This window comes from Anas acuta, chromosome 5 (genome assembly GCF_963932015.1).
Source record: "Anas acuta chromosome 5, bAnaAcu1.1, whole genome shotgun sequence".
Lineage (NCBI taxonomy): Eukaryota > Metazoa > Chordata > Aves > Anseriformes > Anatidae > Anas > Anas acuta.
Genome location: NC_088983.1, coordinates 57222092 through 57697464, shown reverse-complemented (window position 1 = coordinate 57697464; position 475373 = coordinate 57222092). Strand labels below are relative to the sequence as shown.

At 38.1% G+C, this 475373-nt stretch overlaps 4 protein-coding genes and 5 long non-coding RNA genes across 30 annotated transcripts; 6 read left to right on the top strand and 3 right to left on the bottom strand.

Moving 5' to 3' along the window:
• The first annotated feature begins 14756 nt into the window (after window positions 1–14756).
• On the top strand, window positions 14757–124167 carry LOC137857888 (uncharacterized). 6 transcript variants are annotated; one of them, XR_011097354.1, is made up of 16 exons: window positions 31200–31332; window positions 32709–32960; window positions 40113–40236; window positions 44090–44198; window positions 48035–48116; window positions 50188–50320; window positions 50767–50924; window positions 89036–89137; window positions 94851–94977; window positions 97744–97803; window positions 100471–100538; window positions 102735–102805; window positions 105153–105237; window positions 106612–106727; window positions 113584–113733; window positions 124109–124167. It is a non-coding gene; the product is annotated as an uncharacterized lncRNA (long non-coding RNA). The 6 variants fall into 6 exon arrangements; XR_011097358.1 differs by having other exon boundaries at window positions 40113–40267; window positions 48038–48116; XR_011097353.1 differs by having other exon boundaries at window positions 40113–40267.
• A 6517-nt stretch (window positions 124168–130684) lies between these two features.
• Window positions 130685–214098, top strand: LOC137857886 (uncharacterized). The gene is made up of 4 exons (XR_011097351.1): window positions 130685–130792; window positions 138866–138995; window positions 145143–145247; window positions 213281–214098. It is a non-coding gene; the product is annotated as an uncharacterized lncRNA (long non-coding RNA).
• Window positions 172061–182691, top strand: LOC137856607 (uncharacterized). The gene is made up of 3 exons (XR_011096623.1): window positions 172061–172146; window positions 178014–178106; window positions 180446–182691. It is a non-coding gene; the product is annotated as an uncharacterized lncRNA (long non-coding RNA).
• A 3141-nt stretch (window positions 214099–217239) lies between the features above and the next one.
• Window positions 217240–221634, bottom strand: LOC137857887 (uncharacterized). The gene is made up of 2 exons (XR_011097352.1): window positions 221270–221634; window positions 217240–220724 (listed from the first exon to the last, which is right to left on the bottom strand). It is a non-coding gene; the product is annotated as an uncharacterized lncRNA (long non-coding RNA).
• An 18-nt stretch (window positions 221635–221652) lies between these two features.
• On the top strand, window positions 221653–321943 carry MPPED2 (metallophosphoesterase domain containing 2). 4 transcript variants are annotated; one of them, XM_068685031.1, is made up of 7 exons: window positions 221653–221882; window positions 226127–226370; window positions 256435–256616; window positions 277570–277795; window positions 314886–315001; window positions 317115–317228; window positions 320514–321943. In XM_068685031.1, the coding sequence occupies exons 2-7, from the start codon at window positions 226243–226245 to the stop codon at window positions 320630–320632; spliced, it is 885 nt and encodes a 294-aa protein (XP_068541132.1). In that variant the 5' UTR covers window positions 221653–221882; window positions 226127–226242; the 3' UTR covers window positions 320633–321943. The 4 variants fall into 4 exon arrangements, with proteins under 4 accessions (XP_068541132.1, XP_068541134.1, XP_068541133.1 ...); XM_068685033.1 differs by lacking the exon at window positions 221653–221882 and adding an exon at window positions 222410–222563; XM_068685032.1 differs by lacking the exon at window positions 221653–221882 and adding an exon at window positions 222609–222762.
• A 7659-nt stretch (window positions 321944–329602) lies between these two features.
• LOC137857884 (uncharacterized) lies at window positions 329603–429029 on the top strand. Of its 9 annotated transcripts, none has more exons than XR_011097344.1 (7): window positions 329603–332004; window positions 344582–344743; window positions 356629–356741; window positions 359517–360411; window positions 415994–416134; window positions 417589–417633; window positions 428220–429029. It is a non-coding gene; the product is annotated as an uncharacterized lncRNA (long non-coding RNA). The 9 variants fall into 9 exon arrangements; XR_011097347.1 differs by lacking the exons at window positions 329603–332004; window positions 344582–344743 and adding exons at window positions 349861–350030; window positions 351643–351764; XR_011097345.1 differs by lacking the exons at window positions 329603–332004; window positions 344582–344743 and adding exons at window positions 349861–350030; window positions 351594–351764.
• Window positions 337206–360265, bottom strand: ARL14EP (ARF like GTPase 14 effector protein). Of its 6 annotated transcripts, none has more exons than XM_068685027.1 (5): window positions 360132–360265; window positions 357687–358193; window positions 356571–356701; window positions 355593–355816; window positions 337206–337370 (listed from the first exon to the last, which is right to left on the bottom strand). In XM_068685027.1, the coding sequence occupies exons 2-5, from the start codon at window positions 358107–358109 to the stop codon at window positions 337258–337260; spliced, it is 891 nt and encodes a 296-aa protein (XP_068541128.1). In that variant the 5' UTR covers window positions 358110–358193; window positions 360132–360265; the 3' UTR covers window positions 337206–337257. The 6 variants fall into 6 exon arrangements, with proteins under 6 accessions (XP_068541128.1, XP_068541125.1, XP_068541126.1 ...); XM_068685024.1 differs by lacking the exon at window positions 337206–337370 and adding an exon at window positions 346351–346596; XM_068685025.1 differs by lacking the exons at window positions 337206–337370; window positions 360132–360265 and adding exons at window positions 346351–346596; window positions 359493–359612.
• On the bottom strand, window positions 387037–389975 carry FSHB (follicle stimulating hormone subunit beta). The gene is made up of 2 exons (XM_068682182.1): window positions 389797–389975; window positions 387037–389174 (listed from the first exon to the last, which is right to left on the bottom strand). Exons 1-2 carry the CDS (start codon window positions 389962–389964, stop codon window positions 388938–388940), a joined length of 405 nt encoding a protein of 134 aa, XP_068538283.1. The 5' UTR covers window positions 389965–389975; the 3' UTR covers window positions 387037–388937.
• A 4985-nt stretch (window positions 429030–434014) lies between the features above and the next one.
• Window positions 434015–445205, top strand: KCNA4 (potassium voltage-gated channel subfamily A member 4). Its single transcript, XM_068685022.1, has 2 exons — window positions 434015–434775; window positions 435582–445205. The coding sequence occupies exon 2, from the start codon at window positions 436342–436344 to the stop codon at window positions 438328–438330; it is 1989 nt and encodes a 662-aa protein (XP_068541123.1). The 5' UTR covers window positions 434015–434775; window positions 435582–436341; the 3' UTR covers window positions 438331–445205.
• Window positions 445206–475373: the final 30168 nt, after the last annotated feature.

Below are 475373 nucleotides of genomic sequence, written 5' to 3'. Positions count from 1 at the left end.
TCAACTATGGTAGACTTTATTCTATCGTATTCACTTTTTGGACTTTATTCAGTATTAAGTCAGTATTTTTTACTGTTTAAGTGACTTGGACTGAATAGCGTCCATGGTCTCAAACTGGATCTCAGTATCCACAAACCAAATATTGAAGGGAAAAAATTATGGCTACACCATGCAAAAGGTTGCTCTCATTGCATCTTCTGAAACCTTTGGAAAACTTCTGAAAATGTATTCTCTGTTCAGAACCCAAACTGAATCTCTTAAGATTCCTGAGAGTCCCAAGTTGTCATGTTAGGGACATCATTTGCCTTGCTTTGCAGACAATTTTTTTTTTCCTTAGAACACTGCTGAGATGCAATCTAGGTCTCTATGTTTTTACTCAGAAAAAAATGTGTACAAATCTGGGTTTTAACAAAGCATGTAAATGCATACTAAGCTTGAGTAACCATTTACCAAATGAATTTAACCATTCATTTCCTGTATCTTACTTAATTTCTTCAGTGATTATTTTCACAGAAGGTCACCTGCTGTCTACAGTAAGCAGAGTCTCATTATTCTTTAATAGACAAGAGGAATTACCATAAATGTGTCTGCATCTGATAATAAAATAACTACTCAAAATTATCAAATTTCAAAATTTAATTTAGCCAAGTCAATATGAGCTTCTCAGTGTTCTCCTCCTGAATCTGTCCTGTAGCCATGCAAGAGCTCAAAAGGGAGTACTGAATTCTGAAAAATCCAGAATTCACATCTAAGCCATATTTCTTTGCACAGACTGGATGTAATAGAATAGATAAAATAGATGGGATTTTACAGTACAATCACAATTTTAGTCTCTGAAACCATATTGATGGGATTTCCCTGTTGGGCTTTTTCTATTGATCTGCATCCTAAATAATGCTGAATGTTCATGTTCAAGTTTTTGGTGGGAAAAGCATGTTTTGTTTTTTTTTTTCTCTTTTCTCTCTTTTTTACATAGAAAACGTACTCTTATCTAAGAAAGTGTTCTAAATATTTTGAGATGTGGATACAGCCTATTTCCTGTTTGAACCTATGCTAGTTGATGTGATCATAACTTTTTTTTTCTTGCTCAAGTAGTATTGGGTTTAACAAAAAGGAAATTTCAATTTCTTTGTCAATGTAAAATGCATGTCAAGTAAATTTTTTTAAAGGAAAAAAGGTTTCTTTTAAATTTAGTGGTCTGACATTTTTAACAATCAAATCTAGGCTATAGATATGAAAGCTCTTGAAAGCACTTCTACAGGCAAATAGCTTGGCAGATACGAATGTAACTCCACTAAGTTCCCTTGTGGAATGACAAAATTGTTTGCAGAACCTCTGATTTTTAATATTAATCATAAAAAGCAGAAGCTTTCTTTAATTAATTGGGCTGGAGGGTAAAGGAACAGTCTTAGGTAGGTGAACAAAAATAACATTTTAATTTTTTTTTTTTTCCCCAAGTCTGAACTGATAAGAATACAAAATAGTACAAAGACATGTTAAGCTATCTTATGTGCTGTTTATTTACTAAACATATTGATATTTCTTCAGCAAACTTTCAGGCTAATATAATTAGAGTGTTATTCCTTACACTTTCATAGGTAAAATCAAGTGCTCAAATGTGTTCATCTGCCCTAATCCTCGACCATTTTGTCTTTATAAAATGAAAACAATATTTATAAACACTACTAGTGAATTCAGCAAAATGGGTGAATTCTCTTATAGAAGTACCTTTACAAAAGTAAGGTCCAGGGAAACCATAATGTAGAACTGTGCAGTGGTGATGGTATGGTTTTCCTGAGACAACTAGCAGCCACATCTCTTTTCCCATACATAAATGGCAGTCAGCAATAGCTAGAAACAAAAGACCCCTCTCTCACTCTCTGAATACAGTGACATTCATTCTCAGAGAAGCAGGGGCAGCTTTTTGAAAGCAGACTTCTTCAGTCCAACAATAACACACAATGAGTTATTGACTTGTTTATATATGGAGCTCTTTTCAGTAACTAACTCTGACTCCCCACAGTCTGGACAAATGATTGATTTCGTTGTTAGAAAAAGAGAAAGCTCTTGCACTAAACTCTGTAGTGCAAACTACTTTTTCCCCATTTGTTCCCCTACTGAATAGGACCTTATTAAAATGCACTTTCCAAAAAATACCTGCAGCTGGCCTTTATAAGCATGTTTTGTATATATAAATAAGTAATTTGTCCCACTCTTTTGTACGGTAACAAACCATTGGAGAATCTTGTCAACATATATATGAAGGTTGATTGTCATAGGATTTTGGTTAAATGATATTATTTATATTGATGTGCATATAGACCATAATTTAAAATGTATTTACAGTAGCTATTTGCTATTAGACCACAAATATTACCTTTTAAAAATTAATAGACTTGATGTTTTTCTATTGAGAAATTCCTATTTGCTTTTGACACCAGTTGCTAACGTTATGTGCCATTTTTGGTAGATTTTTATATATGAACAACTAAGCAAAATTTTGAATAACTGTTAATTTATCTTGTGATTTTTGCATGTTATTTTAGCATGTCATCTGCTAAAATTATTTATATACATCTAGGCACAAGTTTTTATTTTATTTTAACAAAACAAACCTTCCTATGTCCTCTTTTGCTTATATGGAATTTCTTTACTAGTAAACTAGTATTTGATTTCTTTTCTTTCTTTCTTTATTTAAATATTGGGACATACTAGTTAAAAAGATGCTGCATTTGTCCACCAGCTGCATTGAAGAAACTATCTCTATACAGCAAAAGAATGGGAGTATTCTGCTGAGCCCTGCAACTTGGAAGTTACAAAACATTCATGAAAAGTTAAGCACTAATTAGAATGTTGTTAAAGATTATGTTTTCAGTGCATCTTACTAATATAACTAGAAATATCATGAAGAATTAATGAAATGAGTAAGTTATCATGCCTGATTCTCCACGTTCTTACACCTGCAAAGTAGTGAGCCATTCTGCAATAAATTTGAAATGTTAGCAGATCAAATGCAAAATGCATTTCATCAAATGCTGTTTATTGCAACTTGACTTAAATTCTGTAGAAAGCTACATAAATTGGAAGGAAATATGGTATCATATTACTAGTATCCATGTGGTTATTCTTGTGTTTCATATAAGGAAGTGAGGATTTCCAGTTTGTATATGTTTCCATGACTATATATATATAAAAAAAAAAAAAAAAAAAAAAAAAAAAAAAACTAACAAACAAACAAACAACTGGGAATGCATAAATTGTGGATTTCTAATCTGGATTATTAACCATGGAACTTGCTGATTTTGTTATTCTAGTTCTTCAACTTAATCTTCTCGTACCTTGCTTTTACAGATTTGTATTCTCCTCGTGCTTTGTGTATGAATTTCTTGTATCTCATGCATTTTCATCCTTAATCTTTCATTTGCTTTACAAATAAAAATATTTTTGCTTGTATGTTTACTTCCTTTTGTTTATATAATGTAATTTTCCTAACATAATTTAGCTCCTTTTTGGAGTGCTAGCCCAAACGGACCACCAGTTTCCACTTATCATTAATCCTGCCCAGGCTGATCTGATTAAGAAAATGTGAATATATGCTATGGTATCACCAGTGGCATTCTGATGTTCTTTAAGCCTTGCTAGAACCTAGTTAGAATTAACAAAGGTTGTTTTTTTTTATAAAACTCCTGGTGAGGAAGTTGCAAGGAGAAAAAATGTAACTAAATGTCTTTGCGCTTTTCCATTCTCATAGGAGCAGCAGGAATTAGCATACTTCTGAAAAAGCATGTATAAACAGTGCAAAGAGGGCCTGGGAGGAGCTATGCTTGCTATAGAAATCCTTGCACAGGGCAGAAATTCGCTGCAGAAATTAATGCTTGTCTTGTTATCTTTAACTTCTGTGTATCTTGTTCTGTGGCCTGTGGATATAGATCAGGAGCTCATAGTAGCGTCATTCTTAACTGGTTGTGGGGGGTCGAGGGAGGAAAAGGAAGAGCTATTCTTCTGTGTAGCTTCTGTAGCCTTTTGTGGAGACCCAGAGATCCATAGGATTTTCCTGTGATCTCAACGTAGCCATACTTACAATTGACTGGTTCCTCCCCCTGTGTATCTGAATGTCCTGAGACAGACCCTCAACTGCAGTAAAGCGATGTCAGTTGAAGTTGGTGGCTTTTTGCTCATTTAATTGAGTGGCATACAAACCTGGACTCACGCCTTCTCCTCCAAAGGCTTTCAGAAAATCTCTGAAAAGCAGCATTGTCGAGCTTTTTAGTTTTTGTCTCCAGCAGCTTCAGGTGTTATGCAAGGAAACAAATCAGGACGATCAGGAACAGATCTTGGTCTTTGAAATACATATGTTGCAATTGTTTGAGATATTTGCTTTATTAGACAAGTTACACTCATTTTATTGGGAAAATGTATCTTTTCTGTCTGAAGTGCAACCAACAGAATGTCTTTTTAGCCATTAGAGTTCCATTTGGTAGAGATAAACACAATGCAAGAATAAAGCTAAATATATTCTGAAGAAAAAGGAAATCGTATTTGTATTTTTAATTTCAATTAAAGATGCAAACAAATTATACAAAATATTTTAATTTTTCCTTTGAAGGTGTTTTACTTTATATTTAGTCATGCATAAAAATGCAGTTCTATGTGTTGTGAATTCATTTCATTAGTAGTGCCAGAATAATTTGTCAAAATAAAGTTCTGAGATTCTTTGCAAGCATCCATGCATTTCTTCATACATTTGGAATCAGAGTTCTAACAATATTTTTTCATGTGAAAGACAGACCATGTATAGTAAACTTTGCTAGCCCTTTGCTTGTGCCAGGAAGAAAACCTTACTGTGCTACGGCTAATGCTAATCATCCTTAACTTTTATAGTTAACTTAAAAGTTCACCCATCTGCTCCTGTTCTTCTGGTCTTGTTTTCAGCTGCAACTGCGTAAGACCAGTGGGTGTACACTAGTCAATCAAATGTCCTTGTGACAGCAAATGTATACAGACCCTTTTTGCTTTCTAGAGATTTCATTACCTCACTTAGATGGATAGTGTTAATTGTTTCAAATTTGGGGACATTAGATGAAATCCTGGTTTTGTTGAAGTTAATAACTAATCCACTCATACAGATTCATTTTGACAGGTGTCTTGAGGTAGGCAAAAATGTCATAGCATGCCTACTGTTCAGAAAGTGGAAAACACAGATGCGAAGCCAACCCTATCATAGGTGGAGCACAAGTATCAGTTATAGGACCATCTCAGTGAGATGGAGACTGTGGGATTTAAACAACCCATACAAAAGCAATTGACTTGTGTCAAAAATAGCAGTCTTCATTTTTTTAAAAACCTTTTCTCTACTACATATAGATTAGACACTGGTTATCCAACTTTGAAATACTGACCATTGAAAAACATCTTTGGGATATGTGACGTTTTTAGGTTATTCATTCTAAAAAATCTGTGATTTTATTTTAGTTATTTTGCAAACCAAGCCTGCCCTAATAAAGTTTAAAATATATGCCTTTTCAAGTTGGTGTGGAATAAAAAACAAATGTACTTAAGAATGAGAATTTGTAAGAAAACGACATATATGTATATATGAAAACATTTCATACTGGGCTTTTAATCCATGTATATTCATTATGATATTTTTCATTTTTTCAGTTGGATTTTGCTATTGATGTTCAGAAGGGGAAAATCATTAGACATTCTTTCAATGACAACAGAGTAGTTATACTTAAAGCAGGATTAAATAAGTGGATTATATAAAGTAACTTTATTGGTAGACATGGGAAAAAAAAAAACAAACACATAAAGACTATATTTAAAGGTCAGAAAAACTCTTTTTTTGTAACTTACTTTAAAAAAATGATTTCAATTTCCATATAAAAATGGGACAGTTTTCTATCAGTATGCTTCTTAGTGACCCAGTAAAACAATTACCACAAATAATTTGGTATGCACATAGGATATGGATTTTTGAATCTTTAAATTTACATCTTTTTTCCATGGTTTATTGTGAACCCAAGATGCAAATGATCATTTTCCTAAGAGGCAGAGTAAATGCTCTTCTAGACTTAACACCTTGATTTTTCTTTATGTAATCCTATTTTAAAGTTAGTCTCTCATTGGCTGTCGACTCAGTTCCATGAATAAACTTAGCTGTGCTTATCAGAAATAAATAAATACCTTGGAAAGTCAGTATCAATACTGTCTGACACAAAACCCATCTGCCCTCATTGAAGTAAATTAACTTCACAATGAATGATGGCTTTCAGGATTTATTTTTTTTCCAAAAAATATTCATACTCTGGAATGTCTTTGAATATAAAGCATTGGTCACTGTGATAATGTTGTATCAATGAAAACTCTTGCATAGCATTTGTAAGTTCTTTTGGTTAGCAATGTGACTATCTGTATGATTTCCCCTTTTCTTTGTAAAGACAACTATTAAACCACTTGGACTTCAGTTCCTCTTGAAAATTGGAGTTTTTAACTCCTGTAATTGCAAAGGCACTTTTTGGCTATAAAAAGCAGTCCCCTGCTGACCAATGGTTATGCACGGTTCAGTAAAAGATTTAAAAATACAGTTGAAGGAGTGAAAAATAATACACAAGGTGACATATATCTGTTTTGTTGATACAAGATTCCAACATATCTCTAAAATGGTGTTGAAGGAACATGTTTAACAAATTATTTTGTTCTTATAACATACAAACCTTTAATGATATGAAACAGGAAGATTAAGTGCTTAGAAATGTTCAGAATTATGGTTCTGATAAACTATTCTTGAGCACAAATTATTTACCTGGGAAATACATAGATCAGATACTGTCTAAAGAATAATATTTACTTGAAATGACAGTTCTTTAAAGACGTCTGTATACATACAAACAAGCGACAAGCAATGTGATTTTTAGGCCCGTTTTAAAACTATTTTTTTTCTATTTGACATCAAAAAAGGCAGTATTTTTTTTTTTTTTTTTTTTTGTACTTTTAGATGGTAACCCACTAGTCATTGAATTCTCCCTCCCCCCCCCTTTTTTTTTTCATTTTTGATCTTCCTAATTCCATATAGAGTGGGTCTGACATCAACTCTTTTACTTTCTTATCCTCTTTTCTAGCCCTTTCAATTCATGTGTTTTCTACAGTGTGTATATATGCCTATATATACCTTGAAGAGTAACCTCTACCAATTAAATCAATGACCAAACAAAAACTGAGTAGTGTCATTATGATCCACAATTACAATCACATAGTCTTTTTGGTTAACATCTAAGATTGATTTTAAAAATGTTGTTGTGTTTTTTTTTTTTTGTTTGTTTTGTTTTTTTTGTTTGTTTGTTTATTTTATGCTAAAGTTGCTAGTTCATAGTTCTGTGTAAGAACCAGTGTGCAGCTATCAATTCTGCCCACAAACAGAATTTTGGCAAGTGCAGTTTATTACTTTTCCCACATTGTGTCAGAGTGGAAATGCATTCTGTCAACCCTTCCACTTGTACAGATGATTTCTCCCTCAGAGGCAGCTTCACTACCTTTACTTACATGATGAAAGTGTACAGGAAAGGCTGTGTCCTCTCTCCTTATCACTGCAGACCATTTTCTGCCTATGTGCTTACAACAAAGGAGCAACATCCAGTGGTTGGGTGTTCCCAATCAAAGGAAAGGTGGGAAGCTTGAAATGAGGTAAAAATTCAATGTATTTCAGTGCATTCAGTGTCATAGCTGTAAATATGTTTAATGTCATGTGTGACTCCAGAACTGTATGAATCCAGAGAATGGATACATCCTTCCACTAGAGTAAACCTGCTTGACTTCCATAAGTATGAAAAATTGATCTCATGTACTGAATAGGTTTGGTGTATGTCATAGTTTTTGTTAATTCTGCAGCTTTCTAAAGAACCTGGGGAGGTTTTTCTTTTTCTAATTTTGTTTCCTACGTTTTATGTTACAGGATCTTCTTACTAGAAAATCAATACGTAACAGAGATTTTTCACCCTAGCAAAATATTTCAATATTCAGTTAAGAGTTTAAGTAGCTCTGCTTTTGTTAGAATGGTGTTGCTGCTCTAAAGAAAAAACATTAAACTTTGTTCTATTCGTCAGGTAAAAAGTGTAGTTTACAATGTCAAGGTTTAGTAAGGTAATCATGAGATTATGCAGGAAGTATTATAGGTAAAATCTATTAAACACTTTTCTTACAGTAGCTCATGCTGTGAAGTTGATGGCATATTCTATAAATGAAATACTAATACAGAATTGATGGCAGGTAAAAGTGAAGAATGATTTCCATGCAGGTTTCTTGATAGCACCAAAACCCTGTTCCCTCAGATACAATAATATTAATACTTGCATCTTACTGTAATGCCACCTGCCATCTTAGTGTTTCACTTGATAATTAAAGTAATTAAAAAGCTGTTTATAACCATATCAATGTTATATTGTCTTCCTATTGGTAATTTTTGTTCAACATTAACTAGTTTTCAGTAACGTTACTTTCCCTTGCTATCTACTAATTTGTAAGAGCTGATCTTTTTTTTTCTCAAGTATAACAGACTCACTAAGCGTCATGTACATGTAGACTGCAATCTCGAGCTCCTTACTTGAAATAGTTTCAGAAATCTGAAACTATCTGTCCAAGGTTAGTTTGAATATTTTTTCCAGTTCCATGTGCTTCGTAATTTTATCTCTGCCTGCTGAAAGGCATGTACCAAGTGAAAAGCTTTTAAAGATGCTTATTACCAGAAATATGAAGATATAAAAAAAAACAAAAAACGTGTTATTACAATTGAAAAAGTACTGCCCAGATCTGTTCTTGAAATGTTTTGAAGGCCATGAAAAGAATAAGGAACTGGAAAGTATATGCAGAGAAAATGCAAGAAATGTGTATTAATTGGACGAAATACATCCTTTTGGTTCTAGAAGTGTAAGATCTTCCAATATATGGCATTCAATTAATTTACAGTAACTAAAATTTCTATACATACAAATGTTCATTCTAGATAAACACCTTAGATATACAAATCTGATTTATTTAATGTAATGCATGCAGATCACATGAAATAACTCTTCAAGTGTTTCATTAATCTTCAGCAGAGTATTTTAACTGTCCTGATAAAGACTCCATCACACTGGAAAGTATGGAAGTGGTGCAAAACAGCGCACCACGCAAGCTACAACACATGTTGTAGGAAAGGTCACATTTCTGTTTGAGTGAGTCTGAACTTGAATGGCAGAACTTGCCATTACAGCTGTGAGCAGCTTTAACCTCTGAACAGCGACGAAGCAACTGGAAGGAACTAAGAAGCTGCTGCAAATGGCAGTGTGCAAAGTGGTTGCTGGATGGAATATAGTCACAGCTCTCTGTTTCTCTGTGATGGAAATATAACATCCATTGCTCTAAGGATGTAGGCCCATTAGTTCTGTCTTTTGAAGAGCTCAATCAGTTGTCTGTATGTCATTAAGTGTCAATATTAAATTTAATATCATTTGATGTCAGAATGAATAGTGATTCAACAATACTTCCATGTAAAATAATCCACTTCTACCTTTAAATATTCCTCATTTTTGTAATTCCTCTAATTAAACAATTTCTTATAAGTGTAATTCAAGTAAAAGTTGTGTCACATTAGTAGGCATATTAATTATCAACTGCGCTGAGCAAAATAATCAAATGTAGATATAGCTAGTCAAAGATTAGGTTTTTATTCAGTAGCAACTCAATTAGATGTTCAAGCTAAGAAACAATGACTAATTGTTTAATATGATTAGTAGCACTGTGGTATATGATTTTTTTTGGTATCTTTTAGAGGGTGCTGAATCAGAACATTTCCACTTATAGTAAATCACTGTTTGTGGCACCATCACAGCCTCACTCATGTTTTTTTTTTTTTTTTTTTTTCTTTTCTGGTTACCTATTGAACAGTCTTCTTTCTGTTTAGCAATTAATAAAAGTCCATGAAATTTCTGTTTCTTTCTTTCCTTGACATTCCTCTGAGCTTCTAGAAGATGAGCACTGTCAAAGTCGTATTTGGAAAACAGTTGTGCATATGAAGATACAGATAGCTACAGTATGAGGTTTTCTGAATCTAGGCAACATTTCTTCTATATTGACAGGGAAAATGCTGAAAACTGATAGAAAAGTCGTCATTTAGCAAAACTAGATTACTCATTGCTTACTAAAATTCTTCCTTTTGATCCCTGATACCTGGTTTAGATAATAAGATTTTTCTGGTTTAGAAAACAGTAAGAGATGCTGAGTTTAGATCCTAGTATAAATCAATACTGAAGCTGTTGAAGCTTGGCTGATCTATACCAGCTGAGGATTTGTTTCACTAAATGTAAACTCTTATTGCTATTCTTACAATTGTATATCTCCTGCCCCTTGTTCAGATTTCAATTGACGGGTTCAGTGCAAAGTGGCTTAGAGGACTCTGATAACATGCGTGGACTCTGAGTTATATAGCATTTAAACTGACAGCTGACTTTACAGTGCCAAACTAAACAAAAGAGACATGAAGAGATACTGATAATATGTGGACTTCATATACAATCATAATAAAAACAATCGATACTCTTATTTGTTGTGGGTTTGTAGTAACACTGGTAGACTTCAAGGGATAAAATACCTTGCAGACAGAGTTGTCATGAAACCCATATATAGTCATAAGCAGTTCATCAGACTTGGAAATATTGTGAATACTATATTGGAAATATTTACCAGTCTAGGTACAAATGACACAGCCATCTCTCACCTTGGTGGACGGAGATTGTGAAAGAAGAAAATACTTCTAGTGTAACAAGAAAAACGTGGTTCTGTCACGAGGCTGCAGTGTACAGGGGACCTCAACATCTCTCACATCAGTACAGTTACCCTGGTGTGTGCCAGCCAAGGAGAGGACCCTCCTATATTTTAATGAGAGAAGTAGTTTGTTCTTTACATGTGCCTTTTTTTTTTTTTTCTATGCTGTGTTCATTTACCATTCCCTCACCCAATTCCTGTACGAGTGTCACTTCCATGATGAGTTTTCCTGGAGAATGAGGAGTAAAATGTGTAGGCCCTCTGTAGCACAATGAAAGCATGCATTTTTTTCAACTTATGTGTACGTAAGCCTTCTTTTGTGAATAAGACTCATAGGGTCAGATAATGTTTAAAGGGAAAGGCTTTATGTCTCTCAGGCCTGCATGTTTCCACATGGATGCTTCTACACACACACAGATTGAATTATGAACAGACCTATTAATGCTGGGATCACAAAAGGTCAAGTTTTGTCTTCTTTTACCTCTATTCAGAATTGCTTTTGAAAGGGGGGAAAAAGGGATTTGCAGAAAAAAAGATTCACGATGAAGAATTTTACAGGTCTTTTTTTTTCTGTCCTTTAGCAACATCTGGGAGTCGAAAAAAAAAAATCTTATTATGTAAAATAGTCCAGGGGTATCATATTACTAGGTTTTAATATATCTCAGTTGGGTTGCTTGTAGGGTTACCTTTTGGAATAACTTGTTATCTAAGGAACAAAAACACTAAAAAGGAACTTGAATAATTTTTTTCTGCTACTATAGTGGATATGTTTAAGTGAAGAAAAATTGTTGAAGTATTCCTAGAAAAAGGTGTATATGTTTATATATTACATAAAAATAGAGTTCTAGACACTAAAATGTTTCTTAGGAAAATTTTGCATTGCAGTTAACCAAATTGTTCAAAATCTTCAAACTGTTAATTTAAAAAGTTTTATTAAACTTGTATATAAAAGTGGGTGTTATAAACTGATCTACCTGTTCTCACCTTAAGTAATATTAGTATTATTTTGAGAAATATCCTTGCAAGAGGAAAATCAAATTATATGATTTAAGTGTTTCCAGCTGTAAATATCTTCATATTCTATATTCAGCTATGCAGAGTCATGAAACCACTCTAGTACCAAAATGTTTTTTTCTCCTGTATTTTATACAGAAAGTGTGATTGAGAAACAGAAAAATGAGACTGAAATATTGATAGATATTTTTAGGATGGCAAAAGATTAATTTTTTGGCCTGAATCTCAGCATTACATTTGACATCAATTTACCCATATACGTTTGTACATGTGCAAGAAGGAATGTAAACAGATGCAAGTATGAATCTCTACAACACTGCTAACTTTCTGTCATGTTAAAAAAGTATGACCTTGTCTTTTGCTTTGTTTATACATGCAAAAGTGATGCAAAATATGCTGAAGTAAAAATAGGAAAAGTGATACAGAATTTTTAAAGGTGATTAAGGCTAGACATTAGTCATAGAAAGTTCAGATAAACCTAAAAAAGCTAAGAAAGTGGGAATTATGGTGACAAAAGAACTGTATTAATAGCAAATGTGCTACACAATGTAAAGAATCATTTGCAATATTTACATAATTTATAAATTGCTGATTCAAAAATTGTTATAGCTTAGTAAAAAGATCTAGGAATTACTATTGGCTGGATTAAAAGAACAGGAAAAATAGTTGAACTCTATACTGTATAAAATAAATAAAGTAGTAGCAAAATATTGGAATGCAATTATATAAATGCCAACATCTGAAATCTCATATTCATATTTTTCACAGGGATAGGAAAAAAAGTTATTGTAAAAATACAAATAGCTTAAAGACCTCTGTTCAAAAAGAGTAAGAATATTTTATTTGAAGTAAAAATGAAAAAACTGTAGTTCAACTAGGATGAGAATAAAATAGCATAATTAAAAGTTAAGAAGTTATAACTTGCATAAAATAAATATAAGAGTTGAGATTCAATAAAAATATGGCTCATTACAATTTTTTTTTCTTCCAAGTACTTAATGAAATACCAGAAGTCACTTCAGTAAAATATTGACACCTGTATCTTCAGTGTTTGAAAACAAATTAAAATAAGCAGGTAATTATTATACTAATTCAGAAAACGTAAGCTTGCATAATGTGGGGAAGAGATATGTAATGTCATGGACTTAGTAGGGCCAATACTTCTGTAAAAGATGTTTTTCTACTTTCTTTAATGAGGGTCGATGTTAGAGACTCATCTGGACTGGACTAGATGGAGTAGTATGGTAGTATGTGGCAATCTTCATCTTTTTTAATCTGTACAAATATGTAGGTCTTGTCATAACTGAAGTGATGAGTTAGCAGTAATGGAATACAATAAGAGATAAAATAATCTGAGTAGAGAAGAATCTTTGTTTGAGCTGCTGGAAAAACTTTTCACTTCAATGTATGTTACAATCTCCTTCAAGCAAAAGACAGAATTAACAAAACTGAAAAATCTTGTACAAGATGTCATAGATGACTTGATAGTGTGAATACGGGCTTCTGCATGTATATAAGTACTCTGCCATAAAATAGAGTAAGAAAAACATGTGATTGCCCATGCAATACAAAGCTATAATTTTTTAATTGCCATGCACAATCTGGACTGTTTATTTCTTCTAAGCTATTAAAACTAATGATATATGTAATCTAATTTTCTTTAAGTTAGATGCACAATTACATGTGAAAAATGGAGTTTAGGACACAAATGGAAACATCTGGAGGCATCAGCTCAAACATATGATAGTCCCAATTTTTTGTGTTTGTACATGTAAAGCTTACATTTTCAAATGAGATATAGTTTTAAGTTTCCATACCAAAAAAAATAACTCCGTAATTGTAGTCCTATGTTTAAATTATATACCTGTTGTATAAACAGTGAGATTTTGTGATTCGGAAACCTGAGATTTCTGAAACCAAAAAGGTTGAGAGAATTTGATCTGGCTTTTCTGGAAGTATCCCTCATTTTGAGCATTCATTTTAGTTCTCTCTGAAAGCTAATTTCACTAGCATTTCTTGAAGGTTTATAAGATTTAATATTGTGATGGTGATGATTGCATATCTTACATGATCAGCTATTTTTTAACAGCTCCATGAATTTGAGTTCTAAAGTGCAGCTACAATGATACTGTGGAGTATAAACATTTCACAATTGTAAAGTTTACCTTTATTCTTTTTTAAATGACATGTAATGTTCGTATTGAATTTTGAATGTATGGCACGGGTGATTTTTACTTTATGTAAACTTCTGTACTCCTTGATTTGAGACACTCTCTTGTCCTTGCCAAATTCAGAAAAATATAAGCCCAGTCGGTGAAAATTTGGCATGAAAGTTGTGCAAATATATTGAAAATATTTTTATGAAAGCTGGGATAATATACAAGGTACATTCAAATAAACATGTAGTTTATGCGTCTACTATTTGGGAGTTCAAGAACCGTGTCGTCCTTTTTTATTTTAATATATGCCACTTGTAAACTACAAATTATGGAAAAAATTAATGCATTTTTTCAGTTTTTAAAGACCATCATAAGTATATAATTACTTGTGATTTATATGGTTGCCTATAAAAGGCAAAATAAGGAGGGAGGAAAACTAATTTTATTCCATGCTTTTGTCTCTTTTGCAAGTGGTTCCACGTCCATGAATATTGGAAATAGGTAGATACACAAAAGTTACGAACATGTATTGTATTCTGCCAAAGTTGGCACAGTAAAAAAAACATACTTTCTCTAGGTTTGTAGAGGAAAATGTCAATAGGTATGATGTCAACATCAGCTCTTTCAAGTAGGTAATGTAATTAACTGTTCAGGTGAAGATACCTATTGATAAATTAGAAGCAGCTGTTGAAAGCTACAGACCTCATCTCTCTACATTTGCTCCACAATTATGAGCTAAGCAGGAACATCAGTGTCATCTGTGTATCTATATATAAAAGAGCTTCCCACCATCAAATCTTTATTCCTGGATCTATGTCTGAAGCAGGGTATGTTTCAGTAGCTTTTCCAGTTTGAGAACTTGATTTAGGAAAAAGTTTTAGTGTTTGCTCATTAGCACCATCTATAGCTGTATGAATTAAGAATTACCTTTGTTCGAACAGGGAGTGTTTTTGGTGAGCTGGGTGCAGGGGGAGGGAGGCTTGGAGCTGTTTCTTAATGCTGTTTAACTTAAAGTTGTTAAAGTATGTAAAAATATGTTGCCAATTTGTTTCATTAATTGGTTTTGAAAAAAATCTATGGAATTAAACAGCCTTTGTAGTGGATTCTTCCTGGATTATGAAAAATACTAACAGAGGGGTTTGAAGATAGGTCCTACTCACAAGAAGAGATAGTAATGTACCTGGGCAAATTAATTTTAAGATGTTAACCTGTTCTAAACTATACTCAATTTATTTTACCAAATGAAAGTATTCCATTAAATTGTTATCTTTATACCTACTTTATATAGAGATACAGATACCTTTTTTGACTAATGGTTGACCAATAAACGAAAACAACTTAAGATGACATTCACACAGCAAGGTTTGCACTACAGTGCCTGAAAGTGTTAGGTGCCTGTTAAAGTCTGACAAAATCAAATAGAGAAGAGGAGTACTTTACTGATTTTGTTAGCCTTGATTTGACTTTAAGAACAGTTGAAAGGCATACTTGGAACTTGCTGACTTTATTTTTTTTCCATCTCAGTCTGTACTTTGTTCTTCTAGTATTTGAACACTTTAATTGCCATAATAAATCTAAATCTTTTTTTTTTTTTTTTAAACACTGTGTAACATCACACCTTTGGTTTCTCTCAGTTTCTTTGCTCTTCCACAGAAAGAAAGTGGTTGAAATATCTATCCTTCAGATATTCATTGTTTCCTATAGCTAACTATTGTACTGAGTAGCTTGGCAAGTTCATGCAAAATGCCACAGAAGGCATGAGGGTTCATCATATCAGGCAAGGATGATGGAAGGGCAGGAAGAAGCTTCAGCTTTTCACTGTGCCTAAGAAGATGTCAAAGACATTCAGTAACATTACTAACATTTCCCAACAACTTTCTTCAGTCTTTCCAGCTTCTGTATTGACCTTGGCTCACTTGATGCTCTTAGTTTGTTATTCGGAGGAGGAAAGAAAAAGGCTGTATCTTCTGAACATCATGCACAGACAGCCTGAACTGGTCTTGGCTTAAAATACTCTTAGCAAAGCTGTTGTTACTCTTCTGTATGCATTACACAACTAATAGAAACTTACAGAATTCATTGCGAACTCTCAGTAAATCAATTGGCAATGTCTTAACTCTTCAAAGAATGCTTAGTTCTAAACCCAGGATTTTTGCTTTTCAAAATACCATATTCTGCTTTATCATAAACTCTTTCCAACTTTTCTTGGGGGGGGGAGGGAGGGAACAGAAACATGTTTCTTGGCAAGAAGAAAAAAGTTCTTGCAGATAACTTTGGAAAACAAGTATAGCTCCACTGTACTTTAGTGAAGGCTTGCATTCAATGTTAAAAATCTGTAAAATGAAGAAAACCTCTTGATTGTTGACCATGATGTCCTATCCTGGTTGCAGTTGAGAGTGAAATATAATTTGATGTTCCTCAAAACTAAAATTAAGCAATTTTTCATATGCTGGATGCCAGAAACATAAATGAGAGTAAGTTATGCTTCCTGTTAAAGCTAACATAGAAACAATTAGCTTAGAGGACTAGAGCTTGCAGATGTTTCCAGCTAAATACCTTGTTATTTAGCTTGCTGTAGTTCTCTGTGTGCTTGCGAAGTGCTACCAATGTAGCAGTACAGATGAGGAAGTACACTTTTACTTCCTTATGTGGATGTTTCTCAACTAAAATCAATCTATGATCACACTTTGTCTTCATGAACGTTCAGAATTAAAAGCTTTCTGGAGCTAAAATACTTTCACATCAATATAAACATGTGGCTAACCCTTACATAACCTTAACATGAGTTAATCGGCAAGACAATGGGTCTTGCACTTGCATCGTGCAAGGCTATGCTATGGGACTGTTTGATTCTCTGCCGCTGTTCCCAGTGCCCTGTGATCTACCAAGAGAAGAATAAGGGCACGTATTTCCGCAGTAATTGCACTGTTTCTGAATGCTAATTGTAAGCAGGGCTGGATGTCCTGCTGGAAACTACATGGAAAGTCTGGGCTTGTATTTTTATTTTTTATGCCTTTATTGGAAATCTTGAGATTTTTGAGGCAGCTCTTGATACTTTGGATATTCCAAATACCTAAACATTATGCTAATGGATAGTAACTGTCAATAGGTAGCTTTAGCAAGCAGAAACCTTTTCTTCCACTTTTTATCTCCGAACCATATAAGGCTTGATGTTGCTTTTTATTGATCACTTCAAGCAACTTTTCTGATACTTAATTTATAAGTTTGTACTATCTTGAGGTATTTCTGTTTGGATATCCTGCTATATGCATAATACGAAAATATATTTGAGCATAAAAAATCCAGGCTGAGTCAGATTTTCTACACGTGCATCAGTACTATGCTTACTAATTTATTCGTAGATCACAGTAGAATTCTGCTGTTGCCTTCATTCAAGCTCTATTCCTGCTCATACTAACATTTACCTGAAATGGCATGTATGTGATCGTGTTCAATCAAGACTATGCTTCTACTGTTATTTCACCTTTCCTATGGTCGTGTATGTTGTAATAACCAGTTTAACAAGTAACAAGTGTTTTTTCAGTGCTTTCTGAGAAGGTTTTTTTTTTTTTTTTTTTTTGATTCCTCCATACAAATTAAGAACACTCACTTCCTTACAGGTTTCATGGGAGGATTATTCATGTGATCAACAGCTTACAGGGTAACACTTAAGCTTACACTTAAAAAAAATAAAAATAAAAATAATAATAAAATAATAATAATCAGGCAAATTGTGGTTACATTGGAAGCTTTGTTGCAAAGTGAGATGGTTATCCTTTTTGGTAGAATTTTGATCACTAATTTATTGCTGCTTTTGACTTCATTGATCTCAGGTTTATGGTTCCTTCTTATTACACTGTAAATTGGATGCAAGATAAATAGTTTTTCATTGTGCATTCCCCTGAGTATCTAGTAAATACTTGTCTAACCATTTCCACAGTGTTGACATACCTGACTATCTTAAATTGTCATTGAATCAAGCATTGTATATGTGCAGACTGGCTCTTAATTAAATCACATATGACCAAATCATACTGTAGGTAAAGAAGCATATTTTTCAGTCTTTTTTTATTTAAAAAAAAAAAAAGGAAACTTCAGAAGAACAGAACGTACATTCTTGACATAAGTGCTATGCAGCATAATCTACTGTAACCCTTCTGTGTTTGCACCCACAGGTTAGGTTGTTCTTAAATGCTGCTCCTTACTCCTGTGGAATGCCAAGCTATTCTGTCATATATCGATAGGGAATATAGGTCCTGGTTTGTAGACTAAGGCTGTTGAACTCTGATTTGCATACAGTGCACTGTCCTTCATATGACATTGATGCATGGTTATAGCTGCATACATACAGCAATGATAAATATGGAACAGCTCACTTTATCCTGCTGTTCTAGGTGGGTTTTGAACACCCAAATGTCACCTAATAATATGCCACCAACCCTTTTTTTCAGTTTGTATAGAAGGTTTCATACAGTTTTATTTTTGCCTTTTTTTTTTTTTGTTCTTCAAGAACAAAAGTTCATTATTCCACTGATAAAATTGTGTATTGATTATACATTTTGATTTCTTGGTAATGGCTTCTGGATCTGTTTTCATAGATTAAAGTTGAAAAGTTCAACTTTGATCATACAGCTAAAAGAATGTAGATTTTTGATTAAAAAACATTTTTATCTAATTTTAATTGTTCCCTGATGACATGAAAGGAAAATACAGGTATGCAAAGGTAGCTTTAATCAGTGGGAGTGAACAAATATTTATTTCACATAACTTAGAAGAATTGTTAGGATATAGAGCTCCATATAGAGCTCTGTATTTGGATCATTGTAGCAGTGGCATAGTCATATTTGACTCAATTTGTTTTAAGCTGTCCGAACGGCCTCTGCATCATTATTTTTTTTTTATTATTTTTTAGCTCATCTTCACAGTTCTTCTATAGAAGGCAGGAAACAGGCTGTTTTTATACTTCCCTTCATCTTTGAATTGTGTCTATTTCTCCGTATCTAGATAGCAAATTGTTTTGGGTGTAAGGGAGGAAATAAGCTAAGAGGTATTGAACAATACCTGATGTCTTCTGTGAAATCTGACAACTTCTAACAGATTTAGTGGTGCTGGAAGGAACTAGTGTAGACCCTCTGTCCAAGAGCATCACCAATTTGCCACAGGTTTGGCAGCTGGCATGAACTTCCCATGGTTCTTCAGAGTTTCCTTCTTTCATTGTACAGCATATCAACACGTAGTTGTAACATTTCAGAGGACAATATCAAGAGTCTGTTCTTTAACTTCAGAGAAGCCAATGATCAAGCACTAAGCCTTTTGGAAATGTTTCTTTAGGAAAAAAGACGCTTTCGATGTCATCTCTGTTCATCATTGATTCTACTGATTTCTATAATTTTACATCTGTTGCTATGTTTATCCTGTTGTAAGGAACTGTAAAAATGTATTCTCTTGGTACTCAAAAATCAGTGAGAGATGTCATGCAATTAACATTCAGCTCATCAGCTCACTGATCTCTATTTTTTTCAGCAGTAAGTCATAAAGTGCAAATTCTTATTTCTGTTAAGACCTGTTTGCTGTAATCCAAGCCTGTTATTCATATATTCATTGTCCTTTAATCCAATAAGGGTTAGAGGATGGGATGAAAGGGAAGTTCTTTCCACTGTGCCAGGTATCAAGAATTTCTGTCCTCGTTACTTAAGTGTATTGAAGGAACTTAGTCCAAAATGAACTTAAGGAGTATTCTTACAATCATTTTATGGTACTGTCCACCAACATAGGTTGCAAAAAAAATAAAAAAAAATAAAAAATCAACTTTCTGACATAATTTGCAAAAACAGGACGAAAGATCCTTTTTATCAAAACCAAATTTGTTGTGAGGGAAGGATCTTTCCCTTTTAGGAGGTTGCATGGGTAATGCCTCTTCTGGAGGTATTCCCTTGGCTCATCTTTTTTCATCTGCAGAAGGTCCTGGGTAGGAATAGACTTAAGGGTGAACACTTGTTGCTTTTCATACAGAGCCCTTTTGAGCTCTGAGATGTGCTAGACTGGAGAATGAAATACATGTGAGGATCTAGAGTGACATGGTTATGATTATCTTTCATAATGTGCTGCAAAATAAAATTGCCCTTGCTGCCCTCACTGGGTCCAGACATCTGAAATGTTTTATTTCCCATTTTGGTGCCTTTCCATAAAAAAAAAAAGTGTGTGTGAAGAGAATGAGCATTGCAGTTAGGGAAATTCTGTACACAGTAATAATCAACATGGTATACTGCAGACCAACTGGAATTTGTCTCGTGGATGGCCTTTATCTATAGGATACATAAAAATACTGAGGGTGTCAACATTTACATACTGATAAATAAACCTCAGAGAAAGCTCTGAATTCTTTGTTGGCATTCCATTACTTCAGTTCTTATGCTGAAAACACCATTCTGAAGTTTCTTCATAAGAAAGAAATAGTTGTTTTGAGCATAAAATGTGAAGCAAAGAAGTTAAAACTTGCAAAATATCTGATGGATTGAAGGAATGTTAGGCTTGATGTGAGATAATTTAGAAAAACTTTGTTCAAGACTATGAACTGCAACAGACTATCTGGTTTATAAACAAGAAGCCCCTATGTATTTGGAATTTTTCGTATAGCATAGTACTTCACAGGTGAACTAAATGGTCAGATTTTAATGCCACCTTTTGCATTCAGTAGTGGTAGCTATGGAGTTGTCATATCCCTCTGTTTTCTTCATAGGCAAAAAGTGTCAGAAATGTTGAGAGTGTAGACATGGCCATGTCTAGCAAGAACTATGGCACGGAGGATCTTTAGAGAAAAGGGGTCAATGCTGATGGTCCTATATGCAGTATAGATGCAATTTTACAGGTTTTACTTGATTAGCTACAGTGTGGTCTGTGGACTGAATGCCTGTTCATGGTTGGAGCCTGTTGGATGCATTGCTGCAATGCAACTTTTTGCTTAGCTTCGTATGAATGGAATCAAATTCATTTATTCCAAGACTGTGGTGTGAAAGTGTGCAAGTGGGGAAATCTGGGAGATCTCCCTCAGAGGTGATTCTCTAGCTCTAAGTTAAAATGCTAATGCAGATGCATGTAATAGTTCTTGAGAGTTGATTGTGGTGTTACTTTGCATATTTAACTTGTTGTTTTTTTTTAGGCGTATAGAAATAACAAACACTTGTGGGACGTACTTCATCAATGAAAAATGACTGGAAAATTATTCTGAGAATCAGTCCAGAGCTATGATAAAGAACAAGGAAATGACCGATTTTATTTTAACTATTAAGTTTTTCAGAATTAAATATTTCAAGTTTTCATTCAGAAAAAGATGGGCTTTTACAGCTTTGATTGCTGACCACTGACATTAACACCAGGGATCAATACGTTATCCCTTGTACAATTGGATGTTTGCCAGGTTCATGTACATGACTCACTGAACTCAGGCAACTGAGATAGTCATGACACTGATGCACAGAAATAATTCTCAGAGGTGACAGTAGCATTCAAGCCCTGTTACAAGCTTATGCTGGCATTTCTAGTGTGTAGGTAGTTAACAAACATAATGGGCTTAGCTTCTATCAACGTTATCTTGAGTGAGAAAGCAGCTGACTTATCACCTGCCACGTGGTCTTAGCTCATTTCTTACATCACCAGCATATTTTTAGGTGAAAATAACATATGAAAAAGTTCTTTATTCTCTTCTTTATATAACTAGATGGTCATATGCTCACCCAGACAAAATTCAGTGATGTGTTTTGAAAACAATTGCATTTTCTTTTTTGCCCCTTCTAGCAAAAGGTGAACAAACGATTTTTTACAAAGGTGACAAACAGTTCATGCTTTCATTATAACTATTATATTTTCTTCCAGCTTAATGGGAAAGTGAAGTTACTGGGGAGTTCTGAGAGTACTTGACGTTCTGTAGTTGAACTCTTCACGTAGCATTTCTGAAGCTACAAATTAATTGTCAGAAAGTCTCCAAGCTGGCCAGATTGTAGTTTCTGTTCAGTTTTCTGTTTTTTTCCACAAGCACATGTCTTTCCTTATACAGAGTTCGTTATTATATCAGTAAAATAGTCTGGATCCTGAGAAGCCCGACAGTGTCTACTACTAATCTGTTCTATGCTTAAGTACAATTACTTGAAATAAATAAAAAAAAAAATAATAATGATTTAATGGATCCATTAAGGAATTAAAATTTGAATCAAATTGCTCTAGAGTCATTGAAACACCATCATCACTAAGGACTAGCTAATGGTCATTCTTATATGTTAAAAATTTATCCCCTTTGAAAGCAGCTGTAGAAGCTGGCTCTATTCCTGGAGTACTTTATTGAAAATCTCTTCGAGCTAGTGATATATACATACATATATATCTATAGATAAAGATATACACACACTTTTTCTGAGGGAGTTTTTTTCTGTGACAATAACTTCTGGCAAACTATAGAAGAAAGTCCAAAAATTTTCTTAAAGTGCATTTGAGGCTTTACTAAAGTTCCAACATAAACTAGTTTTCAATGCTGTTTTAATCAGTTATTCTTTCTTTGTTTTATTCACTTTTCTAGCATCAGATATCTTTTGTGTCTATAGAACTACTTATTCTTGCCAGGTCAAAATACTAATTTCTTAATCCATCTGACAAAATGCCAGGTAACCTGAAAATGACATATGGAGACTTCCTGCTTCAAATATCATTAATAAAATACACTCAGTGAGATCTGTCAGGGGCAAAAAAGTCTAATAAATATACTGTGATATTTTAAAGCAGTGTCTTTCTGAACTCAACAAATACACGGTGTCATTAAAGAACATGTAGCTGTTGTTTCTTGAAAACTGCTAAGTTTTGTTCTCTTCATTCCTTCCTCAATGGGGCTTTTTCTTTCATTCATCAGAAGATTCCTTTCATTTTTGTTAATGGCAGAACAATTGTTTTACCCCATAGAGATCCAGGGACAGAGCAACACAGTATTTTTGTTGAATAGTAAATTAGCATTTCTCATAATTATTATACTAAACAAAGGTTCATAACTTCTGTAGTTTATTTTTTTTCCTCTAAGTTATTAGGGTTAATCTTTGAGAGCTTCTTAACTGTGCTATTGTATTCAAAGTTTACATAAGAACCTGTCTGGAGTGAAATAATTCCATCCACAAATTGTCTTATTTGTGAATAGGCTAATCCAAGAATTGCTTGAGGGCATTATTTTGTGAAAATACATGCCTGTCATAAATTCAATTTACCTAATCCCAATGTGTGGTGTTTTGGTTTTTTTCTATCAATGTTTCACCATTGTTCCATTTCTGTTACCACTCCTCAATTCTACTTTTCCCTGTGATATTTTACTAAGATATTAATTCGAGGAATTCTTAAGAACTTTGCCACTGTTAATATCAGAGCTGCTCTATCAATGCTGGAAGCAGTGGAAGTCTATTCTTGCAAGCCATTACTGTCAGGCTTGTTTTAAGTAGATCTGTTCAAAGTCATGTTGCGTGACACACAACATTATGCACTATATGGCTACCGCTATTGATTGCCAACAGCAACTGGGTTCACTAGGGCTAGGGACAATGATGTTAAGGTCTGCTCACTTAGGCAAACCTGTTTTGCACTGAAAGAAACCCACCAAGAGCTCTCAGATGATTATCATATCTCAGTTGAAGGGCAGTGACAAATAGCTTAGAGTAATTTAAGATTTAATAGTCTATCTTTTTGGATAGAGAATGTGACTACCTCCACACAGCGTGCCTATGAGTGAAATTGTTAAGGTATGTTTATGAATAAAGATACCTTTCAGATGAACACATTGAGATGCTTTAAGATACCATTCATCATTGTCAGATGCTCATTTCATAGACCAGAAAACCAGCAAAGGTGGCTGTACTGAGGGTTTTGCCCAATGATTCCTGCATAATTCTCAAGACCTACTTAAAGTACAGCCTTAGAAAGGTGACAGTCACTTTACAGTTTTTGTGCAGTAAAGAATCTGTCATATTACTACACACCTTTAAAAAAAAAAAAGCTTTGTTTTTCAAATTATGCCTGATTTGTTCTACTTTTGTCTGCTAGATTAAACATTTTTTTTTATATGGGGAGTCAATGCACCACTCAATGTCAATGAAACCCACATTCATTGTAGATGAATGATCCCAGGTTTTACTGTAGAGGTCTCTGGGGATGAAACCCCTTTTTTTTCTCTGGTTAAAACAACAGGGATTGCTACCTATAAGACCTTTTGTTCATGGAATCTGTGAGTTGATTAAAGTTCAAACAAAATATTATTTATTTATTTCTTCCACACATAAAAGGCACATAAAACAAGCTGTAAAAATAAAAAAGGTCCCCTATGATCTTATTTACACTTTGATCTTTTCTTGATGGTTTCTTGAAGTTCATGTCAGGTTCTTCGCTATTCTGTGCGTATCGTGCTCTATCCCTGTAAATTTCCTTACTGGAGTGTTTGCTTTTACTGACATATCCTTGATTTTCCCTCACTGTGCAAACGCTGTCCTTTTTTAATATGTAGCATCTTCAATCCTAGTTTCACAATGGAAAAAGTAAGCTCTGTTTAGCAAGGAGGGGAGGTGTTTGTCAACCTCATACCTTCTCCCATACAATTGGACAACTATTTTTCTCTTCCCATATTAGAAAATCTTATTTCTTACTGTTCTTTGCCTCTCTTCAGGCATATTGTTCAGTAATATAATTAACTGGATGTGCCTTTAGAAGTTTAAGCATCCTGCCTGTCATTCCTGTCCTCTTCAAGAGCAGGTCTCAATGCCACTATTGGTAAACCACCTGCTGGAGGTGTGTGATTTCAGTCCCAGCTCAGTCAAGATGCACAGGCATTGCAGACCAGTGCTGTCAAAAAGTCTTCCAAATTTCCAAAGAGGTTGGTAAGGACTTTGGTCTCTGTTATTGCTTAGATATGATGTTCAAGATATTCATAGTCCCAGTCTTTAGACCCACAGCCATCAATAGATGTGTTTGCCATTTCAAATGTTAGCAAAAGCACTTCTAATTGTGATGATGATGATTAAGATGTGGATAAAGTCAAGCTCTTCTGGTGAATTTTTCTTATATGTGTGAGTTTCCGTTTTTTCGCATGGAGTATTCCTATAGCTTCTGGATTTCTTGCTTATTTCCTTACTTCTGTTTAACTTGAATGAAACTAGATGATTTTTCATTTATCCTTATCTCTAAGAATTATTCTTTCAAAATCTTGACATAAGAGGGGATATTTTTGTCTTTTCTGTAGTCTCTTAAATTGCTTGTTCTGAGACTTCTGTAAGCGTGGCTATCTCCATGTCAACATGTGTCATGGGGTGTGTGGGGTGCATCATAGTGTCTGGGGGGTGGGGGGTAAATGGTGTCAGATAACTTCAGTTGGTATAAATAGGAAAGATTAGGCATCGATGTGTCAAAAGCAAAAGCTTTTTGATAAGGAGGCGCATTGGCAACCTTGATTGTAGCCTCTATTTAATGTTTGTATGCATATTTTATTATTCCAATATTTTTGAATAGAAATTGCATTTTTTCACTGAAATTCATAATTCTCTTTAATTAAGAGATAGGAATTTGGGTTAAAGAGACAGAAGTCAGAAGTCAGGGTTACAATATCTGCTAATAGTAGTTAAGCACCTAATATAAGCTAGTTGTCAAAAATGTTTATATTGTCAAAGGAGAGCTAAGTAACTGTGTGAAAAGTCTTAAGGCTAAAACCAAGGTGAATTGCCCTATATAAGTTCTTATCCCATCCCATAGGTTAAAGAAAAATCCTAAACAACTAGTTTATACTCAATGACTTTAAGATTTTAAATCTCATGTAATCTAAATAAAGCAAAAAAAGCAAAAACTCCCCTTAAACCAGTGGCTGAAATAATTTAAGTGTTGGTAACCAGTACAGCTGTCATATCTGCATTTCTTCTGTAGCTGGACAGAAGAAAATGAACTATCCTTAGGTTTCTTACTTTTTCTTATATAGCTGATATAAGGAAATTTACAAGCTTACCAAAATTCAAAATTCATGAAAAATCAGATTTCAGATCTTAATAAAATGCATTTTTTTCATATTGCTACAGATGGAATAAGCATGTAAAATTCAGTGAGCAATATAAATTCAACTATTAGGGTATTGTCTTACTCTTTCTGTGAGTAATTGTTAGATACCTCAAAGATTGGTTTTAACTGATTAATATTCATTAATTCACAGGTATCAGAATACCATGGGAATTGGTGTAACTGTCTGGGAAATATTGGGTGCCTAGCACTCACTCTCCACTGAGAGTGAGTTAATTTAGGTTAATCCTTATTAACCATAGCCATTCTACAACTGGTATATTTTAAAAATAAAATCTTGGTCTCAAACCAGAAGCTTAATATAAACAATTTGTCATTGCAGAGAACTTTTACCTAGTGCTCTGCGTAGCATTCTTTCCCCTTGCCTAGCATGTGATTCTAATGAGGTTCTGATAGGTGAGATTGGAAGGCAATTTACTGAGGAGGTCATTCAGTTACACTGTCACGGGTGAAGACACGAAGGGTTTGGGAACAAATACACGAGGCTGTGCAGAAGGAGAGGTGAGAGCTTGCACCAGAGCTAAATGAGGAATACCAAAATCTCTAACCATGCTTCAAGTGTTAGTAGTGTTCCCAGAGAAATTGCTTTTTAGTCCAAAGGAGGTGGCAAAAGGAAGAGGAGCTAAGAATGAGATCAGTCTTCACCAGGATGAAACAGCAAACTGAGCATCACTACTACGTGCCCAAGAACTGGATGCAGCACATGTCTGGAGGATGCCTGATGGAAGGGTGAAATCCTAGAAATGAAATACCCTCTGCAATGATGTTACCAGTCAGCTTCTGAAAGAAACGATGCAGTATGGCACGCCTCACCTTCGAGGCAAGTTGAGATGCAGGCAGAAATTGTTAAATGAGGCTTGCGATATTATTGTCAAAGTATCGATCATGTATGGCTTGGCAAGAAGGAGCTCTCCTGCTAAAAGTTGCCCGAGCACGGGAAGAGCAGCAGCAAAGCAGCTCTTCCTTCCCGCATGGGCACGCCGAGCACAGGCTTTGCAGAGGGCTGCGGGGGCTGAGAGCCCGCCCGGTGCCGCTGCCACATCTGCCGGCGCTCCCCGTGCCAAGGGGTCAGAGCTCAATCATAATCCTGTTGCCCCCCCTGCTGGTTAAAAGCCTGTGCTCATTTTGTTACTTTACACCGAGATAAACATTGCAGTCATTTCACACTTCCTTTAACATTCAATATGAATTTAATTATCATTTGTTTGGACTTCGTTTGTTACGAAGGAAAACAGTTTATCATAGCCACTCGCCTTGTTAGTTTATTCTTTTCTCGTTATTGCTTATGTGATCCGCCAAAGACTCCAATGTTTAACGTGCTCCAAACCATCAGGCCTCAGTCTTCCTTCTCGGCTTTTTTTGATGAGAAAGGTCAAAAAATTAAAAGCTCACTTTTATTGAAGAGCAAACAAAAAAATTGGGTTTCTTATGGCGGAATTTACAGGTAGCAGCCAAGCATTTGTGACTGTGACTGTCAGCAATATCTTCGTTGTCAAACTAACATGAGAGGAAGTTTGATAACCTCCAGGTAAAAGCCCTTTGATTTTTATTTTAAATTCCAATAAAATTTTAGAGGTCTTGTTTGAGGCAGTATTGTTTGTGGAATATGACATCTCTGTCTCTACTTTCTGTCTTAATGCCTTGTCATAGTTCTTGATGTCTGCCTGTCAGCACAGCAAGAGGGATTTTTTCATGTCTGAGTAGTCACCTTAATGATAGCAGATGGAAACACCACAGGGGGTCCAAGCCCATCACACTGTCATTGTCACAGACTGCCCTGACCTGTTTCCACTCCTCTATTTTTTTGTCCCTTTTTAAAGGAGAAATGGATGGTAATTGAAAAGGATCTTAAGCAAGACTTATGAAGCTGCAGACAACATGATTCCCTGCTATCTCTCTCTGTTTTCACAAATAAAGTCTTAACCTCTTAAGCACCAATAGCAGTAGAAAGAAAGCTAAATTGGTAAAGCTTTATAAAGATTGGCCTACAAAAGCTTTTTCTTTTTCCCTCCTCGGGATGCATCCAAGCTGTTACACCCTCACCGTGGTTGGTGGGTGCTTTATTTTTTTTTTTAGATTTATCATTTCCAGCACAGAATTACCCATTTCCTCATGAAAAATGGCTGTGCTGTTTATTCATTGCCATGCTATCTGTTGTGATCATGCTGAAGTGTCAGAAAATTATGCATATAATGACAGGAAACTTCTGGATTCATCTCTCAAACAAGAAGTGAACACTGAGTTAAATTCTTTTTTTATTCGCATTTTAAGACTTTTTAATGAAGATACTCAAAGCTATGTTAAATCTTAAAATACAGAATGGAACATGTTTATGATGCGGAAGAAACAAGCAGATTATTCAATTTGTAGAATATTTTTTAAATGAAAATGGCGCACTAAGAATTAAAGGGTTTGGGGAACTAAAAGGTGAGATCAAATCCTTGCTGTTTTTTTTTTCAGCGTCACCTTGAAATGTTTACATCTATTAAAATATTTTAAGTGACTATGCAGTTTTGAAAAAGCTACTAGACACTTGCCTAAATCCTTAAGCCATGAGTTAACTTGAAAAATCTAGCTGTGATCTAGATGTTTGATTGCACCAGTGATCTAGCTAATTGATTCAGAAAATGCCTGCGTTAAATCTATATTCTAGGTATGTTCAGAATTGATTAAAAATACGAAAATAAGTGAAGTAATAATAAAGTGGCAAATCTTCCAGTCATTATTCAGAAAAGATTTTAACTGAAACACATTATTCCATTTGTTTTACTCATATTTTTATTACTTTATATATGCCCAATTTGACCATATTTCATACATCAGAGAATGTTTGTTTTTGTCATTCTTATAACCAGTTTTAAACTAATAGGACATACTCGTTTGTAATTTAATGAAGAAGGGAAGGTGGGCTCTTGCATGATTATTAATAATGAATAGCTATAGCAGTCAGATTTCAAAAGCAGTTCTACTCTTTTTTCCTGACAACCAATGGATTTCCTTAGAAGAGCAGTACTATTGTGCCAATACCGTTTTATTTCACAGTGTGACTGCTGTGTCTCTTTTACAATGTTACGAAGTTGTATTCCAGTCAATTACAGAATTCTTCTTAAAAAATCAGACAACTAATATTGGGTGATGTTACCAGAGTTAATTAAAAGTTGTTTGTTTGTTTTTGAAGTTGAGCTGCCTGCTCAGTACCCCTGCGGTTTTAAAATAAAAATAAAAAATAAGCAAACTGCTAACCTTGATTTCTGATTATCTGCCTCAAAGACCCCAACTGACAACAAGAAAATAAGTCTGTATATTAGAAACTCATTACCCATGAAATGTTGTTAAATGTACACATTGGAAAATGTTGGAGGAAAAGACATACAAAATCATATTTTCTCTAGTTTATCTGAAAAATGTGGTTTGTGTCCAAAAATAATCATATGAATTTTCATGACAAGTCTATTACAATATCCCGTATTTAAAAGAGATTATTTTGTTCTCAATTTCATCTTCTAACAGATTGAATGCTTTCAGATATATACCTGTATAATAGATCATCTACTAGTAACTCATCTTCAGTGGATATTTCAGCATTGTAGTTTAGTTAAATGATATTTAAGCATGCCTAACTTCTTCGTATTTTTGTCTAAAGATTTTTTATAGTGGCTATAATTGCAGAGTGGTAAAGATGATCATGTATTTCCAAACAGTTCTTGTTTATGTCACTAGAAAAGCTAGTGCTAAAAGGATAATTCAGTGTGATTGGTGTCTATGACCTCTAGGTTAATAAAGACAAAAAGCTGGCTGCAGAGAGAATTAGTGTCTGAGGTGGAAGTACCTGAACTAATACCAGCAAGTGGCTATGAGATTGTTAACTTTCTGTCTGACATATAAAAGTGAAATATAGGTGTTAGTATTTTCTCTCTTAATTCATTCTGCAGAACATGCATTGTTCTGCAATGTGTATATATAATCTCATTACTGTTTTTTTTACAGCTGTTTGATTTTACTCAAAGGTCAGCCTTCATGTTACTTCTATTTCCACATCTCCCTTAAATTGTGTTCTGAGATTGACCTTTGACAGAATATCTGCAGCTGAAAACAGTGGTATCTCAGTTTATTTATAAAACTTTTCTGGATCCTAATGTTTATCTGCTGATTGGATATGACAAGTGTATTAACTCCTGCTTTGTCAAAGTTCTCTGAAATAATAAAATAATCAGACTTAGAAAGCGTAGGGAGAAAAGACTCAAAGGAAATCTAAACACTGAAAAGTTAGCCTTGCAAATCAACCTAGAAATGTGGTGCTTGGTAACAATATAACATTATCATTAGTTCTTCATGGTTTGAACAGGTATAAAAATTATTAAATATATTCTTTCCTTCTTATATAACAGGATGTGTCCTAAAATAAATGATATCTATATTCTTGTCCACAAAAAGGCTATATATAACCTATATCAATTCTGGAAAATGAAAATAAAAACGAAGGGCACTTGTTTTGGTATCTGTTAAAAAATGCCTTCATAATAGCTGACATGCAAAATCAGACGCTGCTTGTGTTTCTTAGTGCTTTATGTGCACTTCTGTCCCATGGATAACCTTGATCCCATAAGTGCTTGCATATTCAAGTTCCGAGTAGTCTACGTGAAATGTATGAGTGCCTTCCTTCGATTTAAGGAGGTTGCTTATGTGCTCAAAGCAGACATAAGCATATGTGCTTAGAGATTTAGTCTATATTTTCATTATTGCATGTGAGTGTTAATTGAGGAATACTGGCCTGGAAAGTCAGTGATCCACAACGATAATAGTCTAATTTCTTACAAACCTTTCATTGCTCTTGCTCACTGGATTACTTTCTGGAGAATAGTTGAGGTTTCCACAACCACGTCCTTTGCAATGGCTTTTATATGATTATGTAATGCAATGCTTGTGTGCATCAGTAACTAGTTACAACTTTTGCTTATACATCTCTTCCTCCTGCTGTCCTTCATCTCTTCTATGCTTAGTTTTGTGGAGATGACCAAGTAAAGCTTCACTGTGAATGCACAACTTCTCCTTTGGGCTGGTACAAGTACTGAATCCAAGCTGATTCTGTGAAGAAAACCTCCAAAATGTATCTGTCAAGATAAACTTAATTTCTGTTTTTGTGTTCATATAGGGTACTGCTATCTTTTCACAGGGAAAAAGTAGGAACTTCAGAATATGGAACATACACTATTTGATATCTTTTACAAATACTAGGGAAAAGCCTCCCCTCATTGGAGTTCACAGCAAAATTCCAAGCCTGCAGGTAAGCCTTGCATTCCCCTGGAGATATGTTGTTAGAAAACCGGCTCACCATCATTCTCTCTTCTTCTCTAAGGCTTGCAATTTAGAGGATGTTAGAATTGTGGCTGAGAGAGAAAATGTCTGGAACATTGCTCTGCTCTTATAATCCCTGCAGTCATTATCACTGTGATTGTTTGGAACAGTCTGGGGATTGTTTTATGCTACACTTGGGGTCAGAGCAAAAACAGAATTAGTTCATCTTTGTTTTTCTTCTTTGTTCCACTTTAACTGGAATGTTTTGATTTTATGATTTGAGTTTATGTTGACTTTGTGCTGAATAAGATACCTTAATAAAAGACCTATAAATGTGTACTATTTGTACATTTACTCTGTTTTCTAAATAGCAATATGAGACTCAAATGGAATTCTTATGAGATAACACTTGTTAAAGAAAATATATCCTTTCCAAAGTTCTTAAAATGAATCTGTTTGTTATTGTTCACTCTTAGCTGGGGAAGCTTGTACAGGACTCCCAGAAAATGCCAAGTGTACAGATTAATATGAACTTCACAGCTTGATTACGATTGACATGAATAGCTGTTTTATACAATAGAAAGCCAATATATTCATTTTTGTTGCAGTGTAATGAAACTGATGTTGCTTAAAAGTTATTTTGCTTTGTATCTTTCTCATTTCCTGGTTTTTGTGACTTGCATTTTCTTTGTACAGTCTCTGAACCGGCATGCTGCTGTTACTGTTTCATTAATTTAGAGAATGTACTGTAAATGTACTACCAATTAAACATTTTTATGGTATTTCATTTTATAAAATATTTTGAAACAAATGCAAGACAAGCATCTGTAGCAAAATAGATATATGCTCCTCTACTAGGAGTATGTCTTTGTATTTACAGAAAACTATTATAGAATGTTACTGTAATACCTTTTTTTTTTTTAACATAAAGTGCCTCAATACAGAAGTAATTAACTTATTTCAAGTGCATTAATAACTAAATATTTAGATGCAGATGAGTTTGATTACTCGTGTAAAATCGAGGCAGTTCATCACAAAGAATGAAGTACTGAATTAGGACTGATAACTCATACGGTATGAAGTAGTTAGCTACATTGAGTTATCTAGATTCACCTTCTGGTTAACCGAGGTGAATACACATTTGTAAAGAGCTACTCGTTTCATCTTAGAGTACATTTTTATGTAGGCTTGTTGAATTGCACTTCACTGGTGCTTATTTATCTGCATTGGATTTAGACCCCAATTGGCTCAGATTTTGATATCTCAGGCGAGCTGAGACGAGCCTCGCTCTCCTGGCTGTTCCTATTCCTCAGTCATGGACAAACCAGTTCTGACCTTCATTTTGTGTCTGACTTGTCTTTACAGGAGTTTAAATATTTTTGATTAAAGAGTCTATGCAAACAGTTTGCCACTATGATCACTGCAATGCAAACTCAAACAGCTTTGGATAAATTCCTGGTCTGACTCTGTTACTGTGTAAAACTCAGCAGACACCACTGGAACAGTTAGTTCCCTTGCTTGGTGGGATGAAAGAAGGTTGCGTACAGAAGAAGCTGAGAGGTGATTAGCACTTCTCTGACTTGAAGTTTTACACAACTTCCTTTGGGCAACAGAACGGTAATATACTTCAACTTAAACGATTTTTATTCATTGTGCATTGTTATTTATATTTTACCAACTCAGTCATCCAACATCTCAAAGCCACATGATCAAGAACATTTGAAGATTGCCAGGCCTAATACAAGCTTTTTTTTCTTTTATTTTCTTTCTTTCTTTCTTTCTTTCTTTCTTTCTTTCTTTCTTTCTTTCTTTCTTTCTTTCTTTCTTTCTTTCTTTCTTTCTTTCTTTCTTTCTTTTGCTGATTATATATTGGGTTTGGTATTAGAAAGCAGGATGAAATAATCCATCGGTTATGCATCTGGAATGAACACTATTATGAATTATAATATCTTATCTTCAAAAGGCATTTTTAAAAGCTAAATTCAGAGTAAAGGTGCCAGATATATTTTGATTTTCAAAATCTGAAAGTTCAGTGAGGTAAGGAAAATGCTAAGAGGATTACACTAAGAGACAAAAGGCTCTGATGCATGTTCTGGATGTGTATACTTCTAAAATGTCTTCAGGTTTAGGTATTAGAGCTGAGCCCCTGGCTGTTACTCTTAATCTTTTATTGCCAAGTAAAACCTTTCCTGCAGAGTGGAATTCAGGATGTATAATCCTTGCGCATAAGCTTGGGATTGCAGCTAACCATGGCAATTACAACCTGTTGTTCTTTTATTGGTGCTGAGAAAGATCGGCTATAAACCAGCAAGCTGGGATAGATGACTAATCAAGTGATATCAATCTCAGCATTTCATCAGCTATTGTTTTTTTGGGGGGCAGGGTGGTGTGGGATTTTGGTAAATAAGTTTTGCCCTTGTAGAGTTCAAAATATTTTTACTGGGTTTTAGAAGTTATTCTGTACACTTTGGGGGTCTTTTGCAGAAAGTGGAACAATTTAAATGTATCCGTAAAGTTTGCTGATTTCTTTCATTCAACTGGGAAATTTTCAGTATTCTATGGATATTTCAGGTCCAATTTTCCATTGTGCTGCTACATGTTATGTATAACCACCAGTCAAGGCATTTTGAATAGAAGTGAGCATAGCAGATGGAGACCCATTTATGAACTGCAAACAATTATGAACATGCTAAGCAGAGCTTTAGCCCATTACTACAAATGCTTTGTTGAACTGTGGTTATCAAAATGAATGTTTGTCAGTATAAAAAAAAAATTATAAGAGGAAGAAACTCATACTATTTATTATTAATTAGATTATGATTAGATTACACAGGCATTCTTTATTGATTTTTTCCCTTAATATTTCAAGCTTTCATTTAGATAACTAATTAACAAAACCTTTTTTTATTATCTTATTTACTTTTTAAATTATTATTATTTAATGTAGGCTTCTGTTAGATTCATTAGTCTCTTGTTTCTACTTCTAGGTTTTATACTTTAATTGAAGGTCAATTTGATGTTTTCTTAAGTGTGTTTAAGGGAAATCGTACAATGCTTAGTGCAATGAAAGTACCCTGTCTGAAATGTATGTGATAGAAGTTTTGTGTGGCACAATAAAACAGTCAGTGTAATTTTTTACTGCTTTGCAAACTAGCAACTTTGTTTGCAGCTCTAATGATCTAGCTCAGTTGGTTGCTAACTCTCCAACTGACTGTCGTGGGCTGCTAGTCTTGAAGAAACTGTAAGACTGAAAAAGTTGAAGTCTCCAAAAAGGAAGTTATGGCCACTGTTGCTTGTTGTAGATACTGTTCTGGTTGTGCATTTTTTAAACATTTTGAAGTGGGCTAGGAGAAGCATGCTTCTGACTCTTTAAGCACTGTCACAACAGTATTGTCTGTATTCCTGAGAGTTGGGCTGTGATCAACCACTAAATGAAATATTGAAAGGTTGAAGCCTTTAACCGACTTATTAGATCATACTGCTATGCTTCACAGGAATTTCCTTGTGGAAATAAGCCGATACAACTCTTCTGCATAAAACAGAAAGGTAGCTTTGCATTGTAAGTCCAAAGTGCATTTTGTATTAAATGTACTTTGACTTCATTAATAGGCCAAAATTGTAAGTAAAATAACATTAATTTTGAGATGTTTAGGCTGATCCAAAGTATTTTGTGTGTTTGCTACTGAGAAAATGAGGATGGCACTTCCTAGAGAAAACACCATCCAAAGCTATCTGTACTACTGATGTTATGGCCTCTGGCTAATCTATGAACTGATCACCAGATATTGTACCCATAGGCTGTGATACTTCCTTCTGTAACAGTGTGAAAAATCAGCCATGAACATAAAACATACGGGTAACTGAACTGAGCTTTGCAGACACTTTTGTGTAAGGTACAAATTTCATATTCTTAGGATGATGTTATAAAAGCTTAAATTTCATCAGTTTTGGAAGATCTGTCTTAGTTATTTTTGGTTTGGTGTTCTCAAGGAACCAAGTCCTTTTCAGTGTACATAATCCTGTGTTTTCAGAAATACTAATTAATTCCGTAAGATGATACAGTGAAACATCTCTTATAATTGCTTCTTTGTGCAAAAGCGTATACTTTTAATGAAAGGTTACCACTTCTGAAAAGGACTGATCTTCCTTGCATCACAAGATCACGGGAGCTGTAATGTCTCTGCCCCAAACAAGTGTGGAGGAAGAAATGAGGAGAAGGGCAGTCCTTCTGATCTTTGTATTAGATATGGGCTGTAGAAGGTATGAAAGTGCCCATGAAGGACAACACAGGGAACTTTTTCATCTTTCATTGTTTGCATTCTCTCTACGTTTCAAATATTTGCCTTATGAAAAGAAAAGTGGCTTCAGTAATTAAGAGTTGAAAAGGCTATAGATTCATTTGAATTTCAAACAGGATTGAATTTTATAAAGTGAGAATCAGTACCCTGCAGAAACAATAACTTCTTGGGCTAAAACATGAATGATATATTATTATATATTCCTTTGTTTAATTGCTAGGAGAAAATCTCTCTCTTTTTTTTTTTTTCTTTATTTTGTTAGTGTAACCACTGTACCAAGTCACCATGAAAAAAAAATACATCTTAAAATGCTTATAGCTCAAGTAAACCCTTTTTTATTTTTTCTATTTACATATCAATATTGCAGAGAACTCTGAACCAGTGAAACATTCATGCAGTGAGAGTGCAGGGGAAGCTGGCTTTTGTGGTGGTGTGTTTTGTTTTTTTTTGTTTCTTCCAGTTCTCCAATCAAGTAGCAAAGAAAGCTTTACTGTGCTTGGGGGGAATTATACTGTCTTAGCCTTGTGGTTGTTAAAGCATAAACTGATGACAAAGTAGTTATAGGAAATGTAAAGACATAACTAGGAACTTTTAACTAACCTTACTTTGAAAAAGGCATGGTTGAAATAATACTAGAAGTTAACATAATTGTTACCATGACAGTCGTTGTCCTTCAATATCCTGTAAATTCCTGTAAAGAGTAGAACAATAACTGAATATGAAATAATTCTCCTCAAAAAGCAGAAGTAACCTACCTGTATATATTTGAAAGTGTTACCACTCTTATTTTACTTTAAACTCCATTCATTTAAAATACACCTTTTCCAACTATTCAGATATTCTGGGAAATTTCTAAGGTTGGTAAGTATGCTTAGAGAGTGCATAAGTCAGTGCAAATTTTATTTGATTCTAAACTTTTATTCAAACAATCTCTTGGTCAAATTAATGACTTTATTATTAGATTTCACTGCTTTTTTTTTTTTTTTTTTCTCCTCCATGTGATTCAGCCACAGACGGAAATGCCAGAATGAAAGACAATGGTCATAAATAGAGAGGAGGTACAATGGTAGAAGAGGGGGGAAACAAAATCCCTTTAAGCATGATTAAGTATTGAAACAAAATGCCAAAATACGTTGTAGAATCTCCATCCTTGGAGGTTTCCAAGACCTTAATGGATAAAGCCTTAAGGAACTAGGTCTGAATTAGTGTTGACCCAGCTCTGAACAGGATGTTGGAGTAGATATGCTCACAAGATCCCTTCCAAAATGGGTGCTTCTGTGACTTACTCTTTTGCTTTATTTTGGTCACCAAAGCCTAAAAAAAAGCATTTTCTTAATGAATTTTAATTATTTTTTTTTTTAATTTTTTAAATAGTGGATTTGTTTTTATCCTGTTTTACTGTGGCCCTTCTGCTGCAGCAAGGCAGCTATGAGTAAACCAGCTCCTTGTGATATATGATATATCTTTAATGATTGGACTGCCTTGGTAGTCAAGAATTATCCCTCTTTTTCTGTTCTCTTAACTGACAGCAGAGGGAGCATATTCAAATGAGAGTTGATATTCAAATTTTGGATGGAAGGATAGAGACAGGGTCTTCGATATGGTTATTGGCTAGCGCAAAGCAATGATTTTATTCTTTGGCAGGGATTCTGTTGGAGATGATGGAAACCGTAGGAAAACTGCTACTACTGTTGTCCTATTTTGACTCATCACTGACAACATGGAATAATCTGATGCTATAAAAAGTAAATGCTAAGCTTTCCAAATTTATTCCTAAAGAAAAAGAGGAAACTGTTTTTTGTCACTTTGCAGTGCACTTTAATGGAAACAAGTATATTTAACTTTTTAAAGTTTTTGAAATGTCTTAGATAATGTATATGTGAATATCAGAACAGCTTGGAATAAATAAATTAGAATATATAGTTTAAGTATTTCTCTGATGAAAAATATATGGTTTTCAGTATAACATTAAAATAGTTTTGTAATGTGCTTTTTAAAGCATATTACATATCAGATACTAATAAACCCTTTCTTAGCCTACAGTCACATACCAAAGACCTATTATTGATATTCTGAATACTAATTGCTTCCACCACATTATCTTTGTTGCAAAGCTTCACCTCTTGATGAATGTAACCAGTCGCTGAGTGCCAAATCAGCCCTATCAAGTTCAAGTCAAAGGTCTGGCAACAACAGAGCCTTTCTACGCTCAAGTACATTAGCGTGTTGCCAACTTTATTGCTAAATTTGAACTACTTGTACTGTGCAGATTTATCTGAAAGGAGATGGTGATACTGTAAGTAGCGTATCATTCAGTCAGCAGAATGAGTATTTACTCAATTAGCTGTTTTAGCCTGGGATAATGTTACACTATTATTTGGAGCTTTGATTTCTGTCAAGAATTACAGGACAAATTAAATAGCTAATTCTGGCTATTTATATTTTAAATAAGTTGAGTATAAATGTATTTTTCAGAGGGCAGCTGAATTCATAGATTCAGTTAATTCTGCCATTCATAGATCAGTTTTCTTTGTAATATACCTAAATGGAAACTTCTTTTTACACCCCAAATAACCGGGAACAGCCAGGGCTGAAATCTGTGTCTATTCTAAATGTATTACCTCTTATTTTATTTTATGTATGGTATATGGGAGAGATTGACAGTACACTTAAAAATATTTTTGATTAATCCTTTAAAATCTGGATGTTGTTAGACTTTTGACTTAAGCTAAATCTCTTCTCTAGTTTGCTGCAAAGAAATTAGCACATCCTAAAGTGTTTAATTCTACTATGTGGCAAAAAGGAATCAGACATACTTTAATTGTCCATTTATCATATCATAAATTTGATAAGAATTTGCTAAGTAAGAATGTGACTTCTAATACAGGTCTTGTTATGATTCTAGGATGCAAGATAAACAATGTAATGCCTCAACTCATTATACAGCTATGTTACCTTTATCATATTTGACTATGGACCACTGGTCTTTGTACAGTGGAAGTACTAATCTTTGTGGTTTAAAGCATTTCTTTTTTTGTTTGTTCAGGTCAATTACATCTCCCTTTGTATCTAAATTCTGCTTTGAGGTTCACCTAATATTTGCATTAAAAAAAAAAAAAGTTGTGAAAAAGCAATCTAAATATGAAGCACATAACTGGAAACCATGGTTGAAGTAAGAATAGGGTGGTCTGAAAACTTCTTTGAATCTACCTAAAAATACATTTATATGGGAAGTTTGTTAGACTCAAATTTGTGTATGCTTTCTTGTATTTCTGCTGTAGTCAATCTAGCAATTAAGGAAAAAAATAACTTTTCTCATGGTGTGGCTTCAGATACCAGATGAAAATGCAAAGCCTGTGACATTTCAGATACAGAACTGAAATTTTTCAGTCCAGTTTTTGGATATGCTGCTGAATCATTTATTTTCATACTTAATTAAAATGAATAATGTTTTAATTATGTTTTAAGGTACAAATGATAAGCTTCAATTACTGTTTATTTTGCTGTTCTGTAGCATAATGTTGTCTGAAACGTTTCCAGTAAGTAAACTATGTTGATACAGCAGGTTCTTAGAAATGATAAGCTGTCTTTGTGGACATATTTTTACAAAGAGATCTTAATCACTTATTCAGAAGTATTATATGGTTGTACAGAAAGATGGACAAACAAAAAATATTTATAGAAATATAAATATAATGGAAAACCTATCAATGTTCTAAGACAGTGCAATACGATCTAAGAAGCTGTCAGTGGCATTTTCTGTTACAGCTTTTTAAATAAGGCTGAAATTTGCAAAGATAAAACACTGACAATGTTCTTCATTTTACGATACCCAGTACAGTAAAATGTTGGAAATAAAGTACTTTCACAATACTACTGAAATATATCCATTGCAATTTTAAAGTGGAGCGTAATGAAAAAAATATTTTGAGCTATTGATTTCTAGCAAAGCTTTAAGTGATCTTCTGTAGTGAATGCACACATTAGAAGCAAAGGCTGTCCAAATGGGACTTTTGGTATGTTTAACCAGCATTGTTTCAGACTTGGAGTAAAACTTTACTTCGGCTCAAAGCTATAGATTTGTGGCAATCTTTGCAGTTCACTGAACTTTTTTTTGGTGCATACATATTTCAAGTAAACTCCATAGTTATAAGTATAACAAGTGACACGTTATGGACCCTAAATCGTTGCACTGTGAAATATGCACAGAAAAAGGACAAATGAAGATATCAAGGGTCTGTTCCATTTTGCACTGAACTGTAAAATGCCACCCTTGTTGTACAGAAGATCACTGGTTCTGAGCAGGGCTCATTGACTGCTAAGTTGTGGATAGTGTTTCACTTTCTGCAACTGTTAATATCCTGGGTTATCCAGGCATAATGACCTCTCTATTTGTGACACATTGTTGAATTTTCTGGTTCTTTTAACTTATTCAAACCTTTTTTTTTCTTTCTTTCCTCTCCATTCATAGGAAGGCTGGAATGATTCTGAATTGAGCTGTGGTACAGAGCTGCTGAGCTGCTGGTCAGTCAGTTACAGTTGGAATCAGTGGTGCCACATCTGTAGATGAACATAAATGAAAGTACATAGAAAAGGTACTCTACATCTTCACTAGATTTTCTGTAGGTAAGGTTACGTAGGAATTTTGCACAATTGCAGAAAATTTGCAATATTGTTTGGTTTTGATAGTTGTGAAATCTGATAAAATAAGTGGTCTGTTTTATAATAACCTATATTATGTTATAGTTGACACTTGATGTTCAATTTATAACTAGAGGTCATAAATTCCAATTTTATAGCTAGTCACCAAATTGCAATTGAATCATAAAAACTTATGTTAAATATATTAAATGGTCTTGAAGTTTAAAATAAAATAAAATTGCATGTATTATACAGCATTTAGTTTCTGGGCCTGAATCCTTCCTTGTAAGGATCTGAATGTGTGAAAAGTGTGCCATCAGAATGTTAAGATATTTGAAAGCATCCAGAGGAGGGCAATAAAACTAGTAATAGGGCTGGAAGGTATGTCCTGTGAGGAGAGGCTGAAGACACTTTTGTTGCTGAGTCTGGGGAAGAGGAGGCTGAGACAACCTCATCGCTCTCTAACTTCCTCAGGTGGGGAAGTGGAGAGCAAAGCACTGGTCTCTTTCACTGCTAACCCATGTTATTTAGCTTAGTTTCAAACTTGCCGTCTGCTTCTCTTTTATTCTGTTTTCTGTGACTTGCAGATCTTATTATGTAGTGAATCTTACTAAATCTTACTGACATGATAGAAAAAATATTTGCTAATTTCAGAGGACTTTAAAACCCAGGCACAGAAAAGCAAATAATATGAAGGATCTAATCTTCAGTACTGCATCCTTTTTTCATGACATCAATCCATGTTATTGTCTGTTATTGAAACGCAAAATTACACTGAATGTAGTGGCTGCATTCATTCAGGGAAATACAAGAAGTATACCATAAATAGCAGTGGAACAAAGAAAAATTTTAGGTGCTTGGCCTTTTTCCACTTTGGCTGTCTAAGGACTACAGATACCAGGTTATAGCTTCTTGATGAAATCTGAACCATATTTCATAAGGGAATCACTGATATGTAATGCTGAGTCAAGCCAACTTATTTAGAAAACTGGGGAAAAGACTACCAGAGCTCGAGCAGGTATCTGGAGAGGTGGCAAAGCTGCGAACTTAAAAACTTTTGACAGCGCTTAAGGAGCTTATTATTAGACTATTTTAAATGTTACCACATTAATGCCCTGAGACTGATTCTGTGTCTGCTCTCACTCTTTCCAAATCATGTTAATATCATAGAGGTAGGAAGTTACAAGCATGCAGAATAAGTACATCAGAAGCAGCAGTTCACAAACTTTTTTTTGGAGGATACACTGGAGGATAAAGACTGTGCTGATTCACTGCCAAGTATGTAGTACCAAGCATGTAGCGAAGGAAACATCTGCAGGCACAATGGAGCTCCAGGTTTGACTACTATTTCTGGAGCCAGCTGTGACTTTCACCAGATTTTAAAATGATCCCTGGGTGGGTCTACAAATAATGGAGAAGAGCAAACTACAGCCAGTGTTGTCACTTAATTAAGTGGACAAATCAAAGAGCAATAAAATGCAGGTTCTTTTTAGACTATATACATGAAATACATGATAAAGGATGAAACTACTTGCACAAATTGTTTTTAAAATGCCTACTTCCAACGAGAGATACATCTTCAAAATTCAGCTTTTGAAAATTTTGTGTGAAAAGTGATCCTCTTCGTAATGCTAATGTTTACATCCAGATTCTATACAACTAATGGAATAGCAGTGGTAGTGCATAAACAGATTTTATTGGTAGCTAATATATAAGGCTGCAGGTGGGATGACTAGAGTTAATGGACTTGAAGCAGCTGATGGTTCCTTTAAATATATCCAACGCATTTTCTCTTACCTAAAATTCTTAGTTCTCTAAGTTTTGAGGTGGAATAGTATAAAATACCACTTGTACATATTTTTAATAAACCTTTGCTTTCAGATATCAGATTGATAAAATACATTGGTATTGTTTAATTTGATAAGTACAGCTATGTGATATACAAAAAAGCTCACAAGCTAAACTATATTTATGAAAGGAAATACCATTTAAAACCTTTCACAAGTGTGTTCCTGCACTGACAAAAGTACAGGTTAATCTTCTGGGCAATTATTTGTTGAATCACATGTAGTTTAAGTTTAATCACATGCCTGTTTAAGGCAACATTTAAAAGGGCAAAAACCTCTTGTTTTTCATCTGGATTTAAGAATTTTCTGAAATTCTCCATTGGTAACTGAAGTCTTTATGGTGTGATGAGATTATACCAACAAAAGGTATATCTTAAATTTAGTTATTGATCATAACATTCCATATAGTTCAAGTACTTTAAAATATTCCACTTGCTGTTTTGCTACACAGCACCTGTAAAAGCACCTGCCAATATGTGCAGCGTTCACTTATCAGTAGGCCTTTGCCACTGCAGAAGGATCAAGGGGAAAGTTCTTTTAATAGATGATATCTATTAACTTGTTCAGCATGAGAGATCATTTGCTAAGATGGATATGTTCCCAATGGCATAGCTCTGAGGGTCACTGTGCCTTTTACGCCTGTGCTTCACAGAAAAGAAACAATTGGATAGGATAGGGTGAATGTTTTACTAGACCATTGGGCACATTGATTTTTATTTTCATGGATATGTAGATCAAATTGAAATAACCTAAAGGGGCTGATGTGATACCCTGGGACTGTTGCAGATGTCAAGATTTGTAGTAAGTCTGTATATTTCTAGTTCTTGGTGCTCCCTGTAGAAAAATAGCATGGGGTGTCATTGAGATCTGTCACTTGCTGACACCTGGGGGGAAAAAAATAACCCCTACCTCTGCTAGGCATTTCTAAGACATATCCCAGATGAACAAGATTGTGTACTGAACCTAGTTTTGATTTATTTACATTTAAAGTAAGCGTTACGCAAGTCAGACACGCATGGTCCCGGTTGGCTGATATATCCTTAAGCAAGTGTCTGTATACTGGAATGCAAAGAGTTCTGTCTTGCCTGATGTAGGATGTGACTTCAGAAATGTGTTTTTGTAAACACCCTGAAACTACTGATCAGGAACAGTTTCTATTTCAAGACTTGATGACATTGCATCTACTTAAGCAACCTCTGTTCAACTGACACGTGAAAAATGAAAATAAAAAAGAAAACTATTAAGAGCACTATAAAATGTCAGTTAATAGAGAACATAGTAATGTGGACAACTAAAATGAAGAAAAGCAAAAAAACCCTAAAATTTATTTGAAAGTTTGACTTCTGAATTCTGCAGGAATATTACGCTTTAGAAGAATTTACAGATTTTTAAATCGTTTTCCCCCCTAAGACTCAGGAAAAATTGTTATATGCATTATTTAAATTGCAGAGGAAGAAGGAATATAAATTGTTTTAAATATCAGAATCATTCTTTCCTTGTATGTATGTAGTAGCTTTTTTGAAGTTATTCACATTTTTAAAAAGCAATCCGACTTACTTGGGTGAATATAAAGTTATCTTTACATAACGTTAGCTTTAGTAGTTCTACCTGTAACAGTATGAGTTTCAGTTTTATGACAATCTGATATTTATTCAGCTAATATATGTAAAATTGTAATTTAAAGTTTAATGTTGTAGAACTTGCCAGGCTGACAGGAAGACAGCAGTTCTTGTTTTAGTTACAGGAATAGAAATTTCTCCTTGTTAACATGTGTTATTCCCAATTTGCATATCTAATGTACAGAAGTTGTTCAGATACTCTTCTGGTAGGTCCAGAAAGGTTGATTGTAATGCAAAAGTGTCCAAAGAAATCAATCAGGGAGAGTTGATTGATTTTGATTTTATATGGTTTGAATCATGAGCTGATTTTAAATACTTTTAATTACTATATGTAATTAAAGGTTTGGACCACTTCATTTGGAGACTGATCCACAGAGCTGGGAAATCAATTTTGCTTCAGAAACTAAATCTTTGGTTTAACCTGTGGTGGCCTTTGGAGCAGGATATCAGGTGAGATCATTTAGGGTTCCTTTGTATTTATACTCTGTTAACCACAATTTTGATTCTTCTAATTAAGTTCACTTGGTTTGTGTTTTTTTTTTTTATCTTATTTTATTTTTTTTTTTCAGTATCTTTTAAGGAGAAGGCTGATCATGCCATTGTGGACAATCAGCTTGCCTGGAACACTCATTGCTCTTGTTTAACTCAATCACTCCAGCAGTCCTTTATTATCTAAAATATTATCCAAACACATAGTGAAGGCAAAATTCACTTCTGGCATACTGATTGGGTTTACCTGAGTCAGATTAATGTGATTGAGGTAAGCAGCTGAATTATATTCCAGTAGCAAAGAATGAAAGATAGAAAAGGATTTTCAAAAATCTTCATTTTAGTAACAAATGTGGATACAAATACTGCTAGTCATTAATGAGAAATGTAATAATTTGGAACCTGATTTTAAAATGCCCATGCCCTTGGTATCATATAGAGAGAACAGTTCTGGTTGAGGTAGCTTTTCTGATTTAGTTTCCATTACTACAAAAATATATTTATTCCTTTTCACTTCAAAAATTCTTAATGCATGATTAATTTTCTATTCCTTTTATCCAATAAACTGAGCTGTAGAGACCTTATTTCTTTTTCACATCTTTATTTACTGTTAGGTACTTATCCATGGTGTTTTCAGAAAGCAACCTTTTTTTTCCCTTGTGAAATCATGGTATTTGAAGTGTAAATGCCAATTTTTATTTATTTATTTATTTATTGTAAAATGAAATGCAAGTCTTTGAAGTACTCATTTTGTAACAGAGACAAGTAGCATCTATCAGTAGTGAGTTTAGGAAGTAATGGCTCCATCTGCTGTTAGGTGTGGTATTATTTCTGCATTTGGCAAATAGCGGATTTTGGGATGTCTTTCTTTTTAAATGTATTCTCTTTTTCTTTTGAGGGGGGGGGAATTCTTACCACCGTAAACACTGTAGTCTTACTACAATAATTCCTGTTCCTGTTTTCTAAATATTTTGTATTTATCAAATAAATTAATATAAATATAAAACTAATGAAAACAGTGCAGGACTTTACTTGTGATTTTTTTAATGCTTTTTTTTCTTGAATTGTAGTTCACATTTTAAATTATTTAAATTATATCATGAAAATATATCTTATTCTTCAGTTGGTATAATAATTTGTTATAACTAAAAGTCAGTATTTAGAAGTGAGGCTAACTCTGAAAGGAATCTGAAGAGCAATCTAAAATGAGATGCATGCTCCAACACTTTTAAATTCATTCATTATCAGAGGCTTAAAATGCATTCTGGGAAAGCATTTAAGCCACTTAAGCTCAAGCCTGATATGCTACTAACACATCCTGTTAACATTGAACAAGGATTGAATATAGGGATTTAGTTTATAGAAGAAACATGGCAAAAAGCTTTAATAAATAGTGCGATGTTCTTTGATCGAAGAAGTTAGAGGCATCTTATTTTTATTGCAGGACATGCAGCACATTTATGTGAAATTAATGTGCTGTGGGAAATCCTTTATAGCAGTTTCTAATGTTATGTATGAATATCAATAAATCAAAAACCAATCCACTGTCAAAACAGGTGTCCTAAAAGCTGTCTCTCAATAACAAGAAAAAAAAATTTTGATCTTCAGATCTAAACAGAAATGCTAAATTTAAAAGCATCCTTCCTCCTCCAAGAAGTATTTAAAAATAAATAAATAATTACAACAGAAAATTTTCAAAATAACAGTGAGTTACTGTTTTGCTTACTTTTAGTAGTTAAAGGAAATAGCACATACTTTAAAACATATTGATTAAAATTAAGTCTATTTTCCTGGGTGTAACTATGCTGCTGAGAGGTTCCTTTCTACTTTGGTCAGGTGAAGTCTTCAAATGACAACAAAAATCTGGACAGTATGATCACAATGATCTTCATACAGCATTGACAGGCACTCCCCTTTATTAGTGTGTGTTGCTGGTGATGAGAACCCTGAGCTCTTGTTTGAGTTCTGGTGTTTTGTAGGTCAGCAGGTTCATACACATTACTATCAGCACGGACAGCATCCATGGACAATCAGTGGAAGGGTGAAAGAGTATTCACCAAAGCGTAGTTTTTTTTTTTTTTTTTTCCAGCAGCCTTGTCATCTAAAAAAAAAAAAATTTAAAAGGTTAGGTTGCATTAGCATGTAAGTGCTTTATATCCAGTGATTCATGCTGTTGAGGATTCTTTAAATTGTGCCTTTGTCTGAGCATTTGATCACGTTAAACACACAAACATTTTGAAAATGTTTACAGAAATGTTGGAAATGTCTGCAGTGCTATATACTGATAACCTTGGGAAAAATGGGGGAAAAAAATTAACAAAACCCTGCCAAGTAATAGCAGATCCCTTCTAGCAGTAGATTTCCCTTTTTAATCTTTTCAGATTGACATTGGATTCAACTTGATTACTCAGACAAGTTGAATAGACAGATAAACTGGAGATTGTGTTCCTATTGCATTGTATGCTATTTGGAATTATTCTAGAATGCTTTGAATAATCACAAAATATTGTCACAAAATGTCAGCTGTACTATTCCTTATTTCAGTAGGCATACTGATTATTTACTTCAATATAAAATATACTTCAACATTAAAAAAAAAATTGCAGTTTAGAAACCTCTCTCCTTATAATATACAAAGTTTCTGATTATAACAGCTACAATACTTCAGTTCTAGCCTGTATGTCTTCTAGAGGGGAAAAAATACTAACAATAGTAGATCTGTTTGAAACGTTGTATTTCTCTATATATTTCCTATCACATTCACTTTATTTGTAGTGTCATGTTATTTTAAGTTGCAGCATATGTAGGCCAACAAAAACTGACATAAAGGAAAGCAGCAAAATGCAGTGTAATGATATGTGACACATCATCCAGACTGAGAAGAAAATGTACTTTCTTGGATTTAATACCTGCTGCTTACTGTATTTGCCATTAATGTACACTCTCCTCTATGCAATCAACATATAGTTAACTTTTTTATGTGAGAGAATAGTATCTACTGAAAAACAGTAAAATCATGAGGTATTTATTAAGACACTGATCCATAATTCAATCATGACTTTGCTTTTCTTTTTCACAAACTTTGTTCTTATGTAGAAAGGAAAAAATAATTTTATATTTCCCCCCCTTGAATGTTTATTAGCCTAAAAATGTAACGATATCCTTACTTGTAGTAGGTCAATTTGTATACTCTTTTTCAGGTAAATGTTACGGATAATTTATAAGTAAAAATTTCAATTTGAGAAAGTGAGCAAGATAAGCTAATTGTGTTCTTCAGTGTGCTTTGTTGCAAGTTTTGAAGGTGCATTTCCCAATAGGTTTCTATGTAATTGGTGTGCACTGAAAGCAAAATCTATCCTAGATGCATGTGTTGAAATGTGTTTAGGACTAAAAATAAAACTTTATAAAGTATTATTTGATTAAGAGTAGAACTGTCTGCAAAACAGTTTTCCTGTCCTGGAAAGGTTTGAGGTTTTTTTCACGTTCATCACCAGGAGTTCATTGTGTGTTCACTTCTCTGAAAGAGAGAGGTTCTCCTGTGCACCCACAGTGGCTGTTTAATGCCAAGGAAATGCGGGCCTATAGGTACTGTGATGAATCAGACAGAAACAAGGACTCCCTCATCAGCTTCCATGCCGTCTGGCCTACTGGCATAAACGTGCCGCACAGTGCCATGTGGCAAGCTGGGTTTGAGTACCCATGTGGTTAATAACTATCATTTTACTGTGTTAATTTTAACTTAGATTTGTTCTGTTTGTTGTCATTGCATGGCTGCCAAATGCTTTGTTCTGGCACAGAAGAAATGATGGCATGGAGTCAGGAAGAAAAGGTGAAAAGTGAACAAGAAAGAAACCAGAACCACTTCTCTTAGTAGCACTGGTAAGTAAGGTGAGCATAATGTTCTTGTAGAGGAAGAGTGTTATTTAAGGAAATAGACTCCAAGCTCACAGTTCATATAGCTGGGTCTGAAAAATATGCCAGAAATCTAAGTTAGCATATTCCATCAGAATTAAAATACAGATGGAACTGAAGCAGCACAGGAAACTTCAGTGATACATGGTCTATTCAAGGTGATAAACAGGAGAGGAGTTAACATTACTTATTGGTAATTTTTGTTGTTGTTTTCTTAAGAAGTAAAAACACCCCACTCTTTGCTGTACTGCTGCTGTTGTGAAGGGATTTAATTTAAAGGAAAGTGTTTTCCTAAACTGAAAATATCTGCACTCATGGGAAACGTCTAACAGAAAGCTAAATTAAAAATAATGTAGCTGAAGCTTTTTTAAAAAAAAAAAAAAAAAAAAAAAGGCGCTTTATTGTTAGGCATGTCTAGTAAAATTTAAGGTCAGAACAACAAATTAAACATTATGAAGTGTTCTTAAGGTATGAACAAAAAAGTTCTCTCAGAACATGAGAGTAGATTTGAGTTTAGGTGTTTTAAGTGTTTTGCTTTTTGTTCAAGCCTAGAAGTTCTGCTGAATCAGTGGAATGTCCAGGCAGAACTGGCTTTGGAAAATGTCTGTGTGCTTAAGTATTGTAGCAATACCTACTTTAAAAATGAAATTGTTTATGTTGATACACTCTTGAGTGACATAACAGAGAAAAAAGATGGCTTTTCCTATACTTCTGAGGTACTTCAGCCTGTAACTATAAGAGTTTAATACGTTAATAGATTTGTTTGCTAGTGTTAACTGTCAAACTGTTTGAATAGTTACTAGTTTTGGTCTAACTTTTTGTGGTAAATATCTATACATTTTCTATTAAAGATAGTACAGGTGGTCACAGAATTTAAAACTAAAGCCTAATCAAATAAAATGTATATTAAGGCAAGACTCCAAAACGTGATTGGTATCAAAGAGTGAAGCACGTGGTCTTACATGTGCTTCAACCACACCATTGCTGGGTGGTCAAGGGAAGTGATTGTCCTGCTCTACCGTGCGCTGGTGCGGCCTCACCTCGAGTACCATGTGCAGTCTGAGGTACCACAGTATAAGGCCATAAAACTATTAGAGATCCTCCAAAGCAGGGTGACAAAGTTGGTGAAGGGTCTAGAGGGGAAGACACATGAGGAGCAGCTGAAGTAACTGGGATTGTTCAGCCCAGAGAAGAGGAAACTGAGGGGAGGCCTCATGGCGGCCTGCAGCTCCCTCACGAGGGGAGTGGAGGGGCAGGCGCTGAGCTCTGGGGACAGTGACAGGACCCGAGAGAACGGCATGGAGCTGGGACAGGGGAGGGTCAGGCTGGATTTTTGGGTGCTCCTGTGTGGAGTCAGGAGTTGAACTCCATGATCCTTGTGGATCCCTTCCAACTCAGGATACTCCATGATTATAAATAAAAAAACATTCTTCCAGTTTCACCCTGGACACAGACTTCTGACAACTGCTTGGATAGAAGTGTTGGAGCCTGAGCAATTGGCATGTTTCGGGCGTTTGGCCATGTAAGCAAGGATCAACAGAGTATTAAGTAGATAAATGATTTTATTTAATTAAAATAGTAACATTTTCTTTGATTTAAGATAATCAAAAATGTATGTATATGGTATGTTTTAATTTAGAATATGCCATATAAAATTCCTTTAATATTTCATGGAAATGCCTACCTAAATATGTTACTTAATTACATATGATTATCTAAATATAAGGATACATTTTTTTTCCTCATGTTTATAAGAATTCCTGTTTTGAGAGCTGTCAGTCTTTATTCTTAAACTGATACATAATGATAAAAGATTTTTATACATTTTTCACTTGAGTGCATATGAAAAGGTCATTATCTAGTTGTACATTCAAAAACTTTGTGAAATACTAAGTTATTTACACACAGGAACTTCTTGTAATATTGCCTACATCGATGACCACTTTTCCCATCATTCCTGGTGTTTAGATTGTTGTGATTCTGCTGATAAAGCTGATGTTTTTCTTCAGTATTCCTCTGCCTCTGTCCTTTCCTACAGGCTTACCCTGAGTTTGTCCTGACCTACCTAGAGGAACTAAATGAAAGAGGAGGTGACCCAGACAGAAAACCGCATTCACCATGGGGCCTGATCTGCAGCTCATCGGGAGATAGACAGCAGCTCAGCAGAAGAGGTCATAGTATTAAGCCAGAGGCAGATCAGAGACAGTCCTTTCAAAAACACATTTTGAAAGGGAAAATAGTGTGGAAGTCAACTTATTTCCTTAAATAACCTAATTTTATTTCTTAATTTAATAAAGTGTTTATATACTAAGCAAATAATAGTTGTAGATAGGATTTTAATGAGTAAACATGTATTTTGTATCTATTTAGATCTCAGAACTATTTTATATTCACTATGAGAAAAAAAAATTGAAATTTCTTATTTTCTATATGGAGAAACTTTGAAGGAAGGAAAGGAAACGAAAATCACTCTGTAGGTTTGTTTCTTGATGCATCTTGACATAACTATTTGTATTTCTGACATTTTCTGTTGATCAACAGCCTTACTTGGAGAAGTAGACACACATTATTTTAATTAACAATTTATGAATTGCATGCTTGTACATCCTTCTCTTAGATACCACAAAAAAATGTCAGCAACCCCAATCAGAAACAACTTTCAGGACCTTTGGACGCCCATTTAATGCCTGCAGATCCCCTAGGGGAGACTACACAGCTGACAGTGGCACTGGTGAGGAAACTAGAAGAGAAACATCCTAAGGCCTCAGCTCAAAGGTAAGCCACTGACAGAACTGATATTTATTGTTCAATGACATTAGATGTTTTCCTTCAGTTTCATGTAAGATTGATTTCCTGGATATTATTGAAATATCTCAGAAACCCTCTGGCTGATAAGCGAACATGGATTTTGCCTAAAATTAATGAAAAAGGGTGACATTTATGTGCATTTCTTTTAAAGATTGATGTGTAGAATGTTTGATAATTGAAAATTTATTTTTCAGTTTTATCTAAAAACCTCACTTTACACAAATTACATAAAGAAATATAGCTTCTATCAACATTTTGACATCTTTTGTGCCACACAATTTAAATTTAAATGGTTAATGCTTTGTTATAAACCTTGGAAGTCATGCTGAGCTGAAGTACTAAGTGACACAGTTACTTTCAATATAGGACTGTATTTTAATTTGAGTAAAAGTTTAATAGTAATGTTTTTAATTACTTCTACTTACCGAAGGCAGAAAATGTTGCCCTGGTTTGAGGGTTCTTCATAACTGGGGGAAAAAAAAAGTTTTGGTCAACTAGCCAAATGCCATTCTTTAGATGTTTTTGAGCTTTTGAGTGTTTTCTTAGATCAAAATACTAAGAAAACAGAGCCTCCCATTCAAATGGAAGGCCACTAGACATTACTCAATATTATAATGAAAGTTGAATTAAGTAAGTTTTTGAATATTAAGCTAAAAAACTTCTTTTGGTGAACACAGACATTTGATTTTGAAGATTATCTGCAGTTAAAATAGTTTATGAGCATTGAATGCTTGACTTTGTGTCTTTATGCATTTCTTTCCACCAAAAGTGGAGTTACACAGTCTAAAGTATTTTTCTGAACTATAGTTATTAAAATAATAAATTAATAACATTATTGTCAAAAACGTTGTTAAATAGCAGTGGCAACTAATTCAAAATTCCTGCAATTACCTCTGTTATGGAAGTTCTAAGTGAGATAAATCCTCATTTCCTGCTGTTTTTCAGCAGACTGTGATAGACTAACATATTCTATAGCTCATAGAATACTTTCCATGCCCTTCTGGAAGATGATGTGAGAAATAAGAGAAAGGTGTCTATCCTTCTATCTATTCCAATGTAGGAATGAAATTTGCCATTCTTTACAGTACATGAAAAACTGTCATAGGTGCAAATGAAGAATACATTGTGTTAGTAGAGGAAACTGTATCTCTGTGTCCTAGAATTTTTGTTTCAGGAGTTGGTCCAGCTATTTATGTTGATAAAGTAAATATTATCCTGCCCCTCCTAAGGCGGTCAACTGTTTTTTCAAATTCTTTTTGATTAACTGTCCTGCTCAACACACTTGTAGACTTCTTATAAGACTGTTTTTTGAGAAGTGATCTGAAGAGTCTCTGAAAGGAGATTCAGTTGCCAAGGCATAGGTGTTTAGTGTGATTTTTAACTGTTGAAGAATATATCACCAGGCTTTCAGCTCCTTCAGATTACGGTAAATCTCCTGCAAGTCTTGTATCTGTAAGGTGCAGATCCTTAGGATACCTTAGCAGTCTCAAATACCAACAAGGGTCTATATTTAAGAAATTGAATCCTGCCCTAAATGTTTCCTTCTCTAGCTTAGTGTTTTGTGGGAATGTGCAGCTCAGAGCTTCATTATTAGGGTTTTATTTGTTTGTTTCTGGTTTGGATTCTGAGAAACAGTCTCTATGCTTTCATGGAGAGTCACCACAGAATGAAGTCAGTGCCATAATGGAAGAACATCTAATGTATAGGTTTTTGTAGGAAAGGGCTCTATGAAAAGAGGGATACATTTCAAAGAATGTGGGTAGTTGGATTACAAGTTAATCTGTTTGCAATAATTTTTATGCACCTAGACGTTCTTATTTTTGCTGGTTGAAACTTGCATTGAGTCCTTTTCTTACCTTCATCTTGTTCAGACACTTGCACATTATTCTATGATACATGGTAGCAAAGACAAGCAAATTGTCTTGTTTCTCTGCATGTCCTTCCTTAGCAGTCTCAACAAGTCCTTTTTGTCTTTGGGGACACCTTATTCAAGGTGTAAAATGATGTTTTTTTGATTGCGTCTGATACTTTCACAAATTTTTGAGATGCATTATGTTTGTAGGATATGACAACCTGAATTTCATCTATGATTTACCTGAATTAATCCCTGAGTTCCTATGTGAAATGTGAAAAACTCATCCATTCCAGTAAATGACGTTTCCAATAAATAAATCTGTTCCATTTCTAAAAGGCAAACATTACCCCAAATGGACAAAAAATCCTGTCATAAGCTAGTCCATAGGTATGTAGGGTTGAAATTTGCTAAGACAACATGGTATTTAGATAAGAATGAGTGGAGAAGTGAGCTGTATGATTCTGATTCCTGTACCTCCCTCAGTGTACAGGAGCTAATGACTTAACTAGGAACTAACAGCCACAAATTTCCTTCCCATCCTTATTCTCATGGAACTGCTCACAAAAGGGAAGCTGCAGATCCATTATCTCCTTTCACTCAAATTTTGGAGAATGGACACATGACAAAAGATGTTGCATAGTATCATCTTTGCATCAAGAAAACAACTTAATGTTTTAGGTATTATATGGTAGAAATGCGACCCCTGTAACTTCTGACAACATCTTAAATTACTTCTCTTATTTTTATGATCTTCCTAGTTGAGCCCTAAAAAGGAAAGATGGTACTCTTGCATCATCAACTGTAACAGATCAGATTTCTTTTGATGTCAGCTAAGTCTCTAAAATGAGCAGTTACTTCATGAATTTGCATGCAACAGCTCACCCGTTTTTCTTGTATGTAACTCTAAGAGAAATATTTTGTACTTCAAATGGCGTATTATTTGTTCCTTTTGTTTCAATATTTGTATGTCAACATGGAACCCTGACAAATTCTAGTAAGAAAAAGGGGAAGAAAAAAACACTCTCTACGTATTTTGGGTCTCCCAGCAATGCATTGAATTTGTGATCTGTCCCTTTAAATAACACTGGTAATGTTCCTAAAATTAGTCACCTGTTTTAATGTATTTTTAGTTTGTGGCCTTATTGGATCACTTTGCTCCCAAAGGTAAGCCTGATTTCACAGTTTTCTAAAGATTTTGTCTCCAATGTGGATATTCATTTAAGTGTGTTCCAAGCTACGTACATGCTAGGTACAAGCACTCCTGGATCTGGGTCAGAATACTTATGACCCTGTCATATTTAATACTAAGACAGACACATCTGGGACAGTTGGTTTCATTTCATTTTTTTTTGAATCAGTTGGGCGGATTCAGTTATTACATTTCTTAAGACTTACCAGTGGAGGAAAAATGACTAAAGAACACCCCAAGGAGACGGAAGTGTTCTCCCACTTTCATCAATGACACAACTATGAATTGGTAAGATTGTTTGTAAAGGCTAATTGAATGTTTGACCTTGATTCTTTACAATGCATAAGCAGTTTATAAATTCTAAGTGGACAAAATAAAGGTGAAAGTCATGATCTATGTTATGAATTATGACTAGTCCATGGATACAGATGGGAATGTATTTTTTTAAAAGATAGTTGGTTTTGGATACAGATGGGAATGTATAATTTTTTTTAAAAGATAGTTGGTTTTGGATACCAAATGCATTAAAAATACAATTACTAATGTTCCACTTATAAACAGCTCTACACTGTATTTTTCTATTTAAAAACTAGTCTGTATTAATTTTAAATACACTTTAAGATTTCTTTGTGAAAACTCCTTTATGACAACCATCTTTTCACTGAGTTGCAATGATTTTCCATGATGTATCTGCCATGTAAGCATTCTAAAGGTTAAAGCTTTGAATTTGTGACACATTAGCTTTCATTATAAGCTTTAGTCTCATCTTGACAAAATTATTCTAATAGCTATATCTGCCACAGATACAAATGTGGTTCTCAGCTCATCGCAGAGGGGAAATGTTATATGTCCATCTGAAAATGAAAGGAATGTATAATAAACATTACAGTCCCAATTTTAGAAATCATTTGAATATATTTGTTTACATTAGTATACTGGTTTGGCCGGCTTACCTTTATTTAAATGGAATAAGAACTGGGGGGGAGGGAGGAGGAGAAGGACTGTAGCAGCCGACAAAGCATGGTGACCCAGCTTGTCACCCAGTGACCTGTGAGAAGGAAATAATGAACTGTGAGTAGCCATCATCTTAACTGTTTCTGACAGTTTGGCTATGGGCACATCTGTGTTAGTTGCATGGAAAGGCCTTTGTTGTTTTCCCACTAGTGACTTTGCAGACCGCTGTGGGGTTTGCTAGCTGCCCTGCTCTTACACTTCCCCTCCTTTTTAAGTAGGAAGAGCAGCTGCCACTGATAGAGCTGACATTTCTTTTAATGATTAACTTGGCATTTATATCATTACAAAGAAGAAATTAATAGAATTTCTGCTTATTGTAAATAAAAATATTGTCTATATTCATGTAAGATCAGTTGCAAGTATGCCTGTAATCATTCTGTGTTACCTACTCAACTTGAGCCGTGTTTAATGTCTGTTGGTACCCTTTCTTCCTAATGTCTTGTCATATTTAACTATTTTGAGTAAATTATCAAGTCTGGTAATGTTTTATATACTGCAAATATCTTCTAAATGTGGTGTATGATAAAACTAGGCAGCTTTTCATGACTAAATGGTACATTGCAAAACAAACAGAAAAACACTATTTGCTGTTACAGAAAACATAGAAAAACATGTTTCATTTTCTAGATTGACCAAAGTATCCATGCCTTTTCTGCTGCAGTAGTACTACATCTCAGATAAGTTGGCTCACAATGTAATTAGAATTTTCAGCTAGGAGAATTAAATATAGAGATGCCTGTTCTCATGATGTTTCTTAGCAGTTGATTTGTGAAAGATGATTGTTAAGCGAAACACGGAATCTTGAGTTTTGAAAAATGACTAACACAATGACTCAAAGGGGAAATCTATCTATTTTAACAAACTGTAAATGTTTTACATGGTTAATATAACACTTAATTTACATAATATTCTAGGAATGAGTTACTATAAAGTATTTTGCAGGAGCTGAATATTAAAGACCTCACTCACTATGACTTGAAGTACAGCAAGCAGAACCTGAAATATTCTTTCTGCTGTTCGTTTCCTCTTGTAGGCTTTGGGTGGCTTTAAATTGTCTTCTCATTTTTACACATTTTTGCCTGTTCTTTTGACCTGCTTCATGTTCTAAGTTCAAGAGCTACAGTCAATAGTAATCGCATGCAAAGGAAAGAAATCTGTATTTTAAGTCAGGTTGAAGGCATTTTACTGTCGCGTTAAAGGGGTGTAGCTGATTAACCGTTACGGGCCCGGTTGGATTCAGAGTACTGAACCAGTCGGACATTCACCAAAACTGGGGGGTCCGTTCGGACATTCACCAAAAACGTAATAACCACCTGCGGGTCCGCTCAGACATTGACCAAAAACGTATTAACCACCTGGGGGTCCGTTCAGACATTCACCAACAATGCATTAACCGTCTGGGGGTCTGGTTAGATTCAGAACACTGAACTATCACGGATAACCACCCTCACCCTAGTCGCATTAATGAGAGCTATCACAATGCAATCAAGTATGGTTTATTACAGCAACAGATAATCAGGTTCTTTTGGATTGCCGGTGATAGTGACTATCTGCAAAAGCAAGCTAGTATGCATGAAATACACAGGTGTTACAGGTGTTCTAGGCGTGGGTTCTAGGCGTGGGTTCTAGGCGTGGGTTCTAGGCGTGGGTTCTAGGCGTGGGTTCTAGGCGTGGGTTCTAGGCGTGGGTTCTAGGCGTGCGTTCTAGGCGTGCGTTCTAGGCGTGCGTTCTAGGCGTTCTAGGTGTTACAGGTGCGCAGCCTAGAAATAAACGCGTTAAAAGGATCAAAGACTCTATAGAGATTTATAAGCAAATATTCAGATCTCACCCAAAGGCGTCCCAATGGGGGGGGAAGAGAGGCTCAGCCCGTCGACTGATCCCAGGAGTCAGGAGGTCCTAAGGATGTTGTATGATGATGGTATCTCCCCTGACGATGGTATCTTCCCTAACATCCCCTCTCTCTTGGGCCAATTTATATTATTTTCTATCTTTTAGGTGGAGCTTGAGTGGCTCTAGTCAAGCATATCTTAGTTATGATTGGTGTAAAGTTTTCCCGTTTCCGTTTAAAGTAATAGGCTCCGAGAAATTCAGAGTGCATGCTCAGTGAGGGGTGGTCGCACCTTGGAGGCGGGTAGCTTTTGGGATGGAGGTGTGTTTTGGTATTATAATGATATTATAATGAGCAAAAAGTACACTAGGGTACAGCATTTGTCAAAACATGACAGGTCTTTGGCTTAGGGTGGCAAAAAGTGCAGCTTTGTGCACAAGAACAATCGAGGCCCCACCTGATTACAGAGCCTAGCCGTGGTGTCTCCACTCCACTCTACGCTCCGTGGTGTTCCTTAGAGCTAGCACACCAAGTTTCCCCAGCGCGATAGCATCTAAGGTTGGGAGCCTAGGGAATGCTCAGATAATGCAGTTATGCCCTACCCTGAAAGCCTCTTCAATGCTGTACCTTTTCCTTAAAAGTGTGAATGTTAGTTTTATTTTCCTAGTTACTTCAGGCATTTACACCACAGCATGGTTTTATGAATCAGTTCCTTTGAGGGCTATAGTTTTGCATGTGGCACAGTCCTTTTGCCTAATTGTGTGGTGATGGAGCCAATAGATATATAAAATAATGTGTCCTGTTACTCATTTTTTGTCTAGTCCTCTGTCCTTAGTTATTTAAACCTGGTACAAAGATGTGGTGGTAACTAGGAATGCAGCACAATTCTCTACTACATTGTATGTAGTGCAGAGGCCTTGTAGACACCTTCTGAACCCATGCTTTCACCTTTAAAGTATAAAAGTATTAATATTCTCACTTTTAAAATATAAAAGTATTTCATTGAATGCTGCTGCTGTTTTGATCACAAGGAGACCCCATAGAATACAGAAAAAGATTCTGTTCTCTGAGTAGATCAATCTCATACACATAAAACAAACAAGGGATAGAGAGGGTACTGGCATAGAGAAGAGGTGACCAGCCCCAGTTTAATATCTGTGGATCTTAGGACCCTATACTGGGATTTCCCGGGATTCAAATATCTCATCAGAGATGTCACTAATTTGGCATCTCTAGTTGGAGAAAAGTCTTTTGAGTTTATCAGTCCTCTGGGTGTGTTCATCCTCCGCAGAAAGACTTAATGAAGAGGAGTTAAAAATACAATGGTGCTGCTCAGTTGTTTGTCTCCTTTTCTGAGATGAAATTCAGAATAATTTGCTAGGTAGTTTGCAGTGTCTTTGTAAGAGTCTATTTCTGGTTAGTGCAATCTCAATTACTTAGTTGTAAGTTTGCATGTTTTCTCTGGTTCTGATGAACAGTCCAGTGACTTTGGGGAGAGATTAACTGTATGGTGATTGACCCAGAGGAAGGACATGGCCTCTACTTGGAGTGCAGCACAACTAGAAACGGCAGGCATGCTTGTTGGGAACAGTCTTTTTAGACCTTCTGTTGAGTTTGAGCATGTTCGCTATTTTGGTTGCACTTGTAAAGTTAGGAGTTCCATTAAAGTTGTGGTATATATTTGAAAATCTTTGTTTTAGCAAGGAATTGAATAATGAATGCACACTTTAACAGAGTTTCATTTGGAAGCCATCTCCCTTCTATTTCAGAGCTTTTTTAATATTTCACATATATCGTACATGTATATAATATTTCAATATTGTAAATTCAATAGATGCACCAAACAAAATGTATTTTAATATGGTGTTTTAATATGAGCAATAAACTGCTAAGTAGACGACAAATTGGAAGTGAAAATTAGTGGAACTTGGATTTGCTGGCTGGTTGGACACTCATTGATACAACTTCTGTCATTTGAAACTGTTCTCTTAACAAAACAATCATAACTAATCACCATTTATAAAATATTAGCTGTTTAAAAAGTATTAAATTGATCTTAAATTTCCAAGACAGTGCAACAACTACCTCTTTGGACTATCTGTGAACTGAAGTTGACTTTGAGAGGAGGTGTAATGTCAGTGAATATTAAATGATTTATTTTAAAAAGTTTTCAATTTAAATGTTATATTTAGTAATGAAAAAAACGGATAGTTTTCTTCATTAAATATATACATATATATTTACCGTATTTCAAAGGAGATTATGAAGTAGAATCTGAGGTGCTATAAAAAGTTGGAGAGTGAGATTACACAAAAAAACTGTAACATCTAACCAAATGAAATCTCTTGCATAAGTAGCCTATATTTTTACAGGATAGAGCTTACCTACAGATAATATATGAGCTTATATAAAATAATTTAATTTGTACATTTTGTCTTTAAGTGGGAATCCAATTTTTTAATAGTCAAGATATCTTGCATCACATTTGTGTACAGAGCTCAGTCATATTAACAATTGCTAGTTAAGAATACTTAAAATGAAAGAAATATGATTTTCTTTCAAATTAGCTTAAAATAGGCAAAGAAATCCTGTTAAAAATTAAGCTTTTATAGTTAGATTATGCTTGCAAGTATACAACTCTGTGTATCCAGCTTTCCAGCTTGATGTGTTCATCAAGTGCTTATTATCAGTTGATAATTAAAAAAAAAAAAAAAAAAAAAAAGAGTTAATGAACAAGGCCACAGCAGGAACTGTGTTACTGACAACATAACTGGTTAGCAGAGGTTGCAGCTTTTTAATACTTAACATATTGGAATAGCAAACAAAAGGGATAAAAAGGCATATCTAGACAGCCAATGTGTTGAGTAAAAATTGAGCCATTGTTGTAATTCTTAACAAGTTGTCACAATTGAAAGGGCAGGCTAGTTTCCTCTGGTGATGATGGAATGAAAATAAGATCACAGACCAAAATGTAGTTGTGGGTGAACCACAGACCAAAGTGTAGTTGTGTGTGTCTGTAACTCACCTTTCCTAGCACATGCTGGTCAGATTTCAGTTTTCTTTCCTCATCACCGTTCTTGGATTTGAGACAATTTATAATGCAAAACCAACAATATCAAGTTATCTAGTTGCATTCAAAGGAGTCCTGCTATTCCAAAATAAAACCAGAGGCATTTGGATAATGCCCTCAATAATACACTTACACTTTTGGTTAGCCCTGATGTGCTCAGGCAGTTGGACTTGCACGGTCTTTGAAGGTCCCTTCTAACTATTTGATTCTAAATTTTCCAAATATATGGAGAGGGCATAGAAAATACTGACCACTTGAGATTTAGTTACAAGAAAGATGGAACACAGAGAATATAAATGAACCACATAGTGAAGAAACTTAAGAGCAATGGATAAACCCTCTTCTGCGCTTTTCCTGTCACATGTAGTAGTTTCTGAGGATGCTTTTCTTCTGGGGGTGGTGGTTTGTTGTGTGGTGGGATTTTTGTTCTTTTTTTCCTTCTTTTTTGTCAAGAGATCACCTTACCCAGAAATAAACTTACATGCAAGAGTGAAGAAGGGAAAGAGTGTTTCTTATGACTACTTCAAAATGAAAGCTGTATAATCCAAATATAATTTAATGAAGGTAAGAAGTCAGAATTTATCCTAAAAGACAAAGTAATTGATATTAGATGGGAAATAGTTCCATAATCCTTGTTTCTTGCTAAAACAGGTATATCTGGAAGTCACAATGAAATCGTATCTGAAGAATTTGGGTGAAGTTCTTCTAAGATAGGCTTTTAAATCTGTCAGGTGGTGGTTTTATTTTTTTGTTTGTTTGTTTTTTTTCTTTTTTTGGTAGTATGTGAAAGTCCTGAGACTTAAGGTTAAGGAAGGTTAGAAAGTGTGACAGTGACTATGAAAGAGGGAATCTGATAGGTTTGTAATACTGTACATGAAAAAGAATTTGAAAAGAAAGCTTCATGATGGTAATCCTCATTTTAGTGAGAAGTCTTACAATATTAAAATTGAGAAATGTTGTTTTACTTGTGCCCTTTTCTCATTATACTGAACATATAACCCCCCTGACAAAGACAAAACTGACAAATGTACAAGCAACCTTCCCACTCCCAAGGAAAGACGAGAAAATTAGCTCTGTGCTGTTGGAGTGCAACTCCAGGCTTCTGCAATGATAATAGAGATTAATTTGTAATTGTGTGTTGCCCCCTGCTCCTCTAGCCATCTGTAGATGATGGAAATGGTTGTGAATGGCAAGAAGCAGGGAGGCTTGCAGGGAGGAAAACCAATGAAACTGAGATTTCCCTCCTTGCTATGCACAGTTTATTCTTTTGCTCATATGCATGAAATGACAGAGATCATAAAGATATAGTAGGTCATATTAAAAATCCTTCAGGAAGGGCAGGATTGTATCTTTTTTTCTTGTGCATTACTTAATTCACTTATAAAGGACTGAAGCAATAAAACTTCTATCACTTGTCTTGGGGATGTCGTTTCTACAGTATAATACTCCTCTCTGTTAAGACTATTTTTTTTCTGACATTCAGCCAAAAAAATATTATCTACTCAATTTACTCCCATCACTCCCCCTGTACTACTACATTTTGCACCTTTCCCATAATTTTGGTAGGAATTCATCCCACTTAAATCAGCAGTGAAGTTGAGTTAAGTCATACACTGTTCCTTTGCTAGTCTATACAAATGAGAAATGCACCTTTCTAAATTCCTCACGTTACTTTGACTTAGCTCCATTCTAGGAAAAAACCTACAATTCATTACACCAGTGCTTACCAGGCAAGAGAGTTCTTCTGAGATATTGTAGCTTTTATTTTATTTTATTTTGTAAATTCCATTCATACACACTTTTCTTTATGCTGTTTCACACTGTAAGGCCATTTGAGAGGTGATTGGTGATTCTGGCACTTAAGAGGCTTGACAACAATTGCATATCTTGAGAATTAGGTTTTCAAATGTGCTTGGAAAATGTGGGGTCCAAACTTCTGTATTCAGAACTGGCTTCAACAAACACCTCTGTGCACACCTTTAATGAGCTTTCGGTAGGGTTCACATAGGGTCTTAAATGCTTGTTATATGCAAAATGAAAGGTAGACTGTCTAGCAACACTGGAAAATACTTGGATCACATCAGCTTTTTCACTGCAAGCGTTATTCGGACTGTGGCTGCACTTCTGATTTTGACTAATTCTTGAGACCATTTTGACTTGCTCAATCTGTTTAGATGCAGGGATTTTTAGTAAGACTAAGCCCTTATATTATTTTTCTAAAACAGATCAGTTTTTTAAGATCATCTTTATGGTATCTGGAAAAGTTTTCAGTCCATCTCAATGTTTTTCTAAACACACCTTGTTTTTTTAGCAGTATTACTTCACATGAGTACTGTACCATCCTAGGGTAATATGTCTAATACAAACTTATTTATATCAACTAACTTGAGCTTTGTGTCAACATAGACTTTTGTTCCATTTTCTTCCCTCTTTCCAATAAAATGTTATACCAGTAAAAGCATATTTTGTATTATAATTTCAGTGATGCGGTGTTCATCAAAGATCCTGCCTTTTCTTCTTTGAGGCAATGACTGCTGGCAGAATTTTGTAGTGTAGGTGTGCTCTGAAAGATCAGAGATGACTGCTCTTAGTACAGGGAATAGAGAGGTTTAAGTAGCACTTGTCAGCTGGTGACCAAATATTGAGTCATGGTATTACTAATACTGTTTTTCCAAGCAAAAAAACTCAAATTATAAAATTGCTGGATAGATTTCTGGTAGTTTCATTTTTTCAGAACTCTAGAATTTTGCCTGTACTGCATAGAACAAGATAATAAAATTCTGAGGTTTCTTCTACTTTTATATAATATCTTACATTTTTATGATGTTTCCTTAGGGTTTTCAACATTTCTTTGGTTGACCAACATTATTACAGCTATATACAAAGTTTAAATTGTGCTTTCAGGTGCATTTTTATTTGACTGTTAGAATATGAAATTGTGTTTAGAAGTTAGTGTGGGGTATTTTTAATAATAAAAGGGTCCAAAAGCCTGATAAAATATTCGCCTAATTTACAATGGGGTGTTTTAATTTAAAAAAAAAAAAAAAAAAAAAAAAAAGCTATTAAAAGCATTTGTTTATATGTTGGCATGTCTGGATATATGGGTAAGCGTGCATGTATAGCAGTGCCAGTCCTGTAAACTAATTGACTTTTGCCACTATATAGCCTCATCAGAATCTCACTGGAGTTACTTGGAATCCTGCAGGATCTGGTCCATGAGCTTCTCATGGTGTTGTGGTGGAGACAGTAGCACAGGGACCATATTTTGCAAGTCTCTACAAAATGTGCTTCTGTAGACTCATACGTCTTCATAAGCAGGCAAATTTGATAAACTTAAATTGTAATCTTCTAAATGGGATTTCTTGATCTGATTTATGCACTTTCAGTGTTTTCTGGGTTGTATGGGGATGTGTATGTTTTAGAGGACATATCTCCTAATTATGACTTTAAAGCAATTTTCACTTGCAGGGCAAAATAAACAAACTGAAATGTGTCTTATTAAAGGCAGACAGTGGGGCATTTTCAAAATATTATGCTGGCATTAAAGAAGACTAAAATTTTCAGGGAAATATTGATAATAGAGATTAAAATTATAGAAGACATCCTTTGAAGTGGTGTATGTCTCACTGCTTCTGTTGATCCAGATTTTTTTTTGTTCTGGACTTTATGTTGACTCATCTTTTACCTCTACATATTGAAGGTTTCCTCTTACCCATCATCGTGCACTGTTCATTCTTCTGTCTATGTCTCTCTAAATATGTCAGCAAGAATGATTATTGGTATTTTCTACTCATGTATTTCATCCATCTTTTTTCATTTCGGCTTAACACTAGGGACTTCAAAATAATGCTAATCAGTGGCGTTCAGGTAACAGTTTTGAGAGTTTTGTCTGTAATTTATTTCTCATTGCATTCCTTCATTTTTAGATATAACCTCTCGCTCCTTTGTAAAATAATTTTCTTACAAACTGAAACACTTGTTCATTAATAAACCAGCCACAACATGAAGACAGCAAATTAAAATTCTAAAATGTAACAACCGAGTCCCTTCTAATCTGGTTGCAAAAAGGAAGAGTTAAATAATTTTTTTCTCAACTGTAAATCTTGACTTTCCTAAAACCTTTCCTAAAACAAGAGCACGTGACTTTTAGTAAGATAAATTTTATATTCTAAGGTACTCTTGAATTAATAAGTATGAATTAATAGTGACATGTGAAACTGATAATAGATTTTTTTTGCCATGAATCCAAAAGATAGATGTAAAATCAATTTTTGTTAGCTATATAAAACTCCATCAATACTTCAGCTTTCATTCTGAATGATACAGAAGTTATTTTTTTTAAATGTGTTTTTCACAGTGAAGCTTTTATTCCTTTTTCATTTGACTTTGCCAGTAGGGACCTCTGTTCAGTGTTTCATCCAAAGAAGACACCTTTGACAGTATGGTTGCTCTTCCCCTACAAGCACTGTGCCTCTGTGTCATCACTGAATTACAGCCTAAGTTTTTACGTTGTCCTTCAACCCCTGACCTTCTGGCCTAACAGCAACAATATTACTACCACAGCTATGCTGAAGCAGAAAGAGAGCATACAAAGATGAAACAATGTGGAACTAGTCAAAACTAAGCATTTTTGTACATTGTCCTCTTTAAAAAAAAATCTTAAAAAAAAAAAAAAAAAGAACTTCTAACGGTTTCACTTGAGGCTTGAGTGACTTTAGGCAGCTTTAGTTTGTTCAGTGACCCAGGAACAAGTACCATCATCCTATTAGTGCCCATAATGTGAGATAACTATATCAAAAAAGTCTCTTGAACTGCTGTGTATATAAATTGTAAATATGTGTATAAAATAGTTTAAATATTTTGAGGAAGCTGAAGACAGCGTTTGTCATTTAGTTGTGTTTTTTTCTGAAGTATTTTTTTTTTCCATGGAGAGAATTATTATTCCAATCCATTAAAAGTAATTTAATAAAACACATGAACAAGCTTGTGGTATATATAATGGATCCACAAGCACCAATGGTAGAAATCATTCAAAATAATATTACAGTGGCATGTGTTAGAACACATATCTTTCAATCTGCTTCATACTGTTGAAATGAATCATAAGAATTTATCAACACAATGAAGGCAGACTGGAATCTTACAAGTCTAAGTTTTGCTCTGAATTTGTTCAAAGAGTGTAATCCTTCAGTATCTATGAGATTATATAAAGTTATTCTACAAGTTAATTGGTTACAAAACGTTCCTTTCTTTGTTCTGAAACCTGTAACTCCTTTCTCCATCTGATGACCTTCTACTGCTTAGGTTGAAATAGATAGTGAACAGCCCAGTTCACTTCTCCACGCTTACCTAATAGATTTCTATTATATTCCATGTATTCTCTTTTCAAGCTGAAGAATCATGATCTATCATACGATAGAATTATACTCTATTGTTCATTGTATAGAAACCTAGCACTCTAGTTTTGTAGCTAGATACATATGTTCTCAATAAATGACGGAATGTGTTGTACTTTGGATTTATGATAATTAATTTCTTAAATTTAGCTCTGAAGACATTTCTTTTACATTTTGCTTAAGCCTACTTTTTAAAGAATTCTGTATATGTGTTCAAACAGAAGTTTCAGGTATGTTCAAAAAACTTTCCAAATGTGAACAGATGCAGCACTTGTAAGTATACTTAAAATAAGTTATTTTTTAAAATTACTTCTGAAAGAGTGAAAAAAAAATCTAATACTTGTACTTTTATGTTTAATATTTAAAAGGTTGCTATATTTTGCACTGTACTGTTTTCTGCATTCCGACAGATAATTTCCTGGAATGCTGCAATACTTTGCACAAATTCTGTCATGTTAGTTCAAGTTCTGTGTATCGTATAATCTTCTTATTTAAAATGTTGATGGAAATGGTTTGCTCAGCTGTTATGACCTTTATCCTTATGAAATGTATAGTGTCCAAATGATTAGTCTGAAGCCACATCCACTCTGCATATTTCCTATTGTAAATTGTAGCAATACAAATGCCTCGAGAGATGAGCATTCCTCCACCAGTCATAATTTTTAATATAAGATATAAAATGCATACACTGCAAAATTTGTTTTGTACACTTAATCTGCATATATGAATTTTTCTAGGGAAAAAAAATATAGAAGAGGTTAGTTAGTTCCTTAATGCATTTTCTTTAAGAACTCAGTTACACCTTATTATACTTTCAAGCTTAGATAGAAATAACATTTAGCCAATAAATAGAAACATTATTTTAATTCAAAACTGAAAATTGAAATAAGTAAATTAGAAGGAAAATTACCCATGAAGTATTACTATTTTCACTTTGTTCTTCTGTGGCTTAGAATATTGAGATTACAAGGATAATTCAGGAATTAATGGTATCTTAATTCTATGAATAGGCTGATTTCTCAGAAAACTTCTTTTTACTACAAACAAATTAACGCATGAAAATCCTTCTTCTGTTCATGGGCTTTATTTTGCAAAATTCTCAGCACTTCTTTCAAATCTAGTAAAACCTTTATGCATCTGGTTAATTGAATGGCATTAATGTTTGATTTTAGTGGGACTTCAGGTGCACACATTTGCTTTGCTTGATTATGCCTGTTTGCTCACTATCAAGCACTGCGTAGGAATACTGTCTCAGACTTTTACAGAACTGTGATGCAGAAGGATACTCAAACTATAGGGAAATTCTAAAAATAGAAAATAATTCCTATATCTGGTTCTTCTCTCCTTCATTTCTTTGCCAGTGCACCTCTCCACTTGACTAATTTATACCAGGATAAGTCAGAGGAGACCCAGTTTATGTTTGTTAGGCTTTTTGTTAGGGAATATCAGTAGTCTTGGATCACCCTTCTGCATATTAAATATTTCTGTCAATTAAGCAAGTTTTTATACTTTTTTGTTGAGTGTTGGAATTGAACTCAATACTCATAGCACTGTCAGAACGTCTGCTGTAGAACTGAGATTATTCTAATTTTCAGTTTGTAAGAGCAAGCCCCAAAGCTGCCTTTTTCATAAGTACTGATAGAACTCAAATAGTTTAAGTGATATGTCCACAAGAGAAGGTAACTAGGGCTTTTCTGTTAACAAAAACATGACAGGTGCCATTTAATAATCCTTGTAGAAAAGTGTCTCAATATTTCCCTTTTTCTTAATTTGTTTATTCATATGTCAAATGAATATGAAAGTAGAAAGGAGGGAACGCATTTTTACATTTTTAATACATAATAAATCATCACGCTGTGTTGTAATTTTGTTTTACTTAAGCTCATAAGAACCCAGGTAAAAATAACTGCATTCAGAAGTAGTTTCCTCTGCTTAAAAGGCTCCAAGGGAGGAATCTCTAAATTAGTTCCCCCACTCCCAGCAAACACGCAGCCCTTTATGTTAGTCCCATTAATGTTCAGTAATAAGTTAGTCTTCAAATATCAATAAGATGATGCGGTCTTGATGGAAGTTAAATGTCCCTAAATCCTATGAATTGATCTGCAGGAGCTGTTTTCCACATGAGTGGTATCTTCACCCAGGCATACATCCGCAGAACGGTGGAGGTCAGGGTGATGAAGGAGGAGCAGGCTTGGCGGCACACATGCACTCTATTCCTGACAGTGTCTTGCTTCAGCAAAGGGAAGTGAAGCGCATATACCATGCTCAGTGGCATTTCCAAATGCAGCTCAGCTGGGGGCCTGTGCTTATTGCATCAGTGGCACATACTGAGAAAAAAAGGAAATACATAATTTTGTCAAAGTAGTAGATCACAATCTCCCCCTCCTCCTTCAAAATCATCACCAGCACACACTAATAGCTCTAATAGATACAGATTTTATGCATATTTCAGTCACAGCAGTATTTCTAATGCATATGTGAAAGGGTCCTTAATTTATGTCTACCAACTGTGTGGTGCCCTTCTTTTGGGTAATGTCATCATCCTAATGGTGTTTCTATTATACTCAAAGGTAGCAAATGAGGCTTATTGCAGGAAGGTAATTGATTTTCACTGAGTGAAAATGTAAATAGCCATAAGAAATCCTATGAAAGACAAGCAGTTCAAAATTGCCAGGAAAAAGAAAAAATATTCATATACATTACTTATTGGTGTTAGTACCTGTAAAATGTTTCTTATTTTAAGAAACCCACAATGACTGTATTTCACGTTATTTTATTTCCAATTGAAGTAAAAATTGGAGAATTTAGATGATTTTGTCTTTACCAGTTTGACTGTGCATTTTATGAAAATTACTATCCTGTTCAGTAAGGGTGCTTCATTTTGTCAGGTTTCTCTCAAGTGGAAACAGTGTGAATAAAATTCCTGATATAGACGTGTAAAGAAAAATGATTCTTCTCTGGAATTTCAGTGGTAAGAGGTAATCATTTAATGTATCCTCTCTGTGGATTTTCAGTGGGAGCTTTCCTTTGCATCTGAAAGGTTAGTGGGCATAGTGTAGCTTACTCAGACCTCAGAATTCCAGAAGAATGCATGAGTTAAAAAAGAAAACATGCCCTCCGTGTTCTGGCTGCATCGCAGCCACTGTTTTAGGGAATTGTTTTAGGTCAGCAAAAATAGCCACCTGTGGTTATAGTCTTTCTGTGTATTTTGCAAAGTGTGTTTTTTGCTGTTTTTTGTTGTTGTTGTTGTTGTCATTGTTGTGTTTTGTTGTGGTGTGTTTTGTTTTGTTTTGTTTTTCCACAGTTTGTCTTCCCATTATTTTTGCTGTCCACAGTGTGGTCCTAATTGCCAAAGTGATACCTGCTACTAAGGGCAAAGTTGATTAGAAGATGCACATTTATCTCCTTTCAGTATTGCACTGAGTTTAAAGTCATGTGTGTTTTATGATCAAGGACTGATGGCTATAGCTTATTTTTCTCCCATGGATAAACTGATTTTCAAATCTTCCAATGAGTAAATGACCAGGAAATCCTGCACACTTTAATCCCTGCTGGCTATACCCATTATCTCCAAAGTCATAGTTTTGTCTCAGCATAATTGTTTGGAGGTTTTCGTCCTGTAATTATTATTTTCATAATGAAACCCACTCTGCAAATAATTTATTTTGTTTAGAAACAGGACACTTTTGACTTTGTAACTAATGAGTGTTTATCCTTCTGCAGTTTGCCTGGAGGAAAATAAAAAGCCCCACTGATATTTCACTTCAACTATGGCATTGCGAATGCTCTCAGTGTTTCAATACAGCATAACAGTACTGTGATTAAATATGGATGTAAGAGAGATCATTTTCAAAGAGTCTTTGAAAGTTACAGATTACACTGTTATTAGTTCCTTTAATTGACATCTTCATTTAAAGTTCCTCTGTTCATGTTTTATATGGTCTGGATGGTATATATAAACACAGGTCAAGCTTTGCAATTTGGGTAGGTGCAAAACAAATGAGAAAGTGCTTTAATTTTTACAATAACAGAGTGAGTACAATTTTTGAAACATTAAATATCTGTATCCAGTTTTACGGGATCTCCTTGCTTGACAAGTGCCTATAAATTTTAAACATTAAATCTGTTGTTTCTATGAACAACTGATTTAAAAAATAATAATCATATTAGAAACCCTGTACAAATAATAGTACTGCAGTCTTAACTCTGTATAGATACAAACTGTAGTTAAACACCTTAGATTTAGAGTAACTGTCCATTATTGCCTTCAGCAAATTTCATTTCAGCATTAATCTATGAAATTGAAAGCAAAACTAAAAATCTTATCTATGAATGTTGCTTAAATCTTCATATATGGTGCCAGAAATGCAGTGAGTCTGGTGCTTTTTAGAAGTATTTTATGGTAAGCCTGTTTCTGTCTCTGAAATGAATCTGCAGATTGGCTGGTGCATCCACTTTAATTTTTAGGTATTCAGATTAAGAAGTTTTTTTGTTTGTTTGTTTTTAAAAGTGGGTTTTTATTTTTTTTTATTTTATTTTTTTTTTTTTTTTAAATAGCAAGACCCAAGAAACAAATCTCAAATAGGCATTCTCTCTCTGTAGTTATTAGTACTTTGGCCTATTCAAGCAGGTTTTGTAACAAAACATTTCACTTTGCAGAGGTAAAAAGATGGAAGTCTTAGGCAAATGTTTAGCAAAATGCTATACCTGTGCAGTCGTTACATAAATATATAGTTGTATTATATAGTCATAGGTTTCATTCCTTTAATTATTGCAACCTAGCAAAGTCTGTTATTCAGTATTTTTTTCTTAAAACTAGAAGAATAGCTGGCAATATGTAATTCTGTAGATGAGATTTGAATCTGGAAACTTGAATACTGGTTAATTGAGAGTATTTGAAACTTGAATCCAAATGCTTTTAAAAAATCATGCCATTTTGTTGTTTGACACTAATTTCCTACCCAGCATGTATTAGCAATGACTGAAATTAGCTCCCAGTGAATTATAGTTAAGCTATTTTATGCCATCTGCAAGGAGTTTCTGATGGCAGCACTGTGGGTTGTTTTTTTTTTTTCTTCTTTTTTTTTTTTTTTTTTTAATTTAATTCTCTGAGAATTTAGAGCTCATGGAAAGTGAATTTGACAGCGTTGTAGGCTTCCCACTTGACAATGCTAATACAGCATCATTAGTGGAGTTTCTACTCTTGGCCTTAGCCATAACTTGGAGATACACATTCAGGTTCCAATGTGGTATGAATTCTTAGTGTTTCTCATAACACAAGTAATTCAATGAACTGGCAGTTTACACTAGGTGAAGTTCTGACCACAATTTCACAGTAGAATTGGGCTTTATGGGGTCATGGGTGAAATCTTAACCCGAGCAAATTCAATGCAGATTAGTTCACTTTTGACTTCTGTGGGACCAGGATTTTGCCCCCACAAACTTCCTGCTGATTTATTAGAAGCAACAAGAATTCCAGTGGTGCCACGCCTGACTGCATGCTTCATGATACAAGTCTGCACTAGAACGGCAGTGAATCCATTTATCCAGCCAAATCTATCCTTTATACTTCACATGCTCTTCTCAGGTGGTATCTAAGCAATTCTCAAGTATTAAAAAATACAATCAAAAAAACACCAGAGCTAGACTGTTGGTAGATGGTGGTAGCGTGCTTACCATCTGTAATTTTATTTTTAGCCTTAGGTTTCAGAAATTTAACGTTTCTATAAAATCCACGTGTATTAAATTATTGTTAGTACACAATACTTAATGTGTGCATCTTGAACTGGATTACATATTATGAACCAATAATTTTGTAATGAATGCTGAAAATATCAGTATCTCCTGGGAAACCGAAGCGATACTTTGAGCATCAGACATGCTATTTTCTATCTTGGCAGTATGAATCTGAAACATGAGAGTATAAAATTAAAAAAGAAAGCTTTATCTTTTTGGTTCAAGACCTTTATCAGGTAAATAAATTTGCAGTGGTGAGATACAGACATTATTTGACCTTCTCTATCATTCATAAATTATGGTGGGTAGTTAGCATTCATAAGAAGTCATCAAATTAATTATTTGCCTTAGAATAAATATGATTGAATTAGAAATGCACAGTGCTGATAGCCTGACCTCAAGTATATGGGTTTCTTATTTAGAGAAAAATGCTTAGATCTACCTCTGTTAGTCTGCTAATTGTTTATGTATATTAGGTAAATATGTAACTTAATTCCAAACAATTGAAAGCTTTTGTACAGGAAAATGAAAGGGGAATGGCAGTTCATTCAGACTTTTCAAGAAACTAACCAGAATACTCTGCAATTTTATACATATTTGCATTTTAAAATAGAAAATTGTCTGCTTTCTATAGAGTAGCTATATTATTTTTACGACTTCAATTTGAAAATGATTGCAGATTTTAAACTTTTGTAAGGAATTAATGCTAAGCTTCAGAGATACTGTTTCTTTAATATTGTTCTGCAGTTAACATTTCTAAGCTCTGAAACAACTGATAAAGTAGTTGAAGTAAGTAAATAAGTAATAAAAAGCACATCAAAGTAGTTATGATGAGACAGCCAGATGGCAGAGAATTGCAGTCCTTGCTGTAATTTTATCAAAATTACTATTGTCATGGCATGTTAGTTTTCATAAGAATTTGTACAGTCACTGATCTTATACAGACAAATTAATTTCAGGTTCTCTCATGTGTAGTCACATAACAGCTATACTTGAGCACGCACAAAGGAAAATTAAATAATCATAGTCACATAAACTTGAAAAGTGGCACAATTTCTTAAGTTTACTATTCCATAACGTCTTGGGATCAGTGATCATTTTTCTTATGGTAGACTCAATTTGATCTACAGGAGTTCTGCCATTATATAGTTTCTGCTGCATTTAATCTTCATTATGAAAAGATATAGTATCATCTAATAGGGTAGAATTAGTAGTAATGCACCAGCATTGTAATAATTCCTAGGAGTTATATCATTTCATGGAGTTTTGTACTTTTTCCTCTCATAAAACTACTGGGATGAAAATAATTGAGCCATTGAAGATTCATGAATACGTTGTCATTACATGTTCCCTTTTTGGTAAAGGATACCCCATGTCCTATAAATGTTTGCAGGGGAGGAAAGACTGAGAATTGCATAGTGAAAACAACCATGTTTTGATCCAAGTCCTATCTAGGATAATGGCACGCTTGAACTGTTCGTTTCCCATCATCATGCCGCCTGAAGCAGGAAGCCCACATGGCAAGCTGTGAGGGATTTCCTCTTCTTGAAGGTGCGCTTTTTAAGCAACTGGTCTGACCTATGGTTTCTGTTGTTACGTGTTTCTGTGTGTGGGTGCATAGGCATTACAGCATTTAATCTACTTTTAAAAATTCAGATAGTCTGACACCATAGGCTTCTATGGTGTCCTTAATCAAATTAAGGCAGTGTAACTAAAGATGGACTTTTTTTTTTTTGAGTTGTTAGTCCAAAGGCTTTGGAACTAACTTTTTTTTTAAAGACTCATATTTCAGTTACAATGCAATTTCCATTAAAAAAAGAAAAAAAGTGAAAATACTTACAGAGAAATTATCAGGCTTATGGTGATAGGTGTATGGTGCTGAAAGCTTGGTAGCTTTCTTAGGCACATAAAGAAAAACGACTAATGTAGAGGAACTTGAAATTTCAGTTATTTTTCACATTGGTGAAATTTCACCAACTTCAATTCTTCCTAAAAGTAACTTAGCTTAAAAATAATAATAATAAAAAAAAATACAGTAGTGGAATTACTAAATTATGGCTTTTGACTGGAAACTAGGCATTTATACATATACTCGCTATTTTTATCAACAAGTATGAAAGCAACTCAGTGCAAAAATCTGTTGTCTGATGTAATGGTCATAGCATTTGGTCCAGAAACAATCAATTAGAATTTGGAGTGTGTTGGTGTAGATTGTGGTATGCTGACATTATGAAGATATAAATGTTTGTCTCAGAAATTGGTGTTGTATTTGTGTCAGTTTCTTGGTTCCATTCTTGACTAATTCCTATTCTCATTGCTTCAGAGACCTTTTTTTGTCTACAAAGAATATTGTTGCTCTATTTTTTTGAGGGTTTACTGTACAAAGTGAAATGATTAAGAATATATGCAGGTCTCTTGGAGAATAACTTTTTTTTCAAGTACTCAAAACGAGCATGAAATATTAACTAAAACCAAATTGGAGGGAGGAGGGGGGGGCTAGTTATCAACAGATTAATCCACATGGCATTGACATTTGAAACGTACAAGAAATCTGTCTCTAGAGAGAAACATGCATACATACTTGAAGGTGTAAAATATATATATATAAATATATGAAACATGCTTTCATAATACTTATTTACATATATGTGAGAAAATGCTATGTGGTTACATTAAGTGTAGAACCAGTGTAAGGATCCATATTTAGTATTGCTCCTTTGAGCAGGTTTGTTTTTCCATCCTATCCCTGTGTAGATCCCCTATTAAGAAAGTTTGCGCCTGTACAAACAGTCAAACTAGGCTCTGAGATTTGTACTTGTGATGTTACAATACTTTAAGATGACATTTTAATCACAGAGATTTGGTAACTCCTCATGGCTGATTGAGGAATGTATCATCAGAAGAATTTGGCAAAATACAATGAAAGCATATTGGAAAATATAAACAGTTTGTAATCAAGACATCTGAGACAACTTTGTTATTAACCAAGAGATAGAACTTGAAGTTTATAAAAATAGGCTTAGTCTGAAGCTGAAAAATTATCTCCTGTGTGGATCTTACTAGTGCTACAGGGTGCTCTTATAGCTCTTATAGAAGGCAGCTTGATTTGTCCTATACCTTGTGCAGCTTGCTATACGTTTTGCTTTTGATGTTTACTTAACGTGAATTTAGTCTCTAGTCTGCAGGTCGCCTGCAACAGACATTTGTAGAGGCAGAAAAATTATTTGCTACCAATTCTAAAGCTCATAAGCAGACTCAAAATGAGGAAGTTTATGTCATAATTCTTGTATGTAAATTCCAGTAATATATTGATTTTGAGCTGATAGTACATTTTCTTGAGTTTTTAACCAATAAAAGGAAAGCTGAAATTATACTGTAAAATGAAGCTGTATGCAGCCACACATTAATCTCATGTATATTTATGCAAAAAAAATCACTCTGAGGAATGACAATGATCTGATAAGATTAGTTTAATGTAGAATAACAATAATAAATAGGCAAAAGCTACCAATGTGATGGAAACAAATCCCGCTTGAGAAATCTACCACAAAATAGAACAGTTGAAAACTAGTATTGAAACACCTGGAGGGAGGGAAGATGGAAAGAGAAAAGGAAAAATTAAGCAAGTAATAACATGAGCAGCTGGAGACAAAAAGAGGAAAAAAAAATAGCAGTTGATGAGAGAAAGAAAAGAAAAAGTGAAGCACGCTGTTGAAAACCTGTTATTAGCAAGAAACAATTTTTAATGTGGCTAAAAATCATGTTTAACAACAAAAGCAAGACTTAATTCATTATGAAAATATCCAAGAGCCATGAATTGCTCTTCCTGGAGGTTAGTGGAAAACGGCTTTTAATCCGTTACTTTTTTCCTGTTACGTTGTGAAAAATTGAACCAACGTATATCTCAAGCAAACGTTATTTACCCATTGTACAGTGGATAAGAAACTGGTAATCACGCGATGTATAAACAAGTGAGCAAGATAATCTCACTATGTTGGACAGAGTCCAAATAGAGTATCCCCAAGATGTTCCTGGGTATTAATAAGCTTTTATGTATATAGTCAAGGCAGGTATAAAGCGTGGTTTACTCCACTTATTTTTGCAGGCTCATAAGTATGATCTAAAAAATAGACATAGGGTCTGTAATGTGACTGACTTGTTCAGAATTCTTTGGGACGAGGTAGAAGTCAAATTAGATCCGTGTTTAAACAGTAGACCTGCGGGACATCTTACAGGAAGAAGAGTTATGTGTGCTTCCTTTGTATTGCTATGTGTGTTTTAGTATTTTGACTAACTTGTTAAAAAAAATAATATAAAATTACTCGAATATTCTGCTTCTCTCTTCTGTTTTCTACAGATTCATGCTGTTGCTCACTGAGGCTGAAGATATGTATGTTTTGCCTTCTTTAAGAATATGATTGCAGTTCTTTGCAATTCCATTTGAAACTAGTTGGGGAGAAGAAGAAAAAAAAAAAGCAACAGACAAAATAAAATCCTTAAGTATAGGGTAGAGCACATCTGATCTACTTCAGGAGATCTGAAGTAGATGTTTACTGCTATTTCCTAGTGAATGGATCCTAATGGAGAATCCATGTCCTGTTCTGAAGCTGCTTAGGGAGCCTCCTGGTGATTTTTTTCTCATTGACCTCTTTTAAAAAAGAATAACATCATCTGTCCAGCCTTCTGGAGTAATTCTGGGTCCTAAGTATGTCTCTGGGTGACTGGAAGATATCTTGTGTCATTGAAATGTCTTTATGGAACACTATTCATTAACTTAGTTTTATGTTATTGGATTTTTATTTTGGAGATTCTCATGAACAAGTAAGGGGATCTGCATAATTGTAAATACCTGACTAAATACTGATGGCAGGATTTTTTATTTTATTTTTTTTTTCCTGGAGAAAATTGAGTTTAAATAGAACTGTTCAGGGATGTGCACTAAAAAAAAAAAAGTCAAGTCACCAGTCACAAGGTAGATCTGAAATCTGACAAGTTTCTAACCAAAGCAATTGAGTTGCAAAACTGAAAATTAACAAGCACATTTCCTTTTCTCACATGAAAACTATGTTCTGCAAATATTGAACTGCTCATGTGTTTTTAAAGAAGCAGCATTTGTAGCCATTGTTTATGGAAATGGCTGTGTGTTTGTTAGTTGCATGCCCCCCAGTTCTTTTTCCTTGCATTTCTGAGATCAGCAGGGCAACTGTCAATGCTGATGGAACTTTCTTCAGGAGAGGCCATACAGGGAATCGTACACAATAAAAAGAATAGCCAGCCTCTGCCAGTAGACGGTGCCCTGAAGGAGAACACTTGAAATAGCAACATGTAGTAGTAAGGAAGTTAAAGAAAGTGTGGAAAGCGTGTTATAGTAATACTCCTTTTTGACGTGTTCTGTGTCAGAAGCATGTGGGTAGTTGTCTTTATACACAACATACACTAACTTTTATGCAATTTTTTCCTTTTGCAGACAAATATGTATTTTAATTTAATCTACCAAACTGAGTACTACAAAGGTATTTCAAAATGTTTAAGTGTATTTGTTTCCTCTTAAACAAAGGAGGTCCTTTTTTAGACAAAGGTTGCTTAGGAAAAAAAGACAGATTAAATAACCTTTTTTTTTTTTAATGTCAAAATGACTACCGCTTTGTCAAGATATATATAAGCATTGTTCCCAATCCTGATTATTAATTACTAGAATAACCATTTCCAGATGTTGTGGAGCTTTAAGTTGGACCAAAGACCATGGCAGTGGAGAGTGGGATAGAGACAATCCTCATGGTCTTTGTGTGTTATACTTTGCTGACCTTGTGGCCTGCTACGAAGTTTGACTGCTGTTCCTGGGTGAAAAATATTTTTAGATATGTTAAATGAAGCATACTAGTGTTTATTCTTAAAGGACCATAAGTATGCATAGTACTTCAAAAAAAAAAAAATTGTACAGACTAACAAGCTACAGAGAAACAGCAAAGAAAAAAATACTTTTTCATTAGATACACTGAAATCAATACATAACTAGTACGATATATATGTGCTTAGTGGAATTATCTCTATTAAGAACAAAAGACTCTTCTGGCCCTTGTACCTGTTTTCCCCACAAATAAAAGGGAAAAGATTTTCTCTGTAAACTACACATGAAATTGACCATTGAATTCTTTGTAGCAAGGCTTTATCACCAGTTTGAGAGAGTTCATGTATATTTTTATCTGCATACACAATGCCTGGAGTCAATCATTTATGAGGAGGCATGTGCCGTCCTTAAATAAGATCTTAATGCACAGTTTTGCTCTTCAGCCTATCCGAGTACATTTTTAAATTTTATTTTACTGTCATGAATACCTTCTTAAATTTAGTGTTTCTAATTTTAAAAGTATGATGGGTTTCTTCTGAAAGTGCCTGAGGCATTTTAACTTCTGAGTAGAATGCTCCTTGATGTGCAACAACTTCTTCTCTTGGAGCCATGAGATAGCTACAGCAATGCCCTCCTACTACCATGATGATATGCAATAATGACAATTTCTAGGGAGTCCTCCAGAAATATTTAGGTCATACTCCAAAAATCTATACCATATATTTTTCTGCCTGTTTACAGGTTGGTTCTTTAGTTGTTTTCATAAAGTAATTATGCTTTCTTAAGGTATCTGCCATTTCTTCCACTGCTTTCTTAGGAATTTTGCAGTAAACATTATTTCATCAAATAATTAAGTAAACAAAATATAAGGCTACTTTTGGAAAATCTACAGAACTTACTATAAACAGGTTCTTAAAAGTTTCTCTTATGCCTTTCAGCCCATTTGGGTGAACAAAGTAGAGAAAAGATCAGGAAGGTGGAGGAATGTTACTGTCCAAATAAAGCCTTTAGAGTTGGTGGGTAGAATTCTGTGCAGGCGTGAAACAGATACAGTGGTGTTAGTGGGTACAATTTGTCAAGTATTTTAAAATCAGTTAAGTATCTGGGCTTCCATCTATGTTCATCCTGTAAATGGGAAACTCCTCCCAATTCTACCCTACTTTTTATTAGCAAAAGCAAGTTATAAAGCCATTATTTTTTTAGAACTCTTCGCTTTGTTTTTCAATGAGACAGCCAGATACTTTTTGAAGTATAGGCTTCCATCTTTGAGCTTTTCCTTTAAATTCCCAATAGGATAAATATGCATCCTTTGTGCTATATTTGTATATCTAAAATAGTTTTTTAAAAATATAATTTAAAATTTATTTACAGGCTTTATTTTTGTCTGTAGCAAATGAGAACAGGAAAGGCTGTATGCAGAGAGGACTCGGTGATCCATCATAGATATCTTGTTTCTGATTTTGTAGTTCAGAGAATCAAATTTGGCATAAAGGATGAAGTCCATGGATCTAATAAGTCAACCTTAATATGTTGCCCCTAGTAATCTACTGTGCTTCTTTCATTTCTAAAAAGTTGTAAGTTGATAAGGACCATACTGGGCAAACAGGAAACTTTCCAGACTGAGTTGTCCCTACAACACTGCTATTTTCTTTAGGTAGATAGCACTCTGGATTCAGGTGAGCTCCAGTACTGACAGACGGCTACCAGGCAAGGTCCAGTTTTTGGGGAAGCTCTGATCTGAACTTGTTTGTTTGATGTCAAAGGGAGGAATAGTCAGATGGAAAGACTTCTCTTCCTGCTTTACCTAAAGAGCAGAGCTATCATTAATAAGCTGTTTAAATTTGGTGTTTGGTAAAGGACACTTGGATGGTTTTCCTGCCAAGTATATGTTGTCTCTGGTCAACTTCTAAAAAAACATTCCTGATGTTGTAGAGACGCTCTAATAAATGCAGAGGAAATCTGACTTGCCTGTGTACAACTACCAATGCTTCTGAAAACAACTCATCCTATGTCTAAGAAGGGATAAACTATTAACTTCTATTCCAAGGACCAGAATGAAAAAGCAGAAAAGGAGCTAATGTTTGAGGCAGATTTTTCATCATACTTTGTCTGGAGTAACCTCAGAGTAACCGAGTCACCGGGCTATAACAGTAATTTTCTTTTGTAATTTCTTTGTAATTTTCACTTCTGTTGTAATTTTCATCCTTCTGTGAACGTTGGCTTCCTGGCTAGTCACATTAATCAAGAACTCATGATGTTCAGATGCTCATGATATAATGATTTCACAGAGACCAGGCAGCTCATTTGATTATCGAAAGAGCTTGTTATTATTTGAGTAAGTCATCCAACCATTCATTTAATTTGAAAGGTCCAAAGCTTAAGTGCTCTCAAGCTCAGGGTCTGCCTGGATTAATTCAGCCATATACCTAGTATGAGGTACCAGACTTCTGGAATCATCAAGATTTTGGTTAATATCCTTAAGTGTTATTTTTCTTGGTCCTTTTCTCCTAATACAAATCTGTTAGGTTTCTGTTCTTCAGTCCCTTTTGTTAAGGACATCTCGCCCCCTGTATTTCAGATTTCTTGTTGATTTCCCTGGTGGAGATCCAAAGGGTTTGCCCAATAGAGGAAATGGGGAAATACCTTAGCAGAGTATATTGCTGTTGCAAACTATGTTTTTTCTGCTCTTCAGGTTCTTTTAAAGAGAAGTGGGCTTGTAGGTCTTTCGTAACCTCAGGCAGGACACTCAAATCTACACATGATGTGCATGACTGCCCATAAAGTCTAAGTGCTTTTAAATTGATCACAAACTGTATGACACTACTGTTACTGTATCAGTGAGCAGAGATTAAGAAGTTGACTAAAGCATCTATAGTATGGTAAACCTGAATATAGTAAACAGAGCTATTCTAACCACTTCCGAGGACAAATTATTACTGCTGACATAGAATTTGATTTTCTGTCAAATATTTTAGTTTAGAACAGGAAAACAATCCAGCAAAAATTAATTTGCATGGTATGGAGGCTAATAAACCACATTTCTTTTAGAGCTACATACTTGTTGAGCTTCTACTGTTAATGCAGGTCTAATAACAGTAATTCCTAGAAATATCTATCAGACTATTGTAAAAATGTTTTAAATAATTACAGCATTGTTTCAGCATGGAAGGTACCATATTCTAAGCCACAGAAATTTAATTATGAGTAGAGCTAATATCTACACAGAAATCGGTTAGCTCTGTGTGGTAGGGGATGATAAAAATTGTCAGATTCTAACAAGAAGATACTCAAATATATTTGCCATATTCCCCAGTATTAGTTTTCTAGCATAATCTCAAGTGAGTTGTGTTGCAATAGTCCTTTTAGTAATGGTAAAGATAGAGATCAATGCTGCAAACTGACAATATTATACAAAACGACTTATGTCTTTCCTAAAAAACATTGAACGGATGATGGAAAAGTAAAGGAAATCTGGAGTCCAAAATAATTCTGACATGGGGCAAACATGCTGTTTGTAATATTTGGTAGTTTTTTACTTGCTTATCCTGTTTATAATCCTTTCTCTTTCATGGGCGGTAATTATCAGTGTGTTTATCCTGTTCTGCTACCAGGAAGATTTAGAAATGAATGCCTCATTCACCTTCAGTGTTTTAATTATACTGCAGGGTAAGCAAGCATGCTTCACGCTCTCCATTTAATTTTTTCAGGTTGGAAAATACTGGCCTTCTGCAAAAGAAAGTGGTATTTGTAATTCTAGTCAGTAAAGCCCTGAAACTTCCCTACGGGTTTTCACGGGCCATTGGGAGCAAATGCCCAGTTTGCAGGTCAAAATCCACAGCACTGCTAGAACCTATGTACATAAAATCTGATGTGCTCCATTGAACACTGTATTTCTCCTGTCTTGTTTTGACATTTACTCACAGTGAAACAGCCAAATCAATCTAGATCAATTCAATCTTTTCTGGGTGGAAATCAAGAAACCTATTCAAATCTTTGCAGAGATTTGCAACACTCAAATGTATGTAACTTCCTTTAACTTGGAGAGATCCCGGATGCTGTAAAGACAGGAGGAAAATGCTGTTTAAAAGCTAACAGCCATATTCTCTACTAGTGTTCAGCTGGTGTATCTCTGAGCAAAGTTTGTTTTACACTGGAAACAATATTGGTAATTACAGAAACATCTCATCTCTTTGCGAACTTTCCTTTTTAGGGTGATGCAACTTCCCCCTAAAGCTTCCACATAACTGTGTGATGTTTCTTCATGCCACAGTGTTTTGTCATGACACTGACACTTCACATCTTTGAAGTGTTCAGGAAATGAAAAATAATTGGAACACGTGGAACAATCTTTCGCTTACCCCATAGATAAGTTGTAGAGGTTTCTTGATAACTCCAAAGAGAAAACCAGCTTATAAGAACTTGCTAACCATTGTGCATTGAGCTGTCACCTTCAATGTACCTTTGAAATACTGGCTGTTTCTTAAAGGGGAAGATGGGAAACAGAAAGTGTATAGTTTCATTCGCGTAGACTTTGTCAGAAAGTGCGGCTGTGATATGATTTCTGTCAGAAACAATCTGCTTGAAATTTTTCTGTCTTTACTTTTGAACACGAAGTTGCTTGTCTGTATTCTAACCCTAGGTGATGGGATCTGCTGCCTTGTCAGATAACATTTGAGTTCACTCACTACCTGCTTGTTGACTAGCGCACAGTCTCACTGTGGTGGCAGGGAAAGCCTTAAGGCTACTCAGCATCTGTCTCTTCTTGTAATTAGTTGCAGCCTTGTGTACAGAGCAAAACAGAGATTTTTTATTTTTTTTCTGTGAAAGAGTAATGTGCACAGACAGGAGTTTCTAAACCACAAAAGAGTTTGCTAGTGTTTGTCATTCTTCTTTTTCAAGATTAAAAGGCTTTATATTTACCAAAACAAAGTGTTGACATCCTGACACCTGACATCCTTTTTTTTTTTTGGAAGTGGATTTTGGGAAAGAAAACCCTAAGTCTAAATCCGGATAACATATTTTTATTGTTGCACAAACATCCTATGTTTGTGAAAGCTCACTGATAATTATGCTGCTTTTACTCCTGCTCAAGTGATTTTGTTGCTCAATGTAAGACTTGCTAACAGTGTGAGGATTTGCAGATTTTAAGCAAACACCATGCACTCTTCACTGAATGCAACTCAGAGAGGCCTTCTGGAAGCAAACTTTAAGAAAAAAAATAATTCTAAGTGTGACAGCAGGAGACACCAGATTTTTAGAAGCGTTTTATCTCTTGCTGCAGTTTTGCATGTCTTACAGTATTATATTTTCATTTCTCATGTAAAATATCAGGAAAAAAAGTGCACTGTTTTACTACCAAAAATATATAGTAATTCAAAATTGATAAAAATGGATGAGAAATAGCTTGATAGTGCATTTAAGTCATCGTGCTTCTGGACACAAACTACCACTACTAAAGATGGAAGCAAGCTTTCTGGAAAGGCAAATTATTCTGTAATTACTTGTAGCTTAGTTTCTTCTTTTAAATATCAGAATTTTAAAGACTTTATCCACATCATTATGAATAATATGTAACACCAAATCATATTTTTTCTATATTACACCCTTTCTTTGTCAAGTTAATCCAACATGAAACATTCTTTGGGTACTCTCTCCTTCTGTTCTTATTTGAATGGACGCAATACCACTAGGTTTGCAACAGAAAATAATAATTGTGTTTCCTGGATTAAAATATGTCACAAAAATATATATTTTCTCCCCACGGCTGAGCTAGGTTTTTTATCTAGAATTTTGAGGTGACTTCATCTAGTTTTTGATGTACAACAGCAAAGACAAGTACATTAGATCTCTAGATGGCATTATGTAAACATCAAGCTAAAGAATTTTAATTATGTAAGAATAATAAAATGAAGACGGATGTTCTTTCAAAATAGTAGGTGACATTTGCTAACTACTTTCAAAAGCACCTAGGAGCCCAGGCCCATCTCAGGTTGATGGGAGAGTTTTAATCTTATTGATTTATTGCTGTGTTCTCAATTGTTGTACTAGCAGCAGACTGGTTAGATAAATACGGCTTTACGGTTAGACAAATAGGATTTCAAATAACTGGTTGTGATTCCTTGCCTTTCCTATAGAGCTAAGCAGGTGGGATATTTAGGTTGGGTGTTCTGGAAAAAAAAGTTTTTGAAAAGTGTTTGAACAATGCATGGGACACTCCAGGTTATTGAATCAGTGACATGTTTTTCCTTGTTTTGACTATTAAAAGGTGAAGCCAAATTTAAAAAAAAAAAAAAAAAAAAAAAAACATCGTGGCAATGACAATGTTCTTTTCTTCTAATTCAGCTCTGTTAATTATATGGAATAGATTTGGTGGTTTTAATAGAGCTTGCAGTAGACAAGTTGAAGAAACAGAGCTCTTGGCTTCATCCCAAGAACAGTGCTGGCTGATGTGCAATCACTCACTTCTGAGAGGAAAAGTGTCATTTGTTCATCCATTTTACCTCCCAGTTCAATGCTTGTATTTCCCTTCCATTTTATTTTTCTATGGCTTTATCCTGTGAAGCACACAAATGTTTCCTGGGACTTTCCTACACAGACTTACTAAATTTCATTACCAGGGCATCTTTCCTGTATTTGTACCAAATTTTGACATTGCTTATTTCAAGCTGCTGTTCCTCATCATACCTCATGTATAGTCTTAGAAGATTCTTTGTGGTAGTTATAGTCCTAAAATTTGACCCCTGTTGTCAAATCTGCCTAAGGCTCTGAGGAAGACCGCATAGATAGAAGAAATCTGCTTTAATGGCAGCTGATCTAAAGGGTTGCATAGACAAATTGGGTGTTATACAGAAGTAGCCACCCTTTTTATGAACTGGAGAAACTTGGAGAAAGCACTTAAATTTCTTCATTTGATTGTAGGCCTCAATTAAATGAATGATGTGGGCTATTTTAATATTTTAGGCTTCTTAGTTTTAAGTTGAAATCATGGTCTCTTTCAGTAAAAAGACTTCTTAAAAACTTGTAATGAAGATCTCATTCTTTGTTCAAGAAGTCAGTAACTGTAATGAGAATGTTATTGATACTATAAGTAGTGCACTGGGCAACTCGTTTATGAAAACTTTATATTTTATATGAATGCAGTGGTCTGTCAAGACAGTCGAAGCTGAATTGGCCTTTCATATGTGAAATTTAGAACTTTTTGGATGCATTGAATTAACTATGATCTTAAGCATCTCTTGAATCGGTGCAAACAGAAGCCACGCCACTTGATACAGGCTTTGTATTGGACAAATTGTGATGATGTTCTGTGTTCTACTGTCTGATAACTAACTGTAGATACTAGGTTATTTCCTCCTCTTGGTAATTTATCAAGGGAATACAGATTTCCAGGGGAGATTCAGCTCTGATGCCAGAGTTGATCAGCATGTATTTTGAAGGTTGCAGAAACAGCATATGGTTACCGAAATACAGTATGTGAATGTATCAACTTGTGTATGAATGATTTTATAACAAGCAGGCACCTCCCGCTTCTGTAATTACCAGGGTCCTTTGCACAGAAAGCAGTGACAGTGACTAATAGGCACAAGCAGATTTGCGGTGCTGGAGCTGGAGTGTGGACTCAAAAATGTGTTTAGTTTAGAAGCTATAAAAAGCACGCTTATTTCTATGGATCCTACTCTTAAAATAACTTTTCTAGGTTTTGAAGCTCCGAAGCTAGGCCACAGTGGGTTCAGGAGTTCATCATGAACTTTGGTGTGATTTAATTTCAGTTAGCAAAAGCTAGGTAAAAGAAAAGTAAAAAGAGGGCAGAGCCTAAAAATCAAAATGGATCTAACACCAAGGAAAGCAGATGAATACAGGCAGATAATTAAAAAACAAACAAACAAACAAAAACAACAACAACAACAACAACAAATAGGAAAAGAAATCCATATATAATCCTGTAATCCTGCAATGGTCTGTCCAGTTCCTGACAGCCTAGCTCTCCAAATAGAAAAAGATAATATATCAAAACTAAATTGTGTTTAGTTTGCTCTGTAATAGTTAAATTATTTTTCCTTTTTTCTTTTTAACATGTCATTCTTTAGAGTTTATCATACCTATGTTTTATAGTATGTATTTTCTGGGCAAAATGATTTTGTAATTACATAGAAGGAAATATGTAGAAAATGATAAATGCTTGACATTTTTTCTGAGTATCACTCCATTTTTAAATATAGCCACAGAGCTCTTTGCCATGTATTACCATCTATTGTGTCCCTCATTTCAAAGAAAATCTGTCATATTATGAATATTAATTTGATCTTGCTGATAGATTTTGACAGTAATATTTAGCTTTCAATAGAACTTTTCACCTGACAATTGCAAAGGACTTTACAAATCAAGATAGTACTTTCTTCTTACAGGTGGGAAAACTGAAGCACAGCTATATTAAGTGATATGTCAAAGGCTAGAAAGAAACAATCTATATTTCTTAACTTTGAGTCTAGCACTGTCTACAGATACCTGCATAGAGGAGCCCATATTTAAATTAGAATTTGTCTTCATAATATATCAAATTGTTTTATTTTACATTTATTCTTCCAAGGCTATTTTAATTATAATATGGAATCAAAGAGTATACACTTCATCGGTTCAATCTCTAAGATGTTTAAGGGACTGACGTTATCACTTTTATGAGGAAAGTGCTAGGACCATTCAGCCTGGAGAAGAGACAAAGGGAGATTATCTTCTTTCTCCTTAAGGGAGAGTGCAAAGCAGACACATCCAGGCTCTTTTCAGTACTGCCCAGTGAATTTAGTAGTGACTACACTGGTATCCTTACACACAAGATGCAGAGTGTAAGCTAAGTAAGGAGCTTTGTATTCAAAGAGGAATAGATCTTCGTTGTATCTATTTTAATTGACACTGCATGAATAATAACCATGACTGCAGATAGGAATCTAGTGTCGTTCTGAATATGCTGATGGTATCCTATGGGTTTCTGGCTGCAGCTCCAGGGTGACATTGGATCTCTCCTAGATCGTTACATCTTGCACAGGTGTCTTGGCAGAAATTACCTATGCTTATGCCCCCAAGTTACACCCTGTTATTCCTGACCATATTATCCTAACAGCAGTATGTCAATTTATATCTACTGCTGCAGAATCTTTGTGCATGTCATTACTGAAAAAAATAGACTATCTGAAGCAAACTTTGAACTCCTTTCTGCTTTCAGTAGGCTACAACCTAACAGAGAGGGATTAGTTGAATGTTCTAGAAATGAATACTGGTAGTTGTGTTTTTTTTAAATAACCCACAAAATATGGTTTCTCAGATGGTATGTAACAAAGCAGATGAGACCTGGAGGAGTCTACTGAGTCTGTATGAATTAATTTTGCGTGCAGATCCTTTATTACTTGCCAGTCTTAGAAAACAGTTATTTTTCTGGATTGGCATTCACAACATATTTGAGAAGTGTCTCCCTCATGGAAACAAACAAAGCTGCCGTGCAGTCTGACTCCTTGCCCAGCATTCTTCTCATTAAGATTTCTCATTTATGACACCAAAACCAGCTGAGATTTCCTATATTAAGAGAATGAATCTTGGAGTTTTGTTTCACTGATAGATGTTTGGATCCTCTTTGACTCCTATTAGGTGGAAGGATAATATTTGAGATCCTTAGGACTTTTGACACCTGGGTCAGATTTTGCAGTACTGACGAATACCTGGTAACCACTGAGTGCACTGCAGGGAACTGTAGCCCTGATGTGGACTGCACGGCAGTCCACTGTGGGCTCTGTAACATGGGGTGTTTTTGTTCTGGAGATGAGAGGGAGGAGGAACAAATGTGTGCTGGTTACAGTTGAATTTGAAATGTGATTTTCTGGCAGTTGAGAAAGATATCATCAAGATTATAAGTAGAACTGAACTGAGCAGATTCTACTTTTCCAAGTTAAGGCAAAAAAAAAAAGCCAACATGAAAACATAGCCAAGTCATACAGAATGTTGCACAGTACAAAAGTACTCTGACAAGATTGTTCTTGCAACAAAAGCCATTCCTCATTATTTTCTCCTCATTATTTTGTCTGAGTCCCTGCTAATGTCCGCATATGCAAAGTCTGTCGAATATGAATAACTCCATCAGTGTAAATTTAAGATTCCAAGTAACAACAACATCAGGAAAAAAGGAGCAGAGGAGTAATAAATTAGCCAAATATTTATCTCACTAAAATACATGCAAATGTATGTTAGTGCATATTCATAACCTCATTGCCCAATTATTCTTGTTTTTCTCCAATAAGCATGTTTACAATAGATCCAAACCCTTTCCATAGCATGATACCCATATTTTCCAAGCATAAAACCTTGGTTCCTGCATCCACTCCAAGTAAAAGATGTTTTAAGGACATACAGGTTTGATCCTCCACTTCTGGGTCACTATGCTTATACTCAGAAAGAAAAGTCTGGTGTTGTCTTCCATGCAGCATTTCCCTCTGAGTATTGTGCTTTTTTAATGCATGCGGGCCTAGTGCCAAAAGCTGGAGCCTCAGCAGCAAAAATGGAACAACTTGCCCTGTGACTTACAGAAGGAGGGACATGGCATGTGACACTATTGCTCTAATCATCTCCTTTTTCTTCATCTTTTTTTTTGTTTAATGACTTTTGATCATAGCTCTGCTTTAATGCTCTATTAGAATATTCTTGTATTTCTCAGAGCTTGGTCCCTGTGCTTGGAGCCCAGCTGTCCCATCGGGCCCATTGTGCAGCCGCGGGGTGCCAGTGTGCTACTGGGAGGGACAGACTAGCTCTGCATTGCCTTGAAACTGCAGCTGAAGCAGTAGAAATCCCCTCAGCTGACAGCCCCGTTAATGCCAACAATATGCCTTAACATGTCTGTTAACAATTCTTCATCCAGACCGTGGCATGCCAATAACGGGGACCTTGTAATCCATATCTATGTGTATAGCAAATCCATTTATATATTTATATATCTGTATCTATATATGAGCCTGTTTATATACATCACTCTTTTAGTTTCAATTAAAGGATACCTGAGGATTTTTCTAGGCTGGAATATACTGACGATATTTTTGCTTCCTGTTGTTCACATTGTAACTGGGAGTAGAGGCATTCACGTTATATAAATGTCTGTTTTCATTTGTTACAGTGCTGTTTTACATTCCCATGGTAAGTGAAGTACCAGTAAGTGATCTCTTAGAGGTGACATATGTATTCATTGTGTTTCCTAATGCTTCTACTCCTTGCCTTAAAATGTGTGCAGTGTGATCACATGGTATTAAACAACAGATATTTTGCATCTTAGGATGTATGCCAGTGGCTGGTAAAATAATCTGTTTATGCCTCTCTTATATCCCATAAGCTTATTGTGATAAGTGTTTGGAATGAAACACCAGGATATCACTTTTAACATTTTCAGTTGATTTAGAATCCTCTTTGTAAGCTGCTACATAGTACTTTTTTATTTATTACTGATTATAATAGCAGAACTGTTCCAGTAGGATATCATGACTATAGTTTATAAGAAATTATATGGGCATCAGTGGCACAGAGTAACATACAGAAACCTGTCATATAGGGAAGGGGGACTTGATAGATCTACTATTGTATTTATACTAATGCAGTCATACAAGATATTTCCTGTAGAAGATGTTAAGTTTGTAGAAAGACAGTGAATGGTAAATATTTTAAGCTTTGTTCCACTTTATAGCAATCTACGTTGTTCAACTGATGCTTCTAATATTTTAGACAGATCTTGAAAATAATAACAGCGCTGTATTATTTGTCATTGTAACTTGGTCTTTTTCAACATCTTGATTTTTTTTTTTTCTGCATAAGGTCTTTTCTAAAGGGAAGAAAGTCTTTTGTTTTAAATAATTCACTACCTTACTGTCTTCATTCATATGCCTTAGTTTTCACATGTCCTTTTCTGAATTTGTTGACTCAAATTTATTGAGTCAACATATTTGACTAAATTTATTTAGTCAACATATTGGATTTGATCAAACTTGCCACAGTATAGTCTTTCTCAAAACTCCTGACTACAGGAGATAGAGGAATTAATACAAACATTAAAAATGACGGGTCACATGCTGCTCTCATCTCAGGTATTTAAAACTATCAGTTGTGTTCTTGTCTGCAGGCTGCACAGGCCCCAAAAACCTGTGGCTGGAGGCTGAGAACTGCACCAGAACTCCCACCGGCTTTAACACTGTGACGATTCCCCCAGTGCGTCGTCTGCACAGTAAGTGATATGGGGCTGCAGTATTTAGGGGAGGGTCTGAACATAAAATTACTCATCTGCATGTGTGCAAGCATATTCTGTGTTGCATGTGAAATAATGTTCATTCAGCTGTACAGTTTAATGAAAGGTAACTCATTAAAAGTGGGGGTTAATCAAATCTATCAAAAAAAAAAAAAGCTTTCATGTACGCAATATATAAGGGGACAAATTTTGCTCTGAAGTCACAAGAGCATCTGGTACATGAGCCTCTTTTTTAAAAATACTAACTTATAAAGACCATATTTTCTCCAATACACATCTCACTTATTCCTCTGAGATTAGTTCCAGGGATAGTGATTTGTGCAAAGACTTATAAGATGAGTCTCTGAAGATGACGTATTATAATTTTTGGAACATGGTTCTGAAAAGAAACTGCCTTTTCAAAATTCAGCTTCTTGAGATGAGAACGTTTTTCTTGAGAATGCATTCTGACACCTGTATACGAATTTCACGTGCAAATTAGAGGGCCAAGAGTTCATATTTCTGAGCAACACTTATTTTACAGCTACAAAAATTATACTCATGGCCGATAATCTTGTCTTCAACTGTAATGCCTTGAAGAGTTTTGCTGGTTTCCAACAGGAAGAGAAGTACTTTGTTTTAAAGTTGATAAAAAGATTAGTTATTCCTACTTACTCTCAATATCAGTAATTATAAAATGTCCATCCATGTAATTTGCACATCAAAATTACTTTTAAAAGGCTGGTTTTTAGCTAACTCTTAAATTTCCAAATTCATGGTAGGCAAATATAGACATGTGTAGATATCTACAATAAAGCAAAATGTATTAATTTATAAACAGAACTCATATATTTACTTGTGAGTTAATGCCTTTTTCTCATTTACGTTATATTACGGCTTATATAAGGCCTGTTCCACTACAGTATGCTACTTTCTGATTTCTTGAATTCTATCTAAAAATGGAAATAAAATATTCACTGTAAGTGTGCTAAGCAGTACAATATTTTTCATCACTAAGCAATGCCTTTTTATTTGCAAGTACGATTGTTTGTATTCTGAAACTGGAAAAATCCCCTTATGTAGCTTTCCCATGCCAAGTGTTTACAAGGGCAAAAGGAATATAAAACAAAGGCAATTTTTAGGATTTTGTTAAGATTCATGTTTATCACAGTGTGGACAAAAATGCAAAAAAGCATTTTCTTATCTATTCCTGTTACATTAGAAAAGTTCATGCCCTGCTCTTAGCATTTTCCAACACAGCTGTAGAGTAGTTTAAAGCCTATTTTTTAAATAAGTGATGCTCAATTTGTCTTTGATGATCCGCATGATTCAGGTGAGATGGGAGCACGGTCGGGCCCTTATTTGCATAAAAATTAATCACAGAAAAATGTAAATTGATAAAATTTTGCCTGGCTTTTCCCCCCTATTCGAGAACCCATGGATGGCTCCCAGAAGCAATCATCTCAGTATGGTGCCGCATTGGATGCTATACAAATGATCACATTTGTGTTGAATACTCACTCATTTAAATGTCAGCACTGATGGGGCGGTACATCAGTAGAAAAAATGAAAAATAAATACACAGCAGCTGAAGACCATCAAATCTGTGGGCACTCTTTAGAGATATATGATCTAATGTGAAAAAATTGTAGATTAATTATCCTTTTTCAAAAAGGTAATTGTTTTAGTATCACAGCAGAAAAAAAAATCTGCAATTTATTTGGAATCAAACAAAAACCAGTGATGTTAAATACGTCATTACATCGTTGTGTTTATTAGAAGGCTACAATTAATTCCTGAGGCTCCTCTGGTCTCCAGAACTGCATAAAATGAAACAAAAGAGCATTGCTATTAATTTTCAAGCATCCTAATCCTGCAAATAACTAGCCCAACAAAAATAAAGTAGTAACAATTTGAAAGTAAAAACTTTGTAGTTTTATTTGCAATGTATTTTTTTATTTTCCTAAATTATATACTTGGATGACATTGCTGTGGTATAGTGGCATCTCGCCATCCTTTATGAATTTGCCATCCTTTCAAAGGAAAAATAATTTTTCCCATTTCATCTGCATAACTGCAGCATAGGTATTGTACAGAAATTGCAAAAGCTTCCAAGAGTAAGCAACACAGAATCCAACCGCTTCTCTATTTTTTTTTATTAGAGTGCTTAATTTGTGTCTGCTTCCTTACGGTGTAAATTTCATATGGGGAGTAAATAAATCGGGTACTCTGTCTATTGCTCCGAAATGGTGTTTCTGGCTGAGCTAAATCCAGCATAGACAGAGGAAATGGTAGTTTACACTTTTTTTCTTTTTCACCTTCTGGCTTTAAGAAGCAATCTCTAGAAAATTATAGCAACACAAGGACTTCTGTAATTTATAATCATCTGTAATAGGTCAGCCACAGTGCATTAGATTAGTGCATTAGATCTTCAGGGGTTGGAATGCAGTGTTTCAGCAATGCAGCATGAGTCTGAACAGAAAGCAGAAATTTAAAAAGCCGTTCATTATGCCTGCACTATATAGCTTGGAATATTAAGTAGTTTTCACTATAAAAAGATAAACATTTAGGGTATTCTTATGCTTCCTTTTTTCTATTATTTTTTTTGGTGGTGGTGGTGGTTTTTGTTTTGTTTTTTACTTAGAGGGACATGACAGTGCTTGGATATGTGAATTATCAGGGAAGCACCCCCACTTTAATACACATGCCTTACCTTCCGTATTGATTGTGCCAGTAGATTGACGTATCGAATGCACATTAAAAAAAAAAAAGCACTTTTTCATTTTACAGAACTGTTCTGACTTTTTGCAACTATACTAAATGCAGAGCAGTAATTGTGCTTAGAACAATATCTCTTATGTTTTTTGTATTGTTGTTGAAATCCATGGTTCAAATCCTGACTGTACCAAAATCAGTGGGAGTTTTGCCAGTGGTTTCACTTGCCAGGGGTTTCACTTCAACAAGAATTCCACTAAGGGTATACATTTATTTTCCTGAAATGTATGGTAGTTGTAGTTTTCTCTGTGAATATAATTATATTTTTATGTTGTAAATGATACTGTGTGGAAACAGAATATATGGCTGATGATCTGAATGTTATCTGATAGCATACATGAGAATGCTGATGTGCCCCTGTTGGCGGGGCTTGTAGAGATTGTATGGATGGGAATTTTACTGGAGGGTTGGGGATTTTTTGAGATTGTTATCCTTTACAGTGTTCATGTGTATAGGTGTCAGCATTGGTACCTTTGCTGTGTCCTTATTCTTTGTATTTCAGCTGAGCTCTTTGACTGCTTTTGTTGCTACTGACCTAGTAGGCATGCAGACACTTTCTTATGCTCCCCTTTGTAATAATGCATCTTCCTTTTATCTCATGCCTAGAAAACGGCTCATGTTTTTGTCCTTTACTATATTCCTGCTACATTCAACTCTTAAATATTGATTGCCGTCAACAAGTGGCTACATACATAATCTGGAAATAATCTGCCAGAAAAAGCAGGTTTAGATTATATACAGCACGAAGGACTCAGCGTGTAGTGAGGAAACTGTGACCAGGAGCAGGAACATGACTGACATGTGGTCAACATATACATGGTGCATATAGCATATGCACCACACAGTTGACTTGAGAGTATCTGCACCCCAGATATCTACTCATGATTCTGCATAGTGGCTTTTTTTCCGGACTCTGTCAGTTCTCTATTACAAAAAGTGATTAGATTTTCCAGAGCACCAGCAGTTCCTACTTATTTCTCTGCTACTCATTAGAGAGTCTTTCAAAATCTGACTACTCTTCAGTATGGAATTCAGAGTGTAACTTCAAACACCAAGGTTTGAAAACTTCAGTCTGTATTTTAAAAAAAAAAAAAAAAAAAGACAAAAAGGCAAAGAAGGGGAAGTTCTCTACTTAACAACTCCTTCTATAAAACTTCTCCACCCCCAGAAAAGTAGAACTAGATTCAAGTTAGTAGTAATAAGTAGTCCATTTATGTGAAATATGGAATATATGAATGAGTCATTGAGAAAATGGAACTAAGAGAGAGAGCTAGATTTTTCATTCATTTGCCAAGACTAAAACATTTATAAGCTGGTGGTAAAATACTCTGGAAGGACAACCTGGAGGTTTCTCCAGTAACCATCACAAACTAGAAACACAAATCCTTCATGCTGTGAAAATTACACAAAGATGTCCTCGTTGATCTGTTTCATATGATCAGTTACACTTAGGCTTTTGTTTTCAGGTTGGATGTCAGTATTTGTAATGCTTTAAGGACTATGAACTTATTAAAACATATAAGAACCTTTGATAATAGCTAGAAAAAAATGCAATCCTATGGATACTTAGACTGAGTCAGATGGAAGCAAAAATATTAATCACAGAAGTTTCTTTCTTCCAGTATTAAATTATTTTATAGATCATTTTGGTGAATGTTTACCAGGCTGGTCAATGTACATTAAGTCACCTCAGCTGCTGACTTTCTGACCCTCAAACAGCCTGCTCAATTCCCTTTTTTTCCCTCACACTAGGCAAAAGTCTGTAGGACAGCTACAGAGACGACAGCATCATGTTCTTCTAGAATGGATTTCTTCATTGCTTGAAAAGCAACCCTGTATTTGAAAAGGCTTTGCTGCCTTTTTTTTTTTTTTCTTCTTTTAGGCACGGATGGGTTGTCTGAAGGGTGGATGCAAAAAAAAGACAAAGCCAGAGTCCTTTTAGTGGTGCCCAGTGTCAGGACAAGAGGCGAGGGGCACAAATTGGCACACAGGAGTTTCCGTCTGACCATCAGGAGGTACTTCCCTGCTGTGTGGGTGGCAGAGCACTGGCACGGGTTGCCCAGGGAGGCTGTGGGGTCTTCCCTCCCTGAAGGTCTTCAAAAGCTGCCTGGACAAGGTCCTGGGCAACCTGTTCTGGGTGTCCCTGCTTGAGCAAGGGTGTGGACCAGATGGCCTCCAGAGGTCCCTTCCAACCCCTAACCAGTGTGTGATTCATTGAACAGATGTCATGAACAGCTTGTATCAGCACAGTAACAACCAATACTTCTCTTCCTTTTCTCTTTGGAAGAGGCAATAGTGCAAAGAAACCTAAAGGAATCAACCCACGCTACATAAACTCCAGCTGCTTACTGACCAGGATCAAACCCCAGCAGCCTGCAGGGAAATTTGCCAAAATTTTCCAGTGGTTCTGCTAACTTACACGGATGTTTCCAAGAGGATCCTTTTGGATGCAGACTCCCATAAACTATATATATTATATATATTATAGACTATATAAACTAATAGACTACAATCAGCTACAGCTAGGCTCAGACAAATTCAAAACTTGGAAATTTGGTTGCCATTGGGAAATTAGCCCACACTCCCATTTAGTGTGGTAAAAACATGTTAACTCAAACCAACTTCATTGCTAGGAGATCCCATCTTTTAGACAGTAAGGAGATAGTACACCAGAGTAAGAACTCAATCTGCATTTGTTTTAGCAGCTTAAATAAAACAGCTTGTTTTTGCCTGATTTTTAACTTGTACTATTTTTATAATTTGGAAATTCACATATGTCAGATTTGCAGGCCGTATCATGTAGTCACTTGCTGCTAGATACATTGTCTCACACTGATGCAATAAACCTTCTTAAATCGATAGGCTGAATATCTGCAAAGTGATCTTCTGGCAGTTGTTTAGCTGCATGCACTTATCTTTGTTGGCTTTTCTCTTCTAGTGCATCCTAACTAGTTCAAAACTAGTTTGTATGAAGTTAAAGATGGGCACGGAGCATAGGATATCAATCGTTGGTCATGACTGACATGTGAAAACTCTCCAGCTGCTAACTAGGAGACCGTTCTGCGGTAAGGACAATTAAATATGCTATGATAGGCTCAATAAATCAAGTTAATGTGGGGAAAGTAAACTACTGTGTATGGATTTTTCTGTTGTTGTTTATTTTTATTTCCAGGAATTTCAAAAGTATCATTGATTTCACAAAGGCTGAGGTTTTTAATCAAGTATGTATTTTCTAGTTATTTAAAAAAAAAAAAAAAAAGGAAACTTAAGAACATGGGTAAGGATGTTTCTTATGGCTCCAGAAAAAATGCAGTCAGAGTTACCATTAGTAAATAAATTTCACGCATATTAGGCCTGGAAAGAAAGCTCTGGTATTTTGTTTATAGTTTGCCTGGAGTTTTGTGATTTACATATGCATACACGTGTGAAAGAGATTCAGGGAGACCTGCTACCTACTCAAAGCATGAATAATTTTATTTTACTTTCTTTGTTATAACTACTAAAAAAAAAAAAATGTAACCTTGCAATCTGTAATGAAGTAAATGGAAAAGTGAAATCATGCTACCTGGCAGAAGCTGTGGTACAGCAGCTGGAAAAATGTGTTAACAAGCATTGTGTGAATCACTGTCTCCACCTAGTGCTCCTAGAAGAAATTTCACCTCTACACCCTCTGGTGGGTGACATTACAGACGGGATTCTACAATGATAAAACTTTTTGTACGTATCTAGTCATAACAGTTGCAGTCATTAATGCCATTATAGTTTTAAATATGTCAGCTTTTATCAAAGGCAATTATAAGGGCTTATAAGCTGTCTATAAAGATTCACTATACATTGAAATTTGCCAGCATAATAGTGTTTTCTGCAAAGACCTTTTGGCATATTCTACACATATTCATTAACAGTAAGGCAGAGAGTTTGTCAGAAGCTTCACAGAACGATTCATATGCTACTGAGGGTCTGTTTCAAGAGCCTCTTCCTAGTGCCGGTAGGAACGGAAGAAAAATCAATATAAGATCAATTCTCAGCTACCAAAGTATGTAAATTAATGACTCACTGATACATGATAGACAATGTTCTGAGTCAGGAGAAATAGGTGGTAGTGTACAACTTAGTTCAAGGAGTTAACACTCATACAATTATACCGTAACAGCTTACTAACTGAAATAATCTCTACAGTAATTTTTACAAAATCTTTTACTTCGATACCAGGTTAAAAACTAGTTGGGAATTCAATGTTGCCTACATTACCTCCTCCACATTACTGAGAAACTTTCAAATATAACAGAAAATTCATGTGCGATAGAATTTGTTCCTATGAATGAAACATCTGCAACACAGAGCTTCAGCTTTATTCTTAATTTAAGAGAGATTATTTTGCCACCTTGCCAAAACTAATAGTATGAAGACAGTAACTTCAATCTGCAACATATGTTAGATTTTCACATGCTTGTAAGGTGTTCTTACTACAAGTTTCACACTTGACTCCCTACACTGAACCTAGCACCTGTCCCAGGAATAAGCTTGTCTCTTTTTAAAGAATTATAGATGCATGTAACTGTCACTGATGAACTTGTGTGAAGTTATGTGCATTGATTTGAGCAACCTCGTCTAGTGGAAGGTTTCCCTGCCCAGGACAGAGGTGTTGGAATTAGATGATCTTTAAGGTCCGTCCCAACCCAAACCATTCTATGATTCTACAATACTTACCCTAACAGATTCTATTATTTGACATAAGAGGGGACTGGGAGACAGTATAAAATGTTAAGGCATTCTAAAAGGCTCAAAATCATAGAATTTTTTGGGGTAGAGTGTAAAAAAAAAAAAAAAAAAAAAAAAAAAAATCCTCTCTCTGTAGTGTGAAGGTAATAATGAGGAAAATCCATCACAACTGTAACTTCTATCTAACCCACTTTTATTTTTCTAGATAATTTGAAACAAGTTTTTTTCTGATCATGAACTGTAACTAATTTATCTAATTTTGCTCAAATTAAATAGTGTCACATCTCACCAATTTAGTAGAACAGTTTGTAAACTCATGTATTAACAATTTAAATCAAGATCAACATTATAAATCTTTGTGCTGTGAGTTACAATAGGTCAAAAAAGACAAGATAATAGTAGCAAACTTTTTTTGCCACTTAAATCAGATTTTGAGCATTATTTGGATGTCTTTTCACTTGTTATTATACAAAATATATGTATTAAATGAAAAGGTTTTGTTGTTACGTTAACCAGACATGAGTCAGAGACAAAGAATTTGGGACAAGTGTTTTACTGAGTCTGAGCTCTGCATGGTCGGTATGTGTAATATAAGGCTCTGAGTGTTATCTTAGGTACTTTCCTGCACCTTTGACATAAAGACAAGTTGAACAGTAAAACCAGTTGGCTATCAAGATGAACATAAATTTAAAATTAACATAATAGCTTTTAATAATTCAAATAATTTAAAAGGTTTGTTTAAATTTCTGAGTTTCACTGTATTGTCATGTGGACCTTTAGGTTTCACCAAGGCATCAGCAGTAGTGCTGTCAGGTAATGATACATAAATTAGTCTTCATTTTTTCTTGGTGATCTAAATGATGATAATATTCAACTGTATTAAACCTGTACTTGATAAGATCAGCTTCACTCAATAAAATAATTTATTGGAAAGTTGAACCAAAAGTACTTAAGTGTTGTCTGTCAGACTATGTAGTTTTGGTATCTGTCCGAGACTTCAGTGAATTTGGAACACATTTATTTTGTTCATCAGAAAAACTTCAAATGTTTGTCTCCTCCATGTGTGTTTGAATTTATCTTTTAATTTTAATTTTTAACTTTTAATTCAGATATTAGAATAGTAAAAGTAAGTCTGAGGAATGTGAGAGAACAGATACTTATATATTCAGGTAAGCAATAAAAATAATTTATTTTAAAACAAAACAAAACAAATCTTCCTTGTGAAAATGTGTAGTACTTTTAAATGAAAGAAATACCACCCAAAAAGCTAAAGTGTTTTTGGTTTTGTTTTAGATCTGTTTGTTTGTCTTGCAGTAGTAAAAAAAAAAAAAAAAAAAAAAAAAAAAAAAAAAAAAAGTTTACATAATTTTCAAAATGCCAGTTACGTAAAAATCTGCATAAAATAGCCAGATAGATTTCTAATAATAGCACTTTCCGCCAGGGATGTTGTACAGTTACCTCTGATTGTAAAGTTAGGAAGGCAAGCATTCTGCATTCAAGCATTCTTCAGCATAACCCAAATCCTGAAAAGACTTAGTTATGCTTGATTTCAGCAAGCCAATGGAACTTTTAATGGTGGCAATATTAAAATGCATTTGCTGTGTTTGCAGAAGGAAGGTCTTAATAAAACACTAAATCCAGTGGAAGACTTTTTTTGAAACCTCATTTTTATCATGCTTGTTCATTTCATGTTTGTTTTTTATGTTCTTCAAAGGTTGAGAAGCTAGAAACATTTTCCTTTGCCGGTCTGTTTTCTGTATCAGATTTCATTGCTGCGTATAAATGTTTCTAATGTACTTGTATGCAGTTAACTTTGACTACATGCAGTGTTCTCTGTAACACTAGTAAGTCGAAGCAGAAACTGAGAAGGTTTGGTGAAAGAAATGTACTAAATTCAAATAATGTTTTGCTTTTTTACTGAAAACATTTCTACTAGCCACTTGAAGTGCTGCTGATTCAAAGCCTGTTCCCTAGTGAAGGTCCCAGTCCAGAATTCTTATCATTTTATGCCTGTGAAACTGCAAGTTCTCTGGAATGGAGATAGAAACAAAAGCAAGGGCATCTGTCATTATTAGATTAGATATCACAAATTTGTTAAAGACAGAGTGCAGCAGTTTATTTTAGTATTGGTAGGAAATAAAGTTAACTGCATTCAAATAAATTAAACTTTCCTTCAAATGGGGGGAAAAAAAAAAAGCTATCAATAACCTTAATGATAAACTTACTCCAAAAGCCACAGTAGCCAAAGTTATCACTTCCCTTATTAAGTAATGAATTTTCCCTTAGTTCATACAGACTTTGAGTATTACCCTTGTGTTACCATTTGAGAATATCTTACCTTGTCAAAGGTTTGCATTCACATAGTCTCTTCCTTTGAGTCCCTTCTGTTCCTCTCAAAGTAGCTTCTGCATTTCTGAGCAGGAGTTCCTTGACATACGAAGTGCAAGCCATATAAGACTTAGAAGGTTGTGGTTTTTTCAGTATTTCTTCCTCCATTACTGTTTATATGATCTACAACTGTGAGTCAGGGTACGTGAAAAATAAATATTTTCAGTCTAAGTCTGTCCAAAAGTGTTCTCAGTTGGCACAGCTCCCTTGCCTTTGGGCAGTTCCTTTTCTGGCTGGTGGTATGCCTTCCACACTAACCACTGAGGCTGTCTGCAGCACTATTGAGAGAGTTGTGGCTTTATATCCAGGACATTCTAACCTATGGCTCCCGCTGTGAAAATGCACTTAAAATGTGGCCATTGATTGTTTGGACAGGGACAGAAATCCGATGTATGTTTCAAACGAAGCTGGACGATGGGGTTGGAACTGCTGGCTTGAAAATGAATGTTTTTCCACTCATAGATTTTGGGTGAATAGTTCCTTATGTCTAGCTGTCTTAGTTGAAACTAAGATGATTGTCATCGTGTTAGTGACTCTGAAAAGATTAAAAAGGAAAAACAAACAAACAAAAGAAACAGAGGTTCATGTGAAAGTTTTATTAAGATCAAGCTTGGATCTTCCTAAAGTGGGGTTCGCAGTACTTGTGGAAATGTGAATTACTGCAATAACTGTCCTTGTTGGCAATTACCTCATTCTGTAATAATGAACATGCTGATAAATGATTTAATGACTGTGAGGACCATCCTGTCAAAGGTTTTTGCAGCTGGCCGTTTAAAATGCACACCAACTCTTAAATAATTATTTAAAATTCTCTTAGCAAAACATGGAAAAATGTCAGATTCATTATATATATGATAATTTTAATCAAGGGGATAGAAAAATGCATTTTACACTTCAATTTTATGTGACAAAAGATAATTTATATACCATGAAAAGCTCGGATGTAAAGAATAAGTTAAATACACTGTTTCTCATATTGTTAGCAGAGTTGTTACCTTTTGACCTTCTGTTTGAGATTTTTTAGAACATTTGATGCTTCTCATAATAGTTTAATATTACTTTCTTCACATTGATTAAATACAGTTCATACATCACTGAACAATGAGTAACATTCAAATAAGGCTGTCCACTGAACTGCCTGCAAAAATGATAAAGTAAAAAATTAATCTTCAAAGTAAAGTCAAGCCTGAAATTGAAATCTTTGACGCATACATTTCATAATTAGTTCATTCTGCTATATCTAAAATGCAAATACAGTGCTCTTAAAATAATTCAGATCTTCTTACATGGAGCATTAACGAATTGTTCTAGCTTCTGCACCTCTGACTTCTATGTATTTTGGAGTCATTTGACTTTGTTGTTTTCATTGTTAAGTTGTTGAATTTTCTTTTCTGTAAGGCTACTAAAAGTACTCCTTATATCTTGTGGTTCTCTACCATTTGTTTCAGTCAGTGGATCCACTTACAGCTCAAGGGAAAGGAATCTCACAGAATAGGTGGAGAATCCAGGCTTAAAGGTACAGCCCTATGCTAGTGTCTCCAACACCAAAGCCAGCAGAAAAAGTCCCCCCATTGCTCTGTCCTCAGCCACTTTGGTGTTTGGAACAGTCCAGCTCTATGTGGGACTATTCTCTAAACTTGAGCAGTGAAATTATCCTGCTGCGTTGTGATTTTATTTCTTGGTTTGTTTGTCGTATTGGTTGTTTTTATATAATTTCACCTTGGATCATTTTCCTGAAGCAATTTACTTGGCAACCACAGGAGCATTAAGCAAATAGAAGCTGGTGTTTTAGAATGGGAAGAAATCTCATTGCCACACAGCGTGTTGTCAGGATTCTCCTTGCAGGTTTAATGTGCTGTTTGCATTCCCAAAGCAATGATCATGAAGGTTGTTTCCTCTGTATTTTGTAGTGGATACTCTGTCAAAAAATGCATAACCTTTCTAAGCCACTTCTAGCGCCAACAGAAACTTGCATGTTGTGCATCCTTGATAACAAATCCTGCATACTGATATAAAACTGGTAACGTCATACACAGAGAGCAATTCCTTCAGCCATGCTTAAGAAGTGGACCCTGTTGTGGAGAGCCTGATAGTGCCCTGTGCTCCAATGATAGCTGCACCGAGCCTGTAATCAGGAGAAATCTAGGGGGTATGCATCAGCTCAGGTGTAGAGAATTACACTGCATTCATCTGCATCTCCTTTAGGGAATGCTTCATTTTGGGTTCACAGGTGTCCATTTTCAGGTGCAGAAAATTAAAATGAAAACCTTGACATGGCTTAAACACATCCAAACCTCACTTATGATGTACACACAGAATAATCCTGTAATTTTATTAGTATCTGTCTATACGTCACCAGATTGTTTTTGTCAATTCTTTAGTAATGTTTTGTAATTCACTTCATGCATCTTTGTATTCATAAGAAATTATGAATTCTTAAGAAGCAAAAGGCAAATGCAGCTGGAGACAGACTTCCTTTAGACAGATGCTCTACTTCTGAAGAAAAAATAAAATAAGGATTTGGAGGAAGAAATGAAAGAAACAAAAGAAAAAAGTGACAATATAGAAGACAATTTAGATCATGATCTGTAAGTAATCCAGAACAGTCATATTAGCAGCTGTGATGCATAAATTTTAGCAGAGATATACATTCATATAATACTGTAAAGGCAGCTACATCTTATACTAACATGGTATTTCCACAGTGACTGTCCAAAAGCCTAGCTTTAATCTTATGAGGCTAATCTTCCTAGACTCCCTCTATGGTTAATACAGTAATTCAGTGCCCTTTGGACAAATCATAATGTGAAGCCCACTTTTGCTGGTTGTAGATTAGTCTCCATCAGCTTAACCTTTGTGAATAAAAGCCTCGTGAACACCCTGATTAGATTGTGCTGTCCATATCTGTAAGAAAGATATTTTGCTTGTGCCTTTTGTAAATTACACATTATTAACAAAAAATAACAAGAACAAGCTGGCAGCTATGTTGAAGTATTTGTAGCTTTTGCATCCATTCAGCTTCTCATACTAAGTGATAGCTTGTCAAATTTTCAAGAAGTTATAGGTTAAAACCAGAAGAAAAGAAATAAAGAGCACAGCAAAAGGCTGAGGTAGAATAGGAAAGATGAGGATGGTGAAAGTAAAGCAGAAGACATTTAATCAGAAATCCAGAACCAGAATAATTTTAAGTGCTGTTGAAAGAACTGGTTAAAATTAGACTGAGCACAGATTTTGCTCTCCTTTTTTGAAATCTAGTTTGTATCATATTCTCTCTCATCAAATGTGTCTAAGAATTCAAAGGCAAAATTTCAAATGCAGATGGTTGTACTGAAAGACCCACAGTCCTCTGAAATACAACCAAACCTTTCCCTCCATTCCTTCATGTACTACCCGTGTTTGTCTTTTTTTAGGAAAACAATACAGTACAGTGTAACCTGAGAAACTAAATATGTGCAAATTAATTGGAATAAACTATGAATAAAGCAGAAGACTGTAAATGTCATGCCCCTTGTTGAAGGATTTTTGTTTCACAAGGATTATTTTTTGCCTTGGTCATTAAGAGATTAAACAATAACTCTAAGTATCTGAATGGGGTAAAAATCAGGAAAATTTTATGATATAAAAATATAAAATCATTTGTTAGATGTATTAGAAAAATGTTAGATGTATTTAGAAAGAGCATGTGTTACAATAAGATTATCATTCTTCACAGGTTCTTCTGTATTGCAAACTCTAAACTTCCTACAAGTTACCTCAGGCCATTTGCTTCATTACAGTATCAAGGTAAGAGTCCAGGCTTTTTAAGAAACAGTGTCAGCACTAAATGCACTGATTTTTCTCAGCAGCCTGGTTGTTAGCCACCCCAACAGTTAATGTATAATGGTTGTAGAAATCACCCTTTGTTCAATGACATAATTCCCCCAAATCCTTAACCAAGCCCAGTACTGAAAAGTAAAAGTATTATGCATGTGTCAACGTTTAACCACGTAAACACATTGAAGTTCATTAGCCTACTCTAATGTGAGACAGGAATTGCACAGCTTTTCCTGGAAACAATTGAATAGTGAGTTGTTAAAGCAGCAAAGATAAAGCAGAGAGATGTGAAACTAATCTAAGAAATACCAACTGCAGAAAGCAGCTGCACTTACTGTATGTAACAACAGATGGCAGTATTTTCTTATATGTTAGGAGATGTAAATAAGGTGTCTCTAAAACAATTATAAATCTTATATCAACAGCTATTGAAATCCTATATGAAATTATTTTTTTCAGAAACTCAATGTGTATGTCACTTCTGGATAAATGTTAGCTTTAGAAGAAGCTTACGCTGTAAAAACATTATTTTACATACCTAGGATTTAAACATAAAAACATCCTAAAGCCATTCCCTGCTAAGGTCACTGTCTGGGTTTAGTTACTGAGCCCAGAAGGTGATATAATGTGAAAGAATCCCAGGCTGAAGGTGCTCCCCAAGGAACATGGCTAGCACACAGGTCTATGGAAGACGAAGGTGCTGATTTTGCTTCTGGCTGAACAAGGCTCCACAATTTTCCTGTGCAGCAACTGCTCGTGTAGTTTGTCTTTGTGTGTGCTCACAAGGAGGTAACTATTGGGACTATTACTGCTGCACAGCCAACCTCTTGCCACATCACAAACTTTGTATACTACATTCTAGCTCTTAGAAAACAGTATACATGTATTAACATACCACTAATACTGGAAGAAAATAAATACATATATAAAAACTAATTTGTAGGTGAAATCCTGAGTGTACTATAGGGAATGAAAAACCTGCCATTCACTACAGAATATGTGCTGCACCTATTTGCATGAGAGGTAACGTGTCTTGCCTTGCCTTCCCTTGCCTTGTGTTTCTCAAAGCTTAGAGAAAATTCTTGTTTTAAAATTACAAATAGTTCTGGCAAGAAAGTGTTCATGAATTTGATGAAGAGAATGGATTCCCAAAAGACAAGAATGAAGAATAATGTCAAGATAAGGAACTACCAAAAATCCCAAGATTACATATTTATACTTTCTCTGAAATATTTTCCCACCCATTTCCCCTTTCTTTGTGTTTTCTGTTGTTTTTTTTTTTTTTGTGTGTGTTTTTTTTTCTTAATCCAGCCTTCCTAGTCTATGTCTACGTCTGCAAGTATGTATTATACTGACTTTTCTAATATAATTCTCATGAGGAAGTTAGAAACCTGGGTCATAAAACGTAGAGACTCTGAAGACTAATATTTGTATATAACACTCTATAGTGTAAGTTCACGAAGTATATTATCAACCTAAAGTTCAGCTGTTTATCCAGATCTCAGACAAAGCTCTCTGCAGGATTTAGCAAAGCACAAGACAGCTATTTGAGTTCGATCAGCACATTATAAATCATGCATTCCCAGGCCTTATTTTGAGAGTGTGGGATTTTGACCTGTGTCTTAGGCCTGAGATTGTATTAGTGGAAAAGACACCTGATGGTATCAGTCACACCAGCTTTGGAAAGCAAATGACAACTGAAACAATTCCTTGTGTTTTAAGACCCAATGGTATGGAGGCAGCCTTTATTATTTTTCTTAAAATATAAATGCAACTTTATAGACTGTTGTCTAGCTGTTCAAAAGCCTTTGTTATATTTGAGAAGGAACTGGATGTAATGATTTAATAGGGCCTCAATATTCTATCATTTCCGTACTTTATTAGCCACTATTTCCTGCAAAGAATCTCACAAATGAATTTGAACAAAGCTAATATGCCAGTCTGATGACAGATTGCTTTCAAGACTAATATCAAGGAACTTTCTTCCCATCTAGTGAATGAATCATAGTCATTCAATTGTGGACTGTTGGACAGATATACGAAGTGCTCTTTGCTTTAAAGCTCTCTGAACATAAGGAATGATCTTAGGATCAAAATATCATCAAATAAAAATACTATACTGTTACAGAAGCTCAGATTAGTATTGATATAAGAAGTCCAGACACCGCGTCTTTCAAAAACAGATAAAAAATACCAGCATGTATGCACCATTTGCCTTTAATCACAAAGACATACTGAACATGCTTGAAATGCCAATAGTTTTATAGATTGCTGTGCCGTTTACTACTCCTCTATTCTTCACTTTTTTTCCCTTAAGAGATGAAACCCAGTGCAGCAGCATGACAGAAGATACATTGAACCAGTCAGCAGACCCATGAAGAGAGAAACTGGACCTTTCTGTGGTAACAACACAATTTCAAAGTGGTGCTCTTGAGAAGTGTCTGACTCCAATAGCAGCATTCCCTTTGAATCTCCTGTAACTCAAAATAAGTCTACAGCTTCAAAGATTTATATATATCTAAGGCTGTATTTTCAAATTCTTCTATATATTTCTGTAAAACTAATTTTTCATCATATCTCAACTTGTGCAACTATTTTGCATGAAAACTTAAATCCAAAGAAAACTCCCTAGGAGTCATCTTTTTTAACACTCATCAATTTTAATAAGAAAGTGTTTTTTACTTTCCTGAACCCCTTTTGATTTTTACCCTCTCAAAAACAGCACTGCGTTCCCTTTTTTCTTTCTTTTTCTTTTTTTTTTTTTATTTTCTGTACCATCCAACATCCTTTTCTTTTCATATTAAAGCATTTTGCTTCACACCTGCTATTGCCAAAATATTAATTTTGAGTTGTTTGTAGCTGTATATGTTGTATGAGCTGTGTCAGTGCAGAATTGCTGCCACACGTTGGATTGCACTGTAGACAGAGTTTGCTTTTTGAAAAGCAGGCTTCCACCACGTTACACTCACAACCATTGCGGTGGCCTTTTTTTTTTTTTTTTTTTGGGGGGGGGGGGAGGGGGCGAGTGGTTAGAAGAGTTGCTCTTTACAGTTACTGTTAGTAAAAATAAATGTTATTGGAATGCACAGATAAAAATGCTGAGCTTTCTTGTACACATCAAGCAGAAGCAGCTGTGATCTCTATGCTGTCAGAGGGAAGTAAAGAATAAGAACTTGGTTAAAGAAGATTTTCTCATGTTAATATAGGAAACAATGTCTTCACGTACTTTTGATGTCGGTGCATTTTTTCAACCTTTATCTATGCTTGAGAAATTATTTTTGATTAAAGTATGTGTGGGTAGACTCTAGAACTAGTAGAAAACACCTAGCAGACATTTCAAGGTGCAATATAGGACTGAGCTCTTGCTGTCTGATTACCTAGACAAAGGTTTGTCCTGTTGTTCACGGAGGAAAGGCACAGACAACTTTTCTCCTTTGATTTTGCAACCATTTTTCAAGGGGGCAAGTAAAAATCTTTTTGGATGCTAAGGCTGATAAGTTTTCTTCATGAAGGAAGGGGAAAGACTGTTCTGAGAGATGGGTGCTTTTGAAAAAGCTGAGCAATTTGAAAGGATTGATTAATGAAAAATGTACAAATACAGCGTATATTACTGAACAACTCTGAATGGATACTTATGATAATGGAACCAAGATGCATGTGTCAATGTGCAGATAACCTTCCTGGTGAGGTTTCTGCATAAAAATAAACAAAGAAAAGCAATATATGTATTTTAACATAGCACTGTTGTTTGTTTTTTTTTTTTTTTTTTTTATTAGGAAATTTCACCAGATGAGTGATTTTAAACCTGACATCAAAAATTACAATGCCCACAGAACCAACTGCATGTGGAAGGACTAAAGTGAAAATTTAGAGGTGTCCTGTTGTCCTTCAGGTAAGATGGGTGGATTTCTTACAGTAGAAAATAACGTTTGTTATGTATATTTATACACTAATCCTTGTCCTAGCTGTAATCTTTAAATTTAATATACTTTGTATTACCATATATATGCTCCATATATTTTTTATATATTCTTTGACCAATTTTTGTGTGCATTATAGCAATACTTGACTTCCAAATGCTAGTTTTGTTGAAAAAAAATGTATATACGTATATAAATTATATGGTCAATGAAAGAACATTTAAGTAATGTGCAAGAGTATAGAAATGATGAGCCAAGGCATCCCAGGCAGTAGTTTTAAAATAAGAAATATATAAAGTCAAATGGAAAAGAAATGTGTAATAACTGACTGATAAAAACATTTACGTGTTCTAGTTCTGAATGTAGCCAGTATGTTTCACTTTTCTAAGTTTTTGTTTGGCAGTAAGCAACGTTCAGTACAGTAAAGACTGTTTAGACTAGAAAAGGTCATTGTGCAGTATGTACTTTTGCTTTTTCGTAGCTGCTTCATCTTAGTTCTTCCAGGAGTTAAACCTGCTGGTTATGTCTCTGGCGAATGCTTCTGTGTATGAACGCAGATTTGTTTGAATCTTCCTCCTGTTTCTTTCACATAGAGTAACTTGCACAACCTTTGTAGGATCTGCTCCTCTATTGGTGTTTAACGTAGTTTTAAGCTTAATGCATTCTAATAAATGTGAGTGTTTCATCTCACTGAGCTCCTCCCAATTCAAACTGATGTTGTTACATGCTCGTGTTTTTCAAGGATGCTGTTCTTCAATTACTTATCAAATCAAATGAAAAGGCTTACTTATCCTCCCCTTTGCCTTCAGTCTTTTGCTGAGCAGATACGTTATTAGCTGCTACAGATCTTGAGCAGATACACATACTACGCCTTGATACTGGGAATGGGTGAGCTTGATTTGCTTGACTGTAGATCATAGAATTATAGAATAACCTGAGCTGGAAGGGACCTACAAGGATGGATTGCTGAGTCCAACTTCCAGGCTACACACAGGACCACTCAAAAATCAGACCATGTATCTGAAAGTATTGTCCAATCGCTTCTTGAACTGCAGCAGGCCCAGTGCCTTGACCGCTTCCCTGGGAAGCCTGTTCCAGTGCCTGACCACCCTCTGGGTGAGGAACCTTTTCCTAACCACCCTGACCCTCCCCTGTCCCAGCTCCATGCCGTACCCTCGGGTCCTGTCGCTGTCCCCAGAGAGCAGAGCTCAGCACCTGCCCCTCCGCTCCCCTGTGAGGGAGCTGCAGGCCGCCATGAGGCCTCCCCTCAGCCTGCTCTGCTCTGGGCTAACAAACTGAGTGACTTCAGCTGCTCCTCATGTGTCTTCCCCTCTAGACCCTTCACGACCTTTGTCACTCTCCTTTGGACACTCTGTAGTAGTTTTATATCCTTATACTGTGGTGCCCCAAACTGTGCACAGTACTCGAGGTGAGGCCACACTAGTGCAGGGTAGAGTGAGGTCCCTTGACCACCTAGCTAATGCTTTATCATTCTGTACTTGGATTATTGTTAGTAAAGAAACACTTTGAAAACAATACATAAAAATGGATGATTGAGAGAAAATCAGGAACAGAGAAAAGAACACAGAATTTAAGCTACCATGCTATTTATGCCAGCCTTTCTCTTTTGGAGTATCTCTTATCCAGCATACATGTAAATGCAGAACATTCTTTCTGATTTAAATCTACTCATTTCAAAACAATCAGCACTACTTTTCTGTAAAATCTAAGATGGCACAAAGGAAATTACTTTGCTTTGATTTTCTATTACAGAACTGGGTTCTTTAGGCTACAGATTGATAAAAAGGTGCCTAAATGACTAAAGCATTTTAATTTGAATGTCAAATTCCAAAAGAAAATGTGAGAAAATGAAGCATAAAGTGTACCCTTTAGCTTCTAACTTCTCACATTCTTTTGCTATCTACTGTCTCCAGTAACAGTCATTTTCTGATGTTTTTGATCTTAAAGTTCTATTAATTCAGCTTCATTTACTTTTACATTAGTGGATTAATTTCCAAAGTTGCTATATAACTTTGGATAGGAGGGAGAGAAGAAGAAATCTGTTGCTTATGACATACTGTTATGCTGGATCTGGCTGGGATGGAGTTAACCTTTTTTTTTTTTCCCCTTTCTTACTGAATGAATGGCATTAGAAAAAATAATAACATAGAATAAACATGCTGCTCATTTTTGTATTTTAGCAGGCTCTTTTTAGTTTAATATTGTCTCAAATGAACTCATGAATGAATTGCACTATAAATAGGTATTACTTCAAAATTTTTGTGATAAGATAAAAGGAATACACCTAGAAGGCCAGAATTTTATACTGTCTAAAGCAATGATGTGCCCAATTTGAGAACATAATTAATGTCATTGTATGTAAAGATTATACTAGTTGCTGCCTAACTGACCATTACTTTTACAAATTTTTAATCTGTGTACACAAGTACAGTCATTGCACAGGTTAATTAAATGCTATTGAAAATCAGACTTGGTGTAAAGGTTATATTAAATAAATATCAGACTACTGAAAAATTAAAAATTGGTCAGACTTACATGCAAGATATACATTTCAGAGTAGAATTCTGAAGTAGTTTTATATTACTGTTAATTGTTTTTACTTTTCTCACTTGATATATCTGTGAGTACATAAAGATTGATTGTTCTTAATACATTTAAAATAATTAGAAGGAAAAAGACCCTTTGGGATTATAAATCTGCTTTATATGCTAGTCTGTTGAGAGTAAGAAAAGAGAAATAAAATTTGAGATTAGTTTAAAGATTTAACAAACATTAAAGAGGTACAATATATCCTGTTCAATTTGCAGTTTTATTTTTGTATATCATTAATTATTAGATTGATGTCAGTCATGTAAATTCAGATAAATTCAGAATTATGACCATCCCAAAATGTTACTGGGTTTAGTTTCTGCACTATAATTAGATTTTTGTATACTAATTAAAACTTAATTTTATTTAAACTGGTAAAATATGTATGCTCATATTCACATCCCAGTTACTTCCATGAGAATTTCAAAGACACAAATACAAATTAGCTTCCAATACAAGATCCAGAGCACCTACTTCTGTTTGCAGAACAGCTAATAATGCCATGTATGAAAATCATACGTTGTCCACAGCAAGCTGATTGAAAGTTTTAAAACTGAATGAAATCAATGCCAGTAATTAGATACTACAAACAGAAGACTCAAAAGTCATCAATTTGCTCCCTGCTTCACACACTATGCCAATTAATTAACGAATTAAGCTTAAATGGATAGACAGTGTTGGCAAGGAGAGATCAGAAATGAAGTTTTTCCATCTTTGCTAAATATGCAACTACTATGGATAAGAAGAGTAGTTCTTTTGGGATTTCTCTTTGTCCTCATTTAAATGTGTAACGACCTTTTTTCACAATGAGACCAATGAGATTTCTGACCAACTGTGCTGTAGTTTGTATTTTAAGAGGCTCCTGAGAGTGGGACAAACTAGTGTCAGGCCCTCTGACTTCTTCAGTGACTGTTTTGGCAGCTAAGCTACGAAGTAAAACTAGAGGACACAAACCACCTACTGTGTTTTTGAATTTAGGTCATATGGCTAATTTACTTCTGTTCACATATTGGAGCCTAATTGCAGAGACTTGGGAAAAAATCACTCTGAAGGATACAGACGAAATTAAATCAAGCACCTACAAAGCGAAGTACTCAGTGAAATGTGAAACACTTTCTTGGTGTCTGGACCACTTCCTTGTTGTTAGATGCCTCCATCTTCAAACCCTTTTTATTCACCAAAACAAATACCTTGATCTTGTCCGCACTTTCTATTGAAGTGCAGACATCTGCATACCTGAGCTCCTGCTGTAACTCTGAAAATCTCCACCAAGTTATTTTTTAGCCTAGCAAACTTTTTTTTTTTTTTTTTTGCTTTAGACTGATTAGATCCATGCCTACCTCACTGATTTTTTTTTCCACTTTTCCTCATTTCTTCTTCCAATATTCATTCTTCCTTTCTTTGTCCATCTTTATGCAGCCTTTACCTTGTTGTAGCTATATTTGCACCCTCAGATAATCAACACCATTTTCCTTTCTCTTAAAAAATGATAAAATTCAATGAAAGGCGGTAATAAAGGGTTGGTTGCGTGGTAGTTATTGCTGTGTGGACATACCTAGTAACAGCAGGGATTCATGACACATCATTCTTTATTCAAAAAACTGCCAATGTCATTTCTTAATCTACTACTTTTATGCTTTTGCCAGCAAAACTGAATTGATGGGCTAAGAATGTATACAGCTAGCTAACTTTGATGAGAGGCATAAATGCTAGATTCTGTTTTGAGAATTAATGGGAGAAAAGATAAAATAGACATATCCGTATCACAAAGCTATCATGTTGGAAAGAACAGTAATTCATTGTATCAGAAACAAATAAATATGAAAGAGAAATCTAGAAAGGGAAAGACGATCAAAATGAGGGGGGGGGGGAGGGGAGGAACACTTAAAAAACGTGGAAAAAATACATGTATTTTTATTTTTCAAATGTTCAAAAATTTCTGGCATTAATGTGCTATATAAAATGAATGTAAAAGACATTCAGTACTACTTCAAACAAAAATGGCAGTGCAGTTTTTAAACTGTGAATTTAATTTATGTACTTTGAGTGTTTCTAAATGTTATTCAGTGTATTAATAGGATACAGATCTCAAAGATGATAAAAACACATGCAGTTTGTTATTACACCCTTTTAGGTGTGGAATAACAGTTTTTGCTTTTCTTCCAAATGCAAACTTTCTCGTTGAAGGACTTCTGAGACTCCTGATTAGTGTGTGGTAATATTTTTTAACTCTAGATCATTGTAAAATACATTGTTAATGAGACATTTAATCTGCTTTTGTGATGTCAAATTTTGTAAGTTTCATCTGCATAGGAAACTTTGAAATGCTATGACATTTGATGCTTTTACATTTTGACATACCACTCTGTAAGCATACAGTTTGAGCCATACCATAACCCTGAGTTATAATGCCAAAAAGCCATTTATAGATTTAAAAGCTGCCATCTTCATGCTATAAATACTCACTGCTGTCACTGAAAAGAAGTAAATGAATAAATCTGAGTCTTTTAGCCTCCTTCTTGTTAAAGACAAGGTTTTACAGCAATGTTTACTTGGCATTATAATATAAAATATTCTGTTAAAAAAATCAATCAGAGATTACCATACATAATGTTTTCATCTTTTTTTATCTACTTAAGAGAATGGTAAGATATTAGTATTTGTAGTTTGTTGTTACCATTAATGCGCAAAATCCTTGCATTGTGTTTGAAGCAAGGCTGCTATGTACATCAACATTGAAATTTGATTCCACTGAAATCCATGGGATCTTCAAAACCTAAAAAGCACAGAAATGAAAAGATTTGGCTACCAATACTAGTTTTCCTTCTCTGTATAACAGAGACACAATTAGCCTGTATGGAACACAAACATATTGTAGAGAATATGGTATAGAATTCATAGGTGAATTACACCACCTTGCCCTAATGAAATCCATGATTTTCTGCCAGACCTATTCCCAGATCATATAGTCTCTCCTTTAGTGAGAGTGCACATCCTGGAGTTTGAAAGGCATGGCTAAAACATTATCCTTTACATGAGGTAAACAAAGTATGCTACATTTTTGGCTGTAGATGTGGGGTCAATAGCGAGCTGTGACTTGTTAAAACACATAACAATGCTGACATTTTTCTGTTTTCATTTTCTTACTCTTCTTGCCTTTGTATTTCATATAACCAGAGTAACCATAATGGATGCATAATAAAGTGATTTTAGGATGGTAAACACATAGGTTCTTCTTCTTCTTTTTTTAAAGGTACTTAATTATTCAGGTTCATGTATATCAAAGAAACCCATTATCATTAAGTCCTCTTGACAGACAAAGAACAAAATGGCTGATTGGTTTTACAGAGAGTACAAAAGAAAAGGTAACTTTTCCTTTTTAAAAAGATCCTAATTGTTGCCCGTTCTTCATCTTCTTCAGCTTTTTCTTAGGCAAGTATAATAATTTCCAGAATTTCTTGAAGTAATTTTTGATTCGTCAAAGACCATCTTCATCTAAAAAAATAAGATTCATGACCTTACCAGAATCCATTCTCAAGGCCCCTCAGTGTTTTCAGAAAACATTACTGAAGGCATATATCAAAAAACAGTCTTGTATTCTAGTCTTGAGCTTTCCAAAAAGTCTTGGAAGTTTTTGTTTGTTTCTTTGGCAAAGAATAATAGTATTTTTTTTTCTGGTAATTAACCAAATGGTTATAAAACCCTAGAAGGACAATGAGACTCACGATATGCCAAATACAAAAATTTGCTTTTCTATAATTTTAGTTTAGTTTAAATTCCATTAAAATCTCACAAAGGTTGTTTATGCAAATTTTCTTGCTGTAATCCTATGAGATTTAAATGGTGCACCTCCTTTGTCGTCCAGCAATAAAGGTTCAGTCTTGATGGTATTTGCATTTCCATACACAGGCCCCTTTTAGTACAAAGATTTACTTTAAACATCCACAGATAGAGGTTTTCCACATCTATTGTTTTTCATTGTGGATCATTCTGCTATGTTACCACCTACCCCTGTGGCATCTTTGTTTATCCTTATTACCTTCTTCCATGATGTAGCTGTTATAACTCAACCTTTTATTTAACCTGTTTTTATTAACATCCCACACATGAGCAAATGGATGAAATGAAATGTAGGTAGCTTGAAGAAAAATAGGAAGTTCAGAATAAATTCTTTATTCTAATGTTATAAACTTTGTCATTGGTTCTCTGAAAACCCAGGAAAAGCAGTTGAAAAGAGTGAAAATAAAATCACATTATCCTTGATGACTGCAGACAGTTTAAACATGACAGCTGGTTCTTCGTTTGTGGACATCTGCAAAAAGCTAACAGAAGTCAATTTCCTGTGGAGAGCAACTTTTTGTCTGAGTGGTATGTATTCTCTGTGCACCCTTTCTCTTCTGTCGTGTATAGACGGACAAGATATGGTCGAAGCTGCCCTCCTGTGAAATGGCTGGCTGCTGTGTGTGCGACAGGCCATCGAGGGGCTGCCTCTGGGGAAGGAAAAGCATCAAGTAATGATTGCCTTTTCCCAGGGGAAAATCTGGGTCTGTCTCATCTACCCTATGTCCATTTTTATGTAGTTTTTTAGCAAGGTAATATACCTGAGTCCTTTATCTGCCTGCCAGGTTGGATTGGAATTAACCATTGGATCTGAAAGATGTTATGGGAAGGACCAACAGATAGACAGACAGATTATTGCAGTGCCATAAGCTTTATTTCCATAGGTAATGAGGCTGATTTTCTGACAGTTTTCATTGATTTTCTGATAGTTTTCATTTATAAGAGTAAGAGCTTTAAACTATGTGTACATGTTAATAAGATTTTATAATAGCATCCTCACTGCCTTACAAAAGTGACTAATGATAGAACAGTTGATGTAATAGAAGCAGTTAAAATAAATGCAGATATTTTCTTCACTTTCAAGGATTTTGGTAAATCTGCATTCTTTCATGGAACTTCATTAGGACATTTATCTTCAATTATTTGTCTATAGTTGAATCTCCCTAATTTTGTCACTCTTCATCTTTTTAAAAGAATTTTATTAAATATTTTTCCATAATAGCAGAGATTATACTGACTAGCTACTAAAATCCATATTTATCCATAGAAAATATAGACAGTAGAAATACTGTATTTATTTTATGATATATTTAGAAAAAAAGAGTCAGTTATCTATAAAATAGCACATTTTTCACTGATATACATACCAAGAAATGTAGAAAGAGAAAGTTATGTTAAGATATTGTTAAGCAATCTGTAATGCACATCGTTATGGATTTAGGAATTTATGCTATAATGAGGTATTTTTTGAAAGTCCAAATTTATTCATATAGTTTGGTATTTGTGCAATTTTTTGACCTAGAGAAGCCTTTGTAACATACAAGGTTCTTCCCATACAGATTTTTCATGAAACAGTAATTTGAAGAATAACATTGCCTATGTCAGGAAATGAACTATTAGAAAGCAAGTTAAATTATGCTTTTGACAAATGAGGTGTAATGCGTGGGCTTGGTTAAAACAGAAGAATAGAATTCACCATAATCTTTATAAATACATGAAGTAACTCAAGGCAACTGACAAGCAGTTAATATTTAAGTTTAGTAAACTTCAGTGTGGAAAAAAATCAGCAGTTTAAAAAATATGGTTAAACACAGCTGTGTTTAACACTGTGTACCAGCATGGTTGTCACGTAACAGCTACTCTCCTAGGACAGTAATAGAAAGCACAGGCAATAGGAAGAAAGTAAATTGGGATTATTTTCAAGCACCTAATCCCTTATCCAAAATTATATATCCATGAATAGTGGGAAAAGGCCTTTGCTGTTGCAGAATGAGACAGAAGTTAAACACAAAGTAGAAAGAAGGTGACTTTTTTTTTTTTTTTCCAACATCTAAACAAAAGTTTTCTACATATTAACCCTTGCATTAATTCAAATACAAATCTGATTAATAGATTATTTGCTATCTGAACAGAATGATGTCTCTGTATTTACTGGACCTTTACCTATCAGCAAACCTGTTATTAGTTTTGCTTTGCAAAGCACTTTTTTAGTATTTCAGGCTCAATAATCTGAACAGTATAATTTCCATCTCAGAGGAATGAATTTAAACCAGCTATGTGGGTTCACGCAAGAAGCCCTATCTAGCCTGTAATAGTGAAGCACTGTGGAGGTTGGACAAAAAGAACTCAGGAACAAATGAAACTCATTCCAAATGCACTGTATACAGAGGTATTTCAATATACTTCGTGTGAATATTCTACAGTATAAAATATTTTTCACGTAGTTAAAGAACTGTAGCGAATATTTTGGTTTTTAAAGATCCCAGTGATAATTTAAGAAGATTCTATATTACATTCTTTCTGAGGGGCTTAACAAGGTACTCTAATATACATGCCATTTAAAGCACAAAAATGTTTCAGCTGACTATAAGTCAAGAACTATGACCTTTAAAAAGATTAAAAAATAGTCATACAGACATGCGCATGACTAATTACATGTAGGACAGTAAAACAGGACTGATTTCAGTGCTAACAAATCCTTAGGGTAACTGTCAAAATATGAAAAGAGCAAAGAGTGAAGTGCTGTTTACTTTAGAGGCATTTAGAATGTAAAACGTAATTCTCATCCATATGGATAAGCAGTCAGGATTTTAGTACATGGTCATGCAGAGGATATGTGATCAGATCTTAAGCCATGATATATGTATGTAGAAGGTGTAGTAGGGAGGGTTTTTTTATTCTTAACTTTTTTTTTTTTTCCCTTTGGAAACATATTAATCAAAACTGCATTGAAATTGCATGGCTTAAAAGGAACAACAACTGGTGCTAATAACCTTAATACTGTGTAGCCTGTTGATGTGTTATGTAGTTTGTTGATGGTGTTGACATCACAAAGAAAGGCTGAACTAAAGATAACAAATAATGCTTCAAGATCAGATTGGAGAGATTATCTAAGCATATGGTGTACAATATAAACTGTGCACAATACATATTTCTATCCTAAATATGGAAGGCAGAGGAGAAGCAACAATTTTGTAATTGAGCATTATCTCAGTGTGCTGGGTCTGTCTGAAATATAAATGGAAAATGAAATATCCTAATTATAGGTAAGCAATATTTGGATTGTCTGTTGGCCATAATCAACTCTTGTCTCAGTTGTATAAAATATCACTCTGAGATGCATTCAGCTTAGCATATATGTTCTTTCTTTGACATACCACTGGAGTATTTTGAAATGTATTGTTTTATTTTATTTATGAAGTCTAAAATCTTGAGAGAAATTTTTGGTAATTTTTCTCTAAATTTTTCGTTGTATAGACGTATTACTCAGAGTTGCAATCCAAAGGAAATTTTTCATTATTATGTAAACTTCCATCACCCAACCAGAGATGTCTGTATGATCAACCAGATGCAAAAAGAATTGTGCTTATCTGAATGGTTATAAACCTGACCATAGAACTTATGCCTCAGGAAAAATAATTGCAGAGGTAAAGATACTAAAAAGGAGATCTGACTGTCAAAGACAGAGCCTTGTATCACCAAGCAGCTTACAAGACCCAAGTCTTGATGGAAAAACATGGAGATTCAAGGATTGATTTCTTTACTAGATTAATTCCATAGATTCCTATAGTGCAGTCAGACTAATGAGAATTTCACTAGGGAAACAGTTTTAACAGCAGAGGTGCAGTCCTGTTACTTTGAATCCAGAGTAAAATGAAAGACATGGGCTATAAGATACAGACAATAAGGTATAGTTTGTTTGGTGGTTATTCTAAAAATCTCTTGCCATTATATTCTTTTTCCAGATTCATCCTCTCTCTTTGATTGTGTCTGGTACTATCTTGTTGCCTTCTTTGTCAGTTTTACAGTCTTCTTACAGCTTTCAGTCCTCCCTCATCTTTTTATTATGATATGGACAGTAAAATTTCTCCATGTAGATGAAATTGTGTCTATTTCCAAAGATACCCTTATTAAGTTACAGTCTTTGTGATTTTATTTTTTTTTATCCTGTAGGCAGGACTCATCCACATGATCAAAAATAAAAATAAAAAATGGTTGCCTGCTAGAAGAAAAGTAAAATCAGACAATTCTTTTGCCACCTGATAGATTACATCTAGTTACAATTCTTGAGGATTGGTTACTTCCCCAAAATTGTTTTAGAAAGCAAGTTTGAATTTGCTGGCAATGTGAGATATAGCTGTGCTCCAACAGCAGATCACTTTTAGTTCGATGAAGTAAAACAAGAACAAATACTTGCAGTTCTATATCTTACAAATAAGGTGATTTTTTTTTCAGCAGGTTATCATCTTTTCTAGTATTTTGATCATCTGTGTCTTTTATATTGCTGTATCTGTGAATTTGTTTTGTTTTGTTTTGTTTTTTTTTCATGGAATTTTGAAGGAAAATCCTAGTCTCTATGATGTGAGGGCTTTAAAATATGACAAAATTAAAGGAGCAAAGGTCATTTGTTTGTGTATGCATTAGAATGAAATATTATCTTCAATATTTGCTGAGTTATTACTGTACTTAATGCATAGATCTGAGACCTAGGTCATCAGGGTCACCTGCATTGTCAAGAGTTGCATATAGCTACCCATGAAATCACTGCTGTCTCTTCCTCCTGTGTAGCTTATGGTCTCACCCTGACCTGCAGCTGCCTCCATCTCCTCTCCTGAATCTCTGTATGCATTGCAGCCAGGTTCTGCCCATTGGCTGTTGATCCACAAAAAGTGACGCTAAGCCTGGCATTAAAGCTTTATTTCCTTCTGCTCTGCTACCCAGGGGTTCAGGAGGACAGCCACTCTCTTGGCTTACCTTGTACTGCTCCTTGGAGTCAGGGGAGCCCTGGCAGAGGCCAAATGTAGGCCTCAACAGAGGAATGGACTCTGCCCAGGTCCAAAACGCTATTTCTCCATGTGTTCACACAATCCATGAATTATGCTGACTTTATTTAACACTTCACATCTAATGCCTGATAGGTGATATTGAAAACAATGTTATAAAGCAATTTCTTATTCTTTATGTAAATGTATATGTGTATGTGCATTCCCATGCATTCAAAATTCAAGCATTCTCTGCTTGTCCATTTCTTGAATACCAGTTTCACTAATCTGGGGGAATAATATGTGAAGTTGCAAGACTGTAATGATCTATTCCTGAAATTCGTCAAATCATGACCTAGACCACCTTCTCATCCAGAATGAACTGTGCCAAGACATCCAAACTACCATAAAAGCATTCATGTTGATATGATATTTGAAAAACATTTACAATTACGAGATATTAGATGTCTCTGTCTATGGTGGTAACTGTAAAAGCATGTCCTCGATCATTTCTGCTAATCTTATATTGTATGGATCAAATCCAAACCATTTTCTTATTCAAACTCTTGTTAACAATTTTAAAAAGTTTGTGTGGGCCTTGACTGAAGGTCTGTGGCAAGAGGTATTATAGTGTTTCTTTTACTGGAGCAAGTTCTCTTATACCATTATATGCCAGTATTTTATTATTATTATTTAATTTATAATACTTAGGCCTTAAATACATACTTGATTTTAAGTTTGTATTTTCTTTTTCATCTACTAGATAACCACACCTTTCAGCTAAATGCACAACAGCCTGCTAAAGCTCTTTGTACACGAGACAGTGAACTGCACAAATCATGAGATAAGGTAGAGAGAGACGTGGTTCTGTATGTTTCTTAAGGAGAACCTTTTATGAGCAGAGAAGGTAATTAATTAATCAGATGTATCCTTCTACAAAAATTATACCAGCTACAAAGTCTTGCCAGATGGCCAATGCATGTTACTGAAAAAAAACGGACAATAACTTAACTGCACATAGCGAGTAACATCTGAATCCTTTTGAAATTCTTCATCTAAATATAGATTTAGACTTCATCTAAATTTAAAGTTTCAGTAAAACTACCTTTCTTTAACAAACTCCATTTTAAACTGTAATTTGGCTTAAGCCAATTAATTTCTCAAATTTTATTTGATCTTTCTTTTCCCTTTAATGTTTTTTTCTGGTATTATTGACATTTGCATTATAACATATCCTTATTGCAAGCAATTCATCAGTTTGGCGGCTGGTTTCTAAACGCCTAAATTTATATTGTCTTCAGCTGTCCTGAACATCTGATAAAGCAAAGCTATAGATTAAGGAAGCTGTTCACTCTGTGATTCCTTAGCTTTTGAAAGGCAATACCATCATTCATCAATCTGGATGTTCTTGAATTATATTGTAATTCGACTTAATGGAGTAATAATGAGAAACTGAGTGGGAGCAATGGACTCGTACTTATCCTCTGAAATAAAAAATAAACAGTATAGGAATTAAATAGCAAAGGATATAGAAATTACAACAGATTTCCTTGATGTCTTACTCTCTAACAAAATGAAATATATTCCATTCTACTGATATTCCTGTGGTAATTGGTATCGCTAATCATATTTCCAAGGAGCACTGTATGAGATTCACCAGAAAAAATAGTGAGTTAAATGACTGCATGTGAGGAGCATAGACAGAATTTCCCCCTCATTTATTCAAGATTGAACACAATAACCAAGGAAAACTGATGTAGCTAACCACTTCTGACTTGTGTAAATTGATATGGGATGGAGCTGTCATCTCCTAACCAGATTAAGTCTTTTCTTTAGGCCATTTTTAATCCAAGTTCCTTCATGAAGTTTTACTTGAGGGCAAAATAAACTGCTTGGTGTGCCACTACTAAACTATTGATTTAATAAGATGATCAAAAGATAATCATCCACTGGTAACCAGGCATTTTAGTTGTGTGTATTTTTGTGAATGCCTTTTCACTTGTCCTTCACAATATTTTGGGTATTATAAGTGGAATAGGGACTAAACACTAGCTTGCTTTAAACATGGATATAATATTATGGCATGGTTGGTTGTTTGAATTGTTGTGATATGGAAAAACTTGGAATGTAGTCATTAATATAAAAGACACACAGGTAGAAAAGTAATTTTTATTAGGTGCCTTACAAGGTAACACCTGACTGCATATGAGATTGAAGGAACTCATACTAGAAAATGCAGGAAATGCAGCAGCAATACTTACAGACACCTGAGAAAGCAGATTGACCTTTAGTGTGGTAAGAAACTTGAGCTCTAGATTGTACTAAGACTCAATTATAAATTTTTCACTCATCCTAAATTATCAGTGATAGTTCTCAATTATCATTTACGTTACACTGAACTCATTTACATTCCTGATGCATTATGGTTGTCAGCATTTTTCTGGGTTTACTGCTTTGTACTTCAATTGCAGGCTTACAGTTTTATATCTCCCTGTTTTTCAACCTCTATAGCTTATAATATTACAATCCCCCTTATGCTAACTTAAATCTACCTAATATCCCAATAATGCTTGAATTCTAAAACCTGATTATCCCTTCCACTTCTGCAAGGGATGAAATGATGATCCTCTTTTGAGAGGTGATGAAGGAGCAATAGCAATAATCCTAGATTTTTTAAGACTCCACTAGAGCTTTGTGCAGTCAGAGGTCCCCAAGATTTTGGAAAAAATAGGCAAAATCATAACAAAACGTGACAAACTATTCATTTCTGAAAATGGTTTCAGGACTAAACTGTTCAAGCAGCAAGACATTATTTGCTACGTGGATCTCCTATGGTTCTTTTTTTTGTAACTGCTCTACAGAGATAATTAGTCTGCAGGAATGGCATGAGTGATCACATAGGAAAGAGATGCTCCACTGTTGTACGGTAGGGCTAAATAACACTGAATGCCTTCCTTCCCAAATTTTGAATACTATTATTTGGGTCCAAGAGTTCTCTCTTTCTTCTTCTTTTTTTTTTTTTTTTCTTCCAAATGTGAGACCAGAACAATCTACAAACTCCAAGAGCCAATTTGATCTGTTGTTTTTTTTAATCTTCTTTTCTACTATGATTTATTTCTCTTTATGTATCAGCTTATTTCTCTTTGCATGCAGCTGTCAAAAAATACAAAATTGTTTAATATTAAAATGATCAATAGGAGACATACTACCTGACTGAAATTCTGATTCATTTCCTTTAAATTCTATAGCAGCTTTTAGTCTGTAATCTGTAGGTCAACCCAAGATACTTTAAGATAATATGTATTCCTGATATTTTGTTCTGTCATCTCGCTATATTTTTATTTATAAAATACTGTGTGTTGTTGTACAGAATACTAACTATATATATATAGTATATAATTAAGGCATCTCTTTATAAATTTTGATTTAAAAATGTACAAATCTTAATTGTTATGCCAGCATCCAAAGGCAGCAAGATCCAGCTGCAACAAATACTGTTATTCTTCCTCCAGGGAAATCTAGCAGCCAGATTTTTTTGAAATAGGAATTTTAAACAGAATCTAGAAAAGATATATGGACACTATTTTTTTTATTTATAATTAGAAGTGCTTTATTCCATCACTGTGGTACATCAGTAGTATCTCTATACAGTTCATCTGCTATGAACTTCATAATAATACAGAATTGATTAAAAGGATTCTAGATGTGTAATGCAACGTATTTGAAAAATTTATCGTAAACACAGCAGTAGACTTGATAACTAAAGATCTTTCTTTGACTTTATTAGAAATATGCTTTCCATTCTATAAAAATAAGAGATGCTTTAAATTTGTAAATGCATGACCACATTCAATCAAGTGAATCAAAAAGAAATTTTGCTGGCATTGTCATGGAATTAACCCATATGAAGTTCTGCCCTTAACTATCATACCAAGTGGTCTTTGTGTGTCTGTCTCTCTCCTAGGAACTGTTGTCATATACTTTGGGACTGATGCCACTTATAATACTATATTTTTATTTTAATGCAGTATAGGCTACTTTCACTTTAGTAGAAATTAAGCAAAAAGCTATTAAAAACAAATACAACACAAGTATCAAAGAAGTTCTCTAAGTGAATAAGAGTCTCATATCCAGTTTTTCAGAAGTAAAAACATGTAAGTGGAGTTTCATAATGTGTTAGGCTTAATAATCAAAAGCTGAATGGGTCCAATCTAGCCAGAATGCTCACTTACAAATCTTACTTTGTCTAGATAAATTTTTCAGTAATGCTATTTTCCAGTGTGGTTGAACTAGGCTAAATTTTTTTGTGTAAGCGATATCCCCAAATTCTCCCTTCATCCCCACTTGCCAAGACATGAGCTGTGGTAATTCCTACAGAGTAGTGGCAAATATCTCTCATTTTTAAGTCATAAAAATCATCCCAGATGTATGAAAATGGCTTTTTTTGTCCTAGCCTGGCAAGGAAGAAATCCCAGCTTGTAAGGTAATATCTGTTGGTTCTCCTCACTGAATTTCTTTAGATTAGTTAAATTTCCTGCTAATATTGTGAAACAACAACAACAAAAAGGTAATGTTTGTTGTGTCCAGTCCTACTGTAACATCATTAAGCAAAACATAACTGCCTAAATGTCTAGTATATTAACCACTATGTAGAAAAACAAGTGTCATCGTTGTTCGATATTTGACTGAAAGATATTTTGAGTTAGTCTGAATAATGAGATTTTATGAAATAAACAATATCAAAATTAGGTTAGTATTCATTATTAAGTGAATCCTTGTCAAGTAAGCTAGAGATCTTTACTCCTAAATGCTTAATTTAGGGTATGGAAATGGTGGTAAGTGGGTGGTACATATGGGTGTGGAAATATTCACTGTTATTAATCCTTCAGTTAAACTTTGCACTTATGGTGACGATTGCAAAGTACCACAGCTTTGTAACAAACCTGGTAATTTCTGTAGGGCTTTTAAAAATTTGCATCAACTATTTGAAAGCTACAGATTAAATTCCAGTATTTTAGATGAATGAGAAACCGTGTTGTTATTAAACTCGAAAGGTACCAACATCTCTGAGCTTGACAGCATCCCATGGAAGATATATTTCCTGCTGCTACAGAAACATTAAGGTGATCCAAAGGTAAATCAGCAGTGACAGATCAGTGACCATACTGCACACTCAGCATCCTCAAGAGTACTGTGTTTGTCTGCATATCTCATACTTTTCTTGTCTAAAGAGTTTTCATATCCATAATTAACATGAGGATGTGATAGCCATAAAGTGTTTATTTGCAAGGTGTTTTCAAGCAAAATAAAAAACAGCTCATGTTGTGACTGCCTCCCCTTCTGTAACTGGGCTACAGTTTTGGACAGAGTGGCATATAAATTGAAGTCTGACACTTTAATGTTGCTGTAGCAGCTTCAGAACAAAATATATTGAAATCAATTATAGAAGAAGCTAAGATATGCATTGCAATGTTGCAAAATATGCAAATACGCCTCAGGAGCTGGTTGCTTCTTTATTTCTATAGACTTTCTATGCTTATATTTCTACTGATAAAAAATAGTAAATCCATAGTTATACATATAAATAAGATTTAAAATATTCATAATTTTAAAGAGAGGTTATGTGTAGCCTTATGCCATGGCTTTCCTTCTTTGGATTGTTTTTTTAAACAATATGGGGTTACTTACAGAGGGGCAGAAATTGTTCTCTTTCTTTAATAAATCATAAGTGTTTCAGGATGGTTTGCTGTTAATAAAATGTTAGCATCTGCATGTTTGCTAAAAGAAGTGAAGAAAACACTTTTGTTACAACCTACTGGTTTTTAATTTTATTTTAAACAATGCCTAATTTAAGAATATGAAAAATATCTATTAATGCTATGATACAGTGATTATAATTATCATTTTCTATTAATACCCAGGCTCCCAGTTTCCTTTTGGATCATACTAGCAGTACCCATCTCTCTGCTTGAGGCACTAGGTAAGCAGCAGATGTGGCCCCCATTTTGTGACAGATTGCTCAATATGTGATTAGCTGAGCAACTGACAGCCTTCAATGTCTGTAGATAAATTCTTAAGTAATTTATCCAACATGATACTAAGAGTGGAAACAATAATTTAGAGAAAATTTCAGACAGAAGCTGAAATGGAGTTGGTCAAATCATTACAAGATATTTAACAGCTATGACATAGTCCACAGCATGTAAGCGATAGCAACAACAAAAATGCATATCTCAAAGATTTTTTTTCCATAAAATTGATAAAGAGGAGTGCCTTGTCTGTAACTGTGAGGCAGGTTCAAAGCTGAGAAGAGGAAAGAATTTGCTCAGAGCTGAGAGCTTTATCTAGGGAAGTTACGTGTCCATTGTGCACCGCAATGAAATTAAGCTCACATACTTTGCTAAATTGAAGCCTAAGCCTATTACCAAAAACAGAGCAAGCAAAAAAAAAAAAAAGGCATGACAGAAAGAATGGCAGCTTTATACCGAGGAAAAAAAGGAAAATATAAAAAATAATACTACAAAGTAGCTGCACAAAACCAGAGAGTTTCATACATAGTTTACAGAACAGATCTTAGTAGAATGACCTTGCTACCATTAGAAGAATGTATCTCAGAATTGCACATGATACAGCAAGATTTCTTTGGAGAACATTTTACATTGAGGGAAACGCAAGTCATTAAGTGGTTTTGGTGCCTGTACACTACCATGGGATGAAAAAAAAAAAAAAAGTTAAAATGTGAGGAAAAACTGGCAATGTAAGCAACAGAAACGCATAAACTCTTACAATTCCTGAAAAAAATTTCTATCTTTTTGAGCTAAAAAAATTGTCATACTCAGGGTCAAGCATGACGCAACAGAACCTTTAAGATTAACTATTTCTTTAGTCAACTTCAAATTCTGATTGTCTTCACTGGGAATCTCCTGCTTAAAATTAAGGAAATTTTTAAGCATATGAGAATCAAGAACTAATCTTATCTGCCTATGTGATTTTCATTACTGTATTGGTTAACTTCATAGTTGTTAATGTTGTTAGCAGTCTTGCCCCAAGACAGATTAGTGACTACTGAGGCTTGGTAATTCAGTTAGAAACCCACCTTATCGCAATGATGTTCTCCTTGACATTGGTAGGCTGTTATATTAAGAATTCATTCCCCACTGGGACATTAGTTTGGTATTTCAGGACTCCTTAAAAGCTACATCTTGAAGGATCAGCATCCTGTTCATTATTACATCATTTTATGAAAAAAGCTTACCAGTAGCTACTATCTTTGCTATGAGAATATAGGAGATACAAATCAGTATGAATGACCCACCACATACTGTGCTTTTGAGGGATTGTCTATGTTTTAGGAATCTTTCCAAAGTAACATTGGAATTTCACTTGAAGTCAGGGGGATATCTGTAGTCATTCTGTACAGCTGTTACTAACAGCAGCCCAAATAAATGGGTTATATGTGTGCATGGGTTGTTGAAGAGGATGGTAGGTGTACAAAAAGATTAGTTAGGCAGAACCCTTCGTACATTGTGGCCCATGTATCTGGAGCACAAGTTAGGCCAGAGCTCTATCCACTCTTTCACCAGCAACATTTCACGGATGTTGCACTTGATAGAGCAATCTGACAATAACAGGAGTTCTTCTGGTCATGTTATCTTCTCTCTGACCTTCCCTTCCTTCTTACAGTCTCCCTTGACACGGAGTGTATTCTAAGAAGAGTTTCTAAACTAAAAGAGGGGAGATTTAAATTAGATGTTAGGAAGAAATTCTTCACTCAGAAGGTGGTGAGGCACTGGAACAAGTTGCCCAGAGACGCTGTGGATGCCCATCCCTGTAGGTTTTTCAAGGCCAGGTGGGACGAGACCCAGGGTAACCTAATCTAGTGGGTGGCTGGCATCCGTACCCATGGTGGGTGGGTTGGAATTGGATGGACTTTAAGGTCCCTTGCAACCCAAGCTGTTCTGTGGTTCTGTGATAAAGTGTGATTTACATATGCCCAGGTGAGATACTGCAACTGAAAAAAGCCCAAACATATATACACCAGCTGTGGGAATGAATATGTAAATACCTTTAAGAATTCTTGTTATTTGTAAATAACCTCCCTTTCAGAGGGACATTGCCATAGAAAAATCTACAAAACCCCTTATGTATTCCTATACAAATATTAGTAGTAGCGTTAGAGCACAATTAGTTTGAGCATCACATGTAATTAAAATTTGAAACACCCTCAATATACTTTTGTACAGGAAACACTAATTCCAAGGTACATTCTATTTTCAGAAAAAAAAAAAAAAAAGAAAAAAAGAAGAAAAAAAAGTAAAGATTTTAAAGATACTAAATTAGGTGACTTGAAAGGATCTAAAATACATCAGTAGGTTCTTCTTCAAAGATGAGATTGAAAAAGCTACCATGATCACACCTACAAGAAAAAATGGTATAACACTAAAAAGTTACCAGTTAAAATTTTAACTTGTCCTTCTTCCTTTGATGTAAAGAAAATCTTTTGAGATGAATGTGGACTTAAAAAAAAAAAAAAAAAAAAAAAAACAGTGAAATTACTCAAGGAATATAGTAGAAAACTTAACCTTTTGACTTCTGCCAAGTGTCCCAAAATCTACTAAAAATGTTCAAGGTGATTCAATGAAATGAGTTCAAAGCACTAACATCTCATCTGCAGCAAAGAGCTGAAATAGCCCTTTTGTTTGAGAAGTTTTCCCATTCCATTTCCATATTCCTCCTCCTTTCTGTTACAGTCTATTCTTTGTCTTAAACTCTTTCTCTTTAACTTCCCACTTTTCCTATTTTTCAGTGTTGAAATTCCTAGACTCCTGCCAGATCACTTGTTTCCTTCTGAGCCGAGTCAGTGTCCTGGTTTCAGTTAGAACAGAGTTATTTTCTTCCTAGTAGCTGGTGGAATGCTGTATTTTGGCTTAGGATGAGAAGAGTGCTGATAACACCCCGATGTTTTAATTGTTGCAGAGCAGTGCTTATACCAAGCCAAGGACATCTCAGCCTTTTGCTCTGTCCTGCCAACAGGCAGGCTGGGGGTGCAGCAAGAGCTGGGAGGGGACAGACCCAGGACAGGTGACCCAAACTAGCCAAAGGGGTATTCCATACCATCTGACGGCATGCTAAACAATATATAGGGGTGGCTAGCCGGGGGGAGGGGGCCGGACTGCTCGGGGTTAGGCTGGGCATCGGTCAGCGGGTGGTGAGCAATTGCATTGTGCATCACTTGTTTGTACACAGTATTACTATTAGTACTATTATCACCACTGTATTATTATTGTTATTATTATTATTTTCCTGTCTTATTAAACTGTCTTTATCTCAGCTCACGGGCTTCACTTTCCATTTCTCTCCCCCGTCCCAGAGAGGGAGGGGGGAGGGTTAGCGAACGGCTGTGGTGTTTAGCTGCCGGCCAGGTTAAACCACGACAGTCAGTCTTTCTCAGCTGAAATTCCCAACAATAAATAAGGAAATCCTGCTTGCAAAAATGCTGTGTTGAGAATACTAGAATCTTAGACGTACTACTGCAGTAGAACATAAACGAAAAACAGTATCAACACCAGCCATAAAAAATGCCATGATGTTTTCTATAATAGTTGTGGTTACTGGCATTAGTGTTTAGTATTGAAACTGGGCAAAAATGCAATCTTAAGAAATTATTGGAGATTTTTTGAAGTGTTTTTTGATTAAGAGTTTGACATTTGAAAAAAACAGTTATCAGCTCTATTAAATATTAGACCTTTTTCAGTCATAAACATATTTAGGGAATCACAATTACAAGTAGTATAAAGATCTGCTCAATGCCCCAAATAATGGTATAAGGAAATAGAGTTGTATCTCCATTCAAATTACTGAAGAGTCAATGAACTGAGAGCAGTGTCTTATGTTCATTTCTGAGGTAAAACTGGAACTGTCTGGTGTTTCTCTGTTATCTGCTGCCCTTGGCGGGGGCAAAGAAGGTCCTGCCTTGTGAAGTTTACAGTGCAAGGGCATAAGGGCTTTTGAAGCTGAGTTCAGGGGCTGAAAGATGCAGAGGAAACAGCACATACAGAAGTAATAAAGTACTCTTATCTTTGTTACTGCTGAATATATGAACGTGTCCCAAGGAAACCAAAGATTAACAAAAATGTTGTTTAATGATAATCGAATAGTTGATAATCTTTAAAATGTTGTTTAAAGATAATCGAAATCAGTTGTGTCGATGAATTGCATCAACTCTGTCACCTACAACTGCACTGAATCAGTTAATATAAGCTCTAAAATACACAAATAGACTTAAATGTAATTGACTGTGTTACCATTACTACGGCTTTCATGCTTTAAGCTAGTTCTTGGTTAAATAAAAGAAGCCCTCCTAGTAAAAAGGTCTCTACCATATAATCAGTCCTCTCTGGCCTTTTCTTGGACATACAGAATAGATCTTAACTTGTCAGCAAAATAATGAAGTAAGAATATCTGGAAAAAAAATAAAATTGGAGGCTTTAGAAAAATGAAGATCATGACCCGACATAAAAGAACCAGCTCTGTAGTTCAGGTAGATCCAGGCTTATTCGTTCTTCACCCCCTCATCCATGGAGCACTTCACATAACCCCCTTCTGGATGTGCCATATAGGTAACATCTGCAAAGAATATGGGCATCACTCTAAAACCAGCTATGGTTCTTTGTTGTGTGCTAACTGCGAAGAGTTTCCAATTAGAATTACAGCTCATCAAGACTGTGCCAGCAGGCTTCTGGGTGGTTAAGCCTCCAATTTTAATTGAACTGCCTTTAGCTGGTGATAAAAGCTGTCTTTTTAAACAGGCAAACTGCATACTTTCTGTAGTTAGTTAAATTCAAGTTGGGTTTGCATTCAGGATAATTACATGGAGTGGAATCTAATTGATTTAGTTGAAATGTGTATTTTATTCACCACAGTGCTGGAAAATGCTATTCCTTTTTTTTTTTTTTTTAGAGTATTCTGCTTTATTTCCCCCCATTTCTTATTTCTCTTTTCCTTTTTTTTTTTTTTTTTTTAATTATGTTCTTCTTTGCAGAATAATTAACATGTAAGGAATAAGACATGAGAAGGGAAGAGTTCTCTGATTGAAAGCCAATGTGCTTCAGAGTTGCCATACAAATGGAAAAGCAGTTTAAAAACTAAACTTAATTCATAATATACACCTTGTACTGCCAGAAACATTTAGCACTGTGTGAAATTTAGAGAAATATAGTGCACTAATTTATCAGACGGTAATACCAGAGGTTACCAGAGTTTCTCCAGCTTCCTGTGCCATAGAAGAGCAAACAAGGAAAGAGTGTATTTCTCAAAATATTAACCAGGGAAAGCATACTTTTAGGACAAGTCCTCTCCAAGAGTAGCATGACAGTCTTTAAAGATATTGTTCATCCACTGTGTTTAAATAGAAGTATAAGATAATCTGGGGAGAGGGGAAAGCAGACAGACACAATATATTCTTTAAATCTCATATGTATTAAGCTGTAAGTATTAATAAAACAAAATTTTGAATTAAAGAGGTAGTTTAAGTATAGCTTTTAACTATTTCAGGATATTTTTAAAATTCACCAAGTGTTGTAGGGACAATCTGAAACTAGTCATAATTGTATGTGGTGTAGTTAAGCTATTAATGTTAAGAATTCAGTCTATGGCTATCCAGCAAAACAGGTAAGCACACCTATTACTTTAAATGCTCCAATTATCTCCTCAGTCATGTTTATTATATTCATTATATAAAGTGGTGATGAGCAACAAAGTATAGTTTGCCTTCTGTCTGCTTCACTGCACAGGCATGTCTGACAGCAAAATGATCTGCCTGTTATATCCAGGCTCACTCGTCCAAGGGGTGCAATTTAGCTAGAGGCCTCATTTGCCACTGATCAAATATGTGGACATGTCATTATTTTTCAATGATGGGGAGAAAGTAATTATTGATCTTCAGTTGCAAAAGCAATACTCAGAGTGAAAAAAGGAATTTTAAGACGTTCAGCAACAAAAGCTATCAAATGCAGCAAAAACAATTCTCTAAATTATGCATGTACAAAAACTTCTTTAAAAAATTGATTTTTTTTTTATCCAGAATAATCAGCAGTTGAAAGTATGACAAATGATTCACCTTCCAGCAAACCTGCTGTAATCTTTTCAGGACGGAAATGTTTGGGGGAAGTACACAGAAGCCACTCTGAATGCACACGGCTAGAATACTGCTCGAGAATATATTTTTCAGAATCATAGTATCATTGCAAAGTATGTCTCTCAAATGATGGACTATCTGCCACTCAGGATTATCTCAGCATAAGTACGGGCAAACTGCTTTGACAATCCCTTTTGCAGTGCTGGAGGAAGCCCAGACTTCAGTTGACCATTGTAATAAATGAGAAACAAAACACATTGCAAAGTTGTAATGTAATATCATTAGTGATTACTAAAGTTTCTTGACTGTTTCTATCTCTTTTTGCTTAATGTTTGCTTTTTTTTTTTTTTTTTTTTCCTAGCAGTTAAGTTTGATGTTAATGGAAAACCCATTTAAAACAATGATTACCCTCTGAAGAAAAAGTGAGTGCACTCAAGTGGAAACGGAAGATTTATCGATCAGTTTTCAGGTAAGGCTTACTTGCTTGACACTTCACAACAAAGAAATGCATTTTTATTACTTGGCCAGATAGTTCAGATTGCTTTCATTCTTAATAAAGACCTTCTTTATAACATTTATAAAACTTTATTACAGTTATAATAATAAAATTGGATTTCAGAATTCACACGAGATCTCGAGGGGCATGAATCTATAAACTTTAAAATCATTATTAATCTCAATGTATCTATTCTGATAAAATGTGTGTTTCTTCTAATTTCTCTGCAGATTTTAGCAGTATTTGTTGTTTCTTTGGACAGGTGAGAACTTCTTTGGTAATCATTTTTAAATTTATTTGATTAAAAAAAAAAAGTTGACGTTATAAGTTGGAATTTGCAGGCACATTCTTCCGAGGAACTTAATTAAGGTAGATCACTGTATAGCTGATGTTACCTGGGCTCTCCTGTGCACTAAACATGTTTTAGGAAGCTCATTGCTGTTCTCGTAACTAGAAATAAATGTGCAATCTGTCTCAAAAAAAAAAAAAAAAAAAAAAACATGGTGAATTGTGCATGTTCTAAATTGTATACTAACTTGATTCTAGAGATGTCAAAATTAAGTAGTAGCAAGAGACTGGAACACTAGGAAGCAGGTGGCCATGGTATTTAAGGATATACCTCTGCCTGCAACAGTTAGCGGTGATTCCTCCAGAGGAATACTCAGAGTGTGAACTGAGCCCTGTCCAGGCTTTCTGAACTAGCCCCCGAGGGGTCTTGTCCCTGTTTATTGGGATACAGCTGGAAGAGATCAACTTTACAAATTAGGTTTTTCAAGTAGATACCCAGGTGGTATGAGTATCTGCTTACAATGAAGTTTTGAAGTCTCTCTCCTGTCTGGAGTTCTGAAGTTTAGTGTAAGCATTTAAATATTCAAAAATACACGCCTTCGGAAAAATAGAAGACATATTCTAGTTCTAAATTTGAAAAATGCAAGTGAATTGGAATGAAGAGTGTAATTTAACTAGTATTAAGAAACCTTACGCATTTTAATTTGGTTTAAAATCTTTGGAACTTCTTTAGAACTACCCATTGGACTAAGATTCACAGAGATAGCCTTAGGAGGAGAGGTGCCATTTCTACTACTGCTTGAACACATCAATATCTTTCTCAAGCTAGCTAGAGAAACCTAACAGCTGAAGATTCAGCGACAAAAGAATGTGATCATAGACATCCTTAGAAAGTTAAGAAGTGCTATAAAATCATCAGTATCATCCAAGAGTATTTTTAACTTTGAGATGCTAGGCAAGATCCTCACCAGAGATAAATCAGAAATACTCCAATTAACTCAACTGTACTATGACCTTGTAATTAAAAACAAATCTGTTTCTTTTCCTAGATGTTTTTCTGGAATTAGGTCTCTCTAGTATACAGATTCCAGGATCAGGTCTCTCTAGTATACAGATTCCAGGATCCACTTACCACATTATTCAGAAAATTCCCTTATTTCCAGATCATCTCTGAGTTTAAAGACTCAGATTCTACTTCGAGTATGACTCATCAAATGATCTATTCTTCTTTCAGCTTTTCACTGCTCACTCATTAGGTTTGGTGGTGGCATTTGTTTTTTGGTTGGGGATATACATGTGTGTGTGTATATATATATATATATATATAATATATATTATATATTAATATATTTTATGTATATTATATATATATGTATTAATATATATATATATATTTTATATATATATATATGTGTATATATTTTTTTTTTCTTCCTAGAATTCCTGCTTCTCATATTTCTTTCCTCAAATAAGGATAAAGCCTTATTTCTAAAATCAGTAAAGGTCTAAGGTTACACTAAATGGATGAAAGTGGTTTTTTTGGTGTTTTTTTTTTTTTGTTTGTTTTTCTTTCCTCTGTTGAAAATATGGGAAATCCTTTGGTGTTTTTGAGAACAGATTATAGCCAAAGTCATGTTGTCCTGAATGCTTATGGCTTGTTGTGTTGTTGTTTGTTTTGTGTTTTTATGTTTTAATTATTCCAGATAATTCTTTAATTACTGTCATAGCATAATTTCTGCACTAATGCTACATACGTAGTTATGTTATCATTGAGTCCCTGCAACAGATCCAGTCTTGGAAACTACTGACAACTTACAAATTTAACGTTCTTGTTTTCTCTTAAGTAATAAAAATTTTTCTGCAATCCTTAGCATTCTGTTAGGTGAAGGCTGCACAAAGCCGGTTACATAGACAGGAGTATACAGAGACTGATTTCTAGAATCCGTAACTGAAATTTTATATTCCTTAAATAGGATTGCCTATTTTAACTAGAAAGTTAAAATTCAGATTCATGGCTCCTTTATTTCAAGTTTCTTGAAGCATTCAGAGAAACAGCACAAGATTCTGGATAGAGAATATTCAGTTAAAAAAAAAAAAAAAAAAAAAAAAAAGAAAGAAAACCAAAAGCCTAAGAAGGTATCTTGGAGAAACTTCTCTGGCCCTTTTCTGTACTGTGTGAAAATATATACTGAGGAAGAGCATATCCAAAAGTATGACTAAACATTAGAATTTGAAAAATAATAATAATAAAAAAAGATATACAACCACTACAGTTGTATACACCTGCCTATAATTGGTTTCAGATCACAAATTTTCCAGCTGTAGTTCAATAATCTTAATCTAAATTATTTATTTTTTAGCAGAATTGGCTACTGTAGTGTTTCCTTCTTTGATTATGAGTTTTCTCAAAATCGTCTATTATCATGAGAAAACAGTTTTCAAAATGTAACAATATAAAACCTGAATAACTAGTATAGAACTGAAATGTGATAAGGGATTAAGATAACTTCTAAGATAATATAAAACTGTATAAACTAATAAGATAATTTTATGCATTAAGAAAAAAATCATGTTTAATGCAATTTTTAACAGAGGCTTGATAAAGCTTTTATGAATATACAAAAGACTTGGCTCGAAGCTGTGGCTCTTCAGCTTGTATTATTTAGTATGATTTCAGCAGGCATAAATCAATAGTCTAGACAAGTTGGGTTTGAATTTAAATAGTTTTGATCTCATTATTTAAAATTTTGGTTTAAGTTTTGAGGGTATATTAGAAAAAATAATCAAAGGAGAACAAATAAGAAATTTTTAAAAGACCCTTTGATTCTTGCTATGTTAGATCTCATTATTAAAGTATTAAAGAGACATAATTTTCTACAGAAGAAAGCCAAACTTGATGCCCACAGTGTTCTATTGCATCTATAGCAGCAAGTGGACAGTAGTAAGTGCCTGATCTTCACACTATTATAAAATAATTGAAGTTGATGTGGTTATTCTACTGTAACTGGGAGGAGAGTGAGGCCCAGTCTTTTGAATTGTCAGTTTTAAAATCTCGAATGAGAGTAGTTTTAACAAGAAGATTCTCTGTAATGAAACATAATTTGGATTATTCCAGAAGGCTGGGCCCTCTGACAGACAGAATATTTCCTGAAATTTCCTAGGCATAAAACTGGAAGCATTATATAGAGGTGATAGGAGGAAATGTGTCTTCTACTTTTGGAAAACCTGTTATCTTGCATTCTTTTTAAAAGAATTTAAAGACAATGATGATGTAGAGATTTGTACTTATTATAGCATTTATTTTTTTTTAATTGGACATTACCATTTCTACCAGGCTGTTTTAATGGCATGCTGCAGAATCCTCTGCAGAAAACAGGTGCTGCTAATACATATCAAACAACCTCCAAGTAAAAGTATAGGTAATTTTTTAGTTACTGCACTGAGGTGCGAGCAGTGAAGACCTTGACAGACTCATCTACACATTCAAGGGTGTTCTCCATGTATTGGACTTCCACCAGTTCACTAAAACTAGATAAGAGAATCACTCCCACCAGAAAGTGAATGCAAGTAGGTGATTTGCTGTCAGTAGAAGTACATTTGGAAGCAGATTAAAAGTTTAACTGAATCATAATCTTACAACCTTATTAGTCATGTGGTGCATTAATTGAACAATTTTGTTAGTGACTTTTAAAATAGCCGTACATAATATGTGCTTCTTAATGAATGAATGAAAATGAAATCTACCCTTTGCATTTTTCACATAATTGGCTTTTACTTATAGAAGCGATTGTATTTAAATCAAAAGAAACAGTAATGCACTTACGAGTAAAGCTTTTAAGGATAACTCAAAATTATCACTAAATGAATGCTTTTTATATTTAGGAATAATTGTAATACGTCAATATGTGTAATTCATGTTTTTTTTTGCCATGTACTGAATTATTTCAGAATCTGGCTGTTTATCTGGCATTTGGCATGGATGTAGTGTATTTTTTGTTATTGCTGCTACATATTCTTTACTATTTAATTTTATTTATTTATGTATTCATTTATTTAAGATGGATCTTTGTAAAGCGTAGCTTGAAAAGCATTAGAAGTTAGAAAGGCAGACTATAGAAGAAGCCTATCCACTTCACATTAAAATAACTTGATTGAAATCCCCCACTGATTTTAGTGCCTGAGTCATGTCCAAGCAATCTTTTTTTTTTTTTTTTAACCAGGTGTTATCTTAATTTTCTTGATAAAGGAAAGTATTTTTAAATGAGAAAATATTGGACTTGTTTATACCTAATGAGCCACTGAGAACAGTAAGATCACGCTTTTGCTGTTAAGCATGTACCTATCCAAACCTCAATTTTTAAAGTGTCTTGCAATCACATGCAGGTTCTAGCACTAGGGCTCTGTCAGAAAAGACTTACAGATCTAATAAATTGTATAAAAAACATAAGTAATTCAAATTCCAGTTAAACAAATGGGTGTTTTTTAATGTTTCATTGAATTTAGACCCATGTTTAAAAATATAGTGAAATATATCCACTAAAATCAGCTCATACTGTGTGAAGCATGTTCACATGTCCTTCTGTAGTCAGTGACTGAGCTTGAAGACCAAATAATGTGTAATACAAATTTAGCATTGGTATTGAACTTCCCAAAAAACATCAGTGTACATCTCAAAATCCCATTAGTCATTGGTGAAGGAATGATGTTAAAACAGAGGAGCAAGTGTAGCCAGGAAGCAAGGTATTTGGCAGAATCTCTGGTGGGCTTTAATAAAATGTGTACTTCTTTGGAAACAGTGTTTCCAAAATTCATGCAAAATCTTAAATGGAAAGAAAAGACCTATGCCCGAAGGGGTCATGGCTTCCTGTGCTTTTTTTTTTTTTTTTTTTTTTTTTCCCCTCATACTTAAATCAGAAAAAGTATTCATTTATCAGGTTCAAGCAGAAATTGAACCTTTCTTCAGAGTTTCAGCTACTCTGATTTAGTGTCTGGTTTTGTAGCTCTTTAAATATATACAAAATCTTAACATATTGGCATGTTTAATATATATGTGACAGAATATACGTAAGAGAAATTCTTAGTTTTATTTAGTCTGTACAATATATTTATTTATTGCTTTAAAGGTGCAATTAAAAGTTGTTTCTGATAAAAACTATCTTTTAATGGACAAAGAAGAGCATGCTCTTGGTCTTAGTTACCTATCAGAAGTTGATAAATTGTACCAATTCCTTCCTATATTTGTGTTACTTCAGTTACTGTAATGATGCCTGAATAGGCAGAGATTAGTTCCTTTAACTCCCATTTCAATCTTTGGAGGTTCTGCCGTTCAGCAACTTGCAGAACTGGGCTCAGGAGGAAGACTGCTAGATAGGAAAGGTTAAAAACTTTTTATTTTTTTTCTTTAAAAAGAGGACTGCTGGGATTCAAACTGCTTTTACATTGATCATAATGTTTGTAAGATTCCCTATAGTGTATCAAATATTACAACAGTTATTAAGAACACAAGAAACTAGTGCATTTACTAGTGCATTTCTGCAACATCTGTCATATCAAGGGAGAATACAATAGAACACAAGCATGTAACATGTAAATATTTAAAAAAATAAGTGTCAGGAAACAGTATTCTCCACTCTAATATTTCATTTCTCTAACAGCACACACAAAATGCCAAGAATGCTTAGAGCCCCTGAGCTCAGTAATGCGACACCAGTCTCTTCTTTCACAGTCCTTAAGATACAGAATAATAATTATAGATTTTTGCCTTATGCTAACATCTGGAACTCACATGGAAAATACAGTAGAAAGGCCTATGATAACAGCACAGAGAAGGAGACATTAAAAGAAAACTTCTAAAACCAAAAAAAGGGGACTTTTTTTTTTTTAATTGCCATACAGTGAATAGGGAGGCTGTATAATGCTATGCCATCTAGCACAAGACTGATGCAGTATTTAAATAACCCTTCACACTTAATTAGTCATTTTTTATTATTGCAGTAGGAATATGTCCCAGCTGATATCAAGGCCCAAGTATTCTGAGTGCTAGAATACATAAAAAATAGAGCTCTGGAGAGCATCTCTTTGGAGTCCAGAAAATAGGTACATGCTAAGACTACTTAAGTAGTCTATCAAATTATTATGGTTCTCCAGCATGTTGTTAACCCATCTACTTCTTGTGTCTCAGGCCTTTCCTTGCTTCACAGCCTGATCCTGTCCACACTCCACTCACACAGCTCACTGGGCAGCACAGTTTTTGTTGCCTTTCTTGATGAACCTGATCTCCTTCTGTGATGAAGTGACGCACTGGGTGGATGAGGGAAAGGCTGTGGATGTGGTCTACCTTGACTTCAGCAAGTCTTTTGACACCATCTCCCACAGCATTCTCCTCAAGAAACTGGCTGCTCTTGGCTTGGACTGGCGCACGCTTCGTTGGGTTAGAAACTGGCTGGATAGCTGGGCCCAAAGAGTTGTGGTAAATGGAGCCAAGTCCAGTTGGAGGCCAGTCACTAGTGGCGTCCCCCAGGGCTCGGTACTGGGGCCGGTCCTCTTTAATATCTTCATCGATGATCTGGACGAAGGCATTGAGTGCACCCTCAGTAAGTTTGCAGATGACACCAAGCTAGGCGAGTGTGTCGATCCACTCAAGGGTAGGAAAGCTCTGCAGGAGGATCTGGTTAGGCTGCACCGATGGGCTGAGGCCAACTGCATGAAGTTCAACAAGGCCAAGTGCCGGGTCCTGCACCTGGGGCACAATAACCCCAAGCAGAGCTACAGGCTGGGAGAGGAGTGGTTGGAGAGCTGCCTGGCAGAGAAAGACCTGGGGGTGATGGTTGATAGTCGGCTGAATATGAGCCAGCAGTGTGCTCAGGTGGCCAAGAAGGCCAACGGCATCCTGGCTTGCATAAGAAACAGTGTGACCAGCAGGGCTAGGGAGGTGATCGTCCCCCTGTATTCGGCTCTGGTGAGGCCGCACCTCGAGTACTGTGTTCAGTTTTGGGCCCCTCGCTACAAGAAGGACATCGAGGTGCTTGAGCGGGTCCAGAGAAGGGCGACGAAGCTGGTGAGGGGCCTGGAGAACAAGTCCTACAAGGAGCGGCTGAGGGAGCTGGGCTTGTTCAGCCTGGGGAAGAGGAGGCTCAGGGGCGACCTTATCGCTCTCTACAGATACCTTAAAGGAGGCTGTAGAGAGGTGGGGGTTGGCCTGTTCTCCCACGTGCCTGGTGACAGGACAAGGGGGAATGGGCTTAAGTTGCGCCAGGGGAGTTTTAGGTTGGATGTTAGGAAGAACTTCTTTACCGAAAGGGTTGTTAGACACTGGAACAGGCTGCCCAGGGAGGTGGTGGAGTCACCATCCCTGGAAGTCTTTAAAAGATGTTTAGATGTAGAGCTTAGGGATATGGTTTAGTGGGGACTGTTAGCATTAGGTCAGAGGTTGGACTCGATGATCCTGAGGTCTCTTCCAACCTAGAAATTCTGTGATTCTGTGATCTTCTCTAAATTTACTGTTTTACCGTAGTTGTGGAGACCAGAAATGTGCAGTAGTCAACATGACAAAAAGACAGCGGCTTGTGCCCCAACAGCTTTGGTTCTTGTCCAGTGTTTTGTTGGACACTTTAACTGATGCAATGACCGAATACTTTCAGAGAACTAGCAAAAAAAAACCTGCATATTGGGGCTATAGAGGCAATATCAGCTCGGAGTAGAGATCTTTGTCCTCGGACATAGAGACACATTTATTTGTGTATGTTTTCTTTTCCACAGGCACATCAAAAGCTTTCTAATCAACCCCTGGATGTGCCGCTTGGCGAGGAAGGAGAGGCTGCAGGCCTCGGCCTTGGCGCCCAGCACGGCCACCACCATGAGCGCGGCCTTCCCCTGCCCCTTCACAACGGTGAGGAAAGAGGTTTCATTTTCCCGGACCGTAATCTCCACTGAAGGTTTAATCATTTATTTACGTGTTGGGGACAAGGTTTTATTTCGTTATTTATTTGGGAACGCTTCGGCCGAGGGCCCCCGAGGCTTCCTTTGGCACACGGAGGCCGCCGGGGGACCCCGCGGCCGCCGCAAGGTGGCGCCTGAGCGCCGGGAACCGCCGGCCCCAGGCCCCCCCCGGCAGCGCTGAGGCGCCCAGGTGAGCCCGGCTTGCTAATTATGCTTTGAAGCCTCCAAAAGATTGACCGTAATTGTTCCCAAATGCATAAAACACAACAAATTAGGTTTATTTCTCAGGTATGACTTTTGGTGAAGTAGGGCTGGGGCACACAGATGGACTGGGGCATGGTTTGTGTATTGGTCATAATTCATCCATCAAGTATTACTAAAATGTTTTTTGGAAGAAGTGGCCTACTTCCAAGTGGCTTTTGTTGTGACAGTTTTTTGTTCCTGGATTTTAAACAGTACAGCTGTGACGTAAGCCTTTCCTTAAAATGACACATTTGAGGGTAAGGTATGGCTCTACCACAGTCAACAAATTCAGATGAAGTCTCGGTAGTTTGGGGCTGAAGTGCTGATTAGGAGGCAAGGAGCTCAGATGGACATTCTCCATTTGTATGGTACTCAGCCTCTAAACTTTCTTGATGTATTTTCTCATTTCTCTCCCTGCCTGTTACAGGAAATAGGACACAAACAAATTACAGGCTATGAATGTTCTCCATTGAGTGAAGCATGATCTGGTCTTCTCTTTGTAAAGTGAACATATTTGAATAAATAAATATGTTTATATATTCATTTCTTTTTTTTGCATTGTTAAAGTTGACAGTAGGTATCATTCTTAGATCTTGCTTTAATCAGTATGAGACTTTTCTTCTCTCTGCCTCTGAGGCACAACAGAGTTATTAACCATGGGTAAACGATAGCACCACCATGTGATTTCTTTAGAAATCATCCAGCCAGGGGGGTCACTCTTCTTATGGTAATAAGAGACAAGTACATCCCCAGATATTCTCATAAGCCTAATTTAACTGCCTGAGGGGAGGCAGGGTAGATTTAAAATCAACTATTTAAAATAGACATTGGCACTAAACTATTCACATTTAAACTTTTTTTTTTTTTTTTTGGTGGGGAGCTTCATTGGTAATGAGATAAAATTTTAGATTGTTTGTTGACCATATAACTTGAATTTGCTTAAACTTTCTATTTGTCATGCATTTAGTTGTCTTTCATGTAAATAAAACTCTGGCTCAGAGAAACAAATGAGGTGGAGCATAACTGTGCTGGTATCGGAATAGCTGTGCTCACTTGGACCAGCTCAAGATGTGTCCCTGTATGGTCAAAATCAATGTCTGATTTATTTTTAAGTAGAGGATGGGGGCTTGTTGGTCAGATGCTGGATTCATTGTCAGGAAATGCAAGCTTTATTTCTGCTCTGGTCCTGAGTTCATGTGTAAGCTGGAGCAAGCACTTAATTCCCTTACACTTTGTCTATAAATTGAGAACAATTCTTTTTCCTCTCACATGGGTACTATTAAGTTTAATTCAGTGATGCATAAAATGGGATAAATACCTAGATTAAAGTTGGTATGCAGGGTGTCAGTCACAGTATGGAAATAAATACATTTTAAAGCTGTGGGACATTTCTTCAATGAGGTTAAGTTGAAACAGTTTCCTTAAACCCCCAGAGGGGTGTGGGCTCGTGCAAGCTGAAGGTCTGATCCATGTGTATTTCTTGAGAGGTTTTCTGTAGTACAGCCCATGTAAGAATATCGAGTTTTGCATATTGAAGATGCTGTGAAGGCTGGAAGCAGTCTGTAAGTGTTACTTATTAATGGTCTGTATTAATAGAAGGAAGAAAGTCCGTATTAAATTTTTCAAATCAGCAATGCCTTTAAAGCTGAAGTAAATTTGATTCTGCCAGCTGCACATAAGTGAAATAGGTCACCATCACTACTACTCTGGTGGGCTTTTTTTCTTCCTTTGCTTTGATGATGCTTTGCAAAGCTTGAGGAGAAATTTTATACACATCTCCCATATACTTTATTAAAAAAGAAGGCTATGTATGTATACTCTAAAGGAATAGAATAATAAAACCGAGGAAACACCAAAGTGTCTTCAGGCTACTTACCTGTGGTAAAAATGAGTTGAATTCATATATACTGTACTTGCACAAGATAATGTAAAACAGTAATATATTTACTCTGTGATGCAGGGTGGCCCACTTATTTCTGCCCCATATTAAATGGAGAGGGGGATGAACACAACCTCCAGGTGAATTTTTCAGTGTTCTCCAAGGAGTTTTGTCCTTGTCAAATATTCTGCAGCTCCTCTATGTGGCTGAGCTGTTCTCACTAGAAGTGGTTGGATGAGAAAATTAGTTTTGGCCCATGCCATGTAGACCTTTAAAAGAAAAAGGCCCGAGGGGGAGATCTTATTTAATAACTCTCCACACCCCTGCATAGCAATCAGGTTCTTCAGTACAGCCAGAAATGGATTTGTGCAGCTGTGAAAGGTATTGGTTGATTTGCCAAGGACAGGCCAGCTCAGAGGTAGGTCAATGGTGGCACATCCCTCTAGTCCCTCCTCACTTCTGATCAGGGACCATGCTCTATCTGCACGCTGCAGGTGTCTGTGCCATCCTTTGTTGGTTTTGCCTGTCACACTTCTACCCATCTCAGTGCAACTGGGCTACTGATATCACAAGTATCAGGATATTAAGAGCGAATGGTAAACACACTCACTTTTCTTATAAGCTGGTGGATTGCGATGGCATTAGGCACTCAGCAGTCTTTAGCTTTAGAATAGCGGTGTTAGAGTGCAGGTATCAAGAAGATCCTGTCTCCAGACATCTTGTCTGTAGGAAGGTATCTGCATCAAATGAGGAAAGAATATGAAAGGGAATCGAGCGGAAGCTGCAAGTTTGTCCCAGGCAGTGGCATAAAAGCATGTAAGCTATGCTAATTGGTGCTCTGAGGGGATTGATTTCCCCCTCTCCCCTGTATACAGTAGCTGATGACAATGAGGGAATGGAACCAGGCTCACCCCAAGGGTTTATGTAAATACATCTACACAGCTTGACTCTGAAGTTCACTTCTCTCCCTCTGTTCTTTGTTTTTAGTCTATTTGCGACTGACATTTCACTAGGACTTCTTACTGCTTCTCTTCTGTCAATGTGTGTTTTAATTTAGAATATTAATCTCCTCCCCTACGTTCACTAGAAAGATTTAAATTAGCATTTTGCTGAAGCTTTTGCTGTGTGTTGGTTTCCTCCTCTTGTAGGAGGAGAAGTTGGATGAAGAGAAAGCTACTATTCTGTCTTTGTACTTGCTCCTATTTTGTGTCATTTTGTTCTGCTAGACAAACTATCTTTGATTTAGTAGGGTTGGAGTATGAGTGCATAATAGATCATCTGTCACTGGACCAAATCAATCATGGTTAACAGTGTATTGACAGAGCATATAGCAAGTATCCTTGACCTGAGGTTGACAATACCTGTTATCACCATCTTGTGGTTCTTGCTGCTGCGTGGCATGAGCTTTGAGACAGAATATTCTTTATCAGCTGTTTTTATTCTTCTGTACATATGAGTTTTCTTTATTTGAGGCTTTTTGAGCTAACAGAAGCCATCTCCTTCAGTTGTGAAGCACCATAGAACCTGGCTAGTCATGCCTGAGTGTTCTTGAAAGTAAGAGACAAACTCCTGTGCTTTAAATAGAAGTCAGCATTTAAATGTTAAGGTTACAATGAGATTTTCACTGTAGTTAGGGTGCCATTTAATTGCCCAGGTCAGGTGGTTTTGGTTTTGTTTATTTTGCAAATACAGTATCATATACCACAAATGGGTGTTGTGGGAGGGAGAGCATTGAATTGATCACGTCTCTTATGGTGGTTCCTTTGCTTCTTTGTTCATTTTAAGCATTTAGGCTTCAGCATTTCATTCACACAGCTATAGACGCTCCTAATAGCATTTCTTTTAATGTTATAGCAAAATGTTCCTGCTGTTTGTTGTGTAGTCTCAGTGCTGTATTATTTTCTACGAGAAGGGAAGTGACTTTTCCCCCCTTAATGGGGATGTTTGGGGATTTACCTTGTGATTCTACACAAATGAGGATGTTTAGCTACTTGCAAAAGCAGTCAGGAGATGACAGGGGCAGCCAGAACCATTGGTCTCAGTTGCAATGAACAGGTGAGATGTGCTCGATGTTGCCTTGCTTGCAGTGTTACTGTTGCTTATGTCTGATCTCAGAAATTGGAATGATGATTATATTTGAGCAAATACACAAACAACTCAGCTGAATTTTCTGGTGCTGAAGTTCCACATGTGCTCAAATGCTGTGCTTGCTTTGGGTCTGCGTGCATCTTTACAAAGATGAAGTGGTGATGCAGAGTAAGTAAAGTAATCACTAGCAAGTGAGAAATAAAAGACTTGGAGAAATATTATTGATGTACTTTGCTACTTCAAGAAATATGTATTTGGTAAGCTTCCAGGCAAGCAATGTCTGTGCTCAAGTTTGGCTTGCAATTTATGGACAAATGAAAATATATTTTGCCTACGGACAACATAACCAGATCTTCTTTATCTTGCTTATGAAAACATACATATATTCATGCAAGAATGACAGAAATTCTACCAGAATGCATTTTTCTTCACTGTTACTTTTTTTTTTTTTAATGAAAATGTTTTCTCATATTGTAGTCCTGGCATATGAACACCGTCTGGTAGCATAATCAATGGTGTGGTAATATCTTGTCTGCTTTTTATATCCCAAATAAGGATTGTATGTTTTTGAAGGGGAAGGTGAAATGTTTTCCTCTGTGGACCAGATTGTAAATATATGTTGTTGCAGAGGACAAGGTAGCGGTTTGCTTTCTGTTTGAGTCAGGATTGAGGAGATACCTGGTGATACTTATTCTTTGCTTTTCTGTTTGTGTCAATTTCTGGTGTGAGCCTTGCAACAAAGAGACACAAAGTTAGTAACATGGCACTATTGGCCCAAGCACAGTTTCTCATTTCTCTAATAACATTTGTTGTCACGCCACCTCTTCCAGGAATCACTGTTTCTCCTTTCAGGACTTCAGAACACTCTGCCTACTTCATTGCTCAGGATTTGAGTCTGAGCACATGCTCCTTTCCCAATAGCTTTCCTATAGGACATACAGCCACTTTCTGTTACAAATATTTGATAATACATCTACCGTTTCTGAAAGAAAATATCTAGTGAGATCAAATTTGGTCTAACCTTGGCTCAACTGAAATGCTACTAAGCAGCAGCTTGCTCACTCCAGTCTGGAACCAGCAAAACCATTGTTAGAAAAGACAGAATCAGATAATGCGAAAGGCAAAACAGAAGTGGGATACCTGTCACCCACCCTAAACCACAATATCTAAGAAAAAAGAATGATATGGTACCCAGGACAGAAAGGTTTGTCAGTTAACCAGTTTCTCAACGCGCTCACATGAGGCTAATGAAGAGTTTTCATCCGAGTCAGATGTAGTTAAACTGAAGATCTTTTAGGTCAAAAAGAGGAAAATTAAAACTCATTGCATTAACTTGTAGACCACAAAGCACTCACAACGACAGTGTTCGAAAGCAGCAATGTTCGATTGCCAAAGATTTGCACAAATGCTAATCCTTCTCAAACTTAACCCAGAGGGCACTAATGAAATGCTGCTCCTTTGCTCTCCTTACAGTTTGGGAGGGTGTTAGATGCCAGGGAGATTTTTTACTTGATTGTTTCACTGGGCCTTTGAAGGGGGAATGACACACTACTGGAACTGAATGAGTAACTGGTAACACATCCAGTTCTATTTTCTGGCTTTTGACCTAGAGAGAGCTACTTTATTTTATAGCTGAATTAGCAACTATAAAGTTTAAAAACCAAACAAAACAAAGCTCTGGACATAGAGTGGCTACATATCTGTAGCTATATGTATTTTCCTTCTTTTCTTGCATTTAGATGCTTTTGTGTAAACGTTTGGTTGATACCGAGTATATTGTACTGCAAAGGAGATGTAAACTCTATGCTAAAAGGGACTTCTGTTACGTTTTTCTCTTAAATCAGATTTATAAACAACTTTAAACTAAAGGTCTTTCTGCCTTTGCAGGGGAGAAGGAAAACCAAAACAAGTGTGGTGAGCAAAAAGAACCAAAGAACCACAAGTGAAGAGACAACAAGAGGAATAGAGCTGGGAGACAATCACTGTACTTTTGTAAGTAGATGGCCACGTTGCCTGCTAAAGTATTTCCTCCGAGTCCAGAGACACTCAGGTGACATTGCCATTGCCTCTTTTGCACACCCAGCTGCTAGCACGTCCTGTTGTTTTAAGCATCTGTGGTGGCCTTGGCATTTTTGGTTTGTGGTTTTGCTGTTACCTTCCTGCTATGGCTAATTATTGCTATTATTATTATCGGCTGAAGTCTTCCAGGCGTGGTGGTGGAAGTCAACTGATTATGGGCAAGCGATCTGGGCTGCTGCTGTTCCCAGTGTAAGGTGTAGTGGTGAGGAGATGTGAGATGCTTTTGGATCTTTTCTTGTGGTGGTCAGATAGCAAGGCTTTCAACAACTTCAGTTCCAGCTGGGTCATTGGGATTCTGAACTATGTACTTCAGCACAGCTCATGGATTTTAAACCTGTCACATTGTACTGTTATTATAGATATGGTCCTGCACTTGCAAGCTGTTTTCTTGATCTTTTGCCAGCAAGGCTTTTGTAGCAGTCCTTGGAAGACAGACTGTAGCAGTTCCCTTTTATAATATCTATCATTAACACCTCGTTGGCATCTGTAAGAGTTTCTTCTTTGCTGGCGATTGGAGCAGTTGATTAAGCAGCCTTTTGCTGTCCACAGGCAATTTCTCAGATTTCCACCTTGTTTCAGATCCACCTTTTCTAGCAAAGGTCCTGGAGAAAGGTTGTGGCAGGGCAACTACAGCCCTTGCCTTCATGGTAATAATAAACTGTTTGAAAAATTTCAATCAGGTCAAAGCAGTAAGACAGCTTTAATGAGGATTTGTAGTGACCTTCTGTTTTATAGTAGGTGGATTCTGGCACATTGTCAATTTTAATTCTTAGTGATCTTTCAGTGGCTTTTGATACTAAAGATCATAGATTTCTCTTAAAATATCCGTAGAAGATCCTGAGCCCCGTGGGCCCTGCCTCGACGCTGCCTCATTAGTATTTGCCTCAGTGGTGCCAGTTTGTCACTGTAAATATCTCATCTTCTGATACTGCCCCTGTGAACCGCCAGGTTCCCCAGGGCTATGAATTGGGCGTGCTCCTGGGTTTCCTGTATGTATATGGGAACTACAGCTTGCATTTCCAAACCTTACACACGCACAATGGCATGCAGAAAGTGCTTGGACACATTTGTTTCATACAAGTATTTCTGTGTATATGACAGCAATGCTTGCCTGCCAAAATTTAGTCTGTGTAAAATGTTGCAGAAGTAAATGCAAACACAGGGAGATTATGACTGCCTCTTGTCTCCTTTTGATTGAATTGTATTATTTTAGTCTTGATTGAGTATTTTAAATCACAGTGGTAGTCTGGGCACAGGAGGAATTTTAGGCTGTTTGTGGTTAGTCATGTGCTTGAAGAAGTATTTCTGGATGCCAAGAGGCACCATACACTGACTGCTCTTACTGTTTGAGGCAGTAATGGCAGTACGACTTCCTGATGGAGAAAGTCTGCTAAATCATCAACTCCTCCTGCCTGAGCAGAACTTCACCCATAGGACATCTGCTAGAAGCTTCTGCCTAATCCTTGTAAAAAAAATCCGAGATAGGGGAATCTTTATATACAAAAGAAATATTTTTTAGAGTTAATCTAATGTCCTTATTCTTTTTTCCTTTACTTGTAGTTATTCTTATAGTGACTTGAGGTAGAGTTAATCTTATATTGAAGATGTCAGTAGTTAGATAAATAGCTACCTCTGGGCTAGATGTCTAGACTGTGGGCTTCTGTCTGTAGAAAGACAGAATAAATCTGTACTATGATTCATTTAATCCATAAGTGGGCTTGTATAGTGCAGACATTTAAATCTGGACAAATGAATCTTAAGACTTTTATATGTTTGTGAATTGCTGTGTTGTTTTGGTTGTTAAACGCTTGGCCTCAGCTAAGGAACTGAACCATTGCAGTTTGGAGGGTGGGTATAAATAGAAGATTATGGTCTGAACAGATGTAGGCTTGGGAAGCAAAAGCACAAAAAGGCAAGATGCCAAAGGATCCACAAGTAGCTTGTGCGATGTTTGCATGTCACAGATTTCTTAGCAGTACTGCTTTTGGTAATCTTGCCCACCCAGGGTGTGCTGTGAGGTTACAAGGGGATTCTTGTAGATTCTTGTAATTCTCAAGGGGAGAATTAATTCCCTGAAGGCCTGCTTTGTTGTAACACAGAGTCCAGAATGAGTGTCCAAAACATGGAAGGTGTTTGTGTTGTTGCTGACTGCCTCAGTTGTGTGTCTCCCCTGCCACTCAGGCAGTGGTTTCATAACTCACTGTCTGAGCTTGTAGTTCATTGTGGTATCCATTCAATTAAACTGTCTCTGTCCATTGTAGAAGAAGAGCTAGTTGATAATTTACCTTGTGATTTGGTGTATATATCCTCAAATTGTACCTGCCTATTTGAATCATGTTTCACTTTGAAATGATTTCTAAGGTCTCTTATTCACAACCTCTGTGGATTTCACTGTGGCAGCTAAATCTGACAGGAGTTATGAATTGGAGCCCTTCACCACCACAGTTCAGTCCAGGGTATTAAAGTGAACTGAAATCAATAGTGGTTTACATGATAATGGGCCTGGCTCGGAACTGGAAACTGAAGAACAGGCACATCACTTCTTTTGCCTCTCCTGCTAGAAGGCAGCAGCCTGCAGCAGGAGGTAGGACGGCCAGCACCAAGAAAGCTCTTTAACCTAGCTAACAGGGCTTGGAAGAGCTCATCAGGAAATGTTGTTCCTTGATAGTTAGCTTGCTTTCTGTGTTGTTCACTTGCTTCTTCCATCTGTACTTGGGATTATATTTGCCACATGTATTAACTTCGCATGTGTTTCTAATTTACCTAGTTTCTTCAAATTTTGTAATCTCATGCATTTTGCTGTTTATCCCAAATTGTTACCATCTGTAAAGATCACAGTACATTTTTTTCACACCGTAGTCCTAATCACAAATGAAAATGCTAACTAAAACCAAAATAGCAACCCTCCTATTGCCACAGGAGACAATTTCTGTATTTGAATTAAAACCGTGGTTCACATTAATTGCTGTACAGTGCTAGAGCCATGATCTGTGTATTTCACTGCTCTGTCTCCACCGCTGGTCGTGAGCAGCAAGGACAAGGGTAACAGCTTGTTTAAATATGGGATTTCTAGATGTGTAATGATTTCAAGGTAATTTCACTCTTTGTTTCTGGCTTTTAATTCCTTATTGTCTAATTAAATGTAAAAACAATGTTAGTATTGGAAATTTCACTTAAAAAAAATCCTCAATTAGGTGAATGTAACTTTATCAGATGGAAAGAGTACGTTACTGATATAATTAAATTTGAAATAGTTTCTGTGAATCAATGGTATTCAGTAGATGCTATCCTGCTTCTTTCCTAAGCTCTTTTCAAGCCTGAAAGCCGATAAACGTTGTTCCTACATAATGACACTTTCATAACAGAAATGATCAGGAGTACGCCCGTCTTTCTAGTTCTGCAAAGCAATGCTGTGATGTTGGTGGTTGTTTTGTGTGCTTTTTTTTTTTTTTTTTTAAAGGGTGAAGGGGGGCAGGCTGTCTCTCCTAGCTTGCTATGACTTCTCAAAAATTGCTGTCAGTGCTGCGATAAGTGTGGCAGCAAATTCCCTTTTGAGCCATAGGACGTGGGTTTCTGAACCAACCAGGTATGCTTATGTTCTGTTTTCAAGCGTTACCTTAACTGCTTTTTTCTATAGTTGCTTTTGATGACTCCAAGACGCTGTGACCATCAGATAGCATTGTTGAGCAGTAACATTAAAGTCCCGTTCATTTCCATGAAGCAGAAAGACAGCAGCAAGCCTTGTCACCCTAACTAAGTATTCACAGCACAGCCCCCCTCCCCCAAGGGCTGTACTAGCTTCGTGTTAAATCGTGTATTGATTACAAGATTACAGCATTTTGTATACAAAATGTGTGTGGTCATGGGCCTTTAGATTTCAATTGCCTATTTATCTCTGTGGAAAATTGTATAGATTCACGGGAGAGCTTCTTGGGGTGGTTTGGCACACCGTGGGGGGAAACCAGTTGGGAGTGAGAAGCAGATGCATGCAGAGAGCCCTCTTCTGAGTCCTCTGCTCTTCGGTAGACCCTGGACTTCAGTGTGTGAACAGCAGCAGAGAAGGAGTCACGGTGTTACCTCTCTTATCACTGATGCACAATGCGTTTTTCTCCTGTGAAACGCCTACCTCATTTTCTTTAAAGCATCCTGAGGTCTGTGGGGCTGCAGCAGTGTATCTACCTTAATTGAAAATAATAATTTAATTCCATATTATGTGAGTCCATTTAGTCTTTCAAGGCAAGTAATAATAATGAAATATCTCACTTTAATTCTCAGTTTTTAACTAGTTGCTTAATTTTCCCTCCTGTCCTCCAAATTGTCATAAAACTTTGAAAGGCTATCCTAATATTTAAGAAGTGGCAACTAGTATAAATGTGGGAAATACTGATGAGAAATGCGAACTTGTACAGCTGCGCGCAGAAGTGTGTTAGTGAGAAGTGAAGAATGGCAGATACTGAGAATTTCCTGGTGGTTGGATGCACTCAAAGTATTCTCTTGATACTTGTACACTATCCATGTAAAGACTACTTGGTCATACAAAGGTCGAGTACATTTAATACAGGGGCATGAGAAGTGCAGAGTAGTCCTGTATTTGCTAGAAAAAAATGTATTTTGAGACTGTTTTGTACCAGGAGGTGCTGATCTGTTATGATCCCAGTAGGAAAGGCACTCAGACTCTGTAAAGTGTCATCTGAAATGTTACTTATTGGAGCTAACAGCAAAAAGAAAGAGTGAATAGCATAGATGATCGTACATCCCTTTCCATACAGGGAGCCCTGAGCTGTACGGTGTCCAATGGGACTGACCCCCATGCTGCACACCACACGGACCTGTCTGTAGAAAGGGTTACCCCGTTTTGGCCATTGAAGCTGTTGCAGGCTTGTCCAACAAGGAGACAACTCTGTTCATCATTCCTAATGTCAAACAGAAAGGGTGTTCACGTGTGAAATTCTTGCTGCACTTTGAGATACAGGCAAGGCCATGCAGGTGGTGCAATCACTGGTGCCAGTGGGAGCTGCTCCTTTGCTACCCTGAGCCAGCAAAGTTTATCCTGTGGCTCAGGGGTATGCGGGGCACATCTCAGCCTGAAGGTCTGGCTGTACAGACAGTGCGGCACAGGCCGGGCACTGCTCAGGTGAGCTGCCACACAGACCACCACCTTCTCAATGTACAATAGTCTGCTGCTCAGGAAAGCAGCACCAGGAAATATGACATACGTATGAATATATGCACGTACATGTTACTGGTCTTGGATGCAGCTGTAGAGTTTTATACATATTATGGCAAGAGTACCTTTTAAGGAAAAGCAAGGATGTCACCAGCTATCGATATACTAGAAATGAAAACCTCATTAAGGTTTCATAAAATGAAAACCTTATTAAGTATTCAAAGAATGTCCCAATATGGTCAGTTGTGGTGTTACTGGGCTGCCACAGCTCGAAACAGAGAATATAGAATTAATTGAATCTGAACTAACTCTTTGGACAAAGCCACAAAGAGAATTGTGCGCAGGTAAAATCCAGATGGTGACCTTACTCAGGAATTTCACCTGTTCACTTTACACTGTCTCTTCACTGCATAGCCTGAACTCCTTCACTATGCAAAATTTCCCCTAATGCATATGAATGGAGTTATAAAACAACAGTGACAAATGTTTCTCCTAGATTTTGTATTTCAAATGTAACTACTTAAAGCATTTTGAAATATTTGAAATTTATAATGGTGTGACTTCCCAGGCATCGTATGTTGACTTGTAAGCCAGCTTCTGAGCAGTATTAGTAGTAGAGTATTTTACTAATATCTTGATTGTATTTGATCCACCTATTACCAAAAAAAAAAAAAGGTGTTTATAAAAAAAAATGAAGACATTATTTTTTTGTTTGTTTTTGTTTTTGCGTGCATAATCCTTGTCACCAGGTTACTTGTGCGAGGCAGAGGCAAAGGAGATACTAGAAAATCTGAACCTGTCAGCTATACAAAGTTTACCAAGAGTTGTATTTCTCCAGTAACTTGCACTGATGCTTATTATGAGCTGCTGCAGGGAAGTCTTTTGCTTTGTCACTTAAAATAAGCTGTAGGCTAAACATTTGAAAATACAGTAACTGGGACCATTGCACTGAGTATCCTGTACCCTTAAGTGTGCATGTGTACGTTTTCCCTATGCAGCTGTTCAGTTTGCATTCTGAAATGTGTTTTGTAGCCACGCTTGTTCCTATCTCTTACCTTGCCAGTATTGCTGTTCTTCGTGCTCTGATGCCCAGTGTAACATCAAACAGAGCGCGCTACCTAGCATGTGAATGCCAATGTGTAATTAGTGTTTTCAGGATCAAGGCTTTTGTGATAAGAACTACAGTACTCTAAGCTGTGTCAAGTCTCAGAGCGACAGATAAAACAAATAGGCTGAACCATACGGCTTCCTTCTGATTATACTGAATAACCTGGATTTCAAAACAAAGATTTGTGGTTTTAATATGACATATTAAAACAAATGGAGTCCTTTTTCTCCTTTGAGATGGTTACGGATATTTACTTTGCAAGGACTCCACAAAGTAATGACTGAGTTCTACAGCTGTTCCAGAATTTAGGAAACTCCAAGAAAGAAACTAATAATTAAAATCCTACATGAGAGTGGGTTTAGGGTTTTGATTTTTTTCCCCACCTACTAGACAACTTGATTGTTTGAATGCCTGCTAATTAATGTAGGAATGGCATAGATCAGTGCTCTCCTCCCCTTTCCTGGTGTGTTTGGAGAGGTATGTTTCAAATTATTTACAATCTTGAATTGGTGAGTATTCTCAAATGTTTCACTGCATTTTTTCCTACTGTTGCCTTAGACGCAATGTAATTCGTTGTCTCCAATTCAGTAGGTCGCTCAGGCTGATGTGTATCCTGAATGAAATCTTCTAATCTTACATGTAACTATTACTTAGAACATACTTAGCCCAATAGGGTTAATTATTGATATTTAACTTACTTTTTTAAATTCCCATCTTCTGTATTTCAAAAATGTGGGGTTTCATTTGTAATGGAACTTTATTTATTTTATTTTTATCAAATATGTTGCTTTGTCTTATTATATGGTATCTCAATGTCCTCTTAAACTGATTTATTTATTTTTATCATTTTGTTTTAAACTTACTTTAAATGTACACCCAAGCCATGCACATTGCTGTTCAATCTGTTCTGTTTTCAAGGGAGGGATGAAGTTTGGGTTCCCATTTTGTTTGTTTTTAAAGATTCCCTCTTCCTCCCTCCATTATCTGTCTGGTCCCTTTCACTCCTCAGGGCAGAAATGGGAAATAATATTGTTATTAAAACTGCAGAATACAATTCCTTCCTTTTCTCTCCCATGTTCACAGCAGTCTCCCTCCAATTGCAAAATGTTTTGTCCTGGTGGCTGCATTGCAGACCAGGTTATTAGGAAGTAGAATATTGATAATTTAGGATGAGTTTTTCAAAGCTAGCCTAGAGGGTTGGGGTGTCCAATTAGAAATTAATGACCTAGAGGCAGCTTTGAAAATCCCACCTGAAGAGTCGAAGCTTTTAAATGAGTCTGAACTTAAGAGTGCAGCCATAATGAGTGCACAAATTGTGTGATATTTTCCTGTGATTGGAAGGAGTGTTAAGTAGCAGCTCTCTATTTTCATGTCAAATAAGTAAGAAAATTACCCGAAATAGACTTCAGATTGGTAAACCAATCCCCCTTTCTGTGCAACAGGCTAACAGGCAGCTACTTAAAAATACTAAGGCACAATACAGCCCCGCTGTAATGACGAGTTTTGTCTAGGAAGTCATGCTGTATGTGTTTTCTGGAGATAGCTAATCAGAAACTTTGAAATAAGCCTAGAGCAAGAGCAAAAGCAGGAAATGTAGATTTTCTTTTCCAATGGAATAAGTGAAAAATATGTTCTTGGTTATTTTTAAGAATTTAAAGTAGTAGTACATCAACTAAGAGAATAAAATTAAAGCAAGGCTCTTGCGTGCCAAAGATTTTTTTTTCTTTTTTTAATGATTCCAAGGGTATGGCAGGTGAATCCATTTAGCAAGTCTAATGAGTGGAAAGTGGAATGTTTTTCAAATAGCATGGATGAAACGATCTGTAGCCCATCAGCGTACAGCTGGAATGATGTCATACATGGTTATGCTTTAATTCTTCCTGCATTGCTAAAGGGGGAATGGGGTCTGTAATATCCGCAGCCTGCCTTGCTGAATGCAAATCCTCAAGCTGGAAATGGAGAGCCTTCTCTTTCTCAACATGACTAATGTTAATTTCTTTAGCAGAAAAAAAAAATTAATATCTCTCTCTAATGGTAAATTACCATTTATTGTAAATGTGCCACATAAAGGAAGTAATAAGTCATTATTATTGACCTATTACTGTTCCTTCTATTTTACCTCTAATTAAATAAAAATGTGCACTTTGAGTTAATATGCTTTTTGTTTGAATATTCCCTTATTAGTCCAGAGCCTTCAGCAACTGGTGCTGATACTCCAGCTCACTGTGATAATCCAAACTTTGTGTTGGATTTTGGTTAAGCTGGGGGTGAAGTTTTCATCTGAGCCGTTCTCCTTTAATCAGATTCCCCCAGCCCATTCCTCTCCTTGTGGCTTTGAGCCCCGGTGTGGCACTTTTAGGTGGTGTTTCTAGTCACTTGTTGGCTCTTCGAGCACAAAGGGGGGGCTTTCTCCATGGGTTTCCCTGATGATACCTAAAATGTGTTAGTGCTTAAGAGAGTGAATTCTAAGATTAAAAAAAATGAAGGCGAGTAATTATAAAAGAGAAGCAGGAACTTGCAGGATGAGGATGATGTTACAGTGTACCTGCTAGAGCAGCTGAGGGATTGAGGTAGTGGGGTAGTACGTGTGCTGGGCAGTGTTAGGAATGAGTCTCCTCTCCAGACAATTAATGCATTTACTGAAAATTGCCACGAGGGTAGAAACTATCCCAGATAGACTTGGAAACAGAGATCATAATCTGGGAACCTAGGGGCAATTTACCCTGTCTTTATGGATGACCGGTTATGTTCATTCTTTCCCATGCTTTTTCCTTCAGATCAGCAATCCTTTGTGCATAACAGCACAGGGCTGGTGGGAGGAATGGCAGGAGGAGCTGTCGTGGCTTTACGTACACCCTGGAGGCCAGGCACTCTCCTTGGAGCTGGGAAACACAGACCTGAGCCTTGTTAGGTGAGGAGAGTAAGTGCAGAAGACTACCCTGAGAAGGTCCAGTACTCTGTGTGCTGGCGCTTGTCTGCCTTGCTGAATAAATGCATTAGTTTGGCATTTAGGATGTTCTGTGAGCTCAGATTTTTGTCTGGATTCAGTGCGCTGGTTGTTTTGAATCCTGCTCTGAAATGCCAAGTTCCTCCATGCACTGCAGACATCGGACTCTGAAATCTGAATTCCCTCCTTGCGATTAGAAGCCCAGAAGTTAAATGTCATTGCTTGTTCTTTATGGAGCCCCACGTCTCTTACTGGGCATACCTAACCCCAAGAGCACAGCCAGAGAGCAAGGCGAATGTTACCTCGTGTCTCCTCTGTGAGTAATCCTTTTGCAGTAATTCTCAGCGGGGTTACTCCGGGCTTCCCGGTTCAACTGACTGGTGGCACCGATGCTGGGACTGCAGCGGGGATGAATCTTTGCTGTGCATCTCTTGACTCTAATTAAAATATGGTGATGTAAATGTAACAGTGGACCGAAATTATCATAGTATGATTAAAAAAAAAAAAAAAAGATGCTGTTATTCCTTGAGAGATGCTGAAGAGCATTGCTAATTGAGGACTGTAAATCCTCATAGACTGTCATGACTGCTGCTAATTATGTCAGTCCATGGCTGTTGCGGGAGGAGTAAGGAAACCTGCAAAACCAGCTGCCATGTATTTCTCCAGAAAAATATCCATATGCAAGAACAACTGAAAAGTCTTTTGAAGTGCTGAATCTATTGAAATTTTACTTTCTGGCAGTCATAGTCCCCTTTGTCATCTCTTCCAAAGAACACCTTCCCGCAGCATTTATCTGGCTTTCCCAGTCTTCTCGTGCTTGCTCAGCTCCATCCTTTGCCTCTTAAGCACACATCTCCCCTTGTTCTCTTCTCCCAGAGCCTCTTCTTTCCACCAGTCCCCTGGTACCGTTCACTGTGTGCTTTGTTTGTTTGTTTGTTTTACTTTCTTTTGCCTTTTTTTTTTTTTTTTTTCCATGATGCCTTTGCTTACCTGAGCTTTGTGAGGAATGCTTTGAGGAACACAGATAACCGAGGCCAGATAGTAATGGAATAAATGCATTTAAGCTAATTGCCTTCTTCCAAGGAAGAAGACATTCTTTCTGGCAGAAGTGCCATTGCCTCATTGTAAGAACTCCTAAAAGAGAAGAAAAAGGAAGGGGGAAAAAAAAAACACATGTTTTTTTTCCTAGAACTCCTAAATGATCGATTTATTCAGCTCAGAATTTTCCATCTCTGATGATTATTGTTAGTCTTCAGCAGTGCTCCTTAATAAGATGGAGAAAAAAATAGAAAATATAATTTCTCTTTTAATGCTCTTTGTATAAGAGTTCTGATGTAGAAAATCAATACTCGCTATTCAAGGGAAAGCTACTGAAACAAATAATATTGCTGGTCAGCGGGCTTTGCCAGGCTGCTTGCCCTGATTACATTCCTGCTGACATAGGAGTGTGCTGGTGCTTAGAAAACCCCTAAAAAACAATTTTAAGTGCTTATCTTATGAAACAATTGAAACAACTTAGTGTTTAAGAATCAGTTGAAACAAAACTTGAGAACAGATGAGAATATGTTATTACATATGTGTTATATATGAATGTATATATTACATATATATGTTATAATATGTTATTAGCCTTAAAAAATGATATTAATAAGCAAATAGATTTTGTATGTCAAAAGAATGAGTTACTGTCGCCCCCCCTCCCCCTTTATTTTGGTGGTTCATGGTTAAAAATAAAATAAAAAAGCTTTTTGTCAAATTCTTAAGTAAGAAATATATGATACTTGGATTTATTTTCCAGATTTCTCTGTGCCCATACTTAATCACAGGCATTTTCCTTGTTATATCTGAAACACAGATTACTCAACAGTCTTTCTTTGTCTGTGCCAGCTCATATAATTCACATTTTTATTACCCTGATCAATTGAAACATTTTATTAAAGGTCAAAAGCAAAGAAAAATTGTAAAATTAGAAATGGAAATGGATTTGATTAACGATTGAAAGCATAAATATGGAAGCAAATGATCCAATTTATTACCTTTTTCTGTTTAATAATTATCTTTGTCTTTGATTCTAGTTCTGCATTTTACTCTAGCTGCTTTGACTCTACAACTATCTATTCTTTTTCTATCCAGCCATATATAAACATGGGAGAAACCTGTGTTAGCCGAGGTGTGTTTAAAATGGCTGGTGACAGTGGCAGCTCAAGACTTGCGTTAGACTTGGTCAAATGCGTTAAGCGTTCTTTTTCTGATTTGCAAATTCAATTCAGTGCTGAAACGCTGGGGGAGGTAAATCTTTTTCCTGAGATTCAGATTGTAATGCTAATCATTTATTACTATTGAAAGCCTGTTTTACAGACTCTGTGTGCACGGTGCTTGGAGTCACCGTGGCTGTGCCTATGGTGTGGGTACCGGGACTTGTGCTGCCAGTCAGCTCTGGGCTCAGCACCCATCATCTCCCATGACTCCTGCTTTCCTCCAGAAGGAGACGGGGCTGTCTGAGCAAGAGGGGAGCTGACCTACAGTACGGTGGGCCAAGGGGTTTGGTGATGGGGTGACTGGACGGGGGAGTTTCTGCATGTCTGAGCATACTTCAGCCACACGGTGAGTACACCATGTAGGTTATCCCGTCCTGGTGGTGATGGAGCTCCAGGGTTCAGAGGTTGCAGAGTGTTTAATGGGTATGGTGGTGGAAAATGGTGCCGTTGTAGCTGAGTATTGAGACCAGGTTCAGCAAAAATGCTAGCTGCTTTCTTAAATTTTAAGCATGTCAGTAGTCTCCATGAAAGTTCAAGTCAGTTAAATGTGAGCATATGTAACATGCTGAACTGTAGGCTATGTTCTTTTTCACATTAATGTTGCCATGGAGCCCTTGAGACCTTTTGATGGAAAATAGAGCCCTACAAGCAGCCAGAAACACAGGCACTGAGCAGGAGCAGTTGCACCCTGTACACGGTATGCTGTCTGAGATGCTATCAGGCCACATCAGAAACCTGGCAGAGGGCAGGTGTAGAGGACAGTTGGGCTTCGAGAGGGCAGCTGGGCTGACGGTACAGCTGGACGCTCCCCAGGAGCTGATCCCACGTGGCTTCATTCCCCATCACCACCCGGCTGAGATTATTTGGAGGGACAAGAGCCCAGCCGTCCCCATGACACAGGCTGAGAACGAGCTCCCCTCACACATCTCCTACGGGCATCTCCTACTGTTACTGTGCTCCTCACGCAAATAAGGGAGCAGTACCTGAAGTACCATGTAAAGAAAGTGCTGATGACATTTCGTGTGCTTTTAATTATGCAAAACAGATTGACAGGTACAGTGACATTAATGTTAACTGAAGACCAAAACAGGCTGAAGCCTGTTATCCAGGCGATGACACTATTCATCAGAGAAACACGCTGAGGGTTTTATTGTTGTCTGCTTGTTTTCCTGGAGAAGCACAAGTGGATTATTTATTTATTAAAGGAATCACAGTACACCATTTTTAGCACTACTAAATCATGTCCCTTATAACTTGCATAAATATATTTGTAATAATACTTTATCTCCTAATGTGAATGTTTTATCTCAGTGCCCACTGCTTGTACCGTACACTAAATTAACAGCTTTCTCATAAGCTTTCACTGATGATTACAGCAACGTTATCTAACACAGCCATGCTTTCAGCAGCAACCAACAGTCGTCTTTGGTTCCAGTAACAGCTTTGTTCGTTCTCCCAGGCCTCTGTGAGCTGCTGTCTCGCCAGGTATTGTTGGTAGGGGCAAGGTGGGGAGTACAGACAATGTCCAGTGGGAAAGTGGAACTGGTGAGTGCTGGATGAATAGGAGGGGAAAGTGGAGGGGTCGGAGGGGAAGCTCTGGAAGAGCTGCAAAACAGTGCACTGATTTATTATTATTTTTTTATTTATTTTTGGATGCTGAATGTAAAATGCCTAGGACATCTACTTCAGAAAACTTACCGGCAACTGGCACTTGATATGTTGAAAGCTGAACTTGCACTGAGGTCACATTTGAATGTGCTCTATCTGCAGAACTGCATTCATACTTGCCTAAATCAAACCCCATGTCAAGCACTGACAACAAACACCTGAGGAATTAGTGACCATCTGAGGCGGGACAAAAATGATTTGCGTAGCAAATAGCTTATGTGACAGGCCGTGAGGTTGTGCAAGCTTTTTAGGCCAATTTAACAGCTGACATATCTTTTTTTGTATCATCCTGGACTCTCAAAACACAGCTTTTTTTTTTTTTATTTTATTTTATTTTTATTTTTTAGCAGCTATAGCGGGTTTCCTTTAGTTACAGCTCTGTTTCCTTTAGTTACAACTCCAAGTTCCATGAATGAAGCAAAAGACTTGTGAAGATGTCACTGCAGTGTGCTGTACATGCTGCATGAAATGGAGTGAAGGGAATTGTTCAGTCAGCCATAGTCAGATATTTCTCAGGTTTGGAATTCTTATTTTTTTATTTTTTTGTAAGGCTCAATACTGTTGTAACACAAGGGTTTTTTTGGTCCATAATTGTACAATACTCCAAATATGCTAATATGCATTAGTTGAGAAGATTGATGGATTCTAAATATATCAACAACAAATTACCGGAGATTATCTCAAGGGGTTATTTTAGAGACAAACAAGACAAGACAGATATTTTGAGCAACAATCATATAATTCTTTTACATGGAACAACTCTTTGAGAGATGTCTGATTCACTGATAATTAAAATTATAAATGACTCTTGTTTGGCCTGAGTGATTATGTTCATGCTCCAGTGACCGTGGCCTCTAAGTACCAAGGCGTATAATTAGACCCCTCTTTGACCTTTCAATATCATGTTGACCACATCTAGGCTATAACAGATCCATAGCCTAGATAGTTGTTTAGGGCCAGATGGTGTTTTCATGCAAAATTAACGCAAGAGGTTGCTACAAAGCTCCTTGTTCCATGCAGAGCACAAGAATGGATTACTGAAGCGGGGTCTGGTATGATATGATGAACTGTAGCTGAACTTACTGAGGCTGGGTGCCTTGCGTGTATCATCCACCTTCCTGTCCAGCATTCTCCGTGTCCGTCTTTCTAGGTGATTTAACTTGTAATCTTTGAAGAATTTTTTTCATTTAGAGGCTTTAATCTGACTGTAGGAATAATTCATGTGTTTTACCAATAACAATCCTGTATGTGTTTAGCTAATTATAATAATGGTCTTTTTAGAACAGTGTGCCAAGGTACATAATTCACATGAAGCATTTATGTACTTTGTACATCCAAAGTGAGCATTACCTTTCCAAACTGCAGGAAGAATAGGGGATTTTCTTTCAAAAGTAATTATAGCGTGGCAGAATTTCACGTATAAAATCCAATTACTAATTCGTTTTCTTGAAATTTTAGTTTGGGCTGTTTCCACTTCAAGCATTTTAGATTTTGACAATTCTTGTAGGAAAAAGGGTCAAACTAAAGAAAATGATAAAACATGGGATAGTAACAGGTCTGTCAGGCACTGCTAAGAATTTCCTCGAGTTAGAAGACGACAGCCAAGGTAAGCATGCTTTTTGCAATAGCCTTATGGGCCTGAACTTTCAGAAAGTAGTTAATGTTCAGTGTATGAAACCAGCACTATTTCTCAGTACCTAAGAATACAAATAATCATTTTTGAAATTACGGACGATAGCCATCGACCTGTTAGAAAAACAAAGTTATGAAATGGAGAAGTATGTATCAGCTCTACATCTTGAGTGCAGCTGTTACTTCACATTACCTACTGATGAGTTCGTCAAGAAATAATGTAACAATACTTAACTTTCCACGTAATCTTTAAATACATGCACAGGAAGGCATAAAAAAAAACATGATTTTTCTATATTCATTGGTTTGCTAACGAGTTGATGAGATACGGGGCTAAACTGCACCCTTGTGTAGCTTCAGTGTTGCTTTACTGAGAATTAATATTGCCACTTTTTTCCAGAGTCAGCCGTGAGTATTTCTGTAGTGCAGTTTCCTTTTAGTGCTTTCTGGTAGACTTTGGAAATGAGATCCAGCAGTAACTTTTTCTGGCAGTGCCTCCAGTTTTCCACATGTTCATTTAAATGATTTACATCTTCATCTACCCAGTCGATAGCCAAAGTCTTCATTCTGTACCTTGCTGCAGGTAATGGACCCAAGATGTATTTAGAAGGCCAGATGGAAGGTTATTGCATTTAAATACTTTGTGTATGAGGCATATGAAAGTAATATAAAACAATTTGACCGTTGATGTTGATAACCTAAAGGAGTATATTACTTTTCAATTATTGATTTTTGAGTAAGCCTTGTGGTGAATGTGTCTTTGGTTCTGATGATTCAGGCTTTTAACTACAGAAGAAACCGCTGCTTTTTGTTTGGTTGGGGTCTTGTCCTCCTGATCTGTTTAAAATAGAATACAGCATGGCCTGTATTTCTGTTGGCAAATCAAGGTTTTTCTCTTTTCCTTTTATTTGTTTCATCTGTAAACCTGGAGTAATGCCACTAACTGAATAGTTATAGTAGCTTCGTGTGATTATAAAGCAGGTGGAGGCTTGGTCTCTGTGTTAGGTCTCATTCAGTTCTGTTAGGTGTGATTTCCTTCATAAGTAGAAATTAAGGAGTCTGATTTGCTGGTAGTGGCATGCCTGTTGGTGGCATGGAATTGCCATGGATGCACAGATGAACGGGGAAGGACTTCTTATTGCCCCTTTGGAAATCACTGCTGTTACCTTTGTGTGCCTGGGGAGTCCTGGTGAGCTGGGAGCTGTTGGAGTTGCGCTTGAGGAGCAGGGTAGGAGAGAGCCAGAGCTGCTCCAGAAAATGCCACAGCCTTAGGCAGTGAATGCCCAGGAAGTCACTCAAGGTTTGAGGTCTGGCCCTGTTCTGTACAAGGGTGGATTTGATCGTCATACATTTCTTGTTCCCTTTCTGTCATCTCTCATGACTCCTGTGAACTTCCCTGACTTCTGCTTTGAAAGGGACAACTCCAGTTTGTTTTTCTATTACGCAGGGAAATGATGCAGCTTGGCCTGGTAGCCCTAGGAAGTTTTCAAGCACTTCTTTGAGAAACTGAAGATCAGCATAGGAACCTCTAAGGAAAAATGAATAAGGCAACTTACGATAGAATTTTCTAAAGGGGTTTTTTAGTAATCATTGTTGCTGATGTTTTTTTAACCAGTGCAGAACCTGCTTTGATTATCATGGAGTTTCCTTTATTCCATTTTCTCCAGTTGTACCTGTACTGTCACTTAACTTCTTAAAATATGAATATTCTGTTTTTATTATAAAAAGTGGATTATAAGAAGACCCTGTTCAAGTAAGAGTGTACACCTGCTGTGTTAAGGTCTTGCCTTCTGTGGGGTTACTGGGAGAAGTGCTTTAGTAAAATAACCCCCCTTCCAAGGCAAGTATATCAAGCACCTCGTCTCAACCAATTGTATTTAACTATTGGCTATGAAATTCTGATTTAAATATAAATAGATGTAATGTGTTTTTTTGTTTTGTTTTGTTTTTCTGTTTGATATTGTGTCTTTCCTTGTCTACTCTCATTTTGCAAGGCAGCTGTTTAGGCTTATGCAATGCAAAATAATGCAAACAAACACAGGAGGTTCAGTCAGCATTACGCTTTTGTTTTACTCTGTACTGAGCACTGAGTACAAATGATAGGTTGCAGTAAGTATTCAGTTTTCTGATGAGGCTTAAAAGAACTTAGGCTCTCCAGTGTATCAGCATAGGACTCCTGTTTCACCATGATAAGAAAGTGTTTGCCTTTAGGGAAAAGGAAAATGATTGAACGCGTGTGTTTTACATTACTTGAACCATGATCATTTTACTGAGACAGGCCAAGACATTAACAAGGGTTTGGCCATGAGGGAATTAAGAGTCAGCCATGTATCTTATATCCTAGTCTGATGTTGCTTTTTTCTTTCTTTTTAAAAAAAGTGCTGGAATTAACTGCAGTTGGTTCTACACACGCATACATAGATAACATACACGCATATGTTTGTCCATCCACATACATGGGTGGCCTGTACGCAACATCTGTGTATAAAGCGTGTCATTAGCACTAAATATTAATAGCAATCATTGAGTAGCAAAATGTGTTCTGAGAAGAAAAAGTTAGAATTTAGGCAATGGAAGTAACAAAGAACAAGATGTGGTTATGCCAAGTTCAGCGGCATTATTCAGATAGATTTGAATCTAAATGAAAGGTGTTTAAAATTCATGTGTAAAGCTGAGTTATGCATTATAAACTTGTGGCATTGCAATTCTTTGGTAATTGTTGTAACATCCATGTAGACTTCTTCTCATTTTCAAACCCCTGATCCACTCAGGAGCTGTCTGGCCACAGTTGTCCACCCTTTAAAATATTGTTTTGTACCTCTGGGCTGCATCCAGAAGTATTGTTGCTTCCAAGTCATGGAGGATTCCACATTCATTGTTGCTGGAAAGCCACCTGGCTGGCAGTTCAGATGATAATCTGGATGTTGTAGCATGATCCTATATGCCGTGTCAGTACTGATGTCTGTCTGTCTGCTTCCTTTCAAACAGTGGCTGCATTGATGTCATCTTGAATGGCATGATGTGAGGGGCAGGCACTGGGCTATTTGCTGATCTTTTGTAAGAAGTGATGTTCTGAAACACAAGAATTCCTTGCAGCAGTACTTTATGACTGAGTTGCTCCCACAGACCAAAAGCCACCCATGAATAATGGCACAGAAAAGAAAATCCTGGATTCTGCTTACTAAAAACAGGACAGCAGAACTCATTGTGCTATTTCATTTGGTGCTTATTTTCAAACAATGATATCGTAAAAATAGGATGTTGCATCCAGTTAAGATTTATCTCGTCAAGTTGGTAGGGTAGCAGTGGTTTATTCCAAGTTTAAAGCTCTGAAAGTTGTTACCTAGTTGTTTAGAAATGATACTGCAAACTCCCGGAGGTACCAGGTTGCTGGTCTGCTGGGAAACAGCGTAGAGACCACTGCTGCTTGTGCCAACTCCGAGTTTCTGGGCAGCTCTAACTTAAGCCTTTAGCCAAGCCCTGTTATTTCATCCATCCTGGTGAAATACATGGGGACAACGTGCTTTAAGAACTGGGATGGTTGCAGCCCGCATGTTTATATTCACAGACTGCATGGACCAGATCCTTTGCCTGCCTGGGTCAGTCTGTGCTGGTGCAGTGCGCGTGACGTGCTTTTAGTTCTAACTGGACCTTCGGAAAGCTCTAAAAGACATCTGGTGTATGCCCAGAGATCCGTGCTGATCTACAAGGTAAGCTGTTCAGATGCCAGCCAGGCTTTCTGGGGGCAGATTTTGGTGGTTCCCAGGGCCCGTTGCTCTCTCGGTGCTGCCCGCGCTTCCTGGCGGGGTGCTGAGCCTTCGGCCTCACGGAACGCGCAGCGTTAACCTGCGAAATCAACATTTTCACTGCAGCGTGAGCTGTCGCCCAGGAAAGCGGTGTACAATGCATTTGTGAAATGTATGAAAAGAAGTCCAGGAATTCAGTTAATTAACCACATCAGTTTCTTAACGTGATCAATTTTAATTAAACTGAATTTTAATAGAGATCTGTGTAGTCTGTAGAGAGCAATTGCTAATTCTACAAAGCATGTGCTGCTTTTCACTTCAGATTTGCTCCCATCTAATTAATATGGATAGGGCATTAAGCCTTTTTGGACTCTGGTGGTTTTCATTTCATGACTATTAATGATTTTAATGAACTGGACTAATTCAGTAGTTTTCATCCTAGTGTTACAGAGCTTTGTTCATCACAAATTTCAGGTTTATAATTGGTTTCCAGGTCTTAACAGTGGTCATTGATCAGCTTCAGCAGTTTCTTTTACAACCCAGTAGGAACATAAGAAAAGTTTTTAACCCTTTGCTAGCACAAGGGCACATCAAAACTGCCTCAGTACCCAGAGAAAGAAGATGGGCTCCAGGAGCTCGTTGAACACACCAAACTGCCTCTGAATGGGAGCTGTGTACAAGTGGTGCCATTTAAGACGTAAGACAAATGAAAAAGCAAACACGCGAGGTGAAACTGTCAATCTTAAAGTGTAGCTGTGGTGCAGAGTTTACAAAACAGAGGACAGGATTCTGTACTGTTCCTCACAATAGTTCCTGATACCAATGCACAACTATTTTAAAGCATTGCTGCTCTAAATGTGTGTTTTACTTATCCACTGCATATATATCAAATGGTTGTGAAAAAGCAGCGAATGCTTGTTCTTGAAGTGTCCAGTGTATTCGAAATGTTGTGCTAAGAGATCAACAGAGCTTTTTAACTCTTTCTGAACCTTAGGTATTTAGATTGGAAACCCTTCATAGGTTCATCTCTGACCGCACGGATTAGCACCAGGCATTCTTCTCTCAGCAGAGGCCTTTAGCCTGCTCTGCATTATTACTAAGCAAAAGCATTCTCTCAGTAGGATTTATCTCCACTGTTGAGATAAATAAAATATGTATTATTTTGGCATTTAAGTATGTTAAATATTTTAATGGGCTTTGATCAAGAAAGCTCATGCCTGTAAGGCAAGTCTTATTGGTATGACTTCTTGCACTACCTTTGCAGTTGTTCAGAACCTTAGGAAAACCATTTCAGAGGAAGAAAAGAGCATCGTGTTTAATTTTTTAATGAATTGGCCATTTTAGACCTAGGAAATAACAACAAAAAGTTTTAGATTTGTTTTAGATGTAAACACTTGCATTTGCAAGCCACATGGAATGCTTTGTAGTTGCCGCAGACACCAGTGCTGAGGCGTGGAAGCAGCTCTGTGTGTCCTGGTGTCATGAGGATGCTGTTCTGTTTGTTGAAAATATTGATCACTGATCAACAAGAGTGCAGAAGGTAGAAGATTGTTAGCTTGCCGCATGCTGTGTTCAGCAGCTGCCTGGCTGTTTGCTGATGGCCATCTGCATTAGGACACAGCCCACTGCAGGACTGCTGCACACTGGCATGAGAAGGCAGCGTGGGATCGCAGCTGAGCTACCTGTGGATGTTGGCTTCCTCCGAAGTGAGTTAGGAAGAAGCTGTGCTCTCCAAGTCTCTTGCTGAGTTCTGCGTGCCAACCTTTTTTCCCCTTTTTGTCATGGACCATGCAAGTTAGGTGTCCGTGATGATGAAGCACTTCATATGAACGATTATATAAATGCTTATATACATTTCCAGGCTCTAAATACTTGGTTTCATAGAATCACGGAATGGTTTGGGCTGGAAGGGACCTTAAAGCCCATCTAATTCCAACCTCCCTGCCATGGGACACCTCCCACCAGGCCAGGTTGCTCAAAGCCCCATCCAGCCTGACCTTGAACACGAGGGATGGGGCATCCACAGCTTCTCTGGGCAACCTGTGCCTCACCACCCTCCGAGTGAAGAATTTCTTCTCTATGTCTAATCTAAATCTACTCTGTTTTACTTTAAAGCCATTCCCCTTCGTCCTATCCCTATACTTCCTGGTAGAGCCCTCCCCAGGTTTCTAGGTGTTTATGTCAGCTTGGAATTACATTTGCAGATACCCTAGATCTGGTCAGGGTTTGTTTTTTAGATAGCCCTGCCCTCAGACTGTGTCACTTCTTATGAATATGATAAGGATAAAAATGTATGGATGTGTAAGACCAAAATTGTTGGATTGTTCAACAGTAATGGTGAAAAAACATGCTAATGGCTTACATTATTCTCTGAAACAAAGGTGTCTTTTATTTTGGAGCCTGCTTTTTTGCTTTCACCTAGCAATGTTAACACATTCTACAATTCTAAAACAGTGATGTCTGAGTCAGAGCTAAGAAAAATGCTGAAGCAGGAGGACCCAGTGAATCCGGTAGCAAAAGACAGGGAATTCCTGGCTCAGTATTTCCTATGGTGAAGTGAACAGAGGCTCTCGTTTTATTTACTTGCTGTTTGTGAGGTCTGAGTTTAGCTGTAGTCCAGCAAGCTACTCTTATGCAGTGCTGTGATCATTGCTTGGGTTATATGTGCCAGGGAGATATGACTTTCTAAATTTCAAGGAAGAGGAGTTATCTTTGGGTTTCTACCCTGTCTTGACTAGTTTTTTGCGCCTACTGGATAAATGCATAAGGGAGTACTATGGGACAGTAAAATTAACAAAGTAGGATCCTTCTGACTCCCCATCCCTGCCCCTGCTTTGCTCTGTCTTCCCCCTAGAGCAGTGCTATGGGAGGTGAGCGGTGTGCTGACTTGATGATGACTTGCAGCAAGATATGCACAGCATTATCTGTGTGCATGCCCCAGGCAGGATTTCTTCATTTCATGAAATTTGCAACTTGCTGCAGTGATTCTGTGAAGTCAGAAAACGTTCTGTGCAGCAGGATTAAGAGCCAGCTTGACAGCTGTAAAAAACACAGATACGTAACCGTGTTTCATGATCTATTAATTCCTTTGAAGTGATGAGTGTAGATATTAACGTGTCAGTATAGGAATGTAGTGACACCGAGATACCACAGTGCTAGGAATCGTGTAGGTAAACGCTTGTTCTTCTGCTGGGGGGTAAAGGAACTGGCTGGTAGGTGTGGAAGGTATGAGGTACGTAAGGGCAGGTGCAGTATTATTAGAAAAAACTTGCCTATCTGATTTTAACCATTACGACTGGTTGACTGTTTTCATGGCAGTTGACCGTAAGGATGTTAAAAAAGCAGATGTCAATCGATTCAATTAGGTTAAAAGCGAGGCTTTTCTTAGCTTGGTTTGCACTTCTTCCCTTTGATATGATGCGAGAGGTAATGAAGACAAAACAAAAAGAGAATAAATAAGGGGGAAATACAGACAAAGGAACATTAAAATACAGAAAGCTGCAGTCTGTTTATGGACTTGATTTTGTAAGCAAGAGTCAGAGGGGAGAAATGTTAAAAAGCACCAGAAAGGGACAGAATTGTGTTATATTCTCTGTTTAATAAAGACCTGAACATAGAGTTGCTGCAACACAAAAAGCAGCTGTGATTTAGAAAATGGTCACGTTTGAAATGTCTAGATCCCGGTTTTCCTATTTCTTTCATCATTGCAGTCAGTATAGTAACAAAAAAATAGCTCTCATGATGTCATAAACTTTACTGAAGAAAGCTGTGTGTTTCTTGAATTATTTATTTTACATAAAACATTTATAAAGTGCTACCAGACAACATGTAAGAGCAGCATAATAAAATCAATAAGCATTAAAATCAGAATAAATTTGGGCACCGTATACACCCTGTGGGATTATTCTTCAACTGTGCCCTATGTGTGGCTACAAAACACTTTTTCTGCCATCCTTGATCCTGCAGCATCTCCGGGGAGACTGTAGGTATTGGAATAACACAGCTGGGCCATCCTCAGCCAGCTCCTGCTATCGCCAAGGGTCTGTGTCCCAGCTGGGAGTTGCTTGTCGTGGTTTGTATTGGCCATACCATTTCCTCCGTCCTCGTCTCTGGGGCCTTTCTGAAGTTGCCGAGCACCAGCATTTTTTGCAGAGGTTTGAAGTGTGGCACAGAGCTGGCTCAACTAGCCTCTGCAAGACTGTCTCTGGGGTCAGGGATCTCCCAGCTACCTGGTAGCAGAGCTTTTGGTCCCATAAACTCCCTTGGAATGGCAGAATAAGGACCAAGGAAACAACTTTCTATTGCCTTGAACAGAAACTGTTAATTTCAAGTCTGGAAAGGTGATAAAATCCTCAGCATAAGAAATAAAATGCAGCTAAGGAGTGTGAGCAATGTGGGAAGGAGATTGAGATGGCTTTTGTTCCTACTGAATAAATAAATTTGTAATTATCTGAATTAATAATGTCACTCAAATATTGGATTTCTGCAAAATGACAGCATTATATAGGGCATATATAAACATAACACAAATGCCATCACTTTGATTAAAAGCTGAATGTGTGCATACGTACAATGCAGAGGTACTGAACGTTGCAAATACAGTTTGGCAAGTGAATTTAGTTCACTGCCACACAAAAATGCTTTTTGCAGCGTGTGTGCTGCTGTCATACATTCCATTATGAAATTCCTTTTTTAAAATTGCTGAGTGATAGCTTCGCTGCGAGGTGGTGCTGATGCAGCCAAATGCCTTTCTGAGGTTGCTGCTTCATCCCCTCGGATAGTTCTCAGCTGCATCTCCTCGGTTCACACTCGGGTGAGGTTGGTGCCCTGAGGAGGTAGGTTATCGTGCTACCAGCTCTTGCTGTGCACGCTGTTTCTCATCTGCTCTATCATCTGCTTGCTTCAGAGCAACTGCGCTGGCTTTCCTGACTTAGTACAGCACAGTTCCCCTGGGGCAGTATTGGTATTGCCTGCTGATAAGCTGTCAATATGCTTCCCGATAATAACCTGTCAGAGGCTACGTGCTCCGCTGTGATTTCTTAGCATGTCATTTGTTGGTGGGGTGTTATAGTTCCCATCCAATTTCTAGACAATGTCTGCCAACAGATGGTCCTCCTGCTCCTGCCTCTTCCTCCTGATAATCCTGTTGGTTCCAGAATGCAGTCACAATTCAGTAGCTGCAAATAATTGGTGTGTTTTTGTTGTTTTTTGTTTGTTTGCTTGTTTTTAAGTCTTAGGTCAGCTGTTGAAGAAAAAAAAAAAAAAAGAAGCTGGCAGAAAACTTGCTTTTGAGCCAAAGCAAATCTTGGCTATTTACTTTCTTATCTAAATGAAGGAGGGGAAAGTGAACAAAGCATATAATTCCAACTTAAATAAGCACAAAAACACCCTGCTGCTTCCTGTCTTTTCTCGGTTGAACCTGCATCTTACAAAATTAACTCGCAGACCAGGCAGTACAGTCACTTTCTTAGGCCTTTTTCTTTTTTTTTTTTTTTCCCTCAGTAAATATTTACATATTTTGCACTAACTGAAGGAGTATCAACGGCAGAGGCTGAGATCACATTCACAGACGCTGTGTATGGTTTTGGCTTGTGGAATGAGAAATGAAGGTTCAGATTTTCCTAAGCAGAAAAAGATATTGCATCTGGCCTTGCGTTGCTGTTACTGCATGCTGCTGACAGGTCCGCTGACAGTTCAGAAAATTGATCTTCAGAAACGTTTTTTCACTCTCCAAGTGTGTTACGGTGAGTTTCACACAAATTCTCTACCAGTTTTGACCCATGTGGCCTTGGGGTGGCCCAAATTAAGTCTTCCAGTGAATAACTTGGAATAATGTTTCCAATTTTTAGTATGCGTATTGGCTTGGTTTTGGTTTGTGAGTTTTGAAAGGACCGTGCATGACAGTCCTCTTCAGCAGTAGGCAAAAATACCTGGCCAAAGTGATGTTTCGCCAAATTTTGCAGTTTGTGACTGTATCAAAGATTCAACAGATAAAAGTTTTTAATTGTACGGGAACAATTTCTTTTAAAAATCACAACAGCTGCACGCAGTTGTGAACGTGCTTTGTGTATTATCATAAGAAGCCGAATCTGCTAATTTTTCTGCGGTGTTTTGCTATGCTGATCAAAGTGTACTGGTCTCATGACTGAACTGCTAACGCATCCAAAGAGCCTCTAAGGCTTCACAGAGAAGCCGCTACAGCATGCGAGTGCTGCAGGTTTTTGTATGCAGACTCACCAAATTGTGAGAGTTTTTATTTTTGCAACCTAATTTCTCTCTCCGTGGCAAATTGGATGCGGGATCTGCTTGCTTTAACTAGTGTTCAAGCGGCTGTGTCACGGATCTCTCAGCAGTAGGTGGTACCCTGACAGCAAGGCTTTGGGGCTCAGTTTGGACAAAGTTGTGAGATCTTACGCTTTCTGATGCCTAGAGATGTTTGAGATCTCCAACATACAAAGTTCAGTGCCTTCAGGTCTGCACTGCAGTTGCAAAAACAATAGACCTCCTTTGACTGAAGTGGTTTGTGGCAAAACGCTGCCTCTTTTTACAGCTCTCCCACCATCCAAGTGGCAGATGTGATCTGACACCGACGGAGGCTGGGTCAAGTGCCGTGAATATTGTATGTCCTGTTGGCACACTCAGCCTAGGAGCAGCAGCTTTGAAAGTTTCTTGACAGCTTTTCCTGGCTTCCAGTACCCACAGCGTGCTCTGCCTATGGGGACGATGCCTGCTTGTCCCGTCCTGAAAGGTGGTCGGTGCTGCTGGTACGTGCCGTGGACTTGGGTCTACCCAAAATTTGTGCCAGACTTTCTGTGTTTGGGGTAGGAGGGGAGTTGTTTGTTTGGTTTGGTTCCTTTTGTTTTTAAGTAGCCCTTTTGTCATCAGGGTTTCTAGCTTCTATTCTTATTGCTCAAACATTTCTAAATTGTCTAGTAAGGGTGCAAAGTGGAGTTAGTAACAGAATGGCTATTTCTTAGTTTAGAATATTCATTCTAAATAATGTAGCATAATTTTTATAAATTTGTGCCTTGCTGGGTTCTCCAGTTCCATTATAGAGTTGCTGGTAGGTTGCAAGGCACATACGTAGAAATTTGTTCAAATAATAACAAGCATAAAGACAAGTAAGTCTAGAATCTGCAAAATTTATCAGCTGGAGTTTTGATTTTTGTTTTTCTTTTAACGAGCCTCTGAAGTGGCTAAGTATTATAGAAGTATTTAGTAAAAGAAGTAAAGAAGTATTTCCCAGCCAGAAGAATTACCTGGCTAAATGTTAGAAAGAGATGAAGTGCTGGTTAGTAGATGCCAGTCCCCTGAATGTGCACCTCTGTTTCCTGCCATGCTCCGCCGTGCCTTGCTCAGTAGGCAGCAGTGCAGGTCTACTGTAACCTAAAAACTCCACCTGTGCATGCCTCCACGTTGCTATTTGTTCTTCTTGCTACTGCTGAGCCAAAATGTGGGAGTGCAAACTGGGATGACAAGGCAGTGCTGCTCAACAAGGTCACCTGGAGCCCACGTTTTGTAGCTAAGCAGGCTGCTGCTCTTGACTGAGTCCCTGGTGAGTTCACTGCCTTGATGAGTAGGTGGCCACGATGAGCTTTGCTTGCTTACTTTTGGCAGGAGAATAAAGGCAGGGCCGGGTGCCTGAGAGAGGCAGGAGCATGAATTCTGTCTTGGAAGTCTTGTTCTTCAGGAGGCAAAATTCAGTTTTTCACGTATTGCATGGAGCCGAGCACATGACTGTCATACTTCAGACTTAAATTTAGTGAGGAATGGGGAATGTGGAGATGTTAACTTTGAAGTAAGTGATCACTAGCAATTCAGTTTAAATTAGGTGGAAGGATGTACGTAAACACTGAAGTAATTTCAGAAGGGAAGAATTAGGGAAACGGATTAATTAAAGATCAATCGAGTTAACTGGACTGAAAAATTGTGAGGAAAAAGTGCTCTGGAACCTCAATTTAAAGGAATTCCATGGTACAGTATGAAATTTGCAACTAAGGACCTAATTACAGGGCTTCAGGATACAGTTGCTACGGAGATAACTTCGGGCCAAAATTAAGGTATGCAACCCGTATACAACCATATTCTTTGCATGCCCCGAAACTATAATTAAGCTAACGCAAATCTGGTGGGAGAACAAATGTGTGTAATCTTGCTCTGAATAAATTTAGATTGAGAACTAACCATTGAGATTCTGGCACAGCTCTCCAAAACAAGCCATGGGGGACAGAAGACCCAGTGGGAATGAAGGTGGAGCCCACCGTGTTTAGATGTGCTACCTAAAAGGTGGGTGGAAGTTGAAGGTGTAAACCAGATCCGAACTGAGTGGCCTTTGGTGTATTTTTCTGCACAATGCTGTACTGCACAGTGTGGGTTTACCCTTGAAATTTGTTTGTTACAAACCTCTTGTACTTTTTCAAAAGACTCCCATTGACTGTAAATCGTCTCTGAATTATATCCAAAAGCAACAAGTATGGTTTAATTGTACAGCCCCTGTTACTTCAGCTCAAGGTGTTTCTTATTTTCCTTTTCTTACACTGTAAAGCCAAAGAGAAAGAAAAGTCTGATTACCAATATTTTATGCATATCATCTGCAGCTGACATTTTTAAAGGCATACAGGTGATTTTATGTGAAAATAAGGTGTCTAAAAGTTTGTAGTCGTATATGGATATAGGTATTAAATATGTTACATATTTAGTTTCAAAACCTGTCTAATGCTAAGAGCAGGAAGTTGTTATATTATCATAAATAGGATTAGTTATTGGCTTAAATCAAGTAATTTGTGTAGTTTGTATATAGAAATATCCAGTGTACCCAGTGCTTATTAAATTGACATAACATCTCCTGTCCCTTTCATGTTTTGGGGATCCAGGAACTATTTGTTTATTGAACACTGGACATTAAATCTAGGAGAGTATATTAGCAAGGCTATTACACAGGTATAATACTTAAAAGACAGAGAATATTTGAGAGAATATTTGTTACTATTAAATTACTGTCTGCAATAGTGTATCTGTAACTGTAGATATCTGCAGTGGTACCTAAAATATTTTAGCAAGGTCTGTGAGAGCTTTGAAATTTGCTTTCAGGGCTGTATAGTTAAGCACTTTTTAAATGCACTGGTTAATTTTTCCTCACATTGTAATTCATTGTTGGCCTTTTCTGCAATGAATTGTTGGGATTAACCAATAAATCAGCAGAAAAGACATGCCAATTTCCTCAACAGTTGACAAATTACAGTGTGGGCAAAGTAGTGTATGTTTTATTTATTTTTAAAATTTATTTCATGAGGAAGGGTAACATTCAAATGCCCCCCAAATGTGTTTTTATTTGGTAATGTTACGGTTAGCCATGTTCCACTGTTTCTCAAGCAGCATATGTAAATGCATTGCTAATAGCAATTACCAATATTAAAGTAACATTTTCCTTGATTTGCAAGTATTTACTTAAAAAAAAAAACAAAACAAAACAAAAAAAAAAAACATTGTTAGGAAGAAAAGATTTATAATTACAACCTTTTTCTTTCTAAACCTTTATTTTAATAGCAGACCTTTGTCTTGGGTGCAATTTTTTAGAAGAAGTGAAAGAGAACTTGGGGGTTCGATACTGTAGCACTGAATTATTTAAATACTCGCATTCTGGTTTCTGCACGTTCATTATTTCCCATCGCTTTGAGACTGTGGCTGTGCAGTCAAACCCGGCACAATATTGGCATGCACAAGCCCTGTACCCGTCTGTACGGCTGGATGTTTAGCAGGCCGTTTGTAAGCAACACTTGATGTGTGTGAGTAGCAGTGACAAATAACCGTGCAAATTAAACCCTTAATTGTACACTAACTTAGATTTCTCAATTCTTAAATATCATTGCCTGCATGAGTTAAAACAGATACAATTGGTGGTCAGGGGTGTAGCCTCTTTTGTCGTTATCGTAACAAACCTCTTGTTTAAGACAAGCTTTTGTTAAGTGCTTAGAAAGTGCCAGCAGAGAGAAAATGTTCCTGACCTTGGCCATGTACTACACCTCCTGAAATCGTATTAGCTTTTATGCTGCATGATGTATGAGCAGCCTTTTGAGATCAGAGTCTAGAATGTGATGGTGAAGAATAACCAGCCACATGATTCATTCAATATTTAAGGTAAGACATATCAAAAAGACAGCAACATCTTAGTGTATTGCAGCATGGAGGGGCTTCATATAAAGCTGCAGCTGCCGTCTCTACCTGGGCAGCTCCCTCAGGCACCTGCCTACCCTGGGAAGTTCCCGCAGAAGACGCAGCTTCACCAAGTGCTTCCTGCCCTGCTCTGAGCCCTCGTGGGGACTCTGTGAGACCAGGGTGCGCTGCCTGTATCTACCTGGTGCCAGAGGAGCGTGCACAGAAGCCTTGGTCCTGTGGATTCACTGCCTGGTGGGTGGTGTTGGGAATTCTTCCTTTGTACGGGACATCCAACTGTGGTGGGGAGGAGCTGGCTTCGGGGTCTGCTGCTTCTGTGTGCACCTGGGTGGGTGCACCTGCGGATGAAGAAGCCATGAATTGGGAATAGTGGGGGCTTCTTGCTCACCTGTTAGCAGTGGTTTGGCGTTCAGTTATGATGCCAGGCAAAAATTGTGCAACTTCTGCACCAAAAATGGTGCAACTTCTGTCATTTGGCTCCATTGCTGTGTGATGTTCTTAGCCTGCTTCTGGACAGGGAGTGTTCTGGGAAGTCTGGTGGCCCCATAACAGCCAAAATGGGGATGGGACCAATGGGGGAATACATATAGTGGCTGTTTGCATTTTTAAACTGAGATTCTGTTTACTCCCTTAAAGCTCTCTGGAGAGGATGGCTAGGTATAGCTTATTTTAGAAAGCATACATTATTTACTGAGCTGTGACAAATGTGCTCCTGATTTAAAACAAAGCTGCCTCTTTCTTTGCTACCAAGCAAACATACTCTGTGTCAGAGGAAGCATAAATACTGAAATCATCAATAGTGATATAGGGTGGCTTTGGGAAGGGGTTGCTTTGTTTCTGGAGCTACCGGACTTGGTGGTAAGATGCTAGTAGACATGCTCAAGCAGATATGAAGCAAATTCTTGGGTATGGAGCTGTCTGCCACACTGGCATTAGTTAGGATATGGTTAACAGGAAAACATTATGAATTGACAACACTTTGGCTTTCTATCTGCGCTTTAAAATGATGAGCTAAACTCTGCTCTATGGAGCCCTAGCTGTATTTCTGCATCATCGTAACAGTTTAAACTTGAGTTTGGCTCTAAGTATAGCACAACTTTTAGAAGTTAGCTTACTCATGTAATCTGAAAAGTGCAATAGCACCACTCGAGCTCTTTATTATACATGTAACAATCTGAAAACCTCAGGGATGCCATTTTTCAATTCATTGCTCTGGGTGGTTGGGCTGATTTCAGCAGTTTCCAGCCTGGCCAGTCATTTCTGTCTCCTCGTGCTCGCCCAGCTTGCTGTGGCGCTTGCCTTCAATGGGAGCCCACGCTGGTTAAAATCAGCCTTGCAGACAAGTGAGAAGACAATGAGGCGTGCTGCTGGGGGGGGCGAGAAGGAAAGCTGCTTGTGCCAGCCCTGCCAGCAGGGCCTGAGGGCTGGGAGACTTCGTCCTCATTCGGATCTTCTGTGCTGACTTGCATTTTTGCCATTGAATTGGAAGCTTCTAAAATTGTTTGCTTTGTTGCAAGGCAGCAATATTTCACTTCCCAGTTTATTTTCTGTTTTCCCCAGTGGTTCAAAATCGAGCTTCAGAAAACTGTTACAGAGGGAAAAGGGTTTCCTTTTGTCTTTTTCTATAAGCACGCCACCTCTTTCATGGCATAAAAATATTATTTACCTGACTTAAGAAGGTTGCAAGGGAGAGCCTGAGAACTTAGTATATAAATGTGTTAGGACAAACTGGTCATGAAGGTTACTCTATTATACTAATTTTGGTGGTAATTTATAACTACTTTTGGAATCGCTGTTTTGGCAACCTCTCTTTTTTAGTCTGTAAACAAAATATGGTTTGCAAAAGTATCATACCAAAAAAAAAAACATAGGAATAGGCAATACATAGGGTATGGCTTTCTCTTTTGAACCAGTAGTAATATAGGGTGAGATATGTAATTTGTATAAACAGTCACAGATGGAGCTTTAGTTTTACTGTTAGGATCTCTCATAAAACACTAATTACTTGGCTTAAACGAAAACACCAGGGGAAAAAATGGGCTTCATGGATCAGGAAAAAATGGAATCTGAAGTGAAGTTTCTGTTTCAGAATCGCCTATGCCTTTATTTTGGTTTGAGACACAGCGTGACCCCCAAACTGTATCTGACTGTTTTCCTACAGAATAATGTACATAAGGCAGTAGTTTAAATAACCTTCCCATTAAATGGAAGTGTTTGATTTTTTTTTTCTTGCTGTATCACTGGCAGAAAAAAGTTGTGTTTTTTTTTTTTTTGTTTGTTTGTTTCTTTTTTTACCTTGCTCCTTATTTCCCACCAGGCACGTGTCAGAAATGAGCTCCTGACAAAATAAGTAAAAAGATTAACAGTGTTTCTCTGAAAGTCTGCATGTTAGGACAGGATCCAGGACTGCAATCCTGAAGAGTAAACCCAGAGAAAAATTTGATTATACTGTGCTTTTTAAGTCAAAGGTATTTATAAATGTAGGTAATTTAAAAATAAGGTGAGGAAAATTGTCTCAAATTGTGCAAGTTTCTTCCAGCTTATTAGTAATTTTGTATGAGTTAAAACCACATGTGCACACCCATGGAATGTACACATTAAAATAAAAGTTGGTCTGTACCAAGCCCTAACAAACTTGCCCACTGATGGTACTGATGTTTTGTCACTGAACAATGATTCCGATCACCTACACAGCCTGCAGCTCTTACTGCCACAATTACGTTTTCTTAAACTGGCAGGGCCACCCTGAAACATTTTAGGTATTTTTGTAAATAACTTTTGCTGTAAAGCATCCTTGTTTGTAAAAAAAGCAAGTTACATTTTTATTTCAAGGCTCAGTTGGTTTCTCTCTAGCTGATGCAATTTGGATCCTGTGTTCCAGGAATTCAACCTGCTTCTGGTATTTGCCCTTTCATGCTTTGCCCAATCCCCTGTTGCATGACTCTTTTGATCAGAAAGAATATGTATGGATGTGTGCTAATAATTTCATCTAGAATTTAATAATTGCTGTGGAGATTCGTTTTAGGAGTGATGATGATTTAAAAAATATTAATTAACCAGTCAGGTTGGGAGCAGTGGGTATCAGCATTAGATTTACAGGCCTTTGATTTCTTCCATGAATTTTTGTTCTGTGAATCTACATTTTTCTGCATCTGATTAATCAAACTTTCTCTTTCCTAGCACTTTGCTTTTAGAATTCTGTGATCTTGTTCTGTTTATCTGAAAAAAAAAAAAAACAAACCACCCTTTGCTTAATACATATGTATCCTGAAAAAAATAACGCAATTAATGAATTTTGCAATTTTAGGATATTTAATTAATTGAAACACTTGAAACAATGTCTTGAAATGAATGAATTTTGCTGATGAGGTGGTTCATATTTTATTTTTTAATACTATTTTAGTTTTCCTAAGGGGAAAAATATTTTTTGTTCTTAGTCCAACATTTGTCTCAAGAATAAGCGTAATGAGCATCTGAGAGTTGACTCTAGGTGAAATGATGTGACATGTCAATGACATTTTCATTAAAAAATATTTTAATGAGAGCAGGAAAGAGGAGGGGGAGAAAAACCCTGCAGGGTCTGATGCATTGTTAGCTACAAAAAAGTGCAAATACTTACTTTGGAGTGTGGTGGTTGGATGTACATCGTCTTTCTACAAAATAATCCTTAAAGAGGTGCCTTACAAGAAATTTCTTGTAATGGGGTGTAAGTAAAGCAGAACGTAAGAGTGAAGCGAGCCTTTGGTGAGTTCAGTGGCATGAGCTGCTCCAGTTCCTTGCGCTGCTGGAAACTGGAGGCTCAGGGTAGAGCTGTTTGGGTAGAGCGTGTTGCAGCCCTGTGCCATCCCGAGGAACTGGGAAACCTCTATGGAGATGCAGCCCAACATTTGTATCACCTTCTTGGTTATAGTGGCAAAAGCTATGTCATTGGAATTAAAAAAGAAAAAAAAAAAAAGGCAAAATCAACTGATCCCTCCTAGGTGGATGCCAGATGAGCTGTGCTGGTCCCGAGCCATGTGAGTTATCCACGCCGCACTGCACACCGTCAGAGCTGCCTGCAACTGCCTGCAAAGGTACTTTCATTTCCACATATATATATAGATGTTCAAAGCCATAAAAGAGAAAGGCAAAGAGCAAAATGTCTGACTGATTGCTTAACCTGCTTCTGACAGTTGGCTGCTGTGGGTATGTGTGATTTTATTTTTTTTTTTTGTTTAAGATAGGTCAAGGTATTCCGAAGACTTTTGTAATGTTATCTTGGCCGGTAAAAGCCTGAGAAGGTAATACCAATCAGTGAATAATTGTTGTGTATCTCAGAACACTTACACAATTAGTAATTCCCTTGGGAAACATTCTGAATTTTTGCCAGTGCTTGTATTGGTACAGAGCCAGTGCAGAAATAATTGAGGGGTCCTTATGTGTAAAACTTGCACTGTGTAATAGCGCTTGGGAACAAGGGAAAGGTCCAGGCTCATGTTTCAGTGAAGTCAGCCCCGAGGTTAGGTACAAGACCTAGGAACCACCACTGCCCCCTTTGCTTCTCAATGGCTACCAAAGTGTGTCAAACCCTTCTTCTCCTCCGCAGCGTAGCAAAGTCCTACTGAAGTCTCAAGGCACTTGTGGTCCAGTCTTTGAAAGCAACAGAGAATAAAGCACGTGTCTCACACAGAGGGCTGTTTAGACCAAAATAGTAATTAATCTTCAGGTCAGATTCTAATATAATAGTTGAGAGGGTAAGGACATCTTCCTTCATTAATATGTCTTTAATGCTCTCTAGGAGGAATCCTGAAGCTCTAGTAAATATCAAAAAAAAAAAAAAAAAAAAAAGCTCCACTGGAACCTGTCTGTGAAGGTAGTAAACTTTAAAACAAATAAGACCTTGCATAATTCACTTCAAGCACATGGAAGGGCAAGCTTCATTCAAATGTCTGCATGCTGGCCTTGCTTTATCTGCTGTCTGTGTCTTGGTTGCCCTGTCAACACCCCTCATGTGTCTGCTAAGGGTCCCTTACAACAGAGACTGACAGCATCATGCCAAACTATGTCAGACAAAAATCAGGACACAAATACTTTCACCCTATAATATTTTTTACTTGTGCCTCTGGGTGAATATTTAATAATAAAATCTCTATCATGGAAGAATAGCCTCGTAAAATCCTAAGTGAGCAATATATTGGTTATTCATTTTGAAAGAAAGCCCCTGCTCCCTGCTACATTTTATCTGTAGAGAGGAGCAGAGAGAGTAGAAAGGTGTACCTAGTTTTTCATGTACTTAGTCCAGTTTTGAGTTCTGTTGCTTTCCTTTTTTTTTTTTTAAACTCAGAAATATATTTTAATTAAAATCCATTAGGCAGACCAATTTTCATAGCAGAAATAATGACATGTTTTCTTCAGAGTCTCTGGCCTTACAAGTTGTGCCACAAAGAGGTTTTGCCTTTTTAGACAAACCAAGTATTTCTGTGCGATGAGCTAGCTTTGAAGGGCTGAAATTCATAACACACGATTGTAGTAGAAGAGTTACAGGCAACTTGTCTTTGCATCTTCTTGGCACATAAATACCAGATTACATCAAACGTGCATGGTGAATGGACAATGCTCCCCATACTGAGGAAATGGCAGCCGTCCTGCAGATGCAGCAAGTGCATCCTGCTCCTTCACCAGGCGCTGAGCTACTTTGGTGAGACACTTAACCTGGAAAACAAACAGTAGGACGAGATGCCATGGCAGTAATTGAACAAAGAGGGAGAGAGAAGTGTAAAAAGGTAAAACCAGATTGCTCTCCTCTATGCTTACAGACAAAAAGCTAAATATATAGTAGGATTTAAATATGATATAGTGCTTGGAAGGAGTTCACTGTACTGAAGAATTACTGGGGTTCGATCCTTTTCTGGTTCTTAGGACTTGTGCTTATGTGTGGACAATCAGTTTGTCGTTCGAACTTTGATATTTAAACTGATTCATATTTTAGCACCCAAGGGCTAAATTTCAGACTTCCTTGCTGTTCAGGAGGCCAGCTGAAAGTACCTCACTTTGGGGATGAGTTTTTGGTGATTTTCTGTTTTGGTGTTGTTTTCTGAGGATGGGGTTAGTGTCATCTCCAGACAGCATTCCACAAAGTCCTTGCAGTTGAGGGAAAGATATTTTTTTATTTGTTGTTTGTTTGTTTGATAGCTCTTTCTGCACCTTGACTAATTAGGTTATGTTTAAATGAGTGCCTCTAAAATTGGAATATTTTAGCGACAACATTTTCAGTAACAAGAGTCAGCTAAGATCTCATTTGTAACGTGGGTAGTGTACTATTGATAGTGTTGCAGTGATGATCTGCTGGCAGACAGACAAAGCCTTTCACTGGAAATCAAATAACCTTTGAGCTTGCAATCCTAAGCACCAAAACTGACACTGCTGTGTGCAGGTAGAAGAGAAGACAGTGATACATGAGCCAGACTACTGATGATTTTCAGGAGAAAAATTTCATGGCTGTACCAAAACGTTCAAAGAAAAAAGATGAAAAATCTTCAGGGCTGCAACTTGGGTCTCATCTGGAAACTGCAGAAGTGGACAGATTCAGACTTGGATCGGTGTGGTCAGCTTGGAGGCAGTCTGAATACAACTTGAATAACAATTTTAACTAAATTGGTTTAGAAACCAATTCAGGTCTATAAACCACATCAAACTAAATCAATTTAAGGTTCTCTTAACCTGATTTAAGAGGGACTGCACCAGGAAGTTGCACAGGTTTAACTAAATCTGTTTCTAAACCACCTGAGTTAACTCAGTGCTCATCCTCTGTATAAATCAGCCAGTAGATGCAGAAGTTACAGGGTCCATATTTTATGGTTGCTCACTTGATTCATCTCGATCTATGTGCGCTGTACACAACTAGTTCATTAGCATGGAGCAGCGTGGAGTGGAAGCCACAATTTTCTTTTTTCTTTTTAAATGAGCTAATATTTGGAGAAGGAGAGATCTGAGGCGCATATAACAGCTTTCTGCTGAAACCTTTAGGAGGATGAAAGACACTGGATGATAATGAAATTGTATTTTGAGCTTTTTTCCATAAAACGAAGTAGTCATTCTAGTGTGCGAAGTGCTATAATTATAAAGCAATTTGCCACTCTTAATGGGAGGACTTTTATTTCATAAAATATTAACAAAATATAATATCGGTGCAATAGGTTAGGAACAGTCTTATTTTCTCCATAAAAAGTCAATTTGTAACCACTGCAGCCTGTCTTTCTCAAGATGGCTATATTAGGGTAGCTGATCCTTTTATAGAAGTATCAAAATATAAGCATTAAAATCATCACCACGGCTATCTCATTTACCTTTCTGCTTAGTAATTAAATATTTTTCACTGTCTGCCTATTTCACTTAGAGGCTGGTGTTGTTTCCAGAGGTGATAGGCCCAAGGGAAGCAGCATTTGATCAATGCCTAAAAAAGTAAAATCATTTGAGATGAAACTACATTTAAGAAAGGTCTGTTCTGTCAAGATGATAACCTCTCTCCCAATGTGCCTAAAAAAGCATTTCTCTTAAGCTAGCAAGTAGGGAAAAATCAAATTTTTTTTTCTTCCCTACAATAAAATGAGGGGAAGAAAGTGAGGGAGTGTCAGTAATTATGGGATTTCAGTTCTGATCTGGGCAGCTGCAAAGCATATGTATCATAGGAAGAACAAAGGACTGGAGATGGCAGAATTAACCAAGCCTTAATGGATTCACTCTTTCTCTTGCTCTCTTTGTTACTATTTTTAATTATCCAGTAAATTTTTTCCTTTTTTTTTTTTTCTTCTTTCTGTTAGTGTTCCAGCATTCAACCAGTCAAGCAGAGCACGATCAACTCCTAGGGAAGTCGTTAATCATACTCATTTTGATAGTGCTTCAAAATCAAATAAGGATTGGATCTCTCTAAATAGTTGAGACAGAGATCATGGAGGAAACTACTTGAGCTGAATGATAAACGTGGTTGTTGTTTTTTTTTTCTTAAAATGAAGGAGACACACACACCCCAACCTCCCTAGCCTCTGTGCTCACGTTAGCTGGGACGTCAGCTAGGTAGAAAGGGTAGAGCAAGAGCAATGTCACGAGACACAGAGCAAAACATGCAGTTAACAAAAGAATCAGAAATAAAATGATCTCTTTCTCCAGCTTTCCATTCTGTCTGATCAGTCACTGAAAATGAATACACCAAACCTTAGTGCAGTATAAAATTGCTGCAGTGGAGCTGATGAGAGAGATGGGGTCTGCCTCTGCACTGTTCAGGCTGAGAATATGTCAGGGCTGAAGCTTGTGTGTTTGACAGAAGCTAAAGGGCCAGGAAACTGTCATTTCATTTTAGCAACCAGCTTATTGGCTTCAGAGCGATTGCACCAGTTTAGACTAACGATAATCTGATCCTATATCTGGTAAAGCGAAAGGTGGAGTTTTGTCAGGTTTCTCCACCAGAAAGACTCAAGAAAGAATCCCGGAAGACTCAAGGTGTTGGTGTTTTCTTTGGAAGCTATGAAGCATTGCTCTGCCTTTTTTTGGTTTTGGTTTTGTTTTGCCCCCAATATTAATAATGACTATATACTAGTAGTAAAGCCTTCTGCATTAAAAACCAAACAAAAATAAAACCACCCATATGTGAACATTTACCAAACTTTTTTTCAAACACAGTCCCAAATCAGTTTGGCAAACTATATTTGTAAATTTTGATAAGTGGACTAAAACTTCATTTTAATGATGTCTCTGTTTTAAAAAATGTTTTTTATTATTATTTTTTTAAAGAACAGCACCACCACAACCCCTCTTTTATTTGTAACTGCATTTTAAGACCTTTTCTAAAGAAAACAAAAATAGTTTAAGGAAGCTAGAGTTTTCTGATCAAGCATACAATAAAGATGATTAATGTTTGAGCCGTGCCAGTGCTGTGAGGTCCCATCTCAGCATCCTTTATGCCTCCAATGCTTCCAAGGATGTTAGGCTCTACCAGGGCTTTGGTTGCTGTTGAAACCGGAGGCTGGGATCCCAGCAGTACAGTTAGCTAATGTGTTTCGTCCCTAAGAGCTCACCGTACAGCCTGAACTTGATTATTAGCTAACAAATCACTGTGAAGTGAATGTTTAGTCAGTCTGCCCAAGCTGCCGATTGGAAAATCTGTATCTAGGAATGTCATTCACACTGGAAACCCATCCTGCATCTATTATTAACAGAGGGGAAGCAATCTTGCTTATGTCTCTATGTATGTTCACAGCTGTCTGGCAATCAGGAGTGGTGGAAAACACAGAAGAAACATTGCCTGAACTAGTTGCTTGTGGGTTGAAAAATCAGCGTGTTGCTATTTATCCCTGTCAACAGCAGGCCCTATTAACTATTTTTAATGAATCACCACTGCTTTTACTTTTGCCATCAGCCATGACCTTCACCATTTAGAAACACATGGTCTCTCATAAACGATAGTCTATGACATATAAACTTGAGAAGGATTCTATCACAGCTCAAACTACAATATCTATCACAAAAACAAACTGCTCATTCCAGCTGAAGAGACACTCATATATATCACGGAGCCAGCCTTCCATATTTTGAAATTTACTGCCCTGCATTGGTGCTTCTTTTTCTTAGCTTTTTTTTTTTCCTTTCCTTTTTTTTTTTTTTTTTTTTTTTTTTAGGAGGCCATGCAACCTTGCTCACTTAATACTTTTGATAAACTTCTACTGACAAGGAACTTGATTAATGATGGTTAAAAGAATTGAATCAAGAGTAGGAAAGACAGGGCCAAAAAAGCAGACTGCTGGGCTGATGGAAACTAACGTCTCTACAGAAATATATGATGGACCCTCCTTTTTGCCATGCCAAGTAATTACTCGCACAGGCCTGTTGTAATAATTCCTATTACAGCCAAAACGGAAAAGTCAGTAACTCACAGCCCTGGGACAAGGTGAAGGCAAGGCCAGAGTAGCGTGGATCAATATTTCATTTACTCACTGAGGTTAGCTTCTATCCCTGTATCAAATTCTTTTACAGAAAGCCATGAAAGAAATGAGGTTTGCTGAAAAACACCAATACAGGGCCCTCATTTCCTTGGGGGTGCTCATAGAGTACACGGAGCAACAAAACCTTTCAGCAAAACAATATGCACTCAAGGTCACTCATTACCTGCTACTGTTGGAAAATAAAGTGCCATTAGCTTGATATGAGTAATGTACATCAATCAACTGCAGACCAGCAAAACTATGTTTTCAACATGGTATTGCAGCTGAAAATGAATGAACCATGTTAACGCTTTCCGAACAGTTTGACAACAGTGAAGAATTTTTCCTTTGGCGTTATCATTTACTTCAGAGTTTCGCTACAGCTCATCTCTGTAAAATCAAGCCAGAGCATCTCTGTTGTTTGCTGTGCTTTGTTGTAATTGAATTAATTCTCATTAAGCAAAAGTCATTATTTCGATGGGGACGGTTGGACGCTTTCCAAAAAGCTCCTGTCTGTGCCTTACAAGACTCTCAGGCTAAGGACAGATAAACAGATGTAAAACGAAACGATCTATCATGTTAGAAAAATAATTTAAAGCGATACTTGCTGCGAATATAAAATGATACTGAGGTACACATACTTCTACTTTACTGCGTGCAACAACTCTTTTCTTCTGTATGGTGTTGAGGAAAAGGAGGACTTCAATATCTCACGCAAGATTGGCATGTTGTATGTAAGGCTACCATTATGCTGATCTGAAAGGCACATACAATATATGTTCCTGAAATAGCTGAAGTACATTGCAGTGTATTTTTTTGCTGCCTTCTCTCACAGACTGTGTTTAATATTTTAAAGATCTTTCCCTGTAGATCTGGGGTTTTTCAGAGAAGCTGCTGGGGCAAGGTGATAAAGCACGTGTGTTTTGGAGCTATTTACAGGAGACCTTTCCTTGGTTTCTATCAAAATGTAGCCTTTCTGGTTGGAGCTTTCTCATCTGTAAATACTTCTATTAAAACAGGAGAGAAGGTTTTCTTGCTTCTGTGCACTGGTAGGAATGCAATTTTTCTTTTATTGGCTGCTTTTTGGAAAAAATATGGGGTGGGTTGTTAAGGACTGCTCATATAGTTGGTGCAGATCTCCTCAAATGCTCTTGACTGTCACCTCGTCAGAATGTTGTGTTTTGCTAGTTAGACCATCTCCTTTGGCCTTTTGTGGCATTTTTTCGCTTATTTCGGGGATGAGTATTTTGTGATTAAAGATAAGAATTCACTAATATTTTAAAATAATTAAAAATTTGTATCATAGTCTTGAAGGGACTTCCAGCACCTGAACTCACTTAACCCATGGTAGTTCTATGCAAGGCTGTAATGTGCAGGTAAACAGAACGCAGAAATAATGGGCCAAGGGGAAAATGATCAAAGGTCATATGCTAAGTCAAAAATGATTGTGCTCTTTCATGTCTGGTATTTGGGAAGTTTCTGCAAAGTGTTCTGCCACGCAGTAGAGTCTAGGGACATCCAGTGAATTAATTTCATGTCTTCTGTGTAAATGCACCCTCCGCAGTTGTCAATGAGTTGGGTAATGCTCTGAAGTTTGCTGCAGTCATAATGTTTTGTATTTTTCTTTACAATTTGGAATTGTGGGCAGTTCAGCAAACAGCCTTAACCTGGTTCCTCATATGCCATGCTGTTTCCTTTCCAGTAAATCAGTTGATCCACTAGTAAGTATGAATTTGACTACATTTTAGACTTTTCCTATTAATTTCCTTTTTTAAGGATGGAGATAATAGAACCACAGAACACCTGACTCTGCTTCCTATTTTCTTTTCTATCTGCTATTTCATTTTAACCATTTCATGTAAAATAACATACAGTGCGTGAGACTACACTGAGAGTACTGAGACAGTACTGCTCCTTTCTTCAAGAAGGAAGATGGATGAGCATTCAGAAGTGCTTGTGAGAGTAAGCAGAAGATCAGCCTAAAGAGAGTCTGTCTTTCCAGTCATGTAGAGAGACTATCTTGGATTAAAAAGGTCCACTAGATTTGATTTGCTCCAAGGATTAGATGTGGACTCCTCTCCTTAAGGACGGAGTAATTCAGTCATAAAAAGTCTGGTCATTCCTAAGAGAGATTTTTTTGAAAGATGTAAAGGAGAATTAGTGAACCCGTCTCCTCTCCTCGTAGGAGAATTGGAACCAAGGTTTCCTTTTAATAAATTCCTGGCTTTGTGATGAAGTTTCTTTTTAAAATCTCTTTTGCTACAGGTAGCAAGCCTATAATGCTGTATGGGGCTTACCCACATCCATGTTCCTAAGATTGTCCCAGAAGCCCAAGACCTCAGAATTATTTAGGTAACTGCGTGCAATTTGAAATGACTCGGTGTTATTGAGTGCTTCCTTCTTTGAAACTGGGAGACAGTGTTACCTTTGGTTACTTCCAGTTACTGGGAGGAAGAGGGGTGGTGAAGCATTGAATTGGTTCAAAGGCATTTATGTGCCCAGTAAAACCAGAGGGAAACGGGCATCTAAGCAGCTGTTGGAGATGCAGGTTTCATTCACTATAGGGAGGATCAGCATTATAAATCTGTAGAATTACCTTATGCTTCTGCTTGCAATGAATGAACCTTTCAAGAATGTCTAAATCAGGGTAAGAGAACGTTGTGATGGGAGGTGGAGTGCTTCAGCATGTTTTAAAAGAGTGTTAAGACACTCTTGCCCCCCAGCTTTCATTGGTATGAAGAATACTTTTTTGTTTGTTTGTTTGTAAACTAGCACCCTGACTTCTGTGGTAGGGTTTGTTTGGTTGGTTTTGTTTTTTCATTCTTACTTCACAGGACCAATACCCAAGTGGTTCTTGGCACCACTGAGAATGAGGAGGCATCACTTTTTCTCGGTGAGCACTCTGCTATAGCTTTCAGGGCAATAAAGTTGCATGTGGCAGAATTGCTCCTTGACCCAGTGCGAACTGAGACTGGGCTCACATCCGTCACCCAAATGCGAGGCGGTCTGCTTGCGCCTGCAATAAAGAACACATTTGGTCTGGAGGTCAACATTTTTGGATTCTCAGTGCACTTAGTTAGATCGAGGTCTGATCCGGGGTTAAAATCAATATTGCAAATTGCAGATAAAATGACAAAGAATATGTTTCCATCTATGTTATATTTTAGATACAGTAGTATTAATGTATAAGTAGGTCAATTTCATTAAGATGTAATTTTATTAAGGGACTGTAACTGTAACTGGAATTTGGCCACTAAGTGATTTAATTTTTTTATTTTATTTTTTTTTTGTCTACAGCAAGTGTACAGACATGCATCACTCTTGGATGCTGTTCACTTGGATAGTTCTACTTTAGACCAGTAAACCAGCAATCATAAAGCGCACTCTGAAAGGAAGTTTGAAGGAAATAAGTGAAAAATATAGAAAATATTTGTCTCTAGTGAATATGTTCTTTTTTTTTTTTTGAACTGTCACAAGAATTCTTGCTAAAGCAATATAGTAAAGCATTCGTGCATTTAAAAAAAAGTATGTAAAATACATACTTGATAGAAAGAGATCGTCAGTTTAGTACACCTGTATTAAACAAGTACATACACAAGTAGAGCATTTAGCAGTAGTGCCTTCGGGCTTGCTTTCCTAATTTATATGGGACATGAGACAAAACATGTAAGTCGAGGAAGCTTCACTTCAGGTTAACTATTCATAGTTAACCAGAAATGCTGGTAAAGGCATGGCATAAAGATACTGAAATGTTCTTTTGTGCGTTCATGCTGGCTGAGGTAGAAGGTCTGCGTGCGGGCACCTGAAGGTTGTTGGGTGGGGGAGAACTGGCAAGTAGTCTCCAAATCTTGGAAAATGAGGAAGGCAGTGGGATGGCTTTTAAGTAATCCTTGGTGAGAAGTACACTTTCACGTGTGGAAGGCTCACGTTGAGCCCTGTGACAGGGCGTGATGCTGGCTTTACAGAGCTCTATATCTGGCTCTGTGTCTGAAGGCTGAACCATAGGCTGAGAATCATCTGACATATAGCCGGTAAGCTCGATGAAGCTGTGCGTATTTTGCACAAACTAGAAAAGCTTATTTTGATATTTTCCAAAGCTTATTTTCATCCCCAGTGCCCGTTCCCCTGGGGGCACTACCCAACATTGCCAAACAGTCCAGAGCATCATGTTTTTTTCCACTTGCAGTGCAGAGGGGAGAGGAAACACAGCCAAAGCCGTAGGCAAGCAAAGAGCTCCGACTCTCTGTCTTTCTGCTGTGGGGTTCCTAAGGAGCCCCGGTTTATGGACAAGGATCTGCAGCACGTACGTGGAGGAAGCCTGGGGAGAGAGAAGATCATAACTGGGCAACAGCTGCTCTGTATGACTTGCTTCCCTGGTAACCTGGCAGCTCTCCAAGCAGAAAGCTGAATAGGAGTGGAGGAGTTAAAGTGCTTGAAGCATTAACTCCCCTTGCAATCTGCAGCCTTCTCTTTCTCCTCCCAGCTCCTGCTGGAGCAATGCTCAGCAGAAGCGCAGGCGTCTTAGGGCCATGCAGGTTTTCAGAGGTTCCTGGGGGCAGCAGGGGGGGAAGATACAGCTTCAGGTTGTCTCCCTTGCCTGGAGTGCCTGCTGGAAGGCAGAGGAGGAGCAGGCTGCTGGCAAGGGGCTCTGCTGCCTGCCCTCAGCCCTGCCACCTGAGCTTAGCAGGAGTTAAAAGCTGCATGTAAACGCCTTTGTAAGGGTGTCAGTATTGGGGGATTCCTGTTTACATGTGATGCTTTTCCATGAATTTCCAGTCATGTGGTAGATTTCATGATTATTTTCTGCTGCCTCTGGGTTACTTGGACATCCTCCCCCAGTCCCCCAGGTACTCGACATGAGCAGAATTTTCTTGGCAGCTTTTCAGGACTCTCCAAGTTGTTACTGGGTCCTCTTGAACTTCAAAATGCTGCTCTGCATCTAAACCCTGCTGCAAAAACACAGTCTTATGCCTCTTGGATCTTTATAGATGCAATGTTTGAAATTTTCTAGTTTTAATCTTATAATTTTTGTGGCTTTTTTAAAGTATCTCTTAAATTGTCCTGTTTCCTTCCTGTTGCCTTTTGTAACAGTTTTGTCTTGAGATTTCAGTTACTATGCAACATTAGTGACTCATGTATTCCAGAATATTGCAAAAAGGAAAAAATAATTTGTCTACCTGTTGGGGAGTTAAGAGCTGTAATTCAAGCTAGACACAAATTAGTCCCTGTTGAAGAAATGCTGATGCTTATTTTGTCAAGATACATAATAAAACAGTATAAAATTAAACAAGTAATAGATACAGCTGCTTTGTGCTTACCAGTAACTTTGCTCTCCATGGAGGCAGTAACGGCAGCAGCCCAGACAGTTTCTTAAGGCTTTTCCTGCTCTTCTGTGCCCTCTATTTGATCATCTGCCAAGGCTCGTGAATAGTGCCAAATCAAACAGTACAGCATCTCTATAAGTCTGCTCTCGGAGGCTAAGGAATTCAGCAGTTGAAGTGCAATGCCAGATATAAAAGAAGCAATTATAGTGGACTTCCAGGAGTTTAGGTTGAATAACTTTAATATTTGTATAATAGATATTTTGAGGCTCCTTTTGCTAATCTGGACTTTTGCTTTCTGTATACTATTTCAACAGAATCTTAAGTTACACAAATATAATCTTGCCCAGATGCAAGAAAAGTGTGTTGTTTCCTTTTTTCCTCTTTTTCTTGAGGTTCTGAAGTTCCATAAAAACTTTGAAGCCCGTTTCTGTGTATCCTGGCATTGGCAGCTGAAGTGCCATGTCCATCAGCAATGTTCCTTCCTTCGCAGAAGGAACCGCAGCAGTTTTGAGTACAGAAGACCACCTTCCTCTTGGCAAGTCTTTCTCTTTCTTCATACTTATGCAGAATGCTTCCCAAGTTTTGTGTCCTCCTTACTTCGTAACAGTGAAGACACATTTGATGTGGTATCTCAGGTTTTCGTGCCGTATACAATGAAATGAATTAGTGGAGTAGTTTTACTGTTATATATTTTCTTGCCTTATAAAGAAGCAATTATTGATTGCTACTCACATGATGCAGACCTTCCACATTGAGCCTGTTACATTCACACCACTGTGTTTAGTGGGTAAAATAATTTCTATGAATAGCTTTAATCAGATAAAAGCTGAGTTCTGTACCGGTATTTGTGTTGTTGCAAAACGTCGTATTGGAATACTTAAGCCATCATGATAAAGGGAAATATTGTCTTTCACTTTAATGTGAAATTTATTGAAGTTGCTTTTGATGAGCTCTAACAAACACTAAAATAAATGAAAAATCTTTTCTTTTTAATCATACTTGACATTTTCCCCCTTGTTATTTTACTGTGCAAGCTCAAGTATTCAGTAGAGTAGATAAATAAACAACTTGTTTGCATTAGGAGGGCTAACTTATGGTTGGTGCTTGGCTGCATACAGAGGTCACTTGCTCTGAAAAAGCTTGAGAGAAATCAAATCTTTTACCTGTTTGGTTGAATCTTGGGGCTGCTTCAGTACACAAAAAATTGCTCCTTTTTCCTCCAGGGCCTTAGGACTTAATTGTAGCTACTATAGCTCTGTTATTTATAGTCTCTGTAAGGCTCGTAGAAGTAATAAAAAAGAAAATCCTAGATTTAATTTTATTTTTCAGCTCACTGCAAAAAAATCAAACCCTCTATTTGTATTGTAAGTTTTGCTTCACAGCATCACAGTCAAATTAATTTTCCAGTTACTGATTCAGAAACGCTTTGTGAAGTCCATCCCTTGGACTAACAGGTGGCTTCATTGCCACACAGGCACACGTTTTCTCCGATAACATGATGCAGGCTCATTGTGAAAGATCTCGTGTCCGTGTTAACTGACTTCACCTGCTGGTGAGCTTCCAAGTTGTAACGGCGTCAGCTACAGAGAGGGTTCTTGCAGTCTCCTCTCTCTTCTCTTTCCTGGTTCTCCCCATCTCCAGTGAACGATGCAAACAGCCATGAGGAGGGTTCAGTATGGCCTGCAGATCTCGGGTCTGTTACTGAACTTGTGGTGAAGAGCTCAGTGTCTCATTTGGGACTGAAAGCAGACACCGTACAGAGCTCTGGGATGCTAAAGAGGAGTGTGCTGGGAAGCAGCAAAGGGAGGGCTCCACCTGAAACTTCTCCTCCCACCACAGGCTTCAGCCATGCCTCTAGGGAGCTGTGCTCAAGCTGGGCTGGAGGAAGGGAGGAGGAACAGCTCTGGTTAGCCTCTGAGATCCTAAAGCTTAAGTTCACAGGACATATTTAGTCCTCAGGATACAGCTACTTAATGTAGGGTAGAACTGATGGAGTGAATTTTAATATTTCATCTTTTAAGGCTTCTTGAAATGTGGAGAAAAAAAGGCTTGTAAGGAATCTTTATACTTCTTGTATGCAGACTTACTGTATTTTTACTCAATACTTAACATTAAGGAGAGGGGTTTTTGTCTCTTTTAATTTCACTTAGTGATTCTATATTTTTAAGGAACATATTTCTAACTTTGCCTTTTCCTAGAAAATCAAATTGACATACATGCATATGTATGAGCTGACCATTAGGTGACATGCCCTTGTAGCTTTTTCCTGGAGAAGTAGCATACATTGAAAAGATGAGTAGCAGGAAAATAATTCCACTTTGCTTTGGAAAGCAACTTTTGTAATGTATATCCCTATGTTAGCATGTTCTTGAAAAGCTTTCTTTTACCTAAAATAAATGTTCTGAAATACCTCTCACCATTTGGGAAGCTTTCAACACATTGTAGGGCAGAATTCTTTCTTTTTCTCTTCCAATAATGCTTTGCACTGTGCTGTGACTTGAACTTTATTTTCACATGTTGTGGGAACACCTTACATTCCTTGCCAGTCTATCCTGCTCTCCAAATCCTTGAATCAAAGTTAAAGAAAAAAGTGTTCCTACATGTGGGTATGATACAAATACATGCACGTGGTAATTATTTTATAACAACGGTAGGCAGCAAAATAAAACAGGCTGCAAATGGAGCCTTCTGAAATCATTTCAGTGACAGTACCAGCAAATGCTAGTTTTACATCAGGTTTTCAGTACACCTTCTGTATACTAAAAAAAAAAAAAAAAAAAAAAACCCTCTTGATTTTAATTTGATTGGTGATAAACAGTAATGGATTTTTTACTTTGTGCAGTTGTGTTTTTTTTTTTTTTCTCGTTGTTTTAGTGAATGCAGTTTATGTTTTCACAATTCAGTGAATTTTTGTGAATTCAGTGGTTCATGTGAGTTATCCAAAATATTCCCGCTGAATGGCAGTGCTATTGTCTCATTCACTGATGATTTTTTTTTCATGAAATTTAAGTTTATATTAACCCATATCATGTTAAAAGAGAAAAACTAATGAAGGGCCTGATCCTATAGTCTCGATTTCTTTGAATCAAGAACTGTATGATTGGGGCTTGATATAGTAACAGTTAATGTTAGAGATTCTTGCGTTCACCTTGAGCAATTATATAGTTTAAAGTTTATGCAGCAAATTATTAGGTTTGGCAATGACTCAGTCGTCAAGATTAGTTTTACACCAAATTGCTTGCAGATACCAAATGACAGGTTTTGTAATGAAAGGTTGCAATTATTTCTAATTTCTTCAATAGTAGTCACAAATCACTGATGCTGATTCTGCCATTTGTACGTGGCTTTCTAAAATAATATCCTGATGTGTCTGCCTTACTGGTCCTTTATTCTGCTCACAAAATTGAATAAATCAAGTGAAGTTACAAGTGTGCAGGACGAATTTTCAGATAAATTATTGCTGAATGATCAGGGTGGGTGTTCTGCTTTTTGTCAGTACATTTGGTTCATGGCTGTGTTGTTTTTGTTTTTTTTTAATTTATTTTCCATTGCTCATTGATTGTATTTGTTGTTTTTCCTTCTTTTGAATGATTACAGTGAATTTCAGAAAGGGTAATTAACTGTGGTACAGCATTGCACTGATGTGATTATTCTGCTCCTAGATCTGCAGGTAGCATATCCAGCCCTGGCTCGGGGATCTTTGCGTTCATTTGCTGCTCAGTACAGTAGAAACATTTTCAGTCTTCCCAAGCTCCTGAAATTATTCAGTACACAGAGGCTTATCATATTGCCAAGCTCATATAATCTCCTTATCAGGGTCAGTCTCACACCAAGTAACAAGATGTCTTATCCTTATGCTGTCCCGGCCAATATTAACGTATTCGTTCCAAATAAAACAGCTTCTAATTGCCTAAGCTGCGTGTGAGCTATCATCCATGTGGGTACTCCTGCTATTGCAAGTATTTAATGGCTTTGTAACACTCTGGGTATGAAAAACACCATATAAAATAAACTTTGGTCTATTTTATGTCATGTTTCAACAACTTGCTGCAGCAGCACTAAGGCAACTTTCTGCTTAATGTTTTTGTTTGTGGTGCATGTATAACTGCATTTGACCAGGGACACAGAGGCTGGCATTGCCTTTTTGTATGTGAAAGGAAGTTTTTGACCCCTGCATGGTCTGAACAACAAAAACTCAGGAGGTTCACTTCCCGTTACAAAATCTAGAGCAAAGACATTTTGGCATTATTTCCTTTCATATTTTTTCAGGGTAACATTAGGAACAAAACTGTACTTCCAGAGCAAGCAGCTAAAATCACATGAGCTATGTGCAATTCTTTTGGTTAAATACTTATTTCATCTCATCTAAAGATTTGGTCAAATGCAAGTGGACGGCAGTACTACTCTGGATTGTATGAATATGTGACTACAGTCTGCAATGTGATCTGGATTTAGATATTCATCTCAAATTCCTCTATATTTTGGTTATTTGTGGGAAGTAGCGTAACTAATGACGCATGATATCATATTGTGCAGGTAAAGCAGTATTTCCTTTGGAGAACACACTGGGAGCTTCCAGGTGTGTTTCAAAGAAAACTTCCTTTTTTCTTTGCCCCCAGTTTCAGGTTGTTTCCTTTGGGTTTGTTTGCACAGGACATGGATTTTCTCGATGAAAAGTCCAAGTGCAGGTTGTTGCAAGACCCTTCTCCTCTCCTCGGTGCTTCTCTTTCATTCTGACAAGATGTTAGCTTCAGGAAAATGAGTGTCAACAGACAAATATGAATTTATTTGTCCTTCCTTAACATTTGTTACTAAAAACAGTGCCAATATCATCCTTGTATAAATTTCAGTGACTCTAAGAGAGTCAAGCTTCTCTCATTTTCAAACAATTCTCAGATGAAAAATAATACAAAATAAGCCAGCACCAGTGGATGAGCAGTAAAAAAGTTGATTGTCCTCAGTCTGTTTGGGTTTCTTTGTGCTCAGTTTTTATGTTTGCAGATATGGTTATTAGAGAGGAGGCCCATTACAGTTGAAATAAATTAATGTTTCTGGATTTATATAATTTGATAAAGCTTTAAGCAGTAGTTTTTTGTATATTTTATACATACACTATGTTTTCTCAACACTTTGTAGCTATTTTGTTGAGGGGTGAAAAAGAATATATGCTGAAGTAAAAGGGTTTTAAATCATTTAAAAAAGAGACAAATGTGATATCATTTCTCTGGGATGCAGTTTGTTCTCAGAGGTTTGGGATTCTCAAAGGGGACTCATACAGAAAGACTGAAACACCCAATTCCTTTACATCTGTGACCTTACCTTATAAGCAAGACATTTTGCAGTTGGATGCAGCATCTGTGGAATAACATGGTCAGAAAACCAGTCAGTAGCCTAAAAATGCCAATGGTAATCACTGGCAATCAGACTAAAGCAAAACTTTTCTGAGATACAATACTAGCAATAGTATTAAGTGCTAAGTGTGGTGGTGTAAGCAATCTTCTGGTGCAATACAATCAATTTGAGGAATGGATTACAGAACATGACTACCTGATGGAAAAATAATCCCTTATGTTGCCTGGGAAGGGTTGGTAGCAAAGCTTTTTTAGCTGAGGATATTCTGGGGAGGCAGCCACCTGGTTTCTTCCTTATTTGCAACACACTTTCAGTGGCAATTTTATTCCGTGGCATCTTGGTGCTATCCAGTTAATATGAGACTTGACATGAAATGCAAAATGAGTAGGAAGACCAAACTACTTGCAGATGGGACACATTTGAATGTATAATCACACCAATGTATTATTGCCAGGGCTTTGGCTAGCATTTTGGTCCCTTTGGTATTTTTTATTTATTTATTTTTCCTGTTTGCCCGGTGGTTTCTGTTCCCTAATTGCATTTACATGTACTGTGTTCCTGTCTGACCTACCAGGCAGCCTCTGTTGATAGGACTGAGCATATTTTTCACTGTAGTGCCAAAGGAATGATTTTATACTCAGGGCACTGCCTCATGAGTAAGACTTAAAACTGACAAGAGCTTTAAGTCCAGAGCTATGTTCTTTTTCTTTTACTTAACTTCGTTTTGGGGCACATACGTTCATTTATAATTCTCTCTGCAGTTTCAAAGAGTTGTTTGTAAAACACATCTGCTCCTAAGCTGCAGTAAATACAAGCACTGGTTGAAATGATATCTGTATGCTGAATGCTTTTGAGACTACACAGTAATCAATGGAGACAGAAGTCTCTTTATAAAAACAGAAGTTACTATGTAAAATCAACTTTTGAAATACTGCAGAATTTTTAATTACTCTTAATTTAATTCTCTTATTTAATTACTTTTCAAATGTTCCCTTAATTTTTGTCAGATAGCCTTTTTTGTATGAATTTGGGTCAGGCAGAAACACAGAGATGTCAGAGCAGAACAAAGCAGGAAGCTGGCTGTGTCTTTTCCCGTCCCTTTCTTTTGTGTGGTTTCATGCATGAGGATGAACACCTGTCACAGGGCAGAGCAGCAAAGATTGCAGAATTTTCTCTATTAAACCTGGATGGTTTTAAACGTATTATTTTGCTTGAGACGTTCAATGATGGGAGGACTATGTCTTTCTAACGAGACTTCCCTTTAACACCTTTGCTCATCTCCAGAAAATGTCCTCCAAAAAGTAGTGCTTTTTATTTTTAACCCAGAGATATATCATCTTCCTGAAAGACATGCAGCCTGCAATTAACTTTTTCTTTACTTTTTTTGTGTGTGTGTGTAAGAATCAAACTTTACAGCATACCCTTGACAGCTTGAGTCATTTGATGGGGTCCTTCAAGGTAAAAGGGTCACGAAACATCACAGAAAAAGGAGACTTGTTCAAAAACCCCAGCCCTTAGCCTTTGCTGTAACTATGCTGCTTTTACTTCCCAAGAAGAAACACCATGCTTCAAAATGAAATACTTCTATCACATAGTAATAAACTAGTGTCAGATGGAGAGCAGATATAAAATTGCTCATCAGTTCTGCTCTTTTTCAACTCTCCACTGGGAAAGATAATCAGAATAAGTTCCATAATGAAAGTGTTTTATTTTGTTTGTACCCCATTCTTTGGTCCAATCTCGTCTTCCCAAATCAATTTTATGAGGTACTACTAGGAGCTTCTGTTTAAGCAATACTTAAGTCCACCTTTGCAAATTCTCTTGGTATTTTAATAGTACAGTTATTGGGATCCACCAGATACCAGCTAAAGCAGTAATACTTGGATCTCAAACACTGAACCTTGTGGTAGGTCTAATGCTCAACTGTACCACCAGCAGCAATGAAATCTTGATGCCATTGCCATCAGTAGGGACTGGCTGCATTACTGTCAGTGCTCAGGATCTCAGCTCATCATCGTTATCAGCTTGCTTTCTAAGTGTGATAATGACTATTAGCAAAGGGAAATGATATAAAGAAAATCTCTGTGACAACTATAGCAGTTGACCTGAGTTTGTTAATATAAAGAACTACTGATAATAGTTTAAAATAGTTTCCATTTAAAGGATAAAAGTAAGGAGATGAAAAGCAAACTAATTTATCATTAAAAGGAAATGAAACTTCAGAAGAACTTTTGGCAGTGCCCCTAGCTCTGTGTGTAGCCTTGTTAAAAACGTTGATCAGTAAAGGCATAATGGCAGTGATAACGATGGTCAGGTGTGCAGCAAGGTAGCTGAGTAGTTATCTGATTAGCAAACTGGCAGACTATTTGAGGAACATCCGAAATGTTTATGGACTAAGGAATGCCGGGGACCTCGTCAATCCAGCGAACAGCATGGACTGGACACCAGGTAATAATGAAAGCTGTTCAAAGAGCAAAGCCTTGGCTTGGTTGATTCTTTTACTAATTTCAAATCAAAATGAAGTATTACAATCTATTCTTGAAAGAAATTAATCGAAGTAGAGAGCTATTCAGTAGAGTCATTGTACTGCAGAAGTCAGGTTCTGGATTAGCTGTCTACTTTTGGTTTAAAAAAAAATGTTTGAAATTTACATTTGAGCAAGAGGGGGTAAACTTGTAAGGGTTTGAGGGCCGATGTTGTTATGTTAACCTGGGCAACCACCTAACAGAATATTAAGAGTAAAAATCTCACTAGAAATTAGGCAAGAAGCTGATGAACAGAGGACGAGATCTGTCATGGGTAGGAAAATTGCCTAGGAAAAGTGCCGAAGTCAAGATGGCTTAATATGGGAAAGAAATGGAAAGTAAACCCATGGTAAATAGTTCCTTACTGATGTTTTTAAAGAAAAGCTGGTGAGAGAAAGTGGGACTTGCCTTTAATACAAATAAGGTTTAGACTGAGGATAATCTAGTTTGGGCCAAAACAGCTGGAGGGGATGAAGAGGGAGGGTGTCAGTGAAGTAATGCAGTTCTTAACGAGACCGAAAAGTATAAAAATACAGTCTTAGTAAAGCCGAAATGAAAAATAAGCATATTATACTTCAACCTGATAGGGGAGAAGTAGCAGAGAAAAACAACTGGACAACTCCTACCAAAAAAAAACAAGCACCTGGTACATGAAACTGTTTGCTCGAGTTCCTTTTTATTTTTAATAGATCATTAAAATGGTAAATATGGTGGTAAATAAAAGCATTAATTAGGAAGCATATGCATGGTGATAAGGATGGTCCTAGATAACTTTCCGTTGCTTCAGCTTTAATAGTATACAGAGCTCAGAGCTTTAAACCAAAGGTTAATAGAAAGTATTAAAAACAAGGAAACAGAAAGCTCTGGGGATTGATGCATAATAGGATAACACACCAAAGATAAATTTTGCCACATCTCTCTTTCATATATCAAATTCTCCATGTAAAGGATTTGTTGTTGAAACCTGACCTCAGTAAATCACTTCTTATGGGTAACGTACGAAAAATCATGAAGGCTGGGGGCAGAAGGAAGTAAGAGGGAAACTATGTAAAGTGGCTGAAGAATTCTACAAAAATGTATTCCAAAAGTAGAAAATTTTGACTGGAAGTAGATTGGAGTTATTTTAAAGGCCAGCTTTGGAAACATTGTTATATAATAACATAGGAATAAAAAGCAGGTACAATATAATTAAACTATTGCAACGCCCCAAATTATGAAATCATTGTAAAAAAATGAGCTTCATAAAGGAGAAATTTGGTGATTGAGGAGTGACTGAAGGGGGAAGGCATTTAATGCTACAAAGGATGATGCTATTCTTTTAAAAACTAGTCCTAAGAATGTCTTTTGCAAGATCTGAGCTAATCAATTGGGAATGACTACAAAGAGAAGAACCTGAAAATATTTGCACATTACAGAATGAAGGTGAGCTACCGCTGTGACGTGGGTTGAAATAAAGCAATAGTTACATGCACCTGAAGAAGTATTCCCAAAAGGGACAGCAAATTGCTAAGGTCACATATGACAGTGCTACATGTCATTTAAATTATTGCGTGCTGTTCTTGCCCCTGTGTCAGTAATACAGTTCCAATAGGAAGAGGTGTAGGAAAAGGCTGCAAGGATTAATGATGGGATGAACCTCTCTGCACAGAGCAGATTGAAATAGCTTCATTTGTTTAGCCTAGCAAAGTGAAGCAGAAAAGTAGCTTGCTTGCTCTTTACAAGTGTGTTAAAGGAGGGAACGCCAGACAAAACAGCTGCTTAAGAGAAAGGAAAATATTGGCAAAAGAACAAATTGTGTTATCACCTGGTCTTAATAGGCATACATTTGGGCTGGAAATGAGAAGATCTCTTAAGGACTGAAGGAGGGAGATGCCAGAAGTGCTGTTTTATAGTAGCAATGGGAGAAAAATGCCAAGGTTCTTCTAAGATAAAATATGATCAATTTATAAACCGGATTCTGTGATGAAGCAGCTTGTGATAGCAGGCAATTAGTTTTGATTTAGAAGGCTCCTTCCTGCCCCGTGTTTGGGATTCATTAAGCAGTCTTCCCACCTGTCTCAGAGTGCACAGTGCACAGGATGGCATGGCAGCGAGGAAGCACCAACAATGTCATTTTCACCCGTGTTGTAAAATCAGGGGTATACCTGTTGAGATTGTTAAAGTCACTAAGGCTGTTCTCTCGCCTTCTGTCTGACTGCTTGCCACCTTGGCAGTTTGCTGTTTGTCTACCTACCATCTATCTCGTGGCAGTTTTGTTGTACCAACAGAATATTTGGCCAGTTCTAGCCTTCTCTATAGAGCACTGAAGGACAAGGAAGAATCCAGAGCTCCTCCACTGCAGGTAGGTCTGAATTCCTGTATCTGTTCAGTTGTGGAGTTGCCTCCTAGAGCCCTCCTAAAGTGTCTGCCTCCACAGGAGTGGACGCAGGGAGTCAGAGGGCAATTGCTGAAGTGCTCTTGGGCTTCACCAGCCCATGCAAGGTGGGGCGTCCATTCTGGGCAATTCAGTAAGACCTGCTGAGCCATGCTGGGTCTCAGTCCAGCATGAAAACCAGTCCCAGAATCAATAGCTGTTGCCGATTCCTTTTTGCAGTTTTCTTCTAGTGAGCTTTCTGGTTTTCTGTGATCACCGGGCGATAGGAAGCCAGCTAAGAATTAATTCACACTGTTGTTGTGCATTAGTAATCAGTGCCTGCATCCCTGTTCTGAACTATATGTGCTTTAACAGTGAATTAAATTACATTTATACACAAACTGAAAAAAGCACGAGTGAATGTATCTTACACAAATGACAACTAATTTTTTTATTGCGTTTAGTAAATTAAAAATATATATGGTGTCGGTAGAATATTTACACAGATGCTACAGCTTCAAGAAGAATAAAACAGAAACAAGGTAATGAAGAAGAATGTCTTTATATATATATATATATATATAAATGGAGATAGAATGTTAATAATGAGAATTGGATCTATAATGGAATTTGTGAGCGAGGTAGGGTAAGAGTTAGATACTGCCTTTAAAAACCCATGCAGTTGGATTGTTTACCAACATATCTTTGTAAGAAATCTTTAAAATAAGGAACCTATCTACCAGAAAGTCTTTTCATGTTTCTTTCTACAAAATTGTCGTGAAGCTTTGACTCTAGATAAGGGAATTATAATGAAATAAGGGAAACATTGTTTAGTTGTCAAAACGAATTTGAAGTGTGACATGTGTGGGAAGAAAGAAACCACAGAAAATTGGATATTGGCTCCTTGAAATTTACGTATGTAATGTGATGACTGTGGATTGTCTAAAAGAATCTAGCTCTTCATGGTTGGTAGAATCAGCTATTTTACTGACCTTTCTGATTTTATGTTTTATAAAGAGTGTTACTATTGAGGAAACGTAAACAAATACTGCCAGACAGGTGAAGTATTTATCTGTAATCAACTTAATATTCCATGTTTCTGCTTTTTTGCAGCTTTATTACTGTGCTTGCTCGAATTTCCTTGTAAATGAAATGGTAGATTTTAAATGAATGTTTCAGAGTAGCCATGAAACAAAATACTTTCTGCATCAGAAACAGAGTATTGGGTTTTCTTAGATGATTAAGATTCAGTTTTATACAAATAACTACTTAGGTGCCGTGCATGGGAATCAAAAATCAAATGTTTTAGTGTAAGAATGACTAATGCTATTTCTTCTAATTACTGCTCAATAAGGTTAAAGTAGGTAATGCTCAGGTATAAAGGCAGATACAGAAATATATTCTCTCTCTCATGTGTATGTATACGTGTGTGTATATATATATGAAGAGTCAAAGGATGAATGAACACGTTTTAAAATACCGATATGAATTTAAGGCATTGTGCTTCTCTTCTAATAGCCAAGCATTTGCATAATGATGATCATATCAACTTCAAAAGAAATGTATAGAATCCTAAAGTCAGCTTTGACAGCTGTAGCAAAGGGAGCTATCTCAGTCTTTTGTTTTGGATGTGCCTTTATAGAAAATCCCGGGGTGTGCAATAATGATAGTGCCAACGAGCTTCTGTAGGACAACTTGTTCTCCCAATAATAAGGTACGATTCTGTATAGACTACCGGTGGCTTTTTAAGTTTCTTTTGAATTCTGCTTGTACACGCTGAGGCACCTCATGCATGCCCTGTGCTGCAGTACGAAGGCTCTGCCCTTTTCTCAAAGCAAAGAACCTAAAGATCAAATACACGATGGACCCCAGTGCACCTCCCTCTGGAAACATGGAGGGAAAAAATACACTAAAGCAGCCTCTTTAAAAGTTTGAGCTTCTACAATGGACAAATACACTGCATTTTTGCATGTTCCAAATAACAGTAGAATCAAACTGTGCTGGCGGAGGGCAGATGGACTCTGAGGCGAACAGCATTTTTTCTTTCATTTGCCCAGATTCCACCATGAATGGTTTTCATTGAGGTGCTGTTATCTTATGGCAAGTCTGCCAACTTCAGAATGCATAATTGGGTTCATGATCATGATAAATTACGTCACAGAAAAATGGAAGGAAACACAAAGCAACAGTGCTAGGACAGCTTGCTGGTTACAATGCCAGTCTAGAACCCATTATAACCCATTTCTTGATTGCGTTTAGGCAAATAATTTCAAAAGCATCTAAGTCAATTAAGAGCTCGTTTTGAAAGAATTGTAGGCACTCAGAATTTAAGCCTCTTTGAAAGGTGTTTTTGAAAATATAGCTGCAGGACAGTTCCGTAGCTGCAAGCTGGGGATCACAGCACTTCTTGCAAAGGTGATGTGTGAATAAACATTCTTGAACAGGAACTGGGGAGGCAGACAGGCTGCATGGGCTGCGGGACTGTGAGTGTTTATTGACTATAAGTCATAGCTTAAGCAGCCTGCACATCTCTCCTGGCTGCTGGTGGGTTGTGGCTGGCTCCTACATTTGGGTTGCCACAGCTGTTTGCACAGTGGCACAGTGAACTTGATCGAGGAGTAGATCCAGCTGGTAAAGGATAAAATATATGGTGGCTACGTGGCAACACAAATGCCTGTGCCAGCCAGAACACTGGGTGGCATGTGCAGCAGGAGGAGGTTGCTGGGAGGGAGGGTGGGAGCCAGGTGAGCAGCCTGCCGCCTACTGAGTGGGAGATCTCAGTCCAGCCTTATTCTTAAATGTTAATTGAGGCACAGAAGGGTTTTGTTCTAACGTACAAAAAGGATTGAATGTGGGCTCAGGAGAAAACTTGAAGATTTTGGTCACTGATTTGCACACAAGTAAAACTGGCCCTCTCACTCATGTATTAAAAAATAGAAGTAAAACATAGTGATGGCCTATGAAAGAGATGATTTAGGAGTCAAACTGTCAAATGTTATATTTTGATTTTTATAAAGAAGGTAGAAGCCTTTAAAAAAGACAGGTATAATTATTTATAAATTTTCTTAGAAGCTTATGGTATGTCTAGTACAGCATTACTTTTATAATTACTGCTGCCTAATTGTGAGATAAATCATTGCTGCATTACCCTTTTACATTTGTGATAGGGATACTCATACTTCAGGTTTGTCTTTCCAGGCTTCAGTGGCGGTATACTAAAGATGAATTTCATCTATTCCATGTGACACAGGTTGTTTAACAGGAAAATGTTTTTGTTAGAGGAGCTGGGTTAAGGGTCCATCTGGAACCAATTGAATTCTGTAATGGCCTAACCTTCTATTTCTAGAGGGAAAGAGGAGGAAAAGCAGGGAAGAAATCCAGGCTAACAATGTAGTTCTGCAATATGAATTTAAGAACATTCCCCTCCACTCCCTCCAGCCTCTTGTTCTCTTGCTGTAATTTGCCCCATCCTCAGCTTTGTGCATACAGACCCTTCTGTGACTTCCTGTAAATTAGACTGTTCAAATAACTGCTCTTAGCAGTCTTCATCCTAAAAGGATGTGGGGAGCACCTAAGTAGAACAAATGAGGGAAAAGCAAATTATGCGGTGGGAGAGGAAATGAACATGGGTCTAGGAGAGTAGGCTGGGAAGACAAGGAGCTCCTCGAGCCAGTCATCACTAAAAGCCCGGTTGTAGACTTTGATGCTCAACAGCCCTCCTTAGATTACCAAAGTATCCCCGTGTACCTTCCAGGACTGCATACGAGGGCTCTGTCAATGTATGAAGTACTGTAAAGATACAAGACTACATATTGCAGCCTGATTCAAAGTCCGGTGAAGATCCCAGATGCCTTTCCTTTATTGCAAATGGCTTTGGACAGAACCTGTGTGTAGCGTTTCCACATCAGGTGGTAGGAATTCTGCCCATCATGTGGTATAAATAAGGCTGAGTTTATTTAAAAAAAAAAAGGGGGGGGGGGGGAGGAGGGGGAATGGAGAGTTGCAGTAACACTATGTGAAGCTGCAGGTATAGCTTTAAGGCACTTTTTTAATATTAGAACTACACTGAGGCAGCATTTGCTTGGTACTGTGCTGTTTATAAGCCACAAACTTCTCAAGGCCGCCATTTTGTAATCCCGTTCTCACAGTCAGGCGCCATGTTACGCAGTTCCTTCCGCAAATGCAGGCAGCCTGAAAGAAAGCAAATTACTGCTAGTTGTCCAGGATGAAAAGAGTTATTGTACGTACATTGATATACATCACAGGATGCTGAACTTTTTTGATTGTGTGGTTTGTTTCTTGTCAAATAAGCTTGCATAAGAGTCATCACTGATGTATCACTGTGGTAGCTTAGGCAGCTTTAGCAGTGTAAAATAAGGCCCCTGCCCAAACCACCTTAAAACGTTTTTAGTAAGCTATGTAGAGAAAAATGTCTCCAAGAAAAAAGTGCATTTCCTTTTAGAAGGTGACAATTGGAAACATTTTATTTCTGACTCATATTGTACCATTAGCTCACATCTCATATATTAACTATGTGAGGGTAGACTGATGGCAAAATGCAGAAAAATTATTACCTTGGTAATCAAAACAAACAGCTGTGAACTCTGAAGCTGTGAATTTTCTGTAGCTTGTGTTCCATAGCGCCATATCCTTGACAAAAACATTATAGGCAAGAGTATGGCTAGAGGAAATTAATGGAAAAAGTGTTGATTATAAAATACTGGTGATTGTCTTTGTGTATGTGTTGGGGAGACAACAACTGTGTGGCTTACTTGTAACCCCATCTGCTTAAGTGCACTGCACAGTTGTTTGAAAAACCTTATAAAAAAGATCAAATCCTGAGTGCAAAAAAACTAAAAATGCATCTATATTGAGAAAGTGTAGCCAATTGATTATTCAGCTGGCAAAATGGAAATTTCAAGTTGCATAGACAGCTAATTGTGGCCTGCCTATGGAATGACAGGTCTATAATTTTTAGTTTTGTGCACATTCAAAGCCAGTCACCTTGACACTTAACAGTCCATTATCTGCTGGCCACCGACCATATGATGATATTCAAAGAGTGACAGGTCTTTTCCATTACAGAATGATAAAATGCACTATGCTTTATTTGGATAAAGCTGTCTTCACAGACAGAACAAACCAGGTGCTTATCTGATCTTTGCATGCAACAATGACATTGGGACACCTTTTACTCCACAGGGCTAACCCTTTTTTGCTGTCTTTGTTGTTCTTTGGGGATAAAGATGAGGGAAATTGGTCTCCCCAGCATTGTTTCCTAGGAGAACAGGTGAACTGGTATTCATATCTATTTCTTTCAGTATTAAATAAGATAGATTGCAGGAAGCATTGCGACCCACATCATGCAACTACATGATTCATAACCTAGGAACAGCATCAATTGTATTTTCAGTGTGAATACACAGCAAGGTCAGAAAACGTGTCCCAGGATACTTGTGACCGAATAAAAATCAACGACCCACCACAAATCAGGCTGAGAGCTAGCACTGAATTCAAACTCAAACAAGGGGTTGGATGCAGCCGGGGATTCTGTGAATTCTACTGCACCTTCCTTCGATGTGGTGAATCTGTCTGTGGCTCTTGCTGGGCTGAGACAGGAACACGGGATAGCGACCTTCTCTCTTTGTGGGGAAGGCCTAGTTTGAAGAGGAGTTGGTGTGATGGTGCTTCCTTCTGAGGTGCTGCTTTTTTAGCTTAGGGCATTCCCTGGCTGAGCATATCCCCAGGGCGTTGGAGTATCTACAGAGGAACATAAAGCAGTATTCTGTGCCAAAAACTTAAGTCACGATAGACAGAGAAAGACACGATAGACGGTCTCAGAGCTTGCTGTGAAGGGAAGGCTATGCCTTGGAACACTACAAGCAGTTTGAGTGCCGGAGCATGCAGTTTTCAGGAGCCTTGTTAGAGATGGGCCCCAGCCAAAGCCATAAACTGCTTTGGCCTCAGCGCTAGTTTCTGTGCTGAATAGTTCTCAGTGAATTGGTCTTGTTTATTTATTTCCAAGTGTGAGGTTTTAGTTATAAATTCAGAATGTGCCTTTAGGAAAAAAAAAAAATATATATATATATATATATATATATATATATATATATATATATGATTTCTGAAGTTTTATCAAGAATCAGCGTTGTTTTTCTTTGCCTCTTCCAGTTCCTAGGGATATTAGTGCAGATACACACTGATTCACTGTGTGCTGGAGCAAGTGGTATAGGAGTAACCATGCAGAACATTGAAAGAGAGAAGTTTTATCATTTTAGAATGATCTTAAAATGATAACAATCCTGTGAATTACAAATCCTCAAACCAATTTCTTGAGCAATTAGACCTAGCAATAATAACCTTTGCCACTAGAAAACACGATCTACAGATTTTTGAAATGATACACAGCTGCCATTTCAGTGTTAAACATTATTCCTCTGGCTCCTTGCTCATCCAGTCATGAGTGAAGATAAATCTACAATATTTGTGATTTTTTTCCGTAAGAATTGCAGTTCATATGCAAATGTACAATCTCCTATGTGTATATATACATACATACTGTGTATATACAGTGTATTGGATGTATTTATAGCTCTGGAGAAAAGGCTAATGAAGAGAGCATACTCCAAAGTGAACAGTCACGCGACTTCATTTGTTCCCTACATGCTGCAATAATACTAATAATACTACACCTTTTACTCTACAGAATGGCTTGTACTTGGGGAATTGTGTTTCATCCAATTTTCTTGCAAATAATGAACAAGTTCCCTCAGGTTCATTGGCACTATCTTGTGCACACTTTTTGGTGTAAATTATTTATTCTACTAATTTAACAGCAAACAGTCCTGGATAGTGAGCTTAGTGAGGCAATTTCATACGTATTGGTTGTAGGTTAATTATTTAGGGATTGAGATATCTCTGGTAATGCCAAATAAGTACAGACCTAATCAGAGAAAGCAATTGAATGCGGCTAGGTTTTCCAAATCTCAGATTGTGCAACCATTATATGATGGTCATTAAGTTTGGTGCGTTATTGCAAAAGAACACGAATGTGTTTTGAGGTAGTCCACGCGTTAACCCTTATGGTTCCTGGCATTTCCCAGGTGATCGATGCTGATCACTCAGACCCAGCTGAGCAGAATACTCGTATCTCCATGTGCTGTTATTGTGGAAATGGAGATAGTTAAGGATGTTACTGGATATGCATCTCATGGGATGGCTTAACGGTTTGGGGGCTGATGAAATACGGATGCTGAAGAATCAATGGGTAAATCATATTTAGCAACTAAAATAAACATTCTCTGGTTTTTGAAAGGTGTTGTGCAGCCACGGAGAGGACATTGCTCAACTGTTATAGTTTTTACAACTTTAGAGAAAGATGTTGGTGCTAATAGACTAAAAAACATTAAATATCTTGAGTCCTATGTAGCATCACTATCAGGTGTCAGTTAAATGAAAATACCTATTTTTTAAAAGTCACTGAGGGGAAAATACTCCTAATCGGCATGAGGGTTTTTTCAGCTGATGTAAAACGAGTTAGGCAGCTCATTTGAGAGAATTGTATTCTATGAGCAGAACCTGGGAAGATGATGAATGAAAAGCAGCGTAATGAGAAATCATTAAGGAATGTTTGGTGTTTAGAAAATGTTGATGCTGGGGCATAGTTGTTTCCATGCTGTCACCTTTATTTCTACAACAAAGTTAGTGCTCTGTGCTGTGTTGTGCTTTATTTCTTAAGTGGCATTCAAATCAGGGCCAAAAGGAAGGGCTAGTAACTCTTTATCTTATGTCCATGTTTTAGTATCTCTTCAGTAGCACTGGGGCACAGGTGGAGGGTTGGTCTGGTTTTCAAAACTACCAGTGCAGTAATCTGTTCTGCAGGGCATTTGTTTTGGTAGGGTTTGGACACATATCTTGGGTGCGGATTCCTTTTTAATGTTAAATATAAACAACATCCTAAAACATGACTTGAAATTGCAGCAGGTGGGGGTGAAGATCTGAGATGATCCCCTTTTATCTAAAGCGTTTCATTCTACAGGTTTAGGTCAGCCTTCATGGCAGTGCTTGAGCCCTGCCGTGTTCTCTAAGGATCCATTTTGCAGGAGGAGGAAAGTTGTTCATTGCAAAGCTTTAGGATTCACGGGCTTTCCAGTGTAGAGGGTAGAGGACATGATGGTGAGATGACGATAGTGTGCATTGTTGAAGGGATGCACTGAAGCGTTCTGCACTAATTGGATTTTCTTTAGCACGAAAGCCTTCGTGCCAGATGTATTGCACTGGTAAGAGAGATGAATAACTGAAGCCAGATCATTAACAAGCCCGATAGGATGGAGTCACTTAGCAGAAGATTGAAGGAAGCCTCATTTGTTGCCATGTAAGGGCATTGCACTAGCAAGGATTTCAAGAGTACAGCTAAATATGTTTCCCATTTCCCACTCAGTTGATCTGAGATGCATCCTAACAATGTTTTACCCTATTTTGCCATGTAAAAATAAATACCATCCTCTGATGAGGATGAAAAGCTTGGATGGATCACCTGTCCTCTGGTAGGAAGACATGAGAATCTGCTGAGTTCTCCAGTTGCTGTGGGATTTTTGCTTTTTTAAGGAGAGATCTAAGAAAACTCATGATCAGTGGAAGAAGGTAGGAGAATGTTGGACAGTATTTTAATGATGAAGTTGCTTCAGGGAAGCAAGGAAGAGACTAGGGGCTGGAGTCCATTGCTAGTCCATGGCTGCCTTCTGAAGAGAAGTCTAGAAGATGGATGTTAAAATCTGTCCAAGGTTCTAATGAAGCTATGGAATAAAGAGCTTAGGGATCATTCAGCAACTTCTATTTTATGGAACTATGGAAACTAAAAATTAAAAACATGAAAGGAAGACTGTAAGAGTTGTAAGAGTGCATGAGGAATGTTGGCAAAAGTATGAAATAAAACATATACAGCTGTGTTGAGAAAAATACTTAACTCCGTTTTAAATGCCATGAGTCATTAGGATGTTTCAAAAGGCAAAAACCAGAATGGTTTGGTTTTCTGGAAAAAAAGAAAAAAAAGAAAAAAAAGAGGAGGAAAAATGTCGCAGTTAATCGTAAACTGTTTTTAATTATAGGAGTATGCTGCACTTCTGCTGAGGTGCAGTCCCTGTGCTCTTAAATCCACCAGTTTAGGATCGTGCAGGTACACATGGAAATGGAAACACAGCTAATCAAAAGCTTCAGAGTTACATGGGGGGAGTGTAGGAAGGTTGGAAAGGGAAGTGTGGAGGATTTGGAACAACTGGGCCTATGCTAGTTCTTGTGATTTTAGAATCTTATTTTGTTAAGACAAGGTGCCAAAGACAAGTAAGAAAAATGACTTTTTCGTAATTCAAGAGTTATGTGAGCTGGTAGGCTGGAAGAAAAGAAAGAAAATCTCTTCATGTTTGGACAGTATAGCTATTTTTCCTATAAAGCTGAGCACATATAGAAAACTGAGCTGTGCAATGTAATTAAAATTGAGGAATACTGCATCTAATTTAGCGATGCTAGTCTGATCAGTGAGTGAGAGCAACACATGAAAGACACAACTTTGTGCAATGAATGGTTTCCTGGATGTGATAAACCACTTGTACTTTCAGTGCGAGGCAGAAAAATGGATACAGACTTAGGGAGCTGTGATGGATGGGTCTTTAAAAGCCTCCCAGTTTTGGGAAAAAATAAATATTTATTTTACTAACCTAGACGGAGATGCTGTAGCCAGTCCAGTGTTTAAATTTATGCCTGCATTACACATCTTAGAGTTCTGTAAAGAGCTACCTGAAATGGCTGTAAATGAGTAAGCCGGGCAGTGGAAACAGTCGTAGTAAGGAACTCGACAAGCCCAACTTCATCCTGTTTAAGAAAATTTTGTTTTGAATTCTTTGTTTTCCTTTTCTGTTTGTGCATGTTAAATTATCAGTGCAGGATGCAGGGAAATTAGCAGATTATAAGGGTGCAATTTTGTTGGATGTGATGCCGCACATCCAGCGTGTTGAATATGATGCCACTGGGTGACTATTCAGGAACAAAGCACTGCATCCCACCCTGTCAGGTTCCTTGTTTCTGCTTTGCTGATCTGAGCTGAGCTGCTTGCTGTAATATGACATGAGATGCAGCACTGTGTTTCTAGCAGCAGGCTTGTTCATCTGCTCGCAGATGGAGTTCCCCCTTCTCTTTGTGGCATGGGCTGGGCATTTTGCAGAGAGGATGCTGTAGACAGGCACAGCAGTCAGGATTTTAATCCCTTTCCTAACAAAACTCAATGTAAGTCTGCAGAAAGTTGACGTAGCTTGTCTGCTAGGCTTTCTGCAGTAGTTGTTTTTTATTTCTGCTGTGAAGTAGTTCTTAAATGTAGTGCAAACCAGTGTGCAAAAGGTGTCTGATGCTTTCCATTGTTTTACTGAGCTGTTTCCCAGTTTACCTCCTGGCTAGTGGCATGGAGATACAGCTCAGCCCATTTGCGTGAGAAGGAGAGCACGGGACTGGTCTGGATCCAACCAAAGTAATCAGAGAAACTTGAAGTAAGAGCACCTGACAGATTCAGGGTTTCCTGGGTGGGATATAGCCCTTGAAATCCCCTCAAGAGAGTTATATTTTGTATTTCAGGGACATGTCTTTCAATGAATCCTCTTGCACATTGTTCTGTAGTATGAAATGCTAAATGGACAATCCACCTGCCTGTTTCACAAGGAGGTCAGCATTTGATAACTGCATTAAAATTGGCCTTTCCTAAATCCTCTCTCACCACAATCTTTGCCGTCCCTCGCAATTTTCCTATGTTCTAATGCTCCACTGTGGAGAAAATGCTGAGTCTTTTGAGATTATTTCCAAACTGTCACCCACAACGAAGCTATTTTGTTTTTGTTTTGGACTGTTTCTTCCTCAAAAGCACGTGAATGGGTATCACAGATATGATACCACGTGGGAAAAATGTCTTTTTTTTTTTTTTTTTTTCATGCTCATGCAAAACTCTTTTTTCTATTATCCTGAAAAAAAAAAAAATCCCAACATTTTGGGCTTGTGAAAACACCGTAAAGAATACATTCAAAATATTTAAATGTATTTGTAATCTAATTCTCCAGCCTAACATCCAGTTCGTTTTCAATGTGGCCTATCACTTCTGGTGTGACATTACTGGAAACCTTCTGATTAAAGCCAGCTCTCTTATGCATACTTTACCTCTGTGACCTGTGAGTAGCTTGAAACCATTTGAACTCTGTCTAAATTGGATCCCCCTGGTTGTAAGTGTTACTGCGTGTCAGTTCTGTGTCAGTTGGATGGAAATCTTGCTGTAGAGGATGAAAGTTCACAGCTCAGTATTAATCTACTGGGCAAACTACATCTAATGCCTTCAGTTTTCTTGAAATACAGCTGCTGATGACCTCTGACAGGTAAAACACAATATAGGATTTTCTAATATTCATTTTTAGTATAGGTATTTAAAAAGTGTCATGTATCCTTCTTCTGTGCCAAATAAAGAAGAGGCAAAATTAAGAATAGTGACGAGTAGGCGATCGGAAATGGAGACTTCTGTTAATAAAATACGTCTGAGTCCATTACTACAGAATTGTCTTGTTCTCAAAACAGAATGTGCAAATCCTGGCTTCAGTAGAGGAAGCTGTGTACCACTGAGCTGCTGGCTGTGATTCCCCTGATGTCTGTAGGATGAAACATTCAAACTGGTGTGTGAAGAGGAGCTTAACAAAGGAAAAAAAAAATTCTGAACCTGCATGGCTTCTGGAGCAGGCAGCATAAATCATTGCGTGCTGGTGGGGTCTAGCCTTAACTCACAAATAAGAACTAATAATTTAGCACCAGAAACTGTTTAAAAGAGAACCTGTAGAGTTGTGTAAACTGGGTGACACCATTATCAACATCTCTGTTACAGTGCAACACCTTTGCTCTGTCAGCATTAGGGAGTCTTAAATTGTAAGTACATTACATTTGGGTTTGCTTTTGAAGTGACCTTTTTTGTACGGAGAATTCCAAGCTAGAGCAAAAGTTTAATGGGTGCAGGTTTGTAAGTTTGCAACTTGATCTCACTTTTGTTTAAACTAATGGTAAAACCTCTGCCTCTTTCAGTAGGAGCAAGATTTAAATATTTAGTTAGCATCTGAAAGGAAGCTGATCTTGTATTCCTTGCAAATCCCAGATTGTCTCTGAAAACAGTGGGGTTTGGCAAGAGGAAAGAAGTCTAAGATTTAGCGCTGGTTTATGGTGGGATAATGATGACACTGGGAGGGACACTTTTAAGGCACTAAGCATGGATCAGATTCAGCTTTCTCAAAGCCATGAACCAGTCCTGTTGCCTTAAACAGGTGCTTTTGCTAGGTCTGAACGGAGCCTTGGCTGTGAGAGAAACCTGTGTTTAAAAGGAAAATGTAGTCTGTGGAGTGTGTTCCTATTTTATAGTATCTTTTGAGCCCTTTCAACTCCTCTTACTCCCTAGCTACAAGTGTGTCGTTACAAAGCACTGTAATTCGGTAAGTCAGAGAAAGTATCTTGTGTGACTCTTCCCATCCTTGTTCCCTCTCAGGGAAGAACAAAACAACAGTAATAAACCAGTATAGGTATGGCCTGAGGTGTTTTAAAACACCACCTCTTGGATCACTTCTTGGGCAGTTTACGAGCATGTTTTTATGTGGTTTCCATTTTGAAATCCAGATTTTTTAAAATCCTGAGAGCCTGACTCCTTTTTCTGTGAGTCACACAAAGAAGTAGGTTTTGGATTCCAACGTGTGGAGAATCCAGAGTCCAAAACCTTGGAGATCTCTCCTGCCAGAAGCTCTAACACCTGCTATCAGAAGGGAGCAGCAGAGCTCCCCATGGTGCCATGCTCTGGTCACTCTTGTGTGGGAGAACAGAGCTCCTTCAGCGGCAATGCCGCTGAGCTTTCCTGTAAACACGCACACACGTTCTGATGTGAATATAATGTAAGGGCATAAGCACTCTTACAACAGTGTAGCAACAACAAAATGCAAGAAAAATGAAAAAAAAAAAAAAAAGAGGTTAAGCAGCTTGCAGACTGTGGCAATCTTGTTGTTTGTGAGCTTTAATCATTGATTTTTGCTTCGTTAATTTGGCAGTATTGGACATAGTAACTAGCGTTCTGATCCAACAAGTATTTGGGAAAGAGCCCCCCGATGAAAATCCATCAGATGAGTGAATGTTGGAAAATGACCTGTGCACAGTTACTCAGCTTCTGAACTGAAAGTACTAAAGCATGAACTGACAATTATGATCTCTTCCTTTACTGTTTTTGGCTCACAATGTTAATTAAAAGGGAGAACTCCAGATACGAAGAATAATTTACCCACAGAAGAACTTGCGTATATGTTAATTTTCTTTTTAAGTTGATAGTACACCACAGGTAACTTACATTGGAAAGAATAGAAAGTGTTCCTGAAACCAACAAGGAGGGATGAGGTAGTACGGTTTCATAGGCTTTGTTGCATAGAAATGGCTGGCTAACTGCTTGTTCTAAACAGGAAAGCATAACTGTCAGGCTGTTGGTTTATCTGGCATCTCGGCAGACACATCAGCTAGTCTCAGAATGTTTTCCATCCAGATTTGTTTTAGAAACTGTAGAGTTTTGTAGGCTTAGCCCCATGCTGAACATGCCACTGGCCTTGTGGAGAGCTGGGATCTGAATCCCTTCTTTTTCCTTTGTCTTTTCCTCTGTCTTTTTTATGTTTTTAATTTTTTCTCCTCGTTTCTCCTTTCCAGAAGTGAGACATCTCCATGGACACGTCATTGTGACAGTGAAGGTGCTCCAAAGAGACACTGTGACTCTGCTTCTCTCAGCCACTGTCAAAAGCTGTGTGCAGATCAGAAAGTGCAACAGGGATCAATGGGAATCCAATGTGGACAAAAAGGTACCCTGGTTAAATTCAAAGTGAGTTTCATAAACTGATATTAGAAACTGTTTTTCTTTTAAAACATATCTTTCAAACAAGATCACCGTTTTGAATTTGCAGTAATGACATCACGAAAGATAGAACTGCAGCCAATATTTCTGATAGGGAAAAATATATATATAAATGGTAAATTTATACTACCCTGACAGAAGAAGGCTTCTCAAGTGCAGAGTTTGGATTAACAGTAACTGACAGAAAAAATGACTTTTTAACGCACAGATTTTAAGATCACCTTATGGGAAAAGATGATACTAAAACCCATGGCAATCATGCATAGATTACTTCTGAAACTTGCATGTATTCCCAGTAAGTCCTCTCTAGATTCCATTTACCCTTTTTCTACTAAGCTTCCTATCTGTATATGCCCCAGTAGAAAGAAATCTTCTAGACATTTACTGGCACAACTTTCTAATTAGGTTTATTGATAATTAATCTGGATAAATCCATGTGCAAAAACATCTCATTATCATTCTTTTAAAGCATGATATAGGGTGTTTGTTTATAGATCTTTTTCCATTTCATGTTTTCTGCTCTGTGCATGCTATGGTGAGATTGTGGGTATAGCTTCGTTAAATTTTCAAGTCAGTCTGTACTTTAAAGAAATTAGTGCTTGATATATATGGCTGCATTGATGCTGACATTTGCCATTTGTACATGAAGATGTTATGACTGTAAGAAATATTTTGACACAAATATTTTTGTTTACAATGGCACAATTTTTATCATTTCTGTGTTTTTTTTCCTATTTTTTTTTCCTAGTTACTTTCCGATTCTTGTCCAAGCACACTGCTCAGTGGCAGGAGGAATAACATATAGCTTGCAGACCATCATCTGCATTCTCTTTGCATTAGGTGTAACACTGGCATGAAAATCAGAGCCCTTGCTCCAATTTTTCCAGCTGTCTCTGTCTCCCTGTGATCTTTTTGTACAAATTTTCTGGCAAATCTTTGAATATGCAAGCTTATGTCCCTTTCTTGAGAGTACACGTGTCTCAAAACATGGGTACAACTGAACAGAATCTTCATTTATTTATTTCCAGTACTTCAAGTGTGTTTAGTGATCTAAGCAAGTACTTAAAACATGTATCTTCCTCCTGTGTCCTCTTGTTCCCAGATTTCTATGTTTGTCTGGTTTGTTTTCATTCAAAATGTATGAACAAAGCGGTATCAGGATCTTTCCACTGCCATCTTCAGGTCTTTATTTATAGAGTGCTTTCACAGCTTCAGGAATTGTTAACTTTTGGGCAATAAATGTCATCTTACTTCTGAGGTTACATTTGTTTTATTTTTCTTAGCAATATTATTGCTTGAAAACTGTAATATGTTTTCTATTTTGGTCTTTTTCTGTTGCCCCGAGGGACTTGAGCTATTACTAGGATTTGCATTGGCCATGGTGCTGTTCTTACTCTGCACATGGTTACGGGTAGACAGGCGGGAGTGCCAGGGCCAAACATGGTATTCTATTGGAAGAGCTCGTGCCAAGATTCAGGCTTGAACAATTTGGAGGAGACATGATGTCACTGTCTCCATAAAGTGAATTTGGACAGGAACAGCGCATTGTATTTTGGGTACGTGTTTCAAAAATAACAATGAAAATAACATCTTGTATGTTTCCTTAATTTCTGCATTTAGTCTCTGGTTTCACAGTCCTTGCTCTGCATTTCTTGTGTCCTAGCAATATTTCTGTTTCATTATTTTTCAAGCAGAGTTTGATGACACCGATTTAGCAGTTTCTCACAGTTCACTGCCTCAGTTTTCATCAAATTATACTTCTAGTTATACTAGACACCTTCATCATCAATTTCCATATGCCTCAAAGACATGCAGGGGCCAGTTTGCCAACGCCGAACTCAAATGCTAGACAATAACTGGAATAGAGGATTTTTTTCCCGGGGCGTCTGAGTGTAGAATCCAACAGCACAGGATCTTTCAGCAGTGAACAAGCAGTTTCAGCCTGTACGCATTCAAAATCTAGACAATAGTTGCTATGCAATATTGATTTTAAAACATCAAATCAAGTGACAAAAATGGTCATTCATCAGAGATTATGCCTTAAGATCTTATCTGTTTCTTTCCAGAAAACTATCTTACACTAAACAGACCTGTGTGTGAATTCAAGCTTTGCTCTTTCACCACAGAATTTGGGCTTCATAAGCATCCTGTGTGAGTATCACAGAATTTGATTATTAGGGTAGTTAACACATAATGAAGACTTTGGCTTCAGGCTCTAGGTTTCCATGTGCTTTCAGATCAACAGTGTTGTGGACATTCAAAGCGACCAGACTCCTAACAACATGAAAATTTTTTCCTTCCTTTAGGAAGTCTTGTTCTTAGCTGCATGCGCAAAACGAAAAAGATCTTCATATTGGAATGCCTGTCCCCTTCTAAGGCTTTTCACTATAATTATCCTACAATTCCCTACAATTTTCTATAAAGGGAACACACTCCTGGCCCAAAAGTAATTTGGAGTCCATAAACTGGAACTAGAATTAAGTGTGCTGGAGATTATGGTTGTAACTTCTGTCAAAAATGTAAGTTAATTATGCAAGGCATGAAGTGAAGCTGTGGTGTTTATTTGTTTGGATGCAAAGAGGTTAACTGTGAGTAACTGTTGACAAAAGTCATCAGCAACAGCTGAATTAGCAGTTGGATCTGTAGTTTTAAAAAGAAAAATTCAAGATAGCCTAGGAGCAATATTCTCTTTTCAGCATTGCCATGTAGACTTCTTAATTTGTGCTGTGAGCTGAGGGCTGTTTCAGTTTTGCAATTTGCTTTCCATGTGGAATTTTGACTGATGTTGAGAATTTCATAGGTAGCTTTCAGTGCAGTGGGGACCTTCTCTCAGGAACAGAATGATTTTTCTCCATCTACAGAGTTTCTACTCACCTGTAGAATGATCTGTAGATCTGTAATTTGCAGTGTGCGCTTCATGTGATAGAAACCCACTTCACTGCACATTGTCTCTGAAATCAGGACATGAGTAGAGGGAGGGTGTAGTTAGGAAGCTTCCTGATACTGCCTTGACTACTCAGAACTCCTGGGTATGAAGTTCATCTTACATCTCTGACCAGAAATGCACTGTGGACAGTCTGCCACAGGATGAAGCAATGTGTGTGATGAAAAGGGACAGCGGTTGTTGAGTAAGCGAAAGTTCAAGCAGAAGAGAGGTTCATAATTCTCTCTGCTGTAGTAGTGAATGCTTGTTTCCTGCCAGAACCTGAGGTTTGGGAATTATTTGGTACAATGGGATTTGAGTGGCTGAACTGCAGTAGGAATAAACTTAAGACTTTCTGATGCATTGGCCTGGGCTGAATACATTGTAGACCAATTAGCTGATAAAAAGATCACTTGAGAAAAAGTCATCTACCTTCTCCTAAACAGGCAAATCAATACCCAACAAATAGGATGTTTGACCACCTCACATTACTTTCCTTATTCACTGCCACAGCTTGTTGACCAGAAGGTGAACACCAAAATCTTTTCCTTGTAGCGTGTCCTGAGCCTTCACTATCTGGGAGCAAACCTAACTGTTCCCGCAGTAATATCTTTGTAATAACTGCCATGCATCAAACAGTACTTGCATCTTTATGTACATACAAAGCTGAAGTCACTGCCTGCTCTGTTATGAAGGAATAAATCACCCAGACATCCTTCTCAATTTTGAAAAATTTCAGCTCCCCCCAAAACTTAATAGGAATGGTTTCTTCTCTAGCTACCTTGACTAGCAGTTAGACTGGGAGATTTTAGAAGGGCAAATGATTCACCTACAGCTTTTTTGCATCAGTTTTTATTTCTACAGAGAGCAAGTAGGAAAGTTCCAATCAAATATTTAATTTAATTTAATAGGGGCAAGGCGGCAGACAACCATTATCCTGTGACAATGTTCTGGTCCATCGAATATAAAAAGAATGCCCAGAGGACAACTGATGATATTTCCTTCAGTAGTCTTACTTGATGCTCTCTCAGCATTATAATGATGTGTTCCTCTCTGTCTGCAGATTTCTGACAGAAGGCTTCAGTTATACTTCCTTAAGAGAATTATCCTGTTTCTGAAAAAGCTGGGGCGCTTCTGTGGAGGGGCCATGGTTTCTTCCTCAGGATGTAGTGTTTGCTGGAGTGCTGAACAGGTTAGTGTACGGGCCCATATAGTGAGAGAAAAAGTCAGATAAAAAAATGGTAACAGCAGAGCCTACAAAAATCTAAAGCCAAGGAGTATTGTATTTTTAAAAATTTTTTTTTAGGGTTTAATTTTTTACTAGTTCTATTCTTTGATTTTCTATGTGAAAGCAACTCCAAGTGATACAAGAACAATGTGTATCTTCAAAGTTCGAATCCCGGTTTTGTTTGCTTGGTTTGGTTTTATATCGGGTACTGTGTTCTTCTGTTGGATGCCTGGTGTTGGGCAGCAGGCACACCAAATACTTGATGACTTTCAGGCTACAAATGGAGGAGGAGAGCAATAGAGAACTGTTCATCTATCCAGCTACATTGTGCAAATTTGAGATGTAGTATTTGTTCGGTGGGGCATAAAGGCTAAGCTAACACGCTGTTCTCCAGTTGTCTTCTGTTCTGTAGTTACTGGAGAATTGTTGCTTCAATGAGGGGAACGAGCCCGTTAAAAATCCAATTTTTGGCAGAATCGCTGCGGCGTGTGGTGAAATACGCTCAGTCTAGTGACTTCAGTGTAGGCTGCCACCAGTGGATGCCCACTGGATCAATTTCTGCTTTCTTAAAATATGTATTGTCTGGCACTGTAGGTAATTTACTAGTGCACCACCATGCCCCCGTCTCTGAAAGCTGAAACTGAGTTCTCTCTGCAATACAAATGAGAACCCTCATTGCTGTTGTCTTAAACTGGCCAAAAATCCAGGTAATGCACGTACTGAAACCAAACCAAACAAAAAAGGAAAGAAAAGAAAAAAAAAGGCAAGACCAAACAAACAAAAAGGTTGCAAAAAAAACCCCTCTGATACTGTGTCCAGACTCAGAGATAATGTGGATCAGTGGCCTTTTTCTGAAACCATAACATAGTGTGCATCCCTCTTGCTCCTGCACTGCTGACTGGAGTGCCCCGTGTTATCGTAGTGAAAGCTTTCAAGAGACTGTTTTGAACTGGGCTGGGGAAACTGAACTGCTTTAAAAGCTTATTTGGAAGGAGGCTTTTTTGAAAACATTTTTTTTTCTCATGTGGTTTGTGTCTTTAAAGAATGGGAGCAAAAATAAATGGTAAAGGAGTGGAGGAGTTGTGGAAACAATCTCGAAGTAGCACTGTCAATCATTTTATACTGTGAAACACGGGCTTGTAATCAGCTCTTGCTTCCTTGGGTCAGATGTTGGAATATTCTTGAGATACCTTACTTTGTGAGTAGCTTCAACACATGATATGCAGCAAACCATGGAGCACAGTAAGGCACCACATGATAGAGTACATCCTAACCGGGTAGGATCTCGGTCAGGCTAATACTGCAATCATAGATCGATGTCACGATGTGCACTTGGAAAGTTGTGTGTGTGGTTGTTTTTTTTTTTTTTTTTTTCTATGTAAAAGATTAAAAGGTGTCCACGGATATTTAGGGAAGGTTTGTCCAAAAGTAAAAATCAAAGTGAGACAGGCTGAACTGTTCACTCTGAACTGCTGTGTGTGTATCTCAAAAGTTTATAGTTTTTTTCTTGTGCTTGGCAGAAACTGGAGATGATAATACCTATGAAAGTACTATCAGAGATTGCAGGATAGGTTTTGGAGAATCTGTATGCTTTTCATGACACTGTAGTATTTCATAATTTTTAACATGCATCAGCTGCATTTGTGCATTTGATGATGCTTGCCTTGGATTTGTAAAAGAACAAAATCCAGAACAAACTGAACGTGACTGCAGTTTCATGTATAATACACACTTGAAACGTTATGAATAAGAAGTATTAACGTAAACAAAAGCTGCTTGTTCACTATTTTGAGTTTCACCCAACTAGAAAAATCAGTCCTGTGACACAATAAACAGCTTCTTTACTTTTTAATTTTCCAAATTTCTTTGAGATCCTCTTGTCAAGTGTGTATTTATTAGTAAGTCCATGTTCCAGCCACAATAAAGACATTTTCTTTTTCTGTACTTACATACTTGCATTTTGAGGCTGCTCTTTTGAACTAGAAAGGAAAGGCAGCAAAATAGAACTCTTTTCCTCAGAAAAGCCTGTAATCAATTTAAGGAAACAATTTTTCCCTCTTGTAGCAACTCCAGGGACAATGCACTTCTAAAAGTGGGTAGTTTGGAACACACAGTGTTCTTGGGGAAACTGAAAACAAGCAGTTTGTTAAAAGGAAGAATTTCGTTATGTGCTCTTGTCAGAAAATGTTTCTGAGTTTGTGGAGTCGCTTATTAGAAACAGTGCTCCCAGTGACTGTGTTACAGCTGAACGTGCAGGATCGTGAAAAAGATGTGATCTTAGAATCAGGACCCACACTTGATTCATGGTGGCAAAAGCCAAGTGAGGCTAACTTTGAAGCCATACACTTTATTTTATGTAAAGACTAGTAAATTAGGTAAATGCTTATTTCAGTACGAGGACACCGAGACGCTGGGGTAATGTGTCTGAGCTGTCTCTGACTGTACAAGCTATCAGAGAGGAGGTCTTTGAGCTTTCAGTCACCTTACCCATACTTCCTCCTCATTCTTCCTTCTGTGCCAGAAGCTCACATTTGTAGTGCTGAGGGCTCTGGATGCGGTACGAAGGCAAACACAGGAAACGTCCTGCTGCTGCAGCTGCGGAGAAGGGGTACAGCCGGTTCTGTACAGAACCCGCTCACCCTCACTCCCCATATTTTTATATTGAAGCAGGCAGTGGCACCAGTGAAGCTATCCTGTCCCCTTTGTGTCCTCAGTTGCTCATCCTGCCCCCTGCCTCCTTGCAGCACAAGCGTGTGTGCACTCGTGAGGTGAAGGGGTTGCGGAGACGGACCGGTGAGGAAATGGGCTGCGTTTCCCTAGCGCTGATCTCCGTCCCAGGTGGGGTTCCTTGTCCTTGCACAAGGGCTCATGCAGGGACAGAAGGTGGCTGAGTGCTGGATGGCTTATTTTCCAGCAGCGTCAGGGGCAGGCAGTTAAATATATTTGTGAAACTATGGCCGCAGCCTCCATGCCAGGCAAAGATTCCCTGAAAACATCGCTTCAGTTTGGTGAGGAGGACGAGTAACTGTGGGCCGTTTTGTCTGAAACAGGAGAGGAGGAATTTTCCTTTGCTGGTTCACAGTGTTTACTTCTATTAAAAGGGAAAATGGCAATAGAAGATCAGAAAAATCTGATGTCAAATTGGAAAAAAAAAAAAAAAAACACACACACAAAAAACATGCAATGTATTTTTTTTTTCCAGGCTGATTTTTTGTAGTTTGCTGTGCTTCTAGAGGGGACCATCCATCCTAGTGGGTTTCCGTCTGACAATACCCTGGACCCTTCTCATTGTTTTCAGCAACAAAGGAAAACCTGCCGAGTTGCCATGCATATCCAAAGGTTGGTCAGAGTCAAAATTATTTATTTAGAATACGTAGGGCACGGCGTGCTTTGAGCAGCCTGCTAGGAGCTTTCATTTTTTTTTTTTTTTCTGTCAGCTCCTTTTGGCTGTTTTTTCCTTGCACTCTGGCTGTGTGGAAGTCTCCCTTCCCATTTGTTTCTGGGAAGTGGGAACCCCAACACGGCTCCTCTCCACTTCTTCACTTTGTCCCTGTTGCGGCTCTTGACACAAAACGTGGATTTTGAAAGGAAAAAAAAAAGGAAACAAAAAAACACCAGCAGAAAACCCCTGCTTACCCTCATCCCAAAGGGCATCGCTGCTGTGCGCTGCTTTTTCCCTCCCGGCGGCCGAGGTTGGCTCAGCCACCGCAGGAGCCGGCTGCGGGGAGGCGCTGCCCGCCCGAAGCCCCTCGGGGGGCTGTGGGGCCGCCCCCCCTCACCCCTACATCGCCCCCCGGCCCCCCTCTGCCGGGCTTGGGGCTGGGGTCGAGCCCCGGGGCTGCGGCTCCGCGCCCTGCCCCCGGCCCGGCCGCTGCTCGGGGCGGCCTGTGCGGCCGGGCTGGGCGGGGGGAGGCTGTGCCGCACTTGGGCAATGAAATGCAGCAGCGATTCCTCCCTCCCTCCCTCCCTGCCCGGGGGGGTGAAGTGCAAGGCGGCGGGAGGAGCCGTGCCGTGTGTGTGTGTGTGTGTGTGGTGTGCGTGCGAGTGGCGCTCCGTGGCCGCCGTGTTTCCTGGTGCCTGCTCCCTGACCCCAGTGGCAGCCCCGCTCACTGCACCGCGCCCGGCCCCGCTCCCGGCCTCAGCCCCGGCCTCGGGCAGCGCCAAGGGCTCTGCCCCCGGCTCTGCCCCCGCCGCCCCATGGAGCGGCCCCGCCGCCCGCGCTGAGGCGGCCCCGGCCCGCAGGGAAAAGGTGAGTGTGGGGGGGGCTCGGAGGCACAAAGCGGCGGGTTACAAAGCGGCGGGGCCGTGCCACCGGCGGCTGCGGGGGGGCGGCTCCAGCCTCCTGCACACAATGACCGGGGCGAGCCCGGCGTGACCGCCCCCGAGCCGGGTCGGGTCGGGTCGGGGCGAGCCGGGGGTGCGCGGCGGCGCTGAACCGGCCCTGCCCGGCCCTGCCCTGCCCTGCCCGCGCCGTGCCCCCGCTGCCCTCCGCAACCGGGGCGGGCAGCGGCCTGGCGGCGGGGCCGGGGGAACGGAGGGGAGGGGAGGCCAGGCCGAGCCGGCCCCCCCCGGTGTCCTCGTCCCCCTCCCCAGGCGGTGCAGCCCCGCTGTACGGGGGGGGGGGGGTAGGCACACACACACACACACACACACACACACACACACACACACACACACGCAGCGGGGCTGCGCTGCAAACTTTGCTCGCAGGAGCCGGCGCGGAGCGGAGCCGCGGGGATGGCGAGGCGGGGGCAGGGCAGGGCAGGGCAGAGCCGGGCTGGGGGCGCGGGGCGGGGGCTGCGGCACACGCCGGGACGGGGCCGCGCCGGAGCCATTGGCCGCCCGCAGCCATCAATCAGCGGGGGGCGAGCCCGGAGCCCCGCGGGGCCGCGGCCGGGGCGGCCCCGGGAGCCCCAAGCGGCGGCCGGAGGTGGGGAGCGGCCGGGGCCCGGCGGAGGGCGGGGGGCGAAGCGGGGCCGGCCCCCCGGGCTGGGGAGGGGGGAGGAGAAGGGGAGAGAAGGCGCGGCCCCCGCTGCCGTGCCCGGGCGGCCGGGCTGGAGCCCGGAGTTGGGCGCTAAGTGCGGCGCGGGGCCGGCCGGGGAGCCGCGGGAGCGCCGCCGGGGCGAGCGGTAACGAGGGGGGGCTGGGGCTGGGGCTGGGGCTGGAGCCGCGGCTGTGCCGGCAGCCGGGGGGGCCGGGGAGGCATCGATCTGGCAGCCGAGGGGGGTGCGGTGCTCGCAGTGTGCGCGTCCATGGCTGTGCGCAGAGCCTGCGCGGGTATTTGGCCCCGAGATGCAGCCCTCCGCTCCGATCGGGGCAGATATTCCTGCCTTTCGGTCCCGCTAGCCCGCTGTGAAATGAGCTGCCCCTAAGTTTGTGCCGGCCCTTTTATGGGAAAATAGGCTCGCAGCAGTTTGCACCTCGAAAAGCCAGCGGATTTATACAATAGCGCATCTCGCTGTCAGTCCAAACCCACGCTGGAAAATGATTGTTTCAGCCAGGGTAAGCTGTACGAGGGGAGCCGCAGCGTGCTGCGATTGTTTATCTGGGGTTTCAGGCCGGTTCTTCGTAATCCAGCGTTAGCATAGCAAGTGTGTAAAATTGTTTCGCTTGACAGATGTGAGAAATAATGCAACTTCTATTCTTTGCTACTCGTCTCTTGCATGTAATCGTCGAAGAGTGATTGCCTTTGGAGAAAGAATGGTAGCGATGCAAAGTAGCCGTTTTGTTTGTTTGTTTGTTTTTAAAACCCTGGGCCTAAAATATATTTAGTTTTAAAGTTGAGAAACATTCAGGTCCTTTTTGATATTTTCTTCAGAGAGCTCATTAAAGAAGGTATTAATTAGGCACTTCTGCTAGGTGGGCTGTAGTACGAAATAGTGCACTACAGGGAATTTAGAGAATTGACACAGAAGTCAGCTACTTTTTTTTCCAGTCCAGCGTTTGTTGTTGAATTTCATTTTAAAAAGATGCTTTGCTTGGCTTTGTCTTGATTCAAGTAGGGAGGTTTATTCTCAAGATTAAAGACTGGCATAGTGGGAAGCAATTGTAGCTTATATGCTTAAAATCATACAAAAGTCAACTTTAAAGTATTTAATAGAGCTATTCGAATATCCTCTTATCATTTGTTTTATGCCGGTTGTGGTAATTTCTTTCTGTAACACAAAGGTTATAAACCTTGCAAAAACGCTTATTATCTTTATGTATGATTCACTCTTACAAACAAATTGGATTTCTTTTTTCCCAATGAGTGAACTATAATGTAAAACTTAATGCTCTGACCTTTCTTACGCTAGATTACTGAAAATAGTGTGATACAGCTTCTCTGAAAGTCCAGGCATATTTTTGTTGTTGCTTTAACGTGTTATTCTATATAGTAGCTTTTAATTGCAGAAATATAACATGGATGCGTAATTTTCATACCACTTAATTTATGCAAACGCTGAAGTTCTTGCTGCGTAAAAGAAAAACTTAGGTTTTTTTCCTGGGAGCTTTGATGGCGAGCATTCTTGTTAATGACAGTCATTTCTCCAACAGGAAGATGTTTTCATTTGTATTTACTTTTCAGTGCAGGGCAATTATGCTGTTCTGTGTTGCACACTCCTCGTAGTTTGTATCTCAAAAGAATTACAGTGCTTGGAACAGGACTGCAATTTGAAGCAGGTGTTGTGTTTTACTGTTATGCAAAATAACACTGAAATATAATTGTAAGGGAAATTAAGGAAACAGCTGCAAACCTGGTATGGTAACCACCACATTACGATTCGGAAACAGTTGTTGCAGATATCTTAAAACACAGCCGAGATTTAGTTTAATAAAGCTCACCTTGCTGATTTTTTCCCCCTGAAACTATTGTGCTTGGTTTTAGGAGAGTGGGTTAGTGCAAAGGCCAGACCACAAACCTTAGTTACTGAGATGGACTGGCTCAGCAATGGCTCGGTTTTTAAATGGGAACTTCATGGCTGAGTTTCATCTTGCGTTAAAAAAAAAAATAATAATAAAGAAGATGAGGAATAGAACCCAATTACTGGAATGAAGGTTGCCGAATGTCTTAACCCAGCTAACATATGGAAGCCTACGTAGGCCTGAGGTTGTAAAATAATAAAATAAATGGCCTATAGCAGGCCATCTGCCATTTGCAGGGCATTTTTATTGTACTTCATGCCAAACTGGAAATTAGTCTTTGTATTAAAAATATATTTTGAATACAAATCAAAGATTCCAAATGTTTAATGCTACACATGGCAAACACATTTCGGTCTGGGAGCTAAGAGAAGTCCAGGAATATCACACTGGAAAATCATTGCTTAGTTTGATGCCCAGGGATCAAATCATCCTCTTTTTCTTATCTCTTTGTCTTTCCAGCAAGTGCTGGCTTAGTTTTATAAAGTACGCGCTAGATATAAAAATGTTGCTATTGTGTGAAGCAACTCAAGAGCAGATCAAGTGATACGGGGTGTGATAATTTCACTGAAGTCGTGGCAGCGATGGTAGCGTGCAGCAGCAGCTGAGGGTCTACCTCATGAGCCATGCTTTTAAAGAGTTGCTCATCTTGAAAGTATTCTTCAAATACAAGCAGATCAATTTTCACAAAGTCCTTCCGAAGGCAGGCAGCTGAGGTAACCTTAGTTTATCGATTCAAGAAATTGAGACTCAAATTGTGTGTGGGGAACTCGTCAGAGATCAGATTTGGGAAGTTGCTGGCTCTTCAGCTTATCCTTTTATTATAGAAGGCTTCCAGCCGTAGTGCAAAAGTATATTTAAGAGCACCTGGAAGAAGTGAAAGATCAGGATGCCTATAGAGGCAAAAACCTTTCTTTCATCGTATGCAGAAATAGTTGTGCATGAAATTGCTCTGAAATTTACCGGACAAATGATTTCTGTCTGATGATGAATCCAAACCAGTTTCATTGCTAGTGGACTAACACGGTCATTCTGTTGGTGTTGCCTAGATGTTAGCCTTGCTGCAGCCAGATAAATACACCGATGCAAAGGTATTTGAATGCACCTTTTGCTGTGAAACTGTAGATTTTTCTGCCTTAAGTCGGCTTCCCCAAAGTCCGTCAGATGTAACTCATTTTGTAAAGCTAAAACAGGGCCTTGAAAACAAGTATGTGCATTTGCGGAAAGCCATTTGTCCTTCAGGAAACTAGGTCCACTTGTTAATTTTCATGGTTGCAATTAGCACAAGATGTTACTTAAAATAAAGGATAGTAAATATGGAGTACTTAACTGGGGCTTTCCACGCAGATAGATTTCTAGTAAATAAAGCCTTATTTTAAGTATTTTTTTTTTTAATCTACGTAATAGTGACGGAGTTAAACGATGAAGTGGTGAATACAGTAGTGAATAGTAATGCATAGTGTTGGGTGATGTGTACATAAAAATAAAGAAAAAAAAAATCTCTGGAAATGGGGAGAGGACAGAGTAATGGCTGTGCCTGCTTATGTCTCCTTCAAGGTTTTAGCAGTATGCGCTGTTCTCTCCTCACAGAGGTCTGCGGCGTTGATGAGGAGCTGCTGGGATTTGGGAGCTGCCGGGAACACAATGCCCTGCCCCGCTCTTGGCCTTGGGAAGCTGTGAATTGCTCATGTCCATAAGGAGGAAGGATGGCTCATGGAATTCCTTCACAAGGCAAAGTTACCATAACGGTGGATGAGTACAGCTCCAACCCAACGCAGGCGTTTACACACTACAACATTAATCAGAGCAGGTTCCAGCCTCCACATGTGCATATGTAAGTATTACTAACATTGCCTCTGCGTGTGTGTGTGTGTGTGTGCGTGCTTAAATGGAGAACTGCTGCTGAAGGAGTGGGCTGAAAACTGGAAAAATTGGTTAGTCACGTCAGCTCATAGGCAAAATGGCTATCGGCTTTTCACATAGCGTGCGGGAGAAGTACTGCTCCATCAGCTCCTGGAGGAAAGCTGTGCCCCGACTTCCAGAAGCGTATCTCGGCGAGGTTCGGTGGGTACTGTACGTTTTCTGAAACTTGGCACTTTGCTGATCCCACTGTAACTTGCCTGAGGGACCCATGGCTTGAAAATTTAAGCTCCCTTCCCCCGCCCCTTACACTCAGCTGCGAAATAGGCCTAATTGGGACTAATTGTCCCCCTGATCACTGAGCCCTTTGTCCTCCTGGTTGTGAGGGGAACGTGTGCCGCATGCTGCGCTCCACGCAACCCGGGGCACAAAGGAGTGGGAGCCTGCTGAACAATTGCTCCCAAGAAATACAAATACTGCGGTAAAATAACGGGCACGGCCTGAACTGAAACCACCACAAGCATGGGAAGTGGCGAGCTCTGGGCCGCCTTACCTCACCTTGTTATTCTTGGGCATTGTGTGACTGGCAAGATCGCTCTGCTGCCCGCACCTAGGCACAATGGTTCCTGTTAAGCTAAGCACCGGCTTTAAGTCTGAATTTCCTTCCCATTGTTTCGTAGGTTTGATCTTTATCAGTTATTTCTGTTAAGGTTCTTTTTCTTTTAACATTAATAGAGTGAAAAGCACTTGAAGCTAAAACAAAGAGGACATCTCTTGACCTCCTGTGTGCCATTGTTAGTCAGGATTTTGAGTGATGTCACACTATTGAATTTGATAAGGTTTTTGCATAATAAGAGTGAAAAAAGTTGTAGGGTACTTCATTGCATTTTTGTTATGTAGAAGCCTACCGGAAGAGTCACAATGTAGGAGTTCAGCACCTTCTAATAGGATTTCATGTGGTTACAATCTTCCGTAAAGGAATTTTCCCGAGGAAGGATGCTGGAGGCTCTGTTGTGCATGTGACTGAAAGTTTCTTCATTAATTAATTTGATTTATTGCTGCCGAGATGCTGTAACTCTGCCTTTAGGAATATTTCCATTTCTTATTCACTGTTCAGATCTTTTGTCAGCAAATTTCTATTGCAAGTTTTGCACTCCAGACTGCACTTCTGACTGACGTTAAGCACAAATTCTGTGGAGAGAATGAATTCAGAGCAAACAATAGAGATTTAGAAAGCAGTTTTAAAGAACCCCTCCTTATTGACAACTGACTTCAGTGGGAGCTGGTTTTAGGACCAACTAAGTGTGGTGTTCAGCATTTTAAGAATTATTTGCGCTTTGGTTCAAAAGTGCACAAATAACTATACAACTCCCTCTCTAATAACTTGTGTATGTCTTAAATGGTATTGATTTGACAGACATTTTCAAAAATGTTTTACTTGTTTAGAGAAGTTGTACACTTGACAAATGCCGAAGCTCTAAAGTACAACATAGTGACAGTATTTAAAAAAGAGTAACTGAAATACTGCAGCATTCTTAAATTCCTTCTTAAATTCCTTAGTTTGGTTTCAAGGGTGTGGCATATGATCTTTTGGTCTCCCTAAGAGAGGGAGACCTCTCTTTCTTTTAAGAGAAAAGAGAGATGAGAACTTAAAAGAATGAAAGAAGATTAGTCTGAAAGAGTTAGATTAAAGAAAATGTTGCAGTACAGGAGATGAGTTGGGGTGTAGGTCTGGATAGCAAGTTATGGGTTTTGGAAAACCTTTTGAGGAAAAAGATGATAGGATCATATTGAGGGTCTAGAGTTACGGGCAGACGAAAGCAAGAAATGAAGATATGACTAAGGGTAAGGGTTTGTGTGATGGTAAGAACAGAGTTATTTCTGAATGGGAAAATTTAGAGCATGTTGTACGTTCAGAGGGGGGACAGGGTCCTTAGTTGCTCCCAGTGTTTTTTAATGGAAGAAGCATAGTGCATATTTCTGAGAGAAGATACCAAATAAGAAACTCTGAACAGAAAATTAGTAAAAGCAATATTGACAAAGAAACCATAATCTGTTTTTTATCATGTTGTACCTTTGCTAGTGCCACATTGCTGCAGTTGCCAGGATTGTTTTCTATTTTGCTATCTGAAGGTAATGCATGCATATTTATTTTTTTTTTAAGAAGAAGTTTGAGGAGTTCTTCTTCCAGTGAAAAAATAATTTAAAAATCTCGGGGTATTGAGAAATGAGTAAAACAACATAGAAACTGAGTGTTATGACATGTATGTAAATAGTGGGGCGATCTATTGCTGCAAGGCCCTGTTGCAAACCATAAATGAGTGGCTGGATGCAGTTTAAGGACATCGTTATTTCCTAAAGGAATTAATTTATTAAAAAGTCTTTTTTTTAATGCATATGCATCTTCACATGCAAAGGCAGGAACTGGATTCTTGGCATATATTGAGTCATTTCTGTCTCTAGTACTCATTGGGCCAGATTCTTATCTCACATGAAGTAAATTAAAAGTCTTGGAATATCATCAGTGTAAAACTGATGTTTAAAGAAATCCTGGAATTAGACTTCCTGTTCCCTGAGGCGTATCCTTTCTCCTGCTTTCATTTAGTGCCTTTCACATGATAGTGTCATGTAGTTTAATCAACAGGGATATGGTTGTCTTTTTGCTGTCTTTATATGTATTTTTACACTAGCGTTTCTCTGTGAATCCTTTTAAGCATGCCAGCAGGTAAATATCAGTATATTAAAGCTCCCTGTGCTTAGCCTGGCAGACAGTAGTTTTGTCAGTTCCTTGGACTCTGCTGTAGTACAAATTTTATATCATTTTGTCCAGCCTTTCTATTTTATTTCTGTACTAATTAATGTTTGAGCAGGTGCTGTGAAGACAATTTTTACTGTAAGTTTATTTTGGCTAAAGAGATACCATCTTAAGTTTTTGAACGTCTTGAGGCGATGCCCCCACCCGCAGGTTTCCCTAATTGTCTGAAGATGTTAATAAATGTTTGCATTTGAATATTTTCACTTAGTTTTAATTAACTGCACTACCTTAGTTCCCTGTTTTAAAGGGCAGGTGTTAAATAATAACAACGATAATGCACCTTTCTTGGCTTCTTAATGGTTAGTATTCTTCAGGATGTCTTTGTACTCCCCCATTTTTTGTGAGGAAAATGCCTCTTGCTCCTTCGGTGTGGTGCTGCCCTCTCTGTTCTGCAGCACGACTGACTCAGAGGGCTTCAGAATGAGACTCTACAACTTCCCAGTAATCACCACAGTGGATCTTTAAACCATTTTAATTTAGCAGAAATCAGTGTGGCTTGGTTTTGCAGAACCTTCCCATCTCACCTTTTCCTCCTCCCCCAGGCCAGTGGAAAGGAGCTGAGAAGAAAATGGGACAAACCTGAATTGAAAATAGTTTACTTAAGTTCAAATCATAGGGAAGAACCTTCCTGTTGGGTACAACGTCTAATCACTTTCAGGGAAAAAAGGGGAGAGTGAAATAAACATCTTGGATTTGTGGTAGGAAACGCCTCTTTTGATGGGCTCTGCTGCTGCTGGTATGCGTGCTGTGAAGGTGAGCTCGCTGTAGCCCAAGCTGCTGCAGGCCGATCCATTTAGAAGACTTCTAATTAAGTTCATTAGCTTTCCTCAGACTTCACCAGAATGGCTTAGTGGCTTGTTTTTAGGATTCTCTGAGTATACGTTAGTACTCTGGGACGGTTTAAGTTCAGTGCTAGGGGAGTAAGAAAGAAAGAGGTTTCAGTGCAAGAGGAAGTCTTCGAAATGAGTTTATTCACGCACGGAGATGCGTTGAACAATCTGTAACTATATAATTTTATTGCCTTTTCTGTACTAGAGCAATTCCCTACGTGAATATTCTTATTTTAAAATAGAGTATAAACATAGCATTTTATGTTGGTAGAACTTTATATATAGTTGAATAAAGTACATAAATGTGTGAATGTATGTAAACGTGAGATATAATAATGGTAGCAATATAAAAGTGTGGCTGTATAGTCACAGAAGAAAAAACTTTCAACTGTGGCAAAGCCTTAAACAGTTAAAACTCCAAGATCTTACTAGACTACTGACCTTGACAGATAGGATCTTGCAGATTTTTTTCTCTTGGGGAAACCGTCCTGCATTTAATGGGTTTTATAAACTCCCAGTGAGATTAGCAGAAAATGAGTGCGTTCTGTTGGTTACGTTCTTAACTTTTCATTCATAAAAGGTGTGTGATATTTGGGGGGGTGGGGAAAGACTGACACTAGTGGTATATGGACTCGTTTGATGTTTATAGAATAGCGGAGTCTACATGTAATAATATTGGTTGAGAAAATAAAGATATTCAGTGTAAGCTATCTATCTATTACCTTGTGTGGCTGGGCTCGTTATTTCAGGTGATATTGAGGTGATGAGGGAATCACAGCTTTGGTGCTGACTGTTGCTCTCAGTAAAATAACATTTCTTACAAAAGCATATGTAGCTTCTGAGCACTGTAGTTGCTTTTCACTGCTTTTCCAAAAAAGTTGAGAAAACTTTACTGCCCCAAACAAATGATATTTAAGCTCTGATACTGGAAACAGGAGTACATTTAACAAGTGTTGTTAAAACTTGAGCCTTACTTCTGTTTCACAGTGATTTTTACGGGGCCTTTGGCTCACCATTAGCTTACCTTGGTGCAGTTTGAGTCTCCCATCCCTCGCTGGTCCCTCGGTAGATGCTGAAAAGCAGCAGTTCACAATGTGGTGCATTAAGGAAAACAAACCTGTTTTTCTTAGCCCACCAAGCAGACAGCAGCAGCCATTCAGCAGCTGCCTCTGAAGCAGCTGAGCTCTCCCTGCGCCAGTGGGGATTCCAGCAGAAAAGAGGGGAGGACAGCTGTAGGTGAGAATCCTTACAGCTGTCCCAAAATAAATAGTCCCCACTCAAGAAGAGGACCATTAACTGATTGCATTTTCTAGAACAATGGAAGCTGAGTTGCAAAGATGCTAATTTTAATTGTCATTAAGAAAATGTTTCGCTGGAGCGTGTGCATGTGTCTGTGTCTCTGTGGGTTTAAATAATGGAAGATTTCTATTGATCTTAATGATTTTAAATGACGTATTTTGCAAAATCAGAGCACAAGATACATTCTCAATTTAAATTTCAGATGCAAAATGAAAAACTTATTTTCATGGGTGTACACTTTAATTACATGTAAAGCCTTTTGAGATGCTTGAGTGGAGCATGCTGAAACTGAGCATTGTGCAGAGGTGACGTATGGCATGCAGTTTTGTAATTAAAGCTCAAATATAGCCCCCTTATACAGTGTTTATACAGTGCAGTCATATCATGCTAATCTCTCTTGAAGAATTGATTAAGTTTCTGACCTTTCTTTTTGTCGCTGTAGAAAGGACCCATACCAACCTACCTTTAAAAATATTTTGACATCCCTGGAAGACTGATGCTCTAAAAGTGCCAATATTATTTTAATAAATGTAGGACAGATTTAAAATAATGTTTTGTCACCAGCTCTCTATCAGTTACTATATTCCTGACTTAGGTTGTCCTAAGATGGAGGTGAGATCTGGTTTAAATGGGTGATAAAGCCTCTGACTGCCCGTGCTGGTCTCCACACCTACCGAAGTCATCCAGGGTCGCAATTGGACATTCCTTCAACTTCCTCATTGACAAAATCATGTTCCCAGGACAGCACGTTGTAGGGTCAGTCTAGCCCCTGTGGTAAACCCTGAGAGGGAGAAAGAAAGTGGTGTGTTTTTTATGCACACGTACGTTAACATTCTTTCATGCTGTATTAATTGTGCAAAGAAGCCTTTGGTAACAAGTCTGTTACATTAGTAAGTCCTCGTTTCATTAGCTGAGCACCACAAATGGAAATTTTCATTATATGGTCTGATTCTACATTACGGTCTTTCCCATGTCGTTGCTCCAGTGTTCAGTCATACTGAGTGACAGCGGACTCCGGGCTTCATGGTTATTCACAGCACACAATTAGTCCTTATCTTCCAGGGGGGTTGTGGTGCGATCTGACCAAGAATGCTTTTTGCAGCAGTGGTACCCCGTGATCCTGTGCCTGAGGGGAACTGCTCACCGAGGGAGCACTGTGAGGTAGGTTGACAACGTTGTGATTAAACACCTCATGATCACAATGTTGTACTGTCACGGGCAGCGTGTCAACTTCATTTAAAAATGTAGGGCAGTAGGGAAATGAAGGCAGCGGGCTGTAGATTAACACCTGGAAGGTGAGGGTGTGACCTGGTTGGTGAAACAACCTCGAGAGCACAGATTTCTTTCCAGTCAGGGAGTCAAGACTTCACAAACTTTTCAGGCCCATCTTTGTTTTGGCCTCATGGTTTTCACCTAGTGGCAGAACAAGGCCAGCCCTGCCGTGTTCCCAGTGACAGGTGGCTGTTGGAAGCCCAGGGAAAGTGCCGCACCTACCTGTGACACATCTTGTTGGTTTGTTTTACAAATCCTTGTGTGACTATCTGGCTAGACAAATAAACAAAAGGAAAGCCCTGCAAACAGTGCAGATTTAGAGGTTTATGTTAGATGTTAAGTGACTATACGCAGCTTATTTGCTTATGTTTGATATGGGACTATTTCAGATAACGGTGGTGAACATGGACTTTGTACTGAATGTTGCACAGATACCTTGGAGTTTCCATTTCTGATCTCGAGCTGCTGTAAGTGACTCTAGGAGCAGAGTCAATTGCCAAGCATGGGTATGTGTACAAAAATTTGGGAACAAAGGAGTCAGGGGTCAGCATGTTTCCTTCAGAAACAGAGCATTTGATGAGTTTTGGTTTAGAACTCTGTAAAATGTCTCGGCATACCGTGAGACAGTAGATGCACTTCAGCACAGCTGAAATTCAGAGAGGCAGGGAGATTTCTTTGAAAGATGCATCTCTTTACAGTGAGCTGTGGATTTGAAGAAATAATAAAGTTTGGTGTAGGGGATACCTGTGTTGTCACAAGCAGTGAGTGCTAGCTGAAAGAGCTGAATGTCAGTCTGGTATGGAAAAATCATTCCCTTTTATTTCACACCAGGTTTTTCCAGGTCCCTAGAAATGATTCCAGTGAGTTGTCAGCTTTGGTCCTGGAAGCACTGGCTTGTTGTTCCCAGTGGTTTGAACTGTGCTTGGCATCTATGGTTGTAGTTTCATGGACTTCATCGTGACTGCTTCTGCTTGCAGAAGGCCTCCTACTGGCTTTCTGATCTTCTTCTGTGATGTGTATGTGCAGAGCAGTGCCAAATAGAAGAAGGAGATAATTTTGCCTGCATATGTACCTTCATGTGTTTCATAGAAGGTATTTCAGAAGATACAAAGAGCTTTTTTTTTTTTTTTTCTAATGGGATTTGAAGATTCAGGTCATGCCTGTTTACTCTCAGTTTTAATATGGGCTGTTAGGATTGCAATTTTTAGGTCTTGTTTATTGCAGAGGGCAAGTTTTTGTGATACTGAGTTTGGTTGTTTTTAATTATAGAGTGAGGAGGCTGGGGCTAAAATGTGTATGTGTATAAAACACTGCAGTCAAAACACTTCTATCATGTCATAAATGTGACTAGACTTCATTTAATGATTTTTATTTTGACGTCTCTTTCAAACAAGAAGTCAGTGTATGATAGGTAATCTTGTACCCAGTAACGTGCATGGTGCTGGTGACATGCCAGGAGCGGTACCAAGTGGTAAGAGCAGAAAACTGCAAGCCTGGATTCTGAACAATGAATGCTGGGTACCTCGAATTGTACCTTTTACTTCTCTCTTGAAAGGTTGACCACAAAGCTTGGTTTTATCCTCCGTGCACCCGGAGGTTCCTCCCAGCACATCAGCTCTCTGTGTCCTGCATGCTGTGCAGCATGAAGGTTGGCCAAAACATAAACGCTGGTGGATGAGCATTGGTGTTGTATGCTGCTGCTGAAGCTTGCTGCTGGGGGCCAAGGAGGAAATAAATGGTAGAGAGGATGGCTGAAGACCAAGTCAACCCCTAATCCCAGAATCTGGTCACCCTCTTCATAGCTCAGAGGGATCCAGCCCATTTCTTGTCCCGTAGTTCAGGCTATCAGCAGATAGGTAGCTCGCTAGGTGCGTACTCCACATGGGCAGGAAAATGCCCCTGTTCTTATAGCGGGCATGTTTTCTACATACACATTATATTGAGGGGAGAGACAGGTAAGAAAATCACAACTCTCCTGTTTTTTACCAAAAGATTATGTAAACGATTGTGCTACGGTATCTTGTAAGATTTATTTGTGTCACAAATTGAGGACTTATATAACAAGGGCCCTTCTTCCTTGCATGCTGCTTGATGTAGGGCTGCAAAGATTCCAGGAGATGTTGGCAAGAAAAACCAGGACTCGAGGCTTGCTCATAGCAGAGTCCCCACTTACTGTACTGGGCATTAACTCCTATCCAGCACATTAGACTTAAAAGCAGACAGCCATTAAGTGTAGCACTCCCTTCCCAGGAGGGCAGCAGATGGAGAGAGGATGGGGGAGGGAAGGAGAAAGGAGTATGAAAGCGGGACTTTATCTGATGGATCTGTAAGCCAGGAAACTTGCTATTTACCACGTTTACAATTTCTCTGGTATAAGGAATTGAGTGTAGTGACTGGGAGCATCAGGGTCAGCACATTACTCCTAAATGTTTAGCTATTGTATCATTTTATGGGGAGGAAAAGGTGCTGGTCCAGTTTATCTTCCCTCATGCTGATTTTATATAGGGAGCACAAAGGAAAAAGTCATTACTTTTTAATTACTCTAGGTTTCTTTGTTTCTGTAAGCATGTTCACTTTTGGTTAGAATTACCAAAGGGTTCTCTTTCTCTCCTTTGAACGGTGAAGTAATTTTTGGGAAAATGAGAATTGGTCAGAATTGTAATTTTGTGCGGTCCAGCTTGTTAAGTAAAGTGGAGCCCAGTCCTATACTTTTTAAATGCAGGGCTCAGTGACACTTGCTGCTTCCAGAGGGACAGTACCAGTTTCTTAGCTGCCAGGCTAAGTGGCGCCCTCAATTTTAAGCTATGGTTCTTCAAGGATTACATTCCTCTGGTTGTTAATGGTGTGTAGGTATAAGATTGTGATAATTAAAATATATTGAAGAGAGAGGAAATGTTGTCTTTATGATTTGTTTGTTTTGTAAATTGTAAGTCAGCCAGGCATTCACTTTTCCCTACTGGTGGAAAGAAAAAATTAAAACTAAATAAACACAAAATTACAAACATTTTATAAAGAACTCAGGTATAATCTCTGCAATTACTCGGAAGTTGTTTATGTATTTTTTTCATTTTTTATTATATTTCTCTTGACATCAATGTGATTTTTCCATCATCCTTTTAAGCAATGCTCACAGCTTTGAAAGGAAGGCTTGTTTATAGGAACAACAAATTTGGTTCTGTTGTTATTATTCTATACCTTGAAAGTAAAAATGTTCCCACTTAGGACATGCTCTTTGGGTTACTGAGGGAGAATTACGGCTGATACTGCATTCTTGGATCTTTTAGACGGCATTTTAATTGTTTGTACAAAGTTCTTGGATGGTTTTTCTGCTAGAAATGTTGCAGTATAATGAGGCTACACAGATGAAGTATTGCAATACAAGTTTCAGGCACCCTGCGAGAATTAAAATGATGATGATAATCCTCTAGGGGTGGTACGCATGCTGTTTTTTTGTTTTGCTTTTTTCACTGTGACCTTTGACGTGGTGTTTTGCTAGGCTGCTTTGCATTGCAGCTTTGTGAGTGCCACTATGTTAATGGAAGGATCACACATACTGTTTGTCTCAGAACCTGATACATCAGCTTGGCAACAAAATGAAGACCTTTAGCTCTTAGAGTTTTCATCATTTGTTGTTAGTTGTCTATTAGCTTAAATTCTATGCCTTCAAGAAAAGAGGGTATTTTTAAAGTGGATGTAAGTCTTGGTTTTCTCTGAGCCAGAGGAGAAAGGAAATCCTGATATCGGTTTCAAGGAAATTAAATGGTCTATTAGGAGGATTTCATTTTGTTTTCAGGCTTGTTCATTTCAGTTATCATTAATTCAGGGCATCTTTTCCAGAAAGGAATCCTTGCATTCAGGCTAGATTGGCAAGAGGAATATTAAGTTGAAAATTAACTTTGGATCACCTGGCTTTCTTGGCGGTCTGTTCATAGCATCATTTAATGCTGTGATACGCACGAGTCATCATTTTCAGTGAGTACTTCTCTTAGAGGGTTTTTAAGCCATCACTCTACAGAACGGGAAAGACCTTTTATGACTCGTTTTATTCAGCGTAGAGTTAAAAGGGGTAAACTGAAACACTGAGTGAGGAAGCTGGTAGAAGTTTTTCTGATTCAAATGAAATTGAGGTCTGGATGAGATTTGGTACAAGAAATGGTGATTTTTCGGATATCCAGTTATAAAGAGGCAATGCAATTTCTTTAGGGTCCAGACACTTGTCCAATAAAATGCAAGACAAATGTACCGGAGGTGACTAATGCAGTGGTGGTAAGCAGGAAGCAGAATAAATGGAAGACGAGAAACAGATAGCTGATCTCAAATACTCGGGACTAACCAGAGATAAGAAGTTGGCCTAAAGTATAGTTCTTAGCACACCTTGCAGCTGTATCTCATTTACTGTGATTTTACTGTCTGCGTATGCGTTTAAAGGCAATCTTGCCCTAGCGTGAAACATAGAAATAATGTATGACACGTTATTGCAACAGCATCAGTATCAGAGCCTTTCAGTTTTGTGTGTTTTAGTATTTTCCTAACAAAAGCTTTTTTAGATTTTGAGCTTCTAGTCTTATGCTGCCTTGTAGTTGTTCACAAGGGAATCTCGCCATACTGACCGAGAGGCTGTACGTTAACGTACTGAGGCAAGGTCACCTGAACCTTTCAGTACTGTGCCCAGACCCTGATGGCTTTAAAGACGCTCCTTTTTTTTCTTTATTCTTTACATTTTTTCTTCTGCTGGGCTTCATGCGCTTGTGAGAAGTGTCAGTGCACTGAGAACAAATTCTTTCTCCACGTATGCACACAGAGCTATTGTTGTTGCTGTTGAAGCTTCCCTCATAAGTTCCCGCAAATGACTCTCGTTCGCCTCTCACCTGTAGGGACTCGCCGTGGAACCGAGAGGGAGATTAGTGTCTGTGCCCGTTCAAACGAGAGCTTCTTCAGAGAACATCCATTACAGTGCTGGTTTGTGTTATGTGAACGTCTTTATATGAACTAAAACGGGGTCCTTTGTGGGTTTTGTTTTTTTTAAGGCAGCAAACAGCTCTTGAGTTGTAACGTTTCTCTCGTCTTGGGTCAGATTAGACAAAAAGCTCTAAATGAAAAATCAGGTGTCCTGCTATACCTATCCTGTGAGGCACCTCATCTTAAGCTGTATGCTGTGTATTTGTAGTGCGGGGTCAGTGTTGACCACTACTTTCAAGGAATGTATGGATGTTCTCCCGTGTTTTCCAAGCAGAAAAAGGCAGAGAACTAGGTGTCAAAACAGTGACTTGCTATGGATGGCATAATTAAGTATGTTATATGTTAGCTACAATGGATGGCGACCTGGAGTCACCATCCCCAGCTGTCAGAATTTGGCACCCTCCTGAAGACAGGAGCAGATGAATGGAGCATGAAGAAGTTTCCTGACCTGCATGAGTTCATACGTCAGTATATTAATCAAAATTAAGGCCAGCTCTAGTTTACTCGAATACCTTGATGTGAAGCAGTGATGGTCCAGAACCGTGCTGTATGGGCAGCTGTATCTGAGAGAAGTATGGAAGAGAGAGGGAAACTGAGGCTGTCCTTGTTTAACTTGCTGCGAAACATGGCTCGGAGCAGGAAATGCCTCTTGGTAGTGTCAGTGCTTGGAATACTCCACCACAGAAGGTCCTGTCCCACATTGCGCAGGACTTAAACAAGTGTTTTTAAATGCTGATCTCACCTCTGCTGCCATTTTTGGTCCACTAATGTAGAAGGGTTTTGCTACACACATGTGACTACAGATGTGACTGCATCTGTTTGGGCACGTCAGGATTCTGGCCTGCTCTTGTTCCCTCGCGCTGTAGACGTTAAGCATTTTACCCCTTGCCACTTTGTTGCAGTCATACCACAGTACCTGCTGGGTGTAGAAGGCATTGTGGCTACTGCACTCAGTTGGAAGCTGAGATTTTAATGATGTTGCTTCAGTGGGTTGCAGATCTCCTAAGTGAAAGGACCTTCAAAACCAGGTGGGTGTAGTATTAAAGCAGCGGCTACATGTGACACACCAAAAGATGTTTTCTATTTGTACTCCTCATGCTGCTGCCTGTGTTTGTGAAACAAAGTTTTCTGATTCATTATGCAGCTACACTTCTGTTTTCTCCAAAGAGCCTTATGACTGTTTCTGGGATGTCTTCTGTGATGTGTGATGCAGCTGTGATCTCACAGTGACCTACCTGGCAGCTTAACCAAGTTAGGAGTTCAACCGTGCAAAGCAAATAAAAACCTTACTCATTAATCCCTATGTATCTTCTGATAATTAGCAAAAGTGGCGTGGGTAATCACCAAAAGACTTGAGGCTGAAGTGAGACGTATTAGCAGGCGTTTCCCTCCCTGTGAGCATCTTATTTTGGGATGTGATGGGGAGACCCCAGCCCACATGTGCAATTCAGCCCAGTGTATTCCGCGTTATAAATATGCACCGGATGCAGGGGAGAAATGCAGCACATTCTCTCAGGATGCTGTTAGGGCCAAGCAGAATCTCATTAGGGACAACTTCAAAGATCAGTTCCTCATGTCCATAAAAACAAGTGTAAATTATCTTCTGTGAGCCTGCTGTTAGCAGTTGCACTGTTACATTATGCATGATTCTAGACTGCACATGGTATGAACAAGCCGCACTGTGTGCCATTAGTGTTTTTCATTTTCATGGTAAGCCTTGGAATTTTGCTATTTATTGGTGTTATTTTGGCTAATATACTATTTGACTTAAAATCTCTTGTTATATTAGCTGTTAGTAGTGACACAACGCCTGGAAAGGACTTCTAAGGTTCTCCAGTGCTTGTATTTTTACAAGGGGATGGCACACAGACAACTCTGTATTGACAGCTTTACTTGCTTCCTCATTTCCTCCCTGCACTCAGTAGGAAAGTGGCTGCTCCTGACTCCGGGAGTGAATGAAGAAGCTTTCCGTGATGCTGCTCTGCAGCACTTGACCTAAATATTTATGAAAATAAAAAAATAAATAGGGTGGAATTCATTAACGTAATGTGTTCACTAAGCTACTTACCCCCTTGTATGCATTCAAAAGGCTACTTTGTTGTGATCGCTGGGGAAGTATTTTGAAACTGTGAAGTGGGACCTCTGCACGGAAGTTTTGAGGCTGGTTTCATTGGACTGAAATTTGAGTTGAAGTCTTCGTTATCTTTGCAGAAACATTCAGATGTTGTGGAATATATTTTTAACCCGAGCTGCATTGATAAAAAGGGCAAAATCCTCCCTCCCGCCACATGCCACTAGCTGCATGGTGCAGCCAAGCTGGCGAAGCATTTGCTTGTCTCTTCTTTCCCCACCTAGCAGCTCCAGCACGTCCTGCAGCCAGCAGCCTGCTCTGCTCAGCTCAGTGCTGTGGCACCACAGAGCTGCTCTGCTGCCTGCAGGGTACAGCTGGGGCTGCGTTAAGCTGCTCAGAATAAAGTCCCAATAATGTCCTGGCACGTGAGCTGGGCCAAGCTGGTGCTTGCTGGATTCATACCGGCGGTGGATGTGTGAAGCCATGGTTTTATGAGGGCTTGTTTGCCCCCCGTTGTTCTGCGGTGGAGGTACTGCCAACGGGAGCACCTCTGCTCCACCTGCGGTGCTGTTCTGCTCTCGCCCATCCCTGCCCTACGTGTGGCATCACCAGGAGCTGGGAATCATCCCTGCAGGGAGGGGAACACGTGGGAACCGAGGCAGCGGGAGGGGCTGGGTGCCTTGTGTTGGGTGTCCTGGAGTTCGGTGTGTGGGTGAATGGCCAAGCTAAAATGAGGCTTCTCTGTAATTCCCAAACACGGGAGGTGAAGAATTTCCCACCATTGTTCAAGGCTACAAGAGTAATCTGAGGTGGTTTCTACATCCCGAAGGGCTCGAGCACACCTGTGGAGGTGGGTGGGAAGCAGTGATGGCACAAGCAGCACCACGAGGACTGAGGGGAAATGCCCCGACTGGAGCTGTGGGGTGGCCACCCTGGGCATGTCCCACTGCGGAGGTCCCCCGGGACAAGCTGCAGGCAGCCAGCATCGTTCCCCTTAAAGCTAAATCAGCAGGATTGAGTGGGTGACAAATGGTTTTTGTACCATGGAGCCATGCACAGGGTGATCTCGTCTCCGTGAAAACCTTTAATCCTCATACAGAGCTCCTACCTGTGGCTCCCCTGGCGTACAGGGCAGTTAGTCTGGACAGAAACCAGATCTATTTTAGTGAAGTTTGCTAGTGTAGTTCTACCGTTAATCATGTTAACAAAGCCATCTAATTCAGGACACAGATTATGCTGGTAAAAAAAGCTTTTTTTTTTAAATAAATTTATTTACCAGACCTTAGACTGTTACAAAAACATTGCAAACATAATTTTCTCTAACTGACATCACTTTCTAGTGCGGTGTGAGAGAGGAAAATTTGACCCTTCTTTCTTTTTGTTATTAACAAATCAAGAAAAGTAAAACAAACAACAACAAAATCCCACACCACATATTTGTTTCTACATGTGTGTGCGTATATGCATACACATATATGTTAGGTGATGCTTACCTGTGGCCTGGAAAGGATGTTTACATGCAGTAATGCCTTTGTAATTTGCTGTGAGCTTGCTTCCTTTTGACCTTCTTTCGACTTTGTTTTTGAAGCCTGTGAAATCCGACGTGGTTTGTTATCTCATGAAGGAGTGATCAGTTTCATTAGAAGTTCAAGACTGCCGTGGGAGGAAGTCTTCATTTAACATCATTGTTTAGGTCTGACTCTGTCTGACCACAGCAGACAATGTTGGAAACGACGATAAGATAAGAAGTGGCAGTGATAACCGTGCTGTAGGGTTACTGGCAGGGCATGAAACAGCATCTGGCTGTGGGATTTTAGGGGTCTGACTCTTAGTTGTAATGGTTGATTGAAATGTTCTTCTCATGGAGTTGTCAGTTAATGGGGCATCCCTGGCAGTGTGTCCCCCTGGAAAAAAAAAATGAAGTGGTTGTAGGAAAACAACAACAAAAAGGAAAGACTGTAAAGTTGAGCTGAGCACAACTATATTTCATATACAGGATGTCCACTTGCTGCTTTTGAAGCTCAAATAAGTACATGAGGTACAGGGATGCAATTTAGTTCAAGGAGGATAAACAAAATGGATAAAAAGAGAGTAACAGAAGAGCATAGGTGGTTAGAGCTGAGAAGATGGGGGGGAGAAGTGATGTGTGAAGAAGGTTGCAAAATACAGCACAATAAAGAAACTGGTCAGGGCTCGTTATCTCAATATATATTTAAGTTAATTGCTTTTCTTTTTCCATTCATTTTGTTTGCTTGCTATTAATTTGCCCGTTTAGGAAGTCTGTTTCCCATCCAGGCCTAATGCTGTCTCTGACAAAACGAGCTGTCTAGGATTTGAACATGCACTACAAGATTAAACAGCGTCTGGAAGTAGGGAAAATTCTCATTAGACCAGGGAGCTTCTTATTTGAGCCTCAAGAGGAGAAAAAAAACACTTGATTAGCGCTTCAGAAAATGGCTGCGTCAGTCCAACACGGAGCTGCTGCTGCTGGGACCAGCCCACAGCCTTGGTGCCTGCTGTGCCCAAATGCTCTCGTTGCTTTACTTGAGTTTGGGCTCTTCTGGCAGCCCGGTGAGCTGAGCTGGCTGATGGAGGTGATGGGGATAGAGGTGATGGAGAACTTCCAGGGCTAGTCCACGGCTGTGCCCGTGCCACTGCAAGTGCAAGGTGGGTATGGGATCAGCTGGGCCCGTCTAGGGCTGTGGGTCTGAGCTGCCTTCTGGGCTGTCATGCCTACCCGTGGAGCCTTCACGTGCTCAGGACAGTGGGTGTTGGGAAGAGATTTGACTGAAAACCTTCTATGGAAATGGGGAGCAATAGGAAGGAAGTGAATGGCCAACCTTCTGTAGGCTTGCGGTGTAGATTCTGAATTACTGGGACAGAAAGAAAGCCCTTTTTTCCCTTATTGCTGACAACTATCTGACTTTTAAGCAGGGACAAGATCTGAGCTTGCGTGTCTTAATCTGTTAACCTGTAAATAGTGGTCTTTCCAAGATCCGACCGAGGAACGGGTGGTGAAGGCGATGATCTTTATAGGTTTCCTGGCACAAGTTGTCGTCTTCCGTGCATCAGGGTCTGGTGGGACAAACGTGAAGAGAAAATCGTGGGCTGGGAGCCACCAGGGAAAATCCAAGAGCCAGTGGGTCCTCTTGGTAGACGCTTCCTTCTGTTTTATGTAGTGACTTAGTGGGGCATGTTTTGTGTGCACGCAGAGAGAGTGGCCTGTAAGGAAGGGTGTTGTGGCACAGTGTGCCACTGCCGTGATGTTCTCTGCATCAGTCAAAACGATCATTATAAAAAAAAAAAAAATCTAACGTTTGACACCAAAAACTTGTGATCCCTGTTACTGTAGGAAATACCAACGAGGGGGGAAGCAACTAGAAGAGATGGCTTCCAGTATAAAAGGCGTTTTTACAGGAAAGCCTCTGAATGTGTTACCGCGTGGTTCCTGTCTGTGGGCCTTCAGACAGAGCCGTGTTTAAGGCTCTGAATTCTAGAAGGAGCCAGTCGTGCCCATTAAGGATGGAGTTTGTCTCAAGCCTTTACAGCCAGCAGAAGATGAAGGAGCTGGGGATTTTGTAGGTCACAACACACCGGTGGAGTAGAACTAGATCGCATAATCAATTGCAGAAGGCGTTTCTGGAACAGACTGAAGTGTCTTGCCAATTTTGCCCTTAAGGGCAGTGCTTGTTATGAATCAGGCTGTAAGTCTGGTCTTGATTGCCAAAAAGGTTGGAGGGGGGGGAAGGAGGAGAAAGGTTGCAGGAAATTAGTCACTTCAGTCAAAGAACTGAGAATCTTAACTGCTAATTTTGTTTAATATAGATGACTGCTAAAGTACCGATGTGAACAAAATAGTTTCTCTTAGCTCACATTCCTGTACCATTACGGTCACTGTGAACTTTGGCTTCATTGACTTCAGTAAGCACAAGCACAAGCCCTTCGTGCTGTCCAACTGGAAACTTAAGTGACAATGCCAAAGCACAGAAACGTAGAGAAAACTAAAAAAAGAAATGGATCCAGATGTAGAAGAAGAAATGGTTAAAATACAGCTGTTCGCAGGTTTTAACACCTTGTTCTTTTTGTCTCCGTGAGCAGCTTCCTGAATTAGCCTATTTTCTCACTTAAAAAAAATCCCCAGTTATAAGGCTGTCAACGATGCTGGGAAACTTTAGTTCGTTCCCTCCTCCAAAATGTTTAGCAATGATATTTTTTTTTCCCTGAAAACTTGCACAAATGTTTTTGTTGATGTATTTTTTTCTTCAATTCTTCATAGCCTTGCAAAGCCGTCATGGGATTTTGTCATATTCTGTGCCTAGAAGGTATCTCCTCCTGCTCCATAGTGACAGGGAAGAGATCTGGTGCTCCATTTTGCAAGCGCAGAGAAATTACTGTGGATGGGGAAGTGGGTACAATTCTGCAAATGTTCTTGGTCAAAGCAGAAATGGGTTTGGTTGTTTAAAACAACAAAAAAAAATGCCCATTAGTATAGCTGACAATGATTGCACCCTGATAATACTCCATATATTTATGTATTTTGTTTTTGACAGCTTTTGCAGTTTTATTATGAATTTTGAAGCAGCTGGAGCTCTTCTGAAAAACTTATTATCAAAACACATATAAAAAAGATTTAAGTTTCTTTTGCTTGTAAGTACTAGGAGGAGAATGAAAATGAAAACCAAGAATAAGTGTGACCATGCAGGGGAAAAATTATTTCAGTAGTTCGAAGAGAAAAGGCTATTCCGCAGCTGCTATTCTGGAATTCCTCCTGGTGTGGACACTCATATTCTCTAGGAAAATTACTTAAGCTAAATCAGAAAACCGGACTGTGCCTAATAAATAGACTCCCTGGGGAGTCATATAGGAAAAGCTACGGTACTTTCAATTCACACAGCCCGTCTTAATTCAGGGAAACCTCCTCACGGTCTCAAACTTTAAGAAACCAGAAGATTAATAAAAACAATGAAACAGACCCTTTTGCATATATATATATATATATATATATATATATATATTTAAACTCATGGTTTGGAGGACCTGAGATGTATGATTTCTCTGTCTTGGGCTTGTTAATGACAAGTTTGGTGGAATTCACTCCCGTGTGTGAGACCTTACGTATCACTGACTGAGCTTAGATGTTATGTTGCTCAGTTTGTGCCTCACCAGCGCACACAACAACAGGATGAATTTCACCCACCGAGGTTATTGCCATCTGAATGTGAAACAATGGCTTCTATTTGAAAGGAAAGGAAGTTTCATGATTTTTCCATGTCTAAAGCGTTGGCTGAAACAATGAAATTCCCTCTTTTGTTTCGGAGTGTAATCAGTGAGATTGCATTTGCATTGCTTGTAACTGAGTCGCCTAAGTGAAATTACATTGCCCACATCTCATTTCGTATCGTAAAATGTTATGTGGTGCAGCCTGTTTTCCTTCTTCCTGGAGCTTTTCATGGTGATATCCTTTCTCTAAATTTCAAAGCTACAAAACATTTGCTTTTTGCATTTGGCATAGGAATTACTTTCTGCAGAGCACTTCTGTATCTGCCACATGAACCAAAATTTTGATAGTGAACAACATACGGATTTGGAAAGCAGATTGCAACGTTTTCAAGGTCTTATGTTCTGTTGCATGTTAAATGGTTCCTGAGCAGGTTTGTACAATTAACAACAACTTCAGTCATGCAGGGTAATACCTTACTCCCATTCACACATAAAAACAATATATTGAGGGGGTTTAAGCTTATTTGGCTTTAGAATTGACTTGAGGATAATATTGAAATGGAAATAATTCTGTAGTGCTTCCCTCTTTTCCCCTGCCTTTGTTACTGGTATAGAAGCGAAAGTAAATGTATTTTTAAATTGAGTTTTCTGAAAGTATCCCTAAGGTAGATTTATATCTTGGCTATAATTTGGTTTTGCTTTTATTTGATTTTTAGGAAGGTACATCTTCAAGGGGGAGAAAAAAAAAGGCTTAACACAGAAAGTAATTGGTAAATGCAGAAGTCCGTAACAATTCTGATAAATATGAGCAGTCAAATATTTCCACTGAGGACTTTTAATTCATTGTGTTTTTTATGACAGAAGTAGAAGCAAAACAAAAATGTTCTTATATAACCTGTAACACTGTGGTTACCCGCAAAACCTCTGCTTGTTAACTATGTTATTGATAAAGGCTCCTGATGATATATATGGCAGTGCTTCTCATAGTACTCCTTGTTTAAATGTTATACACGTCAAATAAATGCCATAACCAAGTTACAGTGGTGGTGAAACAATGCTCATTGCTGGGTTTTATCCTTAAGAATTTTTCATTTTGTGTAAGAAGACATTGCTGCTGAGTTCAGTAGCATCTAGCACAGAGGTTCTCATTGCTTGGGAAAGTGTGTGAGCACACCGAATAATGAGCAAGGTTTGAAAAAGAAAAGCAAAAGCGTCAGAATGAATTGCGCAGTTCTAAGGAATATCTTCAGCTGAAGCTGCATTCGTTCAGTGTTCTGGTAGTGGAGACATGAGGTTTTATTTCTCTCTCCCTCTGCTATAACTTTTATCTGCCTAGCCTTTTCTCCCTCAGACTCATGTTTGTATCTCGAGATATTGTGGAACGTATACTATTTGACCTGCGGTTTCCTTGTCATAAGTTGTTTAATCCTGCGGAGAGAGAGAGAAACTTATCTGGTACAATCTTTTTGAGCTGGGAATGTATTTGGCACAATCTTTTTACAAAGAAAAGAACTTGCTTTCAGTATCTGCAGCACGGTGGGCTACAGCCCTCTCCATCGCAGTCACCCAGGAATTGCAGGCTTTTCTTGACTGAATCCAATTCTGCCTGTGACTAGGTTTCAAGCTAGACATGTATTTTAGGGAGATGATGTTAGCTGTAATGAAGACAATTAGACAATTGCCCTAGAAAGTTAAAGATAGATAAAAGTGCAAAAATATATCCAGTAGGATTTGGTGCCCAAAGTCTTTTTGCATGTTTCTGTGTCTCCAACAAAGTTTTGAGAGCGTGCTTAGGGCCAGAACTGGGGGGGGGGGGGAAAAAAAAAAAAAAGTAAAGGAAGTAAATATGAGTTTTTCTATACACCCTGGGACTGATGGAGTCTAAATCTGGAATTCCAGTTGAGACTGAGATGACCAGTGTCAGAATTTACGGCAATGGAATTGGTAGCAGCATAGGAATAGTATTAGGTCAGCTGTGCGACTATATACCATGAAAGCTTATGTAATTTCAGTCAACCATTTTATTGTGAGGAGTTTTTTGGCAACCAGGATGCTGAACGGGAACTTGTGTTTTAAGGTTCTGTAGATGTTGGTAGAAGTTAGTTAATAATCTCCTCTCTCTATTCCTATTAAGAAGAAAATGACTTTAGAAGGAGAGCTGAATTGCTGTCCATAGTGTATCATCTTCCCTGCAGAAGAATTCTTAAAACTTAAGAGGGAGCTAAAGGCTGAAATCTCTAACAAGGGCTGAAGTAGCTCATGAATATGAGTGGAAAAAAGCCTTTCAGGACAGCATTCTGAAGGGTTTACTTAATAGGAATATGGTGTTAGATGCCCAGATTTAAATGGAAGCATTTCATTACTAAAATCTTTAAAAAGTTTTTTTTTTTTTTTTTTTTTTTTTTCTCAAGCCTAGGTACAGGAGGGAGAATATACATCCTGGTGGAGATGGGATTTTTGTGTTGGTTCAGATCCACAAATGGATTTTGTGGGTAATAGAGTTTGCCAGTTTAGCTCCTTAATATACTATCTCATGCTGCAGGAAGACTAAGAAAGCGCTTAATTGAGTTGTTCATGCTGCTCTTGTTAGTTCACAGATGTACTAACGTCAGTGACAATTTCATAGGCACGTTGATGGCACCATATACCTTTAGTAATTTAAAAATAGGAACTGGTGGTGTTTGCCCAGTGTGAATTGGCTTTCCTTAAACAGGTTCTTTGTACTGGGCTCCGTTGCCCCAGTGGGCGTTATATAAATGTGTAAGGCAGAGTAGCAGAGAGACTCGTGATCAGCACTTCATTTAGGAGAGGGCTAGTGCTTTGCTTGCATGGAGGTTGAATTGCATCCCTGGAGAGGGTGCTGCCTTCAGGTCAGAAAGCAAAATGATTGAGAAGGCTTGGAGTTTCTTCCTTGCGTAGTATGCTTAATGTGTGGATTAAAGAAGGATCTTTTATTTCCTAAATGTCGGCGAGATTTCTGGTAGCTGCTATATTTCAGACCAAATACATACTGGAAAATACATACATAAATCAAAACCAGCCTGAAGTGTTTTTTTTTTTTTTGCAAACACTCTAGGCTCTATGCTGTCTAACCACGGAGTATTCATTTCTGGAACACGAAGATAGGCTTTGGGTTAGGTGGCTAATTCTACAAGGTGATCAGTTCTCCTTGAAGATTTGTGTGCCTTCAAGTCCAATTGCCTTATTACATAGGAGTTATTCTCTATCGCTGAATTTATCATCTCCAAGAAAAAGTACTGAGTTGTGCTGGTGAGTTCTCTGCATTTTGGGACATTCTGGATTTCACTCTTAATGTGAATGGTCATCAAAACCTCAGTATATGCTTCAATATTTCTTCTGCAGTAATTCTTCTTACACCAGGCTTTTTTGACAGAGCCTTGTAAAAGTAAATGATCTTGGTAGTTCTCTACATCTGTCCCTCTGAAAATCATTGTGATTTTGAAAAAAAAATATGGCATTTTCAATGTGTCATGTTAGAGCAAAACCAATTAAATTTACGCTATCCTGGAGATTTTTTTTTTTTTTAATTTTATTTTTTTGCATTTCAATGTGGAAAACTGACTTATGGTTGTATCAAGGGCTGAAGCTGTCTCTGTGGTTTCTACCCTAGAGGTAAGTCCACCTTGTTTTATGACTCATGCAGCTGAAAGAATTGGTGGGGCACCACACGTTAATTTAGCGTCACTCTTGCTGAGATATAAAAATGTGAATCTTTCAGATCTCATTGTCCTTCAAAATGGGATCTAAATTCGCATCTTTTAGGGGTTTGCGATTCCAGATTATACTTTGAGTGTGTAATAAGTCAGTGTTTGTAGAGCTTATAGTAGGGAAAAAAAAAAATAAAGGCTTCAGTGTTCAAAGCTTCATGGTATGTCTTCCTAGCAGGTAGAGTTTTATCATCAATTGAGTTCTTTCAAGGTGAAGGGAGGGTATAATTTATAGCAGTCCCCCAACATGAAAGGAATGTGGGAAAAGTGCTTCTTAATGACCTGAAACCATACTTGGGTAAAAATAGCATTTTACTGTTTTATTTAAAGTAGAAATTTCTGCCTGGACTTTAGAGTGATGCTAATACTGGTTTTGATATCATTTGGAGCTCTGTTTTGCTTTTGTAACCTTTCAAAAGCCACTTATGTCCAGATTTTTAAAAGTATTTAAATGACTGAAGAAATTTTGTTTGCAAAGACACGATGAACAGGACTTTCAAAAGTGCTTAAGTAATTCAGTTTCTGAATTCCCATTTATACCGTAGGTACTTCAGAAAAAAGGCTATTTGCACCTGAAAATCTGGATTTTACCTCCTGGTTTTATTACTGACCAGAATCTGGGATTAACTGATTTTAGACTCTTAATTAGTTATGGGTTATTATATCAGGCTGTAACTTCCTTCTGCAGAGGGTTTTCTTAAGTTTGCCCAGATTATGGCAGTGGGTAATACAGGTCTTCTCTGTTTAATCTCATAAATCTCACTGGAAGGAAAACAGCTCCAAAACCTGTAATAAAAAGATCCATCATTTCCCTGCAGCTATAATTGTTGGAAACATTAGCAGTAAGCTGCTGAGTGGTGCATTGAATCCTCGTGTGGGTTTGGAAATGTAATTTTTTTTTTCCACATTGCACCGAGACACAATTAATGGCATTTCTGAAAGAAATATCAGCCCTCTGTTTTACAGTTTCCAGAACCTCTCTAAGGTTTTGATGGGTGACATATGTACATGGAGGTTTCCAGAAAAGGTTTTTTTTTTTTTTTTTTTTTTTTTTTAACTCATTTGAGGTATTCTGCTCTTAAGATATGCGTGCCTGTACAAATTAGACCTGGCAATGAGAACACTGAAAGGTATTTGCATCCCTTTCTTTTTAGTCAGAGGAGAAAGCAGATGTTTTCTTGGTGTTTTACTATACTAGAAGATAGAGTCAAGTCAACAAAAGCACGAATATAATATATAATTTAATTAACATCTGACAGCGGTCAGCTAGCGTAATACTGTATTTTGGCATTCCTTGTGTTTACCGAGAGGAAACGAGTATCTAGCTTTGTGTCATTCTGCATGTGTTATATCACAAAATCAGCTCTGCTTATGTATATATAGTTCTCAGGCCGGAGATGTCAGGATCTGTGTATGATGCACTGAATTTATACTGCAAGAAGCTGCAGACTATCCACCTTTCCTTTCAGTGGAGGATACAGCTAGATAGGCCCCAGATAAACTGCTTTTCCCTTCATCACAGTTTTTGTCATTCACCTCTCAAAGTCAGGAGATGAGTTATAAATACTGATACATTTGCCAAAGCATTATTAAATAGTCACTACAACTTAAAATATTTGTTTGAGGCCTGTTCTGTTTGGAATTTTGAAATTTAAGTTAAAAATGACATAATTCTTCACTTTCTAGAGCAAATTTTTAGGACTGCAGCTTCTTTACAGGTTCCTAGACTTGGATTGAGGGCTGGAAATTGTGGTTTCCACACTACCACAAGAGAGGTCTGTAGGACTGACGAACCAGAGCCCAACTGGGCCAGGAGAGGTCCAGCAGGACAAAACCCCTGGGACATGGGTATGACGTGGCTGCTGGCATCCTGCATCTTCAGTGTGTGGGTGTGTGTAGGGGAGTGGTAATGCTGGGCACCGTCAGGGTGCTAACTGGAAGCGATAAGGAAATGCCTCAGTCTTCCAAGCTGCCTTACAAAATAAAATTGGGGAATCACGCCCAGTGCATGGTTTGAGTGCTGAAAGGAGAAGGGGGCAAGGCAGGGCCAACAGGGTGGCAGTGGGCAGGCTGTGGGGGAGAGTACAGGCACAGAAAGCCTGATCCACTGAATGAAGCAGCTTAAAGATTTTGAGTTAAGTTTTAATGAGGAATAAAGGCATTGTATTCATTCTGCACTTAATGCTGTGGTTTCTGTTTTTAATCAAACAGGGTTACCAAGTCTTCAGTAACACATCCCTATTCCTATCAGCCTGGTCAACTAAATGGGATGATGCTAAGGTTCATGTTAAAGTTTTGGGCCGGAGATTCTAGATTCGTATATTGAGTTTTTGTTTCAAAATACAGATACCCAGTTTGGTCTTGATATAGTTCTGATGGTCTGTAACATTAGAAATTATGAAGTTGGCCTAATAGCCCCAAGATTTTGATTTTTAAAGGAGAACAATTGCACATCTTTTATTTTCAGTACATTTCTCGAACCTCTGCGAGGCATACAGATTGATTTCATGCATTTTTCTTCAATGAGGAGACTGATTGATATATTTTGACAAAAATAATTAAACCACAGGTCTCACATGATCACTCAATTCCAGGACTTGGGATGCACTCCAAGAGAAATAACAAATATTGCAATGTAACGAAGATGGGACTTGGCTACAGTGACAGTGCTGTAAGTAGAGTAGCAAGGGTTTTTCACAGAAATTCCCTTTTTATTCCTCCAAAATCCACATACCAGAGTTAGTATGCACAGAGACAGGGGACTGAATTCAAAGAAAGAAAACGCTGTAGATGTATTATACGGTTTCTTTTGCTTTCCAATTTCAACAGAACTCTTTTGTTACAGCAGCTGAGGAGGGGGATCTAACAGCACTTAAAACCAAGTTTTTTGTAAGCGTTTTTGCAGGAAATATTTGGATTAAAATCCAAAAGTAAATATACTGAGCTAACTGGCTCTTTGAAAAAGTAATTGGTTTACAAATTTTGAAAATAGGAGTAGCGGGGAGGGTATGAAGATTTTGCAAGAGGAATCTATACTGTAAATAAAGCAAACCATGACTATGCATAGCAAGGATGAGTAGGTGATTTTTTTTAAAAACTGATAATACAGATGTAGAATAGTTGCTAGATGGTGTGTCTCCAAATGACCGTAAACCCGTTAGAGTAAGTGCAGTAACATATGCAGATTTTATATGGTCTACAAACAGGAAGTTTGTGCTTAAGTTGATCTATAATGAATGCTAATTTACAAACAAAAACCGAACTCATAAATTCAGTCACAGGTACAACACATGGAGAAATCATTAACAGCTGAAAAACCAGCACAAGTGTGACAAAATCTGGGAAGGACATAGGCACTGCTGTGGAAAATAGGACTGAGCCTGGGAAAGAGTCAAATGATGTGGTCCTTCGCAGCGACCTCTGACTTGTTCACCTGGGGCAAAGCCAGTAGTGGCAGGTTAAAAGGAGTGGGCTGTAAGCAGTAATCCTGCTGCTTTGAGGCTGGACGGTTCTGCGGAGGAGGATTTTTGTGCATCTGTGAATGTTTTATCCGGCATAGGTGCTGCATTCATCTGAATGATTTATTCCACTTTAGGAACTAGAAATTCTTCCTGGCTTAATGCTTAAGATTTTTATTTCACTTTCATGGATGGATTGGTTTCTCGGGAATTGTTCTATGGGAGGGGATTTGGGGCCTGCATATCTCAAACACCAAGAGAGCAGGAAGGCGAAAAGGCTGTGCTGTGTGCTCTGCGCTCCGAGCACAGGCCTCGCAAGGGCTGGCTGACTGAGGCAGAGCCCGGTATTCTCAGCTTTCGTAGTCACCCATGCAGAATTATGCCTTGGAATCAAAACTTCCATTTCTCTGAGAAAAATGGTGCTAGTGTCTTCCCAAAGTTTTCTTTGAAAACAGAATTGCAGTGTAATTCTCCCGGCAGCTATGTCTCCTGGAGGGCCATACTGCCTTGGCTGTCTCTGATGTACTCGCTAATTCTGCTGATTTATAAGACATCATTATGGGTAACTAGCGAATGGTTGAGCTGAAATGCACAGCTGATGTATTTGTTCCATAGCTTGACATCCTAAATCATGACCTTTGCCTTCACGCATGTGAAAGGCCCAGTGTTTTCCTCCTGTGTGTGGTTTTGAATTCAGCCCTCCTACCTCGCTGCCAAAATCTCCTTGATAACTTCAGTGTTAACGGTTGGTGTTTAATTATTGCAGTTCCTATCAGTACCCGCTCTTAAAACATAAAGGCGTGACAAAATGAGCTGTGTGGTGGAGGAGCACTGCCTAAAACTCCAAGTGTTCGTGGCGGTGAGGAGCAGTGCCACAGGTGGGCTGCTGGTGCCAAGCTGCTAGGCCGCGGGGCAACACTGAGCTCTCTGGCTTTCAACGCCTTGGAAGTGCCGTGATAACCCTGGTTTGGGAGGAAGGTACTGTTTAGTGACAGCTGATAAGTAAGCCAAATCGAAGTTGGGTTCATACCATCCCTTGGTTCGATTGCAGAGGTGTGTGAGGAACTGGAAAGCTGAGGGTTTTGTCTGAGGGACTCTCATCCTACATTAGAACAACTGATTGCAAACTCAGTTTGGTAAAGCCAAGTAATTATCTGATAAGCAAAGTCCTTACAGAAGTATATGAAGATCCCATTGTCCCTTCTGATTCCTAAGTCCTTATAAATGCATTAAATGTGACATCTTCAGTGACTGTCATGATCTTAAAAAGCAGTCATCACGCAGATGCTGTAGGGGCTTCATTTTGGGTCGTATGTAAACTTTTGTAAAAAAACCACCTAAAAACGTTATTTTCTAAGGTGCAACGTGCCTTAGGGTAGATAAGTAGTTATTATCAACTACCTGTAAAGGATGTTGGGTGCCCAAATTTGTTGACTAACTTTAAGGCAAAACCTCCTCATTTGTATTGGTACTTCTATTTTGTTCATTTATTTTCCATTTCCCGGTTGTTGTATTAATGTTTTCAATTACACTCAAGTAACTTTCACTACATCTTTCTATAGTCACGCTTTTCCAAATGCAATGATAGAATAACCTGTAAAGTGTTTCAGTCTGCCATTAAAACAAAAAAGGTGTTGGTAGTGAAGGAGTTGCCGTTCAGCTGGCTGTATGATGTTAGGAGCAATGGGGGCAAATCTGCTGGACTCCTTAGGGATGTGCTACCCAAGTAGACACTGATAGATTCAGTAGAGACTGGTGTTGGGCAGGGCTGAACTAATTATTTCCTGTTGGGTTGCTCTCAGGGTCAGGTGCGTGACTGTTACAGAGCTTTTAGAAATGCCAACCTGTAATTTCCAGTCGCTGGGTCGTGAGGTGAGCAGACCACCGCAGGAATAGATGATGCTCACAGCCCAGGCAGGGGCCTGCTAGTGAGCTGCGTGCTGCCAAAAACTGTGAAAGCACAATGCTTTGCCTACCGTGGTAGGCGATCTCTTAAATTCAGAGGCCAGTCCTCTCATGATGCAGTGATAAAGGCAAATCCTGCATTAGTGTTTCTCATACTGTAGCTGTGGATGAAAAGGAAACTTGGGCTTTTAGGACTGGTAATAACACCACTTTTATTAAGTTTCTATTGAAAGACTGTTTCGAGTAAGATAAATTGATGGGCTGAGCACAATAACGGTCAGTATCTCACTCTCAAATACATGGTGGGCAAGCACTACTGAATAAGAGAAGAAATTAAGCTAAGATGTACAAAAAAGGTTACTTGGCAACATCACAGAGTATGTAAAGAAGAGAAAGAGAGGGGTCAGGAACTTAGCGAATTTTGATTATAGAATCTCCTGTAAGTAAGTTGTTGCATGATTGGAAAAATCCTAAACCAAATGTTGGTGTTATACTCCAGTACAGATTGTCTAAAGCAAAAGAGGGTTCATTTTGGAATAAACCGCAGAGAATAGCAAAAGCAGAGCTGCTGTGTACGAGCAAGCTGCACTCCCCAGAGGCAGGCAGCACTGATCATAGCTCATGCAAAGACAATCTGAGTAAGGTATATGGTGGTAATGACAGCTGGTGTTCATATTTTGTGTTGTCGGGAGAAAACATGCTTGGCAGTATAGAAATATCGATTTATAGAACCCATGCTTACTGTGTGACGCGTTTCTAAAATGCTTCGAGTTACCTTCGGTAACTGGGAGGAAGACACCAAATCCAAGAATGCTATGGCCGACAATTAAATTTCTGCCCATCTTGCTAGCATAATCGCACTGGGTAAATGAGCTTTCCTCTGGATGATAACCTTATTAATACCTAACCATTATAGAAAAGAAGATTTCATTGATGTCTGTGGAGTTCAGATTTTACACTGGGTCTCTGTAGTGGTAACTGGTTTTGTGGCTCAAGTAATCATACGTGGTGCTTTGGGGAGAAAAGGAGGTGCAGAACTGAAAAAGAAAAGCTACCTACCAAACTGAACCTTTCCACCCTGCCCAGCCTACAGTGACATTTCATTTTTAATATAAAGACTGTATTAAAATAAACATAATTTTGTAGAGCATGGATTTTACAAATGAGCTCAGCGGTCCATGGCAACCAATTGTGGTACATCTGTGGGAAATACACTTTAATTTGAACTGTTATGGTACCCAGAAAAATGCAGTCTTACTAATGCATGGAGCTGAAGTTAAAGACATCAGTGGAAGTTATCACACAACTTGGCAGATAGTAAGTACTAACTTACTAGTAAATAATGTTCATCAAATAAAGAAACACATCTGAAGTCTGAATTTTCTTGTTTTTCTTCCCAGCCACTGTGGAGAGCAAAACAAAGTCTGTTTGATTTTCTTTTTACTTTCAGGCACCAATTCTTGAATGGTTACTGTTGTGTCAGTTTGTCCCAGTAAGTCCTGGAATACCATTATTTCGGGTGCTTGAAAATACTTGGTTTGTTTGTGCTGCTGCAATGATGGGAGATGTTAGCAGACAGCTGTTGTTCCAAAGTAAGCAATGGGTTGCCTTTTACATTTTAAGTTATTATGATACAAATTAGAACTTCTAACAACTAAATATACATAAAGCACTTGTCTCTTAAAAATAATATTTTTTCTCTGTTCTGCTTCAATTAAAATAAACAAAGAAACTCTTAAAGCCAAACTGCTATGCTGAATCATAGGTAGTTTATGAGATCACATTAACAACTGTGTAACTTGCAAATAGCCACTTGAACTAAATTTTTAACATCATTGACTGTAGAAAAAAAAATGTTTGCTTAGTGCTCTACCACATCAGCTTGTGGCTTTATAGATTTCTGAAAGGTGAGCTCAGGATTTTCTGCGAGAGCAAGAAGTTGTCACTAGGCTCAGTGCTGTAATTGACAGGCTTCATCAAAGCACCGTACCTTGGTGAGTGTAAACAAATACTCCTGCTGGAATCAGTAGGAGTGCCCATATCCTTGAACAAAATTTTATGCTAAGCTCAGCTCAGGTGAGAGCCTGTTGCTGGCCCACCTGCAGGATTTGTTATTTAATGGTCCATGCACCTGCTCACTTGTAAGGCAGAAGTTGGGGAAAAATCTACGTGAATTCAAAGTATTCCTTCCCTCCCCCATATTTTTCCCAGTGCTTTATTTCAACATCAGAGAAGTAGTTGTATCTGTGTAGTTTTTAATCTCCTGTCTTTAACCAGGTAAGTATTTGAGAAGCATTGTGATCCTGTCTGGATTTTTGGCCTTGTTACCAATGTCATTCTTTCAGCACGCTGTTTGTAGAGGGGTGTGTGTGTGTGTGCGTGTGCACACTGATGTACAGATTGATTTGTGTTGATGCTTGAAATAAGAGATGTGAGGGTTTTAATCTTGTAACTGTTACGAGATCTTTGTGTCTGCTTTAGGGTCGACCCTATCCCATATGACACTCCAAAACCAGCAGGCCACACGCGATTTGTCTGCGTCTCAGACACACACTCCAGAACAGATGGCATCCAGATGCCTTATGGGGACATCCTTCTCCACACGGGCGATTTCACCGAACTGGGACTGCCCTCAGAGGTTAAGAAGTTTAATGACTGGTTAGGTAAGGAATTACTGCGTTTTGGTGACCCCAATTAACCTCTCCTGTCCAAGTGTCAGTCACTGCTTCCTAATTGAATTAGAGCACTTGAAAATCCCCCCTACCTTTGCTTCACTTGTCTTTGTGTGATGTGCTCTTTCTACTTTCAGTATGATTCTGTTAATTAAGACGATTTTAGAGACTTCACTGTATTTGTGCGTTGTCTTGGGGGAAAAGATTCTGTCATTCCCAAGCAACAACTGTGTAACCTTCTGTGTGCACTAAGGGCCTGGTGACACCTAATGTGAATGCATTCCATGTCCCATTAGTTGATGCCGTGGGCTTTAATGTGCACATCCAAAGCTATTGCCTGCTGCATTTCAGGTTTATCGTACTTTAAAGCACAGCTGAAAGCTACAACGTATACAGAAATGGTGAAAGTCCTTTTCCCCACAGGATAGGATGGCAAAATCAAAAATCCTATTTGAAAGAGGAGAATTTTACTGCGGTGGCAACATGATTAGCCCTTTCAGTTAGAGTTCTGGTTCTAATTTTGAACACAGATACTCAACAACTCTTAGGCTGAATGCATTTTGTATTCTGCTGTGCTTGACAGCAGTGTCTTACTGGTGTGCTGCAGCAGATGAAGGCAGTTAGACTGCAACAGCAGAAGACCAAAATGAGGGAAGGGAACTCACACACTGTGCATGATGCTCCTATTACGAATGCTGCTGGTAGGCTGGCTGGGTACTGCCATGTCACCATTTGTGCTAGAAATACTCAGAGGTGAAAGTGACTCAAGCAGCTGATCTTCCCAAAATGGTAAAATGAATTTAGAGCATTACATAAAAACCTCTGAAAGCATGGCTTTGTCATCATGCTTTACCTCAGTCACTGAAGTCTTTTTTGCATGCTGTGTGATGGCTGCATCTCTACATGTCTTTAATAGCCTAATTTTATTCCATTGGAGTTCGTTGGCTGACCCTTCAAGAGCTAAGTAAAGAATATTAAAGATTTACAAAAGCAATTTTTAAATAAAAGAGCTTTCGTAGTCTGTCTTTTTCACCTACCTTTGCATTTTCTCCACACTGTTCTTTCTGTCTTTCTTATGACCTCCTCAGATTTCTCTAGCCTAATTTTAAAGAATGCTTTTCCATCTTTTTATGGCTGTGCATGCAGGACTGGGGCTCTCAGGTACTGCTGTATTACTGTAATTCCATTTTACTGATCTTATTTCTAGAAAGCAGTACCAGATTTTATGGCCTCAAAACTCTCCTTTCTCTCGAATGTAATCACAAGGCTACAAGGCTAGGAAAAAAGAAGTGGTATGGGAAATAGGTGGGTATGTACATAGGTCGAGGGAAGACACAATAGGAATCATTTTCCTTTTTATGCATTCTTTGTGGTGACCTGGAAATGTTCAAGTACTGTGGAAGAGGAAGAGAAGGAGCAAGTAACGTAAGGACTGTGGGAGGCTGCACAGCTTCCCTGGGGTCGGGCAGTGTGGTCTCCACTGAGTTGCAGCCCTGGTAGAGAAGGTGGGCAGCACTGCTCTGCAGTGAGGTTCAGTTGCCACAGATAGGTTTTGTATCAGTCAGCTCCAGGAAAGGAATTGCTTTCTGGAGAGTGTAGACTTATGAAGTCTGCCCCAAAGTTTGTCTTTGGACTTCAGGTCATTACACAAGTATTTTGGTACAGCCAGAGCCCATGTCCCTTGCTTTCTGTTGGAAAATGTTAACTCGATACTTACTGCTGAAAGCCAGAGCAAGTAAGCTGCTCTTATGTTCTTAGTCTTTCACCGGGACTCTTAAGAGTATCAGTAGCCACTTGGCATTCCCCTTGTGTTTTACAGGTATTTCATGATGACGCTGTTTTATCATACATTCTTGGTTTAACATTTACAACAGAAGGATTATAACCCTTTAAATAGGTTTTGTTCCAGCCTCAATAATTTATCATGGGGCTTTCTTAACAAATATATGGTTCTTGCAGAAGTCAGTGTGGTATTTATCTGAGAAAGCAGGTTTTGCATTCCTTGGCAGTCTGTGTCACTGAAACTGGCTGGAAGCTGTGAGAGAGCCTGCTGGCTTCGGCCTCAGGCTTTCGTATTTCAGGTACAGAGAAAATCTTTTCTGGTATTTCATTGTGGTGTGTGTCTGTTATTTTTTAAATTTTTTTTTTTTTTTACATGCACAGTCTACTCTTGCATCTTCATATATAAAACAATAGTGGTTATTAGGTTTCTAGTATGAAGTGAGGCTGCAAATTGATTCCCCTGTGGAGTCATGTCATAATGGTGAATATTTGCTCTGGTGCTGCCCTCTCCTCATCTGGAATCAAAACACTATGAATTCATGCACATCCTCTTGCCACTTTATTTCAGGCTCCTGTCTGTAAGCTGGGAGTAATCACATATTACTATTTGCTGTGCATATTGTGAAAATTAATACCTTCAAGGTTGTGAAGTGACATGTAATAGTATAAAAAGTACTTACCAGTGGCAGGCAGGGACGAGGAGGATTCCTTTATTTTGCTGCCATACAGGGGAAAGCATCTTTCATCATCGTATTTGATAGGAACCTTATTCCAAAACAATGCACTGAGAACTCCCATCAAACACAAGTTTGTCCTTACAAAAAAGGGTTTCATATCTTTTGCATGTTTGGTTTTCTTTCCTGGCAAGCCTGTTGTAAAGCAGTAATAAAGACAAGGCATTTCTATCACTTTTACCTTTAGGGAATGAAGCAAAATTAAAGCTAGACTTCATTTTACAGCTTAGTTTACCTATTGGTGGTGAAGCAACAGGGGCTTAACTCTCCACTAGGATTATATAATGGGATAACAAAACCACGATGACAGTTGTCTAATTTTCTTAACAGGAGAAAGACAAGGGAAAATTTAAAGGGTGATGATTCTTAACTCCTGTCTCGATTTTATTTCACTGGCTGTTACATATGTCAACATTGCATAGGATTGAGAGCAATTCCATCAACCCTGTGACTTTACAACTGTGGGTCTTGCATACCTTTGCAAGTCTGCGTATTTCACCTGGGCAAAATGTACAGCATCTTGTCCATCCACTTTGTTAACATTCATTCTTCTTCCTCCTCTTTGCAGCTGAATCACAGAACGTGCTTTCATGTCCTCCCTCCTGTTTTTCCTAGCTTTCAGCCCATCGTGCAACTTTTTACTAATTCTTATGTTTTTTTTTTTTTTTTTTTCCTTTGCCTGATAAATTTTCATTATTGGTTTTGCATGAAAGTCATCTAGGCTCATACACTGAGTAACCTCTGTGGTCACTTAGTGATTGCATACACTGGCTGAGGTAATTTATTCACTTTGTTTTGGTGTGAACACGTCCCTCGGGTCTTGTAACTGCTGTAATCACTTGACCTCAGTGACTGTTAAATGCTTTAAACACAGTTATTTTAAATTTATAATTGTTTTCATTAAAAATCTCTGATAGTAACTTAACTGACCTTGCAGTAAACACAACAGTTTGTGCTGAGGAAGAACCATGACATTATTATACCACCGTATATTTCTTACCGAACGTATTCAACGTACCGTTATTCTCATTGTTCCTATTTCCCTCAGCCATTCTCATTCAGTCACATATGGGAATGAAATACAGGAATGTCTAATTATAACTCTGCCTTAATATAATACTTCCTTTCCTGTGTGATGGGAAGGGATTGAATAGCTCAGAAGAAGTGAAATGAAAAGAAAGCCAAGCTAAACTTGGGTAGATGTATCTTTAATGAGTGATAGGATGCTTATTGGGCTCAATTAGCTTGATTGTGCAGGCTCTTACTTGGGTGAATAATTTGCATCCATTCTAATCATTTTTCTCAGAAAGACTTTTTTTTTCTTCAGATTATCTTTTCCTTGTAGCTCTCTCTTCCTGTGTTGTGTTGTTGTTGTTTTCAATGCAACATTTCTAATATAAGGAATATTACAGGACAAACCAGGCAAAACTCTGCAGGGCCAGTGGATAAATCCAGGAGGTGAAATTACTGCCAGTTAACAACTTGTGGCAGTGAGAGTAAAATTTGACTAGATTTTTTTCTCAGTTGTTTGGGGATTTGGCAGCCTAATTATATTTTTTCTTTCATGTTTTGTTTTTGTTTTGAATGCATGTTTAGGATTTTATCCTATCATTGCCCTGTTATCCTAGGAGTTGAGGAATTCTTTGAACGTTTTTATGACCAATTACCTATGGTTTGGACTGTAACAAGTTCTTATTTACCTGTAACATATCTTTGTATTTAGTGTTGATACAACTAAAATAAAAATTCAGCTTTTTTTTCCTGTGGTGTAGTTCCTCTATCATGTTATTTAAAGTGAGGAGAAAAACGTGGCTGTACTATTTTAATGTGGGGTTTTTCTTGCTGCTTGTGGTCCTCAGAAATGGTCCTCAGAAATGTACTGTCGCTTCTTTTAAAGTTTATTTTTGTTTTAGTAGGACTGATGTTACAGTCCATGTTTCTACTCACGGATGAAGGTTTAGTTCTGAAAACAGCTGCTTCAGGTTGGAAGTGTTGGCTGTAACATGGAAAAAATGGCGAGACAAGAGGCTCTGAAATGTGGTGTGGAGGCATGGATAGGCAGGTTTTGTCTACACTTACATTTCTTCATTTAGCTCCTGTAAGAACTTGAAATTATATCCAAAATTGTCAGCTAGGACATGCCAAAACAGTCTTTGATCTTTAAGATAATATACTTAATGGGGGTGAGGGGGAAGAGCTGTAACAAAATAGTATGATAAATTCAAGCGCTTTTCTTATCACCATTTTAAAATTCAGGGTCACAGTCTTCATATATTCTTTCTCACTCTGTCAGGCTCAGTTGTTCCCTCATCTTACCAAGGCTTGATCTCCTATCCAGGGAAATTCCACGTGGGGCTTTGTGTGGCTGTGTTCCTTTAGATTCTGTGCACTGAAAACAATTTCACCGTGACCAACTGTTTGTCATTCAGAACTTCTGCTCCTTACAAGTGTATTTCAGATGTGAAAATTATCTTAGCATCTGACATGAGACTTTTTTTTTTTTACAAAAACAAATCAGCTCTTAAATTTTTCAAAACTCAGAGGGATATTAGCTCAAAGTATTCCAATCTAATTTAGATCCAAAAGGAAGCTTATGCATATTTTAAAGGAAAATTATGGCAATAAAAACAAATTTTTTCCTATTTTTATAAAATGATTTATTTCTGATTTGTGTTTTTACCATCTGGAACATATTTTGAACTCTACATTGCTCTACTTGTTTTAGCCAGAATGAATAATTAAGTGACTAAACATAAAATACCGTTTTGATGAACAAAACTCTTTAACAGTTGGAAAAAAAATTGCATTCATTGCAAGTGAAAGAAAATGCTGAGGTAGCTTTAATCCTGTAAGTATGAGTTTAGCACAGCTGTTCTGGGAGAGAGGGAAGCAACTTCCTGAAATGTCTATTAGTCTGATTTTGAAAACAGCGATGTCTTCTGTCAGGGGTTTCAGCGAGGAGCTACTTCAGGCTTCAGACAGCGGAATGAGCTGCGTGTATTTTAGCAAGAGGTTGGTACCTGCATTCCTCTTTACATCTAGAAAAGAAAGCTCCTTTAGGAGCTCTGTGTGATTTGTAGGGCCAGACCAGGTCGGCTGCCAGCTTCGGGGATGCTCTGAACTGGAGACTAACAGACTTCATGGTGTACCAGCAAGCCTGTGCAGACAGTTGTACCACATCAACCTGCTTAGTAATTCTAATAGGCGATGCATGTAGAGTTTTATGAGCATGGAATATGTTGATGCAATTTCTTTTAAAACACCAGCAACAAAAAAGCATTTATATGATGGAATTTAGAGTCTTAGGCAAGTTTTGGTTTTCCTTACTTATTTTTCTGGAATATGTATCTCATTCCATCTTTACGCTAAAGTTTTATAAGGATTCTTCCAAGTTCGTTTAGATTTTATTGCAATATGAATTCTTAAGACTATTACCTTTGCTTTTGCTCTAACTTGAACTGTTTAATGTCACTGTTAAATTCTAATTTGTACTTAGTTCTAAATTCCCATGTGGCTTGAACAAGGTTAGTCATCAGTTCTCAGCTTTTGTTTGCATAGTAGTACTGATCTTCATTTTTTTCTTCTCAGTGGAACACAGAAGTAATTTCCATGTTGCATTTTATTGTATTTATAACAGGATAAATAAATAAAATAACAGGAAAATACAGCCAGGTGCATTTTTTTGTAATAGGCTGAATAATGTTTTCCTGATGTAGCAGCCTATAGTGAAAAGGAGAAAAATGCAAGAACCCTATTTTTTTTTCCTACATTTGTTCTGTGTTTCTTTTAGTTCCTTCTTTATATTTATCCTCTGCTCTGAGTCAGGTATTTATTACGTGCTTTGTGGGCAACAGATACCTTAAAGTATAACTTAAAAGATCAAATAAAGTGCTATTATTTCCACACAAACTACTACTATTTCCACTCAGTAACACCGGTGCTTATGCAGAAATTGCACGTGAATTTATTCATATCTCATCACTTGTTTCTTGTTCTGCTCTTGTTACTCCTGGCAACTTTTTGTGAAGAAATTTCACAAGAAACTACTTCTGCTGTCTGTTAATGGCACACAAAGAAACTTTGAGCTTTTTTTTTTTCTTATATTGTAGTCACCTACTTACTGGAGATACAGCGTAAAATGCTCAGTACAAGTTGTGTATTGCTAAACGCAATCAGCCACGCCAAATACTGAAGTGTTACTTGACAGCCATTAGGAAATGGCTCAGGTTAAATATGCTTTCAAAGCGAATAATGTTCTAGATGAAGTAGTTCTTCATGTGTTCAAATCTAGTGTATTTGCTCAGTAATTTTCAATGAAGGAGAGGAGCAAGAGAGCATTGGAAAGTATTGCACAAGTCTTGAACAGGACTTTCAATCACAGAAATTGCTCAGTGGCTTCTTGGATCTGTTTCCCTGGTCTGCTGTTGTCTTAAAAGGGCAGGGAATGATCAGGTTTCAAATAGCAGGGCCGTAATGAAAACAAAATTTTAAAGTAATCAAAATAATTCTTTCTTTCACTTCCTTCTTTCCCCCGTATCTGTGGTTGTTGCAGTGACCAGTTATCAAGCAAGTAACGCTATCCAAACAGAAAGTTTTGTGGGCGTTGTCACCGGATTGTTCCAGGAGCCTTGCTGCAGCAGACACACAGCAGCTGTGGGAATGATTCCAGTGGCAAGCAGTCACCAGCAGTTTATTGTCACCGAAATTAATTGTTGCATCAAAATATGCAAAGTGCAAAAACTCCTGTCACTTACATTTTCACATCACGCACGTCGTATTAACAATATCTAATTAAAATAAGGAGTCTTTGGGTTAGCAGAGCAGCACATTCCTGCTCAGAGAGAACAATGGTCTCAGGGGGTGGAGGAGTTGGTTCGAGCAGAGAGAGGTTGGGGCTATGGGGAGAAAGCGCTGCAGATTTTAGTATAATGTGTAGTGTTCAAAGAAATTTTATTTCATCATAAAGATTAGCAGGCTGTGTAATTCAATTTAAAGCTGGTTGGCAGTGTCCTGTCTATTACAGAGACTTTTTTTTTTTTAATCACCACTCTTTTTTTAATGTCGTATGTGACTACAGAAGCTGACAGACAGCAGGAATGGTTTCTGGGTTTTGTGCTTCGTGCCCCCCTTCCTCTTTTCAGTTTCAGTTTTCAGTGTGTGAGATCACCTTAAACTGAGCTACAAAAATGGTACCTCAGTGAAATGCCTTATTGCATTTTTTTTTTTGCTTCGTAGAAAATGATATTTTTTTTGTGGGCAGTCTGTGAGAGTGAAGATCTGCTAAACACGTTAGATTGAGGGGTTGAATCAAGCTTAAAACCCAAATGTTAGCATTTATTCACAGTACTGTGGACATTACTATGCAGTAGAAAAGCAACATGCAGCAATTTATGTTAATGCAAGACTGGCAGACCTTTATCTTACAGTAATTGCCAATACTAGGGGGTTAATAAATGTTCCAAGAATTACTGACTTTTTTTTATTAAAGAAAAATAGATGGTTGCTTCTTACTGGCTATAAGCAGCCTGTGTAGCCTGTTAATTAACCCTCTTGTTCCAGTGGGTGAAGCCGAGGCTTTGAGCCCTGACAAATTCTGCAGGGATTTTACGTAGTGGGAGTGATGAAGTCCTGGCACAAAAGGACTGTGAAACAAAAACCTGGGCAGCACCCTCTCTTCCCCCCCCTGCTCCCCACCTCCCAGCGTGCCTGTTAGAAGTGCTTGAAGCCTGTGTTGGTGACATTGAGGGGATAGTTTGATTTCAGGGGACAGCTGTTGTGTTCGTGGGCAACGTGGTACTACCGGTGGGGAGAAAAAGGGGCGGAGAACTCCTGCCAGAGCTCAGCTTGTGTTGGAGGAGGAATTTGTGTTTTCTGCGTCCTGTTTGTCACCCTGAGCGTGACAGGGTGAAAAGCTGTGCTGCTGTGTCCCAGGGCTAGCGGCGGTGCCTTGCTTCCCGGAGCTGCCCTGTGTCTCTGTGCTGCCTGCCAGCTGCAAGGTGACGGCTCCTAAAGCCTCTCTTCCCATTGCCGGGCCTGTAGCAGAAGAGGAACAAAGCAACACAACAGGGGATAGCACTGCAAGGAGAGGGGCAAGGAGATGCGAAGCCAACACAGGAGAGAACAAAATGACTTCAAACTGGGGGATGGACGACAGCTCCAGAGGAAAGAAAGACAAATGAGGACATGGGGACGTAAAGTAGCAGAGATTCACCTGCGTTTTCCAGAGCTTCATTTCTTCCCAAGATAATGAAATTAACAAATGAGAGCTCAGGAACACTCTGTACTTCTGAATTTCCTGTGACTTATGATGAGTGAAACTTGCAGGCCCCAGGGTTACACGCGTCTCTCCTAATGAACCACAATCTTTAATATTACAAGCCAGGCACCAGGGTACAATAGCTCCTTTTCTCCTCAGAGTTGCCTTTTTTAGATTAAAACAGAGCTGCACATGCTAAAAAGTTCCTGTGCTTCCTTACTGTCATCTGAGCTGCCCTCCCTTGTGTGCTACCCTTGAATCCCCCCACTCTGTAAGAGGCATTTGCTATTTGCAATCCCTGCTGAGAGACAAGCAGAAAACTGCAAGGCAACCATGAAGTTTTCTGCCTTTTTCTGCAAGAGATTTCTCCTGAGCGTTGTGAGGAAGGAGTTCATCCCTTCTGCTCTCCTGTGCTTTGGAAGCTTTGGAGGTCACTGGGAATTAAGTAACAGCGCTGGCTGTGCTGATGCTCCTGAGACTAACTAGTCCCCGACTAACATCCCTTCGTAACCCCTGGTAAAGGAATTCCTGGAACAGCCCCGGTGTCTGTAGGGTCTGCTGTAGGGGAAGCCATTCCCCAGGAACAGTCACCTGGCTGCAAATAACAGCCCTGTGGCATTTGCTAGACTTGGAAAGCGGGGCAGGATTGAGCAAGAGTGGCTCAGGGGATGCTGTGCTGTGCCCGACACCTGGGCAGTCCCCATGGGGCAGCGCTGGGGGCAGAGGGGAGGAAGAGCTGCTGCTTTGCTGACGGACAGCTCTGGGTAGATGTGCTAAAATGAGGGCTGACATTTGACTGAGTTCGTAGAGAGGATGGCGTGTACAGTTATAGTGGAAGCAATATAGCCATTCATAAACAAATGCTTCCGTGAAGCCAGCTGTAAAAACAATGATGCTTGCCTTTGAGGTGAAAGGGCAAAACCTTAGCAGAAAGGAGTATAAATAAGACATAAATTGTTACCTTTGTGTAAGTGACTGAAATAGCTGTTCTGGTAGTGCTTTGTCTTAATGACCAGCTGTGATGAACTATGCTGTGTTATTCAGCAAAAGTTAAGATCTGCATATCTTGCCTTTTTATGGCATTTTTTTTTCTTTTTTTAGTCTAGAAATGGTGACTAAAATGGATAAGCCGAGAAACACCCTGCTCTGAAGAAAGCACAGTACATGAAAAATTGCAAATGCTGCATACCCCAGCAGTTAATGATAGCATTTAATGATAGAGAAATACTTACTCATCTACGGTCCTTGGTGTATTTTCTGTACACAAAGGGAAACTACAGATGCTGCATCATAGAGCTTTTACAACACTTAACGAAAATGTTACTGTAAATTCAAGTGCACAGATATAAGTATCATGAATCACACATACTCCGTTAGCTTGCTTTAAAAATATTTAATTACCTTAATATGTTAGGCACTTACTATTATCCTTATTTTAATAAGGAGCAGAGATGGCTGGGGCAGAGGGCCCAAGTACGTGTAGTAGCAGGGACAGAAAGATAAGGCTTACCTGAGTGAGTAATATAAAGCACCTGAACTCGGATATTGCAGAATGAAGTTTATATTCTGTACACTATTTCCATTCATTTATTTTGTTACCCTTCTTTGGAAGGATGATTAGGAGGTGTTTGGGCACGTAGGTTTGCCCATTACAAGTTGAAGAGTGACGCCTTGGATTTTTAAAAGTCTTCAGTCTGAACTTTCTGTCATGGGGCTCTGGGGTGCTGTGACATAAGTAACTTGGGAATTGAAATTCGGCAAAGCTGAAGAAGAGAGGAGGTGGAAAAAGTAGTACCAGAGGTGCGATTGAGAACTCAGAACTTGCTGGCTCCGATTTCCATTGGAATCCCAGTTTCACTTTGGAGCTGCTTTCAGGATTAGTTTCCTTCCTTATTTTTTAATGTTAGGGCTTAGTATATGTGCTTAAACCTACACGGAAAATATGAGGCTATGTGGCATTCTCTTCAGGCAACTGTGGATGGCTAAGGGAAAACAAAACAAAACAAAAAATGGAATATGAGAAATTCAGTTCATTGTAATAAGATGATACAGCTGAAGTGATTTGGTTGTCTCCTTTAGTAGCTAAGAAATCTCTCTGCGGGCTGTATTATTAAAAGGAATTTCCTTACAGGGCTCAGGAGATCCCTGATATCCAAGACCATCTTGAAAGACTGCAATGGAATGTTTAGGTTTATGGAGAAGAACAAATTTGACTGTGGGATTCAGAAGATAGTACTGGAGGATCGCAGAGATCTGCCTGAATATTTTTAGTTGACTGTAATTTCTGTTTGCGTTCTCTCAGGACTTCGTCTTTTTTTATCCTCTAAAAAATTCGGGGGCGGACTGTGAAGGTAATTGTGAAACGCAGTGCACAGTGCTGTCAGAAGTGTACTGGTCTGCTTCTAGACAGAGTTTAGTTCAGGTTTTAGATTTCTTCTCTTGTGACTTACAAGAGGAAGAAACAATTCCCAACCAACATCAGCATGGCCATCTGAAAACATGTTTAAAAAAACATTCTGAATATCCGATTTGCTTCCTACACTAAATGCGTACAAGTAAAACCACAACAAATGCACACAGTGTCATGTTTCAGAAGCAGCTAATTGCTTTAGCACATTGGAAGATGTTACATTCTTAGAGTTACTAAAAAGCTGATGTCCTGCTTTTAGACAGCATTCTATGCTTTTAAAACCTTTATGATATTTTAAAAACACGTTACCTTATTTTTATTCTTCCTTTTGGTTTATTTTACTCGTGATTATTCTTGCTGTTCCTGCTTATTAATTCTTCCTTGCCGTTATTGGACTCTATTCATGTTCTGTTAGTGTTTGGTAGTCAGGTGAGTCTGGGCACCGGTATGTTTTAGTGTTTTTCAGTAGCATGCTCAAAAATCAAAGGAGGATATTCAGTTCCATGTACAGAAATGGAAAAGGTATGTTAAAGACACTGCAATATCAGAAGAAAATTAAACTAAGTATCAGAAGTTTCCCTTTTATTTAGTGGAGATTTTTCTTCTCGTAAGGAATGTTCTGATCACCTTTCTGGGATGGAGAAAAAAGGAGGCATTTGAAGGGATTGTTCAGAAATACTGACTTGGCTTCCCAGGCTGCGAGGCAGAGGGAGGTGTCTGCCTGTGCTTTGGCAATTGTAAGCCACAGAGACTCTGTGTCTTTCCTTTAAAAATGAGGAAACAGTTAATGGGAATGTGGTCAGAGAGGAAAGAAGAGAATGTTTCTGGCAATTAATTGCAAATCCTGATTAGTTTGTTTATGCATTTATTTTAAGGTCTGTAGGTAAATATTGGAAATATCTTGGTCCAGGTCCGTTTCTCAGCCTTGCTGCTCCCATGAAGCTGCCTGTTGGTGAGGCAGAAGAACAATCTGAGGCACTCTAGATCTGGGGCCTTTATTCATAATTCTAATTGATTTGCAGCAAGTTTCTTTCAGTAAGGAGTGAAAAATTGCCAACCAGACTCATTCCTTTTTAAAAGATATCATTTTGTCTGGTAAAACGTGCCCTTAGCGCTTGCCAGGTTTTTGTAGTGTGAAAATACACGTACATGTACCAAGCTATCGTCTGTGATGATTATGATTAACTTAATTACTTTCTGTATAATTGTTCTCAAGATGACCTCCTTTTGGATGGCTTTTATTCATTTATTTTTTATAAATATATAAAAGACTTAATTGAAATTGTAAATTACAGAGACAAAGGGCATGTTATGAAAATAGGTCCAGAGCTGTTTGTGTCAGACAGTGACTGCTGGTTTTGACGTTCTTAAGATTCACTGAGAATAATCATTTAAATTGATACAGTATGTGTGTGCACAAGGTAATATCAACTACCAATATATTATTTCAAAAACTGGTGAGATTCCTTATAGAGGATTAGGTTACATAGTGTGTGTGGGGGGGACTCCAAAAAGAAAATAGAATTGTGTATTGATGCCTTTAGAAATATTATTTGAGGGCAATAAAATATTCCCTGAAATTCCCTCCTGAGTGAAGAAAATGGAGTTTGTTTGCAGTAATTGCATTTACTAGCATTTGCTTTCACACTTTCCAATATGAGTTAAGCCAATTGGAACTTGTGATTTCGTTTTGCTTATTGGCAAAAGTACCATGTAAATTGATCTGTGATGCTTTTATAGAGAATGCTTTGAAAATTTTGAAACAAAGATGGCTTTTTCATATTAGATTTAGGTAGTGCTAGGGTTCATTTCTTATTTTAGCCTAATACAATAGTAACCAAACCCATTCCTTTTCAATTTTGTCTTAATCAAGTTGAAGAAGAACATTTCTGTGTAGCCCTGCTGGCCCTGTGAAGGCATGCTTTGTTTCCATTTTCAGCACTGAGCTGAAATCAGTCTAAAACTCATTGGCTCTGGTGCATTACATCTTAATGCATTGATGTTTCATGTTCATGGTCACAGGAGAAAATGTAAAACTGTTGGACAAAATATAACACTTCTGTATATCTGCCTACAGGATGGATAGACCAAAAACTATAGGAGATAAGATGCAAATTTCATGTTAAGTGTAAATATGGGGTAATCCTGTTTAAAGGAATACCCTTCCACTCTACCAGACAAAAAGTAGTTCTTGGCTGAAAACCTTACGTAATGTCCCAAGTGAACTCTATTTCACTTAAAACATCTCTCTAAAAGCATGCATGCAGCACCAAAGTGGTCGTGCTAGGCCTTTATGTATTGCTTTGTTTATAGGAAGCAGAAGTGGAAGAGGAACTACCGTTTCTGCAAGAATCCTTTTTAGAAATGAAAGGGAAAAATAAGGCTATTGTGATTTGCAGTGAGGGTGTTGTGTTAGAATTCGCTAAATTTAAAGGGAAACTTCATAGCTGTCAGCTTTTTTGATTTTAAGTTACACGATTTAATTTTTTTTTTGAAAGCTCCATCTTTTTGGTTACATAAATACAAGCCTGAAAAGAAACCCTTTCTGTGGACTCATAAACAGGGAAATCTGTGCTGTTTAAGTTCCAATTATGATAATTTTAAAGCCAATTTTGGGGACTTCTTACACCTACAGTTGGCAGTGCTGTGAGCTGCAAAATCCTGAGGATATTTTTTTTTGAGCTTAGACTAAACAAAACCTTCAGATTCTTTTTCAAAGCAAATAAATGTCATGTATTAATTGATAAAACCTTGGTGAAACCTTCTGTTTCAAGAAAAAAATCAATAACAGAAGTCAGATGAAATCAAAAATGACTTTGAGATCAAAACCCAACGTGTGTAATGTCGGAATGCTACAGAAGCTGTGCAGTGCTGAAGTGAAACAAAAGGTTGTCCTTCATGTTATGCTACTTTCCTTCTATTAGAGGAGAAGGATATTAATCACAAACAGTTACATTAGAATAATGTTATGGTTGAGACATAAATACATAAAAGCAAGGAATCTTTACGATGTCAGAGCTTCGTTAAATCAGACCGGTAGCTAACTAGGTTCGGCAGTATATATGGCCCTGTTGCAGGGTTCATGCTGTGTTTGGTGATGTTGTGGCCCAGTGTTGTACCAAATTCAATTCATTTACCTAGATGGGAGAGAGCAGAAGTACTTGGTATTAGGCACCACCAATTCTGCAGCCTCAGAGGGCTCATACTTGACCACATAGGTACAGCAGAGCCTGCATCTGTGGTCACTCAAAGTGGACCATATAGGCTGCAGCATCCTGGCACTGGGTAGCCGAGTTACAGGTGCTGAGGCAAGATTCACTTGATACTTCCTTGCTTTCATGGGTTTATGACTCAACCTTGGCATTATTGTAACGTAGTTTTTTGTGTTTAATGTTTCTTAGACTTGGTTTTCCATTGCCAGCATGGAAGAAATCCTAATGCATGAGTTTCAGAGGAGAAGGTAGCAGTCTGAACCTGCTGTGTGGCTCGATCAGCAAGTGTGAGTATTAACGCTAGAGCTGTCAGGCCTTGTGAAAATTAATGAAGCCTGACGGTTACAGAGTGAAAGGTCAGAGGCAGAGCTTGCACTTACGTAACATTTCTGTTTTGTTGTGTCTAACAGCGTTTTCAACAAAGGGGAGCTTTAATGTGCGAGCTTTAGATTTATCACAGGAACTCAAGGGTCTCAGCCTTTGCTTCTCCCTGCACTGTGGTCTGATGTTTTCCTTGCATAAAGGCAAAACAGTTAAACTTTCATTCATCTACTCGCCTTGCTGCATTTCCCATGTGTGTTTTGCCTTTATTTTTCCTTCTCCAGATTTTCTTGTGGAGGAAAAAAATGAAGAGGCATTTGAACTGATGAGAGTTTAAAAAGCTGGTGGAATACTTTTCATCAAAAAGATTCTGAGATCTTGTGCTTCAGCTCTTTCTGCTTCTTTAGAAACTTGTTCTGTTTTTGTGCATGTTTTCTCTATTATTTGCCTGCTTTTTGTTATTTATTTCATTCTTTAGGTTTCTGCAGATACAAAGGGAAGATGAATAGAAATATATGGGTTAAGTTTTCAGTCAGTGTATCAGTTGGCATCAGCATAGCTGTTTCATTGAAGACTTTTTATGCGGGCTGTTTGATTAAAACAGCCAGAATATTTTTAAAGCCAATCGTTCTCATCCTAGAAAGGATGTTTTTTTCCATACCCGGTTTTGAATCTCCATACCTACAGTGATGGTTTTCCTTTATGGTGAGAGAAGTCCAGCATATCATGTGACAGTTTAGGTCTGTGTAATTGTACTTGTACAATCTAACTCATTTGTTGCTGCTGATGGAGAAATCAGATCCTTTCTGATACTGTTCCTTTTAAAATTGTGAAAGGGGCTTGTGAGTGTTGTGATTATTCTATAAATTCTGGGAAGAAGAGTAATAACCATGGCCTTGAGATCCAATGGACTTTTCATGGGAAAGCTCTTTGAGAAATTCCAGTGCTACTGAACAGCAGTGATGGTGTTTGCTGGCTGCTGTCAGGGCACTTATGCAGCTGTGGTCAGACAGCTGATGGCAACCTGAGATGCTGCAGGGACTGGAAGGCCATAGGACCACACAAAATGTGCTCCTTCGGTGTTTATCTTTGGACATGCATAGGGTTGCTTGTAAGTGAATGTTCCAGAGCTAGTTATGCTCTTTGAAGCATATATGATACACTGTAAATTGGAGGTGATTGACTTGCACGGGCATCTCACTTGTAGAAATTTTCCTTCTTTATGAAAGGACAAAGCTTTTTACTTCAAGGTTTCTCAGCACAGTTTTTAGGATATGGCCAAAGGGTCTATGTGAAATGGGCATGAAAGCACTTAACGCTTGATGGAAGTGTTGTGTGGTGTGAATAGTTAATGCATGTGTGTGCATATTCAGAGCTTCACATCAAAAGTATTTGTTTAGTAATGGTCTGCAAGTACAGGTTTGTACCACTATATATAGACAGTTAGTATCATGTTATTTCTAGCTCCCCTGCCTCCCAATGCATTTTGTAGATAACAGTAGTCAAAAAACAGTGTGATTTTTTATTTTTATAGGTAGTCAGTAGTTAACATTCATTGACAGTCAGACTGCTTTTCATGTCTGGCAGCTCTACGGAACTTCAGTTGTGTGACTAAGCTGGACTTGTATGAAGCATGCCATTAAAATAGAAATGATTGTTCAATGGATTAAGGATTCCTAGGATCAAGTATTTAAGGTAAACTTAAAATAAAAAAACAACAATGTAATTTTTGTATTTAAAGTCAGTCCTTTCAGCTTCTGATTTAAAGTGCTATACATTGTTGCTGCCAGTGAAAGAAGTCCTGTCCTGCCTTACTAGCACGTGCATACAGTCTTGTTCCTTATTTGCTGCATTGGTTTTCAGCGGGGTTGGTTTCCTGATCCACTGTACTCTGTGGCCACCAAATCCACGTGCTGGCAAAGGGGCTTGGCAGAGGAGTGAGAACAAAGGCTTGTGGATCAGATGGAAGAAAGTATTGCTATGTGGGACTCTAACTTGACAGTTGACTGACAAACAGAAAAGTTACAGAAATCTTCTGAGGCTGCCAGATTAATGTGTTGACTATAAATTACTTTTTTTTTTTTTTCTTTTTCTTCCAAATGATTTACAGTTACCTATTTTTGTTCTTTTTGGAGCAAGAGTGATATTCACTTTTTGTCCTTCAGGACAACTTGTCTAGCTGCGACATTTTCTTAATTGACTACCACCTTCTGTCCTTGCTATACTCCTGCCGAGGGCAGATATTAACTGACATCTTGGCCAAAAAAATATTAACATATACTGAAGATACACACCACGTGTATGTGCATGTGCACATATATGTATTCTATACCTGTTAAGATCTCAAGTAGTTCCGTATAAGTGACTCTGCTTCACAGACTTAGTGCTCTAATCATTTTTAGAAGCTGTGATGTTAGCCTTTTGATTTCATCTGGAAAACAGTTAAGTATGTTTAATTTAAATTTAGCTATTACTTTGTGAATTGATATTTGGAGTTTCTGAATTGTTTGTCCTAGTGAACACATCAAACTCCTCCTAGCTTGAGAAGTTATTTTTCTCTTTTTCAGAATCGTGGTATAAATTGGAATGAATAATATTACTGAAATGTGATAAAAAAAACTTGGTAGATAGGAAAGTAGTTTAATAAAGACCAAATATAGCTAACAGAAATTTAGTGAAGAAAATTGCTTCCAACTTGTGTATTGTGGTACAGTGGCTCTCTGAACTGACGGAATGGAAGTAGATAGAGATTAATCTGGTCAAGATGAAAACTAAAATATCATGGAGTAGGAGATTTGTTGTGTGACTGTTTATGCTTCCATAAAAAGCACAAAAGGTCAGCAGACTATAGACAAAGGGCAAAATTGCCAAAGTAAAAGACACTGAAGTATTTCATAAATTATATCAGAGAGGATGAATGTTGTGCACTGCCGCCAGGGCCTTTCAGGAAGGCAAAACCTGAATGTGATGAACAAATAGCTAATCTGATTGCAGGTAATTTATTACCATGATTAGTGCTATATAGTCTTTCCTCAGGGAAGAGGAAAGAAATGGATGAGACTTCCTCTGGCTGCTCTCCTTAGCTTGGGCCTGGCTTTTGGTGTGTTGGCATTTTTATGAGGCACGTTCCTCATCGCTAGCTCACAATGCAGCTTCGGTGGTTTTTGCCTCCAGAAAAAGTGCAAAATGTGGCTGATAATAAAATCAGGGAACTAAGCGGGGGGGTGCCAGGTGAGAACTCTGTGCCCATGCTGTGGTAAATAACACTGTGTGTACAGCTAGGGAGTGGAGCGCATCTTGCCTTGCCCCTTCAGGGGGGACTCGGCACTACGGTGAATGCAGCCCCAGCCTGCACTGGTTGCTCTTCGGTGTGCAGAACTACTAAGCTAGAGCTTGCAGGCAGATATTGATGAATTGTGGTCCCTGTAGGATTTCTCCTCAGGCACCCATTTAGCCCTGTTTCTCAGTCCCTGGTGTTGATCCTGGAGTGAGGCCTAGTCTGGAGCTCCCTGGTTGCGCCTGGTGCCTGAGGCCTAGACCTGGGCCTTGAGGCGTTACCGGGTTCAAGGACTGACCAAGCGGAGCGTCTCCTTAGTCTCAGTAAAATTAATGGCTTTCTTGACGTTAATTGAGGTAATTACTGTTAGATTTTTCCTTAGTGATTTCAGTTGCTTATATAACATGTATAATATTACACTTGTACGTTTTAACAATCATTAATCTTACTACTCGTTTGTTTTTTTATGTGTGTGTCCTATGTGTCTTTAAAGTAAGCCTTGTTTTTCAACAAGTCAAGATAAAAAGCATTCACTTCAAACAAAACGTTCCAGATTTAATTGGACATAATATCTGCAAGATGTGCTGATTTTCAGATCTCCTTTCAAAATAAATTGGAGAAAGTGTAAAACCTGGGCATTCATCTAGTAAGATGGGAAGTTTTCTCTGCTATCATGGTAAATGTTAATAACTTAGCAGAAACCTGAACTTAACTTTTCCATTCTACTGCTCTGAGAATTTAATCACATCTTTCTTGTTTTGGGGGATTGATAGGTATGACAAGTATATCAGATTTCATGCCAGTGGTGTCTTTGTGTTTCCTGAGAGAGGAGAAAATAGCAATTTTACCTTGTGCCCAGGAGTGTCAAAGAGCAGGAATTTTTAGCACTTCTAGTATTCAAATAAAAATTAATTGCAGAGCAGCAAGTAGCAGAGATGGGGAAGGGAAGAGAGAAAGGAGTCAGGTATAATCTGTAGAGGAACATTTACCGTGTCTCCCCCAGTTTTTAATCTAATGCAGCAGTTCAGGGAATTATGGATATGTATTAACTGCATTTAGTTCAGGTGTGAGGAATCTATGTTTTTTTTGTTTTTGTTTTTCCCCAGGGGATATATAACTGTTTCTTTGTTTCTTTCTTTGTTTTCTTTGTTTCTTTCTTTGTTTCTATCCAGAATTAACTTATTTCATGGAGACAGTGCCTATGTATCTTGTATAATGCCCATTTCTCTGCTGTAAATACTGACAAGCAGAGAGCTTTGGCTGATTCCCTATAAGCCTTATTTGGGGGAAGGTTAATCTTGCTGTAGATGTTTACAGGTTTAGTTTAACACTTACTGTTTAAACAAAGAGAAAACACCTTTGGAAGCTGTTTAAAACACGTTTTGAACTAGAAAAGCTGTGTCTGTTTAGTAGGAGAACAGTATTCATGAGAAATACCTAGCTTACAGTTCTGTGTCCCTTGGGGGTGCATGTTGGAAGTTCCAGATCTGGAAGATGTACCCATGTATGTTTTGAGGACCTGTGCTTTATTTCTGAACCAGTGGCCATTAAACATCTGCATGTATAGATACGTGTGAGCATCTGGGCTAACAGCATTAACCATTACAGTGTGTCAGTTGTTGCTTTCATGGTTTATGTAAATAACAAAGACTCATGAGCAATACAAGAAGTGAATATATATAATGATATATTCTATATGTATCATCCATTTGGTTGTAAAGTATTGTGCATATTTGTGGGGAAAAACAATTTTTTAAATGATTATTAGGAGTGTGCACTAAAATGAACAACTTGGTTCAAGACAGAATCAGTGACGGCAATAGAGGGGAGATGTGAGCCTGGTTTTAGCTTTGATGCAAACTTGGATGTGATTTTTGGCAAATCACAGTAAGACAGATTTCGTAAAAGATCTTGACTTCTATGAAGACACCACAGTAGAGGAACATATTTTTAAGGGAGCCCAATACGCAATATGTTTAATTGAAATATTTGGCACTGGTTGTTGGTACCAAGTGCTTGAAAAATCTGTCTCTGAACTCAAAAAAAAATCTGGCTCCGTGGGCCTGATCCATGCCTCGTTCCAAACACAGGAAATAGTTGCATGGACTTCAGGTGATCAAGCCTGTACTCTTTATATCTGAAACTCAAAATAAATGTGCTAGCCATGTTTCTTTTTTCCTACCTTATGTCTTAATTGTTTGGGTTCGATGGTTTCTTCTATGTATGTACTCTTTACAGAAATGAGATACTACCATAAACTGAATAATAATAAAGTGAAAGTCCATTTCAAATGAGTCAGAGCTTTGAAGAACAGACTAGGTCTGGGGATAAATGCCATCTTTTGAATGCTTGGGTTCCATACACGTTAACCTAAAAAACTGCACAATTCAAAAACACCTGTGCCAGCTAGCTGATTCAGTGCCCTGTAGCTGGTATCCTCACAATGTGCTGGTGAGGCATCCTGGTGAGGCATGCTGCTGCCTCTGCTGTACCCACCCACAGGGCACCCAGTTAAATCACTGTGGGTTGCTTCCATGGGCTAAGGCTCAGCACTGCTGACTGACCCAGTCCCATGAATTCAGTGGTAATTCACAGCTTAGGGTAATATAAACCAACATACAATCAGCTGAAAGCAAGGGAGCACTGATGGTTTATGCCATGCTTGGAGGTGGTTCAGTGCCTACCAGCTTGTTTTGTTTAATTCTGCGCTACATGCAGAATTATTGTTCAGAATTATTACTATTATGACATTTATTTCTGTGTCGTTACTTTAAATTTTAAAACAGTTTCATTCAGTGGAAGGGAGGCAGCATTAATAGCTTCTGCTCAACATGGAGATGCACGCAGGTTTTGGGTATTTCATTCTGTCACTGCTAGCTGTCTACTTATTGTGCCGGCAATGCTGGTGTGGGAGGAAAATGTGCTAATTAAGTCCTTTTTTTGTTATTTCAGGAAACCTGCCATATGAATATAAAATAGTGATTGCTGGGAATCATGAACTGACATTTGATAAGGAATTCATGGCAGACCTTGTTAAACAAGATTACTACCGCTTTCCTTCTGTGTCCAAATTGAAACCAGAGGACTTTGACAATGTTCAGTCACTCCTGACAAATAGTATTTACTTACAAGATTCAGAGGTAACAGTTAAAGGATTCCGAATATACGGTGCCCCATGGTAAGTCTCAGTTTAAACTTTCTTTGCTCTTTATTACTTAAACCACAGCAGGAATCATTCCTGCTGAAAATGCCTGAAACTGTTTTGCTGTATTGCCCTGCAGAATAGTATCAAACTCAGCTGTTCACAGCTCTGAAGAAATGGCCATTTTTGTGTGTGGATAAGTATGCTGTGTTTAGCCACGTATGTGAAAATAAAGAAAAAGTTGTAACTTATCTGTATTCTGCATGCTGAACGCACTTAAATTATGGACTCAATATCCATTTAATGCTTGTGGATTAACTTCAGTATCATCTTAATATGTAATATGTATTAGGGAAGGAAGCACTGTTCTGTTGTATGCTATTTAGATATTTATATCTACTGTTCTAATAGGTTAGCGTGGTGGCGTTTATCACCAACACAGCACAAGGTACAAGGCAGCAGGTGTTTTAAGTGCTATTTCTGATCAGTTTGAGGCTGTTTTTTTTTTTGTGTGTGTAAAGCTAAAGTAACATGATCTTGAGCAAGTTTTGTTTTCATTCCACCCCTGAGCCAAGTATATGCAGGAAGAAAATTGCTGTCCAGTGTTTTACTAAGGAGACTATTCCTTGTTTTCTCAATATGTTGTTAAATTGCAATGCCTGTTATCTCTCTGTGGAGTCTTCAGTAGCACTCATTTTAAATTCTCACACTAACAACAATAACCAAGGTCCTTTGAGCCTCTACCAGAAAACTGAACTTCAGTGATCGTGATGATCATTATGTTACTTGGCATTCTCAATTATCAGCTGAAGTGATTGGATGCTAATTTATGCACACCTATAAAAAGGGTTTATTTTAAGCTTACAATTTACATTTTTTATGTCAGGCTTGTTTTACAGGTGAAAGAAGAGGAAGGGGGAATGGCAGGGTCTGAACCAAAGAATGGAGCAAACATATATAGGCATAATTTTTTTTCCCCCTTTCTCATACTTACTTTCATCTCATCTCTCCTGACCATTCACTTAGCCTGCAGTATTTGGTAGTTTATACACATATGTTAATGCTGCTGACAATACTTTTTAGATAATTGTACTAGTACATGTGTACTAGTGCTATCTAGAAAAACGATATAGCTTGATCTAAAATTCTTTATTTAAAATAGTTTTAAGTCAGCCTGACAGCTTGCTTAACTAAAAAATAAATAATTAAACAGCCAACCCTCTGTGTCCTGCAGTATCAGCTAACTGGGAAAGATGGTCTTAATTCAGGTTAGAAACCATCTTGTAAAGACATTTCAAAGTTTAAAAAAAAAAAATTACTTTTTTTCAGTATAATAATACATAACACACAGAAGAAAACAGGGCCTGTAAAAGTTCTTCTAGAGTATGGTAGATTTGTGAGTAGCTGTGTGAGCTGGAAGGTTACCTGCTGAGATTAAGATTTTGTTCAATTTCTTTCATATGTATGTTTGAGACAGAGGGCTTGCATTCTGCAGGCACCCAGTGATTTCAGTGTGTAGGCATCTTTTCAAAATCTGTTGGGACAGACTACATTTATGTGTGCTGGCAAAATGTAGTGCAGTTTCCCCCTCCCCGCCCTCTGTGGTTTCCAAAATTCATAATGGTGATTAGTTACCCTTTTCATCCAGCTGTGTCGAGAAGTCCTTCATTTCACTGGTACACATGTGAATGTAGAATGTTTCTTATGAAATTCCAAGGGACAAGCCATCAGAGTTGATTTTAACCATGAGTGGCATATATATTGTGACCTTGTGGAAGAAAATCTTGATTATTCATCCTTATAATCTATTGATTAATAACTGAATTTCTGCAGTTTATGATCAATGGGAGATTCGGCTAGATTTCTGAAACAGCAAGTTGAGCTCCAACCAAATGCAGACTTCTACTCTCTTGTCAAAGATGTTTCCTTTGTGTTCAGCTGTGACAAACTGCTGTCAAAGCATGTTTTCAAGCAACTGGTGATGGGAAATGGAGTTGTGGTTATCAGTTTAAGTACAGCTTTTTAGATCAGTATATGTAATCCGAGTCGGAGGACAGAGATAAGTATCTTCATTTCTCTTGGTTTGTGTGGTTCCCACCATCGCTGCCACCTCACCCCTGAGAAGATGAATATTAAGCTGGCATCCAGTATTTTACTTGGTCCTCAAGAGGAAGAAAAAGTCGCATTAGATACTGGAAAAATCTGTTCCAAATTTGATCTGTGCCTGGAAACTAAGATAGAATGATCAGATAAGCGTTTGACCACTCTTAATTTTTTTCTCCTTCCCTTCCAATTGCATCTCACTCTAGTAGAATAAATCTTCTGATTACCCCAAAGGAAGAGAATTTGTGGGGGGTTTGTGTGTATTTATGGCCTCCTTACCCCAATTAGTTCTGTCACAGATGTGGAACAGTGGTCGTTAACCCAGAAGATGCTCCAACCCTAAAATGAGATAAGTTGGCATGTTCAATTTATGTGCATTTCTGTATTTCCAGAGGGAAAAAAAAATCTCATTTGCTGATAAAGCTACTGGTTTTAATTTAAAAAGGGGGATCAAACCAAGAATAACAGCTGTGATTCTGGAGGCTTCAGCCTGTCAGAGGTTTCTAAGAAGTAATTGCCAGAAGACTGGGAAAACTGGCTATAAGTCATCTATCTATTTAGAAAATGTAAATTGCCAACTCAGTGTAACTACAGAAAAGAAATATCAGTCCATATTCATTACATGTTATTGCTCATGGTACATCTGAAAGCTTTCTAAAGACCTAAGAGAATTCAAGTAGTGCCTGCTAACTTACAATTTAGAAGAATTTGTATGTAGAAAATAACTTACAATACACGGGAGCATTCATGTGTATTTGCAATTGGAATGTGCGGTGGTGCATATCAACAGCCTCTAAGGAGCAGAAAATTTGAATTTAGCCTGATGGTTCTGTGAGTATTAAATGGCATTAGCTGGAGGGGAGTTGAAAACAGAGCAACAGCCCCCAGAAGAGAAAAGAGTGAGGGTGAGACATGAGTCACACCCTGGGCTCTGCTCACTTTCAGAGGAAGATCTAACTGATGTTTTCACACCTTGAGTAGGGGATTGGAAGATTTTCCATATAGTCTATAGATAACAATCAACAAAAATATTTCCTTTCTTTCTCTTTCTTCTGACTTTGCCTGGTGGATCTGACTTTTTTGGTGGAAAAATGATGAATAGTTTATACTTTGGATAGTCAAAACTCTTCAGGGCTCCAATAGAAACATTTTTCTCCTTTGGAAATTTGAGATTAAGGCTAGTTACTGAATGAGACAAAAATACAAACAGGAATGGATGTATGAATGTCTAAATCCTAGGACTCCCTGTCTTTATATATAACTCACATATCAGTGTGTCTTTAAAAGGGTAGGAGGAGATCATTTGTTTTTACTGGACCTTGTGGTACTGAATATATGCAAGTGAATTAATGTAAGTCTTGTTTAAATTCAAATGTACTTTGTGTGTTCAAATAATATTTGAAATTGTTCATCCATGTTGAGGGGTGAATTTTCTGTAGCATGCTATTGACATTTGAATACAAATATTCTAGCAATGTCTATTTTCAGATGAAGCTCTAAAAGTGTTCAAGCCACTGGAGAGCTGCAGTTAACTGGAGGCAGAATTTGTTTAAACCACATTTTGACAGGAACAATTGTTCAGGGAGAATATTTTCTGTTTTATTTTGTTCTGCTCTACAGCTAGTTTTTTTTTGGTTTGTTTAAAAGGAAAAAGTTGAAAGTGTTCTGATGAACTTCATTTTATGTGCTTAGAAATTTACGGTACATAATTTCATGAATAATGAGGTGATAGGTTTATTTATGGATTTTAAATCCTGTTCTCCATAAAATTTCAGAAAAATGTCACCAGTCATACGTATAAAGTAATCTCGTAAAGCAATCATGTACGTTAGTTTTTAGCTACTAAAATACACCCATATCTAGCAGAATGAAAAATAAAACTGAAGACCAAAGGCTTTCAGCATATATATTTGTTTAAATCACCATAAAGAGAGATGAATCATTTTAAGGAGCGAAAATGTTTTATATAAAAGCTAATTTTATATAAATCAATGTATTTTAATGGTTAATTGAATCAACTTTATGGAAATAACTGAAAAGTGCAAATGTAAAAGACTGAAATTGATTATTTAAATAATGACTCAAAATCTGTGATTTGCATCATTGTGATTAAAATCACTTCATCCTGAATGAGGCTGGGAATAAAGCTCTTCTCTTCTGACAGGAACAGCAGCATTGTTCAACAATATCCTGCACATTTGTCAGGTTGTAGCTTGCTCAGGTCTCAAGAACAGTAGCACAAAGCTGGCCTCCCGGTTGCTTTTAATGAATACTGGTGGGTTTTTCCTATGTCCAAGAATTTGATCTGTAGGGTGATCCAGAGGTCAAGAACAAACAGCTCACTATCGTTCACCTCTGAGAAGCCAAGGCTTTCAAGGTTTTTTGTTTTTTTAGTAACTCTAGAGGAAGTGCCTTAACTTCTTTTTCAGAAGCAAAATTTTAATTGGCATAGATAATGCAACCTTAAGGAAGTGTAGAGAGATTCAGTCATCTGCTATAGAAATTTTTTTTTGAGATTTTTTCTTTTTAGCACACTGTAAATTTTGTGGGTTTCATCAAAAGATTTTGTGTAAGTTTGAACTTATTTCTATAATTGTTCCTTTCTCTGCTTCATTTGCAATTATATTTTAATCCGAGTGGCTCTAAGTTAGTACGTCTCCCGTCTTCTGATCAGTGTTTTCAGACTTTGTATTTATCCTGTCAGAAAAGCATCAGATGTTGTTTTTTCTTTTCAATTATAAGTTTCGTAATGCATCATGGATTTTGCTGACAGTCTTCAAGTTCTTGAAATAGCAAGCAAATTAACAGCAGATATTGAGTGTGAGGACTGGAAAACCAATTGGCAACTCACATGATAGGATTCAGACATACTGATGGGCTAGAATGGATCTCATTTCTTTTATTTCATAATCTTAGCTGGCAATTAACTTGTGCCTAAAAAAAAGGAGGAACAGAAATTGGACTACTCAGCAATAAAGTTCTTCATTGCTATTTTAGCAGCGAGGGAACCAGGAGGAGACTGGAAAAGAAAACTGGTGATGTACCAGTTTTTGTATGAGTTCCAGCATTTATTCAGGAGAAGTCAGCAACCGAGCAAAATATTGGCAAAACCTGAAGTCCTCTGGTCCTCTGTCTGTGTGTTAAACAAACATGCCACCACTGTAGCATGCTTGTGTTTAAGGTGCGGGCTTCTGTTTCATTTTTCTTGGCATTTGTCCTTCAAGCCTCTCATTTTAAGTTCGAAGAATGTGTTCCCCCAGGTCCAGGAGTGCAGCGGTTTGTTTACATTCTTTGCCTTGTTGGGAATGTTGCTGATTTTTCCTCAGTCTGCTTGATATCAGATTTACTTGAAGTTGATTTTTTTTTTCTGTTTACTTTTAAACGTTTTTTCTTTAAAGAAATAATGGAAAGTTTGTAATTTGAAATATATTATCTCGTAAGTTATTTTTAATACTCCAGTGCTATCCTGTCCTAGCGAACTAGGACATTATCCCATCTGCATCCCATTATTGGGACAAGTCGTAAAGTCATAACTTTTCATTCAGGCTCAACTTAAACACGAATTTACTAGTACACATGATCTGCATCTATTTGTGGGTGGAAGTCTGGGCACTTAAACAGGCAAAAATGGTGATTCTCCTAACTCTTTTGCATTTTTCCTGGTGTGGAAGCAGGGATTTGAACTCCTTCAGAGAACTCCCAAACAAATGATTGAGGTAATAATGTGCTGTATGTCTCTAATTCCTGCACCATTTTCCTGGAGTTAAGTAGGTGCTACACAAAAAAGCAAAGAGCCACAATGAGCATCACCTGTGCTGCTCAGGGGTTACTTAATTCTGGTGGTCTCCTATTCACAGATTAAAATAAGGTTTGCTCAACAGCAAACAGCAAACCGTGGGAGGAGAAACTCTAAAGAATGGGAGCTGGGGAAAGAGGAGGGAAGGGGAGAGTTAACCCTAATGTGCGGTTACTCTGTTCCTTGTGAGGCGAGGCTCAGCACCACATGTTGATTACTTAAATAAATTCTCCTGGGTGGCTTCTGCGTACCTCATGACTTTTACATTTTGATTTTCTTCCTGTATGTGTGCCATACCTCTGTGGTGCGTAAGTACAGGGGGGAAGACAGATAAAATTGAAAATACCGACCTGTTAAGGCTGACTGCAAGATTATCTTACTTGAGGACAGCCACCTTCTCAATAGGAGACTGGAAAAGTAAGAGGGTGTCTCGGGCTGTGTCTGGATTACATCAGACCAGAGTTTACATCCCAGTTTCCACACTGGATGGTGTGCTTCAGGTCCCATTACTTTCTTGCCTTCATTGCCCCTGTGTGGTGTACCCTAAACACGAGGAAGTGGAGAGCAGCAGAGTGCTTTGAGTGAGAGGCAGAGAGGCTGACGGAGGACTTTGGGGGCAGAGTGAGCTGGTGAGCCTGAGAAACCAGGACCCCAGCAAGGAGCTAGGTGGGAGACCAAGACTTTGTTGCAGGGGAAGCCGTGGGGGACTGTATCACTGGAAGAGAGAGGCCCATTGAGCCTGATGTGCGTGGAAGTACATATATTTTCAGCAGGATATTCAGATCCAAACAGCTTCTGGTGGGGAGTTTAGTCAGTAATGCTGCTGCTTTAAAAGCACTGGATGAGTGAATCTTTCCTAAGTCAGGAGTTGTGACCCTGAGTTAGAAGAGACATACGGGGGTCAGTACCTTCAGTGGAAGGTTGATACCCATACTGCAAAAATGTAGCTGAAACACCCCACTTGAACAAGGCACCTAGATGTGCCAGATTTGGGACGTGGCTAGATTCACTGACGAGGTGAGATTAGTAATAAACTTCAGTTAAATACGTAGTTAGTGGTTAAATATGAATATTTATCATTATTTAACCAATTTATACATACATATTATAAATATATTGATTGGTTAAATAATTGTTTGTATAAAATTGAAATTATGTATGTAAATAAAGGTTAGGAAATTTGCTGAATTAAGTTGTAATTGGAAATACAGAGGACACGTTCAAGTGCATTTTAAAGATTATTTGAAATGAATGAGTTTGAGGGGTGGACAGAAGGTCTTGCAGGTCTTGCCCTGCATTGTCCTGCACACTGTCTCGAGGAGGGATCAGGTATGTGAAATGGTTAAGTGTAGTCTCGCTTCATAGTTCATCTATTCTGGAGAAATACGAGGAAAGTGTGTAGAAGAATGTACGTTGCTTCATATGGAGGTGATGATGAGACTCACATGATGTGATAGTGATAAAATGAAATAGAAGAGAAACTAAGTTTGAAAAATAGTGTTGTGGATTTAATAGAAATAAGTCATGTAGCAAGTGACTGGATTTTGTTAGCTCCCAATGAAGGGTAAGATTTCTCATGACTATCTTGAAGATGATTTGGGTCATATTTATCTAATACTTATTGATCAGAATGCTAACTTTAACCAGTTTAAAATATTTAATGGAATTCACAGAGGCTATGAAATAAAGCAGAAATTGCACGAGCACTCCAAATAAGAGAACACTGATTGTGAATCTGAGCGTGGATGTAAAGGTCAGGAGTGACAACTAGATTCATCAGATTTTCATGAGAGTCCTTTCAGTAGAATAGATTTGGCATCTAATCACAAGTGGTCAAGACTCATGGATTTAGTTGGAAATCAATGAGACCACTGGGTATTTATCACCTCTAAAATGTTTAGGTGCTTGTCAGTTTTTTGGCTTGTGTATATCTAAGGTAGGGGAGTTGCTGGCATTTTGGACTCTACTAGTTAAGCATTAAAATCTTTGTAAGGCTGAGAACTGTTTGTATTTGTGCACGTGGAAAAGGCTTAAGTGGTGTTACAAGCAGGAAGGTGACGACAATGTATCACCATGCCTTGATGGAAGTGGCTGAGTAGCATCCTCCCCTGTGTGTCTCCAGGAGGCCTTGCCATGGTGTGGTGCTTGCACAAACAGGGGCACCATTGTACAGCCTGGGTGCACAGCATGCTGGGGCAAAAAGTAACGGGAGCTAGCAGCTAGAAACTCCATTCTTTTTTCCTCCTCTTCTAGTGTTTTGGGTAAAGCCATCTGTGTGAACAAACCTGCAGCCTTTCATGTATGTGCTTCGCTGGTGGCTTGACATCCTGATATGCATGTCATGTTTGGGAACCTTGTGCCTACACCTACATTGTCAAAGGAAACAATACTTCCTCGAAAATGAGCCAGTAGTGATGTGAAATCATCTGCCAAGCGTGTCATCATGTCCTTTGCCCTTTATTTTGCAAGTAATGTTCTGAGTACTTGAGTATTGTATCTGTGCACCTGCCAACCTGTCTATCCTCTGCTTCCGGAGAGCCTTCCATTTTGGTGTTCCAGCAGCGGTTTCTGGACGGGTAGGACTGACAGAAAGTTGTGTGCTGCAGTTCCTCAGAAAGCCTTCTTATTTCTGTACACACGTAAATCCGTGTATCTTAACTGACAGAGGCTGGTATTTGTGCTGTTGCCCTGGTGAGAAAGGCTTTAAGTTTGTACCCTGCAAATTACATTTATGGCTTGTGTATTGCCTCAGACTTCATGTAAAAAAGCTTTATGTAAGAAGGAAGGAGGAATCTTTCAGTCTGCTTTTCTTGGCACAGATTTTAATGCATCTTGTTTCCCAAACTGGGAATGTAATAAAAAGAAACCACAAGAAAGGTGTTCTCTTTAACACCTCTCTTGGTGTTCCATCTGGGCTGCTTAGGGCACTTCCATATTCTGCATAGCAGGAAATCGTAGGAAAAAGGCAAACTGCGCATTAACCTGAAAGCTGCAGTCCTAAAGTGTTTCCCTTTTTAATAGGGAATGCCCCGATACACCGTAATCCAGGACTCTGTGCATCTGATTTTTTTTTTCCATTGTTGAAAAAGCTTGTCTCCTTATGCTTGTGAATAAAACTTAGGCTTTGTATTTGCTGAGAAATGTGGAAAGTACCACTTTAAGGAAGAATGTCATCTGTTGCCTGACCTGAAGATCCTTTTTAATTAACTCCTGGATTTATAAGGTTCAGGAATGATATTGCTTGTGTTCATGTGCACATAGCTTTTGGGAAGAGACTGAGCTTTTGGGAAGGCTTAGAAAATGTGGAAATAAGTATGAATCACTCTAGTAGAGTTCAGTGTATTGTTTAATCTTTCTGTATTTGAAGACATACTCTGAAACATAAAGGATGAAATCTGTCCTCTCTGTAGTTAAAAGGACTTGGGTCATTCAGGGTTTTGGACAGCAGCTTCCACGTGTTTCATGAAGTTCACAGTGCAAAGTGGTACCTGGAGCTCTGAAGCAGGCATTTGGTGTTGCCATTATCATCACTGAATTTTATCTGAGCCAATCAAATGGAATATTTTGAAAAGCAGAGAAACTGTTTCCTCGGAGGCGTGGAAGTCTTTTCCATCATTTTCTGTATGGTATTTATCCAGCTGCTACACACAGTTAATGCATAACTTCTAATTCTTGTTTTATGGTAGCATTAGTTATCTTGCATCTCCTTTCAGAGAGGTTTATTTGTAGGACTTTTCTCTTGAGTTCATTTCCTTCACGGGGTGGAATCCTGCTCCGGGCCAGCAAAATCTGCTGGCCAGAACAGTGTGGCAGGAGCCACACGCCTCCTTGCAGGGTCTGAGCATCTGCTGCCATGCTGCAGTGGCAGCAGCGCTTGAGTCCCACTGTGTGCCCACGTGGGATTTGCTGAGCTGTGTGTACCTCCTGAAAAGTGTACCTCCTGCAAGCTTGGTAATCACCTAATCTCAACAGCAGTTTAAGGGGGAAGAAAATATGCTTAGCTTGGGAGCAAGGTTTTGCTTTGATTTCATAAAGTTTGGAGTTAAAATAGAGGTAAGACATTCAGAGACGCGTAGGCAGATTGTCCATCTGGACGTGAGCTGCTTTAGCACAGAAGACTGAGACCTCGTGGTAAGGATGTGCTGTTAGCTGATAATTACTAGCAGTCAAACTGCCCAGAGTGTACACCTTTGCTTATTTATATTCCAGTCCTGTAACCTTCCCTATTCTCTCGTGCCTTTGTTCTATTAATCTACAAAACAGGGCTCGACTTGTGATTAGTCCTTAGAGGTTGTTTCTATTAATCAGGCTGCAAAGCAGGTCTACTTGGATGTTCTGTTGCAAGTGCTTAATGTGCTTTCCTCATCAGCCCACAGCGCAGAGCTGCCGGGCTTGTCTTAAATGGCAATGAAATCAGCGATGTGTCTGTTGCACTTTCTTTGTTTTTACATCTTGATTGTGTTGCTGTGGGACGGGAAAAGCAGAAAGAGGAAAATAATTGCAGTCCTATAGAAAATTGCTCAAGTTGGTGACATTTGTGGCTGCGTGTTGCTAGAGAGGTGAGCAGCAGCTGCAGGAAGGAGCCTGGCACAGCGGAAGGGCTTGCTAGGTGCCTTTTGAATGAGAAGAACCTCACATCTTTAAAGGTGAGAACTGGAATTTCATCTGTGATTACAGAAGGAAGGCTGTGTTTTCAACTCCATTTATAGAGTATTAAAGATACTCCTAGCCCCCTAATATTCAGAGTCATTTAAAATAGCCTGTGTTTTTCTGGAGGAGGTAGAAGGCCAGACAGATTTATGCTGATATTAAAAAAAAAATAAAAATAAAAAAATAAAAAATAAAACCTAAAACTGCACACATAAAAAAAGAAAAAACAAAACACCAAGGAACTGACGGAATATAAATGGCAAGCTGAACTGATCTGTAACACTTCCATTATTAGAACTTACTGTAAAATTTGAACAATAAACAGTATATGTGGTGAGAAACTAGTTTCATTATATAAGATATTACTAACTATAAAAGCTTAATGATTTATGATTCCAATTAAATGTACTATTTCCTCCCTGTAGGAGGAAAGTATCTATTTTCAAAATGTATTGGAAGAAACAAAACAGACCCCTAGTTATTTTTTTCTGTTTTGTCCCTTTGGTTTGATTCTTTTTTTTTTTTTTTGAAGTTTCCATTATGTTTATTACATATTTTCATGTCAGATCAAGAATGTCTGTCACTGAACTAAGAGCTTGGGTTGTTGGCTGGAAAATAACCTGGCAGTGAGGCAGTAGGGTTTGTCTCGACTGCAGTGCTGCTCTCTCACCGTATGCGTGTCCTTTTTTTATTGTTATTTCCACAGCACATGCCTCAGTTTCACTAGCACGCGAGCTTAAATCACCACCCTTTGCAAAACTGGACCAGTCTCAACTTCCAGTGAAGTACGTACCTGAATTCTTGTTGGCTGTGATAAGACCCAGCTCCCTTATCGCTTCTTGCCGTAATTTAACTGCTAATTTAAAAGGCTTTGTGCTGCCTCCCCCCCCCCGATACAAACTGCTTCATTAGGCTATGTTTTGTCCGGTTTGACCTTTCGTGGCCTAACGAACAGCGTTAAGTGCCAGCATTCTGCCTCCCTCCCTGCTCTGACACTGTGCAGATGTAATTCTTTCGGTTGTGTCTTATCGCTGACACGATCCTGGCATGAATAGCTGCACGAGCAGCTTACATGCACCCTAGTAACCCGTTTCAGAGCAATTAAGGCAAACGGGTCCCCAAATGCATCAGGCTTTGCAAATCCATCGCACCCGTTGCTTGTTTTCTTGCGTGAGTTGAGGAGGGGCTGCTGGGATTCGAGGTTACCTTGCTCTTTTCCCTGTGGCAGACCTGCAGCATTACAGCGGGCTCACCGTTTGAAGGTGCCATATAATAAAGCCATTTTTCACAGGCTCGCAGAGCAGTGATAACAGTCGTTTAAACAAACAAATTAGTAATAGTTTATACCGCGGAAGGTGTTTTTCTTCCTAATTCTTGCCCTTTTGGGCAAGGCTCTCTAAAAGCCACCATTGTGAAGTATCACCTGTGTTATTCTTAATAGGGATTCAGAAGAAATAGAGCCCATAGTATGGTTTTCTATAGTCCCTTTTTGGTCATTTCATTTTCACCATCTCTTTCTACATTTTTTTTTCCTTATCATTTCCCAGTTATCAGAGAAATCGCTCTTCCTGCATTGATTCATTTCGACTGGAGTCTGGAAGGCACAGAGAATCAAATTAACTAATATTTTACTTTTGCATGTGATTAATGCTAATGCTTACAAAGAAGAAAATACTTTCCTGTGATTTAATTTTCATTCTCCGGTTGATTCCCAGTGATTTAATTTTGCAGAGGGTTGTCTCTCTGCTTATTGTCTCTTATGGAATCATTGAAGTTAGAGATGGAAAAGACCTATTGAGTCATTCTGCCATTGCGGGATTGTCTCCTGCACTATAGTTTTGGATGTTTTGCTCAATTTTGATGAATAAAAAAAGGGTGTTCTAGTTAACTCCTTTCAAAATTGTTCCTTAGCTTGGTAGGTGTTACTAACGGTAATTGATACTCCACTTAAATCTTCCTATATTCATTTAATTTCTTTAAAAAATCCAAGTTGTACCATATTTGATGAGCCTAAAGGTTTATTTTCCTTTCCTGATGTATATATTCCTGTGCCTTTCAGCTCCTGTCTCTATTATATTATGTATTCAGTCTTTGTAATCCTTCCAGGTTTATCTCTTTTGCTCTTTCTTATTTTTTTTTTTATATACATATTTCCCAGATATTATTTTGATTTAAATCTTCGCAAGAGGCTGCGAAGCAAAAATCCAGTGTTTTGCATGGATGTCACTAACATAATGTATGTTGAGTGGAGACACTTGGCTAGTTGAAATACTGATTTAGTATGGCAACTCTATGTTTATTGCTTCTGCAGGAAGCCTGGACTTGCACCGCATTGTCTCTTTGATGTCTTGTGATACATCCATGTGTGTAGCCTGCATCATTTTATTCTTTTTCCCCTGTTCATGTTGCGAGCTCATGCATAATGCGCTGTCAAGTGCTGCCCTAAGGTCTTTTGTTTTAGCTTAACGGTTTTCAGGTTGCTTCCCCTCCCTGATTATTTACATTTTTAAATTCTTCTCCAGTGTATTAGGCTGCATTTTTTCAGAAGGGATCCCGTTTTTTTACTTCTGCATTCCTAACCTCCTTTTGCATAATTTCTTTCCCCACTGCCGTGTTTATAACACCTCTCGCTGTATTGAAATCTGTGAATTTAATTAATGTGCTGTTTACCCGTTCTTCCAGATCATTAATAAAGATGTTAAATAAAACTGATCCTAATACCAGTCCCTGTAGCAATCCACTAGCACCTCCCTCGTGCTGCTGCAATCTATTTGTTTATAGCCCTTTAGCCACTGTTCCTCTGAGTGGTACTCCTACCAGGCAAGCCAATTTTAGGGTTTTTAAAAAGGACTGTACAGCATTTTGCTGAAGTCTAGTGTGATACAATCTACCAGGTTATTGTTACATTTTAAATTAATATAATTATTTTTTTTTACAATACCATATTAGTACAATAGACAGAATTTTTCCACTAATATTTAGATATTTGAACTACTTTTTGTTTGTCATCAGTCATTGTGGTCAGAGCTTTGTTACTTTGTAATTACAGGTATCTTTGTTTGAATTTTCATTCTTCTGTTTGTAAAAGCAACAGCAAACTCCCGACTTAATTTTCAGTGCGCACTTTTACCCTTGTGAAACTTGTAGGATTTATGTACTTGCTTAAGTTTAACATGGACTTGAGCGCTTTCTTGTTGTGCGGGTTGGGGGAATCACTTGGTTAGTAGCCCATTTGAATTAATATTCCATTCAAATTCGAAGTTGCAATAGGAAAAATCTTTTGCTTTATTTTTTTTCCCACATTTGCATTGTGTGCATCTATATGAACTTGAATAGCAAGTTGTGCTATCAGCAGTTGAATCAAAACAATCTTGGGAAAGTTCAGTTTCTTTTATGTATGTTAGGCTTTATTTTACAAGCTCGGTGCAAAAATTGATTTTTACATTATAAAGTGCAGTGTGGAGAGTGTATTTGTCACAGCTTGGTTGGAATGGCATGCTGTTCAAATCATAACTGAATCATAATAACTGGGAGAAGAAAAGGTATTAAAATATGGGTCACAGCCCTGATTTACGACTGTGCTAATCCAGAACTATGGTAACATAAAACCAGAGCACTTGTTGTTACGTTCTGGTTGGTAAGGGCTGGGGAGCAGCGCAGTCTAAACAAAGAAATCACACTCGTCGGGCGTGTTGCTCATAAATCACCCGAGTCCCTGAGCCAGGGCTTGGTACTTCTCCCTGCTGAAGGGAGCGACTTCTCCAGTGACACTAAGCAGGAAGGTGCTGTATTAAATGACTTCAGGCACGGGGGTTTTGATGTCACCCTGCAAGCATTTAAATCCCAGAGAAACTGGGGAAGGGAATGGAGGCTGGGGCACAGTGTGATCTCAGCCCCAGTTCTGCAACTGGTAATGCCGGGTCTGAGATCTGCCGTACTACCCCTTCATGCAGGCTTCGGCCGAGTTAGACACGTTTCTCATACAGTATCCAGAGTACAAAAAGGGAGTCTGCTCTGACTGCAGCAGGACAGAGCTACTCCTTTGGGTGTGTTCAGCATTTTGAACTGGGTGAACACTTTGCAGCTTGTCGCTGCAGTGCTTTGTTCTGGAGTTTGTTTGGGGTTTTGATCTAGTTTTGGTTTAGTACTGGGTACCCTGAAATGGGATTCACTGTTGTGTTGAACCACGGTTCCAGAAAGAGGTAGTACTTCAGGAAGATCTGCTAATAATGAAGAGCAAGAAGCAGAGTGGCAGGTCTGGTGTCCACGTTTGTACTCTAAACGTAAGGGTGTTTCATTTAAACTGAAGTGCTTCATGAATAAAGCAGGCATTTGGAATTGGACATGATATATTTTTAAACAGTGTTGTTTGTCTGGCTTACGTTTTTAGTGGATTGAGTGCTTGAGGAGAAATCCATTAGGATGTTAGTGTACCCTCATCAGAAATCCACGTGATTTGCTCTTATGTGTGCATCTGAAAGCCAGTTGCACCTAGGTCACCTGCAATGAAACAATTTTAATTCAGAGTTTTCAGAAAGCTAAGTGGGTAAGAGGGAGATGCAGTAAATGCATCAGTTTGTTTGGGAGATGAACGCTTGGGTCATTGGTTGCTGGCGTAGAGAGCGGGCATGCTAGAAAAGTGTCAGGAATTGTGAAAGGCAGTGGCAGAAACGAGCATTTCCTGCAGTGCTGGGAACCATGGAGTTGTCCAGGGGACAACATGGTTGGTGCTCCTTAGCAGAGCACAGGGGGTTGTGCTGCAACATGTGCATGTCAGAGATGCCTGTGTCTTTGAAGTTACTTGGTAGCACAATTACAATCCATTTAAAAGAACACATCTTCGAGTATGTATCACACTGATCTATATTAATGGTTGTAAAATAATCGGTGGAACCAAATCTTTCCATTTTGTTTGTAGCACTGCAGACTGGCAGGCAGCTGCTATGTATGCTAACCATGCTTTCAGCTAAAGAGCCACTTTATGCCAGAAGGACTGAGCATATGGGGAAGGAAACGGAGTGGGAGTCCCAGCTCTGCCGCTGCCTGGCTTCACGAGGAGCAGGAAGTAACTTGTGTCTTTGCCTTCATTTCTTTATCTGCAAAACGAAGCTCGTGATAGTTACATGTGCACCTCTGCTTGCTGTTTGGGCAGTAGTTTCTACACACAAAGTACTGCCAAGTGCCAAGTATTACTATTAGGTATTTTTAGCAAGGTGATCCGGGAAGGTACCGAACAGATTCAAGCTTACTTTCATGAGTGATTTCAAAGAATCCAGTGGGACTGTTTGCCTGCCTGAAGTTTGTGTACTCGCTTAAGTACTTTGCTGGATTGTGCCACTGGAAAGCTAAGTAGGTGTCTATATTTTTGCAGGATAAGAAAGGACATATCAGAGCTACTGTTGGAGTGGTATAGATAGCAGTGGTACTTGGAGTGGGAGCTGATAATGTGTCCTTTCAGGACACTTGAAGCCCTCTTCTGCAAAAAGAGGAAGGTTAATAAAAACTGGGCACTGAGTTTGCTTCCTGACGTTTTTGTTTGGGCTGGTAAATGCATCACTCAGCACTAACTAGTTTATTGAGAAAGAATAAAAGAATACAGACAGACCTCAATCTGTACTGCAGTGCAGTGGGGTGAGTGAAAGCTGTCAGGAACTGTGCTGGAAACACGGTGCGCCCACTGTCCAAACCAGCAGCGAGCGGCTGGGCTCATCCTGTTAGTGCATCTCCACAGTGCCCTTCCTAAAAAGATGTGGCCACCGTGCTGGGCAGGGACCCGCAGCTGTCACCAGTGAGGTACAGCAAGGACATAGGCTGCCCTTTCAAGGAGCTCATCCCCTCTTCTTGTAGCTGACCCCACTGGGAGAAAAGCAAGAAGCTGGCTCTATTTTAATTCCTCGGAGCAAAGCCTGTACCCAAAGGCCTGCTGAGAACTTCTCTCAGGGAGTTCCTGAGTTGCCAAAACCTGCAGCAGCCCCAGCCTCCAACTCCAAGCCTGAGCCACTTGTTTGGAGCTCTCAGGGTGTTGCTTGTTTTTTCCCATGGACCCACCTTGGCTCTGAGGTCTTGCAGAGGGGTTTGGGCTTCAGAGGGCTTTAGACCTTTCAGACTTGGGGCTCACACATAAGCACCTGTGGGAAGAAACACACCTTTGTAATTCCTAGCTCCTATGAATATTGGTTCCTGCCTACTGATACCACCTCCCGCTCTGTGTTTCAAATCAAAGTAGAAGAGTCAGGCTGCTCTGAAAGGCACTTCCCAGGTATTTGAGAAAAGAAAGCTGCAATCCGGGCAGTGAAAACCGACACTTCTCCATACCTTCTATCAAAAGCTGTGTTGAAATGTAGGGCCTGTTATTGTATATTTATTCAGGCATCAATCACAATCAAGCCTCCTGCTAGTTCATCTGTAAGGGCATTGTAAGCCTATTTTTATCAGTTCCTTCCTGTACAACAGCCAGTTAAAATAGCAGGAGTAGGGGGGCAGAAATATCTTAATGGATTCGGTTCCCAGAGATATCGGTGACCAGAGGAAGAGTTTTGCCGAAATTTCTTCCTGAGCTGATAAGGTGGATAAACAGCAGCAAGGTGCAGAAAGAGGGCATGCTGCGGGGAGCACAGCGATGGGTGGCACCGTGAGGGAGCTGAGGAAAGATTCGGCAGACAGGGGAAAGCCTCGGGAGCAGGGGGAAGCTTAGCACTGCCATTCACCAAGTTACCTGCTTGGAAAAGAGAGTGCTTAATTGTGTTTTTCAAAATGGCTTGGTTTAAGTTGCAGGGATATTTCTAATCAGCTTTAATCTGGTTTTGCTTTTTGTGCTATTTAAAATACAATGTTTTTTTATTGGAAGAAAGCTTGAGTTTTGCTGATTAACGATATTTCTTTAGTGGTAACATCAGATGTTATGCTGTTTGTTCTTATTTAAATAACAGCATAGCTTGCTATATGTTGGTCTATGGTAGTCACTACTTTTTTTTCTTTACATTTTAGTCTATGCATTTTAATTTTTTCGGGATATACCATGGTAAATTAGGTTTTTTAAACTTTTTTTTTTTTGTCATTACTTCAAGCAGTCTTTGGATGCAAATTAGAATTAATTTATGAATAAACACAATGTTTAAATTGTTTTGCTTGAACAAAACCACCTTACAACTGTTAAATACCTAAAGTAAGTTCATTTCAGCAGTTTTTTTGTCTCGTTAGACAAAGTATTACTTTTGTCTCAGCTTCTAAACTGAGCTATTGTTCCTGGTCAAGCTAGTCTTTCAAGATTGCAGAGATAATGGACATAGTTCTCCATTCTTAGATTTTATTCATAAATCGCAGGTGGCACCTTTGCTTTTCCAATTCCCAGTCTACTTTTTTCATTTTAATTAAACATTAATGTGAACTACTTGTATAGGCTAAAATTAAAAATAATTCTCTTTGCTCCAAAAGCAAATCTATTTAAAAAAATAATCTATTAAATCTATTATAAAAAAAAAACTAATCCTATGAAAACCTTTCTCAGCAAACTGTGGTTCTAAGAGCTTGTGCGGGGACCTCTGCCAGTTCAGTGGTTTGACTTTTAACTTCAGAGGCAATTAAACAATGCTTACTTACTAAGTTAATAATGATTTTAATGTATTGTTGGAAGTGTAGATTTCATGTAGATAGTCATGGATTGAGGGTAAATGTTAAAAATAATTAGCTGTCCAAAACAGTAATAATGTATTTAATATAAACTACAATTCATTATGTAAAAAATCAGAATAAAAATCCATATTAATTAAATCAGAGATAGAACTTTGTCTCAATGCCACCATTTAGTGTTGTGAATCTTAACATTTTTCCTGCATGTCTGTGATAAAATCGCAGCAGAGAACCGAGTTTGACTTGTGTGGCTTTTGCTTTTCTACTTAGTAAATTTCAATACACACACACAGCTTTTATGCTAGCGATGTTCTGAGGACGGAATGGCACTTCTCTATGTTTATATTTTTACTTGTTAATTATTCCGGTTATGTATTCCAAAATATCCTTTCCTATGGAAATGTATTTAAGATATTTTGCACAAGGAATCAACCAATCAGTAAAGTAAAAATAAATAAATAAATAATCACAGAATCACAGAATTTCTAGGATGGAAGAGACCTCAAGATCATCGAGTCCAACCTCTAACCTGACATATATAATGTGTATATATGTATTTTTTTGAGACTGAATGCCTTTTGCAGGTGATAAAGTGAAGGCACCAGCATTCTTGCATCATGAATAGTGGGGGAAAAAAAAGGTTACAATCCCAAGTCATCTCACTCTCACAGCTAGAACGGTGTACGTAGTAAGCTAAATTTCTGTATTTCTGTACTCCTGGAGTTGTTAGCTGTGTTCCACAAAGCGCCCACCAAGCTGAGATGAAGTTGGTGAACCAACACGCTGCAGCTTGTGGAAAGCCCTAGTGCTCATCGCAGAGGCTGCAGAAGCTTGTGGGGACAAGTGGTGCTTTGGATGATGGGTTCAGTCCCTCGGGACGGATATCAAGCACTGCTGGCAAGTATTCCCAGTTACCTTTTGCATATGTTCTTGTTGCCCTTTTTAGTTTCTGTAATGGAAACTCTCAGTGTTTTTCAGCCAACCTGTCAAAAGCACTGCCCTTTCATACAGAAACATCACGCTGAATTATGCACTGAAAATCTAAGTTAATCCTAATTTTGTAGTACTTGACCTTACAACGTGAGTAACTGAATCTTACTGTTTGAGGAATAAACTTATTGCAGTGTAGTTCAAGGAGAAATTCAGTGTAGTTACAATGGTCTGGGTTTTTATTCTGTTGCTATTCTTAATTTTCCTTTCAAGAAATATTAATCATTTCTGGAGGCATGGTACATAAGTTCATTAAAAGCTGGTCCAGCACAGCATTTTTTTTTTCTTTTTAAATGACAAAGGTAAATGGTGGTGGGAGCAAAAGATATTTTCCTAGTTACAGTAAGCAGTGGGGGCCAGCCAGGGTGGTAACTTAACATGTCACAGCTTTAATGTCCTGCCTTGGATTGTAATGATATGTTGCACGTTCCGCTCTTCCTCACTGGTAACATTTCAGGTGAATGCATTTTACTTCAGCAAACACTGGCAACAAACTTGGCACATGTATCCAAAGTGCTTAGTGTTGGTATTCTGTTCCAAAACCTCAACTTTCTCAGTAATGTGGTGATTCGTTAAAACAGCAGCAGGAAATCCATGCATTGTGGTTTCTCTGCTCTCTTTTTCAAATAAGCAGTCAGGTTGCTGCAAGTAAGCAGAGGAGCCCAGCCTACAAATTGCTGTGTTGAAAAATTTCCAACAAACATCACCCCTGACTGCGTGTCAAAGATTGTACCTAAATGCTTGTGGAAACAGAGTCTTCCTGCTTCCTCACCATGTATTCAGCATTCATATATTCTCTACACATTTTTTTCTATAGGGAACTTGTACAGATGATCTGTAACATACCTGTAATTCCTCAGGTAAAATTTAGTTAGCTGTAAAGAAGATGGTGCTTCGTAAACAAGGTGTGATCCAGAGCTGACTTCATCTTTCCATACGCTTCAGTGGGCATTTGTTCTGGTCCTTCTGATGGTACTTTCCTAGATTTCAAACATTTTTCTAGCATTATCATTATCAAAATACGTTTTGCAACAATTGCACAGTAAATTATTAGATCTAGTCCATGCATGCATAAAAGCAGCAGGGAAAAATGAAATGCCTTGGCAGTAGTCACCTGGAATTAAATCCATAGGGAAACTTCTGGTTTCAGTGGGAGCTGAGGTTGCAGTCTCTGAAAATGAGCATCAAATCGACACATCAGTCTTGTTAGGGGTTTAACAAACATATGCTTAAAGGGTAAGTGGTGAATTATAAAACGCAGAAAATGGCAGATCGTATTTACGGATGTGCATGCACAGCTCTTAAGTCAGCAGACTGACCTGAGTGGGCTTTGGACAAGGAAATGGATTGTGGTGGCTGTGCAGTATCAATACAGCGAAGAGAAATCTGTTTGCTTGTTAACCATATATTTGTATACCAAGTTGCACTGATTTTTAGTCTGCTGGTGCCAAAGGAGGCTTTTTTGGGCTATGTAGTAGTATGTGGCTTTGGTACCACGTTATAAAACACGACGCTTATTATAAATAAATCTCCTGTAGTCATTGTAATGAACTATCAAATAATTATCTCTGATAGTTACCCTGTGTGAACCGGTTTTCATAATTTAGTATCTTTAAATATGCTACAAAAGTATATCTGTTCCCATGAATAGGGTAAGTAAAAGACTCTGATAATTAAGTCATTTTCTCTTTGGGAAGAATAGAATTACCATCTAAAATATTTATAGGAAATATCTCAATGACCATATCATGTATCAAGTCCAGTTTGAAGTCACCATTTCCTATAGCTTGAGTTCAACAGAAGTTAAAATATCTTTGCATAACATGAATAGAAGTTAAAAGTGTTATTAGCCTCGATTTTATCATGAGGTTCTGTTGTCAAGGAGAAAATTCCCAAGTGTACCAAACAGAGAGAGAGGGGAAAGGGTAAAAAAAGAGCGAGAAAGAGGCACCAGATTTCCAATGAAACAAAGAATAAAGAAAATGTGAGTTTGCTGTAGTTCAGGGCAGGAAGGTGGAAAAGTTGAGAGAAAAACTAAGATAACTAGAAGTTTTTGTGCTGAGCTGGCAAAAAAATGGCGTGGTTCAACTGAGAATCTGTTTGTTTTCAAAATCTATGCTGAAAGCACTCAGTCGAAGTGTTTTCAGCATCTGCATTAATTCTTTGGAAAACTTACTCGATGCCTGCTTGCATTTGTAGGCCCGACGTAGCTTCCTGCCTGTGGTCCTCTGAGCCTGATCCAAAGCTTATTGAAGCCAGTAGGATTTTTCCATTGATCTCAGTAGGCTTTAAATTATGTGCTTGATCTGAAGATCTTAGTCAGACAACAGATGAGAAAGATTTAAATGCCGCACTTGGATTTCTGCCTGATTAAGGACTGCAGATTTCCATTCCGAAGTGCAGCATCCAGGCTCAACCATATCTCCATCTTGATGCCAGCTTCGGCATCTAAATAGCTTAGAAAAATATGTTGAAGTCTCCAGGCCCATAAGAGTTTGGCTTTTGCTTTATGGCAGCAAAAGTGTCATATTTACATTGAACTGATACCTGCTCATTATGCAGACAGTAAGGAAAGATCAGGGAGGAAAGCCTACTCCCTCTGAAATCAGTATCACTGGCTCCTCAGTTCTACAAAGCCAGAATTTCATGTCAAAAATCAGTTCAGAAGGCAAAACCCTTCCCATAAAAGGCATGGCCAGTTTGATACCAGAGGACCAAATATATAGGATCCTTACAGCCCCTTCTGCTTTTCAGCTGTACCATACCTTTGAAGCAAATGTGAAAATTCCTTCATAGCAGTTTTCTTAAAAACTACTACAATTTTTACCAAATAATTCTGAAAATAAACTGCTTTGGATTTTAGCTTGTGTTTGTGATGCAGTCCAATACTATTACACTTGAGAAAGGGATCTGGGAAGGGTAAAGGAAAGCACAGAATCCACGCACTGCCTTTAGAAGAACCCTGTTCAGAATGTGGGCTGAAGACTGAGAGCATTTTAAGTTAAATTGTGTGGACCTGAAAGCATCAAAGCTGAATATTTTATGTGAAGCTTGTCAAGGGCCTTTACTAAAATAGCTTAAAAGCAGTATCACAGTTGCCTTCTTATAAGCATTGCACACTTTGAAAGATGAAACATGCTGAAGGGTTTTCAGGATTGCCAGAAGTTGGTGTATATATGTTCTTTCTTTTAGGTGTCAAATTTTATATGGCGTATATATACACGCGCTCCCATGTGAACAAACACCTTTCTTACCACTATTTTCTGCAGAAGACTTATTGCATATATTCATGATGTTCCTTAAGGTACAGTAAGTGGGGTTGTTGAGGGTGGGTTTTTTTTGCATTTAAAGGCTGAGAGTGTAAGATAAGCTAAGTTCCTCAGCTACCTAATTTAGTTAATGGGGAGAGAAAGCAGCCCCTGCATTCCATCCCACTGCTTTAAACATCAGCCTGTGGACAAGTTGAATTGCACTTCGCAAGGCTTGGCTCTCTCCGTTGCCTATAAAGGCACCCAGCCCTGGCTTGGACCAAACATTTGACTTTCAGAAGGCTAAATTTAGCTGACAGGAACTCTAGTATTAATAGACCTGCATTCACTTTACGTAACAATAACAGGTCATATTTGTTCCCGATGCATTGTAAGAAATAAAGCTACAGCAGGGATAAACTTACCTCCATACGGATGTTGTGCTGCTGGTTTAGGTGGTTCACTATTAAGCTCTGAAAATACGCTCCTAATATATTGTAGGCTTCACTCTCATCATTTCACTCGTGGAAGATTCAACTCATTTGGGGCCTCAGTTGTACTACACTTGCTTAAGTAAGTAGTTGTACAGATTCCCATCTCCTGGGGACTTACTGAAAATGCAGTGGAGAAATCTATTTTTACCCTGTCTCTATGACTCAAAAGTTCATTTCCTAATGCCTACAAGAGAGTCCATGTTGACCTCTGATGTGTTTTTTTTTTACACAGAGAGTATTGCCGTAGTTGAAATGATTTCTTGTGAGGATAAAGCCAGATGAAGGCTGAAAAACCTCTTGTATCAGAGAATGGATAGCAGCAGAGCCTTATAAAGAGGGTGAAATGTGAAGTTTTAAAGTGGATGTTGCTAATAGAAATGCACCTTTTCATATCTTCTGTGCTCTCAGAAGGAAAGCAATATAAAAGAGCAGAACAGTGAGAGATGACTTATTGAAAAATAGATCATGGGTGAAATTTTGAACGCTGACTTCAATGAGAGACCAGCATTTCACACATGTTGATACAGCTGTTGGATGTTTCTAGATGGAGGTTGCTGCATACAAATGCTCACTGCTCCTTTTTCTCTTTTTTTTTTTTTTCTTTTTTTTTTTTTTTTTCTTTTTGATATTGCTCAAAAAGAGTCATTGCCATATGTGGCAAGTCTTTTGATCTCACTGAGGTAAACAGGAGTGTTGTTCAGAGCGTTACTCACCTGGAAGAGAGGGTAAGCAACATTTAGGTGTTCCTTGGTAACGTAACCCCATCTATTTTTCTTTTAGTGGTTAGCAGCTCTGTGACAGGGACAAGCCTGAAGAGAGAGGTTGCTTAATGAAGGTTTCGTTACAATGAGAGAGAAGTCTAGGAATGAGAAACCCAAGTTCAGAGTTTGATCTTGAAGTCATCCTTGAAACAATTCAGTGTAGTCAGTAGAAATACTCAGCTGAGGCGGGACAAAGGTGGGACACTGCTCAGTGAGAGGGAAGTCTCCACAGATTCTGAAAAGCCACCAAGTTGGAGGCATTCATCTCTTAAGCAATTTTTTTCTGAAGAATGTTTATTTTTTCATCAACACCATCCGGGCCTCAGTCTATTAATCCACATAATATATGTATTATGGCCACGTGGCTCGAGCCTTATAGTACAGGAAGTTTATTGCTGTGTCTCATTACCTTAGTGAGATACAGTAAAATATATATATATATATATATATATATATATATATATATATATATATATATATATACATATACATATACATATACATATACATATATATTTGCAAGGTGTGTCCTTTAGTGGATAAATGCATACGAACGTATATAAATAAATACTAACCGTATATAAATAAATACTAACGGCTGATCTATATTTCAGTCTGCATGAAGTCCCATTCCAGAATTTACCCCCGGTGCCATTAATACCTGCCTGGGTGTGGACCAAGAAACTGGGGCAAGAGTAGATTTTCACATTTACCAGGCATGATTCATTGGAGAAACCAGCTACGTTGCTTTCTTGTGCTTTTGCTCATCTGTCACTGTGGCAATATGTAGTGACAATTCAAACTGCTAGCATGGAAATAAGATAAAAAGTGTTTAGGACAACTGGGAAATTTCATTTAGACAGAATGTCAGACCCTAGTCTCCAGCGTAAATACTGTAGGTTTACCATGTCCAGCTTTGCGATATCATTTTATGTGAAATTAAATCAGAGGCCAGCCACCAACAGGAATGCAGTTGAGCCTGTTCAGTTTTAGTTTGCAGTGTAATTCTGTTGCTCCTGATCTCTGTTCCTAGCTAGAGTAAGTTACAATTGGTAGCAGCTTATGAAGTGTTTGGAAACCACAGTTCCTATAGAAATGTCTTTTAGTTTCTTGCATTACACTTTAGTTTGAAAAGTTTAAGTCTCTGGAAAGCTGGTTCTGCTCCTCATTGTTCTTGTGGATCAAGTTCATGCTGGCTAACAGTTATTTTGATTTGCACAGTAACCTAACACTGATATTTCAGGACAAATAGGCACCAGTGTGGCTCCTGAAAGGGTGAGTTGCATGTATTCATAAACCATTCCATTCATTTCTCTGACATGGAAAAAAGGGCAGGGCTGCTTTCATCCTTCTGCCAACCCTTTTATCTCTAAAGAATCAAATTTCAGGAAACCTTTCTGCCTAGGCCGAAATTTCAAAGGGATCGTGTAATACTTAAAAAGTTGAGCTGCTTAATTCTCATAATTTCATGGGGAATGTTATTTTTCCCACTGACAAAATAAAGCATTCCCCCAAAACAAAACAGAAACCATTGGAGGGGGAAAAAAAAAAAAAAAGCAAAAAGCTGGTTTGGTTAGTAAAAATGTGTTCAGTATTACTTCACTTCCTACTATTCAGGACAGCGCATTGTTAAAACCGATGCAGTGTTTATACACACTGTGGTTATGACTGTAGTCGTGGCTATTGTTGAAGGATGTTACACAGAAGTTTATCACAGTATGTCACTAAACCCATTGTAAAAACGTCCTAGTAGTTAAATGAGGCTTAGATTTAATGAGTCCGTAAGAAAAGACCATTTTTAAAATCATACTGTAAATAAGGTTCCTATCGCGATGTTATTGGGATCAGCATACAGATTTTCTTTTGTTTCATAACAACAGCAGTATCTCTGTGAAGTTAGGCAAGCAATTTTAAGCACACACTTTTACAAAGCTATTGAAGAAACAGTTACTTGGCCCTACTCAGACAACACCAGAATAGTAAATGAAGGTGTGAGATCATTAAAAAAAGAAAGCATGTATATATATACATGTCGCACACACACACACCAGTAATAACAGTCTAGGTAATGAAATCCAAAAACTAATAAAATACTGTGCTAATTGCAATGTAATAAGTTGTCAAAGGCAGAAAAAGAAGTTGCTCAGTTAGCACAGTTCTGAATTAGTGCTACTTTCCGCTTCAAGTGCTAATGCTGGAACAAATCTATGATTTTAAAAACACTACTGCACTTGAGAAACGTAAAAATGATGCTCATAGCCATTATTAAGATTTTACTGAACAACATACACTTTGCTTGTAGCTGTGAAAACAGCCATTTAAATTTCTAAAAGGTAGTCATTTGGACCTCATTTTATCTTCAATTGTTTATTTTCAACCTGACATGTTTACTGTGGAGTACGGAGTTGTGCCTTATTTTGTTTAAATTAGGAAGTATGAAACTGTACGGGGAAAATAATATAATTTTAACCATTCAAAAGGACATTGTAAACAACAGAATGTGAGGAAGTGTCCTTATTATTCTCCATGTTTTTTCTGCAGTAGGAATGAACTGTTATCTCTAAAGCTGTAGTTTGATGGTAAAACATCAAGTAAGTTTTGCCACCAAAGAGGCAGTGCATGCCCTGAATAACCAGTCCTGCGCGCTGTTCTACCATTCTCCTGTCCTTTATTTGTGCCGTGGAAGATTTGAGTGCTCTAAATCAAGTAACTGCAAAGATATGCTTCTATTTATTTATTTATTTATTAAGATTTGATGTGTCAGTGACCCCGTCTTGGTCTCATCAGTACCAAGAGAGTGGAGCGGTGCCTGTTTGGAGAGCTCAGGAGAAAGGCAGGTGGTTCTCCAAGTGGTTCTGCCACCAAAGTATCTTTGTACACCTCAGTGCTCAGCTCTGTCAACCCCGGTCAGGATGAGTAACCAGCTATCAGAACCAGCACCAGCTCGCCAGCTTACTGCAGAGGTTTCTCCCTAGTCTCTGTAGTGTGAGCTGTGCTAGGCCACTCGCCAGGGACAGCAGTCCACATCGCAGATGGCACTTCTGCCCTGGGCAGTGGCTCGTGCTTTTGTAGCAACCTCCTGAGAGCTCCGGGATGGAGTGCGGTTGCCATGGAGGCTTGAGTCATGAGAACGAGGGGCCACAGAATTCCCTTCTGCAACATTTGATTCCAGTTAGAGTGCTGCTGGCTTTGAGAGGAAGATCCAGACAATGGATTATTCTCAGGGCAAATGAAAACAAGATCATTCAGGATGAGGATATTTGGATCTGCGACAGCAGCCGTAAACATAACAGCGTTCCTCTTCCACCAGGAAAGGTTTGGACTTCGCCAGTTACTTGTGTGTCCCGTTGGTGTCCGAGGCTCTCCTGGGGCAGCTCACTTCCATCCTGCTGCCACATTCTCTGCTTAAACCTTCCTGGGGGCATTACCAGGGGCATGATTCTGAGTGCTTCATCCTACAGGAGTAGATTCCTGCAGCACTCTATTTAGAAGGCCATTTAATGTTAGCTCTCTCTTCATTTGGAAATAATGGTGTTGGGGGAAAAAAAAAATTAATTAAAATGGCTTCAGAAAGTAGTTAATTATAAAACCTACCATGGCCTGAAGTATAAAATACATTGCAGACTGAGAAATCATGTAGGGGTGCATTACTAAAATAATTAATTTAAGATTTTACATATATCACCCACACAGCAAATGCCGTGGCTGCTGCTAAAATGAGTCCAGTGCCCTTCAAAAACTGTTAGCATCTCTTGTATCTCCCACTCACTCCCTTTTAGCTGCGCTTGTTTTATTCTTTACTATGGGCATGCCATTCGTGTTAAGAATATCCATTTTGCAAAAAGGGCTTTCGGGTAAGAAATGAAATCCTCGCCACATTTGTGTTAGTATTATTATTGTGTTTGGGGCCAGGATTAACTCACGAAGTGCACAGCCTAACACAGGCAAGGGGCGTGTGGACCTCACTGCTACCTGTGCTATGCATCCTTCATCTGCAGCAGCCTCTGCAGTGATCTGGGTCAGTGTTAGGTGTGAAACTACTCTGTGCTGAAAACCTGACACTTCTCTCGAAGGATAAGCGATGTGGGGCCAGCATGCTGGCCTTATATCACCACGGGTTCCCATCCAGGCAATCCCTTAAGCTCTGCACCGTTGTACCGAGTTTAGGGCTCTTCTGCCAGTGTGGCTGTGCTTGCTTAGGTATGCTGGGCTGGACTTACACAGAGAGAAGTCTCACCTCTCAGTGCAGGAAAATAGCTGCTGGTTATTGTTGTTTCGGGATGGAGGGAGTGGTTTTTTTTTGGTTTTGCTTTTCACAATATGAGTGTGGCCTGTGGAGGTTCAAGTTTAGTGGTGCTGTCCAAGCTCCATCTCCTCTCGCTAGCTATCAATATGCTGAGATTCCTGCTTCTTGTCAGTCTAATTTCTAGTTGGTGCAGGTTCTTGACATTCAGCACTTTATCAAACATAAGCTGCTTGGCACCTATTACCACTGATCTCAGCATTGCTAATAAACAGCAACATCAAGGCCATATTTTCTGGTTCCTGTCAGACCACTGCTTTCCTGGGTGAAATAAAAGTCCTATTAACATGCTCCTCCTCATTGGCTCTGACAGTTTGATTAATTAGGCCCCCTCTTTAGATGACCTCTGCACTGACACGACAGGGAGGTGAATATAAAATGAATAGTTTGCCCACATAATGGCCTACTGCAAGTTTCAGATTTTTATCGGATCAGACTGAAAGTCCGGGGCCTGTATTAAAATGGAGAGTACAGCAATATATGGCTGTGGGTTATGAACCGCAGGTTTTACAACATGGTTAAAGGATTAAAACCAAACCAATCCTAGCCATTCTGATATATTGACTTCTCCTCTAAGAATTAATCTTTCCTTTACTCTTGTGACCATACAATACAAATCTAATTCGTTTACATTATCAAATCAAATGACCTTTTGTTTTCAACAGATTTTTTTATTGCTAGAAAATACAGTATGTTAACTCTGTGGTTATTCAGCCTCCCATAAAATCCTAATGTAAAGCCATTATTCTAGATCCGCTCTATTTAAATGTCAGTCTGCCTTTCTATTATAAACCACCAGTTCGTAGGCTTGTAACTCATCAGGAAAAATTTACTTCAGGTGGAAACTTGGAGTATGAGCTCACGTCTTTTCTTTGAAAATGTGTTCTGTAAAAATGCAAGTGTATATGATCCAGAGGGATGAAGAGGTGATGGTGAACCTATAGCAGCAATGGGAACATCTGATGGTGCCAGCATTTTGGCCACGGCAGGGTGTCCCTGGCTGGGGTCGGGCTTTGTGATTGCAGGAGAAGCAGCAGCTTGCTCTGGCGGGCATGCAGAGGGCTTGAAAGCAGACAAATTGAACTTACAGTATCGTCCAACCAGGAGGCAACTCCGTCTTGTCATAAAATCAGGAGTTTTGATGGGGAGAAAGAGGTCTTTCCTGACTCATGGTTTTTTCCTGTTGCTTGCTTGCACTTAATTAAGTGCCATTAACCCTCTTTTGAGGGGAATTAGGTGTTGCATGTTGCCTTGGATAGATGAAAAGATGAAAAATTCTTGTCTCAGTCAAGGTGAGAACTGGATAGAATATGAGGAGCATTTTGTTGATCCGTTGGAGTCATTGATACAGAGGTAAAGATTCTACGACATCGGTTTCTAATTAAAGTTTTCATGTTAGCTTTTTTCGCAAGAAGAGCCAAATTGACTCTTATTCAGTCTGTGGTTATCTGCCTCCCCCCACAAACCTCTTTGAAAGGGCGTGATGAAGGTGGGTAAGCCTAAAATTAAATGTTGTGTAAATTGACCTGCTTGTAATCTGAGATCTTTGCTTAATGATCTTGAAGCCGACAAAAGCGAATGACCCATGCTTAAACAGATCCTTTTAAATTAAAGTAATGCTCCTTTTACCTCTGTAATGCTGAATGCTCTGCAGTCTTTTTAGCAGCTCCTGCTTCTTTTATGATCCTCATTTTTTTTTTGTCAGCCTCTTCTGTCATTTTTTTCCCCTTTGTGTTCATCTGTTGATCAAGTAACTGCATTACTTTAATTGATTTGCTAAATTGGCTCATACATAAAACAGCTCCTCCAGGTAATAACCTGAAAACGTTAACGTAGGTTACTGGGTTCATGCTTGAGTGCTAGAGTACTTGTAGTTTTCATTGGGTTGGGAGTGCCTTCTTCTGTTTCTTCAACTTACGTGCTAGATTCCTTGTCACAGGCAGAGCAACAGGAGATAAATGTATGTATATACATCTATCTTACATAGGTAGTGTGTATTTATGTGTATATGCACACGTGTATACCTGTGTAAGTAGTGTGTATGTAATATCAGCTGGAGGGTTTTTGTATGTGCCTACAAAACAAGTACATGAGGTTGCCTGAACTGAGAAGGAGGTATGATATGTATTCAGAGAGCCATGCTCACCCCTTTCCCCTGATGAATTTTTGTAGTTTCTTGGTTGACAGAATTTGACAGAGGAGGTGGCAGTGTGTTTGGGTGAAGCTACCAACTTCTCTGCAGACTCCGAAGTAGGATCACAGTTTTCAGCAAAGTGAAATTTTGATTGCGTCAGATGTTACTTCTCAGCACAAGGCAAAGGCTACAATAAGTGAAGAAAATGAAGCAAACGGGCATGGTTTTTAAAGAAATGACACCTCCTAACACAATGAAATGGTGAACCAGTATTACTGTCTAAGGTCTAGCCATGATGTTTTATGCAGTACTTAAATGCCAAATAAGTGTGTGGCGTGACTCTGGAAACTTTTTGATTGTTTTGGCTGTTTCCATAAGGCTATGGAGGGTAAGTGGCTTTGCACCCAGCTTAACAAACAAACTGTTTTTTCTTTCTTTCTTCCTCCTCCTGCCCTGTCCCTCAGAGTGGACGTTGATTTTACATTGTGGAGAGCTTCTGGACCAGTCAGCTCCTTCCTCTTCATTTCCACAAAAATCAGAAAATCCTACCATCAAAAACTGAGAAATTGAAGCTCTTTTCAATACTGCAGCATCCTGTGATGCTGGAAGGGGCACGGGTGTAGTATGGGAATGAAGGGGACAGGGTGCCCTTTCTGGAACAAGCAGCAGATCATCAGATCAGTCCCCATGGTGTTTCGCAGGCCTGACCTGCTGCCGCAGCACTCCTGTAGCAATTGGGGAAATGCAGCGTGGCTCCTGTATGGCCCCAGATGACTTTATAGGTCCTGTACAGCCCCAGCCGAGCCTGGCACTACCTTTGGCCCAGGTGTGTCCCTCAAGCCATCCTCAGCCATACGCAGCGCAGAAGAACGCAAGGGCTACTATGTTCTTCTGTTAGTAGGTCTGTGTAGTTCTGTGTGTTTTAAAAGTAGAATGAAATTAGCCCTTGAGTCAAGTTTGAATTATTTTCAGATTTTGGGGATATTAAAATATCTCCCAGATCTCATTAAGTAAAGCCCTCAATAAAATAATTGCAACACAGCTGGAGATTGGAAAACCTCAGAAGATTTGGAGGAAATTTACTCTTTGATGAGCGATTCACATACTTAACCAAAGTTTTTCTGAGTCATAAAGTTGAAAATCTCATCTATTCCCTACCTCTCCAGTATCCACTACCATGCCGGTGTCATCCCCTTCTCTGCTTCACTGCGTATTCTTCCCCCCTTCCCTCAGGGACCCCCATGCCCTGTCTTGCTGTCCGCTGTCTTGTCATCCTCCGTGATCCTGCTGGTGTTTTAACCTCCTGACTGTCAGCTTCTTTGGCTTCAAGTTTCTTAAATGCTGGCACGTTTCTGCGTTTCTTTACACAACTTTCTTCTGGTTTCTTTTTTAAAAAAGCACATCTTTCCCACAGAAGTTAACTTGGGGTCTTAAATACTCACCGTGGTGCTGTGGTATTGTTAAAGTCTGTGATCTGAGCAGAGCACACTACTTTGTGCTGGCTTTATGGGGGCAAGGTACTGCGTGGACTCTCTCCTTCCAAACTTGTGGATGTTTGTGTTTCTTAAATGTTTTATCATTCAGAGAACCAATAAATGTTTAGAAATTGTAGCATGTGAGTTGAAAGGGAGAGAACCTGCAAAAATCCCAGCCGTTGTTGCGGCTTCAGCTTCTTGTAACGTTGGGAGAAGAGCAGAACTGTGTTCTAGACATATGCAGAGGTGCCTGAAACGTGTGTACTTCTCTAATTAGGAGAGCCACGTTGTCACAGTACTGGTAACCCACTTCTGTAAGAGCTGTCCCACGAGAGCTGCAGTTGTTTAAAGATGCAGGATAAGCAAAACCCTGAGGAGCTGGACTCTGTGATACTTTTTAAGAAGGTTGCATGTTACTGTCCCCACTTTCCTCAGCGGGATGCCGAGGCACAGCGTGTAAACACAGGTGGAAATGAGCTAGGACAGCTAGAACCATTTAACTCTGTCCTTTCTGATATCACAACGTTATGAGCAATATCACGATGTTATAACAAGCACGTTTAGGAAATTATTTAGCCTTTAGGATTTCCTAGCTGTTGTTACATTATATTAAAAAAAGGGGGTTTTAATATTCGCTCTAAGAAAGAGCTTAATCAAAAACGCTTTTGTGGCACCGAAGGCAAGTGTCAGAGTCTTCCCAGAAGCTCTTATCTTGTAAAACATGCTTGCTTAGTACGCCATGCACTTGCCCTGCTCAGCCCTTTGTCTTCATGGTTACACAGGCTCTGGCCTTCCCCTTCTCCCCTCTCCAGCCCCGTTGTGTTTCCCCAGCAGGCACGCTCTGCTCTGCCCATTGCTGCTGCACCCTGGCAAACACCGGTGTGCGCCTCGGGACGGAGGGCGGAGGATCGGATGGAGGGTGGAGGATCGGATGGGAAGGCTTTTCTGCGCTGTGCACAAAGGTCGCTTTTGTTTTTATTCCCTCTGTGGTTTGCTGTCAGCAAGCGCTCTGCGCCGCGGCAAGCTTTTGCGTCGGGCTGTGGTGAATATTCTGGGGCTATGCTAGTGGGCTAGTCCCAAACCTCAACAATTCTGGGAATGCACATACAGTGCCCTGTCTCATCCCGTCTTTGCTGCTGCAGGAGCTGTCTGTCTCCTTCCAGGCTTGCATGTGCACTCTGAATGCTGACAAAAACACCCAGCAAGCATCTCGTTTCTGCTGTTTGTTGCGTGGAAGCGCTTCCTGCTGCGGTGTGGGTCAGGCGCTCCTTCGGCTTGGTCCTGTAGAAGGAAACAGCCCCAGATTTTTGCCTCCTGTATACTTCGCTTGGAGGATTAAAGATCAAACTGGAGCTTTCGTAGGGTGACCGGTTAGCCTTAAAAATGAATGAATAAAGGAAATAGAAAAAAGAATTTATTTTTTTTCTACTTCTGTTTAGACGTAGCTAATGAAATAATTGGATTTGCTCATGGGTTAAAAGGAAAAGTTTTGTCTAGGTCTCATTGTAGGTTTACCTTTTGAGTTGTTGAACTCTGAGGATTGTGTAATTAAATTGATGAGCCCCTAGCCAGAGAAAGAATGGAAGTAGATGGTGGGAGATACCATCCTTTAAAAACCTTCCCAAAGGAGTCAAAATTCTTGCATCACTTGGATGAGCTTGGCCATAGCTGTGTCTTCTGTTTCCCTGCGTGACTGCTGCTTCTGAGATGTACATGCCACGGAGGGGTTGTGATTTTGTTTTCTGAAGCTTATGCCGTAAAGTAATGCTCCCTCGCTGTATTTTTTTTTAATAGCAAACTAGTAAGAACACTTCAGTTATTTGGGAAAAGGGAGGATGCGATCACCTGCTGAAGAGTCAGCTCTCTGCCTCTGAAGGCCGGTGGATTTGTTTTTCTTGTCAGGCAGTTCTCCCACAGCACCTGTGACGGGAGGGTTAGCCTTGCCCTGAAGTTTAGGATCGCCTCCTCCTCGTTCTGGCGGTGAGTGCCGTGCGCCTCTCCTGCAGCACAGGGTGTGAAGGCAACGCGCAGCCTGCTGCATAAGCACTCAGTTAATTGCAGCCAATGTAAGCTCCAGAACGCCAGGTGGAGAGGGATCTGTGGGGATTCCCGTGCAGAAATGAAGAACCGAAGAGGGTACAGCAGCGGGGCAGGTGTCTGCCTTTCATTAGGATATTCCCCGTGACACATCTGGTGCCGGCAGAGCTGAAATGCCGAAATGATAAGGAAGCTTTGCAGTCAGGGGAGGGCCGAGCTGTCAGGTGAGCCAGGGCTCAAGACTTACAGTGACAGCTTCATGGCACGTGAAGGATGCTGTGGAGCGCAGCGTGGCTCTGACGAGCGGAGGCTAAATTAGGTTCTCCTGGCCGTGGGCTGCCATGGTGCGTGAGCGGGACCCGTGTCGTGCCGTGCGGTGCGTCTGAGGAAGTGTTCTGGTCCGTCAAACGTAAAATGACAAAATCATTTGTTCTCTCTCATTACAAATTCCCACGTTTTTTTATGTCTACGCCTCCCTTGTGACATTTCAACAGTTGATCGCTTTCTTTTCTTTTGACTATTTAGAAATGAAGCACGCTATTCACGGCGCTGGTAGTTCACAGAATTCTGTTACTAAGAACGTAATAGGAAGGAAAAATATGTCAGGTCTTAAATATGATTACGAATGCCTAATTAGCCTCTGCATAATTATTTGCACTGGATTGCGCCTTATCATAGGTAGGTGCAGCCAAAGGACATCACAGACACATCCTCTTGGAGCTGAGGGGTCTTCTCCCAACAAGTAATCAGCTCAGGAGGGTGTTGTATGTATCTGTGTGCATGTTTTTTTTCCCCTAGATTGTTTAAATGTTGTGTGTGACTCTGTTTAGCTCTTTGGTATGCAGCGAAAGGCAATACCTGGAGTGCAGTATCCCTGTCCAACACGTGCTGATAGGATGCTACCTGCCTGCAGTGCGGGCTTTGCCTCTCCTCCACCCGCTCAGCTCTTGCTGGGGACAAGCAGCCATTCCTCTGGCCCCTCAGGGGATTCGCAGCACATCAACTCCATTTCGTCTGCACCGCAACCCAGCGGAGTGCAAGCATGGGGTGACCTTCCATGGGATCTCATCCCGACATGAACCTGTGCCGTTTTTCCTCTCGGTGCTGTTCCAAACGTGCCCTGTGGGTTTCCCTGCGAGGCCCGGAGCAGGGCCCCAGCGAGGCCTGAGTCAGGGAGCGGAGCCTGAACCCTGCTGTTCTTCCAGTCACGCCCTCTCATCTTCCCGATTTATTAATTTTTTATGAAAAGATTTGAGTGTAATAAAGATTCCTGCCTTTTCTGTGCATGGGCTGGCTAATGGGGAAGGCATCTCGAAAGTTTTCTTACAAGTGGGTTCCCATGTGGTGGCTGTTAGTCACAGCTAATTACAGAGGCTGGTGAAGGAAGAATATATTGGAACTCGGATTCCCCTCCTCCTCCCTCAGTGCTTAAGAATAACATAAAATAAAAAACCTGCAGACAAATGCAGCTTTTTCCGTGGTTGCAGTCTCCAAAGAACTCCAGAGAGATCACAGATGTGGTTTCATGTTTCAGGTTTAACTATGGTATAATAAGTACAGTACTATCTGCAGAAGGAATGCAAGTGGGGAAAGAATCATTAATTGATAGTGAAAAGTTCAACCTATGTGCTGTGTGTTTGTTTTTTTAAGCAGCTGAATGTTTAGCCAACTGCAGCCCTGAGGGTTTTGATAATCTTGATATGTTAAAATGTGGGAACATTACAGGAAAGGAAACATTCGTACCTAATTTAGACGTTTCAGAAAGGTGAATCATGGCAAAGCAGGAGCAGTTGTGATTTAGCTGAAGTTCAGACACGTTTCATTTTTAATTCAGTTGCTTGCAAACCTGCTCTGCGGTGCACTGCCCTCACTTAACAACTTAAGATCTTTCTTCAGGTTTTCAGATGGTGCAGAGTAAGCCAACAGTGAGAGCTGGAGTTCCTTTGCTATGCACGAGGAGCCCATAGCTTATATAAAAGGCTTAACTAGCATTAATTTTCCTGTCTTTTCTTGCCATTCTTCCAACGTCCAGGAAGTCTATTAGGTTGAACGAGTTCCTATGTATGTGTAATATAAGCATTAGCTCAGAAGGACCACATGGGAGGAGGATGTGTCTGTGATTTGTAGCTGTGACCTTCCTGCACCTGTATTGGTAGTGCCTGCTGTTTGCCCTTACTGCTGATTGTCAGGAACTCTGAGTGTACTTAGAACTGGGTAAACCTTTCATTGGTCAAATTACTTTCTCTGGCAAGCAAAGTATGTATTTTAATTACAAAAAATAAAATTAAAGGGAGATGTAATCTCCACGGGAAATTTCCACTTGAATGCATATTTGAGATTGAACATATTCATAAGTTAGAGGGTGCAGAAGGCAGATTACATAATGAAGTGATGTAGGACTCTTAATGATCTTTCTTATTTAACAGGTATGCTTTTCCACATTCTTTTTTAACATGAAAGTTTTTTTTTCACAACTGCAGTACAGAGAAGACTGAGAAGGATGGCCCCAAATATCTATGGCTGGTACAGGGAAACCCTCCTAGAAAATGAAGCAACCCAGTCTTAATTCTGTTGCCTACACTCACACAGTGAAACACACACACAGATGAAAACTATTACAAATACCTTAATTCTAACAGCTACCCAAAATGTTTAAATAACAGCTGTAAACACTGCCTCTTCAGAACAATTGTGGATTTACCTGATCAGGAAAGACGTTACTATATTAAAATTGCATCAAGACCACTCACTTTGGTATTATACCTTGACAAAGTACTCTAAGAAAGTAAGCTTTTTATCATTACGTGCCTGGGTTGATGGATAAACAAATGTCACAGAACAATGCTGTGCTGTGATGGAGAAACCTGAGGATCTCTTTTTCTTAAGAAATACTAAATGAGTTTTAAGTGATAAGATCTCTTTAAAAAAGTTACTGTGAGGCTAAACATTGATCAAGGCCTCCAGGAGGCTCAGGGCTTCAAAGCCAAGTTATGTGCAAACGTTCTGATATTAAAAGTGCTAGACAAAGGAAGTTTGAATTTGGTGAAATATTGTAGTACACAGTGCTTATATCCACAATGTTATGCTGTCTTCCTGATGAACTGTTACCCATTAGGTGCCTTGTGCTGTAATTTTCCCTTGCCTCCAAAAACTGAGGGTTTTGATTGTTTTGATGGGATAATACAAGTTAGGAGTTCTTGTATCTGAACATCCCCAAATGTAAGCTTTAGATTGAGCTTGTGTTGTTTAATTTTTTCTCCTTTCTCTTTGTTGGATAAATGCCCCCAGAGCTGAATATTCCTGAGGTACAAAAAGATCATTGGATATTAAAATCAAACATACAGATCAGTGTGTACTTGAACCAGTTTGTTGTAGAGACATTCCCTTCGAAAAGGCTGTCTGCAAGTAGTCTCTGTGCTGCAGAAGTTACTGTAATTCAGAAAAATTGGAGAAGGGAAGAGATTTTTATTTTCCACTGATGCACTTCATCTTATTTTTCCCCAAAGGACACCGTGGTTTAATGGATGGGGCTTTAACCTACCCAGAGGTCAGTCTTTGCTAGACAAGTGGAACCTTATCCCCGAGGGTATTGATATACTAATGACACATGGACCTCCCCTTGGTAAGTGAAACAAAAGCTGTGTGTGATTTTTTTTTTCTTTTCATGAGAATTTTACTTTCCAACTAAGCAAAATTAGTAATTCCATAACATGTGCTGTAATTGCACTCTAACTCAAAGCTATGAATTAAAAAGCCTTTCTGAAAGAAGGGTAAAGTGATGATTAAGGTTAGCAAAATCTGTTGAGCTTCCAGGTGTTTTTTTCAATTACATTTTTTGTTTAGCTCAAGCTAGGGAATATCATATATCCAATTCCATGGCCATTTTGTTTAAGTACAATATTCATCTGACAGTTTCCAATCCCATGTGATTTTTCAGAGGTTGGCTTAAACTTCTAAAACATTTCCCCCCCTACTATGACATATTTCTTTGAGGTTTTAGTGTATGCAGTCAAAAGTTCAAGAGCTTGTAGTCATATTTTCTCCTTTACAATTCCCTTTTAAGCATAACATCTGTAAAACCACTGTTACATATTCTAATTGACTTAAAGTAAATTTGTGAAAGAATGAATTATGCCCTCAGATAATTGTAAACTAAAGACATATGAATGTGTAAATTATTTTTCAAGAGTTAGCTGAAATTTTTCCATTTAGTTACATTTTGCTTGTCCTGAACATGTGTGTAATTCACAGATATAACAGATATCACAGTAATTCTGTAATAAAGTAAATTCTGGTTGTCTCAAAAAGATGCTAAGATGAGGATCGCTCAGCAGAGGTAGAAGTACTTGGTTTGGGGCATATGTTAAGTGCTCACTAAACCATTTTAAAATTTCCACTATTTTTTCCTATCTTTTACCCTATAAGATACTATCACACATCATGTGTTGCTTTTCTTCAAGACACATAGCAAACAGTCTAGGATCATATTTTCAGTATTCCAATCAGTTTTACAACTGAGCATTGCCTTTTTTCAATGTTGCTTATCAGGCTGAAGAAGTGCCAGCTACTTATTCATTACCGTTACCGCTAATAGATGGTGATTTTGCCAGGCTTTCAGTAAATTGTTTAGAAATGCAAGGGGTCAGATCATCGCACGATCACATGAAGTCATTGACTTTTGGGATGGTAGTGAGTTTAAAAGAAGAAAACCCCCAGTTCTCAGAATTGCATGGTGCCAGTATAAAGCAGCATTTAAATGCCACCAGGTTGGCTCAGTGCTCTCCCAGGGACCGTGGAGTCAGGAATTAATGCCTATTTTGCATCGTAGTAAGTTAAGAGTCAGCAATCGAAGCAGAGCTAAGAGCAGAAAAAAAAAAGTTTTTGACCAATAATATACTTATTGCTCTTCTTATATCCTGGTTACTAGGAGCTCTTTTAATAGTGCTGCAAATTCACTTTAAGCTTCCCGGAGCTACCTGCCTGCTGCTTTGATAAAGCAGCGATGCACCAGCCGCTGACAGTGGAGCACACCGGATATTGCAAACCAGCGCTCTGAATAGCACTCTTTTAATCTGTTTATTTTCCCGAAGAAGCAGAAAACCCCACAAGCACTTTTATGATGTTTCGCGGGTGCTATTTTACATGGGTTGCTAATCCATCTGCTCTCAATTGGGTTCATGGAGAAATACAGTGATGCTGCAGATGCTAATGAATGCTTTAATTGAATATGCATTGCTTCTTGTTGCTAACTGGGGGCTCAGACATTACCTGATGCTCGCAGACCTCTGGAAGTTGTGGAAGGCCGTGTTAAATCTTTGGGGTGGCAGAGGTGTCAGGTTGTAGAACAGCTGATTTCCTCACGTATTGTGCTTCTGGAGGGACCACCTCACTGAATTGGGAAGGTGACCGCTGTGAGAGCCAGGGGAAAGGGAAGAAAAATCAGCAGTGCCGGGAAAAAATGTTCAAGGGTTTGAAGGTGGAAGATGAGTTTAAGCCTATAGTTTAAAAAAACAAATCACATCCAGAAAAATATTAATGCATATGGAGAGGGGAAATCTTAAGGAAGACGAAGTGACAGTGAAATGTTGCTTAAAAGCCATTGTGTGCTTTAATGGAGAGGTTATGAGTGTAGATAATGGTAATAAACCTTCAGTGAATTATGACTTCCTGAAAGACTATGTAAAACCTTACCTGAATAGAGAAAATTAATACTATTGATTGCATTTTGCCTTCAGGTTTTCGAGACTGGGTTCCAAAGGAGCTGCAGAGAGTTGGTTGTGTGGAACTGCTAAACACAGTGCAGAGGCGAGTAAGGCCCAAACTCCACGTCTTTGGTGGAATCCATGAAGGTAAGGATCTGTGCTACTCCTCTTGGATCTGAGGCTAATTCCAAAGGAGCGCATCTCGATGACGCATTGCAAGGGATGGGTATTGGCATATTGGACTAAAGTAGAGAGGGAACTGAGGGAAGTGATTGCATGCACAGCACTTTGTAAATTTATGCCAGAATTAAAACAGGCTGTTTCAGGAATGTGTGCTACATTTAGCCACCTACATCTTTCACTGTGCAAAGGTTGTTCTACACAGGTTAATTGAAAGCAATGTAAATTTTGACAAACTTTGTTAGAGAAACAGATGAGATTCCCCACACATGCAAGCCAAAATTAAAATTATTCCAATTATTCCAAGTGCGGGAGCCAAGAAAAGTGCTAGAAAATTGAAGACAACTTACTGTCTCAGCTTACCTCCCTCAGCATGCAAGGAAAAGCAGAAAGGAGGACAGACATCAGGAGGAGAGATTGCCAGAACTCACTTTGCATACATTTCTAAAAGCATCCTGTAGTACAGTTCATACTGTGTATGTTAGCTTCCAGCAGCCTCATATTTTAGAAGAGATTTGCCCACTGTCAGTACCAGATCAGAAATGAAAAGCTCTGTTTGTGGCAGTGGGAGGGAATGAGAGATTAAATATATTTTGGAGATATTTAAATATTTAATACAATTTTGTAGCTTTCATGTGGCTGTGAGACAAATATTAGGAGGTCTGCCAGAGAGAGAGTGTAAGACTTTGTGACCCTAGAACTCAAAATTATGCATTAAATGCTTTATATTTCCCCCCTGGAGGTTTCTCCATTGACTCTAATTAGCTTCTCTGTAAGCTCACAGATTTGGAGAACTTCAGAAATGCCAAAGGAAAAAAAAAGAGAGCTTGGTCAACTAGTATTGTTGGTTTTTCCAAAGCCCTCATGACTTCATGAAATGGATTTTACTCATGGTTTATAAAGGTCTGTAAATAAGGAGTTTATAATGGAAATACTGACTTGACCTTAAGTACAGCAGCATGGATAGCAGTATTTGAATGCACCCAGGAAAAGATTGCATGTTTTGTACAAATATTAATCCTTGCATACCAAGACTAAGTGAATACAGCAAGACTTCCAGCTAAAACACAAAAATGCAGCTTTTGTAGTTGCATGGGATGCTGAAACTTCTAGTTGTAATATTCTTAAGTAATAGGAGAGAAAAGAATTTTAATGTGCGAGATGGTTATGAAAAAGCACTGTGGAGCCACGTGCAGCACCTCGGATCTAAATCTCATAGGAAGGGTCGTAGCACATGTTAACAGTGAACGTTCAAATGCATTCTTACAAGAATACTAAAACAAGTTAGAATCCTGTTTTAGTACTTACACAGAAGACATTAAGAATTACCAGTTCCTGTACAGAAACAAATGGTCAACTCTTCAGAGCAGCACCTCGCAGTACAGTTAATTCTCATCCAACTCTAGCTCAGATGAATGCACACTACATTCTGTTAAATCAAGGGAGGCTATACACACATTTTGATCATGCAGGCTTTTTGTCCTGGTTGATAAGTAAAACCAACCACAAACAAGGTTTTCCCCACCGTAAGATGATCTAAATCAAAATTGCCAGTCCAAATAAATAAAGTGCAGCAATTCTGAAGTGATTATTCTTTGTGAGAGACGCTGTAGGTAGCTGGATTTATCTTAGCTCTCAGACAGCAGTGAGCTGTACTGTATCACGTTGGTTTAAAAGAAAAACATTTTTCCTTTGTGGTTTAGCAATGGGAAGTTCTCTTTCTCCATGAAACTCTTAATAATAATAATAAAATGAAAGGTACATTTTGTGCCAAATTCGTCCTAGACTTTTTCTAGTTTCTTTGTCCGCTTTTGGTGGATATCAGCTGAAAACAATGGACCTCTTCCACCAATGGAACTGGAGCCCCATCTCCATGTCCTTGAGAGAATGTCTGTAAGAGGAGACATTTCTGTGCTTTTATTACCATTCATTTTCTCACATAGTAGAATCCCATTGCCTGAATGAAGACGCAGGTATGATTCAGTTCGCAGGTCAATAGTTTGCTCCATTTGCCCAAAATTCTTTGAGTGCACCGCCCTGGTCTGTTCCATCCTATTCCTGTGTGGCAAGTGGAAGAGAAGATAGAGGCCAGAAGTGAAGCGGCATTACTGCTTGTTGCTCAAATTTGTCCTGAACATGGCAATTGCTGGCCAGATGTTTAGGAGGTTGAGAAGAGTCTCCGGCCTCCTGAACCTGACGCCGTAGTGTTACTGAGGAGTCAAGGCCTTGGCATGCTGAAAAATCCCATGATTAATATTCGCTATTCCTTCATTTATTTGGGAATGAGCTGTCAGGATCCCTTCATAGTGAAAAGCAGTCATCTATTAAACTTGAACCTCAACTTTCTGCTTAAGCCAGTGCTTATCCAGTGACCTCCAGTGCTCTATTATGCTTATAGCAAGAGATTCCTTTCCTTAGTCATGATTTTCACTGGTGTCTCCTTGTAAAGAACTTAATCTCTTTAACTGTGTTCTTCTTGTCAAGTCTATTCCTACATTTGGGTTCAAATCGCCTGGCCTGTTCAGGCTGCCATAACTGCAGCTCCCCTTTGAGTCAACGAGACTCCTCTTCTGTGCGAAGACCTCTTTAGAACCAAGTGTTTTAGAACCTGTGTTTTTCACTATGGGTTAGACCCACTTATACTTTCAAAGAAATACTTTGCAGCAGCTTTTATGAGTAGTAGTGTGTGTGTGTGTGTATTTTTAACCTGCTGCTAATGGGTTTCTGAGGTTTCACAAGCCAATGTGAACACCATCTTGGCAGTCCTGTGAGAGGGACCTGGATGATAAAGGCTAGCATGGGGAAAGCTTACCAAGCTTGGTTCATTGCCCAGAGACAGCAAGGATTTTTGTAGGTAGAGCTGAAGGTACTTCTAAATCTCCTGTTCCTGATCGGTCTTTTATTATCTGACAGATACTACAAGCATGCAAAGTACAATGTGCTAATTAAGTAATTAGAAAAAGTACGTGTGTGATTTTTGTCTCTGGTTTTGCTGTAATCAATTGCAGCAGAGGATTTTCCGTGGAAAAATGTGTGAAGATAAAACAAAAGCATCAGTTCTGATTTCAAATCCAGTCTATTGCGTTTTTTCCTTCAAGTCTTTGTGGCAGCTTTCAAGAGCTTATGTCATTTTGAAGGGATTAATTTAATTTTATTCCAAAGCATTGATCCCGCAACAAGCTTTCAGTGCAGCTGCCCATGGGCAGCATCGTTTGTTTATATTACAGTAAGTGTGACACATTCTCCCTACAGGTTATGGCATTATGACAGACGGTTACACAACCTACATCAATGCTTCAACTTGTACAGTCAGCTTTCAACCAACCAATCCTCCAATTATATTTGACCTTCCAACCCCTCAAGGATCATGAAGCACTACTGCACATTTGGATCTGGGGAAGGTCTATAAACTGCCATTTTCTAATTACAAAACTTACATTCTGTTACATGTTTATTTCAAAATTACTGGGGCGGGGGGGAGCATTTTGGGGGAGAGAATTGTGGTTGCTTTTGTTTTGGGATGGATTTTTTTTGTAAATTGCTGGTACAAAAGAAAAAAAAAGTTAGAGGGTTGTGCTTTTTGGAAATGCAGCATCCATTTTAAATTGATAAAGCATTGTGAATTTGTAAAATGAATTTTGTTTTTCAATAAATTTGCCATTGTAAATTGTTATAGTGTTCTCAAAAGGACAGCCAAGCTTTCTTTTAAGAAGTGAGAGACCTTATTTTAATATTATATGATAAGCTAAAAAAATAGGCAGCATTTAAAAACACCCAAATTTGCACAACTTACGTTACTGTCGGGGTTTTTTTAAGTGTCTTCTTTTTCCCTAGGTCTAAATGTTAGCTTTTCATCTCTCCATTTATATCATTTTTTTTTGTAGTAGTAGTACAGACAAGATTTTGGGGTCCATTTTTCTCTTGGTATGTCTACACGTCAACTTCTTTCTGTTGACAGTAGAATGCAGCAAGGGGAGAATAGACTTCTCAGTTGTTTGTCTCTACCTGCTTTATACGTTAAAGACTGGTATAGATAGCCGCAGTCTGTATGTGGTATCTACCTTTTATTGTTTGTTTTTAAATTATTTTAGCTTTAAAAAACTGGGGGTGAAAGCTGCAAAGAGCAGGCATTTCACGCAGTAAAAAAAAATAAAAAAATAAAAAAAAATGTAAATGCGGACTCCTTTTAAATATGAATTTATATATATATATGTATTTTTTGTGCATTATAACTAAGCTAGGATTTAATATTGCCAGTATAGCATCTGCAAAATTATGCTGTACAGCACATCTAAATTATGAAGGATGTGACACATTTTCCAAGTGCTCAAGGCCTTCAAGAGCCTGAGTTAAATCTTTGTCGTAGTTCAGGCATGTATAGAGTCAAATGGATACAATCAAGCCTAACTAAAATAAGGCTTAGTTGTCCTTTATATTTAAATATTCTTCTCGTCTTTTTATTTTCTTTTTCTTATTTTGCACTGTGTGTAAATGCAATCTTGCTAGCACAAAATATTGTTGCAGATAGTTATTTCTGTTCTACCACTGTAAATGCTATTGAGCTTTGTTCTGTTTTATGTTACCTTGTTAATGGAATTTAGAAAAGCAGTTGTTTCTTTAAATTTATTGTGATATTATATCTAGCGGCCTTTATATGCAAATAAAATTGCAAGATTTTTAAATATGTGGTTTAAGAGAATTTTGCATTTTTCTTTGGCATGAACGTTGGGGGGGACAGCAATAAGATTAAGAAACAGCTTTTCTAATTTTCCATGATTTTTTATTGTTTACCATTCATAGGATGTCAGTTGGGCCAATAAAGCACTCAGACTTTTTACTTCTGTTTCTAAGCCATCCATCTTTCCATTCTTTTTAGAAAGAAGAGATTTTGTCTCAAGATGATATAATTCAGTGCGACCAAGTTCGTGCAGTTAAGCCTTGTAGGATTCCATTCCAGACAACACGAGGAAAAATGGATTAGGCAGCAGCCTTTGTAGTTCCTCACTTGTTTGTACCAAGCTGCAGGTACTTTAAGTTCATCCACTGTGGGTTAAGAAATGAATAGTCATGGATGAAATGTATCTTTTTATTCGGATCTGTTCTTAGTTCTGTGGCTACAGCAGAATTCACCACTGACAGGAGAAGTGCACGGGATTATGATTCAGTGTGTGCCAGTAGAACAACAAATGAATCAGGACCTGCTGCTCATGCTGCAGTACAGTTAAGTATATAATAACAGAATCTTCTTTAAAAATAGCACTTGGAGCTGTGAAAATCTAGATTGAAACATAAGAAGATACAATGGTGTTTTCATGATTCTGAACCTGCAGTGAGCAGAAGTAGAGTACTCCCATTTATCTTAGCAGGTTGTTAGCTTTTAAGTCTCTTGGTGATACTGAAATTTCATTGTCACTAAATATCAGTCATTCATTGTAGATGTAAATTCAGAATTTTTTTTTTTTCCCCAGTTAGCTGTAGATTGCCAAAACCAATATTCTAGTCACGTGCTTACGTGCAAAGAACGTGGCTATATTAAAAACAACTGTCCTTCCTCAGGTGAAGCATTTTCTTGGAACACACACAAAAAAAATTATAGTGCACTCAGAATTATTCTCTTTCACTGGTCTTTTGCTTGTTGTCACCACACAAGGAAGAAGGATCTGTTACCTGGAATGCTTCATAGTGCCATGAACTTCTAGAAGAGCAGAGAATAATGCTTGCATCTGAATTCCTCTCCAGCCTTCTGAAGGACCTCCTACCTTTTCACTATGTGCATGGTAGTTAGGACAGGAGCAGTCCATGACTGCTCATTCTCCTCTGCAGGTATTTTTCCGTAGTGCAAACTGGGTTATTATTCCTAAAGCAAAAGTTATAAGTCAGCAGCTTTGCTCCAGAATGTGAGCAGCCTGAATGAAGCCTTCTGGCAGGAGACAGAGCCAGATGAATTGAGGCTGGTGTAAGTGCAGCCAGGAGTCTGCCTTTAGACAGCTGGTAGTGAGAAAATATCACAGGCAAAATTCCTTGAATAAGCAAAAGTGTGCACCAGACTGCAATAAACAGAATTGGTGTGCGTCGTTGTGTATGTCTTCAAGGTGTGTGCCTCTTGGTTTCAACTATTTCCCTTACAGCTTTTAGGCCCTGTAGTGCAGCAGTTGGAACCAAGTGGTTCTGCACTGGGATGTGAGGGCCTGTATTTGTAACAGACTGAGACTTCTGTTCAGACAAGCGTCAAGGACAGTCACTGCTTCATCATCAGGTGGTGTTGATGGTGAATATGTGTCCATTTAGAGAAATCCGTAGCCTTCAGGGGGTACTTTCAAAATATATTGTTTCTCTTGTGTTTTTTTTTTTTTTTTCTCTTTCTGGCTGTCATCTTCACTGTCTTTACCACCATTTGTTCATCACAGAGTTTGTTCCACGTGGCAGTATCTTTTAAATTGTGTTTCTTCCTTTCCCATCATGCTTTCAAAAGTTACCTATCCTTTTCTGCTCTCCGAGAAAGCTAACATTCTGGATAGCAGCAATTACAAAAAGGCCAGGAAAACATTTGCAGAGATAGTTTGGCTTTTTTTTCGTACTCTTTAGAGACTATGAAATGTATATGTGTCTGTCTGCTGTCACAGGCAGGTAATCTTCCTTTGCTGGATGTCAGCCATATCTGACAATCAGTGTAAATAGGGCACAGTATGATTTGAAGAAGTGTGGCTTCACTGGGAGGCAAAATGCCGTTAAATCAGCTGCTTTTCAAGGATCCCTTACTACTAAAAGTAGCTCAATGTCTGTATGCAGAATAAACCTCGGATAATAAGTCTTTCTCTGAGGTCTGATCCAAGTCCATTGAACTCACTGGGAGTCTTTCTATTGACTTCAGCTGGCTTTGGATCAGACACCTGGCATCTCTCTGGATTGTGTTTCTGTCTATTGCTCATCCTTCAAACTGGAGGAGATGGTCCCTGGTTAACATGCAAGAACCTCTTGGCAGGAAGAGGGACCTACCTATTGTAAGTGCTGAATCTTTCCAAGTGATTGATTAACAGCGGTGTAGTCGATTAACCTTTCTTCTTCTGAGAGCAGCTTTCATCTAGTCGTCTTGCTGAGGCTGAAAGCAGTCAAGGCCTTTATCAGGGGAGGGCTGCAGAACAGGATGCTCCCCAGAGGAGATTGGTTCCCAATTCTCTCTGCATAGTGAATTTAGTGAATTCAGCAGACCTTGAGGTCAAGCATTTATTAGGCTAAGAGACTGTCAAATCAATCTGGTCTACTCCAGGCAAGTTCTACCAGGAGAATGGGTTTTGCCAAGACTGTGTCTAAGAAATAGATTGATGGCTAACTCCTGGTTGAAGCTGCCTTTCTCTTTTCCATTTTCCGTGAATCAGAGGTTTTTTTTTTTCCCCTCACTGACATCAATATTTTCTCCCTAGACAAATTTTATTAAGGAAACTCCTGGAAACCATCTATAATTTAAGTCTCCGGGAGACATCCAAACTCTGCAGTCCTTCCATTTGGTGTTAAATTGACCCAAGGGCTTTCTCTAAGACCTTGCTTTTGACCACACCTGATTGAATTACACTTCTGGAATTTTCTTTACTTCCTTTCCCAATTCCAACACCCCCCCCCCCTTTTTTTTTTCTTTCTTTTTTTTTTTTTCAGGATACTTTCTAGTAGTTATAGACAGGTAGGGAATTCCGTTCTCCCTGCCTGCTATGACCAACTTCTTATCAGAAGGAGAAACGCATTATAAAAGCTGTGTGCAGCCAAGCCTGCAACACAGAGCAATGTATTCTGCCGTGTCTCTCTTTTGAGGTATAGATCCTAACTTCCTTGCAGATTCTCCATTTGTAGTAACCAGTCTTTTTATGCACTATCACTGTTGTAATTGACATTCAATCATGTTATGATCAGGCTTAGACACCTATTCCAGCTGTGAGCCCTCACAGGATGATGCCCTGTGCACTTTTGCAGAAAGTCCCAGCCATCAAAGCACTGTCCAACCTCCAGAAGCACAAAGAAAGGGACTCTAATAAATCAGTGTAGCCTAAGTGCAACATGGAAGACTAAGGCTGGGTTTTTAACATTTTCAACTTCAGTTACTGTCAGCCTAATCAAGAGAAAATGCAAGAGAAAGCTGAGGGAGTTTTAGTGCACTAAATCGGATTTCAGTCATCCATATTGATTTATTTTTCCCCATCTAGCTATTGCTTTCCATACCTCCATCTCTGGCTTGTGCCAGCCAGTTTTATAATGATTCATTCATGATGTGGCTGTAAGGATACATCTTGTTTTGTTTTACCTCTGAATTTTGCTGAGGAAATTTGCTTGTTGTTGGTTATAGCACAGAGTTGGGGGAGTCCTTCACTTCTTCTAGACAATCTCTATTACACGGTTGACCCACTTGCTTTGTATCTAAGGCTTACGTTCATGGGAGAGGGTCTGACAAAAACACTTACCTTGGTTTAGGAAAACTGAATGAATGTCCCACATTCATGTCTTCCCTAAAATGTGCTTAGTGTTTATCTAGGTAAATGGCTCAGTGGTACAATAGGATTTGTCAGCTTTATGAACTGAGGAGCTAGGACTGCTAGAGTTCTAGGAGTTTAAGACTTCTAAACTACAAAACATGAAAAAAAACAAAACAAAACAAACAAACAAAAAAACACTTTAAAGTGCAGACTTAAAGGTCTAAAATAAAAGACTGCAACTTAGTCTTCCTCAAATTTCATTATTTTTATACAGCTGTTGCTATTAGTGTGACTCAAACATGCCAGTCTATTGCCAAGGGCTTTCAGCGATGATTTTCCTGTTAGAGAAGAAACAATGCAAAATATTTCATTTTTTTGCATATCACGTACAAGCCTCTTCACTGTTCACTGTCATATGAGTATTTCAGCAAAATATTTTTACTGCCTGCAGAGAGTCAGTCTACAATTGGAGGAAGAGAGCAACTTCTCTCTCTCTCTCTCTCTCTTTCTCTTTATCTCTTAGTCTTAATTGTGAATGTAGGTAGTATTGCCCAAAGTCAGCATGGATCTGATTTGTTTGGGAGCTCAGTGCACATGCTGTAAGGCTGAATCTAAAAGGACAGGATGCTGAAAAGGTGGGAGAGGAGTCTCTTGAGTAAACAGATTGAAAACTAACTGACTTTCCCAAGATCACACAGGAGATCTCACAGAGGTGAATCTGCATCTTGCAAGCAGTGTTTTAGCTCTTTGTTTACGATTTTCTATTTTGTACACTTTGCAAATAGGTGGAGATACCAATTCCTTCACTACACCCAAATACAAAGCTGTTGCTGTGATAATCATCCCTGGATCCTGGAACATAGGCTGACAGGGGAGACTTTCAGCTAGATGGAAGAGAAAAATCAAAGCTGATTCCTGCATTTTTAATCAAGCCAGGATAGAGTGAGGATAAACAGGTAAAAACAGGCTTTTAGTAACAGAGCAAGTAATCTATGTTAGATGCACAGCAAAACCTTTATCAATCATCTTAAAGTGCATCTTGTGTTTTTTCTTCAGCAGGCAAATAAGTGATGAATTAGCTTAGTTCAAACTCTCTGAAGATCATCACTAGCATAGATTCTTTAAAAGGTCTGAAGGAAGTACAAAATCTTTACATTACTGTAAGGTACAGATGACTACAGCTCTGTCAGTAACACCACATTGTTATTGGCTTTGTGTTACGAGGTATCTGGAGAGTTTTGGAGACAACGTATTTGAACATTGTATTGACACTAGGAGGAATCTGGCTGAAGCCCAACTCAGGCTGGGAGAGTGGCAGTTCCTAAGAGGAGCTAAATTGTATTGATTAAGGTTTCCTAATCAACAGAACAACTTCTACTACAAAGTGCTATTGAATTTACTGTAGACTTAAAAGTAAAAAATATGCAAAATTCTTATTCATAATCATTTATTCGAGATATAAAACTTTGAAATTCAATAGGCGTATCAGCTTAAACTGAAGCTCAGTTTATTGTTGTCTTTGATTTTGGGTTTCTATTAATGAAATCCGGACAGCTTTTCAGATATCTTTGTGAAGTAGTTCACAAAGCACTATTAGTTGGGCAGGGAATATTCTTTGTTGAAACCTTAATCCCAGTTTAGTTTTTCGAGACCAGTCAGTCACCATGCTTTTTTCTTTTCTTTAAGCTGTGTTTTGATAGATGTAGTTCCATGATGTAAAGACACGCTCAAGCAATGAGGGCAGGTAAGCAGCTTGGTTGCTCTGATGATTTAGAGTTTGGCGGCTTTTATACAGAGCAAAAGGAAAGCTGGTCTGGTGTCAGCAGTCATTACGTTTTTGTCTGTGATGTGCTTTCCCAGCACATTGGCACTTGAGAGACTGCTATGTAACTATGAAAACAGACTTCTCCAAGGAGTGAATTATCTATCCAGAGTCTAGTAACCATATGCAGACAACCACAACCGTAGCTGTGGCTTCAGTAGTATCATGCGTATGGGCCAGAATATTTATATAGTTGCCAGTTAAGCTGTGGAGGCATTATTCATCACAAAAAATTGGGCCATATGATGAAAATATGAGAGTATGGCAATGGAAGAAATACTGGAAGTGTTTAAAGGGAGGTAACACAGAACTTACTCCCTCTTCCAAATATATATTCAAACAAGAACGTAATGTCTAAAGTAAGTTTGGCCAGCAGCAATTGCAAAAACCAATTTTAGAAATGAACATTAAACAAGATGCATGTGCTGATGAGTCATCCTGTGTGTTAATTTGTATATTTAGTTATTGAAATACTTGTTTATTTTTTTTCTGGTCTCTAAAAATCAATGTGTAGCCACGCTTCTGTTATTAGTTACTATACCCATAGGCCAATGCTGTGGTGATAATTTGATACATCCGCAGTAAGAAGTATGTGCGCTGCCGTCTAGGTCAGCTGGTTCTTTTTCCTTTGAGACAAGATAGTAGCTCTTTGTAGCAAATGAAGCCTCTCTAATCTTCAACCATTGTCCATTTACACATGAGTAAATAGGTTAAACTGTTCATAAAACGATAGAGTCATACCAAAGAGTAATACAAAGTGGCAGCAGCAAAACTGAAAAGCAGTCCATTATATTCTGCTCTGCATAGTACCTGCCACCATACTGAAGACTGAGTACAGCACTGGATAATGATAAAGGTAATGAATATGGAGAAACAGAGTAATTCAGGGTAAAACAGAGTAATTCAGAGAAGAGTCTTGCCCTCATTCCTCCTGCCAGGTGACATGATGCTCTCACGATGGCCCTTCAGAGAGCTCAGTCCAGCAGTTCACTGGTTTTGTGCAAGTGAGGGGTGGCCAGCAGCACGAAGGACCCTGCTCCAACAGCTAAACGACCCGATTGTGCCAAATGTGCCTGACTGCACCAGGACTGTGTCTCTGCATACAAGAGCAGTGAGTTTCATTACATGATTAGTGTTTCTGCCTACTTCTTGGTGGTCTAGACAATACAGTGTCCTTTTAACCCTCCCAGCCTTTAGCACTGCAGCATATTTTCTCTCTGCAGCTGTGCTTCTGAGGTCTGCTCCTGCTGCTGCTGGGCTGCATGCTGGGGAACGCTGCGACTGCCCCTCGCCCTGTGGGGCCACGTGCAGTAGTGGGCATGAGAGGCAACAAGTGGTATGTAGTGACAATGTGCTTTAGAGTACATTCACACGCACAGCAATGGCATTCTTCTAGGATATAAATAAGCACAAAAGAGCATCAACGTTACTCTATCAAGCAGGAATGATTAACTGAGCTAGGCAATTTCCCAAGCCCATCATTGTCCCTTACGCTATAGAAAGCTGCTATGATCCTGTAATAATCACTGGATGTTATCTTTCCATTTGGATAGTTTGTCCAATATAATTCAACCAGGACTTACGGCTCATCCTTACAATAATAGGTCACCATATGCTTCACATCTGGTCCTACAAAAAAGCCATATTACATGCGTGATGCCAACTATTTTAGGGGACAGCCTCCAGAGACCCCTAAGTGTTACTAGCAGTCTTGACAGCTTAGTGGCTTCATTAATCAGCATTAAAACTTCATTTTACTATTACAAGCATAATTGCTACTAGTCCAAATGACAACTAAAATAAGCAATTTCACCAGTTTTGTTATTTAGTGAGCTGATATAGCCATTTTTTCCCCTAAGATAAAGGCACTTAAAAAGCCAACAGCGAGTCCACCATTTTGCCTCGTCAAAACTCATTGGACTGAATTAACCCAAATTCTCCAGTGCTGATAGAGCAGAAGTTTGTTTAATCAGACATCAAGGTAAGATTATAGACTTTAATATTTGTATTTCTCAGAATTCAAATATCTCTAGTTTGTCATAGGAGAAAGTGCTGTGTTAGAGTTGCCTGCAATATCTGAATATTTGCTGTCAGCTGAAGACTTCAGTTTACAGTCAGGATCTAATTCTAGCTTTTATCTGAGAGGGATATGGGAAAAAAAGAGCTTGGAGGCAATAGTATGCAGAGAAAATGTCTTCTTGTCTCACATACCACGTCCTGGGATTTGCTGGTATTTAAAGCTTGAAACATTTTATTTTCTATAGGTTTACTGTAGAGAATTGAAACTTGATACAAATACATTATGTTAAATACTTGAAGTTCTCCTTTGAGAATAAAACACAGGAGCCTGGATTAATCACTGACTGCCATGCACAATTTTGTGCACGTCTTTTGTTCTTGGTCTATGTCCTAACAGGCATTTCTTAACATACCATTCCCTAAAATATTAATAAAAGGAGAGTATGCAAAGCGGAGGAGTACACCGTAACTTGCAGTGGTTCATAATGTCAGACAGCTGCCTGCAAGAAGTCGGCTTGGCAAGATGAGAAAAAGGTCCTTAAAAAGAGCCAGAATGCAATAATTTGGTTCTCTTCTCCATTACTCACCAAAAGGAGATTCATCCTGTGCTCCATACACTACGGCTGGCAGCTTTTAACGTCACCAGCTCTGGGGGTGCTTTTGAGAGCACTGCCTTGTATGCCACCACTGAATGGGCTGGGAACAGCAGGCTTCATCCTTTTCAAGTCAAATGCTTTCTTCTTCCCTACTGAAAGTAGAGTTACTTTCCCTTACATTTCGAGAACATTTGGGATTTCTGGACCCCAGGTGCAATACAACAGCAAGGTATATGTACTGCCTTAAAACCTTGGAAGGATAAGGGCTAATTTCCAGGTGGTTCATTATAACAGGAAGTCATCTAAATGTGTTCTGAAATACTGGACATGCCGTTGCTCTGCATATGTCTGGTGGGCCCTTCTTCCTGGAACAATGAATTCCTCCTTCAGTGCTTGCAGCCAAAGTTTCTGCTTTTCCTTTGATGGGCAGAAAGCTGTTTCTTTCTTCCAACACAAGGGTGGCTAATTTAGTATGGGTTTGGTGAGCAACTTGGAGTACTTTGCATTGCAACTGATGATGTACACAACTTAAACGAACTATGTTAGAGCTACAAAGGAAGGGAAGGTATTTATTCCAGTCACTGCAATAAAACTGGATTTATTCCACACCCCACCTTTAAACAAGCTAGATACTGGGGTAGATGAGCATGGGTCCTGGCCCGGGGCTGCACCGTGAGGTCCCTTTCAGGGCTGTCGCTGTCAGTGCTGGCTGGCTCCCTGCCAGGCTGGAAACTGGAGCAGGAGGCAGCTGAAATGGTTTGAAAACTCATTTTTCCCAGCAGCGAGAACTGTGCTGCTAATCAAGAAAAACACAGGAGATGTACTAGATTCCTTATGTGAGCAGGTCTCCAGCGCTGAAATTGTATTTTAAGCTTGTGCTTGTTTTTAGCGTATTGTTGTCAAACCTATGCTAAAGCAATTACTGTCGGTGAGGGTCACCAGGAGTTCAGTGTTACCGAAAACCTTACAGCACTGCTGCGAAGGGCCTGCACAGCCAGGCAGAGCAGTCTGCGCAGGCATTGTCATTTAAAGAAACAGTAGATTCTTGCCTTCCTTCTGCCTGTTTTGTTTGTTTTTAATGAGAAGCACGTTTGAGCCCTTTTCTTTAATTACTCCAAGTCACCCTGCTGAAAAGCCCGGCCTGCTGCAAGCACCCCAGCACAAACCCTGCCCTGCCCTAGTGTGCCCTGACAGCTCTGTCCTGAGCTCAGCTGGGTGCTCAGGGGCCGAGCGAGCTGCTGGTGCCTTCCAGAGTAGCCCACTGAGACGGGCTCTGTATTCCCATACCTTCTGAGGTGGATGATGTAAGACAGAAACAAGCTAAAGACAAAAGAACCAAACCCAGTCACCTAAGGGAACCCCTCTTGTGTGTCTTTCCCCCTCAATCAGCTGCTGGCTTCAAGCTGCTCCATTTCTGTCTGGCCAAAGCGGTAGGTGTGAGTTTATGCTGCTCCAGTGCTCCTGTTGCTACTCTGTGAGCATGGTCCTAGGGAAGGACCGCTGACTTCATGCAGCTTCATGTTAATTTTCCCATTTTCTAACTGATAACAAACTCATTTCTTAAATAACATCATTTTTACATTTAGACGAGTTAAGAGACTAATTTTTCTACTCAGTCCATTGGCTGGGGAATTAGTAAGTAATGCAAGGCAGCTGTTCCTGCATTATCATTTTAAAGCGCTAATGCTGAGAACTTTATACGTACAAAGACAGAAGCCTGTGCTAGGAAGGAGTGTGGGACAAACAGTGGAGATCCTGCCTGTCTCTTCAAGCTGAAGATGAGGACTTCTCTGAAGGTATGGCAGAGCACCACAGCCTCTCCACCACAGAAGGACTCAACAACCAAAGTAAGTACTGTATTCCTTGCATTAAAGCCATGTTCATTTTTCTCCCAGCCATAAAAAAGGCAAAATACACATGAGGCTATAGCTTCCCCAAAATGCTTTATATTCTGACAGTTACACTCCAGAGAAGAGCTGGACAAATGTAGTTGTTGCTCCAGGCAGGAAGGAAAGATTTAAAATAAAACAAAAATAAAAAAACCTGCCTGCTTTCCCTTACCTGATTCATTTTCTGAAGCAGAGCATCTGCTGTAAAACTACAAGTGTTGCTGAAACTGGAGGAGCTGTACTGATTCAGGTGGAAGGCTACTTAACATGTATATTTGTGTGTTCATGTATGTATTTTGTATATATGAAACATCATCATGTTTTCAATTTTATGTGTATGTATGTACCAAAAAGTGAAGGTGTGCTGATGTTTTGTATGTTGACGAGCTAAGGCACCTGGTTTCTTGGGATATGTGTACATATGTGCACAGGCACTGACTTCAGGCCTGGTTTTATACTCAGCTAGGGGGAGTTTTATTAACAAAGCTCAAGAAGCTGCAAGAGAGATTTGTTTTCAACTTCTCAGCCATTCATAGAATATATCTGCTCACAGATTAACCTATTTGTAAGCTCAAAGAGTTATGGTTGTAGGCAGTCTTCAGCACAAGCTCCTAAAACAATACAGAAATGTTGCAGTTCTCATCACAAAATGATTTTATCGGGTACCTGGGAACTGTACCCAAAGAGTCTAAGGTTTTGCTGGTAACCTCAAAACTGCAGGTGCTTTTGGTGAAACTAGGGTGTATTTTGTTCTATGATTTGTTTGCTCATATTTAATAATTAGAAGTATGGGTACTAGAAAAGCACTGCAAAATGAAAATAATTTCCTGATGGAGACTGGCGCCTTCAGGAAAGGGTCAGTCTTTATTGCCTGAGAGGGTGCTGTCAGCATAAATAATTATCATGAACTTCAACTTCAAGCAATCAAACTTCATTGTATCGAAGGAGCCCCATTAAATGCTTAGATTGTTCTTAATTTGATCTAGTGCAGTCAATTCCCTAGGGAAACAGAGACAGGAAAAAAAAAATCAATACACCATTGCAAAGGAAGCAGAGGTGTTCTGGTCATGTCTAGCGGAGGAAGGGGAACCATCTAAAGAAGGCAAACGTGTCTTGGTCCTGATAAACCGAAAGGGTGATGAAGCTTTCTGGACGTGAAAGCTGCTCATCAGAAGCCCTGGAACTGCTCGCAGCAGATGATGACAAATTTTGAAGGCAACTCAGTGGCAATAAAGTAGCATTTCTTCTACAGTTGCACTCAGCATTATGCTCCTCTCTTGCCTTTTGCAGTAGTTCTTACTTACCTAGTGTACCTTGTTACTTACCTAGCTAGCTTGTGTGGCAGTGTCTGCTCTGCCCTGCCGATGCTTTCCCACTGCTTGCTGCATGCAGCTGGCAGGCGGCCACATCAGGTACCACTGCCTCAGCGGAAGCTGTGGTGCAACTTCTGTTCCATTTCTTTGTATAGTTCTGCTAGTCTTTTTTTTTTTTTTTTTTTGTGCTTGTTGCAAATATCGCTAGAGGACATTTAAAAAAGTTGAAATAATTGGCACTTAATTATTAGAACTGCCTTTATTTCTTCTGACTTAAAAATTACCCTCTGTCACCTTGTAGTTATTCTTTTAACCAAAGTTTGTATTGAAATATTTCTAAACATTTTTTTTTTTTGCCTAACATTTTGACAGAAGGGCTGTGGGGGGAAAATAACTTTACAAACACACGTGACAGAGAAATATTAATAAAATTCAAGGCGATTTTTAGAGTGAAATGCCTTCTCATTTGAAAGCTTGTACCTGTCCACTTACAGGAGTGGGGATTGCATGTGTGCATAGAGCTTCTGAGGTCTGAGTTTTCCCCCAAAAAGAGAATGAGAGATTCTTCTTCACAATTGTGCTGTGGATAACCAAATTAATTTTATGTCAAAGATATTGCAAGTGGCGCATATGGAGATTATACCGAAGGATATCACATTTCCCGTTCTCATCATTGGTTGAATATTAGGAAACTTGACCTCATTCAGAGCAGGAACAGCAACCCCACTCTTTCATGTTGGCTTCAGCAGACAAAAGACATCTTGCTCCTTCTCCTCCGAGGTAAAGAAAGACAGCAGGCTTTCACAGCGCTTTGGCCTTTCCCCTGTAGCGAGTGCATGCTTAAATCCGCAAAGAGCGGGTAGCCAGCTTTCCTTTGCCTTTTCAAAACACATGAATAAAACTTGTAGCTCGCTTGTACCAAACAGCCACCTTTTTGTGTGGGAGAAGATGGCTTTTGACTGACTGACATGGCAGGTGCCGCGGGAGCCAAGACAATTCTGCATTTCAACTGATTGTTGTCACTACCAAAGCCTATTATCTAGGGTAATAAAGTTTAAGATTAAGGGGATTCTGCATGTTTGTGTTATTCCCCACAAAGCTTATCTTCTAATAGACCAGCTGCTTTATTGCACTTCGCCCACCCTTTCTCATTGTACGGAGAAGCCGCGTGTACAAATGGGAATGCAGTGAGGCAGGCCTTGGCTACCAGCTGGGAATATCGTATCGCCCTCAGCCTCCATCTGCGGGTATTAAGTTACCATCGGTTGCCAGCTGGGAACATCACATCTTCCACCTTGCCCAGCAAAGCACATCGCAGCGTTCTCAGGCTTCTGCCAAGACTGTAACCTGGTTGTGTCCCCACTCTTCCTCTCTGGGACTCGGGGGCACTGTGTGCAAATCTTCTGGCTCTGCTGGCCCGCGGTGAGCACATCCACTTCATGATGGAGATGCAAGTATTCAGATGAAAAAGTCTCCTCATTCTCTTCTCTGGCATATGCCCTTGGAAAAAAAATGTTAAATTTCTGCAGCAGAAAGTACTCAAATGAAACTGCCAGCCATTCATCACTCAGAGAATTTATGGATGTCTTTCCCTCAAGTCTTAAACCTTGCATTTGCTGAAGGCCACGACATTAAGATATTATTGCCACATACCTTATACCAAACAGGGAATCAACTAACCTCAGGTCGGGAGGAAGTGGGGATGGAGGAGTACTCTGTCGTCCCCCCCATCACTTCTGTTATTTTCTCACCCAGTCTGTCATGGCCGTGCTTCCCAGCCAGTCTGTGGTAGTATTTTTCCCTTGCTGTTCTCACACTCGTTCCACTTCTGTTCTTCTCATGGCTTTGTACCCGCAAAGCCCGGTAGTGCTGTTGTAGCAGATTCTCATGGGATGTGATTGCCACCAGCATGAGCATCGCTCCTTCTTTCCCACCTTTTCTCATTCGGTTGTAGCTTTGGGTTTATGTTAGGAGCCCAGATAGTACACAGACACGAAGCTAAACAGCCAACAGGGACTTTGAGTGGGTACAGATGAAAACTATGAACTGCAAAAAAGATGTTATCTGGCTTTTGTATTATCAGTAAGATTCTGCAATAAGAGGGTCCTTAACAGCCTCCATAGTAATGTATGGGGAGGAATGCAATAGCATGTCAGCTCAAGCCCCTGTCCTTCATCTCAAGGAACTCAGCATCAATTCCTGTGATACCTTCTAGCTTCAAAACAAAGACTAGGGATGACAATTTTGGTCTTTGGGGATGGCATTACCTTTAATTAGCAGATAAGACTATCCCTAATTTAGAAACTTAGGCATTTTGGGGATTGACATGAATAAGCTGTCTGGAGGGGTAAGAACAGTTTTGAACATGACTTATTTTTGTCCGTGATTCAGACGCACTCTCTTGATACAGGCTCAAGAAAACTACTGCTTTAAAGATCAATATACTTCAGGGAACAGCTTGGAGGAAGAGAGAAAGAGTAATGGTGAGATGATTCTCATATTTCTTTGAGGCATATTAATATTTCCTTGGTCACGAAATGGAGATCACATGTGACCTAAACTCCAGAATAAGGTAGGTCTTTGCTGCAAAATGCATAACACTTTTATGAGTTGTTAGCCCTGTGGGTATCTTTAGCAGGTACCAATCATTTGTTGGGAAGACCAGAAGAAAGAGTGGCAGTTGTGAGCCAAAGCACTCTGCATGGACCTGAGGACTCAGGCTCTTCTCCTGCCCTGGGACACCCTAACAAATACAGGCAACAATGCACCTCTCTCTCAAACCTCAGAGAGGCAGATAAAAAAAGATTTAAAAATAATAATAAAATAAAGTAAGGATTAATCAAATATCAAAGAAAAAAGTCTGAAAGAATATCAGACAGGAGATTTTCCCATTAGTAATTTACTTTCCAACCAGAAACTAGTATAACCAGAAATTGAGCTTGGAGCACAGAGTGTACGTACACTACAGTGACAATACCACTGCTAACACTCCTGTAAGCTCCTTTATCATAAGGCAACAGCACTTAATAAAAAGTGTCAGAGATTAAGACCAAGCTGAAAATTTCTACTGCCATCCTGGGATTTAGAGGTTATGCTGAAATCATTAATACAACCACTATTTGAACTCTTTTGATCACCCAGCATTAAATTCATCCGTAAGTACATAAATCCTAGGACACAGAATGCAGGGCTACCCAGAACAGGCAGTCCTTGTAAACGTGCTTTTCTCATCTTTGCCAGTGGTTGTAATGTTTTTCAGTCACCTCCTGAACTGCATAAAAAAACAAAACTATGGTCCCTCCCCCTAGAATGCTGTCCTAAAGTATCTTAGAAGCTCATTTTTTTCTTTTTTCAGGGTGTCAGAGCATGCATTTAATTCCCAGGTGGCTTATTTCCCTCCCTTGGGGTCCCTGACGTGCTTTTGTACCACTCCTGAGCACAGATGAGCAGGCCTGACTTTGTCCCTGCTCTTTCCAGCAAGCAGCTACCTCTTAAGTCCATTTCAGTGATGCGGATTTACAGTATCCCAGAGCTGTGATATCTCAGAAAGAGTCAGGCCAGTGCAGTGTGCTGAAAGAGGCTGTGACAAATTTCATGGGTCACTGTAGGAATGTACCTCCCCATTCCCCAGGGGAGCTTAGGTGCATTATATATTCCTGCATTAAAGTTTGGATGTGTGTTAGGGGTGATGGTGAGATCAGGGCCTCCTGTCCCTCCTTTCTGTTTGTACAGGCAGGAGCAGACGTGGTGGTTCAGAAGGGCAGCATCAGTTCCGCTCTAAGTTTTTTGTCGAACATCAGTTGTTTTTTTTTTCCTGCTATTATCTTCCTAATGTGTATGGCTTTTGGATTTCTCTGTCAAGATTCTATTCTGTATTTTATTATGGTGTTGTCCATGGCTATGAGTGCTTGCCCACTGGCAGAGACGACTCGATATGCTGGTTCTCACTTGCACGTGTCACTCTAGTAGGTCTGGTTGTAGGTCTGATGACCTGATCTCTGAGCTGTAGTGCTAAAGCAGAAAACAAGAAGAAAACTTTATTTTTTTAATGAGCGGCTAAGAGAAAATCACCCTATAAGGCCAAGAGAACTCAATTTATTACAAATGTACATCAGAAGAGGACAAGTTAGCACAGCAGTCAGGGAACTCTAATAGCTTTTTTTTTTTTGGGGGGGGTGGGGGGGGTTCTTAACAAACGTTACTGAATCAGACAAAGGATTATGCTGATGAGCATGTTTAGTTGACACTGCCTTCTGACAGCCGCAGCTTTTAAGACAATGGCCATGTTTTCTTTTAGGAATAACTCACTCATTAGAACAAAGACTCTCACAACACACTGATTCTCAGAGAATAACGATTCTAATTATATTTTCTATTCCGCTTTAAAGAGTATTTGGAAAAAAACTGTCACTCCACAGTATTATTCCATTGTTTCATCTTCTCTCTTTTCACATATTCTTTTTCTACCCTTAAAATCAGGATTCACAGGAAACCTCTGTTTACCATTGCAAAAAACTGTTGTTTTGCTTTTTTCTAAGCATCCCTCATCACAGTGCTGACAGCTCAGGTTACATTATAAGATCTCTTAGGAGGTGAAATGGTCTTAGTAATCCTTCCGACTTTCATTACTCAGCCAGATTGTGGAGTCTATCAATTATACCCCCATTGACAGTCCGGTGAATTAATTGGCGCGTTTGACAAGGACAGCTATTACCCCGTGTTGTTCTGACAGCTGGGTTTGATATCAGAAATTTGTCACCCTTCCCCTTCACGTGAGCTGCTGGATGAACAGATCAGTCCAGGACATTTCAAGATTTTTTTTTTCCCTGTGCAATCTCAACATCTGGCGATAACCTAAACCCTAAATAAAATCTCAGACATTCATAACATCAGTAAGCAAACAGCATGCCAGACCTGTGTCATAAAACAATCTACCGTGTGGGCTGACAAAGTGTTCAAGGAGTCAGAAAACTAATTTATTATCAGAAAAGTTAGCGCCCTTCAGTAATGACTTTCTATGTGTCCTTCAAGTGCCAGTTATACTTCTGGGGTGGAAGTATTTTCAGTTTATCTGAGTTCAGTGGACTGGTGGTTACAAGGCAGCTGATAACTTAAACTTTGCCTCACTTTCAATCAGTGGCAAGATTTGAGCTACAACTCAGTGTAAGCAGTCCTGGGTGTGGAGCACTGTCCTAGGGAGCTGTGCTGTGCACTGACTACTGCTGCCCCGATTTGGGACAGGCAGCTTCTGACAGTTTCTCATTTTCTGTTGGTTTTGTTGTTGCTATTTTGTTTTTCCATGGCAGTTCACAAGTGATCGTCCCCCTGTACTCGGCTCTGGTGAGGCCGCACCTCGAGTACTGTGTTCAGTTTTGGGCCCCTCGCTACAAGAAGGACATCGAGGTGCTTGAGCGGGTCCAAAGAAGGGCGACGAAGCTGGTGAGGGGCCTGGAGAGCAAGTCCTACGAGGAGCGGCTGAAGGAGCTGGGCTTGTTCAGCCTAGAGAAGAGGAGGCTCAGGGGTGACCTTATTGCTCTGTATAAGTACATTAAAGGAGGCTGTAGCGAGGTGGGGGTTGGCCTGTTCTCCCATGTGTCTGGTGACAGGACGAGGGGGAATGGGCTAAAGTTACGCCAGGGGAGTTTTAGGTTAGATGTTAGGAAGAGCTTCTTTACTGAAAGGGTTGTGAGGCATTGGAACGGGCTGCCCAGGGAGGTGGTGGAGTCACCATCCCTGGAAGTCTTCAAAAGACGTTTAGATGTAGAGCTTAGGGATATGGTTTAGTGGGGACTGTTAGTTTTAGGTCAGAGGTTGGACTCGATGATCTTGAGGTCTCTTCCAACCTAGAAATTCTGTGATCTTTTCCTTGCCTTTTTAAGACTAGATTAGAGAGTGACTCAGAATTTTAACAAAGAAAACAAGAGCCAGGAGCTGGCAGTGGCTCGCTGGCCTCGCAGCAGTGGTTGGTCTCATTTCTTCTTTCCTCCAAAGGAAAAACACTCAGCTAGTCCCTGGGTCTGCTGAAGATCATCTTGTCTTGGTGACCACCATCCCTCAGCACCCCGATGGCAACACAGAAAGGAAGAAATGCCCCTGCAGGTACCAATACGTCCCTGGCAGCCCAAAGCAGCTTAGGAGTGAGCCCTCCGACACATAAATTCATTAGGTCTAGAATTTAGCAGCAGTCATGCTCAAAAGTTAATTTGTAAACAATTAGTGTGTGTTAAAGCTATTAGAGAGTCAAGGCTTACAGCAGCTCTGTAAAACAGGAAGGAAAAAACTTCCTAATTCCCCAGCTCGGCAACCAAGCAGCAGCTAATTGGCTTTTGCAAGGCCATGTGGCAAACTGCATGTGTACCAGGGAAAGAAGCCAAGTGCTTCAGGGTGGTACTTCAGCCACAGAGCAAGTACCTTTTTCTTGGAATAGAATGATTTTGCTTTTTTAAATAATTGGAGAATGAGTTGTCAGCATCCTAAGGATGCACACGTGTGTGGATGGATGTTGTGATGGGCTCTAAAGGGGACAGAAGTCACTGAGAGCTTGCTCTGTCTGACTGATGGACCTTAAAACCCACAGCCCAGGTTTGACAGCCAGCTTCTCTGGGCAGTGCTCCAGAGGTCGCTGATCCCTATTGTGGAAGCCAGCGCGCTCAGCACAGAGCTGCCCAGAAATGCCTGAGCTGGCCGGAGACAAAAAGCTGAGCCCCTGTCTCACCGCTTTCCTTCAGAGAGAGGTAAGTGTTTCTCTCCACTGAGATCACAGCTAGAAAGCCTTTCTCCTACAATCACGTTTTCCCTTCTTGAGAAAACACAAAGAAGAGGAGATGCTCCCCTCCATCCACCAGCCAATAATCAGTGGGTTAACTGGTTCTTGATAGGATTTTAACACAAGCTAGATATTGGAGTGCACAGTTCTCTAAAGATCTCAGCTAACTCTGACCATGCCAGGAACATTTAGAAAGATTTATTGATAGACAATTAAACACCTAGAGAATTACAGCACAGTGGCTAGGTGGCAACCAAGCAAGAGGACTGAGATCTTGTTACTTCCTAGGCAGTTAGATGCTCGATCTTTCATGTACTACACGCCCTACCCACACTACAAAGCCTTCCAGTCTCTTGATATTGCACTTGCTGCTCAGAAGGCCTAAAAGTTTTAACTGTTGTCAAAACTGTGGTGTGATGAAGTGTTGCTGTCTGCAATAGCAGTCAGCTAAAAGGTTCAAAATGTTGAATGACCACATTATCATTAGCATCTTCTAAAAAGTCCGGTATTTTCAGATCTAGTGCAATCAGGTTTTTATTTATACTTACTAGCTTTGATAGTAAGTGGTATATAATAAAGATGCAATCATTCAAAGTTTAGTGAAAAGATACCTAAGAACTGTCACAGTGTCTATGACTCTGTTGAGAGGAAATAGCTGTAACCAGCTAGTTTATTTTCTTTGACCAGGCTGCATGTTGGTGGATTACAAATTCATTTACTCTAATGCACAGATGCATGGCTAAAACCAAATTTCCTTAGCAACTAAAAAAAGACTGGCTCAGTCCCACAGATCCTTGTAGGAAAACTTTGCCTCACACAAGTCAGTTGTTCCACTGGCATGACGAGGGGCTGATTGCATGTGCATGGGTTTCCAGAGCTGAGCAGTAGGGCTGCTTTCTTTCAATTGGAACAAAAACTGAGATACTGTCCTGCCTTGGTCTTACACCATAAAGAAACGGACTCTTTGATTATTTTTGTTCTGCATTTCACCCCGCAAAAAATAAGAAGGGGGAAGAAGGCAAGGGAAACAGCTTGCTTATTTTTTTCTGCATCTGGCTGTAAACTTGGTGAGTGACAAACTGTACACAAGGAGCTGGAAATATCCCATGGACAAAACACAATGCAATCTCCTGCAGGCATTACATGGCAAGTTTGGTGATATCATCTCTGAATTAAATGGATGGTGTAAAAAGAAGATTCAGTCGGCAAGCAGAGAAGGTTGCAAAAATTAAATGCAATTCAAATGGTGAAACATTTCAGTTTTGAAGGCACTACATTAAATTATGCAGCCGTACATCAAACTAACTTTCAAGTCAAAGTGACCTTTGCTTAAGGTATATTGAAATAATCTTAGTTTATGAAATATTTGTTAGGGGAAAGAAAAAAAAAAAAAACAAAAACACACCGACATGTGACACCCATAGATTTTGCCATTTAAGATACTTGTCTTATTAAATTAAAACATACATCCCGTTCATTAGCAGCAAAGGAAGCACAGGAGTGCATGCAGTTATTGTGATCACGCTGCAGTGTTAAATTACCTGAACTAGAACTGCAGTAGTAGATTTCTTTTAGAAAAAAAAAAAAGGATGCTCAAATAGACACAGGCTGTAAGATTACCTTTAAAATGTTTTACTGTAGACCTAAAATAGCTTCCTAGCTTAAAAAAAAAAAAAAAAAAAAGAGAGAGAGAGAAGGGGAGGGAAAAAAAGAGGGGGAGAGAGAGAGAACATAATTTCAAAACCCTTAGCTTATTTTTAATTTATAGTCCTTGGAAAAAAAATAAGTGGATAGCCCAATCATTTATATGCCTGGGCAAAAGCAATACATCTATATAAAAGTACAGTGATATATTTCTGTTGCTAGTTTAATGTGCTGCTCTGTGCCCTGCGTGTTCTGATTCATTGGAGAGCAGCAATCATGTCGACAGGAGCTGTTCTTCAGTTCCCATCAGCGACAACTAAAGGCCAATTCAAGGTTGTGGTGGGGTCATGAATCTAACACAGTCACTGATAGAACAATTTCCCTTCCACATGACACCGTCAGTAGGACACAGAGGGAATATACAGCCAGGACTGCAGCAGGTATGTCTTGTTATTCTCATCCCTCCTCTCCTCCCCGTCCTTTTTTAGTTTTAATTTTTGGCACTGGGCTGTGCTGTTAAGATGCCTCTGGGGAATACACAATCAGGAAATAAGAAGAGGAAGATCTTCTCACCCTTTAAGAAACCAGCATCTTCCCGGCTCTGTGCAGGGCAACTCAGCAATACAAGCTCGGTTTGAAATCTGGATCTACCCCAAGACAATATGAGATGTATGTACATGCCAGCCTTATAAGTGAGAAAAGTGCTGGACCAAGCTCTGCAGTGACCTCACCTCTGGTACAGCACCTTTTGAATTAAATAAAAAGTCATTTCGATCGGGATTGAACCCCACCAGAGTCCCTAGCCTTTCACAGTATGAAACTTGGACCTGAATTTTGCCTGACACCACTATTCTTTTCACACATTCATAGATGATCCTTCCAGGGGACTTGGCACAAGCCTCTAACAAGCCCCAAGAAAAGAGCCAGCTCCCACTATTGTTTCTGCTGTACATGTCCCATGGAGAGCAGATTCTGGACCAGATGAGTAATGTTTAATTCTTGTACCACTATTAGTCATCACAGGAACACACAGATCTGACATGTTAGCATCGTAAGGCTGAGCCCAGCAAATTCTAACCACTGGGTGTGGGGCTCATGTTGAGGAGAAACTGCATTGCAGCTGGTAGAAACAGCGAATGCGGTAAGCATCACGCTTTGAAAAATTACTTCCAGTACCTTAAGTCTCCAGACTGTATGGATTTCTGCCTCCCATATTAGAAAAAGCAGACCTATAAAATGTGCATTTCTGGATTTTGTTAGAAAGAGACCACATATATTTTGTTCACAATGAATGATGAATGTCCAAATGATGCTAGGAAGAGCGGCACAGCACTAGTTAAAACATCTAAAAGTGTCAGCTCCAGCAATATGCTCAGTTATACTCAAAGCTTTGTGTTTCTCACATCTAGAATGTCAAGAGCCTAGTTATATCTGTAGTGAATACAGACAGGGTCAAGTGTTTTTGGACCGAATTTTCCTCCCTCGTGCATTATACTTGTTCCCACCCTGAGCAGGCCACACGTGGCCTTGGCCTGGCTGAGGCTCAGCCTTGCCCTAGAGGGGAAAAGACCCAAATCAGCCTGCTCCCTTGGGACTTCTTCTCAGGTTTTTCATGAAAATAAGGGCATTCTCACCTTGTTTTAGGCTGCTTCAGAGTGAAATGATCCTAGTCTGTTATTTCCCTTTGATCCCCAAGACTGTATCAATGACAGCCTGTATGGGAACATAAACACAATCCATTTTAAGTATCTAAACAGAATTTAGGTTGTCTCCTCCCCTCTTCTGCTATGGCCTTCAAGACTTTTTGAACCATTGGCATTTTGCAGATCAACATCTAGGACTTAAATCCAATTGGTTTGCAAGTTGGTGCCAGGATCCTTAGCTGGAGGAGCGTGCTGGGTTCCATGTCAGTAATGCGATGCACCCAGCAAAGCCTCACCCCCACCAAAGCCTCAGTACACTGAGCAGTGTTGTAACATATTCTGGTGGTATTTCAGTGCCGTACACAAAATCAGCACGTAGTCTTGCAAACGTGCCCCTTGTACCACTGGCATCATGATGAGAGTCCACACGGAGGCTGGGATGAAGGACCTTGTTGTGAGCACTTTTTAATCAGTAGCAAAGGTGTGAGGAAGGGTCGTTACTCTTCTGCAATGGGTGGTTTCACGGGCATTGCAAGTACATTTACTTACACCCTGATACTAAACCAGGACACCAAATGAAGGAAGATGTTGCTTTCCCAGTGCTAAGGACTCCTCTACAACTCTCCAAGTCCTGTCTGGATTTGAATATGTCTGTGAAGCTCCAGATAACCTTCTCAGTCCCAGAGGTGGTCCTCTTCAGGCTGATACTTACTGATAAAAGAAACCCTGGGAAGTGACAGTGGGCCTGTGTGTGTGCGGGGTATAAATGTAAGGCTTCAGAGCCCGGTGTTGTCACACAGTTAGCAGCTGCGAGTACTAAAATCACTGCATTTCTGGGAAACACTGAAACTAAATTAGCAAAAAGCTCAAATCTAAAAATATAGCTGCAATTCACAATTCCCTTTAATAGAACTTCATTTCTACACTTGGTGCAACTGCAGATATTTATAGATAGGGTGAAAAGATGGAATGGAAATTTGTATTTATGAATAATAAGGAAGTGCTGTGAATGGAAAAAAGAGAGGTTGTGTAACGCTTGCGCTGAAATGCCGACTTCTGCAGGGATGTCTCAGCAAGGATATTAGCTCCTGGTTCTGGCCCAGGCCCTGGCAGCTGCACGCAGCTGTGTTGAAGTACGTGATGTTTTACTTTTGTTTATCCTCTTCTAGCTGACCCTGATCAAAGTCACCCCAGATACAATCGCAGCATGCATTTGAACCCAGCAGTGACCAGACACGCCTTCCTGCTCCTGCTGAGCAGCTCCTGGTGCACGGGCGCCTCTGCCATGCCACAGTGAGGATCAATGAGGGTCGGAAAGCCACCAACCTCAGGTATCGCGGTCACACTCAGTCCTTAGCCTTTCTCTGGGCACAATGCTTTGCCGTATTGATCTCACTTGTGCTAAAAATCCTCAGAGAATGAGGATCTGTCTCATTATTTTAGATCGAAGCTGGCAACTGAATTAATATTAAAATGACGTACACGCACAACTCGCGTTTCCTGCGTTACAAATAACCGGAGCAAAGCGAATATACTGACATTAATAATTCACCTTATGAGCTTAGCTCCTTTTTCTTTGTATGGAACTTCCAGAAGCAGATTGCAATTTCCTCAAATTTATTCATTATTCAAATTAAGTCAATTTAAAAGAAAATGTTTACCTACTAGAGAGCTTGCATTTTGCTTCCATTTTCAATACTCTGTATTTGTAACTTGAACTGTTAGTCACAATAACGTAATTAAATCTCATAATATGATTTCTGTCCCCTGGCTAGATCAAAATACAAAAATAGTGTCCATGTGTATATGAAAATCAAGTTTTCTACAAATAATCTTTTCTGTATCTGAATTTCATCTACACACATTCAAACTAAGAACTCAGGTGCTCAGATGTGTGGCAAATGATCATTAAATTAGGCAAAACATCTTCATTTCCTCACTTCTTTATAAAATAAGAAAATAGATTTTCTTTAGTAATGTTTAATCTTCCATGCTATACATTTCTTCTCCTTCTTCACTGGTTCTGCAAATAAACAACTAGCAAATCAAGGGCTTCTGACAACAGTGAGAGAGCTTTTACTTCTGGGAAGCCACCTTTGGGTTTCTAAAGGTCTGTGGGCCACAAGTGAAAGCCAGGGCTACAATGAAGAAACAAACCCTGCCAGGTGCCTTCAGCCCCTGGGCTGCCACAGGTAGTGTGTGTTACCCACACAATGGCTGTGTTTGCACAAGTACCCATAGGACGTCCTGGGGAATGATTGTAGTGGTAACAGAAGGCAAAAAAATAGCTCCTCCTGGTTGTCCTGCATGCCGTTTTCACCTGCCTCTCCATGGCTACAACCGGCTGAGCTGCCTGCCCTGGCCCCTGACACGCGGGCAGCTTGGAGCAGTACCTGTGTATTCAACATGTGGATCGGTCAAATATCCAAGACTGCATTCTGTGGGGGATTTCAGCCAACCTGGTCTTAGATGCCATGAAGCCAATGTAAGAATTCTAACACCAGTTTGCACATGTACAGCTTTCAGAAATGAGCAATGTGTTTTCTGAAGAGCTGAGTCACAGCAGAAGCCACGCTGCCGTTCAGAAGGAGGTGAGAAATCAGGATCTGTGGCAGACATTTATGCTCTCAGAGGGCAGGGGTCTCTTTTCCTAAATCTATTCTGTCTTCTGAGCTGCAGTGCTCTCTCTGCGTTTTTGGAGGAGACAGAATAGATTTAGAAAGTGGCTGCTTATCGATTTATGGTCTTTATGCTGGACATGGCTTTTTATTAAAGAAAGCAGATACTCAATACTGTTAACTAGTAATGGGAATTGACTTTCCACTAATTGCACAGAACCTGGCATTAATACACTTTAATAGAAAATGGGCCTGCGCACTCCTGATCAATCACGAAGTTTTTCCTGCCTGTGCTACAGACAAAGGACTCCAACAACAGCAACGTGGCTAAATAAGATGTTTTATTTATTTATTTATTATTCCTCCAATTATCAAGATAAGGACGCGTCTCCAGAGCACAAGAGAAAGGCTTTAACTCAGCTGCACCTCCTTGGTCTGTCTGTCCCACGGGGACCATTGCTTCCTGGTGTGCCCGGGTCTCCTGCTTTGGGCAGGGAGCAGGATTTGGTGCAGTGGGGAGATGGCACATCTGTGACCAGATAAATGTCCTTGAAGTAAGGCTGGCACTAGAAACAAACAGGTATTAGTATCAGCTTCTTTTAAACGCTGATGTTAATGTTACGTTCATGCTACAAAACAAACTGTGTGTGTTCAGCTTCACCTTCCAGCTTCACATTACCTGAGCATGGGAGATTTTCAGCTGTGCTCCGCAATGCCCCAGCCCTGTGCCTGGGCTTGCAGCTCACGGGGCAGCTCTGGCCAAACAGCAGCAGTCCCCGCCGTTCTCTCTTCTTGTCCAGAGAGCTCACGGCCGCCAAAGCCAGTCTCTAATGTCACCGAAGGCTGGTGGGTGTCGAAAGCACCCCGGTGTTATTTAGGAAGCGGGGTGCCTGGAGGAGCCTCTCGAAGGGGTCCAGCTGTGCGCGGCATGGCAGAGGAAGGCCGCTTCACTCACAAGTGCCACAGGAGAATTTTTTGTCTGCTCCTTACCAGAGAGGAAGACAGACGAAATGGAATCCAGGCTCGCTGTCCCACCAAAACTATCACAGAAAATGGCAACACTTGCTCTCTCAGAAAATAGTGACTCAAAGTGTAGTGAATGGGAGCCCGGGCCCCTTCTAAGCGCTATTGCCAGTCAAATAAAGCAAATAATAATCAAGGATTGCTGTTTTACTTCGAGCACTTAAAACAGATTGTTAAAACCTTGCTAATGGTTTGTGACGTTCAAGTGTTACACCAGCCTGCTCCTCGAGCCAGCCCCTGCAAATTGGCAGATTTTTCACCAGTTGCAGGCTCTTAAATGGCCTGAGCCCACGGCTCCATCCGAAAGCTGGGAGCACCCTCGCATTGCAATGACTTCTCGAATAGTCACAGGCGGCTTTCAGTTCTCCCATTTGCCTCCTCTGTGCCCAGCAGAAAAAAGCCCATTTTCTACCATCGGCATGCCTTGTGGTGTTCTAGGCACCAGCAATGAATGACACGGGGACAGACAAAGGGCAAAGCTAATTAATGCTTCATGCTAGTTAATGATGGATGTTCGTGTCATGTGAAAATCATTTTTAGCTCCCTGCAGTTCGCTCAGCTTGACTCCTTGTGCTGCCAGCCTGCCATCAGACAGACTCTGGGATGAGCCGGACACAGTAGCGCTGCGTTTCCCTCCATAGACACTAAAGCAACTCTGCAAAAAGAACCTTGAATTTTTGAAAACCCCTGACTCCCACAACACTCCTCCCACGATGAAGCTGAACCATGGAGGCGAACTCCCTACCCTGAAATCCCTCTGTCGGCTGGTCCCAGTGGCTACAGCTAGTTGTCATAGGGGGATGGCCAGGAGCCCACCATCAGAAAAGACAGGGGCTTGGTCTGGCAGGCAGCTTGGGATGCAGCGTGAACATTGCTGATCAGTGGTGAAGCCACCTATATTTGCCTTTCTTTCGTGAGATGGCAGTCATTACACATGCAGTCACTCCGCTGATAGTGCCAAACAGTTGGCTGCTTCTGGATACCTGCAGCTACGTGGAGCAACTTGCCCCTCAGGAATAGTTTATTTAGTAAGACAGGACTTAAAAGTGAAAGGGTAACCACTTCTGATCATAACCTTGGCTTTGCACTTCTAGCAATTATGCTTTAATTGCATTACCCTATTTGAAATAGAATGGTAATTGGAAAAAAACAATTTGACGTTCCCTGATGCGTACTCTGACATGCGTTATTTGCTTTTTATTCAAATATAAATGTTCTCTGTAATACTATCAAAGAAAGGGGAAAAATAAAGCAAAATTGAAATGTCAGTAGCAATTTCTGACATGTGAAAAGCATCATCAACTAGGCAAAGGTTTTCAATTCAGCTTAAAAAGAAACCCAGTTGTGAAATTAGCAGTCAGAGAAGAGAAAGGATGCGAGAGGGAGAAGAGTCACAGCTCCAGCCCTTCAGGAGAGCTGGCTGTTGCACACGTTGGTATCAAAATATCAGACCAGCTACCAGCTGTAATTGTGTGATAAATGGCCCTTTCAGATTACATTGAAGCAGAAGATGCAGAAGGATAATTTCCAACCTTACTGTTCACCACTGAATAATTGCTAGGGTCAATAAAAGTCGATGAAACACAGGTTCCCTTCAGTCATACCCTGTGCTATGAAAAGCATCCTCACATCTTCCTTCTCAACCCCTCTCTGGGAGATCCAAGCAAATCTACTCTGATCAGTGGCAACTTACACCACACAAGTTGTGCTTGGTCTTTCTGTGAGGTCTGCTCCAATTAGTCTGCCTGGATAAACCACATACACAGAAAACCGTTGCTCGGGGTACCAGCCTGTTTTGGGAGAGGTACCCAGCTGGGAGGCTGGGGGCATGTGTGAAAAGCTGGATGCTGCAGTTCACTCGCACCTGGAGGAGGAGAAGCTGCAGACATCTTCTGCAGTAATTTTTATGATGGATTTCCTTTGTCAGCGGCCCTGCATTCTCATTTGCTCCATAACAGATCCAGCCCTATGTTTTACTTTGGAGAGTCAGCAGCTCACAGACAAGAAATCAACACGGGGGAGTCATAAACATAGTTGGCACAGATGAGGTTGGATAATTTGTGCCTTGTTTGTTTGTTTGTTTTTAATAATAAACACAAAACCAAAACACGACAGTAGGAAGAAAATCTTTTGAGAAAAATTAAATTCCAGGTTTGCCTACTGATATAATTGACTTTTGGCTGTTAATTAATTCCTCTGTACTTTGTACCCAGCTAGTTTATTACGGCTACATCCACATCTATCTGTTCTACCTTGCTGTGTTTGGTGGTCTTGTCCCTGTCTCCAGGCCTGACACTGAACTCCAACGGGCAGTATACAAACTTTTTCGCTGGTATAGAATGGATCTATCTGCTCAGCCTGCCTACCCAGGTGAGGAATTTGATTGAAGTCAATAGGACTGTTCATGTGAGCTCACTGTAAAACTTGCTATTGCCGGAGAAATATACAGACAAGTGGGCTTGATGGAACACCATGGCTGTAGCTTGATGGAGCCTGTGCAATTTAAGAGCCTGGCATGAGGTTATGCATACTATGTTAAGTGTATTTAACAGACTCAGTAATGCTGATTTTCTCTTTTCTTAGACTGAGCTCAAACTCCCAAGAAGCAGCACAAAGATAGTAAGTGAAATGTAAACCTGAAGTATAATCACTCTGATTAATAAGGTTAACTGCTACGGAGAGCTGATTGTCAGGAGAAAGATTCTAGCAACATTGAGGTCAGCTGGTAGGATTCAGCCCAGGTGATTGGAAACGCCCAAGGGAATCACCTGCCAGAGCAGTAAGATGTTATAAAACAGAAGGAGGGGGGAAGGAGGTTTTCTTGGGATGGGGGTTGCCTCATTGGTCTGACTTTTTTGTTTGTTATTTTTGTGGGCTTTTTTTGGTCCTTCACATTTACAGTAGAAAATGGATGAAGTGGGGAGAGAAATTCATTTTCTTGACTACATCTGGACTGGTGCTCCAGCAGATCAATCAGGTACTCCAACAAAAAATACTTAAGTTAGGAATTTTATTATACTACTGGAAGTCAGTAACATCTAATTTTTTACCTTTAAGCAGAGCAGCTGTGTTAATGGAATAGCTCTGTAGAGTCTGTATACCTTAGATTACGATGTTTGTTTCTTCTCTATCTGGACTAGACTGTGGTGAGTGTATTTTGATGATTAAATCCAGTTTATTAGAAGACTGGGGGGCCTGAAGGGCTGTGAATTGTGTAGGATCTTTGAATTTCTAGTGACTTATCTTTCAGAAGTTCTAATGATTCTGGTAAGTGGCTAACCTGGATTGCTTAGCTAGTGCATGCTGCAACTATTTTGATCTTGGTTTTTTGATACACAAATTGATGTTTTCTGCTTCATGCTGCTAACTTAGTAGGCAAAATGAACAATTTAAAGTTAGTAATGCTATTAATTAAAATTCAAGAACAAATAAAAGAATAACAAAGAAAATCAGAAGATAATTGAAGGGAATTGCTTTAGCATCTGGCTGCAGCCTGGGCTCAGCAGGGATGCTAAATCCCTTTCCCTGTTTGCTCTCCGGAGGTTAGAGGCAGCAGTGCTGTCACCTGTGGGTGAGATGGAGAACTGAGCTTGTTAATGGTGCACTAACTCGGGGGCAGGTCATGCAGTGTACTAGACAGATTGAACTTGCTGGTGAGCCCATGTGCGGGGCTGCTAAAGGGAACTGGGGGAAGAAGACAAGAATTAGGGCAGTTTTCTCACCACTTCACAGGAGATCCAGAGATATTTTTCCCTGTCCCAGCTGCCCCTGTTATCTTGCTCTACAACAGCTGGTGCAGTACTTCTGGCTGCTGCTGTTGTCACTCTATCAACAGCATCTCCTGCAGGTGTGTGAGTTGGGGGGATATAATAGGGCAGAGCACAGGAAGGTGGCTGTGGGAAGAGATGCATAGTCTACCTGGAGGCTGTCCTTAATATTCTTGTATGCATGGTATGGTCACTAACTACTGATGAAACGTGAAGAAGCAGGTAAAGGGGTAACATGAGGTGAGATGCACAGTGTGGCAGGAGGGCTGTGTTGGAGTTGGGATGTTCTGGAGGCTTGGATTGCTATAGCTTTCCTATGGGTCAGAGTAAATTAGTATTTCATAGTAAAATACTGCACTGGAGTACAAACATTTGTCTGAGAAATGAAGGGTGTGCAGTTCTTCAGCTGCATGTCGCATGCTGGAAGCAGCAGCACAGTGAGTGTTGGAGAGACTCCTGTTTTGCCAGTGAGTGCAGAACCCTGCTATGAATGGGCTTCTCGGATACCTAGCACTGGATTTCTAAGAGCATGGTGAGATAGAAGCTTTTAGTCAAGTTTTCATAGTGAACATTGTAAATCATGAAATGTATCTGTAAAGAGTTGGGTTGATCTCTACTGAAAGAACTAACAATCAGCAAGATATATAGGGGTGGGGGAGAAGCTTCTATAAAGAGCATGGGAATATCCATTTCTCTTATGAAGCGCTAATCTTGTGCTTGAGTCTGCTATATTTCAGCCTCACAGACGTGGAGGCTGTGCATCTCTTGTCTAGGGCTTGATGCCAGAATCTGTCCAACAAGGAAATCCTCTCTGCCCCAAAGGCAGTGGCTACACCTCTGCAGCACACCAGAAGTGAACAGTGAGGTTTGCAGGGAGCTGATGCCCTCTGCTGGATGCAAGGAACTTTAAAAAGGCTCTTTGAAACGCTGCTCTTCTCAAGCAGGTTAGTAAGTTTTGAACAGAACCCCTACAGAGTGAACGGGACATGTTAATCACAGTCGTTCACGCCTACCTACAGAACTTTTAATAAGTGCTTGGAGCAGAGCTGTTAATTTGAAATTTATACAGCCAATGAATGAACATAAGAACAGTTTGGGCAGGGCTTCCACTTTGGTAGTCTAAGATGCAACTGAAGATCTTTAAATACAAGTACAGTCTTCTTAATAAACTGTTCCTCTAGTATTAGTGGGATTTAAAAGCATGTATAAAGTTGGAGAGAAGTGGTTAACCAATTTAAGTAAAGAAACACTGTCATTATGACAATAACTGATTAGAAGTCAGTATGAATGTGAATAAAACTTCAGAAATGTTTTCTTGAAGAATTATTAGGGAATACTATCTAGGCTGTGAGGGGGAAGGTGTTAAATAGGAGTTACTACATGTCTGTACATCCTCCATTCTGTTGAGAAATTAGTTGAAACATGCTGAAACTCTGTATTTATTGACATAAATACGACTAAAAATGCAACCTCCTAAAATTAGTGGGAAACAAACTGGAAGCTTTGCTTGTTTTTTCATGAGACTAGAGGAACTCAAAGGCTTTAATGCTGATTCTAGCAAGGTAAGTAGTAGCTGTTTTTGTCGCATAAGGCAAGTGTGCACGTGACCATTTAACTTCTCTGTAGTTAGGTCAGTTTGGGATTTCAGTGTTTGCTCTTGTGCAGTTGCCTATTGGTCTTTTCTGGCTAATATTGATAGCACCTGGACTGAAAAGAACATTCAAACAGGTCTAAAGTAGTCACCTTAACTCAGTTTCCTGCTTTTTCCTCCATCCCTACTCCCTCACATTAGACAACATTAAGGCCTTGAACCTGTCCTTGTTCGTACGCTCATTTGAAGCAGAAGTATTTAGTTTTTCCAATAAAAGATTTCTCCTGAGAAAGCTAGCTGGAACACCCCCCTCATTGTATCTGTCTCATAGGCTTGGTTTCAGTCAGTCTCACTTCATGTAATCAATTGTTCTGGACATGCTTTGAGTTTTGTGATCTTTTTGAAGTATTAAGCTTGTAACATCAGCTTTAACTGTTAATATAGGTGATTACATGTTCACCTTGCTCCTCATGTACTAAATTTGATGTGAGTTTCCCTGTGAAAAATAAACCAAAACAGTATTTAGCACTGTACTTGAGATCATGTATCTGGAGCTTCTGTTTAATAAAACCAAATTGATCAATGGGACATGCATTATTCACAAACCAGATTTTTCTATTGTCACTGACTTCTGTCTTTTGAATATGTGAAGTTTGTCTAGGCATTAATTTTTGCAATTAATATCCAAGGGCAGAAGTTAACTTCTCTTAAAGAAGAAGTTCTCTTTAACGCAGGCAGAGCTGCGAATGGTTATAGCAAAATTATGAACTGTGCCTTTTATGGAAAGTAGTTGTTTCTTTTGGCTATATTCAGTGGAACATACTGTTTGATAGGCTTAGTTGGAGTACTTCTGAAAGATGATATGAGTTATTGGGAACGTTACTTTCAGATCCCAATGATATTAGGCTGTTGGAATAACTTTCTGCGGTGTTTAACTTAGTAGAGTCATGAATTTCTGACTTACCTGGATGGTTTTAAGTTTTAAATCTAGCAGGAGGGTAAAATTTGACTTGTAACAGTATGTCTCTAACAGATGCAAACAGCAGGGGGACATGGTAGTGTATGAAGACATAATATTGTGCTGAATGCTAGGCTTGCTAAGGAAATACTCCGTAACTGAGAGTCCAAAATATGTAAGCAGGGCAACTGAACAGCCAATACTAAAAAACTTTATACAGGAAAAATCTAATGCTTCCTCTAGCTTCTGCAGCAATCAACAGTGCTCAGTACTTACTACAGGTTTTCTGTCAAACAGCAGCTCTACACAATTTGTTAGAAAAGAACTTGAGTGATTTATTTGGGAAAGTCAACATTACTAGTGTAAAGTGAGAGACTGACTGTATTAGCTTTTCAGAGACTTAATGGAGATGCAGAAAAATGTTCTAATAATGGGATGCTCTGGACAATTTAAGCTATGGGTGGACTTGAAAGCATTTCACTTCATTGAAATTCAACAGCCACTCAGCCATTCAAAAGCCCAACCATGGGATTAGGTGTTAATAAGTTTTATTCAACAAATGGAAGCTTGTTAAGAACAGCTACTGCTGATTCTGGTCATATCTTAAAAAAAATAAATAAATAAATAAATAAAAACGACCATCAAGCTTACAAGATTGAACTGGCTTTCTTTCCCCCCTCCCTTTCATGAAGGAATATATTAGTATTTTCATCTAATACAAAATCGTTTACAAGCTGTAACAGTTTCAAATATGGATCAAGCATGTGACTTAAACTACTGTTAGGATAAGCATGTTTTGTAGTCAACAAAGTGAATTGTATTAAATGCTATTTGCATGTAATGGAAGCCACAGATATTACTTATTTTGGTGTTTCTACCTGGAAAAGACTGAAAAAATCTGCATGATGATTCTTGTGGCTGGAAACCAAGGCTAATGAGACAAGCATGCATTGTTTGTTCTGATCAAAAAAGAGTCTATTTATTTTCTAAGCAGACCTAACAAATGTAGTACAAAACAATACTTCACTAGGACCAGCAGATGTCAGTAAAACTCAAAGCATAACTTTGGATTTTGGGGTGAGAACCTTTGTGACACTTAGCAGAAAATAAAATACTCTAAACAAATAGCAAGATTATGTAACTTTACCATGTAAAAGCCTTAAGAAAGCAACAGTTAAGAGTATTCTTGAATAAATCTGATGCAACAAACATGCAGGTCTTCCAAGTCTGTCACAGAAGTATAAAGTTCATCCAGCACGTAACACAAATACCAGGGAATAACACATTAAATGTCAACTAATATTTCAGTTACAAAATCTCATTTCCATACATCTTGTAATTTTGCAAGTTTTAAAGTTCCTGAAGATAAGTGCTGTATGAAGCAAAAAAATTCAACTGTTTTTTGTAGCAGTCTGGATATTCTTAGTTTGGGAACAGATACTTGAATTCATTTCAGCTGCATGTAAACCTTTACCTTAAAAACAAGCAAAAAGAAAAAAGAGGAGAGGGCTGTTGAAGTACCCGTACAGTCCAATTATAGACTGATTACAAATACAGCAAACTTGGTTTCTGTGTAACAACTGAAACAAACAGTACCATAATGAAATACTTTGACATATTAAGCTGTCAAGGCATTGAAAAGTAACGCTTTAACAGTGAGGCTCTTAAATTCATAAGGATAACTCGATCACAGATCCCAGTAGCTTGGATGGGATCTGTTATTCTAAATACCCTTGAATCAAATGGAAATGACTGACTTTCAGATGTAGCTGGGGTAATCTATAGAAGAGTAGCATTCACTATTAATACTGGAGAGAGCTTTATTAATACTGCATGTAACTTAAAATAGGAGAGTTTCACAAAATAATTCCAAACCATGAGATTCTGAAAAATGAGGGATACATGGAGATGGCAAAAGCAGTATAGGAAGTGATGGTGAGTGGCTAATGTGTCACAGGAAAATAGCACCTTTTATATGTTATTATAGTGCAAGACTGTTCAATGAGAACTTAGATGACAAGACAGTACAAGATAGAGAGAAATGCAACAACAAGTAGTATGATTAAGAAAATTTTCATAATCATACTGGGATTGAATGTGAAAGCACGTTAGTCATGTAGATTGTGATAAATTCCAGTGGATTTCATAAAAAAATAATTTGTTGTGTTTAAGCATGGAACATCATACATCCAGGTTAAAAAAAAAAAAAGCATATGCACTAACCAAGGTGCTTATTTCGAATGATTTCTCCTCCTTCAATCTCAATCTGCTCATATAGCCACTTGCGGTCACAGCGACATTCAGCTCCACACTTATTGGAGCCACATTTTGGGCAAGCATAGAAACACCCCAGGCAATCTTCATCAAGACAGTCACAGAGGTCCATCCCACTGTAAAGCAGTAGTCCCTGGCTATCGTAGACCTTACTCTTGGCTGGTATAACTTGCCTGTATGATGAAAAACAACACTTATTTCCTTGTGAAAAAAGATCCACACATTTTGATGCCAAGCAGCTAACAGATGTGGACAGAAGTTTGCTTTTTTGAATTTTTTTTGAATTTTAACACTGCATTAATTTAAGATGTTAATGTACTCGACAATGTTTCCCAGCTTTATATTATATTTCCAGTATAGTGCTTTTGAACTCATTTCAGGAACAGGAAGCTTTTACTTCTTCAATACTTCAAATATTTATTAGTAATAACACTTAGGAATATTTATGAGGTTAACTTTTTATTACTTTTCAAATGATGTGAAGATCTCCCTTAATTAAATGTAAGGATTTGACTTGCACAGTTTTGTTTCTGAAGTGCAATTACTGAGTTTATTGAAATATGACAACTCCATTATTTCAAGTGTACTTAACCTTACTGTATTCAAGTTTAATCTATTATCAGATTTTTATGCGTAAATTAAAAGCTTCATCTATTATCTGTGCAATACTGTCACACCTAACAAAAAGTTTGTTTGTATTTTAAGCATCTGAAATATGGACTGTCTGCTATCACTTTACCTTGTTTTGTTTACATCAGTGAGTAACCTTCAACACCATCAAAACAAAAAAGCTACCCCCAGACAAGCAAAACATCCTCTATATAGAATACATTAATGTTATAGGGACATCAACTATCAATTTCTTTATTTTTAAGATAAAGCTAATTATAAATTAGGTAATTCCTGTAAATACAGGAAGCTGCTCACCTGTCTGAATTAAATGATGTAGTTTTTGATTGCAGCCTTCTTTTTTCCCTCTTACTAGTCTCAGGAGTGAATTCAGTCTGCCGCCCTGGATTAGCAAACTGAAGAGACTTCAGAGCCTTAGCTGTACGTCCCTGAACAGACAGAAAATCTCAGTTCATTATGAATACAAAGGTAAATTCGTAAGAAAATATACAGTTTAACCAGATTACTGCAATAACTTAGCGTTGAGGTCAACAGTTTACTAAGCATTGGAGAAGACTTAAGTTGTAAGTGTTATACTGGAGAACTGTACCGGTCCCCAAAAGTACTACCACAAGCTTTATAGTAGTTTTAATCAATATTTTCACGTTTCTTCACCCTTCCCTCCCCCCTGCCATCAGTGTCCTGATCGGACGCTGACAGGCATATTGAGAAATATAGCTGGATAGCTGCTCCTCAAATGCTGTTTTACTATAGAGCATATGAGGATGAGCTCTTGCTGATTTTGTTTCCCACACCCGCAAACTTCTTGAACAAAGCATCCAAAAATGTACAAGCTGTATTCTGATTTCAGTACTTGAAGCGTCACCCTCCCACACCAGTTCCCCTGAACAAACACTGTGGCCTTCACCATTCAGACACCACACCAGAGTACACTTAATTCGTCTCAAAGCAGGTCCACTTGGTAACAAACTGCTAGAAACAGTGAATGTTTTTAAAACTGGAGACTAAATAAAGTTTATCTCAACATCCTTAGAAGCAACCTTTTGCAGTGTTCAGTTTGCTTGCTTTTTGCAAGGCTTGAGTAACAGCTTAAAATAGTAGCAGCAGTCTGGTACTTACATAATTTTAAAGGAGTAAGTCACCCTAGTACGTGTAGTTACTTTAATTATAAAGGCCACAATATTTAATTAGGGAAGAGGATTTTTAAGGTAAAACAAGTGGAATGTGTGTATGCACTCATTTCACTGAGCAGTCCTTCAAGTAAAGGATTAAATACAGTAAATTACCATGCATCAAAAAGACTACACCCTTTCATAATTCTATTAGAAAAAAGTTTATGTAGCACTGAATGAAGCCCAGTTCCAATAGTTTTCAGAATTTAGAGGGAGTGGGAAAACTGATCCATATACATACATCTGAATCAAGTTTTCTTCTTTGGCGCTCCTCAGAGTCGACATCCACGCTTCCATTTATGACCTGCATGCATTTAGGACAAAGTTTCCAGCCAGGTACAAACTGTCTTCCAAACTTGGCACTTAGAAAAGTTGCATCATCTAAGTCAATTGCACGCAAGTTTTTCTTTGACAGCTTTCTGTGCATGTTAAAGGGATCACAACATGACTTTTGCAAGTCTTCAAATCTTTCAATGTAGATTTTTGCGTGATGGAAGCAGATAGTGTTGTTCTCTGAAAGGGACATTCCAGTCCTAAGCTGAAGTAACAGTAGATCAGATGATGATATATCTTGCTTAGTCTTGAAGCCAGTGTGACGGGTGTAATAGGTCTTATGACATTCATTGGCAGCTTGAAGCTGAACTCCAACTGAACAAGGATCCATTTTACTTTATCAGAACAACTTATTTCACTTATTTTGCCTAAAATGAGTTCTCTGAAGTCTCTAGTAGTTTCTGTGAAGATCACCCTAGAGAAAGCATTAAAATCAGATTTGTGCTGCAAACACAAATTTAAACAGGTTTAAGTAGCTTAAAGTACATTTAAAGAAATTGTACTATATCCTTCCAGTCTAGATAAGACTAAAAATACACTGAATGTCATTTTAGAATTAAGCCATGCATTTTATGCTCCCTTCAGAGGCAATTTTTTCCAGCCATTGTAAGTATTGATTCAAAATGTTTATGCTAGTAGCAGCATTGCTTTCTCAAAGGCAATTTGGAAGGGAGGTGTGAGGTGGATGACTTGCTCAGACAGGAGCCTGCTCCGGATACCAGTTTCCTGAACAGGAGCAAGTCAATGCACAGAGAATGCCCCTGAGCCTTTCCAAGAAACATCAGCCCACGGTATATGTGAAGAGCGGTAGCTCTGCATGTGCGCAGTTGTTCTGGTCACTTGGCCTGTGCATGCAGCTCTTTCTACCTGAGTTCTGTGTAAATACTAAGCATACTGAGCAGTCATTTAAAGTTACCTGAACACAAAAACAACTACAAAAAATAAAGCTAGCTATTGCAGAGTGGTTTTGCCCATGCCAACGCTTGTTGCCAAGTCCAGTGCTAGCCCTAAAAATAAGAGCCTGAGCCAATCTTGTGCTATTTTCTACCATAACAAAATGGGGAAAAAATCTACCCAAGAAAGGAATTAATTTGCCTTCCAAAACCTCTGAAAGCCTTAACGTGACTACGACCTAACTGGGATTGTAATGTTCACCTATACGCTACTCTGCAAAGACAAAAATCAGGGAAATGAAAAAGCACAGTTATTAGTTCTAACATCTTTTTAATCGATGAAGATATCAGCCGGTTGTCTAACAGGCCAGGATGCTACTTCAATAAAATAAAAGCAAGTAGCATCACGCACAACCTAATGACATGAAATGTGTAAGTTTAACCAGTAAAAAGAAACATGAACATAGCAACTTTAGTGCAAAAGCTTATCACGGAGCAACAAGAAATTAATAGGCCTTACACAACACCCAAAGTCACTTCCTAGGGCATTTTTGGAGCAGAAATCCCCTTGACTGTAACGCTTTAGGTTTTTTTTTTAAACTAGGTGATTTGAAGCAGTTACACAACACACTTCTGCGTATGCACAGCAATTAAACGCTTTGCACAGGACATGCTACTGTTGAGTGCTTCACCTGCTCCAAATATAAACGACACGCTTGGCTATATTAGGCCAGTCAGCTTGTTTTAAGGAATAGGTTTGTATCTTGTGCAAGATGGAGCAGAGTATAACAATTATTTTTAAACCAGGTGTCTCAGCCTACTGTTACGAATGCTCGTGCTTTCAGATCTACAGCAGGAACAGCAGAGGCACTGAGAGTCCCGAATGTGGAGGGACAAGGTGAAAACGCCTGGGTATGAGAAGAAAAGCAAGTATCATTCTGAAAAGAAAATAAGGTTAGTTTCGTTTTTCTTTTTTCCACTTTATCTGTACAGAAAGACTTAAGTCAACAAGTTAATAGCTAAGGCTTATTTAACGTTGATTTCTCAGGTCAAAACTGAAACCCTTTCTTTAAGGACCGTTTTTAAGGACTACAACTAGCCCAGTCCTAAACTGCTGGCTGATCGGAACTCATCTGTGCCGTGGTTTCTGTATCCTAAGTCAGTTAACAAAGACCTCGCCTTGACGTCTTGGCCTTGCACAGCTCTTCAGACGCACACTGACTGCTCCGGGCAGAGGACAAGGCGTGGACGTGGGTGAAATTTTAAGCATTTTTTCCTCGGTGCCTGCTTCCCAGCGCACCAGGCTGTGTCCCCATGAGCAGGCGCACGCAGCGGAACATTCACGAGCTCCCACCGCGGTGCCGCCTCAGCGTGCCTGCGCTTCCCTCTCTGTCAGGGAGCCACCCCACAACCCCCCCGCTCCCGTTAAACGCCGCTCTGCCCTCCCCAGCCGCCGCTACCTGCCAGCGCCTCCGCACCGGGCCCCCCGCGCCTCAGCGCCGCTCGGCCGCTTCCATCCGGCACCGCCTCAGCGCGGAGCGGCCGCTTCCGGCCGGCGGCGCCCCCTGGCGGAGCGGGGAGGGAGCGGGCGGCCGGCGCGTTCCCGCCTTGGGCGCGTGCTGCCGGGCTGGGCGCGAGGCGCGGCCGTTGGGCTGTGAGGCGGTGTGGAGAAGGTGAGGGATTCCAAGACGGTGGTGTTAGCGGTGCCTAAAAGAAGGCTTTAAATAACCACTTACGCTGGTAACATTTATTTATTTATTTATTTCCCTGTTTATATTTAGAATTTGAGCGTTTACAAACAAAAAAATATTGGATAGAAACTTTCTTCGACTCCTGCCCAGTAGTTTTCTTTCCAGACCGGATTCACAACCAACATTCTTTTACAGAAGGGTACTGCTCTTCCCAAACCTCTTCGAAGGCAGAATAGCCTTTCGATAGGTGAGCTGTAGCAGGTGGGTTTATGGGACTCAGTTGTTCCACCTGCTGCTGTGTTACACAGTACGTGTGTTTTGCAGAGTTGCCATACGATGAAAGAAAAGATCAGAGAGAGAATTCACTGTATTTCTGCCCACCAAAAACTCGTGTCTCACAGCCCAACGTGAACAAAGTAAGGCCACCCAGTTGCCAGCTCTAGAGACTTGTGTTTCCCTCCCCTGTCATTTATAACCAAGTAATTACTAATTGACTTTACAGCAGACTTTGAGTGGGTGATAAGAATAAGAAAGTTCAACTGTACTCAGAGCAAGTACAGCCAGGCATAGCTTGAACCTAGAAACAACATAACGAGCAGTACAAGCTGGTGTTAGTAACAGCACTGAGTAACACCATGCCATTTACCTGCAGCAAGGCACAGCTGATGGACGTTACAGTAACAGCTCACAACTTTTACTAAACAAACAAACTTTGGAGCTGAGCTAGGGTAGAGAGTAGAGCAACAGAAACCAGTCTTGATTCAGCATAAACATCTGGGAGTAGATACAGGTGGTTAAAATTTATTCCAACAGCTTTTGGCCCTGGTCTCCTCAGAAGCATTCTTTAGCAATGTCAGAAACAGTAGCCACCCCCCCTAAAAAGCTCAACTTATCTAAAAGGGCAAAGCAAATGGCTTGAAGTGTATAGACAATTTAAGCTCAAATAGTTAATAATACACAACTTTTTTGAGGCCTAGCATTTTTTTCCCCTCTGCTGTATTTTCGAACTAGAAAAATTTCTTGGCATAAGGAAGTACTGAAGTCGACTGGGCATAAATATTAGAAGCAGCTCGAAAGAGCCAAAGTAACAGGGTGCTGGTGGGGTTCTCTTTTAGTCTGTTACTTGTCGTAGCCTCTGGCATAACTGATAAATAGATTTTGTAAAAGATATCCAAAGGTAGAAATACATTTTTTTTTTTTGTAATTGTAAGCATCCCTTTAAAATGTAAGATTATAAATTAGGATGCCTTTTCATCTAACTTATTGCACAGTGTTGAAGAGTCGGTGGAATGGTTGTCTAGAAATAAGCAAAAGCCTATGGAGATGAGGGAGAATTTTGCACTTCTGGGGATAGCCGGGATTCCAAAGCACTGGAATATAAAGCTTTAATCCTAATGTGACAGTGGTGGGATGTAAGCCGTGCATCTGACCATTAATAGAAAGCTGTTATAAATTCCATATATATTGCTTAAGTCATACATTGGCTTAATGATGACAGAGAGACTGTGAAGTGCTATCATTCAAGGAGGGTGATAAGGCTTCCTCTGCTGCCTTGTGCTGCTTAGGATGAAATGTGTGGAATTAATGAAGGGGAATAATTCATGAGAGGAGATATTTGAGGTACAGGTTATGACATCAATTTGTATTAAGTAAATATAAGAAGAGCACTGAGGTGTGTGCATTCACTTTTTCAGTGTTAGTGTCAATCAGTGAGGCTGATTGTGTGGGGTTTGAGTTGGAGTTCAGAGTCTGACCTGTGTGTTAGCTTGTAACGAGTCTGCCACCCATGGGTTTAGACTGGCTTTGATCGCATTAGTTTTCATCTGCGTAACTGGAAACGCACCCTAATGAGGGAGAAGTTCTGGGTTAGAGTAAAATGATTCTAGATATGGAAGATGAAAGGTAGGATCATCAGCTATATTAAGTAAAAATATTGTCATCGTTTTTGAGCTAGAATTTAAATTTGTTACTCTGCTAGCACGGGTTGACTACATATGCTGTTTTCATACATAAATGCATCTGAAAACTGTCAAAGCCTGTGCTGCGAAGGAATGTATGCTGTCATAGGAATCTTTAATGGATCTGGAATTGGAGAGGAGTAGAAGTCATACTCTGAAACCAGTTCTGATCTGCTTGCGAAGATTCAGCAATTAGCATGTGCCTAAGTTCACCCACATGTGAAATTGGATAAAGTAATATTGACATCTATCAGCACACAAAAATAGCCTTGATTTTCCAGAGCAGTGGCAGGTTTGTTACTGACCTGCAGAACACCGGGACAGATGAAGGGGAGCGATGGTATTAGCACTGCGTTCAGTACAAATGCTAGGTATCTCAGGTCAATTTGAAAGATAGTCAAGTACAAATTTTTTTTTGGGGAGGAGGGGGAGAGAGACAGAACTGCCTGAGAAAGCATAGAAACTAAATCTTTTGCTATTTTTTTCTTCCTGGGGTTTAAGTTTTTGGTAACTTATGTCAACAACATTTTTTAAAGAGCTTGAACCGTGCCCATAGAAAAATGCTATCAATTTATTTTAACTATGTGGTATCCATGTAAATTGGCCTAGAAACTAGAAAATGTTGATAATGGTGAGAGACTTGATTTCTTCTTTTAAGTTAAGTTTTAAAGCTCGTTTTATTTATTTTTTATTATTATTTAACTGAAACAGATAGAGATATTCCACTTGTGAAGAACCTTTTGTATCACGTGACATGTCTTTAAAATTTGGATATTAATTGAAAATAAAATTTGAATATGATATTTGGCCTATTTGATATGAAGAAGTGCCTACTTGTGATTATATATTCCTGTTGCAGCCAGAGTTCCTGTTTATTTTCTTAAAGTTTTCGAAGCAAGCACCTCTGTGTGTCTAGCACCTAGCAAATGTGCTGGAACACTTGGTAGGGATAAGGCATTGCCTGCTCTGAGTTTTTCTGTGAAATATGGTCATGTAAGTTTCAAATATGTGAAGTCAGAGATAAGGTGAGTGATTGTAGCAGGAAAGGAGGAAGAAAAGAGCTGACGGTTTTGGTAGGGAGGGCAGTTTAGCACAGATGGAAAATAGGCCTTTACTCTGGAGGAGTGTAGCAGTAAAAGCAGCGTGAAGGGGCAGAATCCTGTGAGGTGCAGCTCAGAACCTTTGAAGCTGCGTAAGGGTTAGGAAGGCTCAATGCAGAAAGGAGGGCTGTCTGAGTTGGAAGACAGGGTTGCAGTGAATTACTATGCTCTTGATTTAAAAAAATAATAATAATAAAAAGAGATGATAAATTTTGAGTAAATCCTAAGATGTGTTTGGAGAAAGTATTACTTGGTTTTCAGTTAGACTCAGCTTTTTTTGTGGTCAGCAAGCTGCCACTCTTGCTATGCTTTGTATGTTCCCTGATGCTACGGGGATCCCTAACTCGGGGGACTTCATTCTTTTGGGACTGATCGTTACAGTACAGGAGTAAATAATAGCCTGTTTGTGTCAGCTGTGAATCGAGCAGCATTAGTTTATGAAAGGATGAAAAAAAAGACCTTAGAGGTTTTATTCTGATGCCATTAATTTCATGTTGTCCAACTGTTTCTTTTTTTTTGTTTTGTGTTGCCATTTGTTCAACTGTCTTGTCTTTGGCTTTTACAAGGAGCTACAGTTTTATTTGCACAATGCCTCGATAGATATATTTTATTACAAATTAAAGTGTTGATATATCCTTTTGCCCACACAAACTCATAAGCATAAAGACATCCAGTAAATCTTAACAAAACTGCAAATAAGTAGTGCACATAATGAGTTTCTCCTTCACGTTGCGTGAAAAATGTGATGGCAAGTACTGCATTCGATCTAAGAGTATTGAACTAATGATTGTCAGCAGCAGAACTTTCTTTCACACCAAATCTTAAATCTGCTGAAAGTGCAGGCATCACCATAAAGCTACTTGTTTAAAATAACTTCAGAAGGTCTTTAAAAGTTCTTTGGGGTATTTTTAATGTTACCCTCTTATTTTGTAAGATATGGGTATAATACATATACTATGCATAATGTGGATGTAATAGTCACTGTTTTGTCAGACTGGATATAAAAGCATACATAAAATCATAGAATGGATGGTTTGGGTGTTGGAACAGATGTTATGTTAAGGATCACCGAGTTCCAGCCCCCTGCCATGGGCTGGGACACCTCCCACCAGACCAGAGTGCCTAGTGCCCCATCCAGCCTGGCCTTGAACACCTCCAGGGATGGGGCATCCACAGCTTCTCTGGGAAACCTGTTCCAGGACCTCACTGCCCTCTAGGGAAGAATTTCTTCATAATGTCTAGTCCAAGGCTACCCTTTTTAATTTAAACCAGTATCCCATGTACTGTCACTGCACTCCCTGACAAAGAGTCCCTCCCCAGCTTTGTTCTAGGCCCCCTTTACATACTGGCTTAAATCACTTTCCAGCCTGGGAGTGTGCTATTTTTATTTTAATTTGGCAGTATTATAAAGATTATTGATTATTTTCAAAATCTGGATTTGAATTCTGACCCACAAATATTGAGTGTTTGGATTCAAGTTACACTTTATTTTTAGGGTAACGTATTTCTATTCTGTCAGGCTGACAAAAACCTAAAATCCTCTCAGTGCTTTGATACTGGATATGTCACATTGAGAATCATCTGCTTTCATGGCATTTGACTTTGGGTTTCCTCTCTGGGAATCTTTTGCCCTTTGTAGGCTGATTTCTTGCTACCCTTTATAAATGTACGTCCTGGCATGTTCCGTCTACTCAGTGAGATTTTTCTTTTTACATTGAGCAGGATTTGGGCTTTTGCTTCCAATCTACTCCTCTTGTTTGAGCAACTTCACAGATGTTGTAGCAACAAATGCATCATTACCCTGTTGGTATACTGTGTTCTTTGTTTCAGGGCTGACGAGAACGTGCTTTGAAACATGGGTGTCTGCTATGCTTTGCAATCCATGCAACATCTCTCTGTCAGGTTTGTGTCTCATAAGAAAGCCCAAGTAAGGTAGCATTTCTGACACTCTGACATTAGTCTTGTATGGTGCTGATTTTCAATTTTCCTACCCATCTGTAAAAATACTGATTTTTTTCTGATTCAAAAAACAGGGACATTAATTCTGAATGTTAGTAAAAGCAGTCTCATTCAGCCTCTTTTCAGGCTCTTTGGAGAGCAGCTAATACTTGCACAGACCTAAGTGCAGTTAGTGCTTACTCACTGGTAACAGGTTAGGGTGTTCAAGGAATTTAGGCTTTGACCTTTACTAAGAAAAATGTCCTCTCCATGTTTGGATTGCTGGACATTGCAGGTTGTTAATCTGACAGACACACTGAATACGAACGGAGAAACTGGTGTTTTCACATTGGTTCGTACTCGAGCATTTGTCTATTTATCTGCTACTTCTTCCCAATGCTCTCTTGTGCCTGAGGAAGCAAATAAATAATGAATATGTGCCCATCAGGGGGCATTATTTCTGAATGCAAGTGTGGGTTTAGAGGTCATACATCGTTTGAGGAAGCCTGGTAATTTTGTTTCCCATTAAAGAGCAGGGTGTGATTCATGGTTATTCTGCATTTCTTTTATGCTGTCTGCCAGAGAGAGCAAACTGTAAGGCTCCCTGAATTGAACACCAAAGTTCAGGGGGAAGAAACGGACAGATCAGCATTCACATCTAGGAGTGTTGGCTGTACAGCTGCCACCAGATTTGGATCATTGACAAGGACTGTAGTTAAGTCCTAGGTTTTGAAAAGGTATTCAGCACAAACTGCTCCAGTGATTATCAGCAGTATCTTGGAAACTCTTGCTCTGTGATACTGTCTGGAAAAGAAGAAATTTTTCTCCTCTGATATTTTTATGTAAGGAAAAGTTTTGTTTTATTGGCATAGTTATACTGGCATGAAAGTGTCTCTGCTGCTGAGGGTGGCTGATACAGACTGTAGTTTAAATAGCATGTTTTTTCCAGGGCCAGTCCCACCTATCTTACACTCATCAGTTTATTACCTTATTAAGGAGGTCCTAGTCATTACCACCATTTTATTATAGCCAGCAAAATGGTACTTAGAGATTTTAAATGACTTTCTGAAATTCTGAAGTAGTTCAGTAGCTAAGTAGAAATAACATCTAGCAAGTCTCAGAGTGGACTTATATCCCTGGGAGCAGCTGTGCAAGGTTTTATTGGTGCTGTTGCATTGGTATAATTCATATGAGACCTGTTTTAGTATGGCCTGTTGCTTTAGTCACACTTTGCTGCAAGAATACATTTGCTTGCTAATCTTGTTGTTGCTAACAGATGAGTTCTGCCCCTCTTCCTCAGTTACACTTGAGAAACAGCAAGTCCTGAAATGTTTGTGATGAGGAATGTCAGAAACTGACTCTTATTTTTAACTCTGTGTGTTGCATGACTTCCTATCAAACATAAAGCCTTGGTAATGAAGTGGTCAGTACAGATGTGTGTATGCATCACCTGAAATGAAAAGTATCTGTGAGCTCAGATTTTGTTTAGTCCTCGTCTGTTAGAGGGATTGGGTTCTACACAAAGTTCTGTAAGTCCGTCCTTCAGTTCTACAGCCCTTTTCTTCATTGCTTGCTGCACAATGATGTTCCTATTCAACTTTTCTGTCAACTGTAGCTGTGGGAATCACCATGGTTCCTTAATCCTTACAGAAATGAGGCGGTTATCCCATGAAACCCTTACTGAAATCAAGTTTGTTTATATCCTTTCTGGTTTTACATTAAGGAGTAATTTTTGTGTATGTGTCTTGAAGTGTGGGAGACAATTACATTGTCCAGCAATTTTACAGCCTCGTGACAAATTGGTGGCCTAACAACACACCGCTTGCCCCTGGATTTCATGCGTCATTATGTATTTGGAGAGAAAATGGTGTATTTGGCTGCAGCAGGCTCATAGGCCTGTGAGCAGGTACCAGCAAGTACTGCAAATAGTCACAGCCTAAATGTAGTGGTTTTTAACTTTCAAAAACTAATGTAAAACCAATACATACTGTATTAGACAGTTTTATTTAAAAATAACATAGGAAAAAATAGGAAAAAATAAGAAAGCCCCAAATGGCTTGAAAAGAAAGCTCATACCACTGGCTGTTTTTACTTATGTTTTAATATTCTTTCTTCATTGCCAACTTCAAATTTTCTTTTTATTTTTTTTTTCCCTGGGTGTGTTGTATATTAGTTGTACAGTAATGACCTGCTATAATTTTATCTGTAATGATTTTCTCAAGGCTATTCTTCTGTCTTGGAGGTTATCCCAGCATGTAAGTTGTCTGGTTGACTGCTGACAAAATTTTATTTTTTCCCAATAATACTTCTGATGTAATCGTTCCTTGTCATCTTCTAAGATGTCTTTGTCACCATCATGTCTCAAATGTTTTGTTTCTTGTGTCAGTGATGTGAATTTACCCTGATCCTTAAACACAAGTTACTGTGGGAAAATAAATTATTTTTCCATTTAAATAAATTCATGTCCTCCTGAACTTCAGTAAGCTGTTTAACACTCTTTCTTCAGAACAGCTTCATTTCACTCTCAGATAATTTTTGTACTCACATTTTGATTGTTGGCACCATTTTCTTAAGTCGGTGTACTGTGTTAATGCTCTGTCCTCGTAGGATCATCAGATCAGCATTTCTCAACATTTTTTAGTGAACTCCGATGCTCGTTGCATTCCATAGCAAAGATTGATGTATGATCAGTGCATCTGAGATAGTTCAGAGAGACAAGGAGATTTCACCTCCTTTGTGCAATTTGTTCATGATGTGTCCATACTACCTTCTGTGTGACTGAGGGGAGAACACACTCTTATCTCTCATGATACTCAGCAACAACTACGACCATCACCAGCTCTTGTTGGTGATGGTAGAGACTTCTGTTAAAATCACTGAGATGCTTGTGGTTAATGAGCCTCCTCAAAACGTTGTCCAGCCTCCTCAAAAGTTGTTTACATTGGGAAGCATCACATGCTTTTTCAAAGCTAATAAAAACATGCTCAGTGGTGACTGGAATCCCAGGGAAATGATAGTGTCATGATGTCACAGGGTTAATACTGCTTCTGAAGCTGGCGTCGTGCAATCCTGAATTACAACGAACAATTCTGACATTGCGAGTAATACCACGGCATCAAAACTCCATATCCTCATTGTTTAGCAAGATCAGAAGGATTCCCTTTATCTACTTGTCCAGCTGATACCTAGCCAGCTATACGTCATTGTAGGTAACACAGTAACACATAGTAACACAGTTACTGATTACTTTGAAAAAAACTGCTGGTACTTTCCCAGTTTTTATTTTTCAAGGAGCGTGTGCCTTTCTGCTTTATGGAATTAATATTAGACTCTTATTTTCATTTCTGTTGTTTTGTATTTAAGTAGGTTTGATAGGACATTGTTCTTGATAATCTTTCTTGTTGCATGATTGCATCTCCACTATTTGGACAGAACCACCACGCTGTTGGGTGTCATTGCAGAGTCAGATCTTGGCTGAACACTTGCACTCAAATTATACTCCAGGATTTTTTGTCATTGGCTCTTGGTTCAGGGTGGTCATTTCTCTGAGATGTGGAGAAGAGTAAACACAATACCCTCCACATTCCCAATACTTAAAACCTCCTTTATAAGTGCATGATAAACTGACTGGCTGAACATCAAAATTCCCACATCATATGGAGGTAATAGTGTCTTGTCTACATTGCAGACCAAGAAGATTGCTCAGTGTGCTTGTTGTGGTCGCTGATTGTCTGGATTGAGGGACCTTGTTGTGGTTTAACCTGGCTGGCAGCTAAACACCACACAGCCATTCACTCACCCTCCCCTCTTCCTCTCTGGGATGGGGGAGAGAAAAGGGGAAAGTGAAGCCTGTGAGCTGAGACAAAGACAGTTTATTAAGACAGGAAAATAATAATAATAATAATAATAATGATAATAGTACTACTACTAATAACGTGTACGAAACAAGTGATGCACGATGCAATTGCTTACTACCCACTGACTGAGGCCCCCTCCCCAGCTAGCCACCCCATATATTGTTTAGCATGATGTCAGATGGGATGGAATACCCCTTTGGCCAGTTTGCGTCTGCTGTCCTGGGTCTGTCCCCTCCGAGCTCTCATCCTAATCCAAAACAGCACCCTACCAGCTAGTAGGAGGAAAATTAACTCTGTCCTAACTGAAACCAGGACAGACCTCTTGGAATGTGTGGCAGCTCTTGCCATGTGTGGGTCAGTCTGAAAGGGAAGAATGGGATGTTGGCCACCTATGAAGTCATGATCTGAAAGATGGGAACAGTTCCAAGAGCCCACACTTGTGCTTGAAGAAATATGCATAGCACAGAGGTGCATAGATTACCCAATTATGAACTATTTTGTAAATAAACATAATGACTGTCAAGTATGCTAATGAAATGACTTGGCATGCTTATGGAGGGCGGAGTTGGAAGCCTGACATCTCAGATATTTGAAATGAATATTATCCTTTCCTTGCTTTGCTTTGTTTTGTTTTCTTATTTTTATTATCCTCCAGCTATAGGAGATGAACATTTGGGCCATTTGTCATCTTGAATTCATGTCATTTTAAGTATATAAGCATACCACTGGAACATTTCCTTATTTATTCACTTTAATGGACTGTGACCAAAATGTTGTTTTCCTTTTGTGCAATTCCCATTTTCTTTCTGCAATCTCAATGTTTACGGTGTTTTATATTGCTTTCTTTTATTTCAGAGTTTGAGTGTTATTGTCATGCAGCCTCTTTATGCTACTGTATTAGAATGAGCAGGATAATTTTTTAAGTCTCCTTATTATTCTTATTCTGAATGACAAGCATGCATTGACTTATTTTATAATGCTTTCCATTGATTTTGAAAATCTAGAATGTCCTTGGAAAAGTCCTTAGAATATTACATAGCTGTCAGCTTGGTATTAGTGTCTATTGAAAATGTAAGTCATGTGCAAGTGCAAAATCTGAGGAGAGCAATAGGCAATCTAACAGCTGAGCAATAACTTACCACCCATTGGCGGATACACATGCAGACACTGGAGTTCATAGAATATAGGGTAGCTTGGATGGTGTGATTTTTCAGTTTTATGGCCAGCATTGATAGTTAGTCTATCGAAACCCAGCAAATTTCTTGTTCCTTTTTTTTTTTCTTCTTTTTTTTTTTTTCTTTAAAGCAGCAGTTAAGAGTAAAGTTCTAGTTCAGCTAAGCAGCATGCAGTTATGAGCAAGATTGATGGAGCCAGTGTCTTACCCTATGTTGTTCGACCTATTAAATAACACATCAGAATATGTGTATTTTTAAATGAGCTAAGTGCTACAGAAAAGAAATTAAAAAGACAGTGGTTGTATCTAAAGATGCATGTGCAGTGTGCTTTAGAGTTCTGTCTTGGGTAAATTGAAAGCATTTGCAACTGAAGGGGAATAGGAAAAAGGGAAGGCTGTCAGTGGTTCTGTTTGGCCCCTGTAACTCAAGTTGCTCCTAAACTGCATATTCGGATCTAGGAGCACAGAAATGCTGCTGTATCCAGTACACATCTAAGCACTGAGATCAAATGGAATCCCTTACTCAAATTCTGCCAGTATTTCACAATAATTTTGTTTTTATTGGTATGTTATTAATCTAGCAGCCAGGAGCCATGCTTGTGGGCTATAATTTGTGTCAGCTGCGATATTAAAAAAAAAAAAAAAAAAAGAATAAAATCTTCTGTTGCTGCAAGCAAATAGGTATTGGGAAACCTGTCCAGCAGATGGCTCAGCAAATAGGGTATGAGGGCTATAGTTAGGCTGAGGAAAATTATCCATCAAAGGAATTATTAGTATTGTTAATATTTTAGTGCTTTTTTTTTTTTTTTTTTTTTTTTTTTTCCCATGGAACTGTTTTAATATTTTGTGTTTATCTAACTGGCACCAAGACACTTGGAGAGATGTTTTTTAATCTGGGCTTCACCTGAACCTTCCCAAGGTTCAGACTGCACATGGCAGGATGCAGGTTTATCTTTTCTCAGATCTGTGCCTACTCAAGTGAGGGATATGCAAGGAAACCATAGTATTCAGTCTCAGGAGAATATTTTCTGGTAAATGTATGATTTTTGTGTTTCTGATTTTTTTTCTTTTCTGTTTAGTAATGACAAACTCTTTGGAGTGTTACAGTTCAGTGGAGTACACAGCAGCCTTTGCTTTGTTCAGTGTTTGTTCCCATGAGGTAACTTGTACTTTACACAGTGTTTCATTCTTTTTGCCTCTCTTTGCAGAAAGAGAAGGAAACTAATTTTGTGAAGTGAAATGTGGCTACTGTGTAATGTGCTTGAGTCAGAGTGAGTATTCTAGAGTTAGGTCAGAACTGTGTTTAACAGTATGTTTTCCGGGTGGTTTTGGATCTTAGCACTGATTTTTTTGGTGTAGTGGAAAGTGTTAGAAAATGGCAAACATTGATTTTTGTTCTGTTTAAAGGGGGGAAAAAAAAAAGTAGAAATATTTTCTTAATGGGAAATAGATTATTCATATCACCAGACAGGATGGGTATTAAACATTTTTACTTTTGCCTTTACTCTCCAGTTAGCATCATGACCAGCAGAAAAGTCACTAAAGCTCACAAAAGGAGAGCTCTAATGCTCCTGAGCTGCATTATGCAAGACACAGGGTTGAAAGTGATGGAAGCACTGATTTGGCTTTTTACTGACATTTTGTAGAATAAGTTGGTTCCCAAGGAGTAAATTAGAGGCGTCAGCAGTCACATGCTGATGTTCCATCAGTGTTACTTTGCGGCTTCCATGAGCACCCTGCCTAGTCTTGGTGACAAGCTGATAAATTGCCACAAATTCCTCTTTGTACATTTGGTAAGTGTTTTTCTGGTCAGATGCATTCTAAAATTTCTATGCAGTGTCACACTGCAAAACCAAAGCATAAGCAGCAGACATATGTAGTAGATTTCTGATTTGAAGTCGAAAGTTTAATTTTACACTGGGTCATGCTAGATTTCAAACTGAATGTGTTTAAAATTTGAGAAACATTATTCAGTGTCATTAATCAATTCTAGTTATTTTTTGGACTCTATAGATAAATTAAAAAAAAAAAATCATAGAGTTGAATGGGGGTGGGGAGAAGGAAACAGGTTAAAATTCTAATGTAAAAGTCCATTTAATACATGTATATGCAGCATTCAGAGCAGCTAGGTGTGGATATTATTCAATAGGTAGATCAGTTTATTTCTCATAACTCCCAAGGAAACAAACAAAAAGCCTAAAGTGGGTTGTAGGAGTCTGTCATCAAATGCTCCATTCAGATTACTAAACTGTATGGGTTAGTTTTTCAGATACCAGGAACCAGAAAATTTGGTTGCTCCTCCTGGAGTATTTGGTCAAGATTTACCAGTCTTACCCCACTTATTACACAGGTATGTGTTGTCATACCTGTGTAATTACACTTCCCTTTACCATTCATTCCCTTCCCAATCACTCATTTGAATGTCAAGTGCAGGGGAGAGATAATATCCTCTAATTTATGTTGATAAGGGGAAAGAAATGTCAACACATCTTTTTTTATTAGAATGCAATAATATGGGCCAAATTCTCTTATCTTTCTTCTCTTGCAGTTATTTACAACTACTGAAAAAAGATTTCAAGAAGTATATAAACAACTGTCAGCTTTGAGGGGTCACTTTAGTTCCCACTAAAGTGGGAGAAGAAAAGGTCTCCCCTGAGTGTTAACAGAGTATGCCCTTACTAAACAGTTTGAATCTGATAGCGATTTTTTTTATTACCTTTCACAGGCATAAATAGGCTCATAGTCAAAGTCTATAAACTCAGGAAGCATCATTAAGGTCATTCAATTTTATTTCCTATAATGATTAAAAAATAAAACAAATTAATTCCTGGATTAAATGTAAAGCTTCTTGTTGAGCTGGAACATGTCTCTTTGGCATATCACTGTGCTGTAGGAATGAGATGATAAAGTATATGCCTGTATTTCTGCTACTAGTAGTCCTTGCTTGGCCAAATACAGAATACGTTTTATTTTCCATCACCTTGTTACTACTAAAGAAATGGCATATTCTTCAGTGTAACCAAAATCAGATTTACTTACAAATTCAGAGCCACTGATATTTTTGGATGGATTTTAGCTGTATCCCTAAAGCCTCCATAAAGTGGTTGTATTGATGCTGCAAAGCACTTGTTGATCATACGTATCACGCTAGACTGAGCAACCGTTGTTCCTTTTTGTTTCTTATTCCATTCTTAGTGTGAATTCGTGTTGTATTCCAAGAGTGTTGTCAGTTAAGTGAAATCTGTTTGTTCCAGTGACAGGGACTTGATCTTCTTGGAGGAGGATCTGAATTCCAAGTTGCTAACTGGATGATTCATGAGTACACGCTAAAACAGCCCAGACAGCAGTTTTTCTATGCAAGAAAGGTTTTCCTGTGCATGCTGGTTAAAATATGGGTATTATTGTCCCATCTCTCCTGGAGCAACAGACTGTTTACTCATCAGTGGATAATTTATGGAATAATGTCTGTTTCTTTTGCTGTTAATGGCAATGACTTCCATGAGATGAAGCAGAAAGAAAGCGAGCAGTTTGGAAATGAAAAGTTCTCTGTACGACAAGCAGCATAATTTCAAAGGAAATAAGTAATATCAGCCCATTTAGTTTTTATTTTTATACATGCTTTGAATCACAGTGTTGTGCCATTGGAAATCACCCTTTCTATTATTTGAAATATAACAGTATTCTGAGCAGTAATGTTTGCATTAGCAAGATAGTCAAACAGAAAACCTAGTTGAGTCTACATCTAAAAGAAATGAAAAATAAAGTGCTCTGAGTATTTCTGTACTTCACTCTTACGTTCATTCTTCAGAAAGCAAGACCTACTATGTGTTTGCAGGAATAGAAATGTTTTTGCAGAGTTACATTGTTTGGAGGAAAGGAATGTAGTATTGAGATATGCTTACAGTGATAAGAAAGCTTAGCAGGCGACATTGTAAAACGCAGACAACCAGACTCTTTAGAGCAATTAGGTGAAAATCGCGGTGTTAAGTCAAGTCAGGTAAGTGAAAAAACATTACCACTTTAAACAGTAAAAATGTCAAAAGAAATTTGAGATTTAACAGGCCGGCAACTGAAGGCCATGCGTTGTCTGTGAAGCATCAGAAAGGTTGTGAACCTGGATTACCCACTCAGTGGGGAAACAGGGGAGGGTCCTGTCATCAAAAAGTACATAAACTGTGTTTTGGAACTAGTAGGCATGCTCTCCTGCTTGTGGGGTGCTGGTCTTTGCAATCGCAAATAAATTACTACTTCACCGAGATCCTCGCCTGAGCCGAAGTTACTGGCTACAGGGTGTTTCTCACATGTCCAACCTTTTGTATCAGCTTTCATGTCTTCATTTTTTGGTGCATTTGAAGCGACATGTTACACATGTAGTTTTCTTTGAAGCATGAGTTAAGAGCTAAACTAGAGCAAACAATTTCAGGCTACTTGCTTTGTTATTACTAAAAGCTACTTCAGACTGTTCCTTTCACTCCCTTACACACTAATTGTAGCCTTTCTGGTGGGAATATAGTGCTGCTGTATTCAGACTTGGTTTGCCCTCTACAGGCTTCTACTTCTTCTAACTGCTTGTCCCTTGATATCCTTTCTGCTTTTTTTTTTTTTTTAATCCATCAAATATCTTCTGAACAGTGAGCTCACATTATTATCTTGCAGTTTATGGAAAATCTGTGGTCTCTGTTAAGCTTCCTTCGACTGTTCAGTTCAGGAGGTCTTCAGAGTTTTTGCTTTTTCATGCTGTTGTCTCTAATGTTTTTTTTTAATATCAGTATTTTTGATATGCAGAGAAAGGTGTGCTGTAAAAAGATCAGCTAACCTACTCTGTTAGAATCAGCATTTCAATCACTATGACAATAGCTTCATCCTGAAATGAGGATGCCCCCAGTGATCTTAGGATCTTCTGTAACAGGTAAGCAGTGTAAATACACTAGGGGATGCTGCAGTTACACAGTTTTTCTTTAAAGTTTTCTTGCTGATGATTGTGCAAGCATATCTGCTGCCTTGAGAAGCATAAAAACGAAAGCATTCCCATTAGAGTAGCAGGCAGGAGGGCTGTTAATCAACTGAGTGTCTTGTTAAAGAGAACTGAGAAGTATTCCTCAACTCAGGCTTGATCCAGAGCCCATTGAGGTCAGCAGGTGTCTTCGAATTAGATACAGCCTGCAGTGTTTCAGATAAAACTAACAATAAAGCAGAAACTGCCATGGCTGTTTGTTTTAATTGATTCTCCCTTCACTTGATCTTTGGGAAAGAGGTAGATCATGTTAGTCAGTTTTAGTACTTCTTTCTGGGAGGTCTGAGTCTTTCCTGACACAGAGTTTAATTCACCACCGTACTGCTGATTCTGTGACTCTGTGCACTATTGAACAGGACAATGACCAAGTAAGTTACAGCTTTGGTACAAATCTGTTTTATTTGAACATAGAATCATAGAATCGTTTAGGTTGTAAAAACATCTCCAAGATTAGCAAGCCCAACTGTTAACCTAGCCCTGCTAAATCTACCACTGGGCCATGTCCCCAAGCACCACATCTACATGTCTTGAATACCTCCAGAGATAGTGACTCAACTACATCCCTGGGCAGCCTGTTACAATGTCTCACAACTCTTTCAGTGGAGAAATTTCTTACCATCCAACCTAAAACTCCGCTGGTGCAACTTGAGGCCATTTCTTCTTGCTATATCGCTTGCTTCCTGGAAGAAAAGACCAACTCTCACTCTTCTACAACTTCCTTTGAAGTAATCGTAAGGAGTGACAAGGTCTCCCCTGAGCCTCCCTTTGTCAAGGTTAAGTAGCCACAGTTCACTCACCTGCTCCATATGAAGCTTGTTCTCTACACACTTCACCAGCTTCCTTGCCCTTCTTTGGGTGCTGGGAGTAGTGAAGGTAGAATTAGATAAAGGAGCATAGTTCTAGCTGTGTAGATTATCTTGTTCAGCCTGAGATGTTACAGTTCATAGGATTTCTCTCCTGCTTTAGGATTCTGTCGCAGCCTCTGCATGCATCCTTCAAGACTGTTGTCCTGCCAGAGCCTCTGAGAAGATACTGTCTTAATCTCAGTGTGCTACTGGTTTATCTTCAGTAATGCCCTGAAATCTCATCGTACTATGTTCTTACTGCAGAGGTACCATGCATCTTCTGCACTTGCAACAATTTACAAAGACTTTACTTGACTCTTAGGAGGACATTGAAATTACACTGCAGTTTTTTGTTGTTGTTGGGGTTTTCTTGCTAACTGGATACTTTTAATAATTGTGTGCTTTGATAATTTTCACCCTACTTGAATGTTAATCTTGCATTCCTTATGGGCCAGTCTGCATGGGTGAAAAATAGAGCGTCAGGTAGAGAATTGTCTTTGTCAGGGACTGAGTGAGCATCTGAAGTAATTGAATTGGTCTTGCAGTGGTAGTGAGACAATCATATTTCATAGGCTGCTTGCATATTATGAAATATGTACTCCATATTTTCTAAAAGGAAAAAATGCAGTTTTCACTGTCCTGCATTTTCCTTCCCTTTATACATTTTCTTATGTACTTCCAAGAGACTGGGATATCTTTTCTGCGTGCTGACTACTTCCATACAATTCAGTGAGTATTGAATCCTTCCTGAAAATAAGCAGTCAAGAGAGTGAGTGCCAATGCTGCACATTCCTCCATCTGGGCGTGGAGGAGTGCCATCTTGTGGAGATGTTGTTGTATTACTCTAAATTAAAACGGGTGATGTCTGCGGGTTTGGCGAGTGCTTCCTTTGCCTCGGGGGGATACCTGCACATTTATCGTGTCATAAGTGGTAGAATGAACCACCAGGCTCTAAAGCATGATTGAGAGGAATAAATAATTCATAGCTTTAAAATAACATAGATACTTATAGACAGACTGTCAAGGAGACAATTTAATATTCCTGATCAATGTGTTAAATATGTATCTTCATACATCATAATATGCTTTTTACTGGCATCACAATAAAGCAGAATTTGAAAGAAAGATATGAAGGAGAACCACAAACTATCTTTTTTCATGTGTCAACTCTAAACTTGATGACAGAAGGAATACAGGTGATTATCTGGAAAATTAACTACTATATGATGGAAGCTGTCACTGTAGCTTGATCAGAGACCTCTAAATACTTTATAAGAGTTGATGGGTAGGAAGGATCGATCCTAAAGAGCCTTGAAAGTGATGGCAAAAATACCTTATGGTTGGTAAAATAGAGAAGGCGTGGTCAGTGTAAGGCTGCAGAAAGCAATGACACAGGTAGGTTGTCAAGCAAGGCTGATGATCGGTGCAGGAGTATTCTTCATGAAACTCTTGTCTGTAGCAAGCCCAAAGGTTTACTATTTTTCCATGTGTTTTACTGCTGTATGTTAATATAATCATGGACAATTTTTTGTCCCATCTGTCAAATGTTTCGTTATTGGACAATATCACTTGGGGGAAGGCATATTCTCTGGAAGCTCTGCAGCAGAAATCTATCCAAGGAAACAAGAATATCCCCTATATGACATAGATGTTTACAGATGCTTATATATAGCACAGATGAAACAGCAATGCTTAATTCTCTGACTTTCTGTTGGTTTCTTACCACACAGTAACTGCATAACTTGAGCAGAAGTAAATAAACAGGCAAATATTGTCCTAGAAATATGAAATAACCCCCTCATCCTTGGTCGTATAGTGTGCCCAATACCTATTGTTTCGTATCTGCTACATTGACAGTATTTGCTGCTATCTAAGAACAATTTTTAGGAACCAAGTTCTGTGAGTATATTTGGTTTGTTTATTCCCCTGCTCACCCACAATGAATGTGCTTCTGCTATGATCAACTAGTTTCAGTCTCTCTTTTTACTTGAGTTAAATTCAGGAGTATGAATTTCTGTTTATGTGTGAGAATGATCATATGAAGGAAATTTCATATTTATACCTGTGCTTATGGGTATCAGGAAGATAAGGACATACAGTGTGGCTCATGTTGGAAAGCCAAGTCCCCTATTCGGGTCCCAGCAAAACTAAAATATCTAAATACATTTCTGAAATTTAAGACTCAAATTCAGAAATTTAACAGTAGCTATATGATCTGGAAAAGCAAGTACAAATTCCGTAGGTGATGCATCAAGGATAAATCCTTATGTAGTTTCTTGTTAAGTCTTGTGCTTCAGTTTCAAATAATTGATAATATTTAGTGCCAAGGTGCTGTCACATGATAAATAGTTGGCTCCATTTCATTTCTTTTCAACTTCCTGGGTGGATCATAATAATGTGACATAGACCAAAGATATTCTTAAGTTGCAATGGAGTTGAATTGACTACTTATATCATAAAGATAATGAGAAGTCATCCAGAAGTGAATTTTGGAATTAAGCACAAAACATTTGACTTGCATAAATTCATTGCTGTGCTTAATGCTATATAGGCAAATCAGAAGGGATTGTATGTTCAAAAGCTCATTTATGATTTGAAGTTTGTTTTCAAAAAAGAATTATGCGTTAAGGAAGGGCTATTCAAGTGTGGGAAATTTTATAAGTTGTTTGGAATTTCAGAGCCTAACTTCAGGAAAGTGATACACAGACTCATAGCTTGATCTGGTGAGATACCTGAGGACATATTTGTGTAGCACTGAGTAAATCTGACTTAGGAAACCTGAGTTGTGGAGATTTTAATTTAGATAGCTAAAGCTGGGTTCCTGAAAGGATTGCTTACAATGAATTAGTGTGAATTGTTTTGGAAACTCAAGTGTTCACCAGGAAAATCTGTCCGGCCTTGGTTTGCCAATGAATTTTACCTTAGTGCAGGTGCCACATAAAGGTCATACTCATCCAAGCAAAGAAAAACATTACTTGAAATCAAAACATTATGCTCAATGAATGTCAAAGGGTGTCTGAGCTAAAGAGGTGAAAGGGAAAATTATCTTTTGTTCTACTGTGAATGCAGACTGTGTGAGTTTCATTACTCACATGTGCATTTCTTGTCACAGTATCAATTTCATTCTGTTCTTGCTAGAACAGCAGTAAAACAGACTCAGTGTGGTACTCAGCAGAGGTGGAAAGCCACTTAAAGAAGCATTTGAAAATACCAGTGGTAGCTTATTTATAGAATTTATTGTACCTCTTCCTGATCTGGGGGGATTTACTTATAAACATATTTTTTTCCAAAGAGAACCAGGGTTGGGAGTCCTTCAGAAAGTTTTTATTTTATCTTCACTGCCAAATACAAGCACTGTATAGTTGTGCATGAGCTAACTCACTTCTGTCATATGTCCTTCATCTGAGAACTTTTTAAAAGAACACAGTCTGTTGTGCATTTATTCGTGTTTGGGATTGCCCCAGCCCAGGTGCAGGACCTTGCATTTGACCATGATGATGGCTCTTGGTACCTTATGTTATTGCCATTTATCAGTTACTGAAATTTTGATTTTCAGACATGCAGCTCTGTGTGCCCAAATGTGAGAGTGCAGCTATGCATCCAGTTAGTATTACAGCAAAAGCTAGAAAAGCTATTGAATAACTGGATATATTTATTTATATATATATATATATATATGTATATTATAATATTATATATATTGAATAACTGGATATATGCATATTCTGTAAATGGGAATAAGGTGGGCATGCAGCTATCCACATGATTTGGAGAAGCAGGCATGATTTCAGGTGCTTTTGTGAAAGGAATGAGAACAGCTACTGACATGAAAACTCTACTAGAATTGCACTTCAAAAGGCTTTATTCTGAGTACGTGTGATTTCTTAACGAAGTCATGATAGAAAATGTGCAAGAATGTCTCTTTCTGCTACTAGCAGTAGGCAGAAAAAGTGGTGAGAAAAGGAAGAGCAAAGCTGCTATTTTTTTTTTTTCTTAATTTGAGTAAAAGTGTAAAATACCCAAATAACATTTGGGTATTTTACAGAGAGGGGTTGCTGCCTTAGGCGCAGGGGACACTGTGAGATGCAGGGGAAGAGCAATATTTATTGCCGCATCATTACTTACACGCTGGTCAGAGTGTACCAGGAAAACAGGTCCCTTACTGTGTTCCCTCATTAATACGAAGAAGTGTAACTAATGAGGCATCTTGCTTTCTAGTCTTGTTGGATTGTTCAGTTTTGGAAATATTACTGACTTTTAACTCTAAATACTAAATATTCTAGCCAATAGTTGTAGGTAGCCATCCATAATTCATCCATTATCTGTACAAACTGGACCTGAAACCCATGTAATCAAAACACTTATTAGTATCTACCTGAAAATAATTCACAATTTGAAAGAACTAAATTGCATAAATGAAAACATCAGGAATCAGCTGAGGTGAACAGGAAATCCTTTGCCAGCACAGACCCGTTGTTCACCAGGACAATGTGACGTATTTCAAGCAGAAGAGTTGTTTTGTGGCACAAAGCTCCTGATGTGTAAAAGATCTTGTTTCAGTGCTTTCCCAACAGCTGTTTGCATAGTGGTTTTGTAGCCATATAACATAATAAGGATTTATGTAGTAATGCTGTATCAAGACTGGAAGGGATTTCCCAGTTTAGTTGTCTGTTTTCAAAATCTTGGCAGCTCTACAGTAGGCTCTTTTCATCTAATAGTAGAGTTATAATTTGACTCTTATCCTTTGTTCTTCCTTTTTTCACAGGCAATAAGCTTTTATTTTATTTTCAGACCAAATATATGGATACATTTTTAATAAACTGGTGTAGTTTAATAATATTGCCAGCTAAATTATGCTTCAAACTGTGTTTTTGTGTTGCTTTGCTGAAGTTAGAAGTCAGGGAGGTCCTAAAGTCTCTCTTACTGACTGACACATCCTTGGGCAGGTTACTTATCCTGTTTTGAAGTTGATGGGGCTGCAGATGTCAATTGCAGAATTATTGGTTACTAACCTCCCCTCTGCATACTGCATACATAAGAAAGAAAAATCATTTTTTTTTATATAATTTTTTGTGCTATTAATATTAATATTACCTAGTTTGAGATGTGGCAAATAACCTGAAATAATATGGCAGAAATTAACACAAGAGTGACATTAAAAGGAAATTTTCTAATTTGAGATCTGACACTATTCCAGTCTTCAAAGTGTTAGTGAATATTTAATAGATCAGACATCTACTGAAAGGACGTGGACTGAATTATTTAAGGGCATCTCAAACCCTTGGGTATTTAACCCCCGAAATATTGAAATTCATAACTGAGGCTTAGTTATTCTGATGTAATGATGTTCATTCCCAGAGTTGCTCTTGTGCTATTTTTTTTTTTTTTATTACTAAAGCAGTATTGGTCTAGAAACTACAAGGAAAACTAAATGGATATTCTTCAGATGCTTATAGAAATACCTTGTAATCCTGCTAGCTATCCTGATACTCCTGAAACATGCTCTGAAGAAAACGGTGATTCCTATGAGTCTGTTAGACCATTCCAGGCAATGCATTTTCCATTACTGCAGTGCTTGTTTTCAGAGGTGGTGTTTGGTGCTTGCTTGGAGATGAACAGAACCTTTGTCAGGCTCCTGAATCTTCATTACCTCTAATGAATTTAACACCTGAGTATGGGAACTTGACAGGGTAGCTTCTAACTCAGACATATTATGGAGAAGAATACTAATTATAAGAAATCTTAACTTTATTGACACTTATAGAGACTACTGGCCTTTTTATAAGTTTTTTTTTTTTCTGTTTGTTATTATTAAAATATTTATTAGAATACCATCACTTGAAATATTTTTAAAGTAGCATTTTATTTTATTTTATTTTTAGAAAATGGACCAGAAAAATTTGTCACCAAACTTTATCTCAAATTAGGTCTCTGGTCATGCACATGTATTTCTTATTGCTGCGTAAGAGTGTTAAATAAGGGTGACTGCACTTTAATAAATGGAATGCTATTCTGGACTACATTTCCCTTCTAGGATTTGCTAAAATGCTAGATGGTATTGCTGATAGTAGAAGCACTCCATTTCTATGAGAGAGATCACTCTGACCTTACATAGCTTTATGTTGTCATCTTGTCTGTCTTAAAATTTTGATACTAAGTTATAGGCTGATTAGGATAAATTGGAAACAGTTTGAGAATAATGGGTTATCACTGTATAGAAGCATCAAAAAATAGCTTCGGTGGGGTCAAAATCTGCAATAGCCAACATAACTTGTAAATAAATTGTTGCGTATTGGTGTTTGTATGAATATATACCTTAAAATGACAGTCCTCTGTGTGTTGTACACGCCTACTGACAAAAACTGACTAGATTGTGCATAGACAGGAGCTGGTTTCATTATACTTTTATGTTGTCCCTGAACTAAGCATCTCAGCATAAAGTGGTTTCAAGTTCCAGACATAATAATCCAAGTATATGAACACATCCAGCTACTCATAGATAAAGATCTACTTGTCTTAAGGCTAGATTGCATAAACAAAGCCAGTGTGGTTTACTACACTGTGTGGTAACACTGATGGTGTAAATCAGTTTCCCACCTGAAGCATTAGATTGCCTGTGTCTGAGAATTCTCATGAAGACTCAGGTATTTATTCTAAAAGGAGAAGTCATACGGTGAGGAAGAAATTGGAACAGATTGGACCAGATCAATTGCTTGGTAGATGTGTCTTTGATACTACTTGGAAGTGGGGGCAGAGTTCATATTAAATTGTCTTAATTATTTCTTGATCATTACGCTAGCTGAAATGCAGACCCTACTTTTGTGTTATGTGGAATCATGCTGTTGATGTTCTTAAAGGCCTGTTTGAAAAGGCTGTTGCTGCCAGGGCATGGACCTAATCCTTAGCCTTTTGCATCATTGCCAAAAATTTGACAGCGTCTAAACCAAAAAAGCTCTTTCTTGCTTCTTAGCATTCACAAAAGCATGAAGACCTGCCAATGTTTTACTATGAGAGAAGGAAACAATGAAAACTAATACCATAGTTGAATGAAACTTTTTTTTTTTTTTTTTTAAATACACAGAGCAAAGGGAAAATCAGTTTTCTCAAGTTGTTCAAGTTTTCTCTTATAGAATAACATTATGCTACATATGTAATGCATCTGGAAAAACAGTATTTTTCAGTGAATTAAGAAGTCATTAGTGTGAAGTAAAAACTTTGTTCTTGCCCTTTAGAGTTGTAGCATGTAAGGAAACGAATAGTTAAAGGTGGTAAAGCATAGCTAGTTAATTCTGTCTCTTCTCCACCTACACATAATAAAACACTGACATTTGATTTCTTGAAAGTATGTTCTTTCTCTAGCCCTGCTGCTTTGTTTGCTATATTTCTCAGAGACTGCAGCCTTGTGAGCTGCTGTAATGTCTGTCAGTGTAAGTCACATTGAAAGACCAAGGCTTTGATAGCTTATGTTATTAACATAAATTGAAGAGAAACATGAGATACACAGAAAAAAATTATAGATCCCGTTGCCTGAGTGGAGGGGAGCCACTAATCTCAAGGCTACCATCTCCAAATGAATTTTTCAGGTTAACTGCTCATCTCTTTTTTTTTCTTTATTTGTAGTTTCAAACAAGATGTTAATTAATTGTGTTTTTAATGAAAATAAAGCGTGTGGCTAAATATTGTGTACTACCAAAGCAAAATGCACTTCCTGAGGTGTGTGGGTGAAGAAATATGGCACAGTAACCACACTCTCCACTGTCTTTCCTTTTCCCATATAAATAGCCCCAGATAAGTGCTGCCTCTACCTCACAGGTACAAACCACAGTTCTAACATTCCTGTTTTCCACCTGTTGTTTGTACTTACCTCTCTCTCAGCTTAGATCTGTATGTGTGTTTTTGTTTTTTTTTTAATGACTAATACATTCTTATGTGTCAGTTGGGTTAATACCAGGTGGCATTTATATATATATGCTTTAATTATGGCCAAAAAAAAATAATGTTGTGAGCCCGGTTTTATGCCAACATTATAAAGACAAGTGGCAACCTGCTTAAAGATAGGATTAAAGGTTTACAGATTTTAGTCTGAGAATAACAGCTGAGCATTGACAGCAGTGGGGCGATGCTATTATGCTGATGCTTTATTAATAGCTTATAGGTGAGGAATGCATTTTTCTTTGCATCCCTGTAGAATCAGGGTGTGCTTTATACCTAAAAGGCGGTTAGGATTAAATGGTCATTTCAATTAGTAGGACTATGAACACTGCTGCTGAACTTCATGTTCCCATCTTGATGTCTGGAGAGCTTCAAGTACGACTGGCACGGACACTCATAAGATCAAGGTCAAACTGTCTGCATAATAAATGATAGAAAATATTAATTCACTCATAGATGTGGTGGCAGAGATGAATAATCTTCATGCAGTTTATCTGTACATCTGGGTATTTGAAAGACTCAGTTAATTACAACATATCGAATCCTACATTGTGTTCCTCTCAAAGGTCTTTAAAGGACAGTTCAATGCTATGTACGGCCTGCCTCTATGTTGCATCCATTCAGCAGGGGATTATAAGTAACAGTTTTCCAGGTTTTCTGCTTTCAAGCAAGAAAAGAGAGGATTATGTTTACCTGGGAGTAAATAAATTGTGTAAGAATGAAGATAGGTTAATCCATTTTAGTTTTTGCTACCTCAGGGGCATGACATTTCTCTAAAAAGTTAATTTCTGTAGGTTGGTGATTAACGCTGACATATTAAAAGTTTTTTTTTTTTCTTTTTCTTTCCTTTTTTTTTTTTTTAAGAGCCTGCCTTTAAAGTTAGAATTTGTATGAGATTTTTGACAAGTTTTGTGTTAGCAGAACAGTTGAATCGAAGCTGAAAAACTTTTACCTATTGATTTCAGTGGAAAGGGTTAGGCCCATGGCGAGAACTTTTGCCAGTGTCCTTCTGAATCTATAAGGAATGTGTCTAACAGCTTTCTCACCAATTTACTACTTAATAGCATATCATACTAGGACTTATACCTCCGACAGAGTTGCCATTTATTCATCATCATAGCACTAGGTGAACAGCATATGAACTACTTCTTAAATATTTTTCTTAAATAATAATTCCAAGCAGATTTGAACCTCAAATTACACTAAAGTTTTTGAAACACATTGAAGTATAATTAAGTTTAATGAAACGATTATTGGGAACTGAATGGAAAGTGAACATTGATAAGACAAAGTCTGTCAGACAAACTGTTGAAGGTAGTCCGTGGTATCTTCAAGTCAAGCCAGCGCTGCTTCTGTAAGAATTTCTGAATTTGTCAGTGAAACTACTGAAATGTTTGCAATCAGTCTACAGAGCAGCAAATAACTGTTGACTTGATGTGGAATGGATTTTACTTTGGAGTAGAATGTTGTTGCTAGTTTCATAAAAATTGAGGTGTGCGTTCAAGGCTTACTGTTTTTAACAGAAAGATTTCAATGGGACTTGCATGTTTTCTCAACCTTTTTTTTTTTTTTTTTGTGATCACCTATGATCAGAGAAAGAAGCTAAATTCAAGAATTTATTCTTTTACTGCTCTCCTATTGATATATTGAAATACATAATGTTTTTGCTGCATGAAATACTCATCTTTTCAAAAGCCAGCTATATGGAAAAGAGTCTGGTAGAACTCATCTCTAAGTACTAGACAGGGGTTGAGGAAGCATTTGACAGATATTTTCAAAGGCTGTATTTTGCTTGTGCTTGTATGGAGAGCACCTTTATATGAGAAGTTAATGCTTATATGAAATACCTTTTTATTTACATCTTTCTGATTTCTAGGTCTCGGTATTTTACTCAGCATTGGTACCTAAGATATGTAAGAGGTAAGTGAGTCTGGAGGCTTGAAATGGCGCATGATTAGGAGTTTTTTTTTAGCGTTCTGGTATTAAATTTACTACTCCTTTGACTCCATTTGTTGCAATTCTGAGGATCTGAATAGATTCCTTTGCAAAATGAAAATGAGTGGTTGCGTTTGTCTGGTAGATGAAATAATATCTGTATAATTCTTGTTTTCACATGCAAGCAAATTCATGAGAGTTGTGGATTGAGCTCTGGAGAAGTTCTAATCCCTATAGTTCAAAAAATATACTCGTAATAATCATTATTCTGATTCACAATTCTATTGTGTTGAAACTAAAAAATATTTCATCGCAATGTTACCAGGTCAGGCTAAAATGTATCAATCTTTTATTTGATGTGATTTGGATATATATTTTTTGGCAAAGCAAAAAAAGACATATGGCTCAGGTGGGTATATTAGTCCCATGAAAATACTTCTGGGGAAGAAAGGTGTGGTTTAAAGCATTATTAAGTGCACAGATAGACTTCTGATGGACTTTTAAGTTTTTAGTTTACAACTTAAGAAAGACGTACATAACACAAGTGCAACAAAAAGTTGTTTTTATTATTCCAAAGTGCACAACAGACAGTGTAGATGTTTACAGAAATAAATCATATGTTTTTCCATACTTTTTGCTTCAAGCTCCTCTGTTTTGCAATTATCCAGAATTCCCTCATCCAGATGAAATAATTCCTGATGTAAACAATATATTTGTATTTAACTGAAGTCAACTCTTGCTTAAAATTGAAATTACACACAATTTGATTTACCTATTACTTTACCATTTTCAAAACTCCACTAGACCGAAGAAAATGCCCATGATGATACAACTTATAAATAAAATTAAGTTACAAGAGCTAATATCTTACAGTAAAAAAGTTACAAATGAAATAAGTTAAAATATCTGTAATAAGAGAGATCCAGAGTAACAAATTCCCTTTAAATAAACATTTGTATAAGGGTCTCAAAAACAGTCATGACAGCTCGTAGAGTAATACCAAAATAGTGTTGGAAGGCACCTCAAGAGGCGGTCTACTTCCTTCCCTTGCCTCATGGCAGGTTAACTTTATTGCTGTCATTCCTGACAGGTGAACATATTATTGAAGACCTGCCACTACTCCACAGACCCCCTTCTCTCTTCTTTCCTTCCCCTGACTATTTATTTCAGGGTCTATTTATCTTTTCCTTTTGGGAGATTTGCTAGTGACTACTCTGAATCTTGCATTAGTTGTTCTGTTTGCTATGAACATGGCAAACTGACTGTTCCTTTTCTCTTTGTAACAGTTTTCAAGCATGAAAAACATTTCACTTTTTTTTTTTTTTTTTTTTCCCTATTACCATCCATAAGACAAACAACTACACTTTTAAAAAAAGATCTTTCTTCTAAGTCATGTTATTTAGGTCTCTATTCATTCTTACTACTCTTCTGCGGGCTTTCTCCAGTTTTTCAATACCTTGATGTTCTGTGTCCAAAACTGGAAATAATGTCTCATCTGAGACCCTTAGAAGATTGAACAGAGTAGAGGATGTAGGTTGTGCATCATGTCAGTTCTGCTCCTGTTCTTACATCTCTGCTTTTCCATAGTAGTGTGGTATTGTTGACTCATGCTTAGCTTGTATAACCTCAGAGTCTTCTGTGCAGAACTGCTGTTGAACCGGTTGCTGTCAGTTGTGTATTTGTGTAGGTGGTTGTTTCTGTTGAAGAGACATATCTTCTTTTTTCTGGTAGGATTTCATTCTGTAAATTTCTGACCATTTTCCCAATAATTTTAGGTAACTTTCCATTCTCATTTAGATCTCCAGCTTGCTTCCAGCCAGTTCCATTCATACTGATTGCTGCAGAATTGTATGAATTCACTTCAGTCTCAGAGGCACTACTGTGAATGACTTTGAAGGTATGCTCTCACACCAGGTTTGCATAACCAGGGTCAGATTCTTCTAGATTCATCCCTAAACCATTTGTGAGACTCCTCTATTAAATAGCATTGAAATCATTCTTATTCTTAAGTTCTCTTGCATAATAAGAGAAAATGCAGCATTTCAAATGCATTGCAATTTTTTTTTCAGAATTGTTTAACTGACTTAGGACATTTGTTTACCCAGGTGAAGGTAAACATCCAAGCATTTCAAGTAGCAAGTTAGCCAGGCAGGACCTGGATTTCGTGTCATTTGTGTCACTGTGTCATTGAGCCTTAGCTAACAATCCTTAATAAGAGAGCACAAGAGTTTGGTGACTTTTAACATTTGAACACATGATTTTGGCTCTTAAATAAACATGTTGTTATTGTTTAAAGAGCATAATGACTAAGAAATATTTTGCCAACAAAAAAAAAAATCAGAATCTCATCTGAGAGAGGTTTACAGTCCAGCCTGTAGTTATTAACACTATTGATGCTGGACTAGTGCTGCAAGGCTTTTTAGGATAAGTGAATTCTAAGGAGAGATGCAAGGCATAATAAAGGCATGGAGATTGTGAACTTCTTAAAAGTATGGGATAGTATAGAGTAAGCCAAGCAAACTAAGTTGTGGAAATACAGAAATATAAAGAATGAAGGTGGAATAGAAAAGAAGAGGAGGCAAGAGCAGAAGGAATCATAAGCAACATTCTATAGACATTCTATAGAAAGTGATTTTAAGGAAACTAGAAGAAGTAGGGGAGGCCTGAAGAGAAGTATAGTCAGTAGCTCTCCATTTTGGCCTAAAAAATCTTTTTCAATCTTGTCAGTTTCTAAATAGCCTCGGCTATTAACTTCCACTTAAACCTGGTCAGCACTATTTAGAAGAACACATTTAAAGTCAAACTACTATCTCAAGTACCCTTCATTGGTTGCTTCCATTCTGACTGAAGGAGCAGTAGGATGGCCCCAGTCCCCTCACAGTGCAGTCAGTGCTGTCAGTGTCACAGGTCTCACAGTGGCACTCTGTAGCTACTGGGTATGAATAAAAAGATTCAGGATGGTCGCCACAGCCAGGGATCTTCACTGTTTCATACACAACCTCCTTGAAGGTACATGTTTGCTGAACGGATGATACTGGTGGATATTTATATACCGGATCCTGAAAATTACAAGAAGAAAATATTTATTTTGAAATTCATTACAGGGTAGAATTCTTTGTTTTTACAAAATAGAAGACCTAATGTGAAGTCTTGTAAAACCAGTGGGGAAAATCCCACTGAGATAAAAAGGGTTTGGATTAGGCTATTTGGATTGCACCTAGATCCATATACTTCTCCTTTCAGGAGAGTGGTTGTGCAAGATAGGTTTCATACCATCACCAGACAAAGGTGCAGATCAATGGCTTGATTCTTTAAATTATTTTCTATTGGAAAAGTAGAGTCTACATAGTGATCACTGCTTTACTGTGTCTGTTTGCAACCACAAACTGAACAGAAAGCAGAGATCCAGATTCTCATACTTTCAACGCTAGTTATACAATATAAACAATGTATGCAGACAAATAAAGGTCTGAATTCAACTAGTGTCTTTTCACCCTTCCCTTTACTGTTCAGACTGTCAGTTTGTCTACTTTCCTGTCAAATAACATAGCCATTATTCAGCCTGTTCTTTCACAAGGCTCATCCTGCCCATGCGTATATTATGAACTGGAGAAATTGGTTATTCATAAATCACTTCACTACTTAATTCTGATGCTTGAAGCTTAAACTTAAGAGTCTCACCCTTGTGAAGCAGTATCCTGAGCACCATGTGGCATTCACTGTAATACAGAATTCACATTCTTCTCTTTCCACTGCTATAGTAATATTGGTGAGCTCACAGCTGTAGCAACAAATTGCTTTCCAGCAAAATAACAGCACATAGCAGTTAAGTGTCTTCATCCTGTGCATAAAGCAGAAAATGGATCTGTATTGGAGAAACATATAATTATTTACAACAGGAAATATTTATAGAGACAGGAATAAATTAAGTCTTCACATTACCCTCAAGTGTTTCTATAATAGCAAGCTTTCAGAGGATAAAGTAATTAAGTAGATCTATCTGTATGCTTATTGTTAAAGGAGTTTGATTTTCCTAAGCAACTGAAATAGTATATCAGCAATCTTTGTAGAGTAAGAACAGCTGAACATTATACTACTTTCAATGAAATACTTCATCTAAGTTTCAGTACAGATAATGTGTCCTGTCTTTTAGGAGAAAGAAAATGAAACAAGGGAAAAAAAATAAAGAGCAAAGGATAACCTGCTTTAAAAAAGAAATTAATTGCATACAGCGTTTGCAATTTCAAAAAAATATTTCCAGATCAAGATCTGATGAAAACTCACCTGTATTCTACTTGCCTTCCTGGTAATAGCTATAGTGAAAAAGAAAGCCCCAAGCTTACCTTTTATACTAAATCATGTGTAACTTATACCTTGTGGATTTGCAGAGAATTAATGCAGCAAGCATTAGTTTGGTACTTGGTGAAAGAGGATTAATGCTCAGCCAGACAGTGAGATCAAGCTTTGTTAAGACGGGGGGAAAAAAGAAAAGCAAAACACACTTAGGAAGTGATCATGAAGGTTACTGTTACAATGTCTTTTTAGAAATTTGCTTGGGTTTTATTCGCTGGCATTTAGAAATAGCTGACCCATTTCACAATTTGGAAATGGGTTGAGAAGCCTATTTTTTTGTGAAAATGCTTGGGTATTTTAACTGTTCTGTGTCAGCTATCAAAGTGAAATGCTAGGGTGCAAGCTGGTCCTCTGGTAAATCACAGCAGAGACATTGCCAGAGTGTTTCTTATCTCAAGAGTATGCTCCTGAGACTTTCAGGATACCAGTCTTAATTGCTTTTCTCTAAGTTAGGTATGAGTGACTTTACTCAGTAGGTTGTATGTGTACTTGTTTATTGATCAGGGGTCCAAGAAGGCTAGGAGTATGTGTTTTGTTAAACCAAACTTGACATTTCTTTACCATCTACAATACCACCATAGCTCATCATGGTTCTGATTTCTATCCCAGTGTAGGCACTCCTGGTTTCTGTCTGTCACATTGTCACTTTTAAAAAAAATTATGTAAGGGGTATCTGTATTGTGGAAAGGGACTATAAAGATGTCATAATTAGATTCTAGATATGTGTTTTCTGCCAGTGATCTCAGATCAAGTATTGTCACGTTACAGGGAAACTTAAAAATATTTCTGACAGGCAATCATGTAACCCAACTTGAATGCATTCCCTAGTTTGTCATTATAATAAGGTTCTATGACCAGTGTTCCCTGTTCACTGCCCTTTTTCTGCTGTCAAAGCTAGCGATGTGTGCCTCTTTACCAGAATAATGACAGAGAAATAACTTTGTTGAGCTTCACATATGATCACTTCTGGGGAAAATGACTCACAGTAGGACTGTATTTACTATCACCTGCCCAGAACAGCCAGTCTTGCTTTGTTATGACTGTTCTATTATGGTCAGTCTGACTTTTTACAGAAATCTATCCACAAAAGAAAACTAGACAAGGACATGCAGTTAAAAGCATTTCATCATGAAAAGAAATTCTCACCAGCTTATTAGTTGTCCTGCAGACGGGATGCTTTCCAGAATGTCTTTTTACAAGTGAACCCTTTAAGTGTCTCATACCTTCCTGCGGTCCTGCAGTCTGGCCATCTGTTCCAGTGTTGATCCAGTCTGCAATACTGTAATTTGTTACTGAATTTCCTGTCACAACAAAATTAGGAGGTGATCTGCAATTTCTCCCTAGACATCTGTAATAATAGTTTTGTCTAAATGAAAATCCAGCCCAATTAAATGTATAAAGAAGTCAAGAAAGCATATATCTACTTTTTTACTAATAACATAAACTCTATGATTGAATAATGGTCTTTTCTGTTGTTTAGAGTTCATATAGTCACGCTTCTCAGGAAAGATTCTTGCTAATTTCACAGATGCCAGACAAAAGCTGATTAAAAGTAATTATATCCCTACAGAGTACCTGGTACTAACTTACGCAAGTTAAATAAAGCCAAATGAACTATATTTGCAAAGGGCAATACAGAAAATATGAAATCTCTAATTTGCAGTGGTCTGTTTCATGATCTGAAGAAGTCATACACGTTCACTAACACCATAGTTTCACAAGCAGAGCGTGCAAACTTAGCCCCTGCCATGCTTTCTTCCCCATGTTACTTTGTTGTGTCTCACACAGCCTCTTCAATTGTGGCAATGTGAATTAGGGAAATCATTCTGATTAAAAGAAAAAAAAAAAAAAAAAAACAACCAACCCTCTTCTACAGCTTTGCTTTCAATACTGCTGTATCAGCTTGTTCCCCAACAAAATACACAGCTGCAGCAGTGTAATTGATGGGATTGCTTGGGGAGTGAGAATGAGTAGGGAGGTAAACAGAAAATGCTTGCACAGCCTTCTCACCGAAGAATTCGTGAAGCCACTTGGTAACTGCAATACGCTCTTAACAGGTGGATTCCACTGCTACCCTCAATTCAAGAGCGGTTGTTTCTGTTTTCAAGTTGGTGAGCCAGCTATTATCTCTGCTAAATTGATTGTTCAAGTATATGAATATGTATTTTTAAGGCTAATAAGAAATTACAAATTGAAGCCAGTTCATTTGCAATACATCATTCAAGGAGTGGTAATTTGGAGAGTTGTTACTTTGATAGTGACTTTGATATCATTCCCATTCCTTTTCTTGGAAAGATACGTGAAATGAATTCCTTCTCATGTTGGGTAAAGTGCTGTATTTATTTTTTTTCTAAGACCATTAGTTCATATCTCTGGGAAATCCTCATGTTCTAAATGGATCATACTCCCTCAAGTTTATATTACCAGTAGGTTAAAACAAAGTTTATGGTTGTTGTAAAGGGAGTTGCAGATGTTACTGATTCAGGAAACTTTCTTTTTCCCACATATGTGAATATTACACGTAGGCTCTGTGTTACCAGATTTTGTATTGTTTTCAGTAATAGAAATGTTTTCCATTTTAAATGCTTTATACTTATTTCGGGAATAGATGCAGAGGGACGAACCCTCCCACCTTACACGCTACAGCATCTGTACGTGTTAAGTAGTGGTATTATCTATGTAGTTCTTAAGCAGTGTTGCTCATCCCAGATGTAGCAGTTGTCATTATGGTTGTTAATGTATGCAGCCTAGGAAATTAAAAGACGTGACAGCATTTTTTACAAGAAAGAGCAGACATCACATTCATATGGTTGCGTTAATATCTTAGTAGCTTTTCAGGGAAATAAAAAACTTCTCTGTATTGCTATCTTTTGTGTTCTTTGGCTGTTTCCCTTGGACTGTTTATTATTGTAACCTAGCAAGCTATTGTTACCAGTGCTGCCACAAGGGAGCACTTGCTTTGCTGTTTCTAATCACTTATTTCAACCAGAAGTGGTGTGACACAGTTCTGCTCAGTTCTGCTATTGTTTCCTATCACAGAATTTCTAGGTTGGAAGAGACCTCAAGATCGAGTCCAACCTCTGACCTAACGCTAACAGTCCCCACTAAACTATATCCCTAAGCTCTACATCTAAACGTCTTTTAAAGACTTCCAGGGATGGTGACTCCACCACTTCCCTGGGCAGCCTGTTCCAATGTCTAACAACCCTTTCGGTAAAGAAGTTCTTCCTAACATCTAACCTAAAACTCCCCTGGCGCAACTTAAGCCCATTCCCCCTCGTCCTGTCACCAGGCACGTGGGAGAACAGGCCAACCCCCACCTCTCTACAGCCTCCTTTAAGGTACCTGTAGAGAGCAATAAGGTTGCCCCTGAGCCTCCTTTTCTCCAGGCTGACCAAGCCCAGCTCCCTCAGCCGCTCCTCATAGGACTTGTTCTCCAGGCCCCTCACCAGCATCGTCGCCCTTCTCTGGACCCGCTCAAGCACCTCGATGTCCTTCTTGTAGCGAGGGGCCCAAAACTGAACACAGTACTCGAGGTGCGGCCTCACCAGAGCCGAGTACAGGGGAACGATCACCTCCCTAGCCCTGCTGGCCACACTGTTTCTGATACAAGCCAGGATGCCGTTGGCCTTCTTGGCCACCTGAGCACACTGCTGGCTCATATTCAGCCGACTGTCCACCATCACTCCCAGGTCCTTCTCTGCCTGGCAGCTCTCCAACCACTCCTCTCCCAGCCTGTAGCTCTGCTTGGGGTTATTGTGCCCCAGGTGCAGGACCCGGCACTTGGCCTTGTTGAACTTCATGCAGTTGGCCTCAGCCCATTGGTGCAGCCTATCCAGATCCTCCTGCAGAGCCTTCCTACCCTATGTAGCAGTTAATGTTTCTGCCTTTTTTTTTTTTTTTTTTTCACAAAGCATTTAACACAGGACTGAAAACTTTGTTTTGTTTATATAGCTTAAACTAATGAAATTCCTGTCTTCAAGAGAGGTGGTGGTAAGGCTAGCAGTTCTGTTACTAGAAGTCATAAATCTGCCTTGCTTTAAAGAATGTGCTTTATATCTTTCAGAGAAGTTCAGCATCTATAAAAGTACTATTGGAAAACTTGTCATTATGTGTGTAACTTGTACACTGTGAGTAATAAATCTGACTCTGTTTGGTTAAAACTTATCTGCAAATTATTCCAGCTGCAGAAAAAAAATAGCTTATGTATTTTTAAAAAGTGTCAAGGGACCTTGGGTTTAAGTTTGGTTGTGGTTACATGTTTTAGGTCTTGTCAAATATTATGTTACTGGGAAATTTAATGGTTTCTTCATCTGAGAGCTTTTTCTCATGGCAAGTATGCCTCAAGACATTTTTAAAGATGCTTAAAACTATGTCTTTAGCTAAGTTTCTAGGGACTATAAAAGAATGAAGAGCTGGTTCTTCAAGTTGGGAGTTGTGTGCTTCGCTGAGTATAATGGGTTTTGTGTCAAGTTTCTTCTACGGGTGGCCTTCCTTGACTGAGTACTCTTCCTCTCTCCTTTCTTATTTTTTGTTCAAATGTTTTTCTGAAGAGGTCCAAATTTAACCTGAGCTATTTAAAGCAGCAGACCTTTTTGCTGCTACCCAGTGTTTTGCTAATTGATATCCTTGAAGTACGCAGATTCATAAAACACAGATTCAGAAGCAATTTGCAGTCTCTGTGTGGGGTTGATGTTTCACAGCACAGCAGCACAGGCCTGTGTTTCAATGTTAAATAAGTTCACTGGAGTGTAGTCTTTGCCTTCTGTTATTGCTGCTTACAACAGATGACTTATGTCCTTGCATTGCCCCTCTAGGTGCCTTTGGGATTTACTGTGATTCTTATCCAAGTCACTGGAGAACCCCCTCATGACTTTAGTAGTAATTGTGTTGGGTAGTTGGTCACTACTGTTCAATACTATTTTTGCTGATACTGGTTTAATTTCCCAGCACTGATGATGCAGAATTGTGGAGTAGCTTGTGCCTGCCAAGCACAGAGCTGGATAGCTGAAACTAGTCGTCATCAGCTAAAGAGTTATTAATTAATAAAGAATTGCAGTATGCAATTAGAATATTTCAGCCTTAGGAGGATAAAGAAAATCACAAAATGCATCAGCTACATGTTTGGTAGCACAGAAGTTTAGAAAGCTTTTGAGATGTCAGTTTCCATTGCTTAGTGCAGAGGTTATGCTTCCCATATTCCCTAGGCAATACCTACATAAACTGTTCGTCTTTTTAAGTCTTGTAAATATCCTGCTTGCAATCAACAGCAGCAGAAGCTAATCCTTCTGAAATGTGTTTAGTATACACAGAACAATACAAAGAACAATGGCATTCAGTTATTTTTCATGTATTTTTGGCTCTCATGATGTAAATTCATTCCTGTCCGAATTTAATACCACATTTCTGAGTATATAACAGCTGTGTTTTCTTACCCTGTTCAGTGACGTGATCCTTACAACCTTCAGCCCTTTGCTGTTGTAAAACCACTGTATGATCTTGGCTTCTTATGTAACGTAATTTGATAACTCCAGTGGTATCTGATAGAAAGTGTGTTAAGATTCTGTTGAGCACTGAATGTATGTTTGTTACAAATGTTTTTGTTTTTTTTTCCTGACATGCTAAACCATCCTGCATTCTTTTGTTTTTAGAAATTTTTAGCATTTCACTTTATTTCAGAGTATTTTTTCCTTTTTTTTTTTTTTTTTAAATATACATATATCTTTTTGGATTAATTTCTGTGTATGTAAATAAAGTAGCAGTTTTGATCCTGTGACTGTCCTGGAGAAATATGGTTCTATATTTGGCTGTAAGTATGAGAGCAGTGTTTATTTTATTTTGTTTTATTTTACTTAAAAGGAACAAGAAAGCATCTTCATGGACTTAACAAAAAAGATTAGTCATATTAGAAAAGAATTGAAAAAGCAAGGGAGAGATCTGATGGAAAATATCTTCCAAGTCACATGTGCCACTGATACATAACCAGCTAGGGTTTCCTTTTCATTATGTAAGCAGTTCTTGGGGCTATATAGGTTTGCTGTTAAGATGTTGATAGCTAAAGAGCAAAAATATTTCTGCTGGGATGTGAGTTGAAGAAACCAGAAATAGGAGCATGAGGCTTCACCTGATATGATTCATTATGAATCGTCTTTGCTGATTTTGTGCAGAATACAGAGACCTGTGCAGAACTGTCACACTCCAATACAAGCAGTACCTGCATGCCTGTAAAGCAGGAGCCGTGCTAAGTGTTTTCATCTTCCACACTGAGCAGAAGCAGAGACCCCTCTGGATTTACTGGGGTCATGGGTTGTTAAACAGTTCAGTGTGAGTGGAAGCAAAACTGTCAGAGAGGAAGAACAGTTTGTTTTTTAAATTTTTATTTCATTCTTACAAAACGAATCTGAAAAGTTTGAAACCCTCCATAGAAGGAAAGCCTTTTACTTTGCAGAGTTGCTTCAGGTTGCCGTATTTCTCTCTCAAGTTACGGTAAGTTGAAGCCAGAGCATACACATGGACTGCCGAGGCAGCTGCCAGTTGCGGAAGCGCTGGGTTCCCCGGCCTTGGAAGTGTAGTATCCTCAGCAACCCAGCTTGGTAGGCTTCGGGGCAGGCAGATGGGAAAGCTGGCAGGAAGCCTAGGTTTCAAAGAACTTAATGGAAATAGTCTTTGTAGAATTGGTTTTCAACCAAATTGGAATTTGCCATTTACCTCCAAAAATGGTAAATTTCTAGAAAAAAATGTCAGAATTTTTTGGTCTTGTGTTTTGGAGAACAGTGTTCCTAAGTTGCGAAGGAAGCTTTTAAGTGTGTATTAATTACTCTATTAAACCATATTGATCAGGAGCTGACTGAATTTTGAAACCCAAACCAAAATGAAAACCAAACATACCTGAGTATTCACTTGAAGGGCAGAGTCTAATCAGACTGTTGAAGCACACTGTTACTGCATACACTGAAAAGTAAGTGCTTAAGAGAAAGCTGAAATACTTAGCTGCTTTCATGCAGCTTGCTGAGTGGCATATCTGTCAGTTTAGGAGCAAGAAGGCTCCTTTCTTTTTTAATAAAAATAGCATGCATTTCTTAAACAGTAAGTCTGGCAGGACTATGCCTTTACTCACAAATAGACAACAGGATGTGCTAATTGATTTCAAACTATGTCTATGATACGTAGTATAAGGCTTATTTGAATCTTGCTCACAGTGTGCATTGATAGCACATGGAAGTTGACGTAGAATGATTCAGCACACTGGATAATTGAGAAAAAGATCATATTTGGGATGCTATATAAAGTCCTAGGCTTAGGTTGGAGATGCCTGACCCATATTCTTTTTTCAGGTGCTGCAAATTTTAGGTCAAATTATTTAAGGAAAATAGGGCAAAGAGAATGTATTCTTTCCTTTCATTTCTTTTCCTCTCACCTTTAGCTGTGACTTTTACTTCTTATCTGACCGACCACTTATCCCTGCAATATTAGCTGCATTTAAGGATTCAGAGCATTGCTTTTTTTTTTTTTTTTTAGGATATTTTCTCAGTGGTCTAATGAAATTTTTGTTCCAGGGCATGGATCCATTAATGAATAAAATATAAGGTGGTGGCATTGCTCTGTAAGCAGCAGAAATTCCTACTTAACTGACTCATGGGGATTTTCATCAAGTAGGAGTTTGATTGTAATCAATACAGATTGCAAATTTGCAAAAAGAATTTCACAAAACCGTACTACAGGAAGCAGAATTCCAGGGATCTAATGAGGGAACAGCTTTTTATTACAGGAAAAGCTTGGCAAGTATCAGCCCAGTCTATAGTTCAAATAAACAAATCTTATTTGATAGGTTGCTTTAGCAGAATGATGAAATACAAAACCAAGCACTGTATTAGTCTAAACTCCTAATGGAGGTATATTTTTCCAGGAAAAGTATAATAAAGCCAGAGGATTTATTCTTAAATAAAGGAGATGCAGACTTGGCAGTTCAGACTTGATCTGAATTCCTACCATTTGTTTACATTGTACACAATTATGCACTGTTCCACCAACTCAGCGGTTAGCAAAATATGGTTACTTTTCTCAGTGAAAGGTGCAGCTCTTTCCTTTTCCTCCCGTTCTGTTTTTTTTTTTTTTTTTTTTTTTTGTTCATGTGATACTGTCTTCTCATTAACCGCAGTGTACGAATACTGCTGTTCTTATGCAGTATTAGTCCAGGCATAACCAAAGCAAGCTGTGGCAGGGAAGCAGACTTCTAGAGCGAGGAAAAGAACCATGACCTTGTTGTCTTCTCTGCCTGTGACAGAGCTGGAAGCAGGTCTGTGAGAGAGTGAGAGTTCTGGGGTTAGTTCTCCTGTAGAGGAAACAATTATCTGTCTCACTCTGGATATCTTCCTGGCTTTAGCCATACCAAGACCCCAAGATTCCTGTTTTGTTTGTTTTCCTGGCAGCAGCATTCAGACTTCAGAATCCCAGTTTGGAGGACTACCAGTGCAGTTTTGCGCATTTCTAGAAGAATTGGTCTGATACTGCCAAGTAGTATTTTTACTACAGAAATAATTGCATCCATGATTTTTCAGCGATCAATTTAAAAGAAAAAAGCATGAAAAAAAATATATATCTGAAACACCTCATTGTCACTGAATTTCCAAAAAAGCACAGTGTGAAATCTATCAGAAAATTGCTTTAATTTAATCAAGTATTGGGAACTGCTCGCTGAGGGTTGAACTCATGGGCAGCAATACAGACAGCCTTTATTCAGACATACACATCTAGAAAGCTTATTTGAACATATATTATTTTAGGTATTGTGTGTTTGGTTATTCAGTCTTCTGGATTTGAGGTTGTTTCTTTGGTGATCATTGGAAGTTGAGGAGGGAGAGCACAGTCCCATGGCATAATGTCATTCTTTTGTCTTCTCCAGTGTACAGAGAAAATCAAGAGATACTCTTTCTGAGAAGCAGGAAGATGAAGCACTGATGAAGCACATCTAGGGGATGTAAATTATAGTGACCAGAAGCACTCTATTATCTAAGGGCATAAAGAAATAGCTGGGAGGGTCTGTTAGACAGCAGGAGCCTTCCATGGCAAGTGACAGAGAGCACGCTCTGCACTAGGCCATAGGGGGACATAAATGCTGCTCAGCCTGTCTAGTAAATACTCTTGTATCTACATGATGTCAGAAGATGGAAAGCTTTCTTATGCCAGAAAAGTAATGCTACTTGACAACTGGAGCCTCCAGCCAGATTCTTGGCCATAGTGCCATTAATGCCATCAGAAAATACTGCCTGTATTTCCCTTTAGGATCCTGGAGTAACCCCCCTCCCACCCCTCACTCCCCTTTTTTTTTTCCTTCTCCAAGAACCCTGGAAACTCCTAATCTGTTAAGCACTTGGGATCCTTTTCTCCTACCTCCATGGCAGGTGTCAGGCACCAAAGACCCACTTGGTAGGCTCTGTGTGGGGACTGGGCAGCGTGGGATGCCAAGCAGGGCACCGGAGTAGGCAGGGATTGTTGAAAAGAGTTGTAGGAGGAATGAACAAGGTAGGCATCCTGCAGGCTAAGCTGAACGAGACAGCCTGTAAAACGGGGGTTCCAAAGTATGATTAAAATTACCTTGAAATTGGGTACCTGTCGTCACTGATCACCTTTTAAAATACCGATCTATGTTGTGTCTGTTTCGGCATGGTATTAACCAGCTGTTTGAAATAGAAGTCTAAACACTGCCTGATCGGCTTTATAGGAATAGGAAAGTCACAGAGCACAAATCCACCTGTAATCTCTGTAGTAATGCCTGAAGAAGAAACAGTGCTACTCGATTGCTTTATTAATTATATAAATGGGCAAGACCTTAGCTGCTGGTAATTAAACGGCCTGTTGTGGCTAGTTGTGGTGCCATCTAGTGGTTGTCGAGTAAAAGTTCACGCACTTGGGAAAGTTATTTCACAGCTAAAGCAGATGCTACGGCATTGCGGCAAGCCAAACCGAATGAGAGTGCTTAGAACTTAAACAGTACTTTAAGCCTTCTGCCTCTCGGCCACATGCCCGCTGTGTTCAATCCTTTCTGCATCAGGTAAGGCCTCTGGGTAAAAAGAAGTTTCAGAACTCTCACCAAGGAGCCCAAGTAGTGATAACAGTCCTTAAATGCAGCGGTGTTAATTACTTCAGGCCGTTTTGCTTGTCCCTGTGTATAAGAGACAAGGAGAACTACACTCAGGAAAACATGCCTTCTTTATTCGTTCTCTCTAAACCGTGGAACATTAAGTATAATCATTCCTGCTGGTCACTTAAGAACAGAATTTCTCTCAAAGTAAATAAGCAAGTACAGTCTTCCTGCTGCTTATGTGCCTTGGTTGGAATAAGAAAAAAAGATTTATAGGAAAGTGTATATACTGGTTCTCTCCATCTCATTTCCACCTACGCATTGCAGAGGTTGTATGCTGAGGGGTGTTTCTCCTAATTTCCAGCAGTCCTTCTGCTTCCTTTCCTGTTTAGGGAGCCTCACTTGTCTTACTGCTGTCTAAACCTTGAAAAACAATGTTTACTCTGAGATATATTCCTTTTCTTCCAAAGTCATGTTGACAAGTAGATTATTAGTGAAAGTCTGATTTTATTGGGTTTTATTTTTCCCTTCAAGCCTCAAAAATAGGAAACTTGAAATAGCATTAAAATTGTTATCGTTTCGCAGCCTCCTATTTTGTTGATGTTGTCCATTGTTCCCTATTCTTTTTTTGTGGTAATATTGTCTCACTTTTTTTTTTAATGCATCCTGAAAATTAACAGGCATTTTCAGAAAAATCCTAATTATATTTGTTTTTTCCTGAATTCTAAGTGTCTGTATAAAAAACAAAACAAAACAAACAAACAAACAAAAAAAAAAAAACACAACAAATAGGACTTAACAAAGAAGATGTTTATCCATCTATAATAAAATTTCTTGGTGCTTGTAAAAATTATGAATCCCAGAATTGCTGGCCGTGTATGACTGAGTAGCTCCAAGGAAAGGTTTTTTGCTTAATATCTCTGTTTCCATACAGGTAGTAGATATAAAATCATCACAAGAGAGCTGAGCAGGCAGAGCACTGAAAGGGAAAATGAATTCTACTGCATAACATTCTTTCTGAAGTAATCTGGAGAGGCTACAATGTGATAGTGCCATAGACGCAGTCCTGGAAGTAGAGATGAGAACTGCTATCTTCATTCAGCCCCAGGGAATACTGATGGGCAACTTGATAAGCTGTGATTTTCATAGACTTGTAAAATGCTGCATGCAGATCTTTCATTGGTCAGGAACACTGGGATCTACCTGCACTGAGGTCAGGGAGGGCAGGAAAGGAGAGGCTTGGGTCTCAGTTATCAAGCTGATGTCTTTGAATATTTTAGAAAACAAACAAAAAAGCATACAGAAGACTCAATATGTATTTCTGAGATCAGTGAAGAAAAGTTTTGTCAAATGTCCACAACCGTTCTCCTATTATGGACAACCTTTTTGGACTCAGGTGAGGTCACAGAGTGTACTACCGCACTCTTGTGAGTAGGGCCAAGTTGCAGGTTGCTAATGAAATTGGCTGATTGGTTACCTTCTGCAGACTGTAAGAGAGGAAGCTTTTCAATTAATTTCTTGGCTGGCTAACTGAAGCGATCTTTTAATATACCATGAATCATTAGTCAATATTAGCTAGAACAAAAGTGAGATTAGAGAAGTGGTGGTTGTCACAATGACAGTGAGGACTAGTCATTACCTGCAGTAATGACTTTAAAGGATTTTAAGTAATATTTAAGCCATTTTGAGTGGAATACATTTGAGTGGCTTTGAAAGGAGATATTTTAAGGTTGTGGAGCTGTTCTGCATATTCTTATGCATATTTTTGCCTTCATATATTTGTTAATGTATTTTGGGGTTGCCACCTAGAGCATCACAAGTAGTAGAGGTGATCCAGTGTTTGAGAGACCTATAAGCTTTGCAAAAAATGCTGGTGTGTTCTGTATTCTTAATTTCTCTTCCTGACTACCAATGTCATCACCTGCTCCTGGATACTGGAGATTATTATAAGACTTGAATGACCTATTTAGCTGTTCTGAATTTTGAATGATGTTTTTTTTTCCTCCCTCATCTGCTGAATTTCTTCCCTCCCACCCCCTCTTAGCATAAAACAGAGGAATTGTGAAAGATTATTATATATTTCTGTGAGGCGCTGATCCCTGTATAATCTGTGATCGCTTTATAAGGAAATTAAAGACAAATTTATCATGGGTACTATAAAACTGAGTAAAGGAGAGGAAAGAAGTCCGTGTTTTTAAGGTATATAAATAATTATGTCTACCAGGTATTCTCAAGTCCTGATTCAGGGTACCCCATGGGGATTAAAACAAGTTTTAGAAAGAATTTATATGTTACCAACAAGCAATAGTTAAAACCTGCAGAATTTCAAAAGCATACATGTACATGCACTTCTGCATGCAAATGAAATAATACACGTATCTAGCAGTCCACCAGTGCAGTATTTTAATGTCAGGCTATAACCCCCAGCCCTCAGTGATGTCAGGTCAAATACGCACAGACATTTGCAAATCTGGCCGGTGCATGACGTTCAAAGATCTCTCTGCAGCAGTTTATGTAAAAAAAAAAAATTGAACTCTTAGGTACACAAATTGGCATATTTATGATATGCAGATACAATAATTTGAGTCTAGATCAATTGTGTAAAACTGTCCACGATATTTGGTGTTTCCAGGTCTGAAATATAAGTAATTTTCCAGGAATTAGTGTCAATTCTTTCTTCTAGATTTAATTCCTGAAAACACAAAGTTCATTTTTGTTAATGGTGACAAAAAAGAACATTCAACTATTTGAGTCTGGATTTCTTCCAATTAAACAAAGGATGCAGATTTGCTTAATTAGGGAATAATTGGATTCTGCATCTCAAGAGAATTACTTGATATCTTAAGGAAATGAACGCATCAATTTTTTTCACATATTGTAAGTTTTAAGTGAAGAGATTTTTATATCCTTTACTCTGCAATGAACTGTAAGCTACAACTAAAAGGAGTTATCATCAGTGAAGCAAACCTGTGCTTATTTAAAAATATTCCATTTTAAGTATTTCTCAGTATCTATCTGTGTGAGAACTGAAATCTTTCTGTGCTTCAGAAACTTTTGCCATAAGCTGACCATAAGTTTCTATGCAAGGCATAATGTCATATTTCAGCAAAGTTAAGAACGATTTCTCAGATAATGAAGCGATACCTCAACAATTACTCAAAAAGATCCCCCAGTTCCATAAACAACAACTTTTACCATTGATATCTATAGGTAGAAAGTTTTATGAAAGAACTCAATAGTCACATACATCTCGCTCTGTAGTAGTGGAAAAACTGTCGCATGAAACTACTACTAGCAAGGATCCTATAATTAATCTGTTAAAACCTGACTGATGTACAGAAGTTGGAGAGTACTGTACATAACATCTATATTAAAAATAACAAAAACATTCAGACAACTGTAAACCCGTGAGTCTGAATTAATACTATGCAAGGATTGGGAATTTATCAACCAAATGAGTCAGTAAAGACATAAAAGAAAATAATAAGGGAACAACAACAAAAAAAGTTAACTAGGAAATATTGTGATAGAGCAGCCTGATATCATTGTTTGCTTTGACTCCTTTATAAACAAAAGGACTACAGAAGTTCTCACTTCTAAGGTATCTGGGAATGTATTGTATTTGTATTGCGCAACATAACTTGTTCAGTTTAAAAAGGCAGTGTATAACAGATTAATTGTGATGTGATTAAAAAAAAAATAAATGTGATAATAATGAAATCCTTAATGAAATGAGAACTAGTGGACTGAACAAAAGACTCCATAATCAGGGTAAACATCAATCTTATTCAGCTTTTTTTTTTTTTCTCCTTTTTTTTTTCATTTTTACCTTGTTGTAAATAGGCAAATTCATTGATGTCTTAAAGCTGGAAAGCATCATTTGATTCAAAGATGAGGTGAAACTGGCTAAATGAATTGGAAGTGAACTAATACAAACAGGATGAAATGCAGTATTAAACTGCAAGGTCATGCAGTTAGGGACCAATTGCAAGGATTTCTGCTGTCAACTAGAGCTTCATTCATGTATAATAATTGATAAGAAGCAACACATGAGTATAGTAATTAGCTGCAAAATAATTATTTTTTAGTAAAGATATGACAGTGAAAATAGCAAACATGATGCTCAGATATAGCAGACAGGAGAAATTAGTAGTGGTGTTGTGCTGGTAAGATTTCCTCAGGTATATCATATCATCACATATGTGGTTCTGGTCAGCTAAACCGGATGAAAGTAAGCTGTAGCATATGCATTAATAAGAGTAAAGGAAGTGAAGAGCTTTGCCTGTAACTGATTAACAGACTAGCATGGGCAGGATAGTTTGCCCATGGGTTATAGTTCTAGAACTAGAGCTGATTTGGGTGTTGTGAGTCTGAAACAGAGGCCGCGCTGTATGTGACTGTAGGCACCTGCTGATGTGGAAATAGGCCAGAAAACTGCTTTTGTAAGCCAGCAATGTAAGGCTTTAAAAGATGTCTTCTCTCTATAAACATGGTGGGTGTTGTGTATCAGGCTGGCTAAATGCTTAAGCTAAGGAACAGTGTCAGCTCCAGGATAAAGGGTTCTAAACCTGCTAATGGATACATTTAGCCTGAAAATAGCACCCAGCTTTAGCACACAGCATGATACTTTAATTAGTAGAAATATATTGTAGCAGGGTCTGTCTGCTCATTCTAGTTTTTGGATCGTGTTCTTACAGATGGCTCTTGCATTCAGAAAGAATAATTTCTTTTATGCTGGGAGAAATGCAGTAGCCTTTTCAATTTTATACCAGTTGATTGCAGCTGTGAAGTGGCAGAAGAAGAGGGGAAATTTTTCAAGCAGACTAATTCTATTTTTTAGTGTCTTGTTTTTACCATAATTCTGACAATCAAATAATTTGCTCTGTCTTAAGAAGGAAAGATTTGAGCAGATTTGTTTTTCTAATGGGATATTTGCTCGGAGCTATTCCTTTAACTAAAGAGCAAATAACCTGTGAATATCTAGCACTCTCCTTTATCATGTGGGATGACTAAATTTTAAGGCATGTTATAAATCTGGTGTTTGCATTTCTCATCTTACTATTGCGCAAGTGTCTCCCATTCTGTCCTTAAGGATTTTATGAAATGCAGTATTTAGATCAGAAATGTGTTTCTGGTGTAAAAAACTTCAGTGAATACACTTCCTTCACTGAGGCTGCATGCATTGAGAATATAAAGATCATTCTGTTTTTTGTAATATCTTACAGTTGTAATGTATTTCTGATCCTCTTCCTGCACAGATGTAGTTTCTAAGTTCCAATACTGTCATCATGTGTGTTGTTTCCTGAATTTCCCTTGTGTTGTTTGCAGATCACTCATCATTTTCATTTATTTTCCATTGTTTTCAACTTCCTCTTCTTGTCCTTTCATTGTTAATGTCAGCTAACCTTAGTTTGATTTTGAGATTTTTATTGTGGAACCTGCCTTCACCGTCACAATGTTTCTCTGAGGAAATTCTGATCAGCTTTTTGGTGATGAAGGTAGAGAACATGATAGCAGCATTTTTTTTTTTTTTTCCTTCTAAAGCATTTGTTTTCCTTCTGAATTATTTTGTTTGTGTTACCTTATTTGTATCACTTGTTGTAAAAAAAAAAATAAAAAAAATCAGAATCCCCTATCAAAGTTTTTTTTGAGCTTTTAGTGTGCATTGAAATAAAATTGGCTGACGGGTCTTATTAGCTATAACTTGCTTCTCTTTCAATTATAGAGTTAAATATTGCGGTTACTTCCTATGTTGCTATGTGCTGCTTTGATACCCTGTGAAGCTTGCTTTAGCTTAGAGGAAAAATGAGTAATTATTTTTTTCCAGAAATTCTGTAAGGTAAAATGTGCATATTTGGATCTCATTGCCAGCAGCATTTTTCTTTAACACAAGAGTGGTTTATTTTTGTAGGTAGTGTACTGCTCTTGCACTCTTACTGAATAGCAATATGCTAGTGTTTATTTTCAACTGAGGAAGTTTGAATACAAAGGACTGCAAGTGAACAATCTGATTTAGTAAGCTTTGTGGCAATGTTAGTTTATCTGTTTATCTTTTTTCTTTTCTTTTTTTTTTTTTTCCTTCTTTTTATGATGCAGCTGAGTTTCTCAGCCTCCATATTGTCTAAGTTGTGGAGTGATACCATCAGCTGGGTTGAGGACTGTTGACTGACAGTAGCTGAATATTTGGTGTTGACCTTGATTTCTATGTTTGCTTGAAGAGAAAAAGAAGAAAGAAGAACATGCAGTTATATTATGCTTACAATGACACTGGTGGCTCTTAGCAAGTGACTTTAGTTTCCAGAATTTGTATGTTCCTTCTTGAATTCTACCTGAACTGGACCTTTTCCATCCTTTGCCAAGGGATCTTTTACCATGTTTTATGGAGGAGCAAATGAATAAATAGAACCATAATGCTTTGTTCTATTGTGGTTTCTTCTTTATGACATTAAGATTACTGTAAAAATAATTTAGGTCTCTCTGCCTGAAAAGACTGTAGAAAGCAGAGTTACTTCAAATATACATTTGCTTTTCGTTATAAATAAATTTTATTTCAGAATAACTGAAAATCTGATGAAAATTTGGATGCATTATGGATCTAGTTTTTAGAATAAAAAAATCATATGTTGTGAGTGAAAGAATTTGACTCTGTTCCTCCTCTAGGATTGGCTTAGTTATTAACTTCTTGGAAAGCCAGACATTTTAATTCAAAAAGAGAATTTAAAGGAATACTCGTGCAGTAAAAATTCTCAAAAGCTGAAAGTAAGTTTTCTGTGAATAGAAAAAATTGCTTTCTTTGAAAGGTCTTTCCCATTCCTGATGCCATGAGGAACTGTTGTAAATTAGGTGACATAATTAGGTCTCCTTTGTGTTTTTAGATTTGTTATTGAGTGCCCAAGAGCCCCAGTGTATTGGTTTTAATTGCAGCATACTCCGAAATGGGAAGGCTGTCTTGATTGACCAAAATTGCTGAATAATGGCAGAGGAGTGTTGGGTGGAGCCCTGCTCCATGAGAAAGCTCCCCTGCTGACAGATATAACCTTGTTGGAAGTTCACTGTCTTCCTCAAGAACTGTCACCTTATGAGTATGCAAGCTTTACGTGAGGAATCCTATGGCTAATTAAACATGCAGTTATCCTGATGACACACACAACTAAATCAACCCAGGTAGAAGCTGTCTGCAGTGAATTGTGAAAGCACCAGAATATTGAGAAATTTATAGGGACTAGAAAGGGAAAGGATTAATTCCTCAAATAGCTTCACAGTTCCCATTTTTCTTGAAGATTCACGTTCTTGGAATTGTCAACCCCATGCTTGCTCCTCTGCTGGCTCATGTCTTACTATCTCACAGAGCCTACACATCGAAATGATCCATTGCCCTTCCTTTATCAAGGATAGGAAGTCACTGGTTTCACAGGAGTTGGGGTGCAGTAACTAAGAAAAAAGTTGAAAGAATGTGGGGTGATAAACCAAGACATTCTGTTTCTGCAGTCTCGGTCTGTTCTCATTTGATGCAAAGTAGATTCGTTTTCACTATAGCAGGAAAATGGAAAGGCAGATGCGTGAAAGGGAAACAAACTTTAGCTGTAGAATCTAATTTTAACCTAAAAAGATTTTTCTTGTTTATTAATACAGTGTGTTTTCTTTTCCTTCTCATCAAGACAGCCTTAAAACTTTACAATCTGTCCTCAAATGACACAGAAAGGCAGGTTGTCCATGATTAATGGTTTTGATATGAAAATAAATTACCAAGCATGGACGTGGGCCACTTCAAACTGCTGCTGCAACCTCTTAATTATTTAATAGTTGCTAAAGAACCAGGCCGTTATCAGAGCTCTGACATTTTAAAAAATTGATTGTTGTACCTGCAGGCTCAAGGAGGCTTTTCTCTCATTAAAAAGAGTAAAAAAAAAAAAAAAAGAAATATTAATGGTAAAAGAGTTAATAAAAAACAAAGAAATTGGACAGGGGAAAGTGAATGCACTGATCTTCTAAGCACATAAAGAGCACAACAACAGCATGGTATCTACTGATGTCAAAGCTTACATGTGCCTCTGATAAGACACTGCTGATCCAGAAGTGGCAGTATTCACGAGATGTTCTTTGTAATGTAGTGGAAAAAGGAATGTGCCCAGAATGAATACTTTGGAATGAACCCTCTCTGACAACTGATTGGAAATGCTTAAGAAAGTCTTATTCAAAAGGCCATCTGTCTATTATTTTCATACTGTTTCTGTCTTGTTAATTACTACAGCATCATTTGAACCAAGGTGCTCTCTTTATGTTCCAGATTTAAAAATACATGTTCTGTCTTCACAGCTGCTGGCTGTAATGTGAGTGGGAATGCTGATACTAGGTAGGGGAATGTGTAATAAGAAAACTGAAAGTAGTTCAACTCCCACCATTTAGTTGTGATCTATCTGTCAATAAAACTGAGTCATATGTTGTTGTCCCTCCCCAATTTTTTTTAGCGCACATACTTTAAAAACAATTATAAAATATGAACAGTATTGTGCAAAATTTTTAAAAACTTCAATAGGCAAGAATATAAAACTTACTGCAGTGTGATTTTTTTCCCATTTATAGGCATTGCTAGTTATTCCATTTGCATTTCTAAACACATGTAGATCCTGCATCCGTTAACAGACAAACAAGACTTTCAAAACCTAAGAAGTTACCAAGAAAATGAAGACAGGTTCTTAACTGAGGTGGAAAAAAGAGAGATAGTGGTCATAGGTGGAAACAAGAGTGGCTTGAATTAGGTATGTTGAGGAAAAAAATATATCATTGCTGGATAATTAAGCATTAGAACAGGTTTGCCAGACGTAGTGGAATCTGTGTTCTTGGAGAATTTCAAGACCCATTTGGACAAAGCCCAAGGAAATCTGTCTTAGTCTCAGTCTGCTTTGAGCAGGAGGTTGAGCTACATGAACTCCTTAGTTTTCTTCTAACCTAATGATTCTGTGATTTCTGAAACCACCATTATGAGAAAATGCAAATAATGTTACCACCCATAATCAATTATTTTATTAGTATGTTTTTCAAAAACTGTATTAAAGATTGAGAAATCAAAAAGATTGATCAAATTAATTGTAACATAGGAGTGAAATTTTGACTGCAATGGCTTATCCTGATTCTCCTAATATTTTCAGAATGTAAAATCAGACCAACAGCAAGTTCAAAATGTGTCTCTATATGGGTGAAAAAACAAGAGTCATTTAAAAACAATGTTTTTCAGCGTGCATGTCTTATTTAAGCCTTGAAGAATGAAACAATTTCTTATATCAGTAAGGTAAATAATAAAAAGCTGTATTTCTGTGAGTCTACATTTCCAGTGAATATGAGGACAAGGAATTTAATGAATATTATTGTGGGTAACAAAAATTTAAAGATTGATTTCTTTAATTTTTAACATGTGCTTTCTTTAGTCATAGTTCCCAGAAAGAGTCTTTCTGGTTGTCTTTGAGACAGTTTGTTCTGGTGACTTGCATCCGCTGTTTTTATGGATGCAAGTTCTATTACACTGTGAAGTAAAGAGGAGGCCTTTTGTACAGTTCAGTCTAAAGTCTCCTCAAGTGATCTAGAAAAGATGGTGAATTGCTTCCTTTGATGGATATTATGCTAATTATATGTCCCTCATAATACAGTCATATTTGATTGCTGCTGTGCAGGCATGTCTGTCTATGGGTAATACAGCATAATGAGTCTTTCCTTTCCTTACTCCTTGCTACCAGGTGACTTGCCAATTCTAAATTATGCTCGGTAAAATTAGACATTATCTTTTACATAATAGAACCCATATACTAAAAATATTTTGGGATTCTGAGGTTTGCGTTCAGAATTATATCCAGAGAATTCTTTATAGACATGCAAAAATAGCAACAAGTAACAAGAGAACACTGAGATGTGTTTTGCATCAGTGGTCAAAAAGACTACTGCATCGTATCTGAAAACCTGCCTGTTCTTTTATTTTATGTAGCCTACCACAGTTAATGAGATTGTGTCTGATATGATTGCTGAATCTGGGATCTGTGACAGAAATTTGATTATCCAATTTCACGTTTTGCACTGTATGATAGTCCACTGATTGTATATCTTCCATACTGCTTGTGAAGTTTCACACCATAATTTTACAGTGTCAAACTGTTCTTTAATCATTTCCTCTTGCTATGAATTTAAAAGACCTGGACCACAAACCTCCCCAATATTGCATACAGATTCCTACTGAGGAATTCTCCTACTCAGAGGCATGTTTTCTGATGCTTATTTTTAGAAGAAAAGATAAAATTAGATGAGTTCCATTCACTATTGCCTTCTGTACTGCATTGTCTTTTTTTCTGGTCATGGGTTCTAATATTATCAGGTATTAGGAATTTCTATTGAAGCGTCTCCTGTCAGCAGTATTGGAATAGGGCTCCATAATCATATGGTTCCAGAGCACCCTGACTTGGTTTTGTTGTGCTGTATAGCTAAGACAAGTGCATAAATTAGCACGTAGTCACAAATACCCATGTATTTGACACAACTTAATGAAGCACCGAGAAATAGATTTACTTTCCAAGCTTCAAAATTTGTTACGCATTGTAATGGAGTTAGAGCTAGATAAGAAATAGTTGGCCTAGATTCTTCTATGATTTCTAAAATTTTCTTGCTTTAAAAATAAATAAAAAAGAGAAAACAAGCTCTTTTAACAGATTTGCCAGTAGATAAGTATGAATAGTCCAAGGTATGGTAAACTTGAAAACTGGTATTAGCCCTTATATAGATATAAAATTCAGTATTATATACCCACATCGAGTATAATACAATATACTCATATAGAACACATTTTCTGGGTCCAAATTAATATTTATATATTTTTTTAATCAAAACAAAATAGTAATAGATTTGTTGCTTTATTGTCAGGCTATATGAGTAAGATTCTAGCTACCTGATTTATTTTCATTAAAACTGGAATATTTTACCAAAAAAAAAGAATGTTTTAGAAAATTAGGACAATAATGAAAATATTTTGTCACCATTTTTTCCACTATTTCTATTAAATAAAACATCAGTTAAAAGATCTAGAAAAGAACATGTTGTGATGATGGGTCAAGGACAAGGTAAGCATAAAAGTGCCAGTGATCTGTATACATTCTGTCCACATTTTCTGACCAAGCAAAGATACAGGTCAGGTATAGATCATCCTCACAGTGCTTAGGAAGAGTTCTATTTGGAGCTGATGCTTATGCACAAGTCTGTAACATATTTTTTACTGGTGGTCTATCCATTTAAACATGAAAGCACATAAACAGGCTGAACATGAGAAAAGGCTCAGATCTTTAATTTGCAAAGTAGATGTACCTGCTGTGGGGCTTGTCTGCAAACAAGTGAGTATGGGGGGAAAAAGTAAGCAGCTTGCTTGCTGCAAGAATGACATTGCTTGTTACAAAAAGAGTCCAGTTTAAATTTATGCCTTTGCCAGCCAGTGGAGAAGAGAAAAAGGCTTGTATGTGAGTCATGCGCTATACGTCCCTGAGCACCTCCTAGGGCAGTGCACATCATATAGCAGCATGCTTCACTTGTGTCTGTATGCTGAAAGACACAGCCAGCCCTGTGGTCACAAATGGAATCTTTTGTAAGATTAAAAGTTTATGACTGTTACTAAAAAGGTGGCAGGTTGGAGGCCTGAAGCACCAAATGAATATGGTACAGCCAGTTCAATTTTTGCTTCATTTAATATGGTTCAGTTCTGACTATACTGGCAATCTTTTTGACCTTGACTTGCTGCAAAAAGTAAACACTCATTTTCAGTTGAAGGTATAGTTGAAGGCAAATACATTGTTAAAAATGTTTATTTTATTTTTGTTAGATTTTTATTTTTCTAACACAAAATGTTAACATTTTGTCCCACTATAATCCAATGGGACTGCTCACATGAACGAATTTATTTGGACATAGTTATTTTCACAGTACTGAGTCTTGTGAAATCAACTGAATATCTGAATTGAAAGTCATCGTGAGATTCTTTGATGTTATGGATTGATTCTATTCTGCTTCTTCTGTGAAGACCGAATGAAAGCAGAACTTTCAAACTTATGTGTCTTTTTTGATGGTAGCTGTGGAAATTCAAAATGTAACTGGTTCTTCAGGAATTATCAGGAATTAATGAAAGTTTCTGATGGCATAACTATTATTGGGAGCGGAGCAATTTGCTGTAGTGTTGGTGGAGAAAATAACAACAGCTCTTTACATTTCTCCAGTGTTGATAATGTATTTGCACCAATTTCACGTGAACTTTTTTCCTCTTTGTCATGGTTTTATTTTTTCCACTGTTGTATCACACAACAATTATCTTCTATACCTTTTTGAAATATACAGCAGATTCAAAGCCAGGCAATAATCTGGCATCAGTCAGGAATAACAAAGGATCATCTTACAGTTGCCAAATGTGTTGATGATCTCAGTCCAACAAGAGATAGAAATCACTCCCTTTTCACAAAATACCTCAGTTTTGACAGATTTTGTGTATCATCTCAGAAGAAAGTTTGAAGAGTAAAATGGAATGAAGGTTGTTTCATGTGCTGATTTCTGTTTCTCAGAATTAGGTTTGTGAGAAAAGGTTAGAAAAGGTAGAGGCTGGTGTGGCTCAAAATGTACCGTATCACATGGTACATACATGGTACATCAAACATGGTACATCATATGGTACCATATCATATAGTACCTACAATGTGCAGAGTATCAGTGCATTTGTACATATAACAGGAATATAATCAATTATCTTTGCAGCTGTAATCAGTGTAACTGTACTAAACTGGAATATTTGAATTAGTAAATATATTGTGAAACTTCCAAGTATAGTTAACTTAAATTTTCAGTAAGCGTTAACTCATTTTGGAAAACCCCTATAGATAAATTCAAGCAATTAGGGTATTGTACAACATTCTCAACAGCTTTTAAGTAACAGAAGAAAACAAGAGAAAAAATGGAGCTTGATTACAAATAGCAGAAAAATATCTATCAGTGGTGATATTATTATTTTTTTTCTAGAGGTTGATGACTTAAATTATAAAAATACAAGTCTGAAGGTGAAACCAAATTCCAAGATCACATATGATCAATACATTTATTTCAAAATTATCTTTTCCTGCTAAGGAAGAAGGTTCCATTACTTCTGCTGCGCATGGTTATGCGTCTCAGAAGAATACGACTCAGTTTCAGAATTTCTTGCATCAAATCTTGATTTATGAATGAAAAAGTACAAAGTTAGACATACTTAATAATAATTTCGGGGTTGAGTACCACCAAAAAAGTGGGAGGGAGAGTGGAGCAAGCTTTCATTACTGCCTTGAACCCACTAGATGAATTTTTATGCTGTTACTAATTGTTACTATTCAGTTACTTCCTGTTCCACATAAGACAGGGTTGAGTAATGTGAGAATGAGAAAACAGTACTGCAGAATTTAAGTGGGAGAAGGAAAACATACACTTCTCAATAAAAATATAAATCCATTGTGTTTTGTAATTTCAAAGGTTCAGTTAAGTAACTGCGATAGTAATGCATGAATTTTTCCAATTCAGGCTTCCGAGCCAAAGCAGTTACTGGAGGAGATAGTAAGAATTCCCTTTCTAAGAGCCACGGGATTTCCTAGTTTTGTAAAGCTAAAGTTTTTGTCTGTCATTGTGCATTTAACAGAAAAGGAAGTGTTAGCCAAGTAAATGAGTGAAGATGGAACTAAGAAACACCTGTAAGTACTTCGGAGTTCCAAATCCACATCATTGCTATTCAGCATAAATTAAAATCCTCAGAGGTTAGTATTTACAATACATGATCCAGAGCCAAAGTAATCAACAGGAGAGTGGTACAAGCTAACAATTCATTACCTGTTACTTCTTTCCTACACTTAGTTCAGGAACAATCTGAGAATAATGAATGTAAATGAATATAAAATGTTTTCTTATGTGGTTGGAGTTCAAAGAGAAACTAGATCATAAATGACGGAATATAAACAGACACCTCAAAATCTTGTTGAGAATCTTAAGGGACTTCTATTTCATAGCTGAAATTGATGAAACCTGCAGAAGTTTTACCAGTGGTGTGCAAAAAGGCTTGGGTGCCATGAACATACATGAAAATTGAACATAAGCAACCTGAAGAATTCAAACCATTTTTGAGGATAGATTGTGTGGTAGTTTTTAGGTATCATCAGTTGTTTCTGAATCACTTAGTTCCATGATACAGAGTCACTTTATCTTTAAAATTCTTTTTTTTTTTTCTTCTCAATTTCATCTTCAATCTTCTTATAAATGACCTTTATCAAAAAAAATAGAGGACAAAAGTGGAATTATCTTATACAAGAGATGGTCCTCATCAAGGTTTTAGTGGAATTTGAGCTACTTAAGCCTTGTGCTGACATTGATTCATGGGGTAAATTTCATACTTGGTGAGTGATCTTTACTAACTGCGATCATTTTGCATTTACTTGACTAAGTATATGAGAAAACACTTCTATTGTGACTATATGAATAAGTGTACATTTTAATACCAGTAATTATGCACCCATGTGATTTTAAAGTTCTGTCCTCTTGAATATTGCTTCCAGTAAAACTTATAAAAGCATAAATCTTTGTAGAGGAAAAATCCAAGAAGAATTTGTGTGTTTCTCCACAAAACTTGACAGGGAATCAGAGTGGAATTCATGGTCCTTTCTTAGTAGCATTTGTTTATTACTTGCTTTGATTTCTTCCAACATTTAAAACACTTATATGCTGTTACAATTAGATACTTTTGTGGTTCTCAAGTCATATGATGTGTACATTCTGATGATCTATATATATATAAAAAAAAAAGGAAACAGTAGTTTTCTGTGCTCAGAGAATACGTGTGACATCTGGGAGGCAGAGTTCAAAGGATTAAGGTGTGGAGAACCAAAGCTAGCATAAGGGAGACATCATTGTTTTATTCATTTCTTTGTAATGCGACAGTACAAACCAGAAAAGTAAGCAAGCAATTTTTATTTAAGCAATAAGTAAGCAATTTTTATTTTTAAAGAAGATTAAATGTTGTTTTTACTATGGATTTGTCGCTGCTACCTACCTCATTGCTCATTTTATTTAATCTTTTTTACATTTGCTTTCCTGTGGAATCTAATCAATCTGAAGTTCATCTCAGGAGACAGATTCAAAAGCTTGAGTTTTATGTCCATTTTTGATGGTCTGAGTGGTAATCCAATTAGATTTCTGTTTATTCTTCAGGAATTTAAGCCTTATCAATATTACAACTGCTGAATAAATATCTTGAGTTATCTACCAGCTAGATTGACCATTTTAACTGTTATGTTTTATGTACTTGTGTCTATATGATGGAGTTCAAATAGAACATTTCAGTTAATTCTGAACAATTCAGTTAACTTCAGACTGATTGAAACATATTTTCCTGAGCATGCTATGCTGTTATCTTTGCAGGGCCGCCTTTTTTGCTTGGCAAAGTAGACATCATTGCTTCCCTGGTTCCAAAGATGGAGTTCCTGCACTTCATAAAGAATCTATCAAGTTTGTGTTGCATATCTTCTGAAAAAAAAGTTCCTCAAGGACAAGAGCTCAACAGTAAGCTGTAATTAGAGATATAAATAAGTAATTTTTGTAGTATTTGACCTAATGGTACCCTTACTAATGTGATGTGTAAGTCAGATTTAATTTGATTGAGTTGATGGAGTTAAATAATGATCTCACCTTGAAAATGACCGAAGTTACTATACCACTCAGGGAGAAAAAGGATATAACTTGACTGGTAATCTAAACCCATGTCTTATACATTTATTTTCCTATGTCTCTTGTAATGAAGCACTGTATCACAAACAATAGTCTAACATCACTGAAAGGGTAATTAATTTATAGCTAGAAAACATGACAGAATTAATTTAAAACCACTATGTAAATTGCATTTTTTTGTTGTGGATATTCAGCATCACTGTAATAAAGACTTTTTTTTAAACAAAATAACATATCGCTTAGGCTTCATAATTAAAAATACAAATGGAAATTACTCCATTCAATATGTCGGCTTTAAGGACTATACATATCTGTGTAGATAGCTATCTGTTTTTCCAAATTAACCACTGATATAGAACTTCTCTGCAATGGCTACAAACCTAGCCCATTTGTCACAAAAGTGCTTGCCATTGCCTTTTTTTAACATGCTACAAAGATGAACAGCTACATGGTCTTAAATAGATCAAAGAAAACAGCATTTAATATGCTTTATGAAGATAGAAGGAAAACCATGGAAACGTATGTATGTACACGTGTATATATAGGTGAGAGGGAGAGTTGTTTTATTGGACAAGGGAACATTTTTCCATAGCAGAAAACTTCAGGTAGTATTTATGTATGTATAGAAACACTTCTTTCCAAAAGAACAATCTAGCGCATCTTTACTATATTCATTTACTAATGATTCTTCATTGAACTGGCAGGGATTAGGGCTGATGATGCTTTGTCTGTGCACTGTCATGTGCATTTTACTCCTCACAGTAACTGTATTCATGCATTTTTTTACCCCTATTTGTTGAAATTTTGCTCCTGAATAATAACTAAATTTCTTTTTTGAAATACAATTCATGGCTAATCCTGGAGATTTAATCTTGGTTAAAAAAACCAAAAACACACCACCAACAAACCACAAAACAACAACAATAAAAACCCTTGATGGAATATCTTAAGAATACTTCTTGCCCTGGGATTACACAGTATTGGTTACTGATGATGGTAAACGTACTGGTAGCTTAAGGTCAAGACACAAGGAAGTAGGCATCACATAAATTTGAGAAAAAGTGGTACTTAATCAGCTAGTTATCATTAGCAACACAAGCTACTTCCCTTTCATGTATTCTCTGAACTACTACGTGATTATGTACTTTGAAAGCAAAAAATCAGAAATTGTGGAAAGTGAAACTAATTCCCAGCATCTCTTAGAATTCCAATGAAACCCAACCTGTACTGCTACACACTCATCTCTTAGTGTAGTGGAATTACATGTGCCATTTTTGTTTGTTTTACAGAAGCTATAACTGCAAATCTGGTGCTTGGTCCATGCTGGAAAAAAAGTAAGTGTTGCAAAAAAAAATTACATACATAGTAAGCACTCTTCAGCCTATTTTTTAGGTCATGTCATTGAAAATAAATATCTGCTTTCTTCTAAAAATTAAAATATACACAAACAGAGAGCTTAAGAGGATAGGTAGGGTGTTGCAAACTCAAGAAACTTGCTCCCCACAGGAATACTCTCTGTTGGATTTCCCTCAACAGACTTCATACTGTCTTAATACAGACACAAAAATGAAGGTACCATTTGGCTAAAGTGAGGTTTGAATTCAACGAAGCATTTGCTACGTGAGTCATAAATGATGAGCTGTATTTACACAATCTGCAATTAGTTCCAAATTATTCATTAGGCAAGGTTAAGAGAGCAATGAAATGTTTAAATCGCATACCATCTGCTTGTCTGCCAGATCTGATTCATTTGGTACACATGGGAGAACTGGGATTTAGACCACCAGTCTTCCACCAGTCTTCACTTTCTCTTCCCACACTGGGAGAGAGAAAATAAGGCTCCTTGTATTTGTAAAACAGCGTTAAACAGTTTGTCCATTTCAGCCTGAATGGAAACCAAAGAAAGTCATTTTGAAATGTAGCCAGACGGCTCCTGCTGATATACTTCAGAGGTGAATGGATGTTTGAACAGTGCAATGGTCTGAGAAAACCTTTGTGGCTTGCACTGCAGCCCGCTTACTCTGTGCCCCGGATGGTTTCTTTATGTCATGTGTTGTGTGTTCCTGACCATTATCCTTTGGCTGGTTTATGCTATTATTGAATTTATGCTATTATGAACTACCCTGTATAGGGCGCATTACAAACATATAAAATTGCTTCATCTACGATCCTTGAAAGCCAATACCTAGAGGTTGTGAAGAGGCTGAAGTATTTCCCCGGATTTGTCCTTTCATTTAGGCTTTAAAGACCTTTGTAGCTCTGTTTGCTCTTTATTTCACAGAAACTTTTCAGTGTGTTCAGATGTTAATAGCTTGCTTTTACTGTGCAGTGTTGATCGTGGCATGGATGAACATAGCCATCATTTGAACCTGGGTAACCCTCTGAAGTCTTTGTAGGTGTAGAGATATGAAGAAAATTTTTACTGGGTGTCTACAACATTTTGGGGGATCAACGGAATCCTACAAATCTGGTAGCTGGAGATAGGAAGGTTATAATTTAAGGAGAATATTTAACCTGATTTTGCTATGTCCTCGCAGTCCTAAACTAACATTGGGTTAGAGTCCAAATCCTAATCATGTTCCCATAGTACATTATGCTTCCTGTGTAACCTCAGAAAGCCACTATAAGTTAAGGTTCAGTGGGTTATTTTAACCTCAGAGGAATGTGAAGACAACTACTTACAGATTCTTGAAGTGATAACGGATTACAGCAGTGGTTGCCATATAAATAATTGAGTTGCCCTACAAACATAGTACCATCAAAGTCTTTCAATGCCTACAGTTCTTGAGTTCAAAGTGACTAGCTTTTCATTCTCAATGGAAAAATTATTAAACTTCATTATCTCAAGTCTCCTATTGTAGGTGCTTGCCTTGCCAGCATACTGTGAGAGGTAATGAGTACTTTTGTATTTTGTGTACAAAAAGTAAATGCTCACTTACTAAGTTTGTATGTTTGCCCTAACTGCATTTCAGCTGCAAAAAGTGGCTTCATCAAGCAAACAGTGCAAATTGAGTAGGAAGAAAGTGGGTAAGAGAAATAAAGAGGAGGGTATATCTGTATATCACAAGGACACTGCTGAAAGTCTACCATGAATACAAAGAACTTCAGTTTCAATAACATCCTAAAGCAAACTTCCAGATGAATTAACTACAATAAACAGATATCAGTATGATACATTACTGCATTTTTAAAACTTAGTTCTTAAGGAAGCCTTTATGATGAAAAGCTAATCTGATCCTGAAAAACGCCTCAGGTAACTGTTTCCCTTAAGGACTGTTTTGTTAGTCTGGTGTCCTGTCTAGAACCTGAGGCCACTTAATAAAACCACTTTAATTCCTAGATATTACATTATTCCAAACCTGATGAATTTATATGTTGCTCTGACAAATATCTGGATAGACTTTTATTTATTTATTTACTTGAATGAAAGCACAGTATTCTAGGTAATCAGAAAAATAGTGAAGCAGGATTTCTATAGTAATCATGTTACAAAATACTTTTCCTTTTAAAACATGGTCTGTTTTGGTCTGAGTTTTGCTTTTGTGATTTGCTACAAATCCTTCTTCTAACAATGGAAATTTAGGTGATGCGAGGACTTCAGAACTGGAACTTAATTCTTATAGCAGCTTTGTAAAATGTAAAATCAGAACAAGAGTGCAGATAATAATTTCCTCAATCCTTCTGTCATTACACGCAGAAGTTAAAATCTCTCTTTCAAACCCATTTCTGTCTGTAATATGTTGCCTCATTTTATAAAGGTCTCATATGTTAAAAAGTAAAACAAGTAAGCAAAATGTGGCCTAAGAATGATGTTTGAAATGAATGTTTGTCTAGTTTTCCTCTGAAGGAGAGCTGCTAATAAGGACAATACTAGACTAGACATACTCCTTTTTTCTCTTTCTCTCTTTCTCTTTCTCTTTCTCTTTCTCTTTCTCTTTCTCTTGAAAAATAGCAAAACTATTTTAAAACTTTTTTTTTTCTTACTTTATGACATTTTCCATAGTTTCTGCTATGGAAAATCCTCCTCAGAATGGTATAAAATGGACAGACTTTCTCTTCAGAAAAGCTTTTAAATGATCTTTTCTCTTATCCCCAACTCAAATATCCAACACATGAACAACAAGCTGCAACATATAGCTTCCTTACACAGCAGATTGCAATTTCATGTGAAGTATCCAACATGCAGAATAAGGGTTTGATGCTATGCTAAGCTATTTTATTTAATCTAACTCTTCTCTCTGTACTATGTTGTGTCTAACCCGTGTTCTTTTAAATGAGCATTTTACTTTGCAATTGTGAATGGGGGATATGAAGCAAAGAATTCCAGAGATACCAGTGTTCATATTGCTGCAACAATTATCCTTGGATGAGTTGGTTTCAAGTAACGTGTGATTTTTGTAGCTCTAGCTAAGTTATAATGTTGCCTTGTGATTGTGCTTGTGTTGATTATAATTGGATTGCCAATTGCTGCCAGGTTGTACTAAGTGCATCACTAAAAAACAAATTTCTGCTAATTTATTCTCGTACTTGGCTCAGGCTCAAAATTTCTGATGATTTCTTCTTTTTGCAGTCACATTTGGCCCAAACAGGTTTTCAAATGTAATGCATACAGAGTCGTCCATAATGAATTCCTTCCTCCCCCTAGAATTTCAGAATACACCACCTCTGGAAAAACTATTCTCTCTCTTTTTTGCATCAGGTTCTTTTCCACACTCAAACTATATTTTCATTTCATATGTTCTTGACCACAGTCAGGATTTATTTCTGGGCTATCTTGATCTATACTTTCTTTTAAAAGATTTACCACATCATAGCTCTGCTTCTCTCACTGCTTGTTACTCATCAGTAAATGCTGTAGGGTCGTGTCACATTTCCTCCAAGACTTTCTCTAATACTGCATCTTGTTCTTTTAAAACTGAACAAGAAATACTCTCCCAGAGAATGTGTTTTTTTTTGGTCCTTATTTTACTCTCAGGTCGTATCTAGGAGCATACATCATTTTATGATCTCTGTGGTTAGAATGTAGCTGTGAATTAGATAGTCTTATAAATAGAAAGTGAACTAGAAGAGGATAACATAGCCCCAAGCTAGAAGAGGAAAACAAAACACCAAAGCAATGAAGTATCACTGTGGATACAATGTGGTACTGGAACTGAAAAACATCTACGTCAATGTACAAAACACTGCATATTAGAACTTGTAGGGACAATTAACATTTTTTATTAGATCAGGGGATGGCCAGAAAAGTACACAGAGGCATAAATTCTTATACAGGCATGTGCTTTTGAAAACTCCAATTATTTCATCCAGTAGCCCCTCACCATTACGTCTGGACTTAAATCTTGACTACCATACAAATGCTGTGGCAGGCAGCACTACAACAGAATACTGTTGGTATGTGAGAAATTTCCACTAATATTTGGAATCATAAATGAATTTCAGTGAAGAGATTTGGAGGAAAAATCAAGAGCTATAATGCAGTTTCTCAGGAAAAGGCTTGCAGTTTTGACATATTTTCACTGTGGCATTTCAGTCTTTTGTTTTAGTTTGTACATCTGAATTTTTCTTGCTTGTGATATACTGTTTGGTGCAGTATAAGTAGATGTTTCAAGATATAATAAATCTCATGAGTATCCTTTGGATGAGAATGGACTTTATCAGTTGAAGGTTTCAACTCTCTTCATCTGCTTTTGTTAGCTACAAGTAGCTGCTTCCATAATATTTTTTTCATCAAGTTCCATTGAAAAGTCAAAGGAATGTAAAACAATATCTTATGACTTAGCCTATATGAGTTTACCATAAACACTTGGGAAAAAATTGAAAATTGACTTGGTGGTGGTGTTTGCTTGAATGCAATACTTGACTATTGTACTGCTCAGTTAAGCTACTTAAAAAATTAAAAGTAATCAAGTGATAGAGGGTAGTAACAACCCTGATAGTTGAGTAAAACAGTTGTTAAATGCTACCTGTGCTTGACATTACCTGTCAATTCAGTGCAAAAATAAAGCTATTAAAGAGGCCATAGGAATAAAACTTAGGAATTCCAGTGTTACCCATGTATCAAATGAGGCTTAAAAACCGTGGGTATGGGTAATATGAAATGAAGATTTACCATTAAAAAAGTGGCATGAATTATAGCATTATAAAAAGTTTCATCAGGAAGCTGACCTAAAGGGACAAAGAACACTATAGGCAAGGAAGAATTTGAGGACAATTTCAGGGCTCTGAATTACAGGTAAGAGTGGGAAGAACCAACCCTTGCATGATGTGTATCCTTAGAGAAGTGCATCTTGCCAGAGAGATGAAAAGGGGGTTTAATTATGGGAAATGGGCAGTAGGCAGAATTGATTTAATTGCTGATTATTTTAGAGAAGAACAAACAAATAAAAAAACAAGCTTATTAGAAGAACTGTATAATTATGCAAAAAAGGAACCTGTTTGATTACTGACAAGGAGAAAAAAATGCATGTTTTTCTAAAGTGGGGTTATTGTTTGTTTGATTTTCTCCGAGGATTTTCTGATGCTTGCCATTAGCAAAATAGGCCTTTTATATTTGCACTCACCACCTTATTTGGAAGATGTTTCTTAATGCTGCCATTTAGACTATGTTGGTCATTGTTTTTATCATGAAATTCCCAGATACAATGAATGTATTTTTAAAGATTTTTCATTGAGTAGACTACAGCCTGGTGGTAGAACCTCTCAGTTCTGCAGGAGTGTTCAGGTGTAGTGCCCCTGAGAAATGTTCAGAGTTTTTGGTAAAGTAAAAGGTGAGAATTAGTATTTTTTATTGGTTTTATGTGTTAATATAGGATACATTATATTTTTTATGTTTTTGTTTCTTTGTGCTGCCCCAGAAAAACATTTGGAAAGAAGTGGTAAATGTACAACGAATAATACCTGAAAATGAGGTAGTCTGCTGAAAATCAGGCACATTTTAGAAGCAGGAATATGTCTTTTCAAAAGAAGTGAGAAAGATCATGGTTTAATGTCAGTGGCAAATATTTTAATAAATACTAGTTTCCTAGCAAAAGTTGCAGCAGACAGAAGATTTTTTAATAAATACTAGTTTCCTAGCAAAAGTTGCAGCAGACAGAAGATTGCAGCTGAATGACAGCATATCATGATGCTAAATATAAAATACTAAGTAGTTATCTTTGTCTTGGCATCTCTGATTTTTCAAAACATTTTTTTTTCTTAAAGGATTAACATTTTTTTCCATCAAAACAGCAAGGTGAAGTAAGAGTCAGAATTTTGAATTTAATGCAAAACTGTAACAAAAAAAAAAAAAAAAAAAAAAAAAAAACACCTGCTGGAACAAAAAGCTATCAAATGTCATTTTGTAAGTTATGGTCCAGTTGAAACTGAACTGCTTTGCACTTGTGCAAATAATGCTAGTACAACAGGAAATGGGAATGCATGATAATAATTTGTTACATAGAGCTGTACAAAAATAATTATAGACAAATTCGTATTGTGTGAGAAAGAAGAAAAGAAAGATACCGAGTTCCATAGGTGTTTTGAGTTAGTTGCAGCACTGTTCAGCAAGGACTATCAGGATCTGCCGATGTAAAAGAGGATCCACAAAATTAATCTCTTCCTTTAATAAAGAAGATGCATGTTTATCTTGTAAAATCAGAATCCTAGTGCAATATGTAGAAAGTGCTAAAATACCACAAACACAGTGCGTAAATCTCAGTACAATAAATTAAAGGATGGCATAAATACCTTTTAAAGGTTAACTTTCTTGTCACCTGTAAACAAAAACCAGACTATTTATGTGTATAGTGGGTCTTTAGTTTGTCATCATCTAAATTGCTGTAGTCAGAATATAATTGCTACTCCATGAACTTTGCAATTATCTACTTTGTTCTTTCGGGTAATTTAAGAAGGAAAGCTGATATGAAAACCAATTATGATTTCCCTAGATAATGGACATTTTTATACCAGATTTTTTTCTACTAGTTTGACATAGTGCATTGTTAATATAAAGAAAGTTCCAGAACTGCTTAAAAAAACCCTGATCTGTCAGGCATTTGCTCAAATATAAAATAACAGTCATTTAGAACTCCCACTCTGCTGAACCAAGACTTTATAAATTACCCCATAAAGCTTGTAGTTGCTTATTTATCTGTCTTCCTAGCTAAAGATAGGTAATGGACTCTTGCATATAGAAGCAATGAGAAAAGCTCTTTTCTTTATTTGTGGTTAAAGCAAGGGATTGTTTTGACTGTATTCAGAGAAAGCTATTATCAGGATCTACTCACTTTCTGATCATTAGAATGCTAATTCCGACCTTCAGATATTCGAGGTTTATACTGGACTACCTTAGCCACCTTTAGCTTGATGTTCGGCTAACCCTTGTTTTCCCCTTTTGCCATTGCCAGCAAGAGCAGTATGCAAACTAAGAATTTAAGATATACAAATTATTTCTGTGAAACATTTGTGTTTTGTTTTTAAACCACAGTTGGAATTCATGCCATATGTGGGGAGAGGGCTGGAGGAAAGGCAAAGATCCAGGCATGATGCCATATCTTTTTGAAGAATGTTTTTCCTACCACAGGTGATTCACATACCATGTTCTGTCATTTAATAACTCCACAGATGCACAAAGGAAACCATCAGAGAACTGTGAGCTGGGTGGTGCATGCCCCTGCATATGTGTGTCCATCCATATACCTGCACATACACAGGCACCAGAAAAGTATCAATTCCACTTGGCAAAAAAGGGGGAGACGTGTTAGACTCCTCTTGAATTGGCTGAAATTTTTTGTATGTTTATACCGAAGAGGTCTGAGTATAGATTTCAGCTCCAGGTATAATGCACACAGATTTAGATTGTTCAGACCCTGTTGTTTGGAGTGCATTTAAGGCTGCTATATATAATCAAAGTACATTGTCAGAACAAATGTTGTAGTGCATTTTTATGCTTTTCATTTTAAAATTCTTGATGGTGGTTAAATTAGTAAACTGCATAGTTTTTATAAATATTTGTATTAATAAATAATGTATACCTGTGCATTTGAAACTGAAATATGAAGGTACCTTGAAGTTCAAGCCAAACTTGCTGCTAAGATTAATTTCTCTCGATAATCTGTAAAAGAAATTTTGCTTAAAATTGGGCTTAAAATTGAACTGGATGAATCTGAGCTACTTTTAGGGACACATGGTTAGCGTTTGGAATTTTTAATTGCCAATACATACAAAAGTAAAGCAATTTTGGTATTTTAAGAACATCTAAAGCAAGTTAAAATTGGAGTGAGGTGAACATTGTGTTGGTGCTGTATATTCTGTCCTGAGTATGAGTGCTCAAGACTTTCATCATGACTAATACATTTACCACAGGGATATAGTCTCATCTGATTCATGTTTCTTTCTAAATGGGATATCCTGTGAAAGGATCTCATTTCCAAATCCATATCTCTTCAGTTTGCTCGATTTCTGTGTGTGTACCTCAAAAAAAAAAAACACCTTAATTTTGTGCAGACTGATGGATGTTAGAATAAAAGACCTTGGCAAATGGGATGTATGGTATTCTTTGTTCATCTGATTCATGCGTGCCATTCAAAAAAGTAGTTACTATGTCAAGTCTGGCTGTGACAGACACAAGTTAGACACCACACGTTTGACTGCAGGTCATCTCTGTATAGTGTTTTTTTCATAACTGGTATGCATTTTAACTTACAGCTTTGAACAAGACATACCAATGAACTTAATTAGTCTTTCAGTCTGAAGCCTGTGTATGTGGTGATAATCAGCAAGATTAACTGGAGTTGTCATGTTAAATATATCTGTGTTAAAGTAAATACTTTAATGTATGTGAGTTAACTCCTGAGAAAGTGATCTCATTCAGGATTAAAGTAGCTCCAGTTGGCATACTTAATGCAGTACAAGCACTAATCGCAGCATCTCTAAGTTCACTTCTCTTACCGAAGTGCTAGCTGAGTTTTACAAACATATTAGTTGCTGTAGGACTCATAAAATAATCACAGAACCTTCTCACCTTCCAGGTCAGAAGAGAGGCATAAAAGGACAGCAGTGACCAGAAATGTAGCTTGTTGCTTTTCATGTGGTTTGGCTGTGGTTAAAGAGAGAAAAATTTTGTCTCTAGAGTACTTTCATCAGCACTAAATTCATTCTCAAATATTCATTCTCTGTTTTATGGCAAGTGTCTGAGGAAACTCATCAGTCTTCCCTTTCTTTCAGAAAAGGAAATAATATAAAATGTTATTTTTTACAGTTTTTTATAGAACATGTGAAGGCAGCTGCCTGAAGTGTGCATGGCAGAGAAGAGGTCAAGCCTTTTGCAGTAAAAGTGTACTAGATTTTTATACATTATTTCTCTTGGCTTTTACCTTATTGTAACTGCTTATGAATGTTGCTGAACATGAGTTTGCCTTGTAAAGGTCATTTTAATCAGAAGGAAGCCTATTCCTGTAACAGCTATCTATTTATTTTATAACTATAATTATCTGAAATTATTTTACCTAAGAGAGTGCATATTCAACAGATAAGAAAGACAATGGTACAGTAACACAGCCAGCACACGATATATATATATATATATATACCATTTATTTATTTATTTATTTATTTATTTTTGAGGGGGAATAGCTTCAGTCTAGCTTCGAGTTGTTATCTTTACTTGCAGGCAGAAGCTGTTATATTGTTAGCCTGGTGGCTGTGTGCAATATTCACTGATAATTCATTTCATACTATGTTTAGATATTGGTGCAGACAAATATGATTAATGTTCAGGGCACAGTTAGTACAGAGTATGTTTTTGCAACTGACACATAAATAATCCCTTGAGTGAGGTACTAATATATTCATATGGAGAATGTTAAGCTGAGTCTAGTTAGGTAATCTAAGAGTCTGGGTAGATGAAGCCCTTTCAGTTTCTCGTGAGGGATTTATAGCTCATTTTGAGGTCAGACACCTTGCTGATTTCTTCAGCAGTAGGCCTTTTTGCCAATAAGGTTGGAGAATTATGTTGACAAAATGAGAATCCATTTACAGCTTGATTCCTAGTGGATTCACATGAGGGATAGATGTCTAATAGCTTTATGTGCTGATTATACAGATCCACATGGGGAATAGAAACTACTTCTTAAATTATATACTTAGCTATGTATCCCACAGAGCAAGTTATCTGCTAGTTATTAAAGGTTCTAGTCCCAACTAAGTTACTAAACAGAACTAATCCTGAACAATTCAGTGAGGCTTTTGACCTCAGTATAGGAAATAAATTAATCTGTGTTAGGCTGAAAGGCTCTGGACTACCTGGGCCTTAGATCCACTTAACTCTCAGAATTTAGCAACACACTCATTAAGACTTTTGATCCTAGGCTTCCATGCTCAGTTTAATATTTGCGTTAGAATTGGCACATCCTGATTTCTGACACATAACTTTGACACAGGTAACGTGGCAATTTTTAAAAAGAGCTAAGCTTAATTCAGTTTTCAGGATTGCATGAAATATAATTGTGTTCATAAAGTACAACTGGTTTAGTCTTTGGTCTTTGTATAAAAACTCCTTTCTCTATTTGTATTCAACAATAGTTAATCAATGCCCAGAGACACCTAATAATAATATGATAAGTGTTAACATGTTTATACGCACGTATGAGGAAATTTGTTATAGTAAACTGTAGATGAATAACAAAAGATTGCTCAAAGTTTAGGGTTTAATAGAGAGTTTTTTACTGTCCTGAGATAAGAATAGGATAGGAATGAGCTGACTACCTAAGATTTCTCAGGAGTTACTCTATTCCATGGGTACAAATTAAGATCAGCTCTGCGCAGATCATATCTGATGTGTATATGCAGCCTATTTATTTGGACTGCAATGATAAGGTGTCACTTCTGGGACATCTGTGTTGGGCTGTACTAATGAGACTGAAACAATTTTATTTCACAGCTTTACCTACCCTGATACATACAAGGAGAAAAGTTGCTTCTGGCTGCAGTTCCTTCCCTCACTTAATTGTGACAGCTTTGCCTGAACATGAGGAAAAACACTGGTACGACGGCATGTAATTTCCAAAACAATATTTCCTGTTTGCTCTGAAGAAAAGACAAGAAGACAGATGATCCATTCAACAGGTTAGATCTGATGTAGAGAGTATATAAGTTTATTATCTTAATTGTACCTTGGTGCTCCCTAAATGTTATTGTAAATGTAAATTTAATGTCCTGAAATGCAGGTGTCTTTCAAAGGGGTCATTCCCAAAGTATTTATAGTACTTATATACATATACCACAGTATTATAAACAATTTTAATATTGCTCTCATGATACGTATTTTACTTTCTTGATTTCTTGCTAGTCCCAGATTCCCACCCAGATCAATTTCCTTCTCGGTTGCAGCCTTCTAGAAAGGACATTTCCATTCTAGTAAGGTCTTCCTTAGTAAAAATAATACTGACAACAACAAAAAAAATATACATTTATCTTACACCAAAATAAAACAAAATAAAGTCTGTCATTAGAATCCTTCTGCACTGTTTGCTGGTTCAAAATTATCCACAAGAATAGTTACCTTGATGGAAATCTTGAGATATTATTTTTCTCCAACTTTGTATGGCAATAACCATTGTTGTACCCTGCCAAGGTCAGTTAATTCTGCCTGTTTGATCAAGCTGGGAATGTTTTTTTCTGTGTTAACTTTGTGCTTAATACATAGGTGAGATCAGACAACAATGTATCTGGAATAAACAAGTTTAAAGAATTTATTTGGGAACAGTTTGTTTGATGATCTTTCACTTGTGTATCTGTACACAGGGCATATAAAACTTCTAGGCTAGGCTACTAGCTCCCACATGAATCTGATCTTGAAGTTCTTAGGAATAAGGTTGAATAGTTTCTCATTTTTATCAGTGTAATTCTCCTAGTTAAAATTGCTTATGTTTTTTTCTGATGTGCAAGGCTGGTTAAAAAAAGATAGGTTAAAAAAAAAAAGTAATGCATTCTTCCAGGATTTGAAATGAGATGGTCATTTAAGTAATTCTGTGAGTTTAATTGATTTCCCTCATGAGATAATTACAGTAACAGTATCCAAACTTGAGATCCATACTGCTCACTACTGCTTGGCATATCTGTAAGAAGGGGAGTTGCCTGCTCCAAAATTCTTGTACTCTAGATACTTTGTTGGGGAAAAAAAAAAAAGGCAGGGGAACTACCCTTGTTACACTGGAAGGGGGGATGTTAGCATTGACAGTGATGTGGCTGGTCTCTCCGTTCTCAAGCAGTTCCTTATTTAGATGCTTTTTCTGCGTTTTTATTTCTTTCTTTCCTTTTTTTTTTTTTTTTTTTTCCTATTGTTGATTTGAAAAATCTCCTTGATATGAGTCCCTGTCTGCCCAGAATGAACTGAGAAATATTCAAATCCAAAAATAAACCATGCATGGTATTTTTAGTATAGTTTCTAAATAGTTCCATACTCTGATGCAAGAAATTATTCTTGAAATGTAAACATCATCAGTGTTTTTACTGCTATTCATCCTAAACTCGGTGGTAAATAGCAGTGGTTTTGCATACGTACCTAAGAACATATAAAAGACCTACTGTTATGTGCAGTGTCAACTTCTTCTGATTAGCCTGTTGCAGTACAAGTAACAAACAGATGCGCTATTCATGTATGTTGTGTACAAGAACTAACTACAGATAGGCTGCATTTTCTTATAAGTACCTTATTATGTAGTGACAGTCATATTCAAAAGAACAGTATTAGAGCCAGATTCTTTGACAAATATGTCTTACTGGGTATGGTTAGTGAAATATGAATAAAATACAAACTCCCTAAAGCAATACAAACACTGGGAGGAAAAACCTAGCTGCAGGGACAGGAATTCATGGCTACTTTGGTACCTATTAGTCTCCAGTACTGTAATCAACTGCAAACAACAACAACAAAAATCACAACAATAACAACAACAAAAAATGTTTCCTCACATTTGAAGTGATGCAATAACCATGGTTCTTTCATTTGATTTTCTTTGAGTACCCACTAGTGCAACATTTTACTTGATTTGAAGGGAGTTTCTTATCTTACGGGAAGTTGGCCAAGGTGCCTTGAGAGGCTAATAGAAATAAGAATGAAGCAAGCATAGGGAGGAGCAGAAGAGTAAAAAGGGAAAGCTAAAATGGAAATAGAATAATTCATGGTCTAGAAGTGCTGTAAGTACTGAGCTGTAGTGCAGTCTTATTCTCTGCACAGAACTCTTGATTACAGCAGGAAGATTAGTGTTGGACTGAGGCCAGACTCTGCCAGTGTGAATTGCAGCAATTGGGTGATAGCATAAATTAATATTGGGTATAGCAGCTTAAGTTAGGCTTTTTGAATCTCATCTTTCCTTTGCCTAAAAATGCTATTATTTTTTTTTTTCTGGTACTGTATACATAGATAAGCAACAATGATGCATATTTCTCCTCCACGTCATTGTAAAACAGAACAAATCTGTACAATAGCATACCTTACAGATCCTTTGCTATGCTATGATGTTCTTAGTACAGTACTATTGGAGATAATGACATGTACATATTCCCTCTTTGTTCTACCTATAATAGTATCCCTTATGAATATAAAGGAGCAGAGATAATGTAGTATCTTTAAAAAAAAAATTCTTTGAATACTATGAAAATATAAAGCTGAATGAAATGACTCACAGTATTCATTTGTAAATACGCAAAGCTTGTTTTTAGCTGTTAAATAAGTTAAAGAAAAATTGGATCTGATAAGACTTGTGATTTTGATTGAATTGCATGTAGTTACGTCATCTCTAGCACATTAGAATGGACTTTAAAAAAGGTACAAAAAAGCTCTTCTGCTTCTTACATTATCTGTTATGTGTGTATCCCATCATATATCACTTTTTATTCCTCTTTGCTCAAGAATATACTGTAGTTATTAAAAAAAAAAAAAAAAAAGGAGAGTAATGATTAAAAAATGGCATACCAAAGTGATTGATCTATTTCAACTTGTGTCTATACTGAGATAGCCAGTGAAATTTTCAGTTTAACAGTGGTATGAGATAATGACTAGAAAATAGAACGGAATAGAACAGTTTAGCTAGAAGGGACCTTCAAAGACCATGTAGTCCAATGGCCTGACCCCTTCGGGGATAATCAAAAATTCAAGCATATTATTGAGGGCATTGTCCAAATGCCTCTTGAACACTGACCAGTATGGAGCATCAACCACCTCACTAGGAAGCCTATTCAAGGTTTTGATCACTCTAAGAGTAAAGAATTTTTTACTAATGTCCAATCTGAACATCCCCCAGTGCAACTTTGTGCCTTTCCTGTGCATCTTGTCACTGGTTACCAGAGAGGTTACCAGGGCACCTTCCTCTCTGCTTCCCGTCCTCAGGGAGTTGCAGAGAGCACTGAGGTCACCTCTGGCATTTCCTCTTCTCCAGAATGGACAACCCAAGTGTCCTCAGCCACAGGACATGCCTTCCACCTCTTGTGTCAATTTTGCTGCCTTCCTCTGGATGCTTTCAATTTCCCTTTTTATATTGCGGAGCCCAGAACTGCACACGATATTGAAAGTGAGGCTGCACAAACATTAAGTATAGCAGGAGGATCACCTCTTTTAACCATCTGGCTATGCTGTGCTTAATGCACCCCAAAGTGCAGTTTGCCTTCCTGGCAGCCAGGGCACGCTGCTGGCTCCTGCTGAGCCTGCTGGCACCAGCACCCCCAGCACCCTTTCTGCAGGGCTGCTCTCCAGCCGCTCAGCTCCCAGTCTGTGCCCAGGGGCAGCACCCAGTATTTCCTTTGGTGAACTTCATGCTGTTGCTGATTGCCCAGTGCTCCAACCTATCTAAATCCCACTGCAAGGCCTCTTGTCCCCCCCGAGTCAACAAGTACTCCCTAGTTCAGTACTGTCAGCAAACTTGCTACGGATGCATTCAATACTTGCATCCATATCATTAATAAAATTTGAAGAGAACCTGCCTTAGAATTGAGCCCTGAGGAATGTTTCTGAAATGCATCTGAAACTGCAACAAAGGTAAAAGATAGGTGAGTGTTTTCTTTGGTCCAGTCTCTAGAAGTACATCAAAAAGGAATAAAAAAACATATGTTCAGGTCTTGCTGATAGAAAGCAATACAGTACTTCAGAGAGAATGAAGTTATTGAATTCTGCCAAATTTTTTGCCTCTAGAATTAGATTTTACTGAAGTAGGAGGGATCTCTAGGTGTTTTTAATTGTAAAAACTTATACCTATGGTATCTTTCCTATTTTTATGGCATTGAACATTTCCTTGTGACTAAATCATGTTAGGTGCTTCATCTCTGTCTTTGGTGTACTCTTGTGCCAGGTTGCTGAATAATCTGTATGTTGGTATCAGAAGTGAATTAGTAGGGTGTTTTCAAATTGCATCAAGGAGCACCGGAATTTGAACTGTTCCTGTGATGATGCCAGTTTCTATTTTAATGGAATGTGGGATGAGTTTAGAATACCTGGTGTCTTTTGCTGTATATTGATTACAGAATTTGAAGAATTGGGATTTTTGAAAAATTGGTTAGATATAGCTGCCTTTTAAGCATTTAAGTGTTTTTGACCTGACAATTATGAACTTGATGTTTATTTGGTTGATCCTTAGATCTCCCTTTTATAGTCATAAGTCAGCCTACTGAAATGAAGGGAATGAAGAGTTTGAGCACTAACTGCTGTAGGCAGTAGAGACAGAGGTATTGTGGATAATTTGGGTTGTACCATGCGGGATCTGAAGAGGAATAGTCACCAGGCTCTCTAGGTTTTTCTGGACTGTGGGAAAGGTGTGGACCTATGCAATGAAAAAATGCCTGACCAGGTGCGAGCACCTTGAGGCAAGTGTCTGGAGTGAGCACCGCTCTTGGTTTGTCCCTGTTACGATCCCATCTTTCTTTTGCTTTTCTACATTAAGAAGGCGTGCCTACGCTTACTCTTCATCGAGATGGTAGAATTGTAGCTGTACCATCAAATATGGCCAAGCTGCATTTTTGTGGTGCTCGCTCACAGAAGGTGGAACCGGTCACTGTTTGGGTTTTCTAGACGGGGAAGGAACAGCTTGTGGTACAGGCAGAGGGAGAAAAGATTTGACATCTTGTCAGGGGTGCTAAACCTCTGTGATTTTAGGTCTCCCCTACCAAATACATGATGGTATCCTATTCATGAGCTAGGACCTACTTCTTGGTGCAGATACAGAATTAGGGGTAAGAGTTAAATTGGCTTTGTGTGCAAGACCTTACACGCTGCATGTGAGCAGGGGAGCGCTGGGCAGGAGCTGTGGGGGTACCTTTCTCGTGTGCCTGTGCCATCTGAGGGCTTGTGGTGAACGAATCAGCAGGACAGAGGTAGGGCCAGCTGTTTGATCTTTCTGGAAGATGCGATTTGCACTTCGTTTTCCCACTTCGGAACCACCTTGACAATGTCTTTTTTTTCCTTTAAAAAACAACAACAAAAAAACACACAGAAAAGAAAACAAACCAAACAAAACAAAACAAAACAGAAGCCAGGGCTTGTGGCGTGGCTTTGAGCACCAAGCTCCGCTAGCCAGCGTCTGCATGACTGAGCAGCGGCACCCGCCTGTGGCTAATGAACAGCTCCCACACAGCCGGGGCGGGGAACGAGCCGGGCCGGACCGGGCCGGGGGCGCGCAGTGCGGGGCGGCGGCCGCCAGGGGGCGGCGCGGAGCCGGCAGCGGCGCCATAAAGCGGCCCCGGCCCCGGCCCCGGCCCCGGCGGCGCGCAGAGCCGGCGGGCGGCGCCTCCGCCGAGCAACAGGGCTCGCTCCGGCAGCGCCGCCGCTGCTGGCTGCAGCTGTAAAGCGGGGCACTACGCCGTGTGGTAGACAGCCGCTTCCTCCTCTGGTTTTAGGGTTTTTAATTATTGTTATCGTTATTTTGTTTTGTTTTTTTTTTTTGGGGGGGGGGTTTGGTAAGCGCTGCCACAAAGCGGCACGACAAGTGCAAGATGCGGGCTGCTGGCTGAGCAGCTGCTGGCTGGACGTGTCGGGGAGAAACTGCAAGGAGCGACACTCATCCTCCCATCAGTGGAAACAGGCTCTGTACACGGATTATTTAACGTTGATTTACAAATCTACAGCAAAAGCTGGGCTCGGAAAGCCTAGTGATCACACTCATCCATTCATTCCTTCTCTCTCACACACACAAACACGCTCACGTCTTTCATTTTTTTTTTCCTTTTGGAAAAGACTCTTGCTTGTTGCCTTTCTGCAAATGCCTCGGTGAGAAGCGGTGTCTGTAGCTGTGCAGAATGCCCCCAGCTTAAGCTGCCTCCCTGGCTCATTCTTGGCACTCTTGTTGCACCCGGAAAGAAGGCAGAAAAATAACTCATCAACCTGTGGTGCTGACTGACCTTACACGCCTGCAGGTGTAGATCAGTTGGCACAGCCCCCTCCTCAGGACCACTGGCACCAGATCCTTACACTAGCAAGAGCAGCATTGCTATTTCTCTGCCTACAAACAGTAAGTATAACAGCAATTTAAAGACCTCTTTTTTGCATGACATATAGGTATGATTTTAAAAATAGCATTGTCTCTTAATAGTCCATAGCCACCTTTTATCATATATTAATAGGTACAGCTATAAATGAGGGTTCTGTTTCAAAGGGGTGTGTGCATGTGTATTTTTGTGTGCGTTTGCATGTAGATGTTGCTTCAGTGCACCTGCAGTTGTGTTTGACACACCATATCACAGTGTTTTTGCTTGAGTGAACACTGTACGTGCCCGTATCCAAATCAAATTCAGTGAGATGTTCGTTATGGTTGAAACACAATTCAGTTATAGATTAAAATGTAACATTCTTGCATCTTGTGTTTTTACAAATATATGAAAAGCTCTTTGTATAGACACATTTATTTCAATATTTCATGTAGATACATGTAGGTGTATGTATTATGTATGTACTCAAAGATCTGAATGCATTGTGTATTGCAGTAATTTTATTAGTGTTTATATGTATTGGTGTTTCAGAAGCATGTGTTTGTGTATGGATGCAAGTGCTTATATGGGTGGGGATTTTGTAACTCTGTCTATATATATATGACATACCCACCCACATCCCTACCAACAGAGTGGTTCAAAATCTCTGTGCATGTGATGTGGGTGTGTGTGTAATGTAGAAGTGTGAATAGTGTGGGTAGGGGAAGATTAGAATGCCGTGGTAATAGATGACACAGTTTCATTTGATCAGTGTGACCTTTTAGGAAAACAATCCAATCTTTTCCCTTTTTGTTTTGTTTATTTTTGTGTGTTTGTGCATGTGCCTCAGGTTAAGTGCTTCTTCTGCATGACCATAACCAAAGGGTGACCCATCCACTCCCTTTTGTCCTATGGGGACCTCAGAGCCAGTTTCTCAGTCTTCATCTCCTCCTCCTCCTCCTCCTCCTCTTACCACTGCTGCTGACGCCCTGGGTGCTGCTCCCAGGTTTGAGACGTTGACAGGCTGAAGAAAGGATTTGCAAAGACCTTCTCACTGTGTAAATAGAGTGATGGCTGGAATTAATTTCAACTCCCCACGTAATGATAATAAACAATAATAAGAATTCTAGGCCAAAGCATTACCAGGAACAAATTATGAGGAAAGACACTATTCGCATTTGGTTGTGACGATGAACTAAAAACATCTGTGCAGAGCAGGTACCCTTTGATATGCATGTATTTTTCTTCACGAAGGTGGTCATGAATCTGATCAGATCTGTGGTAGTCACGGGAGATAAATGAAAGCAAAGGGACTTAGTGGATGAAAGGACAAGGCCTCAGCTGTTCCCTGCTCCAATTTTGAGAGTTTCATCTTTTCGTATTAGCAAAACAGTAGTTTGTGTCAAACGTTTTGGACAATAAGAAAATGCAGATCTGTGGTTTTGCAGAACATAGATTCAGCATTATAACTGTATTGCCCTGTGCTGTGTCCAGTGCACTGTCCTCCAAATGCAAATGGCTTTGAACTTCCTATGCTGAAAGTTAAGTTTGCACTGTAAAGAAAAGCTTTCGTATTAAGTGATAAAAAAAAAAAAGAAAGCAGTTGAAAAATGGAGGTTGCAATGGTGAGTGCAGATAGCTCTGGGTGCAACAGCCACATGCCCTATGGATATGCAGTCCAAGCTCGGGCCCGAGAGAGGGAGCGGCTGGCACAGTCAAGAGCTGCAGCAGCTGCAGCCGTAGCAGCAGCAACGGCAGCAGTAGAAGCAGGGGCAACAGGTGGAGGTGGACCGTATCACCACTACCATCAGGAACAGAGTCGAGGTGCATCCTCTTCTCACGGTGGGAATGCATCACGCAGCAGCCTGCCCAACCGCCAGAGTGGTAAGAGATGGAAGAAAGGGAAAAAGAGGAGTCACCACTTGGGAAGTAGGGAGTGTGGGGCCTCCTTCCCCTGTTCTGAGCTGCTGCCTCTGAGTGGTTCTGAAGAGAGAATACTGAAGGACTTGAGTGAGGAGGAAGAGGAGGATGAAGATGAGGATGAAGACGATGAGGAAGAAGGAAAGCTGTACTACGGTGCTGACTATGGGGAGGATGAGTTCTCATATTCAGACCAGCCACCTGATGATGGTGGAGGCCCTGGGGGTTACAGCTCTGTTCGCTACAGTGAGTACGAGTGTTGTGAGCGTGTGGTAATCAACGTGTCAGGACTGCGGTTTGAAACTCAACTCAAGACGTTAGCTCAATTCCCGGAAACGTTGTTGGGTGATCCAGCGAAGCGAGGCAGATACTTTGACCCTCTCAGAAATGAATACTTCTTTGATAGGAACCGGCCAAGCTTTGATGCCATACTCTACTACTACCAGAGTGGTGGTCGGCTGAAGAGGCCAGTCAATGTACCTTTTGACATCTTCAGTGAGGAGGTGAAATTCTACCAACTTGGGGAGGAGGCCATGCTCAAGTTTAGGGAGGATGAAGGGTTTGTCAAAGAGGAAGAGGACAAAGCTTTGCCGGAGAATGAGTTTAAGAGGCAGGTCTGGCTACTGTTTGAGTACCCGGAGAGCTCCAGTCCAGCCAGAGGCATTGCCATTGTTTCTGTCTTGGTCATCTTGATCTCCATCGTCATCTTTTGTCTGGAGACTTTGCCAGAGTTCAGAGACGATAAGGAATTTGTGATGTCCCTGAGCTTAGGGAAGGGGCTTTCCAATGAGTCACTTCACCTGGATGCTGGGGAGCACACCATCTTCAATGACCCTTTTTTCATTGTAGAGACAGTATGCATCATTTGGTTCTCCTTTGAGTTTACAGTGCGCTGCTTTGCATGTCCAAGCAAAGCACACTTCTTCAAGAACATCATGAACATCATAGACATTGTCTCCATCTTGCCTTACTTCATTACTCTGGGCACTGACTTGGCACAGGAGCAGGGCAGTAATGGTCAACAGGCCATGTCTTTTGCCATCCTGAGGATCATCCGTCTGGTCAGGGTGTTTCGCATCTTCAAGCTCTCCAGGCACTCCAAGGGTTTGCAGATCCTGGGTCACACACTCAGGGCCAGCATGAGGGAACTTGGCCTCCTCATTTTTTTTCTTTTCATTGGAGTAATTTTGTTTTCCAGTGCTGTTTACTTCGCAGAAGCTGATGAGCCTGCCACCCATTTTCAAAGCATCCCAGATGCCTTTTGGTGGGCTGTAGTGACCATGACTACAGTTGGTTATGGGGACATGAAACCCATAACTGTGGGTGGGAAAATTGTTGGGTCGCTGTGTGCCATCGCGGGAGTGTTAACCATTGCTTTACCAGTGCCAGTGATTGTCTCCAATTTTAACTATTTCTACCACAGAGAGACTGAGAATGAAGAACAAACGCAGCTGATGCAAAATGCAGTCAGTTGCCCTTACCTCCCAACAAATTTACTGAAGAAATTTAGAAGTGCATCATCTTCATCCACAGAGGATAAATCAGAATATTTGGAGATGGAAGAAGGAGTTAAAGAATCTCTCTGTGTAAAGGAGAAAAAAAGTCAGGACACGGGGAATAGCAGTGAGTCAGAGAAGAAAAACTGTGTAAATTCAAATTCTGTGGAAACTGATGTGTAATTTTGAACGTTTCCAAATATATTTATGCATTAAAGAGTGCAGTGAAAATAATGAAATATGCAAACAGAAGTCCACAGCATACAGTAGTATGCCATTTAATGGTTAAATACAAATAAAAAGCATTGCTAAACTTGTATAACATATCAAGTAAGTGATATAACTTGAGGAAGGGATTGCTAGGTCTGATATAACTTGACTATATTTTTATTAGAATGCAAGTGTTTTGCACATGAGGCTGAAAAATTTATTAAAACCAAGTCAGTTTTAAAGTGGGTGCATGAACTGTCGACATCACTAATAACAGCTCTGTGGTAAAAGTTGGCATTCAGAGGTATTTACTATGTAAGAAGCAATGAAGTTTGGTAGTCATTTATCTATTTATCAGTGCTTTAATAGCAGCTACCATCAATCATTGGATACCATTGTCATTCTTTTTCAAATTTATTGTAAAAAGATACTCTACAGAAGATAGTTCTAAATTTTTTTCTTGAAATCTATAATGCTTGTTTTTAACTGGAAATTTACTTTGAAAAGGCTGCTGAACCTCCAGAAATTGTTTATTTTTATAACTCTCTTTGGAGGCATTGCAGCATTTGTTGTCTAATAATGGAAGAAATGAAGTAAGAGAATCATTTAACCTGGTCTGACTGCAAAGGCAAAATGACTGGAATGCTTTTTTGCACTACTTTATATGCTGGAGATATATTGAAAGAGACTTCATACTGTGAATGTTTACTAATGTAATAGTTCAATGACAATCATTGGAAGAGTGAATTCTGCATCATATTTTATTGTTTTTTGTTTGTTTGTTTTTATTTTTTATTTTTTCCTTTATGTGATGCTGATGGCAAAACAGCTAACATTACATTAATTCCATACTCTTTTAATTATGAATATCTGTGATCTGCAAAAGGATTGTGAAGTAAAATTTTATAATCAAAATTATTTGAAATCACTCTTTTCTATAGACGTTCTCAAGAAATACCAACCTATATCTTATAGCTTACATCTTTTTGCCTGGTTAGTTTAACATTGAGAGGCAATGGTTAGTACATGCACTTTGTCAGTATTGAAGTAATTCAGGGTATGCGAGGAAGGCAAAAATAATAAGATACTCAGTTGTTACAGTTCTGACAATTCAAAATTGCTGACTTCTAATATGTTATTGGTGCTGCATTTTCTCCCTTAATTACAGCTTTCACCCGTGTGCATTTGAAGCAACATTTAAGATCTTAAATAGACATTCTGGGGTTCACAATGAACATGTTGGGTCCCATGTAGTCTTAGGGAAAACATCCCATGATTTCTTTTCCGTAATTCTTAGGCCAGCCATATCTTCCTGTGTCAAAAACTTCCACTGCCCTTTATAGGAGATTAAGTTAGGTAAGGATTATCTGACCTACAGCACATCCAGACTCCAGAATGAAATAAGTCAGATATTACTGTATTTAGCATAAATAATAGATTCAGAACAGATGCTTTTTTTCAGACTCAAAATTGTCTGGGGAAGGCACAATTAAACGGAAGCTGTTTTTGAGGAGGTACTGTGGAACATTCCAAATCATAAAACTTGAACCAAATCGGCATATGCACTTTAAGGGCCGGGACAGCACATTGTGAGAGAAAATAGGGCTTACCAACACTACTGAATTCCAGTAGTTTTGCAATATCCATTTAAAGCTGTGAAGGGGGTTTTGTGGGGAGAGAACTAGTTAGTGACTTGCAGTTCTGAAGCTGAAAAGCAACAATATAAACAGTCCAAATTGGGTACCTGTGACGGTATGCATAATCTATCAGATAAGCTTTGCTTGCTGTATGCAGCATCCAGTGATACAGAACAGAACCAGAGGCACAGGATTTTCCTTAAGCTTTGATTTTTGCTTTCATGGATTTTCTGTGAATCACCTCTTGGAAAACTTTCTCCACTCGTCTTCTATCACTTCAGAAGGAGTAATAAAAAACAAGACACAGAAAAGACTGCATTGTGCTGAGCCCTGATTTGAAACTTGTTTGTAAATGTCTGATTCCTATTTTAAAATCATAGAGCAGGCTTCACTATATTTTTAATGTAAACTGTTAAACAAAGCTCCTTTTTAATATGATAATATTATTTCCAACTATGTTTTGAGTCAAACACCTCAGTAATTTTATGCATAGATGTTTGCCAAAATTAAATACTGCATTTTTTTATAGCTCACCTGGGTAAATGTACTAAATGCTTTTTTTTTTTTTGTACAGAGGCAATATCAGCAATGAGTGTGAGCATTCTATAAAATCCAGCAAAAATCTGTAAATGAGTGTTTCTTTAACAGCTTTTACAGTTATAAGGTAAGGGGCATAAAGGTTCCCTTGTAAGCTAGTTTGCCAGTAGTTCTGCATAGTACCAGCAACCATATAATACCAAGAGTGGACCATAGCAAGAATGTAAAAATAAAAGAAATAACTAGGCAAATAAAATACACAGAGAAAATAAGTAGTATGGTTTTGCAGTATTAACTGGTTGAAAGGGAAGGTGGATTATAAGAGAGGGAATTTTTGATGTCTAATGGAAATAAAGAAGAAAGCTCTTTGAATAATTGTTTGAGAATGTTCACACATTGGACATGGAGCTCCACATGAGGTATCTGCTTAAGTAGTTACCCAGCTTATCGAATAAGTCCTGCAGGTGTTCTGCTTCCAGTACAAAATCTTTTAATTTAAAGCAAGCACGGTGATGTCTACATTATGCTGTGACCGTAGCAATACCTTACTCCTTGAAAGAGAAGTTCTTCCTGGAGGACCTCATTGCAGAGCAAAATTCTGGGTGTGTCAGCACTGCATACTGCGGTACTGTGGACACACATCCTAAGGTAATAGTGGAGCCTGCTCTGCCTCCTGCAACGTATAAGCCTTTGTACTTGTAACTGTCATTATAAATAAGAACTAGTATAGCTTAATGCTAGATTGTACTACCAGTTTGGTAGACCATTCTGAATCACAGAAATGCACGGAATTGAGCATTTTGGAATGGAAGCAAATACCTTCACTTGGGCTAGCTTTTAATTTGATTATTCATCTACCCATCAGTCCAGGCAGTTGCAAGTCATCTTTTAAATGCCAAAGTCCTACCCCTAACATGCTAAAACCCAAAGATCCCAAGTGCTTAGCAAGAGACTGAAATTTCCCTTAAGTATCACTTAGGTTGAAATTGTGTGCTACAGAAACACTGTATTTGAGCCGTTATGGCTCCAAATTACTACTACTGCTCCTCTCAGAGTTTTTTTATCCAGTGTGACTGGATACAACTATCAGAAAAATAATTTTGTAATCACTTGGGCTTTTACATATTAAATTATAACGGTGAAATGCATTCCTGGTGTAACTGACGTGAATGGGAGTTACACTAGGGAATGTTTTAGTTCTAGTAATGTAGTTCAAATTATTTCACATTGACATACATTTCAGCTAAAAATAATGCAAAATGAGGTATTTTGATATTTCCTGTTCACTTGCAGTGGGAAAAAAAATTTGAGAAGCTCCATCTGAATTCATGAAATCACAGCAGATTCCAATCAGATTTCAAATATAGGTTCATAGTTAAATGTCTACTGGCCCTTATTTAAAGAAATTCATAAATCTTTTTATAGCAGTCTTAAGTGCCAAGGCCAGGCACGGAAGGACAGTGTTTGCCAGCTGAAGAATTGGATTTAACGCATGACTTCGGACATGCGTATCTTTTTCTTTATTATAGTCATCAAGTTCTATGATGCTTCTTTGATTACTTGAAAATTTCAGCCTGGATGCTGAAATTTATATTGAAAAAAGTGTTATGTCACCCTGCTAGGCAGTTCCTGGCTAAGTGTCTGGTTAAGCTTTCTTAGACTGATTCCACAAGAGGCCAATTCCATTTGATGGACCGTGTAGGCTTTTTTTTTTTTTTTTTTTTTTTTTTTTTGTATTTGAAGGAAAATTCTCCTGCATTGTTTTATTGTGCACTGTCCATTTCTGTGACATCTAAATAGTGTGAAATCATTCTGGGATCTCAAGGGAGTGAAAGAACCCACTGCTGCCATGATTACATCTAATTCACGACAACGATGTTCCTGGCGTCTAGGGATACTAATGGCTGTTACGAATTTCTTGTGGTCACGAGACTTAAGTGTGGTTTCAGTCAGAAAAACTATTGAACTAGCTTTGGAACATGAAAATGTTTGTTTTGCATAATACTGGTGTTCAAAGATTTGTGATCAGGTCATAATCTTGAATGAAAAATTATCTTGTTACTGGTGACATGGAAAGTTCCTGTCAAGTATGCTTTCAGGAGTTGAAAGTCATTTGACCTGGGACATGAGAAATCAGCGTTAAGCTGCCCAAGACTATGAAATACTTACTTTTTGTATTTGGTTAAATATAGGATAAATGCACTGTGGAGTTGAAGGAAGAAAAATGTCAGAAAGTCTATTCTGTGTGTAACTAGTTTGTGAAAGTATTTCCTTCACAGCATTGAAATAGGAAATGTGTCTTTATGGCGATCCCAGACTTGTAAAACTAATTCTGAGTGTAAATGACTTTTTAACATAAGCTTTACAGAGGTAATTGATAGTCCTCAAATTAAATATGAACTATTCATGGTGCTTTAGACTATGTAACTAGCTTCCTCTATCTATTTCTTACTGGTTCCTTATCACTTCTCCTTTCATTTTGTCCAGTTATAAATACAGGCCTATTTTTTTTTAATTAATTGGCGTAAGACAAAAACAATAACGAAAGCAAAGATTTTACAAAAAAATCTATTATACCCAGCATATAAATTACATATTCTTACTGTCATAAAATAAACCTAAATGATAGCCTGTAACATCTGTAGATGTCAGACAGGGTATGCATTTTCCTGTTGCTATAACTGAGTGGTCAAATATTTCTGATTTTGCAACAAATAAGATCTAGTTTATTGACTTACCATATTTGTGTACCTCTGTTTGAAACAACTGCTTCTAGAAAAGTTGAGATTCTTTTTTTGAAAAGAATTCATTTCCACAGAGATCATCTAATGTGGAAAAAACTGTTGACATATTAATTCTGGGTTAAAGCACATAAATGTTTTGTGCCTGGTAACCAGGTACAAACATTAAACTTTACATATTGCAACCATGCTTTCTGTGTATTCAGAACTCTGATGATATTAATTCTGAAAGAAAAGTCATTAAAGTATTATGTACTGAGATGGTTGAATTAATTATTATTTTTAATTATTTTCTGTAAAATTATAATGTACCTTGAGACCTTTTTCTGCAACAGGTTCTTTGGAAAATAAATACATAAGTGTATAAGAAGTAAAGAAGAGAAATCTTAAGTTACATGTCAAAATCTGATAAAACATTCTAATAGAGGGAAAGAAGGTAAGTAAAAACTTTATTTTTTTAATTTTTACTCACTTCTGCATGTGCGGTACTTCAGTTGAAAAAAAATCGGGCAATTTGATTAAATCTGCAGCTGCAAGTGAGGTTCTTCGTGCATTATGTCTATTCAAGGTACTCAGATCTCAGGAACTTTATCAGCTGCCAATAGGGGTTCAGCTGATGCTAGTACATCATGCAACTGGGAAGATACTCGTTGTGCCAGGTAGGACCAACTGGGGCAGAGAGGATATTGTGAAGTTTTTAGCCTATCATCTGGTAGATCTGTGCTCCTACCACAATTATCCTGAGTGCCAAACAGTTTTTTGATTATTTGTTCTGAATGCCTTGTGACCGTTTTAGATAGGGAGGTCCTAAACCTTCCAGTCTAGCTAGCTAGCTCCTAAGCTACAGAGGGATTCAGGTCCACGCTCGTGAAATGTACTTTCAGACACCTGACTTCCATTCATTTCATTAGGAATTAGGTTGCAAAATGAAGCTGGGACCAAGCGATTTGCTTAAGGTCAAAATGAAGACTGTGGTGGAGCAGGTGTTACAAGTGTTTCCCAAGTGTAACAGTGGTTCCCCAAGGAGTGTAGGAAGTGACAGCACATATTGAAGATAGATTTAGGTCTCTCTTTGTTTTCAATCCTGTTTGAAGTTTCATGGGGTATTGAGACGAGAAGAAGAATGAATAGATTCAGTAGCGTAGGTCAAAGGAGTCTTTTAGATACTTTTTTTCTTCTGTCACAGTAAACTTACTTTTTATTTAGCCAAAGAACTAACCATTTCAGTGGAAGAACATACATTTACTCTGAATTAACCATTCTGGATGTGAACATTAGCTGAGAATGAAGAAAATCAAATCAGAGATATTCGCTATCACTCTTGTGATTCTAACTTGCCTTAAATATGCTGGATTTGAGTCTAATGCTTTTGCACTGAAGTCATATAATACTTCTTGTGTCAATAACAGATAATACTCTACCTAATAATGCAGTACATGGCAATGGAGAAGACAACTGCTTTTGCTTGTATGTATTTATACTTATTGGATTGTGATGCAGATCTATGCTGTAGAGAAGGGATGCTCCAGAGTGCTTCACTGTGTGTGTATCTTCATTGATAGGTGACCAACACCCCACAATATGCTTTGGAAAGAAATCCAAGCACATGTGTGGAGAGGCATGGTTTCCCTTTCTTCTCTGCCTTGTACAATCGAGGGAAAATGCTTGCTCAATACACTGCTATATCCTTGCCCTGCTCTGTAGCCTCAACCGTATGTCTCACTTCTGTTCTATTTAAGTCTTTGAAGATTTGATTTCAGTCAGAGTCATCTGCCCTTAGTGTGGTGCATCCACCATATGAATGAACTTTAATTTCTGCCTTTTGTTGTCTCCCTATTGGTACAGCGTTGTAATGAATTCAGGGTGTCATTCAGTGACAGTTTCTTCTTGCACAGTGGAGCCTGAATAGAGAAAACTGCAGAGGGCTGTTGATGTGAAATAAAGGTACCTTTTGTTTTTCCATCCAAATACAATAAGATATATTTGCATTACAACAAGTTACACATTCCACAGACTGTACTCGTCAGGGTATATAAATTCTGTTTCCTTAATGGGTGTGCTCTTTCAAAGTGCCTTCAATTTGCCCTGAATTCGTTTGGAATTTAAGACACTGAATATTTTTCAGGTCTCAAGCATGAGGAAAGTTGATATGTTTTGCGTTGAAAAGGGCAAGGATTGTAAGGCAGAAATCTATCATATCTTTCAAGTTAAAGGTGGCTAAGGGATAGTAGCTCCTCTGTTAATTATTAAACATGAGCTGCATATACACTATGAAAAATATTCTTTGATCACAAGTAAGGGGTAGAAAAGATTTTTGATTGCCTGTTTAAAAAGCATCATCATATTTTATTGTAGCAAACAGATTTTCAGTAAAATAATGTTTATCTCACTGCAGAGAGTATGCTACAGGTATTATATAACAATTTATAGTTCAGGATATAGTTCTACATCCATATATTTCTGTTATTTATAAGCACTGTTGTGATTTGGGACTTACAGATTGCAAAATTAAAGACAAAAATGCTACAAGGGTTTCAGTAAAAGAGATTTTATTCTTCTGAATAATTTCTAGATGATGTTATTTTGGTGCCATTTAATTTGTGAACATCTGCTCTAATAAGTGATATGCTGATTCAATAGGTTAGAAGGCAAATGTGTTTTCTCTGTCTAGGAAAATATTTTCTTGTTGCTCATAGCTTAATGGAGGATCAACGTTTTTCCTAGCTTTGAAATATGGTGAAAATGGGAAAAGACACTAGTAAGTAGAAGTAATACTGAATTGTTGCTCCTTTACCTATCTTACAAGAAAATATTTCTAGTCTTGTTTAGTGATACTGGTGAAGTGAATTCTTAAGTGAAATGGTGTCTCTCTGAACAGGATTTGCTTTTAAATAGATGCAAAAAAAAAAAAAAAGCATTTTAAATTGTCTAGTTCAGGGCACACAGAAATTAGGATGTTCAGATCACTAGCTCTTTTTGAAAATTTCTATTCTGATGACTCTACTGATTTTGTTTCTTGGGAGGAAAGAACAAGACATATTTCAACATTTTTGATTTCTGCGGCTTTTAGTAGTTTTGAACTACGTCTAAGGGAGGTGACCAGAGAATCCACAATGTTTTTAAGCATGCTCTTGGTTGTACTGGCACATGAAACAATATAGTGACTTAAAAGGTTTGCCTTATGCATGCTTTAATGTGTGCTAGATTGTAGCATTGTCCAAAGAAATACTTCTAATATTTTTGACCTCCGCTCTATGTATGAAAAGCTTCCCTTTTCATATATAAGATATCAGACTTACACTGAAAATGCACGTAACATGAACAGCAAGTTGAGGTGGCAAAAAGTACTAGGGAGCAGTGAGGAGTGGCTTTTCCCTAGGGGGCAGGGAGCCAGGAACTGGGTGTGATCACACAGCTGCAGGGCAGGGGCCTCTCCAGCTGGGCTCCAAGTGAGGTAGCAGGGCAGGACTGTCAGGGGCACACAGGGGCAGCCCACGGCTTGGAACATCGCCACGGTTGTGGTGACAAGGCACAACCTTGTCTAAGGTCAAGCCAAGAAGTCAGTCTGCAGGTTGGATTGATTTTTGTCTCGTAAACATTGAGTCTTATTTCTTCTGCATTTCCTTTCTTCTACTTAGCTACCTTTGCTGATGCTGGTATGTCTATGATTATTCTCCTAGCCCATGCTGCTGTTTGTTTTGTGGAGAGAAATTACTTGTCCAGAACCTCTTCAAAGGCAAAACTGGTTTTGAGCTGTGGAATGGTGGGGTCCCAAAGATGCTATTGTTTGTTATTGGAAAGTTGGGAAATAATTAAGGATGCTCTGATTTGGAATGACCTCTAGAAAGGTGTTACAGAGTTTTAGGTAGTATTTTTATAACTTTTGACTGAGATAACTAGTGGTTTTCTGTGCTTCATAAAAAATGCCAGGATTATCTTCATTTTGTTTTCCAAGGGTGGGAGGTGACCTATGCAGCTTGTATGTCATTTCTGCAGGTAGAATATGACTAGCTGTTGAAAAGGAGATTGAACCCAAAAGTTTAGCTTTCTGTGAACTCACAGCATCTGGCACGGTGCTGTGAGTGTTCTCTGGATCCTTTCTCTGTGAGGAGCACTTAGTTTATGTGGCTTTCTAGGATAAATGAGTCCAAGAGGGTTCAGAAACTAAGTGCAGAATTTGTGCAGAATGACAGAAAAGTTCACAAATTCAGTATGCTGTGAGAGAAGTTGATTTTTTTAATTATTTTCCAGTAACAACTTAAAAATTAATACTTTAATTAGAGAGATTCACAGCTGCCTTCAGAGGTAGATTCATATTATGCTCTCTCCAGTGTTCGAAATACAATATTTTGAGTACTTCCTGATGTACAACATGAAGGATTAGCATCCTTTTCTCATTTGGAACCTTTTTTTGTTTGTTTATATAAGTAGGCAGTTTATGTCCTGTAACTTCATGCTGTTAAGGCAGTGCTGTAGCGGTTTGTCAGTGGTACTCAGTCCTTGGAGGAAGGGAGGGCTACAGAAGAAGTCCCACTGGAAGTGAATTGGAGGAGCTGCCTGGTGACTGCATTTGCACCTTGTTCCTTCAGCAGAAGCAACTGCTCAGCTCAAACAGGATAAAAAAAAAGTGTCATTGCATTGCTCTGAACCTGTGTACCTTCTGCTCACACACTGTGAGAAGAAATGCTGAGGGTAGATCTTTTGAGCTGATACAGCTAGTATTAGATACTAAACCTTTTCACATTGATAATATTTCATACACTTGGGGAAAATAGGTTTAAATCCCAGGATTGCGGAGAACTTGTCAGGAATTACTTTGCATCTGCAGTGACCCTTGATGCTTCAGATTGTGGAGATACTTTGCTTTTTCTTTCTGAAAGCTCAGATACCTTTTTTCAGATAGATTCACAGATAGTGGTCTGAGGTAATACTTGCCTGAAATCACCTAAGGTGGATCATGTTTCTGTTTTACTAGATGTTATTACCCAAATAGACTTGTACAAACACATTCAGAATTTTGTTTTCCTCACCCATACAAACATGCATGCTCTCTGTGCTAAGAGGAAAACCAACCAAACAAACAAAAAAACCACTAAATTATTTATCACTATTTATAGGATAATTTATATGGTTAAATGTAGCTCCATATATAATATATATACATTCTTATGCAGAAATGAGCATCAAGCAGGGCGTTACATTCTGCAGGATTAAGAACCTTATTTACAAAGATAGGAAGATCTGCATCATTTTGCAGAACCTGATCCCCAAAAGTCTGAACCAAACTGGTTCATGGAGGAATATGTTTTGGAGATTGGCCTAATTTCTTTTCATACCACTGACTTTAATATTGGGTCATATAAAAGTAGCGTTTATTTTTTGAGAGAGGGAGGAGATCACAAATGCAGAAGTGGAATTCTGAGTATGACATGGCACGTACAGGACATGGTGCAGTGCTCAGGTATTTGGGCTGGTTCTGAACAGATTTGCTGAGAAGCTGGTACAGCCAGGCCCAGAATGTACGGGCTATTTGTGTGGGTCACTGTGAAATGTATCTTCTGTAACGTTTCCTGTCCTGAGATAACACAAATCCCTTTGAAAGTTACTGCTTTGTGCTACAGAGATTTTTTTTTTTTTTTTTTAATGTGTGTGCCTGCTTATCAGCTAGAGTAAATTAATATAACATTTGTGGATTTCTGGAATGCTTTCTTGAAGTGATATTTTTATTTTCTTTGTGAGATGGAATTAAAATGAAAAGGAACATCCCTGTGAAAGAGTGGGCCTTCTGTTTTTTTCTTTGTTTGTTCTTTAAGGGTTCAGTACAAACTTTCCTCCCCTTCCTTCCCTTTAGATTTGTTTGTTTTCATTTGGATTCACTTTTTGTTTTTCTACTGCTAAGAATGTTGCAGACAAGATTTGGTACTCTAATACCAATAGAATGACGCTGAGAAGAGAATAGAGGAGTAGGACTTGTAACTATTTCTTTTTGGTCTACAGACATTATTCATTCGGATCTTTAAATGATAAATTAATTTGTATAAGAACAAGCATCTGAATACATTTGTCATGAACTGAGTTTTATATTTTCTTTAGACACAGGCAGTTGCAACAAGTTGGATTTTACAGCTCTTGGGAAATTGTATGTTTAATTGCATATCCACTTATTTTATGTTCTGGGAGTCTGATATAGTTGATATTTTAGGCTGACTGGATTTTATTAATCTGAGTCTATGTTTTGCATTTTTATTTTAGGGACACAACAGTCCTGTTCTATGGGCGCTTTTTGTTTTCTGAAAGTGTTTATGTATTTTTCATATGAGATATGGTGTTTTTTATGTTCTTTTTTTTCCTCACCAAACATCCTGCAAATAAGCCATAATCATGCCGTCTTGTATTCAGAGCGCTAGAGTACAGGGAACCGACTCTGACTGAATAATATTTACACATGCTTGGTGAATGCTATACTTTTATAAATACAACATTTACTTGTTCCAAACATTTCTGTTTTGAGATTTCTAAACTAAGGAATATTTTATATTTTCAGTCTATACAAAGGAGATTGTATGAAATGAACAATATGCTGACTCTTAATGCTGTAGTTAAATTTATACAAAATTTCTCACACTACTCAGTAGTTCCTTCTACTATTGTTACATTCGTGGAGAATTTTTCCATTTATTTTATAAATGCAGAGTTTGGTGGACTGGCCATCATCAACATAAAACATTAAATGGTACTGCAGACCAAATTAAAAAAAGTGATTTAGATTATCATCTGCCATCATAACATCTAGGAGGTTCCATTCATAGTATATCTCTCGTTACTGTAGAAAGAAAAGTATAGATTACATCCAACTCCCTAAAGAGCTATTTTCAAATTTAATGGATCCAAAATGGTCGTGAGTGATAAAATGAACCACTCAGTAATGATGCATTTCTGCAAAGGCTCTGGTACTCCTTGCAGGTCCAGCACACTACCAATATCGCCTATTTGCAGTGTTTCTCCATGATTACAGCCTGTATTACTTCAAAGGAGGATTCTTTGAGGAGCTGCAGAAATTATAAATCTATTTGGGCATGCTCTACCTGTTGCTCCTGAATCCACTCAGTCTTTATTGCGTTCTTTTGTAAGAAAGAGACTTCGGGAGGGTTGAAGAGAGTGCTGTGAGAATAGGTAACCCTTACTTACATGTGATTATAAAGAATGAGGGATATTGTTTGTTTTCTACTCATCATTTACTTCGCAGACAACTCTTCCAGAACTATACGATTTGTCCTACCAGGTTTTAAGTACATAACTGCTTGGCAATTTCCTCAGATAGAAGAAGCGAATTTCAGGCACCAGATATGACAGTTGAGATGAGGAGTCCTTTCTTTTCCATTAGCTAGATTTTTCTCTTCCTAATCCAAAGTGATTACCAGTTATGAAACTTCTTGAGGGTCATCTCTTTTTCAGCCTTTATCAGCATGCATTTTTAACTGAATTACCCTTGGTTGGCTAAGAGGTGATCACTGAAGAGACATTTCTATATGCTATGTTTTTTTTTTCTATCTGAAGCATTGGAAGGGGAGAGGTAATGTTCTGTTGTCACAAAAATGAACTGATGGGGTATAGAATCATTTCCGTTGGAAAAGACCTCTAAGATCATTTAGTCCAACCTGGCACTGCCAAGTCCACCATTAAAGCATGTCATTAAGCACTACATCTACACGTTTTTTCAGTGTTCTTAACTGTACGTGACCTAGTAACTCAGTAACTAACAAGAGAAGTATCATTTTAGCAGAGAACAAATTACATTGGATGTATTTGGTTTCTTTTACAGTAAAGAGTATCATTACTAACCTCTTTCAGGTGTCTTTTACTTAGCTGCATAGGAAACTGAGTAGTCAAAGAATACAAATAAACTCAAAAGCAATTGTAAAATGCTATCTGATTTGGAAAATGATGGCAATATAAAAGTGAATTCAATATCTTGCGAAAGGTTCTCTTTTTACTTTTGTTTCTAGTCCATTCTTTTCTGTGTTCTCATGCTATGATGCTGTTCTGATAAGGACTATGGAGAAATGCAGATATACAAGAAAGATGACTTTTATGAGAAGTGACGAAAATTAAGTCCCACAAAGTTTGGGGAATTTGGTTGTTATAATGTTTTTGATGTTCCTAAAATGACTAAAAAAATTCTAATTATGAAAAGCAATAGCAAGCTTTACTGCACTCTGATTAGTGCTATCAGTCATTAATATGTTCTGCTCAGGAACTGATGACACAAGATGGCTTAAATATGCAGTACGTTGTTATTATGGATAGGTTCTAAATTTACTGAATTATTTTGCCTAGTGCTGCAAACTGTGAATTTCTGTCCAGAATAGCATAGTGTCTTATATTGATGTTTATGTAGTTATTAGAATTTAAGTCTTGAAATAAGTTGCAAAAGAACAGAATTGCAATTATAACATAGTAACTGAATACACATAGGTTTCAACACAATTAAAAAACTCTTAAAATGTAAAGACAAACCAGTCAATGCTAAAACGTACTGAGCACAGTCCTCTGGTTGAGATAATTCTTAATTTGTTTTTTTAATTTTTTTTTTCTTTTTTTAGTTTATACAAAGATTTATTGTACCACCTTCTCTCTGTCTGTACTGGTTAGAAAATACTGATTAATTTATTGTGGCGATCAACGATTCAATACTGATTAGAAATACTTTTAATCATTACCACAGTTTATAGTAGCCTGTCAGTTGTCTTCTGTGTTCGCATGTACCACAAACATCCACTCTCATACAGGCATCCTAACTTCTTTCTGACTTGGCTGCAATTGTTATCCTGAGTTATCATTTGCAATTGTATTATATAAAATTAAGTGATCTCATTTCGTAACTTAGCTATTGATTTCTGTGTAAATATAGATTCACAGACAAATTATACAATTTTGTGTAAGACTTAGTTACAGAAAATGTAAATAGTGTAAATGAAACTTTTGATGAAAGATCATTAATTAAGGATAGGTATTGGAAAATAAAGCTCATCTTTGGTCCATTGTTTGCACTGGAAAGTCTTCTAGTAACCAGCCTCTAGGTTATGAAATCAATTTTTGTTCTGACTTAGTAGCTGAAATACTTAGTTATTTTCACATCATAATTGCTGGAGGAATAACAGTTTGACAGTTAAACAAATAGTTTATAGTTAGTCAGGAACTTCTTTGTCAGAAATGTGGCTTTTTCTTCCTTGCCTCTCTGGAAGATTTGCTTATTTAATGGAGGTAACACTGCAACATTTAATGCTGGATGTTGGTTTAGTTTGTGTATGCAAATTATATAACTTTTAAAAAATAGTTTTTGTGTGATATTTGTATATTTGGTGCGTTACAGGGATTAGTTATTATAGTGTCTTTCTGCCATAAGCTAATCTTCAGAATACTTTTGAATTAACAAAAAAAAATATATAAAAAAAATCCACATATGAACATTAATTCACAGATGTTAGGAAGCATGCACTGTAGTTTGTCTTACATCACTTTTTATGACCTCTGTATCCAGTTACTTAATGCTATAGAAATCATTTTTTCCCACTTGCAGTGCTATAGATTTTTTTTTTCTCACTTGTAGACTAGTAAATATTGACCCCTATCTTTTCAGTGAAGTGCATCACCTGATGACAACGGCCCTTTGCTACGTGGTTTGCTAGGCTAGAAAAAGTGTCTTTCTCGATACTTCTGTAAAGCTGCAGAAAACCCATTCACTGTCTTCCAAGGCAGAATGCTGAGCTCTCCTGTTGTTCAGGAAATGCATGGCGAAGTAGGCGGTAGGAGCTGAAAGTGTAAAGAAGAGTGACCCCAGAAGCAAGACATTCAGAAACTGTTGTGAACTTCCTGCAGAGTGTTGTTTATGTAGTATCGTGAAAGCAATGCACGTGTGTGATAGATGAGTAAGTCACTGCGGTCAGCCAGTGAAGTAATCTTTGCTCTGAAATGCATATGAATTAGAAAGAGTTGGAGAGGGTAATGTAGAAGACGGTTCAAGATAGTATTAGAGTATAACTGCTTGTGATCTTGTTTGGCTTAAGACACTGTTTTTAGAAGTTTGTAATCAGGAGGAAGGTGATGCACCAACCTTAGATTATTCATACATCTGGTTTAGGCAAAAAAAGTTAAATTGAAAGAAATACGATTTATTCAATTAAACTGTGTTATCTTTTGATAGTGGATTTAAATATGATACCCTCTGCATTTACAGTAAGAAATATTATTTCATAAACTGCAGCTGAGGGACTGTGTTAATTATACATTATGTGAATATTTCAAAAACTGTTGAGCTCTATCAGTCATTTCCCAGAGTAACAACTTAATGCTGAGATCTAGTCCTTGTGGAAAAGGATGTTGTCAGGAAATCGTGGGGGATTAGTCTTACTATTCCCTCTTTCTGTGCCTTTTCATGCCATTTGGTATGTCATTCTTCCCCAACAAAGCTAGACCAGCACTTTCTCCTGCTAGTTGGAGTTCAACTGCAGTCGTTCTGCCTTAGGTCTTTGTGTTTGTATGGCTTCCAAAGGCAAGTTTGTTGCTTCCTTCATTTTCCTCAGTAGTCAGGCTTTTAGGGATGCTGGCAGGTAGTGTCTCGGCAGTTTCCAATGCTGTCAATAACATTGAAGGTTATTTAACATGAAAATTTACTCTGTCTGTATTTGACAGGGCTTCTTTTTTTTAAATTTTATTTTTTATTTTTTTTTAAATGCTGTTCTGAGGGCTGCTTTGCACTGCTGGAGTTTGTGAGGAGGCATTCCTATGGCTTCACCACATCTACTTCAACATTACACCAAGATGGATTATAAGCATTTAAAGTAGTTGTTGCAGATGCTGTCAGCAAGTGAAAACAACCATCACAGTACCATAAAAGGACAGATTACAATTTTAAAATGTCTATGTTTGGTGATCAGAGGTGCTTTGAAAGACACTACAAATGGGCACGAACTTGCAGATAATAATTCAGCAAAACAATTCTCTCAGATCCATAGGAATGTTTTGAGGCTCACTCTTGCGGAAGGTAATACCACAGAGAGTTGTTAGTGTGGCACTGTCATTCTTAAAATATTCCTTTAAAATGAATGACAATTTTACTTGCCAATCTAGTAAAAGTTTAGGCAAGTTCAGACCTGTGTGATTTCAGCTCCCATGCAAGGCAGTAAAAACAACAGTATGCTGAAGAGTTTCAAAGACAAGCTTTTAATTTAGACGAAGTGGAGAATACTCAGGAAATGCTTGGTTAGAAGACCAGTGAAGTGGTAGAATGAGCAAAAGAATGAATGTTTGTAATATAATTTACAAAAGAAAGATAAATTTTTAAAATCATTCTTGAGCTCCCCGAGCTCCTTTAAAATTGATGAATGAATACTCCAGTAACTGAAAAGGGCTGAGAGCAGTGCTGAAAGAGGGACTCGAGAATAAAGAAAAAGGACTGCAGTATTTAAGAGCTGAAGAACAGAAAAATGTAGAAGCAACTTGTGGAGAACTGGCAAAAACAAAGCAAATTACAGGATTGTAGTCAGACACAGGAGCCATGTAACATAGATGGAGGTAGAAAACATTGTTTTGCTTTGGCTTTCCAGATTTACAGGATATGCTTTACAATTATTTGTCAACTTAAACTCCCTACCGCGGTTTATTCCTCTCTCTTGCCTCCCAAGCTTCCTCTTGTACTATTTTTTTTCAAATGTGCCCCAGTGTTTTTTGTGAGATTGATTGAAGTTTTCTGTACAGTTTAGCATAAATCTGGTTTTCTTGTCTGTACCTTACAAACATCTTGAAGTTTTATGTTTATTCTAGAATGTCTGCTGTGTGACTAAAGTTGGGGAAATATGCCACCAAAAATGCTGCCAGTATTTATTTACCTGCATTATTAAGCTGTCATTGATGGTAGGTGGCCCCTTGGTTTTCCTCAAAGATCTGACAGCGGCTTTTCAAATACCTTCTTTCTTTGACTTGGTTGTTTTTAAGAAGTCTGTGCCATGTTTCTTTATGCTATGAAAACACAGTTAACAGGGTGTAGCTGAGAATGGAACTGCGCCCGGTTACATTACTTCTGGCTCTGAGGTACAGTACGTGTCCTTGGGGACAAATTCTGCTCTTCACATTAGCTGTATGTGTGTAACTCAAAACAGTTTTTCCATCTGTGTCAAGTTTGTTCAGATCTTATATAAACACTGGCTTCAGCAGTTATTCTAGATGCTTTGAAATAAACTGTTACGCATTTGATTTTGGGAAAGCCTACGCTCTGTCCAGAAACAACCAATTTTTCGTTCTCTGGCTATTTGGTTGTTTCCAATGTTTGTAGCCAGTTATCTATAAATATTTGTGGTTTTGAAACCAACTTGACCCCAGTGTTAAATCACATAACTGATGCTACCCACTAAATGTTATTTATGACTGTCTGCCAGTTCCAATAACTACTTTTCTTGGTCTGTTTGTGGTACTGGCACAGCATATAATGGGGAGCTGTAAAAAGGCTAAAAAATTGGTTGGCTTTTTTTTTTTATGTAGTAGTTATTAATTTCCATTCATAGTGCGTCTCTGCCAGTTTGTTAGAATGAGTGAGAACATGCTGTTCTCATATTTCTGTACGTTTTACAGCAATCTCTAAATGACAGATGCTTTTTGGCTCTGTGCCTGTGTGCTGTGTAGTTTACCATGTTGAAATTTTGCAGTTTGCTTCTGTCAGTGTTGTGGAGCTGAGTTTTCATACCTGCTGTGGATCTCAGTGTTCTCAGCCCATCTCTATGGGGAGAATTACAACCCTCATGCGCTGAAGTGTTATTCTGACAAGCTAGAATGTTGTGTTAGATAGCTCAGCATTAGTTTTGCTTAAGATAAAAAAAAAAAAAAAAAAAAAAAAAAAAAGATATTTAGAAATGTTCATTTAATATAGGGTCACACTCCTGAACTAGCAGTAATTGGCAGTACTCCATTTATTTGAATGGAGTTAAATAAACTCATACCACACTACCTGGGGTAAGAGTCAAGCAAATATTGAGTCTTTCATGAGCTGAAATTCCTGTTTTCTAATGTTTGTGTATTTTGAAGGGACTAATGTAATGGCTTGTTAAATAACGGCACTGCTTCTGGTTACTCAGAATTAAACTTATAAAAATGCTGATTCCAATATTCTTGCAGATAAGATGAATTGATCCCACAATGAACCTCTTTATTATACCCCATACACTAACCAAATGATTTGGAATCTGTTTCAATATACTAAGAGCTGCATTTTAAAGGAGTCACAAAATTTCTCCTACCTCTGAGGCACATGCTTTACAATTGGAAGTTTCAAACTGCTGAAGGAAGAACTGAGTTAAAGCACTAGCTCAGCAATACCACCCTGATCAACTTTTCAGCTGCAGCCATTCGGCAATGATGCCTTCTGGAGCAACGTCACTTAGGCATGTATGCTGCCTCCACCTGAAGAATGGGGGTGCAATATGTGCAGTTCTTCCTGGCCAGGCAGCTCTCTCTGATGTCTGTAGCCTTTACAGTCAGAAGACTGGGGGTCTGCAAGTGTGTTTTACCTCTGAGTGTGTGTGGGATGGGGGAGTGAGGGGCAGGAGAGGGAGCAAGGGAGAAGTAGTGTGTTGTAAAGGGAAGTTCTTTATACCAACAAAGCATGAAGCCACTGGAAGACTTCTGATCTATTTTATTTTATTTTTTCAAAAATGTGTCCTGCTCAAATATTTTCACTTTGATTTTGGACTGATTTTCCTAATACCATTGCTTGTTGATAAGGGTTTCCTGACGTGACACTAGTGGTTTAGAAGTTGCAGCAATGCTGGATCCTGATGCCTACATTATCAGCAATTTCAACACTGTTGAAGCCTGTTTGCTTTACTTGAGCTACTCCAGCTTGAGCTACTGTACTCTTCTATCCTACCTCAACTGCTGTGATTATGCCAAACTTGCAGATGCCTGATTCTCATCAAAGTGATGTGCTTGGGTACAAGCTTGCGTGGACTATTTAAATCTAATAAATCTGTGTAAATGATTCAAGTGGCTAAGAGGTAGATGTGATTTGACAGATGAGAGTTGACATAGAAGTTTTATTTTCACAATATATATTCTAGTGGTAAGAACAGGAAAAACAAAAAAAATTGAGCAGCAGATTTTTTTTTCTCTGTTCTAACACAGAAGCATTATAATTAATGCTTATTTTCCTTTTTTTTTTTTCCTTTTTTTTTTTTTTTCCCCATTGTTTTTCCCTCATCATGAGTTGCAGTAATTGTTCCCTGAGAATTTGGTGGTGGAGGGAGATTTCTCACTGTTCATGTCAATAATGTTCCTCTGTAACACTATTAGGTGATGACTAGTAGCTTCAGTGCAAGTTAATAAGTTTTCAGCTATGTTTTATCTTCTCATTCTTCAATTCAGGTTTAAGTAAGCCTGCTTTACTTCATAATGGGGATAAGCTAAGTCTGTACATACAATCAGTTATAATAGCTCATCTGACAAGCAGGTAAGCTACTCTCTCCTGGTTTTGCTAGGTCGTGTGCTTATTTCCGAGCCATGAACTACATTAATGCATATCAGGAGTAGTGCTGTAAATCTAATTAAATATGAAGCTAAATGTGATGCAAAGTGTGAGGTGAGAATTAGGTCCATTTGAACTGTGAATAAGGCATTTTGTAAGATGGGAAAATACTTCTCAAGGAAGTCTGTCTAAATTGGGTCATGCAGGAAAGAAATATAAATTGACATGTAACGTGCTGTCGATTCTTTTACAGCTGTCAAATGTAGATGGGCAGATCTTGAAGCTAACTGGAAATCTCAGGAATTAGGGCAGCGTTCAGTGTCTGAGCAGCCATCTTTGGGAATTGTGTCTATTTCTAAGTGCCTTTAGGCCAGTATCCTTAGTGTCTGGGAATGTTTGGGAGCATACACTTATTGCCTGCATTAAGTGCTGTACATATTTCACTACTCCTGCTGTATCAACATCATTGCTATAATCCCACATTTCCCTGTAGAACACTCTGTATATATAGTCAAGGCTTTGCTTCTCACTGTGCTATCAAAATTGCTGTGTAGATAGTAGCCCGATTGTCATTAGGGAAGTCTCATGGAAATGTTTCTTTACAAGTTTATGTTAGCACAGAACAACCCTTTCACCCTTACATTAGCCCAACAGATTGCTTTAATGAACAAACATTCTCACAGCTTAGCAGGGTGCAAGAGTGTACTGTGGTGTGCTTAGTCTGCACAGTGCATGAAATTTTTATTTTTTTTTTCTTCATGGAGAAAGATTCCCTAGGTAGGTATCTTTGAAATACCTACCTCTTGTGAAATCAGTGACAGCACTGCATGAAACCTATGTGGGAGTAAAAATCTCCTTCTTCCAGTGCTGGGGAAGATCTCAGAAAAATACTGTTGGCCTGCCACGTCCAAAAGCAGTAGTGTGTGAGCCATGAGATCATTCTTTCCTTGAAGGAGGTGATAAGCATCATAGCATTGGTTAGTAAAACAGACCTTTTTCATATTTCAAGCCATAAGAGGATAGGTCCTTTAGGATTGTGGCGCAGCCTGAGCAGAGCTGTGCAGCAGGTTCAGGCATGGCTGGTCATACCGCGTTCAGCAAAATCTGGAAGGCAGGAAACCAGTTCCAGGGTGTGAAAGTAAACTAACATTCAAAAATAAATGTGACTGTGTTTTCAAGGTCGGCTTTTTTAAACTTCACAGCCTGGAATGCCAAGCTTTCAATACAAGGTAAAAGGAAAAAAAACAACAAAAACAACATGTTTAAAGTCATACACATAGGAACGTCTTACATGGAAAATAATACATTTTAATAGGCACCTATGCTTCCTATTCCCACTAATTTGCAAGTGTGGCATGTGAGGTTACTTCTAGAGTGTACTAGCATACTGCTCCAGTCCTAGCAATTTCTTCTATAGTTTCTTTCTTGGAGACTGTATTTTTTACCATATTAGCTATCCGGCTGCAATTGTTATGGTAAAATACGCAAACTGTGCACTACAATATATAATACAATATGGCTACTGCAGTGTAAAGCAAAATTACTGTAGCCAGCAAGTAAAATATTCCTGTATAAAATAGATACCAGCTGTGAAGTAAAAAGTACTGAAAAGCTGTGTTTGAACTGTGACTCCATAGTTAGAAAGAAACAAAACAGCTATGGTTGGTAGAAAAAAGAAGGAACTCTGTATCTACGTACAACGAAGGGGAGGGTATTCCATTTCATGTGTATTTGTCTTAGAGAAACAGGAGACTTAAGTTACAACTGATTCTTTGGCAACTTGCCAATTAATTTTTTATTTTGGCTAAAACAAGGCATACTTCTCTTCAGGCAGCTCTGACTGTGAGAGTTCAGCGTGGTGCTTGTTATCTACTGGTGCTTGCTACAGAACAGCTTGAAACAGTAGCACTGGAAAGTGAGATTTGTCCTCAGTTGTCTTAACGTGATGTAACCATCAAAGACAAATTAGGTCAGCATATTTAACTGCTTTAACAGTGAATGCTATGCCAATAACTTTCAACAGTCCATTTGTCCATGAGAAATGCCTATATATTCTAGCAATATAGATAGCATTTATGCAATTAAGACTAGATTTTGCTTTTATTTGTACAGATTATAGCTCAGTAGAATTAGATTGAGTACCTCAGAACTTACTCATATCTAAATGCGTACTAGATTGTATTTAGCTTTATGCAAATAGGTAGTGGAGGCGGAAAACAGAGAGCTTTTGCTTTGCTGTCCCTGAGCCAGGTTCACGTACAGACTCTGTCCTTGTAATCAGGAGAGCAGTGACTGCTCCAGGCTAGTGACTGCACAGGGTTAACCTCCTACTTAACACCCAGTGTCAGTAGGCAGAGTTTTGTGTGTTTCTTTCTGCAGCCCTGACCATGACATTTAAATCACTGAGTTTTAAACTGTGGCCTGTGTTTTTGAAATTTTTATCTATAAAGCTAAATCAATAATACATTTCAGTTTATCTTGCTTTTTAACTTAGGTTGAACAATATTTATACTAAACATTTTTGTTTGTTTGTTTTATTTTTAGTGTCATGTTTGTATGCAGCCTGCATGGAACTTCCTGATACTGCTTCTATACTTAAGGCTAATAATTAATTTTAGCTGTCCTGACCAATTAAAAGAAAATGAAACAAAATTTTAATCAAATCAGTTCAGTTGGAGGCATAAATCAAGGAAGTCCATGGATTTCATTGAGCGAAAAATGTTCTCTTCTGCCTATAACTGCCACTTTCAGAAGCTTTGTATTTCTCAGCAGTTCATTGGTCTGGAATGAGTTGGTGAAAGAAGCCAGCTCTAAAGATCAGGATTAACTTAATCAAATAGTGGACTGAACATAATCCTGTACTCAAATTTAAACTTGATTGTGCCTCAGGATTCTGTTTGCATGATGGATCTTATCAACTTTCAGCCTGTTGGCAGGAGGGAAATAAATTGTATAACTATACTATTTCAGTGCACCAAAATTAATTGAGTTTCCTGACCGGTTTATCTGTTTTCATTAATAAATTCTCTAAATAAAATCATTCAGAGAATTTTCTTTTTAAGATCCTGGTACTCATTAGTGTTAATACATTGTTAACACTAAAAGTCCACATCAGCTCTACTGCTGTGCCTGGCTGTACTCATGAATATAATTCCTATTCATTTAGCTCACTGTATGCTAGTGGAATAGAGGTAAATTTTTAAAGCATCAGTAACTTGTTATCCTTGTTTGAATTTAGGATGACAGTTTTTATTGAATCCTGCTTGTATAAGTTATATCTTGCGTGGAAAAAAAGGAGTTGTGTATCCTTAGTTTTTAGCCTTCCACTGAAGCTGAAGTTTCATTTCAAGACAAGCTGCCTGGGATCTTTTCAGAGCACTTTGGCAGTAGATTCTTATTTGTTTCTTTTGCCGTCTTGGGAGGTAATATCTTTCTGACATGCCCCAAACATTTAGGACATTAAGTTCTTTGCTTATGTAAACTGCAGGTTAATTCATTAAGAGAGAAAACATATCTCCTAGTACAAGTTGAAGACAAGGGAGATCCGGGCTCTGCTTCCTAGAATCTGTGCATCTATCAGTCCACAGGCCTCGAAGATGGCTATAAGGAGAGGAATGTTTTTTATTCCCAGATTTGATATAATGACAAGGATGTAAGTATATATTGGAAAGTTACCCATAGAGCCAAGAACCTAGATTGAAGAATGCCACTTAAATCTGCAAATACAGTTTTCTTTTGTACGGCTTAAAAGTTTAACAGTCAGCCTTGGGCAGACTGTTTAACCACTATGTGTGCCAGTTAACTCGCCATGAAGTGGGATGGCTGCACTGCGAATGATGAGACAGTGACAAGGATGGGACCATCCTTGTATCCTAGATACAGAGCCCAGAAGTCTATAGAGACGCAGCTGTCTGTTTTGAAAAGATACTCAAAGTTTGTTTGTTTTATAGTAATATTGATGTTTGCAAGCCTGTATGTTTTAATTAATATAGGCAAAGATAATTTAGAGCTGCTTGTGATGCAAGTCAGTATCCTCTCTTCACAGATTAATGACTAGAAAGTATCTTAGATCCTCAGGTTAAGATCCTTTTATTTTTATCAGTGCAGTTCTATTACCTGAGTCAGGACTTAGATAAACTAGGAACAGTTGTGTTATGCAGAACAGTGCTGATAACCCATATAGAGATATTTGTTAAAAATTGTGCTTACTTTGCTGCTGAGGGTCTTGAAACAGAATGAAGACAGAAAGCAAGACTAACCAAAATGTGCTTTGGTTATGTGCACAGACATTCTACATGTACAAACATTAATGAGATGTGGCAGAGAGGAAAGTAATTGAAGAATTCAGCTGTTCAGCACAATTACACATGTACACATGCACACACAAAACATTGTGTTAGCAGCATGTGGATCCTTAATAGCACTATTTCATATTCTCTAGCTCACTGAAGTCCTCTGGCTCCCTGTTAAAGTGCTGGTTTCTTTTCTGTTGTCTTCCAGCTGTTGCATTGCTCTGACTTCTGTTGCCTGTAGAAGCCTAATAGCTTGCTTTTTCTGTTACTGCCATGTGAGGATAGAGGAATGGTAGCCACATTTTCAGTTTGCAGACCATTGCTGAGGGGCAGCATCATAAAGATTCACAGCTTCTGTCAAGCCAGCGGGGGAAAGGGAAATCAAATTTAGGGGTGACACTACTGCTGAACTTGTCTTTCTGTTCATCATATTAGTCCTCTGACTTTAATTTTATTCACACTATAATTTAGTGAACAACCTTTACTGTTTCTGAAGACAATAAGAACTGTGTGGGAGCCCTCAATTCAGGCCCTTGAATTCCACTGATTTCTCAATCTGTTTGTGCAGCCTGCTTTGAAGGAAGCCTTTGCTCAAGTCCTGACTTAAAACTCTGTAACAGGCCTCTGCAAATAGTACTTATTATAAAATATCCCTTAAAGCATATGAAATACATACCAGTTCCTTCCAACTTTTAGTTCTTGTGGTTCTCCTCAGTATATACAGTACTAAGTTTCCTTTCCATTCTCTTTCCTATTTCATGTATATATTTTCTTTTACCTCTGTACAGAGCTTTTTTTTTTTTTTAATTATTTGTCTGCTACTGATTATTAGAGTTATTGAGGAAAACTGTATTTAAGCTGAGTAAGTTAGATTTACAGTGGGTATGTGTTTCATAAGATGAAGAATGTGAAATATTATTAATTGACTAATGAGTTCTAATGATTTCTAACTCTAGTGAAGTCAACATTTGCCATTGAGTGATTTGACATATACTCGAGGTAATATTAATCAACGTACTGCCCTAACTATAATTTACTGCTTTTGTTGTTATTTTGTAATACTGTTGGGTCCACTATGTAATTGCGTAACTTGACAGGATGTACATTATATTTTACAATTTAAACATTCTTTTTCTGCTCAAGTAAAGGATAATTCTTTATATGGCAGTGTTGCATTCAAGGTAATTTCTGGTGTTTTCTTACACGTGGATTAACGTGCCTTCATTTTCATTCTCTGTGTCCTGTCATCGCTTAGCCATATCTGTTTAGGTCATGATTATGCACTGGAATTTTCTAATGCTTATATTGGAATAATACTTCTAATGTTAAAATATTAAGTTATTAGTAAGTGCTTAACCCACAAATTCTGTACAAGTGGGGAGCTCCACCCCATCAAATTCTACTCAAACACTGTCCAAATGCACTCACTGAGTTAGTTACAGTATATGAGGCTTAGTTTGTAATCTTTTTGTACCATAGACTGTTTTTTTTTTTTTTTTTTGGTCTGTAAAAGTGACTCAGCACATTTTTAGTTAGTAGAAAATGAGTGAATAGAATCTAGGTACTAAAAACTTCTTTGCTTTGTGAAGCTCCTGATAGGGATAATATTAAAGAAGGAAAATCCCTATTGTCTAAGAAAAAAGTATTCTCAGGTCCATGCATGCAGGCAAAAGTTCAGAATATAGGGACTATATTCCTATATTTTTTTCTTTTACAAAGCTGGCAGACTATAACATGCATTGACAATTTTATCAACCGTATTGTGTCTGTACAGTAATTCTGTTAAAAGCTCAATGTGTGACGTTATTCTTAAGTCCAGTTTATGCTGCATGGATGTACCTACCATTGCAACAGGCTTAACTTCCGCCATATATCAACTGTTTTTCATAACATAGGATTGTTGTTCTCAGGTTTGTGTTCTGCATTTTCTTTGTGCTTAGCTCCATTTTTTCCAGATACTTAACTGATATATGTAAATTTAATACTGTTCTCTTAGCATCCTAGTATTTTTAAATGGACTTTTAGGAGATTGACTTTTAGCAGTAGTCAATGGAACTTTTCTGGATTATTGTCTATGTTACAAAAATCAGGATTCAACCTATAGCAATCTGTGTGACGTGATTACATTTTTAGAAGAAGAGTTGTCAGTATTCTGCAGTGTCAGAGACAGCAGAAGCACAGTCCTTCTTTTATCCGCAGGGTTTGAGGTACATATTTCATGGATCCTCAGGGATCCTGGTTTAGTAAGAAGCATTTTTTCCCTGTTAATTCCTACTAAAATGTATAGGTTTCTATTTTAATCACACTAGTTCTGCTTTGATGCTGCACAAGGGGATTATACAATACATTCTTCTGTGCTGATTGTTATCCTTTGGTAGTAATTTATGTTTACATATTATCCAAAGTCTGTGGTCCTGAATGTCTTGGCTATGCTTGTGTAACATTATTGGAGACAGTGGCATTTTGAAGGTGTGACTGAATTAAGAATCTGATCAGTCAAGCAAAAAAAGCAGGTACTTTTCCCTTTGCTTTCCTGAGCAGAAAGAATTATCTATCACCAGCTACCAAACAGCATTTCTATGCCTGCAAATGGAGGTTTTAAGCCTTGGAATCTCACTATTGATGACAGAATTGTTTTTCTGTGACTGTGAGCCTTGTTCTGTGCTTCTGGAAGGATGCATGAAGACTTGAACCTGCAGTTTAATTCTTGATACCCAAAGAAAGCACTGTGGCTTCACAGCACGCATAGATGTTCTGTTGAATCAATGTTTGGGGAGATTTCAGATGTAAAATTATAGTCAGGTTTACTCTGTAAGTTTTAGCTACTGTGGCTGAAAATGGATATACTACACTTCATTGGAAAAGTTGAAGCTAAACAGTTCAGCAGGGTCTGTCTATTTTGTTCATTCAACATAGCTGATACCTAGCTTCTGGTAGTTTCAGGCAGGCTTTATACAGAACTTGAAGTTCTTATGTCCAAGGCAGTGGCCAAATTCTGTCTTTATTCCTTTGAATCCAGAATTAACTGTGGGATTAAATTTGAGTAGCTGCAGAAGAAATTAAGTTCTTGTTATTTTATTTTATTTTATTTTATTTTATTTTATTTTATTTTATTTTATTTTATTTTATTTTATTTTATTTTATTTTATTTTATTTTATTTTATTTTATTTTATTTTATTTTATTTTATTTTATTTTATTTTATTTTATTTTTATTTTATTTTATTTTTATTTTATTTTATTTTTATTTTATTTTTATTTTATTTTATTTTTATTTTATATTTTAATGTATGCTCTCTGAACTTTGCATATATTCGTCCTTTTTTTTTTCCAATCTTCTTCTAGCTGGAGAAAATTTTTATCACCCTTGATCTGTATGCTCTAATAGCTGAACATTTTCAGAAGATACAGAGCTTTTGGTAAATCTGGGTTAGTCTATGTCTGGAGGAGTGCAATATTGTAAGAAGTACTATATAGAAGCACGGATGAAGAACTTTACAGAAGATGTACTATAGAGAAGTCTTTAGGCCCTTCTGATATTTTGCTGCAGCTATGCTGAAACTTTGTTGTGCTTTACAAGGCATTCTTTGTAAAGTCAGAATTTGCACCGGTTTTGTCTACCTGTTAATTTTATGGGTAGTTGTTATTGAACTTTACAAAGTACCCCTGCCTTAAAGCAAGAGGTCTCAGCAATGAAAACATTTATATAATATGTTGAGCAAGTCGATACAAAAAAAATTACAGTCGACGGCAGTCTTAATATTTCTTGTTACTGGAATGTTATCAGAATTTCTTCTTTGAATCAAGCAGTGAAATGACAAAGTTTAAGAAGTTATTTCTTAAATTGATATATCATAGCAGATTTCAGTATTCCAAAATCATGAGAGAAGAGGGAGGCAGATCACAATTTGTATACAGTAAATATCTTAAGCTTTGACTGTACTTTTTAAAATGCTCATCGTTCTGATGGTAAGAAAGAATTTTTTTTTTTGAAAATTGAGATATATCAAACTAAGATCTTTTCCCTCTCCTTGGACTAAAAGGAACAAACTTTTTCCTTTGACCGTGATTATTTTTCTTTTTTAAAATTTCAAAAGGATGGAATACATTAATATAATTTTCTTACTGAGAACAGTTAACCAGTATTTAAAGTGCAGTCTGAATTATGTCAGAGGTGGTTTGCATGATAGATGTGGCACTAGGCTCTCAATGTAATAATTAAATGTATGCAAGAGCCTATAGAGAGACAGATGACTTGTTTAGTTTTCAGAAATTGACAAAACTACTGCACATTTCTAATACTAGTTCTGTTTTGGAGTAAAGTCTCTGTGCACTTCTGAGCAAAACTGTACATTTATTTATTTATTTCCTTGAAATTCAACCTTTGCAAAAGGTTCCTCTTCCAAAAAATAATTGAGAAGCAGATGCATTGTAAAAAATGTCAGCACAAAAAGGCATGTCATATCCTACACCTTTTTTTTTTCTTTCCATTTTTCTCTTCTGTTTTTGTTTTTCTCCTGCCAATCTTTGTACCTAAAATCAGATGATTTAACATTTCTTATTCCACTGCCATTTTCTGGCACTTGATCCAGTTCTTAAACTTTCTTATAATTATCTGTCAGCCTAGCACAACATTTTAGAAAATTAATTGCGTTCTTAAGAATAACAGACACTTTGATTCACATAGCAACACGCTGTCACCACTTCATGTTAATAATCTGCTGGTATTTTCCTGTTCCAGGAATGCATATATTTTAGCCAGCAAATATATACTGTAGACTCTTTTTCCTCATTTTTGTCTACTGTAGGATATTTTTCCCAATATCCCAGACATTCTTTTAAAAACGTAATTTCATATATACTTTGGAAAATTGCTGAAATGTTAATAATTTGGGGATTTTTATATTATTGGTGGTTGCTATAGGTACCCAAAAGCATGTTATTGAGCTGCTGCTTTACTGGTGTCTGCAAAATCCTACAGCTATTGAAGGTACAACCTGGCTTAACGTGCACTAGTGTTGTGTTTTTTGGGGGGTTAGTTTTTTTTGTTTGGTTGTTTTTTTCCTTAATGGATCAATAATTTATATGATTATGCATTTTTTTTTTTTTTTCCCTGAGGAGAGCAGCTGAATGTTTACAGTTTTATTTTGAATGTTATGATAATTTTCTGTTTTTGAAAATGTACCAAAACAAACAAAAAGAACACCTCCTAAATATGAATCCTTTTATCTATCAGAAAGGAAAGACTTGGCATGTGATATTGCAGCACTAAAATGTAGGTTTCTTAATTGGAAGCTAGAAAAAGTTATTGTGCAAGGGTAATAATGAGTGAGGAACAATACAGGATGGAAGGAAGCAGACAATCTGTATATTCTGATTTACATGTTAATGTCTTTCTTTTACTACATGCTAGTAAAGGTAGAAGAGAAGGCTCATGGTGATGTGGTATGTGTTAGGCAAACACAGCTCCGGGAAGGCAGAGAAGATTAAACAACCTGAGCTGGTCGGGTTTTGCAGATTCTGGAGGATGTCAGTGCTATCTATGAAATCTTATGAAACCTGAAATGTGTCACTAAGAGAAATGGGGACAAGTTCTCTTTGTTGCATTCTATAGACTGCTTCATCTGCATTAAGGATGAGCTACTATGGTATGCTCTGCAGGAAACATTTTGAGAAGATAAATTCTCATTCTCTTCTCAGTCTTTTTTTGGATGGTGGAGCATTACCTCTGTAAAGATACAATACACAGAGTCAAGCCTGAAATAACAAAACTCCCCATTACTTCACCAGAAGATGCAACAAGAATACGACAAAATCAGCTTGTCACATAATTTGTGACAATGCAAACCAGTAAATTGTTCAGTTACTAGCTTACAATATAACTATTTTACTAGAAAGTGATATTACCACATTTATGAAATATTTCAAAACTTTTTCTGAAGTGGAAAGTCAAATCAGACAAAATATCTAGTGCCATGGAAATGCGATAAATCAAACACAACAGAGATACAGATACCTGGAAAAGTTATGATGCATGCAACAAATATGGTCTTCTGTACCTTTGTTCCTGAATCCCAGAAGTAGCACATGCATAGCTGGCTTCAGGGATGGCAGCCTGTTATAGTGAGCTTGGAGCCAAATATAAGTTCTATGCAGTGTACACTTTATGCTTCTTTCAGATCTGTGTCCTTCTCAGGAGACAATGTTGTATCAAAGTGATGTGTTCTGCTTCCATTATAAAGTGTCTTAGGGGATCAGATAGTAACTTTTGCTCTTCGGAAGGATTCTGAGCTTTATTTGATGTTCTGAAGCAGCAGAAGAGGAAAGTTTTGGTTTCTTCATGAAGAAACATTCAGGTTTCATTTTTTGCTCTTCAGCAAATGCAAAAATGCTTTTAATTTTGTCTCTAATGAGGTGGGTGAGTTGAGCAAATGTCTAGAGCATTGACTGTGGTACCAGTTCTTTCCCTTAGACAAGTCTAAAATTGTTGCATGCATGCAAATAATGATAAGATATAAAGTATAATGGGGGGGATCTTTAGAATCACTAAAACATTAAGTCTGTAACTCATCTGCAAAAGAATTTCCTACAGGTAAAACACAGTTGTTATGTTTAATATGTGCTTAACTAACATCTATTGATAGCGGTTTTGTTCATACAAAACTTGAACTTCAACTAAAAATGAAAAAACTCCTTTTGGATCTTGAGATTACTCTTCAAACCATCCTACCACTAAATGCTAATGCTGCATACAGAAACAACTATTGCCTTACAACGTACTTCTATGCACACCTACAACTGCCTTGAGATGACAATGAAATGGTAATGTGTTATTATACTTGTACAGATCATGTGTGATTTCTTGAAGCAGATAATGACACATACTCCTACTGTTTCAAATTATGAGGAGGAGTCAATCTGGAGAGGTATGTGAAAGTAAACTTTGTGTTTGCTCTCCTTGCAAAATGAGCCTATAGACAATCTTCTGCTACAGTAATGATTTTGAAATACTGGCTTTCATAAACAGCAATCTTTACAGATTTTATATCAACAGTGAAATATAGCACTAGCTTCTTATTCACTTCAGTGTGCAAGTCAGAGTACTGTTGACTAATGGCTACCAATATTCAAAGCCTTGCATGCTTTAGGCCCAGGAGGATTTTGCATTTTTTTCACCTCATCCTATAGTGACAGCTAAGATGGCATTACAGGTTTTGGGGAAGAAAACTGAGGAGGAAGATGACAGTTCTTTCCCATCTGAAGGTATCACCTTTTGAAGTTTGTTCTCCTTGGAAGTCTGCCATATTCTAATTTTTTGTGCAACAACTGCCAGATTGTCAGGTGACATATCACTGCCACTCTGAATCTTGCTTATATACTTTGTTTATCATTTAGATGCCTATTCTCTTTTGGTTTATGCTTTTTTTTAGGGTTTCTTAATTTCATCTCTTTGGGATTGCTTAGAGTTTGTTAAACCAAAGGAGACTTGTGCAGTACAAATCAGTAAGTGCCAATGAATGCAATTCATTAATTTGTCTTAAGAGCCTTTTAAATAAGCAGCATTTTATCTCAAGTTAATTGTTGATACATATATATATATATATGTACTCTCTCTCTCTCTATATATATATATATATTAAAATTTGGCAGAAAGCAGAATAATAGAGGCCACAGATTTCACTACATGTGCCTTTATACATTATACAAATCAGATGATAATACACATAGTACCAACTGTAGGGAAAACTATGTGCAGTATCGAGAGGTTGACCCATGAGCTAAGTGGAATAATGTTTATAGGTTTGACGGCTGAAATTCCTTTTCAGGAGAGAATTGCATACTGATGATAAATTCCAAACAGACATTCAGGAGAGATGGCATCTACCCATGCAGCAAATCCTGTACAATAAGCAGCTGGTGAAGTAGCTTTGCTTCACTGTTTCTTTCCTTATCTCAAAAAGAATCATTAGTTACGTACTGAAATATGTTAACTTGTGTTTTGAGCTAGAACCATATTTTACTGAAAAAGCACATGATGTTTAAGTTTAAAAATGGCAAAGGCTGAGAATCTGTCAGAGCTCTTGAGAAACTGTATTTGGATAGTTACGGTTTCTGTTATAAAAAGTCAACTTAATGAATTTGCCTAGGGTTGGTATTGATATTGAACTTTTCCACTTGGTTGGACATCCATTATACAACATGCATGATATAAATTATAATATTGATTTAAAAAAAAAAGACATTATTGGTATTAGGCTCACAGCTTTATAGGCATGTTCTGAACTCTACCCTATTCTCATTATTTTTAAAGCAAAGTGATATGCTGTCAATCTCGCAATCTTAGATTTTGTTTGAAAAACATTTGAGATAATTATCATCAGTCTATAAATTCTTTCCTCTGGCTCCTTGATTGTTTTGGAGTAACTGCTACTGAAGCCTGTTCTTATAACTGTAAAGTTCCTCACAGTTATGAGAACTTACTTAAAATACTTAAAGTGCATCACAAGTAGCTCTCACCAATATGTGAAACACATGGAATAATATAATTCTAAAATTTAAGTTTTTACAATTCCTTACTTAATTTTGCATTTCAATATTAAGAATATTAAGATAAATTGTAGTATTTACTGTTTTTGCAATAGTGCCCATAAAATTTAAAACAACCTGAAAGTGTTTAATCGTGCCAAATATCAATAAACAAGTACATAGTTGTATTCGCATAAATGGAAAAATAGTATTTAGTGTTATTTTTATTGAAGTTACTGTCCCAAAACTCAAGTCATTGGTGTCCTGTATTTTTTGATTCAACTTGCTCTTTATTTTTCTTTGGAAGATCATGTTTTAGTGATGGTGTTAGCAGAGTTGTAATAATAACTGTGCTTGTTAAACACTTCTTCAGCTTCCAGCATTTAGTCTGCTGTCATGTTTTGTAATGAATAAAGAGTGGGTTACAAGCTGTTCTAAGACACTGTACTTAAAACATATTCCAGCTGTTGTTTCCAGGTAATTTGTTGAACTCATGATTAAATAGAAGTGATTTTTGGCAAGATCCCCAGCTTATAGTTTACTTAATTCTTCATCCCTGTGCTCATTAAACAATTTGTTTTTAAGTTGCCCCAGTTCCAAAGAAGTTAGAATACAACCTTGTTGACTTTGATGATCTTTGTCAATTTCAGTTACATCATCTGTAATGCTTATCTTTTCTTCTGTGTTTGCAAGATACCATTATCATCATTATTCCTTTCTTAATGCAGTCTCCGATTATGTTAATTCACAGCATTGCTCTGCAGTTCATGATTGCAGTTCTTGAATAGCTGAAATGTACTTATTGTATGTTGAAAAGCTTTAGCAATATTGAAAATATTTAAAAAAAATAAATATATTTCCATGGCCTTGTCATTCAAAGAGTTTAAAATAATACATAAAAGTTTGACAGTGGTTCTGTGTATAACACAGAAGCTTCTGAAACTCGATCGTGTTGATTCAGGCTGGAATTTTCAGACTACTCAATCAATGGATGGAGAGTTAGGTGGAACTGAGGAGCAGCTGAGGGAACTGGGGCTGTTTAGTCTGGAGAAGAGGAGGCTGAGGGGAGACCTCATTGCTCTCTGCAATGACCTGCGACGTTGCAGCAAGGTGGGTGTTGGTCTCTTTTCTCAGGTGACAAGTGACAGGACATGAGGAAACAACCTCAGGTTGTGGCAGGGGAGATTTAGATTGGATACCAGGAAGAATTTCTTCACAGAAGGGGTGGTTAGGTATAGGAATGTGTTGCTGAGGGAGGTGGTAGAGTCGCCATCCCTTGAGATATTTAAGAGATGTGTGGATATGGCACTTAAGGACGTGGCTTAGCGGTGGACTTGGTAGTGTTAAGTGATGGTTGGACTTCATGATCTTGTGGATCTTTTCCAATCTAAATGATATGATGATTCCATTCTATGATATATACAAGAAATGTATGAACTACTGCTGTAGATTGGCATCTTACACTTGTGACTTGTAGATACAGTTAAATTGTTGCAAATTTGTTTTTTCTACTGTTAGTTTAGATTCTTGTGGAAATTGCCCTTTAGGTAGAATGAAGAAATTTATGACAAGAATGATGTTAGAATTCAGAGAGGAAGGTTCTTTGTAGGATAAATGGAAAAATAGATTTCTTTGCCTCTATTTGAAGCATGAATTCTGAAGTATGTTGGAAATATACTTAATTTATTTATACTTCAGGGTTGCATGAATTCTGAAGTACATAGGAAAAAAAATGCTTGCAAAAGATGCCTGATATTTGCCACTCTTAATCTTGTAAAACCCTTAGAGATCTTGCGTGAGCTTAGTGTGCAGAAAGCTAGACAGGATTTTGTAGAAAAGGTTGAAGTGTGAATGGATTTGTTACAGTTCTTGTGATAGTTTGTCTCAAGCTTGGTATGGAAAAAGAGCATATAAAAAAAGTTCTTGAGATCATTTTGTTGTGGCTGATGGACTTTGTGTGCAATGAAAAACCATACATTCTCTTCTATAAAGGTCTTGAAAATCGAAGTAAAACTAGATGAAACATGGCTGTAAAAGTTAGGTAAAGTTTTGTAAGTTATAGAAAAGAGATGTGGATTGTTTCAAGTGCAAGAAAAGTTGAAAAAGGAGAGAGCAGACTTGTGTGACTGGGAAGGCTGGATAAAGGGGACTAGAAACCTTTCAAAGCTGAAAGTGAGAAAGGAAACAGAAAGGGGACAAAAGAGCTGTAGCAGGTAAGCTGGATTTGCTCTGTTGTGGAACACAAAGCTGTAAGAGAGACTTAAAGTGCAAGTTGTTGTAATTTGTGTAGAAATGGCATTCTGGATGACTACAGTTAGTGAGAGGTGCTAGTTCTGGATGAAATGAAGTACTAAAGTAGTGTGGCTAATCAAGGAGTTTCCTTCAAATGCTTGAATCTGTTGTGTATGCTTCTTCTTTTAAGCAAAAATTATCGTTCTATTCTACATTCACATTATAAACATCCATGTGATAGTTAATAGTGCTGTTTCTTTTCATTTAATTTTAGTATAGCTGATTCTTCAACTGGTAACTAAATAAAACTGTTGCACTCAAAACCTGTCAAATGTGGGTTTGGTTTCTGTTTGGAAAAGTAAAATTAAGCAGCAGTTTTCAGCTCTGAAGAATTTGTGTGTGGGTGAAAGGTAGGCTTCACTTCAGGTCAGGATTATGAATGCCTTTTCTATACTTATGAGTATTATATAGACATATAATTAATTCATTTGGGTTTAAGTAGAGCAAAGGCTTATATCTTTTGGGTTGTATGTGTGTTTAATATAAACTGAAAAACAGAAGATCTATAACTATGCACCAAAGTAATGTACTTTTTCCCACCAACCACCTCATACTTGTTCTATATCACAGCTGAGAGTTATTTATTTATTTATTCTAATAATAAAACACCTTTTAAAGTCTAATAAAATTCCTTCTTATTCTTTCTCTTCTGGATTCTCTATTTTGGACACAAAATAATTATCTGGATTACTTCTAGTTCTCGGAAATCCTACAGATTTCTAGTCATTTAGTAGGAAAGCTGGAGTAGTTTCACTTTTTGGCTTACTGTTTCCTTTTAGTGGAGACAAGGTAGTCAGTTTGTATCATAAGAGGCACACTTGTAATAGCAACATTGGTTTTCATGGTGAGAAGTGAGAGGCTGAGAAAATGAATTTCAGTTACAGTACAATTCAACGAAGGTGACCTTGTATGATGCTGGACAATACCGTAAGGCTGAGTAGCTCCGTGTCCTGTCTCCTGAATTGTGCTGTGGACACCACATCATGGTGGGGGGACGTTGATGATCAGTGGTGGTGCTAGAATGGCTTCCTTCCTTACCTGACCAATTTTGTCAGCCTGTCAAATGTCTGGGAGCTAGGTTCCTATTAATTAAAGACAAACAAGAAGATTATGTGAAATCTTGCACGGTGACTTAGTTTTACCGGAGTGGTCTTAGTTTAGTGATGTCATCTTTTATCTTACGTATATTCTTTGTAGGCTTGTGAGATTCTGAAGCACTGGTTTTGCTATTGGAAAATGTTAGACCTTAGACCTTAAACTCTACACTGCACAAAAATAATTAAATAATGGTTTAGACACATATTGGAGTTTTTGGAAAGAAAATAAAACACAAAAAAGGGTCACATAATTGAAATAAAAGAAGACTAGAATGAAATCCTTCGTAAGAAAGTATGTTTTTAATTTCATATATAATTTTGATTTTGTGGTATGCATACAATAGATTTAGAGGCTGTTTGTCCTTCATAATCTGTCCTTCATGTAATTGCAACATGCAAAGGCCTCTGAATGAGATGGAGTCTTCCTTGTGGAAGGCATTCATTCCAAAAATAATAGAAGAAAAATATGTAATTGTCTCCAAAGTATCTTGTAATCATCTAGAGGTTTGATATATATCATGATATAAAGGTTTTTGATACCTCTCCCTGCCTTCTTGGACTCTAATTTTATTTTTTCCACACTGCCAAGAGGGGAATGTCACTATTTTCTTATTGTTAGGCCAAGACCTAACATACATGTCACATACATGTCTACATACATGTCAGACTTACCTAAAACTACTAACTGAATTTAGCATCTGCAGTTAGAGATGCTGTGTACAGACAAAAGAATTGCATCCCATCTCCACTTCATTTTTTTCCCAACTTTTGCCCACATATTATGAGTTTCAAGTGTGCTGCTATGATTTTCCACGTAGAACCATGAAAGTTGCTTTGGAAAATACCAAACAGTACTGGGCACAAAAGAGACTCTAAGATTAGTCCAAAGGCTTTCTTCCTGGCGGGGAGCCAGAGATAACCAATCTGAGTGGGCTTTTACACCTGTACTGAGTTGCATTTATTCAGTTTTTTTTTTTTTTTTTTTTTCCTTCTAGTTGTGTTCAAGTAAAGTTGATAACTCGTAGTAGTATTTTTATAGCAATGACATTTCAATGGCTGGCTGATAACCCCTAAATTTCTTCTGTACTCACACCTGCGTCCTGCTGTATTTTAAAATATACAGTCTATTTTTCCAGACTTTTTCCTTTTTTTCCTTTCCCTTTCTCTTACCCTTTCCCTTTCCCTTGATGCTTGGAGGATGTTCTCAGGCAACCTACCTGAACTCATCAAAAGCCAGATTTTCATCTGGAGAATTCTTTATCCAAAGAAGTACATTAATTTATTATCTCTTGACTAGACTGTTAGAGCACTTTAAATGGCACTGCGCAGGCTTAGGTACCTTGATAGAATGTGTGGCAAGAGGCTTTCTCCATCAAAGTACTC

What these genes read in the sequence shown, in the direction of transcription:
- KCNA4 (XM_068685022.1), top strand. Translation starts at nt 436,342, where the DNA reads ATGGAGGTTGCAATGGTGAGTGCAGATAGCTCTGGGTGCAACAGCCAC.
- MPPED2 (XM_068685031.1), top strand. Translation starts at nt 226,243, where the DNA reads ATGGCTCATGGAATTCCTTCACAAGGCAAAGTTACCATAACGGTGGAT. An exon ending in CAGCCTCCACATGTGCATAT is followed by an intron (nt 226,371 to 256,434) that starts GTAAGTATTACT and finishes TGTCTGCTTTAG; the next exon opens with GGTCGACCCTATCCCATATG. An exon ending in GACACATGGACCTCCCCTTG is followed by an intron (nt 315,002 to 317,114) that starts GTAAGTGAAACA and finishes TTTTGCCTTCAG; the next exon opens with GTTTTCGAGACTGGGTTCCA.
- FSHB (XM_068682182.1), bottom strand. Translation starts at nt 389,964, where the DNA reads ATGCACAGGATGAAGACACTTAACTGCTATGTGCTGTTATTTTGCTGG. An exon ending in CAGGATACTGCTTCACAAGG is followed by an intron (nt 389,175 to 389,796) that starts GTGAGACTCTTA and finishes TGTAATTTTCAG; the next exon opens with GATCCGGTATATAAATATCC.
- ARL14EP (XM_068685024.1), bottom strand. Translation starts at nt 358,109, where the DNA reads ATGGATCCTTGTTCAGTTGGAGTTCAGCTTCAAGCTGCCAATGAATGT. An exon ending in GAAGAAAACTTGATTCAGAT is followed by an intron (nt 356,702 to 357,686) that starts GTATGTATATGG and finishes CTGTCTGTTCAG; the next exon opens with GGACGTACAGCTAAGGCTCT. An exon ending in ACATCATTTAATTCAGACAG is followed by an intron (nt 355,817 to 356,570) that starts GTGAGCAGCTTC and finishes TTCATCATACAG; the next exon opens with GCAAGTTATACCAGCCAAGA.